Source organism: Aureobasidium subglaciale, assembly GCF_000721755.1.
Source record: "Aureobasidium subglaciale EXF-2481 unplaced genomic scaffold scaffold_17, whole genome shotgun sequence".
Lineage (NCBI taxonomy): Eukaryota > Fungi > Ascomycota > Dothideomycetes > Dothideales > Saccotheciaceae > Aureobasidium > Aureobasidium subglaciale.
This window is the reverse complement of record NW_013566978.1, coordinates 1-504841: the sequence shown is the minus strand read 5'-3', so window position 1 is coordinate 504841 and position 504841 is coordinate 1. Positions and strand designations below refer to the sequence as shown.

General features: G+C 50.9%; 211 protein-coding genes across 211 annotated transcripts in view; 112 read left to right on the top strand and 99 right to left on the bottom strand.

Annotated features, from left to right (window-relative positions):
* AUEXF2481DRAFT_6937 (uncharacterized protein) overlaps window positions 1-576 on the bottom strand; it is a gene marked incomplete at both ends in the record, with an annotated part of 762 nt that extends 186 nt beyond the window's left edge. The window contains 2 exons of the mRNA XM_013486286.1: window positions 1-2; window positions 57-576. The exon at window positions 1-2 is cut by the window's left edge and continues 186 nt beyond it. Of these exons, the coding sequence (XP_013341740.1) occupies window positions 1-2; window positions 57-576 (522 nt within the window). The remainder of the gene's footprint in view (window positions 3-56) is intronic.
* A 136-nt stretch (window positions 577-712) lies between these two features.
* On the top strand, window positions 713-1210 carry AUEXF2481DRAFT_6936 (uncharacterized protein; the record flags this gene model as incomplete). Its single annotated transcript, XM_013486285.1, has 2 exons — window positions 713-1140; window positions 1195-1210. The coding sequence occupies 2 exons, from the start codon at window positions 713-715 to the stop codon at window positions 1208-1210; spliced, it is 444 nt and encodes a 147-aa protein (XP_013341739.1).
* A 452-nt stretch (window positions 1211-1662) lies between these two features.
* Window positions 1663-3273, bottom strand: AUEXF2481DRAFT_31439 (uncharacterized protein; the record flags this gene model as incomplete). Its single annotated transcript, XM_013486330.1, has 1 exon — window positions 1663-3273. The coding sequence occupies one exon, from the start codon at window positions 3271-3273 to the stop codon at window positions 1663-1665; it is 1611 nt and encodes a 536-aa protein (XP_013341784.1).
* Window positions 3274-4186: 913 nt separating this feature from the next.
* AUEXF2481DRAFT_42164 (uncharacterized protein) lies at window positions 4187-6115 on the top strand. The gene is made up of 2 exons (XM_013486377.1): window positions 4187-5844; window positions 5894-6115. The coding sequence occupies exon 1, from the start codon at window positions 4215-4217 to the stop codon at window positions 5763-5765; it is 1551 nt and encodes a 516-aa protein (XP_013341831.1). The 5' UTR covers window positions 4187-4214; the 3' UTR covers window positions 5766-5844; window positions 5894-6115.
* On the bottom strand, window positions 5881-7689 carry AUEXF2481DRAFT_67601 (uncharacterized protein; the record flags this gene model as incomplete). The annotated part of the gene is made up of 7 exons (XM_013486404.1): window positions 5881-6117; window positions 6171-6276; window positions 6332-6687; window positions 6753-6917; window positions 6970-7437; window positions 7490-7534; window positions 7594-7689. The coding sequence occupies 7 exons, from the start codon at window positions 7687-7689 to the stop codon at window positions 5881-5883; spliced, it is 1473 nt and encodes a 490-aa protein (XP_013341858.1).
* Window positions 7690-9051: 1362 nt separating this feature from the next.
* On the bottom strand, window positions 9052-10634 carry AUEXF2481DRAFT_31436 (uncharacterized protein; the record flags this gene model as incomplete). The annotated part of the gene is made up of 2 exons (XM_013486329.1): window positions 9052-10274; window positions 10334-10634. The coding sequence occupies 2 exons, from the start codon at window positions 10632-10634 to the stop codon at window positions 9052-9054; spliced, it is 1524 nt and encodes a 507-aa protein (XP_013341783.1).
* A 932-nt stretch (window positions 10635-11566) lies between these two features.
* On the top strand, window positions 11567-12797 carry AUEXF2481DRAFT_6931 (uncharacterized protein; the record flags this gene model as incomplete). Its single annotated transcript, XM_013486284.1, has 3 exons — window positions 11567-11617; window positions 11682-12350; window positions 12414-12797. The coding sequence occupies 3 exons, from the start codon at window positions 11567-11569 to the stop codon at window positions 12795-12797; spliced, it is 1104 nt and encodes a 367-aa protein (XP_013341738.1).
* Window positions 12798-13002: 205 nt separating this feature from the next.
* On the bottom strand, window positions 13003-13710 carry AUEXF2481DRAFT_31434 (uncharacterized protein; the record flags this gene model as incomplete). The annotated part of the gene is made up of 2 exons (XM_013486328.1): window positions 13003-13179; window positions 13252-13710. The coding sequence occupies 2 exons, from the start codon at window positions 13708-13710 to the stop codon at window positions 13003-13005; spliced, it is 636 nt and encodes a 211-aa protein (XP_013341782.1).
* Window positions 13711-14037: 327 nt separating this feature from the next.
* On the top strand, window positions 14038-14806 carry AUEXF2481DRAFT_6929 (uncharacterized protein; the record flags this gene model as incomplete). The annotated part of the gene is made up of 3 exons (XM_013486283.1): window positions 14038-14557; window positions 14610-14666; window positions 14724-14806. The coding sequence occupies 3 exons, from the start codon at window positions 14038-14040 to the stop codon at window positions 14804-14806; spliced, it is 660 nt and encodes a 219-aa protein (XP_013341737.1).
* Window positions 14807-15684: 878 nt separating this feature from the next.
* On the bottom strand, window positions 15685-18312 carry AUEXF2481DRAFT_343070 (uncharacterized protein). The gene is made up of 4 exons (XM_013486476.1): window positions 17729-18312; window positions 16960-17665; window positions 16822-16913; window positions 15685-16770 (listed from the first exon to the last, which is right to left on the bottom strand). Exons 1-4 carry the CDS (start codon window positions 18099-18101, stop codon window positions 16067-16069), a joined length of 1875 nt encoding a protein of 624 aa, XP_013341930.1. The 5' UTR covers window positions 18102-18312; the 3' UTR covers window positions 15685-16066.
* Window positions 18313-18530: 218 nt separating this feature from the next.
* AUEXF2481DRAFT_110168 (uncharacterized protein) lies at window positions 18531-20081 on the top strand. Its single transcript, XM_013486475.1, has 3 exons — window positions 18531-18839; window positions 18895-19180; window positions 19230-20081. Exons 1-3 carry the CDS (start codon window positions 18735-18737, stop codon window positions 19856-19858), a joined length of 1020 nt encoding a protein of 339 aa, XP_013341929.1. The 5' UTR covers window positions 18531-18734; the 3' UTR covers window positions 19859-20081.
* Window positions 20082-20512: 431 nt separating this feature from the next.
* Window positions 20513-25151, top strand: AUEXF2481DRAFT_31430 (uncharacterized protein; the record flags this gene model as incomplete). The annotated part of the gene is made up of 2 exons (XM_013486327.1): window positions 20513-20682; window positions 20738-25151. The coding sequence occupies 2 exons, from the start codon at window positions 20513-20515 to the stop codon at window positions 25149-25151; spliced, it is 4584 nt and encodes a 1527-aa protein (XP_013341781.1).
* A 1134-nt stretch (window positions 25152-26285) lies between these two features.
* Window positions 26286-29992, top strand: AUEXF2481DRAFT_42156 (uncharacterized protein). Its single transcript, XM_013486376.1, has one exon. The coding sequence runs from the start codon at window positions 26582-26584 to the stop codon at window positions 29546-29548; it is 2967 nt and encodes a 988-aa protein (XP_013341830.1). The 5' UTR covers window positions 26286-26581; the 3' UTR covers window positions 29549-29992.
* A 116-nt stretch (window positions 29993-30108) lies between these two features.
* Window positions 30109-30749, bottom strand: AUEXF2481DRAFT_90611 (uncharacterized protein; the record flags this gene model as incomplete). The annotated part of the gene is made up of 2 exons (XM_013486426.1): window positions 30109-30315; window positions 30372-30749. 2 exons carry the CDS (start codon window positions 30747-30749, stop codon window positions 30109-30111), a joined length of 585 nt encoding a protein of 194 aa, XP_013341880.1.
* A 1578-nt stretch (window positions 30750-32327) lies between these two features.
* AUEXF2481DRAFT_31426 (uncharacterized protein) lies at window positions 32328-33131 on the bottom strand (the record flags this gene model as incomplete). Its single annotated transcript, XM_013486326.1, has 1 exon — window positions 32328-33131. One exon carries the CDS (start codon window positions 33129-33131, stop codon window positions 32328-32330), a length of 804 nt encoding a protein of 267 aa, XP_013341780.1.
* Window positions 33132-33997: 866 nt separating this feature from the next.
* Window positions 33998-34919, top strand: AUEXF2481DRAFT_47653 (uncharacterized protein; the record flags this gene model as incomplete). The annotated part of the gene is made up of 3 exons (XM_013486394.1): window positions 33998-34102; window positions 34159-34613; window positions 34673-34919. The coding sequence occupies 3 exons, from the start codon at window positions 33998-34000 to the stop codon at window positions 34917-34919; spliced, it is 807 nt and encodes a 268-aa protein (XP_013341848.1).
* A 384-nt stretch (window positions 34920-35303) lies between these two features.
* On the top strand, window positions 35304-36450 carry AUEXF2481DRAFT_67727 (uncharacterized protein; the record flags this gene model as incomplete). Its single annotated transcript, XM_013486415.1, has 2 exons — window positions 35304-35363; window positions 35443-36450. The coding sequence occupies 2 exons, from the start codon at window positions 35304-35306 to the stop codon at window positions 36448-36450; spliced, it is 1068 nt and encodes a 355-aa protein (XP_013341869.1).
* A 395-nt stretch (window positions 36451-36845) lies between these two features.
* Window positions 36846-37868, bottom strand: AUEXF2481DRAFT_67555 (uncharacterized protein; the record flags this gene model as incomplete). The annotated part of the gene is made up of 3 exons (XM_013486399.1): window positions 36846-37081; window positions 37138-37770; window positions 37832-37868. Coding segments are annotated over 3 exons (906 nt in total), but the record flags the coding sequence as incomplete, so codon positions are not given.
* A 577-nt stretch (window positions 37869-38445) lies between these two features.
* AUEXF2481DRAFT_6920 (uncharacterized protein) lies at window positions 38446-39300 on the top strand (the record flags this gene model as incomplete). Its single annotated transcript, XM_013486282.1, has 2 exons — window positions 38446-38558; window positions 38613-39300. 2 exons carry the CDS (start codon window positions 38446-38448, stop codon window positions 39298-39300), a joined length of 801 nt encoding a protein of 266 aa, XP_013341736.1.
* A 241-nt stretch (window positions 39301-39541) lies between these two features.
* AUEXF2481DRAFT_6919 (uncharacterized protein) lies at window positions 39542-41227 on the bottom strand (the record flags this gene model as incomplete). The annotated part of the gene is made up of 1 exon (XM_013486281.1): window positions 39542-41227. The coding sequence occupies one exon, from the start codon at window positions 41225-41227 to the stop codon at window positions 39542-39544; it is 1686 nt and encodes a 561-aa protein (XP_013341735.1).
* A 1038-nt stretch (window positions 41228-42265) lies between these two features.
* Window positions 42266-44604, bottom strand: AUEXF2481DRAFT_42147 (uncharacterized protein). Its single transcript, XM_013486375.1, has 2 exons — window positions 43847-44604; window positions 42266-43793 (listed from the first exon to the last, which is right to left on the bottom strand). The coding sequence occupies exons 1-2, from the start codon at window positions 44343-44345 to the stop codon at window positions 42454-42456; spliced, it is 1839 nt and encodes a 612-aa protein (XP_013341829.1). The 5' UTR covers window positions 44346-44604; the 3' UTR covers window positions 42266-42453.
* A 78-nt stretch (window positions 44605-44682) lies between these two features.
* Window positions 44683-45178, top strand: AUEXF2481DRAFT_42145 (uncharacterized protein). The gene is made up of 2 exons (XM_013486374.1): window positions 44683-44894; window positions 44964-45178. The coding sequence occupies exons 1-2, from the start codon at window positions 44779-44781 to the stop codon at window positions 45163-45165; spliced, it is 318 nt and encodes a 105-aa protein (XP_013341828.1). The 5' UTR covers window positions 44683-44778; the 3' UTR covers window positions 45166-45178.
* Window positions 45179-46155: 977 nt separating this feature from the next.
* On the top strand, window positions 46156-48032 carry AUEXF2481DRAFT_67544 (uncharacterized protein; the record flags this gene model as incomplete). Its single annotated transcript, XM_013486398.1, has 4 exons — window positions 46156-46353; window positions 46408-46768; window positions 46822-47260; window positions 47312-48032. 4 exons carry the CDS (start codon window positions 46156-46158, stop codon window positions 48030-48032), a joined length of 1719 nt encoding a protein of 572 aa, XP_013341852.1.
* A 1000-nt stretch (window positions 48033-49032) lies between these two features.
* Window positions 49033-51690, bottom strand: AUEXF2481DRAFT_342362 (glycoside hydrolase family 3 protein). The gene is made up of 2 exons (XM_013486474.1): window positions 51417-51690; window positions 49033-51363 (listed from the first exon to the last, which is right to left on the bottom strand). Exons 1-2 carry the CDS (start codon window positions 51559-51561, stop codon window positions 49091-49093), a joined length of 2418 nt encoding a protein of 805 aa, XP_013341928.1. The 5' UTR covers window positions 51562-51690; the 3' UTR covers window positions 49033-49090.
* A 1158-nt stretch (window positions 51691-52848) lies between these two features.
* On the top strand, window positions 52849-53728 carry AUEXF2481DRAFT_6915 (uncharacterized protein; the record flags this gene model as incomplete). Its single annotated transcript, XM_013486280.1, has 2 exons — window positions 52849-53071; window positions 53295-53728. 2 exons carry the CDS (start codon window positions 52849-52851, stop codon window positions 53726-53728), a joined length of 657 nt encoding a protein of 218 aa, XP_013341734.1.
* A 410-nt stretch (window positions 53729-54138) lies between these two features.
* Window positions 54139-54465, bottom strand: AUEXF2481DRAFT_6914 (uncharacterized protein; the record flags this gene model as incomplete). Its single annotated transcript, XM_013486279.1, has 1 exon — window positions 54139-54465. One exon carries the CDS (start codon window positions 54463-54465, stop codon window positions 54139-54141), a length of 327 nt encoding a protein of 108 aa, XP_013341733.1.
* A 225-nt stretch (window positions 54466-54690) lies between these two features.
* AUEXF2481DRAFT_31416 (uncharacterized protein) lies at window positions 54691-56070 on the bottom strand (the record flags this gene model as incomplete). Its single annotated transcript, XM_013486325.1, has 1 exon — window positions 54691-56070. One exon carries the CDS (start codon window positions 56068-56070, stop codon window positions 54691-54693), a length of 1380 nt encoding a protein of 459 aa, XP_013341779.1.
* Window positions 56071-56698: 628 nt separating this feature from the next.
* Window positions 56699-57991, top strand: AUEXF2481DRAFT_81593 (uncharacterized protein). Its single transcript, XM_013486421.1, has 3 exons — window positions 56699-56876; window positions 56933-57131; window positions 57189-57991. Exons 1-3 carry the CDS (start codon window positions 56737-56739, stop codon window positions 57714-57716), a joined length of 867 nt encoding a protein of 288 aa, XP_013341875.1. The 5' UTR covers window positions 56699-56736; the 3' UTR covers window positions 57717-57991.
* Window positions 57536-59165, bottom strand: AUEXF2481DRAFT_342266 (uncharacterized protein). Its single transcript, XM_013486473.1, has 3 exons — window positions 58331-59165; window positions 58118-58277; window positions 57536-58066 (listed from the first exon to the last, which is right to left on the bottom strand). Exons 1-3 carry the CDS (start codon window positions 58885-58887, stop codon window positions 57899-57901), a joined length of 885 nt encoding a protein of 294 aa, XP_013341927.1. The 5' UTR covers window positions 58888-59165; the 3' UTR covers window positions 57536-57898.
* Window positions 59166-59330: 165 nt separating this feature from the next.
* AUEXF2481DRAFT_6910 (uncharacterized protein) lies at window positions 59331-59782 on the bottom strand (the record flags this gene model as incomplete). The annotated part of the gene is made up of 2 exons (XM_013486278.1): window positions 59331-59529; window positions 59586-59782. The coding sequence occupies 2 exons, from the start codon at window positions 59780-59782 to the stop codon at window positions 59331-59333; spliced, it is 396 nt and encodes a 131-aa protein (XP_013341732.1).
* A 526-nt stretch (window positions 59783-60308) lies between these two features.
* Window positions 60309-61621, top strand: AUEXF2481DRAFT_31413 (uncharacterized protein; the record flags this gene model as incomplete). Its single annotated transcript, XM_013486324.1, has 5 exons — window positions 60309-60372; window positions 60408-60755; window positions 60888-61171; window positions 61225-61363; window positions 61443-61621. The coding sequence occupies 5 exons, from the start codon at window positions 60309-60311 to the stop codon at window positions 61619-61621; spliced, it is 1014 nt and encodes a 337-aa protein (XP_013341778.1).
* A 100-nt stretch (window positions 61622-61721) lies between these two features.
* AUEXF2481DRAFT_342262 (uncharacterized protein) lies at window positions 61722-66555 on the bottom strand. The gene is made up of 2 exons (XM_013486472.1): window positions 65475-66555; window positions 61722-65423 (listed from the first exon to the last, which is right to left on the bottom strand). Exons 1-2 carry the CDS (start codon window positions 66433-66435, stop codon window positions 61999-62001), a joined length of 4386 nt encoding a protein of 1461 aa, XP_013341926.1. The 5' UTR covers window positions 66436-66555; the 3' UTR covers window positions 61722-61998.
* On the bottom strand, window positions 66455-68231 carry AUEXF2481DRAFT_110146 (uncharacterized protein). The gene is made up of 3 exons (XM_013486471.1): window positions 67555-68231; window positions 66987-67503; window positions 66455-66927 (listed from the first exon to the last, which is right to left on the bottom strand). The coding sequence occupies exons 1-2, from the start codon at window positions 68157-68159 to the stop codon at window positions 66987-66989; spliced, it is 1122 nt and encodes a 373-aa protein (XP_013341925.1). The 5' UTR covers window positions 68160-68231; the 3' UTR covers window positions 66455-66927.
* Window positions 68232-68262: 31 nt separating this feature from the next.
* Window positions 68263-69630, top strand: AUEXF2481DRAFT_342344 (uncharacterized protein). Its single transcript, XM_013486470.1, has 3 exons — window positions 68263-68527; window positions 68576-68737; window positions 68790-69630. The coding sequence occupies exons 1-3, from the start codon at window positions 68365-68367 to the stop codon at window positions 69338-69340; spliced, it is 876 nt and encodes a 291-aa protein (XP_013341924.1). The 5' UTR covers window positions 68263-68364; the 3' UTR covers window positions 69341-69630.
* Window positions 69631-70864, top strand: AUEXF2481DRAFT_699085 (uncharacterized protein; the record flags this gene model as incomplete). Its single annotated transcript, XM_013486469.1, has 2 exons — window positions 69631-70330; window positions 70506-70864. Exons 1-2 carry the CDS (start codon window positions 70063-70065, stop codon window positions 70862-70864), a joined length of 627 nt encoding a protein of 208 aa, XP_013341923.1. The 5' UTR covers window positions 69631-70062.
* Window positions 70865-71025: 161 nt separating this feature from the next.
* On the bottom strand, window positions 71026-72599 carry AUEXF2481DRAFT_67593 (uncharacterized protein; the record flags this gene model as incomplete). The annotated part of the gene is made up of 4 exons (XM_013486403.1): window positions 71026-71143; window positions 71194-71265; window positions 71328-72476; window positions 72535-72599. The coding sequence occupies 4 exons, from the start codon at window positions 72597-72599 to the stop codon at window positions 71026-71028; spliced, it is 1404 nt and encodes a 467-aa protein (XP_013341857.1).
* Window positions 72600-73585: 986 nt separating this feature from the next.
* AUEXF2481DRAFT_99680 (uncharacterized protein) lies at window positions 73586-75701 on the bottom strand. Its single transcript, XM_013486468.1, has 4 exons — window positions 75415-75701; window positions 74929-75365; window positions 74476-74881; window positions 73586-74419 (listed from the first exon to the last, which is right to left on the bottom strand). Exons 1-4 carry the CDS (start codon window positions 75539-75541, stop codon window positions 73677-73679), a joined length of 1713 nt encoding a protein of 570 aa, XP_013341922.1. The 5' UTR covers window positions 75542-75701; the 3' UTR covers window positions 73586-73676.
* A 130-nt stretch (window positions 75702-75831) lies between these two features.
* Window positions 75832-77930, top strand: AUEXF2481DRAFT_42130 (uncharacterized protein). Its single transcript, XM_013486373.1, has 3 exons — window positions 75832-76335; window positions 76382-76957; window positions 77008-77930. Exons 1-3 carry the CDS (start codon window positions 76074-76076, stop codon window positions 77865-77867), a joined length of 1698 nt encoding a protein of 565 aa, XP_013341827.1. The 5' UTR covers window positions 75832-76073; the 3' UTR covers window positions 77868-77930.
* A 121-nt stretch (window positions 77931-78051) lies between these two features.
* On the bottom strand, window positions 78052-79704 carry AUEXF2481DRAFT_31406 (uncharacterized protein; the record flags this gene model as incomplete). The annotated part of the gene is made up of 2 exons (XM_013486323.1): window positions 78052-79484; window positions 79536-79704. The coding sequence occupies 2 exons, from the start codon at window positions 79702-79704 to the stop codon at window positions 78052-78054; spliced, it is 1602 nt and encodes a 533-aa protein (XP_013341777.1).
* A 607-nt stretch (window positions 79705-80311) lies between these two features.
* Window positions 80312-81402, top strand: AUEXF2481DRAFT_47642 (carbohydrate esterase family 4 protein; the record flags this gene model as incomplete). The annotated part of the gene is made up of 3 exons (XM_013486393.1): window positions 80312-80357; window positions 80410-81057; window positions 81110-81402. 3 exons carry the CDS (start codon window positions 80312-80314, stop codon window positions 81400-81402), a joined length of 987 nt encoding a protein of 328 aa, XP_013341847.1.
* Window positions 81403-81737: 335 nt separating this feature from the next.
* AUEXF2481DRAFT_90589 (uncharacterized protein) lies at window positions 81738-84003 on the top strand. Its single transcript, XM_013486425.1, has 2 exons — window positions 81738-81977; window positions 82031-84003. Exons 1-2 carry the CDS (start codon window positions 81849-81851, stop codon window positions 83924-83926), a joined length of 2025 nt encoding a protein of 674 aa, XP_013341879.1. The 5' UTR covers window positions 81738-81848; the 3' UTR covers window positions 83927-84003.
* Window positions 84004-84113: 110 nt separating this feature from the next.
* AUEXF2481DRAFT_90588 (uncharacterized protein) lies at window positions 84114-85458 on the top strand. Its single transcript, XM_013486424.1, has 2 exons — window positions 84114-84223; window positions 84336-85458. Exons 1-2 carry the CDS (start codon window positions 84175-84177, stop codon window positions 85262-85264), a joined length of 978 nt encoding a protein of 325 aa, XP_013341878.1. The 5' UTR covers window positions 84114-84174; the 3' UTR covers window positions 85265-85458.
* A 661-nt stretch (window positions 85459-86119) lies between these two features.
* Window positions 86120-87570, bottom strand: AUEXF2481DRAFT_31402 (uncharacterized protein; the record flags this gene model as incomplete). The annotated part of the gene is made up of 2 exons (XM_013486322.1): window positions 86120-87396; window positions 87480-87570. 2 exons carry the CDS (start codon window positions 87568-87570, stop codon window positions 86120-86122), a joined length of 1368 nt encoding a protein of 455 aa, XP_013341776.1.
* An 809-nt stretch (window positions 87571-88379) lies between these two features.
* AUEXF2481DRAFT_6898 (uncharacterized protein) lies at window positions 88380-89614 on the bottom strand (the record flags this gene model as incomplete). The annotated part of the gene is made up of 4 exons (XM_013486277.1): window positions 88380-88503; window positions 88537-89223; window positions 89285-89436; window positions 89540-89614. 4 exons carry the CDS (start codon window positions 89612-89614, stop codon window positions 88380-88382), a joined length of 1038 nt encoding a protein of 345 aa, XP_013341731.1.
* A 367-nt stretch (window positions 89615-89981) lies between these two features.
* On the top strand, window positions 89982-91619 carry AUEXF2481DRAFT_47640 (uncharacterized protein; the record flags this gene model as incomplete). Its single annotated transcript, XM_013486392.1, has 3 exons — window positions 89982-90496; window positions 90552-91523; window positions 91574-91619. 3 exons carry the CDS (start codon window positions 89982-89984, stop codon window positions 91617-91619), a joined length of 1533 nt encoding a protein of 510 aa, XP_013341846.1.
* A 23-nt stretch (window positions 91620-91642) lies between these two features.
* AUEXF2481DRAFT_341772 (uncharacterized protein) lies at window positions 91643-92251 on the bottom strand. The gene is made up of 2 exons (XM_013486467.1): window positions 92155-92251; window positions 91643-92100 (listed from the first exon to the last, which is right to left on the bottom strand). Exons 1-2 carry the CDS (start codon window positions 92170-92172, stop codon window positions 91759-91761), a joined length of 360 nt encoding a protein of 119 aa, XP_013341921.1. The 5' UTR covers window positions 92173-92251; the 3' UTR covers window positions 91643-91758.
* Window positions 92252-93323: 1072 nt separating this feature from the next.
* On the bottom strand, window positions 93324-94538 carry AUEXF2481DRAFT_47639 (uncharacterized protein; the record flags this gene model as incomplete). Its single annotated transcript, XM_013486391.1, has 2 exons — window positions 93324-94305; window positions 94387-94538. The coding sequence occupies 2 exons, from the start codon at window positions 94536-94538 to the stop codon at window positions 93324-93326; spliced, it is 1134 nt and encodes a 377-aa protein (XP_013341845.1).
* Window positions 94539-95761: 1223 nt separating this feature from the next.
* Window positions 95762-96897, top strand: AUEXF2481DRAFT_42119 (uncharacterized protein). The gene has a single exon (XM_013486372.1). It carries the CDS (start codon window positions 96109-96111, stop codon window positions 96766-96768), a length of 660 nt encoding a protein of 219 aa, XP_013341826.1. The 5' UTR covers window positions 95762-96108; the 3' UTR covers window positions 96769-96897.
* A 247-nt stretch (window positions 96898-97144) lies between these two features.
* Window positions 97145-97930, top strand: AUEXF2481DRAFT_6895 (uncharacterized protein; the record flags this gene model as incomplete). The annotated part of the gene is made up of 2 exons (XM_013486276.1): window positions 97145-97387; window positions 97445-97930. 2 exons carry the CDS (start codon window positions 97145-97147, stop codon window positions 97928-97930), a joined length of 729 nt encoding a protein of 242 aa, XP_013341730.1.
* Window positions 97931-98016: 86 nt separating this feature from the next.
* Window positions 98017-98809, bottom strand: AUEXF2481DRAFT_31396 (uncharacterized protein; the record flags this gene model as incomplete). Its single annotated transcript, XM_013486321.1, has 2 exons — window positions 98017-98108; window positions 98167-98809. The coding sequence occupies 2 exons, from the start codon at window positions 98807-98809 to the stop codon at window positions 98017-98019; spliced, it is 735 nt and encodes a 244-aa protein (XP_013341775.1).
* A 415-nt stretch (window positions 98810-99224) lies between these two features.
* AUEXF2481DRAFT_42115 (uncharacterized protein) lies at window positions 99225-101111 on the top strand. The gene is made up of 4 exons (XM_013486371.1): window positions 99225-99302; window positions 99364-99553; window positions 99763-100764; window positions 100818-101111. The coding sequence occupies exons 1-4, from the start codon at window positions 99270-99272 to the stop codon at window positions 100832-100834; spliced, it is 1242 nt and encodes a 413-aa protein (XP_013341825.1). The 5' UTR covers window positions 99225-99269; the 3' UTR covers window positions 100835-101111.
* A 136-nt stretch (window positions 101112-101247) lies between these two features.
* On the top strand, window positions 101248-103696 carry AUEXF2481DRAFT_42114 (uncharacterized protein). The gene has a single exon (XM_013486370.1). The coding sequence runs from the start codon at window positions 101679-101681 to the stop codon at window positions 103257-103259; it is 1581 nt and encodes a 526-aa protein (XP_013341824.1). The 5' UTR covers window positions 101248-101678; the 3' UTR covers window positions 103260-103696.
* A 720-nt stretch (window positions 103697-104416) lies between these two features.
* AUEXF2481DRAFT_42113 (uncharacterized protein) lies at window positions 104417-105480 on the top strand. Its single transcript, XM_013486369.1, has one exon. It carries the CDS (start codon window positions 104810-104812, stop codon window positions 105365-105367), a length of 558 nt encoding a protein of 185 aa, XP_013341823.1. The 5' UTR covers window positions 104417-104809; the 3' UTR covers window positions 105368-105480.
* Window positions 105481-106336: 856 nt separating this feature from the next.
* On the bottom strand, window positions 106337-107488 carry AUEXF2481DRAFT_31392 (uncharacterized protein; the record flags this gene model as incomplete). Its single annotated transcript, XM_013486320.1, has 2 exons — window positions 106337-107281; window positions 107333-107488. The coding sequence occupies 2 exons, from the start codon at window positions 107486-107488 to the stop codon at window positions 106337-106339; spliced, it is 1101 nt and encodes a 366-aa protein (XP_013341774.1).
* A 744-nt stretch (window positions 107489-108232) lies between these two features.
* Window positions 108233-109789, bottom strand: AUEXF2481DRAFT_6890 (uncharacterized protein; the record flags this gene model as incomplete). Its single annotated transcript, XM_013486275.1, has 1 exon — window positions 108233-109789. The coding sequence occupies one exon, from the start codon at window positions 109787-109789 to the stop codon at window positions 108233-108235; it is 1557 nt and encodes a 518-aa protein (XP_013341729.1).
* Window positions 109790-110200: 411 nt separating this feature from the next.
* Window positions 110201-111223, top strand: AUEXF2481DRAFT_6889 (uncharacterized protein; the record flags this gene model as incomplete). Its single annotated transcript, XM_013486274.1, has 2 exons — window positions 110201-110282; window positions 110337-111223. 2 exons carry the CDS (start codon window positions 110201-110203, stop codon window positions 111221-111223), a joined length of 969 nt encoding a protein of 322 aa, XP_013341728.1.
* A 2590-nt stretch (window positions 111224-113813) lies between these two features.
* AUEXF2481DRAFT_340145 (uncharacterized protein) lies at window positions 113814-114695 on the top strand. The gene has a single exon (XM_013486466.1). It carries the CDS (start codon window positions 114001-114003, stop codon window positions 114457-114459), a length of 459 nt encoding a protein of 152 aa, XP_013341920.1. The 5' UTR covers window positions 113814-114000; the 3' UTR covers window positions 114460-114695.
* Window positions 114696-115658: 963 nt separating this feature from the next.
* On the top strand, window positions 115659-116671 carry AUEXF2481DRAFT_340218 (uncharacterized protein). Its single transcript, XM_013486465.1, has 3 exons — window positions 115659-115785; window positions 115875-115936; window positions 115995-116671. Exons 2-3 carry the CDS (start codon window positions 115934-115936, stop codon window positions 116580-116582), a joined length of 591 nt encoding a protein of 196 aa, XP_013341919.1. The 5' UTR covers window positions 115659-115785; window positions 115875-115933; the 3' UTR covers window positions 116583-116671.
* A 1118-nt stretch (window positions 116672-117789) lies between these two features.
* On the bottom strand, window positions 117790-119612 carry AUEXF2481DRAFT_81569 (uncharacterized protein; the record flags this gene model as incomplete). Its single annotated transcript, XM_013486420.1, has 2 exons — window positions 118973-119612; window positions 117790-118886 (listed from the first exon to the last, which is right to left on the bottom strand). Exons 1-2 carry the CDS (start codon window positions 119466-119468, stop codon window positions 117790-117792), a joined length of 1593 nt encoding a protein of 530 aa, XP_013341874.1. The 5' UTR covers window positions 119469-119612.
* A 3503-nt stretch (window positions 119613-123115) lies between these two features.
* On the bottom strand, window positions 123116-126596 carry AUEXF2481DRAFT_47633 (uncharacterized protein; the record flags this gene model as incomplete). Its single annotated transcript, XM_013486388.1, has 3 exons — window positions 123116-123909; window positions 124135-125338; window positions 125391-126596. 3 exons carry the CDS (start codon window positions 126594-126596, stop codon window positions 123116-123118), a joined length of 3204 nt encoding a protein of 1067 aa, XP_013341842.1.
* A 3204-nt stretch (window positions 126597-129800) lies between these two features.
* AUEXF2481DRAFT_42101 (uncharacterized protein) lies at window positions 129801-130430 on the top strand. Its single transcript, XM_013486368.1, has one exon. The coding sequence runs from the start codon at window positions 129934-129936 to the stop codon at window positions 130219-130221; it is 288 nt and encodes a 95-aa protein (XP_013341822.1). The 5' UTR covers window positions 129801-129933; the 3' UTR covers window positions 130222-130430.
* A 454-nt stretch (window positions 130431-130884) lies between these two features.
* AUEXF2481DRAFT_31387 (uncharacterized protein) lies at window positions 130885-132374 on the top strand (the record flags this gene model as incomplete). The annotated part of the gene is made up of 2 exons (XM_013486319.1): window positions 130885-131317; window positions 131377-132374. The coding sequence occupies 2 exons, from the start codon at window positions 130885-130887 to the stop codon at window positions 132372-132374; spliced, it is 1431 nt and encodes a 476-aa protein (XP_013341773.1).
* A 674-nt stretch (window positions 132375-133048) lies between these two features.
* On the bottom strand, window positions 133049-134280 carry AUEXF2481DRAFT_42094 (uncharacterized protein). Its single transcript, XM_013486367.1, has 4 exons — window positions 134188-134280; window positions 133804-133904; window positions 133634-133715; window positions 133049-133572 (listed from the first exon to the last, which is right to left on the bottom strand). Exons 1-4 carry the CDS (start codon window positions 134242-134244, stop codon window positions 133492-133494), a joined length of 321 nt encoding a protein of 106 aa, XP_013341821.1. The 5' UTR covers window positions 134245-134280; the 3' UTR covers window positions 133049-133491.
* An 844-nt stretch (window positions 134281-135124) lies between these two features.
* AUEXF2481DRAFT_339541 (uncharacterized protein) lies at window positions 135125-136783 on the top strand. Its single transcript, XM_013486464.1, has 4 exons — window positions 135125-135346; window positions 135406-135757; window positions 135808-135947; window positions 135999-136783. The coding sequence occupies exons 1-4, from the start codon at window positions 135292-135294 to the stop codon at window positions 136283-136285; spliced, it is 834 nt and encodes a 277-aa protein (XP_013341918.1). The 5' UTR covers window positions 135125-135291; the 3' UTR covers window positions 136286-136783.
* Window positions 136784-137280: 497 nt separating this feature from the next.
* Window positions 137281-139293, bottom strand: AUEXF2481DRAFT_67572 (uncharacterized protein; the record flags this gene model as incomplete). The annotated part of the gene is made up of 2 exons (XM_013486401.1): window positions 137281-138922; window positions 138980-139293. 2 exons carry the CDS (start codon window positions 139291-139293, stop codon window positions 137281-137283), a joined length of 1956 nt encoding a protein of 651 aa, XP_013341855.1.
* A 404-nt stretch (window positions 139294-139697) lies between these two features.
* AUEXF2481DRAFT_339622 (uncharacterized protein) lies at window positions 139698-140295 on the bottom strand. Its single transcript, XM_013486463.1, has one exon. The coding sequence runs from the start codon at window positions 140204-140206 to the stop codon at window positions 139778-139780; it is 429 nt and encodes a 142-aa protein (XP_013341917.1). The 5' UTR covers window positions 140207-140295; the 3' UTR covers window positions 139698-139777.
* AUEXF2481DRAFT_42091 (uncharacterized protein) lies at window positions 140085-143229 on the top strand. The gene has a single exon (XM_013486366.1). The coding sequence runs from the start codon at window positions 140342-140344 to the stop codon at window positions 142847-142849; it is 2508 nt and encodes an 835-aa protein (XP_013341820.1). The 5' UTR covers window positions 140085-140341; the 3' UTR covers window positions 142850-143229.
* A 317-nt stretch (window positions 143230-143546) lies between these two features.
* AUEXF2481DRAFT_31382 (uncharacterized protein) lies at window positions 143547-144075 on the top strand (the record flags this gene model as incomplete). Its single annotated transcript, XM_013486318.1, has 2 exons — window positions 143547-143732; window positions 143863-144075. The coding sequence occupies 2 exons, from the start codon at window positions 143547-143549 to the stop codon at window positions 144073-144075; spliced, it is 399 nt and encodes a 132-aa protein (XP_013341772.1).
* Window positions 144076-144553: 478 nt separating this feature from the next.
* Window positions 144554-145928, bottom strand: AUEXF2481DRAFT_31381 (uncharacterized protein; the record flags this gene model as incomplete). The annotated part of the gene is made up of 2 exons (XM_013486317.1): window positions 144554-144721; window positions 144780-145928. 2 exons carry the CDS (start codon window positions 145926-145928, stop codon window positions 144554-144556), a joined length of 1317 nt encoding a protein of 438 aa, XP_013341771.1.
* Window positions 145929-146242: 314 nt separating this feature from the next.
* On the bottom strand, window positions 146243-148066 carry AUEXF2481DRAFT_47637 (uncharacterized protein; the record flags this gene model as incomplete). The annotated part of the gene is made up of 5 exons (XM_013486390.1): window positions 146243-146859; window positions 146908-147463; window positions 147513-147731; window positions 147776-147828; window positions 147946-148066. The coding sequence occupies 5 exons, from the start codon at window positions 148064-148066 to the stop codon at window positions 146243-146245; spliced, it is 1566 nt and encodes a 521-aa protein (XP_013341844.1).
* Window positions 148067-148622: 556 nt separating this feature from the next.
* On the top strand, window positions 148623-151046 carry AUEXF2481DRAFT_31379 (uncharacterized protein; the record flags this gene model as incomplete). Its single annotated transcript, XM_013486316.1, has 6 exons — window positions 148623-148699; window positions 148776-148905; window positions 148999-149051; window positions 149104-149546; window positions 149594-150489; window positions 150546-151046. 6 exons carry the CDS (start codon window positions 148623-148625, stop codon window positions 151044-151046), a joined length of 2100 nt encoding a protein of 699 aa, XP_013341770.1.
* Window positions 151047-151286: 240 nt separating this feature from the next.
* AUEXF2481DRAFT_67720 (uncharacterized protein) lies at window positions 151287-152676 on the bottom strand (the record flags this gene model as incomplete). The annotated part of the gene is made up of 2 exons (XM_013486414.1): window positions 151287-152295; window positions 152465-152676. 2 exons carry the CDS (start codon window positions 152674-152676, stop codon window positions 151287-151289), a joined length of 1221 nt encoding a protein of 406 aa, XP_013341868.1.
* A 1388-nt stretch (window positions 152677-154064) lies between these two features.
* On the top strand, window positions 154065-154916 carry AUEXF2481DRAFT_42085 (uncharacterized protein). The gene has a single exon (XM_013486365.1). It carries the CDS (start codon window positions 154558-154560, stop codon window positions 154813-154815), a length of 258 nt encoding a protein of 85 aa, XP_013341819.1. The 5' UTR covers window positions 154065-154557; the 3' UTR covers window positions 154816-154916.
* Window positions 154917-156036: 1120 nt separating this feature from the next.
* On the bottom strand, window positions 156037-156742 carry AUEXF2481DRAFT_42084 (uncharacterized protein). The gene has a single exon (XM_013486364.1). The coding sequence runs from the start codon at window positions 156494-156496 to the stop codon at window positions 156092-156094; it is 405 nt and encodes a 134-aa protein (XP_013341818.1). The 5' UTR covers window positions 156497-156742; the 3' UTR covers window positions 156037-156091.
* Window positions 156743-159817: 3075 nt separating this feature from the next.
* Window positions 159818-161514, top strand: AUEXF2481DRAFT_338624 (uncharacterized protein). Its single transcript, XM_013486462.1, has 3 exons — window positions 159818-160157; window positions 160212-160507; window positions 160556-161514. Exons 1-3 carry the CDS (start codon window positions 159957-159959, stop codon window positions 161415-161417), a joined length of 1359 nt encoding a protein of 452 aa, XP_013341916.1. The 5' UTR covers window positions 159818-159956; the 3' UTR covers window positions 161418-161514.
* Window positions 161515-162945: 1431 nt separating this feature from the next.
* On the top strand, window positions 162946-164635 carry AUEXF2481DRAFT_99643 (uncharacterized protein). The gene is made up of 4 exons (XM_013486461.1): window positions 162946-163308; window positions 163377-163459; window positions 163517-163865; window positions 163925-164635. Exons 1-4 carry the CDS (start codon window positions 163257-163259, stop codon window positions 164554-164556), a joined length of 1116 nt encoding a protein of 371 aa, XP_013341915.1. The 5' UTR covers window positions 162946-163256; the 3' UTR covers window positions 164557-164635.
* On the bottom strand, window positions 164603-165853 carry AUEXF2481DRAFT_338214 (uncharacterized protein). Its single transcript, XM_013486460.1, has 2 exons — window positions 165262-165853; window positions 164603-164957 (listed from the first exon to the last, which is right to left on the bottom strand). Exons 1-2 carry the CDS (start codon window positions 165617-165619, stop codon window positions 164650-164652), a joined length of 666 nt encoding a protein of 221 aa, XP_013341914.1. The 5' UTR covers window positions 165620-165853; the 3' UTR covers window positions 164603-164649.
* Window positions 165854-167480: 1627 nt separating this feature from the next.
* On the bottom strand, window positions 167481-168896 carry AUEXF2481DRAFT_42078 (uncharacterized protein). The gene is made up of 5 exons (XM_013486363.1): window positions 168802-168896; window positions 168600-168692; window positions 168384-168537; window positions 168098-168303; window positions 167481-168041 (listed from the first exon to the last, which is right to left on the bottom strand). Exons 1-5 carry the CDS (start codon window positions 168856-168858, stop codon window positions 167910-167912), a joined length of 642 nt encoding a protein of 213 aa, XP_013341817.1. The 5' UTR covers window positions 168859-168896; the 3' UTR covers window positions 167481-167909.
* Window positions 168726-169411, top strand: AUEXF2481DRAFT_338209 (uncharacterized protein). The gene has a single exon (XM_013486459.1). It carries the CDS (start codon window positions 168936-168938, stop codon window positions 169305-169307), a length of 372 nt encoding a protein of 123 aa, XP_013341913.1. The 5' UTR covers window positions 168726-168935; the 3' UTR covers window positions 169308-169411.
* On the top strand, window positions 169248-170240 carry AUEXF2481DRAFT_338369 (uncharacterized protein). Its single transcript, XM_013486458.1, has one exon. The coding sequence runs from the start codon at window positions 169366-169368 to the stop codon at window positions 170074-170076; it is 711 nt and encodes a 236-aa protein (XP_013341912.1). The 5' UTR covers window positions 169248-169365; the 3' UTR covers window positions 170077-170240.
* A 97-nt stretch (window positions 170241-170337) lies between these two features.
* AUEXF2481DRAFT_338491 (uncharacterized protein) lies at window positions 170338-172565 on the bottom strand. Its single transcript, XM_013486457.1, has 2 exons — window positions 172349-172565; window positions 170338-172295 (listed from the first exon to the last, which is right to left on the bottom strand). Exons 1-2 carry the CDS (start codon window positions 172389-172391, stop codon window positions 170542-170544), a joined length of 1797 nt encoding a protein of 598 aa, XP_013341911.1. The 5' UTR covers window positions 172392-172565; the 3' UTR covers window positions 170338-170541.
* A 104-nt stretch (window positions 172566-172669) lies between these two features.
* On the top strand, window positions 172670-173528 carry AUEXF2481DRAFT_6873 (uncharacterized protein; the record flags this gene model as incomplete). The annotated part of the gene is made up of 2 exons (XM_013486273.1): window positions 172670-173258; window positions 173311-173528. 2 exons carry the CDS (start codon window positions 172670-172672, stop codon window positions 173526-173528), a joined length of 807 nt encoding a protein of 268 aa, XP_013341727.1.
* A 183-nt stretch (window positions 173529-173711) lies between these two features.
* On the top strand, window positions 173712-174368 carry AUEXF2481DRAFT_31370 (uncharacterized protein; the record flags this gene model as incomplete). Its single annotated transcript, XM_013486315.1, has 1 exon — window positions 173712-174368. The coding sequence occupies one exon, from the start codon at window positions 173712-173714 to the stop codon at window positions 174366-174368; it is 657 nt and encodes a 218-aa protein (XP_013341769.1).
* Window positions 174369-174481: 113 nt separating this feature from the next.
* On the bottom strand, window positions 174482-175421 carry AUEXF2481DRAFT_67638 (uncharacterized protein; the record flags this gene model as incomplete). The annotated part of the gene is made up of 2 exons (XM_013486410.1): window positions 174482-174619; window positions 174684-175421. 2 exons carry the CDS (start codon window positions 175419-175421, stop codon window positions 174482-174484), a joined length of 876 nt encoding a protein of 291 aa, XP_013341864.1.
* A 1360-nt stretch (window positions 175422-176781) lies between these two features.
* AUEXF2481DRAFT_110098 (uncharacterized protein) lies at window positions 176782-179630 on the top strand. Its single transcript, XM_013486456.1, has 2 exons — window positions 176782-177108; window positions 177158-179630. The coding sequence occupies exons 1-2, from the start codon at window positions 176909-176911 to the stop codon at window positions 179355-179357; spliced, it is 2400 nt and encodes a 799-aa protein (XP_013341910.1). The 5' UTR covers window positions 176782-176908; the 3' UTR covers window positions 179358-179630.
* Window positions 179631-179911: 281 nt separating this feature from the next.
* Window positions 179912-181650, bottom strand: AUEXF2481DRAFT_42074 (uncharacterized protein). Its single transcript, XM_013486362.1, is given in 3 exon segments — window positions 179912-181197; window positions 181235-181238; window positions 181252-181650. The coding sequence occupies 3 exon segments, from the start codon at window positions 181256-181258 to the stop codon at window positions 180273-180275; spliced, it is 936 nt and encodes a 311-aa protein (XP_013341816.1). The 5' UTR covers window positions 181259-181650; the 3' UTR covers window positions 179912-180272.
* A 221-nt stretch (window positions 181651-181871) lies between these two features.
* On the top strand, window positions 181872-184997 carry AUEXF2481DRAFT_42073 (glycoside hydrolase family 36 protein). Its single transcript, XM_013486361.1, has 4 exons — window positions 181872-182229; window positions 182282-182324; window positions 182380-182480; window positions 182528-184997. The coding sequence occupies exons 1-4, from the start codon at window positions 182029-182031 to the stop codon at window positions 184889-184891; spliced, it is 2709 nt and encodes a 902-aa protein (XP_013341815.1). The 5' UTR covers window positions 181872-182028; the 3' UTR covers window positions 184892-184997.
* A 534-nt stretch (window positions 184998-185531) lies between these two features.
* On the bottom strand, window positions 185532-185879 carry AUEXF2481DRAFT_31365 (uncharacterized protein; the record flags this gene model as incomplete). Its single annotated transcript, XM_013486314.1, has 1 exon — window positions 185532-185879. The coding sequence occupies one exon, from the start codon at window positions 185877-185879 to the stop codon at window positions 185532-185534; it is 348 nt and encodes a 115-aa protein (XP_013341768.1).
* Window positions 185880-186069: 190 nt separating this feature from the next.
* AUEXF2481DRAFT_337724 (uncharacterized protein) lies at window positions 186070-186907 on the bottom strand. Its single transcript, XM_013486455.1, has 2 exons — window positions 186667-186907; window positions 186070-186602 (listed from the first exon to the last, which is right to left on the bottom strand). Exons 1-2 carry the CDS (start codon window positions 186782-186784, stop codon window positions 186187-186189), a joined length of 534 nt encoding a protein of 177 aa, XP_013341909.1. The 5' UTR covers window positions 186785-186907; the 3' UTR covers window positions 186070-186186.
* AUEXF2481DRAFT_31364 (uncharacterized protein) lies at window positions 186886-187739 on the top strand (the record flags this gene model as incomplete). The annotated part of the gene is made up of 2 exons (XM_013486313.1): window positions 186886-187339; window positions 187399-187739. The coding sequence occupies 2 exons, from the start codon at window positions 186886-186888 to the stop codon at window positions 187737-187739; spliced, it is 795 nt and encodes a 264-aa protein (XP_013341767.1).
* A 1541-nt stretch (window positions 187740-189280) lies between these two features.
* Window positions 189281-190000, top strand: AUEXF2481DRAFT_337719 (uncharacterized protein). The gene has a single exon (XM_013486454.1). It carries the CDS (start codon window positions 189407-189409, stop codon window positions 189869-189871), a length of 465 nt encoding a protein of 154 aa, XP_013341908.1. The 5' UTR covers window positions 189281-189406; the 3' UTR covers window positions 189872-190000.
* Window positions 190001-190406: 406 nt separating this feature from the next.
* On the top strand, window positions 190407-192505 carry AUEXF2481DRAFT_47634 (uncharacterized protein; the record flags this gene model as incomplete). The annotated part of the gene is made up of 6 exons (XM_013486389.1): window positions 190407-190702; window positions 190753-191656; window positions 191708-191793; window positions 191849-191900; window positions 191955-192050; window positions 192104-192505. 6 exons carry the CDS (start codon window positions 190407-190409, stop codon window positions 192503-192505), a joined length of 1836 nt encoding a protein of 611 aa, XP_013341843.1.
* A 389-nt stretch (window positions 192506-192894) lies between these two features.
* AUEXF2481DRAFT_81546 (uncharacterized protein) lies at window positions 192895-194613 on the bottom strand. Its single transcript, XM_013486419.1, has 2 exons — window positions 194362-194613; window positions 192895-194294 (listed from the first exon to the last, which is right to left on the bottom strand). Exons 1-2 carry the CDS (start codon window positions 194564-194566, stop codon window positions 193135-193137), a joined length of 1365 nt encoding a protein of 454 aa, XP_013341873.1. The 5' UTR covers window positions 194567-194613; the 3' UTR covers window positions 192895-193134.
* Window positions 194614-195379: 766 nt separating this feature from the next.
* Window positions 195380-197331, bottom strand: AUEXF2481DRAFT_31361 (glycoside hydrolase family 49 protein; the record flags this gene model as incomplete). The annotated part of the gene is made up of 3 exons (XM_013486312.1): window positions 195380-195965; window positions 196024-196372; window positions 196434-197331. The coding sequence occupies 3 exons, from the start codon at window positions 197329-197331 to the stop codon at window positions 195380-195382; spliced, it is 1833 nt and encodes a 610-aa protein (XP_013341766.1).
* A 1476-nt stretch (window positions 197332-198807) lies between these two features.
* AUEXF2481DRAFT_42066 (glycoside hydrolase family 13 protein) lies at window positions 198808-199654 on the top strand. The gene is made up of 2 exons (XM_013486360.1): window positions 198808-199285; window positions 199332-199654. Exons 1-2 carry the CDS (start codon window positions 198917-198919, stop codon window positions 199530-199532), a joined length of 570 nt encoding a protein of 189 aa, XP_013341814.1. The 5' UTR covers window positions 198808-198916; the 3' UTR covers window positions 199533-199654.
* Window positions 199429-206505, top strand: AUEXF2481DRAFT_42064 (glycosyltransferase family 5 protein). Its single transcript, XM_013486359.1, has 2 exons — window positions 199429-199484; window positions 199662-206505. Exon 2 carries the CDS (start codon window positions 199665-199667, stop codon window positions 206205-206207), a length of 6543 nt encoding a protein of 2180 aa, XP_013341813.1. The 5' UTR covers window positions 199429-199484; window positions 199662-199664; the 3' UTR covers window positions 206208-206505.
* On the top strand, window positions 206290-206790 carry AUEXF2481DRAFT_337946 (uncharacterized protein). The gene has a single exon (XM_013486453.1). The coding sequence runs from the start codon at window positions 206373-206375 to the stop codon at window positions 206667-206669; it is 297 nt and encodes a 98-aa protein (XP_013341907.1). The 5' UTR covers window positions 206290-206372; the 3' UTR covers window positions 206670-206790.
* Window positions 206791-206911: 121 nt separating this feature from the next.
* On the bottom strand, window positions 206912-210877 carry AUEXF2481DRAFT_47624 (uncharacterized protein; the record flags this gene model as incomplete). Its single annotated transcript, XM_013486387.1, has 1 exon — window positions 206912-210877. One exon carries the CDS (start codon window positions 210875-210877, stop codon window positions 206912-206914), a length of 3966 nt encoding a protein of 1321 aa, XP_013341841.1.
* A 1192-nt stretch (window positions 210878-212069) lies between these two features.
* AUEXF2481DRAFT_47623 (uncharacterized protein) lies at window positions 212070-213848 on the top strand (the record flags this gene model as incomplete). Its single annotated transcript, XM_013486386.1, has 2 exons — window positions 212070-212251; window positions 212306-213848. 2 exons carry the CDS (start codon window positions 212070-212072, stop codon window positions 213846-213848), a joined length of 1725 nt encoding a protein of 574 aa, XP_013341840.1.
* An 870-nt stretch (window positions 213849-214718) lies between these two features.
* AUEXF2481DRAFT_31357 (uncharacterized protein) lies at window positions 214719-215844 on the top strand (the record flags this gene model as incomplete). Its single annotated transcript, XM_013486311.1, has 2 exons — window positions 214719-214781; window positions 214837-215844. The coding sequence occupies 2 exons, from the start codon at window positions 214719-214721 to the stop codon at window positions 215842-215844; spliced, it is 1071 nt and encodes a 356-aa protein (XP_013341765.1).
* Window positions 215845-217001: 1157 nt separating this feature from the next.
* AUEXF2481DRAFT_31356 (uncharacterized protein) lies at window positions 217002-218431 on the top strand (the record flags this gene model as incomplete). Its single annotated transcript, XM_013486310.1, has 2 exons — window positions 217002-217774; window positions 217831-218431. 2 exons carry the CDS (start codon window positions 217002-217004, stop codon window positions 218429-218431), a joined length of 1374 nt encoding a protein of 457 aa, XP_013341764.1.
* A 625-nt stretch (window positions 218432-219056) lies between these two features.
* AUEXF2481DRAFT_47622 (uncharacterized protein) lies at window positions 219057-220838 on the bottom strand (the record flags this gene model as incomplete). The annotated part of the gene is made up of 2 exons (XM_013486385.1): window positions 219057-220399; window positions 220451-220838. 2 exons carry the CDS (start codon window positions 220836-220838, stop codon window positions 219057-219059), a joined length of 1731 nt encoding a protein of 576 aa, XP_013341839.1.
* Window positions 220839-221687: 849 nt separating this feature from the next.
* AUEXF2481DRAFT_337569 (uncharacterized protein) lies at window positions 221688-222385 on the top strand. Its single transcript, XM_013486452.1, has one exon. It carries the CDS (start codon window positions 221792-221794, stop codon window positions 222266-222268), a length of 477 nt encoding a protein of 158 aa, XP_013341906.1. The 5' UTR covers window positions 221688-221791; the 3' UTR covers window positions 222269-222385.
* On the top strand, window positions 222252-223969 carry AUEXF2481DRAFT_337550 (uncharacterized protein). Its single transcript, XM_013486451.1, has one exon. The coding sequence runs from the start codon at window positions 222305-222307 to the stop codon at window positions 223922-223924; it is 1620 nt and encodes a 539-aa protein (XP_013341905.1). The 5' UTR covers window positions 222252-222304; the 3' UTR covers window positions 223925-223969.
* A 45-nt stretch (window positions 223970-224014) lies between these two features.
* AUEXF2481DRAFT_67560 (uncharacterized protein) lies at window positions 224015-225352 on the bottom strand (the record flags this gene model as incomplete). The annotated part of the gene is made up of 1 exon (XM_013486400.1): window positions 224015-225352. One exon carries the CDS (start codon window positions 225350-225352, stop codon window positions 224015-224017), a length of 1338 nt encoding a protein of 445 aa, XP_013341854.1.
* Window positions 225353-226454: 1102 nt separating this feature from the next.
* On the top strand, window positions 226455-232641 carry AUEXF2481DRAFT_67634 (uncharacterized protein; the record flags this gene model as incomplete). Its single annotated transcript, XM_013486409.1, has 2 exons — window positions 226455-226799; window positions 226849-232641. The coding sequence occupies 2 exons, from the start codon at window positions 226455-226457 to the stop codon at window positions 232639-232641; spliced, it is 6138 nt and encodes a 2045-aa protein (XP_013341863.1).
* A 98-nt stretch (window positions 232642-232739) lies between these two features.
* Window positions 232740-234716, bottom strand: AUEXF2481DRAFT_337473 (uncharacterized protein). The gene has a single exon (XM_013486450.1). It carries the CDS (start codon window positions 234408-234410, stop codon window positions 233184-233186), a length of 1227 nt encoding a protein of 408 aa, XP_013341904.1. The 5' UTR covers window positions 234411-234716; the 3' UTR covers window positions 232740-233183.
* Window positions 234706-237425, bottom strand: AUEXF2481DRAFT_99608 (glycosyltransferase family 1 protein; the record flags this gene model as incomplete). Its single annotated transcript, XM_013486449.1, has 5 exons — window positions 234706-235404; window positions 235459-235488; window positions 235549-236194; window positions 236250-236431; window positions 236483-237425. The coding sequence occupies 5 exons, from the start codon at window positions 237423-237425 to the stop codon at window positions 234824-234826; spliced, it is 2382 nt and encodes a 793-aa protein (XP_013341903.1). The 3' UTR covers window positions 234706-234823.
* Window positions 237426-239041: 1616 nt separating this feature from the next.
* On the top strand, window positions 239042-240187 carry AUEXF2481DRAFT_6851 (uncharacterized protein; the record flags this gene model as incomplete). The annotated part of the gene is made up of 1 exon (XM_013486272.1): window positions 239042-240187. The coding sequence occupies one exon, from the start codon at window positions 239042-239044 to the stop codon at window positions 240185-240187; it is 1146 nt and encodes a 381-aa protein (XP_013341726.1).
* A 1063-nt stretch (window positions 240188-241250) lies between these two features.
* Window positions 241251-244981, top strand: AUEXF2481DRAFT_67641 (uncharacterized protein; the record flags this gene model as incomplete). The annotated part of the gene is made up of 4 exons (XM_013486411.1): window positions 241251-241371; window positions 241425-241717; window positions 241781-242597; window positions 242652-244981. 4 exons carry the CDS (start codon window positions 241251-241253, stop codon window positions 244979-244981), a joined length of 3561 nt encoding a protein of 1186 aa, XP_013341865.1.
* Window positions 244982-245656: 675 nt separating this feature from the next.
* Window positions 245657-246685, top strand: AUEXF2481DRAFT_31347 (uncharacterized protein; the record flags this gene model as incomplete). The annotated part of the gene is made up of 1 exon (XM_013486309.1): window positions 245657-246685. One exon carries the CDS (start codon window positions 245657-245659, stop codon window positions 246683-246685), a length of 1029 nt encoding a protein of 342 aa, XP_013341763.1.
* Window positions 246686-246827: 142 nt separating this feature from the next.
* On the bottom strand, window positions 246828-247722 carry AUEXF2481DRAFT_337134 (uncharacterized protein). The gene has a single exon (XM_013486448.1). It carries the CDS (start codon window positions 247510-247512, stop codon window positions 246970-246972), a length of 543 nt encoding a protein of 180 aa, XP_013341902.1. The 5' UTR covers window positions 247513-247722; the 3' UTR covers window positions 246828-246969.
* A 48-nt stretch (window positions 247723-247770) lies between these two features.
* AUEXF2481DRAFT_73986 (uncharacterized protein) lies at window positions 247771-249441 on the top strand (the record flags this gene model as incomplete). Its single annotated transcript, XM_013486417.1, has 3 exons — window positions 247771-248373; window positions 248445-249003; window positions 249093-249441. Exons 1-3 carry the CDS (start codon window positions 248235-248237, stop codon window positions 249439-249441), a joined length of 1047 nt encoding a protein of 348 aa, XP_013341871.1. The 5' UTR covers window positions 247771-248234.
* Window positions 249442-249652: 211 nt separating this feature from the next.
* Window positions 249653-252233, bottom strand: AUEXF2481DRAFT_6847 (uncharacterized protein; the record flags this gene model as incomplete). The annotated part of the gene is made up of 2 exons (XM_013486271.1): window positions 249653-250044; window positions 250100-252233. 2 exons carry the CDS (start codon window positions 252231-252233, stop codon window positions 249653-249655), a joined length of 2526 nt encoding a protein of 841 aa, XP_013341725.1.
* Window positions 252234-252481: 248 nt separating this feature from the next.
* Window positions 252482-253759, bottom strand: AUEXF2481DRAFT_6846 (uncharacterized protein; the record flags this gene model as incomplete). The annotated part of the gene is made up of 2 exons (XM_013486270.1): window positions 252482-253156; window positions 253208-253759. 2 exons carry the CDS (start codon window positions 253757-253759, stop codon window positions 252482-252484), a joined length of 1227 nt encoding a protein of 408 aa, XP_013341724.1.
* Window positions 253760-254180: 421 nt separating this feature from the next.
* Window positions 254181-255227, top strand: AUEXF2481DRAFT_31342 (uncharacterized protein; the record flags this gene model as incomplete). Its single annotated transcript, XM_013486308.1, has 1 exon — window positions 254181-255227. The coding sequence occupies one exon, from the start codon at window positions 254181-254183 to the stop codon at window positions 255225-255227; it is 1047 nt and encodes a 348-aa protein (XP_013341762.1).
* A 339-nt stretch (window positions 255228-255566) lies between these two features.
* Window positions 255567-257443, top strand: AUEXF2481DRAFT_42051 (uncharacterized protein). Its single transcript, XM_013486358.1, has 2 exons — window positions 255567-257214; window positions 257268-257443. Exons 1-2 carry the CDS (start codon window positions 255754-255756, stop codon window positions 257340-257342), a joined length of 1536 nt encoding a protein of 511 aa, XP_013341812.1. The 5' UTR covers window positions 255567-255753; the 3' UTR covers window positions 257343-257443.
* A 200-nt stretch (window positions 257444-257643) lies between these two features.
* AUEXF2481DRAFT_336827 (uncharacterized protein) lies at window positions 257644-258565 on the bottom strand. The gene has a single exon (XM_013486447.1). The coding sequence runs from the start codon at window positions 258507-258509 to the stop codon at window positions 258012-258014; it is 498 nt and encodes a 165-aa protein (XP_013341901.1). The 5' UTR covers window positions 258510-258565; the 3' UTR covers window positions 257644-258011.
* Window positions 258566-259963: 1398 nt separating this feature from the next.
* Window positions 259964-261368, top strand: AUEXF2481DRAFT_42046 (uncharacterized protein). Its single transcript, XM_013486357.1, has 2 exons — window positions 259964-260567; window positions 260639-261368. Exons 1-2 carry the CDS (start codon window positions 260018-260020, stop codon window positions 261010-261012), a joined length of 924 nt encoding a protein of 307 aa, XP_013341811.1. The 5' UTR covers window positions 259964-260017; the 3' UTR covers window positions 261013-261368.
* Window positions 260856-261917, bottom strand: AUEXF2481DRAFT_337220 (uncharacterized protein). The gene has a single exon (XM_013486446.1). The coding sequence runs from the start codon at window positions 261629-261631 to the stop codon at window positions 261089-261091; it is 543 nt and encodes a 180-aa protein (XP_013341900.1). The 5' UTR covers window positions 261632-261917; the 3' UTR covers window positions 260856-261088.
* On the top strand, window positions 261784-263218 carry AUEXF2481DRAFT_67582 (uncharacterized protein; the record flags this gene model as incomplete). Its single annotated transcript, XM_013486402.1, has 3 exons — window positions 261784-261872; window positions 261932-262362; window positions 262425-263218. The coding sequence occupies 3 exons, from the start codon at window positions 261784-261786 to the stop codon at window positions 263216-263218; spliced, it is 1314 nt and encodes a 437-aa protein (XP_013341856.1).
* A 2992-nt stretch (window positions 263219-266210) lies between these two features.
* On the bottom strand, window positions 266211-266933 carry AUEXF2481DRAFT_336545 (uncharacterized protein). The gene is made up of 3 exons (XM_013486445.1): window positions 266712-266933; window positions 266273-266645; window positions 266211-266220 (listed from the first exon to the last, which is right to left on the bottom strand). Exons 1-2 carry the CDS (start codon window positions 266841-266843, stop codon window positions 266454-266456), a joined length of 324 nt encoding a protein of 107 aa, XP_013341899.1. The 5' UTR covers window positions 266844-266933; the 3' UTR covers window positions 266211-266220; window positions 266273-266453.
* A 2625-nt stretch (window positions 266934-269558) lies between these two features.
* On the top strand, window positions 269559-271417 carry AUEXF2481DRAFT_336305 (uncharacterized protein). Its single transcript, XM_013486444.1, has 7 exons — window positions 269559-269773; window positions 269885-269987; window positions 270064-270218; window positions 270275-270293; window positions 270350-270534; window positions 270581-271009; window positions 271068-271417. Exons 1-7 carry the CDS (start codon window positions 269727-269729, stop codon window positions 271102-271104), a joined length of 975 nt encoding a protein of 324 aa, XP_013341898.1. The 5' UTR covers window positions 269559-269726; the 3' UTR covers window positions 271105-271417.
* A 551-nt stretch (window positions 271418-271968) lies between these two features.
* AUEXF2481DRAFT_47613 (uncharacterized protein) lies at window positions 271969-274833 on the top strand (the record flags this gene model as incomplete). The annotated part of the gene is made up of 3 exons (XM_013486384.1): window positions 271969-272632; window positions 272660-274355; window positions 274392-274833. The coding sequence occupies 3 exons, from the start codon at window positions 271969-271971 to the stop codon at window positions 274831-274833; spliced, it is 2802 nt and encodes a 933-aa protein (XP_013341838.1).
* Window positions 274834-275134: 301 nt separating this feature from the next.
* Window positions 275135-276742, bottom strand: AUEXF2481DRAFT_67628 (uncharacterized protein; the record flags this gene model as incomplete). Its single annotated transcript, XM_013486408.1, has 1 exon — window positions 275135-276742. The coding sequence occupies one exon, from the start codon at window positions 276740-276742 to the stop codon at window positions 275135-275137; it is 1608 nt and encodes a 535-aa protein (XP_013341862.1).
* Window positions 276743-276868: 126 nt separating this feature from the next.
* AUEXF2481DRAFT_6837 (uncharacterized protein) lies at window positions 276869-278830 on the top strand (the record flags this gene model as incomplete). Its single annotated transcript, XM_013486269.1, has 1 exon — window positions 276869-278830. One exon carries the CDS (start codon window positions 276869-276871, stop codon window positions 278828-278830), a length of 1962 nt encoding a protein of 653 aa, XP_013341723.1.
* Window positions 278831-281542: 2712 nt separating this feature from the next.
* AUEXF2481DRAFT_31334 (uncharacterized protein) lies at window positions 281543-284322 on the bottom strand (the record flags this gene model as incomplete). The annotated part of the gene is made up of 3 exons (XM_013486307.1): window positions 281543-283658; window positions 283708-283805; window positions 283864-284322. The coding sequence occupies 3 exons, from the start codon at window positions 284320-284322 to the stop codon at window positions 281543-281545; spliced, it is 2673 nt and encodes an 890-aa protein (XP_013341761.1).
* A 3672-nt stretch (window positions 284323-287994) lies between these two features.
* AUEXF2481DRAFT_31333 (uncharacterized protein) lies at window positions 287995-289062 on the top strand (the record flags this gene model as incomplete). The annotated part of the gene is made up of 1 exon (XM_013486306.1): window positions 287995-289062. The coding sequence occupies one exon, from the start codon at window positions 287995-287997 to the stop codon at window positions 289060-289062; it is 1068 nt and encodes a 355-aa protein (XP_013341760.1).
* Window positions 289063-290297: 1235 nt separating this feature from the next.
* AUEXF2481DRAFT_335862 (uncharacterized protein) lies at window positions 290298-290942 on the bottom strand. Its single transcript, XM_013486443.1, has one exon. The coding sequence runs from the start codon at window positions 290769-290771 to the stop codon at window positions 290391-290393; it is 381 nt and encodes a 126-aa protein (XP_013341897.1). The 5' UTR covers window positions 290772-290942; the 3' UTR covers window positions 290298-290390.
* A 284-nt stretch (window positions 290943-291226) lies between these two features.
* On the bottom strand, window positions 291227-293002 carry AUEXF2481DRAFT_6834 (uncharacterized protein; the record flags this gene model as incomplete). Its single annotated transcript, XM_013486268.1, has 3 exons — window positions 291227-292481; window positions 292535-292837; window positions 292893-293002. 3 exons carry the CDS (start codon window positions 293000-293002, stop codon window positions 291227-291229), a joined length of 1668 nt encoding a protein of 555 aa, XP_013341722.1.
* A 2261-nt stretch (window positions 293003-295263) lies between these two features.
* AUEXF2481DRAFT_335931 (uncharacterized protein) lies at window positions 295264-295843 on the top strand. Its single transcript, XM_013486442.1, has 2 exons — window positions 295264-295551; window positions 295680-295843. Exons 1-2 carry the CDS (start codon window positions 295428-295430, stop codon window positions 295784-295786), a joined length of 231 nt encoding a protein of 76 aa, XP_013341896.1. The 5' UTR covers window positions 295264-295427; the 3' UTR covers window positions 295787-295843.
* Window positions 295844-297132: 1289 nt separating this feature from the next.
* Window positions 297133-303484, bottom strand: AUEXF2481DRAFT_6833 (uncharacterized protein; the record flags this gene model as incomplete). The annotated part of the gene is made up of 4 exons (XM_013486267.1): window positions 297133-297150; window positions 297216-298157; window positions 298207-303267; window positions 303323-303484. The coding sequence occupies 4 exons, from the start codon at window positions 303482-303484 to the stop codon at window positions 297133-297135; spliced, it is 6183 nt and encodes a 2060-aa protein (XP_013341721.1).
* A 481-nt stretch (window positions 303485-303965) lies between these two features.
* Window positions 303966-305961, top strand: AUEXF2481DRAFT_42024 (uncharacterized protein). The gene is made up of 2 exons (XM_013486356.1): window positions 303966-304244; window positions 304296-305961. Exons 1-2 carry the CDS (start codon window positions 304103-304105, stop codon window positions 305885-305887), a joined length of 1734 nt encoding a protein of 577 aa, XP_013341810.1. The 5' UTR covers window positions 303966-304102; the 3' UTR covers window positions 305888-305961.
* A 40-nt stretch (window positions 305962-306001) lies between these two features.
* AUEXF2481DRAFT_81514 (uncharacterized protein) lies at window positions 306002-307567 on the bottom strand. The gene is made up of 5 exons (XM_013486418.1): window positions 307534-307567; window positions 307474-307480; window positions 306981-307165; window positions 306713-306889; window positions 306002-306656 (listed from the first exon to the last, which is right to left on the bottom strand). The coding sequence occupies exons 2-5, from the start codon at window positions 307478-307480 to the stop codon at window positions 306498-306500; spliced, it is 528 nt and encodes a 175-aa protein (XP_013341872.1). The 5' UTR covers window positions 307534-307567; the 3' UTR covers window positions 306002-306497.
* Window positions 307568-307901: 334 nt separating this feature from the next.
* AUEXF2481DRAFT_6830 (uncharacterized protein) lies at window positions 307902-309310 on the top strand (the record flags this gene model as incomplete). Its single annotated transcript, XM_013486266.1, has 2 exons — window positions 307902-308540; window positions 308594-309310. The coding sequence occupies 2 exons, from the start codon at window positions 307902-307904 to the stop codon at window positions 309308-309310; spliced, it is 1356 nt and encodes a 451-aa protein (XP_013341720.1).
* Window positions 309311-309571: 261 nt separating this feature from the next.
* AUEXF2481DRAFT_335217 (uncharacterized protein) lies at window positions 309572-310863 on the top strand. The gene has a single exon (XM_013486441.1). The coding sequence runs from the start codon at window positions 309833-309835 to the stop codon at window positions 310787-310789; it is 957 nt and encodes a 318-aa protein (XP_013341895.1). The 5' UTR covers window positions 309572-309832; the 3' UTR covers window positions 310790-310863.
* Window positions 310864-311361: 498 nt separating this feature from the next.
* On the bottom strand, window positions 311362-312771 carry AUEXF2481DRAFT_67694 (uncharacterized protein; the record flags this gene model as incomplete). Its single annotated transcript, XM_013486413.1, has 1 exon — window positions 311362-312771. The coding sequence occupies one exon, from the start codon at window positions 312769-312771 to the stop codon at window positions 311362-311364; it is 1410 nt and encodes a 469-aa protein (XP_013341867.1).
* Window positions 312772-312923: 152 nt separating this feature from the next.
* On the bottom strand, window positions 312924-313791 carry AUEXF2481DRAFT_335328 (uncharacterized protein). The gene has a single exon (XM_013486440.1). The coding sequence runs from the start codon at window positions 313578-313580 to the stop codon at window positions 313050-313052; it is 531 nt and encodes a 176-aa protein (XP_013341894.1). The 5' UTR covers window positions 313581-313791; the 3' UTR covers window positions 312924-313049.
* On the top strand, window positions 313265-314974 carry AUEXF2481DRAFT_335220 (uncharacterized protein). The gene has a single exon (XM_013486439.1). It carries the CDS (start codon window positions 313731-313733, stop codon window positions 314952-314954), a length of 1224 nt encoding a protein of 407 aa, XP_013341893.1. The 5' UTR covers window positions 313265-313730; the 3' UTR covers window positions 314955-314974.
* A 212-nt stretch (window positions 314975-315186) lies between these two features.
* Window positions 315187-317362, bottom strand: AUEXF2481DRAFT_67741 (uncharacterized protein; the record flags this gene model as incomplete). The annotated part of the gene is made up of 3 exons (XM_013486416.1): window positions 315187-315353; window positions 315416-317194; window positions 317248-317362. The coding sequence occupies 3 exons, from the start codon at window positions 317360-317362 to the stop codon at window positions 315187-315189; spliced, it is 2061 nt and encodes a 686-aa protein (XP_013341870.1).
* A 321-nt stretch (window positions 317363-317683) lies between these two features.
* On the bottom strand, window positions 317684-319481 carry AUEXF2481DRAFT_42019 (glycosyltransferase family 34 protein). Its single transcript, XM_013486355.1, has 3 exons — window positions 319207-319481; window positions 318702-319075; window positions 317684-318645 (listed from the first exon to the last, which is right to left on the bottom strand). The coding sequence occupies exons 1-3, from the start codon at window positions 319228-319230 to the stop codon at window positions 317979-317981; spliced, it is 1065 nt and encodes a 354-aa protein (XP_013341809.1). The 5' UTR covers window positions 319231-319481; the 3' UTR covers window positions 317684-317978.
* Window positions 319482-320089: 608 nt separating this feature from the next.
* On the bottom strand, window positions 320090-320729 carry AUEXF2481DRAFT_6824 (uncharacterized protein; the record flags this gene model as incomplete). Its single annotated transcript, XM_013486265.1, has 3 exons — window positions 320090-320171; window positions 320228-320332; window positions 320398-320729. The coding sequence occupies 3 exons, from the start codon at window positions 320727-320729 to the stop codon at window positions 320090-320092; spliced, it is 519 nt and encodes a 172-aa protein (XP_013341719.1).
* A 4020-nt stretch (window positions 320730-324749) lies between these two features.
* AUEXF2481DRAFT_31320 (uncharacterized protein) lies at window positions 324750-325070 on the bottom strand (the record flags this gene model as incomplete). The annotated part of the gene is made up of 1 exon (XM_013486305.1): window positions 324750-325070. One exon carries the CDS (start codon window positions 325068-325070, stop codon window positions 324750-324752), a length of 321 nt encoding a protein of 106 aa, XP_013341759.1.
* A 371-nt stretch (window positions 325071-325441) lies between these two features.
* On the top strand, window positions 325442-327250 carry AUEXF2481DRAFT_42014 (uncharacterized protein). Its single transcript, XM_013486354.1, has 5 exons — window positions 325442-326124; window positions 326181-326283; window positions 326337-326747; window positions 326802-326922; window positions 326977-327250. The coding sequence occupies exons 1-5, from the start codon at window positions 325827-325829 to the stop codon at window positions 327124-327126; spliced, it is 1083 nt and encodes a 360-aa protein (XP_013341808.1). The 5' UTR covers window positions 325442-325826; the 3' UTR covers window positions 327127-327250.
* A 303-nt stretch (window positions 327251-327553) lies between these two features.
* AUEXF2481DRAFT_6822 (uncharacterized protein) lies at window positions 327554-328091 on the bottom strand (the record flags this gene model as incomplete). Its single annotated transcript, XM_013486264.1, has 2 exons — window positions 327554-327760; window positions 327819-328091. The coding sequence occupies 2 exons, from the start codon at window positions 328089-328091 to the stop codon at window positions 327554-327556; spliced, it is 480 nt and encodes a 159-aa protein (XP_013341718.1).
* A 732-nt stretch (window positions 328092-328823) lies between these two features.
* On the bottom strand, window positions 328824-331127 carry AUEXF2481DRAFT_31317 (uncharacterized protein; the record flags this gene model as incomplete). The annotated part of the gene is made up of 5 exons (XM_013486304.1): window positions 328824-328954; window positions 329054-329644; window positions 329698-329941; window positions 329990-330117; window positions 330170-331127. The coding sequence occupies 5 exons, from the start codon at window positions 331125-331127 to the stop codon at window positions 328824-328826; spliced, it is 2052 nt and encodes a 683-aa protein (XP_013341758.1).
* Window positions 331128-331508: 381 nt separating this feature from the next.
* AUEXF2481DRAFT_334636 (uncharacterized protein) lies at window positions 331509-333067 on the bottom strand. Its single transcript, XM_013486438.1, has 3 exons — window positions 332423-333067; window positions 331920-332363; window positions 331509-331866 (listed from the first exon to the last, which is right to left on the bottom strand). Exons 1-2 carry the CDS (start codon window positions 332809-332811, stop codon window positions 331943-331945), a joined length of 810 nt encoding a protein of 269 aa, XP_013341892.1. The 5' UTR covers window positions 332812-333067; the 3' UTR covers window positions 331509-331866; window positions 331920-331942.
* A 998-nt stretch (window positions 333068-334065) lies between these two features.
* Window positions 334066-335917, top strand: AUEXF2481DRAFT_6819 (glycoside hydrolase family 18 protein; the record flags this gene model as incomplete). The annotated part of the gene is made up of 2 exons (XM_013486263.1): window positions 334066-334088; window positions 334297-335917. The coding sequence occupies 2 exons, from the start codon at window positions 334066-334068 to the stop codon at window positions 335915-335917; spliced, it is 1644 nt and encodes a 547-aa protein (XP_013341717.1).
* Window positions 335918-336480: 563 nt separating this feature from the next.
* AUEXF2481DRAFT_334297 (uncharacterized protein) lies at window positions 336481-337628 on the bottom strand. The gene is made up of 2 exons (XM_013486437.1): window positions 337259-337628; window positions 336481-337200 (listed from the first exon to the last, which is right to left on the bottom strand). Exons 1-2 carry the CDS (start codon window positions 337448-337450, stop codon window positions 336580-336582), a joined length of 813 nt encoding a protein of 270 aa, XP_013341891.1. The 5' UTR covers window positions 337451-337628; the 3' UTR covers window positions 336481-336579.
* Window positions 337629-338221: 593 nt separating this feature from the next.
* On the bottom strand, window positions 338222-340405 carry AUEXF2481DRAFT_334661 (uncharacterized protein). The gene is made up of 3 exons (XM_013486436.1): window positions 338826-340405; window positions 338665-338774; window positions 338222-338610 (listed from the first exon to the last, which is right to left on the bottom strand). Exons 1-3 carry the CDS (start codon window positions 340248-340250, stop codon window positions 338442-338444), a joined length of 1704 nt encoding a protein of 567 aa, XP_013341890.1. The 5' UTR covers window positions 340251-340405; the 3' UTR covers window positions 338222-338441.
* Window positions 340406-340791: 386 nt separating this feature from the next.
* Window positions 340792-342151, top strand: AUEXF2481DRAFT_42009 (uncharacterized protein). The gene is made up of 2 exons (XM_013486353.1): window positions 340792-341752; window positions 341814-342151. The coding sequence occupies exons 1-2, from the start codon at window positions 341191-341193 to the stop codon at window positions 341831-341833; spliced, it is 582 nt and encodes a 193-aa protein (XP_013341807.1). The 5' UTR covers window positions 340792-341190; the 3' UTR covers window positions 341834-342151.
* Window positions 342152-343216: 1065 nt separating this feature from the next.
* On the top strand, window positions 343217-344597 carry AUEXF2481DRAFT_31311 (uncharacterized protein; the record flags this gene model as incomplete). Its single annotated transcript, XM_013486303.1, has 3 exons — window positions 343217-343419; window positions 343474-343578; window positions 343646-344597. 3 exons carry the CDS (start codon window positions 343217-343219, stop codon window positions 344595-344597), a joined length of 1260 nt encoding a protein of 419 aa, XP_013341757.1.
* A 3214-nt stretch (window positions 344598-347811) lies between these two features.
* Window positions 347812-348562, top strand: AUEXF2481DRAFT_6814 (uncharacterized protein; the record flags this gene model as incomplete). Its single annotated transcript, XM_013486262.1, has 2 exons — window positions 347812-347921; window positions 348178-348562. 2 exons carry the CDS (start codon window positions 347812-347814, stop codon window positions 348560-348562), a joined length of 495 nt encoding a protein of 164 aa, XP_013341716.1.
* Window positions 348563-350139: 1577 nt separating this feature from the next.
* AUEXF2481DRAFT_67669 (uncharacterized protein) lies at window positions 350140-351237 on the top strand (the record flags this gene model as incomplete). The annotated part of the gene is made up of 2 exons (XM_013486412.1): window positions 350140-350810; window positions 350868-351237. The coding sequence occupies 2 exons, from the start codon at window positions 350140-350142 to the stop codon at window positions 351235-351237; spliced, it is 1041 nt and encodes a 346-aa protein (XP_013341866.1).
* Window positions 351238-352521: 1284 nt separating this feature from the next.
* Window positions 352522-353017, bottom strand: AUEXF2481DRAFT_41999 (uncharacterized protein). Its single transcript, XM_013486352.1, has 2 exons — window positions 352677-353017; window positions 352522-352604 (listed from the first exon to the last, which is right to left on the bottom strand). The coding sequence occupies exons 1-2, from the start codon at window positions 352795-352797 to the stop codon at window positions 352543-352545; spliced, it is 183 nt and encodes a 60-aa protein (XP_013341806.1). The 5' UTR covers window positions 352798-353017; the 3' UTR covers window positions 352522-352542.
* Window positions 353018-353463: 446 nt separating this feature from the next.
* AUEXF2481DRAFT_52311 (uncharacterized protein) lies at window positions 353464-356286 on the top strand (the record flags this gene model as incomplete). The annotated part of the gene is made up of 1 exon (XM_013486396.1): window positions 353464-356286. A coding segment is annotated over one exon (2823 nt), but the record flags the coding sequence as incomplete, so codon positions are not given.
* A 192-nt stretch (window positions 356287-356478) lies between these two features.
* AUEXF2481DRAFT_335015 (uncharacterized protein) lies at window positions 356479-358056 on the bottom strand. Its single transcript, XM_013486435.1, has 3 exons — window positions 357772-358056; window positions 357464-357714; window positions 356479-357403 (listed from the first exon to the last, which is right to left on the bottom strand). Exons 1-3 carry the CDS (start codon window positions 357862-357864, stop codon window positions 356626-356628), a joined length of 1122 nt encoding a protein of 373 aa, XP_013341889.1. The 5' UTR covers window positions 357865-358056; the 3' UTR covers window positions 356479-356625.
* A 66-nt stretch (window positions 358057-358122) lies between these two features.
* On the top strand, window positions 358123-359281 carry AUEXF2481DRAFT_41997 (uncharacterized protein). Its single transcript, XM_013486351.1, has one exon. The coding sequence runs from the start codon at window positions 358225-358227 to the stop codon at window positions 359143-359145; it is 921 nt and encodes a 306-aa protein (XP_013341805.1). The 5' UTR covers window positions 358123-358224; the 3' UTR covers window positions 359146-359281.
* A 436-nt stretch (window positions 359282-359717) lies between these two features.
* On the bottom strand, window positions 359718-361655 carry AUEXF2481DRAFT_6808 (uncharacterized protein; the record flags this gene model as incomplete). The annotated part of the gene is made up of 2 exons (XM_013486261.1): window positions 359718-361558; window positions 361610-361655. 2 exons carry the CDS (start codon window positions 361653-361655, stop codon window positions 359718-359720), a joined length of 1887 nt encoding a protein of 628 aa, XP_013341715.1.
* A 625-nt stretch (window positions 361656-362280) lies between these two features.
* On the top strand, window positions 362281-365310 carry AUEXF2481DRAFT_67605 (uncharacterized protein; the record flags this gene model as incomplete). The annotated part of the gene is made up of 1 exon (XM_013486405.1): window positions 362281-365310. One exon carries the CDS (start codon window positions 362281-362283, stop codon window positions 365308-365310), a length of 3030 nt encoding a protein of 1009 aa, XP_013341859.1.
* An 880-nt stretch (window positions 365311-366190) lies between these two features.
* On the bottom strand, window positions 366191-366791 carry AUEXF2481DRAFT_6806 (uncharacterized protein; the record flags this gene model as incomplete). Its single annotated transcript, XM_013486260.1, has 2 exons — window positions 366191-366598; window positions 366651-366791. 2 exons carry the CDS (start codon window positions 366789-366791, stop codon window positions 366191-366193), a joined length of 549 nt encoding a protein of 182 aa, XP_013341714.1.
* A 407-nt stretch (window positions 366792-367198) lies between these two features.
* On the top strand, window positions 367199-368503 carry AUEXF2481DRAFT_67627 (uncharacterized protein; the record flags this gene model as incomplete). Its single annotated transcript, XM_013486407.1, has 2 exons — window positions 367199-367244; window positions 367362-368503. The coding sequence occupies 2 exons, from the start codon at window positions 367199-367201 to the stop codon at window positions 368501-368503; spliced, it is 1188 nt and encodes a 395-aa protein (XP_013341861.1).
* Window positions 368504-369185: 682 nt separating this feature from the next.
* On the top strand, window positions 369186-370006 carry AUEXF2481DRAFT_41992 (uncharacterized protein). Its single transcript, XM_013486350.1, has 2 exons — window positions 369186-369686; window positions 369742-370006. The coding sequence occupies exon 1, from the start codon at window positions 369267-369269 to the stop codon at window positions 369675-369677; it is 411 nt and encodes a 136-aa protein (XP_013341804.1). The 5' UTR covers window positions 369186-369266; the 3' UTR covers window positions 369678-369686; window positions 369742-370006.
* Window positions 369835-371279, top strand: AUEXF2481DRAFT_333850 (uncharacterized protein). The gene is made up of 2 exons (XM_013486434.1): window positions 369835-371040; window positions 371161-371279. Exon 1 carries the CDS (start codon window positions 369991-369993, stop codon window positions 371020-371022), a length of 1032 nt encoding a protein of 343 aa, XP_013341888.1. The 5' UTR covers window positions 369835-369990; the 3' UTR covers window positions 371023-371040; window positions 371161-371279.
* Window positions 371280-371777: 498 nt separating this feature from the next.
* Window positions 371778-373348, top strand: AUEXF2481DRAFT_31300 (uncharacterized protein; the record flags this gene model as incomplete). Its single annotated transcript, XM_013486302.1, has 2 exons — window positions 371778-372056; window positions 372107-373348. 2 exons carry the CDS (start codon window positions 371778-371780, stop codon window positions 373346-373348), a joined length of 1521 nt encoding a protein of 506 aa, XP_013341756.1.
* Window positions 373349-373690: 342 nt separating this feature from the next.
* Window positions 373691-374365, top strand: AUEXF2481DRAFT_6802 (uncharacterized protein; the record flags this gene model as incomplete). Its single annotated transcript, XM_013486259.1, has 1 exon — window positions 373691-374365. The coding sequence occupies one exon, from the start codon at window positions 373691-373693 to the stop codon at window positions 374363-374365; it is 675 nt and encodes a 224-aa protein (XP_013341713.1).
* Window positions 374366-375689: 1324 nt separating this feature from the next.
* On the top strand, window positions 375690-376845 carry AUEXF2481DRAFT_41990 (uncharacterized protein). Its single transcript, XM_013486349.1, has 2 exons — window positions 375690-376618; window positions 376681-376845. The coding sequence occupies exons 1-2, from the start codon at window positions 375702-375704 to the stop codon at window positions 376802-376804; spliced, it is 1041 nt and encodes a 346-aa protein (XP_013341803.1). The 5' UTR covers window positions 375690-375701; the 3' UTR covers window positions 376805-376845.
* A 506-nt stretch (window positions 376846-377351) lies between these two features.
* On the bottom strand, window positions 377352-379397 carry AUEXF2481DRAFT_31298 (uncharacterized protein; the record flags this gene model as incomplete). Its single annotated transcript, XM_013486301.1, has 2 exons — window positions 377352-378562; window positions 378617-379397. 2 exons carry the CDS (start codon window positions 379395-379397, stop codon window positions 377352-377354), a joined length of 1992 nt encoding a protein of 663 aa, XP_013341755.1.
* Window positions 379398-379883: 486 nt separating this feature from the next.
* AUEXF2481DRAFT_41988 (glycoside hydrolase family 16 protein) lies at window positions 379884-381720 on the bottom strand. Its single transcript, XM_013486348.1, has one exon. The coding sequence runs from the start codon at window positions 381231-381233 to the stop codon at window positions 379980-379982; it is 1254 nt and encodes a 417-aa protein (XP_013341802.1). The 5' UTR covers window positions 381234-381720; the 3' UTR covers window positions 379884-379979.
* Window positions 381721-384081: 2361 nt separating this feature from the next.
* On the top strand, window positions 384082-384733 carry AUEXF2481DRAFT_41984 (uncharacterized protein). Its single transcript, XM_013486347.1, has 2 exons — window positions 384082-384471; window positions 384520-384733. Exons 1-2 carry the CDS (start codon window positions 384182-384184, stop codon window positions 384647-384649), a joined length of 420 nt encoding a protein of 139 aa, XP_013341801.1. The 5' UTR covers window positions 384082-384181; the 3' UTR covers window positions 384650-384733.
* A 330-nt stretch (window positions 384734-385063) lies between these two features.
* On the bottom strand, window positions 385064-386101 carry AUEXF2481DRAFT_6797 (glycosyltransferase family 8 protein; the record flags this gene model as incomplete). Its single annotated transcript, XM_013486258.1, has 1 exon — window positions 385064-386101. One exon carries the CDS (start codon window positions 386099-386101, stop codon window positions 385064-385066), a length of 1038 nt encoding a protein of 345 aa, XP_013341712.1.
* Window positions 386102-386505: 404 nt separating this feature from the next.
* Window positions 386506-388162, bottom strand: AUEXF2481DRAFT_47604 (uncharacterized protein; the record flags this gene model as incomplete). The annotated part of the gene is made up of 2 exons (XM_013486383.1): window positions 386506-386637; window positions 386690-388162. The coding sequence occupies 2 exons, from the start codon at window positions 388160-388162 to the stop codon at window positions 386506-386508; spliced, it is 1605 nt and encodes a 534-aa protein (XP_013341837.1).
* A 3061-nt stretch (window positions 388163-391223) lies between these two features.
* On the top strand, window positions 391224-392581 carry AUEXF2481DRAFT_6795 (uncharacterized protein; the record flags this gene model as incomplete). The annotated part of the gene is made up of 4 exons (XM_013486257.1): window positions 391224-391303; window positions 391356-391541; window positions 391594-392027; window positions 392082-392581. The coding sequence occupies 4 exons, from the start codon at window positions 391224-391226 to the stop codon at window positions 392579-392581; spliced, it is 1200 nt and encodes a 399-aa protein (XP_013341711.1).
* A 491-nt stretch (window positions 392582-393072) lies between these two features.
* AUEXF2481DRAFT_41980 (uncharacterized protein) lies at window positions 393073-397522 on the top strand. Its single transcript, XM_013486346.1, has one exon. It carries the CDS (start codon window positions 393185-393187, stop codon window positions 397025-397027), a length of 3843 nt encoding a protein of 1280 aa, XP_013341800.1. The 5' UTR covers window positions 393073-393184; the 3' UTR covers window positions 397028-397522.
* A 90-nt stretch (window positions 397523-397612) lies between these two features.
* AUEXF2481DRAFT_41979 (uncharacterized protein) lies at window positions 397613-398552 on the bottom strand. Its single transcript, XM_013486345.1, has one exon. The coding sequence runs from the start codon at window positions 398483-398485 to the stop codon at window positions 397706-397708; it is 780 nt and encodes a 259-aa protein (XP_013341799.1). The 5' UTR covers window positions 398486-398552; the 3' UTR covers window positions 397613-397705.
* A 3928-nt stretch (window positions 398553-402480) lies between these two features.
* AUEXF2481DRAFT_41978 (uncharacterized protein) lies at window positions 402481-403580 on the bottom strand. The gene is made up of 4 exons (XM_013486344.1): window positions 403543-403580; window positions 403384-403472; window positions 402637-403328; window positions 402481-402581 (listed from the first exon to the last, which is right to left on the bottom strand). The coding sequence occupies exons 1-4, from the start codon at window positions 403556-403558 to the stop codon at window positions 402566-402568; spliced, it is 813 nt and encodes a 270-aa protein (XP_013341798.1). The 5' UTR covers window positions 403559-403580; the 3' UTR covers window positions 402481-402565.
* Window positions 403581-404081: 501 nt separating this feature from the next.
* On the top strand, window positions 404082-409560 carry AUEXF2481DRAFT_6791 (uncharacterized protein; the record flags this gene model as incomplete). The annotated part of the gene is made up of 5 exons (XM_013486256.1): window positions 404082-404120; window positions 404171-404191; window positions 404248-404274; window positions 404330-407503; window positions 407788-409560. The coding sequence occupies 5 exons, from the start codon at window positions 404082-404084 to the stop codon at window positions 409558-409560; spliced, it is 5034 nt and encodes a 1677-aa protein (XP_013341710.1).
* A 424-nt stretch (window positions 409561-409984) lies between these two features.
* Window positions 409985-411652, top strand: AUEXF2481DRAFT_41976 (uncharacterized protein). Its single transcript, XM_013486343.1, has 2 exons — window positions 409985-411027; window positions 411079-411652. The coding sequence occupies exons 1-2, from the start codon at window positions 410248-410250 to the stop codon at window positions 411427-411429; spliced, it is 1131 nt and encodes a 376-aa protein (XP_013341797.1). The 5' UTR covers window positions 409985-410247; the 3' UTR covers window positions 411430-411652.
* A 496-nt stretch (window positions 411653-412148) lies between these two features.
* On the bottom strand, window positions 412149-412773 carry AUEXF2481DRAFT_333515 (uncharacterized protein). The gene has a single exon (XM_013486433.1). The coding sequence runs from the start codon at window positions 412645-412647 to the stop codon at window positions 412267-412269; it is 381 nt and encodes a 126-aa protein (XP_013341887.1). The 5' UTR covers window positions 412648-412773; the 3' UTR covers window positions 412149-412266.
* Window positions 412636-414489, bottom strand: AUEXF2481DRAFT_41975 (uncharacterized protein). The gene has a single exon (XM_013486342.1). It carries the CDS (start codon window positions 414199-414201, stop codon window positions 412900-412902), a length of 1302 nt encoding a protein of 433 aa, XP_013341796.1. The 5' UTR covers window positions 414202-414489; the 3' UTR covers window positions 412636-412899.
* Window positions 414490-416110: 1621 nt separating this feature from the next.
* On the top strand, window positions 416111-416391 carry AUEXF2481DRAFT_6788 (uncharacterized protein; the record flags this gene model as incomplete). Its single annotated transcript, XM_013486255.1, has 2 exons — window positions 416111-416298; window positions 416355-416391. The coding sequence occupies 2 exons, from the start codon at window positions 416111-416113 to the stop codon at window positions 416389-416391; spliced, it is 225 nt and encodes a 74-aa protein (XP_013341709.1).
* A 273-nt stretch (window positions 416392-416664) lies between these two features.
* AUEXF2481DRAFT_41971 (uncharacterized protein) lies at window positions 416665-417836 on the bottom strand. Its single transcript, XM_013486341.1, has 2 exons — window positions 417590-417836; window positions 416665-417533 (listed from the first exon to the last, which is right to left on the bottom strand). The coding sequence occupies exons 1-2, from the start codon at window positions 417696-417698 to the stop codon at window positions 416761-416763; spliced, it is 882 nt and encodes a 293-aa protein (XP_013341795.1). The 5' UTR covers window positions 417699-417836; the 3' UTR covers window positions 416665-416760.
* Window positions 417837-418046: 210 nt separating this feature from the next.
* Window positions 418047-422473, top strand: AUEXF2481DRAFT_333511 (uncharacterized protein). The gene is made up of 8 exons (XM_013486432.1): window positions 418047-418436; window positions 418485-418713; window positions 418822-418881; window positions 418933-419244; window positions 419293-419494; window positions 419589-420284; window positions 420345-420677; window positions 420733-422473. The coding sequence occupies exons 1-8, from the start codon at window positions 418276-418278 to the stop codon at window positions 422223-422225; spliced, it is 3486 nt and encodes a 1161-aa protein (XP_013341886.1). The 5' UTR covers window positions 418047-418275; the 3' UTR covers window positions 422226-422473.
* A 1129-nt stretch (window positions 422474-423602) lies between these two features.
* Window positions 423603-424733, top strand: AUEXF2481DRAFT_6785 (uncharacterized protein; the record flags this gene model as incomplete). The annotated part of the gene is made up of 1 exon (XM_013486254.1): window positions 423603-424733. The coding sequence occupies one exon, from the start codon at window positions 423603-423605 to the stop codon at window positions 424731-424733; it is 1131 nt and encodes a 376-aa protein (XP_013341708.1).
* A 2902-nt stretch (window positions 424734-427635) lies between these two features.
* AUEXF2481DRAFT_47598 (glycoside hydrolase family 76 protein) lies at window positions 427636-429209 on the top strand (the record flags this gene model as incomplete). The annotated part of the gene is made up of 4 exons (XM_013486382.1): window positions 427636-427726; window positions 427783-428036; window positions 428109-428561; window positions 428616-429209. 4 exons carry the CDS (start codon window positions 427636-427638, stop codon window positions 429207-429209), a joined length of 1392 nt encoding a protein of 463 aa, XP_013341836.1.
* Window positions 429210-429499: 290 nt separating this feature from the next.
* Window positions 429500-430449, top strand: AUEXF2481DRAFT_31283 (uncharacterized protein; the record flags this gene model as incomplete). The annotated part of the gene is made up of 2 exons (XM_013486300.1): window positions 429500-429828; window positions 429888-430449. 2 exons carry the CDS (start codon window positions 429500-429502, stop codon window positions 430447-430449), a joined length of 891 nt encoding a protein of 296 aa, XP_013341754.1.
* A 2729-nt stretch (window positions 430450-433178) lies between these two features.
* On the bottom strand, window positions 433179-434305 carry AUEXF2481DRAFT_332847 (uncharacterized protein). Its single transcript, XM_013486431.1, has one exon. It carries the CDS (start codon window positions 434110-434112, stop codon window positions 433393-433395), a length of 720 nt encoding a protein of 239 aa, XP_013341885.1. The 5' UTR covers window positions 434113-434305; the 3' UTR covers window positions 433179-433392.
* Window positions 434306-437430: 3125 nt separating this feature from the next.
* AUEXF2481DRAFT_6782 (uncharacterized protein) lies at window positions 437431-439314 on the top strand (the record flags this gene model as incomplete). The annotated part of the gene is made up of 2 exons (XM_013486253.1): window positions 437431-437940; window positions 437995-439314. The coding sequence occupies 2 exons, from the start codon at window positions 437431-437433 to the stop codon at window positions 439312-439314; spliced, it is 1830 nt and encodes a 609-aa protein (XP_013341707.1).
* Window positions 439315-440970: 1656 nt separating this feature from the next.
* Window positions 440971-441933, bottom strand: AUEXF2481DRAFT_31281 (uncharacterized protein; the record flags this gene model as incomplete). Its single annotated transcript, XM_013486299.1, has 1 exon — window positions 440971-441933. The coding sequence occupies one exon, from the start codon at window positions 441931-441933 to the stop codon at window positions 440971-440973; it is 963 nt and encodes a 320-aa protein (XP_013341753.1).
* Window positions 441934-442480: 547 nt separating this feature from the next.
* On the top strand, window positions 442481-444532 carry AUEXF2481DRAFT_332619 (glycosyltransferase family 8 protein). Its single transcript, XM_013486430.1, has 2 exons — window positions 442481-442670; window positions 443361-444532. The coding sequence occupies exons 1-2, from the start codon at window positions 442584-442586 to the stop codon at window positions 444417-444419; spliced, it is 1146 nt and encodes a 381-aa protein (XP_013341884.1). The 5' UTR covers window positions 442481-442583; the 3' UTR covers window positions 444420-444532.
* Window positions 444533-446561: 2029 nt separating this feature from the next.
* AUEXF2481DRAFT_47597 (uncharacterized protein) lies at window positions 446562-448203 on the top strand (the record flags this gene model as incomplete). The annotated part of the gene is made up of 4 exons (XM_013486381.1): window positions 446562-446630; window positions 446689-447213; window positions 447267-447874; window positions 447936-448203. 4 exons carry the CDS (start codon window positions 446562-446564, stop codon window positions 448201-448203), a joined length of 1470 nt encoding a protein of 489 aa, XP_013341835.1.
* A 468-nt stretch (window positions 448204-448671) lies between these two features.
* AUEXF2481DRAFT_6778 (uncharacterized protein) lies at window positions 448672-451040 on the bottom strand (the record flags this gene model as incomplete). The annotated part of the gene is made up of 4 exons (XM_013486252.1): window positions 448672-449224; window positions 449286-449919; window positions 449979-450813; window positions 450867-451040. The coding sequence occupies 4 exons, from the start codon at window positions 451038-451040 to the stop codon at window positions 448672-448674; spliced, it is 2196 nt and encodes a 731-aa protein (XP_013341706.1).
* A 422-nt stretch (window positions 451041-451462) lies between these two features.
* AUEXF2481DRAFT_41958 (uncharacterized protein) lies at window positions 451463-453905 on the top strand. The gene is made up of 4 exons (XM_013486340.1): window positions 451463-451635; window positions 451701-452456; window positions 452513-452815; window positions 452878-453905. Exons 1-4 carry the CDS (start codon window positions 451573-451575, stop codon window positions 453676-453678), a joined length of 1923 nt encoding a protein of 640 aa, XP_013341794.1. The 5' UTR covers window positions 451463-451572; the 3' UTR covers window positions 453679-453905.
* Window positions 453906-454831: 926 nt separating this feature from the next.
* Window positions 454832-456307, bottom strand: AUEXF2481DRAFT_67538 (uncharacterized protein; the record flags this gene model as incomplete). The annotated part of the gene is made up of 2 exons (XM_013486397.1): window positions 454832-456148; window positions 456239-456307. The coding sequence occupies 2 exons, from the start codon at window positions 456305-456307 to the stop codon at window positions 454832-454834; spliced, it is 1386 nt and encodes a 461-aa protein (XP_013341851.1).
* A 183-nt stretch (window positions 456308-456490) lies between these two features.
* AUEXF2481DRAFT_99521 (uncharacterized protein) lies at window positions 456491-457586 on the top strand. Its single transcript, XM_013486429.1, has 2 exons — window positions 456491-456656; window positions 456712-457586. Exons 1-2 carry the CDS (start codon window positions 456524-456526, stop codon window positions 457434-457436), a joined length of 858 nt encoding a protein of 285 aa, XP_013341883.1. The 5' UTR covers window positions 456491-456523; the 3' UTR covers window positions 457437-457586.
* AUEXF2481DRAFT_41955 (uncharacterized protein) lies at window positions 457580-459370 on the bottom strand. Its single transcript, XM_013486339.1, has one exon. It carries the CDS (start codon window positions 459180-459182, stop codon window positions 457854-457856), a length of 1329 nt encoding a protein of 442 aa, XP_013341793.1. The 5' UTR covers window positions 459183-459370; the 3' UTR covers window positions 457580-457853.
* Window positions 459371-461697: 2327 nt separating this feature from the next.
* Window positions 461698-462587, bottom strand: AUEXF2481DRAFT_31273 (uncharacterized protein; the record flags this gene model as incomplete). The annotated part of the gene is made up of 2 exons (XM_013486298.1): window positions 461698-462243; window positions 462357-462587. The coding sequence occupies 2 exons, from the start codon at window positions 462585-462587 to the stop codon at window positions 461698-461700; spliced, it is 777 nt and encodes a 258-aa protein (XP_013341752.1).
* Window positions 462588-463028: 441 nt separating this feature from the next.
* AUEXF2481DRAFT_90462 (uncharacterized protein) lies at window positions 463029-464551 on the bottom strand. The gene is made up of 2 exons (XM_013486423.1): window positions 464401-464551; window positions 463029-464344 (listed from the first exon to the last, which is right to left on the bottom strand). The coding sequence occupies exons 1-2, from the start codon at window positions 464518-464520 to the stop codon at window positions 463313-463315; spliced, it is 1152 nt and encodes a 383-aa protein (XP_013341877.1). The 5' UTR covers window positions 464521-464551; the 3' UTR covers window positions 463029-463312.
* Window positions 464552-464739: 188 nt separating this feature from the next.
* AUEXF2481DRAFT_6771 (uncharacterized protein) lies at window positions 464740-466687 on the top strand (the record flags this gene model as incomplete). Its single annotated transcript, XM_013486251.1, has 4 exons — window positions 464740-464793; window positions 464861-465257; window positions 465314-465516; window positions 465572-466687. The coding sequence occupies 4 exons, from the start codon at window positions 464740-464742 to the stop codon at window positions 466685-466687; spliced, it is 1770 nt and encodes a 589-aa protein (XP_013341705.1).
* A 612-nt stretch (window positions 466688-467299) lies between these two features.
* On the bottom strand, window positions 467300-470838 carry AUEXF2481DRAFT_6770 (uncharacterized protein; the record flags this gene model as incomplete). The annotated part of the gene is made up of 3 exons (XM_013486250.1): window positions 467300-467385; window positions 467442-470729; window positions 470778-470838. The coding sequence occupies 3 exons, from the start codon at window positions 470836-470838 to the stop codon at window positions 467300-467302; spliced, it is 3435 nt and encodes a 1144-aa protein (XP_013341704.1).
* A 2846-nt stretch (window positions 470839-473684) lies between these two features.
* On the bottom strand, window positions 473685-474778 carry AUEXF2481DRAFT_41949 (uncharacterized protein). The gene is made up of 2 exons (XM_013486338.1): window positions 474556-474778; window positions 473685-474481 (listed from the first exon to the last, which is right to left on the bottom strand). Exons 1-2 carry the CDS (start codon window positions 474620-474622, stop codon window positions 473982-473984), a joined length of 567 nt encoding a protein of 188 aa, XP_013341792.1. The 5' UTR covers window positions 474623-474778; the 3' UTR covers window positions 473685-473981.
* Window positions 474779-476181: 1403 nt separating this feature from the next.
* AUEXF2481DRAFT_31269 (uncharacterized protein) lies at window positions 476182-477501 on the top strand (the record flags this gene model as incomplete). The annotated part of the gene is made up of 1 exon (XM_013486297.1): window positions 476182-477501. One exon carries the CDS (start codon window positions 476182-476184, stop codon window positions 477499-477501), a length of 1320 nt encoding a protein of 439 aa, XP_013341751.1.
* Window positions 477502-478475: 974 nt separating this feature from the next.
* On the bottom strand, window positions 478476-480258 carry AUEXF2481DRAFT_6768 (uncharacterized protein; the record flags this gene model as incomplete). Its single annotated transcript, XM_013486249.1, has 2 exons — window positions 478476-479498; window positions 479743-480258. 2 exons carry the CDS (start codon window positions 480256-480258, stop codon window positions 478476-478478), a joined length of 1539 nt encoding a protein of 512 aa, XP_013341703.1.
* Window positions 480259-481786: 1528 nt separating this feature from the next.
* On the top strand, window positions 481787-484831 carry AUEXF2481DRAFT_67624 (uncharacterized protein; the record flags this gene model as incomplete). Its single annotated transcript, XM_013486406.1, has 3 exons — window positions 481787-481921; window positions 481985-484622; window positions 484680-484831. 3 exons carry the CDS (start codon window positions 481787-481789, stop codon window positions 484829-484831), a joined length of 2925 nt encoding a protein of 974 aa, XP_013341860.1.
* Window positions 484832-485523: 692 nt separating this feature from the next.
* AUEXF2481DRAFT_90456 (uncharacterized protein) lies at window positions 485524-489131 on the top strand. The gene is made up of 3 exons (XM_013486422.1): window positions 485524-485921; window positions 485969-486150; window positions 486206-489131. The coding sequence occupies exons 1-3, from the start codon at window positions 485870-485872 to the stop codon at window positions 488840-488842; spliced, it is 2871 nt and encodes a 956-aa protein (XP_013341876.1). The 5' UTR covers window positions 485524-485869; the 3' UTR covers window positions 488843-489131.
* A 35-nt stretch (window positions 489132-489166) lies between these two features.
* On the top strand, window positions 489167-491498 carry AUEXF2481DRAFT_331324 (uncharacterized protein). Its single transcript, XM_013486428.1, has 4 exons — window positions 489167-489305; window positions 489361-489593; window positions 489716-490024; window positions 490072-491498. The coding sequence occupies exons 2-4, from the start codon at window positions 489447-489449 to the stop codon at window positions 491083-491085; spliced, it is 1470 nt and encodes a 489-aa protein (XP_013341882.1). The 5' UTR covers window positions 489167-489305; window positions 489361-489446; the 3' UTR covers window positions 491086-491498.
* An 81-nt stretch (window positions 491499-491579) lies between these two features.
* On the top strand, window positions 491580-492557 carry AUEXF2481DRAFT_31264 (uncharacterized protein; the record flags this gene model as incomplete). The annotated part of the gene is made up of 3 exons (XM_013486296.1): window positions 491580-491646; window positions 491699-491939; window positions 492011-492557. The coding sequence occupies 3 exons, from the start codon at window positions 491580-491582 to the stop codon at window positions 492555-492557; spliced, it is 855 nt and encodes a 284-aa protein (XP_013341750.1).
* Window positions 492558-492648: 91 nt separating this feature from the next.
* AUEXF2481DRAFT_41939 (uncharacterized protein) lies at window positions 492649-494182 on the bottom strand. Its single transcript, XM_013486337.1, has one exon. It carries the CDS (start codon window positions 494160-494162, stop codon window positions 493071-493073), a length of 1092 nt encoding a protein of 363 aa, XP_013341791.1. The 5' UTR covers window positions 494163-494182; the 3' UTR covers window positions 492649-493070.
* A 961-nt stretch (window positions 494183-495143) lies between these two features.
* On the top strand, window positions 495144-495904 carry AUEXF2481DRAFT_47591 (uncharacterized protein; the record flags this gene model as incomplete). The annotated part of the gene is made up of 2 exons (XM_013486380.1): window positions 495144-495155; window positions 495215-495904. The coding sequence occupies 2 exons, from the start codon at window positions 495144-495146 to the stop codon at window positions 495902-495904; spliced, it is 702 nt and encodes a 233-aa protein (XP_013341834.1).
* A 231-nt stretch (window positions 495905-496135) lies between these two features.
* On the bottom strand, window positions 496136-501986 carry AUEXF2481DRAFT_31261 (uncharacterized protein; the record flags this gene model as incomplete). Its single annotated transcript, XM_013486295.1, has 2 exons — window positions 496136-501397; window positions 501444-501986. The coding sequence occupies 2 exons, from the start codon at window positions 501984-501986 to the stop codon at window positions 496136-496138; spliced, it is 5805 nt and encodes a 1934-aa protein (XP_013341749.1).
* A 1636-nt stretch (window positions 501987-503622) lies between these two features.
* AUEXF2481DRAFT_41934 (uncharacterized protein) lies at window positions 503623-504829 on the top strand. Its single transcript, XM_013486336.1, has 2 exons — window positions 503623-503937; window positions 504010-504829. The coding sequence occupies exons 1-2, from the start codon at window positions 503788-503790 to the stop codon at window positions 504790-504792; spliced, it is 933 nt and encodes a 310-aa protein (XP_013341790.1). The 5' UTR covers window positions 503623-503787; the 3' UTR covers window positions 504793-504829.
* The last annotated feature ends 12 nt before the right edge of the window (window positions 504830-504841 follow it).

Sequence of the window (504841 nt, the reverse complement as noted above, 5' to 3'; positions counted from 1 at the left end):
GGCTATCGCACAATCAGCAAGACAGCAAATAGATGGGAAGAAGACAGAAGACATACTCTTGAGCTCGTTGTTTTGAGTAACGACTTCCAATGTGAACTTTGTATCCTTGACGACGATGCCTCTGATTCCAACTCTTCCGACGCAGCGACATCTGACAACATCGACCATGGCGCCGTGATAGTCTGCACTCGCAAGTAGAGGACCAACACCCATAGCATTCACATGGCGAGACTTGTCCATGTTCAGTATGTCCCGCATGTATGAAGACCACAACTTCCAAATGGGCACGTAGATGTCGTACTTTTGCTGCTCCTTCGGAATGTCATAGACAGCAAGCTCCCTCTTTTGCTTTGCGGTCAAGGGCCGAGGCTTCTTTGATTTCCGGTTGGCTTTCGCTTTCTCGAGTCGTAGCTTTTGTCGTTTTGAACGGGCATCTTCGCGAGGATCGGGGGAAGAGGGACGGAGGAGAAGAGGCCGGGTTTGGACCTTTTCGCGGAAGATTTGGTTGCTGATCGATGGGTCGTGAGCGCGGGTGAGGAGACCAAGAGCAGGGTGCTCTTTTTCTGCTGCTGCCATGACTGGTTGGGCAAGGAGTGTTGGCGCAAGACGGCCTGTTGATGGTTTGTAAAAAGATTGGGAAGCGTCATGCGCTTGGCATCATCAAGGTGATTGCGACTTTCTGTTTTCGTCTGCATCATCCCTTCAGGCAGTCATGGCTGCAGCTACGCCCGACCTGACGGCCAAATGTAGGCTCCTTGAATTGAGTGTCATCTCCTCGACGAGCATCTCCAATCGCACGACAGCCCTGATCGCACACATCAAGTCCACACCAGCCGACGAGAAACCCGCCGTTGTTGCATTGAAGGCCAAAGCACCCGTCGCCAACAAGCTCATCAGTATCGTCGAGATTGCAAAGAGAGAGTTGAAAGAGGCTGGCACCAACATCTACCAATACAATGCTCTCGGCTCGGAATTGATCGAATCAAAGCCTGCCACCAAGGACACGACCGACGATGCTGCTCTGCCCGACGAAGAGCCCGCCTTTCAACATGTTGAGCAGAAGACAACTGTCAGAAACGTCCCTGTCATGACTGCATATCTGAGTCTAGTGCCCATCAAGGAACTACGTGATGCTCATGGGTAAGCTCAAACGACTTCTTTCCTTTTTGGCTGAGCTCACAGACCTACCTATAGTGAACAAGTCGGATGACTCTTTCGCCCTCGTCACCTCGCACTACCAATTCCCCTCCTCCAACGCTGCAACATGCCTTCTACCTTTCGTCGCATATACCACGCGAGCTACCAGGCTAAGCACCATCAGCCCAGCCCGTGGACCCATCTCACTTGTGCGCAAGATAGAGAATGCATCGAGCATAGCGTTTCAAGGCAAAGGCACTGTGCCTCATTCTGCTGTGTATACGAAGTCAGGACGCTTCTGCACTGTTTCACCATCTCAGATGACTGTTCTTTATGCGTCGTAAAGAAGCTGGTATTGTGCCATTGCTGGCTAGATAAATGTTTTATTATTTGAAAGAGAAAGGTGTAGAAGCAGGGCATAATTTGATGCCTATGACCACTCCGCCGTGGATCGTGGCTTCCTAGATCGTCAAGAAATCAAGGCTCGACCCCTTTCTCCTTTGCTGAGGCCGCCTGTCTCTTGCCTCAATCGTAATTCAAGCCTCCGACCGGCCATCCGTCCGCGTCCCTTTCTGCTTCACACTCGCTCTCAGGTTCGGCACCAGCCTTGGTCTCGCTTTCAACTTCAGTCTTCATCTCCGAGTCGATCTTCTCACTGTCTCCAGACAATTCATCGCCATGTGCGTCCTCTGTGTCTTTCTCTGCGTCTTCGATGCCGGGAACTCCGCGATCACATGGATCTCTTCCACACTCAATTCTGCTGAAGAGGCCGAAGAGTTCCTCCTTGAGCTTGTACCTACCTGCAAATGCTGCCTCCACCGATGTAAATTCGAGGTGGCAGACTCCTTGTTCATCTCTGCTGGCGCTGATGATACCATCATGCTTGTGTTCTTCTGGACAGATGGCATTACAGAGATCTTCCTTGGTGATGTATCTGTGAAGCCCGTAGATGTCCAAGCAACGTGTGATGCCATTGTACATGACGTCGTCGTAGAGATGTGTATGCATGGGGTAGGTTGGAGTCTGAAGGATGCTGAACTTGGGCTCTTTGACGTCCCTCACCGACTTCAAGAATCTGCGGGCGTCCTCGGCGAGCAAGAATGTAATCATCATCGCTCTGCTGCCTGTGATGGGGGTTGTATTCATCATGTGAATCTTGATGATGATGCCACCAGACACCATGCCCATTACCTCTCCTCCTGACATGTTCTTGGGGATGTTGGTGACGACTATGGTTCGGAGGACGTCTTCGCTAGGGGACGGGTCGAAGGCCACCAAGGCTTGGTTCTTGCGGAGCTTTGCTGCATGCTCACGCTTCTCCTTCTCAGTCATTGGTGTTTTGGCTTCTTCGGCTTTGTTGGCAATTGGCTCTTCATCCACGTCATAAGTTTCGGAAAACTGCACCAGGAGTTGTGGTACATCTGGCTTCTCAGTTCTGTCCTTTCTTCCAGCCCATTGGGATGAGTAGAGGCCGTCGATCATAGGCTTGCGGTCCTTGTAGCGCTGTGATAGACTGTCGAGAGATAGCGGTTGCTGTCTCACCCCTGCCGGCCGCATTCCAGCCACTGTAACATGGTGTACCTCTTCGTCAGTGCTTGGAAGTTGAGCCTCGCTGCAGACTTCTCCACTGTTTTTGAACGTGAGGAGTGTGCCTTCCGTGCCATTGCTCGTGTCGACTGTTTCGTTGCTTCCTCCCTCACGCCCGAGAAAAGTAAGGCACCTTGATCGGAACGTCTGCTCAGGAGCAGGAGTGACTGGGCCAGGTAGAATCGGAGACTGTAAAGATGAGCTCTGCTCATCATCGCAAGTGAGGACATCTTCTGGCTCCGGTTTTCGCTTTTCCTCCTCGACAATTCTTGGTCGTGCTCCCAGCTCATCCTCTTCCCTGCATTCGGATTCGTCTTCACGCTCGGGTCGCTCGAGTCTTCTGCCACGAGGCTGTCTTCGTTCTGTCTGTCTGGTTGCAGCGTACGTCTGGCGTTGACTGCCGAGTTGTCGTGCCATGTAGGCGATGCACTGTTGTGCCAAGGCATGCTGTTCTCTTTCGATCCTCAGCTCTACCTCAAGTGTGGCAAGCTTTCTGACCATCTCCATCGTGTCGGCCATGCTGTTGTGCTCTTGTGGCACGTGGGCCATGCTGATAGACGGAACTTGATGGTGAAACAACAAGAGGATGCTCAAGTGGAGTAAGGTGCTGAATAGAGGAAGAAGTCCAAGAGAAGGAGGAAGTGGAGGGAGTGGAGGACCCGCAGAAGGAAGTGGTTGAAGAGAGGAAGGAAGAGGATGAAGAAGGGAAGGTGACTTATCTAGCGAGGCAGAGTGAGGAGTTGATAGAGTGCGTGTGAAGGAACGAGATGGTATAGATGGAGACTAGATCATCTCGGAAGATTGAGAGGTGAGTGTCAATATGTCTTTACATGATGATCGAGGGATCCAACAAGGGCTGGAAGTGACAGCAACATAGTGAACCTAGTCAAGAGGATGATGTACCTTTGCTCAAACTTCAAGTAGATCAAGGAGTGATGATGGGCTCGAGATGATCTCCATTTTGGCATCCCAACTACAGAGTAACTCAGATAGTATCCTGGCATCAGATCAACAAAACTATCCAAGTTCATGATGCTGACTCGGTATGGCTCTACATAAGTCTGGAATATACAATCTTGGAACCAACACGGATGTGCATACATAGCGACCTGGCCTTGAAGCGGCGTGTGTCTTCGAGTGTGGTAAAGCTGTTCATCAGGAGCATGCTCTGTAGCCGGCCTAAGCGTGAGATTCGTCGCGCCGGCCGAGTGTGCAAGAAATCGATGGAATTATGATCAACCAATGCAGGCAATCCTTTCCAATATCACACAGCTTACGTGCGCAGAAGCTAGTCTAAAACATCACAAGTTGTCCAGGTATTGTCCAGTTTGTCGAAGTGATGGTTCTACTCGTACGGCGAAGCTCCGCCGAGACTTCGAGCCTCCATCGGACTTTGCGGACTTTGCATTGGAGCCTCCAGCGTCAGGATCCAAAATTTCTTGAAGAGGTCGACGAAGAAAGCACCAAACACAACAGCACAAGAATTAAGAATGGCGACACAATTACCACCCCCGTCAAAACGACAGAAGACTGCGGCCGCTGCAAAGGCTCGCGAGCAGTTCGAGCCTGAGCAGATGCCCGATGGCATCCAGCGCATTCAGTTCATCGATGCCGATTCGGGCGAGTCTCAAGGGCCCGTCGTGACGGTACCGCTGTCAGAGTTGTCGCCCAAGAATCTGTCCCTATTGCTCAACACCCTCCTCGGTCGCGAAGATGCCGGCGAGCGCCTCCCTTATCGCTTCTACAACCCTCTCGGCACAGGCGACTTTGACCAACAAGCCATCATCTCAGCCTTCCTGTCCGGCGACTCGACGACCGAAGTCCAGCTCAACATCCCTTGTCGCGCAGAAGCCGTGTTCCGTATAAAAGCCGTGACGAGATGCTCGGCAGCAATCAGTGGTCACGGCGAGGCTATTCTCGCAGCACAATTCTCGCCCTCGACATCCTCGCGATTGGCTACTGGTAGCGGCGACAAGACTGCCCGTGTTTGGGATTGCGATACTGGTACACCTATGCATACTCTCACTGGACACACAGGATGGGTCTTGACCGTCAGCTATTCACCCAACGGTGCAATGCTGGCCACAGGAAGCATGGATAACACAGTCCGCTTGTGGGACGCTCAGACTGGTAAGCCTCTGGGTGGACCCATGAAGGGTCACACCAAGTGGGTAACATCTCTATCATGGGAGCCATACCACATGCAGCAAGCTGGAAGACCTCGCATCGCATCTGCCTCAAAAGACGCTACTGTTCGTATCTGGGACGCTACCAGCAAGCGCGCCGATCTGGCTTTGACTGGCCACAAGAGCAATGTTTCATGCGTGCGCTGGGGAGGTGCTGGTCTCATCTATACCGCCTCGCACGACAAGACTATCAAGGTCTGGTCTGCCGAAACTGGCTCGCTCGTTCACACCCTCAACTCGCACGCCCATTGGGTCAACCACCTTGCCCTCTCCACCGACTTCGCACTCCGCACCGCTTTCTACGATCATACTGGCAAGAAGGGCGTCCCGGTCACAGAGGAAGAGAAGCGCACGAAAGCGAAAGAACGTTACGAGGCTGCTGCCGGCGTCAACAACCATAAGAATGGCGGACAAGCGGTTGAGAGACTGGTGTCGGCCAGTGATGATTGCACAATCTATCTCTGGACGCCCATGACTTCAACAAAACCTGTGACTCGTCTACTGGGTCATCAAAAACAAGTCAACCATGTCACATTTTCTCCTGATGGTACCCTTCTCGCCTCTGCTGGATTCGACAACCTTATCAAGCTCTGGAATGCCGCTGATGGTACTTTCCTCTTCACACTCAAGGGCCACGTTGGACCTGTATACCAAGTCGCTTTCAGTGCCGACAGCAGATTGCTTGTTAGCGGTAGCAAGGATACAACCCTCAAGGTCTGGGACGTCAAGACTGGCAAGCTCAAGGAGGATTTGCCCGGTCATAAAGACCAGGTCTTTGCTGTAGACTGGAGTCCTGATGGTGACAGAGTTGGCAGTGGAGGTCAGGACAAGCAAGTCCGTGTCTGGAGAAATTAATCGAGATTTTGATACCCCCTTTATACGAATTTCACTTCTTCCGCATACAAGTGCGTTCTACCAAAATTTGATTTCGAAGGTACCGATGAAGCTTCATGTTTTGTGACCGCTCTGCTTACGTGACGTAGAGGAAGTCCGGTCTCTTGTCTCCCATCATTCTGATCTCGGCCTCGTCCTTGCCTTCGACCCAGTGGTCGCGCTTGCCAGCCCGTCTCTTTTTGTTCTCGGCTTCCAGTAAGAAGTGTGTTGCTACACTGCCGCAGAACAAGAACAATGTCAAGTAAGCAAGGACCACACCATGGCCGAGGTAATACTTCGGCTTGTCCTTTGCTCTGTAGATGTTTGAGCTCACCTGGAATTGCATTAGTTCTGTCATTGATCTGAGGTTTTCTCATTTGAACTTACCACGCCCTGAAGGTTACCCCATCCAATGACAACACCGATGGTCACACCTCTCTTGTAAGCGCCCTCAACGTTGTTGCTGCACCATGTGATCGAGTTACTGATCAGACTATAAATAAGTTAGCCGACATCGCCACCTACCAAGCACCGTCTTCTAAACTTACGGATAGATACCCAAAGCACCGAGGAAAGTGCCTGCGTACTTGACTCCCGAATTCTGGCTTCCGATGAGCATGCAGAAACCCGTGATGCCGATAAGTGAAACGAAGATGTTGCAGAGTCCTCTCTGCTGGGTTCGATCGGCCACATAACCGATGACGATTGTGAAGACGGCAGCAGCAGCGTATGGCGGCACAGAGAGCAAGTTTGCCGTGGTACCACTGTATCCGAGGGCGTTTATGATGGTGGGCAAAAACAGCGAGAAGGCGTACAATGCACCATCTGCTCCCATGTAAATGACTGCAAAGCACCACGTCTTCCAGTCCGTCACACTCTGCCAGAAATACGACATCTTGAACTCCTGCAGATATTCTAAGTCAGCACAGGACGATACTACGGCCAAAGAGTCTTGCATTCCCAACTTACCTCATGCTCAGCACTTGCTTGCTGATCTTCCTTGAGTCTTCTGATCACTCTGGCACGGTCGTCGACGGACAAGAATTTGGCCTCATCCGGGAAGTCGTGGACCATCCAATAGGATGCACCACCCACTATCACTGTCACCAGACCCTCCAAGATGAAGATCCATGCCTGCTCACAATTTCAGCGTCGGTCACGATCATCAAAGGCTCACTGTTCTTACCCAACCAGCCTTTCCACCAACGCCACGCATCTGAGCAATGCCTGCTGCCAGAAGACCACCGAATGAACCTGCCAAGGCAGCTGCTGAGAAGAAGACGGCTGCACGTATGCCCAATTCCTTGCGCTTGTACCAACAAGACAGATAGTAGTTGACACCCGGGAAAAGACCAGCCTCAGCAAAGCCTAACCACCATCTTGCGGTTGCAAGGCCAGCAAAGTTGTGGCAAAGCCCCATGGTGACCATACAGATTCCCCAAAGAACCATGATGATAGGTAAGAAGACTGATGGTCTCCATTTCTTGAGCAAGACGTTTGTCAGGGGCTCAAATACCGAGTACGAGACGAAAAAGATGGAGAGCGTAGCATTATATTGACCTGGTGTGAGGTTCAAGTCGGTGGTCAAGCCGTCAACTTTGGCATTGCCAATGTTTGTTCGATCGAGGAAGGATATGAGATATAGAAACGAGAGCTATTGCATTGGTGAGCGACGGCAAGGTACGTGCGGCGTCGATGAGGCTCACCCAAGGAATAAGTTTGAAATCAAGCTTTCGGACAAGCTTCTTGTCCTGTCACAGAGTCGTCAGCCAACGCGCCGAATTGCTTGTATGAAACGGAGAAAGGTTACAATTGCTGCTCGTTCTTCGTCGCTGAGTCCAGCATCTGGATCGTACAATCCGGTATCTATTTGTTCGAGCTTGGAGATTCCAGCCTTCTCTTCCATTCGGCTAGGGCTGTCTGTGCTGGTTGGTGAATGCGACATTGTCGAATGGCTCCTTCAGCAGCTATAAAAGAGACACAGGCAAGGGTGACACAAAGGCAGAAACCAAACGAAAGACAGAACAGCAGATGGTCGCAGATATGTACTGCGACGATCGGCTACTCATGCGGGAACAATCCTTCCAAATACCGTCCTTTCATGTGATCCTTTATATACGTTCTCTTATTTGCTTATCCACCATATTTTCCCTTGCTCTGCCTCCCTGCCCAATCGGACATGCCGCTATCGAGTACTGAACGAGCCAACAGCTGGAGAGAAACGACATGACGTTTTCTTGCTTATCAATGCACTCCGCCATAACTTCTCCACGGCTTGTAGACGGCTTGGGTGCTAGTCGGACAGATGGTTCTGACAAAACGCGGGTTTGCCGAGATGGGGTGGAGAAATGCTGATCAGCGGGGTTGTGGGGGAAGAAATGGGTGTGACCGAAGTCGGGGTTCTTCCCGTTCATGCATGAGTTGTTTGAGATCCTTCGTTCCTGCTTCAACTTTGGACAATGGAAGTCTACTATCGGCCGGTATGCTTCCACTATATTCATGTATTGTGAAAGAAAGGTCTCTGGTTCCCTGACTATCCGAAGCACACAGATCATCCCGGAAAATCTTCAAGATATATCGATTGGAGAAATTTGGACACAACGACACATGATTCGAGCATGAAGCCACCGACATCATATCAGGGACAACATTTCCGAGGAAAATACGGCGCTTATGGCGCTTCTGCAAGCTGAATAATACATTGACAAATGGAAGCCGCATGCGAGTCTTGAACACATGGCGAGTTCAAACAAGTCAAAGTTGAGGCCGACTGAAGGATGTGCGTCTGATAGATGAAGAGCTCGAATTGATGTCAATCGTTGTAGTACGATGACCCTCAATCAATCCTGCGTACAAACTCTGGTTGCAGTCCGGGCTCGCATATCACGTTGTGATGTCAATCGTTGCTAGCACGTAGTTCGGCCAGATCCTGTGCTTGCATATTGTAAGATCTATCTAGATTATTGTAGGTTCGCTGTCTTCAGTAGAGTGCCTCACTATTGACATGTGAGAGACGAAGATGCTGTCAACTTGTGGTTCGAGTACAAAAATTAGCATTACTTGCAAACGCAGATGCTGCAGCTATCAAATGTTCCTATGTACGATTCATGCCCCCTGAGCTATACACGCTAAGATAAAGAAGAGAATCAAGTACTTTTGTTCCCTGCACTGTGCAGTGCCGTCGCCATTATTGTTCGTAAAGCAAATGCTCGATATATGTTTCTCAAACTCGTGCTCATGCGCACGTCGCCTTCCATCAGCTTCACTCCTACGATTCCGAGATGGGTTCAGAGATGGGCTCCGAGGCGGGTTCCGAGATGGGATCTGAGACGGGTGCCGAGATAGTACCCTCGTTGTCCTCGTCGTCTTCGCCGAAGCTGCCTCCGTACATGCCGGCGAACAGAGGATTGGCGATGCTACTACCTATGCCGTATCCAAAGTGGTCCCATGTGGGCAGGGGAGACGGTTCGTAGGTGAAAGGGTTGTTGTGTCCAGCTGGGAATTGGTAGTAGCTCTGACCCGCCATGTTGATGTTCATGTTCATGTTCATGTATGTGGGTTCGGCAATTCTGAAACCCATAGGTGCCGCTGCGACGTACATGGGAGCCTGTTGGTATCCGGATGTGAGGTGTGTCATGACAGCCGGCTGTTCGAATGTTGCCTCCTGCACGCCAGCCTTGGCCTGACCTGCTTCATCAGTGTCAAAGGTGCGTGGCCTCTTGCGCTTGTTGCGTCCAGTTCTGCGAGGCACATTCTCCTCGCTTGGTTCAACTTCTTGTGTCTCGGCGCCGATGATAGCAACAATTTTCTGCTTACGACCTCTCTTCTTGGGCTTTGCGCGGACAACAGACTTCAGCATGGTATCAGGATTCTTATTCTTGAGTGGCTTCTTGTCTTCGATGGGGCTTCCGTCTTCGAAAGGCTTTGTCTTGATGGCTTTCTTGCCCTTGGGTGGGCGTGGCGGCTGCTCTTCGCCGGGAAGCACGTCGTCCTCGGCTTGTGGTTGACCGGAAATGGTCCTGACCTTGCACAGCCTGCCAGAAGGACTGAAGATCATCTCGTTTTGTTGGACTATCTCGGACATGGCAGCAAGACGGTCATTGACAGAGACGTCCTTCTTCTGGTTACGCTTCTTCTTCAACTCCGGGGTTGCAGCGTCGAACAGACCCATGCCTGGCCACACGATTCCCTTGAGCTTGCTGGTATCGTCTTCCTCGGCATCTCCAACGTGAGGAATTTGAGACTTGGCCGGGCGCTTGGATGCAGTGAGTGCTTGATCATGGTGGATCTGCTGGCCGTCCTCGTCGAATGAAGCCTCTTCCTGTTTGGCATGATGATACAGATACGGATGAGTAGCCCAGCTGTACATCGGTGCGTAAGCAGCGTATGGGTGTGGGTACACAGACGAGACATCATCGTAGGAGGACGACAAAGGAGTGATGGTTGGAGAGTCAGACTCTTTCTTGATGACTCGGCCGCTGGCCTGAGGTTCTGAGAAAAGGTAATTCAGTAAAAGCAATTCAATTGACGTCGCTTAGACGGCTAGATACCAGTCTTGATCCTCTTGCGTTCATCCTTCTGCTTCATGCGGTCCGACATGAAAGACTCGATGTCGTTCTCGGCATACCAGATGTCGTAGTCCTCGACAGATTGGCGATCAGCATCATCAGAGCCAGAGCGAACCTTGAGCTTGTAGTAAGTCGATAGATGAGCTTTGCTGCTGATGTGGGTGAGGAGATGAGATAGGTCACTAAATTTGGGCTTGCGTGCACAAATGTTGCAGACCAAAGGGATGGTGGTCTTCTTGTGCACCTGGCTGGATGCAGGAGCCAGCAAATCCATCGATGCCATTCCAATGGGTGGGTAATAGAGTGAAGACACGAAATGAAAGGAAGGAGTGAACTGATGCTGTACACCAGTGTTGATTCTGGGACGAGATGCCGCCTGCATTCAAGTGGAAGGTGGTCCTTTTATCGCACGGAAAGAACCACTTTCACCGCCCGGGCCTCCTGGACACTCGGATGACTGCCGGTGACAACGCCCGCTCACCGATGACAGCAGCGTATCTCCGGCGTAGTTAAGAGCCTCGCATGTGATCGAGTGCCTTGACCGTGATAGTGCTGGAGCATAGGTAACTAATGCTTGGGTAAGAGAGAACTCTTAAGGCACCATATGATGAGCTATCGATTAGCCACACACGGGTTACAGGTGACCCCTTTGAACAACACTTACCCAGGGCGAGGTTACCTGTAAAGATCACATAAACGTACGTTGAACGAAGCGACAAACGATGTCGTCTACTTGCGAGGGCCCTCGCCTGCAGCTTGGTCGTGGGCGCTTCTCCCAACGAGAGCCGGGCCATCACGTTAAGCTCAAGGCCATGATCTGGACGAAAGGACTCGGGCGTGGAGTCTACGCTCGAGATCGCGCCAACCGCACTTCCCCTAGAGGAGTGTCCACGCAGTTGCAGAATTGAGCGAGCTTCATATCGACTCTTCAATCGCGCGTCTAGACGATGCTTGGTCGTCTCAAACGAGCCGCGATTTAGCCTTCGCTGCAATGCCAGAAGTCACGAGGGAAAGGCTTCAATTTAGTTACTTTATCATTCCGGCGTTAAAGCCTCTATCACCGCGATGCACCCCTCCCCGCATGACCATGACGTAGCGCTCTCCAATATTTGGAGCATCCGAGGAACCCATTGATACAATGACACGCTCTTTCGCTCCTCGACAGCACGTTTAAGACATCAAGAGTCACACAGTCAATCAGACACGATGCCAAACATGGATCTCAAGGACATTCCCGAAGATATGCAGGCCATTCAGGTCGTGGAGGTATTATCCAATTCGTCATGGACTTGTTTACTTGTGAAGCAGAGAGACTAAGAAGTCATTCTAGTTTGACAAACCATACAAGATCAATACCGTCCCTGTACCTAAGGACCTTGCTCCTGAGGATATCCTGGTCAAGATTGGTGTCGCCTCAAATTGTCACACGGACAGCATGGTTCAGCATGGCACGTTTGGCACCAAACTTCCCGTAACAGCTTCACACGAAGGTGCGGGTACTGTAGTCGCAGTAGGCTCCTCTGTCTCAAACCTCAAGGTTGGCGATCGTGTCATGTGCGGTCTTCCTTACCATCCTTGTGGTCACTGCCAGGATTGTAATGGCCCAGAGACATGGCGGCAATACTGCACAAACATTGTCGGACACTCTGGTGTGCATAGAGACGGCTTCTTTGCCGAGTATGCCCTCGTGGATTCCAGGAACTCGACTCCAATTCCTGACGAAGTGACTCTCGAGAGTGCAGCACCACTGGCGTGCGCAGGAAGAACGATCTGGCGAGGAGTCATTGAGGCTGGCTTGAAGAGTGGTGAATGGATAGCTCTTGTCGGCAGTGGTGGAGGTCTCGGCCACCTTGGAATTCAGTTTGCAAAGGCACTCGGTCTCAATGTGGTTGGAATTGATGCTAGAGACGAAGGACTGTCTATGTCCAAAGAGAACGGGGCAGACGTGGTCGTTGATGCACGTAAAGGTAAAGACAGTGTGGTTGCAGAAGTACAAAAGGTGAGATCGAGCCCTTCATTGCATTTGCAGCTTGAAGCTTATACTGACGGTATATTTGAATAGGTCACTGGCGGAGCTGGAGTGGACGCATCAATCACGCTTAGTGATGCCGACGATGCTGCCGGACTGGCTTGCGCCCTGACGAAGATGCATGGTACAATGGTGCAGATCGCACAACCGGACAATGTCACCATTCCTTTTGCAGAATTCGTCTTCCGCGACATCAGGATTAAGGGCTCTTTGCTCTGCTCACCTGAGCAAAGCGTAAGCATGCTCAAGTTTGTTGCAGAGCACGGGATCAAGGTGAAGACCAACCCATTCTACGGTCTAGAGAAGATTGAGGATCTGGTCGAGTTGGTCCATGGAGGAAAGATCCAAGGCAAAGCGATCATTGTGGTTGACGAGGAACAGATCAAGAAAGAGAAGGAGTTGGGTGCCAAGTTCTGAGGTCGGTAAGGATCTATTGGACTGTTTGAACTTTTGGATAGTTGGATTGCACAACATGCCATGTACCAAGCCTTAGTACAGCTCACGAACAGAAACGCATGTGAATGTAAATGTCGATATGCATTCGCTAATTAGCTCATGCTCCCTGCGCTGAACAGATGGTGGTGATACAGGTTTTGGTGTGTAAGGTGTAGATCTGGCTTGCTTAGAGCAGGTTCTTGTTCTTCTTTCTTGTAAAGGCTCTCTGATCCTTCAGCCATCGCCTGTAGTCGGCGACACTGCTGATCTTCTCTCCGTAGTAGTCGGGGACGGGGTTGTTGACAGATGAGCTTGCAGGATCGGCACGGAATCTCTTGATGTGTGAGTAGAAATCCTTGTCTTTCTGCAGTCGAGGACGCGGTTAGCATTCGCACATGGTGTAAGTAGGCTGTGTAGAGGTGTGATGATGGCGTACCCTGGCAAACTCTTTCCTCACGCTTCCCTTCCAGATGTTGAAAAAGGCAGTTCCCAAGAAGGGACCTAGCAACCAACCAACAGCACCGACACCCATCAAGCTACCACCGATGATGAACATGGGATCCAGACCAGTCATCTGAGCGCCAATGTTCTCGATTTCAAATTCGGCGAAAACCGGGACGGCAATACCGACAGTCGTAGCACCGCTCAGGGCAGAGGAGCCAAGGTTGATGAAGCGACGAGTACGGCGAAGCTTGAGGAACTCATCCCATGAGAGCTGTGGTGTTTGCGCAGGTGTGGAAGTGGTCGAGGTCGAAGCGGCTGATGACGCATGGCGCGAAAGGACGAGGGCCGAGGATCGTTGTGCGGCGTGGAAGACGGAGGCGTGGAGGGAGCGATTGAGAGGGGCGGAACCTCTGAGAAGACTCAGAGGCGATTGCATTTTCGTCGTAGCCATGGTGGTGTGTGTGGTGGATGAGAGGGAAACGGACTGGCGGACGGGCTGGCAGCAAGCACGAGAGCTTCCAACTTCTTCGGCGATGGATGCGGAGAAGGCAGTTGCGACTCTTGGCACAGACCTGCAGGCCACAGAACAGGCAAGCGCAAGCTGCGTAGAGCGAGACCGCCCGACTCTGGAATTCTTGCCGTCCCATCCATCAATTCACAACAAGCCGTCGCATATCTCCGCTGCTTCTCGCGTCACCTCTGCAGCACTCGCGCATCCCTCCAGGACCACTCACCCTCTTTCTCGCACCAGCCGCGTCCGCGCGCATCGACCTTCAGCATGGCCGCCAACAAGCAGGGCAAGATGCAGGGCCTGATCAACTACCGCCTGCGCGTTACTATGATGGACGGTCGTCAAATGGCTGGCCAGATGCTCGCCTTTGACAAGCACATGAATCTCGTCCTCGCAGACACTGAGGAGTTCCGCAGAGTGAAGCGCAAGCCCGCAAAGTCGGCCGCTCCTGGCCAAGCAGAGCCTCAATTCGTCGAGACGGAGGAGAAGCGCACTCTTGGTCTTACCATTGTCCGTGGCGCCCACATTGTCGCATCTACCGTCGAAGGTCCTCCTCCCGCAGATCCCTCGGCAAGATTGGCCAAGGACGGTCCTTCTGGCCCCGGTGCTGCAACTATGACCGCAGGCCCTGGTATCTCTCGCCCGGCAGGCAGAGGTATGCCTCCCACCGGTCTTACTGGTCCTGCTGCAGGTGTCGGTGGTCCCGCTCCTGGATTTGGCTTCCCTGGTGCACCTGGCGGTTTCCCTGGCGGTCCTCCACCAGGCTTTGGTGGCAGAGGTGGTCCCCGTAAGTATTGATGCTGCTTGACCAGAGACCTCCGTACTGATTCGTTTCGTAGCTGGCGGTTTCCAGGGGCCTCCTCCCGGTTTCCCTGGCGCTCCTGGCGGTGCTCCTCGTAAGTCATTTCTCGACACTCCATTCACAATGTGCAACCTTGCTAACTTCGGTATAGCTGGCTTCGGTGCTCCTCCCGGTTTCCAGCCTCCTCCAGGACAAGGACGAGGTTACCCCCCACCAGGCTTCGGCGGTCGCTGAAACTTGGCATGATGATATCCGAACGATACGCAAATACAACAAAAACAATTCGATTGTTCCTGCCAACTGAAACACGAGACGATACAAACTTCGAGCACCAAAGCGCAGAGCATGGCGGCGCTTGAATACAGGCAGGGGATGGTGACAATGGCATGAGCAGCAAGGCAGCCACCCCCATCAAGTGGCCAGGGCAGTTTCATTACTCCCAGAGAGAGCGCGAGGCGCAAAAGTCACATCTGTGTAAAGAAGTCTTCTTGTTCTATCAAAATTTCCAATTTTCATCAGTTTCATCTGCGCTTATTCGTTTTGGCGAAGCATGCAATATCTTGCTGACCTATAACTAAACAGCTTGATATGTTCCTCTCTTGTTGCTTCTGCTTTTCCCCTTTGCTATCGGCCTGGAGCAGACCGCTGTTGACTTGCGGATTCAAATGTTGTTCTGACAGTATGTTTTTATAATTGAGCTCATGCAAACAATAGACGATGTATTGTCCCATCGGCGTTTGTTCTCTCCAGAAATTGGTCCCAGGAACATCGTGAGATAGCTCCACCGCGCGTCGGTCGATGAAAGTTACATGCTATAATTTAGGTAGCTAGAGTCATAATTGATCCGCTGAGAGATCTGGTCTTCTGTCTATGCGATGTCGATGCGTGGATGATGGTATATAAATCGAGTCAGGGTGTTACCATCAACCACCCAGCGCCTTGGCCATACCACATATAAAATAGTTGTACTAACAAGGAAGTCAAGACATAAGTGGATCTGGTGTGACGAAGGCTTTCCACACCTCATATTGCATGGAAAAACTAGTCACTACTCAGAAACGCCGCTACAAGGCATTCCCTAGAATCCGTGATCGTACAGAATAATTCTCTCTTCTCCAAGACTCGGCTATCATTAATCTTTTGTCCACTGCTTTCAACTCAACCTCTACCTACTCTCCCAATCGCCCCTTTCATATTGCCGGCCCAAAGAAAAAACGCCCGAGTGCAAAGAAAGAAAAAAGAGTAAAAGCACAGAAAACATTGAGGGGGTATATCAACTCGTACATACAAAAATCGAAAAAGGCAAGAGAGGGAGGTAAAAACCGGACGGGCGATGGTGGAAAGGGTGCAGGGAAACGGAACCATCGATCCGGATACAGAATAAAAGGTCCAGCCTGTTGTATTACTCGTCTCGTGACGACAGGGCCGTGATACCTGCACACACGAGCACTCTTAAAAGATGAACAGCAACGTGGTAACGATATGTGGCCAGCCTCAAGGGTCCGAGGTAGGTCCGCGGTGAAGAGGGCTGGCGTTGAAGCGCATAGGTGACAGACCAGTGACATCCGAAGAGCTGCGCTTGTTCTTCTTGACCGGAGTGATGAAGGGCTCGTCGCTGTCGCTAGACTGCGAGAGAAGGGTGTACGATGTTGCAGGCCGTTGAGCTTCTGGATTGAAAGCCCCGTTGGTAGGAGGGGCGCTGCTCTCGGAGGAAGATATGGCGCGCTCGTTGGCAGCCAAGCTATCCTGGATGAATTGAGGATAAGGGTGCTTTAGATAGTCGTATTCTTTGACAAGGTAGTCGTTCTCGGTGACGCAGCCAGCCCAGCACAACCTCCAATTTCCAACGAGTGTGTAGAAGATACGACCGTCAAGCTTCAGCGATTGATTGAAGCAACGATACAGATTGTCTAGAGTCATCTTGTTTTTGTGCTGGTATTCGAGCAACAAACTCAGATGACAAGTGATGGCGAACAGAAGGTAGTAGTTGAATGGTGGCAGGTGCTGGAGCTCATGGCGCAGAATCTCTGGGACCAAACCCTTGTCCGGTACCTCGCTCGGAAGCTGCGATGTGATGCGCTGTTGAGAATCCTTGGGGAAGACATCTTCAGGCAGTTCGCGGATCCACTCTTTGAATAGGGAAGCAATAATGCTAGCATCGTACAGTTCTGATTCGTCCAATAGGTTGATGTCGAGTTCTGTACTTGAATCAGTGCATGTTCATACTGACCTATTAGTATAAGCATTACCTGTGTCAAAGCGTCTTCTCCATTTCCTGACATTAGCGACGCCGCCAGAAACTCTGTAAAGACCCTCTTCTTCACACTTGCCGTTCAAGTAGCTGGACGTGGTTAGCAAGTACGGTGACAGAGAGGCATCAGACTTACTCGATTGCGCGCCATGGTAGAGCAGGCATCCAGAATTCTGTCTTGTCCTTGCAGTCATCGTACGATTGCGCAATCCGCGTGAGACGAGTCTGCTCAACGAGACCTTTGTTGAGAACCTGTACAACATAATCACCGTCGTCAGTGGTCGGTTGAGATTTCCCATGATTGCTGCCTCCGCGAGTAATCTTGCTCAGCAATCCCTTGCTAGCCTTGGTGAAGCCGTCTGTTGCGCGCGATGAGCTCTGGCGGAAATCAAAGAAAGCCGATGTATTATTGTTCTTGTAGACATGGTCCTGACCCTTCTCCTTCTTTGCTTTTGCCTTGGCTCCATCGGCATCGGCTCTGTCCTGCGAGCGATCGCGCATAATACCCATAAACTTGCGGTTGTTGTCAGGCGGCGGCTTTTGCATGGGCGGCATTTCGATGGCTGGTGTGGACTTGCTATGTACACCGTGCTTCGATTGTTTGACGACGGGAGATTTTGTTTTTGATTTGGTGTCGATCAAGTCATTCAACTGGTCTTCGGCGCGTAGAGACTTTGATCTGCCTAGATTGGGCATGCGTTTCTTGCTTGGTTTGGGCTTTGAACTGTTCGAGGCGAGATTCGATGGCGAAGTAGAAGGAGCGACAGTGGAGGGGTGTGGACCTGCGGCAGTGAAGGGCCGATGACTTTGATCTAAAGGAGGGACGACCGGTAGGGGCGCTGCTGATAGGTGTCAGCTGCAGGAAGGGGGCACAATCACAGGCAATAGGCAGCAAGCCAACTTACTCGGAGCGTCGTCGCAGTCTTTGGCACGAATAGATAGGGCAGGAGAGGAACCAGGAGGTTTACGGTAAGGGTAGATCCATGTAGAGACGGAGCGAGAACGAGAGTCTGGCGGCGGATCAAAGTGGGAGACGGTCGCGTCGTCGGTGATGCGGCCAGCAGAAAGCGAAGGACTGTGAGCGGAACGGAAGCTCTGGAGGTCGCCGTCTTCGCGGGCACGAGAGAGATCCGGCGAGGGCGAGGGCAGAGCGGTCAAGCCACTGTCCATGCCTAGACCAAAGACATCGCGAGCGTCCAGAGAGGAAATGTCGATTCCGTGGAGAGAGATGGGGCTGCTCATGTGTTTGGGACGAGCGTCGGGGGCTTTGTACGCCATTGTCGCTTGGGCGCAGACGGACAAGCTGTTTGGAGGCGTGTCGCGGTACGTGCAGGTGCTGCTACTGCTACTGCTGCTGCTGCTGCTGCTGCTCCTGCTTGCTGGCTCCAAGTCGTTTACCCATCAACGAGGGCGGGTGTAGGAACAGGGTGGGCTTCTCGTTCTTGTCGGACGACGCTTTCAACAGGGGGGGCTTCGGCTGCAGTGGCCCCAGTAGCGAGACGCGCCTTTGTTCGGCGATGCACCTCAAAGCACCGGCCTTTGCGCGTCGGCAATAACTGCTGCTGGAGTGAGAGAGGACGGAAGAGACAGACTGTGCGAGGCAGGGCAGAAACAGAGTTGGTAGAGTGTAGCGGTTGAGTGGAGGGCGTGAGTTTGTCTTGCAATGACTCGAGCGTCCAAGGGGGTTTCGCTTCTCGAGGAATGCATCGACACCCCGCGCCAACTGCCAACTGCCAACTGCCAACCGCCGACCGCCAACTGCCTTCCGCGCCTGCCTTGACAGCGCCGCACCCTACCCCGTGTCCGCCGTATCGCATCCACTCAAATCGCATCCACTCAAATCGCCTTCAACCCATATCGCAACAGCTCATCTCGCATCGTTCCCTCATCCCGCCGGCTTCTACCAACATCATGTCCCTTGTCGCGGGCCCCGGACGTGGAGGCTTCTCCGACCTGCCTACCGGACTCCAGCTCTACGCTCAGAAACACGTCGACTACATTCGATCTCTTGACACGGTCCGCCGCCCTCTAGCCCCCGACCACCTCCGCTCGTGACTGACGCCCCAGGCAGCGAAAGGATGAACTCGAATACTGGCTCACGGAGCACTTGCGCATGAGTGGTATATACTGGGGCCTGACTCCGCTGTATCTACTTGGCCAACCAGATGCCCTGCCCAGATCTGGCTTGCTTGACTTTGTCGTGTCCTGCCTGCACGAGAATGGAGGCTTCGGCGCCGCCCCTGGCCATGATCCTCACATCTTGTACACCGTCAGTGCCGTCCAAATTCTCGCCATCATGGATGCCTTCGCAGATCTGGAGCAGAGAGTGCCAGGCGCCAAGGATCGCATAGGACGTTGTCAGTATACTCAAATGATTGCTTTGTTGCTGTTACTGACCATCTCTAGTCATCGCTAGCCTACAACAGCCCGAAAACGGTACCTTCGCTGGTGACGAGTGGGGTGAGACCGACACTCGATTCCTCTACGGTGCGTTCAATGCCCTCTCCCTGCTTGGTCTGATGCATCTGGTCGATGTGGAAAAGGCCATCGATCACGTACAGTCTTGCGCAAACTTTGATGGTGGCTACGGAACCGGTCCAGGCGCCGAATCACACTCTGGCCAGGTCTTTACCTGCGTCGGAACCCTCGCTATCGCCAACCGTCTAGATCTTGTCGACATCGACAAGCTTGGTGGTTGGCTCAGTGAGAGACAACTTCCCAATGGCGGCCTCAATGGCAGACCGGAGAAGCTTGAAGACGTGTGCTACAGCTGGTGGGTCGTGAGTAGCTTGGCCATGATCGACCGGATACACTGGATCGACCAGACCAAGCTCGCAGAGTTCATACTGAAGTGCCAGGATCCAAATTTGGGCGGCATCTCAGATAGAGCTGGCGACATGGTCGACGTCTTCCACACGCACTTTGGCATTGCAGGTCTCAGCTTGCTGCAATATCCAGGCCTGCAGAAGATTGATCCTGTGTACTGTATGCCTAAAGACGTGACTGACCGAGTCCTTGGCCGGACAAGTAAGTAGTGTATCATGATCTCACGAGTAACGTAGGTGGCCTTCAACGCGGGAACCAGAGCCAAACGTCTTTGGTACAGACAGTGCGTCCTCTAGAGTAATGAACAGTTGGTCAAGGCTTCTAGCGGGTCAGGACTGCTCGGAGGCTAAGGAGAAACGGTCGGACCTTATTTGATTCAGATACTGTACATGTGCAAATACACTTCATCTTCCAATTCAGATACTATGCGGGTCGGCTGATGCGTTACTCATGCGTGGTGTGATGTGTGAGTTGATCGGACTGTTTAGCATCTCGCGTAGTCGACAGCATATTGAGATTCTCAGTAGTAAAGAGAGTTTCACCTCAATAATGAACTCAAACCGTAACGCGCCTTCCTACAAGCTACTACTCCGACTCTACGTACCTGCTGTACATGTCTGAATCAGTGCGACGAAGGCAAAGTGACTAACAGCAGCTTTCTGTGCTGAAACGTATCCCGCTGGTCGTCCTCGCCTCGGAGTGAAGAAGGACAATCTTTTGAACGGGCTCGGACCACTCAACGCGTCTCTCCACAAGAAAGTCGCGTGCGCGTCACTCAATCAGATACCGTCACTCTTTCCACTTCGACATCTCTATACAACCTCACGACCAATTTCGATTTATCCTTCCAAACATCTATCGCCATGCGTCCTCCAAAGATGCGCATCACGGCTCGCGTGCTTAAACCTCCGGACTTACATCCCGAGCCACCCACGTCGTTCATTATCCCCGTCGATCAGGATGCCACTTTTGCGAGCGTATGGGAGCTCATTCAGCAACGCTACAGCGAGAACTATCGCGCCGGTCGCAGGAAGTGAGTTGGGTCCCACACATGATTCGTCCGCACCCCGACTGACTTTCCTTATCAGTGACTGCTATTTCAAGAAGCTCCAGGACAGCAGCGGCGCCGACATAGACATGCGAGATATTGTCGTCGACATCTTCGGAGCAATCGCAGACCCTTTCCAGCGCATAGTTCAGATCCAGCAGCTCCGTCTTGATAGAGATGACACAGTCCCATTCGACTCGCACTTACACCCCCCCATCTCAGCCTTTGCAGCGGAAGAGAACGAAGAGACCAAAAGAAAACGTCTTGAACTTAGTCGCTATGGAGCCACTCTCGACAACCTCGATCCGGACCATCCGGTCGAATCTGGCGAAGGCCCTGTTGAGAAGCGCATAGACCATGACGGCTTTGCTATCCCAGCAAGAATCAACCGGCCATCCACTGCCCACTTCCCGCCCAGCAGCCAGACCATTCCAAGCTCGCAACCACTTTCGCAGAATTCATACGAGGACCACCTTGTCCGCTCTCCCGAACTCGGCTCGCCTCACGAAGAATGTACAACCCGTCCACATCTTGAGACTCCCCCCAAAGCAGCGAATACGGCGTCCCAATACACCACTCTCGATGCCGTTCCCAGCGCTCAGAAGCCGCCCAACATGATTGCAGCTCACAATCAGACTACCGTTGCCGTATCTGCAGACAGAGACACTGCGCATGATCTCGCCGATCCTATATCGGAGGATTCACAACCCCGGCTCAGTAGTTCCATCATTCGGACCCCAGCTGGCTCATCAAAGTCCAAAAAGAGAAAAAGTCTGGACAGCAGCGAGCCTCTTGGAACCAGCACACAAAATCTTTCCAATCTCTGGTCAGAGGAAGAGAAGGACATATTGATGCAAGGAATTGCCAAGGGTCTCAGTCATACGGAGATCAAACAACAAAGCTTTCCGACCAGAAGTGTGGACAGTGTCAGGAAGAAGGCAGCTGCATTGAACAAGACCACTCAATCGGCTCTCAAAAAACGAAGAGTCAGCCGAGCCGCTGCCTGGACGGACGACGAGGACGCACACTTCGTCCACGCTATCCGCAACAACCAAACATGGAAAACACTCCGCGATCATCGCTTTCGACATCGATCCGACGACTCGGTCAAGTTTCACTACGCCGAAGTTCGCCAGCGACTGCAGGCTGAAGATGAGGCAGCATCTACACACGCTCGTGTTCAGAGCCAGTCAAAAAACGGACAATACTCGACCGGACCCGATGAAAAGTTCACTCAGACAGAGGACGACTTCCTTATAGCCTGTCGCCTTGAGAATGTCGAAATGAAGCGTGCTGCCAAAGAATTCTTCCCCCTTCGCCCACTTGGACAAGTTACCAGTAGAGCTGGCAGTCTGCTCAACAACGCAAAGAGAGAAGCAGCCAAAGCAAACCCTGTGGAACCCGGAATATCGCCCTCCGTCGAGTTCCTGTTCGAGCACAATCTCGAAGCTCGCGACAGAATTGAAGTGCAGCGGGAGAAAGCTAGGAACTTCAAGAAGAGATCAGACCATAACAGGGCAAGAGAGTTTGAGGAGAAGATGCATCAACAGTCAAAGCTCAGCAATGACAGGCAGAGGACAGAGGAGCGACGAGAACGAGAAGACCAACAGAGAAAGTCGCTTGAAGCTCTGGACAAAGCCAAGAAGCAAGACGAGCAAGTCAAACGACGCCGCCTCAACGACGATATCAAGCGTACTAGCGACTATAACCAGCAGATGGCTGCCTGGGAGCAACAAGCTGCAATCAATAAACAAGCCGGGCGACCAAGCCCATCGCGCCCCAATCGTCCGCTGGGTAGCAGTATTGGAACCGAAGTCTTGACTACAGCTCATACTCCCCGCACTTCCAGTAGCAAGACCACTCCCAAGGATACAAACTCTGGATCAAGCAGTACACCGGCCACAGAACATAGTACGAAGAGGAGAAGATCTTCCAACGTTGAAGTACAAGTGATCATTACCTCGTCCAAGAAGCAGAAGACTGATACTCCACTGGGAGTGACTCCTCAAACCAAGTTTGGCAATGCAAGAGCAGCTAGTGCTTCGAAGGTTCCGGTCATCTCGACACCCAAAAGGACTGCACCTATGGCGCCGCGATCTGCTATGGCCAAGCTTGGTAGCATACGGGCTCGACCTAGCGCACGTGGTCAAAAGGTTGATCTACTGTCGGTAGCTGTCGACGAAGAAGTAACCCCTGCAATTGCTTCTGTTCCTGCCACACAACCTGTGAGGCCGGGTTCTGCAAGACAGGTTGTTCAGCACGATGTGATCCGCAATGCATCCTCACCAGACTTGCCCACAGCTAAGAGCTTACGGCAGTCAAAATTGCCTTTCAAAAAGAATGGTCAGCTGGCGACAAAGTCTTCTTCCACAAAGCCAACACCTATTCCTCCAAGACCACGCAATAGTAAATCCATCGATGACAGTGTGTTCATCTCCTCCGATGAAGAATCGTCATATGATGACAATGAAATTACCGATGAAGAGCTCAATGCAATTGTCGAACGCTCCGAGGCCATGTATAGCAGCAGTCCTAACAAAGATCCCCAGAACAAAGATGACCAAGGCAGTGTGCACAACCCGCAAAACTTGCTTTCCCCTCGTGCAAGTGCTATGAGAAGCAGCCCGCCCGTCGCCCAAGTGTCGACCCAGAAGACCAACATCCTTCACGGCAGCGCAGCTCTCAAGGTTGCAGCAAGAGCTGAGGTGCTTCGTCCATCGTCAGCACCTCGTACCATCACAATCCCTGAAGCGCTCCCCAAATTGAGTGGCCAGCCCACAAGCAATACTATTGTCGTTGCAGATCCGGACACTCCAGTCCTATCTCAAGAGGAGGAGATGCCTGGACTTGAGATAAGCACAGCAGAAGATGGTATTATGCTAGAAGAGGACCAGATCGAGCACGCCACGCACTCCACTCCTGTGTTTCCAAGTTCGAGCCCGGAAGTTGGCGCTGAGGACGAAGCGAGCATGACCTCGCTAAAGCCAGACGCCGATCTTGACTTGTCACCTGCCAAAGAAGTCCCTGGGTCATCAGCGATGGAAGAGTCCGGGGAGGCAATACCTTCCAACCCAATTCCTGGCGAGTCACGCAAAGACATCTCTAAGGACAGGAAAATCCAAGACAAACGAATGGATCCAGACACGGATGACGTCGAGGAGATGGAACCTTGGAGGAGCGACTCCCGAGATCCTCCGCTAGACAAGGCTTCGAGCAGCAAGAAGTCTGATGGAAAGATGCCATTTCCAAAGCGCCGCCAAAGCTCATTCGGCCCGTTCAAGGTGCCGACAGTCCCACGCACAACCCATCTGAATGCTTCTGTTCAGCCAAGGACCAACCCTCGACCAGATATCGGGAAGCCTGCTGCTACGCTAGAGGAGAAGAGTGTTGCTACACAAGCAATGGACGTTCTTCTTAGCCCCTCGAATTCTAAGAAGACGCCTGCGAAGGTGTTCATGTCATCGATTCCTGTACAAAAGAAGGATTACGACAGTGGACCATTTACCTTACCTTCGGCATATCCCTCTGAACAGTCACCACATGCTGATACTGGCAACAAAAAGGCGCGTAGAAGTCGCCGGTCGAAGAACAAGGGAAGTCGTATCCTCGGAGATGCAGATCTCTTCAAGCCACCACCATCAACTGCGCCTCCATACACGCATGCTGGCCCGTACCTAAGGCAGACCCCTGCGAAGAAGGTCAATGGCAGCAGCGTTCTGGAAGATGGGCAAACTTCGAAGCCACCTTCAAGCTCTTCTAAAGAAGACCCCGCAAAACAGTCAGCTCAGCAGTCGGAGACTAGAAGGCGCTCTCTAGGTCTAGAAGAGTCTTTGAAGAATATGATGGAAAAAGGTCAAGCACTCGGAGCTCTATCTCAACCCACGCCCATCTCTGACAAGCCGACCAAAGGCAATAGACTGACATCGACTCAGCCTCTCTTCGCAGCCGATTCGAGTGACAGGATCAGTGATGTAGTCTCCAGCCACTCAGCTAGTATCTCGAATGCAGGCCGCACCATCAACCCGCACGCATTTGATTGGGACAATGCGCAGGATACACGTGAACTCATACGTCAGGCAGATCAGCGGTTGCATGACGCCGCGAACATGGCGCCTGAAGATTTCTGGCAGCCGGAGAATCTGGTCAAAATGAACGAAGAGCAGGTCTTGAGCCATATGATTGAGCAAGGTGTCCAACGTTCAATGGGCAGGATCCAAGCTGCCAAGTTCGCCTCCACACAGCCAGTTCAGGGCTCGATCACCAACACTGGCGCAGCACCCAGACCAGCAACACAACCGATCATGCAAGTTGACGATGATAGCTCGTCGAGCGAAGAGGAAGACGACAGTGACGAGGAGGATCCCGTACAGAGCATGGAAAATCTGGCTAGAAAGGCCGATGCTATTAGCAGACTCAATGAGGCCAGGAGAGTCGCCGCGCTGCCTAACTGGTGATGAAGCATGTAGATAATAGTAGTTGAGAGCGATGCGGAAGCCCTGTGTAGTAGTAAATAGTAGATAATGCATAACACTGATCAGGGGCATCACAGAGAAGCGCTAAACCATAGATCCTTCTCAAATTTGTATGTGTTCCGAATGACATTTGCTTGCATACACAAAAGTCTAGCCTCTTGCCCATTGGCAAAGGTCAGAGCAGAGCAACAACAAGCTGCAACAAGGCACAGTAGTGAGTACTATCTTGTATCGACAGATCTGACGCGGGGAGTCGCTGGGAAAGACTAGTCTCGATATAGTCGCTTTAGATACAGATATGTTCGTACCTTAAGACAGCTTCAAACATGGCAGGACTTCGCACACACGGGGAGGTCCGACAGTTCCAGGTTCAGCAATGGCTTTGTGTCTCGTTGTGGTTGATCCATGTTGGAGCACAAGTGACCAACGACAGCCCCAAATTTGTCGGAGGCCGTCAAACGCTCAGCCGCAGACCGTGCTCAGCAAGCCCCCGAAACCCAAATATTGGTCTCCCCACGCCTCGTTTGCGGAAATGTTGCTTGTCCACCCAAGTTTCGTAAGCTCTGGTGTTCGGAGGACAAGACCAACACGGCAAAGTCCACTGTAAGGAGTGAGGTTGCACATGCAACTCCGGTCCTCTGGCTAGATAGGGCGTCCCGATAATCCATATGCGTTGATCAAAATTCTCGAAAAATCTGCCATGTGTATGCACAGCTGACGAAGGTTCCGCTAGCTGCATGTCTTCATGCGCCGCCCGACCTCAAACACATGTAAGATTCTAGTGCACCATTCGCACACTGGCTTCCTTACTGTTGACTTTCGCAATAAGCACTACATGTCTTACTTCGCGGTCAACATATAGAAGTCACAGCTGCCCTCCCACAGATAATTGTAATCCTCGCGAAAGACACGAAGGAAGCACCAGAGCATGGATCAAAATTCACGAATGGAAATACTCCGAGTCGATCAGCGGAGTGGGGAGCCCTGTGCAACAACGCTCCCAAGAGTCTATTTTCGGGAGCAACAGCGGGGAGATCGGCCTCGGCCATCCTCTCAGCTTACTCTGCGTGTACTTCCAACACTCTGTTTTTCACCTCTGCGGACTCGCCCAAGGTCTAACAACCTAGTTGGTACTTGATTGCTCTGGGTGCCGGGTTGTTGCAGGATGTGGGAGCCTCGTGGATGTATTGGCGGGACAGCATTCCATTTTCCCACCCGTGTGTCCCATTATCTTGCCATACCCCCGAGTGTCACCTTATCTTCAGGCCTTGTCGCGACTCCGTCCTCTTTATGTCTCATTTTCGGAAACATAACACCAGCAGGACTTGACGACAGAAGCTTGGACTCGCCTGGGTGAGTGTCACTTTTCCAGTATACTTCTTTCCCATCAGGTCCCTCCTGTTAGCCTTACTATGGAGCATAGATTAGACTCTCGCTTCTCAAGTCAGATCGATAGTGAGTGTAGACGGAGTATTTCAATCTTTTCCAGGCGAGGGACAGAGCCCCCCAGACCGAAGACCTCGTCAATCTACGAAGCTATGGTTAACCCGACTTCGAGGATGAACAAAACAGTCTCTCCGAGCAGCCCGAAGAAAGCTTCTTGGATTAGCAAGCTGAGATTCCCCTCGAGAGAACAAGAAGGCACAGTCCTGCATGCAGTACCGCCGCGTGTAGCCACATACTCTATGTCGGCTTTGGATATTGCTATGGCCGTTTCTCCAAACGAAGAGGTTCTACACGCTATCGGAAAAAGGAACTCGACCAGCATGAGCCCTTCTGCCACCACTCTCAACAACCGCATCACAGCATCTGGCAATCATCTCTATGGAATCTTCGATAGCAGAATTGGAGTCTGGCGAGATGGAGTTGCACAATGGGACGACAGGAAACCTCAACAAAACCTAGGAGCGCCGCTCGAAAGAACAGCTGACATATCCCGTCCGCGAAAGCTAGATAAAACTCTTCGACCACAGCTTTCCGTGAGAATTCCCGGCAGCAAACTGCGTCAGGTGCTAGGCGAAGAAGCACCTATTACCCCGGAGCCTTCTAAGCCTGCTCGTGCACCAACGACCAGTATTTCACGACGATCGGTGTCGCCACAGAGTTTGAATATAAATCAACGCTCAATTCATCCAGCTTTCCGCACGACAGATTCTCTAGAAGAAAGTCAGGGCAGCGAAGCCAGATCCCTATCAAGCCGCGAAAATAGCAGATCCTCAGTCTCGAGCAACACCGTCTTCCACGACGAGATCTTCGACGTCATCTCGTGCTACAGCAAAAACTCGTCCATGACAAGTTTGGGAGCAGACTCGCCAGATGACGTTGTGCAGAACTCGCACTGGAACTTTCTAGACGTACCCAAGCGGTCTGCGAGCGCCGCCTTCTCTATCACAGATCCTGTGAAAGCAGGAATATTTGACGATGTTATAGAGGATGGACAGGCTGCGCGCACTGCCTGTCTGTCTCAACATCTTCAGGTTCCTGGTCCAACTCACAGAAAGCAACTGGAGGAAAAAGCATCAAATTATCGCTCACCGAGTCCCACCTTGAGCGAGGCCGTTCACGATCTACAAATGCATCTCAGCACGATCACCGAGAGGCTTTCGCCCACAACCGCTGACGAGGGTGTCGTCTATGAGACATCGAATCACGACCTCGTTCTGAATAGTGTATCTCGAGCGCCAACGCTGCCTAGAAAGTCACGTAAACGAGAGTGGCTCCAGACTAAAAGACCCAGTCTTGCTATAGCTATACCCGAGGCGGCAGAAGGTCTAGTGCGTCACCAGTCCGTACCCTCTCGCAATCAATTGTCAAAGGATCAGCAAGACGATGTTCGCAGGGTTTCGAGCGTGCGCTGCTCTGCTTTGAACGACGCCGAATCAACATGGTTGTCTTGGGACGTATCCACTGTCAAGAAGCTCCCTGCCCTAGCATTCGAGCAAGAGACAGTGTATCATCAAATTTTGGCTTCTGCGTTGTCTTTTGAAGATCTAAAGTCCTTGTCGATGCTCACGAAAAATACAAGAAGGTACTATGAGGACAACAAATTACGCCTCCTCAAGTCCGTATTGTTCAATGTGTCACCGCCGGCATGGGAATTGAGAGAGCTTTCGCCTTTTCCTTTTGGCAACTTCATGGCAACAGACTTCTTCGAACACACTGAAATCACGCCTTCGGCTTACATGTCATGCGTGTATCACGATCAGCGCATCATGCAAGAGTTGAAAGCAATGCTAGCGACGAAGTGTCAGTCGTTCCTACGTCCAGAGACTGTGTCCTCTCTTACCACGCAAGGCTGTGCAAGGGTTGATAACGCGATATATCGTATTTGGTCCTTCTGCAAGATGTTTGGTTGCGACAGAGAACGTGAGCATGATCTTAGAGGTCAGATCGACTGGCTGAAAGGCGGGGTTTTGGCGCATCAGAAGGGCTGTGCTGCTACTTTGAGCTTCAGCCCGGAGATCGAGATGGAGGGCATCTTGTTGAATGCGCCAGACCATTTCGCTGCTGGCAATATGTCTGGTCTTTCTGCGGAGCAACTCTATGACATGTTGGAGATCTGGGAATGCCTTTACTCATTGATGCAGCACTACGAAGGAGAGACAACCAAAGCACAAAACTGTGGCATCTTTCGTCACACTGGCGGGCAAATTGCAGATCCTTTGGCACAGGGCCGTGTTATCGAGGAATGGATTGCATACATCCTATCACTCGGACCCTCTGTTGTGCTGGAGCTTGCGAGATTCCAAGATGCCTGTGCTGGTTTTGGCTTTGCGCATCTAAACGAATGGACTGACTGGACACCACCACAATCTGGCATGACCCGTCGCAGATTCTTTCGAGAGCCTGTCTCCCAGCTTTACGAAGAACGACTACTTGCTTCCACAGCTAGCGTGCATATCAAAGATGCAACCAAAGCATTGCTTCGCAAGCGTCAGAATGCGGAGATCAACTTGGCTTACCGTCAGATGTCTCTGAGGAACGCGAACCAAGTACAGTCGTCGTGTCTGCTGAGTCGACGTGATAGTGCAGTCGCTCCGGAGGTGCTCAAGAGGCCGACTCCAAAGAGGCACTCAACACCCACCTCTCCTAGGTCTCCTTCCACCAGCACTCGAAGCGCTGAAAGAGTGCAGTCTCCAACATGGTCACCAAGGAAGGTGAGCCCGATCATCGAGCATAGAGTTGACACGTTCAACAGATTGAGTATGCTGAGCTTCGAGGGAATGACCGAGGATACAAGTGGCATGGCTATAGGCAAGATCATGGAAATTGGGTTTTCGAATGCGCAAGCAAAGGAAGCATTGCGTGTCACAGATATGGGCAGCGGTCTAAGGGTGGACCGCGCAGTAGACTGGCTGTTCAGGAAGAATTGGTTCTAGTTTTGCATTATGAGAGTATCGCGGAGGCCGTTGAATAGACATTACCCCAAATCGAATGAAGAACACCGTCACATGCAAGACAGTGCTCGGTAGACCCCACTTCGCCTTCGTGTTCTGAAACGATCCTCTCAAAATACCACCAATCAATCTGAGAAGCGTCCTTCTTGGTGACGAGCATGGAGATCGCGCTTCCGAGGCCAAGCAGATATGCGAAAAAAAAGCTTTACATCCTCACAACATTCCTATAGAACTCAGTGACCACGACCGCATATTTCTGGTTGCACAGTGGCACTGTCAAGTCGATACAAAACGACAACGTACGGGAATGTGAGCAAATGCTCGATGGCGCGTGTATGAATGACAATCTCTCAATCTGTTGAAATCCTGTATGTACCACATCTTACGGTTAGCGATAGAGCATGATGAAAAATGCATCAATTTACCTGTACAGACAAAGGAACAAGATCGCAAAAGAGTAGTAGTGCTTGATTTGGGGCCTGATTTGGCTCTTGTGCTATGATGTGTCTTCAAGTAGAATTCCTCTTAACGAAATCTACCAGTCATTCCAAGTCAGATGGATCAGTGGCTCGCCATTGATCGTAGATGTCTCTGATCTTGAGACAGTTCTCCAAACTTTCAAGTGATTCGGCGGATATGCCGCGATCACCGTTGTCTACAGGACTTTCCTCCAGGAGATAAGCCTTGTCAACAATTGACACGATGGATTGAACACACTCGGTAGATGAAGCAACTGCATACCCATAAGTCTGTGATTCAGGAGCCGGATTTGTTGGATGAGATCTTCAACAGGAATGCCATCGACCAGACCTTTGACGGGCTTTGGCCAGCCCTTCTCGATTCGCTTCCGGAACCCATTCAGAAGATATTCGTCTCTTTGTAGTGCCTTTCTCTCTTTGCGGGCGCGCTTGCCTTCGGCGTTAGACTCTCCATCTGCGCGTCGCGCGAAATGAGGCCATGGTCGACGCGCAAGGGTTTCAGAGACGCACATCAATAGCGATTTGAGATGGTTGACATACTCACGCTCTACTGGAGTATGTCGGAGAGCGTTCTGCGGCACAATTCTGCTCTCTTCCCCTTGCGAGTCTTCTTCGTGTGTGGGTTGTTGATAAGATACTCTTGTCTTTTGATTGTTGCTTCCAACCTTGAACGCCAAACATTGTCCAGCTGAAGAAGCGCCCATTCGTAGAACTGGGTGCGGGTCTCTTTGTCTTTGTACTTTCTCTCCTTACACATCGTCCCCTAGTCGTAGATGCCAGTGCGAAAAGAATGCTCTTTGAGTAGAGCCGATGATTTCGACGTACCAGATGGCTTATCTTCAAGCTGTTGTGCTGTCTTCAGCAGGCCTTCCTCGTGAGAGAAGGAGTAAGGTAGGATTTATAGTCTGCTAAGCCTGGGGTAGTGAAATGAGCGGCTGCCCATTTGAGATGTTCGATCTTGAATTTCTGGTTTTCTTCAGGGTCGGCTTTGTGAGATTCAAAGAAGCGCGCCTCTCTTGCAATGCGAGACTTTTCTTTGGCGCTTTCTGACAGCTTCTGGCCATTTGAGTTTCTTGGACCTCTTCTTAGCCTGTCTCGAATTCTTCGACTTCTTGGACGTTGTTCTGGGCTTCCCCACTCTCATAGCAGTGTCGAGCTCGGCGAGGGAAACGCCGCTGTAGGGAGGTTCGTCATCATATGACATGTCGCCATCAATGTCCTCGTAGAACCCGCGGGGAGGAGATGGGTCAGGATATGGGGAGTCACAGAAGCCGAAGCCAACATCGCTGTCAATTCCAGAGGGAGCACCATAGCCACTGGCAGCTATACCAGCGAGGAAGTCGGCCCTGTCAGACACGACCGACGATGTTAGCGATTTCAGGGGATAATATGGAGTTTGACGGTAATCGAGAAGAGAAGAAGTCTCCCAGGATGAGAACAAGGGCTGATTCGAGTTTGGCGCCGATGTTGCGTTTGGTTCAAACAATGCACGGATTTCTTGTTGTGAAGTGCGGCGCGAAAGCTACCTAGGCCAAACAACCGAATTTCCGGATCGTCTCAACAGTGCACACCCCCTCCAGAGATCGGAAGGTACTGAAAAGACCGGCCGGTGTTAAAGGTTGCTCCTCAGTAGATACATCGCTGGATACCAAGCAGGCGGGTTGTGCCTCGTACTCACGACAAACCTCCACTAGACATGACATATGAACCGCACGCTGACCTAAATGGCAATCGCACGCAAGGAGTAAGATGTAGCCTCGGTGACTTGGACATGGGGAAGATATCTGTATCACGCTCTCTAGCAAATAAAATACTTCCATTAAGCATGTGATTGATGCACTGATATTTACTGATCATGACTTGCTCCATACGGCGACGAAAGCAATGTTCGTTCCTTTCGAAGCAAAGTGTGCATGTGACCGATACTGTACGAGGAGAAGATCTCTTTCTCCATGAATCTCTCGTGTCGTCCTGTTGTTTCATGATCTGTGGCATCATCATTAGTAGGGTGTTGCAGAAAGGAAAGAAGATGCCCACAATATACAGGGCTGGCAACTCTGTTGTAGCCATACGCTTGATCAGCTGTGGCTGGTGGTTCCCTCTCAGCATCGTCAGACATAGACTTAGAAACCCCGTCCTCCTGGCTGTATGCTTTTCGCGAACATCTCCGACTGCTGTCGTGGTCTCTCTTGCGTTCCCTTGGGTCTTGTCGGGGCCATGAGGTGGTAACAACTCTTTTCGTGGATCGATGGACCTTTTTCCTGTCATGCCATAGAGCTGACCTATGTGGTCTTGCTGGACTGCTTTCCCTTCCTGAAATGATTGCCAGGCTTCTTCTTGTCTCGACCAGATCCAAGGTCAACTCTAGCGTACTCGGGGAGCGTGCTTGGATCTTCCTCGCGTTCCAGATGGCTCAGCTGTTGTTGCATGCACCTGTCGACACCAAGGATATGGATGTAGTGTCTGTAGGCCACGGCGCTGAGGGTCTCTACTGCCCACTCGAGATGCTTGAGCTTCTTTTCCTCCGAGTCACCGTACTCAGCGCGCGCCTCTCTGGAGATGCGAGCGAGATTATCTCTTGCTTCTTGTGCGAGGGGAACAAAGGCTTTTCTCATGTCTCTGTCGAGGTGGCGATTGGTGATAGGAAGAACAAGATCTCCGCTTTGCTTGAGTCTCTTCTTCTCGGCGCGCTCGTCGGCTTTCTTGGTTCTCTCTTCTAGTTTCAACGCGTCGTGTGCCTCACGAGCGCTCGACGAGCCAGGATTGCCTTGGAAGGGGTTTTGGCCAGCGAATGGACGGTATGCATATGACATGGTGTTGTTGAATCCATTGTTATATCCATTGCTGTATCCATTGCTGTGTACATTGTTGTGTCCATTGCTGAATCCGTTGTTGTGTCCATTGATGAATCCGTTGTTGTGTCCATTGATGAATCCGTTGTTGAATCCATTAGAAGAATGGCGAGGAGGATATGGCTCAGGATTTCTGTCGTTGATGGGTTGGAAACCACTGCTACCACCATTCCCCCGGTTAACACCATAGCCATCTGTGGAGTAACCAGGGCGAAAGTTGCCTCTGTGTGACATGATTAATAGCGACCAGAGTGCGACAGAAGATAAGTAGGGTAGGTGCTGGTGATTGTGAGATGAAGAGGATGTTCTAGAAGGGCTGCGCGCTCGCGTTGATGTTGCGTCTGGTCCAGGCGATGAAGAGGTTTGTTCTTGTGTTGATGCGCAGAGCAACAGTCTCACCGATATTCGATGTCAGAAGTGGCCGAAAACTGTGAGAGTGCACAAAACTGTTCAGAGATGAATGACGCTTTTGAGATATTTCCGACGCCGAGAGTTAGCAAACGCAAAGACTGCACAAATCATTGGGTATGGATGTAGCGAGCATACTGATGCAGAATGGAAGCTGTGATTGCTGTCACTTGGTACTTCGAGATCGCATCACTTGTTCTGCAGGAGCCTTCCAGATCGGACAAACCCATTTGGTTGTCACCGACCGCATGATAACAGCAATCTATACCGACTACATAACAAATCAAGGGGCTCTCTTTCTCAATGCCCCTCTCTGCAGATTTGCGATGCTGTCCGTAGCGAGATTACATGAGGACAGTTGTTGACGACGCGACCAGAGTCCAATAGTGGTGACTATCCGACTGACAAGTACTGTTTCGCGATATTGTCGAGGAGAATGTGTTACGAAGGGCCAGGCTAATCACCTATCTTAATGGTATAAGCAGTGTATGGGACAAGAGCAAGTCGCAAGCAAAAGGCATATGATGAAATGGCCAGTGCGCAACAGCCCCCCTCTTTGCGCCCCTCGCTGTCCAAAGACCCTGATCGAGGTCGTAAAGCTGAGGGATCGCTGTACCCCTGAATCGCAGCAAAAAGCAGCGCTTTTGTTGCTCACCACTCTTTGTACATCTCTTGCAATCCACTCAGACACAATGGCAGCCGTAGCAGCATCAGTAATTCCGGCGCTTGACCAGCGCCCGGTCAAGAACACCATCTGCCTCTTCGATGTTGACGGCACTCTTACCCCTGCCCGCAGAGTGTGTATCGACGCAGAAGAAGATTGACGCAGATCAGAGGGCTAATGAATGTATAGACGGTCTCGCCCGAGATGCTCGCCCTCCTCTCGCAACTTCGTCACAAGGTCGCGATTGGCTTCGTTGGCGGTAGCGATCTCGTCAAGCAGCAGGAACAGCTCGGCACTGCTTCAGTCCCTGTCACCAGCCTCTTCGACTTCTGCTTCGCCGAGAACGGTCTGACCGCATACCGCATGGGTGTCCCACTCGCATCATCCTCCTTCATCAAGTGGATCGGCGAGGAGTCGTACCAGAAGCTTGTCAAGTTCATCCTCCACTACATCGCCGACCTCGAGATCCCCAAGAAGCGCGGTACCTTCATCGAGTTCCGCAATGGCATGATCAACGTCAGCCCCATCGGCCGTAACGCCAGCATTGAGGAGCGCAACGAGTACGAGAAGCACGACCTTGAGCACGGCATTCGCAAGAAGTTTGTCGAGGAAATCAAGGCTGCCTTCCCCGACCTTGGTTTGACGTGAGCCCTCTCCCGAAACATGCTTGTTAGACGAGACTGAAAGCTGACAATATACGCAGATACTCGATCGGTGGACAGATCTCATTCGACGTTTTCCCCAGAGGCTGGGACAAGACATACTGCTTGCAGCACGTCGAGGCCGAGAAGCAGCACGGTACCGACTACACCACCATCCACTTCTTCGGCGACAAGACATACCAGGGCGGCAACGACTACGAGATCTACGAGGACTCTCGCACTATTGGTCACACTGTCAAGACTCCCGAGGACACTGCTGCCGAGCTCAAGAAGCTGTTTGACCTTTAAAAGCTACCATGCATTATTCGAAGAGCTCGATTATGATGGTGCAAGAGGCACAGTCTTGGTTATACAATATGGAGTAGGCAAAGGTATACCACAAAACATACAGGGAGCATGGAGTATTTCGGAATACGGGAAGAGCGTATTGGGTCATAAAAATACCTCTACAAATTTCATCACGAATTGCAAAGTCGATTGACATTCTATCGCGCCAAATTGCTTGTCTATCTGCGGAGGTGTCCTGATGCATGAGATAATGCGGGGATAAGTAGTCTATATCCGAGCGTTGCATTGCGCCAAGGCCGAGAGTCCATGAATTTCCGGCAGTCCAAGAACTTCTCGATAGCAAAAAACACTATCGCCGTGCATTACACACATACAACCGCGAAGATGCCCTCGACACATAACGTAGACAAGCCGTGGGATACGGAAGATATCGACAAATGGCAGGTGAGTTTGCGCCGCGCTGACTCGTTCGGTGTCTCCTCTCACAGGAAAACCCAAAGCTGATTTGATTTGTCCCATGCAGATAGACGAGTTTAAACCCGAAGACAACCTCGGCGGAACATTCAGTGAGGAGAGTTCCTTCTCCGTTCTCTTCCCCAAATACCGCGAAACATACCTCAAGGCATCATGGCCGCTGATCACCCGATCGCTGGAAAAGATGGGAGTCGCCTGTACGCTGGACTTGGTGGAGGGTAGCATGACTGTGAAGACGACACGAAAGACATACGACCCGGCTGCTGTTCTGAAAGCGCGCGATCTCATCAAACTACTGGCACGTAGTGTACCGGCACCCCAAGCAGTCAAGATCCTGCAAGACGACATGGCTTGCGACGTCATCAAGATCAGAGGAATGGTGCGCAACAAGGAGCGCTTCGTAAAGCGAAGACAACGTATCCTCGGACCCAACGGCAGCACCCTCAAGGCCCTCGAACTCCTCACATCCTGCTACATCCTGGTCCAAGGTAACACGGTCTCCGCAATGGGCGGCTACAAAGGCCTGAAGGAACTCCGTCGTATCATCATGGACTGCATGAACAACATCCACCCAATCTACCACATCAAAGAACTCATGATCAAGCGCGAATTGGCAAAAGATCCGGAACTCGTAAACGAAAACTGGGACCGCTTCCTCCCTCACTTCAAGAAGCGCAACTTGAGCAAGAGACGTGTGCCTCACGTCGTCACAGACAAGACGAAGAAAACCTACACACCTTTCCCTCCCGCCCAGGAAAAGAGCAAGGTCGATTTGCAAATCGAGAGTGGAGAGTACTTCTTGTCCAAGCAAGCAAAGGAGAGACAAGAGAAGCAGAGAAGAGAGGACGCCATGCGCGAGAAGATGGAGGGAAAGAAGCTGGCCAGACAACAAGATTACGTTGCTCCCGACGAGCCTGGCGAGGAAAAGAAGGAGAAGAAGGAGAAGAAGGAAAAGAAGAAGAGAAAGCACAGCGACGAGGATGGCGAGGAGGTGTCGGAGAAGAAGAAGAAAAAGTCAAAGAAGGTCAAGGAGGAGGTGGCCGAGGACAGCGAGTGATTTCGTTCTTCCTGAGGACCATCTCTTCTTATACCATGTTGCTCATGTTCTGTTTTCCATCTGCACGGCATTGGATTGCTACTTCTTTTCTGGCATCGTTCTAGGGGTTTGCTGCGTTCAGCGTTGAGACTTTGTGTCTTCGAAAATCGTATTCTGATTATCTTTTGAGAAACTACAAATTGATCTATCCGTGTATCGATCTCCACCAGCGGCATGTGATTGAACATGTTCAATTCGACTCATACGACATCATGCGTGCATCGCAGTCATGAAATGCTTATAGTTCAGCAGCGCTCGTACATCGTTCCAGCACTATGTGTGCTTTTTGACCTGATTTTGACCAGTGTCTTGCTTTCTCAGTCCTGCTGCATCCATTCAAACAAGTCATCAACCATTTAGATGGTTCTCGAGTTCTCGATCTTGGTAACAAGGATATCAGTGGCGCCAATGGCAGTCAGCTCGTCCATGGCGTTGGAAATCTTCTTGCGCTCAACCATGGCCGAAACAGCGACCCAGCCATCCTCTTCCAGGCTGTTGACGGTAGGTGCTCTCTTGCCGGGTGTGATCTTGGCGGCTTGGTCGAGGTTGCTACGCTCGACGTTGTATGTGCAAAGGACGTATTTTTGGGCAGCTGTTTGTCATTGTTAGCCTTCCGGGATCTAGCTTAAGTCGGATTGCGATACGTACTGATGACACCGCGGATTCTAGTTGCGATCAAGTTGACGAGATCGGGGTTGGAGGGCTTCTTTGAGCGGATGAGGATGGCGGTGGTCTCGAGAACAGTTGAGATGGCCTTGAGGCCTGCTGCGCGCATAGTCTCGCCGGACTCGACAAGATCGACAATGCCGTCTGCGACACCCAGTGCGCAAGCAGCCTCAACACTGCCACCGACATACTTGATGTGGGTGCTCAGCTTCTCTCCTGCCTTCTTACCCTCGAGCTCTCTGAAGTAGACTTCTGCGAGGTTTGTGAAACTGGTAACGATGTTCTTGCCAATCAGGGACTTGGGATCCTCGTTCTCGCCCTTTTCCGGAACCTGGATCTGCAGCTTGCAGCGACCAAAGTCAAGGTCGAGGACCTCCTCAACACCGGTGGACTCGGTTGGGGGTTCGGTAACCTCGTACTCGGCGACCTGATCGCGACCAGTGATACCGAGGTCGACACGGCCCTCAGAGACGAAGGTGGGAATATCAGCGGCGGGCAGGAAGACGAGGGCGATGGGGAAGTTCTTGACGAGAGCAATGTCGAGACGCGAGTGTCTGTGGAACTGAATGTCCGAACCGTGGAGAAGCTCGATACATGCTTGGTGAAGACGGCCCTCTGGGAGAAAGCGTTAGGATGATTTGCGACGAGTATGGAGTGGTCATGAGGGGCCAATTACTCTTGGGCACGGCAAACAAGAGACGGTCGGTGAGGCTGAGAAAGTCGCGTCAGGATGGCGTTGAAAGCAGAAGCAGAGTCGAATTGACATACTGGTTGACGAGATCCATGGCGAACGAGAGACTGTGCTATTGAGATAGGTAGAGGTCACAAAGGATTGTATGATTATGAGGGAAGGCGCAATTGAGGGCTTCTCGGTATTATGACTGATGGAAAACGGAAACTGCGTACACACGTGGGGCAGTCGATGCTTTACACTCGATCTTTTGTTTGCTGTCGCTGTAACGCAGACTTTCTCTTATTTCTGTTGAGAGTGGATAATTAGGTTCACAAGTACTATGACTGGCTCTACAATATCTCGGCGGCCGCATATGAAATGTGATTGAATGGTTAATCGCAATGGCATGCAAACAGTCAACCAAATTTTAGCCATGTTTTGCATCTGCGATGACGGATGGCGGGATGCGGCGGTCGGAGGTCTTGGCATTGCCGGTGGACTGAGGCCGCCAACGACAGCGTCACTCCAAGCTCCGGAGGTGAACGAAGCATACAGCTAGCTCGACAAAGACATCTGCGAAACATCACCTTCTTCTCCAACTCAACACATCAACAATCATGGCATCTTCAGTGACAGTCGCTATTCCCAACGGCCAACCTGGCTACTCTTTCTCGCATGCGCCCCAAGTCACAGTCAACTCAGGCCCACGCCAACATGCTGGTTTCTACCCGTACGCCTGCTATTCATCATGCGCCATCTAGATCTCTCCTAACCCATGTCGCAGATACACCGACAACGGTGGTAGTACTCTAGGTATCTCGGGTGCCGACTTCACCATCATGGCTGGTGACACCCGCCACACCTCCGGCTACAACATCAACACCCGTTACGCCCCCAAGCTCTTCCGCATCGGCGGCGAAGGTCCCGAGAAGCAGGGCGCCCGCATCGTTCTCTCAGTTGTCGGTTTCGCCGCTGATGGCCACGCCCTTGCCGAGCAACTCGACACCATCGTCAAGATGTACCACTACCGCCACAACAAGCCCATGACCGTCTCTGCCTGCGCCCAGCGCCTCTCTCACATCCTCTACAACAAGCGTTTCTTCCCTTACTACGTTCACGCCATTCTCGGTGGAATCGATGAGGAAGGAAAGGGTGCCCTCTACTCATACGACCCTGTAGGCAGTTACGAAAGAGAGCAGTGCCGCGCCGCCGGTGCTGCCTCAAGTTTGATCATGCCTTTCCTCGACAACCAGGTCAACTTCAGAAACCAGTACATCCCCGGTTCTGGCGAGGGTCACGCTCTGCAACCTCGTGTTCCTGAGCCTCTGCCTCAAAAGGATGTCGAGGAGATTGTCATGGATGCCTTCACCAGTGCCGTCGAGAGACACATTGAGGTCGGTGACGGCCTGCAGATGATGATCATTACAAAGAACGGTATCGAAGAGAGATATACCCCTCTGAAGCAAGATTAGATGGATCTTTCTGTTTCATGCTGTTTTACATGTGTTCACGACGAAGGATTATCTCCTGCCCTTCAGTGTAGATGGGAAAGAAGATGGTTGTATTTTAATCATATCAGGCACGACTTTTGATGCATGGCGCGCGGCGTTGGCTTACAACAAGCAAGGGTAAATGGAGAAAACAAAACACCATCCCACCAATACGAGATCTTGTGCTCTCATCGTGAATTCGAGTTCAACATCCCAAGATTGACTACAGCTTACTTGACCAGCAATCGTAGACCTCTTCAATATCCCTTTCGAATGCGGACAACGTTACTTTGCGATCCACGCTTCCTTTCGCCGTTCTCGTCATCCTCTTCTCAAAACCAACTATGATCATCAATTCTCTTTGTAGTCTTGCAGATTCATGATGCTTTTCATTCTCTGCTTCCACCGTGGGCCAGATGTCATTCACAAAGTCCTCTTCCTGTTCGGCAGTGCTGATCGGTGCGGATGGCTCAACTAACAAGAATGGCCTGCTACGGTATTGGCCACCCACAAGTACGGCTACTACTGCCGGATGCGCTGAGATGGCTTCTTCAATAGCACCGGCGTACATCTTGACTTCACCGCTAAGAAGCACCAAGTCATCTTTTCGACATCTGTATCTCCAGAGCCCAGGCTTGCTGGGATGCGGTGAGAATAGATCCTTCGTCCTAAACTCTGTAATATTGTCCTTGCCGTTCAAGTCGAAATGTGCTGCCAGATGTAATGGCGTGCTGTCGATGCATCGGAAGAAGTTTGTGTATGCTTCAGATTGAGGTGTACGTTTTATGACAAGCTCATAGAGATCTGCGTCTGTGTGCTGGAATTCAGGAGCCATGAATGGATGGAACATGAAGTAGCCTTGATCTGCAGGATCAGGCGAGGCTCCTGTCAGCCAGAGACCTCCTTCTGTGCTACCGAGTGCTGATGAGACTGTGCCGTTGAACTCGGTGGCTACGATACGATTTGCCCAGGCGGCCAGTGGTGCTCCTCCAAACACAATCTTCTTGAGATCCTTTAGTGCTTTTCGACATGTGGCATCTGCGATGAGTTCTTCCAAGAGGGAGGGTGGAAATGATGCCGCGCTGACTGGCGCATTTCGTAGCACCCCGAGTACAGTCTTCTTGTCTGGTCGGACTCCAGCAGGTCCCAGGATGATGATTGTGCTGAGGTATACAGGCGAAAGCAGACTGGCAGTCATGCCAGAAGTGTGAAACACAGGCAGTGCACAGTAAATACTTTGACCTGCTATCTGTGTTGCAACACTACCTGGAAGAGTGTGTAATCTATCCACAGACGCTAGCATATCGTGAGTCCAAATGACGGGCTTTGGCATTCCTGTGGTTCCGGATGTGTGCACTATCATGACAGGATCCGAGTGTGCTTTTGAGTATGGTTTCAGATACTCGTAGCGTTTAGGTCTGTACGAGTACCCAGGTCCAGTCAGAAAGCTAACCAGAGATTCTGCGCTGATGTACTTGGCACTCTTGAATTTGGCCTGCAATGACTGAGCTAACTCGTTCATCTCAGAGGCACATACCACAGCAGTGCATTCCAACGACTCCAGAAGGAATAAATGGGCATCTGGCGATGCGAGATGAGAAGCCAACAGCACTTGTCTGCCGGTTTTTGCTGCTGCTACTACCACCATAGTGTATCCAAGATCTCTGGGTCCAAAGTATGCAAAGGTCGGAAATGTACCATCGGCTTTACCAAGTACCTCGTCCAGCCACCATGCGAGTGAGTCGATTGCTTGGGCAAACTCGGCGTATGTGACATTCCCGAACCCTCTTGATAAGTCTGCATCATCTTTTGGTATCGACGCGTAGACACGATCAGGTGCAGTCGTGGCAATGTCATCAATCAGGGTTGGTAGAAGCCTTGTGCCAAAGGCAGGGGTCTCTCGCGTCATGTTTGGCAGGATGTTGGCTTGCTTTGACGTAGATTGAGGGACTCGTGGCAGTCTAGTTGCTGGTAGTTGAGATAGGGTACTCATATGGGCGTTGTGGGCTTTTGTATGATAGTGGAGCAAACGGTTACAGAAGGAAGGAAGAAGTACGGTGATCGAGGAAGGCGCGACCAGCCTTCGTATATAGCACCTTACCTCCACGGGCAGCGACACGACTCACCACATACAAGAGACGAGCTGAGAGTAATCATCCGACAGCACCATCGTAAACTCTGCTCGTCCTACGTACGAAAGCACGCCCCGTCTCGGGACAACTAAGCGTTCTCCTACCAGCCAGCGCATCGCAATAATGCTACGGTGCCGTCCGTCAGTTTTTCGTACGAGAGAGCCATGATGAGCCGACCAGCAATTTAAACGGTTGCAGGATGAAGGCTCTAATCGGCGCCTTATACAGGGCAAGGGTGTGTTGTCGCGGGATGTTTCTTGTTGAGGCTTAGGGCCTTGGCCAAATGCGCGCCATCGCGGAAGTTGCTAGCAAACGTATCAGGTCTTCCTTGTAGCGGCTCTCCACTTTCATACATGATCTGTGCTATGTAACAAGCTCCATGTGTTCTATAGCGGTCTCGGTGACATTCTTTTCCTGGGAGAATGCACGCGGAACCCGAAACCGAAGCATCCGCTCCTTCGCGCCATGAATCCTTCTCACGCCCACGATCTCATCAATGCAAGCATCGAGAAAAGTACTGCGAGAGAAGGTTGAACAAGAGGCCGACTACTTGCGTTGCCTCATCGGCCATGGAGTTGCCTCTTTCCCCCCATCAAGACACATTCCGCGAGGACTGCACTACAGAGTTCATGCGAAACCCCGCTGGACAGTTCCATGTAAAGTCCAATGCAGGGTCCGTTGTTCACCGTCAATCCTATGCTCTAATCTATCCGTCTTTAGGTCTCATCGTGTCATCAAGGCCTGACACGAAACGGAGATAGGTCGCTGGCGAATTTTACCTTGCGCATGCTCAGCCTCAGGAAAAACAGTACCGGTATAGACACTTTTGCTAATCGCATCATCATCTGATGTGTAGGTTATATGCAGCACGTTCGACTTTGAAACCTCGATCTTTTAGGACGACATTTTCACTCGATTGAAGCTGTGTAAAGCAGCATGACTTTGTAGTAATTGTCACCGCAACAGCACAAATCGCTTCTACCTGCAAGGCAATTCGAAGACTTCAGAAGTTGTAGTCTTCGTAGAGCACTTCTTGGCCACTCAGCCACTCCAATATGATCCTTCTCTGACTTGCGCCTGTGCAAACATACCATCTTCCGACTGCAGGTATCAGCCCCTCCAGATCACTTTTATCAATACGACGGCGCTCGATCCGCACTCCTATGTCATTTAGCTTACCCAACGCTGAATGAGGCTCTTCAGAGTCTGTGGTAATGCCAGTCACAAACATAGTAACACTAGGAGCCAGGCCCGGCGTGCTTTCGATCATGTCGACAGCAAGTCCGATATCAGCTGCCCGTACTGTCCAGAGAAGTCGAAGAGACTCCGATTTGAGTTGTTGCAGACAAGGCATCAATGGAGTGATGCCTACGCCCGCCGCGACGAACGCGACATCCTTCTGCACACCAGTCTGCTCAACTGCAAATGAACCCCCGAACCCTTTGATCTTCAACTCTAGATCGGAGGATTTCAGCCCATGCTCGAAGAGAAAGTCGGTCACGATACCGACTTTGCGTATTGTTATCTCGAACTCGTCGTCGGCGAGCCTCTTCGTGGGACGAGGCGGCAGACCAGGAGGTGACGACACGGTAAAGGTACGAACAAAATCGTCGTTGATCGATCGAGGGTCATCGTCTCTCATATGACTGTAACCAAGATCCAGGTGTTCCGATGCATCGATAGTGACATACTGGCCTGCTGTATAGGTGGCTGCATTGGACAAGCCGAACCGGAAGCGCGAGATGGTCGGTGTGAGCGGTGTCTGAGAAAGCAGTTTCGCAGTGACCATGTTATGGCTCTGTTCTTCTGCCCTTGTGCTTGCTTTTTCACTTGCCAGATACCTTACAACTGGATTGTAAGGAGAAAACTCGCCAGTGTTGCCACGAAATGGAAGCACCGCTGCTACCAGACGAGCTTCGTGGACTGTCACCCGGACGGCCAGATTCGAGCGAGGCATAATCTCTGCCGCTTCTTTTCCGAACAGGATTTCTGTTGTTCCTGTGACGAAAAGGCTGTCGCCAGTCTCGAAATCTGGAAAGCAGAAGCCAGCCTTTGGCTCGAGGACCATGTTTCCTAGGCTTTGGTATAATCGGTTACCAGAGTATTCGGGGTACACAAATTGCGTGCAAGAGTCTTCTCCAGGTATGCAACGTATAAAGCCTGGAGCGCCGCCTCTATGGTTGGTGTCCATACTGGTTCCACTACTCGTGCTAAGAAACATGAGGTCTACTTTGTGGATGAGATCGACGGCTCTTTGGTTCAGAGATGTAGAGCTCGAGACGAGCTCAGGATTGGTGTCCGCTGGTGATATTTCACGTCTGTTGAGATACTTCGGGCAGTTGCCTTGCTCTGTGTCAGCTTGTGATTTTCGGCGTCAGCTAGACTTTTGAACGCACCCAGACTTTCATCAACATGCGCGACGAGTTGCAGCACGCCCTGCTGTGAGCTGTTTTCCGAGCCTTTCTCGTCGTTAGTACCACCGAGAGTGCCAGCGACCATCCTTCCAGCGAGCTTCACCCTCTTCCTCGTTTCCAGGTCAATAGCTAGCCCACTGAGCAGTCTGCCTTCACCCTCTTCTTTGACGATCTCACCCTTGGCGTCTCGGCCTACCAATATCTCTACCACAGGATCTAGCTTCACTGCTACAGACGTATTGATGCCAATCATGTTATTCCCCAACGGTCGGGAGAAACCTGTGCGACCTCCCCAAACGGTTGTCCAAGGCCGGTTTCCAGCATCTAAGGTGCCAAATGCGAGTAGCGGAGCTCTTTGAAGCATATTGGATGCTTGAGGTGATAACATCGGGATAGTGGGGTTGTCCATCTCTGGCACGCCCAGCCTTGCCTGCACCGACTTCTCCCCTTCGTGGAAGTCTTGAGCTTGATAGAAAGTCATGACGGTGAGTATCGCGCTTAGGCAGGCAGGCGATTCAGGGGTTTAGTAGATGTCCAGGACGAGTGATCCTGTCTTGTTAAAGGGCGTGAACATATTATGAGTTCTGCCTACGTGATTCTAGCGAGCAGGCAACACAGGCCGAGGGAGGAAGGTGCTGACTGACCCCGCATTGCACCATCTCACCAATCCTTCGCCATTGAATCTCCAGTATTGATTGTGCTGTGACAACCATAATCTGACTGATTTGGGACGCCTGTTGTACGGCGTCTTTGTTGGTTGTCGAAAGGATATCGCGATATCATCTGATGGCATTGATCACAGAACTTGCATAACTTTGTGCATTGACGTCATCTACGGTCTTCCATCACACAGGGTGCTCCCCTCAGCGACTAACTGGAGGCCACCAGGGGCATAGCAGGTGCACAACGACAGTATGTACAAATCTAAGCATGTCGGTACATTCAGAAGACTTCCAGGAACGCCTATTGTGTTCAGATTGGAGATCGTACTTTGCGTTCGATCTGTATCGTTGATGGACGCAAATTCTGTCTACTGGGAATGAGTTTGGCTACCAACACTATGGTCCCGAGGTCAGACATCCAGGATTGCTGCACTTACTACACATTCTGTGCTTGGAAGCAGCATCAGAAGACAATCACCACCAGAACTCAGTCAAGGAAGAGCATGCTATGGTTTGGATCTGTCCAGAGACCGCTTCCTTGTTCTCGAACTTCTGGCAAGCTCAATGCTCTTGAAAATGTTCGGTGTTAGCCTCCTCCTATTTCCACAAGCCCGATTGCCCGGGTATCTTGATCTTTGACGTCGAATCTCATGGGAACCTTGCGGACTGTCACGCTTTGTAACAAGCGATGGATCATGCTGGACTCAATAATCAGCTACACATGTGATTCGAGGCTGGTTGTGTCCCGGATAGACAGTTTCCGAATTGAAATGCCCCGGCGTGGCTGGCCGTATATGGCATCTGATCGACACGCTGCAGTATCGATTTCAGCAAGTCGCCTCCAGCTTCCTTCTCCTGGTAGGGTTCGGCCGAACAGAACAGACATCAGGGAGCGAAGGATTTTGATCAATTCATATCCATAAATCATGGCAGCAGGTGATGCTGATCTCGACGAGGCACTGTAGAGCACACTGCCGAGAGAACCGACATTATTGAGACAGTAAAGACGCCACCGACGGCAAGCAATGGTTTGCCGCGAAGACTGACGCCTTGTCAACTACCAAGCAATGCCTACCGCACTTGCTAACGAATAGGAAAAGCGCGGGAAGCAGTTTGTGGCTTTCGGGCTGCATACAGCGTTGCCGCCGAAACCGAGGGTATCTTTTGCCAAGTTATCAATAATCCTCATCTTGTTCCGCAGGCTACGGCAACTTCGAACAGCAAACTTCACCCCCAGAGGAGGACTAGTATCGTGTGGGTCGTTGCTGTCTCCATGTCGCGCTCTCCGCCGGGAGACGTAGGTGGAGCCCCGGGGGTTCGGCACCTGGCTAAATCGGTGTTTGTGGCCTTTGAGAATTTACCCAGGCTCCTCGGAGCATGGAAGACGTACTGTACTGTCGGCCTCAGCCATTGCGCGGCGTGGTTACCATACCCATGTCGAAACACATGGTGTTGACTGTCAATCGCTTTCAGGCAAAATGCAAAAACGGTTCTGGTCACCCTTGAGACAGCATTCCTGATCGACCTTGACCGATCAGCCCCACTGTTGTCATGTATTAAAGAACTGACACTCCACTCCCCGTGGAGACGATTAACAAACCCATACCTCCTCCACAAGTCTTGCTCATCATGGTAGCAGCAGGAACAGGTGCACCTCTTGTCTCGGCCGCGAGGGCTCGGCTCTCTGGTCCCATGGGCATCAAAGGCATTATTGCATCTGGCAAGACCACTGGCATTGCGTTCTTCGCCTCACTTGGCGGTTTTGTATATGGCTACAACCAAGGCATGTTTGCTCAGGTTTTGACCATGAATTCTTTCATTAGGGCGGTAAGTGTTCTTGGTGTATAAGCATACTCCCAATCTGTACCTAACGTGTCACAGACAAATGGCTACGCTGATGGTACTGGTCTTGCACAAGGTCTGCTGACATCAATCCTCGAACTCGGTGCCTGGGTCGGCACGCTCATCAACGGTTATCTGGCTGACGCTGTTGGCCGACGTTGGTGTGCACTGATTGCCTGCGTTGTATTCACGATTGGTGTCATCGTCCAAGCCTGCACGGAAAACAAAGACTACGTACTCGGAGGTCGCTTTGTTACTGGTCTCGGTGTTGGATCTCTATCAATGGTTGTTCCGTTGTACAACGCTGAGTTGTCTCCTCCGGAGATTAGAGGTAGTCTGGTAGCCGTACAACAGCTTGCTATCACGTTCGGTATCATGATCTCTTTCTGGATCGGCTATGGTGAGTTTCTCATAAAGCTGGTAAGCAGAGGTCTGATGTTGACTTGGATCCAGGAACAAACTTCATCGGAGGCACCGGGGACAGTCAGTCATCTGCAGCTTGGCTTATCCCTATTTGTATCCAAATTCTCCCAGCCCTCGTCTTGGGAGCTGGCATGACGATGTTTATGCCCGAATCGCCTCGCCATCTGATGAATCAAGGTCGTGAAGAGGAGGCACTTGCAACATTGGCTCGTCTACGCAGCAAGAGCACCGAAGACCTGGGTGTGCGTGTTGAATACCTCGAGATCAAAGCCCTTCGTGACTTCGAGGTCGAGACCGCCCGCAGAAAGTATCCCAACTATCAAGACGGCAGCAGGAAGAGCAACTTCCTCATTGGCTTCTATGACTATGCATCATTGGTCACCAATCCATCATTGCGAAGACGAACCATGGCTGCTTGCCTTACCATGACATTTCAGCAGTGGAACGGCATCAACGCCATCAACTACTAGTAAGGCTTGTGTCTAATGCGTTGTCACAGTCCTCGCTGACCATCACACAGTGCACCCTTCATTTTCCAGAATTTCGGATTCAAAGGCAACACCCTATCACTATTGGCTACCGGAGTTGTCGGTGTCCTTGAATTCCTTCTGACCATTCCTGCCGTCCTCTACGTTGACAAGTTTGGCCGCAAGTCAATATTGCTTGCTGGTGCGATTGGTATGGCTACATGCCACTTTATCGTCGCCGGTCTGGTGGGATCTTACCAAAATGACTGGCAGAACCACGTCGCGGCTGGATGGGTGTGCATCGCTCTGGTCTGGCTGTTTGTCGGAAATTTCGCGTACAGCTGGGGTCCTGTGTCTTGGATTGTCGTGTCCGAAGTATTCCCTCTCAGCATGCGTGCAAAGGGTGTCTCGCTCGGCGGTAGCGCTAATTGGCTGAATAACTTCGCGGTCGGGATCTCAACCTCGCCTTTCATCAGTACCTCCCAGTTCGGAGCGTTCATCTTCTTCGGCTGCATGACTGTCCTCGCTGCCTTGTGGGTTTACTTTGTTCTCCCTGAAACTAAAGGCCTTACTCTGGAGGAGATGGATGAGTTGTTCGGTGACGCTGGCTTCGCCGAGGCCGACATGGCGCTGAAGCAGCAGATTGAAAAAGACATCGGTCTCACAGCTCTGTTGTATGGTGAAGATGAGCCTATGATGACAGAGAAGACCGATGCTAAGACCAAGGGCGAGGAGAGGGAGTTCAAGGAGGACACAAAGAGTATCAGCTTGTAAGACTTGCATCGAATAAAGCGACAAGTAACAGGCGTTATCGTTGGATTTCATCAACCACTTCGACAATTTTCAGTGGTTAAGAAAGCAACTGTGTACAGCAATGGGAGGAAAAAGAAAACGAAATCCGCACAATGTCCGCCGAAGGAGACCTAGTGTAGTCCGTCCTCAGCCGCCTAACCACCATGTCGGCTCGACAATTTGAACTGTCTTATATGCTCTGAAGGCAAGGCCGGGACGGCAGAGCCATGGGGGCAAGCTCTGCCGTTGTAAAGAAGGCGCAAAAAGAAACGGGTTTGTAGGATAAGATTGTTGTGAGACGGCGCGACAGAAGCAAGAGAAGCGGACTGCCTGTAGGATAAGTTACCGTAGTCAAAATGACGGCCTGTCGGATGCAACAAAATCGGCTCGCCGGCCAAAGGTGAAGAAACAAAGGCGGACCCAAAGGACATAGCGACGGAGTAGCAGAAGACGCGACTGGGGCATAGTACACCTGCTGTATCCAAGAATAAAGTTTACTTCATGTTGAGTTTTTGCATTCCTATCCTTCTTCTTCTTCTTCTTCTCTCTCAACAATACTATAAAAAAAGAAAAGACGAAAGGAGAATGCTAATATTATGACAGAAGCTGGGATTATATCTTCCGCACCTTCGGAACCCTTCAGAATGCCCCGGCCAGAAACCCAAACTGCAGAGATGATTCCTGGAAAGGCTTAATTCTTCGCTGTGTTTTGGCCAAGGAATTGATACTCGACAAGATTGGAAGACTGGAACAGATGAATCGCGATACTGGCTATAATGATGATGCTGGTATTGATTTTGGCGAGAAGATTGGAGCTAAAGCACTGAAATTGGATGAAAAGTTCTACGCAGAGGAGAGAGTCTTGATTGAGTTGTTGAGGACAAACATTCCTAGTGGGAAGATTATGGATGCATTGGGTTCATGATTGATGGAGCAAAGAAGAGAGGTAAGGAGGTATAGATCATGTCATTGTTCATTACTGCTATTTTGGCAATACACTATCATAAAGCCCACAAAAGGGTTCTACATCATTCATTGGCCTAAGTCTCTGGCTCGAGGACCTCAGTGGTTGCAATGACTGGGAACTCACCAGTACTTCCGTAACCACCGTAGAAGTACTCAGAAGGAGGAATAGTAGGACCACCTGATGGGGGTTGCGGCCACTCGTCAAGACAAGCAGGAGAGCCAGTCAGGGTGAAATTGACCATTGTCAACTCGGGCATAGTGTCGATCATCAGAGCATAGTCGCCAGGGTAGAGATAAGTGTTACCGTGGTCGTCAATACGAGACAGCGAACCAAGAGTCAGGTTCAAGGTAGCGGTCTGAGATGCACCGCCAGCAATGTCGTGGAGACGCTGGTAGCTAACGAGAGACTTTTTGGGGTAAGGAGAAGGTCCGAACTGACCGGCCAGGAAACCGAGGGCAACGTAGTCAGAGCTGACTTTACCAGTATTTTGAACATTCACAGAGATGCTCTCAAAGGCGCAACGATCCTTGTAGGTCTCGTTGCAGTTGGCAGTCAAGGCGGAGATGTCGTAGCTGGAAGCAGCCATAGGAGAAATGTTGGCCGAGAAATTGGTGTAGTGCATGCCGTAGCCAAACTCGAAAACGGCAGTACCGTTGTACCACTTGTAAGTTCTACCAGGAGAGCCAGTGGTCTCGTTGGGACGCAGAGTCATATCGGTCATGGGAATGTCAGAAACGTAGTGAGCAGGGTACTGGGTAACAGGAAGACGACCAGCAGGTGCGGTCTTTCCAGTGATAATGTTCAGAAGGGCAACACCACCATCCTGACCAGGGTATCCACCCCAGAGAAGAGCAGAGATGTTGGGGTTGTTGACGTGAGGAGCGTTGTCGAGCTGACCACCCATCTGGATGACAATTGTAGGTTTGCCGTATGAGGCGAGCTCACCAATGACATCAAGTTGAGCACCAGTCCAATTGATAGTCTCACGGTCCATGCCCTCAGCCTCAACACTGTCATCAACACCACCAGCATAAATGATGACATCGGCGTTGTCGGCAGCAGTCCACACGGGAAGCCAGTGGTCAGTGGTGGGATCACCTTGTCCGCCAGGTCCGCCAGCATAGAAGACTTGAGCACCAGATTGCTGAGCAGCATACAAAGGGCTGTGAAGGTATGGAGGAACACCGAAGTAGTTACCAATCATCTGCTGAGTAGCGTTGGCCCAGTCGCCAATGACCGCAATCTTAGTGCTGTTGGTGACAGTGAGAGGAAGAAGACCGTCGTTCTTAAGAAGGACAATACCTTCCTCAGCAGCAGTGAGGGCGAGTTGCTGAGCATAGGGAGTGCTGACATCAGAGAAGGTCAAGTTTCTGTACATAGCGTCGGGACCATCGAAGTAGCCAGTGCGGACTAGCGAGGTGTAGAGACGAAGAAGAGCCTGGTCGACAGTGGTCTGGTTGATCAAACCCTCGCTGTAAGCCTTGGGAAGATGGTGTTGGTAGTAGGTACCGCAATCAAGATCGGTACCAGCGTTGAGAGCAGCAGCAGCAGCACCTTGGCGAGTGTCGCTGAAGTTGTGGGGAAGGAAGATGTTTTGAATAGAGTCGCAGTCACTGGTGACCCACTGCTCTTCGTTGGTCCATCCCCAGTGCTCACGAAGAACATCATTCAGAAGCCAAGGGTCGGCACAAGTTGGGACACCGTTCAGAGCGCTGTATGTGCACATGAAAGCTCCAACATTGGAATCTCTGGCACATGAGCGGAAAGAAGGAAGGTAGTACTCTACAAGATCGCGCTGAGAGATCTGAACATCATTCTGGTAACGAAGGTTACCATTCCATGACTCGATGTCGTAACCAGCGAAATGCTTGCAAGTAGCAGTAATCTTCCTGATCTCGGGGTCCTCGCCGCCCTGGAGACCCAAAATGAGAGCGTGGACGTAGGAAGACAGATGGTAAGGATCTTCACCAGGAGTCTCCTGACCTCTGCCCCAGCGAGGGTCTCTGTAAGGGTTGATATTAGGAGTCCAGAAGTCGAGACCAGCACGTCCATAGTTGTTGAATGCTCTGGCTTCGGTACTGACGACCTCAGCAACAGCAGTGATGAGCTCGTCGTCGAAAGCGGCACCCATCAAGATGGGCTGCGGGAAGGACGTCGCATAGCGGAAGTCTCCGCTGGCATTGAAGGTGACACCAGGAGATTCGGCGACACCGTGGAGAGCCTCTTGCCACCATTGGTAGATTGGCAGACCAAGTCTGGGCACTCCAGGGCTGTTATTTCCAGTAAGATTGAGCTTCTCAGCAACAGTGAAGGCAGAGACCAAGGCTCTAGCTCTTGCGATTGGGTCTGGAAAGTGTTAGAAGATGGTAGGCGAGCATGTGTAGTAGAGTTGAGCATACCTGCAGACTTGTCACAGACTGTGTTGTTCGAGAGAGGGCCATTGACACAGTCAGGGAAACCACCTTGAGAGGTTCCTGTGAAGGTCTGGGCAGAAGCACCAGCTCCGAGCAATGCCAATGCAGAGAGAGAAAGTAGAGCGGCCATGATGAAGGTATATGGCCCGGTATGAGGAGAGATGCTTTAGGTCAAAGTCAATGAGTGGGAGAAGCAACTATATATGCCATGTCATGACGGACTAGCAAAACACATTCAGGTGGAATGATGGTCACGTCGGTGGCCGAGTATGGGGATCTGCCAACCTTGAGCTTGGATAAAGTCTCTAGCACAGTGGGGATCCCATTGCGGAGCATCATGTTCTAGCACTGGAAAAAGTATGCTGGTCACCGGTCTCCCAGCGGTGGATCATTGCCGATTGCTTGCAATAGACAAGATCAACACATAAGACCGGGCTGTGAAGACATTAGTTCGGCATCAATGCATTTAGCAGGTCCCCGCACTTTCTCCGCAGGTTAAATGGCAAGATGGTGCGTACTCCACACTTTCGACTCTGCGTGTGTTTGCAAACCATGTCCATCTCGTGCATACAGGTGCAGAAGGAATATTGATGGAGAAGACGTCATTCTTGAGGCTGCTGTGTATCGCTTTCGGCATGCCGTTCCGTGCCGAGGGGTATCAGGCGCAAGTACCTGCGTGAGCTAGCTGTGTCGAGAGCGAATTAGACAGGGTAGATTTAGCCACAACAGTAGCGTGGCTGGCATGTTTGCCACGGGGAGGGTAAAGTGTAAAGCCGACGACGGGGTTAAGGTCAAACGACGATGATCGATCGCGTGAAGGCATTTTAACCAGTTTAGCCAGCCATTGAGATGTGGAGTTTTCCGTCAGTCCACAGCATCGGAAGTCGATCGGCATTTTGCTTGGACTTGACAGCAACATGTCGGTCCAGAGATGCGGAAGGTCGAAGCAGGTCTGCTACGTCAAAAGAGCATGGGTGCCTGAGCGACAAGACCTTGAATTACCTGAGAGGCTGAGAACAGGCAAGGCATGATGTCCTCGGACGAAAGCACAATTGGAAGATCTGTCGGGTCGATGCATGTGTGAGATGTATGCCAAAGTCCGTATTATCTCATGCTGTGCGGTCACATCTCGTACGTCGTACGAACAAACGACACCGAGGCGACGACGACATGTCTTGCATCGACAAGCAATTGAGAAGAGTGCCAATTGTATAGAAACGAGGCTCTGCGGATTGTCGAGAAGCACGGACATATTCGACCCCAGATTTCTAGCATCTCTTCGTCATGATTCAAGTCGAGCGACAAGACTTTGGCTGAGCTCTTGACAATTGACAAACACACACAACTTCGCGACCTGATACATCACCCTCCACATCCTGAAGCAGTCGACTGGCCATCTGAAACACATCCATCCACCATGGGCTCATCAGCATCGAAACCGGCCTCTCGCGCCGCCAATGCTGCAACAAAAGCAACACGCCAATACCCATCTCGCCCGTCACCCGCAACATCCACACAGGCAGCAGCTCCCACACGAACCACAAATGCACCATCCCAACCTCCGCCGCCACCAGGTGCAGGCCACCGAGCAGGTCCCACAGTACACCCCCAGCCACGCGCAAGTGGCCAGCGCAACGAAGGTATGCTTCAACCTTTTCTCTCTCTTTCGCCTTCTACACAAAACTTCCCGGTCACAATGATGAAACTCAACGATTCCCCTTAATACACCACCTACATGGTGAATGATTCGAAATCGTCCAAATCAACAGTCTATATCTGATCTGTCTACCCACTCTCCGCTTCTTCCACCTCCCTCTATCGCTCTGCATCAAGCAACCAGAAATTAACAAAGCTTCCTCTCAGAAATCAACCTCGACGCCTCAGACCCAGATTTCGCCCGCTCCCTCCGTCAACTAGGCGCCGTACAACCAAACCCCACCCTCTCACCCTCTTCAACCTTTTCCGCGCATCCAAGCTCCCACTTCCCAAACCCTTACGGTCAACAAGGAAACAATACCACGGCACCTCCACAGCGATTAAATCCCGCATTGAGAGTGCTGCAAGCTCGTGCTGAGTTGGCTGGAGAGGCAGAGCGAGAGTTTTTGGAAGCTGGAAAGAGGGGGAGTGCTGGCAGGAGGTTTTTGGATGTGGGTACCTTGAGGAATGTGATTACTATGAGAGACCAACGGGGCATGAGTGATGCTGAGATCGAGAGGGGTTTGGGCCTGAGAAGTGGTACCGTAGCGAAGCTCGGTCCCAAGGGTGTCGTCGGTGTTGAGGGCATTCTGGAAGATTGAGCCGTCACGTTTGGACAAGCCACACCGTACATGAGACTGGATGTATATTACCATACGACGAGCAACAAGCATAGAACTGTATACCACTGTAACAATAGTCATGGCAATATTGCTTGCCCACGAGCATCCTCGACCCCGCCATCTCTATGGCTTCATCCATGAGATCAAATGAGTGACTCTGGCCCAGTCTCCAAGCAAGACAAGAAATACATGGGAGAAGGAGAGGGCTATAGGGTGGAACCCAGAAAAAACTGAACGCCGTTCCATGCATCTAAGACTCCCACTTACATAAATCTCTGGTGAAATAAACCTTTGGATCCCGGAAGCAAGAGGTTAAGAAGAAAGGAAGAAGAAAAGAGAGCATTGCTCAGACGGCAAGCAATAGCGCTGTGACAAGCGAAGAAAAGTCATCAACGCCAGAAGATATTGTGTCTAACGTGCTGAACAGGACGCAGTCCAGGAGGCAGTCCAAAGTTTGGCATTGGGACCCAGCTATCTGGCGGAAAGGAAGGTGGCATCATGTGTTGGTAGTTTGAATATTGAGGTTGCGCAAACATGGGCATCGTTGGCATAGGATGTCTACCAAAGCCTTGTGAAGCAAAAGCTGCTGGTCCAGGTCGTGCCTTGCCATTGAAATGAGGTGCGTTGGGTAAGAACATGCCGTGGCGGACAGGAAGTGTCAATGGTGGTGGCTGACCGTATAGTACCTGGCCGTATGGGGGCTGATTGAAGAACATAGGATGAGGCTGTGGAGGCGCGAGCTCATTACGGTGAGCTTGATGACCATATGGTGACCGGATTCTAAAACGCCTAGCCGCACCCGTATACTGATCTCTTTGCCGAGGAGGTGGTGCGATTGGAGTGCACATAGACTCTGGAGTCTGTCGTGAATGCTCACTTGCTTGAGAGACAGGATCCGAGCTAAGCGACTGAACACTGTCGTATCTAGAAGATTCGAGACTCTAACTCGAGACTGCCTGGCGAGACAAGAACTTATGAGGAACCGGGACATTGGCTGTTTTGCCCTTTTGAGGTACGTTTGAACGCTTGCATGAACGGCGCTGTTTTTTAATCACGCCACTCTCTACCTGTTGTAGTAGACGGAAGGTTCTGCTCAATACGATGTGAGGTGTTGTGACAAAGTGGGTCAGCTGCGAGTACAGACGCCAAAGCAAGTTCGCACGTTCGCTCGAGATTATGCAGCCAATGTCAGTCGCACCACCACGGAGCAACGATTGTAGTGCAGTCATGACCAGTTGTTCGGTATCAGTCTTCCATGGTCCATCTTCCGAGCCCTTGCCTTGGGAAGGTCGACCGTGCTGAAGTGCTGCTTGGGCTTTGAGTCTGCGAATGTTGGCAATGTGATGATGCAGTATCTCAATAGCTTTGTTGATCAGAAGCAAGATCTCCACGTCTGGCTCTCCGAAATGTACTCCATCACACCATCTATCTCCAGCGTCCTCGTATCGATCGGACCCGGTAGCAGCTGCCAATAGAGCGTCAACGCTGCTGTCTACGTTGTATTGTTGGTCAGCAAGGTCGACACCAATATCATGTACTGATTCGTGTGTTGAAGTACCTCTGAGGTCATCTCTGCTCGACGGCGGGCGGATCTGTTGTTGGACAGGTGGCATGCTAAGACGTCCCAAAGCCTGACATGCATTTTGTAGCTTTCTAATACTGACCTCAGGGCTGTCGGGTTGCTGGGGCAGTGAAGAGAGGGAACTTGACAGGACGACAGGACTCTGCATTTCGTTCCCGAAGTATGCTGGGGGCTCGCTGGCGAGATCAGCTGAAGTGTCGTACATCAAGCCGGCAGCTGCAGGCAGAGCATCCGACTCTGGTAAGAAATCGGAATCCGGCCTATAACTCTTGACCGAGCCGATAACAGAGTATAGAGCTGATAGAGAAGAACGAGGAGTATCGTCGATAAAGTTGCTCAAGAAGTCATCACCATAGCCGGCAGGCTCGACCTCGTAAGAGTCGACATAGTCACTTTTATCGGCAGGCTCCCGCGAGGTCAGCACCACGGGATCTGAAGAGTTGATTGGGGGTAGATTCGAGGCCGCATGGGGTGAGGTTGGTGCTTGTGGGGACATGTTCAGATCTGCTGTAAGTCTTCGCTTTTTGGTCAGAGGCTCAAAGACATTGTTCGAGTATCTGGCAGGTCTCGATATCTTTCTTTTAGGCCGAGCAGGAGGCAGTTCTGGTTCCGGCTCCGGTTGTCTAGGGCGGATGTTCAATTTTAGACGTATCGGGGGTCGAGACGGTCGCGGCATAGCGACGTTGATGGTGTCTTGCGGAGTAGGCATATCTCCGGAAGCAGCGTGCCTTCTCGGCATGAGGAATGTGTGGTGGACTTTGACCTGCGATTTGGCTGCTCACGGAGGTTCGAGGTTGTTTTTCGAAGAATCTGATGCGGGTCCGCAGAGAGCAAGAAGGTAGTCTGCTTGCGGAATCGTCAAGGTTTACAATGTCGGGGTCCGGCTTTGGGGTGTTATAAGTCTCGCAGATGGCCAAGGCTTGTCGCATCGACAGATATTGTATCAGGGCATGATGATTGTTCGATACTTGGTAGATGGCTTATTGGAGATGCAAAAAACCTTGGACGTTGGCTCTTGCTCTGACTCGCAGCAGAATAGCAGTCATTCAGCATAGGGAAGTAGCATCTGCCTTGAGCGTAAAGCGCTTTCCCAAAAGGGTAATCATGCTGCCAGGTCTAGCAAAGGCTGCTTCGACTTAGCAGGCACATAGTGCGAAGACTCAATGCAGCCAATGCCGTGTGATCTCTCATTTTCGTGCTCATAAAATCACGCACGCATACTGAATTGAAAAAGATATTAGAATATCATCATTATCATGTTCGGGTATCGCAGTCGCAAGTGGCAGGAGATGATGGCTAGCGGCGACGAATGAGGCAAGTGGGCCGAAGCTGGAGCAACTTGGCCTCTCGACGCTTCGTCACCAAACCCGCTCTTGTTCAAGGACAACACCACTGCACCGCGACAATGAAGTTCTCAAGTGCATTTGTCCTGCCATTGCTGTCAATCAGCCCGAGTCTTGCTGCTGCTTCGTCATGGAGTTTTGAAGATGCGACTCTTAGCATTTCCAGCAAAGGAGCTGGTGTCGGCGGTGCTCTGAAGGAGAAGTGAGTAGCTCCGGTAGAGAGACACTTGTATCGCAGCGCTGACGTTACTTGAACAGATTGTCGCCCGAGGCACACCTCAGCAAGCTGATCAAGCTTGGCCCTGCAGACACGCTCAAGATCCTCATGACAACCATCGAAGACCAAACCGCAAAGAGACCCCACCAGGCCTTCCTGACTCTGCACGAACCCACCACCGGTCTCGAGGAGTCTTTCGTCTTCAGCGTCAAGGAGAGCGGTAAGGCCAGAGTCGAGCTGGTATGCCACAATTTCTTCTAAGCACAATCGCTACCCTTCAGCTGACGCGCGTCACAGTCGCAAAAGGACCTCCCCTTCCAGTTCCTAGCCGCAACCGCCCCCATCCAGGCCAAGCTCTTGATTGCTTCGTTTGGCTCTTCTGAGGCCTACTACACCCACGCTTTTGACTTGGATGTCGCCCGCGACCCCAATGTGCCCCTAAGCACCCCCGAACCTCCTCTCCGCTACGGCAAGCTGGCCGAGATTCACCACATCTTCCGCAGCGACCCCAAGTCTTCTCCTACCATTCTCTCCCTCGTCTTCACTCTCGCCGTGGTGGCTTGTCTTCCGGCTCTCCTTGGAGGCTGGCTGCTCCTAGGCGCAAACTTCAGCCACCTCTCCAAGGCCATGAACGCTGCTCCCGTCTCTCACGCTCTGTTCTTCGGCAGCATCGTAGCCATGGAATTCCTCTTCTTCCTATACTACTCTTCTTGGACTCTCTTCCAAATTCTACCTCCCGCTGGTCTCATCGGCACTGTGACCTTCCTCAGTGGCAGCAAAGCCCTCTGTGAAGTACAGCAACGTAGACTCGCTGGCCTGAGATAGAATGAAACCTGCAAGGTTACAACTTTCGAAGGGTCAGGTACCTTCCGAACTTGTCACACATACATTTAGAGATCACACCAAATGTCAAAAGTACTCATTTGCCAACCAACTACACTCATAGTTCTCTGCCCAAGTTACGTACAACGTTAATCATTACAATAGCGAGCCACATGATCATTGAATCAGGTGAATACATCCTTCTCTTTCTGCAGTGCCAGGAACGTCTCTTCGTCGTGTCCAGGAATCACTCTGCCTCGAGTCGTTCTCTCCAAGCGCTTCAGCCGCTGCGTACTCTGGAACCATGCGGGATGGTCACGAGCAAGCCAACCTTGAGGGATACCATCCCGCCACTGTTTGATATTAGCCTTGGTCAGACATCAATCGGAGAAGTATACACTCACGTTCTCGATGACGTGGCAATGGTCAGAGATGAAGAAGAAAGTACCACTGTCTGGCAAGTTGATCTGCATGCCGATCAACCCATCGGTATGTCCAGGCAAGTGGTGCAGTGTGATTCCCTGACAAAAGTCGATAGTCCTGTCGTCGAAAGTCTTCCAGTTCCTGTGCCGCCCAATTAGCGTAGTCTGTCTACTGCCATGGCGTTTCCCACTCACAAATCCAGGTTGAGGTAGTGCTTGAGGTAGACGCCAGCGTCTGCACCGGTTGCCACGCTCCAGAAAGCGCTTTTCAGCTCCTTGTCATGCACCCACACCTCGACATCCTGACGACCGAAGAACTCGTCAAGACCACCAGCATGATCAAGATGAAGATGTCCAATGATGACCTTCTTGATATCCTCAATCTTGTTTCCGGTCGCCGCAATTGCATTTCTCAATTCATGCTTCTCATCATACTTGACTCTTGTAAAGACATCAGACACTTGCGGGCCCCAGACTTCCGGATAATCCTTTCCACATCCAGTCTCCCAGAGGATCAATCCTTCGTGAGGGTGTGAGATCAAGCAACAGTATACTGGGAGATTACGACGCTTGTTCTCGAACGACTGGCCAGCTGTGGAGCCGAGAGAGGTGTTTGCGCCGCGGATGACAAAGGCTTCATCGCAGGCTAGCCATCCACATTCTAAGAGCCAGAGTTTTGTTCCTCGAGGGCAGACGTTTGAAATGTGGCCGGGTACTGCTCCGGAGTCGAGCTGAGCTTGGATCGCTGCCATGATGTTTTCACAATACCTACGGAATGGAGATTCGAATATGCAAGAAGCATGTGAGTAGGGTATTGCGGCTTATACATCATTTTTGATGCGCTATAGTACCCCGCTGTTATGAGTGATGTGAGTCTGACCCCGCATCGGTAATGGAATGTGAGGCAAGATGGGGATGATGGAAAGTCAACTTCTCCATGTACCCGGCCTTGTGGAACCGAAGATCACTCAAATATCATTCGGTATCATTGTATACGCATCTAGAAAATCTCGAAAAGATCACGGAGTCATGATTATGCATATCGCAATGCTGGAACGGACACCTCATCATCGCCGAAAACTCGCCGAACTCCCCACCCTGCCATGACATCAGCTCCGCCAAAAAGAAGCATTAACAGACCTCACTGGAACACCATTCTCTTTTGCACATGCCTTCGCAGCTCTTTTCCTTTCCATCAGTTGTATCCGATAATGCCTTGTCTCAGCACTTGAGTCTGCCTGACGAGTCCAACTCTTCTTCCAATCACACCCTCACCACCGACGCCTAGGTCAAGCTTCCTCGGCAAGCTGAATGATTGCGATGTGCTCGTCGACAGCGGGAATACATGTAATATCGATGTCGTGGGTGCCGGAGCTCTAAGATCTCCGTCGCGGCTGTGATATTGTCAGCAATTACTCACCATGTATATGCATCAAGACTATAAGCTTACAATATGACAATCTGACAACTACTCAGATCTGCATCCGCCGTGACTGGCACAGACGACGATTGAAATGTTGCTGTCGTCGTAGAAGCCTCGTCTTGGTGAAATAGCAATGATAGGTCTGGTAGAGTCGATTCTCCGAGAGACTTCAGGATAGCGATTGTGCCGCCGAGGACTGGTCGTGATGTTTCGCTGCCACACATTGTTGTATTTTTAAACAATTGCTGCTCCCAAAGCTTCGGATTGCGTGCGAAAGTGGTTCAAAGACGAGTAGAATTGTTCAAGTACTGAATTGGACTCGAGCGAGAGAAAGGCAAAGAACACACCATCAAGGTGGAGAGCACCCGCATGTCTTATATCAATCTTTTTCACACACACACACACACACACACACACACACACACACACACACACACACACACACACTTGAAATAGTCTCATGATAATCACATTATCTACAAAACGTTGACCATTCCACTAGGGTGGAAAAAAACATGCTCAAAACATGCTCAATCTTGCGGGGAGGCGTGAAACGTGGCTCACGGACTTGAGTTTGTATGAGGGCGTTTCGTCTGCAAAGGACAACTTCCGATATTTCGGCTATTCTTCTACTGAGGAATAAGAACGGAGTCCGAAAAAGTATGTTTGGCATGATTTTTGTGATAGAGTAGTTGTGTCCGGACTCGATCTTGGTTTCCTTTGTGATGGATCGATTCGCAGGCGATAGATATGAAATTCTTCACAAGCTGGGGTGGGGAGGCTACTCGATCACTTGGATCGCACGAGACCGTTTGTGAGTCGAGTGTAGGTCTAACTTGATGCTTCTAGCTAAAGATGCTCACAGATCATGTCGAAATGTAGCTTTGAAGATTACGATCTCGGAAGCCTCGACTTCAAGGAATCGTGAGCGCCAAGTTCTTGAGGCTCTTTGGCAAACAGAACCTCCATCGGAAGTGCAACATCAGCACGTCGTACGGCTCTTTGATGCATTCAAGCATGTTGGGCCCAACGGTACGCATGACTGTCTGATTCTGGAATTACTCGGTCCCAGCATTCCTACCCTCATCGAAGCACGGTATTCAGACCGCAGGCTCCCAGGAAAGATTGCAACAAAGCTTTGCAAGGAGACAAGTCTTGCGCTTGATATTCTGCACAAGCAGGGAATTGGACATGGAGGTGGGTGGACATAATCTTGCATGCCAGAGTGGCATATGCGAAACACTGGTTTCTGATCTTGTCACGCTACAGATCTTCATACAGGCAATATCGCGTTTGCAGACCACGAATTAAGCTTACTCTCCGAATAAGAGCTATCGAAAAAGCTGGGACCGCCTAAAATAGGCCAAGTCACCAGATCCGACGGGAGTCTCTTAGGCCGCGAGGTACCAGACTACCTAGTCTGGTCTGCAAGATTACCAACCACTGATCTGGAAATTGCAAAAGCATCAATCAAGCTTATTGACTTTGGGGAATCGTTTTTCCTGAATAATAGAACGAAGACACTGCATACACCGCTGGCAATGCGAGCCCCTGAACTGCTATTCGACGATGATTATGATCTCTCAGTAGACAGCTGGGCTCTAGGTTGTACCGTAAGTCGACACCATAAGAACTTACGTCGGCACTCTTCTGACGTAGATCGTAGATGTTCGAGTTGATCGTCGGCCAACCTCCAATTTCTAGACTCTTGGCAAAGAAGGGAGATATTCTACAACAAATTGCTGATTTGATTGGCGAGCCGCCAGAAAGATGGCAGTCTAAATGGAAAGCACTGCCAAAATGGGGTAAGCAGATGATTCCTATCTTCACTAGGTAGAAACAAGTACTGACAGCAGAAAGAACTATCTGCCGAAGATGGTCCAGCATATACACTGGAAGAGTGGTTGGAGTTGTGCTACTTTGATGCCGAAAAGTCTCCCGATTTGAGTCGTCATGAAGTCGCGGAATTCGGAAGATTTGTCAAAAAGCTGATACAGTGGCAACCCTCCGCTCGCCCATCGTTGCCGAATGTCCTCTTGGACGACTGGCTCAAGAGCCAATAATCAGAGTCTATTCTGACATGCATGCAATGTATCCGATCCTACGATCTGACTGATCGGGCTGTAAGAATGCCTCGAGTCACATCAGTCGTCAAACCTCATATCCATGTTGTCGGATGACTGCACTTATTCATGGAAGGCTGTAATTAGAAACATCACTAAAAGTCACCACAGAAGGAAAACACAACTGTCAAGGAAGGCTCTAAGCAAGAGGCAAGTGTAGTGAGAAGATATGCAATTCATCTAAGCAAAAGAGCTACAACAAGACTTGTAATGCAAAATGACAATTTCATGTATTCTCCAAAAAAAAAAAACAGGCGATAGTTCTCATCTTGTGCTGTCCAAACCACATTCCTCCTCGTCAAGTTCTCGTCATCTCCTTAACCAATAATCTTGGTCTTGCCAAAGTTCTTCTTGGCTTCAACAGCAGCTTTACGTTGCGGTCTTTCACTTGAGACCGCTTCAGGTTCTGTGGCAGTCTTTTTGGTGGCAGCCTTGGGCTTGGTGACCTTAGCCGAGGTCTTCTTCGACTTGACAGCAGGCTTAGTAGCCTTTCTCACGGAACCTCCAATGGGAGTGGGTGGCTGTGAACTTTCAGGGGTCGGTGGCGCTGACTTGAAGGCAGGCTTGGGGTTGAAAGTGACCTTTCTGCTTGCCTCGGTCTTCTTTCCCTTCTTGTCAGCAGCCTTCAGCGCCTTCTTCTCCTTTCTCTTTTCCTTCTTGCGAGAAGCACGGTTGGCGGCTTTCTGGGCGGAGGTGCGCTTGGGTGTTGGAGGAGGGGAGGTGGGATCGTTGAGGGCGGAGCCAGGACGGTACAGAGGATCGTTGCTCTTGCGAGGTGCCTTGGGCAGTCTGGGCGATATCTCGTCCGAGTCGAAAGGTGAGGGGGTCCCGGGCTGGTACTCAGGGTCGTCATTGGCGGTGCTCTTGCGCTTGGGTTGGCTAGTAGGGGTAAGGAGCTGAGCTGAACGCTTACGCTTGAGGCTGTTGTCGCTACTTGACTCGCTCGACGACGAGGAGATGCTTATAGGGGCCTGACTTTCTTCAGTCTTTGTGAATCTTCCTGGTGAGTACTTAAGCATGAAAAGTCTGTCTTTCTCGAGCTCTTGGTCGACAAATTCATGGACCACTTCCAGGAACTTTCGCCTGGCAACTTCAGGGGCCTCGTAACCAGGTGCCGCGCGGTAAACCCTTACTAACGTGATAAACGTTCTCCAGGCCCTTTTGTAGATACTTCTGAGCTTTCTCAAAGCATGCCCCGACCCGAGTGCCGCTTTCAGTATATCAGTAATCTCCATATCGTCTTGATCGGCCATATCAAGGCCATCGTGTTTGACGGGAATGAAGTAATCAGCTGGGAAGCGCTTTGTATCATCATATCCACTGCAATAAGCTTTCCAAAGAACACCTGACACAACTTTTCGGATGTAGTATTTTCTCATCCAAAGACTCTCAGGCTGAGGGTGATCAGCCAACTCTTCGAAGGCGATCCGAGCTTTGTCCAAGATTCTCCATAGATCATATAGCTCAATTGGACCACAGAGAGTGTTGACGTGTGTACCCGAGAAGCTGTCGACATCCTTAACGGTCTTCTTCGAGCCGCGACGACCGAGGTTCTTGGTAATGTCACGAAGATGATCGAAAACTATGTCCTGAACCCACTGGCTGTGTGAAAGCCCGTTGGTGTCGGCGTCAGGGTCTTCAAGAAGTCCCTCGATCAGGTTGTGTGTCATAAGCAACGCATCGAACGCTTGCTGGAGGTTCAAGTTGAGCTTGCGAAGAACACCATGTGCTGAGCCATCGGCGAGGATGCGAGCCGCGTCGAGATGTTCTTTGCCACTTGACTTCTTGGAATGATCTCTCACCATGGCCTCGACATCGTTTACAAGAGGATTTTCAAGGACTCGCTTGATTAATTTGTCTGTAAAATCTCTAGCACTGGTTGGTTCTCTGATTGGCAGGTAAGAATCGTGAGTGGCTCGAGCGTGTATATCGTCAGCGTCGAGAGCATCGTCAACGCCTTCAGAATAGTCATCGACACCGATGTCAAAGTCTCCAGGAGCTTCCACTTCGTCCTCGCTTTCTCCGAGATCAATGTCGTCCAAAGCGGTCAGCTCACCAGATGTAGGACGAATGGCAAGCGCGGGGTCGTAGTCCGAGGCGACGGTGGCTTCCATCGATTCTCGCCACGAGGCCGGGAGACCAGCAGGTACAGCGTAAAGATCAGAGTCGTCATCTACTGGCGCGATGACGCGACGCTGGCCAGTTTTGGTTGGAAACCGTGCTTCAAGTTCTGTGATGGCCTGTCCAATATCATTAATGGAAACGTTAGACGGAGCGATTTTGGGCAAGGCTATCGGGGCACCAGCTTGTTCAAGAGAGATGCAAACAGCTGCGACAAACAAAGCTTCTTCATTAGTCTTGAATTGCTCCATGTTGCGGCTGTCCATAACAATCTTTTGGGCTCCAGGGACTGCTTTGCGGGGAATGTCAAGATTCAAGCAGTAAGTGTCGAATCTTTCTAGGACTTTCGCCAAGCTTGAAGGTTGATCATGGTTGGACAGAAAGTCGACATTGCCCTTGCCAGTCGTAGGGCTTTTGGACTTGGGCACCATTGGAGGCGAGAACGCTCTTCGAGCCGTACTTTCTCCAACGACATCAGAGTGAATCGGACCATCCTCAGTAAAGTCCATAGGGTCACTTGGCGAGGATTGAGGCCACTTTGGCGAGCCGAACAATTTTGTAGTTGGTGGTGATCGATGAGCGTGAGGAATGGTACCGGCCAGTGCCTTCCTTCTTGCTCTCTCTGCGTCATCACGTCGCAACAGATAGTGATCAGATTCGAGTCCTTTGTAGGAACGTGGAGGAGGGGAGTCCTCTGGGGTAACAAACTGAGTAGAGCCATCCGTGCCGACAACCAGCTTGGAGCCGACCACCGAGACTGTGAAAGACGGAACAGTACGCAGTCTATTGCGCTCGATTGCGTGCTCATTGTAGTGCTCCACAATACTGTACTCGCCAAAGTCGATATGGGCATCACAGACACGACAGGTCTGCTCACGCTCGAGGAGCTCATTTTCTAGATTGAGGAGAACCTCTTCCAGTCGTGCGAACCAGTTGAGACCAGGGACGTCCTTGATGAACTCGACCTTTGCTGGGTCTAGCTGATCAACAGTCATCTCAGGCTCGATGTGAAGATTTAGTTTTTGACAATGCGCAAAGTATAACCTACGCTCTTCACGGTGCAGGTTATAGTGCTCATATCTTGTCTTTGGGCACTTGCTCCACTTCAACCCACAAGCTAGACAACACTTGGAACGAGCGTCGATTTCTCTCTGGGCTCTGACCGCGCGAGCGTAATACTTGTCGTACAATTTCCTCGTAAGCACCGCTTTCTTGGGATCGACCTTTGCGCCGGGCGTGTTGCAGTACTTCTCGGTGAAGACAGGCTCGGGTCGGATACGTCTCTTTCTCACTCTAGAGGTTTTGTCGATTCTATCGTACAAAGCCTTCCATGCAGGATCATCGTGGGCGATTGGTCCTGGCTGCACCCAGGGCTTTGCTTTGGGAGTCTCAAAAGATTTCGAGGGAACAGACGCAGCGTTTACGGACGCCTTGGGTGGAGGAACGTCGAGAGAGTCGATCTCCATTTCAGTGTCCTCCACAGCCGCTACTGCAGCTGACTTGTTGGTCGCTTCCACGGTTTCGACTGCCTCTGACTCTTCGATGCGTTTGTGGTTGTGAGCAAGACAAGGACTGGTGTAGTTGACCCGATTTATATCCACTTCGCGTAGCATCATCTTGGCTGTTGGGTTGTTAGTGTTAGATCAGAAATGGGTTGTCGATTTTCACTCACCTCTATATCCGTGCCAGCCATTCAGAGGCGTGTTGTAATAGTCCAGAAAGCCGACGGGATCTTGCTCGAGCTGAGGGTAGAAGACTTCCCACACCGGCTCAACCTCCTTGGTCTTCTCCTTAGCCGCCTCGGCTGCCTTGTTTGTGTCAACCACGAGAGTTGCGGTATGTTCCTCGGGTGTTGGAGCACGGGATCTTCTGGTTCTAGAAGCTTGGATGGCGCTTCCAGGGGAGGATGCCTCAACTGGTGCCTCAACAGGTACCTCGGTTGTTGCTTCAGCTGATGCGTCTACAAGCGGCTCGGCTGATGATGCAGCAGCTTTTGCTGCTAGGTGAGCTTCTCCGCTGAGGGATGGCTTGTACTGCTCCTTACGTTTCCAGAAGACATAGCGAGGCATTTCGCCTGGCTGCATGACAACAAAAGAAGGCTTTGACTCGAAGTAGACAGTGTTCATCGCAAGTGGAGGTACCACAGCGGGCAGATAGTAGATGTGCTGCTTGGTAGGCTCGTTGGTGTCAATGACGGGTATGGCACCAGTCAGTTCTTCAGCTTCGGGAATGTTGATGATCTGCCCCCCCTCAAAGACACCCTTGAGTTGGCCCCAATTGATGAGACCGACCTGATCATCAGAGGCGGCTACCTTCACGTGCTGTGATGATGGAGCTGTACCCCTGCGACCAGTAAGTTGGTATCCCACCGCGGTTTTGCAGGGTTGAACGATTGCGTAAGTCGTTTGTTCATCTTCCCATTCCAAGATGGCATCGAGGACAGCTCCATGAGGTTCCTTTTGCACAATGGCGAGCGTTCCATATGAGTTGAGCCTGCCGGCCTCGTCCTGGTTCATGCGATCGTAATAGGAGCCTTCTGGATACTCGTTCGCAAAAGACCACCGGAAGCGCCTGTAGCGGGCCATGGCTGCGAGTAACGGTATGTGAAAATCACGGTCAAGTGTTTGAGACATGAAATGAGAGTACGAGAATGTAGAGCAAAGAGAGTAGGTTGGGAGTTATGGAGACAAAGATGATATACACAGCGGGTTGGAGATGTGCTGGACACGAAAACGGAAGCTTTACGCATCCGGGCATCTCAAAGACGGTGACTGACGGAGCGTGAGAAATCACATCATGAACAAAGAGAAATGCTTACTATGTATCGCTTCTTTGTCTTACCACTCGGGCAGAAGATCGACCTACCTGCTTGAGACTTGCACAGGTAGGAGTGAGAAGTTTGTGCATACGGCGCCTTAGACTAGGTACTGCAGGGTTGCTGTATAATGATTCCAAGGTGTGGTGTTCATGTATCTTCTTGGCATGCATCATCAACGTGAGAGAAATGAGGAATGTCGCATCGACGGTCTCGGCGTTGTCCATGAAGCGCGGAATGTATATATTCTCCTCACATGCCCGAAAGCGGCATATTTAGCGACAAAAGATGTGGAAAATCGTATCATTGCCTGTTGCAAGATTAGTTACTGTAGCGGGGGTAAATTTGCAGCGCACGAGCAAGGCTTACTCACAGCTCCGTCCTGTCCATTTCCGGCACAGGGGATCTCTTCTTGGGAGGTAAAAGGTACCCATCTAATTCCATCCACTCGGCAGTGAAAGCAGTGACAATCTTGGCCCAGTCCTTTACGGTAGGTATGTCGAGATGTTCGCCATCATCAGCCATGGTATGCCAGACATTGGGAAAAGGCGCGGGGATCATATGGAGGATATCAACACCTCTAGCCTGGAAAGGTAGGTGGTCGTCTTCGATAGCGCCGCCAAGCCACCTGTCAGACTCTTTCTTGTTGGCCTCTCGCAGAAAAGGGTTCTTGGACGAGGTTTCGAGTTGCTTGAGAGAGCGTAATCTTGACTCGACATTCGCCATGTTCGAGTAGGCCCAGTGAGTGGTCTTGAAAAAGGATGGTACGGTTGGATTGGCGGAACCCAGCAGGTCTAGTAAGACGAAGAGGTCAATGGCATCGAGCGGGGTGCGGTAGGTCGAGGTGGCAGGATGCATCGTCTGCTCCCACTCTTCGGCCAGAGATCTGTTGTGCGTGAGCTACAGAGATTGGACAAAGTGATTGTGTGTTTTGTACCTCGCGCCATAGATGGAGTCGTCATGTGTCCAGACCTTGAAGGCCTCCTCTCCGTCCAGCAGGATGATCTGCACACCACTTGCTTCCTCCAATTCACTCTCGCCCTCGTCCTCCATGTGTTTCCACTTTGCAGTCAAGGCGGCGTCCAGGCTTCTGGCAGCGTGCATCAACATGGCACACGGAGCAGCGCTGTCAATGGCTCCGATGAAGCCTGGCGGGTCAATTTTGCTGTCGTAGTGGGCAACTAGAGCCAGTCTTCCGACATGACCCTCATCTGTCCAGGGTGGATCTCTGGTCGCTATGAGATTGACAAAGGGCGTCTCCTGGTCGCCCGAGATGGGCGTCTTTGACGAAGAGTTCTGGAAGGTCAGCTCCCACTCTGGCAGCGACTTCTGGAAAAAGTCGACAAAGTGATTGAGGACGGCCGTTGAGCCAGGAGTTCCAGGGACGCGTGGCTGGAGGATGGGAGCTAGCAGGGCTCCGTGTTGAATGTCAAAGTCGTCGGCAGGGTCGGCAATGCTGCGGAGGCTGTCGTCGGAAAGAGCCTTGTACGCAGCAGCTCCAGCCAACAGGCCCAACAGACCAGCTAGTCGTGAGATAATCATCTTGACGCGCGCATTTAGCCGCGATCAAGTCGCATGGTCAGGGAGTCGCGACTCTGTGGGTCGTGGCAGATGTATGCTGTCATTCGCCGAGGCGCGCTGAGATGCGCTTTCCCCAGATGAAGCGGGAAGCGGCCCGCACCTGCCTGTATTCCGACCTCACGTCGACATTTGAGCCTTCCGTTTCTGCTCTCTTGTCCACGATGAGATGAGCCTCTTCTGCCGTCCGCCGTCAAGCCTTCTCTCCTGCCTCGCTACTGCAGGAAGTCACCCCTCTGTCGTAACCTCCTTCCAGCATCATGTCCCTGGTAATGCTCTGCTCAAGGCTCGGTTCGGCCTAAGGTCTGCCTCCCATGCTCCTGCCAAATTGCGTATGCCTTGTCTACATTGAACACGACTTCGTATGCTCAGACTGCTAGTGTACCCTCGCCGTCTGCAAATCTACCATTCGCCAACCGTCGAGACTGCCCTGCTCGGAACCATGAAGCTTAGTGGACTGGGCCTGTTCGCCATGACATGTCTCGTTGTCGCTCCCAATGTCTACTTTGAGGAATCGAACCCTCTCTGGTTGACCCCTGCAGGTATCTACCCTCCGCCTCTTCCTTATGCCTTCTTTCGCTGACACCCGTCTAGTGATCGCCGTGGGTGCTTCCGCACTCCCCCTTCTCCACCTGTTGACAAGGCCGGCCGTCGTCAACATCTTCATCGACACTCCTGTTTGGGCTCGCCGATCAAAAGAGAGCTTGATGATGTTTGCCAAGCGTCTACCTCCGGATACAGCCATGGAAATAGAGACTCTGGGTCTACTCCCCTTACCTAGGACGAAGGTCTTGCGCCTGTCGGAATTGAGGATCTGTCCCGCGGGCTGGGGTCGCCTGGCCAATCTCGAGCAAGTCACTGCCGTCGACCAGACGAGCAAAGTGCCCAAGCTTCTGAGATGGTCTCTCCAGCGCTTTTACGCTCGTCCGGCTGCTTCTCGCTGGAAGAACAGCAGGGCCCCTGATGTCTGGCCTTTGGTCTTTCAAACAATCAGCAGTAACACGATAGCTTCTCTCACCAAGAAGGGAACCTCGCCAAGTGCGAGCCCCGTGCGTCCAGCTCAAGCATTGCCGCGCGTGATGCGAAAGAAAGTGCCGACTCCTGTAGCCACGCCCGCAAACAAGCAACCCATGCGCAAAAAGTAGTGTCATCATCGTATGCAGTTGGTCCTGTAAGTAGCTCAATTTCATTGCTAGTCAAGAAACAACAACCATGGTCAAGAAAGAAAGAGATGGCGTTGTAAGATGGTGCTTAAGTTGAAGTGCCAAGGCTTTGCTGTGATGAGGGCATATAATGTGAATTGCTTGCTGTGGAAATGCACAAAGAAATGTGCGATAAACTGCTATGGTGATCGGGTGATGCGTGAGTAAGAAACTACGTGCAGCAGGCGGCGTGAAGGAAAACGTCCCAATGCGGAAAGAGTGTGTCGAAGCTTCGGACGGTGAAGTCCTCAATGGAGCTCACTTTGATCGAAGGATATATGTTAGATCACAGCTGGGAGAACAATAACCAGAAAAGAAGGGCTTATGGCGCAATCGGCAGACAGTAAGACCATAAGCAGGGGCACCAAGCCAGTTTGATTCTTCGACTGAGGGAAAATCTGTGCCCCTTCCCAAGAGCGCCGAGCCAATCCGAGTTACTGTGATTGAGTAGGAAGACTGGAGGGACTTCTTTTTTGCACCTCAAACAGGAGGGTATTGCTTTTGCTTGTGGAGAGAGGTGTTATGCTAATTACTCTCGCAAGCTCTGCGTATTGTATTGATTACGGAGGTGTTGTGATTTGGAAAGCTCATGGAGTGTGTTCGACTCCCTGCATGAGCTGTATGTTATCTGTTGACGCTAACTTTTCTCACGCAAATGGATCTCAATGCACTTCAAAAAGGATCTATTAGGACTGCACATTCCATACTTTGCAACAACCTCCGTTGTCTCCACAGGCTGTCATTGTCGCTTAAAAGTTATTGAACGGGGCGACAAAGAGAATTGTGACATCAATTGCACACACAAACTTTCCACTCTTTCCACCGAGTTATTATTCAATCTGCCGCAACACATCAAAACACGCGCACTACCATCTTCCCAAGCACAACAACAACAACATGGACCAGCGCCGACGTCTTCGAGCAGCCTACCTGGTACAAAGCCAATGTCTACGACAGATAAACTCCCGAGATCGGCCCTCACTTGACTGATCTGATCAATGTCTACAGTTATGGTAATTCCTTCTTCCTCCTCCCTTACCACAATGGCCCCTCGGATCAGAGCTGCGAAAATGCACAATAATTTCCGAACTAACATCGTTGCTACCAGGGCATGATCCCGAGGTCGTGAGACAGGTCAGAGACGTCCTCTACAAGCATGTCTTCGACCACGCCACCCGCCGCAAGCACTGGGTTGAGCGTCAAGCACAGGGTCGTGGTACTCCCGGTGACCTCGAGCCCCTGACAAAGCAGCAAAAGAGTCAGGAGAGGTATCAGAAGTACCTTGAGGACAAGAAGTGGGTGGCCGAAAACACCAATGGCAATCCTGAGAGGACCATTGACCCTGCTTTTACCGCTGAAGGAATTGGAGTGGGATCCGCCGAGTACGCTAGTCGCCTCCTTCTCGACCTTGAGGTCACCAAGGAGGGCGACCAGCGCAAGGCAGAAGAAGATGTGGACATGGAGTGATGGAAGCTGGAGCAGAGAAGATCGTGTCGACAAACCAGCATCTCCTTGGACGACGATGGGGATTGACAAAAGACTTTGCGTTTTTACAGCGCCTCGAAGAAGTGGTCTACTATAATTGATTTCGAATAATATCAACACCTAGTTTGTACAAGTCTCATCGACTACAACATCAGCTTGAATTCCGGCTCTCGATCGTCTCCACACCCGATGTATTTGTCGTATTTGCCAGCGGCCTTGTCTTGGTTGACCTTGCGACACCACAAGATGTTGGCAAGTACCCTATAATGTTCAGTGAAAGTCTCTGGTTGTCGCCAAGAGCATATACTTACATGAACCAAGCAAAGATTAGCAGGCCCAGTACGATAGTGTGAGACTTGTGGTATTGTGGTTTCTCAACTTTGCTATACGTGAAAGTTGATGATATTCTGATCAGTATGATGCTTTTTACAGAGGTGAAAATGACACATGCGACTCACCAGAAACAAATCCGCCACAATTGGCGATTGCGAGCTGAAGACCAGTAGCCGTAGCTCTTTTGTAATGACCGGCGGAGTTGTTGGAGATCCAGACCAGAACAGGGGGCACACTGGCATACAATCCTGTTGCCATCATGAAAGTCATACCAAACTTGACATGGGGATTAGTGACGTTTGCAATTACAGCGTATCCAATAATAGCTAGAGGGAGTGTGCACAGCATGATCGGCCCACGAAGACGGAGATGGTCGGACAAGAAGGCGGCAACGATAGTAAGGCCTGAGGCAACAGCGTATGGGATCACCGACCACAGCTGAGCTTCATTGGCAGTGTATCCAAGACCAGTGATGATGGTGGGAAGGAACAGACCAAAAGAATAGAGACCACAGAGAATTGCAAAGTAAGCAGATGCCGAAAACCAGAGCGAGGGGTCCAGTACTCCACGACGGACTTCGGACCAAGAAAAGCGTTCTGGCTCTGCTGCTCTCTGGGAAGGAAGACCTGTTGAATAGTCGCGCCTCAGGCGATACAAAGCAAATTCGCGCTCTTCCTCTGTGAGAAATTTTGCAGTGGAGACATCGTTAGGGAGAAGGAAGTACGCTGAAGCTCCGACTACAGCTGTCAGTAGCCCCTCCACAATCATGATCCATCTCCAGCCTGCGTCGATGCCAGCAGTAGCACCGATAGAGGAAAGACCTCGAGCGAGGAGGCCACCGAAGGCACCGCTCAAACTTGCAGTGGTGTAGAAAAGACCAATCCTGAGCGCCAGTTCTCCACGAGTGTACATGCTCGATAGATACAGCACCATTCCAGGAAGTAAGCCACCCTCAGTGACTCCAAGGAAGGCACGTACGACAAGAAATCCAGCATAATTTTGGACAAAGCCAAGGCACATGCCCACAATGCCCCATGCAAATGTTAGACATGGTAGCCATATGCGAGGCGATACTTTTTTAAGCACCAGGTTACTAGGTAGCTCACTGGCAATGTAGAAGGCGAAGAAAATGGCCAGTCCGCTAGCGTACTGATGGTCGTTGACGCCAATGCTCTTCTCCAGGCCCAGGATCTTGGCGTTGCCGACGTTGGTGCGATCGAGGAAAGAGCACAGGAAAAGAAGAGCGAGCACAGGTAAAATTCTGGTAGGAGTTTAGCTTCAGAGATCTGTTTATCTCGTGAAGAAGAGGCTCTGCAAACCTTGTGTCCAGCTTCCATAACACCTTCTTCGCCATGGCCTTCTGTGCGTCATCATCCAATAGCATACCTCGATCTGCTTTGATCGTGTCGATATCCTCGACCTGATCCGTATCGACCATTTTCTCCATCTTCTCGGTCGCTGCCATGGTGCTGGACTAACCACTCTGCCCTCAAAAACGGTGGATCGTTCAGTCTGGAGAATCGTGGAGAGGCTTGGAAGGTAAGTGTGGAGGTTTAAGGTGCGTGGGGTAACAAGCCTCTTAAGGACTGAACTTTCGTGGCGATCAAGCTTAGCAGGCGGGGTTTGTGCTGATAAGGTTTGTCGAATTTCCCTGAGAAGCTCTGTCCATTTTCGCTCTTCCCGGACCGTCAATTCTCTCACTCCGCGGATCCTAAGACATGATGCCGCTATGTGGAACGTTGTTAGCCAATTGGGCTCTCGGGAATAGAGCAGATCGTACCAAACAGAGAGTTGCACCCACAGCGGGACAGCATACTCCACACAAGGCGGGATCTTTGATTCGTCAAGAACGATCCTTCGGTTGACTCAACATGCGTCGGTGTGAAGTCCGATCCGTCTTTTGATCTTATTTCGTTACAGCGGGTTTGCAATTCTGCGTAGTTGAGAACGAAGCGCGTCTGTATTTCCTCGGCTCGGACCTCAAATATGGTAAGAAGAGTATTTCGCCTCGTTAGTCTGGCTTCGAGAATGGTCGTCCTCTTTTTTAATGCTTTAAAATCAATACCACCGAGTTTAGGGGATTCAGGCCCAACTCACGTCAAGACGTCTTCAGCCATGACCAGTATTCCTGGTGTCACAACAGCAACGAACAGATCGCAGCCTGGCTCGCCTCTCAAGAACATACCCACATCTATGATCCCTGCATTAACGATGCTAAGGCGGTCACGCATAGAAAGCTCGATAACAAAACTAGCGAACACGACAAGCATGTGCTCACATTCCTCGAGATTTATCCTATGACCGCCGAGAATATCGTCAGCGGACTCATGACATTGTGCCGACAAATCAGTATCTCCTTGGACAACGACGGGGATTGGAAAAGACTCTGCCTTTCTACAGGGCTTTGAAATGAAGCAGATGATCAGGAGATATCATAGACAATTCGTTTATCGTTACAAACTCAGACTTTACTCTCTTTCCCTTCCGCGATATAGTGTTGGGTGGAGACGTGATCCACTTCTTCCCCAACCAGTACACCAGTAATAGTGCCCACATTCTCATGATCGAAGAAGCCTTCATTTGCTGCAAGCTCCTCGAACATGAGCGTTCTATCCGATCCTGCTGGCAGGACCTGTATGGGCCAGATCAAGCAAAGGACGTAGTAGACCAGGCCTCCCATTGTGAATGACAAGATAAAGCCTAGCTTGTACATGTTTGAGCTTGCCATGCCTACCGAGCCTGGATTCAATGAGTTTGCTATGCCGTGAACGACGAAAGCTACACCGGCTACCCAAGCGAAAAGCATCCTTAAATTCCATCCCTTGTAGTATGTATATGGGTCTCCAGTTGAACAAACGTATAGGGATGGTACATGTATATTACCCTTCCTCACAAGCCAGTAGTCCACGACCATGCACGCGCAGATCGGCATGAGGAAGACAGTATATGAGCCCAAGAAGGTCAGGAAAGATGTCGCGGATGCAATGATCTTCCACGGTACGAGTAGAGGTGCCAGAACAGCGCAGATGACTTGTCCACGTACGGTTGTCAACCAGCGTGGGCAGATGCCTGTCAAGTCAGCGCCGACGGGCAGCGAATTACTTCCAGCGTTTGTGACCAGTACGGCTAGCATCATGCCGAAGCTAGCAAAGACCATGCCAGCTCGAGCACCAGGACTCCAGTATTGATCGAGGATGGCACCGTCTGTTAAGTGATGATTAGTACACCTTCGACGAGAAGAATGCGTAGATGAGGCTTACATAGATCCCAAACGTTCCAGAACGACTTTCCCAGTACGTTGGTAGCGGCGGCTGTTGTGGCTGTGCTAATGAACATGACCAAGACCTTGGAGATCAAGATGCCAACACCCTGGCTCCAAGTCACGTCGCTGTAAGAATGGCCATAGCGGGCAATATCAGGCTGGTTGATCAAGACAGGAGCTAGCGCTCCCATGACGGAGTTGATAGCAGAGATCATAGGCCAGATGAGATCATGTCCAGACAATTGGGTCTGTTTGGTAGTATACTCGAAGTCACCGAGCTTTCCTCCATTCGCGCTGATTGTCCAGCCGAGTACACCGAGCAGAGAGATGGTCGTATAAACTGCCTTAACAATGAAAAGGTGTCGAAGAACCTTGGGATGGATAAACATGACGGGCATTTGGATCTAAAACGGTCAGCTCTGGACTTGGAAGTGGAGTCTGGTTCCCTTACCATCCAGAAGATGAAAAAGCTGAGCAGGTCACGAGAAGTAATACCAGCACTCTCCGGCAGATGATTAGGTATATTGTGATAACCATTGCCGAATATGCCACGCATGAAGACAGACGTGATGCGTCCGCCATAGTATGTCTGAGTAGCAAAGTAGATGATTGCGACGACTGCTCTTACAAGAATGTAGAGCGAGGAGCCCCTGACACCAGCAGCGACACGAACATATACTGGGAAACCGACGAAATACTTGATCGCACCACGACTGTTGAGTACAACGAGGACGGTCAGGAAGACAGAGCCGATGACAGCTGCTATCATACCGTGCCACCAGAGTAATCCGATAGACACAAGCGAGGCTCCGAGGTTGTAGCTACTAGGGCTGAATGTCATGGTGAGGTAGTAGGCGAAGTAATGTTGCCATCGCCATTTTCTATCCTCTGCAAAATGTTAGTAATGATATCGAAGGCAGACGGTCATAGGTCTTACCTGGGGGACTTGGCAGTAAATCTTTGTTGTAACGGATTGGACCATCGCTATCTGAAGTTTGAAGTAACTGTTTGAGTGTTCTCGTCGGACGACCAGCATTTTTCATTTGCCGTATGGATTGTAGCATGTTTGCGGAGTCGCGTTGTATTGGCACAATTGAACATGCTGAGCAGAATGGGGGCGATCATCTGGGGGCATATATGCAACCTCGTCCTCCAAGAGATATTCCATCTTGGTACGCATGAGACAATCTAGGCCAGTAATTGGGATAAGTTGCTATCAACGAGCCAAAGACAGAATGTGGAGATTTTGTGAGAAGGAGAAGCTGATAAGGTGTCTGTCGGAGGTCCGAGCGGCTCAGATCCGAGAGGAAGTTGCGACCGAGCCCGCCTGCTTCTCCGTCTTGCCCGCTCGCCTCAAAATCGCTGATAGGACGTCCGAGAAGCTTGATAGCCCAGCACTAGAGTACAGTATGCCTGGAGTGTCCCTGCGATCGCCATCCACAATCCAGAATTAATCGGTGCTCCGAAGAAACTGCAAGCATGGCCGGACTCATCGGTTCTCGGTTACAACTCCAACCATGTCATGGCTACAGCATGGTCAGCTATGTTCAATCGAGCATCCATTGACCATCTCTACTTGCCCATCGCTCTGACACTATGAGAGACAAGCAGTCAGCAGCGGAGGCGTCGGTTGTTGACCAGACCAATTTGCTTCCAAAGGGAGAGTTACTCGTCGTCTTTGGAGTCCTAGCAGTATCGTTGTTCATTTGTTTTGTCGACCAGAATGGCATTGGAGTCATACTACCGACCATCTCAAGAGATCTGAACGCGGCAGACACCATTTCCTGGGCTGGAACATCCGCCCTTATTGCCAACACTGTTTTTCAAGTTCTATTCGGAAGACTGTCCGATCTCTTTGGTGAGTCGTCAGAATCACATTACGACATAGATCTAACAAGCAAAAGGCAGAAAGGTTGTATTTCTTTCAGCATTGGTGCTGCTTGCGACCTGCGACTTGCTCTGCGGATTTTCCCAAAATGCTACTATGCTTTACGTCTTCCGTGGTCTTGCTGGCGTCGCCAATGGCGGCATCACTAGTCTTTCCATGATGATTGTCAGTGATATCGTCACTCTCAAGGAACGAGGCAAGTATCAAGGGATCTTAGGCGCCTGTGTAGGTTTGGGCAATATGGTCGGCCCGTTCATCGCTGCAGCTTTTGCGCAACACTCTACTTGGAGGGGCCTATTCTGGCTCGTCAGCCCGCTTGCCGCTCTTTGCTGCGTCATCTGCTCCTTCACTCTGCCTGCATCTAAGGACAGTCTAAAACTGGACTACAGTACTGTGTCTAAGAAGATAGACTACTGGGGTGTCTTGTTTGGTTCGGCGGCAATCGTTCTCATCCTGATACCTGTCTCTGGTGGAGGTAGCTACTTCCAATGGGATTCGCCAATGGTCGTCTCAATGTTGGTTATTGGTGGCAGTTGTGCTTTGGCATTCTTCTTTGTGGAATATAAAGTCGCCTTACTTCCTATGATGCCTCGTAAGCCTACCTCATGCTGTGGTCAATGATTAAGAGCTGACTCCAATTAGTGTCCCTGTTCTGTAATGCACCAGTCTGCGTGTTGCTTTTACAGAACTTCTTCTTCGGCATTGTGTACTACTCGCAGCTTTACTATCTTCCGCTATTCTTCCAGAACGCGCGACGTATGTCGCCAATTATGTCGGCAGCTCTCGTTCTACCAATCACCGCTGCCCAGATGACCTTGTCGATTCTGTCTGGCCAGTACATCTCAAGACGTGAGCGTTACGGCGAAGTCATTTGGCTTGGGTTCTTCCTCTGGACGCTCGGAGTCGGCCTCACATGCATCTTTGACCTCACCACACCAATAGTTGCCATCGTGGTGATCTTGCTCATACAAGGAGCGGGTGTCGGGTTGATCTTCCAACCTACATTGGTTGCATTACAAGCTCACTGTACCAAGGGTCAACGTGCAGTCGTAATCTCCAATCGCAACTTCCTCCGCAGTCTCGGTGGTGCGGTCGGTCTTGCCATTTCTGCCGCTGCATTACAAAGCTCTCTCAAGAAAGCAATGCCTTCAGGGCTTGCTTCTACGTTTTCTTCATACGACCGTCCGGACTTCACCGCTTTTAATGCCTCAGAGGAGCAGACACAGGCTATACTACAGGCCTATGCTACGGCTAGTAGAACGGTCTTCATCATGAACGTGCCGTTTATGGCTCTTTGTCTGCTTGGATGCGTTCTGATCAGAGACCGTGGACTACAGCGCCCTGATGAGCCTCAATGGGGTGGTTCAGGTGACACTACGATGGGCGTCGAGGTGGAGAAGGGCGATGACAAGACAGATGGTATTCAGCATATCGTCCGTGATGCTTCTAAACTCGAACAGGTTGATGGTAGGGAGAAATTGACTAGCAAGGGAAGTACGTAGTGGTGAATTTACATTCAGACTTACACATAAGGCCTTCCCCGTATGTCTAGAAACAGTCCTACGAGTTCATAAGTTGTCGAATATGCTACTTCTCACGTCCGTACTCGATGACTTTCAAGTTTTGAGTTGATTATCTCATGATTGAAATTGCATGCATCACTAAGCTAAAGGCAAATGAAGTTAGTTACATCGTCTTCCAGTCGTTGGTTCTCTCCCAAGCGTATGCAGCTTCATACACTGCCATCTCATCCCACCACTTTCCGACGACCTGGATGCTGACAGGAAGCTTTACTCCAGCCTCTACACCTGGGCCCTCTAAAACTTCCAGCATGCCAATTGGCATTGCCAGTACAGGATGTCCGCTCTGATTGAACGGCGCAGTGTTCGTTGTCAGTCCGATCTGCTTGGTGATCTGCTCAATCGGAGTAGCATCAAGTGAGGCATGGCTCGTCGCCACATATGGAAGCGTGGGTGTAAGTAGAACATCGTAAGTCTCAAGTGCCGTATCGTATGCATCTCTCAGCTGTCGTGACAAGTTCGTTGCCTTTGCTAACAGAAGAGGGAAGTTCTGCACAGCATAAAGACCATTGAGAAAGATGTTCTTAGTCGACACATAAGCATTATCCCAGTTATCTTGACCCATGGGGTAAAGCTTCGAGTTCAAGGTCAGCATCTGATGACCTCTTCTGCCGAATGAACCAGAGGTCTTTGTAAGATATCCTCCCACTTTCGAGACACCAGTCCAAATAGCAGCACCCTTGGAATGAATCGGGATAGAGACTTCTTCAACAGTTGCACCAAGTTCTTCGTACCTGGAGATGGCTGCCTTGAAGGTGTCGATTACACGAGGATCCAGCGCAGGCAGCGACAAAGATTCTTTGATGTAAGCGAACTTCTTGCCTGCGAGAGGTTTGTCCAAAGGAAGATTTTGTATTGAGCTGTACGTTGGGATTTTCGAGGGATGCGGTGCCGCAAACGAGCGATCGTCGATATTGTCGTTTCCAGCGATGGCTTCCAAGAAGATTGCATTGTCGAGGACGGTACGAGTCATCGGACCCAGATGATCGTTGGTGGGCTCATTTGATCCGCTACCAGTGTACGGTACCAGTCCAAAGGTGGGTTTGAGTCCGACAATACCGCAGTTGGCCGCTGGTACACGGATACTACCACCTTGATCTGCCCCAATAGCGCCATCACATTCTCCCACAGCAACGAGAACGCCTGAGCCGCTCGAGCTGCCACCAGAACTATAGCCCTTCGCGAGTGGATTTTCAACTATGCCAGTGCCAGAGGAATGACTTGTGGCACTGTGGCACATGTTCTCACAGACAGCCTTTCCGAGGATCGTACCGCCAGCTTCGAGAATGCGGGTTGCAACTGTGGCATCGCAATCTGGTACATAGTCTTTGATGAAGTTGGTGCCGAGAAGCATCGGCACACCTTTCAACGCGACATTGTCTTTCAAAACAAACGTCTTCCCTTGAAGTCTACCGCCCTCTGCCTGCTTGTCGATGACTTTGCATTTCCAGGCCCAAGCACCGTACGGATTGTCAATTTTCTCTGGATAGTGAACATTCTCTCGAGAGAATCTTTCTTCGTCCACTCCGGGAATATAATCTGGCACACAATTAGTTTGACTGTTTGATTCATGCGTCCAGAATTACTGACCTTCCATTGCCATCAATTGTTCGCTAGCATCATGGAAGACAGCCAACAGGCGGCGATAGTCTTCCTTTTCATCTCCATCGATCTGAACTCCCAACTGAGAGCATAACTTGTCAAGTGTCTCTGTAGTTACAGGGTTACCCTGCTTAGCATCGAGGGAGAAGACAGACATTGGGTTCAGTGTATAAACGTAGCTGAGGCTCTCGATGCTAGTGGGTGACAGACGTGTAAGAATTTATGGCGGCTCCTAATGTCTGACAGTAGGTATCCACTAATCAGGTAGCCTTATACACAAGCGATAAAGGATGCTGGCCGTGGGCGCTCTTGAGGAGGATCATCTCGTGGGACGATGACAGCGCCAGCAGTACGTTTTGTTCAATCGCGCTCACTCTTCTGATACAGATACAGTGATAGCAGTCATCGGAGCTCCGAACTTTTTAGGTGGCAGTTTGAGGCGAGCGGCTGCGGAAGCAGGAACGATAAGCGAGGCGGGGCACGATAAGCGCCCGATAAGGTCATCACACCTGCCTCGGACGACTAACAAAAACACTACTCGATAGGCCAAAACGCAACCCGAATGAGCACGAGGCAGGCATGTTCGACGTGCCGCACCTTGGGAGGTCCGATAGTATGGTGATGTTGAGAGTGATCTATCGGCTCGGAATAGCCCAACGACTGGTATCTCTATAATTTGGAGATCAACTTGGACCTATTCATCAGCATCATATTGCTATTGCCCATACTAAATCGAACACGTCGTACGAGAGCCAGATTTCATCATGGTTCATGTTGAAGAGTCTTTACAGCTGCCCCGAGATTTCGAAGGTAAGAGATTCTCCTTCCGGGTCACGTACATGAAATCTGACGATAGACCAAGGCTTCGGTGAAGAAGGTCATGACCCCCAGTGGCCGAATGGCGCGCGAATCGCAGTGTCCTTTGTACTTAACTACGAAGAAGGTGGTGAGCGGAATGTTCTGGATGGCGATGGAACCAGTGAAGCATATCTTTGGGAGAAGGGACCCTCTGGAGGTGGCCGAGAGCATCGCCATCTCAATGGAGAACAAGACTTCGAATATGGAAGTCGTTGCGGCGCTTGGCGTATTCATCGGCTCATGAAGGAGTTCAACTGGAAAATGACTCTCTGGGCTGTCTCCAAGGCTATGGAAAGGAACCCTTCTTTTGCAAAGGCTTGTGTACGCGATGGCCACGAGATCGGTGCCCATGGTTACAGATGGCTGGACATCTGGGATTATTCTTTCGAAGACGACAAAGCCTACATCAAGAAGACTTGCGAGACACTTGAAGCTGCAACTGGCGTGTTTCCAGCAGGAGCTTACTTTGGCAGAGGGACCCCAAATACTGCGTCGTTACTGCCACTGATGTGGAAAGAAATGGGCCACAAGCTGCTCTACACCTCCGAAGTGTATAACGAGGATTCGCCATACTGGATCGACCTACCTTGGGAGAAAGAGCTTCCCGATGATAAGAAAGAGGGCATGTTGATGGTTCCGTACAACTACGATTGTAAGTCTCCTGCTTCTTGGCTTGTTCTTCATGCTGACTGCTGCTTTCTCAGGCAACGACGGAAAATTTCACATGAGCCCTGGGTTCGTCAGCTCTAGCGGCGCCACTTACGAACAGTACCTCAAGGATGCATTTGACTGCCTATATCGCGAAGGCGGTAAGATGATGACGATTCCGATGCATAGTAGGATTGTTGGTAAGCCTGGTCGATCAGAAAGTCTTAGGCGATTCATGAAGTACATCTCGGAGAAGGAAGGTGTGTGGGTGACCACTCGCACCGAGATAGCCAACCACTACCGAGAGAAGTTTCCGTACCGACCAGGTTCTAAGACTGGTGGCGCTTGATCAAGGAAGGTACGCGTGAGTAGGAAGTGGAAATCCAAATAAGCAGCAATGATGAAAATCTTTGTAGTGCTTTGGCGAGGTCAAATTGAATGTTGAACATCCATCCCAGGTACAAAATGACTTCCGAGTGATTTTCCGCGCCACTCTTACCGGTATGGAATGTATTTCTGCATTGCGGCAGCTCGTTGTTGCGCTGCTTCACTCATGGGTAGAGGAACTGACAGAATTTAGCACACGGGGAACGTCATGATGGTGCAGCCACATAGGCCAAAACTCGTGACGCCAAGTCAAGCTCATTGGCAACCTTCGGCGAGTCCTTATCGTTGCCGTATAACTTTCTCCCAAGGTACAGATAACAAACTAGCCGCGTGATTGGCACATATAATTCGACGAGCCTCCTCCACCGTACCAATGGCTCGAAGACCACATCGTTGCTGCCGTACCATATGGCTCATCATACCACATCCCTAAATCTTACTGCTCAAGAATCCATCTCATTTGATACCGACGATGGTAACAATCCTAGGAAAAGGCAGAGGACCGCTTGTGATAGATGCAAAGGCAGGAAACAGAAGGTGACTTCACGAACTATCCATTTTGCCTTTCGCATCTCACATCTTACCAATAGTGTGACAATGCGTTCCCGCAATGCACGAACTGTGCAAAGGCTGGAAGAGCGTGCAACAAGCCGCCAGACACAGAAGCCTTGGACAACCCCTACACACGAGCTCTCGAGGACCAGGTCGCGCACTTAGAGAAGCAACTGGCGGCCATGAGCAATTTGCAGCGACGTCGAAGTTCGACGATCCCCGGGGCTTCATTGTCATCTCCTATCAACCATGAGCGTTCGCCAGGACTGAACATGCAGTGTAAGGAAGTTGGAGGTGCCCAGAGACTCACGCCCTCGGGAAGTCATGGGGTCAACATTGCAGACGTCGTAGGTATGCTGTCTCTTGGAAGTGGCAATGCTGAGTATGTTGGGTCCTCGTCGGGCTATGCATTGGCAACCGACCTTGGCCGTATGGTACAAGCGACAGTGTGGAACAAAGCTATGTGGTTGCCTACATCACTTGATTCTGGGATGGAGAATCGTCCGACCAGCGCAGACACGAGGAAGATCACCTTGCAAGAACTGCAATCGAGACAAGCAAAGCCAATATCTGATGCTTTAGGTACAAGACTGATCGATGCATATCTTGTCCGTATACATCCCAGGTTCCCCTTCTTGTTCCCGGCCGACCTCCGAGAAACACATCGCCGCCAAAACGGTGGACTCGCCGGCGATGACCAGAGCGGCGTTTTTGCTTCCTCGGCGTATAACGACGAAGGATTCTCTCTGTTCATGCTAAACATGGTATACTCTATAGGCGCTTTGAATCTGCGTCTGACAGATCAGGGATACAGAGACACGCCACCAGAACAGTTCTATCTATCCGCAATGCAACACGTGGCAAGCGTAAGGGAAGCGTCATCAGTCGACAATCTTCAGGCCTTGGTTCTCCTCATTCTATACCACCTACGCTCGGAGTCCCGGAATGGACTTTGGCATTTAACGGGACTGGCCATGCGGACAGTGACCGACATTGGGTTGCATCGAGCGGCCTCTACACGCAATTTGCCTCCACTCAAGGTACAGCTCCGACGTCGTCTTTTTTGGTCTGTCTATGCTCTCGAAAGTATTCTTGCTGGCGCCTTGGGGAGACCGATAAGCTTATCTGATTACGACATAGACCAGCCTTTGCCAGTGAGCATCAGTGACGGCGATTGTATGCAAGGGCAGGATACGCACTCGACGGACTACCCTGTGATACCGGGGCGAGAAGCGTATCCGCAAACCAACATGAGCCAATTCATACTTCTATCACAACTTCGAAGGTTTGAGGCTCGCATACAGCGCACGATTTACCGTGTCGATCGACCAATAAGTGCTCTGCAGCCCAAGATGTACCGACTTATCACCGAGCTCGACGCCTGGCGGCAGAATATACCCTCGGATATGCCCTCGAGCGAACGCGAACGACTTATGCTACATTACCACCGAGATGTTCGCCTGCTCTTGCAGCCATTTCTATCTATGCTAGAGCCAGGCTCGGGTCTCTTTCGCAGATGTGTGGATGCAGCTGGACAAGTTTGTCAGATACACAAACGTCTGCACCAGACACCTGAATATGGACATAGCTTCGTTGCAGTGCATACTGTCTTCGTGTCTGGTATCACTCTTCTCTATGCACTTTGGAAGGGAAGCATTTGGTCGTTCAGCATTAGCAATGACATACGTGCAGCAAGCTGTGTGTTGGCGATCATGGGCGAACGCGCGCCTTGGATCAGGCGATTCCGTGATGAGTTTGACAACTTGACAGAAGCGACTATGACCGCTCTACAGAATGCAGAATCTGACCAAGTTGGTGATGACATGGACCGTCAAGTGCCAGCACCAGATTTTACCACTTTCGATGACCTTGACATAACGGATGTGGCAGCATTGGAAATGGTCAGGGAGTTGTCAGAATGGTTTCAGTCGTAGTAAGGACGACTACAGATGTACACACATATAGCATCCGAATAATTCGAAGAGCATAATTATAAATTAGCCATTCACGTGTATAATTGACTAATATTTCTTTTTATTGTCCGTTTCGAAAATAAATGCCCCGAGGCTGGCGTCTTGTCTTTACCGAGGCTGAACATTTTTGAACAATCCTGCCTGGGGCTGAAACCTCCTTTTATCAGCACACGACATCCATCAATTGTTATGACAAGCATCAATCAAACATGTCGACTCTCAAGGAAATTCTCGCACTCGAGCAAGTGCAGCCGAACCGTAAGTCAAGCAATTTCCGGGGACCCCATGGGTACAAACATTTGACTATGGGTTTTTGACCCGTGGGCTGGGCCGTCGAGCGTTGAGAATAAAAACTGATTGTCAAGATTAGGCTTCAAGGGCAAATTTAATCCACCGCGAATGGGCAATGTTTTGCCCATTGCTTTTGGAGGATATACTATTGGCGTCGCGACTCAGGCTGCTTGTTACGATATTCCTGAGAATCACAGGCTATACTCTGTGGATGGAAACTTTCTGGGTCCGGCATTGACAGATCGACCCGTCTTTGTGAACACGAAAACTTATCGTTCGACAAAGACGTTCACGACTAAGTTGGTCGAAGTACTGCAGAAGCAAGATGATGGCAAGGAGAGAGTCTGTCTGGTGGCTTTGGCAGATTTCCACGTCATCGAGCCAAAGTCGTTTATGGTATACTCTGCACCACCAACCAAGGAATACAGTTCTGTAGAAGACTCTTGGACACCTGCAGAACGCAAGAAGATGATGGTCGATGAAAAGATTCTCACACAGGCCGAGGTGGATAGACACGACAAGCTTTTCCAATTGATGGGGACATTGATCGATATGCGATTCACCAAGCAAAGCATCCACGGTCAGACGCTTCAAGGCTTTGCAAAGGGATTGAAGACTACACAGGAACATCTGCCTTTGACAGAACGCTCGTCAGCCGACTGGCTCAAAGTACGCGAAAAGGTAGCGACACATGCCGAAAACGTCACAAGTCTAGCCTTCCTCCTGGATGCGTCCATCTCCTTCCAACCACTTGTCCTGCAAAGTATGCCTTTGACGGAATCTGGTGCTTGCTCAACTTTGGAGTTTTCCCTCAGATTCTTGACACCGGAAATCAACATCAACGACTTCCACATCAGAGAGTGGAAGACATATGCCGGGGATGCAGCGAGGACTTTCTCGGAAGCGCGACTCTGGGATAGCAAGGGCAAAATGGTTGCATCAATGTCTCAGACATGCATCTTGAGGCCTCCCAAGAAGGCGACTGCAGCCGAGAAATCGAAGCTTTAGATGAGTTTATATTCTATAGGTACGTTCACTGCGAGGGACTGGTAGATTTTGGAAGAGTACTAGATGGATACAAATCCGAAGACTTTTCTCAACTACGACTGGTGTATGTTTCAGATCTGACTGGTCACCTCCTCCCTCGATATCAATACAGTCTGGTGGCTCTATAAGGAACCGCCGGTGCCCAACACCACTTTTTGCCCTCAATGAAGCCATTAGCTATGATCAGAACTTGACAGATCTTCGCGATTCTCGAGCATCGTTAAGAAGTTCTGTGCTGGTCTAATATACTGCGTCTAATCGTGTTACTGATGTCATGAAAACCGGGCGACCCTGTCACAAAATTGAGCATGGGCACAACTTTCAAACAACACTCGAACGGCTGGTTGTAATTGAAAGCTCATGGTCGTTCCTCATCCGATGTTTCAGTAAAACTTCTCTCACATCCATACAAATCATCAGAAGAACACACGAGAAAAGGTAAAGGATCCAGTTCGGGAAGGCACATCCAAAAGCATCATCCTGCCACTTTTGTCTTCCAGATCGCAACTCAAGCAATACTGAAGACCATCGACTTTTCTATTTCCCATCCAACAATAGCAGCGGTGGCTTAGTGGTTAGAGCGCCTCTCAACAACGTCTCTTGCAAACACAAGGATGTGACGTGTATCCGCGACCACTTCAGTGGCTCTTCAAAAACATGAAACAACGAGGAGATCGTAAGTTCGGTTCCTGCCCGCTGCATTTCTCGTTTTGCCCTCATCATACTCATACTGTTCTCTTTTGAGATGTAGACAAAGGTAGTTGAAGGGGTATAAAACAAGCTATCCGTGCTTTTCTGCTTTGGGCACACAAATATCTACCTGGGCTGGTTAACCTGCACCTTTTTGTCTTCACCACAGCTGACGATGCCCCATGCTTCGTCCCATTGTACACTAAAGACCTTGATACCTTCACCGCCGATGGGCTTCTTCTCGCCTTGACCGTCACGCTCAAGAAGAAAGATGCTTTCGCCGGTCATGCCTCCCTCGACACCGCCGTTTGCGGCCTTGGCGTTACGGACATCCCAAACACGGACACTGCCATCGTGACCTCCGGATGCAAAGACAAAGCCATTGTCAGGCGAGGGTGCGAGTGACACGACAGCGTTGTTGTGACCACGTAGTGTCATGGCGACGATTGCAGTAGCGGAAGCGCGAGGATCGATGAGAGAGATGTGACGAGCGGTGGTTCCTGCAGCGACCAGATTCAATTGTGGCAGAGCGGCTACCGAGACCAGCGGGTGCGAGGTAGCGCGTGTATCGACACAGGTGTGGGTAGCCAGATCCCAGGTCTTGAGTGTGTGGTCCCAAGAGGTGGAGTAGGCGACTGTGGCATCGTCGGGCTTGAAAGTGACGTCTGAGACGGGTGCGGTATGGCCGGCCAGGAGGGAGAGTGCGCCGCGCTGAGGTACGGTGACACTGGGTTTCCTTCGCTTGGACGAGGGGTTGGGGAGGAGATGTGCAGGTGCTGAGGGGTTGCTCTTGATGTCGCTGCTGAAGATTCCGACAGTATGATCTTGCGAGGCGGTCAAGATGCGCTGGGAGGGAGTGTGTACGGCCAGTCTGTCCACGGAAGCCGTGTGTCCCAGAAGCTCGACCTTGGGCGTGATTTCTCTGTCGTTGTAGTTCCAGATTCTGACGCTGCGGTCCACACTCGACGAGACCAGGCGCGAGTGATCCAGGAACTTGACGCTCTTGACGGGTCCGCTGTGTCCACCATCTCCACTTGTCGCGAGAACCTCCTTGCTCTGGTTCCACAGTCTCAAAAGTCCATCGTAACTCGCCGACACCATACGTTCATTTCCAGCACCTGCAAAGTTCTTGCCTGCCCACTTTCCAGCTGCTGATGTGCTCGAGAGAAGGTCGATTGCGCTGACCCAATCGTCGTGTTCGAAGGATGCGACGTGCGATGGCGGCACGAGAGCGCGTACGTATTCAACATTCAAGGTCGTTTCGGCAGAGATGCCGTTGGCGGTAAGGAATTCATCGATCGACGTTCGGAGGAATTGGCCGTTGATGAGGAACTCGAAAGGTACGGGTTGTTCGGTCTCGAGAAGACGGTTGACGAGGGTTGAGAGCTGATATCTGCGGAGCTCTGTACATCTTGTCAGCCACGTTCCTCGGTACAGTCGAACGCGATTGTGCTGTCGCAAAGTTGCGCTTCAGGGTGCTGCTTACCAGTCGACACAAGGATCGGGCCAGTGTCCTCGGGCAGCTCGATATCCGGGCTCCTTGTGCTAAGTTGAATTCTGACTTGCGACGTCGACATGTTGTGCTATATTATGAGTGTAATGTGTTTATGCGATTGTCCAAGTCCGAAAAAAGTTCAGGCATGTGAAGAAATTCTGCCATCATCAGCTTCACCGCCCTCCACACTTTGTGCCGCCTAGTGCACTGCACAAATCTCTATATAGGACTTTATGGTTACCCATCCGCTTTGTCCTACTTGCGTGTCGAATGAACTTTTGACAAGGCTTGGATGGCATGCATCTCTTGATGTACGATGGCCGTGGATTCACGGAGTTGAACCGACCTATAGGCTTTTTGTTTGTAAAAGCGCTGAGATACTTGTACATAGTGATCGAAGTCCATCGCAAACTTTCGTCAACTCGCAGTGATATCGTGTCGGCAGTGCAGCAGCTTCTACGCGGCTTTGTACTCGAGTGGCATGTTCCCGCGAGGCTCAACATCCCTGTTGATGCCTGAGGCTCCAAAGTGGCAATCTATGACCACTATATTCAAATCTGTAAGAGCCGCATCTCGTGGAGAACAAACGTCGTAGAGTTTTGGAGTTTATGGTCTAGGTAGAAACATGCAAGCATATCGAATTTTCCGGGCTCATAGTACAGACGACGACAAAGAAAAAAAACGTGAAGATAGAAAAAAGGAGGAGGTCCACCTTTGCGTCCTACTCTAAGACGCAAAGATGCTGTACAGGACCGGAATTTTCTCCCTCAACGGACAACCCTTTGTCTGGAAACTGGCATCTGACCTTTTAGCGTCATCCATCAGCTTTCCAGACAATCGCCTAGATTTTCCCTCTAAATATAATTACCAGATTCCTGTCGAAGGAGTCGTTTATCTGAGGTACTCCTTGCCGTCAATCTTGACCTCGGCACGAGGAGACGAAGGGTTGCGGACAGCCTTGGTGGTGGGAGGGTTGTACACGAGCTTTCTGGTCTTGACGACAGTCCACTTGTATCTGTAGCACAAAGTCAGCATCTGTTAATGATACGCCTTTCTGAGTATTGCGACTTGCCTCTTGACCCAAACGGAGAGAGCGAAGAGGGTACCGGCAACAGCCATAACCTTCCAGCCCATCTTCTTACGGTCGTCCATCTCGGGCTCGGCAGTCCAGTTCAAGAACTCGACAACATCCTTGGCCATCTGCGAGGTGGTGGCAGGGGTCTTGTCGTCGTACTCGACGAGACCGTCGTAGAGGACACGAGCCATGGCAATACCGGTACCGGGGAAGTAGGGGTTGAAGTTGAGACCCTCCTGGACGACGGCACCAGCTGGGGGCTCCTCGGGGTAACCAGTGAGAAGAGAGAAGATGTAGTTGCAGCCACCGTGACGGGCCTTGACCATGAGCGAAAGATCCGGGGGCAGGGCTCCGTTGTTGGCAGCACGGGCAGCCTCGTCGTTCTTGTAAGGGCTGGGAAGGTAGTCGGAAAGCTTTCCGGGACGCTTCTCGATTTCACCCTCGTTGTTGGGCTCGGTGTCGAACTCGTTCTCCTCGGCAAGGGCCTTAGCCTCGTCGACGGTCATGAAGTTACCGACAAGGTTGCGGTAGGCGATACGCTGGAGGGAGTGGCAAGAAGCGCAAACCTCCTGGTAGACTTGAAAACCTCTGCGGAGGGACTGGTGGTCGAAGGTCTTGTAGAGCTTCTCGTGCTCCCAAGGGTACTTGGTGGCGTGAAGACTGTCGGGCGCATGGTCAGCACTGAATGGTCGGGTGTACAGGGATGCGATGTTTGACGTACCCCTCTTCGGCGGGGGTCATGGCGTGTGCCTCACGACCGAATTGGTAGTAGTACCATGCGGCGGAACCGACGGCGAAGACGGTGGCAGCAGAGGCAGTGGCGGTGGTGGCCCATTGGGAAGACTCGGCACCGGAGGAGGAGGAAGCAGCGCGCTGTAGGAATTGAGACGTCAGTCAGGTGTATATCATCGGGCGATTGGGTGGTCGAGGCGGGTTGAATTGGATGTATAGACGTGTTTCTGGGTGGGCTGCGTACCGTAGACTGGCGGGTTGCGGTGCTGCGGGCAGCGGCGGCGATGCGCGCGGATCGCAGGCTGGATCTGGCCAACATGGTCTGCGATTGACTGTGTCGGGAGGAGGGTCAGAGGGTGGTTGGAGGTGCGTGTCGAACAACTGAGGTCGATGTCGCCGCAGGGCAGGAGCGAGAGAAGAAGCCGGAATTCGTGAGCTAAGACCAATCTCGGCCGTCTGATTGGTTCCAGCCTGCTCTTGCCGGCGAGAAGCACTTTGCCATTTTGGCTGGCCAGCTTCTTCTACTTCTGGCCACACAGTCTCTGCTCTTGCTCCCAGAATTTGAGAGTTTGTTCGCTTTGCACGTCACAGCGAAGGCCGAAAGACTCATAGCCAAATTCGCCCACGCCCGCCTTTGCGCACCCCAATAACACCACCCCGAGTCCAACCGCGCAACCACCGCAATCATGGCCTCGAACGGCGATTACCCCCAGGACGACTCACCACCCGCTTCCCCCACCCTGGACCCCCAGCAGGATCAGTCAGAGTCCGAGGATGAGCTCCCCGAGCAGAAGCCCAAGTCTGCCTTGAAGAAGTCTGCCCCTGCACCCGCCGTCCAGAAGCCCTTCATCGCCGAGCAGCCCGACCCGTCAACCATCGACGTCAAGGCCCTGAACCCTCTGTCACCCGAGATCATTTCGCGCCAGGCTACTATCAACATCGGTACCATTGGTCACGTCGCTCACGGAAAGTCAACCGTCGTCAAGGCCATCTCCGGTGTCCAGACTGTCCGTTTCAAGAACGAGTTGGAGAGAAACATTACCATCAAGCTCGGTTACGCAAACGCAAAGATCTACAAGTGCGACAACGACGAGTGCCCTCGCCCCACTTGCTACAGGAGTTACAAGAGTGACAAGGAGGTTGACCCTCCTTGCGAGAGAGATGGATGCGCTGGTACCTACCGTCTGTTGAGACATGTTTCGTGAGTTACAACTTACAGCTGCAACAACAAGTAGCTGTCATCTAACCATCGCCAGTTTCGTCGACTGCCCCGGTCACGACATTCTCATGAGCACCATGTTGTCTGGCGCCGCCGTCATGGACGCCGCCCTCTTACTTATTGCCGGAAACGAAACTTGCCCCCAGCCCCAGACCTCTGAGCATTTAGCCGCCATTGAGATCATGAAGCTGAACCACATCATCATTCTCCAAAACAAGGTCGATCTTATGCGCGAGGAGGCCGCTGGTCAACACCACGAGTCTATCTTGAAGTTCATCCGCGGTACCGTCGCCGACGGCAGCCCTATCATCCCCATCTCTGCTCAGCTGAAGTTCAACATCGACGCTATCAACGAGTACCTCGTCTCCAAGATTCCCGTTCCCCCAAGAGACTTCACCGCCGCCCCTCACATGATCGTCATCAGATCTTTCGATGTCAACAAGCCTGGTGCCGAGATCGAGGACCTGAAGGGTGGAGTTGCTGGCGGAAGTATCTTGACTGGTGTCTTGAAGCTTGGTGACGAGATTGAGATCAGACCTGGTATCGTCAGCAAGGACGAGCAAGGCAAGATTCAGTGCAAGCCCATCTTCTCAAGAGTCGTCACTCTGTTCGCCGAGAACAACGACTTGAAATTTGCCGTTCCCGGTGGTCTCATTGGTGTTGGTACCCGCGTCGATCCCACTCTGTGCCGTGCCGATCGTTTGGTCGGTTTCGTCCTTGGTCTCCGTGGCCAGCTCCCCGCCATTTACACTGAGATTGAGGTCAACTACTTCCTGCTCCGCCGTCTGCTCGGTGTCAAGACCGCCGATGGCAAGCAGGCCAAGGTTGCCAAGCTCGCAAAGAACGAAGTCCTCATGGTCAACATTGGTTCTACTGCCACTGGTGCCAAGGTCGTCGCCGTCAAGGCCGATGCCGCCAGACTCCAGCTTACCAGCCCTGCCTGTACCGAGATCGGTGAGAAGGTCGCCCTTTCTCGCAGAATCGAGAAGCATTGGCGTCTTATTGGATGGTAAGTCAAGTATCGTCTTAACTCGTGCACCCCATACTAACTTCAACCAGGGCCACCATCCTTGCCGGTTCTACCCTTGAGCCCACCATCGAGTGAACAACTACCGGTTGTTATATCACCAACGACTTACAGCGATACCCACACAAGCAAGATCGCCAATTCAGATCTTGTGGGGATGACACGTAGAGGATTCAATGTGGAGAGGACGATCAAAAGTTGGATTTGTATGAACGCATCACGCCTTTCTATATACGCGAGGAGTGTTTGTGCGGTATGCATGCTTGTCTGTGGGCATTAGATTGGGGGTGTTCCATGGCGCCGAGGACGAGAAGGGATGTGTGTTTCTTATTTTCCTTATCTTTTCATCCACGGATCTATCCTGGCTGCCTACATCACCCTCTATTGCAAGACACCAAGAAGAAAACTTCACAGTTTTATGACAGCACATACTCCTTGCCTCGCGTAGAATTGACGTGCTGAACAGACATGTCGGCTCCAGATGGATGATGAACAATCGCCACGACTCATAACTTTCCGGATCAATCTTGACCAAAACGACCAAAGCCAGAATTAGAATCTGTACTCACCAGAATTAGAATCTGAACTCACCAGAATTAGAATCTGAACTCACCAGAATCGAACACAGCATCTTGAAGCAAAAAGTAGAGGTTTACCGACGCTACTTCTCCCGGCTTCGCGCTGTCGTAATCTAACCAAACTCCTCCCAGGCGAGTAAGGAGGGTGGTTATTTACGGCTACCCGGTGGTCAGGGGATCTCCCACTACGCCAAACTCACGTTTGTGTCTTACTAGTGGGATGTTGAGAAGAAGGGATTTTTGGAGGTATGTATAGGGAGAGTGAAGTGAGGCTTTGTGGTTCTTGCTGGGATGGTGCTTGTGATGTTGTCTGTGGGAGGAGTACTATGGAGGTGGTATCGGGTGCTTGGTATAGTCGGTATAGAGGATGTGCAATGTACTACCAACGTCAACACCACGAGACCTTCGTACGCCTCAGTCTTACTAGCAAGAGACTTCGCTCGCTGTCCGCACGCTACGTCTTCCGCCGACTGTTCTTTCATTATGCCAACCGCGTCGCTTGTCTGTTAGACTCAAGAACTGCCTGATCATGTTGAACGATCTTGAAGTGCTCAATCTTGTCACGGGCATCGACATTGTCATGGCTAGCTTTTTGAACAAATCCTCATCAGCAGCAGGATGCACAAGCATTGTCGACTTTCTGAAGAACTTCCCGAACTTGACCCACTTCTCCCTCAGCAAGGGCTATCCAAACTTATCTCGAAACTTCACTGATGATGTGCAGAAGGTGCTGGGTGACCGTTGCGCTGCGGGCCATGCGCATGGCCAAAGATACTGCTATTGGTACGAGAAAGCAAAGTGAACCAGAGCGTGGAGTTTACTGCAGTGCGAAGTCACAGCAGCCATCAGCTTTGACACTCGGTCTAGAGGGAGACAAGATCATCGATAAGAAAAGTAAGGGCAAGACTGGAGAGATACAACGTCCCACGAGCAAGCAAAGGATAAACAGACAGCAGCATCAACCCTATCTGTTCCAGTTCAGTGGATTCTAACTGGCAATGGTAGTTTCCAGTCATCTGGCATGCTTCCGCATCTGTGAAGATGCGGGTTGTTCTTGCAAACTAAAGATAATCCGGTAATCGACGCTGCTTTCTCGGTCTCGTTGAGCCGAACAGTAATAGCCGTATACTTTAATTGCCAACGAAGGGTGGCTTTCGATAGTTCGGCATCAATGCGTGCCATGCTTCGACTCAAATCCCTCTACTCAGGCATACACATAACAGAATGGCCCACCAACCGTACTCATAACATCCCTCATCGTAACATTAATACCCCTCCCAGCCCATCCAATACTGATCCCTGTGTTCAGCGTCGTATTCTCGCTAGGTGGTTGGTTCAAAAACGTATTCGTCCCCGCAATAGCATTTTTACCATAAATCCTATTCTCAGGATCCAACATCTGCCACGCCGTCCACACCAAATCGATCATACCATGATGAAGGTAGAATGCAGGATCTCCCGGTGACACGAACACGTCACGACCAGGATCGCCACCCATAGAGTAGTGGCCACCTCCATGTACGCCGATATTCCCACTGCCGGGGATACCTTGCATTTGCATTTGGAAATTATATACGGTTTTTGGAGCGAGGATGTTATCGATTATGGCGGAAAAGTTTGCGAAACGCTGGTTTAATTCATCTGTGAGATCGCGTTTCAGACAGCGTGGATTATAGCTCAGAGGACCGTTTGGATTGACTTCTGTGATGTTGCCAGGGAGGGTAAGAGCAGCAGGACCGAGATTCACAGTCATGTTGACAAAAGGGCCGGAGGTTATACATCCGCCTCCAGTTCCAGTCGGGAGGTAGATTTCTGGGAGACCGTTGCCGCCTAGTACGACATCGAGGCCGGATTGATTGATGAAAGCCCCGTTGCCACTCATACTGGTCTTGCTGCCGTCCCAGACCGGCGACGCTTCCATTCCTGACGCGGCGGAGAGACCCCAGTTCAAATATGGCTGCGTACCCTTGTAGCCGCATTCGTTACGAAGAGCTTGTTCATACTCCCAGATAAAATAGCGATGCCAGCCGAGGAAGTTGCCAGTGTAGTGGATTTGAAGCGTTTGGTCAATGTGTGTGGCTACCCAATCATCGTATCGTGACTTTGCTCCAGGAGCCCAAGAGGCCGGAGATCTAGCAGTCTTTTTCTGAAGACAGAGAACGGCGTTGGTGTATGCAATGCGCTCTCTGGGAGATAGAGTGCCCCACTCTTTGCGAACTTGGACGTTTCCTGGTCTGCAGGTTGAGCTGAATGGCTTCTTGGCTGACTTTACAATGTAAGCGGCGTGAGAGACTAGGGTTTTGAGTTGTGCTTGAGCGACGCGAATGTCCGGCGAAGCTGATGTTGGTAGCTTTTCTCCAGGACCGGCATTGGTACTCGCCGAGAGGGCAACAAACGCGAGAATCAGAGCAGTCTTCATGATCACAACCAGCTAATGAGGGTAAGATAGAGGGAGTGTGATGCGAACTACGGATGACAGCAGAGACTCCGCATGTCTTTATACTTTCGTTGTTTTTGCGATATGCATGCTTCTCGTTCGCTAATTAGTGCTGACTTTGCGACTTTAGCCGTGCTATACCATACGATCTCGAGATTGTATTGTGGGATCAGGATGCTTAAACGATAGGTCGTCGATGAATCAGAGACGCGCGATGCTGCAGGTTGAAGCACGCGAAGGATTTCCGGGCTCTTCATAATTGATTAATACACCAGCCTCGACCGACCTCATCTTGCAACCGAGGCGAAGATGTGTGTTGATCAGCATGCCAAGTCGCTCTCGCTACTGGGGCCCCGGAATGGATCGACCGGTCAGATATGCGGTCAGATATGTTCCCACTGCATATCTGCCTGAGCGTTCGTCCTCCGGTTGTGGATTTTGATCGCCAGGCCTGGTAGGGGTACGAGATCGCGGCTCCATGCGTCCACCTTAGCGACTTACACAGACACTATCATTCAGCCGAGACCATATTTGGAGTGTGTACGGCATGGCCTCAAGGGCTACCTTGCCAGTGGTTGCAAATAATGTCATGTCGCTGGCGAGACTTGAAATTCTGACAGCATCGAGTAGGCTTCATCAAGCAAAAGTCGCTCAATCTGGGACGTCATGATTTTCCGTTTGGAGCCGTCATGCCGTTCGCTTTGACCACAGCCCCTCATCTTCTCTACTTTTTGACCCCATCACCGAACCATTCCCTGCCATGACCTACTTTGCATGCATCGTCATGCGTAATCGCGAAAAGATATCCAGGTGATTCAAGACCTATTATGACTCATGTCGGATTGATGCAACCGACCACTACCTCGACGCCTCAAGCAGCTCGACCAGGCTCGAAAAACAGAGTTGGTTTATAGTCTACAGGGAAGGCTGCTTAAAGGTCTGTATGGATCAATCTGTATGATCCTTTGCGAAAGGCAGGTACGATTTTTATCTTTCCATCATCGCCACTCTGTCTTTGGCATGAATCTGCTCCCTTCGCTGTCGAAAATGTACGTTCGGTGCGAGTCGGGCATCCTGAGATATAGTCAATACACAACACCTGGTTCTATCGTGTACAAGGCGCGGTTACCATAACGCCCACGTGGTATGAGCAATATCCCCCTGATCTTTTCCCAACTCGTTGTTGGCATACTAGTTTTTTCCTCAAGAAACTCACTCATATCTGCGACATTGCATACGCGAGCAGCTGAGATTTGGATCACTCACAATGAAGTTTGCAGTCTACGACATGTTCCTATTTTCTAGTCATCTTGAACTTCTTTCTGTTATCTTCCTGCTTTTTTTCAACTGCGGACTCTGCTCGACATGCCATCAAACAGTCCTCTCGACCCTAAGGCTGCTGTCTTCGTCGCAAAGCAATCAACCAAATCTTCAAAGCAGCTCAATCCCAAGGCTCCGGCATTCGTGTCATATCAGACTTACAACCGCCTAGCACAGGGGATCTATCAGCAACTCCAAGCATCCTACATCGGCTATCGTGCTGGCCCTTGGAATGGCTACCTACAGTCGAGTATGTCAGATCTACGACACGACCGAGCCTGAGAGTCCGACTGTCGGGATCTTCTCTATACCGCTCGAATTACGGTTGAGAATCTACGAGCAGATTCTTGATGAGGAATACGAAATCCATGAGACGGGAGTACCAGCACTTCTCCGGACACGCTTACAGATTACACGCGAATACTATCAGCTCTGTACTTTACGCATCGTCCTGGTCCGGGAGAGAAGGATCGACGCCACAAGACGTAGATTCCCAGCCTTGACGAATGGGTTGAAACTCGGCAAATCGCTGGTCAGGCGTGAGAGAGACAAAATCGAAAAACATCGCGTCTGGGAGCACTGGGAAAAGATCATGGACTTCGGCATGACGATCCCTAGACGCGACTTGTTCGTCCATATTCGCATCGAAGCTTGGTGTAAGCATGCGGCCATGTACCCGGAGAAAGCTTTGCGTTCACATGGACAATGTCGAGATTGCAAGGTCCGTCGGTTGGAAAGGTCACCATGGACTTGCCGTGGATGGCAATCCTTTTTGGCGGTCGCGGTGTTATATGTATTGATTACTGGTGTGTTGTTCGGGATGATCTACTTGCTCAAGAAGAAGATGCCACAAGGTGAAGATGCTCGTCGCTGGAGGTGTTTGGTACATTAGCTAGGGTGACGTGCTGGAGCCTTCAGTACCACGACCACGATCAGTGAATTGTCGAATCAAATAGATTAGATGTCGTTATGCTATACTGTATGAGTACAACAGCTTGCGTGCCAGGAATCCAACATTGACATGACTCTTGAGATTCCAAGCTGAATTCGCGCATTGTGATTGCATGTCGAGTGGGAAAATAGAGTTTCAAGACAGACGTCCGATGACGAAAGACGCTGATCGGAGCAAAGGCAGCCGAAAGCAACTCGGCCTTGGCACTTTGCATCTTCCCCTCCATGCTCCCGAGTCTCAAGACATTAAACTCCTCCTTGCTACCACTCTCTCTCTCTCTCTCTCTCTCTCTTTTTCAATTCTCAATCGCATGACCATGGCAGAAGTACGACAACGTGCCAAAGCGGCAGACGCTACAGTCGCACCAGAAGAAGCATTCACCCCAACAATTACAAAAGCTGGCAAGAAGAGCTCTGGATTCGGCTTGACAGATGTGCTTCGTGTGCTGGGAGGACTATTCTTGCTCAGCTCTGCATTGAGCTATTTCGTCACGTCGTCATCCATAACATGGGGATGGCGACCTTGGTACTCGAAGCCCGCTTTGGTAGCTTCATGGCTTGTATGTGCAGCTCCTCTAATATTACCCCTCCAACCAGGCACTAACATGACGATACAGAAAGGACCCGTCTACCTCACCGACGCGGAACTGACCGCCTACAGTGGCAGAGACGCTTCAAAACCAGTCTACATTGCTTTAAACGGCACAATCTACGACGTCAGCGCTGGCCGTCACGTCTATGGACCAGGAGGAAGTTACAACTTCTTCGCCGGTCGCGATGCCACTCGTGCCTTCATCACTGGCTGTTTCCAAGAGGACTTGACACCTGATATCAGGGGCGCCGAGCTGACCTATATCCCTGCGGACGATGATGTTGGTACTTCAAAGGCAGAGTTGAAGAAGAGGAGGGAGAGGGATACGAGATTGGCAAAAAAGAGGGTACACGAGACCATTGAGGGATGGAGTCGCATGTTCAGAGGTGAGGCTGGAAAGGACTACTTTGAAGTTGGCAAGGTGAAGCGGGCGCCAGGCTGGTTGGACAGGTTGCCAAAGAGGGAGCTGTGTGAGCAAGCACAGAAGCAGAGACCTAAGCGCAAGGATTGAGGAGACGTGGAAATGGAAGAGAAGTTGTGTAAATTCTGTACAGATATACGGAGTGTGTAATGGAAGAGGTAGTGGTGGGACAAGGATCAACGCTTGACCCAGGCAGGCATCTTGCGAGCCTTGAGCTTTCCGGGCTTCTTTCTCTCGACACGACGAGGATCTCTTGTGACAACACCAGCTGTGGATTAGAGTCAGCATTACCATGGAAAATTGCTTCGACCTCGATTTCAACATACCCCTTCTCAGAGCGGGCTTGAGCAACGGCTCGTGCACCATCAACGCCTTGGACACAGCCAATGCGATGGCATCAGCCTGACCGGTGGTACCACCTCCTCTAGTGACGCACCAGACATTGTACTTGTCCATGCGCTCGGTGACCTTGAGGGCCCAAAGAGCACTCTCGCGGTCGTGAAGACGACCAAATGCCTGAGTCAAGGGCTTGCCGTTGATCAGGACCTCGCCTTCGCCCTCGACCAAAAACGCCACGGCGTTACTGCTCTTTCTCCTGCCAACACCTCTAGCACGACCGTACTCGTCAACGACACCAGGCTTGGGCTGGTTGTGGAATGGCTGAACATCACGCATATAGCGCCTGAGAGCAGTCGAGACGTCTTCGGGCATGAGGTTGGGGTGGATGTAGTTCAATCGTTGCAAGACTTGAAGAATCTTTGTGTAGCGAGCGGCCTTGACGGGCTCGTTGCTGTTGACCTTGTACTGAGCCAGTGTCTTCCACGCGACGCGGGGAGCGTGTCCAGTAGGCAAGACGGGTAGTGTCTGGTACTTGCGCAACAGGTTTTCCAATTTGAGCAGATCGTCGGTGAAATCGGGCTTGCCGGTGAAGTACGAAGGCGAGGCGGGGATGATGCGCAGACGGTCCATCATGGCCGTGTAGGCAGCGATACTGCGGCCACCCTCCAAGTCGTCGTCCTCTGCAGCATTTTTCTTGGTGGTGGCCTTCTCTCGCTCGTTGTCAAAGTCGAATGGAGCAGCAGCGCGGATGTCGCCCAGCGGGTGGTCCGAAGATGTTGTCGATGCCAGACGGCGGAACTGTGCTTGTGAAACAGGAAACCTTCTCGACGCAGGTTGGCGGAATGAGGCGATTGCGGCGCGCAGGCCTGACCGCAGTGCACCGAGCTCCATGATTGTGAATCGCCGGTATGGATCACTGTCGCTACGGAGGCAGATGGACTTGTTCAGCAAAGAGCGGAAACAGCCGAGGATCCCCCGTCTAAAAATCCGACGCTCCTGCCCAAAGCTCAACGCCGCCGCTCTTCTTTTTCACCTCCTCATCCACCCCCTCTGTGTAGCTTCTCATCTTCAGTTGCACACACCCCTCACAATGTCTTCTTTCGGAAAGCTCTACACCTACCCGGTATGTCGCATTTCTGCATCTTCCGCGTGTTTTGGTCAATCTCGACTAACACATGCTCCAGGGTAACCCCCGTACCACCGCCCTGCTGGCCGTCGCAAAGGCCAACAGCCTCAACCTTGACATTGTTCACACCGAGCCTGCCAAGGGTGTCGAGACCGAGTACCTCAAGCTCAACAAGCTCGGCAAGGTCCCCACCTTCGAGGGTGCCGACGGCTACGTCCTCACCGAGTGCATCGCCATTGCCATCTACCGTACGTCGCAGACCCAATCTACACGCCTCCTTCGCCCACCGCGTCCTGCCCACTGCAATGATGAGACATATTATCAAACAGTTATCCCTGTCTGAAGACTATTGTTGAGAATTATTTTTGATCTGAAATGCACCCCATACCCCTCACTTTGCTGCGAAACATGCCGCCAATTCTCGCTGCAACCGCGTGCTGACCGCATTGGCCCACAGTCACCTCCCAGAACGAGAAGACCACTCTCCTCGGCAAGACCAAGCAGGACTACGCCTCCATCCTCAGATGGATGTCCTTCGCCAACACTGAGGTTCTTTCCGCCCTCGGTGGCTGGTTCCGCCCTCTGATTGGCCGCGACCCCTACAACAAGAAGGCCGTCGAGGACAGCCAGAAGGCCACCGCCAAGGCCGTCGGTGCTCTCGAGGACCACTTCCTTGTCAACACCTACCTCGTTGGTGAGCGCCTCACCCTTGCCGACATCTTCGCTGCCGGCATCATCTCCCGTGGCTTCCAGTTCTTCTTCGACAAGGAGTGGCGCAGCAGCAACCCCAACGTCACCCGTTGGTTCGAGACTGTTACCAACCAGTCCATTTACTCCGATGTTGCCGAGAAGCTCGAGTTCATCGAGAAGGCCATCCCCAACCAGCCCCCCAAGAAGGAGGCCGCTCCCAAGGCCGAGAAGCCCAAGGAGGCCCCCAAGCCCAAGGCCGCCGCCAAGGACGACGACGAGGAGGAGGCCGCTCCTGCCCCCAAGGCCAAGCACCCCATTGAGGCTCTCGGCCGCCCCACTTTCGCTCTTGACGACCTCAAGCGCAAGTACTCCAACGAGGAGACCCGCGAGGTTGCCCTTCCCTGGTTCTGGGAGAACGTCAACTTCGAGGAGTACTCTCTCTGGAGAATGGACTACAAGTACAACGATGAGCTCACCATGACCTTCATGACCTCCAACCTCATCGGTGGTTTCTTCACCCGTCTTGAGGGTTCCCGCAAGTACATCTTCGGTGCCGCTTCCGTTTACGGTACCACCAACGACTCGCTCGTTCGTGGTGCTTTCCTCGTCCGTGGCCAGGAGGCTCTCCCCGCCTTCGATGTCGCTCCTGATGTCGACTCTTACGAGTTCACCAAGCTCGACCCCAAGAGCCCCGAGGACAAGAAGTTCGTCGAGTCCATGTGGGCTTGGGACGAACCCGCTCAGCCTGAGGGCAAGGAGTGGGCCGACGGTAAGTTTTTACATGATCCTATATCACTACACAGATGCTAACAGCTAGCGCAGGCAAAGTTTTCAAGTAAGCGCGTCGTTGCTGCTGTCGCCGGGAGTGCATAATGATGCTCCATGGTGAAGAGATGACGAGTTGCTGAAGACTTAAGCCAAAAAGGAGGATAAGGAGAAAAGTCGACTACCCAGCTTCGGACCCCTAATACCACGGGGGGCAGCGAATGGATGACGACATTCTGTCGGTACTACAACACAGAGACCGAGTTTTATTTGACACGAGCGATGCTTTTAGACGAGTTCTGTTTAAAAAGATATTCAACGCAAGTGTGCTATGCCACGCTATGACCACCACAAGTATACCTTCACTTTTCTCTTCTCGCTTGCGACCACTGTGATTCCATGCGACGCTTTCCTCTCCTTTCTCATGCTATTACCCTGCAGTAGTATGTCTCATGTCTCATGTCTTATGGCTTGCTCACATCACTAGGCCCACCCATCCTCGTCCATGTCATCACGATCATCACATGCAGTTTCCACGTCCTCCAACCCTGGGTGAAGACGAATTTACTATTGGAAGATTCAACCTACGTTTTGGTTGGGAGCACGCATATCGGGATCAGCATGTCCTTTCATAAACATTACATCGGGTACCTTGTCTTCTTTCGAAAGTATCGACAGCCAGTTGGTGGTGGTCAATCTACCCAGAGGGAAGGCACTACCACCGCAAACGCCAAGCAAGTCCATCAATCGCGCCCTCTTTGTCTGTGGTCTCGCGGGTCTGTCCTGTTTCACTTTGTTTCCTTCACTCCGATGGGTTGATCACCAATTGTCGCGTCTTACTGCACAGTTGTTTCCTCCTTCGCGCCACCTCCTTCGGAGTGTCAACCACATTGCATTACAATTCTCGCACGCCCCAACATGGTACACTTACCCAACGAGCTGTGGCTCGAGATCGCCAGCTATCATGTCGTGCCCGAGATGGCATGTACACACGCTTCCCGCCAAACACTCATCGCCTTGTGCCTTGTGTCGAAACAGCTCTGTGCTGCCATCCAGCCGCTGCTATACCACGACTTCACCAAGTTCGCTCGACCGTCCGCTGCATATCGACTCGCTACCAAGGACTCGGAATGGCTGCACAAGTACTATCAGCGTGACATCCGCACTTTTCGCACGGTCAGCAAGACGACTCGGCTCGAAAAGTTTTTTCGCACCTTGATCAATCGACCCGATCTCGCTGCTGAGATCAGGTATCTTAGCATCGAAGAGTTCCATGACACCAACGCAATACCATACTGGTTCAATGGCCTGTACGATAAACTACCCTTGAATCGCACAATCTCAACCCTGTTCGCTCGTGCACTCAAAAATTCAGCGGCAATCGGCCTTCTGAGCCGTACACCTCAGATCACCTGGGATAAGCACCTTCGTGATGGCATCGAGGGTGTAGAGGTTGCTCTGCTGCTAATCCTTGTACCGCAACTGCGCTCGTTGTCTCTTCAGTCGATAGAGACTACAATTGACTCTCACGTACAAGAGCTTTGCGATACAGTCCTGGGGGCCGCTCCGCTATACAGTCCTCTCAAACAACCGTCAAAAATCCCGGTCGGAAATCGCTCGCAGTTGCAGAGACCCCTCGAGATCTTCCCTGTCCTGAGGTCTCTCAAGCTGCAATCACGCTGTAATAAAGATTACCGTGACTCCCTACAGCTCCGCCACTGCCAGAACCTGCTTTCACTGCCTAATTTCACACACTTCGTCGGATCGTGCCTTCAAGACAGTCTTGACCCTCTGGGACAGCTCTCTTACCACTCATTGGCCCATCTCCGCCATGTAGAGTTGAAGCACTGCAAAGCCATTGGTCCATGTCTGGAAGCATTTTTGAGCCAATGTACAGGACTCAGATCGCTCAAGATCGACTCTGACCACGCGTTCAGTCCATGGGGAAATATACCTTCCATCAGCACGAACTTCTTCACCAGTCTCCAGACAATGACAAACACCCTTGAGCGTTTAATTCTAATGCTCCCCGAGTACGAAAACACCAACGTTCTAGATCTAAGCGCCTTTGGACAACTCCAGTATGTCGAAGTCGACATGTCTTTGATGATTCGAGACGACTATTCATCTTGCATCGACGAGCTACTACCGCCAGGCATCCAGGAATTGTATGTTCGAAGAGCTGGGCATGAAATTGTCTCACATCTGGAGTCCTTACTACCCTTCAGTGCCGACAATCCACACTTGGCCGACCTCAACTCTGTGAGAATCGCTTTGTGGGATGAAGACGATGATGACCTCATGAGTGAGCTCTCTGAGATTGAAATAAAGGCAATGGACCATATGTTCAACTTCGATTTCGAAATCGAGGGTGTCTATTCTCACTGGTGGGCTCATCATTACGAAACTGATTCCGACCTTGAGTCGAAGCAAGACTCCGAGGACTTCGGTCCCGAACCATTCCAATCGGACTACGACGAAGAGGGCGACGGGAATTGATGCGACTCGAGGAAAGGACAAGATAAAAACAAAGGGATTCAAGCAGCGAGAGAATGGAAAGGTGATGAACAAGCTGAAGGGAGGATACTGGCAAGATGAGAGCGCTATTCAGAAACTCAGCACTCTATCTCTTTCAAATATCATACCTCCCAGTGTGCAGAATACCGTGACACCTCTCCTCCTGCTGATCGAAGCAGGCAACGACGAGCCATAGAGAGGCACAGTCATATCTAGTGTCGGTGAACCTAGCGCGGGGAGTCGTAAACACGAACTATCTCGACGACATCGTAGCAAGTTGAGAAAGGATGGTGCTTTGAGGCAACTCTAAGTGTGACCGTGTTTCGCGCGGGGGGAGGCAGCATAGACTAAAGACCACATCTGCTCCGAATATGCATGTTCTTTCCTACTAGCTAGATAGTCGGCCACCTATCTCCTCAATCAAGCAGGCGTTTTCAATTTTGCCGCAGCCCCACCTCTCGGACTGACTGCTCCGCGTTTGCTCAGCAAGCATCTCAATTCATCGTTTGCATCATATATCTCTCTGATCGCCTGATGGCAACATTTTGGGTTGCTCCGGTCTACTCCTCTTCGGCGGGAATTCGAGATGCTGCCAAACTTTCTCAAGGGCACTTATGCCGTCTACAAGGAGGATACTGACTTTGTAACTTCGTGATTAGCTTCTACTGCTCGAATATGTGGTTATCCCTTGGAACTTCTTAGTGCTGTCACTGAAGACACATCTGGAGGCTGGAGCATTTGCCGAGGATGAGCTTACCAGAGGTGTCCGAGAGATGGCTCCTGGCAAGAAGATCCCTCTCTGGCTCACTTTTGCTGTCCAGAACTTCATTGATGTCCAGCATGTTCTGGGTTCTCAGACTCCTTGTGCGGTCGTCGAACTGCAGACGGCTGCTGAGCATATTGAGGCCTCTCTTACACAAAACGCCGAGTTCCATGAGAGATTGACAATCAACACTCGGAACGCTCACAACGACAAAGTATTGAAGCAGATTCAAACCATCATCGATACTTGGATCAAGCAAGACAACGTCAGAAACGTCATTGTGGAGATCGCTTCGAAGCAACCCCTACTATCGGTCGTCAGATAGCTGGTGCGCCGTTCAAGTTGCTCAAACAGTACCCTGTACTTTGCGGTATCTGGCGATTACCTCTGAGATATATGATGCAAGATGCTGGCATTGCTTTTGCCAATGCTTGGGGCTCAATGTTGTACACCGCCCATCTGTACAACGCTGCTCGTCAGGAAAAGTTCGCCGCAAGCTTTTGGAAAGACATGGATCTTGCGTTGCTGTTACAAGGCGATGGACAAGATGTTTGTCGGCAATCGATCAAAGAATGCTGAAGACTACCTCAAGCGCTTCACCCTTTGCAGCTAACTACGTTGAGTATGAAACCTCACAAGGGTGGGCTTAGTGCATCCCCGAAGGGTCCTCGTGGCCTTGAAAAGCCATTTGCCCTTGTAGAGCTGTTTGCCAAACGCTACCCATACAATGGTCGATCATTGTCTACTGACCTAGATGCTGTCGAGAAACATGTCAAGGTCGAGTTCAGCGACCCTGAAAACTTCACCTTCTCGGATGTTTCGGACGACACGACCGTCGCAGAAGTCACCGCCCAGGTATGTACGTGACAGGTTTTCGATGACAGTTGTGCTGGTTATCATACAGACCGCTGCAAAGTACGCGATCAAGAACAAGCTCAGCGCAGGCACCTTCCTCGAAGGCCTGGCGAACGCGATTCAGTCTAAAGGCATGCACCTGACATTTGACCACTTCCGCCTCCACCGTTTCTGCTGGATGCTACTTCGCAGCGTCAAAGAAGCCTGTGCCGACTCACTGCGTCACATCTTTCCTGAGTACCTTAAGCGTGAGAATCAACTGCCTTTTGTAGTTGGTTACTTCTGCACATATCAGTTCTCTGCAGAGAGACTTGGTGATGATCTCGGTCAGGAGGCAAGAAGCAAGGTCTTCATAGAGGCTACAAATACAATGGAAGGAATGCTTCAATCGGGCGCTGGTGGTATATGTGCCAAGATCATAGAGGATTCTTTCAACTATGCTGTTGATTGGTATGATTTCGAAAGGCAGTAGATGATAAAAGACTTATAAATTCCGGTGTTTGTTTTCTGGACAAAGCCATGAGATAGGTATTGTAGATCGCGTGTTAGCCAACATACACTGACGAAAATATTGAAACAGTTTGCAGCAACTTCATAGATGGTTCCATGCAAGTACACCATCAATGGAGGAGCGTGCTGGATGGAAATCTTCCTTTACTCCTTTTGCTGCCATCGTTCTCGTCGACGACAGATCACACGCGTTCGGATGCACAATGGCAGTTTGCCCCCCCCCCCCCCCCCTTGTGAGACCTGAGAAATTTTGCTATTCACACATGCGTGCCTTTACTATCGAGGCCTTTCTCTCTCTTTTTTTTTCTCCACTCGTTCTTTCCCCTTTCCCTTCACAATCATCCTTTAGTGCTCATCCCAGGCCTATTGAGCGCAACACATCTGGCCGCTTTAGAGCATGAGGCCCTGGCATCGTTCACGAGGCGATGGAGAAAAAAAGAGTCCTCTCCCTTACCTCCATGACGGATGCACTAGGTCGATGACATTTGCAACAAGGCTGAATAACTTTAACACTGATGGTTGACCTCGAGTTGGGTAGCTGTGAGGTGATGCAAGGCCGCTGGCTTTTTACTTGATGAAACACGGTAGTTGATGCATTTCTACCGACTGCCACTGGCAAGCCACTCTGTCTCGAATTGTATAGAAGCAAACTGCCAAGATGCTCATCCTCTATAGGGGAAGGTGCAACCATATCTAAGTATGAGGTAGCGTTATGAACGGGCCCGTGCAATGCTTTCTTCATCTTCCTCCCATCAATGCTATCTGTGGTTTGTATCGAATCAGACTGTATTCTCGTCCTGCCAGGATAAAAGCAATTTGAAGTATTCTTTCCGTCAATAGCCATCTTCCTTCACCCTATCACCACTGTGACGCTTTCTTCCACATCCAGCTGTCTTCCTCGTTCTGTCGAAAGCGCGCCGAAAATCGACTACTAATGATCCTCATCACTATCAATTTCACACGGATAGAGCTCATACTCGACGGTCAGCTCAACATCTAATCTCTCCGCACGCTCAAACGAATCTATGTCCTCGTCTCCATACCCGTGGTATCGATCACACAACATCTCCTCCAGGCAGTCATCATACTCGTAATGTGACGAAGTCAATGTGTTCAGGTGCGGGAATGAAAATCGATTCAGTTCGAGAGCAGAAAACGACGAGTCCACATGCGTCAGGTAGTGTCCGTTCGCGCCTCGGATCTTGACATGCTCGATACTGCCTGGGAGAATTTCATGCAGGTACGGTGAGTTCTTGTGAAGCAGAAGACCTTGTTCAACCTCAAGGTAGCGAAGTTTTCGAAAGGAGCGCAGATCAAGTGGTTTGACAATGACGTCTCCGAAGAGCACCATTGTCAAACGTTCGAGTGTATTGGACATTGGCTCCAGCGTTTTCGTAAGATTGATGTTGGTAGAATCTGGGCCCAAAGCGTGTCGACCAAAAGCGTGAGGGCAGTCCACCTTCAGTGATAGAAGCTCGGAGCATGACTCCAGAAGGGCTTTCAGATGTCTCAAGTCAATTTTGCAGTGCTCAAGTTCAAGATTGCGTAGATGGGTCAGTGGAAGCTTGGAGTGAAGGTTTTTGTTGTAAGGTCCGAAGCTTCCTACTATGCCTCGTCCCTCAAACGACTTGAGTGTGGGTAATGTTAGAAGGCTGGAACTGTTCTCCAAGTGGAGTGCGCCGTTCCAGGACCGGTAAGAATCCACATCAATATCTCCAAGCACCTGAAGAAACGCAAGTTTGCTTGTACTCTGTGAATGGTAGTCGACTGGGTCGTTCCAGAATCTGCCTTGATCGGCCCTAACCATCCAGTGTTGAGGGCCGAGCATAGAGTCGCACAACTTCTGTACAAATGCCCCAAGGTATGTCTTCGATGGCTAGATATCTAGAGAGCGTAGGTTGGATGTCAGAGCCAATAGGAGTGCAACCTCTGCGCCTCCAACTCCATAGCTCAGGTGTTTTTCCCAAAACTTCTTGAAACGAGAGCCTAGGCGCTCGTACCCCTTGAAATGTTTTAGATCGTTGACGAAGAGTCTTGAGACTGTGGGGTCAAGTGGTAGCTCCGCGTAGTCCTCCATGTCCATGTAATATCTTGAGATGTTGTTGGTATCACATTATTTATCGATACGCAGGTGCCTGACCTCTTTTCCTAGATCGGGTCGTTCGGTCAGAGCTGAAATATCGCACGGAGTTGTCTAGAAGCGAGGCATAGTTGGCGCGGGACTCGGCGGGAGTTGTCATAGGTCGCAAGATCGTTGCTGTCGGATAGACGGATCGGGGCAGTGAGATAGGTCGCGACTTCTAGCCAGACCTCGTTTGGGAGGTAAGCCATCTTTGGGTGCGATGTGTAAAGAGCGAGCACTCAGAACAGGAGAGGTGTCGGAACGAAGAAGGTACAGGGGGCAAAGGAAAAGATCTGAGAGGTCATCATCAACGTGTTGGTGGGTGTTGGTGAACACGAATTGATGCAAAAAGAATCCGAGAGATCCGACGACTGCGTACAGGTAAATGTCGACCGAATTCAACCACATTGGCAAGATGGTAGAATTAGAAGGAACCGCCGTGAGCTCAAAGCATGAAAGACCATTGAATCTGTCTCATGTGACGTAAACAACTACTCCAGTCTAGCTTCCTCATTGGGCAAGATTTCTTTCCTTGCTGAAGGCTTATCTCGTCCATGAGATTACAAGTATTGCCAACAAGGGCAAGAGAGACAAAAATGCTCTCGTTACAGGTCAAAGTCTGCCATCGTGAACTCTTGTTTATTCATTTCAATCATTAAAAGATCCACTAAACTCGCTTGCTCCAATGCTACTTACTAATATGCTCTATTTCTTCTTGCCAAAGCCCATCATCTTCGCAAGCTTGGCTTCCCTCTCTGCCCTGGAAAGTGTAGACTTCTTCTTGGGTTCTTCGATTTGAGGAGCCGGTGCTTGCTTGACCTCTTCTGGTGCGGCTGGCTCCTTTACTTGCAACTCTTTTGCTTGACCTCTCAATGCCTGTTTCAGTAAAGGTCGATCACGAGTATCCTTATCTACACTGTCGTCCCAGACGAAAGTTATGAGGGAACGGTCTTTGATGCCAAGATCCTTGATCAATTTCTGTCGACTTGTTGGGTCGAAGATGAGCGCCTTCATCTGGAAACCTGCGATCTGCAACTTGAATTTGAGGGAAGAGTCGTCAAGCATCTCCTTGACCTTGGTGTAAAGAGACTCTGATGTATCGTTCGGCGTTGCGCGCCATTCCACCTGCATCATGTCTGGGAAGCGAATGCGAAGAGTTACAAACTCAATATCTCTGATTTCAGCTGCTTTAGCTGCCCTCTTCTCGGCTATTTCTCTGTCAGATGGAAGACGCGTGTTTCTACCCTTTCTCAAGAGGCTAGCTTGATGGGCATGAGCATGTTCGACCGAAGGGAGGTAATCGGCTTCGTTGTGTGCCTGTGTTGCAGCAAATGGGGTATCGCCAGATGGAGCAGCATAGACTGAGATTCCGGAGGCTAGAGAAGGGGATTGGCTCTCAGCTGGAGGCAACTGTGTGGCTGAAGATGATGCCATCACACCGTCTTCTTGTGCTGATTGTTCGACAGGAGCGAGCCCGGGTGCAGGAGACATGATGGAGTCTTCTGACAGGTCTTGGGCAGCCTCGTCCTCACGTGGTACATCAGAGGTGTCGGCGTCAGCATCTGGGACTGAGGACATCTGAACATCAGGAGCTGCATGGGCACCACTTGATGGAATATCTTGCACTTGGCCAGGTTCCTGAGGCGACAGAGCTTGTATATATGTTGTGATCTGGGCCTTGGCCTCTTCCATGCGCACGCCTTCGTTCTTGAAAGACAACCTGATCAGGACATTTCCGCGATTGTGGCCAAGCTGGGCGAGAGATTTCTGTAGGTCGAGAAAGGAAGATAGCTCTTTTGCGTTGCCTCCGATATTGAGACATGGTTGTAGATAGCAGAGGTAGCCACTACCAGTCTCTGAACTTGGAGCACTTCGCTCGGTGAGATTGAGCTTGCTTGTATTTCCAGCCACGCCATCTTCGAACTTGCGTAGAATGAGCCAGAGCGGAGTATTGCTGGCGAAGTGGTCTTCCAAACGTGGCAAGTTGTCTTCGGCTGGTAGCTGTAGGGCGACTTTGACAGCTGAGGGAGAGCGGGAGGACTGGACGAGCTGGAGCTTTGCGCCTGAGACGAGGCCGGAAAGGCGGAAAGGTAGGGAGAGATCTATAGACTTGTCCTTTGTGTTCTTGAGGATGTGTTGATCGGGGTCAAGTTGGAACTTGTCGCATGCTTGCTCGAGGACGGTGCGTAGAGAAGTGGCGGGCGTGACCTTGACCTGGACGCGCTTGAAGGCAGCATCTAGGACGACGACGTGGGACGCCATGATGATGAAAGATGTGTGGTTGGTGGATGTCGGAAGTGTCAGATGTTATAGCAATTACTGAGTTCGATTGCTGGAGCGTGAACGAGCCCAGGACCAGAAGCGCTGACCAAAGGATAGAAACAAAGGCAGGCACCAAGTATAGGAAAGAGCGACGACAAGGATGCGCTCGCTGCGGGAAAGAGCAAGACCGTACAGAGGTTGCGACAGGGCAGGTGCGATGGTGGAAGGCATGTTTGTAAACAGGAAGGCGCTCACAGTGAAGTCCAAGGGCTGTGACGTCTGTCTGCTTCGGCGGCCTTCTACAACGCCGGGCGTTTGCCCCGCTATACAAGTGCGAGAGGCAATCAACAAACGCCAACGACGCCGCCCTTTATTGTTGACCCGCCGACCACATAGCAAAGCACAGCAATTATGTCGTCCAAGATCGTCCACATCGAGTCCGCTCAGCAATTCAGCTCGCTGTTGTCGTCGTCGCGCATCGTCGTGACCGACTGTAAGTGCGCCGCATCTCCACACCCCACGATCTCTATACTGACCAGCACGATAGTCTACGCCGACTGGTGCGGCCCATGCAAGGCCATCGCTCCCTTCTATGAGCAGCTCGCCAGCTCGCTTACGCGCCCCGGTCAGATCACCTTCACCAAGGTCAACACCGACAACCACAAGGACATCACCCAGACATACAGCATCACTGCCATGCCCACTTTCATGGTCTTCAAGAATGGTCGCGAGACTCAGCGCATCAGAGGCGCCGACCCCAAAGCTCTTGATGCCGCCGTCAAGTCTCTGGCCTCTGAAGCCGAGTCTTCCTCGGCCGATGCCTCTTCATCCTCGTCTGGCTCCTGGATTGGCGCATCTCTGCCCCGCGGCTACTCCGACATCACCGACAGTGTTGACCAGCTCAACCTGGACTTCCTCAACGTCGATTCTGAAGCTGGCAACGCCCGTGCTGTCTTCAACACTGCTCAGCCCAGCGCTATCTCAAAATCAAAGTCGACCGGAGAGAAGGACTGGATCGAGTCCGACACCGATGACCAGCTTATGCTGTACATCCCCTTCAACGGGGCGCTGAAAGTCCACAGCCTGCACATCACCTCGTTTCCCACTGAGGGCGACGACGACATTGTCCGTCCTCGTACCTTGAAGCTCTACAGCAACAAGTCAAACGTCCTGTCGTTCGACGAAGCCGACTCGATCCCCGAGACCCAGGAGATCACTCTGCAAGACTCGGACTGGGATGCCAAGACTGGCACTGCCAAAGTTGACTTGCGCTTCGTCAAGTTCCAGAATGTCTCCAGTTTGGTCATCTTTGTCGTCGACGGAGACGGCGATGGCGAGAAGACGAGAATCGACCGTATCAAGATCATCGGTGAGACTGGCGAGAAGAGAGCCATGGGCAAACTCGAGAAGATCGGCGACGAGCAGGGAGAGTAGACGAGCTACGATCATCTTGATCATGTACAGCACTCTACAGCTCTCATCTGTAACTCCTGCCGTCCTCGCACAACTCCTCTTCTCCGCCTCTCCGTACAAGCTCCTCATCTCCGCAAACCTTCGTTGGTCATCAGAATTGCCGTCTTGCACATACTTCCAGCGCCTCCGTTCGTTATGGTCAAGAACCGATCACGCTCAGTGAAGGCGGAGCAGGACTCCAACTTACTCGATAGGCTGCCGGCGAAGTCCTGAAAATCTGCTCGAAGGTTGGGAGTTGCGTTATCTCAGGCAGACCACGAATTCTTTTTTTCTCTATTAAACCGACTCTACCGACTCCCATGGGGCAGAAAAGTATGCGCGGCAGGTCGAGATTGAAGATTTGCCGGCTCTGGTTGCTTGAATCGGAGGACCCGAGGAGTATAACCTCGCTGCATAATGAACAATGACAATTTTGCCCTTTTCACTCGTCCAGTTTAGTCTTTTGTGCCCGGCACTTCTTGAATGTCTCTGAGCTTCGCGGAGGGTCGAGTCGTGGCGCAGACTTCTGAATAGTGATCAGTGAAGCAACAATGCGCGTGCCATCTCTGGTTAGTAGCAGGGGTATAGGTGAATGTGAAGTGGCTGGTTCATTCTAGTCTCTATTGACTGTTCGATCACCGATCGCCTGTAGAAGTGGAGAGTTCCACTTCTATACAGGCCGTCCCATTGTTGAGTGATACACAATTCAATAGGACAGCTATCCACAATCCCATTACAAGGGCGAAGGCGTTTTGTGCGTTTTGCACATCGCAATCGTACGCGAACCTGTCTGTCTCAGCTGTGTTTCCCTAGTCAGGTACGGAAAAGACGTAAGTGTGATATGCATTGCGGGAACCATGCGGGGCGGTGGGAAAGGATTGGGATGGGCATAACGACACAAACGGGACATCAACTGTCGTCTCCCTCAGCCGCACAACGCACAAAACCGTCCACAGAACGCGTCTCAGATATGCTTGTATATTTGTTTATCTACGCCGTTTCATAACAATCACCGTTTCACAACATGCGGCATACCAGTACGGTATAGAGTTGCGGCTGTGTCTTATGCGGGATGCTTACGTCTTCACAACTGCTCTCTCTGCCAACCCGTTTGTGGTAGCAAAAGAGGCTGAAGTCTATCGAAGAGGCTACAAATCACGGGATATCGCGGACTCGTCGTGCGAGAAGAGGCAGGAATCGATCTCCGGTGCGTGCGGCGGTGCTTCTCTTGCTGGAGTGTCGATCTCGGACCACATGCGGTCGGTAGTTCTCAATGGACTGGGAAGAGGGCCATCCCTTCTAAGAAAGCTACACCAATGATGCCTTTCGCAAGCTTTGGTTCCAGAAGACAAGCATGGCTATCGCTAAATGGGACAGGGCACAAGAACAGGAGTTCGATCCTTTCACTAGACCAGCCCCTTCTCGCGCATTCTCTGTCTATCTCGCCTACCTCCACTCGAGGCCAAGCCCAAAATTCAACAATCGGTATGAGGCTTTGCTTCCTTCGATCTGACTGCATCCTCTGACAGCTCTTGGACAAGCGCTTGGTATAGACCAGGTACCGAAGTATCTGATGGACTCCACGGCCTCGGTTTCGCTTACCTTCCTAATTAGGTGCAATTCCAGCCTCAAGAGCAGCCACTGATATCACGTGTGATCTCCGAACTGGCCCGTCGTCGTCAAATTGAACCTCAAGGTATCTCCTGCCGAAGGTTCCGTAGAGAAATGCTTGACCTTTCCGTACACAGAAAGCATTTTTCCCTTAGGGCATGCAGGTTAGACGGCAGGAGTACACCTGAGGCACAAAGGGAGAAGATGTGCTAGACTATGGTCGGACTGGCCGCCTTGCATAACCTGGACCGAACAGGGTAATCCAAATCTTGGTCGCGGGATAAAGTCAATTATATTGAGTGAGAAAAGTCAGTTATCGAACTCCGCTCGGGAGTTCTCAATTCGAACGGGTTCAAGGGACATTTATGCAGGGTGCCCAGAAAGTCTATCGAGGTGTGCCTGCTGTTTCAAGTCGAGAACAAAGGGTACACAAACTCAATTCTATCTATACATCTGAATAAGGGGTCTGTATAAGGGTCGGAGACTTTGTACACCGGGTTGCATACCTTATTCATACCTTATTCATACCTTATCCATACCTTACTTATACCCTATCGTACTCATCCACGTGCTCCCCTAGTCACTTCCTAATCTCTGCATCTTCGTTTTCGTATCACTCCTATCATGCACGAGCGACTTCCTTCTGCGTACCTCGGTGGGATATGCCTCTATACAGTCGTACGTCGCAAAGTGGATTCGTAAGGGCTCGTGAAGGAAGTCCTTGCCGTGTGTATCGCGCATGTCGATCATGATCGACTGATCAATGCACAGCATCGGGACTAGACTTGCAGAGACTCTCCAAGACGTCGGCTAGAGCCCGTCTCTCCCTATCCATCATCCTTCATCCATTGACCAAGACTTATTTTGCATGCCAAATAGGTCTCCATACCACTACTGCACGAAGAGCACAACATATCCGCCAGTAAGATGCTGTGCCCAAATATGCGAAGGATCGTCCCGCACCTCTTAACTCTCCTTCCCCATGGGACCTGGGCCTTTTTGTCGCTGTTAGGGCGGTGCTTCTTTCTACGTCCGTACCCAACGATCCAAAAGTGGCTTCCACAAGAACGACAGTGACAAGCAAACCACAGCGCCGAGGAACTCCACAGATCGAATTGACATTCCAGCTACAGATCTCCACAGCTCGGATGACATGCTGTCATCCTAACCACGAGAAAAAAGAAAACCAAAAAGAGCAAATGCAAGCTAGACCCGTTTCGCGTGCCTGGAACCTCAGGTACAAGGAGCAAAGGCAAAACCTACACACAAGTCTTGGGAACTGCAACGAAATCCTTCGAGTCTTTTTTGTGTTCAGTGAGGAACCCGTTTGCAGTGTTCGACAGATGTCGGACCAAACATGCCGTCCGTTGACTTCGCGTGTAGGAATGATGTCTTATCTCCCCTACAAGGCACGTTCTGGGAATGACGATCACTTCGTGACGGGAAAGCCCACAATTCTTCACGATCCACATCCACCACTCCTCCTCGTGGGGTACCTGAATGGATCTAAGACACGATTCAACGTCTACTGCGGTTCGAGGATAAAATCACGCAAGCAACTAAAACACTGCTTCAAAGGAGTCCAAGCCCCGAGGGAAAACGCGTGAGGGCGAAGCCCACGGAGTGTAAACCCAAAAATACGACCTTAGCTTCTCCACACAAGAGAGCTTATATGGAGGAGACCATATTCGTGATTTAGTGGGATGTATGTATCACTCCACAAGAACTCCACCCTTGCACTATTGTCAACTGTACAGCTCAACCTATTCTCAAATGCTATTCTGCAACCCCCTGAATACTTTCAAGGCTTTTCTGATCTTTTCTCTCATGGTTCTCTAGTTGGGCCTTAACGTCCGTTAGAGAATTGAAGCCATTCCCGTGCGACGTGAGGTATTAGCAAAGGATAGCTCGAGAATCCAATGTAGTGTAGATACGTTTACGGGGCTTGACGGGTCGCTCTCGCCGAGTACCATCAACGACTGGGAGGATTCTGGTAGAGCGTGTAACCGCGATTCTTGGTGGACTTTCGCTTGCACGCCCAGCCACGCCCATACGAATCGACTAGATGAGTACTCTTCAATGGCCGACGGCCACACTGAAGAAGGATCGTGGTACATGAATAATGGGCAGGGTCAATTGACGACGTCCCCGCCGAGCAAAGCCGTCACTGATTCATCTTTGCCCACTCGGGGACAACGGAAGCAGCTCCTTAGGGCGATGCAACTCCAGTACGTGTCAGAAGGGTACGTACATCTCCAGCCAAGAGCCATCACAATTCCCAGAATGCTCAACCACACAATAATTCACCAATTTCTTGGTCCTCTTATTCGCTCGCTCATGAAAATCCTTCCTTCATCCCTTGGCCTGCAGAGATAAAGGGTCTCTGCAAAGGGTCATGAGACATTGTACAAATACACATGGCGAACAAGGGTCACAAGGGAATGGCGGGAGAAGAATTAGTCCAACGTTATACTTGCATATTTCTTGGAAGAGAAGAGACCGTTGCGTTTTATGCACCATGTCATGTGGTTTTGTCTTATCTTGCTACGAACACATCGCTTTCTTTCGTTATGACCAGGTGAGCAGAGGCCAGGGCAGCCAAGAGGGGCTGGTTAGCTGAAGAGTGGAGAGTCTGATAAGGGAGAATGGTCATGAGCAAGAAGATGAACGCGACACGTACCTGAAGGAATAGGTGGAGCGATGCATACACACGATCACGAAAGGGCAAGAGTCTCTCTAGATCTGGCAGCTGTCACAGATACAGTGACCTCGTCCTCGTGCATGACGTGCAGCCCACGTATCTCTTGTATCACCGTCCCCAAGTCCCAGGTTTCCATTTTCCTCACTACTCGTCCCTTGCATGGCAATGTATTTGCTATTTGTCGATTGGATCAATTTACCAAAAATCTTGACCACTGACGTAGCCCTATCATGCAAGTAATCATGACATGCAGGCGCAATCCTGCAATCACAGAGACTTCCACGCCAGCAGATCTTAGCCGCTAACTAGATACGCACCTAGAAAAGGTACATGCAGTAAAACCCACGGTTGGGTCTTGTAGCAGAGTAGCAGAGAACTTCATGGTATACAATCACGGGTGTAAAACTGCTCTGAAACCGTAGCTGAAAACATCACGACCAGAGATTGGTAAAAGGCCTACAAGCTCGAACTCCAAGATCGGTGATCGAAAGCGTGGGACGATGCGAGGGAGGAAAAAGAGGATTGCGTGCCCAGTGTACGAGCGGCGGGTCGTCGCGGGCCTCGGTGAAAATCATCCGTCTTCTAGCCCTGGCTGCTGCTTTTGCACTGCAGGGAAAGAAAAAGGGAAAAGAAATGGTGCGAAAACAGACGAGGAGGAGATGCGGCATGACGAGTCCTTGGGTCAGCAAGAAAGACGGGATGGTGACGAGTCAAGAGAGCGGACAAAATCCTGGCTCGCCAACAAGTCCGGGGTGTTTGAGAACATTGAAGCTCACCCAAAGAAACAGACGAGCAAGAAGACCAAGCAAGCACGCGACCTCTTGGAATCAAACTCCGGGCCGAGTTGGGAAAATACCAAGGCACAAGGATCGCTTCTCTTGTCCTGCAGGAAGCATCGTGAACCCCTTCAAAGATGCACCATCATGCCGTTTCGTCGGGTTCGTACGAAAAGAGGGGAAAGTAACGCATGCGCGACTCAAGGGAAAGGTGGATGTTATGCCTTTCTTGCAAGGGAAAAACCACCCCTGATTTGCGGGCTGTCCCTGTTTTCTTCTCATCGTGTCTCTCTTACGGAGTAGCATTCCCTAGGGGTCAAAAAGGACTCTAGCAGCGCAAGCAGCCTAGCAGCAAGAGTGGATAATTTATCTTTGCGGGCATCGCGAAAGAAACCCACTCACAAAAGAGATCTCGCTATCCATCTCGCTTGATGCATCCGAATATTGAGAAGCCGCCCGTCTCTCTTTCGTCTTTTTCAGCTGACCCCCGTTCTCTCATCGGAAGTTTCATTGACCCTTCTCAACGCGGCAGTCGCGGAGGATTTATTTTCGTCAAGATTACCTATTGTGCGTGCGTGCGCCGCCGGCCGCGAGAGTTGCTTTGCCGAGCAGGCGGTCGAGTGCGGCCAGGTATACTCACAGGAGGCCTCTGCGCTTTTACCCTCCCTCGGGACTTTGTGGCCAGGATTTGATGCGACATGGCGGATACCCACTTTGGTCTCCTGCGGGAAGAGGAAGCATTGATGGTAATAGATTAGTGAGACCGCTCTGGACTGGGTGATCTGTTCGCTTCTACAGAGTCATGATGCACCCTCAGTGCAACTGCCGTCCTCCTTGTGAGAGTCAGGATAGCAAATGAAGCTTTTGCCCTCTTCTAATCACAAAGCCATGAAAATGATGTAGGTGGGGCAGTATTCGGTGGAAGTGACGCTGCTTTTGGATCAAGAGGAGATTTGGAGAGTCGAAATCTTGGTAGAGTGCCAATCTTTCTCCGCAAATCGAGAAAGCTGAAACGTACCTGAGTAGAGGTGCAAAGGCCGACTTTGGAAAGCTTGCAAAGGTAAAAAGCATAATCAGAGTCAAGTCACAGGCACATGTAAAATACTTGAGATGGAGGCAGAAAGGCTTGTTCAGGAACTTGTCAGAGGCCACTGTTGGGCTTGATGTTGTGATTCGGAGATAGCTAAGATAGCAAAGGACCGTTTTCCCCAGAGCTCCCATCCATGCAAATGCAGATAATTCGCTGTACAGTACAGAAAGGCCCAAAGCAAAGGGGCAGTGAATAATAAAGAACCTCCTCCCAGGAAGGTGTAAAGATAGACATGAAGTGAAGAAAAGCAAGAACGATTTTGGCTCAGATGGCTCCTCTAGAAGCGGCAGCGAGCGAATATGAGAAGGTTGGCGTGAGGGTCGTAAGGCGTCAAACATCAGAAAGAGAAATGGAGCTAGGCGAGAGGAATCTACTCATCGCGCTTTCTCTTCTTCTGCTGGAAGCTGTTGTCCTCGGCGGATTCGTAACCAGACTGGCTACTGCTGCTTGAGCCAGCGACGGCGGCGGCGTGGTCGAAGAGCATGGCACCGAGCTCGCTGGCGTCAGGAGACTCGCTCTTGGGGCGCAGGATGCCAGAGCCGACATCAGCAACGTTGACGGCCATCTGGGAAGTCATGTCGTTGGTCATGACGCCCATGACGACAGTGCCGGCGCCGTGGGTGCGCTGGTGCTGGCTGAGGTTGTCGCTACGGCTGAACTTCTTGCCACAGTCGGTGCACTCGAAAGGCTTGTCGTGGGTGTGAAGGGAGCGGTAGTGGCGCTTGAGGTGCTCCTGGCGGCGGAAGCGACGCGAGCAGAGGGTGCAGACGAAGGTCTTGGAGGGGTCCTCGGTCAGGGACTGCTTGCGACCGCGACGGGTGGTCGAGGACCCGGGGCCGGAGTGGGCGTGGTCATCGCCAGATGCAGACGAGGACGAGGAGGTAGGGGCGTTGCTGGGGACCTGCTGGGGCTGGGTCGATGACGAGTGAGCGGCAGAGTATGACTGAGGGGCCTTGACCGATCTCTTGGAGACGGAGCGGCGGACGGGGGTCATGTCGATCGAGGAGTTGGCGGTAAAGGAGAACTCTGATTGACAAGGAGAGAAGGAGAGATCTTCGTCGCTGAAGCTGGCGTCGGTGAAGCAGAAGCTGTTCTCGGTAGTGAAGTGCGAGTCAACGCGCTGGCGCTTGGAAGAGCAGAAATCGTCCTCAACGTCGAGCTCGAAAAGAGGCTCGAATGTGGGGAAGCCGTGGTTGGTAGGCATCAGCTCAGACGCGTCAAAGGTCTTGGAGGGGGAGAAGTCGCCCTTGAGGATCAACTTGTGCTCCTCGTCATCGCCGGCGCACAGGGTAGGCAGGCACGGGAAGCCGTTGCTCGGCACGGTCAAAGTGCGGGGATCGCAGACGCTGGCGTCGTTGATGGCAGAGCGCGAGTTGTTTGGCGACGGCGACGACGACAACGATGGGCAGTTGGACGAGAGCATGTAACTGCTGTTCTCGGCAAATGCCGACGCGGGATGCAGGTACACTTCAGCTAGCGAGTCAGCCAACGCTCTCTAATTGGTTGTTTTTGAAAGTCAAAAGGGAGATTGCCCTTCTCAATGGAACACGTACCTGGAGTCAAAGGTGGAGATCCGGACTGAGTCCACTCACCGAACATGTCATCCTCGCAGTTCTGCTTGATTGCGTCGAAGGGGTTCATGTGCAGCTCGTTGGCAGGGGTAGGGAGCATGTGGTAGTTGGACTGAGGGCTGTCGGCAGAGTTGAAGCTGGTGGCAGACAGGGTGGGCGTGGCAGGGCCGTAGCAGTCCGAGTCAAAGGACATGTTCATGTTGGGCATGTCTTGCTGCAGCATGATGGTGGGCTTCTGGTGCTGGGGGCGAGGAGAGGCAGCAGGAGTGAGCATGGACTGCGAGATGTACTGGGGCTGTTGGTGGTAGAGGGGAGGGCTGCGCTGAGAGTACAAGACGTGGGAAGAGACGGGTTGAGAAAAGTAGTCCATGTTCTGGGGAGCCATGTGCGAGTTGTAGTGGATGTTCTGCTGCTTTTGAGGAGTGTAGTAGTACATGGGCGACTGCATGGGAGTCTGGGTCATATATTGGTGATCCATTGGGTCTGAACAATTTCGGTTAGCCTCGAGGGTCCAAGAGGCGGTGGTGGCTTCGACACGACGCTTACCCGATGTGATTGGTAGATGCCGTGTGTAGATTGGGATTTGCGTTTGATTGCAAGAGGCGAGTCGGTTTCAGAAGAGATATGACAAGACGAATTGGGAGTGGTGGTGTGCTGGGATATGTATAAAGATGCTATCGAGGCCAAGTGTGACGTCTGATGGGGCCTTGGTTGGAAAAAGAATGGTACGTCCAACGGGTAGATGGCAAAAGCAATGAGAGAATGGTCGGTCGAATTGTGTCTGAAACGAGGTGCTGATGACTGGGGGAGCAGAGGCATACAAGTACTGATCGTCTGGCTCTGTACTGGCCGCAGGACCGGTGCAATCATGGCGGATGGGGAAGCCTCGGACGGCTTTGTGGGTACCAACTGACAAAGACCACGCCCATCTGTACCCGTCGAGCAAGTGTGCAAGGTGCACATACCTACATCCTCCTCTGCCACAGAGGGACGCGTTACTTGTCCTGACGCCCCGTGCGAGAAGCTCCAAGGGCGCCTGTCTGTGCCTTGATCCCGACGCTAACGCGCCAGCTTGCCGCTCGACGCCGCGTCGAGTCTATTTCCATCTGCCTTCGACTCTTATTTTTCTGCTGGGAACGTTCGTCACGCCAGCTAACCTAAGCCTGTCAATGCTAACGATCAGACTACTGCACCTCGAGTTGTCCATCGTGAAGCCTGCTAGCCCACGTGCATTTGCTCGGCTGCCCTACAGTCCCAGTCTTTCGTCCAGAACCATGTCCAAATCTGGGCGTCGCATTTCGGGCTGCGATCGACATGAGAATCCATAACTGTTATGCATGGTCACTAGCCTTGCATCGTCAACAAACACGTCTTGCGAGGCTGTTCGCTTGCCGGCTGACCTTGCAAACCGTCCGTCCACTCGTATCAAAGTCGTGCTGCTGGTCCGTTGCCCGTTGGCCAGCCTGGGTAGATACATGTCCGCTCACCTGTTATCGCGTCGTCCTCGTTCACACTGCAAACGCTCGCACATACGGACGGCTAGACGGCGATATGCTCACTTGCATTGCTGGTGGCGAGCATGCCGTGTGCGTGTGATATTACCGTCATGCAAATGATCATCTCGCAATCTTCAATGACTCGGCCGTATACAGATATGAAATTACCCACAAGCCAGATGTACTGTACCTGCTGCAAGAGGTACTTGCTTGTCTCTGCCCTCGGATTAGTCGGAGCTGACAATGTGAGCGCTTCTACTCAAAATTCGGCTGTGATTGTGGTTAGCTTGTTACCCAATGACGCTGCCGTGCTGCGCACTTCTCGTCTGATTTACGAGGTCTTACTCGCCAATCAAAGTCGTTATAATTTTCATATACATCATATAGTAGTACATCGTATACAACTTACCTGTCATCTTGGCCGCAAATGATTCAAACGACCTCTCACGTGGTCGTGGTTACGTAGACGGCGACAATCAGAAGCCATCCTGAAACGCGACGATCAGGTGTGGTGATTTCTCTAATGCCGCTCATTGGCTGCAAGCTTCCCCGCCTTCGCCTTCCGACTCCGACCCAGTGTTTCATCCTTGTCTGAAGCCGGCCAGTCTCGAAAGCTTCCAGAGCACATCTCGATCTACATGGCAATTTACATCACAGTCAAAATGATAGCATGTGTATCTTAGGCTATTGGCTGAGCAAATGGAACATCTTCCTCTCGCACTTCTTCATCCTTACAGACCCTGCTGCGACCCTTCCTGCGCCGATCGTTAATTTCTGCAGACCCTTGTGCGTGTGTGTGTGCACAGCTCGGTTCTCTCTGCCCTGTGGAAATGATCCCACTCACGCCAACGGCATGCCAGGTACGAGTACGCTCGATAGACACTCGGGGGATTTCCCTCATAGACTTCTCAACAACACTCCGATCGCATTCCCAAAGGGTTACAACCGATCGGTGTCTCCTGCCATTGACTTTTTCCGTGGAACTCCTGCTGTCTCTTCCTCTCTCCAACTCGCGTGCACAAAAGCGGCCGGCCTCAGTTAGATCTGCGGCAAAAACTTCCGAATTCTGGCAGTGTACTTGCTCGAAACGGGCGAAACGTCTTCCGAGGGTCTATTCGCCATCGGCGATGAGGAGAAATAAGCTATAGGCGCTATGCCTGTTGTCGAGCTCTTTCGCTATCATGGTGTATTCTGCTTCAATTGTCAGCTCGCACACGATCTAGAGTGTAGCGAAAATTAGTGTGCTTCTCCTGCACAACTTTGCCCACCATGAAGCAGAGTGAGACGATCAACAGGCATAACTGTCCAAACGGGCACACAACTGGGGTTCGACTTACTCAGTGGGTTTAAGCAGAACTATGATCGGCGGTAGTAACCCGACTTGATCTTCACAATCTTATGCTTTCGCTGCGTCATAGCCCAGGCCTGTTGTAGTCTGAGATCTGTGTGGCTCATGCAGGTACGCGACGCAGGAACCATGGCCAGCCAAAAAGAACAGGGCTGCTCGTCTATTCTGCCAGGCTCGCTTCTTTCTCCAGGTTCTTCGACCAGATGCACAAAAACTTTCCCCCTACGAAGCCGAGTCTGTCAGCGGCAATTTTTGATTGGGAAATTCCCCGTGTACAAACCCGATACAGCTTTGTGGTGACTTTCATCACGTTTAGTGCCCTCTCTTCATAAATCGCCCCACCAAAGGCCGGGGAACTGGCTTAGTCTTCTTCTAGCTCGAGCTTGCCGTCGTCAAAGTCGCCAACCGCGTCCTGACGGACCTTCAGCCCGCATGGCATCGTTTCAAGCCACACGATGTCAATGCGAAAGCACGTGAAGGCGTGAAGGCGGCGTGCTCGTGCAGACTTCAAGTCAGATCGCCAAGCGAACCGATTTGTCTTATCCCTTATCGCGGGACAGCGGGCGCTGCCTCTTGCCGCACCACGCTTCCATACATTCACGCCCCCTTTGACATTGACAGTACGGCTCCGCTTCGACAGGAGACACTTCGTTAGCGTCATGTAGGTCACTCGCGCAAGGCCAACACTACCCAGATCCGGGCGCCTGTTTACACTTGCCTGCACTGAAAAAAGGATGTCTCCACTCGATACGCTTAACATTCTCAGGGAGCAAGTACCAGAATCTGGCTCTTCGGCTTATGCAGCCTTGTCCTCCTGCCCTGTAAGGCATGACAGGTCCTGCCACCAGGAGGCTTAGCAGAAGGACCTTTTGTCAAGTCGTTCACTGCCGTCCCCCAACCGATCTCTTGCTGCTTCTGTCAAGCCACAAGACGTTATACTCCATTTCCATATCACTCTCTCCTATACCAAGCAAGTCCTCTGTGCCGAGGGCTTGGACGTTCTTGCTATACCTGCCAAATTTCAATCCAGGGGCAAGAGTTCATCGTCGCCAACGCTCCTCATCTCGCTCGAACTGGTATTGCATGCCTCACAATCACGAGAGTATGTTTTCATCCTCCTCAACAAATGGCTCATGGATAGAGTAAACTATGCGAAGTGAGGGGTTGTGTTTACACAACTGATCCCAAATCTCAAAGTCTATGTGTCAATCAGTATTGCATACCTACAGAGATCTACATCTACTATCAACTCAAAGATAATATAATGATAACTAGACATGTCTACATGGTTTCGTCGATCCAATCCCAGATCTTGGCAAAATACTCCTCATCCACGGGACTGACGTCTCTGAGAACCGCAACCGCATGTTTGGTTCTCGCCATGTCAAAAGGTAAGACGGTCGGTGCCGGATCCGTGTCATCCGATTCGTGATGCTCAGGGGCATAAGCCCTCTTCCAATGGTCTAGAAGTTTATATGCGGGGTGATCGGCACCATCTCCTTCCTGCATGGCCTCAAGTCGCGCTACCCACTTGGACGGATCCACAATGTCAAAAGCACGTCGTCTCTTGAGCCATTGTAACATTGCGGGCCACGTAGGACGACGGTGCTCGTTTAGCACATGCAGGACATGCGCGCCGTCTCCGCTCCCGTCCACGCTTGCAATTCCTTGCATCAAGGCCACGGCAGCAATGTCCACGGGCAGCCAGTCCAGTGTTTCCTTATCGAGGTTCGGCAGTGCACCGGATAATTTGACACTGCTTAGCATCATCGGCCAGGCCTCGCTAGTATTCCAGATTCCGTTTTGAGTGTCTCCTGAAAGTTGGCCAACTCTGAATATGGCTATGCGACCCTTAAGTTGGGAGCGCTCGTTCGCCCTGCTGCATATTTGTTCGGCGACCCACTTACTGCGCGAATAGCCCAAGGTACTCGCAGCTTTTGGATCGCCGATGATTTGCTCAGGGATGGAGGCGCCATTGCTGTATGCCATGACACTTGCTACGCTCGAGCAATATGCGAATCTGGCAGGCTGAGATCTCCCGGACCTCAATGCAAGATTGATGAGATTTGTCACACCTGCATTGGAAACCACGGTCAGCAGATGGTCTGTTTTGCTATTCTTGTGGTGATGTAGCCCTGCAGCGAATTTCATCTATTCGCAAAATCCACAACCTGGTTTCTGGGAGCAGAGTGCAAGAATAGCAACTCATGCAACCTTGACCAGGTCTTCTGATATGGCGGTGAAAGCGTCAAACGGGCAGGTCACACTCATGCATGGCTGGGACTGGGGGGGTGACTTACTCGCAATGTTGTCCTTTGCAAAGCTGCGTAGTCGCATGCGGAAATTGACACTCCATGCCACGTGCATAACAATCGAAACATCTTGTGCAATCCTTTCGTAATCTCCACTGGAAAGTCCTAGGTGGTCATCTCCAAGTGACGTTTGGAGGACTTCGACTTTTTCGTCATCATTTTTCAGGCCGCCCAAATTTCGTTGTTCGAGAGCCTTGTGGACTCTCTCAGTAGAGGCCTGGACATCTGCTCCTCTGACGAGGCAGTAGACCTTTTTGACGGAATCGAGTTGGCGGTAGAGATTCAGGAGATGAGCCCCTAAAGCTCCCGTTGCACCGGTCAGGACAACAACATCTCCTTTGTCGTTTTCGCCACGACCCTGCCCGTTTGTGGACGACAATCTGCTTCTGTTATCAAAGTTGGAATACTGGTCGACCAGTCGAAGCATGAGTTTGAGCTCGTCCTCGTCGTCACTAAGCTCTTGACCATGACGCTGCTTGACGACATACTCTGCCAATCGCTTCACCGTTCCACAATCCTCGACCACGTTGAGCGGCAACTGTTTGGTCGATTGTGGGAGGAGTTGTCGAAGGCCATATCTTATCTGCATACCGGCGACCGAGTCAACGCCGTAGGAGAACAGGTCAGTGTCATCTGCCAGTTTCGCCTTCTTCGGGACGATGGATTCTATCATCTCTATGATGACATGAGAAACTTTCTCGTCAGGCACGTCACCGACGTTGAACGAGCCCATGTTGGTGTATGCCTTGTCGATATCCTGAGCGAAGCGGTTTTCCACAACGCTCCGTTGAAGTGTACCTTTGCTGCTCTTCTCTAGTGGTTGATCCAGCACGGGCATCGGCACCAACATCTTCTTGGGTATACGAGCGTGATCCTGGCTTCCCGAGTTGAGTTTCTCAATGGCTGGCCAGATCATCTGCACGAGTTCTTGGTCTGGAACATCTTGTGCCGTCTTCGAGCGGAATAGTAATACGCCAGGGAACGGTTGTGCGTTTCCAAAGATCAGGACATCGTCCAGAAGATCAGCAGTGGCAATGGCACCCTCCAGTGGAGCTGGGTCGAACTTCTTGCCGGTGACCAGTGTGAGCTGAGAGTCCGCGCGTGAATGGTACCTCCATGCATCTGGTACGTTGTCATGGAGAGCAAATAGATCAGCTGTGGCAAAGGATCCATCTTCCCGATTACTCTTGGCCTAGAGGTATCATATCAGTTGGTGTGTAGATCAGTCGATGGAGACGGCGTACCATGTGTGGCCAACCTGGCTTGATGACCAATTCAGCGAGACCATCTTCATTCTTCTCAAAGGTAAGGTATTCGGCACCAGCATTACTACGCAGATATTGCCACTCCTTGTCTTTTGCATAGTCGCGGTGGGATGACATGACGAAGCCACACTCTGCACTGCCAAATCTTGAAATCAAGTTGATCCCTTTGCTGACCATGCGGTCGCCTACTTCTGCTGGCAAAGCTGCGCCACCAACGCCAACGATATCCATGTTCTCAAGATACTTGAAACCTCGCTCATCTGCTTCCATCATTTGGAGGACGTACGGTACAGAAGCGAAATACTTGATAGGAGGATGTCCTTGCCCTGTGCTTCTGCTTGCCGCGTCTAAGCACTTGATGACGTTTGCGGCAGTGATTGGTACACCCTTGCCTGGGAACAGCCAGATGAGCGCTCCGCTAGTCCATGCTCGGAAAGCATCTGCTACGCCACCATGGTATAGCGGTGTGGTTGTGAATGTCGCGCAGTGCTTTCCGTCAGGGAGTGAAGGCAGAACGCCAGCACCAGCGCGATGAGTCTGCGGAATCGGCTTGGGTACACCGGAGGAAGTTCCAGAGGTGTGATGTAAATACGCGACATCCGTCTCTCTAACACTGGGGAAGTTCGCGGATTCAACTGCTTCCCGTTTCATGATATCCGATAGAGGGTGATCTTTAGAGAATGGCAACTCAACGGCATGGAGTTCTCCACCGTCGTCGCGAGAGAGCTGTGTAGCCTCTTCGGACTGGGCTGTGTAGCTTTCGTCGTGAAATATGACCGTGGTTTGACAGGCTTTGCATAGATGAGCAATCGCTGCCGGCTGACATTGTGGCGCGATCAGAAGGACAGGGTGACCTAACCTCATGAGGGCAAGCCATGTGAACAGAAACTCAGGAGTGCTTGGGCATATCAAAGCAACAGTGTCCGATTTGTTCAGAAGCTCTCCATTGATCTCTTGCAACAGGGTCGCGACCTTTTTCGAGCCATCTGCCAGATCCAGGAACGACCAGGTCTTGCCCTGCCATTCCGATTCAGACTTGGAGGGAACAGCAAAGCCAACAGCAGCCTGAGACGGTGTGGCTTCTGCCTGAGAATCGATGAAGTTATTGATATTCTTGAATGTCGAGTTTGTGAGGCCCAGCGATTGTGCTTGTCCCAGAGTACATGTGAAGTACGTGGCAGCCATGGCTGATTCTCGCGTCAATCGGGAATGGTCGCGTGCTGATTTCAACGAATCGAAGGATGTGCGACCGAACAATGGTACGAAGCAGATAGAAACAAGAAAAGATATCCTAGCATCACCAAACACACGCCATGATTTCACGACACGCAGGAAAGAACGCGTTGAGAAGATGTAATCCACTTGACTTGCCTAATCGGATGAGGTGCGCGTCATGAAGTCATCCGTTCAGAAATCACCAGCCAAGAGAATCATAGAGCCGCATTTTGGCTGGCATCTCGACTCTACACATCTTTATTTCCACACAAATACACGGACACATTCTTCTTTTCGGTCGTGCGACGCACACAGACATCGTTCGGGTCTTGGTAAATCTCTGGCGGCGCCGTAAGGTCACTGCAGAAGCCTTGCCGCCGCCACAAAGACGTGGGGAGAGGAGCCAAATGCGACGACAGGCAGCAACTTGTCTGGCTGCAAAGTAGCCCTGACAGTCTGTAATATTTGCTTGATACACGACATGAAAATGCTGAAAGATTTATAATGGACTATACGCATAGCGGACTACATGTTAAAGTCAATAATACCTTGATGTATGACGTAGCTGCAAATTATGGACAGGGTGGTACCCTTTGCAACACGATTCATCAACGACAACCATGTTGAGCAACGATCACAGACTCTATACTTGACACATCTATCTCACATGCGTCCTATAGCTAGTGAGATGTACTGAAGGTAGTGACGACTGCATGTAGGGGCTGTATGGTCTACAAAGTCATATTCAAGATCTCTAATACTCCAATCTGAATAGACCATCGATGATCACCTGAGGCTTCACTTGTCTGGCACGGGGAAGAACGCAAAAAGTGTGATACGGACCTAGCAGAGTAGTACGTATGCGCCGAAAGATACCGAGCCATTTGTCAGTTATTGCAAGTGTCCTATAGCTGGTGACACGATGGTTGGACTACCAATGCAACGACCTGTCGCCGTATGAGTGTGAACTACTAGTCTTTATATATATTGGTATTTAGTCCCTGAGTACATACGGCCACAGTCAGCTGAAAACTGGGCATCCCGTCCGCTCTGCCATACATAAGCAGTTGAACGGCAGATTAGTACTACGGTGGGTGATCACGTGGGAATCCCTGCTGCTGTATGTTTTGTATTTTTTTTTGTCTGATCATCCCACAACACCTCGATCATTGTTTGTTTCCGAAAGCTAAAGAATTTTGTTTGACCTTGTTGTTTGCATTCATGCTGGCTGCGTGGCAAGCCTAGCCAGCCAGGACGCGTTGTGCGTTGTAGCCGACTTTGAGGAGGTTGGGGATTTTGGCAGATGACTCAGCCACTCCCAGTCCCACCCACATCATGGTCTCAATCAACTTGCATCTCCTTCGTTGTGACAACTTGACCAGAGAAAATCCGTCAACAAATTCAATGCTGGCATCTGTTGACGTGGTAAAACCTTAGCTCAAGCATGGTGATAGAAATCACCTGACGCTAATCCTACAACATTGGAGCCTGGCAGTCGACTCAGACCACTATGTCGGCGAGGCACTGCATGGAGCCATATTTCGAAAAGACACAATCGCAGTGCGCATGATTCTCGACGCTGGTGGGGATCCAAAAGTACAGCAACAGTGTGATCCCGGGTTTACGCCACTCTTGGCCGCCTCTCAGCATGGAGATCTCGAGATTAGTTGTCTGTTCTGGCAGATAGTCGGTCTTGAGGGCCGCTTTTACCCTAGCAAACGATCCCATCTGAGCTGCCTTGAAGTTGCTGCACGAAGTGGTAATGTGGGTCCAGTGGCATACTTTCTTGAGGTTTGAGACGGCTGGACCGACAACGAAAAGTCCAGGGCGCTGAAAAGTGCAGCATCGTCATGGCGCGACGACGTGGTAACCTTTTTGCTGGCTAGAGTTGAGAATATCAATCCGACGTTTTGCAAGATGCTCTACAGAACATGCTGCTGCGAAGAATGATACTTCCAGAGAATCCCACAAAGAGGCCCCCGAAGACTGATGAATACATTTTTCAAGAGCGAATAATCCACCAGCTCATCGATGCTGGGGTGTGGCCTGACACAATTGGTAGCCACTCTACTAATCAGCCTCCGTTGCACACCGCCACACTTCCGAAATACGGCATTGGTGCTCTGAGGGCGTTACTTGAAAGAGGAGCAAATGTCAACCTCAAGGATTCCTATGGTCGAACTGCCATGGACCTCTTAGTGAGTAGCCCTGTGTTTTCGACCGATGCGCTAAGAATGTTGCTCCAACATGGCGCGTTATTTCGTTCTTCTGCTAGTTCATGACTTAGTCGTCGACTCTGCTTCTGAGCGCCTCAATTTTTGCTGTGTCCGATGTATTCAAAGCCGAACAAGTTACCGGTTCCAACGAGTCTGTCGCACTGTGGAGGCGTGTTCTAAAGAAATTTAAAGAAAGAAGATATGCTTGAGCCATCAAAGGTAGCCTCAGCATCATTGGAGCACTCACACACAAAGTTTCTTCAGACGAGTTGTAGGGTCAGTCTATTTAACACAAAGGTACTTCGGATAAGACGGCTTTGTGACCCGATCTTCTGACGCACTCCCCGAGATTGAATGTCCAGGATTGGACCTACTCGAATCTCTATGACCACAGGCCGCGTTGCAATGCTCGCACTTGACTCGATATGGCCAATACATCTCCAAGCATTGTCCCCAGCGTGTCGCCTTCGCCAACGGCAGAATGCTTGTCAAGTGCTTGTTGAGACTCACAAGCTGCGAAACTACAGACTGGAGACCTGTAATCGAGATCGTGCTTGATCACTCACAGCTTACCAGAAAGCCAGGCAAGGGAATAAATTTCACGCGACTGACTCTCTGGAATTATGGAGACGAAGAAGAGTTGTACGACTCGATGATCATTCGACAAGTTTGGGAGACGGAACAAATATTGATCCTACGCTGGTGAAGTATTTGGTACATAGAAAGTGGCGGCTGACCCCGCCTTACGGCAGATCGATCATCAGCCTACCTTGCGGCAATATAGGCAACACTTTCCTCGGGCGCGAGATGTGAGTCCCTCAGTCTGTTTCTCTGTGTCACTTCTCATACCGATATCACTTGTTCGTACGACTACAAAGGTCGAAGTTAGTATCACGAACAACAAGGGAAGAAAGGTACAGTAAATATTTTGCATTTGAGCATGCATACCAATTCGTACTCACGTCACTCAAATCAAGCTTCCACCGCCGAGCAAAGCTTCTTTCTGAGCCAAGTTCACCTTTCTTGCCTCACGTTCGCACTTCATCTCTGCGCCTTCAACCTTTCGAACAAGAACAATACCAGTCAACAACATGGGTACACCATCGTGGGCCATTCCCGTCGGAGTCCTCGCCGGTCTCTGCGTCGCGTGTCTAGCATTCATCTGGTGGTACATTCCTCGTTTGTACAACAAGGGAATCCGAGAGGACATGAGTCGTGTCGCTGTTGAAAAGGCAGAACGTGCACGTCAAGCTGCTGCGTTACGAGAGGCGAACGGAGAGACTGGCGACCTGGAGGCCGGGGCTGATGCAGAAGGCGTAATTGTGACACCGGTGCCGGCTAAATTCAAGTACACACCTCCAGCGTATACGGCTTACTAGGAGAGTTTGTTCTAGGATGATGTGGATGACGCGAGTTTTCAAGCGTTAGAGTGTTTGTGGCTGGTAATGAGAGATCTAGAGACAAACATATCGGGCTGGTGTCACGACTGGTGCTATCTTACAATACAGACGCTATCGATTCTGTTGACCACTATGCAAGCCTAGAAACACATGATATTGCCGAACATCCGAAATCAGGCTTGCCGAAAAAATCTCCTGGACCATCCTGCTGAAACAAAATTGTCGAGAGCTCCTTCTTTGTACGAATCAGCCAACTTTTTGATTTTCTCGTGGTGATCTGGTTTGTTGAGTTTGGCCTCCTCTTACTGACAGTAAGCATCGATCTCTCGGACGAATATCCTCGCCTTCGCAATGCATGACCATGCTTTCTTCCATGGTCTCTCACAAAAGCTTTCTGCCTGTTGGCATTGTGATCTTGGCGTCTGTGGTCGTCATGATCTCTCCTTGTTGACTTTCTCCTACATGAATTTAGCAACATCTTTACATGTCGATCCTTTCTCTCAAAGACACATCAAGAATGCCTTGATCGAAGGAGCAAAATGCTGCCAACCGTTGGTTCGAAGCGCAGCTTTCTTATAGTATATTATCACCTAAACATGCCCTTCGTCTTGTCAACGGCATCTCCGCTGATTAGCTCTCGACATGGTACCCTTTCCCGACGAATTATGGCTTCAAGTCGTTCCTTATCTCACTCCTTGTTCAGATCTCCAAGATCTGGAAGATAATTCGACCAAACAGAAAGCGCTCTCAGGCCTTTGCCAACTTTCGAAGTCGCTCCGTCGTATCTTTCAACCAGCCATGTATGCCAGATTTGTCAAGTTCGGCAGAGTTTCGCCCAAGCAAAGATATATTGCCGGTGAGCTCGAGTTTCAGATCAAGAAGATCGATCCGGCTAGGTTCAGACACAACACGCGCCTCGAATTGTTTCTTAGAACTTTGATCGAGCGACCGGACCTTGCACATGACATAAAAAGCTTACGAATTGACCGCTTCAATGAGACTGAAGATCTTCCAGCAAGCTATGCACCGATCCGACCACTTCCATTTGAGCCTGAACTTGCCGAGACTTTTGTCCGTAGGCTCGAGCTGTTCGTTGGACCGGTGATTGAGTCTACTGTTAATCTCCATGAGCAGATCCCAAGCAGCAGAGAGGCGTCTCCTTCAGATGTTGTGCTCTATTACTGGCAATACCAATGCTCTGGTCATTCAGAGGATACGGCATAGATCACACAGGTGATTTAGACGAGCACCCACATTTATCTCTACATCATCTACGTCATCTGGTCCTTGAAAGCTCCATCCTGGACGGGGAATCTATCATAGAACTGCTTAAAGGCTCGTGTACTGGACCCCAGGTTCTGGAAATCGATTCTCACGCAGTCTCAGATCCTAGATTCAAACTTGACGGTGATACTTATTGGCTCAACTGGCCATGGGGACTGCAAGAAGAAGCGCTTTTGAACATGGCAGAATCGCTTGAGCGCCTTGTTATTGCTTTGCCCGAGTATGATCTAGCATTGTTTGACCTGCATGAAATCTCGAACCTTCGTTACATTGAAGTAGAGATGAAGGACTTGACAGGCAATGAACACGTACCGAATCCTCCCTATATCACCACACGTCTTCCTCATAGCTTGGAGCACCTGTGTTTACGCAGATGTAGTGTAGCTGTCTTTATGCCATGTAGAGCACTACTCAAAGCTGCATCAATGGAGTTCCCACAGCTCGAGACTGTGGAGCTTAGATTTGCTTGGTCGAAGCAGACATCTACTCAGAAAGACAGCAGTGAGGAGGTAGAGTCGGTAAGAGAAGTGTCTCCCGAGGACAGATGGGTCAACGATAAATGTGATTATGTAAGCTTCCTACGCACGCTTGCAGATGGGGTGAAAGTAACCTTGGAGGTGTGCAATGATGAGATCCCTGCTCCGCATTGGTTCGATTACGACGAACATCGGATGGGGACAGACTCTATTAGAGAAATCAATGGTCCTATTGAAGACGATGATGAAGATGGGAGCGAAGATGACAGTGGAGAGGAGAGTGATGATGAGGGACAAGATGGCAACGAGGACGAGGAGGAAAGTGGCACAGAAGATGGGGAGGAAGATGGAAGTGAAGATGGAGAAAACTGAGAGTAGTAGGAGACTCACGCCAGCCATTAAGGTGTTTTCATATCACATAAATGAGGCTCATGTCTTCAACGTTTGACACCGGAGCGACAAGTTTATGGGACCCGTGTTGATCTGTACCGCAGCCATGACAAGTCTCTAACCAGCGTGTCTCACTGGGAGCAACATCTTCTTTGCGGTGTCGAGGGCGCAGAGCTTCCTTTGTTGCTAACAATGGTCCCAAGTGTTCGTTCTTTGGTCGTACAAACACGGGATCGTGATCTTGGAGCCTTCATCCAACCACTCTGTGAGAAGACAAGAGACAATGGGAAGGAGTGACGAAGAGAGCGAAAGGAACGAGAGAAGAGCAGGTGTTGTAAGAAAGAAGCGACCGCACATCAGAGGCCGACCAAGGGTGCAAGAAGGGCGGGAGTGACCTTGACCAATGGAAGAGGCGATCGAGCGGGAAGGCAGGGATGACTGCGACTGAAGAGACAGAGAGGAAGAAAACAACCTAGGCTGGCGAGGAGGACCATCGCAATGTAGACCAAGAGTGTTACCGAGCATGTACTCGTCCGTAGAATCAGGAAGGAGGGAACAAGTAGACAGACTTGGTGTAGTCTCCGAGTATCGAGTGTGTTTGGTGCGGTGTTTGAAGGTAGCGATGTTCGGTTGAATGTTGGCAATCATTGCTTATTGGCCCAAGGCTGAGGATGCAGGTGTGCAGGGTAGCGGGTATCTGATGGAAGCATTGATCCGAGGCGGTGAAGAGTAGTCAGATCAAAACTTAGCTAAATCAACAAATGATCAGTGGCAGCGAAAGAAGTGATCACCGAGAACACAAGTGGCCAGAAAGGGAATGTAAATCATGAACGGAGCGGGACCAATTTTCTCATTTTCATTTCGAGAAGATAGTCTTTCTTTCGTTTTTTCCTTCATCCACCCCAGCCAACGAGCAACGTGCGGGGCCACTGCCGTCAGGATTTCTTTGTGCAAGTGACTCCATTCGCAGTTGGGGTATTCGGAAAGTAAGGAACATGGTTTGCCCATTGCACATAGCATTGCGTGCCCGTCAAAAGTAAGAACTAAACTCCTCTTTCATTTTGAACTTTACAACCAGCGATCACCCAGGTTGACAAGTTTAGTGACCAGCGCGACGGGACTCGGCGATGTAGTTGGTCATCTCGTCGACCTTTCTCTTTGCGCGGCCGAAGGTACCAAGCTGTGTCTTGTGTTAGCAAGGGTGTTTCCAGGTTGTTGGTGGAGTGGTGGTGATGGCGTACTCTTCTCTTTGCGAGCTTGCGGGCACGCTTGTCCTTGGAGTTGCGGAGAAGTTCAACAACGCGGCGCTCGTAGGGGGCGAGACTTGTAAGATGTTAGTCTGACTGTACTGATGTCGGTTTGGAGGTCAAGCTTGAGGTGATTTCAAGCTCAACGTTGGTGTAGAACGTACCCGGCAACCTCCTTGACAACGTCACGGACGAAAGCGGTGCGCTTGCTGAGGTGACCCTTGGTGCGCGAGACACGGGGGGCGGGCTGGCGGGGGGTGACCTTCTGTAAAGAGGAAAGACACGTTAGTCGGTTGGTCTTGCAAGAATTGCTTGATCGGCTGTCGGAGTGGTGGGGTGTGCGTAAGTCGATGATGCGAAGTTGTCGTTGTTTGCGGATTGCAGTTGTGTCGGTTCGACTAGATCCAGCTGATGTCGGTAGAGTGTTGGTTGTCGATGCAGAAAATTCTTGTCGGTGTCGTGGTATCGCTCGCAAAGTTCGCATCATCGACGGCGGCGGTGATGGGTGCAGTGTCTCCAGTTCATGATGGATATAGGGATCAACGTACGTGGCCGGCGTTCAAGCCGCGGCTGAGGCCGCTCTTCTGCTTGACTTCCTTGGGCATGGTTGCTGTGGTGTTAGTCGACGACGTCCGCTACCAGGAAGGAGAGGGCAGAGATCGAGAACCAGGCGGAGGGAGCTTGCGAATTTCTTCGGCAAAACTCCGCGTGCGTTCTGTGCGTGTGCGCCGACGAGAGTGCCAAGCTTTTCGCTTTTCTGGCCGAGGCTGACTTTGCGACTGGTCCCTTGAATTCCTGAGCATCAAGTGAAGCTCACAGCACGACCTGTCTGAGGTGCAACTGCCATCTTTGCGTTCTTGCTGCCTCTCACGTGCGACTTTCTCGATTGCCCTGTCCATGGTTGTTTTTCATCTTGGTAGCTTACCAAAGACTCGAGACACTTTCCTTCTCCCCATGTTTCTCTGATTCCACTAGATCATCGAGTACAGCCTTTCAATAACACACATCTGTATAATCGACTGCATGCCCGGTTCATATACAATCCAATATATTCAAGTGCCGTTCCTCGCCCTGTCAGCCACAACCGTCTTACATTCAGCCCTCTGGCGGACTACAAGACCGACTGCATGTATTCTGCGTCCCATTTTATTTCTCTTGGAAGGTCTCTCTGTACATATCACGCCAACCTACTGTACCAGATTTCAAATCCCAACATGCAGCCCGTCGGCCGATGACTATTGTATTGCAATCTCCCCCAGATGGACGGATGACCACGAGCCGTGCGCTGCTCCGTGGGATGCCGCAACGAGGCTATGACGTCTTTGCTGTTGCTCATCAGTGTGGCTTTGGAACCTCTGACGATGCCTTTGCCTTTTTTCAACATTCGCATCATCTAAAACCAGGCCGTCCCATCCAACTTGAATCGTGCTCTGCCCTTCTCATCCCTGCCACTGCCAATTGCGACGACTCTCTCCCACTACTACACTAATAGTCGCTCTTCCTGCTCTCTGTAACATTTTCTGTACAGCAGATTCCTCGCGCAACGGTCCCAGCCACCAAATATCGTCTCTTCATTAAACTTCACGCGACCACTTCCAATCCTACACACATCTCCTTCAACCAAGATCGTGCAAAGATAGAATCTCGCAATCATGTTCGGCATCTCATACTGGATCTTGCCGCTCTTCGCGGCATGTTGTTGGCTAGGTATGTCAAGTAGCACATCTGATATTTGTGATTATCGAGACTGACTCGCGTTACAACAGGCACGCTCCTCGGCATGCTGGGCAGCTGGATCGCCGACGGTTCTCCAAGATATGTTAGCATGGAACCAGGACAAAAGATCGCATACATCTCAGACATTGGCGCACAACATCTCCAGCCTCTTTTCATTGCCGGCTCTGCCGTCACCGTCGTCGTGTTTGATTTGGTCTTCATTTCGGAGCGCTGGTTGAGACACAAGGGCCGTCTTGCCCACAACACGTCGAATGTCCAGAAAGGCTTGTCCATTGGCGCTGTCCTCTTCGCTCTTGCCGGTGCCGCTGGCTTGATCGTCTTGACCATCCTGGACACTGTCAACCACCCCACTGCCCACGACATTGGCCTGGGTATCTTCATGTACGTTCAAGCCGGTCCTTCTTCTTCAACATTTGCTGACCATCTTGTAGCATCGGCTACGTCATCTCTGCAATCTTCGCCTGCGCTGAATACCAACGTCTCGGTATTCACTTCCGCCAATACCGCATCCTCCGCGCTTCTTTCTGGATCAAGCTGACCTTCATCTTCGTCGAGATCGCTCTCGCTATCGGTACGTTGCATTCTCTGCATCCATGATGTTACTCCAGCTGACCTCTTCAAGCCTTTGTCGTTCTTGGCCGTCACAACAGCCAACGCGATTCAGCCGCCATCCTTGAATGGATCATCTCGCTCGTGTACATCATCTACGTCGGCCACTACGCCATGGACTTCTTCCCTGCCGTCCACAGCAAGGACCACCGCTTCCCCACCGTCGAAGAGATGATCGAGACACAGGGCGGTAATGGCCCCTCTTACTCTGGTGGCCCTACCTTCTCTGAGAGCGCTTCGTACGCCAGCGAGAACCCCATGCGCAACGGCCAGACCGTCGAGCCCAGCAGAAATTTCTAAGCCGGCAATGCGAGAACCAACGACGCGATACAACAACATAATAGTACTAATAAACTAAACTTCTGGATGTATTTTTCTTATTTGATTACGACGACCATGACTGAGCTGGCATTTTTGGAGATGTAATGGCCTTAGGGAAGGGGGAATCTAGGGATACGAATGGCATGGGAGTTGGGCATTGGGAGCTTGCTCGAGCTTTCCTCTTGCATGTACTCGTACGCATCTTCGTTTTTCCTCATGTTCTGTACTTGTACGAAGAGGCTTGCAGGTATATGAAAAGCCTATAGATGATATCAAAATCACACCTTTTACATTACTTATCCCCCTCTCGCTCGCCCCACAGTCGACTTCTCTTCGCCCTTTGAGCTTTGCCATCGCCGACCTTTCCAAATATACCTTGAACCAAATCTCCACAAAAGAAGACCATCGATGCGCTGAGCATGCATCTCCCAACTCAACTCTTCCGACACATTCCATGCCCCTTCAACTTTGATTAGAATCTGCTTTTCGGCCCGGCCCCAGGAGAAGGGAGCACCCAAGATTTTCCATCCCAGATTTGAGGGATGGTTTTGATTATACAAGTTTCACCTTGATTACCTGAGTCCCGCCATGACTGTTGGGTTCCGTATTGCGTAGCATGCTTACATGTTCCGGAGAGTCCAAACCCAATCGGCCAAGGCCATCAAATCTCTTTGTCGGTTTATAACATGGCTTTTCGAGGCATCAAGTGAACAGCACGGGAAGTATGTTCTTTCTGGTTTTTTTTTTTTCAAAACGTTGAATTTTGTTTGGGTAATTTGTTATTTCGTCTCGTCATAAAATATAAAAAGAGCCATAACTCTGTAAAGGGGATATACATGTCCTCCTGCTTTCTTCATTTTTCTTTTCCTTCCATCATATACACCATTCTAGAAAACCCAAAAACAGTTGTGTTGAAATTTTGATGGCCGCATAGTCTATTGTTTTTGTTCTTTCTTGCGCAGATGGTCATTCCTTTAGTGGTGGAACAGACGGGTGCTCTGCTCGACAAAGGTAATGTTTAACTTCTCAGCGGTGGAGAAGACGGCCTGGTCGTTCTGGCTACCGGTGGGGGCGGCAATGTACTTGACTCCTGAGCGAGCAGCACGGAAGACATTGTCGATGAAGGGGAAGAAGGCGTCGGAGCTGACGGCAACCTCGGAGAGCTTGTTCAACCAAGCCTGGCGCTCCTCGGCGGAGAAGGGGGTGGGTACCTCCTCGAACATCTTCTCGTATTCCTGCTTCTCCTCGTCAGAGGCGGGGAGAACACCACTGCAGAGCATGTCGATGGCGTTGCTCTTGTCGGGCCGCTTGGTGCCCTTCTTCCACTTGAGGCCGAGGGCGCGCTCGTGGAAACGCATGAACCAGTTATCGGCCTTGTCACCGGCAAGACGTGTGCAGTGGATACGGCTCTGCTGACCGGCACCAAGACCGATGACCTGACCGTTGAGTGCGTAGCAGACAGAGTTTGACTGGGTGTACTTGAGGGCGATGGTGGCGACAGTCAGATCGCGGAGAGCAGACTCGGGGAGGGCGGCAGAGTCCTTGGGGGTGATGACGTTACCGAAGCTGTCTGAGGGGGTGATGTGAGCGTCGTTGCGACCTTGGGTAAGGTTGATGCCGTAGACGGTACGATACTCCTGAGCGGCGGGCTCGAACTCGGGGTCCATCTGGAGGACGAGGTAGCGGCCACCCTTCTTCTTGCCGAGAATCTCGAGAGCCTCCTTGGTGTATGAAGGAGCAATGACACCGTCAGAAACCTCACGGGAGATGATCTTGGCAGTGGGAATGTCAACCTCGTGCGACAGAGCGATCATGTCACCGAACGAAGACATGCGGTCGGCACCACGGGCTCTGGCGTAAGCCTGGGCAAGACCCGAGCTCTCAATACCCTCAATGTCGTCGACCATGTAGACCTTACGCTCAACCTCGTTGAGGGGAACACCAATGGCGGCACCAGCGGGGGAGACGTGCTTGAAGCTGGCAGCAGCAGGGAACTTGAGAGCGGCGCTGAGCTCCTTGACCAGAGGCCATGCGTTCAGGGCGTCGAGCAGGTTGACGTAGCCGGGAGCACCGCACAGAACCTTGAAGGGCAGCTTCTGGTTCTTCATGAAGGCAGCAGCCGACTTTTGGTGGGGGTTGGTACCGTAACGCAGCGAGACGTGCTGGTTGCCGTTGCCGGCGTACTTCTTGCGGAAGAACTCTGAGATGGCAGTGTCGTAGTCGGCAGTGTGCTCGAAAGCCTTGAGGGCGAACGACTGGCGGGTGGCATCGGTGACATCGCCCTTCTCGAGCTCCGAGAGGAAGTCGTGGTAGTCGTTGGGGTCGGAGAGGATGGTGACACGCGAGTGGTTCTTTGCGGCGGCACGGATCAGAGTAACACCGCCAATGTCAATCTCCTCGACAGCCTCGGGGATGGTGACGTTGATCTTGGCGACCGTGTCCTTGAAGGGGTACAGGTTGCAGATAACGTAGTCGACCTTGTTGATGTTCTGCTCGGCCAGATCCTTTTCGTCGGATGCGAGGTCACGGGCAAGAATACCAGCGTGCACTGAGGGGTGGAGAGTCTTGACGCGGCCACCGAGCATCTCGGGAGCCTTGGTGATGGCCGAAACATCTCTGCCGTGCAATCAGCTTTAGTCCTCCTTCAATTGCATGTCTTAGTCTTCTGCTTACTCGACGGGGAAGTTTGCCTCACGGATCATCTTGGCGGTGCCGCCAGATGCGAGCAGACGGACATTGTTCTTGACGAGGCCCTTGGCCAGGTCGAGCAGACCGGTCTTGTCGTAGACGGACAAGATGGCTGAGTATTGCGTGAGCGCGTGCCTCTCGGCTAGACGAGAGCTTTCAATCCTGCTTCTTACCAATCTTTTGCGAGTTGTTGGAAGCCATTGTGAAGATGGAGGATACCAGAATCTGCCTGTGACAAAGAACCGGTTTAAGGAAAGCGAATGCAGAGTGATGTGCGATAGCTTTTTTCTTGTGTCCATCCCACGCCCGCAATCGGCGGGGCAGCTCGCATCAGCCTTCGTCATTTCATTGGCTAGCGTGCCTCGCTGCCCGGGGGATCCTCCTTGGTTTTGTCGTGACTTTTGGTCACCTCGCCGCCGACGTCCATTATCTGACTCGCTTCTTCTCAACCAATTCGTGCTGCGTCTTGAGCCTCTTGAAGCCTGTGTGTCCGTATCGATTTCTTGTTCAGTTTGGCTGTCAAGCTCTGTTCATGGAAGCGCATCTGACATGTCGGGAATAAAAGCATGCGACTTGAGCTTCATAACACGTGCCTTGCCACCACTAAAGAGATCCGCCTCCTAAATTCCTCGTCTTCCATCATAGGTGACTTGAGGATCGCATCGCGTTTCGACCGATTCCATGTGGTTGATACGGCTTTCAGATCAGGACTGAAGGATCCTAGCTTGATAATGTATTGTTATCAGACTGGTTGTTTGTTGCTCTTTGACTTGAGACCTGAATCTACGTAGTCTCCTGGTCGAAAAAAGCACACACTGTTTCCATGCGCAACCAATAAGAATTTTTAGGTTTTGAAACATGGTATAAAATCATCGAGTGCGTTCGAAACTGCTGCAGGCTACAAACACGCCTATGCGATGCACTAGGACTGGTGTATTTGATTCTCATCTGAAAAATGTTTGCTGCTCTGCTAACCCTGCTGAAGCTGTCAGGGTCCCGGTAAAAAAGTCGAGGGCCGGGACGGAGCGGCAGTCTTGACCCTAAAACGGTCATGGCTTTTAATCTAAACATGGAGGAATTGCGGTCACCAGCCTCTTCCTGCAATGACGAGGGGGGAGTGGTCAAGTATCTGGTCGGTGTACGAAAAGCCGTAATCATGTCAGGCACGTCTGCATGGATTGCGCTGGCGCGTCTAAAGTGACAAGGCCGCATTGTTAGCCGCCGCCAATTCTGCCCAACTTCAATATTGTCTCACACACAGCGGAGAGAGCTCAGTAGGGTAGCTGCCGGGTGCTGCTGAAGTTGACGCTCCCATCGCTCCTGCTGTTTGAGCCATAAAACTCCAACATGCCTCCCTCACGCGATGAAGAGCCACATCGGCGTAAGAGATCCTACGACCGCGATTCGCCAAAAGCCACGTCCAGGGACAAGGATAGCAAAGAGCGGCTCAAATCATCGGCTAGAAAGACATCCACACGCCGACGCAGTGACGCAAGCAGAGAGTACAGCCCATCACGCCAGGACAAATCGACCTTGTCGGAACGCTCATCGAAAAAGGTCACCATGTCGATACCAGAGATGGAGCGTCGCTCTTCCATTGGCGAGAAGCGGCCGCAATCCTATCCAAACTTCTCAAAGGCTCACAGCAGAGAGGCTGTCGCACCAGCCTCAACCGGTAGCACCGATGTGCACGACCAACGACCTCGCACTCCAGCAGACACGGCCCACGGTCCTTCACGAGTCCCACCAAGCCCTCCATTGACGGCAGAAGAGGCAGACCTCCGACGAGCAAAGAGCGGGAACAACGTGAGGAGTCATACGGACAGAGTCAAGTCGGAGGCCGCTCTCAACTCTAGAAGAAGCATGGACAACGGACTGCGGGTCAACATGACGGGCTCTGCAGCGAGCAGTCGCCGGCCATCACCATCGAGTGTGTCGGAAGCGTCTGCTCCAAGCACGGGCTCCACAAAGTACAAGGCTCCCTCTCAGCCTGCCTCCACCGTCAGCCAAACCACCATCGACTCACAAGCCACTTCGATCGCCCCGGAACGCAAACCTCCTTCTCGCCCTCCACCTGTATCCGTTGGTCAGCACTCTTCTCCTCAATCAAGGCCTGACTCGTCACCGCGGACCCCTACCTCGCAAGATGCAGCTTTACCTTCACATCCACATCGTCCCAAATCCACTCCTGGTATCGATGTCTTCCCAGCTGCCTTCTCTCCTCGCTCCGCCCACCTGGACGCTGTTGCTATGCCTCCTCCACCTCCTCCCCCGCCAATGGTCTTTTCTCACGATACTCCTCGCGTCGACTACCTGCTGCAGAATGGTGGGTTGCCCTATCTGATCTCGAAGTCTATCGTTCCACCTGCCAATGATCAACCTGTTCAATCCTACGCTCAGTACCAGTCGCCTCGCATACCTTCTGCAATCGATGTCCAGCATATATTTGCCCCTGTGAGTGGTCGTCTTGAGGACATCGGGAAAGTTCTAGGGAAGAGTGGTTCGCTGGCCGTGGCCACAGGATATCGCTCCGTCGCAAGAAGATTGCTGGACCGTCTTGAAGCCGTCTTTGCCCGCAGTATCTCGCACGAGCGATGTCAGTGCGTTCTGTGTCTGAAGACTGCCGAGACGACTCTTTCCGACGACGAGGACACGGGAATAAGCTGGGGTGAGATCCTAGAATATGTCGCCGGCCGGCGAGAACTTCCACAATGGCCACCGTTCTCTCTTTCTTCCGACACACCTGGCTTCAATCTTTCAGGGGTCGAACCTATGCAAAAACTTGATCCTGACGTCCCGGATGAATACCGCGCTCATTACATCAAGCAGAACGCAAAGACGAAGCGTTCGGTCCAGGATTGGCTTGTACGGCAGCCTGATGCTCCATCTAGCCCTCCACAGGAAGTTGACGATGAGACTCTGACCTTCGCTATACTCACGCACATTGAGCCCGAACGACGTCCTCTATTTGCTGCGCTTATGAAGGGGCTCTCGACCTTGCCTGCCTCAAGAACGCCGACACCTGCCAACGAACCCAAGAACGAAGTCTTGGCCAAGACTGCCGCTGCTCTGCAACGTCTATATCGCCTACCGCAACTACCGAGAGACCCAGAGTGTACGATATATCTACTGAACAATCCACAGCTGCATAGCATGCTGGCCACGCTCGCCGCAGTGAGTGCTGGCGAGTGGGACATCTTGGTATCTGGCAGATTCGACGGCTTCCTATGGAGTGGAGCAGAGGCAGTCCCGCCTTCCGCAGCTTACGGATCAACCATGGGGCCAATGTCTAGGACAACCACCCCATTCAGCGGAGGCGTGCCCTCCCGCAACACCACCCCCTTCTCGCCTCTTCGCAACGTCATGTCGCCAGATCATACGACCAACATGTTTCCTTCCCGCGGTACGACTCCAGCTCCTGGTATGCCTGGCGGTGCTCCAGCACCTGTCCAGATGGACGAAGAGACCGAAATTGCCGTGTTGGCTCAGATGGAGCGTGAGATATACCGTGGTATGGAGGCCTTGGAGGATCAGTTCGAAGAATTGCACAGGCAAGCTGAGGCTGTCAGACAGAGACTTCGCGAGCGTAGTGCAGGGCTTGCAATGGCCGCCAAAGCACGCAGAGGCTCTATGGCTTCAGATATTGGAGTGAGAATTGGCACGCCGGGGGGGCCATGGGATGATGAACAACAATCAATTTTTGACGACGGGAGATCAGAGCTAGCTCCCGACGACTCTGCCAGCAACATTGATTTCGGAAGAAAGAGGAGATCAAAGCGACACGAACGCAGGACTCCAGCAGTCCCAGAAGAGGACGAGGAAGTCGAGCGCGACTTTGGTAGGAGAAGACGTTGAGGTCGACTTGCTCAGACAGGGGCAATGCACCTGAGAGTGAGAGCCGATAACATAATGAAACAAAACACACCTCACGACATGTATTTATTGAGCGAAGTTAGAGATACCCTTACGACGACGACGATGTGCTGCTTATCTGGGGACATTACGCTTGCACAACTAGGAGCGTTTTGGAAGTACTGCTGCATTATCGTTTCGATGCACAGAATTTGGGATGAAGATTATCATGAATGTGCTTTATTTCTTCTGCTTTATTTTCCTTTTTCTTTCGGCACACTAGGAATGCATCAGCGGGAGATGGAGCCCAGCAAGGAAGGCGTTCGTACTTTCCGGCTCAATGTAATTCAATGATCAGTGTTCCTGCTGCTATACCTCAGACGCATCTGTCTCTATCGAACAAGTGATTGTGATACCCGGTAGAGAAAAAATGCACCTCTTTCACATGCGAGATGGGTTTCCAAGCGTTAAATCCGTATCTCTCAATCGCTATCGCCGAGAGAAGCTGTCGGCCATCTTTTCTTCCTTTCCCTCTTCTCCACAAAGCCCATCGTCACTGTTCAAGTTCTCACAACACCACCACACAACCACTCACAACAAGCCAAGAACCTCTGCGCAAACAATCACTACACTCTGAATTCCACGAACTCACACACGCGGATATACGAACAGAAACAGAACAAACGGCAGAAAGACAACAATGAAACTCCTAACCCTCAACTTCCTCACCTGCGCACGCAAAGCTTGTAAACAAGAACCTGCAGCATTCCCCCTACACCCCCGCGATGCAGAACTCGAGAGTGTGGAAATCGAAATGAATGCAGAGTTTTTGATCAATGTGTTGCCGAGACTTGAGTGGAAGGCTGTGAGGAGTTTGGGTGAAGAGGTGAGTTTTTGAGCATTTGCTTTTGCCCCCCTTGTCTACTTCTGCAAAGGTAGAACGGGGGGAGGAAACGAGTAAAAAAAGGAGATGTAAAAAGGATATAAAAAGCTAATAAAGGTTTGTCGCAACACAGCTCGGTCTCCCAACCCTCCCGGAACAAGCACCAGAAGCTTCAGATTTACTGGAAAAAGATACACGAGAACCTACACAAACACTTAGGGATTTACATGCATTGCTTGTGGAGACGAGTGTCGCGAATGGAAAATTGGTCTGTGGACATTGTGGGCATGAGTATGCTGTCAAGGAAGGGATTGCGAATTTTTTGCTGCCTAGTCATTTGGTTTGAGTGGTAGCAAGAGAAAGATAAAGATGGGGGAAGAAGGATAGAAAGAGGAAGAGGGGAAGGGAAGACACAACATGCATATACAGGGATGGCTATACGATCGGAGGAATAAGAAGCAGGAGAGGTCAGAGAAATACTGGCATTGCGAGGATGATGCTAGGTCATGGCTTGCACGATATCGCCCAGTCAGACAAGGCACAAGATCAGCATGGGTCTTGCTCTTGCTCAAGTCAGAGAGTGGCTTCAAGCGCATCGAACGGAAAAGAGAGCACGAAGGCCATAGCAGATGATTGCAGAAAGAGCTCCAATGACTTCTTAATTGGTACTATCAAAACTTCAAAAAACACAGCCCTCTCTCTTGGCCATCAGATCACGCCACGATTGCTCCTTCCCACCAAGACCTATACGCCATCGCTCAAAAGGAAAACAGAATACTAAAAGGGGTAAAAACCACCCAACGTTTAAGAAACAACCACCCTCATCACTTGATATGAACATCAATGCAATCCATGTCTGAAATGTCAGTATCCTTGACAAGACCTTCCGGCGGCTCCAGTCTTTCGCCGTCAAACTCGAGGAAGATTTTGCGTTCTGCATCGAGTTTGAAACTTCGCCTCGCTGCATTGATCATCTTGACAAAAGTCGTGCTCTGTAGGGCTGTTATTAGTAGATACTCCAAGGATTGGTAGATGGAGGACTAGACTTACCGGCCGTACTTTGATCTTGATGTCCGAGTGACCTTTTGCTTTGAGTGTGATTTTGATCAGAGGCTCTTCGACTGCGGCTTCGCCATCCACTGCAGGTGTACCCTCTGCACTGCCATGTCTTCCGTCTGTACCTGCAGCACTACTGAGGTACTTTTTCGGCTTTGATGCAGCTGCCTTTTTGTCCTTGAGTTCTTGCCATGCTTCCTCCGTCACGGCCTCGATGTGAATTTTCTCTGCATGCTCGTCGTCGGTATTTGCGAAAGGGCCATTGGTCATGATACGGCCGAACGAGTCGACTTTGATACCCAGACTGCGGACGGTAGTGACATCATAGACCCTCCGTAGCTTGAAGATGAAGAAGATTCGACTTGCTATTGATGACTCTAGTGACTGCTTGCTAAGCCAGGCTTCGCGTACGACTTGTAGATCTTGAGATAGTTTTCGGGAAACGATCAAAGGACCGGTACCGGGCAACGGCGATGTGATGAGGAGTTTGACGGTCGGATCATGAGCACCCATTTCACTTCGTTCTCGCTCCTCTCTCCGTCTCTTCTCACGTGCTTGTCGGGCGTATTCGCGCATCTCCGGGTCTGAGTAGTATACGGCGTCCAAGTCGGCATCTGGATCTTCTGCGGCGGGTGTAGGTTCGAGACTCGTAGTGTTGGACGGGAAGTTGTTGCCGGTGGCATTGCTGTGGCTGACAGGCTCGTCTTCGTCCGAATCGTCGAGTAGTTCTATAACAGCCTCCTGCCGCGGTCTTGGTTTTTGTGGTGTAGGAGCTATCGCAAAGCTTTCCGAGCCGGCAGACGCTTGTACTGATTCCTTTCTCCCTGACTCCTTGTTCTTGGTGCTTGTGGAGAGCTCTGCGCCATCCTCATCGCTTATGCGCCTGCGCTTGCCCGCTCGCGACTCTTCGTCCTTTGTCTCACTCGTTTGACTCCGCCTCAGAACATCCTTGTCGCTCTTCTTACGTTGACGTTGGCGCTGGCGGTCCTCGACGAGCTCGTTGAAAGTATTCGAATGACTGAAAAGATCGGTTGCTTCTTCCGGTTTGGCAGTCGGATCTGGGGATGCTGATGCGGCGGCTGGGGCAGCTGAAGCCCACGTTGGGCGTTTGAACAACGATCGCCTGGGTTTGCCGTCCGCCATGGGAACGAGTCGAGTCTCCGCTCGTGCTTGGTATAAGAATTGGTTGGTCTGCGCAGACAGCAGCAAGGACTCGAGCTTGTCTTGATCAAAAGTGACGGATGCGCTTTGTCTTTTGACTTTGCGGGGTTGTCACACATTGCCTGTTTGAGCTTGACATGTCTCACGCTCCTTCTTCTCTTTCAACTTTCTGTCTCTCTCTCTCTCCTCTCCACTACTGCGATAGGGTCGTTCCTTCATCCTCTGTCTTCTGAAAGTCATGCTCATTAATTCGTTCTAGTCATGTCCCAGATCTAAAGTCTATGGTCTAATCCTGTCTATGCAGTTCCCTTTTCTCCACCTTTGGCCTCCTGCTCCATTCTGCTGATAAACTTCGACTTGAGTCGAATCAGATGCCCGTACTTGTAAAACACAAACGGAATGGGAATGATGAGCACTTCCAACAAACCGAGAAGTGTACCTTGCCAGTGTGGTCCGAGGGCATTGTACATAGCCGGACCAGCCAATGGCAGTGTACCTCCGGCAATAGTACGGGTCAACACATTGCCAGCCATGGCTGATGCTGCGTACATGCCGTAACTACGTCCAATGTAGTTGGATCCGTAAATGAAGGTTGCTGTTGTTCCTGCTCCGAAAGGGATACCCGAGAGGATCGGCCAGATGTAGTGCACATTCGGCGTGCAAGTCCAAGCAAACATCAAGCCACCGATGGGCACCAAGATGGCACCGATACACACGATGAACACTGGTGATTCGGGAGTTGGCTTCCCGTTGACATCAAGCTTTCTTCGCTGCACCATCTTCCTGAGGAGTGGCTCGCACACAATCACCAATACATTGCCAACACCGATGCCGAGATATGCAAGTCCGGTATGACCAGTCGACCAGCCACGAAGTCCTTCAAATACTCTTGGGTAGATGACGAATGTCAAGTCTATGAAATGTCAGCAATATTCACGACATTGAGCGAAGTTGTACTTACAGTTCATCGAATACACGATCAAGATGTAAAGGTCCCAAAACCAGAGAATGGGCTCAGTAGCAGTGAGGTATATCGGTCGCCAGAGCGATGCTCCAAGCAATGGCAAGAATGCCCGCTTCTCATCATGCTTGCTCCACCACTGATCATCTCCGGTCTCCTTTCTCATCTTCTCCGCGCGACGCCTGAGGAGAGTAGGGCCATATGTCTCGGGGACAGTCGCCATCAAGACGAAAGAAACGCCAGCCAGGATCAATGTCAACCAGTGGATCCATCGCCAGCCCAGGTTGTCGAACACGAAGCCGCCGACCAATGGCCCGATCACGGGTCCATTCATTAATCCTAAACACCACATACTGAACGTGAACGCTCTGTGCTTGTCTGTCGAGACATCATTGATTGTACCAGGTGAGTTTGATACGACCGAGCATCCGACCATTGCTGCGAAGAAGCGACACACGAGCACGGCCGCGATGTCGTTGGCAATGGCACACGGGAAGATGAAGAACATGAATGCGAAAAGCGTCAAGATGTATACCGGTCGTCGTCCGAACATTTCCTGAGAGGCGTCAGCAATGTTCAAGCGAAGAGACTGTCGTCATGCTCACACTAAGCGGAGCCCAGATCATGCTTCCAGCAGCCATACCAAACAAGTATGTCGTCAGACCCAGGAGGGACACTGTTGAGTTGGGTACATCAAGATCGGCGGTCATGCTGTGTGCACCTGAGATGCCGGACGTATACGCAGACGAGTACAAGACACTATCCGACAAATCAGCACCGGTACCAGCAACAAGCATCGACGTCAAAAGACTTACACTGTACAACTCGCAAATGTGCAAGCGAAGATTGTGTGTGCCTTCTTCCACACCGACCAAGTCTTAGGGTTCTCAACATCGTGTTCTTCCCACTTTACCTCGTACTCTGGATCAAAGAAATCAGAGTGTGATCTTGGTGGAGGTTGAATGCTTCTAGACGCGGTAGGCTCGAGGTCTGCGAATGCAACGGTGTGGTCGTTTTGACTGTCTGGGCTTTCCTCACGCTTGATCGATCTCAGCGACGCGCTTGAAGAGCTCGCTGAACTCCAGGAGGTCTCGTGTTTCTCCTTGACCTCGGTCTCGTACGGTTCTGTCGCTGGTTGCGACTTCTCTGATGGATCCATGTCGAAGGTCGATAGTCAGATTGTGGATCGTTTCTCAGATGGTGTAGTACTGGCAGATGCCTGTAATTGTGAGATAAGATGAGGCTGATAACCTCGGGACTGGTTCAAGATAGATGTAATTCTATTGCAATGTATTGCTGTGAATATAGATTGTACATTCAATCTCTATATCTAATTTGAAGAAAGACAACTCGATATCTCATCATCGGAATAATAGCCGTGTTCAAGGGTTGGGATATTTTCCATATCCCCAATTCTGATACCATTTGATCCCACGGCGAATCACAGACGTCAAAACTTGACTTCTTCCCTGCCATCTCTGCCCTCATACGATAGAACTCGCGATAACACGAGCATCGAATACGGAAGCCGGCCCGGCTTTCAGCGCTTGAGCAAGGAAATCGCAAAGAAGAATTTATCTTGGCGTGGCATGTCCGGATAGACACGGACCGGGCAGCAGGCTTCTGCGACACCGGCCTGCCTCCCGTACACAGATTGACAGAGACACAAGGCCGGCACACCGGACCGCCCTGTCCCTCAACATCATCCAATAGGTATGGAGAGCAATGTGCAGCAAACGCCGGAGAGCGGGCGGCCTCCTAAGCGCGTCTCTCAAGCATGTGAAGCCTGCCGGTACGTAACGATTCGTCCCTGGAGCTACTCTAAGCATCCCTTGGTGTTGGCCTTTAAATTGACGCGTCGAATACAGTCGCAAGAAGTCGCGATGTCCCGGGGAGAAGCCTGCGTGCTCGCTATGCGCAAGGTTGAAACAGCATTGTGTATATGCGGATGATGGCTCTATACCTGAGGTTAGGTCGGCCGCCATCGAGCGACGAATGGTATGTTCATCTCCGCAGCCTAGATTACCATAAAAGCTTGTCGCGTCTTGCTATTGTTAACCCTCTACGACTTTGTACTGACGCATCTTGAAGAATGCTCGTTTCTCTGAGTTGGAAAATAGACTTGAGTCTTTGCTGAAAAACATGTTTGTGAACTCATGTCTTTGCTCGATGACGGCGTTGCTAATTTGGAAAAAGACCTGGCACGCCACCAACAATACTGCCACGGACTCCACTCGAGTCTCTCGCCGAGAGCTCGCGAGCATCCCCTAGAGTGCCGCCCTCGAGGAGGAGATCATTAGAGACATCTGATGGCACTACCCCTTCTGGCTTACAGATACCGCATGAGCCCACTCGTCTTGAGGTAGCAGTGCCCATCCTCTTGAGGAAATGGAACTGCCAACCTATTCCATTGTTTCATCCCAATCTGGAGAAGGACTATCCAACAAGAGGATCAGAACTTCAGTTCGCTATACTTGCAATGGCGGGTCGCCTCAACGCACGAGGTCAAGAAGTTGATGATTGGTGCGAGGCAAATGCCCACCGTGCGAGAGAACTAGCGCTGGGGAGAGTACTCGCTGGAGATGTTAGGTTGAGTACGATACAAGCATTTGTCTTGTTATCGTTCTTGGACTTTACAAGTATGTGAACTGCTATGCTCAGTTGGACCTGTGGCTAATTTTGACAGACGACAATGGGCAACGATCACATCTCTTCCTTGTCAACGCCATCTCTCTCGCTCAAACTTCTGGCCTTCTCGACCCGCAAGTAGTCATCAACAACTCTGTCGAACTCGAGGAGAGGCGGCGTTGCTTTTGGAGCATCGCCATCATGGAAAATATGTTCAACCTTCAGACTCTGACGTTAGGTGCCAAAAGCATCACTTACCATGCTTCCTTCAAACCTGTCAGCCCGAACGCGACATCCAGAGGAGAGCTCGTGTCGCCATCTTCGCAGAACATTGTAGCAGACGGTCCGGTCCCCGGTATCATCATCAACACACTGCCAATGTTCGACATCTTCAAGAAGGCTGCCAAGTACGTCACCGACACAAAGAACGGCTTGCTCCCACATCCGCCATGGCAGCAGCAATCAGATTATGCCGCAATCCAAGCAGAGCTTCTAGAGCTGGAGTCCAACTTCTATCCGGAGTATCGTTTTGACAGGACAAAGATGACACAGCATTCGAAAGAGGCAATTGAGCAGAACTGGGCCTTCTGGAGCTGTTGGCTGGTCAATCAATTCATGTACCACACGATTCACATGCTGCTGAATCATCCGTTTCTCATCTCGCTACGCATTGCAGCAGCAGGAAGATGCCCAAGAACCTTCAGTCAGTCGTCATCTGATCAAGTAGTGGTACATTCGAACTGGATCATTCGTCTATTGGACCTACTCGAGGAGAAAGAAGTCAATGTTTCCGACCCATTTCTGGCTTACTGCATCTCTGTCGCCAATACAGTGTTCATTCACTACCGCAATGCAGAAATACAGAGTTTGCGACAGAACGCAGAAAAGGGGTTGTTCAAGGGTCGTCAAGAACTTGGAGAACTCTCATCACTGCTGAAGAATGTTGAACGCATGGTAAGCTGCAAAAGCTCTGTAGGAAATGAGCGAAATGAAACTGACATGAGTTAAAGAGAAAAGCGCTGGACAGGCTGGAAGCAATGGATACATCACGCCGTTCAACAAGTCCTCAACCCTCAGCCTCGGGTGGTAGTAAACAAGATCTCCTCTGGGATATTCTAATCTTCCACTCGCCAAGCCGTGCCATAGCCATCGGACAAGGACTCTTCAGCAAAGACTTTGCCGCACCCGCCACCGAAGCTGTAACAAGAGACAACACTTCGATGATCCGACCAACTCCTTCGACAGTACAGAATATCACTCCCGCAGATGGCTTCCAGAGTTCTATCGGCCCCTCGTTTGCGAGACCTCTACCTACACCCGCTGCTCCTACTGCTATGGCCGCAACACCTGGTCAACAACCTACTTTCATGCCTGGAGTTGCACAATTTCCTACTCCTGCTGATCCAAACTACATGGCTTTTAACGACCAGAATCTTGCTGCCATTACTGAGTTCTTGGATCAAAATTCTGGTAGAATGTTCAATGAATGGTGGGACTTTGGAGATCTGTAGAGTTTGTGTGGGATGTTGAGATTATGTACATTCTAGTTCGTGGTATCTTAGTTCTTGATCTGTGCTTGTTGAATAGCCGTTATGTGTATGAAAGAAGGGGATGAGAAGAGCATGAAAAAGCTTCAATCCAAAACCCATGCGTTGATGCAATTTTCCAATTGATCCAAAGAGTGCTTTTCTCATGTGAAATGCGGAAAGAGAAGCGGAAAAGAAATATGGCAGACACCAGAAGCAGCTGTCTTAAGGCTGGCTGGGCCAAATCTGGTCAGCAATACCTCTGACGAGCTGCAACTTCTTGCGCATATCCTCGTACTCGAGAGAGTTGCCCTCAGCGTGAGAAGCGAAACCACACTGCGGCGACACACCAACACGCTGCAGAGCCTCCTCTCTGGACTGACCATTACCCTCGGCAATGAAATCAGCAGCCTGATACACACGCTGCACCATCTTCTCCTTGTCCTCGAGCTCAGGGAACTTGCTAGTAACGACACCAAGAATGACATTTTTGTTCTTGGGCAGATGCTTCAAGGGCTCAAAGCCACCAGCACGAGCAGTGTCGTACTCGAGGTAATAAGTATCGACATTGAGATCCTTGAACAGCTTTGAGGCAATGTTGTCGTAAGCACCCTCGCTGAAATGACGGCTTCCCATGTAGTTTCCACGGCAGAGATGGATGCCCAAATGCATACCGGCAGGGCGCTCGAAACAGGCATTGTAGAACTTCACATAGGCGTCGAACATTTCGTCGGCGGTCTTGACGTTTCCCTTGTCTGCTGCCCAGCCGGTGAGCATGGCTTCGGAGCAGAAGTAGGCGAGGTTAGGGTCGTCGATTTGGATGTTGCGGATGCCGGCTTCGTGCAACAGTTTCAACTCTGTCTGATATGCCTTTGCGACATCGGCAAAGTACTCCTCATCATTTGCGTAGACTTCCTTGGGGTAAGCACGACCAGCACGGTAGCGGAAATGGTACCATGAAGGAGAAATAACAGTAATCTTAATGTTCTTCCACTCGGCTTCGGGGACATTGGCCTTCATGACTTCGAGCTCGCGGGCATTGCTGGAGTGGCCGGGATGCTGGATCTTGGCTACACAGACGGTTACGGCGTTGGGGATCTCCTTGGCTTCCAGGAAGGACTTTACATCTGGTGCGTAGTCGCGGAACATGGAGGCGTCGTAGCCCTTGAGGACGCCGAGTTGGCGGTCCTCCATGCCGTGAAGCTCTTCGAAGAAAGTACCCCAGAACATGTGTCTTTTGTCATCATGTTAGAACAATGTCGCAACATTTTCCGCGTCATTTTTCGTGGGTTGATAGCAACGACAAGATTGGAGAGAAAGTTGAAATGTGATGAGATGACGTAGGACAGACTTGAGAAGGAGCGCAAGCCATGAAACAATTGAAGCAAGAAAAGCACCCATACCTGGTGTACTCTCCACTCGAGACAGCGTGGAAACCACAATCCCTCTGAAGCTTGACAACCTCAGTGACAGACTTGTCCTCAATTGGCTTCAACTCATCAGCATCAGCCTTGCCAGCGGCAACAGCATAACGCTTCTGCACAAGCTCATCAGGACGAAGCAGCGAGCCAACATGCTCAGCTCTGAAAGGTGGGCTTCTCTTAGCAGCAGACATTTTTGTGTATTGTTGTTGATCGATGGTATAATGTCTCAACAGCAACAGAAGGGCGATGAGAAAGGGAGAGGGGAAATTTGTTTCGCCCTTTGGTACACTGCCCCGCCGCAATATAACTCCAAAGAGGTTCGAGACGGGTTGAGAGGGTAGTGACCCCACCAAGCCCCACGGCCGGCCTCGGGCAAGATTGGCGCGCTCACCGCCTGGCAGACCGCTGCGCTTGCTATCATTCCAACAAATGCCAACTTGAGCACATACGGCCTATTGGACGTCGTCGCTAGTTGACGTGTCGTCGAAGACCTAAGTCAGGATGATTGTTCGACTTTTTGGTCGCTAAAATCCTAGATCACGAAGTTTCGCTTTCGACGATGTGTTCAAGAGATGAGACAGTGAAAACCATCGAGAGGTTCTACTGGCAGCTGCAGAGACATCCTTACCTCGACGAACATGCACTCAAGATATCTCCAGCGGATGGCTGGATCTGTATCGATGGGGACAAGTCCAGAGAACTCGGAAAGAGCGACGCAGTTGTTGATCTACTGCGTCGACATCAATATGAGCAGCGACCTGGCTGTCACCTGCGCGATGTAAGTTATCGAGTGAGTAGCTATGGCCATCGCCAAGCCATTACATCTATATCACGACTGGTGACTCCAGATTTGGATCTCAGGTTTCACCGCGGACTCAGTCTAAGCTATCTTAGTGTCGTGGAAAGTGCCCTCCATCTTGTCCTCTATGAAAGGATCAAGGAGATTTCGTAAGGCAGTATTAACACACCTCGAGAAGTCCTAGATCGCCAACTACCGTCAAAATATAGGCCATAGTACCATGTTCTATCCTACCTTGGGGTTAACGGCTCCGCTGGCGTTGCCAAACTCATTGCTAGGGTAATCGCATATCCTCACGAAGTCAGTACGCGCATATTGCTTTTACGAACACTGGCCGACTCACAGGTGTTTTTATGTCAAGCTCCACTCCCTAGTGGAGAGCTCAGATATACGTCGCTGATCCAGTGCACCCGAACGATCTAGAGAGAAGAAGGGATTCTAGCATTGTACGGAGGAATTACACCTCACATATTTCGCGCTGTGCCTTCGGCTGCAATAACGCTTAGTGTATATGAGGCGGTCCTCCACTATCTTCGATAAAGGTAGCATTTCAGGGGTTACTGTCAGGCGTAGATTTCGAGCGGCCTCGTAAAGAAGTCGAAGTCGATCTTGTGATAGGTTGAAGCTGTTGAAAGCCTCACCCACCAAACAGCGCGATATATTTGCACAATCTTATCGAACAAGCACATACGGCCACAGTCAGCTGAAAACTGGGCATCCCGTCCGCTCTGCCATACATAAGCAGTTGAACGGCAGATTAGTACTACGGTGGGTGACCACGTGGGAATCCCTGCTGCTGTATGTTTTGATTTGTTTTGCTCTCCACGAAAACAACAGTGTCTCTAAACTTGGTTGTTTTCGTCACTTTATCTTCCAATTAATCGGCGCTTGCTCAGTCCTTACCGTACGATCAGCCAAGAATCATGGTCTAGGAAGTGATAATGATTCTTCCGCTCTACTGTTTGGCTGGCGCTTTACTCCCACGCTATTGGCGACAATCTGCGGAATCCTCGTAGCATCTATGCTTAACGATGTTCGTAGGACAGAGGTCTTATTGGCATGGCTAATAGAGGGCCAAGATATAGTTACTACGTGTGCTGCGCGAGTGACAGGGATCCCGGTGACGCTGCAATCGGTTATTAGAGTAATCAAGAATGGGTGGAGAGTTCTTATGACGGCTATTATGGAGATATGCAGATGACGATGACGGCGAAATTCATTGTGGGACAACCACTTGCGGAACTATACCAGCCAAATCCACCCGGAAACAACAATGACCCGCCCTTATTTATTTGGCCAGAACCACCCGCATTTCAGAATGGTCAACTGTACGCCATTCGTAGAACATACAAATGCGTCTGTCAAAGCAGATTTGCAAACCGGCTTTGTTCATAGCTACGAGATACTCGGACCACCACAAAACACGACTCAAGCCTGGAATCTGGAGGTCATAGATTTGAATACGAATGAAGCGGACAATGGCGAACAAGAGCATCTCATTCGAGACAGTCGATACAACGAGCGGAGTTAAGACCGATCGAGTTAATGATCTTGCATGCCATGCTGACTTGCTTTGTCGAGCTCTTTCCTCACGGTTTCAGCCAGTCTCCATTGTGTCCTCTGTCTTTCTGCACAACTTCGATTCTGATTGTTCTGCTTTTTGTGCGATGCATATATCTAAGAGCGAAATGGCTCTTTTTTGTTCTTTCACAAAAGACAAGAGTGTATCGTTCCACTGGCTTAAGAATCATTGATTCGTCAAGTCTGCCTTCTATCTACACTTCTTGATCATATGCAGGGTACCACTTATGCTCATGCGGAGAAGCTGGTTGAAAATGTGATCAATGCTGAGAAGGATCAGGATGATTCGATGGTCTACATATTTGAGATGTGGTGAATGTGGGTTACATCGAGGGGAGAAGTTGTCATGTAAATGTATTGGTAAGGAGCCCTTTGTATTTAAGGGCCATGTCTACTGGCTAGTGCTCGAAGACAGATAGATCTTTGGTCTTCACTATGGAACCCTGCATCATAGAGAGCCCATTTGTTCCTATTTGATTACGTCTTCCTGTGCCCCGGTCAACTTGCTTCCTGCTGCGGTTCGTTCAACAAATATTCGGAATTTTCGCACTCGTGTTTCCATTTGCAGACTCTGCTTCAACACCCTCGTCGAAGCCTCAAATGATAGACATCGTTTTCGGCGAACTGGATGGCGTTAAGACCTGCTCGAATCTTGTCGAAACTCGTCGCTTCAGAGTCGCCGCTGAAGATTGGACCTGACTTGGAGCTTCTGACGTCGCTCAAGAAGCAAGAGTTGGGTCTACCTTCTTGCATCCACATGACCTCTTTGAATGCCAGTGTATGGCTACTCATCCAGAAGAATGCATGGTGAAAGGTACAATCCCTCGTTTCAAGTCACCATGGTGGTCTCTTGAGGCAAGCGAATATTTGTTTCAAACCCGCAATAGTGACTCTACATTCGACGAGTATCAACGTTCTCGTACCCAATTGATACCTCAAGGCTCTTGCAATATCGCAAAGGTGGACCACTTGTTCGATGCCCGTGCATCTGGAACACGTCCTATTCTCAGTGATGCTCACCTCCAAAGTTGGTGCATGTTCTCGAGTTCGATCGATACTGGGAAAGTCAAGACGTAAGCTGTACTTTATGCCAGAGATGTCGGCGCGGCGAAGAAGGGTCAGTGTGCCAACCACATACTCCAGAACCAAGGGACATCTGGGCGGCAATTGTCGAGCGTCGAAAGCGAAGCACCGAACGAGAGCTTACAGCGGTATTGCGTTCATCATCAGTGCAATATCTCGTTCACTTTGTGGTAAGACGTGTAGATGTTTAGTGCCGGATGGTAGCAGAGGATACTAAGGTCAAAGCAGTGTCCATGGAGGGAGAGCTTGGTAAAGACATGTGCCAGAAGCTTTTCACACTTGTCCTGGTGGACTAACGGACCTTCTTTTGTCGAAGCCATACATTTCTTGACGTACGGACCAAAAGTGGGATGTGAGACGATGTGAATGAGTCGCTGAATACCAGAAAGAGAAGCTTCGAAGTATGTTTCTGTGATAAATGCCGCGATGAAATGTTTGTGAGTGATCAAGACCGGGTGTTTGCAGGTGAGGCGTATAGCGGGCAAATCTCCATCCGGTAGGAAGTCGGCAGTGCGCACAAGGAGTTCATTCGGTAGTCTGAGCAACATGAATACGATTGATGACGGATGGTGAGAGGCGGCAGAAGATGCAGAAGAAGCAAGGTGTGGGTGTGTGATGCGTCTAGATGATTGGGGATCGTATGGATGGTGTTGGAGTGTTGCTTGAGGATAAATGCGTCGGAGTTGGGATGATGACTCGGAGTGATGAATCGAGGCAACGAAAAGCTATAAATTTGGCGCTCAACTGCTTGACGTGAAAGTTGTGTCGCAACTCAATCGCAGAGGAAGGCAGGCGTGCTTGATCGATAAGAGTCTGACGCGCGAAGTGGGAGTAGACGCTCACTGAGCTGCTTGTATTTTTTTTTGGTGCGTGCGCAATCAAAAAAGAGACAAATGACACTCAGCTTGACGCTCTGCGCCCGCGATTGACGCGAAGCAGCTGTCACTTACTCGAACTCAACAGGAAGGATTTCACTACTTTCATGCGTTCACTTGATCACGAGCAGAGAAGTGCAATGCTGATGGCTCCTACCTTACACACTTGCACGTCAATCTGACACCTTCATCTTGCTATCTATACAGGTGCTACACCTACCTCAATAGTTACCCGACTTCAAAGCTTCCCAATGACTATATGGCATTGGACTTCCGACTCGATCAGAAAGTGAACGAAGTGCTCGAGTGAAAATGGTATTGAGGAAGGTTGGAGAAGGGGCCAGGGAACATCTCTTGGCGCTTTGTTGCATGACCCTGACTCGGTGCAAACACATAAAACAAGATCTCCAGGGTAAGTTTCATGATTTGACTCGTCCAAGCAACAGGCAGAACCCAGATGAGGGTCTGAGTAATATTAGCTAGTCCGAATCAGAAGTCATCTTGACACTTGCAGACAGTGCTGTACCGAATCAAGTAGACAACAGCTCGTTCGCCTCTGCATCAAGGATACATACCAGAGTCTAGCCGGATCCGTCGAGCCTCTTACCCATAAGCGTATCTCTCTGTACACAAAGCAGGTGCGTCGTCATCGTTATATCGTGAATGAAAACCTTGGCCGACGCATGTTTCCAGTGAGGGCATTGCCAGTGTCAATAAGCCGAGACAGGCCCACGATCTGTAAGACCTGACTGTAGAGACGACTGTAGTTCTTGGTCACTACGATTTTTATGTGGCCGAGGACTCAAGGCCTCGTCCTCCACGGATGACTTCTCGCTTGGGATGCGAATAAGGCTTCTGCCCAAAAATCTACCAAACAACTATGCATTCGCAATCGTGTTTGGGGTCGAGTTTCAACTGTGACTAAAACATAGACGATCACGGGCCGGCCAAGGAGATTCCTGTGCTTACAAATCTTGGCCATGTACGAGATGATTCGAGGTAACATCATGACAAGGCAAATAAGGTCATGTTCCTCAGTTGCTGCAGTCTGTAGCCCCACGAACACAGTACCGATTCTTTGTCCAAGCGTCCTTGTCCGTAGGGAGTCATGAGTTCAGTGTAACTCGATGTATGGATCGCAATCAATTCTTGGTCTGGTGCAGAACGGCGTCAAAGAGTCGTCGCTAGGCTCAACATCCGAAGAGACCACTTTATGTGGTCGAAGCAACCAGTGAATCGCGCTGATGAACCCCTGCACAGCATGTCCTGTGGATGGCGTATTACGCACGACTCGACAATGCAGACGCGTCGCTTCCCGAGCCAGAACACAAGAGGCTGTCACAGTCATGTCGTTCGCGGCGCCAGGTTCCCGGAGTCCGTTGAATTCCACGTGGACACAGGTCCGGCTGTAAAACAGGGCGTCAGACAATGAACCCATCTTACGAGGCGCTGGACGTGTCAATCGCAAGGCCGAAACAGCGGATCCGAAGCCTGTACTCCTCTACGCTTGCCAAGCACGGAGCATATTCGAACAGTCAAATACCTCAAAGATTGCGCTCGAGTCCAGAAACATCAATAATTTGGTGTAGCTTGATTATTGGCGGGACAAACGGTTTGGGACCTCAAGACTCGTCCGAACTGACCCATGAGGCATGTTTCAATGGCCGGTAATCTGCGCGCTCCGGATTGCATAGAGAGTGTTTGAACGAGCTTTACAATGCATTCCATAGATCTGACTTTCGTTGTGAAATTCGACGCAGGGATCTATGCGTCGAGTCGTACATTGTCGGTCGTTTCTCTCCAATCGACAGACATGAATGAGATACTAAGATGAAAGATTTACCGCCCACACATGACTCGCGTCCTCCTCGACAGGATTACTCAGCTGCTGGCCCCACACAATGGAAACAGACATCGACCAATCATTTGTCTGACTCTCATTTGGTTTTTGTGTCCATGATTCATTCCAAACTTCGAGACATGCCCTGACGTTCAACTATAGAACCCTTTCCATGCTCATGTCGCCAAATTCGTCGAAACGAAGAAAGGACATCGCGCTTGCAGTAGGACAAGCAGTTTTGCTTGTGGTGCTGCAGCTGTTGAGTGTAGGGATGCTTCGCCGGCCCTTTTCGTCCAGCATTCCGGGCGTACCTTCCCCATGCCACGTGGTGACGCTGGCTTCATTTATCTTAATTTGTTTTACTTTGCCAACGTCCCGGCAGATGGGAAGAGATCTGTTGAATCTGTCTCTTCAGACGACATGCCTTCGCTCACCAGAAGACGTCACAACTGACATATCACCCTAAAACATTGAGCCATCCCCTGCAACACAATCGGGACTCTACTGTTTGTGTACCGTCTGACAATGTAGATCACAGCGGGGACATGCCGACGGCGTGCAGCAGCGAGGCTGGCGGCACACCAGCCATGATTGCTGTCACGACTCGACGACAAAGTCATGTATGCTTACGTGCGCTACAATCATGCAAATAAACGGCGTCCGGAAATGGAACAGAAGTCCATATCAGACCTCTTTCGCGAACCTCTCTCTCGCCGAAAATTGCTCGCTTCGAGTCTGCTTTCACACTTTTTCACTGCAAGGCACACCTAAGCTTTTCTTGGATGTTTCTCCCTGGCTGAACCGTTATTCATAGCATGCCCTGCAGATAATAGTCCAGTACTTGGTGTAACGAGCAGATCCCCCAAGCTGATGTCGCCCCACGGCAGGCCCTTGCTTCACGAAGTCGGGTCACGTCTGACTGCTGAGTGCCCGCGGTAACACATGCTTGCAGGCCAATCACGTCTCGGAACAAACGACCTTGTGGTGCTATGACCTTGCCTATATCCGTTCTCATCTCAACCCCACGATGGGATCACCCGTAGCTGGCTGGTGCTACGGGCCTGTGCGATAACCTTAACCAAAAACCTCGACACGGCACCTCGATAACCTCCCCGAAAGCCCTCGACTAATAAAATGTAAGGCCACCTCATCCTGCAGATCCTTGCTTTTCGATCATCTCCTTCCGCCAAAACTATACATTGTCAATCGTCCCTGCTTTTCTCTTCTGCTTCTTTCCTCTTCGCCGCCGAAAGGCTCTGGTACTCGACTATCTAATTACACATAACTACAAGGATGAAGTTGCCGCCGACCGATATACTGGTCAATTGGCCAATACCGAATTATGAGGATCCCGAGACTCAAGGACTACCACTTATAGTCGTCGATGTGATCTTCATGGCTCTCATAAGCTTGGCCGTTCCCCTTCGTCTCTATGGTCGATACACAAATAAAGGACGCTTAGGCTGGGACGACTTCAATATGGCCATTGCATATGTAAGACTTACCTTTATTCTGATTGATGTATACCAAAAACTAATCATCGGGTAGCTTCTAGCTCTCGCGCTTGGCATTGTCGTCATCCTCGCCAATGTGAGATACCAATGGGATCGCCATCTATGGGACGTCGAGTTTACAATGTTCCAAGACGCATCCATCGTCGCTCTACTGACGAAAGTGTTTTTCACGCTTGCTGGCTCGTTTGCACGCGCGTCTCTCATTTGTTTCTACTTCCGCCTCATCAAAGACACTGGATACAGCTTGTTCAAATACATTCTCTGGGCAGCATTTGTGTACAATCTTGCCATTGGCATTGCGTTCCTCATTCTTGCAATCTTTCTTTGCTCGTAAGTTTGCGCTTTGCACCAACTCGACATACTCTAACAATTTCATAGGCCCGTCGAGTCTTACTGGGTATTCCCAATGATGGACAATGCCAAATGCTTGGATGAAGGCCCTGTGACTTTGGTTGCTGGCGTGCTCAATTGCATCTCGGACTTGACGGTCACTCTACTACCGATTCCTATCATCATGGGACTTAATATGCCTTTCAAGCAAAGACTTGGAGTAGTGAGCTTGCTGTCTATGGGTCTTGTTGTTACCGTTGCAGGTGTCGTACGCACCTACTACATCTGGAGAACATTGATGGCCACTTATGACGAGACCTGGGATTCGATGCCGCTTTTCATCTGCGCAATAGTGGAAATTGACCTGGCAATTCTCTGTGGATGCGCTCCAGCACTGAAGCCTCTTTTTGCTCCCATGATCTCTCATGTCTCTGAGATGATCAGCACTGTGACCGGAAGTGGCAGCAACTCAACTCGTGGTACCAGACTCCAGGACACCACAATCACCCGATCTACTGTGATCTCCCAGCACAATCGCAAGAAGTCCAATAGAGAGGAAGAAGGCGACAAGATCCCAATGCACTTCGTCACCGTTGATGGCCGTGTAAGCGACGACAGCGATGAGTCAAGCGACCATTACCACGCCACCAGCATGCCTGCTTCACACTCTTCTACCCCGTCAAGAGGGCCACGACGATCTGGCTCGCGCGCATCAAGCCAACGTACCATGTTACCGCACCGTGAAGGCAGCACAACGAGCTGGGACGCCGAAGGAGGCGCCGAGAATGAAGATCACGTCCCTGAGATCCAGGTCTTACCTCGTAGACATGGAGCAGAGCCCGATGTGGAAAGAGGCAACTACAACACAGACTGGCGCGTAAGCAAAGGCGTCAAGGCCGGTTGGATCTGAGATTCGCTCGTCACATCGTAATTACATCTAATCACGGGTTGGGAAGATAGACCTGCTGGATGGGCTATCTTTTCTTCTCTCTCACGACTGTCACGAACTTGCATATATCCCTACCACAAGCATTTTGAGGAGCAACCAAAAGGAAAGCACGTCATCAGAAATCGCAACGGTACACCTAATGTAGATAAACAGCATGCATGCATCAAAAGATCTCGATTTTCATATTTTCCGTTCTCCCTCTGATCCTGAAATGCAATCGATGAACGATGTAAGACATTTGAAATACCTGTATTCAACACTCGCACGTAACAAGCCTCTGCGAGTGACGAAATCTCGCAGTCGGAGCGAGAAGAAGTCCACGTAGACGAGCCCACCTGTCAATTCATCACCACAACTCCCGTCCAAACCATACCACCGTTTCCACTTGCCTCTTTTTGCAAAGGAGAATACGTCGACGTTTGAGCCTTTCGCCGTTTGGGTTCCAGAATGAGTTCAATCCACTTTCTTCGGTTCATGAGAAAAGACTAATACCGTTAGAAGGCTACACATGACTCGAGGTGTAGGGGCTCGCTCCGCCGTGTACCGCGCTAGAGCTCAGCCAGGAGTGGTCCGGGTATAGGAAGATGGAAGACGGCAAATGATCGGTGTAGATGAAATAGGAAGGTGCGATCGCAATTACTCTGCTCTGTTGATTGTTGAAATCGGTATCGCGTTCCAGCCAAAGTGGAAGACGCACAATCAAGTGGCGGAGCTTGTATCATCGAAGCAACATTCTTGGTATCAAGTTCGTAGTAAAATCGCATGACAGACGACGCACTTTGACTATGAGAAGCTGGTTTTGACCGGCTGAAGTAGGGTTTGTTTCAATCAATCGATCTTCGCGGTGCCATTTTGCGTGATTCAGTACAGCTTGCGATCTTTCTGCTGCTTGGTGATGTTAAGAATATCCTGTTACAGCAACTACCAGAGCGGTCGCAAGAGCAGGTTCCGTAACCTTGTCGACTGTCGAATAATGTATTCTGTGCATGCAGGGATATTTGGTTTGAGGAGCATCTCCAAGAGTGGACGCGTTATGATCGAGGACGATGAAAAGGCCCTGCCCCTGGGCTTACCTGTCTAGAGTATATCAATACTGTACGTGATTCGTGCCATGTCGTGGCTTTGATGCATATCATCAATAATGATGCCAATGCATTTCAACAGCCTGATAGAGACTGTCGGTCGAGTCTGCAGACAAGTGTGCTGTTTTTCCCGGGCGCTTTCGTGAAGTTAGTGGAAGCGCCTCACGACTGCTGCAACTATGCCACCCGGATACGATATCACAATACAATATGCGGCGAATGCGGAGTATCGTGACATTGCACATCAAGAAAGACAAGTGCTGGCCAAACCTGCCAGCCTGATCTTGAACGACGCCCTTGGCATCATTATGATCACATCTCAGCTCAGCCAAGATGATGGCCATATATGTTGACCAACAACTGAGCTTCTCGACTGGCTTCTAGCCGTCCCAGCAACGCCTGAAAGAGCTCGACCCAGGATTCATCTGGCAGCTGCGTCGAGACAGAGATCGAATTGGCCATAGAGCAGTCCTCGTACGTCATGGAATGCGGTGGCCTGAAGAATGGCAGTCGCATTTGTGTTCATGCTCATTCGGAGGAGCCGCATAACATGACTCGTAATGAAGAAGCAGTACAGTACTACGTCAGTGACCCGCAGCTCCTTGCTAGGGCCGAGCCTCAACATAGATAATCGACGTCTTCTCCAAAACCTCCTCAAAAATCATCTTGCTGGCAAGACACGGAGCTCAAAATACGAACGACAAGACGCATATTAGATATGACTGACTCAATGACTCGCCTGCGAATTGGCATAATCGGTGCTGGAGAAGGTTAGTATGCAACGGATGTGCATGACATCAAGCATGCGTGCTAGTACTGAGCTGATATCAAACATCAGTAACTCAAATCATCCATCTACCTACCTTGTGCCAACTCTCGCACCTTTACAAGTTCACAGCGATCTGTGATTTATCCAGAAAGGTTTGCCAATTCCATGGCAAGACCATCCCGCATGTTGGCTGACCAGTATGATTGCAGAATGCAGAACATTGCGCAGCAAAGTATCACATCCCGAAGGTCACCACAGATCCTCAGGAGATCATCAACAGCCCGGATGTGGATATTGTCTTCATCTCAGTCTCGGACGAGTTCCACGAGCCATACGCTATTGCAGCACTCGAAGCACAGAAGAATGTGTTCATTGAGAAGCCAATCACCCTTTCGATGCAATCTGCTCAGCGCATCATTGATGCTGAGAAGAAGTCGAAGGGTCGCGTATGGGTAGGATATATGAGACGCCACAGTCGCACCTTCACAGACGCTTTCAAGCGTGAGCTCGAATCCATCCCGAAGATCCTTTATGCTAGATCTCGCGACTTCTCAGGACGTGAGTCTTGATGCTTTTGCTCTTGCCCTACCAAAAAGGCGATGCTGACAAATCTACAGCAAATGGCAAATTTACCTCGCAATCAGGCACTTTCCCTGTTAAGAACACAGATTTCCCACGCTCAGCAGGGGCTGAGCGAAACAAGAGAGTGGATGCCCTTCTCAAAGAAGCGTTTGGCGGCGAGCCGACTCCCGAACAGGTCAAATATGCCCGCTTCTTGGGTAGTCTAGGAAGCCACGACCTATCTCTCATGAGAGAAGCTCTTGGCTTCCCCGAAGACGTCACTGCCGTCACCGTCAACGAGCCTTTCTACACCGCAACATTCAAGTGCCGTAACAAGTCAGGCGACCCCTTCTTCGTAACCTATGAATCAGGCATCGACGGTGTGCCGGAGTTTGATGCTCATCTCGCTGTATATGGCGAAAACAAGCGTGTTACGATCTTCTACGATTCTCCATACATCAAGACACAAAAGCCCGTCATGGTTAGAGTGCAAGAAGTCAATGATGCTGGTGAGGTACAGACTAGAGAGATCATCAGCTCTTTTGAAGATGCGTTTGCTACCGAGTTTCAGGATATGCATGATTGCTTGGTCAATGGCAAGGAGATCAAGACGAGTGCGGAGGATGCCATCAATGAGCTCAAGTTGTATGATCTGATGTATGCCAAGTATGCTGAGACCAGCAAATAAGGATAGCATAATGTTCACTCTTCATTGTCCTTTTCCTTGACCTTCTCCTCGATCTTCTCCTTTCCCTTGCCCTTTGCAGAGAACACGAGCTCTTCATGCTTTTTTTCCCTCCACCTTGACTTCCTCATCAAACGAGAATGAAGGTAATTCCTTACTCATCTTTCTCATATTCTCCAATCCATCATCCTCTGCCTCTTCCTCTCTGTCTCCCCATCTTCTCTTCTTGCGTGCTTCTGTGCTTCTCTGATGCTTGTCACGGGCTCTTTGGATACCAGGGTGGGGACGCTGGAGAGGCTGGAGACCGGCATTGCGTTCGAGTTGCTTGCGGTGGGTTTCGCGGTCTCCGATGTTGAAGACTTTTTGGTAGAGGGTCGTTTGAGCGGCGGCATAGACTTTGTCGTCTGAAATAAGGGGTTAGTCGAGAGAAGATGACAGGGTCATGCTCCCCGTGCTTTTGGAGAGTGATTTCGGTGGTGGGAGGTGCTGTAGGACAGGGGCTGTGCAAATGCAGGATGATTTTGAGAGTTGATGAGGATGGTAAGGAAGAGAGCTCATTTGACGGTCTCTCGGTGAACAGCTTTGAGGATCTGAAAAATGATTCTGCCTTTTTACAGCCCCTTGATTGAGTAGACGCTGGTGCTGAGAGAAAAAGTCCGATGTGCCGCTATTTGAAGTGCATGAAGAAAGTGAAGAAAAATCGCTTACCCATGTCGCCATCCTTCAAATTCACAACACCCGTCTTTGTGACGCCGTCACGAAACTTGCCATCTGCGTAACCCTGCATGAGCTTGACAAGCTCAGCAGCATCGATGGGCCACTTCGACAAGCAGGTCCAGATTGCCCATCGCTCGGGTGTGGGATCGCCAGAGTCCTTTCTTCTCCAGTGATCGTGCAGGAGGTTGATGACTTTTACACACTCGTTTAGAAACGAGGGAAGGAAGGCTGATGGTTGTGATTTTAGCCACTCCTTGACGATGAGGGAGTCAGAGGGGTTGCACCAGAGTATCGAGTCGGTGAAGAGGTATGTAAAGGGCTGTTGTCGAGTTGATGAGGTTGATGCCATGATTGCGATTTTGTAATGATCAAGATTGGTTTTTTAATATTTGTGGTATATGAATGGGACTTGCGCGGCAATGAATAAGAAAACTTTTACTGCGATTTTTGGAAGGCGACGGACGCAATGAATTGGAAGCGAATATTGTTGATGAATGTCTATTGTTGTGTTGTCGACAAATCAATGGGTCCTATTCGCGATACCATCCTGTGCCTAGATCATATTCTTCGCACAGCATGAATGGAATATGGTCTGCTGTAGTGTGAGTTCTCTTTGTTAGCTAAATAGATGAATGGTAGTGTTGCCAGTGTCTATAACATGTCTCAGACATTCTCGACGCAGGCAATGCAAAAAGAGCAGCAGCAAGCCACGAATCGAATCCAGAATCTCCTACCCAGCACAACAACACCAGAACTCTTACCTTACCTCTCACAACAAAAGATACACCTCCACCTGCCAATTGATCTGTCTCTACAAGGTGCAAAAAGATTGTTTAGAAGACTCATTGGCGCCAGTAGTCCTAATCGGGTTATTGGCAGCTCCAAGAGCACTCCTGAGTGGTCTCCCTATCACCCGCCGCTGGCGCCAGTCGTCCTAATCGGGTCCTTGGCAGCTCCAGAGCGTGTAATATAAAGGTGGCTTGCCGCTTGCGCTAATCAACCATTTTTTCCTTACGATAAGCTGCCAATGAAGGTGGTATATAATCCTTGGGCTCAACTTCAAAAGTCTTGGCATTTACTCGCGCGAGTCTGTCAATGGCTGTGTTCGTCGCCCCTCTACCATCGCTGGTTGGAACTGTACAAGAGGCCAGCATACCTTTGCTTATCCTTTGTTGTTGCCGTGTCTTGTTGATCTTGAGATCCTCGTCTGAGCCGAAGCACTATGGCTATTCATGCCTCCAGGTCTTGTCGCAGGCTTGTCGAATTGGTATGGCATCTTCGATCGTCGAGCATTGATGGTTACGAGCAATTTCCCAGGCTCCCAGTGGTCTAGTTTGAGTTCTCAGTGTATCCTAGAGCTACAGTAAGTAGTAGACCAGTCTGACACTGCCATCTTTGCAGGGGCTATACCAGACTCCAGTGTCATGATCCAATCGCACATCCAAGAAGGGAATCCCACAATCACCGTTCGGCCAGAGTGTTCGTCCAGGAGTAAGATGACATGTCAGTCTCAGTCCAAGTAGAGTAGCAAAGGATATCCCTCCTTCCTGGTAAAATCAGTCTCCTATACCCTGGAAGCCACCAATCCAGCTCTGCTCCCCAAGACCCTATGCCGTCAGTCACAAACGTGAAGACCAGTCGTCAGTGCTTTGAGCCATCTTAGTCAACACAATCACCCCAGCCGTTCAATCCCCTGCATCTATCATCAAACTCGTAATCAAGTATGCCATCAACAAGGAATGAAAACGATTCAAGAAGTGTAGTCAAAAATATCCCCCTCCCAAACGCCTCCCCACATCCGTGCACCTCCGACATCCAAATAGAACTGCTAGCAGCAAAACAACCAATGGAAAAATAACAAAGCTTTTTTTTTTCTTCTTCCAGAAGAGAGCCTAAGGTAGGCGTATCGATCATACCGGAGGATCCAAGGTTCTTCCCCCCTGACCCAAGGTGCAAAAAAATTGATTACTTTACTCTTTACCCTTTTTTTTTCTTGACAGCTCTGGGATCACGCCTGGCTGGTCATCAGAATTGGAAAAGCAGACTAGTGAGGTTGGGAAGAATGCAACGTTCAATTACAGTCAAAGTGTGCTGCTTCTCGCAGTAGTCGATCAAATCACATGGTACATGCGGCTCACAAACACCCATCAAGGTCATTCCACTACGCAGAATCTTGGACCGGGAAGAAAGCGCATTCTATTCCTCGATCTGTGTGTAACTTTTGACTTGGGGCTTTGGCGGAGTATGAATCTTTTGGCAGTGAGGCTGCTGGTGTAAAGAAGAACGGACGGTACAAGAGAAATAAACACAATCGCTGCAGATTCCAGAGAAATGCCAGGGTCTACTTTCGTATCATCCGCCAGTACGGGTATGGTGTGTGTGTGATTTGTGTGGTGTGTCTGTTTTTTCATTGATGGAAGAAAGCAAAAAAACCATGTTCCTTCTCCCAAAGAGTCATTAAGTCAATGTCAGCCATGGACGCGCGCAGATGGCGGCTTGCCCCTATAATCCGCCGCGAATACATTTCCTCCGCGAGTTCATTTCTGATGACGAGAGGGCGCGCCGCTGGGTATTTGAAAACGATCTGGTAATTCGATTATTGATAAAGGCGAATCCCGTTTGCTTGATGGCGAAATCGCTTAGAGGTCGGCATCATCCTCATCGGGGAGGGGCATCTGGGCGGCGTTCTCCATCTCGAGCTGGTATTGCTTGAGAACGGCCTCGTCGACCTGGACCTCTGGGGGAGCAAGGGCGGGAGCGGCGACAAAGTCCTGGAAAATCAGTTAGCGACACGCGACAGGTGGAGAGTAGTCGAGACAAGACATACGAGACTCTGGTTGCCGACAAGCTTTCTTGCGAGCCACAGGAAGGGCTTCTCGAAGTTGTAGTTGGACTTGGCCGAGATGTCGTAGTACTGGAGGTTCTTCTTGCGGTGGAAGGTGATGGTCTTGGCCTTGACCTTGCGCTCCTTGACATCAACCTTGTTACCGGTGAGAACGATGGGAATGTTCTCGCAGACACGGACAAGGTCACCTACAGGCGGGGCGTGTTAGTGGGGCTGGCAAAGTCGCGCAAGCGCAAAAGGCGGGGCTGGGTGGTTGGGGAGAGCTTACGGTGCCAGTTGGGGACGTTCTTGTAGGTGATGCGCGAGGTGACATCGAACATGATGATACCGCACTGTCCGTTGATGTAGTAACCGTCACGGAGACCACCGAACTTCTCCTGACCTGCGGTGTCCCAAACATCGAACTGGATCTGGCCGAGGTTCTGCAATCACGGGCGTTAGTCGAGGGCGCTTCTCATCGAGCGGTGGGGGAGAGAGATCGTACGGTGGTGAAACCAAGAGGGTGAACTTCGACACCGAGAGTGGCGATGTACTTCTTCTCGAACTCTCCAGTCAAGTGACGCTTGACGAAAGTGGTCTGTTTCACGTTATCCAGTCAGTTGAGGCGCTCCTGAGAGAGTTGGAAGCTGCGAGACGATGCGCCAGTCCAAGGACAATGCGAGATCGTGACGAGGAGATGAACGTGCCTTGCCGGTACCGCCGTCGCCGACGAGGACGAGCTTGAAGGTGGGAACTTCAGCCATTGTTGTGAATGTCGGTTTATTGTGAAGTAAAGCGACAACTGCAGGATCAGAGTTAGATTTTGACAAAGACCAGATTGATGGAAGCTAGCGGCGAGACTGACAGGTTGGGTTGGTGCGGGAGATGGACAAGAGGATGTTGTTGGCGAAGGAGAGCGTCAAGAGTGTTTTTCGAGAAGGGCCGTGCACGGCCTTCCTGCCTTCTCACAAGTGAAGCTTGGCATCGGATTTCCTTCGTTGGGTCGCGGCTTCCCAGACAACACAACAAACACATCGATCACACTTCATCGACACGCACCGATTTAGCCCTTCTTTCACACCGGCTCGCTTGTCTTGCCTGCTTTGTGTCTATAACATCACCCAGCCCATACTTTCACCACCGCATGCTGTCTTGCTTACATATTCTCAAAATCCTGATAGGCAGATACTGCACTGTGATGCCAGTGTTGTGATGTTGTAGAAAAGTGTGCACGGTTCGATTTCTAAGCATTAGGCTGTAATGCCGGATTTATGCCAGCCTATACCGTTTTTCTTGAATCGAACTCAACGCTATGGAATGCTATTGTATGCTCCTGCTGCTCTATCGTCTTGCTGCCCAACTGCCGTCGCTGCTGCATGAGTTTGGTAAAGGCTGTCGGCAGCTGCTTTGTAACGATGCGACATGCCGCTGTCTTGGTGTGCTTGGGTATCATTGTTGTTAGTTTGCAGCACCATGTCTCCGAAGGTCTCTCGATTTTGAGCTGCAGCCTGTTGGTGCCTGTCGTGACTCACAGAGGCAAAAGATGGCAGCCCAACATGCCTCTGCCGCCCCAATTGTGTCGTGGCGTGAGCTGCATGTCCAGCCTTTGTTCAGCAGCACCTGTCGCAGCAGGTCTGATAACCTTGACCGTGACAGCAATGCCCTCGCTCCGCTGCACAGTCTGTGCCACTCTGCTCAACTTGTCATGGTTCATCCAATCCACATCTCCGAATCTTGTAATCTTATCACCGGGCTTAAGGCCAGCCGTTGCAGCTGGTGATGATGCGACTACGCTGTTGACTTTGGCAAAGGGTGCTTCTAGTGCGACGCGTGAGGCTCGTGCTGTCTCTGCTGATTGGACGGATGATGAAGTAGATGCGACTGGTGCTGGTGCTGGTGCTGGTGCTGGGGATGGAGCTGCGGCAGCATTCTCCCAGTGCTCGTGCATGGCCTTCTCGATGCGTGCCATCAAATCTTTGTAGTCGTTCTTCAGAGGGATGATGCGGGCGCGGGTTGTGCGGATTTGAGCAATGTCGAGGTCGGGACGAGGGTAGCCGTCAAAGGTGACGAGCGAGGTGCTCATGTTGACTCCATGCTGTAGGTGCAGACGTCAGTCCACATGCATGATTTGTGATGGCAAGGCAAGTCTTACGCTGTCCAGGACTGAGCCTAGGGCTGACAACTCGCTCCAGACGCGGTCCTTCTCAGCAATGAGCTGTTGTATCGATAGCTTCTCTCTTCCTGCTCCGTCTGCCCGAGCACTGGTCGGACCGGATGCCACTGTCGGCGCGTGTATATTGTCCATTCTGAGACCCATCGATGTTATGGTGATGGCTTCTGATGATATAGCACCGAAGTTTGTTTGTTCGGTGGTGGGGCAAAGTTGAGAGTGTGGAGAGAAGCATTTTGCCCCTCACTTGTCAAGAGCTTGGGCCAGTCTAGGTATTCTAACTCATGCCAAATATCCTGCCCAGTCCTCTCATAAATCTCACTTCATCGGCTTGACTCTGTAATGCTCGTCCAAGTGTCTCCCGGTACTGCTTCTCGGCGTCCCTTCTGGCCCTTTCCTCGGTCGTCTCGATCACAGCCTCATCTTCCTCTCTCGTGTACAGCGTGTCGTAACCAAATCCTAACACTCCTAGGCGGCCGTCGCCTGTCTTGAGCACTAAATCCGACTGGTTCGTATCGACCCTTTTGTTCGACCACGATCCTGCCGAGGCTTGGAGAGGTATGATCTTCTGCACAATGTCTCCTTGTGAAGACTCATCCTCTGGCCTTTGAGCTGTGCTTTGTGCCTGGTTGAATGATAGTGGTTCAACCGATTCGTTGATGTTATATGCCCGTATCGTCGTCATGCCGTCTCGCTCAATCCACTTCAAATTGCCATCTCCATCACTGAACACTGTAGAGTATCCATGTGCTGCCACTGACAGCAGTCGTGTCGAGGCAGCTGTCTGTCTGTTTCGATAGCTCTCCGTGACCACAGAGCCGGAGCTTGAGGGAGCAATTCCGTAGAACTCCAAACTCCCTTTACCTTTGTACTCGCCTGCCGCTAGTATGGTCGATCCAGGGGCAGTCCTCGCGGCCAATAGGTCCGAGACTGCTATCGTGGGATCCTGGAGTAGGTCCAGAGAACGTGGAACATATGGTCGAGCGACTTCAGTAATACAGCTTATGCGGCCTCCAGAATGTACTGTGCCGCGCACTTTCGGGAAGCAGCGACGATCGAAATTTAACATATGAGTAAACCTGCCAGCCACCCAGATAGACTCATCTTGCACTCGATCCAGAATGGACAGAGGTCCTGGTTGTGAAAGAGAAGCATGACTTGATGCAGGCCCGCCGATAATCTCACACTGTAAAGAGGGGTTGACAGCCGATCTCGACTTGTTCCGAGGATCGTGGATATGAATGGTCCAATTGGTGCCCACTACCAGGCCAGAAGCACGAGACTGAGATAATGCAGCAATAGGAAATGGGAAGGTCTCTTCTGACACGACTTGGAGCGTGGCAAGATCGACCTCGACAAGAGTGCTGTTCTGAGCAAAGTAACCTTTTCCTCGATCATTGTCAATGCTCACAGACTCTACTGTACCTGTCTCTGTCATTATTCTCTTGATCTCCTCGCGAGCCTGGTTTTTGCGAGGTCCGCCAGTAAGAAGGCCAGGTAAACTCCTACCAACAATCTTGCCTTGCGATGATCTTGAGTCTAAGTACCTGGGTCGTACATCCCATACACAGACACTTCCGTCGTCTAATGATGCAGCAAGGTGTTTGGGATTGTTGTCAGAATCTTGTACCAACCCAAGTCCAGTGGCTTCCAGAGATTCATCACCGGGTATAGTGAACCAGCCGATATTTATGGGAGCATGTCGATGGATATACTCGTCGTAGAATGTGACACTGTCATGCACGTAAGAAGGATCCCAGTTTGCTAGAGCACGCTGTGTTTCTGCAGCAGCGGATAACTTCGCTTCAGGGACCTGGCCAGAGGGCTGTGGCGGCTGTCCAGAGAGTTGATTGAATGCAGATCTCAGTGATTGGAGCTGAGTATTTGTGGGATCCACTCGTAGACGTCTACGCCTTGATTCTGCTCGTGAAGCATCGAAGCACTCTAATTTCCAAATGTTGTCGTCTCGAGACAAATCGAGGAAGCGTCGAGACAGGTACTGGCAATTGACAAGATCATGCACATCCAAGACTAGAAAGACATCAGTGACTTATCTTGAGAGCTATGGCGTCATTCATGATTACATGACAGGACTTGCAGTACTATTTCGTCCGGTATATTGTCCATAGCAGCGGATAGTTATGTATGACTTTTGATTTGACCTTCTAGTAATTGTCGAAACAAGACTGCGGCGGCGACTAGAAATAGATAGTCATGTCAACAATATGGTAAGAGTGGCTGCCGCAAGAGAGCGAGGCTGATACGCGTCAGCGGGGTGAAACAGAAGGCGGGCCGGGTCTTGTCGATCAGCGCAACGGGCCCGAGTCATAGGCAGACGGAGCACAAGAAAGTTGATAGCAACTCAAGACTTTGTTTCCACAACCAAGACACGAAATCCAAGCACAATGTCGGACCAAAAGAATCCTCTCGAGCCGCCGCCGGCCTACGACGCCGATTCAGAACACACGCCTCTCGTCGCCGGCGCACCCGCTCCTGTCCGCCAGCAGATCTCTCGCGCCCCTCTGCCCCTTGAGCTTCCCGCACTACAGGCCATTCGTGGCAAGAGAGTAATCCTAGCCTCGGCTTCGCCACGACGAAAGCAGCTCCTCAACCAGATCGGTCTGCGCGACATTGAGGTCATTCCGTGCACAGCTCCCGAGGACTTTAGCAAGACGCTCGCCCCCTTTGAATATGTCTTGCAGACAGCAGAGCAGAAATGCTCAATCATCTACCGTCAAGAGATTGACTCGGAAAAGGGCGAGCCTGCACTTGTCATTGCCGCCGACACGGTCGTCGTGAGCCCCATGGGCGACATCTTAGAGAAGCCAAGGAGCGAGAGAGAGCACATTTCAGTCCTGAAGGCATTAAGGAACAGCGGCTGGCACAAGGTCTACACAGCCGTCGTGTGTATGGCTCCATTGGAAAGCGCCATGGACCCGGGCTATGCTTTGAAGAGACACGTCGAGGAGACCAATGTCAGATTCGACCCTGCAGGTACGTCTAGACCCTTGAGCTCTCATGCACATGATACTGATTACGTCTACAGTGTCCGACGAACTCATCCTCGCATACGTCAAGACTCGCGAAGGCGCAGACAAGGCTGGTGGCTACGGAATTCAAGGTATGGGCGCCATCTTGGTCGAGAAGATCGATGGTTCATACGACAACGTCGTCGGCCTACCACTCAACGCAACAATGAAGCTCATCGGCCAAGTCTTGAACCCCGAGATTCAAGGCGAGGACGAGGACGAAGAAGAAGAGTAGATACAACAAGACTTCATACAAAACTTGCTCAATCGCCGCTTCCACTTCACACTCCGCGAGAAATTTTCATCCCATCTCAGAGTCATACACTGTAGCGTATAAATGCTGGAGTTCGGTCGAACTTGGATCTTTCTCTTCTGTTTCTACACTTCTCGCCAAAAGATTCAGGACAACGCATCGAGAATGAAACTCACTCCGGTCTTCCTCGCATCTCTCGCCAGTCTCAGCACTGTGCAGGCCACCAGCTTTGTCACTGTTAATAGAGTGACAACCAAAGACGTTGTTGTACCTCCGGCAATCGACCAACAACATACAACCTCTGTCGCCCACCTCGACGCGCGAAGTGAGTTCAGAGACGATCACTTCTTCGAGGAGCAAGACCTAAGAGACGAAACATACACCCTATGTAATGGTGGTCTTGACTGGTGTCTCGTCGGCGAAGAAACCCTCGCACCCGATACACCCGATGCATTTGATGCACCCGATACACGCCTTACCTCTTACTACATCACCTCGCCTTACACATCTCTCATCGTCTCCACCATAGGCGTCGACGGTCCGAACATTCATAATCAACCGGACAAAACTACCGTGGTCAGAGTCACAAGTTTCTTGAACGTAGCACCCACCGCTCCGTCTAGACCACCACCACCACCACCACCTGAACCTGAACCGATCCGACCGAGAAGAGGATGTCCGTCTCACATCTGTGATATCATGCCCTATCCTGACCACCTGTGCTTGAATGAGAAGTGGTCGAGGAATCATCCATTGGTGATCGAGGGCATCACCTATCCGAATGCTTACAGAACGGCTGGTTCTGATCAATGTGCCGGTTAGGGCGCTTAGGGCGCTTCAAAGAGATCTAAGGGAGGGGAAATGTTATGCAGCGATATTTGTAGTTTGTATACAAGACTTCGATCAAATTCCAGCTGCTCTTTGTATCTCTGCATCTATTGGCCTTCAACCTTTGGTGCTGCGAGTTTGTCTATCAATTCCTTGTTCTCTTCCCAGTCGGGGCGAGGGATCTCGAAGCCTTCTGTGATGCGCGAATATGTGATGCCTCCGAGTCTGGCGACAGGCTTGAGGATCTGTAAAAAAAAACATGGTTAGCTTCGAGTCATTCCTCCAAAAATAGAGCAGAGAAAAACTTACAGAAGGATCAATCAGATTCTTATCCTCGTTGATAGCGTCCTCTCTCGCCCAGAATCTGACACCCTCGACCACAGCCAAAACACCAGTCTTCTTTCCAGGAGTAGCCTTACTCTCAAACTCTTGCGTGTTCATCAGCTTGCACTCTGCAGAGAAGATGGCTTCTTTGACACGACTGGCCTTGACCTCTGAGCAAGGAGCCGGTGTCAATCCACTCAACGCCCACTCCGAAACACCATACGGAGCGTTGATAGAAGTACTATTCGCAGCCTCGATGAAATGCTCAGAAATCATGTTGATGACGCACTCCCCAGTCTCTCTCAAATTCTTCAATGAGTCCTTTGCATTATCATAGCCACCCGCATAACCAATGATGAAAACAGGAGGATCATGATTGACCACCTGAGTATAAGAGAACGGAGCCAAGTTTGTGCTACTCCCATCTTTACTTCTCGTGCTCACGAAACCCACGGGTCTGGGGATGATGGCGGAGATGAGGAGTTTGTAGTTTGACACTGCGGGACGACCTTCTGCGTATGGGTCGATTTCGACGTGCTCTTTCTTGAGGCATTCGCCGTTGTCGTTGGCGCCGTCGCCGAGCTTCCAGTCTGGGTTGCGGATCTTGGTGTAGTGCCATTTGTTGTCTTCGGGCCAGTCTGGACGGGAGGCTTCTACGGATTTGAAGTCGGGGTGGGGGTTGCGTTTGACGGCTTTTTCGTTGTCATAGCGGGAGTGTTGCATTTCTCCTGCCGTTGGGTTGTTTTGGTGCTGTTCCTTGTCTGAGCTCATCTTGGCGGTGAATTGTTGGTATATGTGTGAGAGGAAAAGGGAGTGGAGCTGTTGTTAGACGGTGCAATTGAGATGCTTCTGGGTGACCGGAGAGCCGTAATTGTATTGATTAGAAATGTTGCTTAACTTCTGTCGTCATGGAATCGCCCTCGGCTAGAAGAGCGGCAGCGGACCTCATGGCGGAAGCTTTCCGCTTTTGCTAACAACCACACCAAGAGCTGTCTCTCTCCAAGCCGTATACCACAGCAATCTCATCGAGTCATCGGCTTCTCAATAATACATCTGACGACAGCACATATCCACTGAAGCAGGATTGTTAGAGGAACCAACATTCCTTCTTCGTTCATCAATTCGAGTGCCCATGCCATGATGACCAGCTATGATTGCAGCGTGAGCGAATTGTGACGCGCGACCTCATCAAAGCTTCTGAGAGGTCCAAGTGTGAGCAATAGGTAGGTAGCTAAGATAGTCACAAGGGCGAAACAGAGCCTCCTTGTCAAACAATCATCTATTCGCTCAACTAGTATCTACGATCGGTATAGTCGAGAGCGGCAGTCGTCCAGATGATGAAGTCTTTCGCCAGCGAATGGGGTGAATACGGTATCCGTGTCAATGCCATCACCAGGTTATACCCAAACCGCTGCAAGCGAAGGTGAAGAAATGGAAGAGCTGAGCAAAGATTGGGTCAAAGATATTCCGTTGCACAGAATTGCCAAGCCTGAAGAGTTTAGAGGTACGGCTATGTACATGGCGAGTGATGCCAGTAGCTACTTGACAGGAAGTCAAATTGTCGTTGATGGCGGATATACTGTTTGGTAGACAGGGCCGAGACGCATGCGTAGCCTGAAACATTTATAGTGTATCTCACTGAACTCTTGGATATATTTTGACATGTGAACAGATTGATATGCCCATTTTACATGTTCTTGACAAGACCCCTAATCCTTCTCAGCGTCTCCAAGTGCTGAGCTTCGTCGCAAACATAGCTGTCAAGAAACAAAGACGGGTTCAAAATCAGATATTCCATTCTAGACAGTCAGTCAAGTGACCTGTCTCGGCAGATGTGACGGTCACCTCGAATCAGATTGTGCATGCTGACAGCTCGCAAACCCCTTCCTCACCATCACGGAGGCCGGACATGATTGGCGTTCCTCAGCCCGCGTTCGTTGCTTCCTCCCTTCACAATTTATCAAAGCGCGATGGATCACTGTCAGAATGCACAGTCAATTTCCTCAACCAAGCGTTCGGTCAAACAGAGCTTGACATGATATCCTGTCTAGGAAAAGTGGATGGCGAGAAAGGCAATTGCGGGGAAGGAGTTTGTTGCGGGAAAGAACGCGGAGGACGGCAGGTGCCGTGGACAATGATGACCAGAAAAAGTGCAGTTGTGAGAGGCGCCACGCCAAGCGGACATTTAGCTGTGAGGCATCCAGGACAAGATGAGGGTATACGGAGTCGCCAGAGCGCAGAGCAGCGCATTGCGATCGCTCGAGGTTGCATCGCGTAATGCTTGCCGCAGAAACTACTCTGTTTCACGCTGGGCCTCGCCTGCTCTTTTGCGCTCTCAGAATGCCGCCATCACAGAGAGGACGGATGCATGGCAAGCCAGGAGACTGCAGAGCGGCACTGCAGCTGCTGTGTATGTGTCATGGAGAGCATAGCAAGACGCAAGACTAACAACAATGCAGGCTCGACCACGCCATGCAGGACCCCAGCTCGCTCTCGCAGTCCGACATTGTCAACAACCTGAACCCCAAGGAGGCCGCCCGTCTGGACAAGCTGAGAAACATTGGTATCGCTGCTCATATCGACAGTGGAAAGACGACAGCCACCGAGCGTGTCCTATACTACACTGGTCGTATCAAGTCCATCCACGAAGTCCGTGGCAAGGACTCGGTCGGCGCAAAGATGGACAGCATGGACCTGGAACGTGAGAAGGGCATCACCATCCAGTCGGCTGCCACCTTCTGTGACTGGGTCAAGGTTGACCGCGAGACTGGCACCGAGGAGAAATACCACATCAACTTGATCGACACTCCCGGCCATATCGATTTCACCATCGAAGTCGAGCGTGCTCTCCGTGTTCTTGACGGTGCTGTTATGATTCTGTGCGCCGTTAGTGGTGTCCAGTCTCAGACCCAGACCGTCGACCGTCAAATGCGCCGCTACAACGTTCCCCGTATCTCCTTCATCAACAAGATGGACCGTATGGGTGCCAATCCCTTCCGTGTTTGCGACATGATCAACAAGAAGCTCCGTATCCCTGCCGCCATGATCCAGGTCCCCATTGGTGCCGAGGATGAATTCAAGGGTGTTGTCGACATTGTCCGTATGAAGGCCATCTACAACCAGGGTGAGAAGGGTGTGGATATCTTTGAGACTGACGAAATTCCCGCCGATGTCAAGGCCGTTGCCGAAGAGAGACGCAAGATGCTCATCGAGACTCTTGCCGATGTCGACGATGAGATTGCCGAGATGTTCCTTGACGAGCAGGAGCCATCCATTCCTCAGATCAAGGCCGCCATCAGACGTGCTACCATTTCGCTCAAATTCTCCCCCGTCATGATGGGCTCCGCTCTTGCCGACAAATCCGTCCAACCCATGCTCGACGGTGTCTGCGACTACCTACCTAACCCCTCCGAGGTCGAGAATATTGCCCTTGACAAGAGACGCAAGGAAGCCCCCGTCAAGATGGTCTCCTACCAGGAGCTGCCTTTTGTCGGTCTCGCCTTCAAGCTTGAAGAGAGCAACTTCGGTCAACTCACCTACATCCGTGTCTACCAAGGAACCATCAGAAAGGGTCAAACTGTCTACAACGCTCGTACCGACAAGAAGGTCAAGATTCCCAGAATCGTACGCATGCACTCCAACGAGATGGAGGAGGTCAACGAGATTCACGCTGGTGAAATCTGTGCCGTCTTCGGTGTTGAATGTGCCTCTGGTGATACCTTCACTGACGGTACCCTCGGCTACACCATGACTTCCATGTTCGTTCCTGATGCCGTCATTTCGCTCTCCATCAAGCCCAAGCAGACCAAGGATACCCCCAACTTCAGCAAGGCCATGTCTCGTTTCCAGCGTGAGGATCCTACTTTCCGTGTTCACGTCGACACCGAGTCTCAGGAGACCATCATTTCCGGTATGGGTGAGTTGCATCTCGACATTTATGTCGAGCGTATGCGTCGTGAGTACAACGTCGACTGCATTGTCGGTCAACCTCAAGTCGCCTACCGCGAGACTATCCAATCTCGCGTTCCCTTCGATCACATTCTCAAGAAGCAAACCGGTGGTGCTGGTGATTACGCCCGTGTCGTTGGATGGATGGAGCCCACCGGCCAAATCGCCGACAACCACTTTGAGCAGCAAATTACTGGTGGAACGATTAGTGAGAAATATCTTCTTGCTTGCGAAAAGGGTTTCTACGCCTCTTGCGACAAGGGACCTCTTCTCGGCCATCGTGTTCTCGGAGCTAGCATGGTCATCAACGACGGTGCCACCCATATGACCGATTCTTCCGAAATGTCCTTCCGTAACGCTACCCAACAAGCCTTCCGCAAAGCCTTCCTCGCCGCCCAACCCCAAGTCCTCGAACCTCTCATGAAGACCACAATCACCGCGCCCAACGAGTTCCAGGGCAACATTGTTGGTCTGCTGAACAAGCGCAACGCCGTCATTTCCGATACCGAGATTGGCCCTGAGGACTTTACTCTATATGCTGATTGCAGTTTGAACTCCATGTTTGGCTTCTCTACCCAGTTGAGAGCTGCTACACAGGGTAAGGGAGAGTTCTCGATGGAGTTTTCTCACTACTCTCCTGCTCCTATGCAATTGCAGAAGGAACTTATCGCCAAGCATGAGAAATACCAGGCCGAGAGAAACAAGAAGTAAACTGCGCAATGGATCAATCGAGAGAGGTGGGATTTGTTTGTAAGATATCTTTGGGTGGCTGGGCCATGTAACACAACAAAAGTCATGTCTTGGGTTTGATAGTGGCATAGTTGAGGCGTGAGAGGAGTGGATGTTTTATGATGTATATATATTAGTTCTTCATTGGAAGTTTTCACCTTTAGAAATAGAAGGGATAGAAACAACTCTCAACTTTTTACAAAAACTACCGCTGCTCCAGGAAAAGTCTTCAGACTGGAGATGTGGCCAGAGCCTCATCCCACCACAAAAAGGATCTTTTCCCCTTACCACATTTCCCTATCACAATCAGCATTCACCCTGTCTCTCTGTATGAGCAGACAGAGCAAAAAAAAAGTGTCTTCTATCCCCATGGTCAAGCAAAAGAAGTAGACGACGCCTAAGAGATTCGAACTCTTGCTCCCGAAGGAAATAGATTTCTAGTCTATCGCTATAACCACTCAGCCAAAGCGCCGGGTCTGTGTTGGAAAAATGAGCTAGACGATATATAATATATTCTAAATTTCTGAAAATTCGACGCGGAGAGTATATCAGGACATACTTGAGTGGAAGGAAAGCAATGTATGAATGGAAAGAAAGCGTCATATTGCTGTCCGGCTTATTTTTCCAAACACAGATCTGGCGCTTTGGCTGAGTGGGCGCTCTGCGCGGCTGGGGATCTGTGGTGTGGTGGACAGACAGATTATGGGGATTAGATGTGTGTCAAGGGAAAGAGTGGGATGGATGAAGATGTGGACTAGGCGATTGCTCGTAGCCTTTAGTCGGCAATTGATTTTGGTTTTTGGGTATCTTGTACAAAGACCAAGAGATATGCTCTTCTCGTCGTCTTTTCGTGATCTCGTTCGTCTTTTGATCATCTTGTCCATTAAGCCGTATTTTCTAGTCCAGGCCCTTGAAGGAACCCATGCTCTTTGCACCAGACTTGTCCTTGCCCTTTGAACGCTTTCTCTTCTTTCTGCGCTTGCGGGTGGTCTCTTCGTCGCTGCTGTCGTCGCTACCCATGTCGCTGTCATCGCTGTCGTCGCTGCCTGCATCACTGTCCTCTGCTTCTCTCTTAAGGTCACCATCCACGTAGGCGTGCTGGTCCTCTTCTAGCATCTCGTGCCAGACCTTGATGGTGCTGCCACCTGCTGTGATGAGTCTGCCTGCGACGTCAAAGTCCAGACTAACGACTCCTTCCACATCGTCGTGTGTGATCTCTGAGATGACCTTGTTGGGGCCGAGCTTGACGAAGCGGACTTTGCCATCGCCCATACCCACAGCGAGAACCTTGCCGCCAGGACCAACGTCTGGGGGCAGAACGCGGATGACATCCAGACTCTCACCACCACCAGCGCTGCGGTCGACGGTGATGCGCTCGTCTTGGTCGTCCCAGACGCCGCGTTCCCAGAGTGTGAGTACACCATCTCCACCACCAACGACTAGCTTTTCTCCCTTTGATGAACTGGTCTTGCGGGCAGGCAGGCCAGATACAAAGCAAGATGACAGCAGGATCTCTTCTTGGTCTTCACTGCGGACCAAGACGCCGCGACGCAGATCGGTGACACTGAGAGTAGTACCACCGGTTGTGACCCACTGTTTGCTGTAGCCAGATGTGCTGCTTTCAGAAGCGGGAAGTGGTGTCAAGGAGGAGATGTAGTCTTCGTGGGGGTGGTGGGTTTGAGAAGGGCGAGTGGAGGAGAAGGTGGAGAAGTTGGCCTCGCGGGTATCGTAGAGGTGGAGGGCGGAGCTGTCGGTCGCGAGGAGGAAGGTCTGAGGGCTGAGGATGTGGAGGATTGAAGGCTCGTCAATGTCGTCGGTTGAGCTGTGGTGCTTGTCAGATGGCTGTGCTTTCAAGCGACCGAGAAGACGAACTCACGGATCATGAGGAATGGCGATCTTGGTGACGACCTTGCCAGTCACGCTGTCAGCGCCCTTGACGATGCCGTCGGTACCAGCACTGAAGAGGGTGCTGCCGTCAAGACTGTAGCCCAGACTTCTGCAGCTGCCCTTGTGTCTGCGTGTACGCCATGCTGCCTCGACTTGTCCACGTCCAGTCGCGGCTGCTTCAGCTTCGGCCTCGTCCTCGCCGTCACCCTCGACTGGCGGCAGTCTGAGAGTCGCGACATGTCCGGAGCTAAGTCCTACAGCCACCAAAGGGGCCGTCGGGTGGAGAGCCTGCGCAAACAGCTCCGAGGATAGCGGTAGCGTACATATCGTATCGAACATGGCGATGAAGTCTTCTTGCCAATCCCGGCAATGTCGGTTTCGTCGTCGCAGATGCGCTTTTTTGGAAACTGTTATTTTTTCTCAGTTCGCTTTGGGTTAGCGTCGGGGTTTGCGTGGACTTTAAGTGTCTACCCCAGATTATGACATCGTCTCGGCCTTCCTTCCCCCCCCTCGTCTCGACAGTGAACCCTCTCCCAAGAGACTTTGTTCCTTCACTTGTCAAGATCCACTCTTTCTATTCAGCTAGCTTCATTTTAGACCCTCCTGTATGATGTCGACATATTCCTAGACCTGCCCTGTGACAACGACAATTCCTAGGTATCTTTCACTTTCTCTCAACCATCAATGTCTTTTGTCCGCTTTCCTACACACCTACACTACCTTTTAAGCACAACACTTTACACAATCATTACCATATCAATCAATCATGAAGAAAAAACAGAATCAGATCACCTTTGGCTTCTGCGACGTCAACACTGGCCAGAGAGTCTACCCTGCTCTTACTGACTTGCCTGAGAAGCTCCCTCCTGCGCAACAACTGTACACTACCCACGACAACATGTACGCTGCCATTACTTGCTCGCCACAGATCGGCCAGCCAACTGTCATCTCTAAAGACCAAGATACAGTACAAACACTTTAAAGCAGCAATTATCCTGTCCATACTGAGCTCCTTCCAGGTTCACTTCTGCGTGTTGTTGGAGACATCTGCTTCATCGCTAGGTACATCTCTTCAGCCCCTGCAGTCTGAAGATACACACTGACCGAGTTCGTCCAGTAAGCGAAGACCAGATCAAAGTCACTATCTGGCACAACCACAAAGGTCAACATGATTGGTCCGATCTCCTCCTGCAGCCATCTGCTGATCACGAGGATATTGTGAGTGATCTACGAAGATGCTCGTGTGACATTAGCTTACGTCTCAGCTTCTTGTGAACTCCAAGCCTGGTATTGCTCGCAGATGGTATACTGGAGGAATTTCCGGCAGACCCGATGATCTAAGACCAGTCTCTTTCACCGTCAAATTCCAGGTCGGTGGCGACTCGGGCTGGAAATGGATCAAAGATCAAAGCGGATTGGATGATGGACATCTACACTATCAACAGTCTCATGAAGGACTTGGCTTTCCTGAATACTTTGGCGGCACCGGCTCCGACCTCAACATTCGCAAGATGACCGCCGATACACCTGACACAAAACTGTATTCTATCACAGCTTCTGCCGCACCTGCCAAAGACGAAGACTCAGGCTACAGCAGACACGTTCTGGGTACACCAAAGGACTTCACACGCTTCTTCAGTCTGGTCCGACTCTGGTCTCCATGGCTCGCACCACGTCAGGGCAAGGACAAGTTCCATTTGGACAAGGACGCTGTTCTTGCAGCCTTCCTTCGTCACGATGGAGCACACGTTGTCTGTCTTGCTATCAGCGGTATTGAGGACGTCCTCACTATCTTCAAACATGATGACAACGGTAATGTCATCATACAGGGTCGTAACGATCGCGAAAAGGAAGGCACCAGTCATGTGGTCGTCGCAGTCGCCGACTCATTCGAAATTGCCAATGCTGCAGTCATGTATCATGCGCGCAAGATAGTCGGGGGCTATGAGTTAGCTTCAGGTCAGGTCGAGACCGAGACAAAGGCCCTGACGGAGAAGAATGTCAAAGCTGAATGGCTTGAGGAGTGGTACGATGGCTTCACGTACTGCACTTGGAACGGCCTAGGTCAGAGACTTACTGTCGACAAGATCAATGAGGCCTTGGAGTCCCTCAAGAAAGAGGATATCATTATCGAGAATCTGATCATTGACGACAACTGGCAATCGCTGTCAGAGGGTAAAGGTCAGATGGAAAGAGGCTGGACCGACTTTGACGCGAACAAGGAGGGCTTCCCCCACGGTCTCAAGCACGCTGTTACGGATATTCGCAAGAAGCATCCAAACATCAATCATATTGCTGTATGGCATGCTATCCTGGGCTACTGGGGTGGCGTAGCCAAGGACGGTAACATCGCAAAGAACTACAAGACCACAACAGTTCAGAAAGAGCCAGGAGTTGCCGAAGGAGAGATGCTGGTCGTCGATGCCTCCGATGCTCAACGCATGTACAACGACTTCTATGCTTTCTTGGACGACTGCGGTATCACTGGAGTCAAGACTGATGCTCAGTTCTTCTTGGACATGATTGTCGACGCCCCTGATCGCAGAAGCTTGACGACAGAGTACCAGGATGCTTGGACAATCGCTCATCTCCGCCACTTCGGATCAAGAGCCATCTCGTGCATGTCTCAGACGCCTCACATCCTCTTCCACTCTCAGCTCCCTACCAACAAGCCTCGTCTGCTTGTTCGCAATTCGGACGACTTCTTTCCAGAAGTTCCTGCCTCGCATCCCTGGCACATCTTTTGCAATGCACACAACTCTCTGTTGACTCAGCACCTCAACGTTCTGCCTGACTGGGACATGTTCCAGACATCGCATGAATGGGCATCATTCCACGGTGCAGCTCGCTGTGTCTCTGGCGGTCCGATCTACTTTACAGATTACCCTGGCAAGCACGACATCAAGCTGATCAACCAAATGACGGCCCGTACCACCAGAGGCAAGACCGTTATCCTACGTCCTTACAACATTGGAAAGAGCACAAACGCATACGCTGGCTACGAAGACCACTCTCTTCTGAAGGTCCACACTTACCACGGGTATGCCCGCACCGGAACTGCATACCTCGGTGTCTTCAACTGCACTCAGCGACCATTGTCTGAGCTCATCCCTCTGTCAACCTTTGCAGGTGCCGAGGAAGGAAAACACATCATTCGTGCCTTCACCACTGGTGCCATCAGCAAGCCTATGTCTTGTGGCGAGAAGAAGGCTCTGACTGGCGTCGAGATTGACGTTGGAGGTTGGGAGATCTTGTCTGCTCATCCCATCCATGAGCACACACTCCGTCGCAGTGGGCCCGTCGCCATCACCTGCCTCGGTCTCATTGGCAAGATGACGGGAGCAGCCGCCATAATCAGCAGCGACATCTACGTAGACACCCAAGGAAAGTTACGCTACTCCGCCCTCATCAAAGCTCTCGGCGTACTTGGCTTCTGGATCGGCGACTTGAGCAAGAGCTGGAGTGTCGAGAAGGACATGCTGGTTCTGATCTTTGGCAAGCAGATTCCTACAGAGTGCGTCAGTGTCAAGGGCGACGTCTTGGAAATTGATGTCGACAGAGCTTGGAAGGAGACTGGACAGAAGGCTGGCTGGTCGAATGAGATTGAGGTTGAGTTGTTCATCTCGTAGATAGCTTGCTTCTACCCCTTTGCCTAGACTTCTAGAAGAGTCTTTTTTTTTTGGATTTGGGGCTCTGCAAGTTTGGAAACGCAAGCTCTTGGTGTAAATTAGGTCGGAAATGGTAGAGCTTGGTAATACTACTTTTTATTTTTGAAATCGACAACTTCAGCATGTTGTGATAGAAATGAAGAGTGATATCTTGGCAGAGAAGTGGCATGGAAAAATATGCGATTCCTGTCATGTATCCAGAGACCGTCTTGAATCTTCAGAATAGCTTGCGAAAAGACACAGTCTAGCTCAAAAACATTGAGACGCCTCACGAGATCATGAGGGCAAGAAGGACCATGGGGTCCATGCATACTCTGGAAAAGTAAAGATCAATCTCAGAGACGCGTCTTCCAATATATCACTTTGAGTCGACTGTGTAATGGTGCGCGGACATGGCCATAACTGATCAGTTTTCATGGCTGATCTTATCCGCGAGGCATGCGCGACTGACGATATGATGACCAACACAAGACGACAGGTGGTATACTGTCTCACAGATCTATAGTCACAAGAAGAGAAAGACGTTCATGATATGGATGTGCAATTGGTATCATTGGAAAGCAAAAATCAGGGGTATAATGCTACAAAACAAAAAGTGTCATCACCAACCATAGTGGAGAGGTGGGTAACAGGAGTGGGGACGGCCGCTGCTCATCCCATGTACGAGCCCTAGTCCTTCTTTCCTCCGACCACGGGGATCTCTCCAAACTTGACTGGGTTCTTGCCCTTTCCCTTCTCGATGGGGGCAGGGGGTGGGAGCATTGCCGGCAGCAATGAGCTCAGCGTCAATATCATCGAGAGAAGGCAGGGGCTGATCGTCCTCAGCCTCACCCTCCACGTTGGCGTCCTCCATGTCCTCGTCTTCGCGCTCGGTCTTCTTTTTGACCTGGACCAGGGTGGTGTCGTTGATGTTGCCTGAACGCGACTTCTTCCAGGAGGCGGCAACCATCTTTTACAGCTCCTGCACGCCCTTCTCGATCCGAGAGTCCTCTATGCATTGCGTCAGCGTCGTCGACCCAAGGTAAGGAGGGGTAAGGGAGTCATGAATCGCTTCCAAACTTACTAGGAGACTCTACGTCCCACTTGATCAAGCCCTTCTTCTTCAGCTCTCCTCTGGTGCCACCGATAAAGTGGTTGTACTTCTGCAGCACGTCGATGAGCATGTCGGCGGGGATGCGCTCCTCGAGAAGACAATCGATCATGAGGTGCGCAAGGGGTTGCAGCTTGTGGGTGCTGTTGTTGTCGACAGAGATGACTCAGACTCGGTCACAGGCGTTGATGAAGAACGAGTAGAAGACGCGGTAGCGGTGACGGTTGACTTCGTGCTGGAACCAGCGGTTGACCTTTGCGTTGTCGTCACACCAGAGCCACTTGTTGGGCAGGTCGCTCATCATGGAAGGACGGGGTCCGGGGCGGGCGGAAGACACGCTGATCTGATTGTGGTTGTGATTGGGTATGATTGGTTGTTGTTGTTTGTTGGAGGTAGTGGAGATGTAAACTTGTTGTTGATATTGACCTTGTACTGGTAGTGGTGTTGACCTGACCAACGCGATTACCAATAGTGGTAGAGGTGAGAAGATGAGTTGGTGGCAGCAGGGGAGAGAGTTTAAATACACAATGAAAGTCGACCGCGCAAGGGTGAAAGCGAGGGCTTGACTTTGTCGAACAATCACTGTTGTCAAGTGAGACCGGAAGATTCGACAATGACTCGGAGTTTTCACAGTAACATCACTTACCTGGCGCTCCGTGCAAGCGTCGCCCTGAGCAATGTCCTCTTGCACAATAACAAACTCGAGCAAAGGTGCTGCCCTTGAAGACCTCCTGTCCTCTCACCGCGCTTAATTTTGACGACATACAAGAGTACCTACCTACTTTCCGAGAGCTTTAGACGGTTGCGATCTGAACTCGCACATCCTTGCTGCGACATACCTTTCACCGAATTACGACGCATAACAATGGGACCTAAGCTGGTTAAGCAAGGCTCAGAATCCATCAAGTCCACAGAAAGACGTCCAAGACACAATAAACAAGACCGCCGCAACCCTCGCCAAGACAAACGGACTCGAGACGACCATACTGAAAACGAAGCAAATTTGGACAATTACACCAGGCCCATCCTTCTCACATCTGGCAGATGGCTTTGGTGCCGCGACAAGCGTGCAGAGAATTGGCTTCTTACACGACATCTCCCGTGGTGGTTCTTTGCTTCCTTTATCAACTTCTGCGCATACGTCCATGAGAAGGCGCAACACAACGATAACCTCAACCCTGACGAGCAGCGCTTACTCATCCACATCAAGGAGTACCCCCTAGCCGCCGATGATCTTATCGCGGAGATGCAGTGCTACCTTGCGATCTGCCTTGTCAAGGGGAAGCTTTCTCAGGGACTGATATTCATCGACACTGCCAGTGAGTCACCTTCCATATTGACACCTTCAACCAGATGAGACGCTGACAGATCACAACAGACAAACACGACATGGAAGTTGGCCAGAAAGCACTCATGCGCGTGGTCTTCACCCCTAAAGAGCGCCAGGCTCACATCGCCGCCGAAGCTGCCTGCTCCAGCCATCTGAGGTACTCAAAGGACACAACCTCTCAATCACAGGTTGACCCTATCAGCCTTGAATTCCGAGAGATACCGCCAGCCGTGAACCCTGTAACCTCCGCCTCTCAGACCTGGTTCGTACATCCCGATATGGTGAGCAAATGGCAACTTGCCACCGTGCTTGCTATCAAGGAAGAGCATAAAGTCCATGTACAGACGGAGGAGGAGGACGACGAAGTAGTCTTCCGAGGAAGACGTTGAGAGGTCACCGGCAAAAACAGACCGTCTGCGCATCTGAGTGTCGAGGTCCTGAGTAGTTCGTGCTATGATTGAGCGCAGGATGATGTTGGACGCGACAGCCGGCAAGGCGGAGCAGGTATGTAGCAGGTTTCAACCATTAAGCAGTCCGAAACACACTGTTTCACCTGCCCGGTTGACCCCACGTCTTCAATGTAATAATACAACCCAAAGGGTCATATTGAAGACATTTTCCCTCCTCACTATCGGACCAATCGTGATTCACCGTTTCGATGACTAGTCTAGTGGTTGAGCGCACTGATGATCGATTGGTCGACCTCTTTTTGGAAGATTCTGGGTTCAATTCACGTAATCTTCTTTCCCCTTTTAACCAGACTCGAATTAGTCTCGGGAGTGGACTCACTTCGCCGGTAAGCACTCCCGCAGGCCCAACACCAGTCTTCTGTATGAGGAGAGACATGTGTCGCATGGCTGAGACCATTACACAGTGGTTCCTGGATCAGCCAAGCCTGCATTACAAGCAGTTCTAGCTCCTGCCAGGGCCCTGCGATACTGGCCATGAGAGGCACACGGCCGAAGCCTGGCATGCAGGTCACCATCGGCGTGCAAGCCTTCTCAGATCCCCCTCTTCGTGGCATGCGGGTGGATATGTACCGTGCACCCTTGCAGGGGGGCATGAGTTGATAGGGATGTTGCTGCAGAGAGCCACGATCCTTTGTTCCTTAGGCAGGGTGAGCGCAGAAAGAGGTTGATCTCGTCAGAGAGACGCGACAAGTCTACGTCTTCATCGTCCAGGGTGACCGATTGCTATCGAGATGCACAGTCGATTTTCTCCTTGTGCGGTCATGCGGTGGGATCATGGAGCAGGGTCGCTTCTGAGTGTTGGCCATCGGACCAGCCTAGTTGACGGCGCTCAGAAACCAGTGAGCATGTGCTCTCCGAGCCTTGAAAGACATATACGACCTGGGCTCAAACGCAGTCTCAACCCAACGAATGTGTCACCAGCTCTTTTGTGGCTCTCTCAGGCCCCAGTCGCAGCTGACTACGTCATCGACTCGCTGCTATACTCCTTCTCGTGTCGTGTCGTGTCATATGAACGCGTTCGATAGCTCTTATGGGGCTATAGAAGCGATACAGAGATGTCCAGTCGGACGATATCGCGTCGCCGGTCCGGAGCTACATCGACGTCCATAGCAGGTGATGTGTACAGGCTTTGGAGGACGGTCAGGACGCATCAAGCCTCAGAGGGTCCTTCAGAAGTCATCGCTAGGGCTGGTTGGGCAGACCAGCAGGTTCGAGCGTCCTTCTGTCGTGAGATATGAGTCCTCTGCTGCACTTCATCGCGTTGTAGATGATATGTCGCGGTCGTGAACTTTGTGAGGCTTCCTTCTCCTTCGGGCTGCACAGCTTCGCGTGGAATTTAGCCGAGGTTGGACAGTCTATCCCAATCTCTCAATGAGGCCGCCGAAAATCTTCTGCGACAGTGGCGTGCCTAGTATATCATGATGACATTTGATCAGAAACACCGAGCATTCGCATTGCTATATTCTCATAAACAATTGGCTGGTTCTCAACCGCGAGCAATCATTGTGGACTGAATCACATGATTTGACATCAAATTATTGTTGTAAATTCCTAGAAAACCGCGGGAGTGCTTTCTATCGCGATAGATGGGCCAGAATGATCGCCGAACGAGCGGAAATAGTTCAAGTAGCCAATTAGAGCCCGTACATGTGATTATGCACTCATATATCGGAACATCCAGCGTGTTGTCGCCATCTTCAGATCGTGCCAGGGTTGTACAAACAGCATCTACCGACCACACTAAGACTTTTGGCCAATTTCTGTTCCTGCCCTCTCTTCTTTCCTTTTGCAGACGACGTTGGCAACCGCTGCTGTACGTCATCGCGGATGACGCCCTCTCCCAGCACAATCACGAGAGCTTAAGCTCTGCAGTCTTCTGCGATCTCGAGATATCTGCTGAGAAGATATTGACACTTCTAGAAAGAGTCACACTTAACAAGCCAATCTTTATAGGCGACCAAGCAACTCCGTTATTGCTTGACCAAATTTGCGTTCATGGGCAGCTGCGAGTCAGAGCTTCTTTTATCTTCGCCAAGTCGTATGTGGCTTGAGACTATAATCTGATAAGATTCTTAGCGTGGCCGAATCAACCGAATGTACAATGCAGGCCTCGTAATTGCCGATTCTACAGCACATCGAAGAATGAAGAGGAACAGCAGGAGCGAGTAGTTGTTCATGCTCCTTGTTCACTTCGAGATTCGTTGCGATCTAGCAACAGTCTGTTGGAAGGAAGGTGCTATCGATGGGAGGTCTGAAGCGTCGCTCGAGGAAGCTGTGGACCCTACTGCCGATCGAAACACCTTTTTCCATCAAGCCAACCAGAAAAAAAGCCCTGCGGTTATTCCTCCCCATCCTTCCCTGCCCACAGCGCGCCGGATTTTCGTATGTCTCGACCGTTCGGTACCCGCAAAAAGAATAATTCGCCTCAGATCCTTAATCGAGTGAATCAACGTGATTCGGGCAGACGTGGGTGTGCCAGTATATATTAGCTCACCCTCCATCTTATCAATCTTCATCTCTATATTTGAGCTTCTTTGCTAGACCCTTATTCTGCGTACCTGATTTTGATCGGGTCCTTTTTCCATCATGGGGTTTTTGCATGCTCTGGACAGGCCATACATCAATCCTTTCTACCACTCTCAGGAAGATGAAGAGCCCGATGACGTCGTCAAGGAAGAAAACGGCTTGACAGCTTCCAGCAGTCCGAACAGCTTTGAGCCGCCATACCAAGAAGACTATGGACATACGAAAAGCCCTGCATCTGGGACTGGTGCCGCTTATGCTGGAGAAAAAGTTGATCCAGATTACCAAGCCGGTGTTCAGAAAGCTGAGGGTGTCACTCTTGCATGGAACAAGCGAGCGCTATGGCTGACTTACATCTGGTACCTAAATGCGTTATTTCACGCGAAAGATATTTTCTGATTGACGATAGGATTTACGTTGTGTATTTCGAGATTGCTCTCATGAGTACCATCACTGGATACCTGGGTAACTACGCCAACGCCGATTTCAGCACATCGCAGCTGCTGTCAGTCAGTTCTGTGATGAGCTCCATCATTGGTGGAGTGTTGCGTTTGCCGACTGCCAAAATCATCGATATTTGGGGTCGTGCAGAAGGCTTCTTCATCATGATGTGTATCTGTATAATCGGATTGATTATCTTCGCCGCTTCGAACAACGTCCAGACGTATGCTGCTGCATCGGTCATTTACTATATTGGCTACGATGGCATGTACTATGTCATGACGGTCTTCATCGCCGACACCACAAGACTGAAGCACCGAATTCTCATGCTGGCCATCTCTCAGACTCCTTTCATCTGTACTGCTTTCACTACTCCATATGCCGTCTCAAGCTTCGTCAACGGAGCTGGCTGGAGATGGGGGTATGGTACCTTTGCTATTGTCACTCCCGTCGCCTGCCTTCCTCTCTGCGGCGTGTTCTACTACTACCAGAGAAAGGCCGAAAAGCTGGGTCTTTACAAGCGCACCGAGTCACCTGCACGCGGATGGTACGGAACTTTCACTCATTACTTCGTCGAATTTGACATCGTTGGTGTCTTTTTGCTTGTTGCAGGATTCGTCCTGTTCCTACTTCCTTTCTCCCTCGCAACTTCGGTCGCCGGACAGTGGAAGAGCGCAAGCATCATCTCCATGCTGGTGATCGGCTTCGTTATTCTCTGCTTGTTCCCTGTCTGGGAGCGCTTCGGTGCAAGCAAACCCTTCCTGCCCTGGATCAGACTGAAGGATCGTACTGTCTTTGGTTCAGTGCTGTGCATCTCCAGTCTGTATGCCGCGTTCTACTGCTGGAACCTCTACTACTACACCTTCAACCAGGTAAGCAATAGTTCATGTGCTGTCTGATCGCAGGCTGATGAAATCAAACAGGTCGTCCTTGGTCTCAACACTCGCGATGCTACGTACATGGGCGAAATTTACACTGTAGGCTCTTGCTTCTTCGGAGTGATTACCGGGTAGGATTCCCATTTTCTCCTTTTGATCTTTTGAACTTTGACTGACAATGTGTAGTATACTTGTCAAGTGGACCAAGCGTTACAAGTGGATTGCTCTCGTCTCCGTGGTAGGTGTTACGTGCAGCCGAAAGTCGTTTTCCCTCGCTGACAATCGATTTTAGCCGCTATACATGATGGGAACCGGTCTTATGATCTATTTCAGACAACCCGGAGTCGCTCCTCGCTACGTAGTTTGCGCGCAAATATTCGTGGCATACGTAATTTTTCGCCTTTGATCTTGTCTGTAAGAGCCTCGCTGACTTATTTCCAGGCTGGTGGAACTTTGGTACCTTGCCACCAAGTTGCAGCTCTCGCCGCGGGCACTCACGCAGACTTCGCCACGACTCTTGCACTCCTATACCTTGCATCATCTGTCGGGGGCGCTATCGGCGACTCCATTGCGGGTGGCATTTGGACCAACGTCTATCCAGCTGAATTGAACAAGCGCCTACCCGCCGACGTCGCGACCTCGGTCTACACAAGCTATCTGAACGCTCTCGAGTATCCTCCTGGTACCCCGACCAGAGACGCAATTGGAGTTGCATTCGGAATTGCTCAAAGAGACATGTGTATCGCGGCCACCTCTATCACTGCTCTCACTTTCATCGCTGTCTGGATCTGGCGCGACATCAACCTCGGCAACAAGAAGCAGATCAAGGGTGTTGTCGTCTAGACCACACACAACACGCATGAAGAGAAAATACGAAGACCTCTTCTCGAAGAAACGGTCGATCGCATGATGCATATTATGAATTTCGGTCTCAAGACACTCTTTGCTACCTAACTACCTAATATTCTATACATTCTATACATGAGACCTAGACCATGCTACAAAAGTTGTTTTGCTTCCTTTGCTGAATCCCTCACCATTGTCATGTTTTGAATGTTGTCGTAGTGCAACGTCATGTCTGCTTGATCGGTAACGGATATACGAGCGCGGCATTCGCGGATTCCGAATGCGAAACAAGAAGTCGCGCTCCATGTCGCGTCGCCAAACGCGACAGCCAAACGTCGTCATCTGCAACGATCAATAGCCAACACGAGGCCTTGATAACTCTCTTTATTCTACATCCGGGGATAAGGTGAATTGCAGATATGGCGTGTATGTGTACACCGGACAACATTTGGTGCAGGCGATGTTCGTTCAAGAAGCGTTTACTTGTCGTTTGGATCCTTTCACAATCACCAGATCTTCGTATTCCAAGATTGTTTTGACTGAAGAAAACATGGCTCATCGTATTACGAAGATGTTAAGGTCTAATACGAAGCGACAAAGCTTTTATGCTACATACACAACGGGCTTCAATGGATCAACTTGAACTGTTTCGCGTACCAAGCAGATCCGCCAACGAAAGCAGTTACACCAGTCATCACAAGCAGCGAACCATAGCCAGTCCCGAAGGCAAAGGGCGCCTTTGACTTCCAGCTGTCTGATTTGACAAGAGCTTCACTCAAAGGTCCTGAGACCACAGCACCGATTCCCTTGCCGCAGCTGAATAGTGAGATGATCATTCCAGTCTCTGCTCCTGGATAGCCATTTTCGCGTACTGTCTTTGCCACGCCGGACCAGGTTGTCGAGTATCCTCCTGCATAGACACCGTAAAGGAAGGCGAAGATGAACAGCATCGGCTTGATCGTGGCGAAGGTCCAGAAAACAAACACGGCGACGACGCTGCCAATACTACAGACGAGAATGCCTGTCGTGACATGGCATCTGTCACCTAGGTATCCGATGAACATAGCTCCAACGATCTGAGCGCCGTTGATGAGAGCAATTGCCAGTGTGCCATCCACAGCAGTGAAGCCAACTGACTGAGCAAAAGACGACAAGTAGACACTTGGCAAGAAGAAGCCTAGTCCCTGAACAATACTGGCACACTGCAAGATCCAGAAAGTTCGGCTCTTCAAGTATCCCATCTCAACTCGCTGTGGTCCGACGTTGGTGTGGTGTCGTACAGGAAGTCTTGGCTTCATGAAGAAGAGTGCTGGCGTGGTGAGCACGACGGCAACAATCGCCCATACTCTCAATGCAGTACGGAAGCCATACGTCCTCAGGACCCAGTCAAGAGCAAAGGGTATCACGACACCTCCAGCGCCGCAAGCTGCGCAGATGCATCCGAAAGCGAAGTTACGTCTTTGCACAAACCATTCGTCCAAGTATATGAAGAGAGGGTAATAGTGCATGGAGGCTCCGATGGCATACATGACACCTTGTGTTGCGATGAGCTGGCTGACCGAGTTTGCGAAAGATGCACCGATGAGTGAGGCGATCATCACGACAAAGCCGACAAAGACACTTGGTCTACGCCATCTTGGATTCATCTTGTTGAGGACGAACCAGAAAGGAGCCGAAACATACAGCAGACCTGTTGCAGTGGTTCCGATGGCTGCGACGCTAGATTCATTGCCCTCAAAATGCTGTGCATAGTAGGCCTGGAAAACACCAAAGCTGAAAGGGAAGCCTAAGATCGTTAGCAAAGTGTCCATTGGAAGCGGAGCTTCGTAATTTGGTCCATCGCCACGACACACCCCAAGAGACGGCTTCGAAAATAACGCATGAGATCAAAAACAGCCATGCGTCTTTTCCACCATCAGCCGGAGGAAGCGAGAAAACCTCGCCGTCTTCGGCTCTACCGAAAATGTTTGAGACTTCCAGATCCTGAGATTGATCATCCTCTGTTCGCTCCACCACAGTCGAAAGCTCGATATCTCCAGCCCTTTGATCGACACCCATATTGGACGATACTTGTAACAAAAGGTCAATGGGAAGAAAGAGGCGGCCAAAAAGGCGGGAGTTGTAGAAGTTGTTTTATCCAACCCCCGCCCACCAAAATTATAGAGTTTGCCGCCCCGCGCTCACGCCCTTTCCTCGACGATATCGCGCTTTGCCGTTCGGAAAACTGTTTGTTTTTTCGGCGAATGGGAAAGCTGAGTCACCTCTTGTCTTCTTGTACTTGTTACTTCGCTGTGACGAATTACCATGTGCCAGCGAACAACATGTACCGATATTGGGCCATCAACTCATTGTCTGGAATATGCAATCATTAATGGGCAGACAGCCTATTGGACGGTGGCATCACTTTTGTCAGCGTTGGAGAGTAGGTGGGTGTGTACACAAGAGGAGCACAGTGTTGAGAAGCAAACTTTCACCAAATTTTCATGCTGCTTACCACTGTTTATCTGCAGCCCCCTCCTTGCAATAATCGACCAAGGATTGCTGAGATGGGAGAGGATGCACTGCGTTGCCCTTCTGACAAATCGTCAAGACGATGAACTCAAAGCAGAAGGAATGTCCTGGCGATGTTCTGCCGGGGAAGGCTGCACGGTCGAGGTACTCGAGTAGATGTGATGCGAGCGAAGGCTTGATTGTGTTCCTCACTTTGCCTGGATCATTGTCCGAGTCAGAAGCTTAAGAAACTACTAAAAGATGCATCGGCGTATTATATTCTTTTTCACCTAAATATTGACTGAGCAGAGCTACAGATATATACATGAGCAAGATCTCTCTCAGTCTAGCGCTGCCATCTCAGGAAAGCCAGGTTTGTTGTTAAGTTATGGTTACATCGAAGGCAGCATTCCAGTATAGATTACCGGTCGTGCTTGCCGTATCGAGAGTGACCTTTTCATCTCCAACAACAAAGTTCTCGATAACAAACCCTTCGACGGTAACATTATTGCCGCTTGCGTCAGTCATAGCGGGCATGAAGCTCTCAGAAATACCAATGTCCTCGAATCCATTGCAGCTTCCGAACTCTTCAATCCAGACATTGGAGATGGTAATATTGCTCAAGTTTTCGAGAGCATAGATACGCATCAATGGTCCAGAAATACCTTCAGCTCGAATGTTGGATAAAACAATATCGCTAGCTGTGGAATAGGTGTCGGCCGTGCTGCTGTTTCCTGCAGTTGTGGAAGTGGTAGAAGGGTCGTACAAGTTGTTGCTGCCAATGAGGCCTGGATTTGAACCATTGCTGTTCCACCGACTGTGGATAATATTGATATCGTTGACTCTGATATTGCTGATGTTTCGAGATGCCCAGCCGAATTGGATGATCGGAGCCGTCGAGCCTTTCTGTACTATGACGTTTGATATGGTGACGTCAGAATGATAAACCTTTATCGTGTCGTCGTTTCTGTCACAACATAGTCAGAATACATCCGTGAGGTTGGCCTTCATGATGCGATACTTACGTGTGGTAGAAGATGTTCTGAAAAACACTGCCGGGATATGCCTGCATACCGTCCGTTTGTCCGAAAAAGCCGCCTACTTGTTTGTAGTCGGTGACAAGACAAGCTGGCAGACCGCCATACCAATCCATGCTATTGAAGGGCGGACTGTTTACTGTCGGCCCATTGACTATCCACGTCGTTTGCTGTCCGCCAGGAATGGTACCCTTCCACATACGCAATGGTGAAGAATCCACATTGTGGTTTTGGAATCCGTAGGTGGGATCTGCTTGATAAACGTATTGTTCACCAGACAAGACACCATGTCCAGTGGCTCGGATCAGAGATGAGCTGGTGTGATATTCTACGGCGCCTATGAAAGAGTCAGTATATCTAGCTCAATTTCGCAGCCCACGCTTGCGGTTCAATTTCACCTTTGACATAGGCTCCTGGAGCAAAATAGAGCCAGCTGACTGTTGCACTGAGGTTAAGATAATCAGTGGCAGTAGCATAATATACGCCGGGACCAAAAATGACAGTAGTGGCATTGGTTGTATTCAAGCCAGATATGCGACCTTCAGATACAACTAGAGAGGTGGCTGAGGTTTGATCGGGTATCAGAGACTCGTCCTCGAAAGGACTGGCGAAGATAAGAAGAGTGTCCAAGGGCTCCACAGAGATCAACGGCATGGAGTCGTCAAATTTTTCGACATAGTAAGGTCCTTCCGCGGTGGTATCTTGGACGTATGAACAAGTAGGGTCGCTGCACCCATCGTGGAATTCATACAGATTGTCGTTGAATTCAACCGAGAACTTGCTGCCCTGCTCGTCGAAGGGTACTTGGATGAAGAGATCACCGGCCGTAACAGAGGTGGTAAAGTTGTGATTGGTCGGTCTGATGACAAAGCTATCAGATACAATGCTGAAGCCATCGAGGCGGTGCACCTTTACCCAGACATCCGCCGAGTAGAGGAACGAACTCCAAGACATTGTCATGCCGATGGTCTCCTCAATAGTGATTCCATCGCTTGCTGAAGTTGTTGAGGTCAGGTCATCGGGTATCAAAATGTTGCCCTGACCGTTGCGTGGGATAGTTTGATAAACAAAAGAGTCGTAATAGGTCTGGTCCACTGAGTTGGTAACTTGGACAGAATACAAGTGGCTCTGGCGTACAGCTTCCGGCTGAACAGGTGATTCTGTGTTGATAACGCCGGAGTCGTGCCACCAAGTCTGGAGTTTAGAATCGTTGACGGTGTTGTTGCTATTGGACGTAGCGTGTGAGAATTCTGCAATGCCAGCAAGCAGGCTCGCGATAATCAAGCGTCTCCACATCTTTTCTATCGCAGGCTAAGCCGGACTACAAGCGGTGCGGACCGATGCTTCCCTTCCGCGAGCGCGTACGAGAAGTCGTATAGAAGATGGAAGAGTTGAGTGTGAGACGGAGGGATGTTGAGGTTGATAATACATGCGCGCAGATGAGATCAGCCATGCTACGAGCCCACGTAACCAGCGTAATTGCTTCTTTTCCTTGGAAATGCACTTCTACGGCTGCGTCGACGTCGTGCGCGAATCATCAAACGGTGGTGATGGTGGCCATGGGAGATGACGACCTGATACTGATCTAGCCTCTGCTTGCCGACTCTGGACGAAATCTGTAAGACTTGCCTCGATAAAAACTTGACGTTAATGTTTTTCCCGTATACATGTCTCATTTGAGAGTCGATCCTAATCAACTCGAGGTCGCGACGGTATGCTGTAGAACCAACGGTTGCAGTGAAAATGGTCGGCAGTGAAATTGACAACGGGCAGAGTTGGCGTGGAAAGCTTAAGCGAGGTTAAAACGCCTCTTCTGGTATTACCGCCAACATCTTCCATAATGCATATAGAGCTACTGATAAAGTTCTTGCGAGAGGGGCTTGACTCGAGTAATCGCACTCTATTTGGAGAGTTCATCAGGGTAGAAGAGTGGGCGATGCGCGTGAGGGATGCTTCGACTCGACAAATGCGCAACAAACACGCCAAGAGAAAGGAGCTGTCTTGCACTTCCACCCCACGCGCTGACGAGAGGCGACCCTTTTCTCTCTCCCTACAATATCTAGATTAATCTACACGAGGGAGCTAACGTGTCGTTTGGGTCGACACGATATGATACGAGTAATGGAGTATTGCCGACTGCTGCCGTAACGCTAGCTATCCAATGATAGTCAAGCCGCCGTAGACGTTGGAACGTCTCCACGCGAGTCCGTGTGGACTTATCGCCGCCATCAGTTCATGCCGTATGGCAGACACGAAAACGCAGATTCTGTCGTGCAAACACTACAGTCTAAACGAGATGTCGTCTCGAGACTTATGTTGCCGTTTGATCTTGTCCTCTTCGAGCATGCCGCTTACGCTGATCGCAAATCCCGGCCAGCAAGTATTACCTTAATGGCAATCTCGTAGGCGAGTGTCGACAAGAAGACTGGCTCAGAGCTCTCGCATCAATCATTTGTGAACACGGATCGTATTGATGGTTGCAGAAGCTTAAACTTCCCTTGTCGCCTCTTTTGGTAATCGTTTAAGGTATCCATAGCAAAAGGTTCGGATCTTGAGCGCGGAACAGATGTCCGGCAACACTGGACCATGCGATTACCAATGTGTCGGCACACGTTCGCCTGAGCTTGCAGAACATGGTGTGATGCCGATGAAGAGGCCAGTATGCTAGAGAAGCTCAACAGATTCTCAAGGCAATAGCGTCTGTCGAGAAAATGCTCGAACCTTGTTCGAGTATTTCGACCATAAGAAGAGAGATTTGGCGGTATATATGTGGCAAGATGCTCACATCTGACATGATCTAGCATCTTGTGGCACTCGTGGCCAGAATCTTCTATTGGCATTTTCCCACGTTTTGCGATATCCAGGCTCGATGCCGCTCAACATGGCTTCTTTTCTGGTCAAATCAGCCACGCTCCTGTCGTTATCTTTTACACTCTACTTCTCTCGAACACAAGCTCTTAGCTGGTCTGCTGATCATGCCCTATGGAATCTCAATCAGAATGAGACTGCAACTGGACCCCTTGAATACTGGGGCGAGTGGCCAGCTCACCCGAGAACCCCATCGCCTGCCAATTGGCGAGTGCCCTTTTACATGCTGACGCTGGATCGTTACGTGGACGGGCAGCCTTCAAACAACGACGCTAATGGTACTGTCTTCGAGAATGATTGGACCACGAACCAATTTCGCTTCGGCGGAGACGCCAAAGGCTTGATGAATAATCTGGACTGGATTCAGGACCTCGGCATCAAGGTGAATAGTGTCTCTTCATGGAGAGTTTTCCTTGCTGACTTTATAGGCCATATATTTTTCAGGCTCCCCGTTCATCAATCAGCCTTGGGCCAGCGACGGCTTTGGCCCATTGGACTTTACATTGCTCGACGCACACCACGGCACGATCATCGAATGGCGCGAACTGATAGAAGAGTTACATAGTCGTGGCATGTATGCTGTACGTAAGCCCGAGGTCCAAATGCAGTGCGCCAGCTTGCGTGTTTGATTGCCACGATGAAACTGGGCACAGAACACCGTTCCTTTCGTTTCGAGCCAAACCCACGAACTAGCTAGCCGAACAAGTGCTATATCCCGATCTCTGATGTACCCTTACTAATTGTACCTTCACCTCTAGATCATGGAAAACACAATCGGCACCATGGGCGACCTTCTGAGCTTCGAGGGCTTCGAGAACCAAACGACTCCATTCAACGCTCATGAGTACGACACACTCTGGAAAAGCAGCCGCAGATATCATGACTTCGAGGTTGATAACGACATTCTCGAAGATTGTCAATACCCCGTCTTTTATAATGATGACGGATATCCCGTGAACTCGTCCATCATGGCCACCTTCGACAACAAGTGTCGAAAATCCGACTTCGATCAGTATGGAGATATGAAGGGTGTAGGCTATGTCCCTCCATACCAAAGTCAGCTGTCCAAATTTGCCAGTGTTCAGGACCGCCTCAGACTGTGGAAACACGACGTCTTGGAAAAAGTCATGCACTTCAGTTGTATGCAAATTGCGTCTCTTGACATCGACGGTTTCAGAGTTGACAAGGCCCTGCAAACGCCAATTGAGGCGTTAGCTGAGTGGGCAGATTACCAGCGCGAGTGCGCTCGTCGTTACGGAAAAGAGAATTTCCTGATCACCGGCGAGGTTGTTGGTGAACTCAAATACTCCTCTGTCTTTTTCGGTAGAGGCAAGTCTCCTGACACCTACTTCGACAATCAGACTGAAGCACAACTTGCGACTGGAAGCACCGAAGGCTATATTCGCGAGTTCGGCAACAATGCACTGGACGGCAGTAACTTCCATTATCCCACATATGGTGCGCTGACTCGCTTCTTGGGACTCGACGGCGACATTGGCTTCGAAGGCGTCGACTTCGCGCAGCATTGGAACGCGTATCTGCTTACTGACGATTTTGTCAATGTGAACACTGGCCTGTTTGATCCACGGCACATGTTTGGCACGACCAACCAAGACGTCTTCCGTTGGCCAGCACTGATCAATGGCACCCAAAGGCAGGTCCTTGGGTTCTTCATCACATTCTTGGAAATGCCCGGCATCCCTGAGCTTATCTGGGGCGACGAAGTCGAATACAAGGTGCTGGAAAACTTGGCTGCCGATTATATGTTTGGCCGTCAACCCATGGCGTCAACCAGGGCCTGGCAGATGCATGGCTGTTACAAAGTCGGCGCTGCTGGCAATGGTTACTATGATATGCCATTTGGTGATTCACTTACTGCTTGCGAGGACGATACAGTCAGCCTTGACCAGAGAAACGCTGCCCACCCTCTGCGGAATTTGATTAAGCGCATGTTTCAGTTGAGAATCCACTACCCAGTCCTCAACGATGGCTTTACCCTCACCACGCTCTTCTTCGAAACGAGAGACATATTCCTTCCCCACAGCGGACAACTCCCAACGCCTCTTGGCATCTGGTCGGTCTACCGTGGCCGTACCCCAGATGTGCAAGACTTCGCTGGCGAAGGCATGGGGAACCAGGGCATTTGGCTCCTCTTCTCGAACCAGAATGAGACCACTTACTACTCATATGACTGCCGCAACTCATCTGGCTCTCTCGTTGCGCCATTTCCCGAAGGAACCACTGTCAAGAACTTGTTCTATCCATACCAAGAGTACACGCTGAACTCATCCACGACGAAACTAGGCATCGAGGGCTCAGACGAAGTCAACGGCTGCTTACCTGGCATTGAGCTCGAACCTTGGGGGTTCCGTGCCTTCGTTCCGATCGACAAATTCGTTGCAGCTGCACCAGTCATTACTGGTGCTGTACCTCGTCACGATTCAAGAATTGAAACTACCGTAGACCTGAACGATACGATCTCAATTCCTGTTACACTGCTCTTCAGCCGAGCGATGGATTGTGACTCAATTCTCCAGGCCATCACCCTTGAGTCGAACACTATGACGGATATTACCCCAGCTTTCGAGCCCTTGAGCGTCGTCTGCCGCAACATCTCGGCGGAAGGCTCCCAGCGCTTTGTTGGAGAGGCCTTATCCATGTTCGAGTGGTCAGCTATGCTGATGAATGTCAGCCATGGCGTGCACACGTATACCGTTGCTAACGCAACGAGCACCGACAGAACGTTATTCACAAACGCTAAAGATCGCTTCATGCTCCGAGTGGGCACAAAGGAGAACCCGGTTGTTTTCCCTGGCAATGCTAATTACACTACTGGCCTCCTTCGTCGCGAGTCCACTACTGGCCAGCTAGTTCTGATACCAAAAGCCGCTGGAGCTACACTGTGGCGCTTCTCTACCAACTACGGCTCCAGCTGGTCAAATTGGACTTCCTATACTGGTGACGAAGTAGAGATCGAGGAACAAGCGTGGTCCGGGACCGATGCTCAACGATGGAGTGGTGTGCATGTCGTGACGCAGTACTACTCGAACTTGATTGGGTCTACAGACCATATTCAGCACTCTGATCTCGACTCCGAAGTACCCAAGCGCTGGCCTCATGTCCACGTACAGGGCCCATGGAACCAATATGGTTATGATGGTGGCTTGGACGATCAAATGCACCAAGACTTAGAAGGCGTTTGGAACTTTGATCTGTCTTCGGAGTGGCCCACGTCGGTGATCCTCAACGTCTGGGGCATGAATCCTGACGGAGCTCCCGACAAATCAGCTGCATTCGGAGACGTGGATGGAGATATGGTCGTCGATTTTGTTCCGCCTGACAGTCTGTCCTTCAATCAGATCAACATCACCGCACCACACTGGCCTCACACTGCATATGCGGTGTCAATAAACGATGGCTCACTACGCTATACCATCTCTCCCATCGGGTCTGCGCAGAGACAGCTTACGTTGTATATCATCCTGGCTTGCTTTCCGCTAATCACTGCCTGCTTAGCCGTTGCAGTGTATCACGGCTCATTCTACCGCCTGAAGTACAACTCTATTGGCCTCACGAAGCGAAGTTATCCTTTCAGTCAGTTTCAAAAGAAGACGAGTATCACAGATATACCACATTTCACCTTTGATAAAGTCTCAGAGAAACGAAGTGTTTCTGGTGCAACTGAAATCAACCAGGATGTCGTTACGAGCGAGGCTCCAAGGACGATCCTAATTGCCACTATGGAGTACAATATCGCTGATGAGTGGAACATCTCGATCAAGATTGGAGGCCTCGGTGTGATGGCATCATTGATGGGAAAGCACTTGGACAAGCATAACCTCATCTGGGTTGTACCGTGTGTTGGAGATGTTGTCTATCCGATTGACCGCGTGGTCGAGCCCATTCAGATCACTATCATGGGTAAGCCCTATCTGATTGACTGTCAAGTCCACGTTGTTGGCAGAATCACTTATGTACTGCTCGATGCACCACTCTTCCGACAACAAACCAAAAAGGAGCCGTATCCGGCTAGAATGGACGACCTCGACAGTGCGATTTACTACTCCGCTTGGAACTCTTGCATCGCCGAAGTCATGAGAAGGTATCCCGAGATCAATATTTACCACATCAACGACTACCACGGAGCAGTGGCCCCGCTCCACCTGCTTCCTAGAGTCATCCCCGTTTGTTTGTCACTCCATAACGCTGAGTTCCAAGGGCTATGGTCGCTCAGTACGCCTCAGAAAATGCAGGAGATGAGTGATGTCTTCAATCTGGATAAGGCTACGATACGAAAATACGTCCAGTGGGGTGATAACTTCAACTTGTTGCATGCCGGGGCTAGCTATCTCCGTGTGCACCAGAAAGGCTTTGGAGCAGTTGGAGTATCGAAGAAATATGGTGCTCGCTCGTTCGCAAGATACCCAATTTTCTGGTCAATTTCTGTGGGCATCCTTCCGAACCCGGACCCAGCTGATACAGAGCAATTTGATAAGTGTCTCCCAAATCCCAATGTCATCATCGACCAGGAGTTTGAAAGTTCGCGTGGAGCGAAACGAAGGCAAGCACAGGAGTGGGCCAACTTGACCGTTGACGAATCGGCCGAACTCTTCGTCTTTGTCGGTCGTTGGTCGATGCAGAAAGGAATTGATTTGATCGCAGATGTATTCTCATCTGTGCTCGAAAAGAATCCAAAGGCACAACTGATCTGTGTGGGTCCTGTGATCGACCTCTATGGAAAGTTTGCTGCTCTCAAGCTCGACTTCCTGATGAAGAAATATCCTGGAAGAGTCTATTCGAAGCCCATGTTTGTGTATATCCCACCATTCGTCCACGCTGGTGCAGAGTTCGCTCTGATACCTTCGCGTGATGAGCCATTTGGCTTGGTCTCCGTCGAATTCGGTCGCAAGGGAGCTCTCGGCATCGGAGCTAGGGTAGGCGGCCTCGGACAGATGCCTGGATGGTGGTTCTCTGTTGAGAGCTCTTCGACCAAACACCTGACATCGCAATTTAAGAAGTGCATAAACGGTGCTTTGGCTTCAGATCAGCAAACACGTGCGCTGATGCGAGCTAGGTCGAAGCAACAGAGGTTTCCAGTCGCCCAATGGGTAGAAGATCTCGAGGCTTTGCAGTTGAAGGCAATCAAACTCAACAAGAAGGTCCAAAACGGCACGACATCAACTTTCAGTACACCAACCAGTTCGCCGCCTCGTTCACGGATCCAGTCACGCGTGACTTCTCCAACAGCCTCAAGAAGTTCTTCTCCCGCTCCGCCGATATCGCAGCCTCAATTCAGACGCCGACTTTCATCGCTGCTGTATCCCGCCCACCCATCGTCGGAGCAGTTCATGCAATTCAGACGTAGGATGTCCTCGCTCTTTCCAGTATCGCGAAGATCGCCGTTCGAGCAAAATGGCGACGGCATCGTGGCTGAAAGCGACGAAATAAGGGATGAGGTCGGCGTATTACCACCATCTTCGCCTATGTGTCGACCTAGCACAGCTGGAAGCTTGAACGGAGCTATCTTCAGCCCCGCCTTTGGCTTTTCAGAGGAACCTAGTCTGCCGGGCGAGATTACGAGACCTACACTTGCCCATTACAGACGTTCTTCGACGCTTAGTGTCGACGAAGTCGTGGGCGAGAAGACCGATTATCGTTTACAACAAGTCGACAAGGACTTCACCGACAGTCAGATGGACTACTATCGCATATACGAGACTATGCTTGGCTCCTTGAACGCTAAGAATTCTGAAGGCAAGCTCTGCATTGAAACGTTCTTGCAATCAGCCCAGAAGAACTGGTACCAGCGGTTTGGTGAGGCCAAGCTTGGCCGATCTATGATCTCTGCACCCGATGTGGGCGGCAAGAAGAAGAGTGTCTCGGTGACGATCCGTGAAGCTTCGATCAGTGAGAGCGATCGCACAAACAGTATTGGCTCTCAACCTAGTGTCGAGCAATTCTTCACTGGTAACTATAAGGCTCCCACCGGTCTCAAGCTACTGTTGATGTCGAAAATTCCTTTTTTGGCTCCTGACTGGCCGTTGTACGCTTACCTGTTGGCTTTCGGCCAGATTGTCGCCGTCAACAGCCATCAAGTGACCATTTTGACGGGTGCGCAAGGCGAGAACGCTTCCAAGCTCTACGTCGTCGCCTCAATCTATCTGGCTGCATCACTTTTCTGGTGGGCAATGGTTCGCAGACTCGCATCCAAGTACGCACTCGCCCTACCTTTCTTCTTCTATGGACTGGCATTCTTCTTCGTCGGCCTGGCTCCCTTTGGAGCTACCCTGGATAGCCGTGGGTGGATTCAAAACGTCGGAGCTGGACTTTACTCATTTGCTTCTGCCTCTGGATCTCTGTACTTCGCGCTGAACTTTGCGAGTGAGGGTGGTGTACCGATCCAGACTATGATCTTCAGAGCCACTGTCGTTCAGGGCGTACAACAACTTTGGGTAGCTGCGCTCTGGGCTTGGGGAACTCTTATGGCTGCTAACCATACTTCGCAATATACTGACACGATCATGAACTCAAAGGTCATCCTGGCTATCATGCTACCAATCGCTCTTTTATTTGTCGTCATTGGCATAGTTCTTCTGATCGGTCTACCTGAGTATTATGGGAATCAGCCTGGCACAGTACCAAATTTCTACAGCAGTCTCTTGAAGCGCAAGATCGTCCTCTGGTTCTTCGTCGCCGTAATCTTCCAGAACTATTGGCTCTCGGCTCCAACAGGACGTAATTGGCAATACCTATTCAACAGCACACAAGCTCCAGTCTGGGCTATTGTTCTTCTCCTGCTTCTTTTCTTTATCGTCATTTGGTGCGCTGCTCTCTATGCTCTGTCTCGTTTCAGTGAGCATCACTCTTGGTTTTTGCCCATCTTCGGTGCCGGTCTTGGCGCACCCCGCTGGTGCCAGATGCTCTGGAGCACTTCTGGCATGGGTCTTTACTTGCCCTGGGGCTCGACAGTCGGGAGTGCGATCGCCGGAAGATGTCTTTGGCTATGGCTGGGTACTCTAGATGCCCTGAGTGGTGTCGGTATTGGCACGATGCTTTTGCAGACACTCACCAGACATCATGTCGCGGTCACTTTGACAGCCGCTCAAGTGCTCGGTTCGATCGCCACTATCGCAGCTCGCGCTTCTGCACCTGACGCTACTGGCCCTGGCGCTGTGTTCCCAAATCTGGTTGTCAGCTTGACTGGTCTTGGTGCTTGGGAGTTTTGGGTGTCGCTTCTGTTCCAAATGGTATTGCCGATTGGCTTCCTTATGTTCTTCCGCAACGAACAATTGTTCAAGCCTTGATGGCATGTTGCATCCTTGTTTCATTTGTCGTCAGATATAACGTTTGTTAACGCATGGTGTAATGCACGAGTAATGTAGATAGAGTAGACTTAGGTATAGACTAATTGACCGACATAATGTATGATCAATCTACGCATTGCGCCTTACCACCCCCAATTTTGAGCAATGTTCTGCAAATTGGCGTTGTTTACATCGTTCGCATCGCTCTTTCTCTTCCGAGCCATTACAAGGCGCTCAAAACTTAGACGATCCTGCTACGAGAGGAGCACTTGCCATAACCAATCGCGACTCGACTCACTCCGATTCACGTATCAGCTCGCTTTGACAGAAACAAAATTCAATAACGATGTCAACTACAAAGAGCCACCACTTTCCCTCTATGTGCACGAGTTTGATTACCATGATACTCTGTCATCACTCACATGCAACGTGATGAGGGCTATCCAGACGAACCACCACTGAATGTAGATTTTCACTGACGCTCCCACAATGGAGGTTGCGACCCTATATGCCGCTTACAAACCCCAGCGATAGCAAGCACCAAATGAACCCCTGCAAGCGCAATCCCAGCGTGATGATATCCTCACGCATCATTCTTGTGGACACGCAATACGCCCATCATCACACGAGCTATGACGAGGAAGACATTGTCAAGAGATGGAAACAAAATGCACAAACTTTTGAGAAATATCTCGGGTATTCATCTAATCCGTCGCCACTGTCTGATGCATCACCGACTCGCGGTAGTCCAGACTTCTCTCCAACAGCTCTTCATGAGAACCGCTGTCGACACATCTTCCTGCCTCAATCAAGAAGATCACATTTGCCTTTTTGATTGTGTGCAGACGATGCGCGATAGCAATTACCGTAATGCCTTTAGCCTTCGTCTTGTCCAAGCCCTCCTGCAACAGCCTCTCGCTCTCAGCGTCTAGAGCACTTGTACTCTCATCGAGAATGAGAAGCTTCGGGTTTCTGACCAAAGCGCGGGCGATGGACAACCGTTGCTTTTGACCGCCGGAGAATTGACTGCCGTTGGGTCCGCAGAGAGTGTCGTAGCCCTCTGGTAGGGCCGCAATGACCTCGTGTACGTTGGCGAGCTTGCAAGCCTCAATGATCTCTTCCTTGCTGACGGTGTGACCAGGACGGGCACCCAGGCCGATGTTGAACTCTACGCTTCCTTCGAACAACACGCTCTCTTGAGGCACCAGAGCAATACTGTCGCGGAAGGAAGTGTCGCGAGTCTTTGTCACATCGAGACCATCGATAAGCACCGAGCCTGACTGAGGTACGTAAAGACGCTCAACCAGAGAGACGACAGTCGACTTGCCAGCACCACTTGGGCCAACGAGAGCAGCGAACTGACCAGGCTTGATGTGGATATTGAGTCCATTCATGACCTTAATATCCGGTCGTGCCGGGTAACAGAAGTGAACATCTCGCATCTCAACGCTGGAAGCCTTGTTGTTTGTCAGATGCGAGGTCTTCGTCTCAGCCATAGCTTCGACATTGTTGTCCTCCAACGACATGTCAATAGGACGAACATTGCCGGCCATCTTGTCCTTGCCGATCTGGATCAAGCTCAAGATTCTAGCCATCGCGTTGCGTGCAGCAGAGATCTCAGGCGCCAGAGCGAACATTTGTGACCACAGTAGCGCTCCAACAAGGAGCGAGAAGACGACAATCAGGAACTGTGTTTGAGTGTAGTTGCCGTTCAAGATCTGCTTGGAGCCCCACCAGTAGGCAAGTGCATTGACACAATTACCAAGGAAGTAGGTGATAGCCTGGCAAAGACTGGCCTGCAGGGTGACGCTGAGAGTGTCCTTACGAGGTCCCTTGAGAGATCGTCTGTACGTTCGCAGAATCTCTTCTTCGAGCGAGAAAGAAGCAATAGTCTTGATTGAGGTAATAGCTTCAACACCGATGTCGACTGACTTGGTGTAGGCAGTCTCGTGCTTTTCTTCAAACTTGCCCAAGATACGGAGCTCCATGAGACCGGCTCCGAGGAGTAGCGGTACAAGAGACAAGCACACCAAGGCGATTCTCCAGGCAATTATGTGAGTGAGGATGATGGCAGCGATGAGATTGACCGTGATAGAAAACAGAGTGCCGACGACAGAACCACTGAAGCCAGCCAAAGCGTTACCATCTCTGGTGATGTACGAGAGAAGCAGGGCAGGTGTACGACCCTCTGACTGATGCCATTGTAAATCTTGTTCGAACAACGATCTGAACGACAAGACTCTGACAGTGTATACGACCTTCTCCGAAACCCAACCGAAACCAGTCCAACTGACCAAGTTGGCAAAGAACTCGATGATGCCAAGGATGAAGAACATGAGACCGTAGAAATTACCACGATTGCGGATTCTGCTGGGACTGTGGCAAGGGTTCAGACTGCCGACAGTGTTACCGAAGATGACTGCTTCACCAGAGAACGCACCACCAACGCAGACAGAGCCGATGAAGGCTACGAGTATATAAAGTATGTGCGGTCTCAGTGCTGGCCCGTAACCTTTTGCCAGGTCCCAGAGGGTTTTGGGAGGTACAGGAAGCTCTTCGTCCTCTTCATCCTCTCCAGAATTTCTGACAGGGGTCTCAGTGGCCGACAACTCTGCCTTCTCGGCGTTCATCTCGTCTTCGTACATGCTCTTCTTCTCGATATCGCCAATTGAGGTGCGATCAGACACACTGATGCTATCGGTGCCAACGCCGGCATTCTTTGAGTCCGACATGTTTCCAAGAGTCTGCATCTTGACCATGTCGGCGTAGGTTCCACCAGCTACCATCAGCTCGGAATGAGTACCCTGCTCAAGAATGTGTCCTTTGTGCATGCAGATGATGTTGTCTGCAGCAGTAATAGTGGCCAAACGGTGAGCAATAGTGATGACAGTTCTTCCGCTGGTAATGCTATTGATTGCACGCTGAATGCGTTGCTCGCTCCTTGAGTCAAGAGAGGCAGTGGCTTCATCGAGAATTAGCACAGCAGGGTTTTTGACAAGAGCTCTCGCTAAAGCGATACGCTGCTTCTGACCACCACTGATGAGACGTCCGCTGGAGCCAACGACTGTACCATAGCCTTGTTGAAGAGCAACGATGAATTGATCTGCATCTGCAAGTGTCGCAGCTCTCTTGACCAAGACGGTGATTTCGACGACAGCTGGGCCGCGCTTCTCTGCCGCAGCCATGAGGTCGGTGCCTTCACGAATTTCTGCAGCAACGTCTGCAAGGTCAGAGCCGAGGAGGATGTCTCTGAAGTGTGCGTGGTCGGGATCGCTGGAGTTGATCAGACCGTGCGCAATATTCTCGAGAAGAGAGCGATCAAGAAGCGAGGGCTCCTGCTGGACTAAGCTCATGAAGCTTCTAAGGTCGCGAGCATTGAGCGTACGGACGTCCTGGCCGTCAAATGTGATCTGACCTTCGGTAGGATCGTACAGTCTGCTCACTAGGCCAGCGATAGTCGACTTGCCGCTACCAGAGAGGCCGACGAGTGCGGTATGCTTGTTGGCGGGAATCGAGAGACTGATCTTGTCGAGGACGGTGATTTCGGGTCTTGATGGGTATGTAAATGAGACATCCTTGAACTCGAAACCAACTCCAGATTCAGGAAGTGCAAGACCGGACTTGGTGTGTCCATCGATTAGAGGTTCACGGTCGATGTCTCCACGGAGCTTGTTGAATGAACCAACAGCTGCCGAGAAAAGATGGACAAAAGGTGCAACCTGACTGAGAAGCAGAGTAGCTTCAATCAGGATGAAGATGACGGTGAAAGTGGCACCCACAGTGGTGCCTCCAGCTTTACCCTCAACCGAGTCTGCGATACGCTTGCTTCCTTGCCAGAAAGCAAGACCGTTGGCAGCATATGCGACAAAGTACAGGACACCACTTTGGATACCGACAGCAGTAGCCTTTTTAATACCTTCGCGCTCAGATGATCTGAGGGCATCCGAGAACTTCTTTTCCAGGCGAGCGTTGGCACCAAAAGCTTGGACAACCATGATGTTATTCAGCGCCTCGGAAGCAATAGATGCGGCAGATGCAGCATAGTCAGAGACCATACCAGAGTACTTCTCGATGTAGTGACTTCCAACAATGGACATGATGAAGTAAGCCGGAATCAGAGAAAGCAATTCTGCAGCCAATTTCCAGTCCTTGATGAATGCTACGATATATGCTGTGACAAAGAAGGATAGACTGGAAAGACAGATGCCGACCTTTTCAGCGGTACCAGAGCGGATAGTCTGGATGTCTCCATGGAGTCTGGATGCGACCTCTCCTGGGGGTAGATTGTCGAAGAATGATGGCTCCTGTCTGAGCAAGTTTTGGAGATAGCTCTCACGAAGTCTCTGTGCTAGCCTAGCACCATTCAGAGTCCAGCATGTCAAATGCACGTAGATACAGACGAATTGAGCAATTGCCAGGTAGAAGATGATCAGAATAGTGCTGTTGATGCTTCCTTGGTCGCCATCTCCAGCATCTGTTGCTTGGTCGCAAGTCGCAGCGTTGAAGTCATCCAGAAGTTGACCGAACAGGATACCGATGATTGGAAATGGTACTCCAGCTGCTATTGAACTTATGATTCCGAGTAACAATGTGCCTATGTCGCGTGTTGTGGGATTTCCTGCAAGTAGCAGACGAGGATAGCCTCCAAGTTTCTGGATGAAGCCTGCCATGATGGACTTGATCTGTTCGACTTCTGGCAGTGCCGTTATGCGCTATGATGGAGTCGCTAGTATGTGACTTTGACCATCAAGTTCACCGACGAAGGGCAACTCAATGCCGTTGTGTCCCGAGTAGTGTCTTGCTGGAGATGAGCAGTCCGCGGGATCCTTCAAGGCAAAAAAGTGCGCCTGGACCTCAAAATATTCGATCTGATAAAAATGCTACAAAGAAACGGAATGATGCAGAGTACCAAAAGAGTGAGTGGCCACCATCAAAAGTCGGTGGGTCTACCTACATTTTGCACGACACGCCCTGTGCAAGCAGAGTCATAAAGTCATACGAGTTAGCCGACGCGTGCTGGGCAACAAAGAAGCTATTACGAAAGCTTGCACTGTCAATCGTTGTCGACAAGTTCGACCGGCAGGCTAAGGCGACGTCGTTTGCGCATTGCCGCCGCGCTAGATAAGATAATCTGATGATCTTGATGAACTCATTGATGGTACAGGGCCGTTGGGCGCTTGTGTGGAGGCACTGCGTGGGTCCCGACGCCGGAGCCCTCCAAAAATCGCAGCACAACGCCCGAGAAAAAGCCTCGTCTCTCTCCGCCCAATATTCCAGAGGCGCCGAAATTACGTTGGTGCCAGCACTTGCAGCCACCACCAGCGGGTACGACTTCGTCCCACTGATCCTTGGTCGAATCTTATCTGATCGAAATTGTGCCGGCGGTTCCTCGTAGCGGACCGGATGTATCCTGCAAGGCGCGACGGTGGATGAAGCCTAGTAGGGCTCTGAATCAGCTTTGCGTGAGCGCGCACAAAATTACCGAAATCGCCTGACTTGTTTCCGGTGCTGAACACGTTTCGGGGCCCCAGCAAAATCGATCAATTGCAATCTGATCCGCCCTGATCCTTGGCCTTTCACGCTAGGGAGTTCCAGTACCGTTAAACCCAACAGGACCCCGACCGTGAGGCATGGCTCCATTTTTCCCTCTCAGCTGGAATCCTTTCAGAGAAAAAGATTAAAGTACTCTATTTCTCCACAAGGAGACTTCTAATCTGAAGTATCATTCCTATCATCCTTACTTTCTCTATTTTCTAGAGGACTACAGCCAGAATGCCTTCAGCATTGAGGAGAAAGTTCTTCTCATCATCTGATCCGCAAGAGGGCAGCTCTAGTTCAGTTTCGGAGTCCGGAACTACAGAGATGCATCTCCAGGATCCAGAGAGATATGGTCCCCACGGAGACTCCAAGCACCCACAGGACGAGGTGACGGCGGACCAGGCCAGTGATGAGGTTCCCAATGAGGATGCTCAAGCTGGTGTCACACAGGCTGAAGCCATCACGTTGTCATGGACTAAGTCTTCTATGATCGCAACTTACGCCCTGTAAGTATTGGCTGGCTTTGGAACAGCATTGGAAACCAATTAACATTGCAATAGGATGTGGTGTATCTACTGCGTAAACGCTTTCCAGTCCAACATCACCGGCAATCTGTCCGCCTACATTACGTCTGGTTTCGAATCGCACTCCCTGCTCCCCGTCATTTCCATTATCTCGTCTATCATGGGAGCTGCAACCTACATGCCTTTGGCCAAGGTGCTTAACCTGTGGGACCGTACCGTTGGTCTCCTGATCATGCTTGTATTCTTCCTCTTGGGCTTGATCTTGTCGGCAACCTGCAACGATATTGGAACCTACTGTGCAGCCCAGGTCTTTTACGCCATTGGTTCTGCCGGTATCATCTTCTGTGTTGATGTCGTTACCATCGATACCTCAACTCTCCGCAGCAGAGGTCTGGCTTATGCTTTGACTTCTTCTCCATACATCATCACCGCATACGCTGGTCCTGCTTCCGCTGAGCAATTTTACGCAACCAACTGGCGCTGGGGATACGGAACTTTCTGTATCGTTCTGCCTGCTGTAGTCCTTCCTTTCTTCGGTCTGCTGCGCTACTTCCGTTCCAAGGCTAAGAAGAACGGACTTCTCAAGGACAAGCCCAAGAGCGGTAGAACCTTCAAGCAAAGTGTCTGGTACTATGTTATCGAGTTCGATGTCCTAGGTGTCTTCCTCTTGACTGCTGGTCTCGCTCTTTTCTTGCTTCCTTTCACCATTGCTGGATCTGCTGAAGACGACTGGAAGTCACCTCACATCATTGTCATGCTTGTCATTGGTTTCTGCTGCCTGATAGGTTTCGCTGTTGCCGAACGCTTCCTCGCTCCTGTGCCTTTCCTGCCCTGGGAGCTCCTCGCTAATAGAACGGTCATTGGTGCTTGTCTGATCGATGCCACCTACCAGATTTCATACTACTGTTGGTATGATTACTTCACCTCTTACCTTCAGGTCGTCTTCGGTACCAGTCTTGCTACTGCCGGTTACATTGCCAGCATTTTCGATGTCGTCTCTGGTGTGTGGCTCTTCTGTGTCGGATTCGCCATCAAGGGTACTCGTCGCTTCCGCTGGTTGCTTTGGATCGCCGTTCCTCTCTACATCCTCGGTATTGGTCTGATGATCTACTTCCGTAGACCTGGATTCTCTGTCGGCTACACTATCATGTGCCAGATCTTCATCGCTTTTGCCGGCGGAACTATGATTATCTCTCAGCAGGTTGCTGTCCTGTCTGCCTCTGACCACAACAACGCCGCTGCTGCTCTCGCCTTCCTCAACGTCTTTGGTAACATTGGCGGTGGTATTGGTGGCAGTATCTCTGGTGCCGTCTGGACTCACACCATGCCCAACGCACTGCAGAAGTATCTTCCCGCCGAGGCGCTCGCCGACTGGGAGACCATCTACGAAGACCTTGCTACTCAACTCAGCTATCCTATGGGCGACCCCGTCCGTGATGCTATCATTCAGGCTTACTCCATGGCTCAGAGCAGAATGTTGATCGCTGGTACTTGCATCATGGCTACTTCGCTTGTATGGATGTTCATCATTAAGGATGTCAAGCTTAACAAGACCCAGACCAAGGGTGTCTTGTTCTAGATGCCTCGATCACTTCAGATCAACCATGTACAGCTTTTTCCATAAGATCACGAAGTGGACGAACGATCTTGTACGAATCATATCTTGTTTTAATCCATCATGCAAAAGTTATTCAGCGTTCTCACAGCATTTCAATCTATATTCCGTCATTTTTATGCGTAATCTTATGTACACCTCAGCTTCCACTATTCTCGATACCCCTCACCGCGACTTGCTTGCTTCTTGAGACACGATTATAGACTTTGACACGGATCAGATAATCGGCATGCAGTAGAGTGGACATGACCGTCACCGATCTGCGGCGAAATGAAGCGGACACCATCGGCTAGACAGACCTCGCGTGAACTTGCAGGGGTCGGGTGGTCGAAATTGGCTTTGCTTCTTGGTGTCCAAACAAGATTTATCAGATCCGAGGCTTAGCGAAAGCTGGAGGGAAGCTTTGATCTTCTTGCTTGGCTAAGGAGCTATCTGATCCGGATCTTTCTTTGCCAAGTCGTACAGAGCAGCCCTGATCGGTTTTATCAGATTTTTTTCGTTGGGCGTTTAGCGTTCAGGGTTATCAGACCCGCGGTGGGTCCTCCTTCTCGTTTGTTTCTATGACAGCTTTCTGCCGCACTCATGGGAAGGACTTCAGAGCTCGAGCGCACGCCCGATGCCGCCGATTGTTTCGGAGGTCTCGGAGAAAACAATGTGTGAAGCGTATTATCACCGTGAGTCGAGTCTGACATACGAGGAGGGGTCGTGCTTGCGTCGTGTCTTGTTCTCCGTTCTGGATTGACATCGGTCGAGCACTTGTGTGTATACCGTTGACATCAACATCTTGCTTTTGTGAAACTTCAATTCCCTTCATTGTGACCCACACGACACACTATGATGAGCAAATACTCGCAATTCTGGCCTAAGGGTGGTATGCAGGGTGTTCTGCACCACTTCGTACGTAACTTGCAGACTTGGACTTCATTGTCAGCTACTGATATACCAGCGATAGACCGAGACGTTGACCACATTCGAATACACCGCCAGCGCCGCTCGCAAACCGCATAGCATCCTCTTCGTCGGAGGTCTCGGAGACGGTCTGGGAACGACATCCTATACAGCCGACTTGGTGCACGCACTATCACAAACAGAGTGGTCTCTCTTCTCGCTCACCCTCACATCTTCATACCAGTCATGGGGACTTGGCCACCTCGACAGAGACACAGACGAGCTCGCTCAAGCAATAAGATATATCAAGGACTACAAGACGTCAAAATTTGGTGACGATGGCAAGATTGTATTGATGGGTCACTCTACGGGCAGTCAGATGGTCTTGCACTATCTGTCGCAATCAAACCCACACACTACCAACCCTTCGTTTGACTCAGAACACAAGCATATCAAGAGATTGGCACTTGACGGAGCCATCATGCAAGCTCCCATCAGTGACAGAGAATGCATCAAGTTGGTCTGTCAACATGGCTTCCGCGGCAATACCCCCGAGCAATGCCAGGCATACTACGAGCAGCTGGAGAAGATGGCAAAGGATTTTGCCAGCAAGGATGACCAGACTTTCGATGCGCTACTGCCCATTCACCTGACATACCAAATCGGCTACCCTGCCAATACACCACTATCAGCACGTCGCTTCCTCAGCCTTGTCAGCCCCGAAAGCCCTCACAACCCCTCAGAAGATGATGTCTTCAGTTCAGATCTAAGCGACGAGCAATTGGCCAAGTCGTTCGGTATGATTCAAAAGCAAGGATTGTTGAAGAACAAGATGGCCGCCTTCTACTCGGGTGCAGACCAAGCAGTACCTGAATGGGTCGACAAAGCTGGTCTGATGAAGAGATGGGGCAAAGCAGCTAATGCTGGCGGAGACAAGGAGATCTGGGATGACGAGCACACTGCTGTCGTACCCAACGCTTCTCATGCTCTGAGTAACGATGATCAAGGTCCAGCAAGAAAGTTTTTGTGCGAGAAGATCTTGGGTTACCTGAGCAAGTCCACAGGCGCATAGTCATAGTAGTCGCTAAAAGCATAACGATGAATGTACATACAATTTCACTTCTTTTCTGCTTCTGCTTTGTCCAGTCCTCATGTCAGTGTTTCTAAGACATTCTATGCTACTACACCAATTCACAGGCTCATCTTTGTTCGAGGTATCTTTGCAGCTGATCTGAGATTCGAATATCTAATCAATCACCACCATCTCCTTAGCCAACCTTAGACGCCGTGTTCATCACCACTACTGCCCCCAGATCGATCACCATGACTCGGAAACCAACAAGCACCTCGGATCGGTCACCACACGAACTTGCTCCAATCTGTTAGAGGTCCGAACGGCCAAATACACGTGTCCGTCAGTATCCATGCACGCCATAGATTCACAGTTCTACCCTCGTTGTTCACTGACACATGGTCCGCCAAGGTCAATCTAATCAGATCAAACTTTTCATCTTCGGACACATTCGGGATCACCATTCCTGCAACATGTTACCTAAACGATTCGCATACATGGTACATAGAAACGTCTCGTAAGTGGGAGTCACACGACCTCGGCTGGTAAATCTAATCAGATGGCACGATAATCAGTGGGATCTCCGTCGCGTTCGTAAAACTCTAAGCTTTGACCCCCGTCCACCCTTCCGTTTCACCGCTCGCCCAACCACCTTCCAGATCTCGTTCTGCTTCACTTCGCTTGCACGCCTTTTTTTTTGTTCCAAGAAAAGTGGCTTGACTCGAGAGCTGTCTAAACTCTGGGCGTCATCAAACGGGTTCCGCACGCTCGTGCTCGAGATGAACCCTGCATGGCACTGTTTTGTGTGGGTCTGACCTTGGTGGAAAGGCTAAAGTCAAACAGATGCAACGTGATGGAGCTTCTGCACGAGCACCTGCTCAACATCGGAAGTGTTACTGCATGTTCATCATGCGATGTGTTTGCGGCCGATGAACGGAGGCAAGGAATTTGTGCGTGAGGGCAAAGCAGTACGATGTTTTGCCATTGCCGGGAAGTTAGTTTTGGTGATGGCTGCTTGCGTGGTGGCAGGGGAGAGGACCATTTTTCTGATCTTTTGATCTTGCCTTGAACATTTCCTTGTACTCCTTTATCTTATCAATCTTGTTTTTTGGTCTTGTTACTGCTTTGTTGCTTCTATACCACAAGTTCAGATCATTATGTCTTTCCAAGTTCAGGAAACCACACACCAGGCTGCTCCTGCCAATGCATCATCCTCGAATCAGTCCTACGACCTTGTCGTCGTAGGCTTCGGTAGCACAGCACTTTCCCTCGCAACTGCTCTTGCAGACTCGGAATCAGATCTCAAAGTCCTTTTTCTGGAATCAAAGCCCAACTTTGATTGGGCACCTGCTTCGGTCTTGCCTGAGAATGCTACGCGCACTTCCTTTTTGCGTGACTTGATCACTACACGTAATCCTCGCAGCGAGTTCACATTCGTCAACTATCTGTTCGAGAGCAATCAATTGGTCCAATTTGTCAACTCCTCACACATGACTCCCACACGATTGGTTATGGGCAACTATCTTTCTTGGGTTGCATCCAAGATGGCAGAGAATGACTGGGTACGCTATTCAAGCACTGCTACCAAAGTTACTCCTGTCAAGAACAACTCATCTCAAGTCAACAACTGGAAGATCAATATCCGCGATGCTCAGGGCAAAAACAGCACGATCGCTTCCAAGAGAGTTGTTGTGGCTACTGGTTCGAAGGCTAGAATCCCCAGTGCATTGAAGAGTGCAAAGACACTGCATACTTCGGAAGTTGCACCCCTGCTTCACAACCTCAGAACCCAGGACATCGCCATTGTTGGAGCAGATCAAGAGGCTGCCGAGATCTTCGAACACTTGCAGAGTGCCGGTGCTTTGCATCGTGTGCGAGCAACAATGTTCATTTCAGACTCCGCTCTCCGACCCGAGGACAACACTTCCTTGTAAGTCACTCCACCATCTCTCTTCTCCCGCATATGACAGTGCTAATTATCCTCAGCACCCAAGATATCATCGACGACTGCCTTCCTGGCGCGACCACAAGCTCCTACCCACCAGAACTCCGCCCTCGCCTTCTGACCACCACTTCCACACCCCCAGGCCCAAAGATCTCCCTTTCAACTATTGAAGCCCTATACGAGAACCTCTACGCACAACGCATCACCTCTCCTAACCCCTCGACCTGGCGCTTCAATATTTCTCCTCTCTCCCAAGTAACTTCTCTCACTCCCTCTGGCTCAAAGGTCCGCCTCAATATCAAGAACCCGAGGACACAAGAGACCAAGACAAGCGAAGGAGCTTTCGACGTCGTCATTGCTGCAGGAGGATACACACATTCCACCTCTTTGCTTCAAGATATCGAGACTGCGGGCCTTTTGCAAGACAAGAAGTTTACGGTTGATGCAGAGTATAAGCTTTCTTTCCGTAAAAATGTTGTTGCCAAGGATACTGGTGTCTGGGTTTTAGGCTCTCTGGAGCAGGGAGAGTTGAGAGATGAGGATATGGGCTTTGCTGTCGAGAGGGGAAGTAGACTTTTGAACTCTTTGTTGGAGAGTTTGCAAGGTGGCGAAGAGAGCAGAAGTGAGGTTGCTATGTTGTAGACGTTCTCTTCTTTGGTTTCAGTGTTGAGATGATGGGAGGTCTGGGAAAAGTTGTAATTTCATAGTTCTATTTTGCGTATGAGCGATTAAATTTATCTGTCATCTTAACTATCGCCCTTGGTATGAATCACTGTCAGTGCTTGTTGTTCCTTCCGCAGAATGGTGTTGTATGGGCTTCCACGTGGTGAACCAGAGCACCGGTATGATGATCACGCTCTGGTACGCTACTTCCTCTTGACAGCCAGCCTTCCTGAAGTCGCGGGTCAGAGATAAGAAGTAAGATAGGGCTACATCAGACGTGCAAGATCTGACATTCTACCTCAACGGCATTCTGAGAGATGGTGGAGACGGATCAGATAAGAGAGGGATCTGATATGTATCGTAAAGACGAGTGAGATACCGTGGCCGCGGAGGCAGATCAGATGATCGATTCAGGTCTTGCAGCATCAGCAACCGGACATGAGGCCACTCGACCACGCTTTTTCAGAATCAGAGTAAGACGCATGAACAAACACTGCTTTTTTTCGCTTGATAACAAAGTACGAAATCGCTATCTGAACACACACACACACACACACACACAAAACTCCAGTCATAAGAGAAAACACAACAATCCTCTTCTCGCTCAAAGCTTGGCCTTGGGCATAGAAGCCAACAGATCCTGCCCAATCTTTCTCATCTCAAACTTCTTGATCTTGCCACTACCGGTGATGGGAATCTGATCAGTGACGCCATTCTCACCAAGCCAGAAGACATGAGCCGGTGCTTTATGTCTGCCCAATGTCTGTCTGGTCCAGTCGCGGATATCCTCATCATTAGGCTTCTGAGCACCAGAATTGCGTTGCAAGAATGCAGCGACTACTTCTCCATACTTGGTATGAGGCAGACCGACAACGATGGCACGTTCAACGGAGTCATGCTTTATGAGGCGTTCTTCAATCTCGAGAGGATAGATGTTTTCGCCGCCGCGAATGATGATATCCTTGAAGCGGCCCGTAATGGAGCAGTAGCCATGACGGTCAAAGACTGCTTCATCACCGGTATGCAGCCAAAGCACACCATCTGCATCGCGCTCCATGGCTTCTGCTGTCTTTTCTGGGTTGCGGAAGTAGCCCTGTTGGAGTTGGTAGCCTGCGATACAAAGTTCACCGCGAGTGCCGACAGGTACAACGCGATTGTTCTTGTCAACAATCTTGGCGTGAGCATGAGGCATCAATGTGCCGACGGTGGTGAGACGGCGATCGATTGAATCGTCGACAAAGGCGTTGAAGCAAGTGGGAGAAGCTTCGGTGAGACCGTAGCTGCTCGTGAACTCTGTCATGCCGAATTCGTTGACAAGCAGTTCCATCAGGTGGCGTGGAACGGGAGCCCCTGCAATGATGCCTGTTCGTAGTCTATCGCAGTTGAATCCTGCCGGACGTGGCAGGCTGAACAAGGTATCGAACATGGCTGGTACCCCGTGGATGGCAGTACATCTTTCATCGGTGATGGCCTGCAGCACTGATGCACCATCGAAGATCTCTGAGGGGTATACAATCTTTGCGCCGTGTGTCAGGCAAGCCAGCATGCCCAGTACAAGACCAAAGCAGTGAAACATAGGTGGTGGGCAGCAAAGCACATCTTCCGCTGTCAAACTCATACGGTCGCCAATAAAGCGAGAGTTGTTCAGCAGGCCGTGATGTGTGAGCATAGCCGCCTTGGGATGACCAGTTGAGCCGCTTGTGAATTGTAGATTGCATGTCTCATAAGGTGAGAGGCTGTCTTGTACTTGTTTGACGGGTTCGTTGGGCAGTCGTGATCCGATCTTGACGGCATCTTGATAATGTAGGAGGTTGTCGAGGTCGTCTGCGAGAATGATGATTTCTTGCAATGCTGGGAGCTTTTCCGCGCTATCTGAGAACTGCCTGAGCATGGCCGAGTTGTCGATGTGCTTGCCAATTGTCGGTGTCGCGAATAGGACCTTACAATCTATGACTTGTCAAAAGTTTGATCGGTGGTGCAATGATCGAAATGACTAACCTGTGTATCTGAGAGCATACTCTGCCTCGGGAATAGTGTAGGTATTGTTCAGGATGACCAGCACCGCGCCAATACGCATACACGCAAAGAAGACGGAAGCATACTCGACTCTGTTTCCAGCAAGGATGGCGATTCTGTCTCCAGGACGGATGCCCCTTGAGTAGAGATATCTTGCGAGCTTTGAACTCTCCTCTTTCAAGTCATTGTATGTCCATCGTGTATCAGTCCATGGGAACACAAGTGCTTCACGCTCTCCATATCGTTCGCATTGGATATCGAGAAACTCTCCCAATGCCACTGTGACCAATGGAGGGTCTGCAGGTCCATGAAATAGAGACAGTTGAGTCTTTGGTGTGTTCACCTCGTAGATGGAGTTGATTGTCTGCATTGTCACTGATTTCTTACATCAATGTTTTCATCATCCAGCGCGGATCTGATAAAAAACGTACCAATGCATGCCCCGCCATGTCTTCAACCATTGCTCCGTCACCGACACCGGCTGAACGGTCCTGACAAGGAGAGAAAAAAAGGCTACAGCCCAACGTCATTTCCAAATAGATGATGTGGAAGCCGAAGCAACGGCGGCTCCTGACATGCGCAAGTGCTCGCTCGCTCTCAATACGAATGGACCGTGCTGTTGCACCTCGGCAGGCATCTTCGGAAATGGGTCGTGATTCACATGGAGCGAGAAATCATCGCATCCTTCGTGCAGCAGAATCGACCAACGGCATCACGACGGACTTTTGATGCAACCCTAGGAGCGAGGGACACGAAGAATGAAAAACCAAGGCTGTATGACAAGCCATGGAAAGCTTGTCGATGGCGAGACAAGTCCCTGACACGAGTGTGTGATGGGACAGGGAGGAAGAGCGGAAGCTCGGGAAAATCAGCCAAACTATGCGGCATCCCATTCTCGCCAAGGCGCCCCGAGCTCCTCTGCTTCTCTAGCTCTTTAGCACGGCGGGTCGATTATCAGATTGATAACCTTGTTCCCACCGTCCATGCGCCATGCACCTCATTCAACTGTGTCAGAGCTTTGTCCGTCCGTCTCGACGATCACCTCTCGCGGAATGAGCTCGGATTTGGCATCTTCCTGCGAGACTTTCTGCCCTAACAGTCGCAGATCATGCTGAGTACCATGCGCCTTACATCGCGGCTACCTGACAGTGTCGCGGCCGAGGCATTCGGCAATGCTCTCTCCGGCTTGTATAGTGACGAGTGTTGGGAGGACAGGGTCGGTAGTAGATGAGTGGGTGTAGATGCAGGATCGCTTGAGAACAGGACGAATACAGAGTCCGTTCTTGTCTCGTCCATCACATAACCATTATTTTATACACAGCTATGGCGGAGTCGTTGATCGTCCAACCCACTAGGTTCCCAAGACTGGACACCTTTGCTGCATCCCGAGAAGGACAAAACGAACGGAGCGAGCATCGCACGCGAGACTTCAGCTTTGCGACAAATGGTGTTCCTCGCCCTAGCAGCAAAGACGCCCTTATACAGAGCTACTCTGAGTTCCTTGCGTCGTATACGGGACAACATGCAGTTGCATATCAGTACACTCTTCGGACAAATCTAGACAAGCCTTCGGAAGTGCAAATCATACAGGCCAAGACAGTTGAGGAGAGCACCGTGCCAGTGATTGAGAAAATATGCAGGCATGCTTTCATCACAACGGATTACACGAATGCAGGTGACGAGATCTTTGACTTTGGACTGGAACTCCTTGCCGACGTTGACCAGTTTGAGTCAATCAAGTCATCATCGTTCCTTGACTGTGTCAGTACTATCCACAATCAATCAAGATATGATGTCTGACACGACACGCAGCCTTTTCTGGTTCAATACCATGCTATGGAGATGAGTTTATCTATGGAATACGATGCATTCTTGATGGATGAAGAGTACGCAGACGCTGCGTTCAAGTTGCTCGTAAACCACATCTCGAGAACTGAAGTGTTTGACAAGCAGGAAACACGACTATCACTACTTAATTATCCGCCATCGCAGCAACCTTTGCCGCTCTCTCACTTACACGGCGACGAAACTTTGGCGTCTTTACTGCACTCGGGGTTTCTGAGGACTTCAGAGCGCCATCCTGGTCGTCATGCCCTGGACTATCGCTCGGAGACTGCACAATTCACACTGACGTACCGTCAGTTGGACGATATCACGACATCTTTAGCTCACAAGCTTCGCAGCAGTATACCCCGGCCATCTCATCCAGCTCAGACTATCGTGCCAGCATACATGGAAGCTTCAGCTGCGTTCTACATCTCGTGGCTGGCGGTCCTTAAAGCAGGCTTCGCATTCTGTCCTTTACCTGTCAGTGCAACAGCTCTTGAGCTTCAACACATTATTGAGGACGCATGTGCTGTAGTTGTTCTGACAGATGGTCCTATGCTCTCTGGACGGCCCTGGGATGCCTGGTATTGTGATGATGACGAGCTGTCTGCATGTTTTGATATCAACGAATTCATAACCAACTGGATGCAAATCTCGCCAATACCTGAGCGTCGACCGCTTCCTAGCATCGCAGAGACAGATCTCGCATACGTCATGTATAGCAGCAGCTCGACGGGTGTGCCTATAGGCGTCAAGATGTCTCATCTAGCTGCTTCATGCGCGATAGCATCACACTGCAAGCATATTCCTTCACATATGTGTAACCGCGGCTTCCGATGGCTACAGTCTGCTCCTCTGACTTCCGATGTCTCAACACTAGAGATCTCCACTACATGGTGGACAGGAGGAACTCTTTGCAGTGTTTCCAAGGGTCTGTTGTTTTCTGACATGACGACTGCGATCAACAGAGTCTCTGCCACAATCACGACAGTGACGGCTAATGTGGCATCAACGATCGATTCTGCAAACACACCTTCATTGAGACAGTTGTGGTGTACAGGGAAGCCATTCTCGTCATCTCTTCTTGAACGCTTGGCTATAAAATCACACACACCATACAGATCTCTCGCTCTTCTCCACCTTTATACCCCCCTCGGTTGCTCGATGTCTACTGCCGTTCTCTCTGTGGATCCCGCTGTCAGAAGCACCATCATCGGCTCTCCACACCCAACAACAAGTCTCCTCCTCATAGATCCTCTCACAAAATCTCCAGTCCCGATAGGTGCAGTTGGTGACCTCTACATCAGCGGCCCTCAACTGTCCTCTGGCTTCCTAAACCGCCCGGATCTAGATGCTACACATTTCTGTACCAGCAGTACTTACGGCCGGTTATACAAGACTTATGAGCGAGGAAGACTGGTGAAGGATCAGAATGGAGAGTTTGTGGTTGAGGTGTTGCGAGGAGAGCAAGGTATAGAGGGAGAGGTAAAAGAAGAGGAGAGTGCGGATGAGGGTAGTGTGACTAGTATGGTTGATTCATTCACTGAAGCTGGTGTGGTTGCAGAGGACAAAGAGATGGATGTCACAGAAGCCAACGTGTTGAGCTTGATAGGTAGATTACAGACTTGAGGATATCTCTATAGCCAAAGAGAAATGGATATAGAGAGAATCGTCCAATGCATTCATACACAACTTTTATCGGCACTGGTACAGAAAAATCTACAGCTTAGCAGCCCAAGCAGCACGATCAGCACTCTCCAAAGGTCTCTCCCTCCCATCCCAAAACACCGGGCACAGCTGGAACCACTTCTCCCTACTTGCAACACTGTGCACACTTCTCTTATGACCCAAGTCCACAAATTTGCCAATCGCCAACCCCTGACTCTGTTCATAAGAAAGGATGATCGCACCAGAAGCTTTGGGCTCGCCAACAACATTTGCAGTACGAGGGTCGTCCAGGAAGCAGTAATGTATGCAACTGCTATACCATGCGTTCACACGCTTGGCGCCACGGAAGGAAGAATCGCCGACGAGACTGTGACGGCCGCGGTCGTAGTTTCCAGCGTCAAAGTGGGCGCCGTAGTGATCTTCTTTGGCCCAGTAGAGTTCGTAGTAGCTAAATCTTGTGTCGTCGAAGCGGCCAAACAAGCACAAGACATGAGGATCATAGTGCAAGTTTCTGAGGTAGTTGCGATGATGTTCAAGATCTCCCGTCTCATTCCATCCTTTTGCGACACGAGGATCATTTTGCCATGTGTGGAAGAGATTGAGGTGTTCGGCATTTGTCCAATCCACGACTTCGAGGGAGAAGTGCTGGTTGACTTCGGGTATGTAGCGTGAGTAGCAGATGCTTTGGGGAGCAGGCTTGGGGCGGCGGATGGGGTGACGGGCGTAGATGCGTTCGTTGGGGAACTTCATGGTGAAGTGGTGGTTTTCGGGCATCAGGGGGTAGCTGGAGAGAGTGGTTCGGAGGTTCTTGTCGATGCCGTCGCCGAGGACCCAGATGGGACGGGGGCCGGTTGGTGATGCTGCACCTTGCCAGAAGGCACTGCGGAGAATGAGGAGCTCATTGGTGCGAGGGATCGAGTCGTTAGGTAGATGCCATGGCTTGGGATATTCGATAGCGAGACCGGTGGCCAGCAGTTCGTCGTGTAGGGTCTGCTTCTCTGCGCCTTGCAGTGTCAAGCGGAAGTGCTCGGTGTTGGGGTAGGCGAGGTAGATGGCGTGAACAACATTCCATACTTGAGCGAGTGTTGGTGCGGTGCTCTCAGGCCATTTGAACGTCGTCTGCGGTCCGCGAACGGCGCGAGCCCAATCGCTGTTATCATTGAGTGGAGGATGCGACTCCTTGGGAGTTGTGTGTAGGTCAAGCCATGTGAGCGAATCAGAGTGCAATGCCTCAGCTGGTGCTTTTCCGTTGGATGGCTGCTCTTCTAGATGCAACACTCGCCTGGCCGGTGCGTTGGAAGAGACTACGTTGACTCGATATGATGTCAAGAAAGGATGGGGCAGCTTGACCAGAGGATACTGGTGTGGTGAAGCTGATGTGGAAGCCATGTTGATGGTAATTGGTGATTGTCTTACAGCAGTGCTGATCTGTCAATAGCAGCAAGACAAGAACCTACAACGAGCAACAAGTATATTTTGGACACCCTGATGGACTTCCTCGGCACATGAGTCCTCACTCGACACATGGTCGCCGATCCCGAGGGAGAGCATCATTTAGCCATGGCGTAGTCTGTCTGGCATCATGCCATGTAATGGTAGCGCCGCCCGGTGCCGCATAGCGTTGCAACATGAACCACGTACGAAGCGATGGTGCGTTGGCGGCCTCGATGAAGCGAAAAATTTACCCTGCAAGCTAAGCCGCTAAGCTCGCGCCTTGCAGACGTGCGTCAGACAGCTCTGTAGATCGACTCCAACCACCGAACCTATGCACCATCATCGATACAGGAGTGTGCTTGTGGCGTGCTGTCACCAAGCCTACATGTCGGCTTGACACACAGAATCTAATCAGATCCGAAGAACCTCGTGTTTGCAAGGTTCAGAGACAGAAGCTGAAGATTATCTTGCCGGCGTGTCTGAGCTTTGATGCACGTTCGTCCAAAATCTAATCAGATGGCAGGCTCGTCTGTGCGTTTGACCCCACCCTCTCACCCGCCAAGCTCGCAACGTCAAGGTTCCCACAAACCAAGTGGGCACCAACGACGTCGGTGAGCGAGAACCATCTAATCAGATGCACACACCTCCTGTAGCGTGTCGTGTAGCTCCCGACTCATGTTCGTGTTGAGCTCGCGAACGTGCGCCATGAAAACTCTTCATCTTATCAGATGTTGCGCTATTGTAGCGGATCTGCCATGGCCGAGCATCATGACCCGATGTCGGTTGGGACGGTCATTGCATGTTGGTCTTGCTCGGTAACTTCCACCATGCTTGCTCGGGCCAAGTACGACTGGTGTAGAGACATCAAGGTACATTGATCTGTTGCTGAAGCTGGAAGCCGAAGTCAATAGCAATATCATCACCATCATCATCATTTTCGATATCTCCTTGAACCCAGGAATTCGCAAATATGGGTCTCAGAATCTCTGACCATATGCAGTATCGAAAGAACCAAGAAGGTGGCCTTGTCAATGGATTCTGTGCAGACTCTGGTGTCATGCGTGAGATTCGATGCCTACATGCCGATCAGTACAGGACGAGGACAGGCATGAGAGAGGACATTATACGGTTGGCATGGTTGATTGTACTCATGCGCACTCGAGAGGGGAGCCAAGTCTCGTACGAATGGAATTATCGTCAGCCTTCAAGCTCAGATTTTCCGGAACATGAGGTCGATGGTGCTCAGCTTATCAAGGGGCTCGATGAAAGCGTCGAAACTGTTTCGAAGAGAATATGGCAGACTTCTGCGCCAACGATGTCGAGCGACCTAGACGTCCTGACTGAGCCAGATTCAATGATTCTGAGCACTAGCGTATTGTTCAAACAAGCTGATGAGCCAGAGGTGTGTTCTATATCAGTCGCTCCTCGGATATCACTGACAACTGTCGAAGGGCGTACTCCAGGTGGAAGTGTCGTACAATCAAGATTCCCCAGAGAGAGGTCGCATCATGGTCAAACCTGTATTGCGGAGCCGGGATATGCTAGACAACGAAGTATCACGATACATAAGGTCTCTCGTGGACACTGTGGAGATCTGTCTTACGAATGACCAGGCCACCATCCAAGAATGTCTAGCACTAACACCAAGTGATTTCGAGGAAATATGGGGATACAACCACGTACTGCCTCCCACCTACGACTTTTGCATGCAAGACATGGTTTCTGAGCGCGCCCAGCAATTCCCAGATAAGGTAGCCGTCGACTCCTGGGACGGTACCTTGACCTTTGGAGAAATCGAACAACATTCGACTTCAATGGCTCAGACTCTGGTCTTAGAGGGTGTGCGACCGTATGATATCGTTCCATTGTGTTTCGAGAAGTCGCGATGGGCGATTGTTGCGGTGTTAGCAACCATGAAGGCAGGAGCAACCTTTGCAATGATGGATCCGTCACTCCCGCTTGCCCGACTGCAAAACATGGCTGTTCAGATTGGCGCCAAAGTCATTGTTTCTTCCCGCATTCAGCATGACTTTGCAAAAACAATTTTGCCAGAAGGAAAACACTTCGTTGTCGAAGATGTTGCTTTCAAAAACACGACTTCTGGAAAGTCGGTCAAACTCCCATCTGTCGACCCCGACACCCTAATGTATATTATTTTCACATCAGGAAGTACCGGTACGCCGAAAGGTGTTACGATCTCTCACAAGACATACACCAGCAGTGCTATCCCTCGAGCGAAGGCAGTGGGCTACACTGAGAAGTCAAGAGTCCTCGACTTCGCATCTTATGCTTTCGATGTCAGCATTGACAGCATGTTCTTGACTGTGGGCAACGGCGGTTGTCTCTGCATTCCCTCTGATGAAGACCGTCTGAACGACATTAACGGTGTGATCAGAGATATGAAGATCAACTACGCGGGCATCACACCTTCTATGGCTCGAATTCTGGATTCGGATGTCATAAAATCGCTTGATGTTCTAGGCCTTGGTGGAGAAGCAGCATCTGCCAGAGATGTCAATTTCTGGGGACAAGACACTAGGATCGTTATTGGATATGGTCCATGCGAGTGTACGATCGGATGCACAATCAACAGCGACACTGCCACAGGTAGAGACTATATATCGATTGGCACTGGAAATGGAGCTTGTATGTGGATCGTCAATCCCGACGATCATGAGCAGTTGATGCCAGCTGGAGCTGTTGGCGAGCTGCTTGTCGAAGGGCCAATCGTCGGACAGGGCTATCTCAATGATCCTGAGAAGACAGCAAGTGTCTTCATCAATGATCCCGGTTGGCTCGTCAAAGGTCATAAGAGTTACGCCGGGCGTGGCGGTCGACTCTATAAGACTGGAGATCTGGGAAAATACGACCCTGATGGCTCCGGTGGTATCATCTTCGCTGGTCGAAAGGATACCCAAGTCAAGCTTCGCGGTCAACGTGTCGAATTGGGCGAGATTGAGAGTCAACTTGGGGCCAGGCTACCCTCTGGCACTACGGTGATCGCCGAAGTCGTTGTACCTCAGGGATCAGGAGGTCAAGCCACCTTGGTAGCCTTTGTCGCCCCTGTCGCCTCGAAAGGACATGGACAGACTGATATCAGCTCGATTCAACTCCCAGACGAGTTTCGTGATGCACTTTCTAAGGCCGATGCAGAGGTTAAGAAGGTGCTTCCTCGTTACATGGTGCCCACATCATATATCCCAGTCAACCATATCCCAGTATTGATCTCTGGTAAGACCGACCGCAAGCAATTAAAGGCTTTCGGCGCCACTGTAGATCTGAGAGACCTGGATCAAGGCTCTGCTGATGCAGGTCGCGAGCTCAGCGACTTGGAAAGACGTCTTCAACAGGCATGGGGTCAGGTGTTGAACCTGGATGCTTCAGGCATTCGTCTCGAGGATAATTTCTTTGCTCTCGGTGGCGACTCGCTGGCTGCGATGAGGCTGGTGTCAAGTTGTAGAGCACAAGGGCTTATTCTGTCCGTCATCGACACTTTTGGTAATCCCAACCTCTCCGCCATGGCTAGCGTTGTCAGAACCGGCGACGCTGAAGTGAAGAAGGAAATTTTGCCATTTTCTACTATCACGCGTTCTGTCGAGGAAGCCCGTCTCGAAGCATCACAAGTCTGCAGGACTGGTGTTAAGAGTGTCGAGGATATCTATCCCTGCACTCCTACACAAGAGTCTCTTTTCACTTTCTCCCTCAAGTCCGTTGAGCTATATCTCGCACAAAGAGTTGCTGTCATACCTCAAGGCATGGATGTCAACGCATTAAAACAGGCTTGGGAGAAGGTTGTGACTGCGAATCCTATTCTACGCACTCGTGCTGCACAGTTACAGGAACCTGGGCTACAGCAAGTAGTGCTCAAAGAAGGTATTTCGTGGAGACACGCAACTAATCTCACTCAATACCTCGAGAGCGACAAAAACGAGAGAATGGATCTTGGTGAAAACCTTGCTCGCTACGCAATCATCGAATCAGCTGGCGATGACAAGCGATACATGGTCTGGAGTGTTCACCACTTGCTTTATGATGGTTGGTCAGAGCCTCTAATCCTCAAGCAAGTCAGTGATGCTTTGCAAGATCAAGCCACTGAGATTCCAGCACGTATGAGAGACTTTGTCGAATATGTTCGCGAGACTGACGGAATTGCTATGGAAGACTTCTGGCGACAAGAGCTGAAGGGTGCTTTTGGACCTCAATTTCCTCGTATGCCATCGAGAGATTTTGTACCAACCCCCGATGCTATGGTCGAGCGAATCATTCCTCTCGAGACTGGTGCTGGATCGCCATTTACACTGGCAACTTTGATCCGTGGTGCATGGGCGCTCGTAGCCTCACAATACTCTGGAAGTGATGATGTCTTGTTTGGCGAGACGCTGACAGGTCGTGACATCGCACTTGCCGGAGTCGAAAGTATTGTTGGTCCTTTAATTGCTACAGTACCCATTCGCGTCCGTGTCAACAGGGCTAGCACTCTTGAATCTTTCCTGCAGTCTGTTCAGCAAAGCATTCTTGCACGTACACCTTATCAGCACATGGGATGGCAGAACATAAGGAAGGTCAGCCAAGATGCACAACATGCTTCAGAGGCACCGACTGGTCTAGTTATTCAGCCCGAGCCAGAGTACGTTGGCAACGATCTTGGCTTTCAGCTCGGAGATGTGGTTCGTGAAGCACTGCATTTTAATCCTTACCCTCTGATGGTTGGTTGTGGCATCCGGAAAGACGGCTTCAGGGTCTGCGCCAATTTCGACAGTAGTCTGATTGAAGTGCCACAGATGGAGCGTATTCTCGCACAGCTTGAGGTCGCTTGTTCGCAACTGACAAAAGATCTTACGAGACTTGTCGGCGATGTCAGCTGTCTTCCAAAAACAGAGTTGGATCAGATCTGGCAGTGGAACCGAACTCCTCCCTTGGCTTACGACGAGTCTTCTGGGCGCTTTGGTACAGATGCCGGCGCAAAACAAGGCTCCATCTACCCTCTTGCCATGGTGGCGTGGGTATGCGACTCTCGCAATCCTGCCTTCCTGACGCCCGTCGGCTCTGTTGGTGAGCTTTGGCTCGAAGGGAACTGCCTCTTAGGTGACGTTATTGAATCGCCAGCTTGGCTGCTTGCTGGAAGCTCCTCTTATCCCGGTCGAACCGGAAAGGTCCAAGCTACGGGTGATCTGGTCGAGTTGCGTGCTGATGGAAGGCTGATGTTCGTTGCGCGCAAGGACAATTTCCTGCCTATTCAGGGCCACGCAGTCGACTTTGCTGACCTCGAAGCACATGTCGCGAGATACCTACCGCCGGCTACCCGCGGCGCTACAGCAGTCAGAGAATCTTCAACAGACGATAACCAGGAGATCGTGGTCTTCATCGACCAACGGCCCTCGCTCGAAGACAGCGTCAACGTTCTGTCCGGAGACCATCAAGTCGAGGGAATGCAGACGGTCATCCGTGCTAGCATTCCAGTTGAGCTTGCTTTCGCACTGAAGAAGCTTGACAAATACATTCACGACTCGTTGCCTTCTTACGTCGCACCATCCGCATACATCGTGGTTGATAACCTGCCTACCAATAAGGCAGGCCAGATTGACCATGATGCGCTCAACAGGCTGGCTTCCAACACCTCCTCAGACATTCTCGCTCAGCTACGTGAAGGGCTTGAGATGGCATGGTCGGCCAGTACAGCTCATACCAAGTTAACAGTACCAGAAACCATCCTTAGAACTGCCTGGGCCAAGATATTGCGTATTGACGCAGAAAAAATTGACGTCGATGACAACTTCTTCCGCCTCGGGGGCGATTCTGTTTTGGCAATGAAGCTAGTTTCTAGCCTCCGCTCTCGAGGACATGCTCTATCGGTAGCTGACATCTTTCGACACATGCGTCTTAGTGACGCAGCCAAGGTGATGAAGCTGGACGCTGTGGAGAAGGCGAAGAAACAGACACAGCTCTACAAACCATTTTCCACACTCGGCATGTCAGATGTTGAGAAATTCTTGTCCGATGCTGTCAAGCCCAAGCTTGCAAACTCGAGCTGGATCGTTCGCGATGTTCTGCCTGTGACCGATACACAGGCACTTGACATCAAGCAGACTATCTCACCTCCACGAACATCGCTTCAATATTCCACCATGATCTTCGATCAGGGTATGAACAGCGAGAAGTTGTTCGATGCCTGTAAGCAGCTTGTTCAGACACAAGAAATTCTGCGCACGGTATTCATTGAGCATGACTCAATCTTCTATCAAGTTGTGCTAGAAGAGTTGGACGAAATAGTTGTCTGTGAGCAAGTTGAAGGAGATGTGAAGCAGCAAATCGAAGCTCTTTGCACTGCAGATATCGAGCAAGACTTCCCACTGGGCAGTAGCTTTGCCAAGATCACACACGTCAGAGCCAATGATGGCAAAGAGGCTTTGGTCTTCCGTCTCTCACATGCACAGTACGATGGCGTGTCACTGCCCACTCTCCTCACAGACCTTGAGACTCTGTACAAGGGTGGCAAGATCGTTTCTGAGCCTTTCGCAAACTACATCTCAGCCACTCTCGAGCCATCTGCACAGAGCAAATCCTTAGACTACTGGAAGAATCTTCTCTCCGGCTCCTCACTGTCATCCTATGGCACCTCTACCCGCGAAAACGAAAAAGGCATATTCAAATCCACAGCCGTGGATATCGCAGACAAGCCCTCAGACGTAACAACAGCGAGTATCCTTACAGCAGCATGGGGAGTAGTCCTCTCTCGCCGCATCCAGACAAACGACATCGTCTTTGGCGCCGTGACCTCTGGCCGCAACATCGCTGTTCCAAACATCGAAGCTGTAATGGGTCCTTGCTATCAATTTGCTCCTGTCCGTATCAACCTCACCACATGTCAAGATACGAGCACGCTTCTCCGCAACATAGCCACTCAACTCGCTGAATCCAGCTCTCACGATTACATTGGCTTCTCAAAGATTGCAGCTGCCGTGGGCTGGGAAGAAGCTACTGGGTTCGGAAGTCTTGTACATCATCAAGATGATGAAGATGACGTCGACACAATGCCTTTTGCAGACGGCGTCTGCAATGTCGATCTGCTGAAGCCACATGGGGATTCTTGTGTTCCCTTCAAAGTTGTTAGTTTTGTCAAGGGTGGGGAGACACATGTTGGTGTTGTTGGAAGCGAGAGTGAAGTGGCACTTGTAGACGATGTGCTTGGGGAGTTGGTGGGAGCTGTTGGGGAGGTTTTGGGTGGTGGGAAGTTGAGTGTTTAGAAAAAGGTAAATGTGGATGTGGAGACTGTATTGGTTAGGGTCAAGAGGAAGTTTGTAGACAGTAAAAAGGTATATGGTTTTTCTTTACGTGTGTAGATGCTAGAATTACGACTGTGTGGTATGAGCATGGTAAATGTGGTATCTGGGTAAACCACAGTGAAGCTGACCTAAGGAGCTACTGCTAGGGCAAGCCGGATCGGCAAGTTTTGTTTTCGCCGAAACTTGTTGTAGGGACAACCCTGCTTGATCACCATCGCGCATATCAAATCTGACTCTTTACCAGCAGCCATACCCCGACTTCTATCGATGTATACTAGTAACCTCTCGGCCGTTTAAAGGGTGTTTGCCAACATTTTGGCCCAGATTGCTGTGACTTGAAATTCTCCTATGAGATTTAGGGAAATCTGCCAGGCATGTTGACTTGGACCATCACTACCCAAACTATGTCCCACGAAGTTTTGGTCAGACAATCAAACATCGTTTGATAGACCATGCATCACACTAAATGACTCATCAGCCAAGCGATATTCCTCTGAAGTAATCTATTCGAAGAAGTGGTCTCTAAATCCATCACTGAGATCTTTCTCGCTGATCTCGTCATCAAGATCGAGCATCCTGTTGAACTCTTCGCTACCTTCGCTTTCGAGTAAGTCTATGAACGCTTCCCGTTCCTCGACTGATTCAGCTTCATCCATTCTGGGCTTGATCCAGTCTCGGAAGAAAGTGTAGAAGTGTTGCAAGACACTTGTCCATAGGTGGTTGCGCTGACGGTCAACGATGAGGAAGCTTCCCTGTTTTCCTCGCCAGTATTTGTCGCATTGACCCCAGGTGGGACTCTCGGGATTCAAATCGGTATACATGGCATCGATGACTGGGTGTCTATTCATCTTGGCGGCTTCGTTCGTTCTTGAAGAAGATTTGTATGGCTCAATGTTGGCCATCAGACAGGGTAGTCCATCAAGTACCTCCCAAAAAGAAGTAGGTGCATCGCCAATCGAATACAGTGGGAAGCGTGCCGGCACACTGACAACCTCGAGGGGTGGTCTTCCAGAATCTACATCAGCTTGACAATTCGCACGTATGCCTCTTAGATTGCGACGAAGCCTGTCAATGACATGTTCTTTTGCAAACTTGGTATTGCTTCCGATACCATCAACAGCTGAGCCGAAGCCTTCTCGCCAGTGTTGGAACCAGTCCACGACATCTCTGAAATCAACCAGATCGATGTCTTGGTAAAATTTGGGGTCAAAGTCCGTACCAGCCATCGTGGTTGCCAGAACTGGGCCAGGGTAGTCGTTCCAAGCTCCACCTCCGATGCCCATGATGGATTGGTTGCATTGATATGCTCGTCCATCAGGCACGAAATCACGAGTGATCAATTGAAGCGAGCGATCCTTGTAGACTCCACCGCGGAGGTTGTTGCCTCGTATGATCTCGACGTGCATGCCTCCACCATAGTCGCCATCGCCAGGTAGCCTCAAGAAAGGTTCGTGATCGGGCATCTCAAAACCATGAGTCATTTCAGTGTCGAGCCAGACGAGAAACGGCTTTGTAGCTCTACTGCCGTCAGGCAGCACACAGGGAAAGAATATCGCGCGTCGGACATTGGGTTGATCGGCTGGTCGTTCGGCGAAGTTGCGAAAGCTGCGACAGAGTATCTTGTGTTGAGGCCAATCTGTGAGCTGACACTCTACAGAGCAGTATGCGGTCGACTTGCAACCTGCACAACTTTTCGCGCCTGGATTATTACAGATTGTACAGGCAGGCATGTCCGCGTTTTCCAGGGAGAGTCAGTCGAGAAAAAAAAAGCAATTCAAGAGACCCATATATCAACCCACAACACGTTGTCCAGGCAGTCGTGACTGAATCTCGCACCGCGTTGTTGCAGATACGTAAATTGCGTCAGATGGCAGCAGAAGTGAACTCAATTTATCGCAGGGTTTATTCGCACCATCGACCCATTGCCAGTCGCGATATTCCCGCGTCTCGAGCATACTGTTATGATCCTTCAACCAGAAAAAAGTGAGTAGCCACCGACGAGACATGGTTGTACGATTGGCAGCGGCCAGAAGTCGTGGTTCTAGGATTATCATGGCAGGAACGTCTGGCGTATGTTGATCATCATGCATTACTATTATTACAAATTATATCCATCACTACTCATACCATAGTCTGTCGTACTTCAATCGTCAACACGAGTGAACTCTTTCGGGACCCTGAGGTGGTCCCAGCCTTGCAACACCTCTTCCTCCTTGACCGAAGCTTTGTCATCATTCTGTCGAAGGTGTTGCAACTCCATGAAACACTGCCAACCCCTTCTGCCTCTGATCTGTTGGTTGATACTGTTGCCCTGCGCATTAGAAACCAGTGCTAACGCTGCGTTTCCTAGTGCTCGGTCTCCTGAACGTTCTCCTTTACCTCGGAGTGCATCCAAGAGAGCTAGACTGTTTTCGTTGGGAGTGTCGCGTGTCTTCCAGCCGTTACGAACGGATCTTTCGAGTCCCTTGAAACCGTAGCCAGGGACACCCAGGGCCGCGGCCGAGCTTTTCGAGACGAACCCGACCAGACCTCTGCCAGTTCCTTTGGTAGCACCCCAAACCCTAGCTCCGACTCCTTCGTCGCTATGTCTCTTGTAGCCCCGGACAGGCTGTGTGACGATACCTGTAAAGGCGTCGTAGAAGCCGAAAACGAGCTCCTGGAAGCCGACTTTCGTTCCCGACATGACTCCGCTGATCTCACCGCGGACTCGAACAGTATCATCATCTGCATCAAAGGTTAGTATACATCGGCACGAGCAAATATGCAAAGTCGACGTACCCATGAAATGATAAGGGAAGTTGTGGAAGCCTGCAATGTCAAAGTCAGCATGTTGCTCATATGTGCTGTGTTTGCATATCCGGGACATACCATTGGCCATATTATACAGGAGGTCCACAGGTAGTCTCAGAGTGTTCATGCCCAAGGAACCACCGAACTTGCCGATAGCTTTTATGGCTCCTGGTACTTCTCCAGCAGCCTCAGCATCGCCAACCATAATGTGGTTCGCTGGCTTATCCGCCTTGTTAGAGTGTAGATCCTTGCCCAAACGACTGAAGCAGTTCTTGTATCCGACTCCTGTCGTCTCGATTGCAGCGAAGATACCAATAACAGGTTCCTGGGCGCCTTTCTCGACATACCAGCGCTTCTTCCGGATCAGCTTGAGATGCTGAGGCTCGAGTTTGCCATGGTCGACCAGGATGCCAGCGGCAAGAGCGCTGAGTCTGACGTTAGTTCTTCTCACGCGGTATACCGCCACTTGATCAGGACACAAGAAACAGCCAATATTTTTCATCTGCTGTGTATCGTGGAACATTTTGGCGGCGGTCTTTGCACCAGTTTCTTCCTTGATCTTGGCGGCAAGTTCTTTTGCGCGCTCTTTTGTCTCGGGCTTCAGAGCTTCTCTAATCTGGTTGGCCAGCTTGTCGGCGTCCAGCTCCTTGTAAGGTATAGGCGACGGTCCGGCGCCGGCTCGGTGGATCATTTCTCCCCACCACGGTTGATCACCAAAGAAAGGCTATGATTGTGTCATGTCAGCAAACTTCACTCAAGGGTATAATGAGGCCACCTACCACAACGACAGTGGGACATCCAAGACTGATACCAATCGCATTGGTTCCAGCACCTCCGTGATGGACTACAGCTGAACAGTGAGGGAAGAGTTGATCGTGTGGGACATTACCAAGCAGGAAAACGTTATCAGGAACGTCTTCACCACCGATGCCACCCCAACCTTTGGATACCAGAGCTCTGACTAAGGATCATTGTCAGTATTGACTCTGCATGGAGGAGATCTCGAACTTACTACCGAGCTGTTTTACAGCATCCAGAATCATATTCGTCATTGCTTCCGGATCGTCAACAACGATCGAGCCAAATCCAATGTAAACTGGAGGATCGCCAGCGTCCAAAAACTTCTTGAGATCGTCATCGAACTTGAAGTCTTTCTTGGGGTCCATGAAGAAGAAGCCACTGATTGTGATATGCGAACCCCAGTCTTCTGGTTTCGGGATGAGTGCGGGTGACCAGCAGTATGTGAATGGCACCTTTAATTGAGGCAGCAACTGATGAGCCCAGGCAGCATGTAGAGGGTCCAATGCTAGCGTATTCTCTCTGAAGTCGTTGATCAAGTCTATCAGACCTTCTGATGTGAGTAGTTCCATGCTGTAGTACGAAAGATAGTTTGCGAGCTTCCTGTCTCCTTTGTCGGTATCCAAGTTAGCCAAAGGATGAGCGAATGCAGTTGTCGGGCTCCAGGGCATGGTGAACATCATGTGCAACGGTACAGCCAATTTCTCAGCGATATGGATGTTGGCATATGCAGGTGGGTTACTGATGATGGCGTCGGCGACGAAAGGATCCGGTAGCTTCATGATAGTCTCCGAGCTGATTTTGTTCGTTGCCGGAAGTTTGATGGGATCCATTCCATTTCCGGCTTGTGTACACGCTCTCCAGCAACCTTCCAACATCTCTGCGATCTCTTCACGACGATCACCAACGTCACCAGCTTTCATAGACTCGAAGCTGGGAATCACACCAGGGTTACGAACCATGTATGACATGAGTTTCTCGGGATCACCGCCAATGGAGTGGAACTCGAGTCCGTTCTCTTCGACAAAGTCCTTGAAGTTAGGATGCGTACAGATCCTCACACGGTGGTTGTACGGCGCTTTCTGCAAGACATTTCCCAGGGCGACAAAAGGTTGAACATCTCCTCTGCTACCAGTAATGAGAATTGCAACATTCATGCGAGGTACACCCTCGAATCCACGGAGATCAGGTTCGAAGTCGTCTTTGCGGGAGCGCCAGTGGAGCGTTGCGCGCTTTGGCTCGCGCATTTCACTTTCGTCGGGATTCTTCTTTGCCTTCTTGTCCTCATGGTGGAATTTTCTCATGAGCTTGGCCTGCAGTTTCTCATCGAACGAGACGTCGGCTCGGCCATCATCCTGAATCTTCGAGTTGTTCCTTTGAAGCTTCTTGTCCGATCCAGAGAAGCAGGAAGACATTGCTGATGCCCTGTTGGAGTGGCCGCGGTTGGTCGCAAATCGATTCGTGTGGTTGTGAGCTGTACAATACGAGGATACACGATGGCTAAGGGTAATGAAGGACTGTGTGATGTCGTCGCGAAAAGCTGACCAGCAGGCACACTATGACATAGTGGATCAAATAAGGCTCCGAACAGGGTTCACCGCGGACAATGATGGCCGGTAGCCTTGTGGTCATCGACAACGGTTCTGACATTTCTGGCTAGTACACACGATCCGACATGAACGCTGCAACGATTTGCGAGCATTGCCGAAATACCCTCCGCTATGTGCGAATTCGTCGAAGACCAGCCTCCAATTCATATGCAGTTGCCAGCTGCAATTCTTTGGAACAGAGATTCCAAGATGCATGATGTCGATTTCGGAAGGCGGCGGCCCTGATGCGCAACGGTCAGGCAAATCTTAAATCTGTGGCATCAATACCCGGCGGCTCTAGAATCATCCCTGGATCTTATATCCGCTGCATTCCGTTACGGAGGCAATGATGATGATGATGCATCCGCAAGCCATTGACTCGTTTGCTAAGTCATCGTATATGCACGAATGATTCGGTCATCGAAAGAGCTGCTACGATACATTTTTCTGTGCTCCAAGCCAAACGTCCGTCAGCTGTTCGATGCAGGAACCTTCTAGATCGGTAGCCAATCGGCCCTCGATAAAGCAGAACTAGGCGCGCATGCGATCTAGCACCGTTGATCCTGTTTAGGGACTCTCCCCAAGTTTTCACCGCCCATCTCTGTGAAGGAACGAGAAACTCTAACAAAACCGAGCCACAGCGGTAATAAGTCGTTAGAATGTTGACAACAAGCTCATATTTTGCAAAACAACAACTGAGAGCGCATACCTCGCGCACTCCAAGCGCGAGACTCGGGAGACTGCCAGGCGATGTTTTCTGTGTCTTTCTCATCGTGCTCGAAGTCTTATGGACCGTATCGACGCGGTGGACAAGTCTCCGTGCAGTGATTCTTTGACTCTCATGTTTCGACCTCGGTCCAGTCTTGCTTCTGGAAATTCGCACCCACCGCAATGACCGTACAACGGACATATTTGGCACCGACTTCCCGACAGGATCAACAAAGTAGGTAGCTATGTGGTTGTTGACCTATCATCGCTACCAAACGCATATTTACGTTCTGCTATCGAAAGCCAAACCGTTGAAGAGCGGCGAACGGGGCTTCAGTGTTTAAACAGCTGCCAAAAAAACAGAATTGAGTTGATAAACCTCAAAGTGCTTAAACAGTCACACCATTTCGACCTGTATACGTCCTGACCCTAACCGACAATTGTGTCTTCTCCTCAAACTCACGGCTTGTAGTACGATGGCAGACAACGTGGACAATCCTCAGGATGATGAACCTAGCCAGGGCACTGTTGGACGACTACGCAACATGTCTGTCAGCGCCGCCAATAAAGTCATCAATCTCAACCCTCAACTTGGAATGTGGAAAGCTACAGGAACAGCGATTGCGCACGCCCCGAACTTGAAAGACCTGAGGTCACCAGTTGTTGGTGGAGAGAATATTGTCTTTGACGAGGACGGGCACAGTGCCAGAGTAGCCCACGCCGAAGACTTGAAGCAAGATTACCTTGTTCGAACTCAGACCCAGCAAGAGAGGAAAAACACAAACACATCAATCTCGCCTTCGGAACCAAGGACGTCTACGGACAAGAATGCAAGATCTGAGCTCAACGGCGCACAGAGCCCTACTTATGATCCGCCAACACACGATCTGGAGAAGCACAAAGTACCATGGAGCGTGGCTGTCAAGCATGGCTTCCAGGCAGCCTGGAAGTTTATCAGCACGCCCACTGGCTTCTTGATCACCATCTATGGACTCAATGTCGTAGCCTGGGGTGCCATGTTATTCTTCCTGATCCTGAAGGCCGCACCCGCGATGAATCACCCCGACAACGGTGACGCGGACAGCTCGCCACGTAAGATCTGGCTCGAAATCGACTCGCAGATCTTGAATGCCCTTTTCTGCCTTACAGCATTTGGACTCGCGCCTTGGCGATTCAGAGACTTGTGGTGGTGTGCCTGTTGGCGTGCTGGCTGGGGAGGCGAGAATGGGCGTATCGCTTTGAAGAAGCTGGCGAAAAGAAATGACGATTGGTTCCGCATGGGAGCCCGACATGGCGAGGAGCACCTCGAAGACGCAAGACCAACCTTTACCGGCAAACACGCGCCACCAACAGCACCATGGAAGCTCGACTTTGTAGTATGGCTGATAGTGTTCAATACTCTTTTCCAGGTTGGAATGGCATACATGATGTGGCACTACAACAGGATAGACAGACCGACATGGGGAGCAGGTCTCTTTATCGGGTTAGGCTGTGGTGTCAGTATGATCGCAGGTGTTATGTCCTGGTGGGAAGGAAGAAAGATCAAGATTATCGAAGGCCCCAAAGTGCTGGTGGAAAGCAAAGAAGAAAGGGAAGAGGAAAGGGAGTATAGTTATTCATAGTATCAAACGAATAGATTTGCTTATACCTTTCCTGGACATCCTTACCCTGGCAACTTGCAGCTAGTTGGTCATCGAACCAGAACAAGAAACATCGTCCTGCATACACATCTCCCTACGACCGAGGGCCTTTCTGGTCGACCGAGGCTGATACGGAGATGGAGGATAAATCAGGCGGAGAAGGCGGAGAATTTTTCTGATAGCTCCATCTTTTGAACGAGCACAATATTGGTCAAATCGATCATACCGTGGTCACTGGAACAACATGAACAGCCGTCCAAGAAGACGGGAAAATTGTTCCAGAGCTTGGAGTCCGAAACAGTCACCTTCAAGGATCTCAGAGGTGGGGAAGAAGGACAAGAATGCAACGCACATGACCCGAGAGACAAGCAAGTAGAGACAAGCAAGTGGGGAGTAAAGCGGAGAGGAACCCAAGGCAGTGGTGAGTTGCAGCGGATAGAGGATCCATCTTCGGTGCTGACGGCCGAAGGAGCGCGGGACAGCAATCCCCCGTTTCTACCCGAAAAGTGACGAAAAGCAGTCGGCTCTGCCCCAAGTGCACTGACAATGTTTCTCCAGGTTCGTCAGGCGGGGTCAATGATAGCCCGAGGATGATTTCATGGATGCTATATAGCTATATGGATGGTATAGAAATATAGTTGATCGAGTTCATCGACTTGAGAGCGGCTCAGAGGCAGTTTTCAGCTCATAATTGTTTCTAGTAAGCCTGTGTCGGCCCTTATCTTGCGCCCTCCGTGCCAGCTTCTCCGATTGGCGGGGCAAGAGCAGCCAAAAGCACCTTGCACCAAAGCAGCTTCCAAGCAAAGGCCGAGATAGCAAGTTGGAATAAGCTCACCGTCATCGCTTTTTCGCTGAGATCCACAAGCTGTGACTCGAAAGTCTGTTTATCAACACTTCCTCTCCCCTTCACTCCCTGCATACCGCATACCTATCTCTCAATTCTTCCAATTCCTCATCACCGAGCTCCGGAAAGCAGCTGCTGTCACATAGCAGCTCTTTGAGGCATTGACCCGCCAACATGTCGGACATCGAAGCTCTCAAGAGAATGAAGGCCTCCAACAACAATGACGAGGCCATTGAAGACGGCGTCGACACCCATACGCGAAACACTGTTCACGAACGTCTACGCGCCAACTCTTCGGTCATGAAGGCCAAGAAGATTCTGGGTATGTCACTCTCTGACGTGCTACACTCTCTGTAATCGCTAACCCTCACATAGTTGCCAACCGTGGTGAAATTCCCATCCGTATCTTCCGTACCGCACACGAGCTTTCGCTGCAGACAGTAGCCGTGTACAGTCACGAGGACCGTCTGTCTATGCACAGACAAAAGGCCGATGAAGCTTATGTCATTGGCAAGAGAGGAGAATACACACCTGTCGCTGCCTACCTGGCCAGCGACGAGATCGTCAAGATCGCAAAGGCACACAATGTCAACCTCATTCATCCTGGTTATGGTTTCTTGAGTGAGAACGCCGACTTCGCTCGTAAGGTCGAGGCTGCTGGCATGATCGTAAGTTGAAACCTGTCTCAAAGCTTCAAAGCTTCGCATTGCAGATGTGCTGATACGCTACAGTTCGTTGGCCCTACACCAGACACCATTGATGCTCTCGGTGACAAGGTCTCAGCTCGTGAGCTCGCCATCAAGTGCAAGGTTCCCGTTGTCCCCGGTACCGACGGCCCCGTTGAGAAGTTCGAGGAAGTCAAGGGCTTCACTGATAAGCACGGCTTCCCCATCATCATCAAAGCTGCCTTTGGCGGTGGTGGTCGTGGTATGAGGGTCGTCTGGAAGCAAGAGGAGCTCAAGGAGGCTTTCGAGCGTGCTACATCCGAGGCCAAGTCTGCCTTTGGTAACGGTACCGTCTTCGTTGAGCGCTTCCTGTACCGCCCCAAGCACATTGAAGTTCAACTTCTTGGTGACAGCCACGGAAATGTCGTCCACTTGTTCGAGCGTGACTGCAGTGTCCAGAGACGTCACCAAAAGGTCGTCGAGCTTGCTCCCGCAAAGGACTTGCCTGAGGAGACCCGCCAGGCCATCTTGAACGACGCAGTCGCTCTTGCCAAGTCGGTCAACTACCGCAACGCTGGTACCGCGGAGTTCTTGGTTGACCAGGAGAACCGCCACTACTTCATCGAGATCAACCCAAGAATCCAAGTCGAGCACACCATCACTGAGGAAATCACTGGTATCGACATCGTCGCTGCTCAAATCCAGATCGCCGCAGGTGCATCGCTTGAGCAGCTGGGTCTTACTCAGGACCGCATCTCTGTCCGCGGTTTCGCCATTCAATGCCGTATTACTACCGAGGACCCTACTAAGGGCTTCCAGCCTGATACTGGCAGAATCGAAGTCTACCGTTCCGCTGGTGGTAACGGTGTAAGATTGGACGGAGGTAAGCTACCAACAACTTGACTAGTCCAGTGACATCTTGCTAACATGGCCTCAGGTAACGGATTCGCTGGCGCTGTCATCACCCCTCACTACGACAGCATGTTGGTCAAATGTTCATGCCATGGATCTACTTACGAGATCGTCCGCAGAAAGATGCTTCGTGCACTGGTTGAGTTCAGAATCCGTGGTGTCAAGACCAACATTCCCTTCTTGGCTTCTCTCCTTACTCACCCTACCTTCATCTCTGGTGAATGCTGGACTACTTTCATCGATGATACTCCCGAGCTGTTCGCCCTGGTCAACAGTCAAAACCGTGCCCAGAAGCTTCTCGCTTACCTTGGTGACCTTGCCGTCAACGGCAGTCAGATCAAGGGTCAGATTGGTGAGCCCAAGTTTAAGGGCGACGTTATCGTTCCCACTCTTCACGATGAGCAGAAGAACGTTCTTGATGTTTCGGAGCCTTGCACCAAGGGTTGGAGAAGCATCATTGTTGAGCAGGGCCCTGAAGCCTTTGCCAAGGCTGTCAGAGCTAACAAGGGCTGTCTGATCATGGACACCACCTGGAGAGATGCTCACCAGTCTCTTCTTGCTACCAGAGTCCGTACCGTCGACTTCCTCAACATTGCCAAGGAGACTAGTTACGCTCTTAGCAACGCCTGGGCTCTCGAGTGCTGGGGTGGTGCCACTTTCGATGTCGCCATGCGCTTCCTCTACGAGGACCCCTGGGACAGACTTCGCAAGATGAGAAAGGTTGTGCCCAACATTCCTTTCCAGATGCTTCTGCGTGGTGCCAACGGTGTTGCTTACTCATCGCTTCCCGACAACGCCATCACTCACTTCTGTGAGCAAGCAAAGAAGAACGGTGTTGACATCTTCCGTGTCTTTGATGCACTGAACGACGTTGAGCAGCTTGAGGTCGGTGTCAAGGCTGTCCTCAAGGCTGGTGGTGTTGCCGAGGGTACTGTCTGTTACTCGGGTGACATGCTCAACCCCAGTAAGAAATACAACCTCGAGTACTACATGGGTGTCGTCGAGAAGATTGTCAACATGGGTGCTCACATTCTTGGTATCAAGGACATGGCAGGTGTCCTGAAGCCTAGAGCTGCCACGATGCTCATCGGCTCGATCAGAAAGAAGTACCCTGACCTCCCTATCCACGTCCACACTCACGACTCGGCCGGTACTGGTGTTGCTTCCATGGTTGCTTGCGCCCAGGCCGGCGCTGACGCCGTTGATGCTGCCACTGACAGCATGTCTGGTATGACTTCTCAGCCCAGCATTGGTGCTATCGTTGCATCGCTTGAGGGCAGCGAGTTCGACCCCGGTCTCAACGCTCACCACTTGAGAATGATCGACCACTACTGGGCCCAGCTTCGTCTTCTCTACTCACCTTTCGAGGCCGGTCTCACTGGTCCCGACCCTGAGGTTTACGAGCACGAGATTCCTGGTGGTCAACTCACCAACCTCATCTTCCAGGCCTCTCAGCAAGGTCTTGGTGAGCAGTGGGCACAGACCAAGAAGGCCTACGAGCAAGCCAACGATCTGCTTGGCGATATTGTCAAGGTCACTCCTACCTCCAAGGTCGTCGGTGATCTTGCTCAATTCATGGTCAGCAACAAGCTGAGCTACAATGACGTTCTTGAGAAGGCCGAGCAGCTCGACTTCCCCTCATCGGTCCTTGAGTTCTTCGAGGGTCTTATGGGACAGCCTTACGGTGGTTTCCCTGAGCCTCTGCGCTCCCAGGCTCTCCGCGACCGCAGAAAGATGGACAAGAGACCCGGTCTCTACCTCGACCCTGTCAACTTCGACGAGGTCCGCAACAAGCTCAAGGAGCAGTTCGGCAGTTACACCGAGACTGACGTCGCATCGTATGTCATGTACCCCAAGGTCTTTGAGGACTTCAAGAAGTGGACTCTGAAATTCGGAGACCTTTCGGTACTGCCTACAAAGTACTTCTTGGCCAAGCCCGAGATTGGTGAGGAGTTCCACGTCGAACTTGAGAAGGGCAAGGTGCTCATTATCAAGCTTCTGGCGATCGGCCCCCTTTCTGAGCAGACTGGTCAAAGGGAAGTCTTCTACGAAATGAACGGTGAAGTCCGTCAAGTGACTGTTGACGACCAACATGCCGCTGTCGAGAACAAGTCTCGCAAGAAGGCCGACCTTGGCGACAGCAGCCAGGTCGGTGCCCCCATGAGTGGTGTCGTTGTTGAGCTCAGAGTCAAGGAGGGCGCCGAGGTCAACAAGGGTGACCCCATCGCCATTCTGAGCGCCATGAAGATGGAGATGGTCATCAGTGCGCCTCACTCCGGTAAGGTCGGAGAGCTCAGTGTCAAGGAGTCCGACTCTGTCGACGGACAGGATCTCATCTGCAAGATCGTCAAGTAATATGGTACTCGGTGGCAGCATGAATCAGACACGGTTAAAGGACGGAGGCATTCATAATATCTAGTAACGGGGCAGAGGAGTTTCCGGGAAGTTCTATGTGACCATTGTATATGACTCTTTTCATTTTTATTTTGGCTACTCTTGCATCAATGCTGCAAAACTCGACATGTGGATATGTTGAACGAGTATGACAGGCAATACGAGATGGAGAGGGTCAAGTGCATTTCCGCGGTGTTGAGTGATGTAGGATAAGACGACCAGATTGGTACAAAGTTATCGTGAGGGCTTGGCGTCTGATCCGTCAGCATGTGAAATGGGTTGAGCGAGACCGGCGCAAGAAAATACGTTATGATTGGTCAGAGTTCGGGATTGGTCATATGCGGGGTTTTGTACATTGATAATCACCTTTTGCGCAATTATTGCTGTCAAGTTTGGCGTAGTTGAATCTTTGTCGCCTGAACAATTCTCTTAACCTCACACTTGCCGCATAACATCCCTCACTTTCCCAAAATCATACAAGCAACCCTTTTGTTTCCTTGTCTCCGAATACAAGAATCCTTCGACCCCACCGACGATCCACTTCGAGGCGTTTCTCTTGCGCTCAGAGCAAACTTGGTACAAGACACCAAGTCACATCTCTCTCGAACAAACCACACCGCACCACATCCCTTCACAATGGCACCCGGAATCACCATTGACAACACATCGGACTTTTCGTTTGCGCCGCCACAAGCAAAGTCGCAAGACCGAACACTTCTCCTCGCGCCACCTTCAATCGCCTCACACCCCGACGCGCTCAACAGCATTGTCGAAGCCCACGATCGCAATGCCACAGACATTCAAATGCTCGACCGTCTCGCGCTTGGCCTTGTCTCTCTTCCCGCTTCCACATACGATCTTGTCCTTCTCCTCACCAATGTTGATGGCTCACGTGAGCCGCTCAACAGAGCAGTGGTTGAAAAGGTGGTGCCTTCGCTCAAGGCTGGTGGAAAGTTGAAGAGCCAGGATGGTCAGTTTGGTGCTTCGGCGTCGTCGGAGCAGACGGAGGCTATTCTTGCCGGTCTGGTTCAGGATGTTAGCGGTGGTATGGCTAAGCCTGCTGCAGCGGCTGCGCAGACTGTCACTCTGAGCTTTGGCAAGAAGAAGAAGGCGAATGCTGCTGCTGTGCCACTGAACAATATCGAAGCTATCAACAAGAGTATTACACAGACGCCTCAGCCTGCTGCGTACTCGGCGCCTGCAGGAGTCGGCTTCGACATGGGCGATGACCTGGACATTGAGTACTACGACGAGGATGAAGAGATGGAATTGCCGACCAAAGAGGAGCTTTTGGCTGGATCTACCATCGACCCCAACACCCTCCTCAGCGAAGAGGACCGTAAACGACCCATCAACATCCCCGAGGCCTGCAAGCCCAACGGAAAGAGAAGACGCGCATGCAAGGACTGCACCTGTGGACTCAAGCAAAAGATCGACGCCGAAGACAAGGCAAAGCGCGAGGCTGCAGACAGCGCACTCAAGACCATGAAGCTGGATACCGATGACTTGGCCGAGGTCGACTTTACTGTCCAAGGCAAGGTTGGCAGTTGTGGCAACTGCGCTTTGGGAGATGCGTTCAGATGTGACGGTTGTCCGTACATCGGTCTCCCTGCCTTCAAGCCTGGCGAGGAGGTGCGCTTGCTCAACAACGATATCCAGCTGTAGAGGCCTCTTTTTCTCATCCCGGCGAACGTTTTTCTCACGAAACTGGCGTTTTTCTTCTCTTAGGGTATGTTGGCTTGGCCGATCTACACTTCACTGGCTTCTAGCAGGAGTACTGGCGTTTGGTTGAGCATGCATGGGTGGCATTTCATGACAACATAGACCAAGTAGCAGACAATACCAAGCAAGACCAATTCTTGGCCCTTCTTCCATCTGTTTTGTGCTGCTCTCCATCCAAGTCTCTCTTGCTCCATTCTGGTCAATGTCTCTTACTCGCATCGACTCTTCTACGCCTCCTTGTCTGTCTTGCTATTCCTTTCCTGTACCAAATCCCAAATATACCCATTGATGAACCACCTCTCCAGCTCCCTCTTTTCCATCTCCTTGGCCCCCTTGACCTCCCCTACACACCCCTCCTCCCCACACAAACACTCAAACCCCCTATCCATCTCCCACTCCGTACTAGGATAAAAGAAACTCAACATATCCCCCTCTTTCAACTCTCTATCCCTAGAAACCCTGACTTCCATTTTGCTAGTGTCGATTTCCAGACTAGGGGCACAGGAGTGATTGAGATAGGTAAATGCAGAGTCGAGGGAGATGTGGGATGTTGGAGATACTTGGAGAGTGTGCCATTCCGGGTGGGGGTGGGGGGTGTAGGATGTTATAGGTGCGAAGAGGGAACCTGGGGGTAAAGAGACTAGGGAGGTTAGACCGTGGCCAGAGGCGTGGGAGGTGTATTTTAGGAGGGAGGAGAGGTTGTTTGCTGTGGTTGGGAAGGCTGGCTGATCATGGTCTGATTTTGTGGTTTTTGTTGTTGTGGATGACATTGTCGGTGGGGTAGATTTCGTAGAATTGTTGGTATTGTAGCGTATTCAAATTCGTTTTTTTTATGCCATGAAATGTCCTTTTGGGGTTTTTTTGGATGTTCGGAAGATGTGATTGAAGTGGAAGGTGCGAAGGAATGATGGTTCGGAGATGCCTGATGACTTACCTTTGTGACGCTGTGCAGTCTATGGCATACGTGTTCTATCACATACCCGAGTTACCGGTTGTGCTTCAATGCGTTTCGTGAAGCTCAAGTTGCCCCGAGGCTTTGTGTCGCATACTCCGAGTATGACAAACTGATATTGATGTTCTCAACCGCACATATATGCCATGGTGCCACTATCGATGTCATTGCTGTCATTGCTTCGTGTCCGTGCGTGGAGAAGGGGTTATCCGTGGGGTGAGTATCTTGTCAGTGCAAGTCAAGGCTCATCGATTGATTCTAGAATCAATGGCACTCTTCGGGACACGAAGATGGATATCGTAGCCATGTCAAACATGGCGTGCCTCGACATCGAGACGAGTATCCAAATCTGGACCCTGAGATAGGCCAAAAAATCCCCATGTCCTGACAAGGAAGGTTTGACAACCCTCGGCCACACAGGTAGGCGGGGTAAGATAACAAAAGATACATCTACTTGACAGCTCACCAAACGCCTTGATCTGACCATCTCATCTCTCTCTCTCTCTTTGCTATAACTCCAAGAGTCTTGTAACAATCATCATGTCAGACTTTGAGACCTACGACTTGGGTGACTTCAAGCTCAAGAATGGCGAGATTATTCCGTCAGCAAAGATAGCATACAAGACTTTTGGGGATAAATCACTTCCAGCAATCATTTATCCAACTTGGTATAGTGGATGTAAGCTTCCTCTTTGCCTTTCACCAAAATGTCCTTCAGGAAGAGAGCTAATTTGACTTGCTACAAAACAGTAATCTCAGACAATGAATGGCTCATCGGCTCCGACAAGACTCTCAACCCTGCAAACTACTACATAATAATCCCAGCACTATTCGGAAACGGCCAATCTTCCTCTCCCTCCAACACATCTCTCTCGCCCTTCCCAAAAGTAACATTTTACGATAATATCGCTGCTCAATATGATTTGATCACAAAACACCTCGGCATTTCTCACGCTTTTGCAGTACTGGGTTGGAGCATGGGAGCAGGACAAACCTACCAATGGGCAACCCAATACCCGGATTTCATGGATAAGATCATCCCATTTTGTGGTTCTGCAAAGACGAGTCTGCACAATCAGGTTTTCTTGGAGGGTGTAAAGACGGCTCTGGTGGCTGCCAAGGGTGGTGTGTCTTCCGGTATCTGTAAAGGCCAGAGCTATAAAGGAGGAAAAGAAGAAAACTGGACCAAAGAAGAAACAGCAACAGGGCTAAAAGCGCTCGGAAGAGTATATGCAGGATGGGGTTTCAGTCAAGCCTTTTATCGCAAACGACTATTCGAAACGGCTTTGGGATACAAAGACTTGGAAACGTGAGTATTTACTTCCCTCCCCCCTTCCCCCCTTGATCCCCCCCCTCAAATCTTTCGAATTGCTAATGCTCCGTGATTTCCCCACACAGCTTCATGGTCGAATTCTGGGAAGGTTGGGCCCTCTCCAAACACCCGGAAAACATGCTAACCATGCTCTACACCTGGCAATCCGCCGACTGTTCCGCTCAACCTCCCTACAAGAATGATTTCCCTGCCGCAATGGCCGCTATAAAAGCAAAAGCTCTCATCCTGCCAGGCAGGACAGACTTGTACTTTCCACCAGAGGATTCAGAGTATGAAGTCAGTTGTATGACGGAGGGCACTGGCAAGTGTGAGGCTTTTCCCAGTATCTGGGGACATTGGGCTGGTGGGCCGGGACAGAGTACAGAGGATGTGGCGTGGTTGGATGGGAAGCTGAAGGACTTTTTCGCTGCTTGAAGTCGTTTGTAGGAAGCAGAGAGAGGAGAGGACAAGAACGAGCGAGAGAGTAGTGGGATGAACGATATGTCTGCTTTCGCTACTTCGCTAATGATGGTTTATGCAACGCAACGATCTAATCCTCCAGCATGTGGTCAAATACGTTGGGGATAAGGAAGAAGAGAAACAATGCGACCAACCAATACCAACGTCCCAAACCGAGAAACACGTGCTAATGTCCCACACCGCCAGCAACCCAATTAGCAAACTCTGGATTTCCTGGTGGTGGGAAGAATCCTTGATCTTGTTGTTGCTGAGGAGGAATCGCATTCGCATCACCTGCTGGCTCTGCCCCTTGCTGCTCTGCTCTGCGTCTAGCTTCCTGCTGTCGCTGCTGGCGATAGTAGACCAAAAACGCTAGCATGGCAGCAAGGCCGACGATCATAAACATCTCCACGAAGCCATCGTCGATATCCGTAGCGTCGTCGTAGAAGTCGTCACCACCGGGCATGTGATTGTGTGCGTCGTCCCAGTCATCGGCTTCAAAGTGGTCGGCGTAGTATGCTGCGTCAGCTTCGAGGAAGTCGTTGAGCCATTGGCTAAGAGAGCGGCTAGGCTTTGTTGCTGCGGTGAAGTCAGTTAGCTAGGTTCAAGGATGTGGTGAGACGGAATAGCTTACAAGGCTCATCTCTGATAGAATTGACACTGCCACCACTGACGCCATTCCACCAACTGCGCAGCCTCAGCTTTGCAAGACTCAACTTTGCGGGCAGATAAGCCTCGGCGTTTGTTCCAAGTGCTTGGTCGTAGAAACGTTTGGCTAGGTGGAAGTCTTGCTCAATTCCAATGCCATTTTCATGCATCCAACCAAGATTCCACATGGCCTGCGCACTTGCCATTCCTTCGGCAGCGGCTTGATAACACATAGCAGCGGTCTCAGGCGAAGCTGTAGTACCAATGCCATCAAGATAGTAGTCGCCCATCTTGACCAGCGCGTCAGTGTTTGACTGCCTAGCTGAGCGAGTCCAGTAGATCAGAGCAAGAGCCGCATCGCTGACTGCGTCAACGCGGCGGCGTAGGAATGGGAAGATGGACGGGAGCGAGTAGCGTGGGCGCGTATGATCAAGGAGATATCCGACATTGGCTTGTGCGGTTTCGTAGCCTTGCTCGGCAGCCATCATGTAGGCGATGATTGCAGTCTCGAGATCACCGCGATCGTAAGCTTCGTTTGCCTCGATGAATGACGAGTGGATAACCTCTGCCTTTTCCGCAGCTATCTTGTAATAGACGGAAGCCACACCACAAGAACGGTCACGACCCACACCCTGGTCGCTCAACTCGGCCAGATAGTAGAAGGCCTCGATATGGCTGTTGCGAGCAGCCAGGTCGAAGTAACTTCTCGCAGTGTGGATATCGCCTTGATCCATAAATAGAATGCCCAAGTTCGTTTGAGCAACCGCAAGGTCTTGATCAGCAGCGGGAGAAAAGTAGTCGGCAGCCTTGACAGAGTTCTGAGGGACGCCCAGTCCTTCCATGTACATGACTCCCATGGAGTACTGTGACAGTGCATCACCATGCTCAATACCACGAGTGAACCAAATCTTAGCCTTGGTGTAGCTCTGTTCTGTACCTTCTCCACGCAAGAACATTCTACCCAGGTAGCCAGCAGCCTTTGGAGCTAGCTTCTCAACAGCAGGTGAAACGTCGGACTTGACCTTTCCAGAAGTGGTCCAGTATAGTCTAGCGACCTGCATGAAATGGTCCTTTGCCTCGGGGAAGTTGCGAGCCAGTCCCCTCGAGCCATCGTAGTAGATTCTAGCAAGGTTGAAGGTGGCCTTGAGGTCGCCCTTTCTTGATTGGAAGTCGAGGAATTCAAGAACGTCGTCCAGATCGGCATACGCATCTGATGTTGGCCCTCCAGTCTTTGCGTTTGGGCCCGAGCTGCTCACGCTAGCTCCTTCACCATAGATTCCTCCATCTTCATCGACCAAACGGAAAGCGTTCTTCACCAACGAGTGGCCACCAGGGGGGCCGGACTTGTAAAAGTCAACGGCCTGTTTTGCGACCAACCTGTACCAATGTACCGACTCTTCACAATCCCTTGGAGTAGCGATTCCAGAATGATGACGGTATGCCAGAGTCATCTGAGAGCGAATGTCGCCCTGCTCAGCAGCAAAGGTATGGTATAGAAGAGCTCTGGCCTGATCTTGCGGAACGGCGTTTCCAATGCCAGTGGCGTACATGAAACCTAGCATGTATTGGGCAGAACTGTTGCCGTTCAAGTACGCCACGGTCTGGTAGTATTCGAAGGCGCGCGAGTAGTTCCTCGGATAGGTGAAGTTGCCGTAGAAGTTCATTTCTGCCAACAGCCACAAGGCATCGACATCCTGTTGTTCGGCCGCATGTTGGAGTAGGGTGACAGCGTGAGACAGAGCGGGAGTAAGAGGTGGAGGAGTATCGTCGGTGGTGAGGAGGTCTTTCTGGCCGGGCTGGTTCATGAAGAGGAGGACAAACAACTCTTTGGCGTAGTGGATCGTGGTGCCCACAACGCCCGATGGCTTGCTAAGGCGTGCGAGGCGACTGGTTGCAGGACGTATCTTGCGTAGAGCCTTCAGAGCGTCCTTGACGGCTTCACTCAGCTCATGTGGCGGCAGCTTGTCGTGTGTCGAGCCATGTTGGCCTTTAGGAATATGCGGCGTCACGTCGGGATGAGATGGATCCTGTTGCTCCAGTGCGACCTTCTGGCAATTGACGAGGGCCAATAAGAGGCATAATAAGAGGAGCGACACGGTTCGCCACGATCCTGTCCTCATTGTGTGATATTTGACATGTCGATGTCGACACAAATGGCCAGCTGGTGACATGGAAGGCGCCTTGATTGCCCTCTACAGCCATCCCGCATCCACTGCGCTAATTCCACCTAATCTCCGGCACCGCGTCATTGTGCCAAATATCTGTATATTCCAACAAACACATCAGGGAAAGAATATATGAGACAAGGGGGATCATCCAGGCACGAGACGGCCATTCATGTACATGTGTGCAAGCATGAAGACCAGCTTCATTGTAGCACCAGGCTTTCTCCATTTCCAACGTCCACCCAATTGACTCCCTCGAACGATCCAATCACCTCGTCGCCCACTGAGTCTTTCCTCCTCGAGCCTGTGTTTCGCTCCTTCTCACTCGCTACAGCATCCTTGACACTGATCTTCTTCCGCTTGAGTAACCAGCCCACAATCCCCGTGCCCTTCTTATCCTCATCATGTGTACCAACCCAGTAGCCGGCCTTTAGTTTCCGTTGCGCTTGCAGTCCATTGTGTGCTCCCAGGTTAAGCTGTTGTGCCGCTCTGAGGCTGACGTCTTCGAGGCCATGCATGAAAGCCAGCGTCTTTATTGGTGGACTGGCCTTGGTCACAAGATCGATGTCCTCGCTATAACTGTGTATACCATGTGGTGTATAGATGACTGCTTCCGCAGCCTCGTCTTCCTCTTCTGGCTCTGTGTATTGGTGTGAGCTACTTCTTCTGGAAGCTTGACCGCTCTGAAGGTTGTTGAAGGTGATCATCAGCGCCGAGTGAAAGTATAGCATGTCGCTGCTCGTTACGAGTCGTGAGATGCCGAGCCACTCGGGCAAAGGGGGTACTGATGTCGCGTGCCAGTCGGGATTGTGGGAGAAGTGTGGTATCGTCTGGACTACGCGGAAATGTTTCCATGACTCGATCAGTGGGATTGCTTTCTGTCGCGGAATGAGTATAAGGGCACACTCTTGATGTCTCGACCTTCCTACCTCTATCGCAAAGACGGGCACATCTGGGTGCACATCTCTCATGGTTTGTTCATGACAGTGGTCGGTGAACTGGTGGCTGATGGCCACAGCATCTATGAATGTCTCAACATGTTCATGACTTGCGGCAACGTCTGCAATGCTCTTCCTGCCTTTACCAAGGCGTAGTCCACTGGCCAGCGACTCTGTCTCGCGGATGAGATCTTCTACCGCAGCGATGCTCGGTACTCGAGGTTTCTCAGAATGCCATTGTTTACTCAACCAACTTGTGTAGTCGGTCTGTGTTCCGGAGAGCCAGGGGTCGATCAGGATGTTGAAGTAGACTCGACCACCACGCTTGGTCGCAGCGATTGGACGAGGAATCATGAGCAGCCATGCTGTGTCGGCACTAAGATGGTGAAGGACCGGTCGACGCATGGCGAGAGCATCACTCACGGCATCTTGCAAGTTTTGATGCAGTTGAGCAGCAGGATCTTCCATGTCGCCTTGTTCAACATGGTGACCGCCTGCTTTGCTTTGCTCTGCCTTCTTTTGCCTGTTTGCGACGCGCCCCATGACATGCTCATGTTTGTCTCGGCCCCTCCCGAAATGTGGGGAAGCTCTCGCCCTCAAGTGATGCAATCACACTGTCTTCCTTGGACCAGCTTTCCGATACAGTTGGAAAAAAGTCTGTATGTGACAGAGGACAAACGATGCCCCATCAGTAAACTCGTCTTTCATGGACAAGGGGTTATTCGTCAAACAAAAGTAGACATCCTTGGGTGCAAATGTCCGGGTCAGAACAGTCGCTGGCAATCCTTCCATCATCCTGCCTTGGCTCATCGTCGACACTGCCTCTTCGTGACGTCCGAAACTTGGGATCTGCCTCGTTCTGCGCCTGCCACCAAGCCACCTTATAAGGAGACCGATCGGCCTCGACTTTGCATTTTCAACGACCTAACAGACTACTCACCCTTTATTGTCTACATTATTCATCATGACCAAGGAGGCATACAATCCTCCCCCTGGACCTCCACCGGGTTGGGCCAAGAGGCAAGAAGCTTCATCTGGATCTTATGCACCACCTCCAGGCCCGCCACCGGGCTATCAGAGACGCGACGAGAGGGCCAGTACGAATGAACAATTTGCCCCTCCCCCAGGACCACCCCCGTCACACAGTCATGACGACCAGTCCGCTCCACCGGACTATGCTCCATGGTTGTCTGTGCCAGACACGAGTCTTCTGCCACCTGCTCCTGCTATGACCTATGATACCTCTCCAACTGCGAACGCCACCCAGTACTCGGCTGAACAGGCTAAAGACTGGTGTAATCGTAATCATCTTTACCCTCCTGGCCAAGTTCCTCGCGCAGTCCATGAGGACTTCCACCGCCACGGCTTCACATTCAGCCAACCTCCGCCAAACTTCTCTGGCGAGTTGACACGAGCCATGCGCGAACGGAACACTTGGTCTGTCCGCACACGTAAGAATTGCGAGGACTGCATCCTGACTACTTCTGCTCCTCTATACTCTGCGGCTTTGAACGATCCCTTGAGGACCCAGGGAAGACCTTTCACAATCTATTTTGAAATCCGTGTGACTCGTATGAGTTCCGATTCAGGCGATGAAGGAGATGCTGGAGTCGCGATTGGATTCGTGGCTCCCCCATACCCTGCCTTCCGACTCCCTGGATGGGAAAGAGCCAGTCTTGGAGTGCATGGTGATGACGGCCGTCGCTACATCGACGACGACGGTGGTGGTCAAGACTTCACTACTTACTTCAAGAACGGCGAGACAGTCGGTATTGGTATGATCATCAAACCGGCACAATTCCCCGGCCGTAGAAGGGATGTCGAGGTCTTCTTCACTAGAGAGGGACAGAAAGAAGGAGGATGGAGCATGTATGAGGAACGTGATGGAGATGACTGTGGCAGTATCGTTGGTCTGGAGGGGGATCACGATTTGATGGCTGCAGTAGGCATGTTCGGTCAGGTCGACTTTGAGGTGAGGTTCCGTAGAGAAGAGTGGCTATATCGCCCTTAAGTCATTGAGTCGTGTACGATGCGCCAAATGAGATAGCGTTTCAGACGTTGGCTTTTACCGCCTAGGCTTGAAACACCCCGAGCATCGGTTTCTCGGAGTGCGAGCTTGAGCTAAAGATTTGAAGAGTCCCGGAGTGTTCGTAGACGAATGGTGATGAACTTTCGTGTGCTAAATTGAGACAGACTGTGATCACTCAAGAACACAAGGAGTTTAGTCTGGGATGTAAAGTTGTAAGAGAAACTGGAAAGCCAAAAATAGAGTGACGCAAGTGGGGGGTCGAAGCTCGTGCATCTCCATCCGATGATTGTTGATTCGAATCAAGGCGTCGCAGGGTCCATCAAAGAAGAAAGTGTCGATTAGCATTCCGTGTCTTTACTCTCCTCGATTTCTCCCACCTCTGCTCCCTCTCGGTTGACTCCATTCACTCTCATCACCAAGCACTGTGCTCCCTCACTGTGCTCCCTCCATACCATCGTCAGACACCACTCCTCTACCCCGCTACACCGCTCTACTTACACGACACAACATGGCTGCCGCCATGATCAACAACGTTCTGGAGAAGCTCCATCTGACCAGTACACACGAAGCTCCCGAGGAACCCAGCCAAGAAGACTACCAGAAGCTCTTGGACAAGTTCACCAAGGCTGGTCAGGAGCAGGTCTTCGCCTTTTGGGATGACCTCAACTCTGCCGAGAAAGGCTTCCTCTACCAACAGCTCGTTGAAGTTGACCCCGAATATGTCAACGACATCACCAAACGCGCCTTGAACCCTCCCAAGACCGAGTCTGAAGACGCCGCACCCAAGCTCGAGCAGCTTCCCGAATCCGCCACTTCTTCCATCTACGACTCAAAGCCAGAGGATCTGAACAGATGGTACACACAGGGTCTGGAGTTCATTGCCCAGAACCAGGTTGCAGTTGTTCTCATGGCTGGTGGACAAGGTACTCGCCTGGGAAGCTCTGCCCCCAAAGGATGCTACGACATTGGACTTCCTAGTCAGAAGTCGCTGTTCCAGCTTCAAGCAGAGAGAATTTGGAAGATCCAGCACCTGGCTCAACACGAGCACAACAAGGAAGAGGTCGTTGTACCCTGGTACATCATGACCAGTGGCCCTACTCGCAAGCCTACCGAAGAGTTCTTCGAGAAGCACGCCTACTTTGGCCTCAACAGAAACAATGTCGTCTTCTTCGAGCAGGGTACTCTTCCTTGCATTTCCAACGACGGCAAGATTTTGTTGGAGACAAAGTCAAAGGTTGCTGTCGCACCTGATGGCAATGGTGGTCTTTACAATGCCCTCTTCAAGTCTGGTGTTGTTCAAGACATGGAGAAGAGAGGCATCAAGCACATTCACGCATATTGTGTCGACAACTGCCTAGTCAGAGTCGCCGATCCCACCTTTATCGGCTTCTCTGCTTCCAAGAATGTAGACATTGCCACCAAGGTCGTTCGCAAGCGCGATGCCAAGGAGTCTGTTGGTCTCATTTTGTCAAAGAATGGCAAGCCTGATGTTGTCGAGTACTCGGAGATTGACAAGGAGACTTCCGAGGCAAAAGACTCCAAGGATTCAAGTCTGCTGAAGTTCCGCGCTGCCAACATCGTCAACCACTACTACTCATACAAGTTCCTCGAGAGCATTCCCCAGTGGTCGGCTGAACTTCCTCATCACATTGCCAGAAAGAAGATTCCCTACGTCGACACTGAGAAGGGTGAGACGGTCAAGCCTGAGAAGCCCAACGGCATCAAGCTTGAGCAATTTGTCTTTGACTGCTTCCCCTTCCTTTCCATGGACAAGTTCGCATGTCAAGAGGTCAAGAGAGAAGATGAATTCTCGCCTCTCAAGAACGCCAGAGGGACTGGTGAGGACGATCCTGACACCAGCAAGCGCGACATCTTCCGTCAAGGTACTAGATGGCTCGAGGCTGTCGGAGCTGTTGTGACGAGTGAGGACGACAACGCTGGCGTCGAGATCTCACCAAAGATCAGTTACGTAAGTACAAGTCAGAATGGGAACAAGAGAGACCGTGCTAACACATACACCAGGGCGGTGAAGGACTCGAGTTCTTGAGCGAGCGCACAATCAAGGCACCTGCAGTGATTGAGCAGGAGAAGCAGTAAATTGGTGGAGTGCATGAGGCGCAATAGGGCGTTGATGGAAGTGGCAGTCACAGTAATGAAACGACAAAGGCGCCGAGTATATTGAGTAACAATCAATCAACAGCAGAGTATCAACGAAAATGCAACAAGCCTCCCAGCCACCGACCACACATTTCACAGCAGGATTCGGCTCATGTATAGCAGATATGCGTGCACGGATCAGGTTTGGTACCTGCAAGCTACCTCTGAAGCCGTCAACGGCGCAGCTAAAGCATGAAGCCTATCTCTACGCGTCTTGTTGACTGCCTCAGAGGTAACCAGATGCAAAATTTATTCACGCTTGACGAAAGTTGATGGGAATGTTGACTGGATCTGAGGTAAAGGCTCGCAGCGGGGGGAGCAGTGCATGAAGCTGGCCGAAAGGTTGGAGTGGGTCTGCCCTCGGCGTTTCCCTCTTTTCGGGCCTCTCGCGCCGCAATCGCAACAACAACAACCGTCCAACCTTCGTTGCTCATCTCAACTCGCTTGTCGCATTGCTTGTATCGTGTTGTCTGGTTCAGCAATTCTTTGGAGCATCTGACTATAGTTTGAATCCGGGTTCCCAGTCAGCAGTAACAGTGTAAGACAAGAAGACGATCCGTTCCCAAGCACCAAACGTGTGGGAGCTATAGACGCTGACGCTGTAGCAGGTCAAGTAATCTCGCAAACCATCAGGTCAGTCGTCTCGTTGGTCGCATCCCACATGCACCCTTCCGTCGTGCCAGTATCCTCGCACTTTCTCAACAGCTTCCTCGTTTCTGCTTGCACCATGTCATGCTCGGCCACCATGACTCGACGCGGTTCACTCGCCATGGCTCCTGGTCGAACATGAGCATCACTCCAACTCTGATCACTACATGTGGAACCACTCATGCGGTTCATCAATTTATGAGGGGGATCAATTGGCAAAACAACACTACAACAAACTTCCAACTGCTTACACCATCTGCGTGCAACATAATCTGACTCGAAGACAGCTTTCCAGCAGAACATCCACCATGTCTTCTCTATCGCGTCGCGCCTGCTACAAGTGTGGCAATGTCGGTCACTACGCTGAGGTCTGCTCCTCGTCCGAGCGTCTGTGCTACAATTGCAAGCAGCCTGGTACTCAATCCTGGACTCTGAAACCTGTTTTGCTATGCTCATCATCTGGATAGGCCACGAGTCAAACAACTGCCCTCAGCCTCGCACTACTGAATGTACGTCATGTATCGTCACACCAGCTTCAGCTTGGACTGTTATGCTGACCTCCACCCCAGCCAAGCAGTGCTACCACTGCCAGGGCCTTGGACACGTCCAGGCTGACTGCCCTACCCTTCGTCTGAACGGCGGTGCTAATGGACGCTGCTACTCCTGCGGCATGCCTGGCCATCTTGCCGTATGTGCATAGTCCGGCTGTCAATCACTTTCCGTCTTGGCTAATCTCATCCTATAGCGCGCATGCCCTACCCCTGGAGCTGCTGCCGGCCTTGGTCGTGGTGCTCCCGGCGCCCGTGGTGGCTTTGGCGGATTCCGGGGCGGCTTCGCTGGAGGTCCTCGTCCCGCTACTTGCTACAAGTGTGGTGGTCCCAACCACTTCGCTCGTGACTGCCAGGCCCAAGCCATGAAGTGCTATGCTTGCGGTAAGCTGGGTCACATCTCGCGTGAGTGTACTGCTCCTAATGGTGGCCCGCTCAACACTGCCGGCAAGACTTGCTACCGCTGCGGCGAGACTGGTCACATTTCTCGTGAGTGCAGCCAGCAAGCTGATGCCAACGGCGAGTCTGCTCCCGTTGTCCCTGCCGATGCCATCGCTGCTGCTCCTCTACCCGTTCAGACTCCCAACCCTGCGGCTGCTATCATTCCCGCATCCGTCTCTGCTTGAGTCATCTTTCAATAGATACCATGCCTCATGAGGACCATCTTGGACTCGGATTAACAAGGCCAGTCCTCATGCTTGATAAACGTCCATCGACAGCATCTTTCATTTCTCGACAACCATTTTCCATACAAGCGTGCTCGCGAGCGGCTTTGACACATACAAGACATTTCTGGGCTTATTTTTACGTTTCCTTTCTCTAAATCGAGCTGGCTTGCTCTCACGACCTTACCATGACCTGCGAAAAAAGTTTATCACGAGATCCCGACCACGATGTCCACATTTTCTTTCTCTTCAACACCAACGACCAGCATTTACACTCGCGGCGTAATCACGCTACGCTGGCACTATACTCTTTTTGGAGAGAGAAGTGCAAACAGGAGAGCAGTTGCCGGACGAAGGCGATGCACAGCGGAGTGCGTGAGAGAGCAAGGAAGGATGGAGAAGAAGAAGAAGATATAGAAGCATCAGGCGGAGAGGGAGAGGAGAGATGGCAGAAGCGGTATTACATTGGCCCATCTTGAGTAGGCGATCATAGACAAATATAGCAAATAGTTGGTATTCTCTTGACAATATTGCCACAGTAATCGCCAGCGATTGCACCACTAGATTTTCTTGCGGCACAATGGATGAGCTTCTCAAGCCGACCTGTCAGGGTGACGCCAAATTGTTGGTCGAACGCGGAACTTCTCCGCAAAGACAGAGCGCGCAAGCCAGACCTTTTCAGAAAATTATCATCCGCGACCAGCTTTCCAACAACCCTACTGTCGCAACATAAACCACGACATCATAATACACCATGGCGCCCGCAACAAAATCAATCAGCAGTAGCCGCATACCAGCGAGCGTAAACGAATATACCATCCTCCCACTCTCAATACCAGCCACCGACTCTTTTCCCCACGCCACAAAACATTACCTCTACCTACGGCCCAATGCGCCCAAAATCCCCACCGACAACACGCCGCGCGAACTGTTTGTCGTAAACCTACCCATCGATGCTACAGAGTCACATTTACGCAGTTTGTTTGCTGAATGTGGTGGTGGTGCTAGAGTTGAACGAGTTGAATTCGAGGGTCAGAGGACTGGAAGAAAAGTTACGGCGCCGGTGACTAGTAAGAGTGGAGGGAGGAAGAGGAAGAGAGGGGCTGAGGAGAAGATGGTCGATTTGCCGGAGATGTGGGATAGGAGGGTGGGGAGGAGTGGGAATACTTGTGTGGTTACGTTTGTGGATGCTGCGGCGGCGGAGATGTGTGTCAAGGAGGTCAAGAGAAACGTCAAGGCTGGCAAGGAGATTATTTGGGGTGCTGGATTGGGAGGAGACAAAGTGCCTGCTTTGGGTGCTGCGAGTGAGTTGGATTTCCCTTCTCCTGCTCATCCTTTTGTGTTGCCGGTCTTTTGCTAACAGTGCGGTGTACAGGATATCTCAGCCACCACACGCTCCGCTTCCCCTCGACAGCAGTCCTTCAAGCCTCAGTCGACGCATACATGACCTCCTTCGCCGAGCAAGAAGCCTCCCGCTCCCGCGCACTCGCTCGCCAACGCGCAGAACCCGACGAAGACGGCTTCGTCACCGTCACACGCGGAGGACGCATGGGACCAGCACGTCAAGAAGAAGCAGAAGAGGCGGCCAAGAAGCAAAAGGAGAAAGCAAAGGGCAAGGAAGACTTTTACCGCTTCCAGATGCGTGAGAAGCGCAAGGAAAAGGCCAATGAGTTGCTCAAGGGCTTTGAGGAGGATAGGAAAAAGGTGGAAGCTATGAAGATGAGGAGGAATAAGTTTAGACCGAACTAGATGGAGGTTGTTGTCCTTCTTACACGGTCTGGCTCTGACGTGCCAGGACGATGGTATATCAAACGACACTTTTAAATTACATCATGGCTAAACTCGAGGATTCACCTATCAGCTTGATGCTCAAATCCCAGAAGCATACAGCGGCTCTCAATGTCAAGTCTGAGGGCATGTCAAAAGCATTCGGTGGCTTCGCATCTTTGATATCAAGATTAGGTTGTACCCGCTGTGCGATACCCTTTTCGTTCGGAAGCAATGCCCTTTTCGTCCTCTCATCTTGTGTTCGTCGGCGTCGAGATGCACTGACTCTCATGTCACCGAGTCCCGAGGCAGGTACGATGCATAGAGATTGAGAAGCACTGACTCTGATGTCAACGAGAGTCTCGAGATTGAGCAGATCCGACGCTTTGAAACAAAGCCTCTGACATTGTTCAATCTCCATATCAGTGCCTTTGATATGGTCCTTCAGTATCAGAGTCGGTATGGTAAGTGAGAGAAGAATAGGGTTGGCTCGCACCGTAAACGACAGGGCGACAGGGCGCGGAGACCCCAGATGGAGTGATGCCTCGGTTCCGAAGTCCCCGCATGTGATGGATGATTCGGTCGTCCGCTGCTCCTGCATCAACTTGGCCGGCCCTTGGTTGTCTTCCGCACTAGCCGCTGAAGATCTATATCATCTTTTTTGCCTTTGTACATTTGACCTTCTCTGCTCTCAAATTCTCACTCGCCTTTGCCTTCCCTCTTTCACACATACACACACATCCACTACACAATATGGCGTCGGCAGCAAGAAGTATCCGTCCGCTTATGCGACCATTGTCCCTCCAGTCGCCTCTACGCCAGAGAGTCTTGTCGAAGCCATGGTGCGTATCCTTGAAGAGATTGTTCATGACATGTACTGACGATCCAACAGCTGGCGCAGCATCTCATCCTCCCAGCCCCTCAGGCAGACCACAACCGGCGAACCTCACGACCTCACAAATGCCATCCCGACACCCCTCTCACACATGTCCGAGACTGAGCAAATGATGCAAGAGTCCGTCTCAAAGTTCGCCAACGACATCATCCTACCCAAAGTCAGAAGCATGGACGAGAATGAGAAGATGGACCAAGACATCATTGAGCAGTGCTTTGAGCAGGGTCTCATGGGCATTGAGATTCCGGAAGAGTTTGGTGGCGCTGGCATGAACTTTACTGCTGCCATTGTCGGTATCGAGGAGCTGGCAAAGGTCGATCCTAGCGTTAGTGTCATGGTTGATGTGCACAACACTCTGGTCAACACTACTCTGCTCAAGTACGGTACCAACGAGAGCAAGCGCAAGTGGCTGCCTCAGTTGGCTACCAACACTGTTGGTAAGCACTTCCTCCCTTCTCTGACTTCTTCTCGCTGCGCATTGCCTTACATGCTTCCACAGGCTCCTTCTGTCTCTCCGAACCCATCTCCGGCTCCGATGCCTTTGCCCTCAAGACCCGCGCCGAAAGGACCGCCGATGGCTACCGCATCAACGGCTCCAAGATGTGGATCACAAACTCGCTAGAAGCAGGCTTCTTCATCGTCTTTGCAAACCTCGACCCCTCAAAGGGCTACAAGGGCATCACAGCCTTCATCGTCGACAAGGACACCCCCGGCTTCAGCATCGCCAAAAAGGAAAAGAAACTCGGTATCAAGGCATCCTCAACCTGCGTCGTAAACTTTGACGACTGCGATATCCCCAAGGGTAACTTGCTCGGCAAGGAGGGCGATGGCTACAAATACGCCATTGGCATTTTGAACGAAGGTCGTATTGGTATCGCTGCTCAGATGACCGGTCTTGCTATGGGTGCCTTTTCCAACGCTGCCAGCTATGTCTGGAACGACCGCAAGCAATTCGGCACCCTCGTCGGTGAATTCCAGGGTATGCAACATCAACTCGCTCAAGCATGGACGGAGATTTGCGCAGCAAGAGCCATGGTCTACAATGCCGCTCGCAAAAAGGAAGCAGGCGAGGACTTTGTCATGGATGCCGCCATGGCCAAGCTCTACGCTTCTCAGGTAGCCGGCAAGGTTTCCGGCCAGGCTATCGAGTGGATGGGTGGTATGGGTTTCGTGAGAGAAGGACTTGCAGAGAAGTACTGGAGAGATAGCAAGATTGGTGCCATCTACGAGGGCACGAGCAACATTCAACTCACCACTATTGCTAAGCTTTTGCAGAAGGAGTATACCAAGTAAAAAAATTGGTGCCTTTCCTTCTCTCTCCTAGAAGACTTTTTTGAATAGAGAAGAAACTTTTTCCAGATGGAATTTAGGAAAAAAAAAACTTGAAAGAACTGTCACAACAACTAATAATCAGTTTTCTTTGGATCCCTTCCTTCTCGCTATCACAAAAGGTGAATTAAACAAACTCGTACGCCTTTGATCACAATAATCAAATTGCCAAAAAACAAAAACTCCCCCTCGTCACAAAACTCTTTTCCCCTAACCATGTGATGGAAAATCAAATCTAAATCATAGACCACTTAAAAAAAAAACATTGAATTCAACCTCTTCAAATTCTTCCCCAAGTCTATAATGACTAAAGAAGAAGAAAAAAAGAAACATATAACAGCAAATGCGAGAGATTCAACGAACAAAGTAAATAGGGGGGGTAAGAAGCGGAACGAATAAAGTAATGCAAGTATAGACTCTAAGAGAGTCTTAGAGAAAAAAGTTATAAGAGAGATATATTTAGGGGGGGCAGTATCTAATGTATTCGTTTACCATTCTTAGAGTTCTTACTCTATTGGTTTTCTCTTTTCGAGGAGAATGGCAAAAGGGGAGGGAGTTATTTGGGAGTAGAGGGGTTTATAGGTGTAGAGAGGGGATGTGGGATATAGGGTATAGGATATGGGGGTGTTGTAGCCAGTTATGGCTTAGTCTCTGGAGGAAGATAGAAAGGAAAAGAAGGGATAGATGTTCTAGGCAGGAAAAAGAAAAGATGGGGGAGGACTGTGGATCTTGAGCACAGTGATATGTAGCTTCTAGGGAAATGATGTCGAGGGTGAAGGGGATCGTGGAGATGGTGAGAGGAGTTTTTGAGGTCTTTGAGGGGGGGGAAGGTGTCAATCTGTGGTCTTTAGTCGTGTGTCTATCTGTACCAGATAGACGTGTAAGAAGAGTTCAGACATCAGGAAAGCACAGAACTGTTGATGGGATAAGAGATGGACTGTAAGAAGGAGGAGAAACAGTGTAGCAAAACAGAGAGGCAGGAACAGTCCAGTAGAAGGGGGAAGGGAACAATCTACAGACGATGGTTTTGATACGAGCTTTGATCTAAGGGGTTAGGCAGGCATGACTGTCAGTAGAGCAAAACGTCAGAGTGACAGAGAAGATTTGAGAGTGCGATAACTATTATCGTTGAAATGCCTAGAGGTGTAAGGGTACGATCTGATATGAGAGATACTTGTGGTCAACGAAGATAGTCAAGACATGTGATGTAAAGGCAGGCAGGTGGATCTTGGAGAACAAGAGATCAATCAAACATGAGTTCGGTTGGCGCATGTGTGTGGGGTTTTGACACACAGGCTGAATGTATTTATGACAGTCGACAGTGGTTGGTCATGTATTCACAGGTCGCTGTGGGAGGTCAATTATTCTCTTGATCGCCGCGAAGGTAATGTGTATCCTCCAGAATATCGAAGTGAATCGAGAAGAACGTCTCCACATTGGCAGTCTTGTTCATCCTTTTTCATTGTGCAATCAAATCAGAAGAATGTGAGCAGGGTCGTCCTCCACACCAATTGACTTGGAGTAATACCGATAAATTCTCACCTATGTTCAGACAACACCCAATCACGTTGCAAAGAACTCCACAATACTGACACACCTGCAAGATAATTGGCCTAGTCCCCACCTTAATCCCATTACTTTCCTCTCACATTTTTGTAAGCGCACCCATCGGGACATGCAATATAATCCCAAGCTCAAGGTTTTTCGTCCTTCATAGGACGATCGCTTGCCAAATCTGATATTTCTCGCATATAATATGCGAATGATTGGTACCTCCCAGCCACACTAACTCGATAGTGTGGTGTGTACGTATCTTGTATCGCATGGGTGTGGTGAATGCGCTGGGTGGGCTCGTTCCTGCCCCCAAGCTGTCGGTAGCGAGAAGACCGATTGAAGAAAGCAATCCAATATTATTTTTCGTAAGCCCGGAAGAGGAAACGTCGAACGTGGTTTGGAGAGAAAAGGGATGGAAATAGAAATACTTGGACTGGGAATGACAGTGTGGGCAATCCTGAAAGGTGTGTTTTAGATTGAGCAGAGCTCAAGCCACTGGTCATATTAACACTTTTTTCATCAATATACGCGAGCAAAGAGTTCCCGTGTATTCGGGAAATTCCTCGACTGAGCTGGTAGCCTTCGTCGATTGTGCCGTCAGTATGGTAATAGACCGACACGAACATACGATGAGAGTCATTCGCTAACAGTCGCTTTTCGTAGTGAGAAAGGGCCGCGACATTGAAAATGTTGACACGAAAAAGGCCATATGAGAACGCGCATGAGCCGCACCGAATGTACCGACAACTTCACGATTGCATCGACGATAACGGTACAGGAGGCAAAGCGAAAGACCGGATGAATGAAACAGCAATGCGGTCTGGGCCTGTAGAGGTCGTGGTGCTGCAGGCAGAATCCACTTCTGCTAACGCAGAAATCTCTGAGAATAATCTGCATGTACGGAACATATCGACGAAAAGGTAATGAGCAGGCAGGATGCGTCTTGCATGCAATTTAGATCTCGGGATACCCAGCACAAATATAGCGGCTGTGCAAAAACACCGGTCCGTCATATCGCGATGCCATGGACCAAGATGAAGAGTTGTAGCTGGACGCAGGGGACGATGCGAGGAGAACCAGTCAGGAAATACTCCGACACCCAACGTATGCTAGTATGCAGAAGAGAGGCAAGGAATATGGTTCGTAACGAGGAGTGAATGCGGTAGAAAAGATGAAAGAGATGCTGCTCATGTCCAGCCTTCACGTGAATCACGCATAGTGAAGAGTTGCGCTGAATCAGGGTGAGTGATGCGAACATGCTTCGTCAATGAGAGTCAGCACTCACCGATACACGCAATCTTCGTGGATCGGCTGGATTGCCAGGCTCTGTGTAATGAAGTTGCTTCTCATGAGAGACGCATACGTATGAGAGAGCTTCAAGCTTAGAGATACCGATATACCAGAAGTGAAATCTGACGAGTATCAATATGCGCACTTCGGATTCACCCTGTAACATTACCATACTTCCGCAGATGGTGCCTGCTGGACAACAGAGATGAACGTTAAGACTTGAGTATCCCGTGAACATGCGTACGATCCTGAACGTATGTACCAGCGTCTGGCAAAATGCAACCAGATAACGTCCACATGGACCTACAAGCCGAGAGGCGAATGAACACCGCTCTTTGAACATCGGCAGTTGCGGTCAGCGAATCTCGGATCTTTCGCAAAGCTCATCTAAGCACTCCAAACATCCTGGCAAACGAGGTAGGCTAACTACAACGCGTGGCATCGAAGCTCTGCTCGTGCCTGTACCGCAACAGACCCACGTGGAAATAGGATTTGGCATTGCTGTTGTAGTCACCGCCTCATCATGGGGACCCTTGATGTTACACGGCTGCATGAAGCGTCAGCACTGGCCGTTCGTTGATCTCGACATTGGGGGAGGAAGTCAAGTTCGGACTGCTGAAGGATTCCGCGTCATTCGGACTTCCCGGCGGCCGAGAAAGACTTGAGACAAGTCGAGTATTCTTCTTGTTGACTTCTGCCAGATTTGCGGGTCGTCAGACTGTGTTTTGTGCGTTTCGAGTGGCATGATAGCAAAAGAACCCGGTTCTGCGATTGATGGGACAGGGACAAGGATGTTTTTGAGTATTCTGTTTCAAGAAGCGTGTTGCAGGCTGTGACGGAAGCGGCCAATATATTGCGAATGGTCCTGTGCGGTATCGATGTCTTATGTGGCTTGCAGACTGCTTATCACTGGCTCTGGTAAGACACGTAATTTGTAGACACATTCTGGATACGCAATGCCGTGCAGCTAGGTTCGTTCGTTTACAGTGGGCAGATGATGATCCGGTACATCTCAAGGAGATTGACGTGGTTTCGAGCAAGCACATTTGACAGCGGCAGCTTGCGTGCGGATAGATGAGGTTGCCTAGCCCTGTCTCTCAGCAAGGATGCCACGTGCGAGAATGAATAAAAGAGGGGAATATTCGGTAACCTTGGCGTGGTTGAGTCCTCCTGGTTTTGCACGCTCATCACCTTGGAACACACCATGCGCGTGCATGAGCAGCAGCAATCCCGGAACCAAGATGGAGCTCTTGGTGTTGCCCTGTAGGTGGTTGGTAGCGAGGGTAGTACAACTGTGTAGGGCTTTTCCAGAAGCGTACACACGTCGCGCTTGCTCACCGATTGGACGCATAACGCCACGTTGTGGCCATGTCGTTGGCCGGTTGAAGGGTTCTGTACAAGCTGCTTCGACTCACGGGCACTGGGTCAGATCAAGATTGTGAGCACGAACAGCGAGACTCAGAAGTGAGACCCAGAATCCAGCACTTTGGGTGGCACCTGAGTCAGCTTGTTGTCCCTGTCAATCCCCACTTGCTCGGTAGGGTGTGGTCGCCAAGAAGACACGAAGGAGAGGGCCGCATTCCCGTCGCGCCGCAAAAAGCTCGGGGACGCTATCAGAGTCGGTCTGGCCGTGCACCGCAGGCTGTGTGATTGGGTGATTCTGACAGCGGTACGCTACCCGAAGGAATGGAGCGGAAGCCGATCTCGTACATTTCTATTCTGTACAGGCATCGGCGGCCGTGTGTCATATCCGGGTGGTTGTCAACATAAATGTAAAGGTCGTCGGGGCACAAGCTCCAGCAGTGTTTCAATTGCTTGTGAGGACGACCGTTGCAATGCACGTGGCTTTGCTCAACTTGTGTTGTTCAATGAAAGCTAGCGGAAACACGGTTCTCCTTGGTTACGTTGCAGTATCTCTGCATGTAGGCTTAGCTTAATATAAGCAGCTCAGGTCCTGGTTGTGTTTTGTTCCAGTCGGGCGGAGTGGGTCGAGTCTTGAATGTGAAAGTGAGCACCATCTTGGATCGTCTTGGAGCACATCACATCACACCTTCAGATTGCACTGGCCCATTCTTTATTTCTGCCATTGCAACTTTGTTGACCGTAGCTGCAGAAATAGCGGCGGCAGACACCGCTGAATCGACCCAGCCGTTTGCACAAAAATGCAGCCGAAGGAGCGCCATTTGACGGAAGGGATATGTTTGTCGTCTAAACTTTCACTGAATGGCTCATTTGTGGTTTTGTATAAAACATGCCTCGTCAAGGCAGGGCGCAAAGCAGGTGTCGCTGGTTCCAGTTTCGCAATTTCCAGCTTGGCTCGATGACCAAAGTCTGTGATGTCAGCACTCGCAAGCCCATGGAGTCGGCTGACCGAATGTGCTGCTAATGGTGTGCTCCTCGCATGAAGAGAGTCAAGTACGTAGACTCTGAAATCTCATGGTGGCCGAGTCTCGTCGCTGGGTCCTCTAGCGATCTAGTAAGTTTTCTAACTTCTCTAGGTGAAGCAGGAGAGGAGACTTGTGTGTGTATTGTATTAGTCGGCTACGCTGAAGAAAACCGACTGCCTGGAAGGTTTGGAGTGGTTCAGAGCGCCGGCCAGTTGGGACAGCGGGCTGTTAGCGGCAAGCAGGGATCTTGGGACCGGGATCCGAGATAACAATACTCTTGCGATATTAAGTTGGTGCTGCAGTGTTTCGGCGCGGTACGCTTAGGAGAGAGGCAAGTGAGCGGAAGCAAGGACTGTCGTGGATTGAAAGCAGAAGCTGGAAAACACAAATGGACCAAGAAGAAAGAAGTGCGAAACACGGGCTGCACGAGGGCGTGTATCTAATCGCCCTTTTGAGAGCGTGATCCGTGGATCTGGGCTCTGTGCAGAGCACAGAGAAACGGTGTGCCTGCCACGTCCTCTAGCTCATTCGCCTGAAGCGCGAGATGTGTCCAAATGGACCGACACCGACGGTGCGGTCAGCCAGTCAGCCGCCAGAGGTGAGACGGTGTCGTGCCGAGCCTGAGCTTCCGACGCCGTACCGGCCCAACTTGAAACCCCCGTCTGCTGTGCAGTTGGTGTTTGGGTAAAGATGAGCACTGAGCAGATGCTTGGGTGATACACAGCAAAAAATGGCGAGATGCGACCCCGTCCAAGGGGGATGCCATCCGCTCGGGCGGTATGCACGAGCTTGTGCTGTAGAACCCCCTTCGATCCACGGCTCCTGCCTGCACCTAATCCTGGCGCCCTTTTATTTTGCTTCTCGTAGGTGCTCTCTTGCCCTTTCCCACAAAACAGATTGCTAGCACTAGCCCGGGAGCCATCCGAGACTTGCGCAGCTTGCCGCTGCTGATGACTTCTCTGCACCCGTCTCTCTGGGAACTCGACTGCGTGTGCCCTTAAAGTGCCTCTGCCCCGCCCCGCCGCCCACTCCCCCGAGCCTTGTCGACGTTCACTACTGCTGCTACTACTGCTACTGCCTGCTGTCGCTGCTCCTAAGCTGCTGCTAACTAAAACTTCGTCTGTTCACGCCCCGGGGCGCTTCGTTCCTCTCTTGGCCTTTCTTTTATTGCGCTTGCTTATAGCCGCCCGCGCGCCGTCCTCGCTGTCATTGGAGATCATGTGCTGTGGCTTTTCTTGATAATGTCTAGAATAGCAGTCGCGTCTCTTGTTGCCCCTCAAGAAGTCTTGTGCGTATCCGTCCCACCCCCTTCTAGCCCCAACGCGTTCCCGTCAGCCCATCTACTCTATCGTTCTTACATCCAACGGTCTGGCATTTTCTTACCTTTCTACTTTTACAGATCCGTCTCAGTAAGAGCACCAATGCAGCAAGAATGGTATGAAGAGAATGGACGTTGGTACCATGCATGGCAAAAGGGACTATACATGTACCCGCATGACGAGGTGAGCCGTTCTGTCTTTAACCTTTGCCAGTCCACGCATTGGCCTTCGTCTTGCTCATGCTGACCTTCTACCCAAGGAGGAACGCCATCGCATGGATGTATACCACAATCTCTTCTATGACAAAGCTGGATTGAGCCTGCATTCCGCGAGGTTGATACCCGAGGTCACTCGTCGTCCCCGGATCATGGATCTTGGATGTGGTACTGGCTTCTGGGCAATCGACATGGGCGAGTACGTAACCCCCATTGACACAATTGGAGACTCAAGACTAATTTCTCGACCAACAGACAATACCCTGAGGGGGAGGTGAATTTATTCAGATCACAAAATTCCACTCCAACCACTGACCAAAATTTCATCAGGTCCTCGGATTAGATCTCGCCAACCTCCAACCTGCCCAAATCCCACCAAATGTCCGCTTCCAAATACCTTTTAATTTCGAAACACCTTACTGGAGTTTGGGACAAGATTCGTGGGACTTGATTCATATGCAAATGCTCTGTGGTAGTGTCTCGAGCTGGCCAAATCTATACGCAAAAGTCATCTCGTAAGCATTGTACAAACATAATCGTCTACTAAGCTGACGCGGATAGACATCTCCGACCCGGATTTGGCTGCATTGAGCAACTCGAGATAGATTTCGAACCTCGTTGTGACGATGGCACACTTCCACCGGACTCGTTCCTAAGACAATGGTATGATTATCTGGTACGAGCTACAGATCAGACGCCCAAAACCATACGCTACTCGCACAGCACCCGACAAGCCCTCTCACAAGCTGGATTCACCGACATCTCAGAACGTGTGATCAAAGCACCTTACCGAGCGTGGTCAACAGATCCTACCGCATTCAATGTCGGCAATTTCCATCAGACTGCATTGGACCTTTGTGCTGGTCTGGAAGCATTGAGTCTGGGCCCATTCTCCCGCGTATTCGGGTGGAGCAAGCAAGAGATCGAGGGCTTCCTCGCCGGAGTCCGAGCAGAGATCCGTAATCGTTCCATCCACGCGTACACCAACATGTAAGCAATTTCACTTCTGTGATCTGTCCAATCCGTGCCCCTTGCTAATTTGCCTCAGCCATGTGTGGACTGCGAGACGACCACTGGCCAGGTGATGACCCTTGGCCCACGAGCATTAGTGAAACCCTGACACTGTCGCTCTTTCTTGCAAACGAACTGTTATGACGATTCGCATGCATCCACTCACATCACTAAAAGCCTTGCTTGTGTTTTAAAGCGCTCCAGCATATTGTTTACTCGGACGGCATTACGATCCATTCATTGCGATTCACGGCAACAACCATTTCTTCGGTCTTCTTTTCTTTCTTTTCGTACTAGCCTCAGATCAAGTGGTGATCTGAAGCGATCATCTCTCGATGTTTGGGAAGGATTTACTGGGCGTTCTTCGCCAAGCTGTTTTTTGCTCAAAGTGGAAAAGGGAGCTTTGAGTTTAGCATGGCGTTATTGGGCTTCAAAGACCTTGAATTCGGGTGGTATATCTTAACTCTACTTTTCGGCGGCATCACCAGGGCTGGTGGTATATTTCGGCTTGTGGAAAACTCATGGGAGGTCGCAGTATTATTCTGACAGCGGTAGTGAGAGCATGGACGATGGACCCCCAAGGGCGTGTGGATTAGTACCTCAATTAGCGATCTACGACTTGTTAAAATAACGACATATTCATTGAGTAGTACCGAGCCTTACTTTTGTTGACTGGTGATGATTGCGACGCATTGACAGTCATCTCGGACCAATGCTCTGGTAATTAGCACTGGACTGGTGACGCTCAGTCACTGCCGTTCTCAGTCGTGCAGCTCCCTCCAGAGACGAAATGTGTTGCAGGAAAGAGCGATGATGTCGTCAGGCAACGGTCGCGCGTCAACAACGCGTCTCCCCAGCCAAAGTTCTATTCTCGTGAATTTGCAGCCACGAGTGGCGAACTCCATTGAATTTCGAACATTGGATTCATTCCGCACGGCATGTACAGACCATTCAAATCGCCGCTACTCACGAGGCCATCTGGTTCAACACCCCAGGCGGCACAGGAAACTTTATCAGAGCGACCTGCGAAAAGATTGAGGATATCGCCACAACATCCTGAACAAGATGGAAACTCCTCAGATACTGTCTGTGAGTCTCCAGAAAGACCGTCTGGTGGAGACCCTATGGATGCCAGATTTACCGTTCTCTGGCGCAAGATAACCAACAAAAAGAACAAAATCTGGGATGGTGACGGCATCCTCAGCATTTCACAAGGATATGCCAACCTCAAAGACTCGGATGGAAAGGACATTGGCAGGACTGTCTGTAAAACGCCGTTGCTTCCAGGATCTACATTCACCATGAGTGGTAAGGAAATTGAGATAGACTCACGCATCTCTAGAGAAGAGGCCAAGTCAATGCTACCTCAGAAGAAGGCTCCGAAGGCAGTTGCTGTTAAGACCACGACTGTTGCACGATCTTCGGTCCCATTGGCTCGGAAACCACTTCTACCTGTACAGACGCAAAAGAAGCTATCTGGCATGCTCGGCAAAGCTGCTGCTGCCTACGACTCTGGTCCAAAAGTTGATGTACCGGCCCGGTCTGCTGCAATGCTCAGTAAGCCGGGTGCTGCATTCAAAAGCCCGATGATAGACAAGACTGGTGTGCCTCTTTCGCGTTCTAAATCAGATGGCAAGACTGTCTGCCTTCCACGTCATGATCCCAACGAACCAAACGCTCTCGTCATGAAACGTCCGAAACAAGCGCCTGCCGGAAAGCAAATTGTGGATGTGGTGGTTGATCCGAACTTGACCAAACATCTAAGAGAGCATCAACGTGCTGGTGTGGCCTTCATGTACGAGTGTGTCATGGGTATGCGACCCTTCGTAGGAGAAGGAGCGATTCTGGCTGATGAGATGGGGCTGGGAAAGACTTTACAGACAATTGCTCTGATCTGGACCTTGCTCAAGCAAAATCCGGTTTACGAGGATGGTCCGGTGATCAAGAAAGCTTTGATCGTATGTCCTGTCACACTTATCAACAACTGGCGCAAAGAATTTAAGAAATGGCTAGGCAATGAGAAGGTGGGAGTTATGGTCGCAGAGAACAACAAAACACGGTTCAGCGACTTTACCAAGGGAAAAAGTTACAACATCTTGATCATCGGATATGAGAAACTGAGGAATGTGCAGGAAGAGCTGCAACAAGGACTGGGTGTGGACATCGTTATCGCCGATGAGGGCCACAGACTCAAGACGGCCAACAACAAGTCCGCCATGGCGATCAAGTCACTGAATACTGAGAGGCGAATCATTCTCTCAGGCACACCAATTCAGAACGACCTGAGCGAATTCTACACCATGGTCGACTTTGTGAATCCGGGCTTATTGAAGACCTATTCTGCTTTCAAGAAGCAGTACGAAAGCCCTATCCTCAAGAGCAGAACACCGGGCGCAACGGCAAAGGACATTGAGAAGGGTCAGGCTTGCAGTGAAGAGCTTGCATCGATTACTGGTCAATTCATTCTTCGACGCACTGCAGAGATTCTCTCAAAATACTTGCCTCCGAAGACCGAGTACGTGGTCTATTGTAGACCAACTCAGGTGCAGAAGGATGTGTACGAGGCTGTTGTTAGTACTGGAGTCTTGAACCAAGCGCTGAAGAGCAGCGAAGCCTCCTTTCAGATGATCAACGTGCTGAAGAAGCTGTGTAACAGTCCTTCGCTACTGATCAAGGACGCGTCCAAAGAGGAGGAGGGAACTGTCAATTCGCTGTTATCAAAAGTTCCTGCTTCGGACCTCAAGAGCCCAGGTGGTGGTAGCAAGTTACAGGTTCTTGATGAATTCCTTCATCTTGTCCGTACGAAGACGCAGGAGAAGATCGTGGTCGTCTCAAATTATACGGCTACACTGGACATCATCGGCAAAATGATGACCGCCCTCGAATATCCTCATCTTCGTCTTGATGGCTCCACTCCTGCAAACCAACGTCAAGGCTTGGTTGATAAGTTCAACCGCACTTCAGCTAACAACTGCTTTGTCTTTCTGCTCTCAGCAAAAGCCGGTGGTGTTGGTCTGAATCTCATCGGCGCCAGTCGCCTTGTCCTTTTTGACATTGACTGGAACCCAGCCACCGATCTACAAGCCATGGGCCGTGTCCACCGCGATGGCCAGAAACATCCCGTCCATATCTACCGCTTCCTGACAAAAGGAGCTCTTGAAGAGAAGATTTTCCAACGTCAACTCACAAAGCAAGGATTGGCAGATTCAATTGTGGACAACAAGGCCAATGCTTCCAGTTTCACGCCTGAAGAGTTGAGAGATCTATTCACTCTGGATTTGCGCGAGGGATGTCAGACTCATGATTTACTTGGCTGTGAATGTGCGTGTGATGGCTCTGTGCCCATGTCTCATGCTTCTAGCTCGTCATCACCGAAAACATCACTTCCTGCCACAGAAGACGAAGAGGAAGATGAGGACGAAGACGATGAACATGAAGAAGAAATGCCCGCCCTCCCCACCTTCCTCCGCTCCTCCCAAATCGACCCAGAAACCCAAGAACGTCTCCGCCGTCAACACCACACAGCCCTGCACGCCAGTCTATCCCCCAAGAAGAAGTCGAAAGACGGCAAAGACAGCAAGCAAACCGCCATGGCGTCACTCATGCAATTCTCACATCTTGATGCAGTAGTGTTGAGAAGAGAGATTGCAGAAGGTAAAGGAGAAGTTGATGGGGAAGAGGAAGATGGGATTATTAGGGTCAAGGAGAGGGCGGAAGACGCGGTGGGGGATGTTGTGTTGAGGGAATTGCTTTGTCAGAGGGATTCTAGGATTGATTTTGTGTTTGCCAAGACCAGTGGTTGAAGAGGGCCTGAGGATGGAGGGGTTTTGCTTTTGGTGTTGCATGGAGAGCGTGAGGGTCGGGACTTGGTTTGCTGGATCGAGGAGTTTCATGGCTAGAAGGGCTGGTTGTTTGACATTTGCATGGTTTATCGTCATGGCTTGTGGAGAGGGAGTATTTGCTAGATTATACATTTGGCTCTACTACGAGGAGCGCAGAGGAAAAGAAGAATGCTAGAGACAGATGAAGACTCTTTGTACAAATTATAAAAATACAATACATCATATCGACTACAAGCAATGGTTCTTGACCAAACGAGCATCATCAAGCTTCCTTTTGCTCATCACCAACCCATCCAATAGCCTGACCAACCTGCACATATTGCCCAGGCTTAATGTTCCACCTCCAACCACCCCTTCTGTCCTCACCCACCCCACTAGCCTCACCCCAACCTTCATCAAAACTAGGTCTTCTTCCCTTGGGAGCTTCAAACACCAAGACAATTGTACTTCCCAATTGGAACCCACCCATCTCCTCACCCCTCTTCAACGGTTGCCCATGCAAAAGCGCAGAAGCACCATTATAAGTCGCCTCCGCAAAGCCCGAATAAGGCAAATTCTGCTCCTTGGCAGCAGCAGCAGCGCGATCGGCTGCTGTATCCGTAGTCAGCGAATTAGTGCGTAATTCCTTGTCAAAGTTGATCTTGATACTGCCGACGTTTGTCGCGCCGACAGGGGTGTAGGAGAAGAAACCGTAGCGCCAGCGACCGAGGAGGACGACACGTTCGTTTAGGGTAAAGAGACCGGGGAGGGTGCGTTGGAGGTATGGGGAGACGGAGAAGAGTTCACCGGCGAAATGGCGGCGGGATTCTACGACCCAGGAGCAGGGGGAGTGGAAGCGGTGGTAGTCGCCGGGGGCGAGGTAGATTACTGCGTAGTAGAGGGCTGTGGGACGGGTGGGTGTTGAGATTGGTTGCCACCAGTTGTCTTGGGCGGTGCTGCCATCGCCTAGAGCGAGGGAGTCGCGGACTTCTTGTTCTGAACTTGCTCTTGCGGGAGTGGACTGGTCTTCTGTGGCTGTCTTGGGGGTATCCTTGCTTTCGGGTCCCGAGAAGAGGTTGGGCAGGGTGTAGGAGATGCCGTTCACTTTTGCGAACTCCTCATCTGCGCGGATGATTTCTTGATCGGCAGACTTGCTGCGGTCTTTGCTGGGCTGAGGGTTTGGAGTTGCGCGAGTGGGTTTCTGGGAGCCGAGGAGGGCGTCGAGAGAGTAGGTTACGCCTTTTACTTGTTCGACTTCGCCGTTGTCGATTGTGCCGAATTGAATGACTTTGCCGTCTGCGGGACTGAGGAGAGCATTGGGGTTGGGGTCTAGAGGACGAGCGCCGGGCTTGAGGGTACGGTAGAAGAAGGAGGCCAGGTTGGGAAAGACGTGCAGGTCGGGCTCGTTGATCTCGTCAAAGTTGACACCAAAGATCCAGCCGTAAAGCTTGAAGCCTGGCACGCGGAGGTAGTATGGAATCTCGAGTTCGTTGAAGCGGCCCCAGATGCGAGACATGGCCTTCAACGGTAGAGTCGACATGATCTGGACCTGCCAGGGACCAGAAGGTCTGATGCGCTCTCTCTTGGGAGCCTTTCCTCCATCTTCCAGTTCGGCCTGCTGACGAGCCTTTTCTTCGTCGCTCTGACGGGCTTGTGTACGGTAGAATTGGAAAGCGCCGAGGAAGGCGACACCCAGACCAATGGGGATTGGCTTCCAGACGACTTTTGTATCGCGAAGGGCACTTCTTAGACGCGTGCCAAAGGGAGCGTGTGAGGGGCGAGAGGAGGAGAATTGTCGTGAGGATTGCTTTCTCAGTCGTTGTGAGCTTCTAAGCAAAGGCGCATGGGCATTTCCCAAGGCGCGATGCCGTAATACCCGAGTCGAAGACATGTTGCACAGCAGAAGGGAAAGTTGAAGGGAAAAGCTAGTGACATCAGCTGTATAGAAGACCCCGGATTCCATTGACGTAGCTGGTGCTAGGGCTGAATGGCCAGCTTGACAAACACGCTGGAACACATGTCAGCCCGCTCTCTGTCCAGAGCATCCAACAGCAGCATGGCACAGTCGACGCGCACCCTCTCGCTGCGCATCCTCTCGCCATCGGCCGGGCTAGGTGACAGCCTGGACATGGCCAACGTGCCCCTCAGCACCACCATTGGCATGCTCAAGCAGCTGCTGATGGAGAAGCTGCCTTCGAACCCCACGCCAGATCGCATGAGACTCATCCACTTTGGTCGCCTCCTGGCAAACGAGAACGAGACGCTGGGCCAGCTGTTTGGAGAGGCCGCCCTCACCCAGACCACTCCCTTCACTCTCCACCTGGTGGTGCGCGCTCCTCCCACTCCCATCGAGACTGCTGCCACTCGTCAGCCCCTCTTCGCATCTTGGGGTACTGCTCAGTCTGCCGGAGACGTATCGAATGCGCCCAGACCGAACATACTCCCCCCAGGCACAGCTCAACATCCGCTAATGCCTCCCGGTGCTGCCTTTGTCCCCCAACCACAAGGTGCTACTGCTACTCCTACTCCGACGATACAACATGGCCGCGCTCCCTCAGCCAATCTGCTACAGCAACTCATGGAGCGCCAGCAAGAACAAATGAGACAACTCCATGCGAACCGCCCACAAACACAACCTCCGCAGCACTTCCCTGCACACATGCTGCCTGCCATGCCGAGACCGACTCCTCCGACAAGTGCTCCAGGCACTCCGGCCCCGTTCGCCCATCACCATCCTCACACACATGTCCATCACCACCATCCACACCTACACGCCCATCCTCTTCAACATCCTCATCCTCAAGGACAGCAACAACAACATCAACAACCACAACAATCACAACCGCACCAACACCAGCAGCAGCATCGCACTGCCACCATAACCATCAATCAGAGCACAATCGCCATACCCATGCCCCTGGGCCAACTTGGTCAACATGGGATGCCCATGGGTCAAATGCCTCTGCCTGGGTTTCCCAATATACACAACTTGGTTCACCAGCAACCCCAACCACAAGTCCAGCAATTCAACCCGTCATCGCCAACTGTCTACCTACTGTCCTCACCTACAGGTCCACAGGCTCTCCTCTTTTCTCCCCAGGGCACATATACTGCTAGTCTGCCCCCTACACCTATGCTCAGCATGCCTGGTATATCAAATCCACCCTTTGGTCACACACGACCTCACACGCCTGCTGCTCAAGCTCCTCCACCACCTGGCTTCAACCCACCTCCTGTTGTTGTAGATCCTCAGCAAGCCCCAGAACAGATTGCACAACAACTCGTCCAGCAAATAAACCGAGGAGGTGCAGAGAACCAAGAGCCCAATGCTCTGGCACCCTGGCAGCCTCTGTTGGCTCATGGCTGGATGTTACTCCGTCTCTTGTTCTTTGCCTGGATCTTTCTAGGCTCAGGCCAAGGATGGCGCAGACCACTAGCTCTTCTCGCCATCGGTATCGTCTTTTGGGCCATCAACGCCGGCGGAATCGGCAATACCATCAGAGATACCGTGCAATCATGGTGGGAAACTGTCGTCGAGTTACCCGGTCAACCACAGCCACAGCAACAAGGTGCGCTCAGACAAGCCCTCAGACCCGCCGAACGTCTACTTGCTCTTCTCATCGCTTCACTCTGGCCTGGCGTCGGCGAGCGCACGGTCGTGGCTAGAAGAGAAGCGGAAGAACGACAAAGACGTGAAGAGGGAGAGCGACTTGCTGCAGAAGCAGAGAGGCAGAGACTTTTGGAGGCTGAGCCGTCTTCTACAGCACAAGAGGGGGAGAGTGTCTCGATGACTACTATCAGAGATGAAGCTGCTACAACCGCGACCGGTAACGATGTGGCTGCCGAGGGACAAGAGGTCAGGGAGCGAAAGACAGCGACACATGAAGCTAGTGCAGAGCAGACATCTGCAGCAGAACCTACATTAACAAGAGAAGAGCAAAGAGCTCAGCAGCTCCAAAATCTTGCTGCAGATTGGTAAAGAATCAAGAATCCATGAACAAGAATCATGTTGGGGTCAAAGCAAGTCTATGGTGTCTTTTTTTAACAATCCAATCAAGCAGACTAGCTGCCATTTCTATTCTACAAACACTCTTTTGCTCTTATAATCTCAAAAGCTATCTCGCAAGATGCTCCCCTTTTTTTTTATACTTTCTTTTCTCAATAACCACGATTGATAACCTTTGCAAGATATTGCGATTGCGGCAAGTTGGTAAAATTGCTGGTTACAATCGAGTTTTCATCGTGTTCCTCTTTTTTTTTTCCCAGTCTTTCTCATTTCGTTCTTGCGGTTGTTTTTTTGAACTTGAATTTGCTGCAGTCGAAAACCGCGGAAAATAAAAACATCTCTCTCTACTATTGACACTCGCGCGAATTATGGCACTGTTTCTAGCACCCCATATCACAAAGTCTAACAAGGTTGTGTGGCCGAGAGACAGGTAAAGAACTATTGATAGCAGAAGAAAGGTCTGACAAAGAAGAATGGCGCCTGTGGAGAATGACGATTTGGTAAGGACGAAGGTCTGATAGAAATACAGGTCTACCCTCGAGATTCTTAGCAAGAAAACATCAGCTGCTAAGGAAGACACTCACACACGATGCAGCAGCAACCGCCGACTCAAATGCACCAAAAACAAGCAATCAGACAAAAATGAAAGGCAAGGGATATAGACGAGAAGCCAAGAGTAAAAGATAACATTCATAATAACAATCACACACAAACTATATAGGAAGCAGAGAGAGAGATGTCCCGAGAGGTAAATTACGACCAAGTAAAGCAATCCTTGAAACATGACGAAAGCAGTCGTACTCAAAGACCTTCGGGAAGATTGTTCTTGTCCATTACTCCGCCTGTCCTTCTCCGAAGAGAAAGGAAAGGAGGGTATCCAGCTCGAAACTTCTTGATGGGAGAAGGCAGGAGGTTGAGCGAGGCAGAGGACTGTTGTTGTTTTGTGTATTGTGAAAGAGGGGGAGGGGGGATGTGACTTGTGTTCATGTGTTTGTGACGTTGAAACTGAAACTTGTGATTGTGAGATGTCTACAGCATGGGAACGGGACTTTGTTGAGAATCTCGTCGCTGTATAGGCAGTGAGGGGGGTGAGGGGGAACATCCAGGACGACTGCTCGCAGATGCATTGTTGTGACTCTCGAAATGAGGGACATGATGAGGAAGCCAGGACTTTCCAACCCCTCGTATCTGAAGATTGGACTTACGATATCGTGATCTTCGCCGGAGTTTGGCAGAAAGAAAGCACAAACCATTCATTTTTTGAGCTGCAAGATGCAGACCCTTGCATGGTTCTCCACTCCAGCCTTTTGTGATAACCGTCAGATCGAAGACATGTCGTTCGTCGTGGATAGAGTTCCAAGTCTCGGAGTCGCCGAAGGAATGTCGTTGCAATTCTTCCCTTTCGGGGTAGAGCATCTTCTCGGCACTGGGAACCTTTCATGGCAAGATCTGAAATGTCACCATTCGTCACAGGGCTCAGCTGAACTTGCGATAATGCTTTGTCGCATGGGAACCCGAAAGGTAGACATGACTAGTTTCGCGTTTTCAGAGGAATAGCGGGTGATGTCGCGGATAATGCTCGCCCGGTCTGTAAAATAAAAAAATTAAAAGAGGCAGCTAAGAAGGCACGAAGAGAATTGGACAGCGGAGAGTGAAAATTTCTCGGAAGCCGCGTGGATGGGAAAACCGTGGTAACTTCCGCAGATCCGACTCTTTCCACTTCCAAGCGGAGCTAGCCCCGCCGCTCCCCCTCTTCCGAACTCGTAGCTCGTATATGTGTGTCTGGCTTGCAACTTTGCAGAGTAAATCACTACAAGTGATGTCGTGATGCGAGAGCGGGATTTCCCCTATCCGACGTCCAGTCTGGTGCAAAAAATGGTGGTAAAAACGTCTCCTAAAGCATCAGTAATCATCTCGATATACATACCGAGTCATGGGCATTGCAATTTTGAGGGTGCCGAATCGCGATCAATAGCAATACTTTGAACGCGAGCATCTCCGACATTCTCGTTCCAAGCGTGCGCGTTTCTTGTATTCTCAACATTTACAAGAGCACCATGGCACCGGCAACTCGAGCAACAAAGATGGTCGGGACACAGTCTGCATACGGATATATCCAAGGTCGCAAAGTCTATTGCAAGCGATTAGGGCAACTACAGATGGTGTGAACCTTCCCGTTCTCTTTGTGCTAACCCTGTATTCACGAGCTCTACTCTCCTTCCCCTTTGAACCATCTGGCAATAAGGGGGCTTTTGGAGGGACTAGACAACAAGATCTACATGTGAAGGTCAGAAACACGCAAGCAACAAACTCAAAAACATGCCGGCATCGACAACAACAAAACTAAGTTCTCTCAACGCGCAGTTTTGGTTGGTCGAACACCTGGAAGCTGAATAAAGTGATCATCATATCATCGCCGCAAACGCATAACGGCTTTACAGCATAAAAAAGAGATGGACATTCAAAGCGATAAGCGTGATCTTCGTAGAATGAACAACAATGCGTTTTAACCGGCGAGCCAACCAAATCAAGCTGAAAAGATCAGAGCGAACCTCCCGCCAATCATTCGCGCCCTACTCCATCTTCCTTCTCCCTTTCTCCTCGGGCTATGCATGTGCTTGAATTAAAGAAGCGGACAAAATTGATAATGTGAAATGCGTATGTGTCATGAGTGTCCTTGGTTTACTAGATAATGTCCTTGATGCTGATACGAGAGCTGGTGCCTGCGGGGGTTGGTGTATTGGACGGTCCAGCATTTACCGGCGCAGGGGTCATGTGCGGTGTAGGTGCACGGGGTGGTTGGAAGTATGGCGCTGACGGTGCCTGCTGATGGGACTGGGCATACTGAGGTGGCATATGCTGTGTCGCATACTGAGGAGGTGGTGGAGGTTGTTGTTGTTGCTGCTGAGGCGCCTGCTGCTGCGATTGTTGTTGTTGTTGCTGCGATTGTTGTTGCTGCTGCTGCGATTGTTGCTGCTGCTGTACGGGTGCATGTGGAGGTGGAGCACCTTGCTGCTGCTGTTGCTGCTGCATACTGCGATGTTGCTCTTGTTCCAGTTGACTCAGAATATCCATGATGCGTTGCCATCCGTCCCATTCCGGCTCTTCTCCTATAGACTGGTCATAAGCACTGGTTGCTCCCTCGGCAGCAGTGGCGGTATGGTCCAGCGTTCTTTGTAGAACCTCGCCTCCAGTCCAGGCCCAGGCAGTCTCATGCGAGCCTTGCATATCGGCACTGGCGTATGCCAACATTTCTTCATCAGCTTCTAACATCTCAGGGCTGCCTCTGCCATTCTGAATACGCTCGACGAGGCAATCCAAGAAGAAGGCGATGTAGCGTCCACAAGCGGGATTGACAATGACACGGGTTCCAATGGCGCTTAAGGGCATCAAACATGTGAGAGCAGTCGCGTAATCCCCGCAAAGAGCAGCGACAAGAGTGCAGCGCCAGAAGTGGAAGACAAGGAAGAAGGGCGCAATGTCGGCCATACGGGCATTCCACTCCGGGCTTGGGCGTAATGGCTGGACCGAGTAACGAGGTGTGCCAGGGGAGGTCTGGATCGAGCGCTGCAGATACACTGCTGTATCTTTTGCGACTGACAGACAGCGGTATAAAGCGTCCTTGCGCTCTTGAGGGCGGCAGGGAGGTGCGAGATTGTGGCGGTATAGGTGGAAGCGAGCGATCTGAAGCAAGAATATGGCGCTGAAATAGACGGGATCGAGAGGAGCGTTCGAGTGGATGGGGTATGGATCAGGCCAGGAGCCCATGATGGAGCGGAAATGTTCGTCGTAGGCATTCAGCGTGGAAGCGGTTACGGTGCGAGACTTGAGCGTCTTCTTCAACGGATAAATGATACGGACGACGGGGACAAAGACGATCAGTGAGTTCGGGCGTGCACCTGAGCTACCGAGTCCGTTGGGTCCTATGCTTGCATCGTCAACAGGAGTGGGTTCACTGACATCGACGTCGCCGTCGTCAATGATGGGCACTTGGCCGAGTTCAAGAGAGAGTATCCTGTCCCAGTTGTATACGGACCACCAGAGGCGAGTTTGCATTTCAGCCTCGAATTGGGGCAATTGGCCATGTTCTCGATGCAGTCCCAGCAGTTGGGCGAATCTAACACCCGAACCAAGCCAAAACCAACTCGCTGCTTTGCGGTTCATGTTCGAGAAGCAGATACTGAGAAGCAGCGATGTGCGAACATGGTCGGGCGAGATATCATCGTCGACGGACTTTGTGCAGTACTTGGCCACTTCGGCGAACTTGATGCATTCCGAATCAGGGTGCGCGGATCCCCTCGCGTCTTGTATGCTGCAACCACAGGCCAAGACTGCAAAGAACAGAGCTTTCCAGATCTGGCGCAGTCCCTGAAAGGTGCCCCTTCTGTATAGCTGCTCACATTCGTCGACAAAGGTCGGCCAGTGAAGGAAAGGACACAGCGGCTGTAGGACGGTGTGGTAGTTCTGCAGGAAGTTGTCGACTAGCTGCTTGGATGGCAGTGGCGTCGAAGAGTCGGCGCAATGCACCTGCACGGTAGGTTTGCTGTACGGATGCGGTGGCTTGAAGATGCCCTGGCTGAATTTACGAAGGTTGGCTCGCACGCCGTCGAAGCTGTTCATAACGAGCGGGCGTCCATTTCTTTGCTTGCTAGGCGTGACTTCGGGTGGTCCTGACACACTGGTCGAGGGCGGCGCCATGGAAGCACTTGCGCTTGTGCTGCCTTGATCGCTCAGCATATTACGCAGCTGTCGGTTCTCTTGGCGAGTCTCTTCCAACTGGCGTTCGAGGTCCTGGGCGTGCCTGATGGATTGTCAGCTTTTCCCTCATCTCACAGGTACGATCATCTCACTTCATAGAGGACATGCGGCGGTTCGTCTCTTTGGTGAACTGACACTTAACACTCCTGCTTGAGCACTCCGTGCAGCTGGACGTGTCGGTAGCATCACACTGCCATCAAGTTAGTCTTGTGTTCCCCAGACCACGTGCTCTAGCTGTCTGAACCTACTTTAACTTTACGTTCGCGACACGCATCGCAACTTGGATCTTTGCGTCGCTGTCGGTATGCCCTCTTGTGCGCGGACAGCATGGCAGCAGAATGGTGTCTTGGCGACATGCCAGGTGCTCCCATGTTAGGATCATGCATCATCATGGCTTCCGGCATGGCGCCAGGGCCAGCAGGGTGTGCATTCGGAGCCATCGCATAAGCAGGAGGATAAGGAGCTGGCGGTAGCGATGCCTGCATCGACATCTGAGGAGGTGGTCCAGTAGTTACAGCATGGTATGAGCCAGAAGCCGGACCAGGGCCAGAATGGGGAGGACCGGACATCGCATAGGCCATGGGAGGAGGCTGCACTGGACCATTGTGGTGAGAAATGGTCGGCGAAGCTCCATTGCCAATATACTGAGGCTGAGGAGGATAATGATCGGGCTGCTGGCTCACTGGCCTCCGGACATCATTAGCCATAACGGCCTCGGGGGCAAGATGTTTCTGCTCGTTCATCAGACTCGTCGTCTGGTGATAAGAGAGTCGAGTATTTCCGAAAGTGCGTAAAACGTCAAAGACAGGCCAATCTCATTCTAGACTCGACAAATGGCCAAGAAGTGACGTGTGGCAGGAAGCCCAACTCTGAGACGACGCAGCACGGAAGGCGCGATCACGTCCCAACACCAGTTAGATTATCACAGGACACACCGCCAGTCGGCAGAAATTGATAAGAAGCGAAGGTAGGGCGTATTACACGACGCGATGGGCTGCCAAGTTCGCGATTGACGAGGCGGGTGGAGGCTTTGTGAGAGAGGTGTCAGAGAAAGGCGGAGAGGAGGAAAGTGCGCAAACACGCGGAGCGAACTGCGGATATGTGTGAGAAAAGAGAGAAGGAGGCTTCGCTCAAAGAAATGCACAACAAGCGGTCGAAACGAAAAAGCCACAGCAGAAACAGACTCAAGACGTCAGCGCGACAGCCGAACAAGGCATAATTATGGGAATTGGGTTGCTCGACAAACCTCGAAAGATTATTATTGTTATTCAGAGGCAGGTTATGCACAGGCCCTCCCGCTCTCCCTTCCCTTTCGCATGGCCGCCGCCAACAACGTGTGCACGGCGGCGGCTAATCTCGTCTTGCTGTAGTTCCTCCTGCCTGCATCGTTCGGCTGCTTCAGCACTTTGTGCACATGGACAGCCTGCTATCGTGGGTTGTTACGCTTGCTCGGCCCTCCTAAGCCATCGGACATCTCTCCATCTGACAGCGTTATCTTCGCCATCACGTTCTCCCTCTCCCTCCTTTGTCTCTGGCTTTCACGTCAGAGACTGTCTGTGTTGGTCTTACCGACACGGTGGCACAGCTTCTACCACTAGAATTACTCAAAAGTCTAAACCCTAGATTCGTACCGTTTGTTCATTGACAACTGCCGCTACCATGCTTCCCGCTTCATAGTGCAGACTTGGCGTAGGTGATGACATTCAAGAAGAATCGACCGTCGAGAGAGGCTGCACAGCTCCTAACTGGTGCCCTTGCAGCAATTGTATGTGTTGTGCGTTGCAGCTTATTGGGCCCCTTGGACAACGATGATCAGGCTTCGAGCCAGCACGCACAAATGTCCCTGACATGGCGCTATAAGCTTGCTTGCCTTTCCAAGACTTGACGGCATGACAATAGGCAGAGAACACGCTTGGAACTTCCCTAGCGCTGCCTGGCCTACCCGATCAACTCGGGCCTTCATAAAACCCTGCCTGTCTATTTGCACAGCTGACCAATACTAGGGAATGTCAACCATATATCGCTCTGCCGTGAACTTTTCATGACACTGCCGAAGGGGCCGGTAAATTTTCAGGAGAACAATCCATTGTTTCACCAATCAACGGCCTGAGCTGCTCGAGCGACATGATCGTCGCAATCCTGCCACCTCAGCAAGCTTACACTTCGCTTTTACGCCGCTCGCTCTCTTCCGATCGTTCCCTCGTTCCTTGCAGCCTTGTATTCGTCACCTCGCTCCGTCACCAGCACCTGCCAATCGCGCCCATTCCGAGCTTACGCAAATGACTGCAGTGGCTTTGATCGAAGCCGTAGCGTTCAGCCGCTGAGGAGTCTATTCCAATATTCGCCTCGGTCCCGTCTTACGAGTCACCATGCAAGCCCTACCCACCGTGGAGATGGCCTCGTGCGGAACCATGCGTCGGTACACACAGCCGTCCTTTGGGAGACTATGGATCTATCCGCCGTGATCGTCGTCATAGTCTGGGATCGGAACATACCACATGTATCCCACCACCTCTGTACCTCATCTAAAAAGCGCAGTCCACCTCTCAACAGGAGGTTGCGGCGCGGTGGTAGGTACTTTTACCCGTGCGCTTTCTGCAACTCGCACTCGCTTGTTCACTTGGCCAGCTGTCGCTACCGTGAGCCGAAATGGCTGACAGCGCCTCCCATCCGTGCCTCCAAACGGCCACTACACCAAGCAAAACATTATTTCGTCCGCACCATCGGTCGGTCATCCGAGTTGAAAGTGCGGAGCGACAACCAGATTTCTGTTGGCTGGGGGGCCCCGCAGCCGGACGTTTCCACGGCACTTGTAGAAGCTTTCTTGCCGAACTGCGAATTGTAACAGTGCTTCACAGAGCACATGGCAGCCATCGCGTCCCTGGTTCCATGGTTCCAGAACCACACGTGTCTTGGTTCCGACACAGACCTCTCGCTTTGTTGGCATCGCTTCTGCTTAGACGAGCTCCCTTTGTTCCAACGCACGCTGCTGGACATTGGTAACAGATTTGGCAGTCTTATCATGTGACGCTTCCATGGTAGGTCATGACGCTATGGCCGCCATGGACAACCCTCTGGCGCGTTCTAGATCTTTGTGCTTGGTATGTATCTGCGGCCCAAGGAGTGATCTGACAGTGCGTTTCGTGCAAATCTCAATACTTGTATGACCATGACATGAGTATCTGCACTCTCCCAGTTAAGCAGGTCGATCGTCCGGTCGGTCTGGAATAAGCTCAGGTTCGCGCCTGATCACTGACCCGCAGACAGGGATGCTGCCATCGGCACGTCACCTTGTCGGCATCGCTCCAGGAACATACAAGCTGCTGTTATCTCATCTTCGAATCGATAGAATGTACACTCAAATTTGATAGCCTTGAGCATGAGACTACTTGTCGACGCATGATGAGAGCCACCTCGGTCAAGCACGGCTGAGCGAGCCGAGCAAATCGGGCCTACCGGAACGCGGCCGAGTCTCCGAATCCTTCGCTTATGTCGGACAATTTTCTGACCACCGCCGGGCCGTCGGTCTAGCACAGCTTCTGTCCGAAACGCTACAGCCGATCTGGGATCATCTTGTATTTCTAGAAGAGGAGTATGCTGCATATGTATATCGTACCTCCAGTCTTGGAATGTTGGCCGAGAATGGGTCATCACTGGTGCTATAGATGGCGATGCACATCTCTTGTCGGGAACGGTCTGCACACTTCTCGCTTGTTGAAGCAACAGGCTCAAGCCTTCAAGCCTTCTGATTACTGAGAGACGCTCGTGGCATCATCACACAGCTCCAGCCCCGAAGCTCACCGCTGACTTGTAAATGCCTGGACTCCCCGTCAAACGGCATCTAGAGTTTCGTTCGTCGCAGACCAACAACTGCTCGGACGGTGCACTAAGCAGACCGCCTAGATCCACGCCCTTTTCTCTGCCGTTCCGACAGTCAACAGTCTCACGTGCTCAAGTCCGTGGTCGATTCTATCGATCAAGGGACCTTTGCTCCCTGAATCGTATTTGCCAGGGACATATACTAGACGCAAACCCGTGATGCCGTCTCAAGAGATGTTCCAACTGAATACTCCGTATCTGAAGACGATTCGTGCTGGCTTCTTTCACAATCAGCGTCGTCGGAGCCGGCCGAAACGTTTGTGCATCTCCAGGCCCTACTCGGCCGTGCTTCGCGACAGGCGAGAAAAAAATTAGTAGAGATTTCTCGTACGTGCAAACATAGATCGATCACATCAGACAATAAAAGGCCATATCAGTCTCTAGACTAAGAGCTTTCAAAACTTTTTACAACACCTTGATCTTTGTTTCTGTGTCTTCGGTCTGCTAAGTCGCCATACCCAAGGTGTCACAATCTCAATATCTTTACAACAACAGCGATAATGTGCAAGTCAGCATTCCACTCATTCCTGCAGGAGCTCCCCAAGTGCGAGCATCACATGCACTTGGAGGGCTCTCTATCCCCTGAGGTTCTCTTTACACTGGCCAAGCGTAACAACATCACTCTTCCTCAGGATGACCCTGCTTTCCAATCGGCAGAGACTCTCCTGGCTCGTTATGATCAGTTTACCTCCTTGGACGACTTCTTGCACTACTACTACATCGGCATGTCTGTCTTGATTTCCGCCTCGGACTTTGAAGATCTGGCCATGGATTATTTCCGTCACGCCGCAACAGATGGTATTTCTCATGCGGAGGTCTTCTTCGACCCTCAAGCACACATCGAGCGTGGTATCTCCTACAACACCGTTCTCACTGGCTTCAGTGCTGCTCGTGCTCGTGCCGAAAAGGAGTTTGGCATCACCAGCGAGCTGATCTGCTGTTTCCTTCGCCATTTGCCTGTGCCTAACTGTGTGTCTATTTTCAAGGACGCAGATGTTCAGGCCAGCTTTAAGAACGGTTCAGTCATCGCAATCGGTCTTGACTCTAGCGAGAAGCCTTTCCCTCCTGCTCTGTTCGAGGAGATTTACGCTGGAGCCAAGGAGCTCGGTCTTCGTCGTACTGCTCACGCTGGCGAAGAGGGTCCTTCCACCTTTATCTCTGATGCTCTGGATATCCTCAAGGTCGAGCGTATCGACCACGGTATTCGTTTGATCGAGGACGAAGCTCTTCTCCAGAAGATCGCCAAGGATGGTACCATGCTTTCTGTATGCCCCTTGAGCAACGTGCTGCTGCGTTGCGTCAAGGAGGTCAAGGAAGTACCCATCCGCAAGTTCCTGGACGCTGGCGTCAAGTTCAGCATTAACAGCGATGACCCGGCTTACTTCGGTGGCTACCTCCTCGACAACTACTGCGCTGTCCACGAGGCCTTCAATCTGTCGGTCGCTGAGTGGACTAGCATCTGCCGTGCCGGTATCGAGGGCAGTTGGTGCTCTCAGGCCAGAAAGGACGAGATGCTGACTCGTCTGGACGAAGTCGTCCGTCTCTGGACTCCCAAGCTCTCTGTCTAAATTTCGAACGAGAGCTCAATTTCGCCTCTCGAGATAAACGACCGGGGCCACCCTGTCCTTGGCACATCAACAAGAAATCTGACGGCAGTCATTGAAGCAATTTGATACTTCCATGCACTAGGGTCGCCTGAGTATCTTGTAAACCAAGCACCACATTCGGCTCAATGAGGCGAATGCAGGTTGCTGCGCCTCAGTGTCACATTCATGCTGCGGGCATCTGCAGATGCACGCCGCGAATCCGATATTCCTTGCATGAAACGCTCCTTCCTTGGCCAGTTGGTCGGATAGTCAAGGCTTAGATGGAAGTAATAGACGAGGTTCTTATTTCTTACCTGTAACCATAAGCAGAAGGAGCGCCTGACGGACATAATATCGAAATAGGCTGTCGGCGTCGCAATCGACTCGTTGCTTCTCACCAACTTTGGGCTCTTTTGGACACATGCTTGAAACATGGAGGATCTTTCTTTATATACCCTATAGATCATACAAGCGTGTTGGAATTACATCATGAACCAAATGTCTGTTCGGTTACTTCGCGCAGTGTGCGCTGACCAGCGAGTCGCGGAACCGATGAAAATCGGCGAACATCAATTACAGCAGAGTATGTAGCATCACTGAAGCCAAGTCGTCTATGATACCACTGCTTCACAATGGCGATCTCACTTCATTAACTAGATATGGCCAATATCTCGATCAAAACGCGTGTGACTCGAGGTATCTTCAAGAAAGTAATTAGAACCAGGGTGCTCCCGCCAGAGACTGCGTTGAGAGCGTATTACTAACACGAGCTTGGCTGTGTTGATTAACCACTAACACACAGCGGTCAGTCTCGCATCCTGACACAGTCAAGAAATGCATCTGTCAAGGAACTTGTGATAATTTGACTGTAAAAGACCTTCAACTACCTAAGCTCCTATAAGCAAAAGGTCCTCCCTCCAGTAAATGACAGCCCTGACATACAATTGGCTATGTCATCACAAGCTCTAGTGCTTCTATCTATATACACAGATGTAGCTATATATAAGTCATGTTATTCGCTTGTCAGATTAAAGCCTCGAAAAGCCATCTGCCATTCCCTCGTCGCTTCAATAAAGTCCTTGCTTTGCTTTCGATTTTTGGTGGAGCCCAGACTGACTGGTTGACTGACGCTCCGAATCCTGCCGCTGCATCCGGGAATGAGGAAACTCCTGAGGCACCGCCGGCAATAAGAGTCACTGAGTGAGTTTTTGGATTGATCCAAGGAACAGAGGGACGCGTACGCTTTGTAGAGTTCGATGAGAAGCGATGATGGGGAATCGCAAACTATGCCATCGGGGAATAATAACTGTTCAAGAGATTGACGGCTTCAGCGACATCTGTCCGGACGACAGGGTCACCACTAGCCGAGATAGCCGGTTCACGGAGCCCGAGGACACCAGACCGAGAAAAATGGCGCAAAGGCGACGACGACGAGTCAAAACACCTTGATGGATGGGCTTAATGGTGGCACTGCTAAGCAAGATAGGTAAATGGTAGATTGGAGGATGGCACTTTGAATATGGTAGCAGTTCTTGGCTGCCCATTTCCATTCGGGTAAGATATGTAAACAGAAGACCACGGGGAGTACACAAAACATGGAAAGAAGTGAAGGAGGAAATTCTTGGGAAGCGTAGTGGGAGTTCAATAGCCACACACCATACAATCATTTTCATTGTCCTTCCAAATCCCATGTTAGAAAATGCTCAAGTATCCCAAAACTCCCTTTTAGGTTGGCCAATGCAGTAAGCCGATGTAGAAAAGAAAAAGGGCTATACGCTTCGTACGGAAAATCGACGTTTAGGAAATTCGTTTCGATATGTAAAGAGGTTGGGGGAGTTGTAGGTTTGTGGTGTTTCTGAGGTGTCGAGTCGAGGTGAGAACTGTCGAAATAGGGGGGTATCATGCGCGCTTGTGGGTGCAATGAAAACAACGAAATTGGAAAAAAAAGTGATCGAAAAAGGTGTCTGAACACCGCTCGCATAGCAAGCTTGAAGCGAAAGAGAGTACAAGTCGTCCAGAGGATATGGCGTTGTTCATCCTCGGTTGTGACCTTGGGAGTTCGGGGTGTGGTAGCCATGCCGAGTAGCAGGAGTCCTGGATCGCGTAGCGTATTTTAGTTCTTGTTTTTACTCCGTGGAAATGTTGATCATGCCCAGATGGTCGGGGGAACTACGAACCCGCCTCGGAAGCCCGCATGGGGTGCTTCTAGTTGTTCAAAATCGTATGATTCGTATCCATGCTCTTGCTCGCTTCCTGCGTATTGTTGTGGTGGGAAGGCCGGAGAATGTGCAGCGCCCCATTGAGTGGTGCCATCGGCGAATCCGCTCTCATATGATGGCGTAGGGGTGGGAACTCCGAGATAAGGCGAGCCTGCTATTGAGCCTGAAGACATGCGATTCGGCTCGCGAACATGACTGATCGATGAAGGAACGAAGCCTGGACTGAGGTTTCCAAAATTCATGAAAGGCGTGTTTGCACCATCGAGGTTAAAGACAGGTGCATAGGGAGACTGCTGAGGTGTTTGTTGAAGCTGCATGTGTTCCAGGTGTTGTTGAGTCCATTGCAGACGTGCACGGTAAGCAGATGCTGCTTGCTGAGGAAAGTGCATGAGGGAGCTGATCTCTAGTGCATGCTGACCAAACTGGTCATCCATTTGCATAGGGGCGGTCATCTGGATGATTCTTTCGAGGGGAGGCAAGCTGATCGCGGAGCAGAACGATGCGCCTAGGGAGGGAAACAATGGCTCCAAGGCGAGTGCAGTGGCATACAAGTGCGCGACAACCAATGTTGAGGGACCGTCAACCATTGGTTTTTCCAGAAGGAGACAGGGGACGAAGAGGACCCATTTCCGGAGACTATACAATTGGTCGAATTGTTCTGCAGCTGTTTGTGCAGGTGGTGCGTTGATCAGATACGAGATATAGCCCAGCATCTGTTCGATCCAGTAAGCCTCGGGACTGTTGATTACCAGGAGAGGTTGGAGGCGTTGGAGAGCAGCGAGGACGCTCGTGAGGATACCGTGACGCTCTTGCATGCTGGGAAGTGGACGTGGGTCTTCGGAAGGCTTGTAGGGGCTTAAGTTGATCAGATCTGCAAACACCGATTCATGCTTCCACCCAGCCATAGCACTTGCGACCGTTCGAATGCCAGTTTCGAGAGAGGACCAGGTGCGCCAATCATTTGCTTGAGTCATGAGCAGAATAGATGTCGCAAGGATGGCGTCCGCATTCGACCTCGAGAACGAACTGAGAGCATCATGGAGGCCGCGCAGAGCAATACCGCCATGCTGTATCTGTATCTTGCGTGTATCCGGAGAAGGAGACATCCATGCCAGGTGGCTGGCAGAGAATGCCAAGAATGCGTGCATGACGTACGGATACGAGGTCGCTACACTTAGATACCTAAATGGGCTAATTAGGGGTGGATGATCATGATGGAGAGGGGTAACACGCACTTTGGCACTTTTGAGGCCCATACTGTCATGTCGCTCGTGCTGTTCATAAGTAGTGACCTCGAGATCGAGGAGAGATGTTGAATGAGACGCAGCTCTACCCTGGAGTGACTTTGTGGCCTTGGTGGAGGGAACACCTGAAGCTCTGGGTAAGGAAAGTTGCCAGTTTGTTGCCATACATCAAGCATGTGCTCAACTCCAGGAGACGAAGGCAATGGCATCTGGTCTCGCGGGGGCTGCACCTCTGACTCGGGTCGTTGTTGGTCCATATAATCACAACGAACTTGATGCTTTGTACAGTTGCGACTGAAACGTGGGTTAACAATCGACGGGCCGAGAGGATGGGAGTGTTGGTACTCACCATTGAGGGAAGGTCTCATCGCATCGGATGTGTCTACGCTTGCACGTCTTGCATCCTGTTCTACTCTTGGTATGGCTACGCCGAGATGGACCAGCGCCTTGACCAGCCATTGTGGTACTAGATATCAATTGGACAATCGAGTGTGCACCAAGCTCCTTGACCGTAGACGGTATCCCAGACCTGTGGGAGTCTCGACAAATAAAGGGAAGAAAGGAAGGAAAGTCTAGAATGGCCAGCAGACGCGTGAGGTTTGCAAAAAGGCAGAATGCGGAAAGTGGGAAAGTGATAAGAAAGAGCTAGGCAGCGAGCGTGCTTGATGATGTGCAGGGAAGCGAGTGAATGGGCCCGGTATTAAGTGGGACCCCGAATGCTTTTCTTCAATGGTTCAGGACGGAGTGGTCAAGAACGCAAAGGCGGTATACATAGTGTTCGACGGGAATCCGTTGAAAGGTACTATTTTTACCGAGAGGGACCTGCCAACGGGTCAAAACGTCGCATGACATAGCTCTTCTGGGGAGGAGGGAGGGAGGGTATGCGCGAGCTGCTACCCAAACCGGAGGAAGAGCTTGTTCAGGGCATGGTACATACCAAAGCAGTTTAGACTCGAGGTAAAAAGCATCCCGGATCTTTTTGTTTTCCAGCCCTGCACAGTCCAGTCTGCTGTTCCAAAGCCCGCTGACAGGCACACCATTCCCGGTCTCACCGAGCTGGTCGTTCATTCCATCACCTGGCTGTGCAACGTCGAGAGAGCCTATTCCTCTTGGTCAGACGCGTAGCGGGCTCAGCGGCGTTCGGCCAAGTCACCACCTTCGCCATCTCTCCCTCCGGACAATACTCTGTCAGGACGAATATATCGTGAATTGCTGATCACACGTGCTGCCCTAGCTAAGCTCTATCCGAGTGAGCGAAAGAACGGTAGGTGTCCTTCGCTTGTGTTTATTTTTAGCATCGAGAAAAGATGCTCTCCGCCAATCGTTGAAGGTCGCCACTTTGAAGTTTGTCGGCGTTGACTAGATTCAGTTCGACCTCCTGCCAAAAACTCTCCAATTCGCGCAAACAGTGTATACTTTACGTTCGGTCCCGCCAAAAGCCTGCGCTGCCGTTGCGCCCTACGCCGTAGTGCCATCAATATTCCCTGTTCCCTGAGCTTCAACCTCTCCTTGTTGATGCTGGACGAGCTCACGTGGCGGGGGTATACAATTCTCCGCCATCCGACAACCGACATTTCTCGTTTGTCACAAAATTGATGACAATAGCCTGTTGGCCTTGCGATTTCTTTGGCACGCATCGGTCGCGCTAGCGGTGCAGCAATATGGTTGCGATCAGGCCCTGCATCCTGCTGTCACATCAGATCCAAAAGAATGTGACGCTATCGATAGCTTTTCAATTCTCAAGGTGTCATGCAGATACCCTCTGCTTTAATAGAATGCTGCCTACCACAGACAAACGCATGCTACCGTGACGTCGCCTCTTCCAGCGCTCTAACCTGCGTCGCACATGTCTGCAAGCCAAATCCTTCGTTGTTCTGAACGGACCGAGTTGCCGCAGGATCTACAGACGCATTCCTCCCACCGGCGGATTTGGTGCGAGCATCGCCATCTGTCACATAAATCAGCCGGCAGACTGCAGTGAGCCTTCTTCACCACCAGAGTCTAGTCGCGCTCGAATGTGGGATTGCGGCTCTGACAATTCATGGAAGCATGTCTTTAACCTTGTTATGTGAGCTGTCATCTGAGTGCCTACAGAGAAAGTCGCTTCGCTGACTGTTCGACGACTTTGATGGCGTATGCGGTCCGCGCGCAGCGAGAGAAGTCTATGCTTTCCAAGCAAAGAAACGGCCTCCAAGTTCAACGTGCACCATGCAGAATCGTCTGTATCAATCGCACCATGTACTCTGACCAGCGATCTGTGCTCCAAGCCGTGCCCTATCCCGATCACTGACCTTCCAACGGAGCTGCATGTCTTTGATCATTCCTGGCCTCAGCTTGAGATCTATTAGATTCATCAAAGTGCGCCTCAAGGGTGGTGTCATGAAGACAACTTCAGGGACCAGATGTGTTGCAAACGATGCCCACGAGACGAGCGGCTGTTCCAATTTTGGCAGCTTCCGACTCAAGGGTGTTCCTAATGGCAAGAAGCAGAAGCAAATTTCGCCAGCGGACCCAGACATCGAGTCGTCGACACAGGTCGCTTCGGCCGACAGACCGGATTGCTACTGTAGCTTGTTCCTCTATCACTGTTTGGGTTCTGAGAGTGAAAGCATGGTTTCGAGACAGAAGGCTGGGATGAATGAATGAGCTCATGGTAGCTAAAAGAAGATACAGCCATCTATCCTCGGGCTCGGCGCCGGCCATGTGTTCTCCCCTTAGCGAGAGCGTGGACGCTCTAAGTTCACACCAGTCATCTTCACATGGGATTGGCTCCGCAAAAGTGCGTGAAACCTAACTAGAAAGCCGCCTGAAGGCTGCCTTTGAGAAAGCATGGTTGACAATTGTGCCGAAAACCTTGGGCTGGGTCTAAAATCCTTCCCATCGCATGCGATGCTGCATCCTTAGGCAGGTCTGCAATAATTTCGATATTCGCATCGGTTACGCTTCCTCGCGAATTTCCCCGCAAATGTCTGGCGGCGCGGTCGGCATGATGTCTGTGATCAAAGAAGGCAGGTCAGATCAGAAGAGACCCTTCTTTTTTTCTCCTTCGCTTTGGTACTTTTGATTGTGGAGTCATCACTTGAATCGCACTGAATGCATGAATCGCTTGGGCACCAAGCTCACCTGCCTCACACAGCAGGTCCATCCGCCACTGTGCTTTCCTTGCTCGGTCCAGGCGGGCATACTTCTATGCTCATCACCACCCAGCACAGTTGTCTTGCGTCGCTCGGCTCAATTGTCTAGAAACAGCCGTTGCGGGATAAATGCAGCTCCTGTACCAGTCCCAGCCTCATTCTTATTTCCAATCGTTATTTCCCACACATTAAAATGAACATCACCATTGGACGAAATTGTCCAGAATCACGGTGAGGGGTAGAGAAAGGCGCACTGGTGTTGAAGCCAAAGATCGAACGTGTCATGGCTCTGACTGAAGTCAAAAAGTCCTCAAGTCTATTTCCACCTTCTATTTTTAGCAGGTACGCTGAGGTTTATCGAGAGGGCGTCGTCCATCGATCTTTTCTTGTGTCTCGCCTTTTGTGTCTACCACAACCACATAAGCTCTCATCCGCCACCAGGGACTGTTTCGGTCATGCTCGGAAACTACCAATCCCGACTATCCCTGACCATCCCTCACCTCCCCGATGTTGTGGTTTATGTTTCAGACTCTCGGGCTTTGGAGGGAAGAAGAGCTTCGGCATCCAAACCATGTGGCCGGCTTGCAAAACACCAACCCTAACAGTTTTTACCTCCCGAGTTACAACAGATCTCAGCGGAAGAGCCATCAGCCGAACAAACGTCTCGATGCGCCGTAAACATTGAAGTCTGAATAGCAATGTCTTCTTCCGATGGTCTCGTTCGAACGCGCCACGTCAATCAATGTCTCTCGGACAGATGCACATTTTGACGCGCCGTAAACAACAATGTCTCTGTCCAGGCCCACGTTTCGATGCTGCTCTGATGACCTTCTTCAACACGGACTTGACAAATTCTTGGTCTCCAGTCATCTAACCTCTCATATCCATGGCTCTACCGTGTTCTAAAAATATCAAGACTTATGGGCCCGGGCAGATTTTTGCACTAGATCTCGCCAAATGTTCGTCCAAGCAAAGCAGTGGATCTCTTTTCTCCATCATCACCTGTCAGATTCATGTTGAAGAGTGGATGCAGGGCTCAGTGAAACACGCTACAAGTCGTTGGCATACGAGAATGTATCGATCGACAGGGCAGTTGCCGGGGAGTTCGAGCAAGTTCACCTTCTCTCCAGGCCCCAACATTGGCAAGTGTTATACGTGATGGTAGTCACGGTGCCAACCAATACATCAAGCAAAAGCAATTTCATGGAGGACATCAGGCAAGCTCGCCGACTGACGGGTGTTTACGGACAGCAAAGTCAAAAAGAACGCCAGCATTTGTCTGGAATACGAGCTACGAACAGTATAATGAATCACCAAAACGTGCTCCCCAGTTACTTTCCTTTACCCCGTTCTCCTTGTTGTCCGGCATTGGCAGCCCGTATATCGTCTCGAACGACTGCAAATGGCAAGCTGATATCGTGTTTCGATCTCTCCGTTGAAGTCAACGGCCGGCTATTAATGATGTTTGTATTTCTGGTAAGCATTGCATTAGTATGGAAGCTTCGTTATGGCGAATACTGGTGAGGCTCAAAACTTACATCTTCAGACTTCTTGATGTGGTCACGATCCACTTGGTTGCCGACACCTTTGAAGGTTTGTCCCACCGCGCGGCTGACACCGATGACAGGCTGGAGCAGAATGGTTGGCGCATGTCTAGCCACCGCCCGAGCAGCCCCTGCGGCGGTCCCGCTCGCCATGAAGTCTCCCTGGATAGCAATAATAGCATCTCGTGCCGTTGTCAGGTCTCGCTTGAGATAACGACGCGCAGAGTGCAGACCTTGCAGCACGCCCAGGGGTTGATCTGCATAGTTGCTGACCTGGCGTTGTTGGGCCTCCTCGTATTCTCCCTCAACATTCTCGACGCCCTGACTACTGACTGTGCGCTGGGCTGGGGAGAGCATGTCTTCGACCTCTTGTAGCCTGGTTCCCGTACCGATTGCGACTTTTGCAATCAGACGCGCGAACCCAGACGAGGTGGTGCTTAGCGCCTTGAAAGTGCCTTTCTGAACGCTGCGAACTTTGAAGCCGTCTTTCCTAATCTCGGCGACTGGGACAGCAACAATGTCACGAATGCCCATGCCAAGTTCAACAAGAGGCCTCGTCATGCCAATGCCAGCCAGCACGCCGCGAAGCTGGTTGTGTATCACGTCGGGTGTCCAGATGTCACTCAAGGTGTCATGCAATGTATCAAAACCTCTCAGGCCGTAGATGATGGCATGCTTGAGTTTGATGTCGGCTTTCTCAAGTGTTACGAAGTTCTTGAATTCAGACATACGGCCGCCCCGCAAGCCGACGTAGTCGACCTTCTTCGGCTTGTAGTCGAGGCATAAACTGACAGTGTTGACTTCCAGCCGTTGTATGAATGGAGGCTCGGCATTAGCATCGGCAGGCTTAGACGAGTCATCGTTGAAGTCGAAGAAGCGGGTCATAAACTCCAATGCGTCTTGGTCGACATGCAGGCGTAGTGGTAGAATCGAAGCCTAGACTATTGTCAGTTCACAAACGCTTCGCCAAAGGAGCACCACTTACACGAATGATCATCTCTGTAGCTACTAGTTCTAGCACAGGCCGAACATTCAACAGCTCTAGGTGAATCATGGGCTTCATCATCTCACGCGTCTTTCCCCTATCGTTGTGGAGCGTCAGGAACTTCTTCCAAGTGGAAGTTAGCACATGATCAAAGATCTCGAAGTCCGTCACCCTAACGTCGACAGAGCTTTGCACCTCTCCACTACTAGGGGGGTGTACGAGAAAATCGAGCGAGACACCCTTGAGGTCGAATCCAAGCTTGTGAGATGTGCCGCGCTCGAGTTTCAGTTCCTTCTTTGATAGCTTCTTTGGACGATTACTATCAGCACTACTAGGCTTGGTCATGCCAGTGGTGGCATAGCTTTCAGTCTCGCTGGCAGTCTCGTTACCTTGATTGATCAAGTTGCTGATGGAGCGGCGGAGATCGGCGGGCTCACGAGCTGCTGGTATGCCGATGTAGATGGAGTTGAACAGGCAATCGCCGATGACCGTCTCGTTATCGTCTTCGAAGGTATTAGACCTCCGTTTGTTTGACTTGCGATCTTCGACCTCCATTTCCACTTTTTCGACTGCCTGTGTCAAAGCTTCGCGGGTGCGTCGCCAATCATAGCCATCGTATAAGTTCCAAATGACATTAACGTCTCGAACCCGAACCTGTATTGGGAACCGTTTTTGTTGTTCGTGGGCTTCTCCCAGCGCTCTCGAGCCTCCGTAAATCTTGTCGAGTTGACGATCGTCCCGGTAGAAGGGGCTGATCACAGTAGGCTTCGCTGCGCCGAGACTGCCGAGCTCTTTTCTAAGACTGCGCAACAAAGCGTCGTCGCCGAACTGCGGCGAAGTGGTCATCTCGAAAGGATCTTGCTCGAGAAGACTCTCTACAGTGTCTGACTGCAAGCCGCGTGCGCTGTAAAAGTCTTCATCTTCGAAGCCCAATCCTCCACCTATCGGCTCGTACAGCGCTGAGGCCATTTCTGAGCCCGTCATTAGACTTTCTTCTTCGGATAATGGTAGATCCATCTCGGCGTCGAACAAAGCAGATGGAGCAGGGCCAGGTTTGATGAAGGCCTCGCCTGAGAAGGAGTTGACCATATCATCGAGCGTCATAAGTCCGGGATCGAGGTGAGTACGGAACCTGGGATCATTGCTAGCGATCGAAGGTGGCGACAGACCGTTGAGGATAGAGACCAGCGTTTGTGTAGAATCTGCACAAGTCTCCAAGAGGAAGAACTCGTCGCGGAACTCGACATCGATGAGTTTTTCGGACTTGATGCGGTCTTCAACAATTGATAGAGTTACTTGAGCGGATCTTATCGAGTTGACAGAGACGTAGCCTTTGTTTAGAAGATATTGTTGCAGATGTGGTGAATAGTTGGATTGAGGAAAAGGAGTAGGAGGAGCTGAAGTCTGAGGAGGCGCGATGGTCTCGCGATCAGTGACGTAAAGTATTGCTTGTCGGATGTCCAAAACAGCGTGTAGAGACTCATCTATTGGGACGGAGGTACCGAACTTTGTATTCTTCAGTACTAACACTCCCTTCGACTGAAGGTCTCGAGGTTGCAAGCCAAGGGCGCAGTCGTGTAGTACGATGTTGATGGCGAGCTTCTCGGTGGAATCCACAATGGGCCTCTCAGACTCGAGCGCTGGTACTGGATCCTTGAGTCCTGAAGCTGTGACGTCGAGTATAGACGTGGCAAGGTCTTGTACTTTCTGCTCCACCTCCGCAGCTGTCTTAGTGCTAGTGAGAGAAAGAAGCGTAGGAACATCGTACTCGACGCAAATGTTGAAAAGCTTCACTCTGATTACAGGTTCTGCTTCGTCGGCGATCTTTCGTACCATGACCATTGGGGTTCCCAGCACGTAAGCTCCAGGTAGAGTCTCATGGATGATGTCGTGACCCCCACCCGAGCTCGCCCACATGCTGCCTATGGAAAGCGCGGACAGAGCCGGTAGTCCGACGTGAGCTGCCTGGATATTCTTGAGAGCAATGTCGATAGGTCCGAACTGTTCGTTGACAGGTAGTGTAAGTCGTGTGTCGTCGACTTTCGCAAGACACAATAGTCCAGGGGTGTCGTCTTCGGGCAAGTATTTCGTGACCGCAGACAACTTAGAAAGCTCGTCGCCGAGCGATCGGAGAAGCGGTATGAAGGCCCACTCAGTGACGGACACATGCAAGGTTTTCACTTGAGTATCGAGCATCGATCCCTTGCGCCTTTGTCTGAGCAGAGTATTGACCATAACTTCAGCATCTTCGTATCGGTTGTTTGATGGCTCGACAAGCGCTATGAAGCGGTCTAAATCGGATTCTGACGGTGGCATGACATAAGTAACAACAACGTCAGTCATGACGATGTTAAAGCTTGAACGCCTGTCCGGCACGTCTTTCGTAGGCATTGCAAGAGACAATCTGTCAATGCTCACGCGGACAACACCTTGTCGAGGTATGATCTTGGTCTTTGACGCTCGCAGTTCCAGAGAGCAGGATCTCGAAGCCAGCCTCACGTCGAATGCAGCTATTCTTGCACTGATTTTTGTCTCGGGTGAATTGTTATCATCAAGAACCGACTCTTGGAAACGAACACTCCTGCGCTGCGGGGCAGGGGACTCTTGTTTGTTGGAGAAGTATCCGCTTGATAGCAGCGACGAGCTCATCTCGACGATACCAGTTAATCCGCCTAGTGCATCGAAGTCTTCGTCAAATCTTGCCAAGTCTAGATCAATACGTATAGGAAGTAGCTCAGCGCGTAGTCTCTTCACAGTTCCACCCTGTTGTGTCTTGAATATGTTGGTCTCAACAAGAATCGCGTGCTGAGTTACTCCTCGATCTGAATGTTGCTTTGCCTGCCGATCAAACGATACCATGTCATTGGTACCGGCTGTGAAGGTGAGATCCTCGACAGTCAGTCTGAATTCCATGGGAAGAGGATGGCTGTCAACCTTGAGATCGATTTGTTGCAACTCGAGTTGCAGCAAAGCTCTCTTCTCATGACCAGAGTATGGACGAGGACGCCACATTGACAGGCTTTCAAGCTGTACTGAAGCGTCCGGGAGGTCCTCGAAGAGCGAGACTCGGAGATGAATCACCCTCAAGGAAAGACTAGGTAAGCCCTCACCAGTGGCGGGAGCTCCTGAATCGGGAACTTTCTTCGTTGGCGGAATATCAGAGCCTCTCTTTGGTGCCGGAGCTCGACGCGGGCCCTTCGCGATGCCCGTCAATGTGATTAATGAGCGGATCGTATCGGCGTCAAACTGCAAGACCGTAGGAGAAATATCAAGTTCGATTGTCGTATCCATTATGTCACCGATCTCATGATCCCCGTATGATTCGTCTGGTTTGTTGGCATCCGGATTGAATCGCATGGAGGAGCGACCTCCTTCAACATAATCCGAGAAGGCACCAGGAGGCCGCGGAGAACCGGAAGCGCTCACCGAACTCTGAGACATCCCAACATCGGGAACTCGCATAGGAAGATGATTGCTTGGGGCTTGCCGAATCCCAATGGTCATCTCGCGCACAGTCAGAATCTCCTTTGAGACATATGTCAGCGAAGCACCTTGCGTGTTTTGACCCTCGGAGACTTCTGATTGATTCTGTAATCTGGGCGTAGGTGATCTATCCTCAGACTCATAGCCAGGTTGCTGAACTAGGTGTTGCGAGAGGAATGGAGGATCTAGGTCTTCATCATCGTCTATAACAGAGTTCCAGGCGCCTGGGACCATTCCGAAGTTTGGAGAATCTGGTGCTTGGCCTACAGCACTCATGTACATGCTCTCTGCCTCCGCATGACTGTAAACTACAGACTCTGACAGATCAGGTCCGTCTTCCAATGCTTGAAGAGACAACGTCGGTGAGTTCCCCACACCGAGTTCAGTCGCGGTCTCATCTGTTCCACGAATACTGTCAAAGGACTGTCTAGCTCGATACATGTAACGTGAACTCGAGGCAGTCTGTGGTGGTTGTGCACTTGTGAAGGACTGGCCAATTGTCGACTCTGACATGGCACTCGTAGATTCTCGCGTGTCGATCGTACTCAAGAAGACTGATGACGACACGTCTTGGAGCATCTCTGAGGCTGCCTGGTCGCCTTCAGGAGCAAACGATGACCAAACTTGATCACGACCGGATGAATTCTGGCTACGTCGGGAGACCCAGGACACGTTGTCTTCGCCAGGACGTATATCAAAGGATGCGTTGCTCTGTGTCATTTCATCTGGCAAGCTCTCATGATCCGAGTCCGACAGATAGCTATAGACGGGAAACTGAGTATGTGGAAAGACAGCAGATGCAGCCAGATCTGGCTCGTGATCTGAAGTGGGATAGTTCTTCTGTCTCTCCTTCCCACGTGTACTCTCAGACGTGTAAGAGGTGAACAGATCGGCAACAGAGGTGCGTGTGCGGGTGAACTGTTCCTCGCGCACTAAGTGGATACTGAATTCATTCAAGGCGATTCGTCTTGTTTTTCTTGCAGGCGCACTCGCCTCCTCGTTGAGACCAGCGACAGAGGCGGCAGCGGCATTGACATTGATGGTCGCGATGTGAGCGATAAAGGCCATAGGAGATGCTTCTGGAGTTGAGTCCTGCAGCATAAGCCTCAAGTTGACGTCTTTTATCCTGATCTGTACACGATCCACGATTCCTTGTAGAAAGCCAGCGACCATTCCTGGTAGACCTAAGCTCGTTCCAGTACCCAATTCGTCACCTGTGCCACTCATCGACGAGTTCTCCATGTATCGAGCTTCCAACTCTTGCTTCTCTTCATCTGGTTCCTCCAGCAGGATGGATCGCGCAAGGCGTTGAGTCGAGGGTAGTCCACCGGAATCATGGCCAGGAGGAGAGGGAGAGTGTATTCGTCGGTTCTTCTTGCGGTGGTCAGGGGCTTTTGTGTCGTCGACATCGTCGTGTGGTTCAGCAGGCAATTCGGCCGAGACCTGGACCTCAACACCGTCTACTTCAGCGATTATACTCTGCTGGAAGAAGTTGGCAGGAACCGTCAGACGTAGCGACAGAACACGAGCGACCTGGAGGCGAAGGTTTGGCGGAAGTTGCAACAGGGTCGAAAGTTCCTAAGTCATGTTAGCCAGCCCAAGACGAGGAAGGTGCAGAGTGGAGAGTGTATACTTGGACACGGAGGCCGACGTTCTTGAGCTCGACAGTGCTGGTCCTGCCGATCTTCACACCCAACGAGTCGAGATCTAATGAGTCTACATCCAGCAAAGCAATGCGCGATAGGGCAGCCCGAAGCAGACGCTTCTGAAAGTAGGCAGGCATCCATGAAGCCATGGTGGCCGATGTGCGAAGAAAACGACAAGCACAAATCTGGAAAAAGTCGCCCTCAGCCAAGCATGCTCATGAAGTGGTGATGTGTTGACTGCTGTTGACGTAAATTCATGTTACGGTACACGAGCGACGAGTCGCGGGGTACATGAGGTGTGTGATGAGAGTGTTATGTCGTCGCCTGCTACTGTTTCGACTTGCGTCTGACGCTCGCTCTCACACGACGCATATGATGGTGATATCAGGCAGTCATGTCTCTGTCGCCGCCGCTTTGTTTGTAGCGTCCGCGTCCACCTGACTGTCAAACTATTCGCGTTAGAGTTGGTGACTCTCCACATGTCACGACCGTCTCCGTTATCACCGAAGCGTCCGCCGTCGTCTAGCTCGCCGATCGCTCCCTCTCTGGCGAGATCATGTCTGTGCGTGCTTCATCTGGCCAATGGCGTGTTTGCTGCCTTTCCGTCTTTCTCTCTCGATCGTCCGCGATGCAATAGACCACTCGTGCAACATATCCACCTTGTACCAAACCAGCATTACTCACCAATACCTTACTTCTTTGCTTGTTTCTGGCCCAGTTTACTTTGCTCGTTCCGCTTTGAAAGTACACTTTTGTTCATACAAAACATGGAACAACTCAGTATTCATGACGATGACAACGCTCAATGGCTACAGGAGAGAGGTGTTCCATCATTTGAGGAGCCATTCATCCAGAAGTACCTACAGGGTCGTGATGCTCTCATCGATCAAGAGAAGAAGCAGCGTAGTGGTCCGTTGTTTGCAAATTGAACCATATTGAACCCTTTCTGACTTTCACAAGACCGTGCTTTCAGGGAGACCCTGTCTCCCATGGCTCGCGAGGCTTGTGCCATCGTGTCTGCTATCAGGTTCGAGGAACAACAAACCATCTGGACTAAGGACTATGAGGATAGCTTGGCTTCAGAGTCTAAGGACATTTACCCCGGCATGATGTTTACTCTTGCGCGACCCAAGATTGAGCAATCAAAATTGTGGAAAATTGTCAAGAAAATGCCAAAGGGTGCTCTCCTGCATTGTCATTTGGAAGCCATGGTTGATATGGAATGGCTCACCAAGGAAGCGTTCGACACAGAGGGCATGCATGTCTCAGCTGATCGGCCTCTTGACTCTGAAGATGCTCGATCATCTGCACCTTTCCTCTTCAAGTGGCTGAAGAGCCGATCTTCCGAGTCTTCTTCGTTATGGGAGAAGTCCTACAATGCTGGTCAATGGATTCCTGTTGATATTGCTGCTAATGCTTTCCCACATGGTGGTCGTAAGGGCTTCGAGAAGTGGCTCAAGGACCGCATCACAATCACCCAGGATGAATCTGTACAACATATGCACGGTCCCAACGACATCTGGCGCAAGTTTCAATCGTGTTTCGGCATCATCTCCAGTTTGCTCCATTACGAGCCTATATTCCGTACCTTCCTTCGTCGCATGTTCGAAGACTTGGTCGAGGACGGTGTTCAATACGTCGACATTCGCAGCACCTTCCTGGATCCTTTCTTCAAGGAGGGATCAGAAGAGCCTGAAACGAGCACCGAACTTATGATTGATATCTTGGATGAAGAGATTGAAAACTTCAAAGCTCTGGGCAAGGGCTTCTGGGGCGCAAGACTCATTTACACCACTCTTCGCAGCTTCGACTCACGCAGGATCATCGAAAGCATGCAAGAGTGCATCGACATGAAGATCCTATATCCAGAACTTATCTGTGGCTTTGACCTTGTTGGCCAAGAAGATCTCGGCCGCCCATTAGCAGACCTCACACCCGAACTCTTCTGGTTCAAGAAGGCATGCGCTCAAAACGGCGTCGATATTCCCTTCTACTTTCACGCTGGCGAGACTCTCGGTGATGGCGATGAGACTGACGAAAACCTCTTCGATGCGATCTTACTAGGCACCAGACGTATCGGCCACGCCTTCTCTCTCTACAAACACCCTCTCCTCGTCGACATGGTGAAGGAGAAGAAAATCCTCATTGAAAGCTGTCCCATCAGTAATGAAGTTCTACGTCTCACCGGTAGCATCATGACACATCCTCTACCCGCCCTCCTCGCCCGCGGTGTCCCAGTCTCCCTCTGCAACGACGATCCAGCAATTCTCGGTCACGGACATAGTGGCATGACCCACGATTTCTGGCAAGCGCTGCAAGGATGGGAAAACCTGGGTCTTGAGGGTCTGGCTTCTCTGGCAGAGAACAGTGTCAGATGGGCTTCCTTTGAGGATCTGAATACACAGCAATGGCAACAGGAGCTCAAGGATGGTGCATATGGCAAGGGCGAGAGAGCAAAGAGAATGCAACAATGGGCCAAGGACTTTGAAAAGTTCTGTCAGTGGGTGGTTGTCGAATTTGGAGAAGACCAGGACATGCTTCCTGAGGAGTAGGATAGACAAATAGATCATGATTCAAATGAACGGCCTTTTTGTGGCTGACACAGGGCCACATAGTGACGACCAGACCACAGGACACAAGCAAGTGACACAAGAGCATGTTGAAAATGGGGTTTGATACAACAACGACTATTAAGTGTTTACGAGGTGTTAGGGGGTTCTCTTAGACGGGACCCACTGAAGTCTAGGCCAAATCTCTTCGTCCTCCTGCCGACGTGAGAAAGATTAAAAGCGACGTAAGGCACCTCTCCTCTAACTCTATCGGACATTCAATCTGCCAACGCTCCGTTCCAGGCTTCTTGCGTTGAAAAGCAAGTAGCTAGGGCAACTCCTACGAGCTGCATCGCTGGGTGTACATGAGAGTACGTGTCACGAGGTAGTGAGTGGGAAAAGGGCAAGGGATGAAGGGGGGAAAAGAGAAAGCGGTCTGTAGAAGTTAGGTCATGATTGTCATAAAAGACTTGCGAAAAAAAGATTTTTTGATTCTTTGGCCGTTTGCTCTTTACGAGCAAAAAGAGGATTATTCTTTCCACGGTCAAAAAGCCCTCCGTTCGTTTTCACGCCATCCCAACCAGCAGTACGCAGCAAATACGGGACGACACGCTTAGAAGAAGGTGGCGGGGCGGTGGGCAGAGAAGATCTTCTTGCCAGCGGTCTTGGGGATACGGTGGGGAAGGGGGAACTTGAGGTTCTTGGTAAGGAGCTGCTTGATGTAGGGGCGGCGGATGTCCTCGGACTTCTCGACCTCGACGACCTTGATGATCTGTGGGGACAGGTTAGCCAGCGGGCAACTTGAGGCCAGCATGAGTGAGGACGTACGTGGATCGAGCGGAAGCGGGCGCGGTGGCGGGCGGCCATGTCCTGGTAGAGAGCCTGGACAGCCTCGCAGCGGGACATCTCGCGGTACTCCTTGTACATGTTGTGGGTACCAGAGCGAGAGTCGTAGCGGATCCAGATACCGAAGTTCTTGACCTTCTGGGGGCGCTTCTCATGAATCTGCAGGCGCGTGTTAATTGCGTCACTTAACGCCAAACGCTGCAGCCCATTTCCGGGAGATAGCATTGTATAGGTTTGAGATGAATCGTACCTGGTTGAGGGTAACGATCTCGCCGTTTGCCTTCTTGACCTTTCTCAGCTGAGACAAGAAGTACCAGAATCTGCTCTTGGCGACGACCTCGTTGGGAGCGAAGACGCGCATGCGGTAGAGCTTGGGGGTAGGGTTGGCATCTGTGGGCAACAGACGGCCAACGACCTGGTATTCCTGGAGACGAGCTGTACGGCAGTATGTATTAGCCCAATGTTCCTTGCTCTTTGATGCTGGCAGTCGACCAAGCCAACCTATTCGATCCTTTCATTTCCACCTCTTTCTTGCGCGATTGTCGATTCCTCCATGCCTTTGGTGAAGTTCTTCAAGGGTGTCGAAGCATTTGCAACAGGAACAGTCGTAGCCAGATTGGACCATATTCAAGATTGCAGACGATGCGAGCGAAGATGCGATGGTGCGCAGGCCAGGAGGAGGAATATCGGCGATGGATCGAACTCGGCGGTGGGTAGACGTGTGTGGGACAGAAATTTCTTACCGGGCATCTCGAGGAAATGTCAGTATTATGGTAGTATACAGGCAGCTGGGATAGACTCACTGTTGCGTTTGCTGGAAGGTTAGTACAACGTGAATTGACAACTCGCTTGGAGAGAGAAATTCCTGCGCGCGCCGTGGAATTCGACGCCCAAGCGAGTCGAGCGGAACTAGCCGTCGCTCGAGTGCGCTTTCCTTGGCAACAGACATCTGTTCGGAGCCGGTCATACTTTTCGCCGTCTGGCTCGCTGCGACGAGCTCAGGCCATCTTATCAGCGACCATCAACATCACATGCAAGTGTTGATGCCGACTGACTCCCTGTGTAGGTTCTGTGAAACTTTTGTTCTTAATCATCACGTTCACTGTATCGCATTCGATTAGATTACGGCGTTAAGATGAACAATGTCATGATTGACTTTGGGCGCGCGATGATGGCTAGGAGTGGCTATGAGCTCGCCAGCACTTTGTCGCCAGTTGCGCCCAAGCATGACAGTGGTCGTCTTTATGCTCTCCACAGAGAATCAAATGCTTTCAGCATCCAGGCAGACATCCGACGTGCTCTCTCGCATAACCCAGCAGTTCAACTAGAGAGAGACGAAGTCAATGCCTGGGCCGACGTTTTTGTTGCATACTGGAAAGCTGTTGGCGAAATTCTTATTGCCGAGGAATCGCTCAATCAGGGAAAGAATGCCTCCAAACCTCAGAGTAAGGTCGCAAATTGGGACAAGGTCTATGCCGCCTGGAAGGATGTTCTCAATGCATTGTTGAGAGGTTATCAGATTGAGGTTTTCGATGCTTGGACCATTCCCTGCCTCTACATCGTGGGCAAGTATCTACGTGTCTTCGCCATCAAAGCCGACGATGCTGCATCTCAAAAGGGCCAGACCACATTCAATGCTTTCGAAGAAGATGTTGGTGACGCAACAGGAGGAAACGAGAAGTTGGAGGACGCTGCACGTCAGATCAACAGAGTCTTCAGTCTTTGCATCGGCGATAGATCTCCTATCGACACTTCTCGCAAATGGGGTGCCTACTACATTGCTAACTTGCAATTCAAGACTTACTTCAAGGTGACTACGTATCTTTCGGACAACAGGAACGATATGCTAACAGCAAGTAACAGCTCAATTCGATCGCTCTCTCGCAAAACGTCATTCGATCGCTCTCAGCCACGAATACCGACTTGCCACCACTTGATCGTTTCCCTCGTTCTCAACAAGTCACATACAATTACTACCTCGGCGTTCTCAAGTTCTTGCATGAGGATTATGCAAAAGCTGAGGAGTACCTAACCATTGCCTACAACAAAGCTTTAACAGGATCTAGCCGGAACATCAGATTGATTTTGACGTATCTCATTCCGACCAGACTCATCACCGCTCATGTTCTACCTACCCAAGCGATGTTGGCACCTTATCCCGGTCTGCAACGACTATTTGCTCCTCTTTGTGCTTGCATCAAGAAGGGTGACCTCACGGGATTCGATGCTGCCCTTCAAGCCGGAGAGGACGAGTTTGTTAAGCGAAGGGTGTACCTCACTCTTGAGCGTGGTCGTGACATTTGTCTCCGCAATCTTGTTCGAAAGGTCTATCTCGTTGGCGAACTTGAGGCACCCAAAGAGGGTGAGATGGGCGTAGAACTGACGCGAAGAAGTCGAATTCCGCTGCGAGAGTTCGCTGCTGCTTTGAAACTTGGCGGCGAGACCGAACTCGAGGGTGACGAAGTCGAATGCCTACTTGCCAATCTAATCTACAAAGGCATGATGAAGGGGTACATCTCTCGGACGCATGGCATGGTTGTCCTGAACAAGAAGGGGGCATTCCCCGGTACTGGCGTTTGAGCTGGCCTCTTATGGCACACGATAAAAAGCATCTTACTGCTTCAGCGACGAGTGTAGCTCTTAGCGGGACCGTACCGATCTTCGCCGAACGAACTCATCCACAAAACCCGGTCAGGTCAACCCATAGCATCTCACAATGCTATTGGCCAGAGCACAGCCCTACAAGCAGATTGCGTTCATGGCCACCTTCATCGGACCAATGGAAAGTCTCATCGAGACTGCTCGACGCTACAAAGAAAGCCACGGTCCGAGAGGATTATATGATACCGATGCATATCATAGTCCAGCCCTGATCACATACGGGTTGGGGTAACTTTGAGATCAGAGCGAAGTCATGACTACACACACAGACACAGCAAGGCTACCGCAACATTGCAGCCATAGCTACCAATTCAACAATATTTATATCCGTTCCTATCCGGTCTTGAATACCTTCTGTTTACAAGTTGGTGACACTCACTCCTCGGAGACAGGTCATGCTTGGCGTGCGTCAGTGGAGAGCATCATGATTTTCCTGATTAGATGAGCTACTCTGCGGCCGCTCCCTTGACCATCACGCAACCCATAGCTAGCATCATGTCATCAGCAGTAAACATCACACCTCAGCCTCACAGCCAGAAGCGCAAAGGCGGACGCGCGCCATTACCAGAGGTCGAAGAGAACTTTGCGCGACTTCCGCCAGGAAACGGCGACAGGACGGACCGCGCGGTGTGCAAGCATTGCTCAAAGGAACGCAGCTGGCACACGACTGAACTGGTCAAGCATCTCGATAAATGCCCCCAGTACACACCGTCCAAACGTCAGAAATATACGCGACCATGGCGCATTGAAAGACCCGGTGAGGGCAGATCGCCAAATCAACCACAATCACAACAGCCATCTCCACAACAATTGCAGAACGGCAACATCGATCTTGCGAACCGCAACGTGCGCGTCGGACCCAATGGTATCTTCCAATGGGACGGCGGCATGGTCGCTGGAAGGCCAGCTACTACCAGCAATCCCGATGGCAGGTCTGCGGACGATCAGCACCAACCAGACGGCGTAGAAGACGCAGATCAACCACCGCAACCACAACCTCAACCACGTCTACCTCAATCGAATCACCAAATTCTGCACACGCCCACGCAATCTGTGGGTGGAAACATGGAACCTACGGCCTTGTCCAATTATCCCCAAAGAGTCAACCAACATCCACAACCTCCTCCAAACAGACAATTGCCCTACCCTCCTCCCGTCAGCGATCCCGACCAACGTCTCCACAGCTTTATAGAATACGAGCGAGGCGCCATGGCATATCAAAATCGCTCTGAAGACTTGGACGCCATAGAAGCCTGGTTACAGCATCATCGCTTTGACATTGAGGATATCAAGGAGATTAGCGAGACTAGATGGGTGGACTCGTGGCAATTGAGACTGGGTGATCTGTACAGATTAAAGCGGGATGTACAGACTTTTAAGATCTTCGCTCAGCGATAAGGGAGGGGATGTCGTATGCTGGAGAGACTGCTATCTCAAGTGCAGGCGGCAGGCACTCAGAGATGTGAACTTGAGTCTTTGTACGATGGGAGAATCAATGTACATATTACTACATGAACGACATGTACGGGGCAATGACATGCGTCTCTACGAGTCCTTGAGAGGTCTGCCTGAGGCATGGACCTTGAGACTATTTATGCTTTTCATAAGAGGATGCTGCGTTTCTCCATACTTGAAATCAAGTATACATGAGCTGTCGGAATGCACGATACATCTCAAGTGGTTCATGGAGTTCCACGGGGTGCAGTCCATGACTACATCTCCAAGCGAGTGGATACTAGGGCTAAGATCATCTTGCATCAAGACAAGTGCAAAGTGACTATCCTTGGCACATTAAGTTGTCACCACAGCCCATGCAGACGGAGAGGAATGTTTCCTGTATGTAGTTCATGCCATTATATTCATTAATTCTTTCTTTTATCATGATTCTAATTGTTTCTTCGCTTCGTTATTAATAATAAAAAAAGGTCACTTTTATATCCAACCTAAACAACTGGAAAGGTCATGCTTCTTCAGCACTTGACCTTCAACTTCCACCCAAAAGCATAGATCCTCGCCGCCACAACCAACGAAGTGCCAACAGCAGCAGAAGCACCCGACCAAGCCTGAGCATAAAGATAACCCCCCGCATCAGCAGAAAGCAAAGCACCACCAATAGGCGGTCCCACCAAAGAAGCAAATGACAAGAATGTAAACACCATGCCCATTCTGGTGCCCACTTTACTGATATCTTTGGTCATTCTAGCAACAGTGGTGGGGATGAGAGATTGGAAAGCTGCGAGACCAAGGCCGTAAAAGGACACAAAGATGTAGAGCGAGTTTTGTGAGTTTACACCCATCCAGCAGAAAGCGAGGACGTTTACGAAGAGTAGGACGGGGATTAGGGTGTTGAGGGCGCCGAGGTAGCGGTCTGCGAGGTGGCCGGCTAGAACGCGGGCGGGGATGCCGACACCGTTTAGGATTATGAGGAGGATAACTGAGTTGGAGTAGGAGAAGCCGAGCATGTCGCGGCCGTAGGATGCAATGTAGTAGTTTGTAAAGTAGAGGGATGCCATGTGGAAGCACATGCCGATGCTGAAGAGCATGTATTCGACTTCCTTGAAGGCAGAGAGGTCGACGAGGGGGCCGGATTTGCGAGGTGGGAGTCTGGGCTTCATGGCTAGTCCGGCGGTGCAGAGGCAGACGAGGTTGATCAGGCCCAGGACACGAAGAGTCCAGCCGAAGCCGATCTGAGGTAGGAGTTGGCGGGCCATCAATGGATACAGAGCTCCACCGGCCGAGTTACCAGTGGTAGCCAGCGCCACTGCAAGACCTTTGTGTGTTGAGAAGTAGGTGCTGAGAAGTGCCATGGAAGGAGTGAACAAGATTCCAGAGCCAAGACCAGTACACACACCTTGCGCGAGGAACAGTTGCCAGTACTTTGTTGAGATGGATGTCATGAAGATGCCGATGAGCTGCAACACAGTTCCTAGAGCAAAGCAAGGTCTGAAGTATCCAGCATCCATTGCACGACCGGCAAATGTTGCGACGAAGAAGAGAACCCAGACTTGAATTGATCCAATCCATGAGATTGTCGATGCGCTCTCATTGAGATTCTGGGTATAGTATGCTTGGAAGGTTCCGAAAGAGTTGACAAAGCCCCAGGTCGTGAAGACGACAAGCCAGGCCATTCCGCATTGTAGCCATGCCTTGAAACCGCCATCGGGTGGTGGACCAGGTTCGGCGAGGGAATGTGTTGTTACATGCGATGCGATTCTGTTGAGAACGTTTGTCGTTGTTCTTTCCAAGTCTGTTTCTGGCTCGAATGCGTCTTCGTGGGATTCGCGTATGCTCTTCTCTGACCATGATGATGGTGTTGGTGTGAGGTCAGGACTCGAAGAAACCGAGTCCTTTTCGGTCTCAGAGTAGACAGACTGCTTCATTGTCGTCTTCTCGTCGTATGAAGACATGTTGTCCTAGTTTGTGCACGTCCGGAGAAGACACTGGGCTGTTGAACAAAGTTTGTGTATTTCGAAATATAGACTGCTACTTGAGATATTCCCGGGACACACAGGGGTTTTGTCCATTGTTAAGCCAGATCATACTTACCTGTCATCCCATGCCTGGAAAAGACTCTGATGCGCGACTCCCTAGGGCGCAAGGCGTGTATGTGGGTTGGGCGTGAGAGCGTCTGCGAGTAGGGCGTGCACAAAACAAAAATTCACGATAAGAAGCGGGTATTCACGGGCGTTTTTGTCCGTAATGATAACGACGAAACTTGAACCGGGAGGCATGCCGTGTATAGGAAACCCATCCGGACCGATATATAGGCCAAGTTGAAGGTGCCGACATCCATGGCAGAGATTTTTGAAGTGTCTGATAAGGGGGTGGGCGCATAATCCAGACTTGACTGCTGCGTGATGATGCGGCGGCGTGTAGTACTACATTTGGAAGATGCGACTTCAAGTCGTAGTCGCAGACTCCAGTCCTTCGTGCCACTTCGGTGTTGCAATTTTCGCTCGAGCTCTTGAGGAAGCATGAAGAAAGGACTTGATTGAAGGCAGAGCCGAGTGGTGGTTGTCTGCATGCATGATGAAAGCCTCTCGGCTGTCGCATTTGTCGATCCCGACTTCACTTCACGCTTCCCCCTCCCTCCTCTTAACCACGCCAGCACAAGAAGTGGTTTGTAAAGCTTTTGCGCGTGAGCAGCACACTCTCTGTAATTCACGAGCATCCATCTCGGTCTGCCCATCACAGCCGTCTGTCTCCTTACCCTAAGTCTTTCTTCGTGACCTTCGCCTGCTCATGTGATCACGTGTACTTCTCTTGCCACAAGGCAGACATTCCACTCACCTCAGCAGCGTTCTATTCTGGTAGCCTCTCACTATACCGAGCTATCACGATGTCGTTCAGCGCAACCGGCGTACCGAAGCCACTTCAATCGCGTCCCAAGAAGTCGCCCATTCAATTACTCCGCTCGGCCTCTTCACCTTTCGGCAACCATCCCCGTCGCAAAGCCGCAACTACACCACAAGCTGGACTAAAGAGAACCCAATCCGAAATCAGCACCAGTGCCGAACAGCCTCTAGACGATACAGGAATCGTCACGACACTACCACCACCAAAAGTACCACAAGATGTTGTCAGCCTCATACGATACATACAAGGGCATACATGGACAGAAATACCAGATCGAGCTGCAGGCATGCACAGCACACGAATAGCCGAAGTCCTGAACTTTCGAAAGAACATGCCACCAATCGTCTCAATAGCACACCTACATGCAGTGTCCTCCTCGACCACAGCGACCGAACGCGAACTTGCAAAACTAGTCCACTCTGGCATTGCCAAGAAATTGAATATACCAGGAAGAGGAAAAGGTGGATTTGCAATAGGCGAAGGTGTAGTATTGGTCGAAGACTGGATAAACACAATACAAGACCACCCAGCACTATCCCAGAAACTAAAAGAGAAATACGCAAAAGTGCTGGAAGAAAATACATCCTCTTATACAGTGCCGGCCAGCCTGTTCTTACCAGAAGAGGTGTCAGAACTCATAGCAGCAGGTTTCATGACCTCCACAAGCGTACTGAGCGATCACCTCTACTCCCTCCCCGGCACACCCTCCGCCCCAGGCTCCTCCTCCCTCGCAAACTCCTGGTCCACAGCAGCAACAGGCACTCTAGCAGCAACAGGCGGCTCCTCAGCCGTGCATCTAAACGGCGGAGGCGGCCGCGGTCTCCCCCTCCCCTCCACCCCCTCCTCCAGAACTTCACAATCACAAACCCTCACCTTTTCCCTCCCATACACTGGAGCATACCTCCGCCTCCTCACAGAAGCACGCACACATTTCCTCTCCTTACTCGTCAAATCAAGTCCAAAGTACAAGCAAAGCACAAGAGAAATGTTGAGGGAGAGATGGAATGGAGGTATCCCATTAGAGGATGTGCAGAGTAAAGCCAAAAGGGCTAGAGCAGAGTGGAGTGGTGTGTTGCCGGGTAAAACGAAAAAGTGGAAACAATTCTTCGGTGTCGAGTTTGAGTGGATGTTGGAGGAGTGTTTGGGGAGTGGAGGGGTTGAATGCTTCAAGACTGGGAGTGTGGGTTTGGGGATTAGAGTTACTTGACTTTGTACAAGTTCATCTACTTCTGCTTACTAGACGAATTCACGAATGTTCCTTCTTGATTAAATTAAGGGGGGAAAAAAAAAGAAAACTTGCATAGCTGCTGCTGAGTTCTCTGCCATTTTCTACAAACAGGCGTGTGTAGCAAAGAAGAAGAAGCAGAAGAGAGAAACGCCGGTTGGGAATAGATGCTAGCAAAAAGGTATAGTAATTCTTACATCTTTCTTTCATTCTTCTACTCTTCGTCGGTGTCGGTATCAGTGTCCGTCTCACTCTCCGTTTCTTCCTCCTCATCAGTGCCACTCTCTTCATCACTATCGTCATCATTGCCCTTGAGTTTAGGGCTCGTGGCCTTCTTTGTAGCACTACCACGAAGAGTGGCCATTTGTCCTGCAATCGTGTCTGTGATGTCAAAGTCAGTAAGGGAACAATCTCTGTATATGTCACAAGGGGCGGAAACTGACCTTCTTCAGGTTCCGAAATATCCTCATCCTCCCATTCGGCTTCCTCGATCGAACTCGGGTCCTCGACGGCTAGGATAACATCTCTCTTGTCGTCAAAGCCAATATAACTGTCACATGCAAGATGCATCTGGAACTTGTATTGGGCGGGTTGAGGAGGAGCTTGGAACTGCATCTTGAGTGTCTGGACGTTAAAGGTAGGTTTGCCAGAAGCGTCCAGAATGGGCTTGTCGAAGGTAGTAAAGGTGAACGGGGGAACGGCAACCTTGCCTTGACGTGCGTCGGCGAGGAAGAGATGCCAGCGGGGAGAGTGGTCGCGGGAGAAGTGGGGTGCGTGGGCGAGAGGGGGTTGATGTTGCTTTTGCTCGGCGGGGTCAGGACGAGCGTTGGCCTTTGTGTCGGTCTCGTCGGGGTCAATGTCTTCGAGGTCTGAGGGGTGGATATCGGGAATGTTGCGGGTACCGGGAGGGATGAAGCGGGCCTTGACGACGAATTGGACGAGAGAGTTGGGGATAATGTGCTTCTCGCCGGTGACTTTGAAAAAGGTACGCTCGATGACGAGGCGAGGCAGCTGAGATGCGACACTGATGGCAGAGTCCAATTGAGGTCTCGAGAGACCGACTGATGTAGCAATCTCACGGCGACGGGCTTCGGAGAGGTCCATGAAGGCTTGAATGGTAAGATGGCTACGCTGGCCAACCTGCTCCTCGAGGGCCTTGACGACTTGCTCGTTGAAGTGGGGCAACTGAAGGAGAGGGGGTGATTCGGGAGCAACAGCTTGGATCAGGTTTTGCGAGGTGCGATAGGAAGCGAGGACGGGGTTGGTGAAGCCATATGCCAGACAAACGGAGACAAAGGCTTCGTTGAGAGTAAGAGCGGTAGGGGCGAGCTGGTACTTTTCGTCGTTCAGAGTCTGATCGTCGAGCTCAACACGAGCCAAGTAGGCCCAGAGGAGCGCAAGAGTCTTGCGACGCACAGTGTCGTCCATGTCCTGCAAAAAGCGACGGTCCTTCTCTGTCATGACGCGGGCTTCTTGGAGTAGACGCTTCTCGAGTTGTCCAGTTCCGGCATCTGCCTTATGGCCGTGAAGAAGGGCTTCGAATTCGGCACCTGCGCTGACCAAGTTGACAACGCCATGGTCGTCAATACGCTCGCTGAACTCCTTGAACATGTTCCCAGCGCTGTTGACCAGGATCTTCTCGCGTGTCACCTTTTGCGATCCGTACCACCAGCTTCCGACAAAGTATGGCAGCAAGATTCCCAACAGGGCGCCGTAGACCAGCAGAATGTACTTGCCGTTGCCGTCGGTGATCAAAAACTGGGGGAGGGCAATGCCGAAGCTGGTACTCTGCTTGCCATCCGGGTTGCCGTACTCGATGAAGTTTCTGCGCACATCCTCGTCCGTGAGAGCCTTGTATGCCTTGATAACCTCGACCCAACGCTCGTTGACTGAATCGGCGGTCTCGTTCTTTGCCGGATCGGGCACAGCCTTGTCCGGGTGCATGGTGACAGACAGTCTGCGGTAGCGGCTCTGGATCTGCTTCTCCGTGGACGACATGGGAACACCCAGAATCTCATAGGGATCCCAGATCTTGGGTGTGCTGCGCTGTGTGACAGCCATGAGGTAGACCATCAATGCAATTGTAGCCCATCCCACACCAGCAACCACCATGCGCTTCAGCTTGCGCTCCCTCCTCTTTTGCCGTCTCCTGTGTCCATCGATGAGGTCTGCATGTTCGGGTGTGTAGCTTGACTCGATTCGCGTCGCCGTGTTCTCGAGGTCTAGCTTGCAAGTAAGTACAGAGCTGGATTGGAGAAGATGGACAGCTACTTACCTTTGCTGGGCTTAAGAAGGGAGTATGTCACTGGTAGCGTGACTAGACCGGCTACAGTCACAAAGAAGAAAGGAAAGAACTGGCCCTGTTCGTCATAGTTGTACTCGGTCGACATGGCGGCGGCGCCTTTCTATTGTACGCGGGTCCGAGTCGTTCAAGCTGCCGAGTTGCTCTTGCTGGTGTATAGCTTGGGAAGTCAGACAGTCGAAATTTTGGTCAAACGCGCTGCGTCTTGACAAAAAGGTCACAAGAATAAAAATAAAGGAGGGTGCTCAGAGTTGGTGGAAGGTGGAGAGCACATGCAATTGGCGATTCGTGTCTTCTCCAAAGCCCGCCAAGGCCCATCACCTTCCATCAACCTCTACAGCTCCCTCTCTTATGAGCAGCTTGAGTCATCTTACAGTAATAATTTTGCTTCAAACCTTCCTGTGTGCTAAGCTCCGTCACACCCATCCACTTTCAACGGTCAGAGCAGAGCGACAGCTGAAGCAATGCATAGTCACATCCTATATGAAAGGATCTAACACAGGGAATCTAGATGTATACCGGTGCCGTCGCTCCGAAACGAAAAGGAGTTTGCCCTGAGATAGCTACAAGTGTGACAGTGCTTCGCACACGGGAAGGAGCGGTTCAGAATTGCGACTGTTGTTAGGGTATCTTGGCTGTCTAAAGACTTCTCCTCCATTACGCCTGCGCTCCAGGGAAATACATCATCAAGCAAAGCCAATCCGTTACTTGTTCTCATACAATGCATTGAGCAGACGGTCGTAAGCACCTCTCATCACCACCTCATTGTCCGTTTCAAATTCCAGAGCAAATCGTAGGCGTCTCGCAGATTCCTTGATCGCATCATGGCCCTTTTCCTTCTCCCTCGCCTCCTTGAGAATCCTGCGCGAGTCTCTCATTCTCTTCCAGAATGCTTGTACCTGCTCTTCGTACGGCGTCTGCTCCAGAGGTAGTTCGTGCGGATTGACCTTGCTCGTCACGTTACCCAGGTACTTGTCCATTCTAGCCCATTTGTCTCCACCAAGATCGAGGAGGTGCACCATCAGGCCGCCTGCTTCGCCTTCGTACGTCTTGTTTGAGTCGAATGCATTGTACCAAATGCGAGGCTGGTAGGTTACTCTGTTCCGGAATCTCTGACTCTCCATGATCTGCTCCAGCGCAGCGTGATCTTTGTTCAACGAGACGTGATGCTTTCTGTCTGTGAGCGGCACTGCAAGTACTTGTATCAGGAATTCTAGAGACCATGTGTCGACCCTCAAGAAGAAAACACCACCATTGAAGTAACCATTGTCATCATGGGTTGCAATCAGATTGATTTCTTCTTCAAGTGGAGGTACAAAGAGCTCCAGTGGAACCTGCTGATTCAGAACCAGAGTATCTGGATCGACCCAGCTGCTCATGTCAGTTCACACTGTTGCGAAGCTAGGAATAAATTTGTCTGAACTTACGCGAGCCATTGCATACGCTCGTCCCACGGCTTGTTCAATTCTTCCACGAGAACGGACATGAGATAGGCGGGCTTGGCCAGAAAGCTTGCATGAATTCGTTGTCGTAGAACCTGCATCTGATATCCATGCAGAGCGTTGTGTCGTTCATGAGTTGCGATGGCCCCTTCGTAGAGATAATTTGGTTCGCCGAAAAGTGCCGTTACTTTCTTGATGCGAATGGCTTGAGCAGAGCCATGTTTCCTGCCCACAGCTCCTCCGAACTTGTGTCCACGAATTGAGAGCGGAATGTCATGTATGCTATGGGTCGTCTGTAGCGATTGCAGCAGCGTCACCACTCCGAGTGAGATGAGAACAACCAGAAGTATCAAACGACACTATCACGCATCGTCAGTTGACAAGCCTTGCAAATCGAGTGCTCCATGGGATGTGTACTGGTCCTGCTGTCAGCAATGCTGTGTGATAGATCTCGATATAGAATGTGATCACGACAGTGCATCTGCTTACCCTGGGCTCCCGCTCCTCCATACATCGTCCGTGCTTGCGGCATATCGCGACTATCCAAAGTATGTCTTCGAGGTCTCCCCAGATGAGAGAAAGCTCAATGGAGAAGGTGAGAAGGAAGAAATGATCGGACGATATCTTTCTGCCCTGTTTGCGTGGCACAGCATTTTAGCGAAGGAAAGCACCATCGCTTCTCTTCAGCAATCATTTTCGGGAACCGTCGCCCCTATCGAGCGCTCCTCGTAGGCCTTGGCAACGCTTCGTTGTTCAAAGCTGGCGACCTCGTGGGGCAGCTTTCAAGACTTGAGAAAGCGGCTGGCTGTGAAGCCTATCTAGTTGATGAACTACGTGCTTATGGCCCCTGAACCTAATCGTGCAATGCCCATTCTGGTAATTCTCTAGAAGCTCAAAGCTGGGCCCACCTCCTCTATCGTGGTATTCAGCTTCCAATAGTCGCAGTGGGCATGCAGGCAATATATGGCCCGCTCAGGGGCAGAGCAGAGTGGATATGGGAGCGCGCTCAAGGTCTTGGGTGTGAGAGAATATTAAGGATATAAATTGGTGGTACAAGAAGTTAACAGATAAAGGTGATGCGAGGAGTAGCCAGCCTATAGGCTCGTCTAGCATCTCAATCTAAGTGCATGAATTGCGCCCTTGCCGGCTCTCGGTCCTTGCCTTGACCATCATAAACTCCGAGATGCTGAAAGGGAAAAGTACACCGAAGATCGATAACATACGCCTCGAAAGTGACCATGCGCCGATGATCCTGCAACTGCCCATTCGAGCAAATCCCTCCCATGCCGATGGTAATCCAGATTTGCCGATACGCCGTATGTCGAATGCCGCTAATTGAAGACAAATGTTGAGAAAGTGAAAGGTCGTAGTCATTACTTCACATTGCGGCTCTTGCCCTTCTTGGACGGAGCTGCAGATGTGATTTTGCTGGTCTGTATCAGTTCGCCAATGTATCTGATCGAAAGTTAGCTTAAATTCTCAGAGAAAACCATAGTGAGAGGAATGTTTACGATTGAAGGAACTTGTTACCGCCTTCGAGCTTTTCGTGTTCGATCTTGACAGCCTCGACACGGTCGACGATGGCCATCAGGCTGGCTCTCAAGGCTTGTGCTTGTCTGTGGGGAAATGTTGTTAGAATGACAAAACCACGCATATGCAGGGGTTTGAAGGTGAAACGTACTCGATGAGGTTTCGTCGTGCATCCTCTCCCAGTTTCTCAATGACCTCGCTTGTCCGTCTGGGGCTCATGCTTCGAACATCATCAGGCTCATATTCTTCTTCGCCAGGTGCCATCTCGACACGTGGACTGTCTCTTGGAATGATCATGGTGCCACTGCTTTTACGACTTCCGAGTCTGGGTCTTTGTGCGTCTAGGCGACCGCGAGTAGGTATGTCGTTGTCGGATGACGTAGTTGAGAGTGGCGGGGAGTAAGATGGATTTGACGGAGGCTCGCTTAGTGCCTCGATAGGTGCAGAGTCGACGGTGTAATGTGCGTATGCAAGCGATGTCATATTGTGGTGAGGAAATCGTGAATGGTAGACAATGTCTGACTCTTGACGCTCAACGGCGGGTAGAAGTCCAGACGGTAGCCAGGATGACAAGAGTGACGACAAGTAATGGTGGACACAGCGGTGTGTAATGTTTGATTAGATGGGGGTGTGATGGCGGATTTCGGAGAGACGGCGGCGCTAAGAGAGTGTTCGCAGCGCTTGAAACACCATGTCTTCCTGGAGAGAGATAGTTGGGAAAGTTGTGTGTTGACCGGGATGGTCTGAGAAGAAGCGTCGCAGTCGGTAGAGGCCGAAAGATGGACAAGGAGGAAAGTGGAACTGTCAAAAGACGGCTTGAGTAGAAAAGACAATTGGATGTGCCCCAGGACCAAGAGCTGCTTGCACATCGCTCGGCTAGCTGCTTGACCAGACCCTCTTCAACACCGTCATAAAGGCGGGTCCGTGAACCATTTTAGCGCCAAATCCGTCTTCTCCCTTGCCCGCGTCCAACTCTACCCATCTGGTCCAGTCAGATGAACATAATCAACGGCCGTCAGCTGATTGCGGAAATTCGCAATTCCCTGTGCCAATGGCTGCCGCGTAGTCGTCGACTTCCAACTTCTGTATAACATGAACGACACCTTTGTGTCGGCGGCCGCGCCGAGAGGCAAAGAGTTTAGGGGCGCGCTGATGCTGATCTGCCATCCTACGCAGTAACATCCGATAATGATCTACTCTCCCTGAGCGCACCAATTGCAACACCACCCCAACCCGCCTCCCTCTGATTCATGCTCCCCGCGGCCGACTGTCTGCCCTTTTCCAAAAGAGTTTTTTCAAACCTGAATCTATCATCGTCTTCCCGTGTCATGTTTGCCTCTAGTTGTCTGCGTGAACAAAGGCCACGACACAGGATCGCCCATCAGTCCTCTGACCGACCCACGCCGAGTGAGGACCGCCTTGTGAGCTTCATTGCCCTCGTTGATACAACTCCACTCTTCCGGACACAATTTGTGTGCTGCCGGCTTGGCCGTCTCCTCGCCGAATCCCGCAGATATTGATAAATGCGACTCGCAAGATTGATCCAATCAAGTGCATCTTGGCTATGCGCTCTTACAAAGGTTTTCTGTTTCACTCGTGCATGGTAAGCCGGCCTTCTCAAGGGTCTTGTTGAATGCCATCACTTACCGGCGCTTCGAAACATCGTCACCACGCTGATGCGCCCACACATTGGCCGACAACCTTCTTCTGTCGCATCAGTTTCGCCGAAGAAAGCTATTCCGCACGTATGCCAAGCTCGAATTTACTGTAACCGTCACGGTTTGCTGCAACCACGTTCCTCGTTCAAGTTTGCCATGCCGATCACACCTCTCGAGAGTCTCGTTTTGGTCTTAATATGCTCCGCGTTTCCGCCGTCCGTCTCCGTTTCGCGCCGAGAAGAGGACTGTAGACATGACTCGTCTTCAGATTCTCATTGTCACTTTTCACCGCTACGCCACTGCACCGGGCTGTCTTTCCGCTGTGAAAAAAGTCTCTCATCCGCTCTGTGTTGATCATCATCTGTTGCAGCGAACACCTGTTTACAAGAGCGTAGGGTAGACTCTGTACACGGACTTTGATCCGACTATCGTTGCCGGACTCGAACTCTGGTAGAACTCATGTCACTGGGCATCAGTCGTGTCCGCCGCATGATCGGACAGGACCATGACCATCCTCCAAATTTGCTTGTCGTCAAGACAACAGAACGACTATCAAGGAAGTATTCCAGAACAACTGAACGGTCAAGCAAGTACGATAATGTGTCATGGTGACGCATGCAGAAGCCGGCTTGTGGCCGTTCGACGCCATGCGGTGCCCATCTGGCCAGACTCAGAGTTGGTAAACGGTCGCCATGCTTTCCACGCGCAAGGCTGGCAGCCGAGACACACTTGCGACGATGGTCTTGAGCCTCTTCTCTTGGGAGACACCTCGCTATGACAATTACATGTCAGATTGCCACTGTCAAACAAGAGAATGCAGTCCTCGTCCTCGTCATCATTGACATTTCCGGGTTGGTGAAGTCTACTCTTCGGGTCAAGACGAGAGCCTTGACGCTTCGGGCAGGGAGTGACAACAACTGCGATACAGCTGACACCATCCCCTAAAGCGCGCGTTCCGTATTCTGAGCCTTCCCCACGGATATATATCCGTGTCGGGTACAAGCACTACCGCTCTCAAGGCGGAAGCTCGCAAGATGATGTCGACATTTCATGTTCTTAATAATGTACCTCGGGAGCCAAAGCTCCAAGCTCTCACTCCAGCTCATCTACAGACTGTGCTTTCTTGCTTCGTCGGATCCAGTATCAAGGCGACCATAAACCAAGTTGATACACGAATTCGACAGTCCCTGAAATACGAATGCGCGACATTGCCATCTCCACCATGCCAACCCTTAAACCTCTGATCGAGATCTGTGTTGTGAGATGTTGACGGCCTAAGATCATCACAAGATGACCATCTCGTACACAAATAACCACACAACACGAGGCCCTCCTGGTGCCGAAGCACAAGCATCGTTGCGGAAGCACGCGCGCTCGATCTGACTGTGGCTGAAGAAGCCTCCCCCAGAGGAGCACGCACCTCGTAACGAGGACCGTGTACAGTTCTGGTTGTATGAAAACAGGACATATCTGTGGCTGTGCCCACGAGACGAATGCTTGTTGTTTGAAGCACGAGCACCACAAGACACGGTAAGATCGTAGGTCGCGCGTGTGACTATTCCAAGATATCTGGTTCTCAGTAAGTCATGAAGCTGGCATCTGAACTGCATCCCCAGCTTTCCCATCGGGCGCAGCCAGCCCGAGCAGAGCCGCACAAGTCCAAATTTCCCATTCGGAACCCCTGAAACAAAATACCCGGGATCACGATCGCCTTCACACTCTAACTTGGAAGGGAGCAGAACCTCGATACTGTCAGTTGGCAAGAAGGGCTGACGCGTAACAATATTCGCTTTCACGTCTATCCAAGAAAAGAAAGCTTGTGCTTTGGGAGCAATCTAGAAAGTTTCCATTCTCGGTGTGGCTGTTCAGGATATTGACGATGGTCGTTATATCGTGCGGGAGAGATTTTGGAACAGGGCACTGCTGTCTCAATGGTTTGAGAACACTCTATTCGGTAGGTCATATCTGATAGAAACGAGCAACTCTAGGCAGTATGAAGATTCTATTCTGACAAAGAGTGTGCGTGGTTGAAATGATGCCACATATCCAAACTCGACTGTTTTGCTTGCGAACATCAATACGTCTGATCAACAGCAACCTGACACCGGAATATCAGTCCTGAGCAAGTAGAGACCTTCCAACAATGCTCTATGTCGCCAAAAAAAACCCCTCGGGATACAGATTTTACACCTTTTTAAAACAACTGTCCGTTGTAGTACAGGGTTATCCCCTCAGCAACCATGTAACGGCCCCCAGCACAGCTGCCTGCCACCCCGTTATTACCATCCTTCGTCCTTCTACGATACAGACAGTGCCCAACCAGTAAGCTAGCAGCTATGTAGAACCCGTGGACAAGGCTTCCGCGAGCCTTGGGTCATCGACCAAGGCCACGTACTTGCGAGTTTGCCACCGACGGTGAGGCTGAGCTTGAAAAGCTCGTCGCCACCCCTCGTGGTGACGCTCGGAGGGAGTTACACCTCATGACTCCTCGGTGGCGAGAGCTGTTTGTTCATGTGATGAACTTTCCACGCTGCGCTGGAACCTCTTCTTGGACTTCAGCAAGTCCAAACTTGGAGCCGTAGCTCGTGATGTTGATTGCCTCGTGACATAGCAGTAGCCGTTGCAAACGGAGCTGGCACCTTATTTCCATGCTCAAATCATCATTCGCATCGCGGCAGCTAGGCAAAGATATGCCACGATGTCGCAGTCACATCCATTATGTTGGGTAGGGATCGCTATGCCTCAGGTTCGTAACTCTTATGCTGAGCATCATCTTCGTGATTCGTAATCTGGTCTACGCAGCGATAGTCGTTGGTCGTGTAATATTATAATCGTGGAACGTAAATCATGGATCTTCGTAATCAACGCCATCAAACAAATCCAGGACCACTTGAAGCATCAAAGGGCAAAGATCCCCAGACTCGTCGCCTTCGCCTGCTCCGTAGTACTGGGTATGGCGTACTTCATGTTGCTCGTTTTTGCAATTTTGTATGTTTTCGGTAGTAGTCTGAGTGTTGTTGCGCAGGTCGCACGAGTGGATTTCGTTGTTGTTCATAGCATGCACCGGCATGTCTGGAGCTGAGAGTAGTGGGACGGCGAGTGCTTGATGATGAGTTTTTTTGTTGGCTCTGAGTCTTGTGCGACGCCTGTTATGTAGCTTTCCCATATTCAAACAAAGGATGTGACGAGATGAATAGAGATAGCCAGGGAAGAAAAGAAAAGGAAAGAAGTTGAGGACAGAGACTCTAGGAAGAGAGTGATCATGGTCATGCTTACTACCTCATGCTTTATACTCATAGAATACCTTCGCAAACAGCGTTTTACAGTCATGCCGAAATCGCTTGTCGCCACCGGAGTGGAAGCCTACAGAAATTCTTTGGGCCGCATCAAACCATTTGACAGGTCATCCCACGTTACGAGATGGCACGGAAGAGAAGGTGAGTCATCCGAGATGCTCTTGGGGTCTCCAGAGCCGCACAGACCACCTAGATCATTCTGGCGATTTCTACTATCAATACGCCGATTCGTTTAGCGACTGCTGCCTCTGGAGATGTCGTTGATAGAGTTATCAGGGTCTTTGGTTGGTGGCGGTCATCGTGGCGTCTGTCAGACTCGTGTCTGATATTGTCTGATGGATGATGGGTGTAGTAACGCCATCATTGCTGCCTCTGCCTCGACGTTGGTCGAGTCATGCTGTCGAGATCATAGACCACCGAGTTCACCCGTCAATGACAAGCTAGATGGGAGATAGGAAACGTAGTATGGGTTCAGGATCTATATTGAATGCTTTCCAAAGATGGTTGTTGATGGATGCGAATAGAGTCGCGACTCCAGTCCCAAGACTTTTGACGACAACTTCTCCAGCATCTCTCAGACCAAAAAAATAAATACAAATCTCCGTCATCACCAAAAACTCACAAGAATGGCGCCAACCACTGCGAAACTTCTCGCCTCATCAGGACTATCGCTGCCTACCGATACATATATTTACTCATTGGCCCGCACAGCAAGCCTTTGTGCCGCAATATCATCTGACGATTCACTTCGCTACTTCGATCCTACAAACCTCTCGCTTGTGCATAAGGTATCAAATGCACACCGAGGAATCACATGTCTAAAGACGACTTCGGATGGCAAAGGATTGATCACAGCGGGCCGAGATGGCACGGTCAGATGTTGGGATGAGAGGGCGAAGTCTGCTGGCGTGCAGATGACTGATCGTAGGTGCTGCCTGATTCTCATATGCGAACATTCTTCTGATGACTCTTTTCATTAGCTCGTGGAGCTGGCATCTCTGCGTTGGCGTGTCGTGATACGTTCATTGCTGCTGGTACCGAGAGCACCAAGGAGGGATTGGGTGATGTTAGCGTTCTTTTGTGGTAGGTTGCTGATTGCATACGATGATGATGACATTCTGTTAAGCTTGTTACAGGGACACACGAAACGCTTCTCAGCCATTGCAGGCATACACGGAGAGCCACACTGATACAGTGACCCAAGTGGCTTTCCACCCAACACAACAGCAAACACTGCTCTCAGGATCCACAGATGGCCTGGTATCGCTATTTGACACTACAATTTCGGACGAGGATGATGCTCTGGTCCAAGTGCTCAACCACTGTGGTGCCATCCACTGCGCCGGTTTCCTCAACGCCGAAGAGGTATACGCCGTGAGCACAGATGAGCAACTCTCAGTCTACACCCTAGGCAAACCTACAGACTCCGACGAAGCCACTCTACCAGTAACAGCCTTTGGAGATGTCAGAGAACAGCTGAAGAGCAGTTATGTGATTGACGTGTTCCCCAACTCACCTTCAGCCTACATCGCTACTGGAGATACTGCGTAAGTAAAAAAAAAGGGTCCCAACTTCCACGCACCATAACTCACATTTCATAGATCATCACGCCTCACCCTAGTCCCACTAAACCCAAGCTGGTCCTTCGACATGTCAGGTACCATGGATTTCCCCGGCGCTCACGGCGACGAAATCGTTCGCGACTTCCTAATCGACAACCACGTAAGTCATTGCCACCTGCTTTGTAAATAGCTCAATATTGATCCACAGGTACAGAACCAAAGAGTCATTACTTGCGGAGAAGATGGTCAAGTTCGTCTTTGGGCGCAAGAGGCACAAGCTCCTGTAGCAGAAGCAGATGCCATGGATGTTGACAGGAAGAAGAAGCGCAAGGATAAGAAAAAGGACAGGTTCAAGCCTTACTAGATCTTGCATGGCCTGCTCTTCAATATGCAGTCTTGTCCCACAATAAGAGTTCCTCATAAGGAACAGCTACCACATATGCTTCTCCGTGCGACAAATTGATCCATCAGTCAAGCAAGAAACCGTGATGAAATCTCAACTTCATATGATGCAACTTGAAAGTTGGTGAACTTGGTCACAACTGCTTGTCGTGTTTCACGTTTTGAATCTTGAATTTTGGTCAGTGTGATGAAGATTACTGTTGATGGTCAAGTTCTATATCATCAATACACTGGAGTCCTTCTAGCCCATCTTGCGTCCAACTCCAGACAGCAAAACAAAGCTCAGCTAACACGCGGTCTCAAATTCCTTCCATCTCTCAATCTGTCACTCTGCTTTCCTCCTTCCACCTTTTTCCTCCTCCCCTCATTCGGCAATATCATTCTGTCCATCACCATGATCCTAATAGCCACTTTACATGTTCCCACAATGACGCGCTGTGGTAGTCGTCTTCTTCTTGTGTGCTTCTCTTTGTGAGATCTGCGGTTTGCTCGGTGGTGTTGAAGATGGTCATCTCGATGTGAGGAACGGGTGCCTCGGTCATGAGAGTGGTTGCTGTGGGTGCAGTAGCGGTTGCGACGTCTCCACTAGCTATGCCCTGTGCCAGAGAAGTGATGACAACATCAATAGGACCTAGAGTAGCTAGCTGAAGCAACAGTGGTAGAAGTGCCACACAAATCCAACATTTCAACATCGGTAAGATTGTCATCTTCGAGATCCGTCATCTCATCAACGTCAAGAGCAGCAATCTCAGCGCGTCTAGCAAGAGCATTAAACTTGGCGTTGGTCAAGACTAGAGTAGGAACGGCAGCGGTGGTGGGTGTGCTGATGGCGAGGGCTGTAGAGCCGAAGACGACAGGAGTTGTCATGGTAGTTCCAGCTGTGTCCTGGAAAACAGCAAAAGAGGTGGCGATTTTTGACAACTTCATCTTGAAAAGTGGTAGTAGTGTTTGATTGTTTGATAAGAAGAGATTGTTCGCTCAGTTGGTTGATTGGTCGGTCAGAAGGTAGATATTCTGGTCGAGTCGAATGTTTCTTGTGATGTGAGAAGAAAGAAATGATCTAGAAGACGAAGGCTTTATATCCTAGACAAGCATGAGTAATCTTCGATCGTGACTGTTCTATGACTATACCATTTCTAGGAGTCAACAAAGTTGAGTCACTCGTCGCATGGTATCAGGCTCTGTATACAGCTTCTCGGACAACTCTCGAATTTGAGAACGCCACCACCGGCCACACTGCCTTCTCGATTTCCTCCCAGACATTCACTTCCATATCATTCATAAGCCGTACGGTCAAGGTTGATCCCCGGTGGTGTCCAGAATATTTGCCCGAGACCTATTATGCTTTCTCAAATTAGCTCACGGTTTGTTGTCTAGTTCATCGAACTTGTCAACTTCGACTTGAGACCGGCATGAGTCAACACTGAAGAACTATCAGCGTAGGATCTTGATGAATGTCGAGTGGTTGATTGAAAGTGAGTTGTGTGTTATGTCCTGACATGTACAAGGAAGAAATTGACAAGGGGCATGCACAGTGACCCTCCAATGAAAACAGAATGGGTAGTTCCCACTATCCCCCTTACTCCGGCCAATGCGTAGCGGCATCCTCACGCCAAGTGAAAATCGAATAGATGCAAGTTCTCCAAACCATCATGCGCCTTATTGTAGACAGTCCTTTCGTACATTGACAAACGCGCCAGGCCCGCCATCCGTACTCAGCATGTCTACTAAAACCTCTGCTTGAGCAACGACCTTTTCCAGAGCGGCGGACGAGGGCTTGCCGAGAGAAACTGTATGTAGTTAGTATGCCATCAACAAAGAAGAGAGGACGAGTCACTTGCCTAGTATCGCGCTGTTGACCTCTTCAGCAATTTCCATGCGACCTTTACCCTCCATGAGCCCGCCTACGATAGATTCCCGCGCATCTTGATAGGCAATCAGAGCAAAGGTATCATCCAAAGCTTTCTTGACAGCAGGTCGGGGGTCGCTACTAAACTCAGCTTTCAACTCTTGACCAAATTCCAGTGCGTCAATGAGCAGTTGCTCACTGTCCCAGCGGGAGTATAGAGGCTTGAAGTCGCCGGTCGCTGTATCCATGGGGTCGTTCTTCCCAGCATCACCGTTCGCACCACCGTCGAAGCGTAATCCAGGGTTGAACGGCGATGGGACGGGAATCGGTGGTATGATTGGCGCATGCGATTCTCGATGTAATTGGTCGTCAAGCTCCATCTGCTGATCGAGTGAAGTGCCGTTGGAGTGCGACGATTTACGAGGCATCTTGCCGGCTGCTTTCGGAGCAATGGGCGCCGAATCTGTGGTTGAGAGGTCGTTTACTCGGCATATCATCTCGATGAACTTGCGACACCGTAGCTTGAAGTAGACGTCTCTATTCTCATCTCGTTTCAGAACGTGAGGGTAAAGGGCGGTCATCCACGATAGTGCAGTGTCAATGTTGCCTTCGAGAATGGCAGAGCGTATGTCTGTGAGATGATTAGCATGGAGCAATATCCCGAGCGACACAGAGAACACGTACGTTGTCGACTCAAAGCATGGATGTCTTGCGAAGGATCGAAGAGTGAGACGCCATCACTTTCCAAGTGTAGAGGCTTTCTTTCCTCCTGGACTTCTCTGTGAAAAGCTCGAGCGGTTTCGGTATAGCCATCATGAGCCAGATATTGCGCTACGAGTTCCTGAACCAATAGTGTCTCGTCGTGGTTGGTGTCCAGCGTATCTGCAGACGTCTTGTTGATATCTTCTTTCACCCTATTCCTCTGACGCTAGACCGAGTTAGTAAAAATGACATCAAATTAGACCAATACGCTCACCTCCATCATGGAGTCGATATCGAAAACGAACGGATCGCTGCCGAAATTTACTCGAAGGTGTTCGTTGTTCTTCTTCATGCCCACGGAAGGATACAGCTTGTCGCCTTTTACGTTATGAAATGCTTCTCCTAACACGAAGCATTAGTAGTGAGACGAAGCGGAAAGAGGAGAAGCACAAACCTAAGAAGACGCCGTTTTTGGTGAAGAAAGCGCTGCCGGTCTCGAAGTTGACACCACAGCCCACAACGTCCCAGGCAGCAAACTTGGGACCATATGGCTTTCCACTAGCAGTGCAAGAGAAACTGAAGCCGTCATCACCGTGGTAGGCCCACGACTCGGGTTCCCATCCTGGTAATCGGTTGAGGCTAGCTTTTGGGCCGGAGAAACCAATGCCAATCAAACTGGAAGATAGCCAGTCAGTATGTTGGGTATCCAAAGTGGCTAGAGGAGCGTACCCTTCCTTTCCTCTAGACAAGACAGTGACCTCGAAGTAGTATATGCCAACCTCTTTCGGCATGAAATGGTCACTTCGTATGGCGGCAGCCTCATCGCTGGTCTTGGTAGAGCCTGTGAACTTGACTTCTGTACCTCCAGCGGACAGCTCGAGCCCAGGCCATTTGTCTATGTCGCTCCAACACGTAGGCAGCTTCTTCGGACCGCCTGTTCTGAGTGGATTGCGAGCAATATAATCCTGAATGATGTCCTTCCTCGATCTGTGAATGGTGGCACTGCCGATGTTCGCAGAAAGATCCTGAGGCGTCGAGGCAGGCTGAGGATGGCGGCGCGATTGGTCAAAGTCGGCGGCTTCTAGATTGTGTTGAGTCTCGAGCCTCTCGACGTGGCGCGAAGAGCGAAGATATGAAGGGCGGATGAACAGCGGGGGAGATGGCGGGGCATCCTGGTCGTGTATCTTTGTGGAAAGATAAGGTCTATTAGACCAGGAGTCTTGTGATTTGCTTGAAGCCATGTTATTGCGCGTCGGAGGGTCGTCTTCAGGGTGGAGAAGGTGGGAGAGGGCGCCGAAGCGAGCGGGTGACGAGTGGGAAGCCACGCCGGCAGCGACTGAAGCGTACGACGATGATGAGAGAGGTTGGTTCAGGCGGCGATAAGATGATGGATGTGGATAAGGATTGGTCATAATGGAGTGTGAGGAAGTCAGCGAAGAGTCGAGGTCGTGCGGTGCTGCGGAGCTGCGGTGCTGCGATGGTGTCGAGTCGATGTTGCAGCTGTCGAGGTGATCAAGGTAGTTTCATCCGACGAGCAATCATGACGCTTCTGTTGGCATTCTGTCCACGTCTTTGCTTGGGATCGATGCACAATCTTCCAGCCTGCTATCTACGGGATTTGACACAGCTTGCTTGACCGTGTGTCTGGTGGAATGGCAGCGTCGAGGAACAATGGCCCTCTCTTGCTTGCTACAGCTTGTCAATGCCCGACACAGACCACAGACCACAGACGACTGATACCCGCCAGACATGACGCTCCGTCCGTCTCCGCCAATCCGCCAATCCGCCAAGCCCGATCGTCGAGCTCCTGACAATTATCACATGCGACCACCCGAATGACCTGCTAAATCTCCTTCTGACTTTAGTAACGTCAAGTATATCAACGTCTTTTTATATTGAACGCTGTATTTTGAACAAAAATCATCAGAGCCCCACCCAGATCCCGCCTAGGCTTACACATCATCAGCGCTATCGCGTTATCCTCTGTACTAGATATCGCCATGCTGATGCTCGACAAAAACAAATGAAATATAGACTGCTGACTTGTGCGAATGCCGGTGACCTGCCATGCGGGCTTGGTCATCAATGTACATGCACATTGTAGTACATGGTAGTATTGGGTATCATTTCATGTTGTGTAGAAGAAGAAAACTATGGCGTATTAGCGATTGAAGTAGATGAGCTACTTGGCCGTATTGACTCACAAATTTGTATCATGTTGACTTGTTTATGCCTCGATAGCTGGAGCTGCTGCGGGAGAGCTCTCGAGGGCATTCTCCTGCTTGGCCCCTTCTCCAGCATTGCTCCTCTCACTGGGGATAACACTGCTTCTGCTTTCTAGTCTGGCATGTTCGGCGTTGCTGCTGGACGAGTTCTCGCTCTTGACATCTCCGCTGAATGAGGAATTGTCCTTGAGTGGTGCTGCCCATGATCCCACAGTCCATGCAACACCAGATATGCTTTTGAGTTGGATACCCTTGCGCTCCCATCTACGACAGGGCTTGCCGGATCTGTCAAGAGCGCGGAGGCCAGCGTTGATTGCGCCGGTGTTGGCTTTAGGGCCTAGCTTGTGGGTAGCGATGGGTGCCACGCCGCCGAACGGGCCCTTCTTTGTGCCGTCGGCAGTTCTATCAATGGTTCCGTCAGCCCTGGTTCGTGTGTCAGTATACAAAAGGAAGGACGAGGCGTCGGGCCAAGTGTGACATACAAGCGAGGCTTCTTCTTGGGGCCGGGCTTTCCTCTAGGCTTAGCATTAGGACCAGCCTCAGCCTGAGCTGCAGTTCTCTTTGTGCCAGGTTTAGGTCCAGGAACACCCTTTCTCTTGCCGTTGGTTGCTGGTGGAGGAGCTAGCGAGTTGTTGTCTGTGGCAGCGGCATCGTTGCCAGGGGCTGGCGTGCCATTTGCCTCGGAAGCATCAGGTGCAGGTGCGTTGATGATTGGGGTTGAGGCGGGTGCGGGAGAGGCAGTGGGTGAAGGTTCAGAGATGTCTTCGGACAGCGGGCTGAACTTCTTCAGCAGATGGGGAGCTAAACGAAGGACGACGGTCTTGTTAGGCTTCGCTTTAGCTGATCCTTTTGGCACTGGAGTGGTAGCCATTGTGGATGATGTGGAAGGTGGGTCGGGGAGCGGCGACTTGGATTGCGCCCGTCGTCGGTCGTGTGGCTGGCTTTGTCTCTTTGACTTAGTGTGGTGGATGCGTCGCAGGCTTTACGGAATGTGGGAGGGATTTGGTTGTTGGCGATGGTATATCAGGAAATCGAAGGGTGATGATGGATGTGTGAGCGAGATTGATGAGTAGAGGGGGAAGGGATATAGAGTGCAAGGCACTTTGACTCTGTTGTGCGCTGAGCCAACATTTTGCCGTGTGTGAGGCGTTGCCCTTGGTCTCTCGAGTGAAGGTCGCGCGCTCATTCTGTTTGGGAAGGAAAGCCAGAGCGTTCCTTTGTCCAGCCCCCCACCCAATCAGGAAGCACCTACTCCCTCCCAGCTCTCTACCAAGCATCAATATTATTATTATTCCATCGATCATCAGGCAAGATGGATCAGATTCTATTGTCACAGCTGCTGCATAAATATTACAACTGCCTTCTATACATGATCACTTGTACATGACATGCGCTCCTTGGTTTTCCTTCGCGCTGCACCCGCGCGTCTTTGTTCTAACTTCCCGTACGGCTACGCGAATCACACCCTTCGATAGCTTCCTTCAATTTGACATCCGCGCTTCCGGGTGCCAAAGGGGGCTATCTGTCCTCAATCCACCTCGTCTCTCGTCACACAGGCCTCCCAACAGGAACTCCTCCTTTGCCAGAACTCAAAACATGTCTCTTTACACGGTCCGCCAAGATTGCGACTTGTCACACAAACCTCACGGTAGGCGGCAAGGTATACATGATCGAATATCGTCGGGCGCTTTGGGAATTCACCAACACTCGGCTTCCTCCCTGTGTGCGAAATACTGTCACACATGTAGCTGCCTCAAGGCACAATACTTTTTACATTAAAGCGATGTCGTCGAGACATTTCGTGTCAACGACTTCCTGCACTAGGCTTATCGATTTGAGATATTACTGTGCCTTCATACAGCTTGTTGTTGCCCTGCTTTGATCTTTGTGAAGAAAGGGTGTGACAGTGTTCTGCACACGGGGAGGTTGGAATCTGTTTTCAACAGCCTCCCCGTTTTCGGGTCAGCAATGTAAAATTCCTTCTGTCACCCGACACTTTTCTTTCATGGCATGATCCACCGCTCCCTCCACTTTACGCGATTACACGCGACGCGGTCCAGGAATGTCATCCATCAACTTTCTTCACGTCCTCACTCGTTACAGTATACTGCATTTCTGCGTGACCATGCCTGCTCTCCTTGGTCCCAGGTAAGTGAACTCATTCTTCGACAGCCTCCTGTCTTTTGAAGATTATCTGGGCGTGATGGATATATACCTTTCGCTATGGCCTCCATGAGGTAGGTTGACAACTAAAGTCATTCACTATCATGCTCTCTTTGACGATTTCTCGCACTCTTGTCTCACTCGTCTATATCGCTTGCACTGTGCAATCCTTGCACATACACCGTCCTTACAGACATGAGATCGATCGACGTGATGCCACAACGATTTCATTGAAGAGCACCCTTAGCTCAACACCGGACTCCGAAGCTGCAGAGCTGATAGCGACGGTCACCTCCGTTCAAGAAGGCTTGTCTGATTTGCCTCAAGATGTCTTTGAGTTCCTCAAGGCGATAGATGACCGCCTGCACGAGCAAGAAGCTCTGTTGGCAAGTTTGCTAGCTGTCTTTGCAGCAACCTCAGAGACATCATCATCAACCTCATTGGCCGTCATTAATGCGACATCAACCGACCTGGTGCTGCCTTCCAGTACGAGCGTCGAGATCTCGAATCTTGTGCCCATCGAGACGTCTTCCTCTGCACTCGCGGCAACTGGATGTCGTCGTGGTGGAGCTGGTCCACTCGTACCTTGCTCTTCGTCTTCAGAGCAAGTCTCTGAATCGAGCTCGATTACTCCTACATCTTCCCCCAGATCTCGAATTACCCGAACCTTGACGAGGACGACATACGTGCCAGTGTCGGTCACAACTTTCGCTCAGCCTGTGCCATTCACGAACACGACAAGATTCTCAGCACCATCGACGCCTGTGTTGCCCAATTCATCAATTCATAGTCCTCCAGATACTGAGAGTTCCGACACCAACGCGACCGCGACATCAGCAGACTCGCAAGCCATGGCAACCCTCAACTCTGTTCCATCACCCACAAGCACCAACTATGTCTTCAAGACCAGCCGACAGAACAACGTTGCCGTATACTACGGTCAAACACCAGACACGAAAACTGGCGACCTAATGCAACTATGCCAAAGCTCCAACGTCGACATCGTAGTCCTAGCCTTCGTAACCTCCTTCTTCACAAACGGAGGCTTCCCATCCGCCAGTTTCGGTCCCAGCTGCAAAGGCAGCACAGCCGCCCAACAACTCCACGCACCCGGTCTCCAAGACTGCACAGATCTCGCTCCAGAGATCGTCATTTGCCAACAACTAGGCAAACCCGTGCTGGTCAGCCTAGGTGGTTATTACAGTAATGTAACCTTCACCTCCGACACCGAAGCCATTCAACTCGCTCAAAATCTGTGGGATCTCTTCGGTACAGGTGATGGCTTAGATGCCTCTCTGCGACCTTTTGGAGGCATTGTAATCGATGGCTTTGATCTTGATAACGAAAGTCGGGACCAAACTTCCTATACGACTTTCGCGCGCGCTTTACGCACGTTATTCGACTCCGACGACAGCAAGCGGTACTACCTCTCCGCAGCACCCCAGTGCCCTCGTCCCGACGCCTCTGTTCCAGTCTCCACAATGGCACTTTGCGATTTCGTCTTTGTCCAATTCTACAACAATCCCTCTTGCGACCTCTCCTCTGCAGGCTTTGCAGATTCTTTTGCAAGTTGGAGTGACGACTTGGCTGCTGCGAATAATGAGACGAAGCTTTTTATTGGTGTGGGAGGCTTTGAAGGTGCTGGAAGTGGGTACGTGGAGGGTGCTGGGTTGGGGCATCAGGTTAGTCTTGCGAGACAATTGTATGTGGAGAATTTCGGTGGTGTTATGGTGTGGGATGGCGTTGAGGGAGGGGCGAATGTGGATGAGTATGGGAATGATTATTTGGTTTATGTAAAGGGAAGTTTGCAGTGAGGGGTTTTGAATGGAGGTAAGTTGAGTTTCATGAGAAGACTTTATGATTTATGAGATGAGAACCAAGAGTCTTTTCCATTGCAACATAATCACTGAATTTGATGCAGACATTGCATGTTAAGACAATATGGCTTGGATTGGGAATTGTCTAGTCTGAAGCCGTTCATCGTCTCGTGAACTTCGTACAGAGTCTTGCACAGGACATGTCAAGAGAAACTCCTGCGTCCATAGATTTGCTCGAAGCTTGCCCCCTTCTCCCCTTTGCTTCTTCCTCTCCTTCGTATCCTCTCCTCTTCCACCTCGAATTAGAAGTGCTGGTCGCAGTTCAGAAACATGTTTCTGAACGCGATGCATCAGTATGTCGTGTGTCGTGTGTCGCATCCTCAGAAGGGCGACACGAAAAGGGGGAGCATCAAGAGAGACCTGCAGTGTCACAAAAGGCCAGCTTATGCAACACAGCATAAAATGTCTCTCTCTCTCTCCCTGCATCTCGACCCCAGAATAAAGAAAACTAGAACAAAACCAAGGAATGACTTTGACAAGACAATAATCGATGGCAGATCGATGGATGGCGTAAGTCGTGCATGCATCGTAAAAAGAATTGTCGTAATGAACGTCGATAGCAACCTCAGAACTTTAGAGGCGTATTGGCGTACTTCCTCTCAGCGACGCACAATCATACCTTGCCGTCTCGTGGTCCTCGCACGATGCATCTTTTCATCCTCACTCTCAGACGAACAATCACTCCCATCATCATAATTACACACATCCCCGCCACAATCCAATTTCACACGATTGCCCGACCGTGTGATGCCAAAGCGATTGCAAGTACAACAACTAGCAGATGAAGACCTCGATGTCGCACTGGACGGTGATGAAGAGGCGCTGGAGCGTGAAGACGTGAGGGAAGGTACATCGCTACCTGAATCACTCTCGCTGTCAGAGTCTAATTGCGTGGTCTTGAGTCTAGTGGCGAGACGATCGATGGAGGAGGCGTTGTATTGTTCGCGGGCGATTGTGCGGGTTTCGTGTGGGCGGTTTGGACGGGGGCATTTGATTTGGGATGGTGAGAGGGAGCGGCCTTTGGGGATGTGTTCGCTTGTGCGGCGGGTGTGTTTACTGGTGTGGCTGCTTTGTGACTTTGAAGATGGCGCTGGTGCTGGACGAGGTGCTGGAGACTTGGCTGAGGGAATATCTAAGATATTAAGTTTGCGACCTGTAGTGGGCTCTGTTGTGGATTCGCGGGCTGGATCGTGGGAGACGTGGTAACCATCGATGATGTACTGTTTCGTTTGTTAGATCCGCTGCTTCGGATTACAAAAGAAGAAGAGAGTATCGTACGTAGTACCAATATCTCGAGCCAGGCTTCAGTGTCGAGCCCTGGAATCTGAAAGTGCCTTTCCAGCCGCCTTGTTTGGTCTGATCCTTGGAGAGAGGAAGTTGACTCTTGTAGCCATCCCATGAGCCGATCAGATGCACCGTCTTGCAGTTGGACGAAGTCCGGAGAGTAAAGTTCAGTTGTACGGCTGCCATTATTGTGGTGTTCCTGGTATTAATCTTGTTCTTTTCGGATATAAAGGTTGAAAATATGTGTACCGGGTACAATTGACAGTTTTGAGCAAGAAGAGCTGAGTATTAGTTTTGTGATTTTCTAGCCGACCAGCGACAGAAAAGATCAAAGTGAATAGAACAAAGTGTAATGGGAAAAACTGATTATGGTAGGGGATCGTGGTAGGGGCAAAAATAACTGGATAGTATGAGTTTCTGTGATTAGGAGCTCCAGGCTCGATAAGTGGGAAAGGGGATAATGGAAAAAAAGGGTAGAATAAAAAAAACTAATAGTCAGCTCCAGGCTTGACAGGACTCGCTGAAAGGAAGAAGAAGTCAATTCAAAGGGAGCGAACGTTATTATACTTATGCCAGTCACCGTCCCTTCCATCACACCGAGGACACAAGGCACACCACACACGCACATCATGCCGAATTGCGGAAAACATGACTGAAAGATGCACCGAACAAGGAAAAAGAGAAGGCGGGGCGGGAGCTTGCATAATCGTCGTTCTTGCACTATTGGAAAGCCGCATGTGTGACTGCACATCATTGGGATGTTCTTCGGTCGCAGCGCTTGGGAAGGAGTCCTGAATGGAAGACAAGTCGAGGGCGGTTGTGTGGTGTAGCTGATTGGATTCGAGGCTTCACGTGACGCTCCAATCAGGCGTCGCGACCTCGCCAATGCAATATGCAGGCAGAACATGCACAATCGAGTTGCATGCCACCGACATGATCTCTTCGGCCCACGACTAATCGTTTGCTGAGTCTCGACAAATGACGAGTGATCTTCTTGCACCAGCAAGTTCTCTGATCCCTGAGCCCACGCATGGCGAGACTAAGAGGACAGGGCACGTGCGATATCAAAGCGAATTATCATCAACGAGCTAGGTGTGATGGATGTGATAATTGTATCTCATAGGTCGTGAATTGTCCGTAAGCTTTCAACTAAGGGTGATGATGGGTCGTGTCTTCGTCACTCTAGTCCCAGAAGGTCTTCCAATTCTTCCGGACTGAGTGTGCTCTTCCTGCGCTTCGGCCTGCCCTGGATCTTGCTCTTCTTTGCAGGGCTTCGCAGTTTGCCTATCTCCTCGTCAATGTCGATATCGAGTTGCGAGTCTTCGTCGTGCCCTCTTCTTGAGGCACTTCCTGCAGCTTCAGCCTCGGCTTGTGCAAGACGCAGTTTCTCACCGACCGACATTGGAGGCTGTTCTTCCTCTTGCACTTCTTCCTCTTCCTCTTGCGGTAAGTGCTCGGACGAATCTTCAGCAGATCTCCGTGGCGGTGAAGAGCCGCGTGATCTGGAAGGCTGCATATGTGTTAGGCCGGGAGAGAAATGCGACCGGGTGATGTTACTTACCAGTCTGTCATTCGAGCCAGCCGAAGGGGTGAAGTCGGGCTGGTGTCGGGTGGGAAGCGAGGACCTGTTCTCGGAGGCTTCGACCATGCTGAGTGTGTCGAGTTTGCCCGGGTTCGATGCAGCTGGATCAATGTTCTCCGAGGCATCCATCGCGAATGCGACCTTTCGTGGTGATTGGACATTGTGGCTCATCTTATTGAGTGTACGCTGTCCTCGTCGAGGGTTGAGGTTGAAGAACTCTGGTGGGTCTATGCTTCTTTGCGATTTTGCAGTGCTCGGAGGCACAGTGTGACCCTCTGAGAGAGTGGGACTTAGAGTATGGATACCACTGTCATGGTCGCTGTCGGAGCGAACATGTTGACTGGCGCGAAGCTTTTGTGCAGTGGGAGGAGGCTCAAGGCCGACACCCAAGCCCAGGCCCTTCCTAAGTTCGTCGAGGTTGATGGTATCGCCGCTCTTCTCCAATCTTGAACACCACCCGTTCATCATGTATAGCAGATCTCTCCACCTGGCCTCCATTTGATCCCAGCCCTCCCTGAGTCTAGCTATCTCGTCGTCTCTTGCTTCGACCTCGTCCATCGAGACAAAATTGGGGTTGGTCAGAACAGTCTTGAGCATCTCAAGCATGGACTCTAGCTCTTCGGCTAGAGAGCCGTGAGCGAAACCGAGTGCGCCGTCTTCGTTCTCCGTGTCGTCGTTGATATTGTCCAGGTTCTGTTCCGGCATTCCAAGCAACTCCCTCAATGTAGCCAGTGTTCCGCGGATCATGTCAATCAAAGCATCGTTTTCGTCGCTCAGTCCAGAGCTCAACCGGGTGAGGAAGTCGGTCGTCTCCTGCTTCAAGTTGTATTCTGGGTCCGATATGTCTCTTACTGATGCATTGAACGAGTGAGGGCCTCTTCCACTGACAGAAATGGTGGGAGCGACTAGACCGCCCTTGTTACCTCTCTGTTGGCCTTGAAGATGTGACTTGAGGCGCTCGATGTGCATGTCGCGCTTCCGTACATCGTTGGCGCATTGTGTCTTAATCTGCGAAACAGATGCTTTCAGTCGACCAAGTTGATCGTTCAGCGCTTTTGTGGTCGACTCGAGCTTGCGCATCTCGATCTTAGCGTTTCTGGCGTCAGTCTGTGCCTGCTGTACAGAGCGCTCCTGGCTGTCGAGGCGTGCTTGTAGTCGGTCGAGATCGCCATCTTTGCGAGTCTGGTCGGCGCGGAGGGTTCGGAGGGTCAGGGCAATCTGCTCACGGTTTTCCTGATCTCGATCGCGTCGTAGGAGAAGGTCGTGAACAAGGTTGATGATTTGTGCTCGCGTCTCTCGGGTCGGTTTGGCGAAGTCGAGGGCCTTTGTGTCTCGGAGTAGCCCTCGAGCGAGGAGGAGATTGTTAAGATAGGTTGACGCCGTATTCAGCGTGTCATGATCCATCGTGCGCGATGATGAGCTGCAGATCTGTGTTGAGTCTGGATGCTCTGCATTTATTGATTGACTTGTCTAATTTTGCTGTTTGGTTGTGACGCCCAAATCAACAGATTGCCCGATCGGGTGATACCGTTGCCATCATGATCTCTCGTATCCTCCCAGCTCTTAGCCCATACGACCAAACTACCCGACTTGCTACACAAAGGCAGGTTATTTGCTTTTGACAGACCATGCCTAGCTCAACCTCAGGTCAGACGTGAATTCTCCGAGCTATTTCCGGCCAACGCGTCCTGCGACATCTTACATCTCGCTGCTCGGCCTCGCGTTGAAACCAACCCATGACGACGCGCGCGAGTCGAAGAAATGTCCGAAGCGTGAAGGCGGGGGATGCTAAGAATGCGGTCCGACTGGCGCCCTGCGGCTCCTGCATCTACCATCTTGGCGATCTACCGTGCTACACCTACAGTCCGTCTGACTCTTTATACTATGGCTTTCAAGAGATGCAAAGATGATCTGGCTCAAGTCGAACAATACGCAGAGCTCTGGTCTCAATCAAAGAGTCTTTCATCGTGCTTATATGTTCGGTGGTTGATGCAGACTGAAAGCTGTGTTGGTACCTGAGAATTGCTTCCACCAGGAACAGCTCTTCGGCCCCTCAAACAACTCCGTTCGGACATGGTGGGGCAGACAGCTTTTTCCAATGTTTGAGAACCCGAAACCAAAGTGTCTCAATGTGAGGTATATAGATGTAGAGCTTCTCGCTGCAAAAATTGATATTTCCAGTGTTCCATCAATCTTCTCACCACCAACAATCATCATGACCAACTACCCAACACACGAGGGTATGTGAAAATCGCGATCCTTTGCAGATACACGCTCCATGAGGGACAAAGCTTCATTTCCTGGGCCTGCGACCCGAGCAAGCGGTCTTTTGACTTGGTTAGAAATGCTAATCATCTGTAGAAATGCTTGGCTGCATGGCCGCCTGCTTCAACTGGGCAGACAGCTACGACACCAAAGTGAGCACGCGCAAAGATTTGGCGAATTAGGGACTGAAGAGGCTGACAATCATATGCAGGACTGGAAGAGACTCGAGACTGTCATCGCACCTGAGCTCATCATCGACTACCGTTCATTCCTCGACAAGATCTGGGAAGCCATGCCTGCTGACGAGTTCGTCAAGATGGCTTCTGACCCCAACGTCCTCGGCGACCCTCTTCTCAAGACCCAGCACTTTATTGGTGGAACAAGATGGGAAAAGATCTCGGACACCGAGATCATTGGCTGGCACCAGCTCCGTGTGCCTCATCAGAAGTACACCGACGAATCGAGGTCGACAGTGGCCGTCAAGGGTCACGCCCACAGCACCAACAAGCACTGGTACAAAAAAGTTGATGGCGAGTGGAAGTTTGCTGGACTGAGTCCTGATATCCGTTGGTTTGAGTACGACTTTGACAAGGTCTTTGCCAGCGGCAGAGATTCTTTCGGAGAGGCCAAGCAAGCTGCTGGTAAGTTCAACCCGAATTCAGCTCTTCACTTGACCTGCTTACTGATATTTGCTCGTTCCAGGCATCCCTGAGAAGGCATAACTTGGCGTTGGATGATGACCCTTTCGAGAAAATACACCTCATGCATGCGGTCTGGCTGGGCCAGAGTCAAGTTTCGAATTAGCGTACGATTGAATGAATACAAGTTTTTCCTGTCCATGCTTGAAGCTCCTGAGCTGAGATGTCGTTGCTGCCGTCGACATGTGGAGCGACCCGTGCTCGCAAGCTGCTTTCCGGATAGAGCTGGACTTGTTTCTCCCTCCTGAGTGCGCAATCGTGGCTAAAACTTGGCGCAATATAGAGACTGGAATGATGGCAAGATTGATGAAGCCGAACGCCGGTGGCCCCTATCTTTGACCATTTTCCCCACAGGATCTTCAGAGTTGCGTCAGGCAGGAGCGATCTAGGAGGAGGTGCACGTGATTTTGCAGGCAAGAGCAACGGTCAACTTGGCAGTCCCCTCTGTCTCGACGTTGCTCGATCAAAGCTCCTCTCCGACTCCCTTTCGCGCGCGCAAACAGCATCTTTTCCTTGTGCTATTCCGCGGTTCTTTCGTCGTCTTTCGTCTCGTCCTTTGCTTCCCGCTCCTGCTACTCTTTGCACCCGTGCTGCCGGTATGTCGCTCTTTATTTTTACTCGTCCACAATCACTTTCCTCCCGACACCCTGGTAGCCGATCTCCACGACCACCTGGTTTCGCCTTCCAATTGGCGTTGCCACGAGGAGCTGCCTCTATTCACTTCCGCTTCCCATCCTCCTTCTCATCTCGACCGCCTCGTTTGGTCTCCCGAGTCACGCTCGCAGCATCATCACTGTCAGCTCGCGAGCACTTTAGAGCTTTCGCGTTGCTGCCGCGAAGCCTCGACCCCGCCGAGGCAGCCGAAGCTGGCTTTTCACCACACTCCATTCACATCCACCTTCCATTGCCACCACCATCGCTTTTTCATCGCTCCCACCTTGCTTCAGGCCATTGTCGCACACGTCGCCTAATTCAAACTAATCGCAGTGACAGATCCGCGAGTGAATTATCGTCAACGGACATTCCTTCGGCGCAATCAAGACTCGTCTGAGCTTTCACAGTCTCCATTCAGGAATTGCATCGAACAATAACGAACGTCTTCGATTCTTCACCTGTCTTTCCCACGCCACACATCCTCGGCTCTAATCAAGCTTCTCAATCACTTGCGTCGATACAACAATCTGCGACAAGCATCTCTTACCATAACACCGCGCGATTTGTAAGTACACAACACTCGGGTATCACAAGTATCGCGAGTCGGGTCTCACACCTCTCTCGAGTCCGGCATCACATTCACATTGAGACTCGAGTCACACATTTTTCACAAACCAGGTTGCTGACGCGCTACTTTCCTAGATCTCGGTGTCCTTAATCCATCTCGACTTTTGATATCAACCAACATCGAAAATGAGTTTCCAACAGTTCGGCGACTCTTTCCAGGGTCAGCAGCCTGAGGAGTCCGGCGCACCCGCCGCTCAGCCCCAGCAGCCCTCCATGGGCCAGCCCATCGAGTCTCAACAGGGCCAGTTCCCTCCTACCCCATCCGGCGCACCTGGATCAGCACCCGGTCCCGGCTCTCAGTCCGGCGGCGAGCCCAAGACCACTTTGTGGTATGTCAAATCGAGGAACATGGGAAATTGAACATCAGCTAAGACAGATTACAGGATGGGTGAGCTTGAGCCTTGGATTGATGAAAACTTCGTCAGAAGTGTCTGGTTCGGCATGGGCTACCAAGTCAACGTCAAGATGATCCGTGACAAATTCTCGGGGTGAGTAGCCTGATCTGACCTTACGAAGCCCAGGAGGCACAGAATACTAATCAAACTCGGCCATCAGTAATGCTGGATACTGCTTTGTTGATTTTGAATCCCCCGACGCTGCCACCAAGGCTCTTCAGCTTAACGGCACCCTTATCCCCAACTCCAACCGCCCCTTCAAGCTCAACTGGGCATCCGGTGGTGGTCTTGCTGACCGCAGCCGCGACGACCGTGGCCCTGAGTTCTCCATCTTCGTCGGTGATCTCGGCCCTGAAGTCAACGAATACGTCCTCGTCAGCATCTTCCAGAACCGCTTCCCTAGCTGCAAGTCGGCCAAGATAATGTCCGACCCGATTAGTGGCCTCTCTCGCGGTTACGGTTTCGTTCGCTTCTCCGATGAGGCCGACCAGCAGCGTGCTCTCACCGAGATGCAGGGTGTTTACTGCGGAAACAGACCCATGCGCATTAGCACTGCCACCCCCAAGAACAAGAACCAGCACGCTGGTCCTGGAGCTATGGGCGGTATGCCCGGCGGCCCCGTCGGCATGTACGGCATGGGCGCCCCTCCTCTCGGCTTCTACGGCGCTCCCCAGCCAATGAACCAATTCACCGACCCTAACAACACCACTGTTTTCGTCGGCGGTCTCTCCGGCTATGTCACTGAGGATGAGCTTCGCTCCTTCTTCCAGGGCTTTGGCGAGATCACATACGTCAAGATCCCTCCTGGCAAGGGCTGCGGTTTTGTCCAGTTCGTCCAGCGTCACGCTGCTGAGATGGCCATCAACCAGATGCAGGGCTACCCCATTGGTAACTCGCGTGTCCGTCTTAGCTGGGGCCGTAGCCAGAACAACTCTGGCCCTGCCGGCACTCCTTACCGTCCCGCACCCCCACCGCCAGTCTACCCTTCCATGGGCATGCCTCCCCAACATCCTTACGGCGGCTTCGCTCCCATGAAGGTTGGACAGCAACAACAGCAGCAGCAGCCCCCTCAGCAGTTCTGGTCGCCAGATAACTCTGGCCATCAACAGTAAGCAGTTTTTCCTTGAGCCTTGAGTGGTTTTTTAGCGGGAGTTGGACAGGTTCATGTGACTGGCTTTACTTCGACGAATCTATCCTGCTTATTGCATGCCCCCCTCACGACCTCCTTGTTCTTTTTCCCCCTCTCGGCGTCAGTCCTTTCAGCAGTCACTTTTCAACACGAATACAACACAGTCATGCGGCGAAGGATGGATGGGGCTCTTTTATAAAAGTTGCAACGATCTCGAACTCGACGATGGCCTGGTTCAGTCTCTTCTCTATTTCTTATCTCTTTCTTTTCTCTTGGTCTATCGCTTGTGCAGGTATAGGAAACCCACCTTGCTTTGCTTCGATGACAAACACCAATGTAGTTATTTGCTTGGCTTATTATTACCCTTGCGTTTCCCAATTTCTCTACTATACAAAAGGAGGGCGAAAATGGTATGAGTTTTGATTCTTCAAATGTTACGACTAAAGTCTGCACTATTTCGGCATGATCTCGACGGTCAGGCGTGGCGTTTGATGCTGCCATGAAAGAGGTACATGGGGTATGCACCCCACAACCTACGAAGGGTTGTCATGTTCAGCATCCGAGCTTATGTTTGTTTAGGTAGGATTGATCGCACCACGTAGCTAAAAATATCCCATGAGACAGATTATCAAAGCTGCGTATCAACACGTCCAAAGTCCAACAATCTCTCAATCCATCTCTCGTCGTGACGGTGATATAGCCTTCGAACTTCAGTGCGCACACTCCTGGTCGACCATCACGCAGCACCAACTCTGACACCATACCGACTCCTGTTTGTCTGCTTGGCGCTGGTTATATCCTCAACCTTGCTATAAGACATCTCTTATAGGGCAACTGTGCGGTACGGTACGCAACCAAAGCCTAAAAAGCATGCGCATTGGTAACATATTACTAGCTAACCTGACGCCTTTTCTGCGTTGATTTCCAGAGTTTGAGAATTCAGGAGCCCAGCGATCATGAAAATGTTGACCTCGACGTCTGCTAGACGACGCTGTTGGAAATCAAAGCTCATCAGTAGGACTGTCGAGCTTGGCCCGAGAACGGGACATCAGTGAACAGGAGATATACGTGGCTATCCCGACCGAGAACATCAAGTCTGACGACGAGGGTATCATCATCCGACGGCCATGTGGTTGGGCCTGTACCATGAGGTACGCCGGACATCCGATATCAGCTCTCTTCACTCAATGGACTTCCTACGCTTTCACGATCAAGCGAACAACCGACCGACGTTCATCGTCCAAAAAGACGATAGACCATTCACCAAAAGGAACCACAACACCAAGGACGAGCAAAAGAAACCACGCCTCCTGTGGAAAGAAACCGGCAGCCCCCGCGTTCTCTTATTACCCTGCGAAAGTATCTACCCGTGCGGAGGATTGAACTCACACCACGGGTGATTGTCGTATGTCCGCTCCAACCGAGTAGACCAAACACACCAGGCGAGAAGGTGGGGTCACTGCTTGGCTAGAGGACAAGGAGGGCATGAAATAAGTTGTATATAATGGATGGGTGAAGTTTGGTTGAAGAGCGTGGAAGTTGCGCTGGTTGAGCATGATTTCGGGATTCTCAGGGATGCGGTTCTCCAACTTGACGGTATCGGAACTCTCACTCGACTCGTAACGCAACAGACTCAGCATCCGAGTGCGAACATGAATCGGCGGAAGAGACAAGAGGGCTTCGTGTTTTAAACAGCATCGAGACCACGACATCAGCAAGGAGAAAGATGAGATCAAGCCATATCGACGACCTGAAAGACGTCGAGCCCGACCATTTCATCAAGATCAATGCCGAACAGTATGAACGCTGAGTTTCTGACCGGGGTAATAGTTCCATGGCTGCCTCTCTCCATTACGCGGGTGTTGAAGGCACAACGGTACACAAGAGCTCCGGCATGTTGCATGGCCAGCCAGAGTCCCATCGTTGCCTCGCCGTATATCATGTCGATGTTCTAGACCCATTCAACCAAAACATTATTCGCCTCCAGGATCGTCGAGCTGGACATCACCAAATAGCACGATCAAGTCTCCCTTCACCCAAGGAACCGTCAATCTTGAATGGCTCGAGACCGTAACTCCGACTACGCAGATCAAAAGGGCTTTGCCTTACTGTTCTGCCGGTATCTAGGGCTCTGGCGCCGTGCGACCTTTCACCTCGAAGCATCGAGCTTGATGCCTTAGAACCACTACTGTCAAACGACTTGCTCGCATTCGGAAGCGTCGAGACCAGTTGCCTGGGAAATAATTTGTCAAGCATCTTCGTTGCATTGGAACTCATCGACCTCCGATGGTTTGAACGATCCCGGCGACATCATCCTCGCTATATGCCAGAACTGAGTGGTCACGGTCCCACCTGTCAAGTCATCGAGCTCGACGGGGGATGCTCGAACAAAAAGGTCGGGGAACACGCAACAAAACAGGCCAGGGACTCGTAGGTGCCCCATTTTGTTCTAACAGTCTTACAATCGTCCACTTCGAAGCGTGGAGCTCGATGCTTGAACCCAATCTTGCGAGGTATCTTCTACTTCACCTCAGGTGCGTCGACCTGAATGCCTGGACCAACATTGTCAAGCTTCTATCCCACATTGTTAGGGGTTGAGGCCATTTTCAGGAACTGAAACTACCAGACATGTTCTTTACATTGGAAAGCGTCGAGCTCGATGCCAAAGCCCAATATTGTAGCTGTTACGCCTCAATGCGTCGAGCCCGATACCTCAAACTAGCAGTCTCTCTGCTTCACGGTAGAAAGCGTCGCGACCGTTGCCTGGGACCATTAGAAAGTGTCGAGATCGTTACCTGGGACCATCAGAAAGCGTCGAGGTCGTCACCTAGGACGAATTGCCGTCGAATGAAAGGGTCGAGGTCGTTGCCTAGGACTGTGACCGTCGAACGAAAGCGTCGAGGTCGTTGCCGGGGACTATTGTCGTCGAATGAAAGGGTCGAGGAGTACGTAACAAAACCAGTCAGTGACTTGCAGTCACTCTCTTCCTGCTACATCGACGTCGAGGTTTTGAAGTTCAGCTCTGGTTGCTCCTTCCTCGGTAGACGTTCTGTGCCGAACATCTTTAGTACCCTCTTCTTTCTACTTCATTCATCATCCACACCAACATTAACTCTTTCGTATTGATTCGCGCGTCACGTCTCGACACGCTTCATACCATTGATAGCGTATTATTTTGATCACCCCAACTCATCATCATGCGTTTCACTGATTGGGACGTTATCCTCTTTCCGCAGACGTCCAGCGTTCCGATCCAAGAGTTTCGTACTGAATTCTTCGATGTCGTTACCCGTAAGTTCGGTTACCGGTATACTTGATCTCGCCCTGAGTCCATATAGCGATTGGTATATGCCCAACTGTCAACACCTACATCACTTCCCTGAGGGCCGGCGAACCTTTCCAAATCTCGCTACACGCGTGGGCCAAGCCAGTCTTATCATCATCCAACACTGTAGCAGGCAAACAAGTTGTACTCGCACTGCATGTCGCCGTGGATGGAGTAATCATCGCGCAAGTCACACGTTCAACTTGTCGCAAGGAATAAGTACTAATGCAACATCTAGCATCGACACAATCAATCCCGATGGCAACTTTCCTCACAAGATCATCGACCTGCCCACCAGAAGGCTGTTCTTTCCCCCCTTCCACCAGGCTGTGGGTAATCAGCTTCAGCTCCACATCCCAGACAACTTGGGACGCATCACAGTTGGTATATCTGAGGGATACTTCTATGAAGCACCAAGTGGAACGCGCTTCAACCCCATCAAGGATGTAGTCAGCTTCAAGTGGGTGCATGCCCCTGAGCAGATTCTTCGTGCTGCAGGCGTCCTGTGGCCTCATCCAACAATCGGTCACATTCAAGTACCACACATGTCTTTTCCCGTCACGGCCTCGAGCCAGGTCCCTATCGAAACAAGTCAATTCAACTTCGGCGACTTCGGGTGCTAGGAGGAGCAAAAGTACCGTGCGTGCCGACAAGGATAGACAATTATGCCGTAATGATACCAGAGATTCGTTGCTTTATGTAACTACTTAGCAAACAAAATGCTTTGCTTTCTTGACTTTAAACTCCACCATGTCAGATATTTGCTATGCTCCCTGGGCGCGTGCTCAATTCTGAAAATCATTGTGCCCTTTTACAGCCTACATACGCGCGAGACAATGCGCAGGGAGTACTGCTTTTTCCACTGTCATTCCCACCATGTCAGATATTTGCTGCTCTCCTAGACATATGCTTTGTTTCTGAAAATAATTGTGCATTTTTACCGCCTGGATATATGCGAGGCGACGTGGAGGGAGTGTGATTGTCTTGTAGGGTACCGATGCCAGGCTGCAGAAAGGGGAGAAGCAGGGCTCGTTACCCGCGGAAACATTAATGTTCTCTAGAGATGCAGTACTTGTAGTAACGGGAGCTGTAGAAATGCAGGATACTTTTCGGGTTTCAAGTGGTTAGCGAGGAGAGAGGGTACATTCAACACTCCCAGCATCATGGTCGGAAATCTCAATTGGTTTGTGCATTCCTACAGGTTTAGCTCATAGATCAACACGTCGCCGGGAGGAGCAGTATAGCCATGCAAATCTCCTTCTTCTTCAGCGCCCTGCAAAAGCAAGTACACCAATGGAAAAAACAAAAAGATAACCGCTCTTCAGCGCCCTGCATAAAGCAAGTACACCGGCGTCCGACACCACCATTAGTGTAGGCACTTTCCCGAATGCGTCACGAAAGACAATCCCGTGGAACCCTCTGCATGAAGCACCAGAATGGCAACAGTGATGGCAGCGCGGACGCTTAAACGAGAGCACAGTTAAGTGGGTCGAATGAGCAGCGAAAGAAAGGAGATGAAGATTGAAGAAAGGCAGACTTATATAGCTTGACCTAGATGGCTGGGTTACTAAGCAGAGCCTGGGAGACAAATTGCTTGTGGTGGCGAGGATATGATGGTCTGGTGATGTTTGGTGATGTTTCTTGCGGGCATTTGCGGTTGGACCGTGATATTCGAGGGCGTGGGAGAGCGTGGGAAAGTGTTGAATCTCTCGATGTGGATAAAGACCTGGCTGCCACGCATAGAGTCGCTTCCTTGAACTCAAGGAGAAATCTCAAACACCTCTGGCAATGGCGCAAGGGCTAATCTTGTAGCGCGGTCGCGTACAGGAGAGTGTTCGAATTTGTGGCCGGTGGAGCAACCCTGCCTACAGGATTGGACCCAGCTCAAACGCTCTCAGCGGACCAGTGCGTCAGACCACAATCGACTGTGCATCTTGACAAGGTGTAGGTAATTCAGACGTAGCCTGAGCTTGGAGGACAAACCTCACCAGCGCTCGCGTGGAGGAGTGAAAAAGAATTAAGCAGCAGCAAATGATCAGCAAACCTCGGCACGCATCCCCCGCTTCAACCTCCGCATCAGTTGACCATCTTCAATACCGGTAGCCGTGATATTAACTTCATGGTAAACAGAGTGGGTGCCCATGTTTTAATTGACTTGTTCATACCGAGTTTTCACCAAAGATCACGATCCACCATGACAATGCCTACACTCAATACACCTTTGACCACGCTGCTTGGGATCAAATACCCTATCCTGCTGGCAGGCATGGCGCGAACATCCTCTGGTCCTCTCGCAGCCGCCGTCTCCAATGCAGGCGGTCTAGGCACGATTGGTGGACTAGGCTACAACCCCCAACAACTCCGCGACATCATTACAGAATTGAAAGCGAATCTCTCTTCTCAAAATCTATCTTTTGGCGTCGACCTCGCATTACCACAAGTAGGTGGTTCGGCGAGAAAGACCAACCACGATTATACACATGGACAGCTGGATCAACTTATCGATGTCGTGATTGAAGAAGGCGCAAAGCTGTTCATTAGTGCAGTGGGTGTGCCGCCGAAACACGTCATTGAAAGACTGCACAAAGCAGGCATTTTGGTGATGAATATGGTTGGTCATCCCAAGCATGCTGTCAAAGCGCTGGAAGCGGGTGTTGACTGCGTTTGTGCTCAAGGAGGAGAAGGAGGTGGACACACCGGCGATATTCCGGGAAATATCTTGATCCCTGCTGTTGTGGATGTTGCGAGTAGGTATAAGAGTCCGTTGACCGGAGAGCCTGCTTTGGTGGTTGCGGCAGGTGGTATCTATAATGGAAGAAGTTTGGCGGCGGCGCTGATGCAGGGTGCTGCTGGTGTGTGGGTTGGCACTAGGTAAGTGGGAAGATGGATTGTCTGAAGCATTACAGAAGCTAACATTGTGCCGAACAGATTCGTCGCAAGTGTGGAAGCTGGGTGCTCGAAGCTGCACAAAGAGGCAGTGGTGTCAGCAAGGTTTGAAGATACATTGCGCACGCTGGTCGTCAGCGGTAGACCACTTCGCGTTCGCATGAACGACTACATCCAGTCCTGGGAAGATCGACCAGAGGACATCAAGCGCTTGACAGAGCAGGGTGTTGTTCCGATGCAGAAGGACATGGACGACGACAAGGACGTTGATTTGCCATATCTGATGGGCACGGTGGCAGGTGTCATCGGTGACATCAAGCCTGCGAAAGACATTGTTGAGGACATGGTCAAAGAAGCCGTCGACATGCTGAAGAGAGGACAGAGCTTTGTCGCGCGCGATAGCAGATTGTGAATGCAGAGAGAGGAGATAGCGCCGGCGCATTCTGTCCGAAGCAAACCAAGTACCATTCTATCAGTCTAGAGCAGACACAGACATACGATACTCTTCAGCGCCCAGCTCAAAAGCCAGAGAACAGATGAGAAAAGAAGTGCCGCCGCAATGGCAGTGTCCCAGAAAAATAAACTTGATCAAGCTTAACATCCCTTCTTTCCGTCAGACGGATGAAGATAAGTCTTCGAACAGCTCAAAAACCAAACTACAGTGACAAGCGAAGGGTAGACTCGACAGTGATCACTTCAAACGAGCCAAACAGTGCGAGGTATGAGGGTTGCCGCCTACTCAAAAACCAAAACACCGAAAGGTCGCACGGATGCTCGTCTTACCATCCAACGCCTGAACCACAGAAAAGTATGAGGTTCTAAACCATGTTCGAAATCCAACGGAAGAAGGGGGAGTATGAAGAAGAGAAGAAGAGAACTGAGAGGGTTGGGGGTTTTATATTTGGAAATGGAAGTGGAATCAATGATCTGGCACCTGACTTACCGTGAGTTGGTTTTCTATATTTAACCCGAGAACTCGCGGTCTGCGGAAATTGCCAAGAAGCAGCCGGAATATTTGACCTCTCTAATGACCTACAATGTATTTGCGTGTGACTGCGATATCGTGGAGAAAGCCTGGCATTTTGAGGTCATTCGGAAATTTACGGGTTGCCGTTGGTGTCGAGTTCGGGCTCTGGATGTCGAATGGGATGGTCGTCAAACGAAGCGGTCGAGGTAGTCCAGAGCAGGGAGTGGATGATTAGTCAGTGCATTAAGTCGACAGATAGTGGTGGAAGATAACGTTGTCAAGTTGGCAGTGCTGCGTCAGAAAAGATGAACAAAAGTGAATTGCCTACCAAGACCAGACCAGACCGAAACGCCCATGACTTTTGATGTGTCGCATAAAATCGTCCTTGCCTGTCAGCACAACAAACGCGCAGAACATGACTGGAAAAAGAGGAAGATATGAATTGTCGTCGAAGCTTTTTGTTTTCGTATTTCCTTTTTTCTTGTCCGGCTCCTTGCTAGAAGAAACTACGCAGCAGCTCCCGACCCATCAAAAAAGACCCCCAGGCGACATCATCGTAATCAGAGAACTTTGCACTTTTGCGCCCGCAACGAGACTCCTTTTCAACATCTTCCCAAGCCAGAGGTATCATAGAAAAGGGTTGAGGTGAGAGAGAGGTAAACATCGACGAGAGGGTGTGACAATCGATCGATCTTCGGAATAGAAAGTGTTGCGGTTGACGGTATTGGAAGGAGGGCATGCGATGATCGCTTAGCGGAGACGGCGGGCCTCACGCTCGGACTCGAGAAGGCAGAGAATGTCGTCCTCACGGACTGAGATGTGGTGTTAGTTTTGCGGTTTGTGAGTGTCTTCGCACAGAGGCGATCAAGGCGAGAGAATCGTACCGGGACCCTTGACGTTACGGATGATGGAACGAGTAGTGTCGTCCATGAACTCAACGCGAACCTGGGTAACACCACCGCGAGAGCCTGTGTCGCCAAAATCCGTCAGCAATTTGTTCCGCATCTCGTTTGCAATCCTCCATGGCCGTGTCTGAGGTGCCGAGCATGTCTCCTTTCAAGTGCGCATTCCTCCTCTTTCCAGTAGACTCTTTCGACGCAGCGTGCCATGGAGGGTTGTCGTTGTTCTTCTGTTGGACGTACCGGTACGGCCGAGGACGCGGGTGACCTTGACGAGCTTGACGGGGACCTTGGCGGATTCCATTTTGAAGACTTGTGTGATGAGCTGAGATAGCTTCTTCTGTGAATGGGCGAGGGCGAAAGGAAATAGGCGTCGACTGGGGATCAAGAATCTTCAGGCGGATTCGTGAGTATCTGGGGTGCCTGCCAAATTCGCGTGCTCGCTGTGGGCGGCTCTTTCCGTGATTTCTCCGTGCCCAAGGCTAGCGCCTCTATGTCTTGGCGGTGTGACGGAGCAAGTTGCGGCGAACCAGCGACAGCTCGGGGAAGACAAGTGGCAGTACACGTTTCAAAAAAGTTGGTGATAGAATAATTACAACACCTGTCACTTTGAGAAGAGTCATGTTGAGCGTGACTTCGAACTAGACTACGTATCAAGGCCGCTCTCCATTCCTATCGACCTCCCTCCTAAATCACGTTCAAGAAGTGATCGGCCACCTTCTATACACAAGGTACCTCTCCGAGCCTCACAAACATGGCCCACATGAGAGGCATCTCACACCCCTTTTTCTTTTTCGCATTGCTGTTTATTGCATTCGCCTCGACAGCATCTGCAGCATCAGCAGTATTGGGAATTGATTTCGGCGGTGCATACATCAAAGCAGCAATCGTAAAGCCTGGAGTACCACTCGATATCGTCCCCACCAAAGACTCAAAGCGCAAAGAGGCTGCCGTCGTTGGTTTCAAGCCAGTATCTGGATCTGCCCTCGACTTTGGCTCCTACCCCGAGAGACTGTACGGCGGAGATGCTCTGGCTCTCGGTGGTCGCTTCCCTGGCGATGTCTTCACCAACCTCAAGACCCTCCTTGGCCTCGTACCTGGTGACCACGCCGACACAATGATGAGGAACTACAGCTCACGCCATCCCGTAATCAAGTCGAAGTTCGAACAAGAGAAGGGAACCGTCTCATTTGAGTCTAGTGCTTTCAGCTCGTCCGAAAACTCATGGAGTCTCGACGAGTTGCTGGCTATGGAGCTTAAGAACATCCGCACGAACGCTGAGGCCATGTCCGGTGGTAACGGAGGTTCCGTCTCAGATGCAGTCATCGCTGTGCCTGTTCACTGGACCGCAGATGAGAGACGTGCCATCGAGCGCGCCGCCGATTTGGCTGGTATCAACATCATGAGTCTCGTCAGCGACGGACTGGCCGTCGGTATCGACTACGCTGTCAAGCGTACTTTCCCTAGCGTCAGCAAGGGCGAGAAGCCTGAGTACCACATGATCTTCGACATGGGCGCTGGTTCGACCACTGCCACTATCCTCAGATTCCAATCCAAGGACGTCAAGGACATCGGTCGCTTCAACAAGACCATTCAGGAGGTCGCTGTTATGGGCGCTGGTTGGGACAAGACTCTTGGAGGAGACGAACTCAACGCACTCATCGTCGACTACCTGGTCGACAGCTTTGTCGCTAAGCCTCAGGCTGTCAAGGCCGGCATCACCGCTGAAGAGGTCAAGGGTCATGGTAGAACTGCTTCCAAGATCTGGCGTGAAGCTGAGCGTGCAAGAATGGTTCTCAGTGCAAACTCCGAAGTCAGATCAAGCTTCGAGGGCCTGTACAAGGATATCGACTTCGCTACTAAGCTCTCCAGAGCCGAGTTCGAGAAAATGGCTTCGTCCCACGCTGACCGCATCAAGACCCCTGTCCAGCAGGCTCTGGATGCTGCTAAGCTCTCTTTTAAGGATCTCGACTCTGTCATCCTTCATGGTGGCGCCATCAGAACACCTTTCGTTCAGAAGAAGCTTGAGTCGATGACTGGCAAGAACACCGAAGTGCGTGGTAACGTCAACTCGGACGAGTCGGCCGCATTTGGCGCCGCCTTCAAAGCAGCCGGTCTGAGCCCCAGCTTCCGCGTCAAGGAGATTAGAGACATCGAAGCCGCTGTCTACCCTGCTGGCATCAAGTACCCATCAGATGGTAAGGAGAGACAGCAGAAGCTGTTTGTTCCCACTTCCCAGGCTGGACTTGCAAAGGAGATTGCCGTCAAGAATCTTGATGATTTCACCTTCACCATCTTCCAGACCGTTGGTAGCCAAGACCGTCAGGTCACTGAAGTTCAGACCCAGAACTTGACCGCTTCCGTCGAAACTCTGACCACCAAGTTCGGATGCTCCAAGGACGAGATCTCGACCAAGCTCAAGCTTCGCATTAGCCCAATCGATAGCGTTCCGGAACTTGTTTCTGCATCTGTCAGCTGTGAGGTCGACGGTGGCAAGGTTGGCGGTCTTGGAGACTCAGTCAAGGGACTATTCGGCTTCGGATCCAAGAAGGGCGAACAAGAGCCCCTTGGCGAAGCCGAAGAAGTTGAGACCGTCTCTGAGTCAAGCTCATCGTCAGCCAGCTCTTCCAGTGCCTCGAAGGCCAAGTCAAGCGGCTCTGCGACACCTGAGGCCGAGGTCAAGAACAAGAAGCGTACCGAAATCATTCCTGTCAAGTTCGCCACTGTCGTCAAGGGTCTTCCCCAACCCGCACCCGAAGAGATCAAGCGCATGAGAGAACGTCTCACTGCCTTTGATCGCTCTGATATGTCTCGTATTCAGAGAGAGGAGGCTTTGAACGTCCTCGAAGCATACACCTACCGTACCAGGGATCTTCTCGAGAACACCGACTTCATTGGTGCCTCTACCGAGGCCGTTAGATCTCAGCTCACTTCTCTGCTCAGCAGCACCAGCGACTGGCTATATGGTGAAGGCTCTTCTGCCAAGGCTGAGGCTTTCAAGAGCAAGCTTGCTGACCTCAAGGCTATTGTTGATCCTGTTCAGAAGCGCAGAGAGGAAGCTTCAGCACGACCTGAGATTCTCAAGTCGCTGCAGAGTTCTCTTGATCAGACAAAGTCAATGGTCGACGCCATCGGCAAGCAGATTGCTGCTTCGATTTCATCTGCCTCTGAAGCTGCATTGTCAAGCAGCACCAGCACTGAAGCCAGCCCCAGTCCCAGCGCTGCTGATGACTTGGACGACCTTGATGAGCCCGAAACTTTCACTTCTTCTTCGGTCAAGCCCAGCGAGACCCCCAGCATGATGCCCTACACCGAAGACGACCTCACCTCCATCACCAAGGCCTATGAGAGCGTCGCCGAATGGGTCAAGACCAAGATGGCCGAGCAAGACAAGCTCCAAGCTTTCGAGGACCCCGCATTCACAGTCAAAGAGATGGAACTCAAGGCGAAAGAGCTCAACAAGGCTCTCATGGACATGGTGACCAAGAAGATGCAAATGCCCAAGCCCAGCAGTAAGAGCAGTAGCTCTAGAAAGGCTAAGGCCACAAAGAGCAAGAAGGCAAAGTCTAGCAGCAGTGAGACGTCTACGGCATCGGAGTCTGCTTCTGCGAGCCCTTCTGTTGTAGTCGAGGAGAAGGATAAGCCCATTGAGCATGAAGAGTTGTAGAGCACTGTCTTATTTAGCATTAGAATCACAAATGTCGCATTTCTTTTCCACCTTTCAAGATGCAAGATACAAAGCGCATACTAAGCAAAACGATCACTGATCCCTCTGAACAACACAACACGACGAACAAGATTGCGAACAGATGTTGTGATTGCTTGTCAATAGACAAATGTAGTGGTATGCAAGCGTTCTTTGAGATCTAAGCAGCTGTAACGCCACCCAAAGTGTCAAATCGCCAAACTTGCGATTGGATCTTGTTGACATCTCTTATCTCGCACCCACAGCACCATGTGGTACACCCTGTCTCCTCCTCGCAATAGCCTCTCCCATGGCATTTCTAACTTCCACTTTACTCCTGATTGTATTATCGACCAAGAATTTCTTCATCCTACTCCTCATCTCTCTCATGGCGCTCTCGTCATTCGCAAAGGGCGTCATTTCCAAAGCCATCAACATGTTGGATTCACCCTCCAAAGCCCCTGCCAGCGCACCTAACCTCTGCAATTGCTGTTGAGACACTTGATCGTCTGTGGGAGGTGCAGCTTCCAGAGGTCCTAGCAAAGGGCCGATCTGCGAGAATGCGATGAAGAGTGTCAAGATCAGTTTCCTGAGCAGGGAAAGAAGTTGGAAAGGTAAGAATTGTGGATGTAGGGGTATGAATGCCAGAACGGGGTTGACCACTTTGGTCAATATACCCGGGAAAGTGGGCGATGTCAAAGCATGCAATTCAAATATTCCTAGCGTGGCCAAAGCAAAAAACCTCCAGAAAGCGGCTTGCTTGATGTAACCCAAAAAGCCGAGAAGAGTAAGCACACCGGCTGTTCCTGCGTAGTAGACGAACAAGTTGCGAATGCCAGTGGAGATGTAATCAGGGATCGTGGTGCTGCGTTGCCAGGAGAGGATTTCTGGGCCTAGACGGTCGTAGGCGAAGCGTTTTGTTGGGTCCATCAGAACGTCACGGCAAAGTTTTAGGTGCACGTAGTAGGCTTCTGCTATGCTACGGTTGGAATCATTGGAAACTTTGTCGGGGTGGTGGAGAAGTGTTCTGTAATTCAGTCAGCCTTTCTAGACATCTTCTATTAGTCGATTAAATGGGTAAACTTACAGTCTCCTGAAACGACTATTTATGCCTCTCTCCTCGACTCCGAGGTTGACACCGAGGTCTTGGTAGAAGTTCCCAGCCATGCGAAGTTGGAAGTCGGCTTCATAGATTGTGTAGAGAAGGTAGGCTACAATGACTATGATGTTGATCCTTCTGCGATGCTGGACGAATTGTCTCGTGCCCGGCTGAGGTTTCGGGTCACCTGCGCGTATCCAGATGGCATAGAAGGCGGATTGAGCCCATCCTGTCACAAGCTGTGAATTTCAGTCAGCACTCAATTCATTCTGCACCATCCAAACAGCGTTTCTGACAATATTGAAGAGATCGAAACCAAATGTCGAGCAAAGTGAATATACTATCGTATAATTGATTGACTCGATTGCAGCAAGGGGATATTGATCCATGTTGTTCTTTCGTGGATAGAAACATCGAGCGGGAAGAATATTGGAGTGATGAAACTTACTTGTGGCAAGAGATACCAACCAGCTAGCGAAAGCAAATTATCAGACATGCTTGATCTGACGTGGATTGCGAGCAGCTATACTTTGGACTATGTATGCGCGTTCGAGGGTGTAGTGAACGCAAGTGGACACAAGTCATGGTTCAAGAGTGGACACAAAAGCTTGGTCAAGCGCTCGCAACTCCAGCCCCAGCTCCCGTCACGCATGTGAAGCCGCGATCCGAAATTTATTTTTTGATCTCGAGCAAAGAAAGCTATACCACGACTAGTCAATTACGCAACCCACTACAAAAATCCACAAAACATGTCGACAGAAACAAACACACCAAAGTCTGGCAAGACGAAAAAGATCAAGGAGGAAAAATCTGCAAAGAAGCGACGACACGCAGAACAGGACGAGGAGGAACAAGCATCAGCATCAGCACCAGCAACACAAGAGACGACACTCGATCAAGGCTTAGCAAAGCGTCCGCGCATCCAATCGCCAGTCGCGGATTCAACAAGCACACCACCTTTTGTCAAGCAAACCTCATCCTTCTACCTCCCGCTGTCGCCAATCTACCACGCTTTCCCCGTCGACGGCCTCTGCGCCGAGCACATCTCCCCCCTCCTCCTCACCTACCACCCTCCCCTCCGCGGCGTCGTCCTTTCCTACAGCAACCCCCGCCTCTCAAACACCCCCGCCAACGCCCCATCATCCCGCGACGGCCCAGACGCAGAACCAATCGTCCTCGCAAAATCAATCGACGAATACGCAGTCTCCTTTGTCTGGCTGACCGTCGACTTTGTCCTCCTCCGCCCAACCCCCGGTGCCGTAATCGAAGGCTACGTCAGTCTGCAGAATGAGAGTTATCTCGGCCTCGTATGCTGGAATTTCTTCAACGCCGGTGTGGATCGTAAGCGTATCCCCTCGAACTGGCGCTGGGTGCCAAACCACAATGCCAATGCTGGCACAAAGAGCGCTACCGACTGGATGAGAGGATTGCGTAACAAGAGTGATGAGAGCAGTGGCCATTACGTGGATGAGAACGGCAAGAAGGTCGAGGGCAAGGTCAAGTTCACAGTCAAGGACTTTGAGTCAGCACCTAGCACAGAGCGCGAGCGCGGTTTCTTGAGCATTGAGGGTACGCTACTGAGTCCCGAGGACGATAGAGCGTATGACAAGGAACTCAAGGCTGCTAGGAAGGTGCCGAAAAAGAAGAGAGTACCTGCTCTGCATGTTTGAACAAGAGGGTAGTCTCATAGAACAAGATGTGGCTGGTTTCCTTCTATCATTTTCTTTCGTACATAAGCGTTTCTACTTGTATCCACATACCCATCCATCTCTTTTGGAAAGCATGATTCACCGAGCCCTGTACCGAAACAACTCGAAATAGTGTTGCATGAAGGTGGGTTTGTCCCGTCAACGAGAGGGTTTCGTGGAAATCTTGCCCAACTGTGTGCATCTTCCCGAGGAGCAGACATCAAGAGGTGAGGTTGTGAGCTGGATGTAGGTTCCTCTATGACACAAAAGATGTCTTGATTTGATACTCCTCAAAGTTGTCAGCGCTCTATTCTATCTATCTAGTCCCTCCATTCATTGAGAAAAAGCCAGTCCAGCTAGGGTACTTCCCCCTTCTCCTTCAAATTCGTAATACACTCTCAGTCTATGAGATGACAAGTCCGGCTTATATGCTACGCCATGCAATCGCTAATGCTGTGAATGAGAAAGAAGCAAATAGAATAACAAGAACCAGGCGTACAAAGACGTCTAAGCAAAATCAGAGACTTGGAAAAAAGGTGAAACAAAAAAACAGTTTATGCGACAATGCCGTCACCCTCAATCATTTCCTTGAGTATATCACTCCCAGGGCCCTTGAGAGCGGAGACCAGCTCGGCGTGGCCAACACAAGCGGCCATTCTTCTATCGTCACCGGTCGCGGCACCGGAGAATCCAGACTTTGATCTTCTGCTGGGTGTGCAAGAGGGCGTCAAAGGCATAAAGAATGACGATGCACCCTTTGTCTCAACAGCAGATACAAGTGATAATGTCTCCAGACCACTGACCACGTCTCTAAACTCGATGCTGGTCAAAGCATGCAACAGATTCTCGCGATTGCAGAGTGTGCAGTAGGCTTCGTACAGCTGCCTGATGGTAGGTGCAGCGTTGGCGTGCTTAGAGGGAGTCATTGGGAAGGTGACCACGCTAGGCGCCTCGCGCTTCTTCTTTTCGAGAGCCGACAGTGCGCAAAGGACAGCCTTCTGCTGCAGGTTGAGAGATGCCAGACGTTGTGATGCACCGTTGCTGAACACAGCAGCTGTGACCTTGGCGACATGTGCGATTGTTGCTCTTGGCGCAGACTCGAGAGTCAAATGGCTGATTGAAGGGAAGAGAGTGGTTTGGCGAGGGTCCTTGAGTGCAGACTTCTGGAAGGCAGCCAACTTGACGGTGGGAGATGCGAGGTTAAGATTGTCTGCCAGCGGCGTTCTGGACGGACTGTCTTGTAGACGAATACGTGCTTGCTCGACCTTTGTCTCGGACTCAACCATGTCAACGGCTCTTCTACAGATATCGAACGCTTTTCTCAAGTCCCCAGTTTGAGAAGCAACTTTCTTAGAACAGAATTGAATCGCTGCAGGATGCAAGAATGGAATGAAGCTTGGGTCTGTTGATGCAGCACCCAATGCCTTGAGCTTCGATGTGATGATATTGGCGATCTGAGAGGCAGTATACGGCATGAATGGCAACAGATTGGGCTTGAGATTGCGAGACTTCAATCGAGGCAAGAAACGATCAGTAAGATCCAGGGCGTTGGCAATTCCGATAAGAATAAGGCTTGAGGAAGGCTCCATGGACCATTCGAAGAGGCTATACAGAAGTTTGAGATCCAGGTCGACCAGGCGGTCAATCTCGTCCAGAATAACGACGTGTTTCTTGTCTTGTCCGAAGAAGTTGGCACGCAGGCAGTCGAAGTCAGCAGCACGTCCGGGAAGAATCTCCAAGTCCAGATCTTTTGACAGAGTGTTGGCAAGATCCTTAGCCGTCTTGACACTCATACAGTTGACCGTCGCGATGGCCATGTTCCGATCCAGGTCGGATGTGAAGTCTTGACAGATGTTGCCAACAAAAGCACTCTTGCCAGTTCCGGGTGGGCCTGAGATGTATAGACAGCCACCCTCACCAGATTTTAGGCGTTCCGAGATGAAAGTGGAAACCTGCTCCTTCTCTTCTTCTCTTCCTACCAACACACCAGGATCTGTGCATCTTGAGAAGATCTGTCGTGCCTGGTTGTAAACATTGTTGGCCGCGCTGGAGGGAGTGTATGGACTGCGAGGTGTTGCAGGACTGCTAGTAATGAGATGGCGATGTCGTGGGGTGATGGTGATTTTAGAGATAAGAGCATCGTGGTGCCGTGGTGTTGAGGGTGTGGCAAGAAGACTTGACTTTGTAACGGCAGATAGCTTTTCCTTCTTCGAAACGGAGAAATGGGCACTGATCTTATTCGGTGACGACACAAGGCGTTTCGAAGGCGTGGGTGTGGGTTTGAGTTGTGTTGCTGGAGAAGGATTTGGATTGATAAAAGGGTTGTCGTTCTCGTCGATTCCTAGTACGAGAGTCTCGCGACGCTTTGCTCTGGTCTGTCTTTCGCTTTCTGATGCTGTTCATATTGTCAGTCTTCGAGGACGCGTACAGTATTGGTGGCTCCTACCATTTGTTGAACTCCGGGTACGCTTCCCAAGGACTGATGCGGACATAGCTAGTGATGAATGAGGAAGCTACGACTGTGGTTATGATATTATGAATTGAAGAAGATGCAAATGATATGTCCAATGTTCAATGAGTGGGAAGGAGCGACTCGAAGGAGAAAGCGCGTAGAGCGGTGTTGCAGACGCGTAAAGTGTTTCTCTAGCGCGAGACGAGCTAGGGCACGGACTTTTTGGGACGCGATGCATTCCACATGCGTGACGTGCTGCACGGCGACAAGTCGACCAGAATCTAGACTCGTCCATCTGTCTCGCGATCATGGCCTTTGGGAGAAGTAGCCCGCCGCCTTCTCAATCCTCGGCCAAGAAGCAGCAGTCCATTTCCAGCTTCTTCACACCCAAACAAGCTGCCACAAAGGAAACTACCGTGCCCACAACTTCCGTAACCAAGAAACGCGTGTCCGATGCGCCCATTCCTGCGACAATTCCAAAAACCGGTCTCGGAGAGTCGTTTCTGAATAGCAGTCCTCCCAAACCGAAACGTCCGTTCGAAGAGTACAGCGATGAGAATGAAGACTTGCCAGACCCCAAGCGAACGCGCCAGCATGTCGACGACCTCGAGACAGAGCCGCCATTACCAAGCGCAGTACCGCCCCAAAAGCCAGTAGCAGCTCATATGCCCGCGCACGTATCCGACCGTACAGCTAGATATATCTTTTCGAGTTCACAGCCCGATCAAATTCTTCAGGACAACCAAGACGATGACGCTGTTCGTAGACAAAAAGAGCGTTTGCACCAGAAGTTTGTAAAGAAGCTCGGAAGACCTGACAGTCTAGCCGATATCAGACGTCGCAATCACTTCATCGACGAAGACCAACCAGAAGGCGATGATGATCCTGACGAGGAAGAAGAGGAGACACAAAAGCCCGCGAAAGGTAGGAAGGGTCCTGCGGCTCGCAAGTCTGCCAGCAAACTCACGCCTATGGAGAAGCAAGTCGTGGACCTAAAGATGAAACACATGGACACCTTGTTGGTTGTCGAGGTGGGCTATAAATTCCGATTCTTCGGTGAAGATGCTCGCATTGCTGCGAAAGAGTTGCAAATCATGTGTGTACCAGGAAAGATGAGGTTTGACGAGCATCCTTCAGAGGCACACCTTGACAAATTTGCCGGAGCCAGCTTTCCTGTCCATCGCTTGCACGTTCATGTCAAGCGTCTGGTCTCGGCTGGACACAAGGTCGGAGTCGTTCGCCAGCTAGAGACCGCTGCACTGAAGAAGGTCGGCGATAATCGCAACACTCCCTTCGTCCGCAAACTCACAAACTTGTACACCAAGGGTACATATATCGATGACATAGAAAATTTGGATGGCCCAACCGCTGCACCAGCCGGGGGCGCTCCTGCGACTGGCCATCTTCTCTGCTTGACCGAGGCCAATGCTGGTGGTTCTGGCACAGACGAGAAGGTGCATCTCGGCATCGTTGCTGTCCAGCCCACTACAGGCGATATAATCTACGATGACTTCTACGATGGATTCATGCGAAGTGAGCTCGAAACTCGTCTGCTTCACATCGCACCTTGCGAATTTCTTATCGTGGGTACTGTGTCCAAAGCAACAGAGAAGTTGGTCGAGCATCTTTCGGGTAGCAGAACGAATGTTTTTGGTGATCGCGCACGTGTAGAACGCACTGAGAAGCCAAAGACCTTTGCAGCTCAGGCATACTCTCACATATCAGACTTCTATGCTGGCAAGATGCAATCGGATGAGTCGTCAGAAGAGAAGACAGCCATGCTCGATAAAGTGCATCAGTTATCTGAACTTGTCACCATGTGTCTTTCGGCCATGATAACTCATCTGACTGATTATGGTCTCGAGCATATCTTCGATTTGACCAAGAACTTCCAGTCGTTCAGCGCACGATCTCACATGCTACTGAACGGCAATACACTCTCATCGTTGGAGATCTATCGAAATCAAACGGATTACACAGAACGAGGCAGTCTGTTCTTTATCCTAAATCGGACAAAAACTCGTTTCGGTCAGCGCCTTCTACGCAAGTGGGTTGGTCGTCCACTGCTTGATCAACAGCAGCTGCAGAATCGAATTGGTGCTGTGGAAGAGCTTTTAGACAGCGACCGAGCGATTCCTACTGACCGAATAAAGAATCTCATCGCTCATGTAAGAGGCGACTTGGAAAAATCGTTGATCAGAATCTACTACAAGAAATGCGCGCGCCCTGAGTTGGTGTCTGTACTGCAAACTTTGCAGATCATCTCAAATGAGTATTCACACGTCAAGACTCCGGAGGACTCTGGCTTCAGGTCGCAATTGCTTGCCGAAGCTATCGCATCCTTGCCAATGATATCTGAAGATGTCATCTCTTATCTCGAGAGAATAGACCTCCAAGCAGCCAAGGACGACGACAAGTACTCTTTCTTCCGTGATCAGTATGAAACTGAGGAAATCACAGACCACAAGGTCGGCATAGCCTGTGTCGAACACGATCTTGACGAACATCGCGCCGAAGCCGCGAAGACTCTCAAGAAGAACGGCAAAATCACCTATGTGACTGTCTCTGGCATCGAGTTCCTGATCGAGATCGAAAACATCCATCTTAAGAATGTACCCGCTTCATGGACCAAAATCAGCGGAACCAAGAAAGTGTCTCGCTTCCATACACCAGAAGTCGTCAAGCTGATCCGCGAGCGTGATCAACGTAAAGAAGCTCTTGCCAATGCGTGTGATCTCGCCTTTGCTGAGTTACTTTCTGAGATCGGCTCTAGGTACCAGACTTTCCGTGATTGCATTCAGTCACTAGCAACTCTTGATTGTCTACTCTCGTTGGCGGATATTGCAAGCCAGCCTGGCTATACCAAGCCCGAGTTCATTACCGACAGTGATGAGGTCCGTCTCGAAATCAAAGGAGGTCGTCATCCGATGGTTGAGCAAATGCTTCTCGACTCGTATGTGCCCAATGATATCGAGTTGTCGTCTAAAGAGAGAGCTCTTCTCATCACTGGTCCAAACATGGGCGGCAAGTCATCCTACGTCCGCTCGGTAGCTTTGATCGGTATCATGGCACAGATCGGAAGTTGGGTTCCCGCATCGCACGCAAGACTCACTCCCCTCGATGCTGTGTTTACCCGCATGGGCGCATTCGACAACATGCTCAAAGGCGAGAGTACATTCATGGTCGAACTTTCCGAGACTTCGGACATTCTCAAGCAAGCCACACCTAGATCACTGATCATCTTGGATGAACTTGGTCGCGGCACGAGTACTCATGATGGTGTGGCGATTGCACAGGCAGTCTTGGACTATGTGGTTCGAGAGACCAAAGCACTCACACTGTTCATCACGCATTACCAAGCACTTTCACGAATGGCCGAACGCTATGCAGCGAGGAAGCTCCGTAATGTTCATATGCGCTTTACCGAGGAAGTCGCTGGTGACGATCATACGGATATCACTTTCCTGTATGAAGTTGGCGAAGGCGTCGCACATCGTAGTTATGGCTTGAATGTTGCAAGACTCGCTGGACTGCCGAAGGATGTACTTGATGTGGCAGCAGTCAAGAGTACACAGATGGAAGAAGAGGCGAACCGACGGAAAATGGCGCACTTGTCGCGAGTACTATCTTCTACTCTAGAGGACGAGCAGCCTGCGAACCTTGAGCTACTTGTTGCTGGTCTGGACATGATGTAACGGTATTGTGAATTGATGGGAGTACGATCGGTATGCTAGTGCAAGCTTCGACTACTATTGCTCAGAGAAAAAAAAGTCCTCGCTATGCTGTTGAACGAACACACACTCACTGCACTGAGAGATGGTAGACAACGCGAGAAACAACAATTCAGCGGATTCACAATCGTTAACCAGAAATCACATCAGCTGTTGTCATAATAATACCTCGTATGATTGACTGGTCAAGGGTATCATATATACAAGGGGTCCAAAAGCAAAAAAAAGTATCACCATGGGCAGGAATCGAACCCGCGACCGCCTTGGATCTAGACTGACACGAACGTGGAGTAACAACGAATGACCACGCACGTGTTAAGACCACGGGTTCTTGGACCACTACACCACCACGGCTATTCTGCTTATGAGAGGGACCTTGGGAGCCCGAAGATATAGGTTGCGTGTCAAAGTGGGGCACAGCGGTGGTTGTGACAGGAAACTAGGGGGAATGAGTTAGTTGTGATGGGGATGGAAGCTGAGATGTGCGATTGTGGAGTATTTGAAGCCTGTACACCCTAAGGAGCGTGATGCCAGTATGATCATATGTACATCTTGGTCCTATGTTTGGACTGTGCGTGTAGCGCTTGGATTGGATAATCTCTGCCCAACAACTCGAGCCATCGACTTTGGTTGACACGGAGTTAAGTTCCAACTGTCTCTTGTTGGCGCAGTTCGGATTACCGCGTAAAGGGCAAAGTCGCAGCTCCTTGCCATTGCTGTCGTGTGTGGCTTTCAACGAGGCCTGGGGCGTCTTCCTAATTAAGGCTTTACAACATCCCAGCCTAACATCTGCAGCCTCCGTTTTCGAGTGTAAATCTGGTGATGTTCCTTGTGCATGGCTGATTTACATTCTGAACTTCTTTTCCTCTTCCTCGCGGAGCTGTGCAGTTGCCTCGCGGACCATCCACTCGCGTCTGTCTTCCTTCATGGCGACAAATACCCAGAACCAGTGAAGTGTCTCCATGAACAAGAAGGTGAAGACGAACGAGTTCTTGACGAGGTCGAGAGGGCTAGAGTTGCCCTTCAAGGCTCGCAGGGTGGAGGTAGTGGTGTCGTCGGTCCTTGTGAGGTAGATGTATCCGGTACTGGAGAACAGCATGAAGAGGCGGAAGGGGAGGATGTTGGACCAGTATTCGAGGCACGAGCGTTCGGGAAGGCTTGCTGCGATCAAGTCGCTGACACCGAGGAAGGCTAGGAGGATGGATGCGAGGGCGGTGACTTCGGTGGGCTTGCTAAAAGCTGAGGTAGAGTTCTTTGCAAACCGTCAGTCATAGTAGCAGCAGTTCCAGAGTACAGGTACTGACCACTTGCATCGACTCTCCCAGAATGACAACGACATTCTGCTCAGCGAGGACGTGGGGCCTGTAGAGCAGCAGGTAAGCCGCTGTCAGATGTGCCAGCGACACAGCCTTGATCAGTGTATATGATGAGATTCTGAAACCCATGTCTGACCGTCTTCTTTCAATTGCTTGTTGGTAGATGGTGTTCGCAGAGTTGACAGGATTATTGTCCCCTTGACACGCGCCTGCCCGAATTACTGCCGGCTGGATGACGTTGCCCAAGCGGTCAGGGTCACTTTCCTATCGCGGCAGGCGGTGAAGCATGACGCACTTACCACTGCCTATCTGTCGTCTATCGTACCTGCCTGTTATCCTCTTCCTGAACTTATCAATTGTCCATTGCTCATACGTCTACGATGGAGAAGGAACCTTTGCTTGGTGAGGTGCCCCGCAGGGTCCAGATATCTAAGTCGCGCCGTGTGCTCACGACCATACGCCTACTCGCCTTTACCATTGCTGCGTCATTTGCAGCGTGTTACTCGTACACTGGTTATTGGCCACTTGACTATGTCATGTACACGCCAGCTGAACGAGTGTTGACCCGGAACCCTTTGATCGGTATGTCAAAGTTGATCACCCACATCCAGATCCATGATACAATTCAAATTTTCCCGTCATGTCGTCCAATATCATGGCAACAACGAGTTTAAGTCTGTCCACTAACGTTTCTCTAAGATGGTCATAATGATCTTCTAATCCTCATGCGAGTTCTATACGGTAATAAGATCTATGACCCAAAGTTCACCGACAAGATGGAGAATGGTGGCCTGCCTGGTCAAGTCGACATTCCCCGTATGAATGCGGGAAAACTTGGTGGTGCATTCTGGAGTGCCTTCGTACCATGCCCAGCAAATGGCTCCGACTTTTCTGATGCAGCATATGCTCCTTATGTCAAGACGACACTCGAGCAAATCGACCTTTTCAACCGCCTGTCTGAGATGTATCCTCGCTACTTCACCCTTGCAAAGGACTCTGCTTCGGCCCAACGGGCTTTCGACTCGAACAAATTGATCTCTCCTATGGGCATCGAAGGCCTGCACCAGATTGGCAACTCAATATCTACTTTACGTCTCTATCATAAGCTTGGTGTCCGCTATGCTACTTTGACCTGGAACTGCCACAACGCATATGCTGACGCAGCTCTTGTCACCAACTCGGACAGCCAAACTGTTCTCGCACCTCCACTATGGGGTGGTGTATCACCTGCAGGCAAGAAAATCATCCTAGAGATGAACAGACTAGGTATGCTTGTCGATCTCAGCCACGTGAGCCAAAACACCATGGCCCACGTCTTGGGTCAAGGCGAAGATGGATGGCAGGGCAGCATCGCACCTCCAATCTTCAGTCACTCATCGGCATACTCCATCTGTCCTCACCCTCGCAATGTCCCTGATCACATCCTTCCGCATGTCAAGGCTGCACGAGGTATTGTGATGGTCAACGCCAACCCAGACTTCATCAGCTGTCGGGCCTCGAACAGCTCCTCTGGTCTCCCTGAGTTTGTACCCGAGACTTCGACGCTTGAGCAGGTAGTCAAGCACATCAAACACATTGGAGACATGATTGGCTACGACTACGTTGGTATTGGCACAGACTTTGATGGTATTGAGAGCACACCAAAGGGCTTCGAAGATGTATCCAAGTTCCCCGATCTGGTGACTGAGATGCTGAAGCAGGGCATCAGTGAATCAGATGCTGGCAAAGTTGTCGGCAGGAACATTTTGAGAGTGTGGGCTGATGCCGACGCCGTCGCAACTTGGATGCAGAGAAAGGGGGTCTTGCCTCTTGAAGATGAGGTCAAGCACCCTTGGGAGTAGACTACAGTATCTACACATCACAGGGAAACTCAGATGGAACTTGCATGAGCTATAAAGATTGGCTATCTATAATTCTTCAATCTAAGACAGCGCTTCGTTGATGGAGGATATTTTGAAACCTTGCTCTGGGTATTGCTCGGTCGGGATATTCGAAGTTGGCTGTGATTTTCTACTAGCACAGGAGATCAGACCTTCGCATAATATATAGCGAGGACATAGTTACTCGAGCTATCTTGACTGGACCGTGTCTCGATCTACAGGAGACAAAGGTCGAGATGGTGTATTTGAAGGTCTTACGTTAGAATAACTTGTAGTTTGTACATTATCTAGAGACTTTCCTTTTCATTATTAAGTTCCACATTCAGACACGGTCGCAGTACAGTTGATATCTGCCATTAGACAAGTGCAATCACATAGATCGGCGTGCGAGACGGCAGCGATGCTCCGCGCTGATAAGAGACCTCGTCGCGATGGTCTTTGTATGTTTTCGTCAATGGCTCTCGAGCTGAGCAGTCGGGAGGATGCGACGCCGTGTCGATGCGTAATGTGTTGGCACATGATAAGCGCGTTACAAGGAGTTGAGGATTGAATTCAAAAGTCGTCTGCTGATTGCAGTCGTTTGCAGGAGCGGCAGCGGCTGGCTTGAAGGATTTCTCTTTCTGCCGGCGACCGGTCAGAAAGTCGCGCTCAAGTATGATTGACAAACACGATTTTCTGACTGTCGCTCCTGTGTCCCAAACTTCACATCAAATTGCAAGTCATCATGCCACTTCTAGGTCTCACATCGCGCTCCCCTCTTTTGCGCAACATCGGAGCTGGGTTTGGTATCTTCCAACTCACGCTCGGACTTGGTGGCATCTTTCTGCCTGAGGCGATGATCCAGCAAGTGTGGGGATTTCAGCTCTCTGCCGTACCCAAACAAACACAGATTCTCATTGAAGCTATAATGCAACTCTATGGCACAAGAAACGTCGCACTTGGACTCATGATCTTAGCTGTTAGGAAGTTTTCCGACAGTAGAACACTGGGCTGGGTTCTCATGGCCGAGATTCTTGTCGCAACCAGTGATGGCTTTGTCCAGGAGAGAGTTACTGGTGGGGGCGGATGGCAGCATTGGATGTTCGTTCCTATGGCAGTCGGCATCTGTATGCCTCTGCTAGGTTACTTCGATTGATCGCCAGTTGTAAGTGGGTATTCGGTGTGCATGAGTAACACTGTATTTCGCTGACTTCAGGCAGCACTCTGACGGTCTGACTAAGCGTGATCCTTCTTGCCGTTGACATAGCTGCACATCTTTACTAAAGGAGGAGGAGAATATATTGTTGTGTGAAATGATGATTGGGTTTCACTGGCTGTTCAGCCTTGTCGCTTCATAGTTCCAGAAGAATGCGGGCATGGCATGACATACCCGAGCTTGGCTTCTAGCATATATAAGCTCAAGTCAAACCTTCTGTTTTCTTCAATTGTATACACCGTACCGAAACAATATGCCTTCATTCTCCGAACAAGATCTTGTCTACGAAAATGGCAGCAAGACGCTGCATTACCTCTCCGCTGGTCCCGAAGATGGGGACCTAATCATCTTTATGCACGGCTGGCCCGGCATTGGAAAGACATGGCACGACCAGCTCACCGAGTTCTCAAAAAGAGGCTACAAAGTCGTTGCTCCCGACATGCCAGGATACGGCGGGTCAACCGCCCGCAAAGTGGCCTCCGACTATGCTCAGGAGCAAGTCACCAAAGCCATGTTGGCTCTCCTGAAGCACCTCGGTCGTAGCCAAGCCATCTGGGTAGCCCACGATTGGGGTTGCGGAACCCTCTGGACTCTCGCGCGAACTCGTCCGGAGGTCTTCAAAGCTGCCTGTGCAATGACCGTGCCCTACGGCGTTCTCGAACTTGGTCTAGAAGAAGCGCTCAAATATGTCGATCGCAATGTTTACCCCGAGGACGAGTACCCGTATGGTCAGTGGAGTTATCAAGCTTTCTACGAGCAAGACTTCGAAAAGGCCACCGAGTGGTTTGACAAGGACCCTCGGGGTTTCTTGAGGGCCGCCTTCACAAAGGGCAACCCTGCGGCCGTAGGAAAGCCTGCCCCAATGTCAAACACTGTGAAGGACGGTGGCTGGATGGGTGGTGCTGAGAAGCCCATTCCAGCCAGTGCGATCCCCGACGAATACGCTTGTATCGACAAGGAGACGTTCGAAGAACTTGTGACCGCGATGGAGAAGACCGGTTTCTGGCCTGGTGACGCTTGGTACCTCAACCACGCTGCAAACAGAGCTTTCAACCTGGATAACACCAAGAACGATGCTCGTCTGAAGTTTCCAGTTCTTTTCATCGAAGCTAAATACGACACTGTCTGCGAGACTGTAAACTCAAGCTTAGCTGATCCCATGAAGAGACTTTGCGACGACCTCACATATGTGAGCATCGCCGCGGGTCACTTTGTACCAGTCGAGAAGCCGGAGGAAGTCAACTCGGCAATGGCAGACTGGCTCGAAGCCAAGGTACGTGGATAGAAAGATCAAGCCTACGATGTACGAGCCTCAGCCATTATTCATACGAAGGACACCTTGAATTCTGTGATCGTGTGGAAGCTTTGCAGTGTGACGACGTCCTATATTCCTCTCGTTCGCGGACTAAAGTGGGGCATACAGATAAACAAGCGACAACAAGGAAGAGCGAACATCTGATCACGACTGGACAGCCGTCGTCCAGCAGCTGGAAACTGAGTCAGGATGTAGGTTTCTATATCTATGTTATCGACGCGTTCGGAATCAAACCAATCATTGCTGCTGCAAAATGCCACTGCGAAAGTGTTGACATCTTAACGCGTGGCGTTCCGAACGAAGCTTAAATCGAGGTTCCACAAAGCATATAAGATCAGCGTCATCCCCTTGCGGTTCGACCACTTAGAGGCTGTAGCCCATTTCAAAACCAGCTAGACATGTCCTGATTCCGGAGCGCAATCCTTGCAAAGACGTGCAGTCACTGCGGACTTCCAGGAACATGTCAATCAATGCGCTGAATGACGGGCTAAATATCAATGCGTGAAGATCTTTTCGTACATCCATGCACTCTATCGCAACCCGAGATTATCGTCGACCCAAACGATGGTACAGCTTGATCTTGCATGTGCCCTAGGGCCAGCAGTCGCTCTGATCCATAAAGCAGCGACACCCTTACCATTGCGTTTCCAAAGTCGTCTCATCTGTTCCATTCTGTCGTTCTTTCCATTGTGCTTTTTATAGGCACGTTCATTCGTTTTGCTACAATGCAATTTTTAACACCACTCCTTTTGCTGTGCAGCACCCCATTGCTACTAGCACAACAGTATGCGGGAGACACTATCAGTGCGACTCTACCGACTATCGACAATGCAGAGGTCGCATTTTTCAAGATCGATGACCCAAGTGGCAAGAATGATGCCCTCACCTTAATCAACTACTACTCTCACGGCACCGATGGAAATCGTATCGTAGAAAGCAAAATTCAGAGGGCTGTCATCGTTCTCCATGGTCTCCTGAGAGATCCTTGGAACTATGAGACCGATGTAAGTCTCCTCAAGTCTTCAACCGAGTCTCGAGACTAACGGATATACAGATGCTCAACGCTCTTGCCATGGTTCAAGACACAAACATCAACCGAGACAGTGTCGCCGTGATGGCTCCCTTCTTCCCCAGTGGCAGCGACAAAGGCTTCGCCTATCCTTGGACTGATGGTCTCAAGTCAGGTCGTGGATCCACATCTAATGCATTGGTCTGGTCTGGATCGCAATGGTCAGCTGGCGCCAACAACCAATACCCTCATGATAGCAGAAACACTTCGAGTTATTATGTCCTGGATGAACTAGTTCACTACTTCGACAACAAGACCCTCTTCCCCAACATGAAGCAGATCGTCCTTGCTGGACACTCCTTGGGTGGGCAGATGCTGCAACGGTACGCCGCGGTCGGCGATCAGCTTGAGACTGAGTCGCCCGTCGTTCTGTGGGTTGCAAATGGAAATTCTTGGGCATGGCTCAGTGATTACCGCCCTCTCAATGTGCCGGACTGCCCCACCTATAATGACTACCGCGAAGGCTTCGCTCAATATGTCGAGTATGGCATGACCTATGGTGCCAATCTGGTCGCTCAAGGCATTGACGCCATCAAGGCAAACTTCGACAGCAAGCAAATTGCTTGGGCTCGTGCTCTCCAGGACTTTGGTGATCATGCTTCGAGCTGCGCACCCGAAACCACCGGGCAGGACCGAAATGAGCGTTTCTTCTTCTTCATGAAATGGTTCCAGCCTAGCTGCCCTGACCCTTCTGGTACCAACTGTGACACTGTTGATTTGGTCGATGCACCTCACGACAATGGTCAAATGTTCCACTCTGCTGCAGGTCTTGCTCGTCTGTTCACGGACAATTTCTACGGCGATAAAAGTCGTGCTTATGACTTTGGTTACCCCCGCAAGCAACAGGGTGACGATCCTTTCCCGGACCCTAGCCTTGTCAACACCGCTGGAGCTACCAACTACAACACTTACGCTGGTGGTCTAACCTACCAAGGTTGCTGGACTGACCAAGCTCCGACTACAGCACAGGCCCTCTCCACCCTGCTGTACGACAACGCAACCAACACTATTGAAACTTGCACATCTGGCTGCGTGAACGCAGGCTATAAGGTTGCTGGCATGTCGGATGCAACAAAGTGCTGGTGTGGTAATGAGGTGAGCTCTGCATCTGCTATCCTCACCGTCGATATGCAGTGCAAGTCGGCATGCCCTGGAAATACTGCTCAAATCTGTGGAGGACTTCGTCGCCTTTCCCTGTTCTCGGCTGGATCTCCTTCCTTTGTTTAGTGGCCAATTGCATACGTCTCCTTCATTGATACGCTTTAGCTGGTGGCTGTGAGATTTATAAAACTATTAATGTTACCCCTTAGTCAAGTCAGCAGTGTTCGTGATTTCCAGAGGAATAAAGCATGCTTCCCACGAACGATCAGGGACAATCAGATGTATTGATGACGCTGCGTGTTGGGATGCCCGTCCGGGACTTTCTCGCAGCTTGCAAGTCGCTCTTTCCACATGCGAGTAAAGCGACACAGCTCATTGCGCGTTCTGGGTACTCGGACTTTAGCTGGTGTTCGTCGTCGCATGCTCACCATCGAAGTATTCATACCTCGCCTTCCGACATCGTTCACTATGGCCCCTTTCATCGTCTCTGCATTTTTACTGACCAAGCGCCATGGAGGTGACGGCAGCGTAGGAGCTCCAGGAAGCATCCAAGACTCTGGAGGCAGAAGCCCAGATCCGTCAACAATCGTCGCACTCGTTATCGGAGTTCTAGCTCTTCTGGCAACGCTCGTACAGACTCTACAACAGTACATTGCTACAGCAGATGGCTTCAGACGTTGTGGTCCAGGTGTGATGGGTCCATGGGGCCGCAAGACTCGGTTGCGTTGGCGTTGGAGGGAGTTCCGATTCGAAGTCCTTTACTGTGTCCCTTTCATCGAGTTCGGCCTGCCTAACAAAGGAGAAGGTGGTTCTCGAAGTCTTCGACCTTTCTGCGATCAACCAGAGCTCACCACCTTCGACCCCAACCCACCGGACAAGAAAAGAGACTGGAACGCTGAACTAGCTGGATGGGTCCACCTGCTGCACAATCTAGGCTTACACGACCAGTACGTCAGATCGAGAGTTGTTCCTGTCTTTCTCCGCGACACAGGACGCATGGCCTATTGCAACTGGCTCCGATGTGCACACGTTGAAAAGGCGTATCGCAGCTGGGACTTTGTGCCTGACGACGTTTTGAGACCTTTGGCCATCACAACACTTGCAGGATTAGCAGCAACCACCCGTCGGCTAGGCATGAGCTAGAAGCAATTTGAGCCGAACACTGGCGCGCTGCAAGCTGAGGGCAACCATCAAGTCATCACGTCAACTGTTATTCGAGGCATGGGCATCGTCATCCATTACCTGCGAGACCCTGAGCTGGATGTCGATGTACTTGGTCAGACTCATCTTTACAGCACCTCACCGCTAAGTCAAGCTGACGAATTGCTGTTTGGTCGAATCGGACATACCGACATGTTCAACCTCCACCGAGAGTTGCCTCATTTGATACTACACGTGGGCTCCTTGACCGAAGTCACATCCACATTACCTGCTCTCTTTTCGGACTCGCCAGCTGCCGATACTGTTGTTGCCAGCCTCCGTGCCAGAAGCGACTCAGGAGACAAAGACTGGATGGAGTGCGCTAATGACATGGTTGCCTTTCTCACTCCATTTTTAGGCTTCTGTTCCGAGACTCGACCTATTATACCCTGGCCGAACACGTCCGCTCGTGGGATGACGCATACTATCTTCAAGCCTTTTCGCGACGAACTTACTGCGCTTGTAGAGCGTCGAGGACGCACTGTATCCAGAAACGCTGATAAACTGCTTGATCTTTATCTACGTCTGGAAAGTCGCTTCAATCATCCATCGGCTCAACGAGACAGAAGTTTCAGTTGGGAGACACCCAAGCTCACTTTCAAAAGCGAGCTGGCGGCCTTTGAGGCATACGACACAAGAGCGATCTGGGATGTTCTGAATGAGTGCGAATCAATGCTACATGCGAGCTCAGTGGTCCGCGTTGGCAGATACCATGTTCTGGTGACGCAGCATTTGACCTTCTCGACTCGCACTGAGGCCGCAGCGCCAGATGCGAACAAGATGAAGCGAATGTTTGCTGCCCTTCCAGAGATGGCCCGTGCTATCAGAGCAGAGTGGGATGTCCGAGATGAGGTATTGGAAGCACTTTCAACAATGGCAGGCGAAGAGCTGGGCGAGAAGACGATTTGGATGACACGACCGAGCGAGATTGAGGCCGAGGATGCTTGGTTGGCCATGATGCTCAGAGCAATGTGCTGGCAAAGGCTTCACGTGGTTCAGCCTGGAACACCACTGCCCATAGAGTATTCGAGAAGTATGCTTCCTGTATTTATTACCTGAGGTCAGAAGGGAAAGACGAATTGTCAGGGTGTGGAGGATACTATTATGCACTTCCGAGATTCGAGCTTTTTAGTTCCGACAGTGGAAAGTGACCCTGGCCAAACTTTCGACCTTCTCCGAGCGCCGATGTGAGATGGTCTGTGCTCAACAACTTCTTTGAGAGCAGAAACAGCGACCTTGTCGTCGGTGCAGCAGCCCATATCGTCGCCCACACCACGACATGTCGCTGTCACACACGCTAGAGCGCCTCTGTAGGCCGATAGCCACACGTGCAACGCCCCTCACACAACAATGTCGTCGCTACGCCTCCACAGACATTGGCGACACAATCACAGAACTCGAAGGCGGATCCTCACTGCGGAAATCAAAGGCCGACCTTGAAGGCTACGCCAACGACTTCGACCCCGTCGGCCGCGCCAGCAAGAGAAACCGCCAATTACCCTCTTCACGCTACAAGTTCCGCCCACCCAAGTACTACCGCGGTCCTCTGCACCCTCACCAACCGCCTCCCAACTCGGACCCTGCATCTCGTCTCTTCGAGCCTGGACCGTTCTCTGCTCCTCGTCTTGAGCAAACCTATCAATCTACCCTAGAGCCCGATCTCATGACATTGGCATACACGCATTTCCCACCGGGCTACCGCGCACCACCAAAGGCACCCCGTCTGCGTTCCTGGGAAGGCGCATCCCCATACTACAAAAACCGTCCTCTACGCGGACCCAGAGGTTCAGATGTCCTTCGTCTGTTGCGCAAACCCATAACCTTCCGCAACGTCCCCGCGCTCGAGAAAATCACAATCCACACCATGGTCAAAGGCGCCCTTGACGATTCCGCCCACTTGCACGTCGCAGGCATGATTATGCAAGCCATCAGCAATGTGCGCGTCACCACCCACAAGACGCGTAAAAACGTTGCAGGCTTTGGACTCCGAGCAGGACAGTATGTTTCTGTTACTGCCGAGTTGAGGGGAGAGGATATGCATCATTTCATGGCAAAGGTTATTGATATCGTCATGCCCAAGATCAAGGAGTGGAAGGGTGTCAAGGGAAGTTCGGGAGACTCCAGTGGAAACTTGACGTTTGGATTTAGTGCAGAGGAGACTGCGCTGTTCCCAGAGGTGGAGGTCAATTATGACATGTAAGTTGCCTGCTTATCCTTTGGTGATGAGGAGTATGAAAGACTAATGTGTCGTTGTATAGGTATCCCCCAAAGATGATTCCTGGATTCCACGTCACGGTACATACTACTGCTACCAACGACAGAGATGGCAGACTCTTGCTCAGCTCCCTCGGTATCCCCTTCTACGGCAAGCAGATCAACTAAGAATGCAGTAAAGTTCTGCCTTTCCCCCCCCCCCCCCCCCCAAATATCGATTCGCACCATGCCGAAATCTTTGTACAAATATCCAAGGTGTTTAGGGGGTGTATTTTTTGGGGGGGGACAAAAGAGAAAGAAAAAAAAAAGCTAGGAAAGAGAGAAAATGATGCGTAGTATAGCTCCTTTTTTTTCCCTGCTAAACAGACCAGTTTGTGTAACAATATTTGAATTGTCAATTTTTCTTGGTCTTGTTATGCCTTGGCTGTTTGAGTAGTAAAAACGTCCATGTCTGTCATTCAGGTTGTACGATATCGCTCAAAGATATCAAGTATTCAAATCGAAAATATCCTCCTCTCAATCAGGAAAGTCGAAGGGTCAAACGATTTCGAAAAGATCCATTCCAAACATAAACGCCATGCTTTCATTAGACCATTTCTCCCCAATCATGAGCGAAAAAATCCAGAAGAAGAAAAAAAACAGACTATACACACAAATATTTCATCCACTATACAATCCATCGCCTTTTCCCCCCAGCAAAAAAATCTCCATGTCTTCAACGAACAGCCTCCTCTTCATCAGGAACCTCTTCAAGCGTTCCACTTCTCGATCTCCTGCCTCCATGAAACATGTCACTCAATGTAGCACTAAGACTTCTATCTCTAGCTCTGGAAGATCCAGGTCTTTGTAATGGTGTACTTGTGCTTCTCTGTAATGGTGCACTGGTGCCTTCGTGCAATGCCTCCATGGCTTCTGTGCGTGAGCCTCTGCCAGAAGTCCTGCGACGGCCTCCAAGTGATGGCGAAGTGTCTACAATGCCTTTACGCAGACTATCTGCCACAATGGCTGACAGGGAAGATGAAAGTGGGTTCGTGAGTGGGCCGGGCAGGATTTGCGTCAATGTGTTTAAGCGGCCAGCGGCCTGCGTTGCTTCGCCAATCTCGATGTGGCGGTATCGTTGCTGGGAGGGCGACAAGGTGTTTGGGCTGTCGATAGAAGGACTACTGATGCCTCGGTTCGGTGTAGTGGGTCGTCGCGGGCTCAGCTTTTGGGAGGCGATTGTGGGGAGCACTGGGGCGGATGTTGTGGCATGCATGGGTGGAGGATTTTGTAGTCGTTGCTCGGCAGCCACGCTGGCGTTCGAGCGAGGGTGGATTGAGGAAATGTTGGCGGGCTGAGGCAGCGTCCAGGGGTTGTCATTCAAGGGTGATGAGGCTTCAAAGCTGAAGGGTTGTGTCGGGGCGTCATCAGAGGTGATGACAAAAGACGGTGCCGCTGAGCGGGCAGAGTGAGACGACTTTGGAGGTCGCAGCGAGCCACGACGCGCATCGCTGTCAGGCACTTCGCGGATCTCTGGTTGCTGATGTTCCTCGTCAAGCAGATCGATTGCGTCCCCGTCTTCTGAGCCCTCCTCTTCATCCTGCTGCCTACGCTTTCCACGTCCTGAAGTGATGAGCCAGACACCTGAGAATGTCAAGGCGCATCCTGCGAAGAATTTGATGGCGTCATCGGTGGTGGTTCTTTCGAAGTCGCGGTAGAGGATGGCGCTTCCTACAATGACCGACAGGGTGAAAATGACGAATTGGACAGGGATGACCTGTGTCGAGTCGAAGTGCTGGAGAGCGCGGTTGAGGTACTTGATCTGCAGGATGGCGGTAGACACGAGGACTGCGACCAGGAGATAGGTGATCGGGAAGGTAACGACGTGCCAGATGGTGTTGGAGAGCAGCGAAGCGACGCCTTTCGTGGACAGCGCTGTGTAGCCACCTGTAATTGAACGTTAGTCAGGCGCATCTTGTGCCACAGTCGAGAAGCACTTACCAAACAAACCTACGAGCCCAAGGTCGATGAGAACGGACTTGTGCCCATACTTTGAGCTCAAAGACATCAGGACTAGCATCAAGAAGACAGTTATGCCAAAGTATGTCTTGAACTCCCATGCTGAGATCAACTCCCAGATCTTGTTGGGGCCCAGCTTGGGGTTGTTGTCGCTGGCACTGAGCACGACCGTGACACAACCACCCACAGCCACTATGACACCGAATGCATCTCTTATCCTGAACTGCTCGTGCAGCAACAGAGGCGCGATCAAGCAATTCGACACCAAGGCCACAACACCAAGAGGCGAGACGACGGAGGCTGGCGCAAAGCCGTAGGCGAGAAAGTTTCCAGCCTCGCCGACTGTCATGAGAGCTATGCCGAGCCACCAGATGCGAGACTTGAGATAGGACTTTGGCCGCGTAGCAGACGAGTCCTTGTTCGGGCGAATCGTCGACTCGGATGACGACGATGCAGACGAGGGAAGCAGCGGATCGGACTCTGAAGGCTCGGCATGACTGCCTTTGCCATTCAGATTCTGCCTCAGTCTTTCCTCTGCTATCCGCTCCTGCTGGGAGTCGCGGTTGCTGCTGCGTTTAATCCTTTTCCTCTCTTGCTCGTCTTGCTGGTATTGGCGATTGAGTCGTATATGCGCATATCGTTGTGTGTTCAAAGCGAACGAGATGAGGATGTTTCCAATAATCGCGGTGATTATGCCTATGAGGGACGACCATCCACCGTTGACCTTGTCCAGCGTTCCCAGATGGAGAAAGTCGAGTAGCATGACGGCGTTAAGGTCGGAGAGGCTCCGGACCTGTAAAAAGGAAGAAAGAGGCCTGCGCTTTGTCGTTGTAAATTTTACCGGTCGTCTCTAGCCATGACAGTATGCAGATAACTAGGCTTTCCAAGGCAGGGAGCACACAGTCAACGAGGAGAATATCGAGGACGGCTCCATCTTCACATGCATGCACGATGATGAGAAGGCACAAACTCAATTCACATCGGCGAATCATTTGCCGACCCAGCGCTCGTGCGACTCAAATCTCCGTCCCTGCCGACCACCAGATCAAAACCCTTTCTCCACCTACATCTTGCCTATCCATCACTCATGTACATCCCCTATTCATTCACCGTGGTATGAAGATCATCGTTGATACTGGAGAAATTTGAGAGACTGTGTCTCTTTTTGTTTGAATTATGCTATCTATCAAAGTGGGGTAACCAATTTCCTTGTTGATACAACCTCCTGAACCTCAAAAGCCGCCCCTGATTAGTAGAAGTGGGTATACCTGGACCTGCCAGAAAAGAAGATGACAACAGTGTCCGTCGCTATGCAATATGGTAATCAAAAAAGAGCCTCATCATCTTAGAGGATGAGGTAGGCCATGGCTGCTCCAACAACCGAGAGAAGACCGGTAGCAGCAGTGTTGGAAACACCAGCACCAGTCGACTGCTGGGCGGGTTGGCTCGAGGTGGCCGAAGAAGATGAAGAGGCGGAAGAGCTGTGGGATGAGCTCTTGGAAGCGGATGCAGATGTGGCACTGGCACTGATACTGCTGATGACGGACTTCAGGGTGGAAGCAGTCGAAGTCGAGTTGGAAGTGAGAACAACAGCGGCGCTGCCCTGGGCCTGAGCTTTTCTAACGCTGATGGACGAGGTAGGCGCAATGGTGTTGAGACTGTTCGAGATGACAGCGGTAGACTTGAGGCTGACGGTCTGAGAAGCGCTCTTGGAAGCTGAGCCGCTGCTGCCAGAGGCTGAGGATGATCCAGAGGAACCGGAAGAGGAGGACGAAGAAGAGCCGTCGACCAGCTTGATACTCTCGTAGCTGCCGCTTCTATCGGACCACTGGTACTCCTTGGCTGGGTTGTAGTTGGTGACACTGACGGTCTTGACGTACATGGTGAATGGGACCTTGGAGAAGTCTGTCTCGCCGCCGGCCCACTCGATAGTACCCTTGGCGTTGGTGTCCGGGTCTCCAGCAATCCAGTTGCCGAGCTTCAGACGCATAGGAGTTTGGGGGAAGTTCTTCCCGCCAACAGCGTCGGCGTACTTGAGAGTGCGGACGATCTGGCCATCGATGAGCCAGTCGACCTTGTCCTTGGTCCAGTCGAAGCTGTAGGTGTGCATGACTGTTTGAGGCGACGACACACTCTGGTAAGTGCCGCGGTCGTAAGAGGTAGTGTTGCCCTTGCCGAAGTAGTTGGTTTGAGCCTGGGTAGTATCACCGCCGAGCCATTCCCAGTCAATCTCGTCCAGGTCCTCGGACTGGAGAACCATACTGCTGACAATACCAGTACCAGGAGCTGCCTGCATGGTAACATCTACACGACCAAAGAAGATGTAGAAGTTGGATGAGATGGTGGGTGCCTGGTTCTTGCCGTTGATGACAAACTGGGCACCCTTGGTGCCATCGTAGGACAGTGTGGTTCCGGTGGCAGTGCTCCAGCTAGCAAGCGCTGACTTGCCCTCGGTGAAGTCGCAGGCAAAGCTAGCTGAGTTGAGTCCAACATCGTTAGGGCATGACTTCTCCATAGGGTTGCAGCTGGTGTAGGTCTGGGCGAAGGCAAGGGGAATGACAGCCAGGCCAGCGAGGGCGGAGTTTCTGGCGAAGTACATGTTGTCGGTGGTGTCGAAGTACGTCTCTCGATGGGAGGGTGAGAAGGAGTTCGGCCCGGTCTTTGATCTTTTGAGGTGTGAGGTGTGAATGTGATTGTTTGCAGGTGAGAGGAATGTGGGATGAAATTATGCACAGACAAACAGAATCGATATGTGATATGAGGAATGCTGTAACAAGGGGGAACGGCGTTCTATTATGTACTCGACCTCTGGCCAGCGCTAAAGACCATTCTCTCAGGGTGGACTATTCGTATTATAGCAAAGCACGGATTCTGATACTCACTAGCGTGCCTGCGCCACCTGCTGGCACCGTTTCGTCCGTTCGCTGGGCTGGCGGGTTGGTCGTCACCGTGGAAGATTTGGAGACGCCAGGTAGAGCAGCCCAGTGATTGATTTGGACTATATGCTGTCGCCTGTCTTATTGTGTCTCTCGACGTTATCAAGATGCGACGACTCTAGAGCCACTCAGGGTCGTCAAGGACCTGCAGGAAAGCGCTTGAGGTTTCACAGCAGACTGAGTAAAAGAGGTGGTTGGTCGCCCAGCTGCGCAGAACAGGGTCCCCAGCCCTGCCGTCACCCGGCAAACTGAACTCTAATCTACCGGCCACTCATCCGTAATCGATGTTCGTCGTTGCCCACGAGGCAACGCGCAATCGACATGACGACGAGCTGATAGTTGTTGAATATCTCTCAAGAACTGCCAGTAGTGCTCCTACCTCCCTTCGTGTCTCTCTTGCGTCTGTCTCAAGATTGCCGTTTCTCCAGCAGTTTCCTGTCTCTTTTTTGCTGTTGACCTAGAGATGCGCCCTGAACCGGTCCGGTTACTCGCATCCAGAGCTGGAGCCTCAGCCAAGACGGCAAGCTTTTTCTATTTTGAGCACCACTGACGACCTTGTCGACCTTCACGACTTTTACGAACAAGCTCTCTTGGTCTTCTTTCGCCTCAACTATCCGACTATTTTTGACATCCATGCTGCGGCAGACCGTTCGACCGTGACGTTGACTTTGCTCGTATACCACTCTCTACATCCAGCTCACAGGTGGCCAAGACGAGTAACCGCCCATGCCTCACGCCGAGCTGCCGGCGTCATTTTCTGGCCCCCATCCTAAGACAGCGCCGACACTTGCTGAGATGAACTTCCCGCTTTGAGAAATGAACAAATCATACAGAGCTGACGGCGGTGTGAGTCCGATTCAAGACATAGTGTCTCGTACGGTATACGGTGTCACTGAAGGGTTGCAACTGTAATACCCCTGACCCAGACGCAGCACTTCCAAGCCTATACAGAGGACGCGCAACTCTGCTGGGCTTGGAGAAAGTACCTCTTCCGCTCTTAACCTTGAAGACGCGTGCTATTTCCTCTAGCCCCTGAGAACCGCCGGGTCATCACCTCCCCTAAGCCTTGATCGATTTGACCAGATATCCCGCCGCGGCCCTCTCGAGTCCCCCATCTGGCACATTGGATAAGCGCTTTGAATCCTTTAGTGCCTGGAAGTGCAACAATCTCCACTTTATGACGCAAACAATCACTTCGGACTGCTCTGAATCATGATTGGGCTCCAAGCATGTTTCACTTGATTTGGACTTCCCCAACAGACTATGAACTGGTGTGTCTGTCCTCCCTGTGTGTTAAGCCTGTTCACTCTCAGTGATCAGACTAGAGCGCATAGTCGTATCTTGTGTCGACACATATAACGCAGGGAGTCGTTGAAAATATGTATCTCGGTACCATCGCTTCAGATTTATGAAGGTTCGTGCCTTGAGACGGCTGCAAGTGTGACGGTATTGGGCACACGATATGGCTATGAAACGAACACTTGATATTGAGCCTCGACAACGGAGAAGTCACTTGTCTTAGCCTGAGATCACTCGCCAGCGCGCCACATGGTAGGGACGCATACGCTCAACAGTGGTATATTGGTTCTCGAGTACCACTCTTCGGATTTCATTCTGGTTCAAGCCCTCACGCAACGTAGCTGGATGTTTAGCCAGCGTTCGTTTGCTTATCATCGAGCCACGTGCTTAAGATAGTGAAGGCGATGGATGATACACAAGGTATATGAGGTATTTCACTGCATTTATCTACCCATGCCAGACCCGCAGCTATTGTAGCACTGTCTACTGCCACTAATGTCAGAGAGATGCAGGTTTCAAGCCCCTAATTGTGCTTCACATTTCTGCACCCTCGCTGACAGCAGCTGAAAACGGTGGAGGCAGCAAGACAAGCCGTGCAATGCAGTTCGTTGCAAATCCAGTATGGCGTTTTATGAGCGGTTAGCTGGAGTCCACTCCAAGCGAACACGTCAGTCAGACAAGGATGGACAAGCATGAACGGTGCTGCCTCTGAACGAACTCGATGAAACACAACTCTCCAACATTCGGTGATATGATCTATCATCATGCTCTTCTGGCCTCGCAAGGTATCCTCACTACGCAGATATTTACTACGAGCCCATTATCGCCGACTCAACAAATGAGGTCAGCCTCTCGTTTTCTCGAGAAATAGAAGCACAAATATGACATCGGCAGCCGGAAATGCGCAAGACTTGATATAAGCTCGACAGTCTTGAGCTTGTCCAATGCTTCACTAGGCAAGTAGCTATACCTCTATAATACTAGACTAGATACTCTCGGTAAGGATAAATTCTAGCTAAATCATCTTTACACGTCTGCCTCCAGCAACATGCACAAAGTAATGTATACAGCCATTATATTGACGTAATTTACACTGGTGCAGAACAACAAGGATTAGGTGGGAAACTGTGCAGCTCCCGAGTGGCGCGCGACTATTATTGGCTTGACGAGCTCACGTTTGATCAGCTTGCTTGACACCTCCACCTCACTGCTTCCATGAACTTGCAGACTTATATTCCAACACTTTAATCGTTCGCAGGTCATATTTACTGACACTACTGAGCAGTCAATACAGTGAGCCGATCTCATCAACATGTGTAACCCAGAGCGCATAATCATTAGAGCGTGTGTCACCGACATTCCCGGTGTCTCCGAAGTTCGACCTTGGACGCTTGCAAAGCTGTTCCTCAAACACGAACGTGGACGTTATCTCGACAAGCAAAACGACTTCATTCATGGTTTGCCTGGATTCGATGTTCTAGACGAAAACCGCAAGATCAAGAGATGGTGTATGGTCGATCTCAATATGTCTGGTAGTCCCGATGGCGAAGCGTCTTCTGTGCCTCATGGAGTATATCTGGCGACCAGAACAGATGAAGGATGGTAAGAGTGATGCTGCGGCTCCAGGAAGGTCAGTAGCTGACATGTAAGGGTGTTTGAATTGCACAGCACATGGGAGGACAAAGCCAAAATCTTCACTCGACAGTATAGCTGGAGAGGTACCAAGGAAACATCGCAAGGAAGCGTTTCAATTCTCAGTAAGGAAGGGTGCGAGACTTAGGTGAGAGAAGCAAAAAGAAAGGAAGGACAAAACATACAGCAGCAGGGATTCCCACGTGGTCACCCACCGTAGTACTAATCTGCCGTTCAACTGCTTATGTATGGCAGAGCGGACGGGATGCCCAGTTTTCAGCTGACTGTGGCCGTATGTGCTTGAATTTGCTATTGTATTCCAATATAACCAATCTAGAATTGTAACGATATGCAGCGAGATTTTGCATCACAGCACTTGGTTCAAGTATAAGCCGACTCCCAGTCCTTGAGGTGTGCGCCACCAAGTACAAGACGACTCTCATATCTGAATGATGGGCACGCAACAAAAGCAGACAAGAACCAGGTATCTCGATACACAATGCTCCATCGTCAGCCACCATAACACTCGGTCTCCATAACTTCCGAAATACCAAAGGATACCCTATTTTACCACATCCCTTCCTCTATAGAACCCCTCCATCTCCGCCCTCTGCTCCCTCCAAATCGCTTTGAGCGCTTTATCATGACTCGGATCCGTATCCCAATACTTAGCATGAAAACTCTTGGCTCCCCCTCTCCAATCCTTTTCCGTCGGCCAATTCACATTCCACCCATGCCAAAGCGGTTTCCAGGGCATGTTTCCCTGTCTTCTATGGGCGTAATTGATCAAACTCTGCTCTTGCATACCCATATCAAATCTTCCCGGTACAGCCAGGACGGAGAGATAGTATTTGAATAGAGCGATTGAGGGTGAGAAGACTGCGAAGCCAAAGTTCATATATGTGCCGTCGGTGGGTGGGGGGTAAGGGTGATCGTAGCCCCAGTAGTCAGTGTGAGCGGCCATCATGTAGGTTCTAGGCATTTGTGCTTCGTCTTCGAGTTGGTTGTTCGGATCTTGAAGTGTGTGTTGTATAATCGTGGCCTCGTCATAGAAGATCCCATCCAAGCGATCTGTGACCAGATGATCAGAGTCGATGTAGCAAATCTTTGCATATTGAGTCAATTCGAACAGTCGCAGCTTGGTCATCATGTCTTTCCAGCGCGAGTCGCCTGGTATAGCCCAGCCTGGCGAGATTCGAGAAACCTCGAAGATGATGGCGCCGTCTTTCTCTAGACGGGCGCGTTTGCGTGGGTGGGTTTCGTCTGTTACTACGACGACAAAGGGAATAGATGCATTTGTGCCTGCCGTGGGCGAGTGCATCAACTGATACCCCATTACGCGTGTAGAGACATAGTATCCATCATCATCGTCGTTTTCTGGTTTATTGGGGTCGATGCCACCTGTAAACGCACCAAGGAAGGTAACGAAAGCTACGTTGGGCGTATGTTTCTTGCGATCTGCAAGTGTGTCGTGGTGCTTCTGGTAGGCGTACGAGTTAGAGGGACCAGATCGAAACGAGAGTGTCATGATGCATGAGGCGAGGAAGAGAAGTGCAAACAGGCCGAGCACCTTGGGCGATGTAGCGCTGATTTTCGACATCGCTGGAAACACTCCAGCTCACGACTGACGACGGGAACTTCGAGGAGAGAGAGAGAGAGAGAGAGAGTATTGTTCCGCGTTGGAGGGGTTCGTTGATTGTGAAGCGTGGCCATTTCTGCTCGAAGCAAGGGTCAGTTTAAGCCAAGCTCCAGTGTACACCATCCCTTTGGGCCATCACAGCACAAATTGCTCCTCCTTTGTAAAGCCTACACTCAGCGACGAGAACATGGAAAATCGTAAGACGTAAATTGCAGAAGTGTAAGAAACTGTACAATGCTTATGTTGAACGCCCATGCGGGTATGCTTGAAGACGATGCTTCAACCCGAACCCTCAGGCCCCTTAAACGCCGGAAAAAGCCTTGCCCAATGCTGTTGTTACATGAAGTGTAGGGAGGAAATGCTTATTACACAAGTTGACCGGCGAGTCCGATGAACAGAGCCTGTGCCGCCAACTGGATGGTCCAGAGACCAACTTTCTTCAATCGTCGAGTGCGGGCTCCGTCGTCGACAATATCTCGGGCAAAGGCTTCGTATGTCTATTGCATGTTAGCTTCTAGCAGACCAAAATGACAGGATGATATCACTCACCTCTTTCGATAAATCGCCCAGCAAGCCGCTGTCGAATACAGTCCAGCTTCCATCGAATTCGCTGACTCGCTTGACCACGCGACAATTGATGGGGATGAAAGTTCGTTTGGAGTTGATGTATGCCACAATTGGACGGATCAGGGCGTTGTTGACATATGATAGATCCCTGGTGAAGATAGGAACAGCTGCTCGAACATCGTTCAAGTGAACGCGAAGATCCATGACTATAAAGCGCTTGTCTTCTTCATTCTCTTCGGATGCTTGCTCTGTGAATGCTTGGTTCTCGTCATGATGGTCGCTAGTGTCATGCTGATGTGTGGTGTGGAGGTAGTTGTGCGCGACAGTCGCTTCCATGCGGTCGTAGAAATCGGACATGACCTTCGCTATTGAGCCATCTTGGTCTGCTGGGAACATGATGTCGGCAACAATGTCAACATTTCCTTCATGAATCCAGGAAAAGGGGCCTTCAACACCCCGATTCAAATGGTCGATGTTCAAACCATCTATACGTAACCGACTGTGTTTCTTCCAAGCAGAGTGATCACCATCTTCCTCGCTGATGCTCAGCCCAGTGTGGCTATGCGTTTGACGAGGGTGGATGGTGAAAAGGGAGTCGTCGAAGGATCCGGAAATCATGTTGGCAGACATCAGGTCGTAGAAGAGCCACTGCTTGCGGAAGCGTGGAAGGTCGCAAGAAAATAGCGACACGGAGAAGGGGCGGAAGTCATTTGGCTGATAGACAGTAAGAAGAACATCTGACACCTTGAATGAATCGATCTCAAAGTCTCCAGTGGTGTGTTCGTGTCTGTAAGACTTCGGGTCGATGGTGGGATCACCAGGCAATATTGAAGTACGATCGACTACTCCCCGTACGCCTTTGATTTCAACGTCCCTGAGCAATCCCTTGCCGTTGAACCACTTGGTGAACGATAGAGTGACGTTGACGGTATCTATCGAGACCTCATACTGAGTGTAGTTAGTGTCCTCGTCTTGCTGTTCTTTGCCAACGGGCTTGCCGGTAGATGCGGCGGCTGCAGCGGCTGCGGCAGCACTTGCAGACGAGCCCTTGGTTACGTTTGAACTACCCTGGCCTGGGCGTCTTGACACGAAGACATTCTTGAAAGAGATGACACCATCGTTCCATCGGGGGACAATGGCAGATTCGAAGACAACCTTGACACCAGATGATTGAGTCAAGTAGTTGCCGACCCAGCCGGCCAACGACTCCTGGGCGAAGACTGTGTTCATGAAGAAGATGGCGAGCGAGACGAAAGTGGTCGTACCGAGTATGATCCACAGTATATGGCCGAACAGGATCCACGAGACAAAGGCACTGATATCGTCGGTGTTGAAGGGACGGGCGCTTCTGATGGAAAACCACTTGAAGCGGATACCGAGTCTTTGCCAGAAACTCGTGGCCGCAGCCAAAAGCTCTTCCTTTGTTGGGCGGTGCAAGTGCGGCAGACGATCCATGAGATGGTAGTTGTGCTTCTGGCCTTCGGGAGAGGCGTCTTGTGGTTTCGCAGGTGGGGGCTGCTCGTGTGACTTGTCTTGTTTGGCCTCGTTCGGTGAGTGGGATGAGTGAGCATCATCACTTTTGGACCTGTAGGTAGAGGTAGAGGTATGGAAGGTCTCTTCTAGGTGTCGGTGCCGTAGGGTCGAAGGGAAGGAGTTGTTGCGTGATGTATGTGAGTGTCGCTTCAGTGCTTGCGCACACGTTTGAGAGATGATGCGCGCAGGAGTCGTAGGTCGCACGCAAGGAATAGTAGGGCGGATGCCAACAGAGTGCCCAGTCTCGAGCGACGTGCTATACAATCGCGTCAGAGAGGCTGGACCCGACGGGGCAGAGGTTTCGGCGACGCGCCATAGCCGGCTCGAGTTGGGAGTCGCTGTCGCTATCGCTGTCGACACGGCGCTCGACCGACCTGCAAAGATGGCGGCGAAGGCTTTGCGAGTTACATAGTGACCCATCGTCTACTCGCTGCTACCGACGCAGCATTGTTGAAAGTGCCTCGATCGAATCCAAGAAACAACGGCACACCCAGCCATCGTACGAAAATCGTCATAGAAAATCTTGCTTGGCACTTTCACATGCATGTGAGCACGGACACTATTTGACCTTTGTTGACAGCCCTCTGTTTCCTTGTACAGTCCGAGTCGTGCTATATATATATGTCCTGGACGCTATACGGTGTTGTTAAGCTATGATAGCAGACACTGTATAGGGTGTCCGGCTTTCTGTACATTATCATTGTCGGAGCACGATATTTCTGGCTGTGATGTATTCTGGCATCCGCGGCGTCTTCCACCAGAAGAACATTAGGACAGCAAACACATGCCTATATCGCCACAACAACGACCGTGACCTACTTCGAAGACTACATGGTATCTTCTCTACCATCTTGGGTCTATGCTAACAAGAATTCACAATATCATCTGTACTTTGGGACGCGAATCACCGATTCAAGATCGAGACAGGGTCGTACCATTGACAGAGTCTGGCTTAGTAAGCTGACAAGCACAGGCCAGCTTCACTTTCTCACCTAAATCTCTTCACCATCTCTCGACTCTTCTTTTCTCCTTCATGAACAACGCAAGCGCGAAAAGCGCATAACACTGACGTTAAAAGCATTTTCGATTTGAGACGCCTCTTCGTGATGGCTCCATGAAAACGAAAACCGTCTGTTCAGTGGAGAATAGAGTAGTATAGGGTTATGGGTGACGTTCTCTCCTGCTTTCGGGCTCATGGAGGGAAGGTCAATGACCTTTCGCACATTCTTCCTTTGTAGAAAGGGAAATTTTATCTGTCGATCTCGAATACCTTGTGCCCTATATGCATGACCGTGTCTTGATGGAGATACGGGCAGTGAAAAGTCAAATGGCTCTTCTTGAGACAACTCATTAGTCATGACTCATGACTTTTGGATTGCTTTTGGATTGCACTGGGACGCATGCACGGCGACTCAGCCTCGTAGATCGTGTATTCTTATCACTGATCGGCTGCGGGAGCTGTGAGTTCGGAACACGCTAAACCACGGTCCTCAAATCGATCTAGGAACTCTACGCCGTTCGGCAAGGGTCTGTTCGGCTCAAGAGTTGACGCCGGCATGTTCGCGAACGTGGTAATTACCACTCCGGGCGTTCTCGCAGTGCTCCGCTAGCCACTGTCAAGGTGCATCGCGCCGAAGACGACTCGTCGGTCCCGAGCACAAGCACTTTGGACCTTCAACATGGCTGTGTTCGGACATGAATTCGATGACTATCAACGAATGCTCACAGAACCTGATTCTGCAGGAGATAAGAAATATCACAATGTTCACATAAGGTTTTGATCGAATCTCAATCATACGGCTACACCATATTAGTAATCCGTCGGATGTCTGTATACGAAGTAGCTTTGAAAAGTTCGGAGAGCTCATGGTTAGCCAGCGTAAAATCCTGTAGACTTTTCAGCAAAGAGCATGGCTAAACTCAAATGACGTTTCAGACGCCAACCGTTATTCGAACTTACAGGCGAGTGCAGGCAAGCAGCGGGCTGTGGCACGCAGACCTCAACCAAAAAGACATCTACTCGCAAACAAGCCTTGATGTGTAGAGCCGACCTGGATGCCGCCCTGGATGGCGCTTTCCAGATCTCTACAATGGTCGAAATCATTCATACACTCGGGTCCTTTGCCCTACGACAATCCGTCCGCGGATTGATGCCCTATTGCATGGCTAGATTATTGGTCGACGGTACTTTAGGACCCGTGACTATCTGTGAGCCCTGACCGGCAATCTCCCTCTCGCCATAGCATCCTCCTACTGCCACTGGAACTTTGAGGGTCCCGTCGATCTGGAACCCGGGGTGTGCGCGTGGGTTCTGCCTCGTCGTCATGACCTCTTGCTACAAAGTCTACTCCTCCAATTCGAGCATTTGCAAGTACCCTGGTACCCACGTTTGGAAGCATGATCCTTCAAATCCAGGTACACAACCTTACGTGTTATACGAAACATGCTATTAATCACTCAACAGCTGTCTGTGTTCAGCAACATATCGCTTCGTCGAGCCATCAGTAGTGAGTGATACTGATGTGGAGAGCCTTTGCAAAGTTCCTTAAAAGGAACCGTATAACCCCGGGCCTTCGGGGCAGACGAGATTTTGATCTTGTTCTCTCCGGGCCGAAAACCACACCTTGTTTTACTTTTGGTTATGCCCTACGCGGACGTTTCAGCCTCGTGGATGCGCAAGTCCAGCCCGCAATGGATGAATATGTGCCACGTACAACCAGGGCATAGTTGGTCATGACTTGGGAGGCTTCTTACACCCTAGCACCTCTGTCGAACTCTGTGTCCCGATACTTCGTACGCAAGTAGATCTTCAGTATGATTGGTTCATAGGGCCTCTCATCTGTGTTTTCAGTTTGGACAAAAGGCGAGCATGGTCGCTCTCTTGGCTCGAGGAAATGATGGAACAAACATGTACATATTCTGATACCACCCCAACTTGGCCTGCGCTATTTTGGTTTTCTCTTTGTTAATCGAATCCTGCACAATGAGGACCTTTCTATCGGACGACTTCAAGTTGCAGGAGGTGACTCGAGATGACTTGACTATTGCTAGTCTATGCTGGGGGTAAGCAATGTAGTAACGTGTTGATCATGAATCAATTCTGACTCGTTGACAGCTTCACGCTCGGCTTTGGTTTCTTGACAACATGGAAGGCTTTGAAGCAGTCCTCAGCCATGTACCAGCGTTATGGCCTTGGTAGGCTCAGCAATGCGTATGTGTGGATGATCTGGGCAGAGATCTTGGTTTGCCTCTCCTTCAGCATCATCTGTTGGTTGTACCTCAGAGGAATCGTTGCTCCAAGGTAAGGAGACGAACACGATAGTTAGCCGATCACTATATTGACTCGCTGCTAGTTTTGCGTTCTACTTTAGTGTCTTGACACTATGGGCTCTACAAGTACAGTTTCTCCTACAGATTATCATCAACCGTGTTGGTGTTCTTATGCTGGACCGAAAGAGAGCGAAGAAGCTCAAATACGGCGTTGCCATACTTATCACGCTCATAAACATCTCGGTCTACTGTATCTGGATCCCGGCAAGGCTTCAGAGATCTCACGCATACATCAAGATCAACGACGTCTGGGACCGCTGCGAGAAAGTCATCTACCTCATTGTGGACGCTCTTTTAAATTGGTACTTTGTCCGAGTTGTCCGCCGGAATCTCGTCAAGCCTGGCTTGAAGAAATACGAGAGTCTAGTCAGATTCAATCTGTACATCATTGGGTTCTCTCTAGCCATGGACGTTCTCATCATCGCAATGATGTCTCTTAAGAACTCATTCGTTTACAGTAAGTCAGCTGTCCTCGTAATGTGACAAGACCACGAAAGCTGACAAACACTAGTGCAATTCCATCCATTGGCTTACATTGTGAAGCTCAATATTGAGATGACAATGTCAGAGCTTATTTCTAAGGTTGCGAGAGCTCAGAACAATCCACACGGCGCTGTGATGCCAAGTACAAGCACTGGAGATCGAACAGGAGGAAGATCTCGCATGACCAGAACGGAAGACAAGACCCTGACCCAATCAAAGATTCATGCTTTCACTGGTCGTGCAGAAGACATGGAAATGGGTATCCTCGAGGACTCAGGTCCACCGCACAACAACCTCCATACGCAGATCGAAGCAGACGGTTGCTCGACCGATGGCTCTGAACGTGACGACGACTCCATCAACAAGGCTGCTGGTTTCGGAATCCGAAGAAAGCAAGAGTTCCACGTCCGAGTCGAGCATGCTACGCCGTCACCAGATGCCGATACGGACAGGCGCTTACACGATGCGAATATCGAGTCTTCTGGAGGTGGAGCAGACAAGAAGAATGCACAATGGGGATCGTATTAGAGCCACAGCATAACTTTCATAATTGGGTTCTTGGTAATATTGGTACCAGACCATCTCACACGGGCAGTCAGCATTTTTTTCCTATGTCAGACCCACAGTATACTCAAATCAGGAACATATAGGGAAGTAGACACATGCATCATGGGAATCAACGACGCAAAGTCATCTTCTAATAAATTTTATGCTGAGCTAATGAGCACGCGATCATTTCTCGACACCGCATAAGGATGGCAGCGCTCGAAATCACCCAAAATGGCCGGCCAGATTCTCGGGCCAAGAAACCGACGCCGTGCTGATTATTGGTTGGGATAAACTCCGGTTCCTTCGAGATAAACCAGGTGCTTGAATGTGGCTTGTCACTGGCTGAAGATCTGCTGCACAACGGCACAAATCTGGGGATAAGCTCTCACGGACTCGACCGATGTGTATGTCGTGATTTTGGGAAGCGGGTGGATGTGGATGGAATTGGCCGCCAAACTGCCAGTTTGCCAAAGTTTGGCTCCAGAGCTGGAGAACAACCACCGCGTCGAGACATACCAACTGTTCGTCCGACCTCCCCCACAAACCCTCCCCCTCGATTTCACCCCACCACGAGGCAGCATCATGCCTATCATTGACACTGGCAAAGATCTGTCGGCCCTCTTCACGAAACAGGTGAAGGAGACGCCTGATGCAGTTGCTCTAGAGGACGAGTCAAACACATATTCGTATGCCGAGCTTGACCAAATCGTTGAGGCTCTTTCTCAACGCCTCCGCAACTACGGCGTCAGTCGAGACACACTTGTTGGTGTATTACTTCCTCGCAGTGCTGACTATGTAATTGCCTGTCTTGCTTCGCTGCGTGCTGGAGGAGCTTTCCTTGTACTGGAGCTCGCATACCCTCCGGACCTATTGGCCGACGTCATTGACGACGCTAAGCCGGCTGTTATCATCACCCACACATCTGAGGTCGGCAAGATCCAACAAGGCGTCCCAGTCCTTGTCCTCGACGATGAAGCACAGGAAGTCAATGGCGATCACAAAGAGCCAGCACCGTTACCTGCCGACGATGATCTTGAACGTCTTGCTTTCGTTGCTTACTCCTCAGGTACCACTGGAAAGCCCAAGGGTATCGCAAACCCACATAGAGCACCTGTACTCTCATATGACTTGAGATTCGCTGTCTCGGACCAGCAGCCTGGAGACCGTGTGGCTTGCAACGTCTTTTTCATCTGGGAAATCCTGCGTCCCCTGCTTCGTGGAGCCACTGTCGTTGCTGTCCCTGATGAGGTCAGCTATGATCCCCATGCTCTTGTTGAACTGCTTGCAACCAAGAAGATCACCGAGACTCTCATGACTCCTACTCTTTTGGCTACGATCCTGTCGCGTCACCCTGATATCTCAAAGCGTCTTCCCGATCTTCGTGTCCTGTGGCTCAATGGTGAAGTTGTCACTACCGACCTTGCCCGCAACGCCCTCAAAGCCCTACCCAAAGTACGCCTGCTCAACTGTTACAGTGCTTGTGAAACGCATGAGATTGCCTGTGGCAACATCGGAGAGATGCTTGGACACCTCGATGAGGCAGCCCTTTACTGCCCGGTCGGCCCGTCCCTGGATCCTGAGCATACATACATTGTCGACGATCTTGGCAATAAAGTTGAGGATGGTGTTAGTGGAGAGCTGTTCTTTGGTGGTAAACTTCTGGCTCGTGGTTACCTCAACCTCCCAGAGACTACCGCCAAGGCCTTCCTCAGAGATGAATACGACTCGACTGAAGGTGCCCTAATGTACAGAACTGGAGATCTTGCACGTAAGCTTCCTTCTGGCCTCCTTGAGATTACTGGCCGCGTTGGAGCTATGATCAAGCTCCGTGGTTACTCTGTCGTTCCCGCAAAGGTTGAGAACTCCATCGTCACTCACCTTGCTGTCAGCCAGTGTGCAGTGATTGCTCACGGAGAAGGTCTCGATAGGCAGTTGGTGGCCTATATTGTGCGCGATAAGGAGTCTAAGGATCGCACTTTCCCGGAAATTATTGAATCTGGACACAGTCCTGAAGCTCGTAAGGCGCTCTCGGAATCGTTGGCACAGTACATGCTTCCCTCATTATGGGTTGTGCTCGAGGAGCTGCCATTGCACGAAGTTTCTGGAAAGGTTGACCTCAAGAAGTTGCCAGCACCCGTCACAACCCCACCAAACGGTGCCAATGGAACCAAGGCTGCTCAAGCCCAGGACCCCATCGGCGTCAACGACGTGGCCGAGGTTTGGTCTGCTACGCTTAACATGCCTCGCAGCCTGATCTCTTCGGCAAGCAACTTCTTTGATCTGGGTGGTCATTCACTCTCGCTCGCAGACCTCGCCGCAAAATTCTCAAGATCGTTCGGCTTCCGTGTTCCTGTCGCTCGCCTTGCAGACCCTCCTACTCTTGCTGGTCATGTTGAGACAGTTCGCGCTGTCAGGGATGGACATGCTGCTGCAGTTCAAGCAGATCTTCCTGCTGTGCTGCGCAAGGACTCCACCCTTGACAACGACATCCAGGCCAACGGAGCCAAGTTCTGCCCTCTCAATAAAGCCAACACTGTGCTTTTGACTGGTGCGACTGGTTTCTTGGGTGCTTTCCTCCTGAACGATCTTCTCGAAAACACGTCAGCTCAAATCATCTGTCTGGTTCGCTTCAACAACCCTGAAGGCAGTGACTACTCTGCTGGTATTGCAAGACTGAGAAGACATCTTCTCGACTTGGGTTTGTGGCGTGATTCGATCATGGAACGTGTTGAAATCCTGCCTGGTAACCTCTCGCGCGAACGTCTAGGTCTTGATCAGAATCTCTGGAACGACATGGTCTCTAGAGTTCAAGTCATTGTCCATGCCGGTGCCACTGTCAACTTGATCTACCCTTATGCTTCGCTGCGTGGCGCCAACATTGAAGGTACTAGAGAAATCTTGCGACTGGCTTCTCAGAGCGGTGCTACCGTTCAGTATGTTTCGACAAACGGCGTCTTGCCTCCTTCCAAGCACGGCTGGCCCGAGTTCGCCATGCTTGACGTTGACTCTGTCCAAGACAAGCTCCTCGATGGCTATGGCCAGACGAAGTGGGTCGCGGAACAGCTTGTCCACGAAGCTAGTCGCCGTGGTCTGCCTGTAAAGATCCTGCGTGCTGGTACTATCAGTGGCCACAGTTTGACTGGCTCTGCCAACGCTTGGGATTTGGTATCTGCTCTGATAGTCGAGTCAATCCACCTTGGCTTCCACCCCGATGTCGAGGGCTGGCGTGCTGAGATGACGCCTGTTGACTTTGTTAGCAAGGCCATCATCCATCTGGCCAACCAGTCACAAGCCAAGCAGCTGGTCTTCCATCTTGGCGACCCTACTCCTGTCGACATGAGCTCTGTCTTCCAGGACCTTGAGAAGCTTGGCTATCCCACTAAGCCCCTTGACTGGGAGGAGTGGGTCACCATGTGGACCGAGAAGAGAGGAAACGGTAGAGGCGGTGACGGTAACTTCACAGTGGATATTCTCCGCAGTGGCATGCCTAGCGTTGAGTTCCTCAGAGGTATCGTTGTTCTCAATAACGAAGCCACGAGACCTTTCCGCTCTGTTGTTGAGCGTCCCAAGGTCGATTCTGTCCTGCTCGAGACATACACTCGCCACTGGTTTGCCAGAGGATGGCTGCCTAGCCCTCCTTCGGGCCTCAGCTCTCTTGGTGGTGTCGCACACATGCCTCGAAGAGGTCCCCTGAGTGGGCGTGTCGCTATTGTCACTGGTGCTTCGTCGGGAATCGGTGCTGCTGTTGCCGTTGCCCTCGCAAGAGAAGGTTGCCATATCGCTCTTGCTGCTCGTCGCACGGATGCCCTTGAGGCTCTAAAGCGCAGACTCACTGTCCGTGAGGGCAAAGTCATCGTTCGTCAAACCGATGTCACAAACCGCACGCAGGTAGAAGCCCTGGTGCAGGCCACTGAGGAAGAGCTGGGCCCTGTCGATATCCTCGTCTCATGCGCTGGCGTCATGTACTTCACCATGATGGCTAATGCCAAGGTCGACGAATGGGAGCAAACCGTCGACGTCAACTGCAAGGGTCTGCTGAACTGCCTTTCCTCCACCGTGCCTGGTATGCTTTCCCGCGGCGCAGGCCACATCGTCGCCATCTCCTCCGACGCCGGCCGAAAGTGCTTCCCTGGTCTTGGTGTTTACTCAGCCAGTAAAGTCTTTGTTGAGTTTACACTCCAAGCTCTGCGTCTTGAGACTGCAGGAAAGGGTCTCCGCGTCACTGGCGTTCAGCCTGGAAACACCCAGACCGACCTTCTTACCATGTCTAGTGATAAGGAGGCTGTGGAGAAGTATGGCGAGCCTTCTGGTGCCCAGATCTTGGACCCTGAGGATGTCGCCAATTCGATTGTTTATGCACTCAAGCAGCCCGCCCATGTTGCTGTCAATGAGATTCTGATCGAGCCACGTGATGAGCCCATCTAGAGTCGAACAACGGAGAACTAAAAGAAAAGAGGAAAAGGGTTATTTTGCATCATTTTGTTTGCTCATGCTGGAAGGCAATATTTGTTTTATTACGGTCGCTTCTAAACTACACATATATGGATTTCTGATTGCTTTGCTGTTGCAGGAGCTGGGATGTCTTTTTTCTTTGCTTTCTATTCGAAGTTGTAGCTTATAGTTTAGCAGTAACCAACGACAGTCTGGGGGGTTGCTCTTCTTGTTTTTCTGATCATCAGTGGTTTCACTGTTTCGATGTTTGCGACTAATCATCTGATAGGTTCTGGGCTGTATCCAGCCGCAACAAACAATTATTACTAACAATACTTTCGTGATGAGCTCGAGATTCTGACGGTAACATTTATCGTAAGTTTGCGCTCAATGCCAGAATTTTTCCTTCGAGTGCAATCGTATAGCACGCAAAAGGTGAGCCAAGTTCGATTAGCTAAAAAGCACAAGCAATGCACGAGAACGTCCTCAAATCTCGAAATTCCTTAAAGTCACGCACAGTGATTATGCGCCTCCTCCTTATGACTCTGCTCATGATCTCGTTCGTCGATTCAATATTTTCCTGTATTGTTTTTTTTCGCTATGAAAGGTTATTTGTGTGGAATACCACCAATGGCTCTAGACAAGAATACAGTTGTCCTACGAGACGGTCCTCTACTTACGTGCACGACGACGACTAGGCGTAGCAGGAACAGCAGCAGAAGTAATGGCATCCGTACGACCAGCTCTGGGTCTCAACCGCGACGTCATAATCTCTGGCTCTGCATTCAACACCTTAGCAGCAGCGGCAACAGCAGGGGTAGCATGTTCCTTGGTCTCGACTGCTGACGGGGGAGTGACTGCACGCTTCGAAGCACCCGAGTTTCTAGATCTTCTGGTGCGTTTCTTGGCGGGTTGTGCATCCTCTGTCTTGACTTCTTCGGCCTTGATGCTTGGGACCAGGGCTGCAGCGCCACGAGGTGCTGAGATTTCTTGCTTGATGGTAGTAGGGTCTTCGTTGTGAGGATTCATGGCGACGGGTTCGTCCCAGGTAGCTATACCATCTGAAGCTTCGCGTAAGAGGGATGGAGCAGCTTTATGCTTTTTGCCGGTCAAAGGATCCCATTCCCAACCTTCGCGTAGCCACATCCAGCGTAAGCATGCTCGTAGCTCTTTATCCAAAGGTATCACACGCTTCCACTCTGGCTCAAAGTCTGACTCGTTCGCGGTCTGTGAGGAAGGATTGTAGCCGGGTACACCTTCACCGTTATAGCCGTCAGCGACACCGCGGAACTTGTCGCGGCAGAAGATGCGCCAGCTGTCCCATGCGTAAGGGCCAGAGCCGTAGATATGTGCGATCTCCAGAGCACCTGCTTCAACGCAATCATCGACGTCTTCATCAACAGTGTCTTTGGGCTTGAGATGGCGGCCATTACCCTTGGAGGGATAATCCATGGTACGGAACAGCTTTCCCTTTTGCGGTGGCTGTTCAATCCACGTCTCTGCGATCTTGATGAGTTTTCTTGCCCGCTGGTTCTGGAAGCCCAGACTGTGAATCATCTCGCTAAGGTCACTGACATCAGCAGCAGCGAGATCCTGTGGCGTGGGGTATCTCTCCATGACTTTTTCGAAAATGGGTACGGCCGCTCTACCGGCTGTCTTGTTAAGGAACGTGACGGCGAGGAGCAGACGGTAAGGATCGTTGGCGAGTCTCTCCTGAATCAAGCCAAAGCGAGGTGCCGAGAGCTTGGGGAAGGGGACGGCTGACGTACCGGCAGGAACGCGCTGCTTCTTTGGTGAAGGGGTGAAGTGTTCGGAAGTTGCGCCTGTTGATTTGCGTGGCTTTCGCTTCTTGCTTTCCTTTTCCTTCTTTGCGCTTTCTGTGAGACCTTCGTCGTCGCTTGGTGCCCAGCCGAGAGAGGAAGGTGCGGATTCTGCTGATGATTCCTCGTCTTGGTCGGCCTCGTCGTCGATCTCAGGCTTGGGCTCTGCCTCTTCCTCATGTCCGTCCTTCATCTCGACGTCAACTTCAGGCTTGTCCTTCATCTCGACGTCTGGTTCGCCCAACTCGGGTGATAGTTGACCCAGTTGAGCCCTTGCAGACTCGGCGTTATACTCCTCCCTCAGGTCAGATTTGATCTCTAACAATCGTTGCTCAAAGCTGGCGTCTGCACGATCCAGTACCTCTTCAATCCTTTCACGCGCCAATTGCTCCAGCTCAACGATTGCCTTTCTAGCAGCCGCTGTCTTTGATTTATAGACCTTGTCTTCTCGGTCAACTTCTTTCAACAATTTCTCCAGAATGTCCTTGTTGTCTTCCACGCTACCGTCGCCGTCTTCTACCAAGAGTTGCCGAATTTGCTGAATTCTATGTTCGAAATTGTCGGTTTCTTCTTCCCAGGCGTCGAGGAAATCTTGCATGGAATTTGTAAAGGCTTCAGCAGGCTCTTCGGCGTCTGATACAGATGCAGATGGCTGAGTGGGATCTTCGAGCTCTGCGTCCTTGTTCTCAGACTCCTGAGCCTCCTCAGCCTCCTCGGCCTCCTCAGGCCCTTCAGATTGTTCGATAACCTCTGGAACTTCCTCGTCCTCTGAGTCTTGCTCGTCTTCCGAAGAAGAGCTTGCTTGCTCGTCGGCTTCTGGTAGATTCTCTGACACCTGATAGACTTCTGGTTGCGCTTCTAATTCAATGCTGTTGGATGGCTCCGTAAGTTCGGGACCTTCGTGGTTCTCACGATTGGCAGGCTCACTGGTTTGTTCTTCTTCGTCTCCAGCGGCAGCAGTAGCGGCTTGTTCTCCTCCTTCAGCAGCGACTTGTTCGTTTGTTTCGGTTGGCTGATATCCACCAAAGTCCATCAGCTCCTCAGGGCTGGGAATCTCGGGAAGAGGGCTACGGGCAGGCGCATCACGTGTTGAACTGTTTTCATGAAATGACTGAAACCCTACTGGTTTCTCGTTCTTGACCTCTTCGACCACACTCTCTGCTTCTTGTGCCGAAGGCTGCGAATCGTTGTATGCGATTGGAGAACTAGTATGTTGTTGGTCGTCAGTCATGACGACATCGATCGCCGGTGCGACAGGGTCGCCCTCTTCGTCTACAGCGCCAGACTCAGTGTCTACATCCATAGCAGAAGGCTCAGATTCAGATGCAATTGGTTGACTGATTAACTTTGGCTGCGACTGAGACTGTACAGGGCTCAAGTTGCGAGCCTGAACTGGTGCTGGCATCTCGTTGTCACTGTCGCTACTGCTGCTCGAATCATCATCATCATCATCGCTGCTATCGTCAAGGCCTGGCTTCTTACCAGAAGCGAACGCGGCAAACTCGGCAAAAGAGTCGTTTGCGGACTTCTTGGGCTTCGAGGAAGAAGTTGACCTGCTGGATGCGAAGGAGGACTGTGGCTTGGTGAAAGAATTCGAGAGTAAAGGTTTCGGGAACGAGGGTTGTGCGAGAGCTGATGTGAAAATTGTAGTTGAAGGTGTGGGCCTTGATAGCTCTGTCTTCTTGGTGACTGGACTGCTCTTCTTTTGTTCTTGTTGTTCAGGAGAGCTTGGTGCCTCTTCGGCCGAGGAAACGCTGGTCTCTCTTGTTGTAGGAGAGGGACTTTCTTCGTGAACGGCTTCTGAGGAAGACTCTCTCTGCATAGTATCAAGACCTGTGGGCTTGTTGGCCGCCTCGGAGGTAGGTTCCGCAATAAGATCCTCATCAGCCTGGCCACTCGCAGCCTGGTCTTGGACTGATTCCTCTTGTTCCTCATCGCTGGAAGGGTCCGCAGTTGCTGAAATTGTTGGCTTGCCTAATACAGGCAGAGTGGTGCGACGGACAAAGTCAGACATTGAGTTCTCCTTGGCTAATGATATACCGCCATTGTCGTCCTCATCAGAGGTGGTTGAGGAAGCGTCGTCAACTTGAGCCGAGTCATTCAAAGGAGCTGGGTCGATTACAGAAGTGGGTTTGGTCACGGAAGCAGTCTCGGGTGCGGCCTCAGCAGCCTTGACCTTGCGTCTGCGACTACGAGCCTTCTTGCTGCCCTCAACAGGTGCGACACTGTCGGTATCAGGAAGATTCGTAGATGCCTCCAACGGTTGCTCGGTATCCTCAGACTTCGACTTGGCCTTTGCAGACTTGTGCTTACTTCTCCTAACTTTCTTAGACTTAGGAATGGCCTGCACAGCAATTTCCAGCGGAGCAACTACCTCAGTGACCGAAGCAGCAGGCTCGGGACTCTCCATGTGCACATCCTCTTGCAAAGGTGTGGGCTGTGCCTTGCTATCAATCGTGGCTGGGACAGGCTCGCTCGAGAGGATTGGGTTGGCAGACTTCGAGGCCAATGGCACTTCTCCAGCTGCGACCTTGCTCAATAACATCTTTTGCTTCTCGCGTCGCTTCTGTCTCTTCTTCGAGCCTCCGACCTCCTCTGGCCCAGTCTTTGGCTTCTTGGATGCTTTTGGAGTTTCTTCCTCTCTCTTTCTCTTCTTCTCCTGCTTATCCTTTTGTGCCTTCTCTTTCTGCAACTTGGCTGTCTGCGCGGCGGATGCTTTAGGAGCCGGGGTGGGAGCAACGGGTGCGGTTTGAGCTAGAGGCGATGCGACCTTGACAGGTTGTTGTACGGGTTTGCCCTTCGGCTTTTGCTCCTTGGGCTCGACTTTCTTCTCTGCCTCGCGATATGGTCTTGAAGTAAGAGGAGTGGACGGGAGAGCTGGAGTGGTGGGAGGATTCAAGACCGGGACCTTCTTGACTTGGGCGCAAACATCCTTGAAGCTAAGGCCCTTGGCCTTCAGGTTCAGAGCCTCAAAGTACTTCTTTGTGATCTCGTCATCCAGAGCGTCAGGGTTCTGAGACGGCTTCTCGTTCAAACCAGCCACCTTGTCGAAGAAGGTAGCCTTCTGAGACGCGTCAAGGTCTTCGAGCACATCGTTGTATTCTTCCTGTTCCATATTTTGGAGAATCTCCTTTGTTTCCGAGCGGCTCGTGCCGGGCGTGACCTTCAATATGTGCAAGTATTGACTCGCAGCGGCATGATTGTCATGAATGATGCGTATGACTTTGGCCGCCGCTACAACGGGATCCTCTGGTCGCGAAGCCATGGCGAAAGTGATGTGGGAAATGTTGAATGCTGTAGAAGATATGCGCTCAAATCATGCTGCGTGTTTCGACCGAAAATGAGGTAGTTGGTCGAATGGTCAAAAAAATCTATGGATGAAATAAATCTGGTCGGGAGTTTCGCGTTTCACGCCGCCCCCACACTTGCCAAAGTTTGTCACACACACACAACTCAAGATAGACATGCACATTATATAGTTAGTCCTTTCATTTCCGCTGTCCTTCACAATGAGGGTATATGGTCTGGTTTGTCGGAAAATGCAATCTTTTGTCTAACACAACTCAAACGCCATGTTGCTAAACAAGAACATATTAAAGCATGCATTCAGTGCCTTACGCCTTGTGCAAATGCTTCTCGTACTCTCTATCCATTATCCACAAAGGAGATCCATTGCCGGGAAATCGAACTCGCTTCTCTTGTCGTTCATCATTTACATGAAGTCGCCGCTGTTTCAAGTCAGTGCCTTGTTCAAAGTCGGAAAAGGTATTCAGATAGACTTACTCATCGAGACCATCATCATCGTAGACAGTCGTGTCGGCATCGACGTTTCTACCACCTGCAAGACTGGTCTTGGTCTTGGCTGCCTTTGACTTCTTGCCTCCCTTGAGTGCTTCTTTCTCTTCTCTCATCTTCTCGTTGGAGAGGGTGGTCAATCCACTGGCAATCTTCTTGATCTGTTCGCTGGGAAGCTCCTTGACAATGTCCTTGGCGAACTCCTGCATGAACAGCGTGTACTGAGCCTTCTTGCTGTTTGCTACGAGAAGAGGAGAAAGGATCTCACGGAGCTTGGCAAACTGGTCCTTGGTAGTGGGATTGAACAAAGGCATGGCCGAGAGGTCGATGGCATTTCCGGGCTGCTTCTCGTCGGCAACGGTGATGGCCTTGGGGTTGCTGCGGGTGGCAGGAACACCGATACCCTCGAAGAGATCCTCGGCGTGCTTAAGGTCGGACTCCTTCTGTTCTCTGCGCAGTCTAGCCTTGCGCTCGGCTTCGTCCTCGTCATCCTCGCTGTCGAAGTCGGCGTCTTCCAGTCTCTTGCGCATGTTCTCTTGTCTTCTCTCCTCTATTCTCTGACTCTTGGACTTGTGGTTCTTCTTGGCCTCCTCTTCAGCCTTTGCCTTTGCCTCTGCGACCTTCTTTGCCTTTTCTCTCTCAACTTCCGAGTCTTCGGCGGCATCCCAGGAGTCGAGGACCTGCATGGGGTGTTAGTGATTGTTGGGCAGCAAGCGAGGCTGATGTCGCACTCACATCACCTTCCTCCTCCTCGTCGTCGAACTTGCTGCGACGGGCGATAATTTGAGGAGAGCCGGGAGCAGAGCCGCTAGACTCTTCGTCATCTGGGCAAGCAGTCAGTATCGTTGTACAAGAGTTGATCGGCACGCGCGCGAGATGAGAGCAATAGCATACCCCAAGCGCCTGCCATGATTGCGGGTTGTTAAAGGTAGTGGAGAGGCGACGGTAAGATAGGCTTCAGAAAGAGGCAGGACTTTGTCTCTGTTGCGACGCGAGAATGTGAAAGGTAAATATGAAAGTTGGTGGGATGACGGAGAGGAGGGGTGCCCAATTATTGTTCTCTCGAGAAAAAATATGTGCATTGTTATGACTGGCTTTATGCAAGCAGACGTGCACGAACGATGAGACGCCAAGGCCTGCGGCTCTGGGGAGATCGTAATACGTCGACAACAGCAGCGCCCAGCTTCATGTTGGAGGTCGTCGCAGCAATCAAGAAGCCAATCTCACATTAATTCCACTCCCGACTCTCCCGCTCTCACTCTCTCGCCGCAACTGCTTTCCCTTGCTTGACGTCTTTACGACTTTCTTTGCCTCTACCAGTGAAGCTTTCACCATCTTCAACTCGACGGGCCGTATAGCCCCAAAGGCCTCACGCTCCTACACAAGCTCCTGATCCCGCCAACGGATGAGGTAGCCGCCGGCACATCACCACCATGGCGCCTCTACCTATCAAGTTCACTGAGCTGCTACAGGTATCTCCTCTGCGTCTGTTCAATTGACCTCTGCTGACATTGTACGATAGCTCACATCGCTCAACATTGACGTTAGTCTATCCGCCGCCATCCTGCCCTCACCCATTCACTGACAGCATTCATCTAGCCCAAATCATTTGGTTTCAACTCTTGTGTAAGTCGTTCCCTTAGTGCTGTCATCACCTAGCAATCACTCACACACTGCACAGACATTAGAATCGGATCACTATGTCTGCGTCTGCGACTCTGCCTCGGGAGAGGTTGTTATTGTCAACCTCAAGAACAACAACAGTGTCGTCCGCCGCCCTATCAAGGCTGACAACGCCATCATGCACTGGAACAAGGACATCATCGCCCTACGTGCCCAGCAGCGCACTCTCCAAATCTTCGATCTCGGCGCAAAGGCAAAGCTCAAGTCGGCCACCATGAACGAGGACGTCGTCTTCTGGAAGTGGTACAGCGACAAGAGCTTGGGTCTGGTCACAGAGACTAGCGTCTACCACTGGGACATCTTCGACCCCAGCCAGGCTGCTCCCGTCAAGATGTTCGACCGCAATGCCAACTTGGGTTCCCAGATCATCAACTACAGAGTCAGCGATGACGAGAAGTGGATGGTTGTCGTCTCCATCTCGTCGCAACAAGGTCGCGTCGTCGGAAACATGCAGCTCTACTCGCGCGACCGTGGCATTAGTCAGGCCATCGAGGGTCACGCCGCTGCTTTCGGTACTATCCGCTTGGAGGGCGCTCCCGCAGACACAAAGGTCTTCACCTTCTGCAACCGTACCGCTGCAGGCGCAAAGCTTCACGTTGTCGAGATCGACCACCAGCAAAACAACCCCGTCTTCGCTAAGAAAGCCGTCGATGTCTACTTCCCGCAAGAAGCCGCCAACGACTTCCCTGTCTCGATGCAGGTTTCGGAGAAGTACAAGGTCATTTATTTGGTAACCAAGTACGGTTTCATCCACCTTTACGACCTGGAGACCGGCACTGTCATCTTCATGAACCGCATCTCGAGCGAGACTGTCTTCACCACATGTCCTGATGGCGAGTCTTCTGGTATTGTCGGTATTAACCGCAAGGGTCAAGTCCTGTCCGTCAGCCTTGACGAGAACACCGTTATTCCTTACCTTTTGCAGAGTCCCGAGAACGCCGAACTCGCCTACAAGCTAGCCTCCCGCGGCGGTCTCCCCGGTGCCGACCAGCTCTACCAGCAGCGTTTCGAACAGCTCTTGTCTTCCGGTCAATACGCCGACGCCGCAAAGACTGCTGCCAACTCTCCCAACGGTTTCCTTCGCACATCTCAAACCATCGAGCGCTTCAAGGCACTGCAGGCTCAACCTGGACAACTTTCTGTCATCCTTCAATATTTCGGTATGCTGCTTGACAAGGGCAAGCTCAACGAGCACGAAACTATCGAGTTGGCCAGACCCGTTCTGCAGCAGAACCGCAAGCACCTTCTTGAAAAATGGATGAGCGAGGGCAAGCTAGGATGCTCCGAGAGCCTTGGTGACATGGTCCGTCTGCATGACCTCAACCTGGCCATGCAGATCTACAAGGAAGCTGGATCCTCCCAAAAGGTTATCGCCGCGATGGCCGAGTCCGGCAACTTTGAGCAAATCATCCCATACTCCAAGGAGACCGGATACGCACCGGACTTCAACAATCTTCTTCAACACATCGTCAGAGTCAACCCTCAAAAGGGTGCAGAGTTTGCTACCGCTCTGGCCAAGGAGGATGCCAACCTCATCGACACTTCTCGCGTCCTCGACGTCTTCATGGCCCAGGGTATGATCCAAGAGGCTACAGCATTCGGCCTTGATGTACTGTCGGCAAACAGAGAAGAAGATGGTCCCCTGCAGACACGTCTGATTGAGTTGAACCTTATGAATGCTCCTCAAGTTGCGGACGCCATCCTCGGAAACGAGATGTTCACGCATTACGATCGTCCTCGCATTGCCACTCTCTGTGAGCAGGCTGGCTTGTACACAAGAGCTCTGGAACACTATGAGGATCCTGCTGCCATCAAGCGTGTCATTGTCCAGTCTGACAAGATTCCTGAGGAGTTCTTGATCAACTTCTTTGGCAAACTCACTCTTGAGCTGTCAATGGAGTGCTTGGATGAGATGTTGAAGGTCAACATTCGCCAGAATCTCGCCGCTGTCATAAACATCTCGAAGAAGTACTCTGACCTGTTTGGTCCCCACCGCATCATTGCTCTGCTCGAGAAGTACAGAACTGCCGAGGGTCTCTACTACTATCTCGGCGGTATCGTCAATTTGAGCGAGGATGAGGAGGTCACTTTCAAGTACATCGAAGCTGCTACCACGATGAACCAGATTCAAGAAGTCGAGCGTGTGTGCAGGGAGTCTAACTTTTATAACGCCGAGAAAGTTCGCAACTTCCTCAAGGAGGCCAAGCTGACTGAGCAACTTCCTCTGATCATTGTCTGCGACCGTTTCAACTTCGTCCACGACCTAGTTTTGTACCTTTACAAGAACCAGCACTTCAAGTCGATCGAGGTCTACGTTCAGCGTGTCAACCCTGGCAGAACTCCCGGGGTCATTGGTGGTCTACTTGATGTTGACTGTGATGAGAACATCATCAAGAACTTGTTGTCTTCGGTCGACTCAAGCGCCGTCCCTATCGATGAGCTCGTTAAGGAAGTGGAGAGCAGAAACCGCCTGAAGCTTCTGCTGCCTTTCCTAGAGGCTACCCTCCAGGCTGGCAACCAGCAGCAAGCCGTCTACAACGCCCTTGCCAAAATTTACATCGACAGCAACAACGATCCTGAGAAGTTCCTTAAGGAGAACGACATGTACGACACATTGAGCGTTGGTAAATACTGTGAGAAGCGCGACCCCAACCTCGCCTACATCGCCTACCGCAAGGGCCAGAACGACCTCGAACTTATCGCAATCACCAACGACAACGCTATGTTCAGAGCCCAGGCTCGTTACCTGCTCGAGCGTGAGGACCTGGAGATCTGGAACTACGTCCTTAGCTCGAACAACATTCATCGCCGTTCCCTCGTCGACCAGGTCATCGCTACCGCCGTCCCTGAGTCGCAAGACCCCGAGCGTGTTTCTATCGCCGTCAAGGCGTTCATCGACGCCGACATGCCTACTGAGCTGATCGAGCTCCTTGAGAAGATCATTCTCGAGCCATCTGCCTTCAGCGACAACGCTAACCTGCAGAACCTGCTTATGCTCACTGCTTGCAAGTCTGACCGCGCTCGTGTTGCCAACTACATCCAGAACCTCTCCGAGTACAGCCCCGAGGACATCGCCACTCAATGTATTGAGGTTGGTATGTACGAGGAGGCATTTGAGATCTACAAGAAGCACGGTAACCACACTGCTGCCACTGATGTTCTTGTTGACCATGTAAGTATTGAGACCCTGCCTATGCCCGCTCTTACTTTCTTCCTCCCCGCGCTCTAGAGCCGGCGAATCTAGCTGTCGCAATGCACAAACTATTTCGGAGATTGAGTGTGTACGATGAGAGTAGAGATTTGGTCCTCCTCTCAGTCGACACACTCATGATCTGAATCTGTTTCTGCATTCCGACAGCTTACTGAAGCCCTGATTGCGCTCCATGGAGATCAGCTTTGGGGCTTCCCTGCCATGTCGTTTCCATTCAAGATATTCTTGCTAACATCACTTCCTAGGTTGTCTCCATCGATCGTGCACAAGACTACGCAGACCAGGTCGATACCCCCGAGGTTTGGAGCAAGGTTGCCAAGGCTCAGCTTGACGGTCTTCGTGTCAGCGACTCGGTTGAGTCGTACATCCGCGCTCAGGATCCTTCCAACTACAACGAGGTCATTGAGATTGCTACTCACGCTGGCAAGGACGAGGAGCTCATCAAGTTCCTCCGTATGGCACGCAAGACTCTTCGCGAGGTTCCTATCGACACTGCTCTCGCCTTCTGCTTCGCTCGTACCAACCAGCACAACGAGTTGGAGGACTTCCTTCGCTCGTCCAACGTTGCCGATGTTGAGGCTTCCGGTGACAAGGCATACGAGGAGGGCTTCCACGAGGCTGCCAAGATCTTCTTCAGCAGTATCTCGAACTGGGCCAAGCTTGCCACCACTCTTGTTCATCTTGAGGACTACCAAGCTGCTGTCGAGTGTGCTCGCAAGGCCAACAGCGTCAAGGTCTGGAAGCAGGTCAACGAGGCCTGTGTTGCCAAGAAGGAGTTCCGTCTCGCTCAGATTTGCGGTCTCAACTTGATCGTTCACGCCGAAGAGCTCCAGGATCTCGTCAAGCAATACGAATACAACGGCTACTTCGATGAGCTCATCTCACTCTTGGAGGCTGGTCTTGGTCTCGAGCGCGCTCACATGGGTATGTTCACGGAGCTGGGTATTGCCCTCTCCAAGTACCACCCTGAGCGTGTTATGGAGCACCTCCGCATCTTCTGGGGCCGTATCAACATCCCCAAGATGATTCGTGCTTGCGAGGAGGCTCACTTGTGGCCCGAGCTTGTCTTCCTTTACGCTCATTACGATGAGTGGGACAATGCTGCTCTTGCTATGATGGAGCGTTCTGCCGATGCTTGGGAGCACCACTCTTTCAAGGACACCGTTGTCAAGGTTGCCAACTTGGAGATCTACTACAAGGCTCTCAACTTCTACCTCCAGGAGCAACCTTCTCTCCTCACCGACCTTCTCCAATCATTGACACCTCGCATTGACGTCAACCGCGTTGTGCGCATGTTCGAGAAGTCCGACAACATCCCTCTTATCAAGCCTTTCCTTCTCAACGTTCAGTCGCAGAACAAGCGTGCTGTTAACGATGCTATCAACGACTTGCTCATCGAGGAAGAGGACTACAAGACTCTTCGTGACTCTGTTGAGAACTACGACAACTACGAGGCCGTTGCTCTTGCCCAACGTCTTGAGAAGCACGACTTGGTCTTCTTCAGACAGATCGCTGCCAACATCTACCGCAAGACCAAGAGATGGGACAAATCAATTGCCCTTTCCAAGCAAGATAAGCTCTTCAAGGATGCTATTGAGACTGCCGCCATGTCCAACAAGGGCGAAGTTGTTGAGGAGCTTCTCCGCTACTTTGTCGACATTGGCAGCCGTGAGTGTTTCGTTGGTATGCTTTACGCTTGTTACGACCTCATTCCCCTTCACGTTGTCATGGAGCTCTCATGGCGTCACGGATTGACCGACTTCACAATGCCCTTTATGATCAACTACATGTCACAGCAAGCTATGGCCATTGATCAGCTCAAGAAGGACAACGAAGAGCGCAAGTCGAAGGAGACAAGCCAGAAGACCGAGGAGGACAACACACCCATTTTGGGAGGATCACGACTGATGCTGACTCAGGGCCCGGTTGCAAGCGCGCCGAGCCCGGCACCTTACGCCAACGGCGTGATGGCTCAGCCTACTGGATTCCAACCCACCGGATTCGGAGGCTTCAGATAATTGATTGAGGAGAGGTAATATAGAAGCGGGGAGTGTGACAACGGATGGGGTACATATGCAGGGCAGCGGCGTGCGTTGTAGCCCCAGCGCATTGTTGAGGATGTGGGGTGTGCTCGTAGACCTGCAGACTTGTGGGAGGACAGGAATCGCATTTGCAGCGACTGGACTCTTGCTACAGCAGACAAAAGGCAGTTATGGGAAGGCGTTGTTGCATGTACTCTTAGTTTTCTTCTGCGAATGAAATTCCTTTGGATTGTTTATACCTGATGAAGCAGTTGCCTAAGGCAGACTAAAAGTGATGTGGTGACGGTTGCGAGTACGGTCATAATACGCCGGGCACAGGCCATTGGGTGAGCTTTCACATGCCAATTCGGAGTCGGAGCGCGCACAAGCACAAGCTGAAGCAATCGCCAGCAGCAGCAGCATCATCATCGGCCCACTCTTGCGCATTTGATGCTTGCTTTCCCTCTCGCTCTTGTACTTGCATCTCGCTCCTTCCTTTATTGTTAACTGCCATTGACCGTGCCTTCTTCTTGTCACAGCTACGTTAGCACACGTCTGGCATAAATTCTTCGTCGAGAACAATACATACAGAAACAGCACGTGCGTCTGCAAGAAGCCGTCAATCACTTGACAAGCACACGAGACACTCATCCTTCGAATCCCCCTTGGATACCTCGAGACAACATGTCCGATCAATCACCTCCTCTCCTTCGACCCCGTCCTCGCCGTCCGTTCGAGCTCACCCCCATGTCATCGACTGCTGGGAACTCTCCAGATGGCCGCGACACTCCGGACCCCCAATCTCCCGGTGCCGACGAGTCAGGCCTCCCTCCATCTCGTACTCGCTCGTTCCTCAACCTGACGACATCTACTCTCTTCGGCATCTACTCTCCGGCAGGCTACGCACCCGACCGCGACGAGACGCCTTGGGGCACGGGCGCCCAGACGCCCATCGACAGCAAAGGCATGAACATGGCCGATATTGACGGCAATGTCGATGATGCCCTGATGATGAGAAGCAGAAAGAGAAGAGGCAGCATGCTTCAAGAGTCCACACGGCGTGTTCAAAGACCCAAGAAGAAGACATTCAAGAACTGGTTTCTGCCCATGGTGGGCAAGAATGTCGTCTTGGGTCTTGCTGGCATTGCATATGGACAACTGATTGCACGTTTGCATGATCGTCAGACTTTGGTACCTGTGCAAGTTGAAGGCATGCCTTCGGACTCGTGGGCGTATATTGCCTACTGGTGTTTTAGTGGTATTGCTTTGGGTCAGGCTTTGCCCAGGGTCGACTCTATCTGGATGAGCGATGGCAGTGGTGAGAATGAGGCCGAGAGAGAATACAGGACTTCTGGAAACTTGCGTAGTGCTCAAGACACGCGCAACCGTAGCCAAAGCTGGACTCCTGGCTGGAACGAGGTCGTGAGATTCATTGGTGCCGCTGTGGGCATTGTCTACGCCATTGTGAGTTATCATCCTTTATGCTTACATGCATGTTTACTAATCTGTATACAGCGCCGTCTTCCCTGGCAATCACCCCTTCAACTCAGTCTTACACTCGCTCTTGCGAACCCGGCCATCTGGTACTGCCTCGATCGTACAGGGCCCTGTTTCATTCTCGCTACCACCGTCGCCCTGACTGGTACTGGTCTTCTCCTTTCCATCAACCCTGAGCTGATACCTTCGCCTCATACCGCAAACATTGCATCCTTCTCAAAGCTTGCCAATGCCACGGCAGATGCAACGAAAGGACAAGACCTGGTACTCGGCACTTTCACAATGGAGAGTGTGGGCGTCGCTACTTGGATTGCCAGCGTCTTGTTCGTCAGCGCTGTCGCTTTCGGCAACATCGGTCGAAGATTGTAAGATGCGAGCGGTAACGGGCTCGCGGACGAGTGATATCGTCACAACGTCCCATAGGTCGATGGGTGTGTTTAAGCGCAACATATTGGTCTGCCTTTGCTCTTGAGCGAGCAGATGTTTTGCATGGAGAGGCGTTTACTTACGTGAGCATTCAGACCACTAGGATAGTTTTGAAAGAATGAATTTAGTCAAAGACTCCTCATCTTTTGAGAGATAGCATCATGTTTATACTCGGTCGTGAGTCGAGCTTGAGACTGTGTGTGTCTCGGGTTCCCAGATGAATATGATTTGAATGTTTTGACAAGAGCCGTGCTTTGTGAATGAAGCCTGTCCTCTGTCATGGATGGCATTGCTTACCCGACAAGAACAGCATCGACACCCAAAGTCGTTATATCGCATCGCACGCCTCGCAGAACTCCCCCCCCCATTTGCACATCATAACCTTCACATAACACACTACAACTCCTCTTCAGCAACCCGACACTCAAGTCCAAGTCCACCAATGAGAAGATATGTGTGTTTTTCCAAAAATGATTTCAGAGGGACGTCCGCAGACGTCAAACCCCCTTACTATTTTCTCTCAAAGTCAACCTGTTCAAGATGAAAGAGCAAAAAAAATCCACAGTCGATTTGTAAAAAAAAGAAAAAAGGCTTGAGGAATTTTTTTTCTTTTCAAAAAGATCTGTGGATTTCGCTAACAGGTTTGTCTGAGAATTTGCCGACTGCAAGACACAAGAGTCAGTAAAGAAGGCGAAGAAGGGAGGGAAGGAAAAGGGGGGGGGGGGGGGGGGGGGGGGGGGGGGGGGGGGGGGGGGGGGGGAAAGAGGAGGTGATGGGGACTTAGCTCTGGGAAAGAAAAGCGATCACGGGGGATCCAGGGATCCAGAAGCTGTTCAGAGTTAGTGTGTATGTGTCGCATGGAAGCAAGGAGAGGAAAGGACTTGGCTCTGGATGAAGAAAGTCCGAGACGTAGACACTGTGGGAATGATTTAGTGATTTGAGACTTGCAAAAGACAGGAGAAGGGAAGACTCGGCTGAGATGCAGATGCATGAGAAGGAAAAGGAAAGGAGAAAGAGAAACAGAGGAAACGTAGTAGAAATAGGAAGAGAGGAAGAAGTGCGATTATGTAAGGAAACATGCTCATTTTTGTTCTGCTGCCTGGAGATGAGGGAGTAAAGGATGGTATAAGAGTCATGGGTCGGGGAGTCGCGGGGAGACATGGTAGCAGTGCTTCCGATTGTTTCATAACTACCTTAGTGATGTATGGGAAGGAAGCAATAAGAGTGTTTCTCGAGACATGAAGTCGGTGAGAGAGAGGGCAGGCAAGGACATGGCTTGAGGCTGTCATTCTAATGTTCGGCCGGTGTTGCGGTACCCTATTGCGACTATATCGACTGCTTCCTGAAACATGGAGAAGATGATCCTATGAAGATGTGAGTTATGCTTCGTTATATGCCATTTACCAATGCGATCTATTCATCGCCAGCCAACCTCTGCAACCCTGTCCTACCAGCCAGCCTAGCACCAAGACCCCCACCTTCTCCCATATCAGCCTGGCTTCGTATCTGACCAACAAATTTGCCTTTCTCGCTTCGCTTTCGGTCGTCTTCTTCTTTCTGCTTGCGGTCGCGTTCCTCCAACTCTGCAAGACGCTTCTTACGATCTGTTTCTAGCTCTGTGGCGTTGGACTGCATGGCTGCCAGTTTGGCTAAACGCTCTGCTTCACGGTCTGGGGACGCTGGACGTTCGCGCCTTGTGGGGTCGTCATCTCTGGGTCTAGGACCGCGGTTGTTGTCATTCCTTGAGGATCTGTGGCCACGATCGCTGTATGGTTCGTAATTTGGCGATGCGCGACGTCTAGGCGAGGATGATCTGCGTTCTGTCTTTCGTACGGGAGAGCGAGAGACGCTATTGCGTCGATAGGAGTCGCGTTTGTAAGATGAACGGCGGTCGTCTCTTCTATCATCACGACGGTCGTCCCTTTTACCGTCGCGTCGGTCAGACCTTCTATCGTCGTGCCTGTCGTCTCTTCTCCTACGCTCTGTTGATCGTGATCGGGAGGAACGTCTATCATCCCTTCTGTCATCTCTTCTCCTGCGTTCGGGCGACCGTGATCGGGAGTATGAAGGCGAGCGACGACGATCCGACCGATGTTTGTGGGATGAACGTCTCTCGTCGTCGCTGTAATGGCTGTCGTGACGTCTACGCTTGCTGCGGTGTTCATCGTCTCTGTGTCGGTGTTTGCGATGGCTACGCTTTGTGTCGTCTTCGTCCTTGCCGACAGCCTTGAGTAGAGCTCGGCGTTTTGTTGGATCGCTCATCATGGCTTCCAGAGCAGCTTGTTCTTGTTGTTTGATGGCCAGCATAGGGTCGTTGCGCACCTTGGTCGCTGTGTCCTTCTGCTTATTTGCGATCTCCAGGGCCGAGGGACCAATAGCGGCAGCCTTTTGCATGGCCTCTGTAGCATCCCTCTTGACAAGTCCATCCAGTCTTCTCTTTCCGAGCAAGTACCCCTCCATCTCTTCCGTTGTTCCCTTTTGTCCATCGGCGGGACCACCATACATCCAGTCCACTCTGTCGACGCGTTTCCTGCCGCCAGCGGCCTCTTGCATCTGTTGTAGTTCTTGGATCTGACGTTCTTCGGCGCGCTCCTTGAGCACTTGATCGATCTTCTTGCGCTCATCCAGTGCCTTCTTTTCTTCCTCCCAGACGCGCTTCTGGTTGGACATGAGCACGGGATGCCATGACTTCTTCAAGTTCAAATCGCCACCCATTTTGATGTTGTGGGCGCACTCGCGCTGTTACTGTTTAGTCGGAGAAGGTCGTTTCGTGGGGGTTGGATGAGCGACAGTCAGTGGTTGGCGTAAATTCCAAAATGTTGTTGCGCGGTAAAGACGATGGAAGCGGAAAGGGTCGCCCGAAAGCCGCGATGCAAGACAGTCACACCGAGTTAAGCGCCAAGACACTGTATACAACCGACCCTCGCGACTTCTCTCGACATAATTTATTGGCTCTTCACGATCCGTCACGATTGTATCTGTAACGATGCACGGCACTTATATGGAGAAGTGTGTGGATTCAATCAACATCCACAGCTGACCCCGGGCGCATGAATCTTACTGCGCAGTTTTGCAGCCCGGGCACTTCTCGGTACAGACTGAGAGCAGCTCAAAGGTAACAAATCTCTCGATGGAGAGTCTTTGAACGTGATGTCCTTTGAGTACGTTGCGTACACGAGACTTCGCGAGTCTGCTGCTCGAAAGGTTTCGTACCTGACTATAAAGAACGAAACCCGTAGGACAGTACGCAACCCGAGACCATGCGCTGATACAGCGTTCCGACATCTCCACATGCAGGCCGCAGACCTTGCCCTGTAGCTGATATGATTTGGGTGGTGATATCTACTCAACAGACCTAGTCTGAGCCTCAGCGATAGCGTCAAGCAAAGGCACAACCAGGCCATTCTTCATCTCTGCGGTATGGTGATCTTTGCAAGACAACCTTTCGAATCCGAGGTCGCGGTTCGATCTCGAAGGATGAAGGGGAGACTGAAAGCCTTCCACAGCCAGCGATGACATCCTGCTCGCGCGAATTCGTGGCAGAAGTCGTCACAAGCAAATGTCTCAGCCATGGATAAAGACTTTGTCAATCAAAAGACTGTGGTTATCTCTGACAAACAGCACGTCTTCGATTCCAATCCTCAGTCGAGTCATCCTCCACATCACGAAAGACTTCTTTCACGGCACAGCCGGACAATCACCAAAGTGCTCAAAGCTCGTCATGGAAGAGCCACTTTTACCGGCCGAGAAAGTCGTCAGATCCTCACACCTCGAACAAATGTCCCTTGCATCGGGGCAGGGAGCGCTCTCCGACAAGGATTGTCACTCGACGACAACTTCACGAGGGGACCAGACCATCACCCAACCTTGTCATCGCTCATCTTTAACGCTTTCAAGATGCATGTGCCTCGTTTGACTCGTTTCACGAAGATTTGACATGCGCATATCTTTTTTCGTATCAAAGCACATGCGGATCGTAGGGGCCGGAAGATAAGCTCAGCCCACATCAAGCTCCAAGCGATCTCATCGTGGTGGTCTTGCAGATTCCAACTGATGCCACGACCAATGACAGCTGTAGAATCAGAATCAGATTCAGGGACCAGACCGATGACATCAACAAGCCTTGTTCCCCCGCACTCGATCGTGACGCAGAAGTCTAGCGGCTAGCCTTATCGTGGGGTAACTCGAGCATCCACTTTGGTGGTGGCTTGCAAAAGGCCAGCCCTTTTTGTGAGGAGCAGCAAAAGTCAACGGCCTGGAAGTGATGGCTATTGGGTTGTGCCAAATTGAGTTCAACACCATGACGACGAATTATTTGTCGATGGCTTGACCGGCGCTACGATCCTCAGGAAGAATCACGAGAGCACCACCACCCAGTGGAGTGGTCGTGCAAACAAAGGAAAGGCCTGACGACGATTGTGGACAAAATCTCCGACTCCGATGACATGACAGAGCTCAAAGGTAAGCCCTCCAGAGGTAGCACGAAAGGTATTTAAGACTGTTGCACCCCACCCCATCAGATCTTGGTTCTATCCATCAAGCATATCTTCTCATCAAACCATCTTTCCACACTATAAACATCTCCACTACCAATCAACCACCTTCAAACCAAACAACAAGCATCATGTCTTCTCCCACTGGCACTGCCCCCAAGTCCTCCTTCGACGGTGAGCGTCGTCGCTCCTCCGGCGGTCTCTTCAACAACCTTCTGTCTCAGAAGCGCAGCCCCGACAACGCTGCCTACTCTGCCCGTCGCGCAAGTATCGAGGAGCAGGGCCCCGGAAAGGGCATGCTTGGCAAGATGTGGGACTCGTAAGCATCATCACCAACATCTTCTATAATACTATGACACTAACACCTTCCAACAGAGCCGTCAGAGGTGTCGGTCCCGAGGCCAAGAAGTAAACCAAACACTTCAACAATTTCATGATACCCTTTGCATATTTTGCGACAAGCACTGAGCGATCAAGAACGATGTACGAACGGACGAGGATGAAAGGCTTATCTTCACACCAATTTTCAATCTTTTAGGATTGCTGGCTTGGATATTCGGGTTTAGCTACCGATACTGAGGGAGTTGGGTGCCGGTATTGTCTCATTGCATGTACTACATAACGATCTCATGACCACCATTCAACAATTTCACAATTTCACAATTTCAATAATTAAAGTTTCAACGCAATGCTTTCGTTGTGGCGTGAGTATTGGTTCATGCGTGATAATATGCTTACTCGTAACCAGTCACACGCATCGATTCTTCCAACCTGCCTTCGGTTAGTCTCCATAAGTCGAACGATCCTCCCCTAGAATTGCCCAAAAATCTTCCACAATCTCTCTTTGCCCTCCTGGAGCTCCCCGAACAGCAAGGTATCTCCTGCCGTCAAGCTTGGGTATCCAGTTGCCTGGATGACCGTCCACCATCATGCCTCCGGATTCTTCCAAGATACACCAAGCGGCAGCTACATCCCAAATCCAAGAACCACACTCCCAGAACATGTCTTGTTGGCCCGCGGCCACGCGGCATATGGTTATAGCGGCAGAGCCGGTACAACGCAGGGAGTTGACCATATGGCCACCAGTGGCTTGTGTCGACGCCAATTTCGTAAATACCTTCAAGTTCAAGTCAAAATTAGGTCCCTCACGATCACTTCCCCATTCAATGCCTATGCACGCCGTCTGCATACTCAAACGCTCGGAGTTCGACTTCAAAGGTAGTCTGGATCGCTCGCCATCGAATCCCTTCTGGTAAAAAGCTCCGCTTCCAGTTACGGCTGTCCACAGTTCGTTGTGAAAGGGGTTATACACCACACCAATGGTAGATCGTCTCTTGATCACCAAACCGATAGATATGCAGACATCCGGAAGTCCATGGACATAGTTGGACGTACCGTCCACAGGATCAACCACGAAAGTTGGCGTATCATCAAGTGAGGTACCATGCTTCCATGACTCCTCGCCGATGAGGTTGAAAGAAGGATATTTGGATCTGAGCACGCCGAAGACGGTTCTCTCCACTACTCTGTCGATTTCAGTGACCAAGTCTGCACCTGCAGGTTTCGGTCAGTGCTGTTATGAATTGCTTTGTTAGCCCGACAGTTCTCACTGCTTTTCTTGCTTTCTACGCCTGAGGCGGACGGCACTGATGAACTTATGATCCAGCCGCCCTGACGTGCCACAGCCACAAGATCTTCGAGGATCGCATCCAAGTCCATGTCGTTGTTTTGTAGTCCGCGGAAGTCGTCTCAGGATATTTGTCCAGTCAACAAGGACACAGCTGTTCGAAAAAACCGTAGTCAATTGGGGACTGTTGAGGTCAGCGAAATAGAAAGATTCGCGGAAGAACCCCCCCGCTTTTGTGATGCATACTCTCACTTGCATGCAGACCGGCAATGGGGTGAGATGCTTATCAGCGCTAATTTCGAACCACCAGACTTCTGGCCTCTCGTGTATCGCGAACAAACCTGTCTAGCGACCTAGGCTCGACCCATACGTCTGAAAGCACCCAACGGCTATCAGGTGCAACATAAGTGAAGTTTGCCCCGGACCAAAAACACGTCTGGTCGATAGACCATAACAAAGGCAAAACATCCTGCACTCTAAGAAGACAACGCCGCTTGTCAAGCCACTGTGGGAAGGAGTCACACGTTTCTGTACATTCATGCATGCGACGCTCCAATCGCGGAAGCGTGTGTAATCATGCTGGTGTTGTTGAGCTCTCGATAAGTAGTGTCTTCCGCTCGCTCGGTTCGGTGTCATCCTTTGCCGTTTCGTCAGATACAGGCATTCTTTATGAGCAGCATGTTTCGCAATCTGAGACGTAGATCCAGACAGGCCTCACAAGATGAATACATAAAGCCGTCCTCATCAACACCTAAAGCCGAACCACCTGTCGAAGATTCACAGTCGTATGGCATCTTGGAGTGGGTTCCAAATGACAGAGCAACAGTGGAGTACGGCGAAAATTCAACCGCTCGCCCCGAGAGACTAATTGGATATAGTATTGTATTCGTTCATGGGCTGAATGGTCACCGCGAGCGGACCTGGACTGCGCCAAACGGGATTGTGTGGCCGAAAGACCTCCTCCCAGTGTCATGTCCAGCTGCCCGGATCTTGACTTTTGGTTATGATTCCCGGACTCATGCCGCCAGGGACCTTTCCAAGCAGACTTTCCACGGTCATGCTACAACGTTGCTACAAAGACTCAGTCTACTGCGTCGACGTACCAAGGTATTTGGAGTTCTATCCCAGTCGCTTTGGAAAGAACACTGCACAAGACTCTGCGGAAATCCTCGCCGCTTCTTGTTCACATTGGACTGACGGTTGACTGCCTCACAGACTACGCGTAGACCGATCATCTTCATCGCTCACAGCCTCGGGGGTCTTGTCGTAAAAAGCGTGAGCCTACACCGACTTTGACAGACTTGGTATTTGCTGATCACTCATTAGGCCCTGATCCATGCAAATCAGGCAACAGGTACCAACTTGGAGCACCACCGATCGATCAAACTCAGCACATACGGAATCCTCTTCTTTGGGACGCCCCATCAAGGTGGTAACGGTGTAGCACTTGGAAAAGTCTTAGCCACTATTGCGAGTGCCTTCATTTTTACCAATCCAGAGATCCTGGATCACCTCGAGAAGGGATCTGAGTGGCTTGAACAACAGTTGGACTATTACAAATTCATCGCAGCCGACTTTGATACAAAGTTCTTTTACGAAACAATCCCTACAAGACTCCCTATGGGGAAGACGATGCTGGTTAGTGTGTTTGATCAAAGCGAACGACCACAGCTAAAGCATGAATAGATTGTCGACAAGAATTCTGCGATTGTTCCTGGAGCCAGCAATGTAGAATCAGTTGAAGTGTCCAAGAACCATTCCGACATGGTCAAGATTCACAACAATCAGGAGGAAGAATACAAGAATATTGAGGATTACCTCTTCCTCATGTCCGAAGAAGCATCATTGAAGGTGGAACGCAACTGGGAGGCCGAGAAAATTTCCACGGGTCAGTAGCAAATCAGCCGTCCAGATGGCGATTCGAGCTTTTCAATCATCCAAATCCAATTGTTCGCGTCATGTGTTGACTTATTCGGGAATAGCTACTGCCGGTATCTCAATCATTCAGGACGATTTTCATCTGTCTTTGAGCTTAGGCTATAGGCGAAATCAAATGTTCACTGGCCGGGATGATCACCTACGGACTCTTCATGAACTCCTTTCAGGGCACCAGACAAACTCTACAGTAGTAGTGGTGGGAATAGGTGGACTAGGAAAAACTCAAGTGGTGCGAGAGTATGCGTACCGCTTCAGCCACGAGTATACTTCAATTGTGTGGTTCGACTGCCACAGTCTTGAGACGGTGCAGACTAGTTTTCTCCAATTAGCCCAGCGTTTAGTGCGCCACTACGCTAATCATAACAGCTCGGTTGTACCACCTTACTCCCAACTTGCTCAACATCTGAGCATGGCGGGTGCCATCGACACGAATGGACATGTCAAGCACCCTGTGGACAACAAGAGTCTGGTTGTCGATGCTGTGCACAAGTGGTTTGGGCAAAAGGGAAATGCAGGATGGCTCGTCGTGTTCGACAACTACGACGACGTCAATTCTGAGCAATTTAGTGATGGGAGATTATTCCCCGAGACCTCTGAGAATGGCAAAATCTTGGTGACGACGAGGAGACGAGAATGTGCCCGCTTTGGCCGGTTGCTTGAGATGGACACGATGAGTGAGGAAGAGAGTCTAGAGCTTCTGGAGAAGAGTTGTAGGGCAGGATGCAAGTCAGCAGATTTTGGTAATGCCTTAGTTTACTTGAAGGAACTGACAGGCCCCTTCCGCTAACGCTACTTTATAGATACTGCCGAGGCTTTGGACATAGTCAAGACGCTAGGGCATCTGCCCTTGGCTATAGATCAGGCTGGTGCATACATCTTGACTATGGGAGTTCCGCTCTCGAGTTATCTGCCTCTCTTACGTGGACCATTAATACGACAAACCCTCAGTCGTAAGCCTTCAGTTGGATGGCAATACTCGGAATCTGTCTTTACCACATGGGAGATATCGTTCCAGAGGCTTGAGAAAACGCAGCCAAGGGCTGCAGAGCTCTTGCTATTGTGTGCATATCTCTCCAACGAAGACATTGAGATAGAGCTATTGCGCCGTGGCTTGGAAGCTATCGATCCCAAAGGCGAGTCATCTCTTCTTAACTATGTCTCATATATCCTGGCTAATAGTCTACATAGCTGCCTATGTGTTGCAGGAGAGCATCGGAGAGCTTTCTTCCTTCTCGCTGATCAAGTTGAAGGTGACTGGAGCGGCGTTCTCAATCCATCCTCTTGTTCACGCGTGGGCCCGAGAGCGACTGGACAGTCAAACTCGAAGCGACCTCGTAGGAAGGGCTTCGAGCGTTGTTTCGCGTGCTGTCACTCCATCCGAGATATGGACCACAGGAGTCCGAACATCGCAGGACTGGATCCTCGAACGTTCCATCGTTGCTCATGTCGAAAACCTGTCGCGATGGCTAAATGAAATCTGCAAAGATGACCAGACTTACTTTAAGCATTCTCAACAATGGATGACAATGGCCAACGTCCACTTTTATCAGGGTCGTTATGATCGCGCGAGTCACATTTACAGCCGTATAATCGCCGCTCGAGATTTACAGTTTGAGCCGAGCGACGCAGATACGTTGATGGCTGTACAAGCTTGGGCAACGATCAAACGCTTCCAGGGAGACTGGACCAATTGCGAAGCTCTCTACAACCGCGCGCTGTCTCACAGAACACAGCAAGATCCCAATCATCTTGACACACTGGCCACGGTACAGAGTCTAGCGATATTGTATCGACATCAAGGCCGACTTGAGGAATCTGTAAAACTGTATGAATGGGCGCTGCACGGCAAAGATGGTTGTGGTTACGGTATGGAAGAGCAGCAAGGTCCAACACATCCAAATACGATTCATACTGTATTTGGTCTAGCCATAGTTCTGCAGAAACAAGGAAAACACCACCAAGCTCTGGGACTATACGAAAGAGTCCTCGGGAAACGGACAATCGATTTGGGCGATCTCCATCCCGATACTTTGACCGTCAAACACAACACGGCTACGGTCTTGTGCTGTCTGGGTGAGTTAGCGCACTCTCAGCGCTTGTTTGAGGATGTCCTTCCTCATCGAGAACGGACCTTAGGCCCTGACCATCCAGACACCTTGCGCACTATAGATAGTATGGCAACTTTGTTCCACGAGCAAGGAAACTTTGAACTCGCGGAGAAACACTACATGCTTGCGCTCGAGGGCCGGAGGCAGAAACTCGGCCCAGCACACCCAGACACGCTGGAGTCTTTGCACAACCTTGCCACGAACAATCGAGTGCAAGGAAGACTCAAGGTAGCGAAGTCGATGTATCTAGAAGCCCTGCAGGGAAGACAGGAGCAAAAGAAGTTTGACCCCGAGAACCTGGAGGTCCTACGAACGGTCGAAGGCCTGGGCCTTGTAGCTGAAGCGCAGCGTGAGCATCGCGAAGCTCTTGAACTGTTATCCCGAGCTCTGGATGGCTACACTAAGGCATTGGCACAACACAGTACCGAGGTTACACGGACGACCGACAGTATCGGTAGAGTCTTAGAAAAGGAGGGGCGGAAAGAGGAAGCCAGATCGTATTACCGTCGACTCTCGTCCACAGAGTCCACAGAGTCCACAGAGTCCAGGACAATCCGTGAAGTCTCTATGTAAGCTTCATATAATGCTGGGTGGAATTTGGTCCAATGCACTTAGTAAGGAGGCTCAGCAGTTGAACGCATAGGAGGGCAAGAAAAGATCAGGGCAACGCTTTTCTCGTTCTAGACCCGACTTCCTTAGCGTTCATTCCATTCGTACTTAGCAAACGGTTGGAGGAGAATCGCAGGAATTCTGATCTAGACTGTGGTATAATTAACAACTGACCTGAAAGAGATTTCAAACATCGAAAAGCTGTATATCTCCGCTCACCTCTATCAGTGTACAAAATTTGGTGACAGCTGCTCAAAGAGGTTCGTCGCAAAGAGCAAAAAAAAAGTTCCCTCCAGCGATGCAAAAGAGCTGCCCGAACTCTTACCTAGTAGCGTCAATGTACGAGAGGAATATTCTATGGCACATCCACGCTTCTACTAGGCGTTTAATTTCCTCTTGCCGTCTGTTGAACGGGCTCGAGGTATGTAGGCATGAGTCAGTCTCCGATGTCAGGCCTGATTGGTCGAGGACGCGCTGAGGTAAGGTTCTGCTTCGCGATGCAGTGTCTGAGGAGAGGGGTAACCTGAGTACACATTTTGGTGACTTCTGGGACACTGGAAATTGATGTCGATGCTTGCAGCGCTGTCAACAAGGACTTAAGCATTGAAGCTTAGGCTCCAACTTTGGTGGCATTCTACGTGTAGTCTTTAATAGTATTTAGATCCCATGTGGCAGGAGTTTGGTATGTTGCTTCATCGACAGATCTGTCCAGCGATCGATACAACTTTTACCTCGATATCGTTGCTCGCTTATTGAATGGCCTACATATCATGCGCTTCTTCCACCAAGTCAAGGCACGAAAATCGTTGCATAGCTGATTACTTTGGACCACGGTCCTGCCGCACAAGAATCGAGCATTCCAATGAGTATGACCGAATATCCAATCAGTTACTTGTCGATTGCTCTTCCATGTCTGGAATGTATTGAGCGTATTGCTACAGAAGCAAGGGCTGATGGCATTATCAGGACATAAACGTTGATACTGTGTGACAAACACCCAGAGCCGATCTGCCATATCATAGACTTCCGTTGCTCCTTTATCCCGTCTCATCAGAAGTTGCGATCTCGCGACAAGATCAATGAACCCAATGCCGCGCTCAGAATGACGACTTCGCTGTACCCCCAGCCGTATAGTGATCGACATGATTGATCTACAGTGGTAGATCTTATTCAACATGTGATCATGAGCGTCAATCATGGTCTGCTCCGCGATACTTTGCATACCAAACCTTTCATGGTTCGAGAAAGCTACCAAGTTGCAGGAGACAAGCATATAAGAGTGAAGAAGCACCTAGAGTATCTACATCGGAACAACAGACCCAGCCTTCTTGCGACAGTAAGATGCATGCAGTCGCATTTCTCTCAGTTTCGACCTTGCTCCTTCAATTACCTCTGGAAGCAATCGCCAGCCCACTCTTGGGTCTCGGAAGCGTGAACGATCCCCGCTTCCAACTCTATGAAGTTCCCACACCTCTTTCAGGTCCCTGCGATTTGGAGCACGGTCCCGAAGGCGCCCTGTGGGGCCAGGGCGTTCTGAATAACATCTTCTTCCGTCTCGATCCCAATACAGGAAACATTGAAGAGTATCCTATCCCTTTTACGACGGCGCTCAGTGCAGAGCCTATACGATTGCCCGGAGTCGCTAAATCTCTGACCGACCGTACGGCCTTCTCCTGCGCGATACGCACAGGTGCTGATGGCAATTTGTATGCCGGCAATGGAATCCGCAACCAACTCCTCCGGATCAACCCAACCACGAAGAAGATCGATGTCTTCCAGATCCCACCCACCGATCCTGCTGGCGATTTGTTCTTTTTCAACGACTTGTATTCAGCCAAGGATGGTATCTGGGTGACTTCGACGACCGCGAACACATTCTCTTTCTTCCCCTTCTCGACTGAGAAATTCGAGACTCACTATGCGCCTACTCCGCTGGCGTTGCCGCTGGGCCTTTTCGTCGCTTCGGACGGTGTCATCTACGTTGCCGAGTTCAATGCCAATAAGATCTTGACTTTCGACCCCAAGACCAAGGTGACCAACGAGTATGTCTTGCCAGAGTTGGCACAGTTTCCTACGGTCATCCGTGCTGAGCGTAACGGCTGGGTTTACTTTGCCATGTTTGTCGGAAACGGTATCGGCCGTATTAACATGGCCACGAGAGAGATTCAACTGTTCCACACTGACAAAGTCGGCCTCACTGGCGCGGAAGACACCATCGACAAGTACGGAGGCGTCTGGCTCAGCAGCCTTACCCGCAATCAGCTCTCGCGTCTGGACACCAACACACTCACGTACAGTTACGTCAAGTTCCCTACTTCGGTCACCAACGTAAATCTTCCTGGGATTTTTGGCGAATTGCCCCCTGTGGTTGACGTGGCGATCAACTACGGTCCAGGTGACAATCTCTGGTTCACTAGCATCCTTTCCAACCAGGTTGGAAGATATAACATCACGGGCCTGTACAATTTATAGAGGTTGGGTCGCAAGCCGATTGCGAGCATCTAATTGCAGAAGTAGAGGCCGCCCGATGAGTGCCTCTTTCTACGTCCCTTGCAAAACTCACCGTTGCAAGGGTGCATGTTCCCGCGTGCCAAACATACCAGGATGCTCCCTGCGACCTTTCAGACGACTAAAAGAGCTACGTTCAAGGAAGACTCGATCGCCGGATCAACTAAATCAGATGAATAACTGAACATACCGTTTTATTAGCAGAAGCGGCCAGGCCATTAGCTAGTAGCCGCGTTTACACACCATAATATCATGAAGCGGCAAGCTGCTTGATTCTCTCAACATAGGAGGACACCGTGTTCGCTGCTGACTGCATTGCCAACGTGCGTACACCACTTGCAAACTGTCAGTCAGAGATGCTTTCGAGCGTGAGCCATAAAGGAGTATTGAACTCTTTTCTTGATCGAAAATGCTATGACGATGTGCTGCCAAAACTGCTCCCCCGCAAACTTAGAGCCGAAGAGTAAATCCCTCCCTGTGTGTAATGACTGTTACACCTTGTTCACAACGATAAATGCAGGGCAATGACGAGCTGTAGAGAGGCACAGTCATATCTTATATCGACGCATCTAACGTAGGGAGTCGTTTAAAAGACGTATTCCGGTGCTGTCGCTCCAGATCCAGAGAAGTTCGTGCCTTGAGACAGCTACAAGTGTGACGGTCTTTCGCCAATAGGGAGGTCGTCTTCCATCACGCAGACCTTGATCCGTCCAACATTATTATAGCCGAGGATGGGAAGGTAAAGGCCGTTCTCGATCGGAAATCTACAGGGTACTATCCTCGTCTCTGGGGTGGCACAAAATCCTCGGTCTCGCAAACGTTCAAAGTTCAAGGTCATACGGAGGATGCAAGAGACGGAGGACGCCAAAAGTTTCCAAGCGTACTTCGTTCGCAGAGCTTGGAGCGTGATATAGAAGTACATAAGACCCGGCACGCAAAGTCTCAATCAAAGCGAAACGTCGTCTTCTGGACATATATCAACAGCTTCCGGCCCGAAAAAGCAGGCTCCATCATAGTTTCTAGACTCGTACCACCCCTTTGCTACGCACAGCTGTGTTTGCGCAATTGGGGGAAAGATCTTGATCGTCACCACTGCATGGAAACTTCAACCTTTTGCATTCTTCCCTTTGCCTTCTCAATGATCAGTCAGTCGATACATGCCACGAAGCTAACGAGTAGTCCATGACAATGAGACCTATCATGACAATGGCGTCTACGAAGAAAGAGGCCCAAACAAAACCAGCAGCGACCGATCCTACTTCTGTATCCCAGCCCTCGTCAAAGAAATATTCAACGACAGAGGCACTTGATGTAGCTGCAATATTTTACCAAGTAGCAGCTGTCGGCGAGTATCAAGTTGACAGAATTATGCACACCGCACAGATCCCCGAGACATTTCGAGGAGGAACAGCTTTGAGCTTGATAGAACAATTTCCATTGGAAAATGTCGACTTGGATCTTCTGGGCCAAGCTACAGAGCCCACGACCCTATCCCAACTTTTGCTTCTTGGCAATGCGCTTGTCGAAGTCATCATCATCTGCAGCCACGAGCTTACGAACACTGATGATCAAAGCAGGTAACGACGAGCTATCGAAGGCACAGTCATATCTCGTAACGGTAAATCTAGCGCAAGGAGTCGTCAACACGAACCATCTCGAGGGCATCGTTGCAAGTTGAGAAAGTATCGTGCTTTGAGGCAACTCTAAGTGTGAGAGTATGGCGCACACGGGGAGGTTGTATCAAAAGCTTTGCGGCGTACAAGCATTTGTCTAGACAACTTGCACCAAGCGATAATAATGACAGCCGAACAGCAACACCAAAAGCAAAACGTACAGCAGCAGGGATTCCCACGTGGTCACCCACCGTAGTACTAATCTGCCGTTCAACTGCTTATGTATGGCAGAGCGGACGGGATGCCCAGTTTTCAGCTGACTGTGGCCGTACGTGAAGCGTGGGCTGACATTTGAGGTTATATTCTGTGCTGAGCAAACAGCCTCTGGTTGCGGATGAGAAATCCTCGTATCTCGACACAGGAACGTCTATGTCCATCTATCGAAATTCCGATAGCGATTTGGCAATCTCATTGGTGATGACCTGAGGCCGTGTGTCCCATCTTCTGCTGGGATGTCTCTTTGGCGTGTTGTGTGAGAAGAGGGAAACACCAAGGAAAATACAAGCGTGCTAAGGCTCGCTAAGCAACGAGATCAACATCCGGACTGTTGAGACGCCGTAGCATCTATTTCGGTCCACCAACGACATCCAAAATTGCTATACATTGCTGCATCGCAGGGAGATGGCGCTCTGCAGCATTACTCTTCGGATTGTAGAGTTGAAAGTGCAAAGTTAAAGGTCGGACCGACGACAGAGATGGTATATCGGGCCCGAAGGATGGCCACCCAGGATTCTGTCTCTTGCGGTACTTGGAAATCAAGATCAACAAGGAATCCCCAAGCCTTCGATTCTTCGCTGTTCCGCCAATGGAAATCTCGCAACAAGTGGAATTCGCGGTACGCGGCGACTTGATCTCCGTCAGCCCTGCTTATCAGGGCAAATGAAAAAGCGGGCCTCGGATTAATCATGGGCAGTCGGATATTCATCAAGGGCTGTGCTTGTGCAAAGACAGCACCAGGCTGTTTCAACCTTTGACACAACACGAAGTTCGTCATTACAACACCTTGATCTCGCTACATTCTGTCGCGTACTTTCGTCAATCGCGAAGGCTGGCCTGATCGTACACTCATTTTATACCAATACGTTTTGCCTATCTCTGAATCTATCTCGAGGCTGGCACTCCTCCATTGACTTACTTGCATCCTGGTTTCACCGTCGCTCTTTTGTACTCTTGCATAATTGCCAAACCACCAGATGACACTGTCTCGCTCGTCATGGCTTGTCAGCACACTCTGCTTGACAGCGCAGCTTGGGTCGGCACTGCAGCTCACCATCAGCAGTCCGGGTAGGATCGCAACAATGCCACAAACTGAAGCGAACAGAAGCTAATTCCAAACACAGACTCTATTAGGTCGACGGCTAGTGTCGTCGCATACGACCTTATGTCATACTATACCGGAAATCGGACTGGAGATGTCCCAGGAAACTTGCCAGCCCCGTACTACTGGTGGGAAGCGGGAGCCATGTTCGGCGAGATGGTCGAATACTGGTACTACACTGGTGACACGACATACAATGACGAAGTCAAGCAAGCTCTGTTGCACCAAGTCGGGGATGACAAAGACTACATGCCAAGGAATCAGTCAAAATCATTGGTATGCAACCTGCTGTGATGGACGCATCGGGGTATCACGTCGCGATTGCTTGACTGACACGATGGTGAACAGGGCAATGATGACCAAGTCTTCTGGGCCTTCAGCGCCATGACGGCCGCCGAGTTGAAATTCGAGGATCCGGGAGATGGACAGCCGTCGTGGCTGGCACTGGCGCAGGCCGTATTCAACGAGCAAGCATCAAGATGGGACACGGAGACCTGCGGTGGAGGATTACGCTGGCAGATCTTCACCTTCAATGCCGGATACGACTACAAGAACGCTATCTCGAACGGTGGTTTCTTCCAGCTGGCGGCACGCCTGGCGCGTTACACCCAGAACCAAACATACGTCGACTGGGCCGAGAAAACGTGGAAGTGGTATGCTGGAACCCCGTTGCTCGATATGGAAACCTGGCAAGTCAACGACGGATCGAGTACGCAGAAGAACTGCTCGGATGCCAGTCAGCTGCAGTGGACCTACAACTACGGTGTCTTCATTGCCGGAAACGCATACCTCTACAATTACGTGAGTCTTGTTCTGCACAACGGCAATGGACAATATGTGCTGACAGAGACGTAGACTGGTGATGGAAAGTACTTGGACCGCCTTGACGGTCTTCTAAATACGACACTTCCAAGATTCTTCCCTGACAACATGGGAGGCGTTCTGGTCGAGGTAGCATGTGAGCCCCTGGGCAACTGCAACAATGATCAACCCGCATTCAAGGGGTTCCTCATTCGATGGCTCGCAGTCACAGCACAACTGGTGCCAGAAGTATACGACCGCATTTTCGAATACTTGCGCAAATCGGCGTCTGGGGCTGCAGGACAGTGCTCGGGAGGAGAGCTAGGAAGACACTGCGGTCGCGAGTGGAACTCGACGACGTGGGACGGAGTTTCAGGAGTCGGCGAACAGATGTCAGCACTTGCGGCTATCCAAGCTATGATGATGGATACAACCGATCTCGCTGCACCCGTGGGAGCGACGACTGGAGGAACAAGTAAGAGCAACCCGAGTGCAGGCACAGGCGCCAGTGGCACGACGGGTAGTAATGGTCTCCCGTCGGTGAACAGAGAGACTATTACGACTGGCGACAAGGCTGGAGCCGGGATCTTGACAGCAGTGGCACTGCTACTTACACTCATCACGGGAGGATGTTTGGTCCTCGAATGAGGGCAACATTTCTGTTCAAATACCCATGATGCGAAAGCAAGTTGAGGATGTGGCTGGCTGGCTCCAGGATGGTATGCACAGTACAAACCAATAATTCTCTTCGTTTCTGATCGTTAAGAATATTCCATTTGTGAATTGCACCGAAATGATTTCTTGACGGTATTCGGTATGTACGGCACGTGATTGGTCAAAGCCGTGTTCGACGGGCGTCGCGAAAGTTGGCGGCGTCAAAGGCAGAGGGCGGACGAGAGACAAGAAGATTGTTCGACATATCACACCACACAATCACAATGCCGCCACGACTCAATCTCCTCTCACGGGCATCGTTATGTCGTCCCACGGCGCCCCATGCGAGTGTAGCTTCGCTATTGCAGCCCTTCCTGCGTAGTGCACAACAACCCCAACAGCAAAGAAACGCCTCGATTCTCTCATCGCTCTCGGACAACTCTGGCGCATACAACAAGAAGATCAGAAGAGGAAGAGGTCCTTCGTCGGGCAAGGGAAAGACATCAGGACGTGGTCACAAGGGTCAGAAGGCGCACGGAAAGGTGCCGCGCAACTTCAATGGTGGTCAAACACGCGAAGAGGTTGTCCACGGTGTCAGAGGTTATGAGAACCAGTGAGTTCCTCTTGGTCTAAGCGTGTAGATTGAACAGACGACTCATACGCAAAACACAGACACTCGATTGAAATGACACCGCTCAACATCAACCGCCTCCAAGCATGGATTGACGCCGGTCGTCTGAACCCCAACGAACCCATCACCCTCAAAGAACTCGCAAGATCACGTTGCGTCCACGGCATCAAAGACGGTATCAAGCTCCTTGCCCGCAGCTCCGAAAAGCTCAGCACCCCCGTCGAAATTGTCGTCAGCCGTGCCAGCGCCTCTGCAATCGCCGCCATCGAGTCCGTCGGCGGCAAAGTCATCACTCGCTACTACAGCAAGCCCTCCATCTCGCGCGTCCTCAAGGGCCACACCGACCCCATTTACAGCATCCAAAGCGCTCCTGCAGAAACACCTCGTCCGGAGTTCAAGTACAGATTGCCCGATCCGGCCAGCAGAAAGGACATTGAATACTACAGAGATCCTGCGCACAGAGGTTACTTGAGCCATTTGTTGCAAGAAGGCCAGAATCCCAGTTTGTTCTTCAAGACGCCTGGAATGGGTCGTGTGGACCACAAGAAGTCCGCCTCCAAGGGTGCCAAATCTGCCACAAAGGGCGAGAACAGGGTTTGGTAGTTTGTGTAATTAAGACACCTCATCCCGTGTATCAATATCATTCTTACATGCCTTTCTCTTGTGCCTGTATTGCCGAATAGACAGCATGGGCTTTTTTTTATTGTGGTGCGACGACAAGTTGATCTTTCTGCATTGATGACATTTGTGTCTTGTTCCATGTGGTTGCTCTGACTCTTATGCTTTACTCATTCTGCATGCGACACCGTGTTCTTACCTATGCTCGTGCGACCCTAAGCGATTGCGTGCCACCAAATTGATGACCAGAATTGCTGGTCTGGTCAGCATGAATCAGAAGAGTTCCCCTCCCCTGTACATGACAGCCAAAGACTGGCCAGAGCGGAAACGAAGGTAGTAGAGCAAAGCGTCCTTTCTGGCGGTGACACTTCTGTAGCTGCATGTACTAATTCGTTGAAGCAGGAGGAGGTCTGGAAACAAGCTTGACATGTCACAGACGGCCGTAACAACGAAAAAGATCTTCCTGGCGGTGACCCTTGTATGTACCTTTGCAAACGAGATGCTGACTCTGTGGTCTTGCAGCGGACATGTTACAACTAGTGCGGGAAGTTTTCAGGAGAGAAGGGAAATGAAAAGTCGGTCGCTTACGGGAACAACAAGTTCGATAGGAGAAGAAGAGATGCGCTTGGGTGCATTGCATGCATGTATGCGCGAATGAAGAACCGCTACTTTACTTTCAAAAGTCCAGCTGAGCGGGTATGGCTAGCTGCGCTGACCACGGGTGGGTCTTTTGATAGCAAACCATATGCTTGATTTGCTGTCCGTGAGGTGCTGAGATGGATGAAGAAAGAGACTTACTTTCCTCGAGTAGGTGACTACCACACCGCCACAAGATGATGATGGGAAAGAGAGATGGACCAACACTGCACCCTGCCGTAGCCTTGCTGCTGACTCTTTCTCGCGACTCATGCTGGTTCTCCTTCTCTTGTGTGTGACTTGTGACTAGGGGCATACGACACCTGCGTAGTGTGGCACAAGCTGGGTGGATCAGAATGGTTTGTTGGCAGGCGAAAAAGGATTCAAGGTGTGGGGTGGGTATGTTGTTCTTCGCATCACATTTCTGATATTGAAAGACCGAGGATTGCCTGTTCGCGCCGCCGCCTCCTTCTCCGCCCGCTCTGGAGATCAAATTCACAGAGACATGGACGTCACGAGACATGGTTATCCGTTGCCTTTTCATGCACACCTTATTCTTGTCCTCGCCAATCCGAGTATCTTTCGAGGTGGATGTTGGAATCTAGACGAGGCGTTGATATCGAATCACCGCTGCAATCCTTTTGCCCTGCCCTTGGCTTTGGCTCTGGCTCCGGGTGGACGACAGACGACGCAACTGTTTATGCTTGTTGGTGATACTATTGACCATTGTCGGCACCTGAGCCAATGAATCGATTTTCTTCAACTTGTGATCACGTCTACAGGAAAATGTGGTAGGTGTACAATCTTGGAACACTATGCGTCACTCCGTCTTCGTCCATCGATTTTCTCTGCATCTCCACTCTTGCATGCCACATACCGAGTCGACAGACCAGAGATTACGTCGTCAAGAAGCGCCATCTCGCTTGATTGACTTTTTGTCATTTGCATAATGGTGCCTTTCTGCTCTTCTACCTTTGAGGCGTGAGGGAGCGAGTGAGGGCAAACGCCTCTTTTCTTTTCAGCCCTCAATAATATCTAGGGCGTTGCTGGAATCTGGGTCTGGTGGGAACATGACTTTGCTTGTTTACTCGATAGGCACGACCAAGGGCAGTTTGGGAATGTGGTCATCTTTTTGAGGCTACTTGTCCCGTAGGAACGCGGAAGTTCAAACCTACTCAAACGTAAACGCCTCCATTCTTTTGGGGAAATCGAATTATTTGGTTTTTCCTTGACTTCTCCCAAGGCTCAAAGCTCCCTCTCTCTTCATGGGCAAAGAAGAACACGAACCACTTCCCGCCCGTTTCGCCGGTGCGGCTGCGGTCATGCAGGGTTCATGGACCGAGGAGAGCGGGAGCGACGAGAGACGAGATGGGACAAAGGACAGATGAAGCTCACACGCCACAAGGTTCAAACAAGGTATGAGTCCGGCATCAACTGCGTCGACACATGATACGTGGGTGATATACGTGGTCGATGCTATTTCTCAAAGTACCGCGTCGCACATCGGGATCGCGACCGGCAATATTCAGGGAGCCGGGTTGCGGGAGCAAAGCAAAGGGGAAGGGTTGGCTGACAGCCTTTCGCTGAGTCTGTACAGTATTGACATGGGTGACGGACTATGCCACCTGCCGACCCCGGTCGCGGCGGTCGCCTGCATACCTTTGGGAAAGGAGCAACTTCCGCAACGATGCGATGATGTGTCAGTGTGTTTTGACTTTTGATTTCGATCTTTTGATTGTCAGCTAGAACGTGCCTCGGAGCGATGGAAATGCAAGATGCAAGGCTACAAGCAAGGGGTTAGTTTCCATACAGTTTCCACAGCTGCCGCCGCCGCCGTCCAGAGCTGCGTGGAATCAGATGATGAGACATGCGCGGTGGTTTGAGATTTGGAGCGCGCAAGCTTACTTCTCGACGATGCCCGTCCGGCAAACAAAGTTCCTGCTCCACAGCAGACCTCCTTCCCGCGCAGCGTCGGTCGCGAGAAAAGATGTGGCTGGGCTTTGCTGATCCTACGGGCATGCCGGCTGGTCGACCGCACTCTTCAGGTCTGCGCATGATGCCAGAGAGTCAGGTCTTGTGGCATGTCTATCGATGGCAACTTCTTCTCTGGTGTTCCGGGATCGTGCCTCCTATCTCCAATCCGATAGTGGGCAATCTTCAATATTACAAGCCTGGAGGCTGGCTGGGCTCACGAGGCGCTTCACGCTAGATGTGAAATCCCAAAAGTCGTTTTCGTAAATCCTCTCTTGTGACCTTGTGGACACGGTGGAAAGATGATCATCTAATGGAAAATCACCGAATCCACACCCTCGCATCGAAACGATGCCTAAGTTTTTTTCCTTCGTATGTGCCCCATCCACAACAGGGAGTGCGCGGCACAGAAAGGGGATAGCAACATAGGCAAGGTGGAGAGAGCAATAATAAGATGCAGGAATGGAACAAGCGCATCGCTGGATTACTAGTCCACATGATCTTATCAAAAGGAAAGAAAAGCGGTGGACAACAACTGTACAGCAAAGCAGAAACAGGAGGTCCAGACAAGAGTACGAATTGCTCCGTCTCGAATGCACTAGCGAAGAGCAAAAAAACGGGCAGCAACAAGCGTTGATTGGTCTTTGTATGGACGACTCGCGGCCGTCCTCGGGAGTGGGAGCAAGATTTCAGGATTTGGTGGTGACATTTTGCCTTTTGGGTCCTTGTCTGGTGCGCTCCACCACCGCTCCCCGTCAATCCGTCCCGCTGCGCTTGCCCGTGCGTGTCTCTGTTCCTTTGGTGTGGATCGTATGGAGTCACAGCTGGATGCTGTTGGATGGTCAAACACAGGCGACGGCGGTTATGCGAACAAGGAAGGTTGTCATCACGAGTTGGAAACGAAAGTGAGATCGATCTTTCACGCGTCCAATCATTCGCATGATCCTTGTCCTTGCTCGGTAACGGTTGCACTTGGGGCACAGCTGTCGCTTCTCTTTTGATGACGAATTTGATGATGAAGAGACCTCCTTGTTGCTGCATCTGATCTCACTTTCCCAACCTCAGTTACGAAACAGGAGGTCACATCCATGCATACACAAGAATAGGTCGGGAGCACAGGCACCCTTTCTATCGAGCGTCTCTCATCAACGTCCGACCGCATCCAGGAAAAGCATGTACGGTAGGTCATCAAACGATTCGCCGAGACGATGATGCGAACGCGTTGCGCGAGGGCGACTTTCAGAATCAATCAAACTCGCTCATTTGGAATAGCGCCCTCTCACCCCACACATGTTTCCACACGCTATCCGCCCAGGCTGAGCAAGACCTGTGCTTTTCGCTAGCCCTTCGGATATACGGTCTCGGGGCTTGCTCATTATCATCGTTCATGAATCGCGATATGATGTTCTCGTTACCTCGATAGCAAGGATGGAACACGAAACGGGCGACATGGATGGATGTTATTATCTTTTGATGATGTGGTCCCGCTCCCGTGCTGCATGGCTTATCCACAGACAAGGACAGTCGTGTCAGCTGCTGTCTCGGACATTCCGCCAAGTCGGTACGAGCAGGCATGTTGCAACAACTGTACCTGTAGTGCTGATGGTTACTGCACAGATACCTGCAACGATTTTTTTCGGTGCACCATCCATCGTCCAAACATGCGACTCACGCCGGGAGGTGGCGATAACTCAGCAACATGATCAGGGACATGCCTTGTCTAGTCTATCCACCCGTCAAGGCTGATGCGGCCACCAGTCGTGACTTGCAAACAAGTGCCAACGGCTTTTGATGTTTAGAACTCGCTGATCCTGACTGATACCTACTATTGAAGATCGAAAAATGGTCACGCAAGGCGCCTAAAGTTTTGAGCATGCCGCGCGTGTGTGCTATGCTCGCCTGCTTGCTCGGAATCAAGTAACCAAGGAGTACGCCCTAGCGATGTGATGCAATCTTTGCAAGCAGCCGTTCAATGCTGCTCAAGCCAGCTGGTAGGTACTAAGACATGATGCGACGCCTTCGGCATGGGATACGGACAACGATGGAAGTGATATTTGACTCGTCACCGCTCAATAGACTTTGTGTATCGCTTTGGAGCCAGAAGCAGCGTGCTTGGTAAGGCAGATGAGAACGAGTTATGGTCCCGGGAGATGGATCCAGATTCCTCGCTTGGTTGGGAAAGGTAATGATTAGCATCCAAGCCCTGGCGCGTGGTACAGCCAGCGAACGGTCAGGAGGAAAGTGGAATTGCAATAATTGCGGTGCTGTGCTGTGCTATCTGCACCATGCGTGACAAGACAAAGATAGCGCTCGCTTGCTTGAAGCACAATCAATGCCAGTGCACCATTGAAAGCGAATCGACGCGACAGTGATGAGCCACGGCTCACGGCAGTTACGAATAGGCAAGAGCTGTAAATCCTCCTACGGACGAGTGCCACTTCCTCGGCTTTAGCGAATAGTGAGTTCCAGAATGAGATGATACTGCTGCTTACTCGAGACCTTCTTTTCTAATTAGACATGGTGGGTCATGAGTAGAAGGAAGGGCGGAAGTCTAACGCCGGCGGTAATAACCATTTAGGGAGAAACGCCAAAGACTCATCGGCATGATACCTATAAAAATCATCAAGTCATCAGCATGTTAGAGACAAGTGTGCATAATACGCTGCTCGGGCAAATCGGATATCGTATCGCTTAGTCGCCCAGGCTGCTGCGTGTGGGTCGATGTATGCAAGACGAAGCGCGGGGAGATTTTTGAGATACGGACTGGTCCGATTAAATTAGCTCGCCAGCCGGCAGCAGTTTGGAAGTCTTGAGTATAATTTTGCAGGCTGTCGCGCGCAGGTGGTACCAAGGCCGTGTGAGACGGACTGAGCCAGCCAAGCGTCGTCGTCGGTTTGCGTCGCCAGTCGCAGCTAACGCAACGATGGCTTGGGGGCCGTGATGCTTCCTTTGCAAGGTTTTTTTCTTCTGTCAGAGGAATTTTGATTGCTATTTGCCGGCCCTTTTGTGGCTGCCAAGGTTAGCGTGCGGTTTGACGAATCAAAAGGCAGTGCAAGTGCCCTTGTCTTTGATCATGATGAACAACAAGTCAACAACCTCGAGCCGCACAAGCCGCGGAGGTCATGCACACCCGTGTTCGAGCATATATACGCCGGTTTTGTATGGATCGGAAGCGCGAAGGATGGAAGGTCACTGATGAGTTGTTGCATACATGGTTTTATCCTTGAACTTAATTTTGACGCGTGAGCGGTGGGATCTGGCACATCCAATACTTGATTCGGCCATGGTCAAAATTGTCGATGATGTGGGATGCGAGCGTTCGTTACGTTGCTTGGTCAGGCCGACATCCGTCGGCGCGCATGGTAGCCAGCAGCAGCACAGAAGGAGCAGCAGCAAGCGACATCAGCTCCCGCAGGGAGTAGCGGCAGGCATGGATCCCAAGGCTGGGTGATGATTGACGGTCCATGATCGTATCACAATTTTCTCTTTGCTTGGAGCTTGCGAGGGATTCGTGTTGGTCGGGCCGGGCGGGCTTAAGGGATGTGCTTCTGGCAATCTCGCAGCGACCCAGGGGCTGGCACAGTACGAGCTACGCAGGGCGTGTGGGCAGCTTTGACGAGACACGACGATGATACAGTAGTTAGGTAGAGCCGGCCTAATGCGGACTGCCCTGGAATCGGAGCGCAGGCAGCCGGAGGGGCAGTCGGTTTGGCTTATGAAATGCTAGCCAACAATACAGTATCCGCCGAGCTAGCAGTGCTTGGACCGCAGTTGATGTCAACGTTTCGACCCTCTTTTTCCCTTTCGCATCTGCGCCTCTTTGCGGTCAAGGTCTTGGGTCCATGTCTGGAACCTACCGACCACTGATTCACACTTCACGCCGGGCAATCCTCACGAACGTTGTGGTTTGCCAGGTCCGCCGGGCTTTCCGCCATGATCATCCGAAGGCTCTTTCTTCGTTATTGCTGGCTGCCTGCGTGCATCCGTAATGTACCCTGTGCTGCTGGTGGTGCTTGACGAGCTGGCCTCCACTAAACTCCGCAGTGTCATGGCCACGATGGAATAACGTTTGGTCAGACTCGTCTTGGTCTGCCGTCCGTCGTTGCTGTCATACCTTCTGCCTATTACCCATCTACTTACATGCCTGACCCTCACTCACATCTCCTTCCTATCCCGCTCCTTGCTTGACTGTCCACACCTCCCCACCTGGATAGCACGAGCCTCGACCGTGCCTTGTTGTTACGAACGCACCCTGGGTCATGCAATAATTCTTTGCTCAAACAAGAAGTCCATGACATCCGTCCTGCTCTCTGACTGACAGCAACCCACTCTTGCCCATCACACCTTCCCGTCTGCCTCATGCTGTCCATGTATCCGCCGCCAGGCATTCACTTCCGCAACCCTTTCGTCGACTCTTCGGCCTCGACGTCTCAGAACTTTAGCCACTCTCACTTCAAGCTCGACCTTGACATCCAATCTCCTGCTGGCTCGGCCAAGGTCACATTCCCTACGAATAAGCCCCTCACGCCACCACCGGACATGAACAGCGTTGCCTCCCATGTGCAGCCTCAGCACAGTAGCTACTATGGAGAGAGATCTTCTGCCACTCCGGTCAAATACGAGCACCGCAAGTACGACCAGGCCACATACGACCAAAGCCACAGTCACAGCCAGAACCAAGTGCACCTACCAAAGCCCGATGTCAGCGCTGCGAAACCACCGAGTCCGGTCTACCAACCACACCCCGTACACTTCATCGACCCTCCAACCAACAAGAGAGATTCTCACATGAGCGCAATTGCTCCCTCGCTGCAAATCCCACGATCGGTGAACAGCAGCCAAGGGAGCATTGCTGAGCTGGCAGCACAAGTGAGTGATTGATAGTTGCTCACACAATCTTGGCATCTTGCTGACTCGAACTAGATCACATGCCTTTTCTGGTTCGAGAGCTCTACCACGCTAGACCGTGCCGACGATCCCACGACGACATACAATGTACAATCGCTGGTACCCGAAGCCATCCCTACAACAGGTTTCCGCAAGTGGGTGACAACCATCCTGTCCACTACCCAAGTGACGCAGAATGTCATCATCCTCGCTCTGCTGTTCGTCTACCGCCTGAAGAAGCTCAACCCGAGCGTCAAGGGAAAGCCTGGCAGCGAGTACCGCCTGCTCACAGTAGCACTCATGCTCGGCAACAAGTTTCTGGATGATAACACATACACAAACAAGACCTGGGCCGAAGTGTCTGGCATATCGGTGGCTGAAGTGCACATCATGGAGGTCGAATTCTTGAGCAACATGAAATACGCCCTCTTCACATCTGCCGAAGAGTGGGGACTCTGGCAGAGCAGACTGGGCCGCTTCGCCAGCTTCTTTGACCGCGCTTCAAGACCCATGCCTCAACTGCCACACACCCTTCCTTCGCCTCCTACGTCAAATCACGCCTCGCCTCCCTACTACAGTGCCTCCAACAACCCGCTCACTCAATCCTTCCCTCAGTACCAATCTCCTCTCGCCCAGCTTCCCGATCTCGCCTCACAACTCTCGCGCAAGAGAAGTCTCGACGCCTACACGGAGCCTCCAGCCAAGCGCATGACCCCGGCTTACCCTCCTCCTGCTCAGATCCATTCACAATATGCTCCGAGAGTCACTTTGCCAAGTCTCGCTCTCCCACAGCCTCACTCCCAGCACTCTCAGCACCTTCATCCTCAACTGCCCCCTATCAATTACTCGCACCTCCCCATGAACCAGGTGACCCAGCCCCCTATTTCGTGGACCCCAGCAACTTCCATTCCAGCTCCGATCTCGCACGCCACTACGCCCATTGGCATGACTTCAATGCCACAGTCTGTCGTTCAGTCGAGACATCAGAGTCCATTCCCTACCTCTGCTGCTGGTTCTCCTACCGACGGACACTACCAACCTGCAGGTCAGGCTCACCTCTCTCAGTTGTCGCCATCCTACTTCTTGGCTCAGCGTAACAGCCCTTACCGACCAGTTCGTGGTGTTTCGACTCTGCTGGTACCCCCTCCTTCCCGCGCTATGCAGCAACCCCAGAATGTTCAGCGTGAACAGATGCATTATCAGCCGCTTGGACGTCCCCAGGAGCGTCAACAAGGTCGTCTGCCTTATATCGAGAGCCAGTGGTTCGAGGGAAACCCTACATCCGCCAACCAATGGTACTCGCAGAACCAGCAACACCAGCAATTGCCCCCCACCTCATTTTACAACAGGGTCTAGAAAACTACATGTTGGTCGAGGTCTAGAATGGGCTAAAGCACCTTTCACTTCTTCTGTACCATATTCCTGAAGATGGCCTATACATGGTCGATCTGCTACCCCCTTTTCTCTTTTCTCTCTGTCACGGTTCCTGCATTCCACTCGCATCCAAGCTCGGAGTTAATGATTTTCTGTTTTTGAACGAAACGGGCTGTTCACAGAAAGCGAGCGAATTTGCATTTCCACCCCGTCCTACACATTACAGCGGCGTCTTTTTTCGCGATGGGCACGATACCACCTCTGTTGTAGTTTTGCGCCCCTGATTAGCGAGTCTTTTGACTTTTTTTTTTCGGCATGCAAGTCTTTTGGAAAAGACTTGCCATAGAATTACGGCTCCTTCCTGAATTAGATTGAAATTTGCCAACTTGAACTCGTATCTGTGTCCTTTTTGTGCAAGTTGTTTTGGGATACAATTATGCGTGTTGTTCTGTGGATCTCTGCTATGCTCGCTAGTTTTATGCACGTCTTACGTCACGGTAGTTCGAATTGTGAAGGGAAGGTCAAGTATATCTCAACCACCACTTTTGCTACATTCAGTCTGATCAATTTCTCGTCGTTTCGATCGCCAGCCTTAAGTACCTTTCTTTTGAGATATAAACACATTTGCTTTCCTGACTATAAACGTGGAGCAGGAGCATACGTCTGGTGACTTGTATTAGATCATGGTCAGACCTTGGTGCATCAGCTTTTGGAAACCATAAAATGGGTTATTGACCGCCAACGACATCGGTATGATATGAAACTGATCTATGATGTACAAGTTATACAGAGATATCAGTTCCAGTACATGTGACCGCCACAGTCGGTTGTTGAGGACGCTGAGAGTGCGTTACATCCTTTGAGTTCATGCAAGTGGTATGACCCTGGCTATATTCTGCCTTGACCGCACTTTCCATGTCGAAACACTTTTGGTGAAAATTTGATTTTTCTTATACATGGTTCACGATTAGGAAGGGAGGGGTACAAAAGAAGAGGGATAGAAATGTGGAGTAGAGATATGCCTCACGGCGAGACAGAATACGGGAGTGGGATTCTGAGATAGTGTAGCAGATGAGAGCAATTTATGATGGTCGTTCTCCCATAATGGAGTACCTGGGCGCTCAGTACCTGGTGTGAGCATCTGATCCGATCGCTGTCACTGTCCAATGTTGCTCCACAGTTTCGTCTTTTTTGAGCATGTGATATGTTGTGAAAGTAATGTCCATCTTCGCAGCCCTTGCGAACCTCGACACGACTAGAGGGAAGAGCTAGAGCAGATCAAATCACCTCGCTCTCTTCGTCATTGGTGTTCTCGATGAGCTGCCAGAACTCTGCCAATCCGTAACAGCCATCCCAGAGTATCTCCATGCGCCGAATCCATGAGATACGACATTCTCTAACTGCTTCCCGCGTCTTCCTGAACAGTTGTCAGCGACGGAAATCTTTGGTCCTCACTACAGATCGGGGATCGATCGATGTCACGAAAGAGTGAGGTTCTACTCCCTGCCGTTTAATCTCGAATATACGAGTGACAGTACGGTACATCACAGAGAAGAATTTCGAAATTGGTCTTCGACACAGTGAATGACCTTGTGCCTCGTTATCATTAAGTGGGATTACCTATCCGACAGTTTTTGTTTAGTTAGGCTTCAGACCGTCGTTGTAGTTGTCAAGCGGAGCAACATGCTTAATGGTATCCCACAAGGCATCAATCTTCTCCACAACTTCATCAGCAAGAGGACCATGGTCAAGGCCTTCCAACGTCTCCTTCAACTGCTCGAGACTGCTCGCACCAACGATGATTCCATCACCATGTTCAGGCTTCAATGCGGAATTGTACTTGACCCAGCGATATGCCAGTTCAGCACGCGAAATACCTGCCTCGCTGGCAATCTTCTCCCAATCTACGAGCGAGTCCAGTAGCTGAGGTCTGGCGTACATGTTGGTGTAGATTGCACCGATCATCTCGAGCCCAAATCTACCCTTTCCATCGAGGACTTCTTGCTTTGTCTTGGTTAAGAAGCCGCCAGCCAAGGGGCTGTAGGCGTAGAAGGAGATACCAAGCTTGCGAAGAGTTGGGAGAAGTTCGGTGTCTTGACGACGGGCTACGGGCGAGTAATTGCCTTGATAGACCGAGGGCTTCACGAGGCCGTTCTTCTCGCAGTAGTCGTAAACAGCTTCGACGTCGCTGGCGGTGAAGTTGGATAGGCCGAACCGCTTGAAGACGCCAGCCTTGTAAAGCTCATTGACAGCGGAAAGAACCTCAGCATTGGGCTCGGTTGGAGATGGCGAATGAATGTAAAAGACGTCAAGTGCACCGAGCTTCTTTGAGCTCTCGTGTCCGTTCTCGAGGATGGCATCCTTGGTGTTGGCTTGTGGGTTGAAGCCTCCGGGAGTTTTTGTGTCGACAATGAACTGCTCGCCGGCCTTTGCTTCTCCCAGAACCTGCTCAGAAGCTCCGTAGAGCTGAGCTGTATCGATAGTCTCGACTCCGTAGGCCTTCAGAGTCTTGAAGACTTCGTGACAATCCTCTACAGTTTGGAAGGCGCCCCTACCCACACCCGCTCCACCGAAGATGGTCTTGATTCCTGATCCAGGCATTGTGATTAATTCTGTCGATGTGATGGTTGAGCTGTGTTAGTGAGGAGAACAAGTAGGCCACTCAGTACCTTTAATACCGTCCGCGGCTTGAGATGTTGTCGATCATCACCGATAGTCGGGAAACTGTCACTCCGACCCATATCACAGCGGACAGCCGCCAGCCGTGACATCGCTCCTCCACGCCTAGGACGGTATGCTCATTTGTAAGCAAGTCTCATGAAGATTACAAAGCGAGCCATCTTGATCACACCAGGATCGCAGCGAGTATGTGCCACATCACAAGGCAGCAAGATGTTGCCAGTCATTGGAGACCAACTGTCCGGAAGACGTGATTCTGAGATTACACGGCGAGATTCTTGCGCCCGACCGACTGGCAGAGTCGGGCGGACATCGCGGGGGAATTGCGTGATGTTTTTGAGCATCATTGCGATTAGTGCGTACATGAATGAAGTACATGAAGACGACTTTCTTCTCCCAGCTCAAGATTTCCAAGTCTTCACAGCCCCCAATAGGAAATCCCAACTGGATGTAAAAATGGAAAGGTTCAAAGTCAAAGTGGTATTGACTTTGTTGGCAGCGCCAAGAACAGAACAAAAGCAAATCTAGCATCCTTCGGCGTGGCGTCCAGAAGGACAGCATGCTCGGCGCACATGCCAAAGGTGACAGCCTTCGAACTCCTTTTCGGTCAAACGACAGGATTGCGGGTTCTTGTATCCAGGGGGAATTGCGAGTCTATTGTCGCAATCAAAGGAAGATTGCGCGATTCTCAAGCTGAAGTGCACAGGCACAGTGGGGTGGGTCGTGAAGTACAGAAGATGGAGAGCGATATACTTCCACACCCTTTTCCCCAACTGTCTAGGATTCTGTGAAGTAACAAGCAAGCCGTTGGTGAAAAGCGCAAGTCTCAGCAGAATAGGTCACAGTCAGCAAGGGAGTGTGTCCTTGTGTAGCTCGTATCAGCTTGGCGGGCAACTCCTGGCATCCAAGACCTTGCCTTATCGGTGCTGGCCTTGCGCATAACTCGAGATTGGGAGGCGTAAGTTGGTTGGAGTTGGCCATCGTATCGAGCGTAGAGAATCGCAACCGTCGCCAAAGTTGTATGTTAGCCGCCATGTCATAATTTAGCCCTCCACCCTTGACCCTTTCCCAGCCGCTGGTCAATTTCCTTCGTACGGCAATAATACCATCTGCTTTCCTGCATTCTCTCTTCGTCTCTCGTTTCCCAACCCGACTCTCGTTCAACCACACCCGTTCAAACAGCCTGCTGCGGTGGTGAAAGCACATTAGCTGCCCACTAATCCTCATCACCAACCATGGCACAAGAACATCTCCTCCCTCCCCCTTCGCCGGTGCCCCAACTCCGCCGCAGACCGACGTTTCGCAACACGAAGACTTTCTGGATCCCGCTTGTCACCATTGTCATCTTCTTGTCCATCTTCTTCACTCCTCTTCCTCGCACTTACGATGAACATCGCGACGCCGTCATTCAGTCCATCACGGACACAGCAAAGGATGTTCTACCGCCAGCTCTCTCGCACGACAACTGGCATCCTACCGACTTGGGCAACGTAAAGGCCAAATACGCCTTCGCAACCTTCCTCGCCGGAAACGCTGCCCCCGACGAGAACTGGGAGAACGACCACTACTTTGTTGCGACCCGCATCCTCGCATACCAGTTGCTACATGCACCCGAGACATCCTCTCGCGACAAGTCGATCCCCTTCGTTGTGCTGGTCACCGAGAATGTTTCGGAAGAAAAGAGACAGAGATTGCGCAAGGATGGAGCGGTTGTCGTGGTCGCAGACTTTATCAAGGCCGACTGGGTCAAGACCGAGACTAGCACGTGGCAGGACGTCATGACAAAGCTACGTCTGTGGGAGCTGACGCAATTCGAGCGCATCTGCTTCCTCGACGGCGACACTGTCTTGGTCGAGCCTCTGGACGCCATCTTCGACGATGAAGCAGTAAAGACTCGTGGCACTTTGACCCAGCCCGCTGCGACAAAGTCGGATGAAGGAGTCATGCCCCTGGAGTACAACTTCGCCGGTGTGCCCGAGATGATGCGCGAACACGGCTATCCTCCAACCAACGAGCACCACGACTACCCCAACGTCGGCTACCTCAATGCCGGCTTCTTCGTTTTCCAGCCCTCGCGCGAGATGTTCGATTACTACATGTCGCTACTCAAGCTGAACGGCCGCTTCGATCCTCAATTCCCGGAGCAAAACCTGTTGAACTACGCCCATCGCCAGGACGGCAACATGCCCTGGACCCAACTCGGCAACGAGTGGAACATCCACTACCCAAAGGTCGCCGACCTTCTCGGTGGCGTTAAGAGTCTGCACGAGAAGTGGTGGAATCCCGAAGTCAAAGACCTCAAGCCTTACATGGAGAGCTGGCGCTGGAGAATGGAGGGCCATTTCGAGGCAAGAGATCATATGCTCACGAAAGAGTACCAAAAGCATGGGATTGACCAGACATCATAATTGTCAGCATATTAGAGAGTTCTTGGATTTTGGCGTTTCTTGGCTGGTTTCTGTTTTCTTCACAATATCTTGATTAGAGCACCGCAGGGAAGCATAGGCGTCGACGATGACGATTGGCTCGGTGCCATGGGAGGCAAGGCTGACATACTTCTACTTTTACATCATTAGGCCACACCGGCTGGTTCAAGGCTTGCTTTGCAGCCACTTTTTACTCATACGAACATAATGCATTTATTCATAATCCATATTTCAGATCAGTCCGAATTCTTAGGGGCATCAATGTCCTGTGGAACAGTCCTTGCACTCGACACTTTCAAGACAATATCAATCTGTAGTAGGATCTGTAGTAGGATCTCCCTTCAAAAAGCTCCGTCTCACATGAGAGCCGAGATGACGGTCTATCCTTTCATGCGTATGTTGCTGCTCTTCGGAAGGCTTGCGGACTAGAGATCGGGATCTGAGTATCCATAGGAGTCCTCCGGTGATGGCGAAGAAAGATAGGATGCCGGCATGCTGACGACTTGATGGAAGAATTAGAGAAAAGTAGCCTGTCAGATGTTCACGGTCCGCTCACAGATATCCGATAGTGCCGCGACGAAACATGGGGCTAGGTCCGGCCATTATGGTAGTGCTTGATACAGAGAGACTTTATGGCAATAGTGTTTTATAATACTAGGCTGTTGACAAAGGCTGATAAACAGCGGGATTTGGTGAGCTTCTGAGTGCATCGAAGGTGGCCTTCATTGACTTGGCTATCACTTTACTAATGGCAGGAGCGACGAAGTGCATCGTAGCGACTTCCAAGCAAACCTTGTGACAATTGCGTCTCTTCCACCACATCACTCCTTGATCGACTGTCAGGAGAAGTTCACGCCTATCTCCCCACTGAAGGCTCCGTTGTCGGTAGGATATGCGATTCTCGTCAGCAGGCTCATGTTGCCGGGCACCCGCTCCCATCAACTATACAGGGGAGACCCAGTAGTTGGATCGTAAGGATTGCCCTGCAGTTGAGGACTGCATTCGAAGCAGCATGGTGAAGCCGTCGTGGTCCTCTAAACTTCGGCGGAAAGTCGAGCCGAGAGCGACCAAAACCAACTCGCGACTTTCGATCCTCACAACTTGCAACCTTGTCAGCTTGCATCACGCATGCAGATCCGACGTGGGAGCGCGACAGAAGCAGCAGACACATGATAACGATCCTATGTCAATCTTTCCCCTCATGAAAGGCTTCTCAGCACTTCAAACAATGCTTGTCTTCAGCTTGCAGATCACAGCTATCAGAAGAATCACGTCCATTCAGCCTACGTCTGGGAGAAACGGCGACTACATGATTTCCCCATTGCTCACTATAAAGTAGGCTACACACGGAGTGAGATGTAATCACCGTACGACTACAGGCAATCGATGTATATCACGACTAAGCATGTTCGTATGCAGATAGCCATGTTACTCCTGGACACATCCCATACACCACATTATAATTCCAGACGGCGGTCTGCACGGCGGGAAGATTTCCACCACTCCCATCCCCGCACGAGGTTGCACATCATTAGCTTGGCCAAAAGCTTGAGAACCAGCGATATGGGTCCAATCAGAATCTCTGATATGTGGTTCGATCCTGCGTTATCCTGTTTCTGTTGCTTTCTGGCCCAGGCACGCTCAACACCTCCTCTCGTATAACGCACCTATCTCGCAATCCCCCACGGATGTCCGAAGGAAGAATACAGCTTTCTTCATGCCCTCGGCCAATCTCCGCTCGCTATGATCTGGGTATCGCTGTTGACGTGCTAATGTTGAACACAGATCGTCGCGAGGAATGGCTTCTTGTCGTGACAATCCCGAATTACCCTGGCTGACCTATGCGAGCATGGGTCGCGTGCCACTGTCTCTGGCCGACCCCTCGGCCTGTAGTCATCGATGCCCAGAGATCGAGCTCTATGAATGCATGCTACGATAACGTGCTGCACATTCGTGGTTTGCGCTTGCAAGGGTGAAAGTCCGCAGGCTGTCAGGTAGGAAGATGTTCGGAGTTAAGACTCGTCTGGTCGAGAATTGAAGTTATTGGAGGAGTGTCATAAGTAGTCCTGTGGTGTCCCCAGATCCAGTTCTCATTTTGCCTCTATCATTTCAATCGTACTCAAGATGATTGCTCTCTCTGGCTCACTCGCACTGCTAGGAATAGGCTTTGCGGTGCTTTTCTGGTTGACACAGGTATGTCTAACCATATCAACATCTTCAAAGGCTTTTGCTGACGCTAGCTCGATATTAGGTTATATATATTTCACTCACCTCACCACTGAAAGACGTGCCGGGCCCATGGATTAGTCGCTACACTAATCTAAAGCTGAAGTTCGCTGTCACCGGAGGACGCCGTATCTTCTACATCGACGATTTACACAAGAAACATGGCCCCATTGTCAGGATCTCGCCCACAGAGATCGCCATCTCAGACCCTGCTGCTTTCAAGCAGATCCATGCAGTCTCTTCCAAATTTGCCAAGGACATCTGGTATGAGAAGTTGACGAACTTCCCTCGTCTGAGTGTCTTTACCATGCGCAACCCTCGTGAACATGGTCAACGCAGGAAGCTCTTTGCTCGTGGCTTTAGTAAGACTTATCTTAGAGAACACTGGGAGCCTACTGTGCGTCAGAAGACTTTGCTCGCTGTGGAGAAAATCAAAGTCGACGCTCAGACTGGTGTTGCTGATCTTCTCAAGTGGTGGACCTTCATGGCTACAGACATTGTTGGTGTCCTTGGCTTCGGCGAGTCGTTTGGTATGCTTGAGCTTGGGAAGGTAAGCCGCTTATGTCTTTCAACACTGCCAGTATGTTGACCAAGCTTCACCAGAAAACCGAATACATCCGTGTTCTCGAAGCAGCTCTCATCGGCAACGGCATCGGCGCCGAGATGCCATGGCTTCGTGCCATCGGAAGTCGCATCCCCTTCAAACCATTAAAAGAAGCCTTCAACTCGAGCGCGTATATCCTCGGCTACGGCACAAAAGCCGTCGAGAATGCACGCAAAGGCGGTCAAGACTCCAATCTCATGGCGACCATCATGGCCGAAGCCGAAAAAGGCGAAACCTGCGTCGACGATATGGACGTCCGCACGGAGTCCACCAGTCTCATCTTCGCCGGCTCAGGCACAACTGCCAATACCATGACATTTCTCTCATGGGCAGTCATATCACGACCACAACTTCGTTTGACTCTGGAAGAGGAAGTCGCAAAACTTGGCGAAAACTTTACTGATGCAGACTTGGAACAACTGCCTCTCCTCAACGCCGTCATAAACGAAACATTACGTCTCTACTGCGCAGTCCCTGGTAGTCTTCCTCGCGTGGTACCCGAAAGTGGGGCGACGTTGAATGGCTACTTTATCCCCCAGGGCACCACAGTGAGCACTCAAGCCTACACCCTCCACCGTGACGAAAACCTCTGGCCAAATGCCCTGACGTAGGTTTTTTCCTTCCTTTCCCACCACTCTTTTCTTCTTTCTCTACTAACATATTTCAAGCTACGATCCCACTCGCTGGCTCAACGGCAAAGAACAATCTCCAGCTGCAAAAAGCACATTCTGCGCTTTCGGCGCGGGAGCATACAGTTGTCTAGGCATTAACCTCGCATGGATGGAATTAAGATATGCGACTGCGTTTTTGTTCCGTGAGTGTAGAGGTATGCGTGTTTCTCCGGGTATGGCGAAGGGTTGTATGGACTTGGAGAATTACTTTGTTATTGTGCCCAAGGGGCACAAGTGTGAGGTCACACTTCGTGGCGAGGACTAGATAGAGTTGCAGAGAGCTGGGGCGGAGGGGGTTTCTACAATGTGACGAGGTACAAAATAACAAAGGTCGTCTAGAGCCATGCATCTCGTGGGACACGAAGTTGGGTCTTGTGGTGAATTAACGATTATTTGTTTGATCAGAGTACAAAAAGACTAGTCCATTTTACTAGCAATACCATACCATACCATACCATACCATACCATACCATACCATACCATACCATACCATACCATACCATACCATACCATACCATACCAACCATACCATACCATACCATACCATTCCCTATCTATTGTACCCCATCCACCGAGGTCCGCCTAAGTCAAGAACACTAAACGCCGCAAGTAACAATAGAGACAGCTCTGACAATCTAAGCGTGTAAGGGTGAAGACGGGACGACAAATGAAAGCGTCCAGAAGCTTGCGCTCAACGCACTATGGTCTCGAATACTCGAAAGCTAGTACAAAGTCAACCGACCTGAGTGCTGTCCGTCCAAGCACTGGATTCAAAGCCAGGAAGGAAGTGGCCAGGTTGAGATCTTCTAAGCAGATCATTTATCATTCCGTCGTTCTTAATTCCGTCGATTCGTTGCCAGCTGTCGCGGCATGACTGTTCGGGTGCGTTTGCAATATCTTGGATGGCGAAGCTGTCAAGATGTTCTTGACGCTGTTCTTGTCGATGTCCATTGTCTTTCCATGGGTAGCAGCACTCTGAACTCGATTCGCCGGCGGTCTTGAACGGTCTCCTAATCAGGTCATGCAAATCGCGAGCAGTGTTGACCACGTCAGGTCCAAGTGGGTGTTGACCCATGGCAGTGGTGTGTAGTATAGTGTAGAAGCGGCTCAATGTGGAGTGGAACTGTCCGGCAGCTACATCCTTTTGACTGCAGACACCGAGAAAGTCGAGGCAAGCACGTGCAAGATCTAATTCATAGCCCAGAGCTGTAGCAGACTGAACTCCAGCGTACAGCATTTCTGCTACGTGGTGGAGGATGAGCACACAGCTAGAGTAGGCTTGAAAGCTATCCACGTGTCAGTATTACCATTGTATACAGCACTATTTCCAGACAAGCAGAAACTTACATGCAGATCCAGCATCTTTGAACGATGCCGCCCTCGACATACAGGCGTCTGAACAACTTGGCGGACTCTCTTGCGGCAGTTTTCGCCTGCGCTATCAGATCGTTGAGCACATTTTCGTGCCCTGTAAGCAAATTGTCTTGGTCATGCATACTCTGCAAAACACGACGGAGAAGCATGATCTGAGCTCCGAAATAGAGGAAGTTGACGTAATAGATGGTCCTTCGCAACTCGAATGATATGTCAGGGTTGTTCTCCAGTTCGGTAGAGCGCATCTCGTGCGGCAGATTCTGTTGCCAGTGTTGTAGATCATTGGTAATCGTCTCGACCGTGCGAGAACTCAAGCCTTTGAAGGACAAGCTGAGTCGTAGCATGTCAAACTTGATGACTGCAATCTTGATCATCTCGGTCGTAACCTTTTCTTCAAGATCTTCACCATCGATCTCGAAATCTTTCAGATTCATAATGTCTTTCGACAACTGCAAACCTGAAACATAACCAAGAGTCGAGGACAACCAGGTCTCAAGAAAGACGAGTACTCGCCAGGTTTTTCTGAGCTCCATCCATTGGCTCCGCGCCATGTTAGGTGGACACACATGACCAATTGGCGGTCGTGACAGAAGATTTAACCCCATTTCTATGATCCTTTGTTAGTAAAACACACAAGTATGTCGAAAGACACAATCGATGACTTACCCACAAACGTCATGGCGACTTTCTCCTTGCTCATGATGTTGAACATTCCCAACATAGCACAGACTTTGGCAGCTCGATTGGCATCAACGCTGACCACGTCTTCCAAGAGGTGTTTAGCACAACTGTACATGTTCATCTCAGTTCCCTCTAGAAGAGTTTCTTTGATGTATTGCGAACCGAGTGCGCCTACAGCGCAGAGTTCACAAGCAGCTACGCGCATCGCTTGTTTATCGCCTTGGCTAGACAACATCTCAAACTGTGCGTCGAGATGGCTGGGTAGAAAGACATGAAAGAGTTTACCGGCTTCGATGTAGAAGGCATTGATGCACTTCCGGAGAACGTCCAAACTCGGCAGGGGTCTCTCAAAATCGGAGAATGGTTGGTAGGGTGTTTCAACCGGTAGAATATCATTCTCGAAAGGTGCCGGGGGAATTGGTTTAGTGTTAGACTCAGAACTCCGCGATCGTGAAGTGTACGAAGCTTGAGTTGTGTCGGCGTTGGAGGGAGGTGAGGGAGGTGATGGCGCCGAAGAGATGGAAGAATCGGAGGCCCGATGGTGCAAAGGATGAGGCTGGGATTTGCCCAGGGTCAGCGTGGACAAGAGCTGTTTGGTTCCGTCACAAGTCCGGAGATCATCAAGCATGCCCTGAGCCTGAGACGGGGAAGCGGATCGCAGAGCCTCGATGAATTTCTGCATACGATCGGACTCGGTCACGAGAGATGCATTTTTCCTCTTCAAAGCAGTAAATCGAGTCTCCCCAGGGTTTACAGTGTACTCGCAAGAGTCAATGCCCTTGACGATACAACGCTGGCATCTTGGACGCGTGCCATCACACTGTCAAAATTTAGCAATGGTTCGCGAACCATATCGACAGTTTTCCTGGTTACCTTCAATTTTTTCAGACGGCATTCTTGACATGCAGCATTGATAGTACCGCGTCTTGACCTGGTAGACTTTAAAGGATAATTATTCTGCAGAGGTTGCAAAACAGCGGCAGCATCATTCGGACGAACAGGCTGAGGGGCTAGCGGACGCGAGACAGCCAGCACCGGCGGCGACATGGCTTTGGGAACAGCGATACTGGCATGTAAACATGAAGAAATGAAAAGTAGGCAAGAAGTCGCTGAGATCGGAAACGGAAGGGGCTCCGACACACGAACGAGGGGTCCAACGCCACTCAGGGTCTAGGTCGGGAAAGTGCTAAGCAGTCGGAACGAGAAACGACGAAAGAAAGAGCACGCATGGCGGTAGAAGGAGCAAGTTACGGCGGATTCAAGATCAGTTCTTCCATCCCCCTCGCAACAAAAACCCGATAAGTGGCAAAGAGGCATATCCATGGTGCGTTACAGCGAGCATGGGCCGGTGTCTTTTTACGGCCGACGAGTTGTGCGTGTGTGACGGACTTGTTTCGATGCGGTCAGGGTCACCGCGGGTCTGACGCATCGCCATCTATGACTCTATGCAATGTAATGTGGGGAAAGTTGAAGCTCCAAGCACCTTGATATTTACCTGGTCGCCTGGCGTGCTTCTCAATTCCTTGTCGAAACACAAGCAGATAGCTATATTGTTCCTCAGTAACTTGTAAGCAAGACAATGGCGACACGGAACGACCGTTACAACAAGCTCTCGCCGCAGGAGCGCCGTGCTGGCGAATCGGTATGCGCCTCGCCACCTTGATGCAAACACGGCAACAAAGCAGCTCTAATTTACCATGAGCGTAGGCTCTCAGCGACTTTGCCGACTACGTCCAAAAGCAACAGGCCAAACGTCGCCATCCCCAGGACCAGGAGCCAGCAAACGGCACTCAGCCTGCCGCCGCGACCGAAGAGCATGCTGAGCTCGACATTCTCGACTCTCTCAACCTCAGTGACGAACCCACCAATGCCCGACTAAAACACCTCTTCCTTGACAAGTCTGACGATGTTGACGAGAGTATAAGCACGCTTGCAGGTCTCGTCAACGGCCGTCTGGAGGATGGCCATGGAGAGGCCATGTTCGATCTTGGTCTGGAGGACAACGGCGACTCGATGGGCTTTGACAAGGAAGACTGGGACTTTGCCCTGGCAAGACTACACATCATCACCGAATCATTAGGCGCCGACTACCGTTTACTGATGACCAAAAATGTTGGAGGCGAGGCCGAAGTCGATGTTAGTCCCAAAGAGAAGGCATGCAGTGGAAAGTTGATGATCAGGCGGCGGCCGAGCTCGGTTGATAATGTCATCGAGACGCGAATAGCTGTCGTCGGCAACGTTGATGCTGGAAAGAGCACCATGCTTGGCGTCCTGGTCAAAGGTGGACTTGACGACGGGCGTGGAAAGGCGCGTGTCAACCTGTTCCGTCACAAGCACGAGATTGAAAGTGGAAGGACAAGTTCGGTGGGTATGGAAATCATGGGCTTCGACAGCAAGGGTGAGGTCGTCATGGCTCAAACTGCCGGTCGCAAGTTGTCCTGGGAGGAGATTGGCAACAGATCGGTATGTGCTGCACGTTGTTGCGTCTACTTGGCTCGCTCGACTAACCGTTCTCCTAGGCCAAAGTTATTGGCTTCACCGATCTAGCTGGCCACGAACGCTACTTGCGCACCACCGTCTTCGGTATGCTCAGCAGCGAACCCAACTACTGTCTGCTCATGGTCGCTGCGAACAACGGCCTGATTGGCATGAGCAAAGAGCATCTCGGAATCGCTCTCGCCCTCAACGTACCAGTCATGGTCTGCATCACCAAAATCGACATCTGCCCGCCGCAGATTCTCCAACAAACCATCACCCAGTTGACCAAGATTCTGAAATCGCCCGGTGCTCGGAAAATCCCCATCTTCATCAAGAACAAGGAGGTGAGTATTCTGCACAACCGTAGTATATCAAGAACCGTGCTAACCACTTGCTCCTCTATCAGGAGTGCATCAACACTGCTACTCAGTTCATCAGCCAGCGTATCTGCCCCGTCTTCCAAGTCTCCAACGTGACCGGAGACTCCCTCGACCTCGTCCGCATGTTCCTTAACATCATCCCTCACCACGGCCACTATGATGCCGAGGCCCCCTTCGAGTTCCACATCAACGACACCTTCTCAGTACCCTTCGTCGGCACAGTAGTGTCAGGAGTGGTCAAATCTGGCGTAGTCCACGCAGGCGACACCATACTGGTTGGACCCGACGGACTCGGCAACTTCACAACGACCAGTATCAGAAGCATCGAGCGCAAGCGAATAGGCGTTCCCGCATGTAGCGCGGGTCAAAGTGCTAGTTTCGCGCTGAAAAAGGTGCGCAGAAAGGACGTACGCAAAGGTATGGTATGCCTTCTCAAAAACGACGACCTACCGCCGAAAGTCCATCGCGAATTCGTCGCCGAAGTGCTCATTCTCAGTCACGCGACCACCATCAAGACGAAATACCAGGCTATGCTGCATGTGGGCCCAATCTCTCAAACGTGTGCTATCATCGACATCGATAGAGCGTACATCCGAACTGGCGATCGTGCTACCGTGGCTTTTCGCTTTGTACAGAGACCAGAGTTCCTGTCTGTCGGCGACCGCATACTCTTCAGAGAAGGAAGGACGAAAGGTCTTGGTATTGTCAAGGCTGTTGGCTATGACCCTAGCAAACCGCTCAACCCTGACGCTGGTAAGCAGAAGGCTGTCGCTAGCGCTGCTGTGGATGCTACTCCCGCTGCTGCTCCGCCCACTGCTACTGTGTAAAGATACAATCTTTCACCATGCAGGCTGGGTCGCAACAACATCGTCTAATTTGATGATGCACATATTGGCAGATTTGGCATTGCGGGACTTTCAGGCGCGTAACGGTCGCTTGCAAAGGCGTAGGAGGTGTACATTCTCTATTATCACATCATTGTTCCTAGCTTCTAGATGACATGTGTATATGAATCAAACGATCACTACTTCCCGAGATCATATTCTGGCTAGCAGCTGTCTTTCCTCGTATGATAAATCTCTCGTTATTGATTACGAGTGAATGAATGTCGATCGCCCTACATGGTGAACATATGAGGACTGTAACACGGCTCTCTTCCGACGCGATTGAGTGATTGTCCTTCACGGAGCCCAAGAAAGACTCGACCATCTTGTTCTGCTCAGGTACAGTCGTCACTGAATGCATCGGTTCTGATGATTGAATTCATGGATGGCGTTGTGCGCACAAGAGCAAGCGCGCTCAATATAGAGACAAGGAGATACCTTTGTCATCGAGGCAAAACATCTGCAGTAATATTCGAAGACATCATGGTAGCATCTTATCTTTGTAAAGACACAAAAAAAAAAAGGAAACGCGGCCATTTAGTAAATACCAAAAGGAAACATTGAACAAGTTGCGAGGTGCGAGAAAAAGTGCAAAAAGAAAAGACCTTCAAAGAAAGGTCTGTCAACGGGTGTGCATAGGAATCGAACCAGACCTCTCCCAAGCTACCCTCCTTCTGCGTGAAACACAGGCGGGGAATTACAAACAAGGACGTGCTAACCACTGCACCACCGCACCCAATTGACTGATAGAGGGGCACTGGAATTTAATCGAATATATGTGTTGGAAAGTGAGGTGGTAAAGTGAGGTTGGGTGAGGGTGTTTGAGGAGGTCACGTGCGGTTGGCTGGAGGTGTGAGCCGGCGATGGTGTTGCGATGCTCTTGGTCTGGTCTTCGTACAGGGGATCTGACTTGTAGTGACATCCAGGTCTTCTTCGTCCCTGGGAGATGCTATTGACGTCTAAGCTCTCGAGGACCTTTTGCGTGGATGTGTTGAATCCAGTTCATGACCACATGGTCCAGTCCAGGCCATACGCTGACATGAGTATGTGAATGAGTGGCACGTCGGATAGGGATCGTGGATCATATCGTCGAAGTTCAATCATCCTTTGTTTTCTCTTCGACAATATCTTGTCCTGGAAGCGTCGCTGCTTGTGTAGTACTGTTAAGAGCACGTTTCCTCTGGCTTGACATTGCCTTCTTATGCCTCTTGCTGTTGACGTGTACTGTCCAATCACTCTCCGTGACAGATGTCGTATTGCAGACTTCGCAATGTTTGCGGCTCCAGAGATCAGCTCGGGTGCTAGTATCAGGTTTGGAAGCCGTCAACATTTCAGCTGCGAGAGGCGACAGACTTGAAGGATCCGGAAGTGCTTCTTCTTTGAGGAACGCGTCTACTATCTTGAGTCCAGCTTCCGATACGTTCTGCTGCCAGTTTTCAAGGTCTGAGCCGTCGAGCATGAAGAAAGAACCTTTGGCTCCGGCAGTATCGATGGCATTGTTGAGTTTAATGCGGATCCATCGAATCTGGCGCTTTGAGTACTGTCTTGTGCCAGCTTTAGTCTTCTCGATAGCCTGTAGAAGTAGTTTATTGTATTGTGCAGGGCTAGTGTCGCCTTTCTCCAGCGCGGCTTGGTAGTCGAGGAACTCCTTGTAGCCGATGGCAACCCAGATACCCCTCGTCGTGTCGATCGACTCACCATCAGCGATCCTGCCATTGTAAAAGTTTAGGAGAGCTGAGACTTCGTCCAAGAGTCCTTGTGCAACCATCTTGTCGACGCGGGTGTCGAGACGTTTCGAGAGTGCATCTGATTGGGCACCCACCCATAACACCAGAGTCCTCATGCGTAGAAGAGATGCGTCTTGGGCATCTTCTGAGAGCAAGCTCTGACCAGCAGTCTCGCGGCGTGTTCTTTGCTCCTCGTACATGTCTGAGGCCTTGCGACCGGTTTGGAGCCAAATTTCGAGACTCCTTTGAATCTTGCGGCGATCGTTGGGATGCCATCTATCTGCCATCACCGGATCAACCTCTCTTAGCTTCTCAAGAAGTACTTCGGTGGGTTCTTCGAGGATGGCCGGTTTTTCTGCATTCTTGACCGGCTCTTCGTCGTGAGCCTTGTTCGTAAGTGCATCGTGAAATAGCAAAGACTGTGTGTAGTAATGTGTGCCACCGACTAGAATGGGCAACCGGCCTCTTGCACGAATCTCGCTGATTTTGGCAAGCGCATTCGAAACAAAATTGCCTACAGTCCAAGTTTCTTCGTCCAGGCCTATACAACCAAGGAGATGATGAGGAACGCCTTCACGTTCATTTTCAGGCATCTTGTTTGTAATAATAGGCAAGCCCTCATAGAGCTGCATAGCATCACCGTTGATGATTTCACCATTGTATTTACGTGCAATATTCACGGCCAACTATTTTTTCCAAAAAAATATGAGTAATTTGCTCCTTCTCTTTCGTGATCGCAGCATTTTCGTGGACCTTTGGAAAATATCCAGACTTACCTCAGACTTGCCTGTGCCCGTAGCACCGACTACTGCGACAAGCGGCGCGCGCCCTGTCAAGTTGGACATGCTAGAAAATCGACAAACGGTTCTTCTCAACATCAAACCGATGTTGACATGTTGATTTGCGCTGCGAATCGAGACTGGGAAGATTTGAAAGACGCCATGGAAAGTGTAAAATCACGTGATGGAATCAAGGGCCTGGCCCATGTCGTCTTTCTTCCATTCCTGTTTTACCATAATGATTCATCATACGTCTTGAAAACATACAATTCGGAAAGAAAAATGGCACCTACTGAACGTCTCTCACCGAAGGTTGATGTCAACAACTTGACATTTGCGTTCCCGGATGGCAGTACTGGTCTTCAAAAGGTCGCTTTGGAGCTGCCCGCAAACAGCAGGACCCTGCTGATCGGCGGTATGTGATTCTGTCCATAATGCGCGTTATGATCAAATACTGACAGATGACATAGCCAATGGTGCTGGAAAGACCACTTTGCTTAGACTCTTGTCTGGAAAGCGCATGGCACCGAAAGGAACCGTCAGCATCGCAGGCATTGATCCTTTTGCTGAGGGTCTCGAGGGTGTGACGTATTTGGGCATGGAATGGACATTGAACTCAATCACTCGCACTGATATCGATGTGCCGACACTACTGTCATCAGTAGGCGGTGATGCCTATCCCGAGCGAAGGGATGAGTTGGTCAAGATCCTCGATGTTGATCTGAAATGGCGTCTTCACGCCGTCTCTGACGGTGAGAGAAGACGTGTTCAGCTGTGTATGGGTCTGATCAGGCCATGGACCGTTCTTCTGTTGGACGAGATCACCGTGGATCTGGATCTGCTCTCTCGTTACAACTTTTTGCAATTCCTCAAGAGAGAGACCGAGTCTCGTCCTTGCACCATTGTCTACGCAACACATATTCTGGACAACTTGGCCGACTGGCCTACTCATCTTGTCCACATGTCTCTCGGAAAGGTGAGACAGTGGGGTGCTATGGAGACCTTTGACGTCGAGGGCGCCCAAGGTGGTCGTTCTGGCAACAGTCTTTTGGGAGAGCTTGTCCTGGAGTGGCTACGTGAGGACCTCCAGGAGCGTGGTCCGCGTAACGGCCAGCAGTCAGAGAGCAAGACTTACGATTCTCATGAAGGAAAGGGTGGTTACGGTCAGTTGAAGGCTCCTCCACGTGGCGCTTAGATCGCCTGAACAAGAGCATATTAAAATCGAGCATGGCGTTTACGGAGCAGGGAAATTTATCATGATACAGGTAGTAGCCCATTCAACATAGAGGCATAATTCACTAGACATTGCATGACACGAACATTGGCCAAAAATTTGAATGAGGAGTGAAAGTGCTTTTGATTGTCATTGCGCTGTTGAAGCAATGAATGTGAAAATGTCCGAAATCTAGTTGATTGACCCATAAAACGCCTTGCTGTAATCCTGGTTTATCCCAAACCTCGCTCGACAAGTTTTTCCGAAAACGCCAGATTTGCTTGCTAAATAAAGCTTTGACCATAAACTCGTGCAATTGGGTATAGTGTGCAGAAGAATAAGAGAGAAAGAAAAGAGAACGCCGTTCCGTCGTGCAAGAATAGAAGAAGCGAAAAGTGCTCATGAGAGACGGAGTTGGTCGACATCCTCGTTGAGTTCTGATCCATCGTAGTCGTTAATCTCGATACGGTAGCTAGGGGGGCTGGCCGGGATGTCTTCGTAGAGAGGGGGTTGTTCGTCTTCCCAGGCGATGCCCATACCACTACGTTCGGTAACGTTGATGTTGAATTGGGTGCGCAAAACTCTAGCAGCGCCTGTAGGAGTGGCTTGGTTGGGCTTCTTGTTGGGGGCCCATTCTTCGGCAATGACAAGCTCCAAAACCATGACGTGGTTGATCTTGAGGCCAGAAGGGCTGTCAACGTCGCATTGAGGCTTCAGGCCACTGTCGATGGAAGCGGTGAATTCACCTTCGAGCTGACCGTCTGCGAAGTCGGTCTTCCAGCCAGACTTGAGATCATCGCTGCCAATATCCCTCGTGTGCTCGTGCTGGATGCCTCTGCCCTCACCGCCAACCTTGGCCATGTGCTTTGGGCATGCTGGCGAGACAAATTTCTCTTGCTCTTCAATACGCCACGTCAACTTCCTGAGGCGCCATCTGATTTGTGTGTCCTCTTTCTTGGTGGTAATGCCGGACATACGAGCATACACGGGGAAGTCGCCAATTGGGTGGATGACCGAGGGCAGAGTGACGTTGAGAGTCAAGTTGGTAGGAGGGAAGATTCTGACCGAGTTCTTGTCGTTGCCAGGACGAATGGCACGGTTGATGACGACAGGGCGGATGTACTCTGCGACTTCGCCGTTGACAGTCTCAGCGCGGGCGAACAGCTTGTAGTCAATGCTGCCAATGTGTCCGTGGGCTGTGGTTGGCAGGTGGCCAGGGATAAGGTAGCTGAAGGGGAAATCGTGGTTGCCGGTTGACAATTCGGCATTGTTGTCCAAAAAGTTCCACTCCTTGAGGTCTGTTGTCTTTGAAGCGCAGTCTTTGCAGTGGTCTCCCACTGGTCGCTTGGTCGAGGTGATTGCTCGGAAGATGAGGTTGAACGACTTGATGGCGGCGGGTGCTGCGCCAGTCACGACAAGTTGCATACGACCAGAAAAGAGAGAACCCGAGGAATGTTGGGGGCTATCCAGGAACAAGACTGGGGGAGACTCTACGACCATGTCAAGCTTGATGTGTCTTGCAGCCTGGCGACTGAGACTCGACTCGCGTCTGCCATCCTTGTCCTTCTTGTCGTGTGAGTGGCTCTTGCCAAAGTGAGGGCGTCTGAGGTGCTCCATGCTGTCGGGACGAGAGTCGTCTGATCGTACTGAGGATGCGCTGCGTTTCTTTTCAGGGACGGGTCTAAGAAGAGGTGATGGAAAGTCGAACCCCAGGATACGACCGGGCATGGCTAAGCGTCCAGGAAACTACTGGCTGGCAATGAATTTTCGAGTGACGGTATTCTGATCCGGGGTAGCTGATCGGCGTTGGTGGATTTCACGAGGAATGGACTCCGTTATGGACAAAGGGCGTGAGGGACGAGGAGGGCTGGACGAGGGAAACAATGAGCAGATTATCATTCAGGTGTCCAGGAGCTCCAAGACTTTTAAAAACTGTAAATAGTCGGGGTCGAAAACTCTGCTGTCATAGTGACTTCTCAAAATTGACTAATTTTGAGTTTACGCGATGCTAAGACCTTGTGATCAGACCTGGCATCAAGCCACTTTCCACGCATCTCTCAGTTGGGATGGCAGAATACACGCTTCGGCTCCCCCTTCTTAGATCGGCTGAATACCCAGTCGCCCTGCATTTTACACCAGCAAGCAATAGTCCATATCTCCCTCGCACGCAATGCCCATCGAATGTCCCTATCTATGAAACATCTGAGTAGGAAGGTGCATCCAACGGCCTTCTATGGACCTTCCGAAAGACGCTGTTTCCTTGGCTGCCGTTAGCACAATCGCCCCGAAAGAGGATCAGACCGATCTGGAATTAAAGTGTCTAGCTCAGGAGCATCCGTCCATCACACGTTTCGCGTCTGGTCATGGGGATCATTGCCGCTTTCCAGACAATGTAACACTCAAGACACTTTAACGATTCTTCTGCATCTCCGGCGACATCGCTCTTTGTCTTCACCCGCATCGAGGGAACTCCCTGTACAGCATGGCATCATCAATACCAGCAACAGTTGCCCCTGGTCCATGTATTAGATCCCCGCGTTGGAGGCGCTCTACGTCAGGACGCGGAGCCGCGCGCTTGCATTGCATGTGCATGGTGACATGATTCAAAAATCAAGCCGAACTCGCTCCTCTAAGGGAGACGACCTCGGACCACCGTAGTGGTCAATGTCGATGTCGCAATGCCAACCTATACACGCACCACAGGATGAGTCACTACAAGGCTGCATACCACTTGGATCGAGCTGACGTGGATATACCGATGTATGACGCGACAACTGAGATCCGTGAAGTGTGATACGAAACACATAATCCTGCTGTCTATGGGTCGCCTTCTGTACGCGAGTCGCGACGCCTTGATAATGATACATTCCGTCGCACGTTCCTCTTTTGCGAGAAGAAAATACCACGTGGAAAAAGAAATTTCTTCAAACCAAGATGCAATTTTGAAAAGATCATCGATCTGACAGAACTTCTTCAGGGTAAAGAAACCGTTTACGCCCTAGAAAAGGAGCTTTACTTCACCGCTCATTTCCACTTCTTTGGTATGCTTCGAGGCCGACTCGCATAGTTGAATCGCAGGTCGTGCTCTTGAACTCTGGCGTGATTTGCGCAAAGCTTTACAAACTCTAGAAGCTGGAAATAAAGGGTCAGGAGAGTGCGGAGCTTTTCTGCCGAAGAACTCAAGCATTGAAGAGTTTGAAGATCCGGAAGATGTCGCCATTGGACGCTATTACATAAAATTTAACCCAGCTGCCTATAAACAAGCACCACAAAATCCACCCTGGTGGTTGCTTGGGGACAACCGAAAGCTGAACTGGAGTCAACGGATTCGAAAAGCACGCCATGAGGAAGCAGTTGGGGTAACACGAAGACAGGAACATATTGCCATCTCGCAATGTCGCCTGTGTTGCACTGTACGCAGCTAACGAGATGTTGCATCCGGATTAGGAACCTCAACGCGAGCTTTGTGGACCTAAAAAGGCTCAAGACGGCCTCCGGCGGCCTCCACGTTCTACAAAATGCAAACGCCATTCGAGGAAGGTCGCAACATCGAAGACGTAAAATGGTGTCGATTGACCGAAACTCATGCCATCGATATATGGAAGACGCCTTGATGTGATAATAGGGCGTGATGGCCCCAGAAAAATTCTGCTGCACTCGCCTCATCCCATAGGGCGTATTGGATACACGTGCTGTGGTGCGGGTAAATGTTGGACGTTGCAACGAGCTTGGAAGAGCATCAAGCCAAACACGTGGGTCGATACTGGACACGAACGAACTGCCTGTGTAGCCGTGGACGGCGATGGTATGGTTCTCAGAAGCGCCCTGCGAGTTCTTTCTTTTGTAAAACCACAAGCGACTGCAGAAAAGCAACACGTGGGTTGTTGCTCCCCAGCTGCTGAATCAAAGGTAATTTGCATCATCATGGAGTACATCTCGATGCATCATTGAATGTATCATTCTTGGTCCAGGATCAAATCATGCTTTCCTGCAGCTGATAGGATCCTTGCGACAACCATGAAGTGTATGAAACGGAATCATATGTCAGTCAGGTGTGTACATACGATGCATACCTGTATCTAGTGGTGCCAGCCTGTGAAGCTGAGGTCAATGCTGCACTGATACTGAACAAGTATCAAATCGGGGCCGAGTCGCTGCTCTAATCGCTTGGATGTCTAGTCGACAATGTCTCGGGATTGAAGCTGTCCAATCCCTTCAGACAAACGACCTCGCTGTTTGAAGCTCAGCTGGCAAGATCAGCTTGAGCCAATTTCCCAAGTTCACACATCTGTCTCACAAACCCCAATTCTCTTCTGTACCCATAAACTCCCTCTTCATCAACCAACAGTTTCGTAACATCAAACTTTGGTATCTCTGTTACCGCAGCTTTCCCCTCAGCATCCAAAGCCTTCAACACATCAACCTGGAACGTAATATGCCTTCTAGCATCCTTTCTCATCGGATTCGCAATCTTGATCACCGGCACATTACCAATATGGCAACAGCGAACCATGGCTTCTGTGTCTTTTGCAATCATCGTCGTGGTCGTCAAAATTTTCCTCAGTGTGTCTGAAATGGAGATTTCGGTACTGACATAGTGAGCTGTTGATGCACCGTCAAAATCTCGCAAACCTCTGGGCCAGTATGCGGTGCCCAATTTCTTCCAGTTTCCTGCCCATTTCACTGTATAGAGTTTTCCATTGTGGAGAACTAGTGTATTGAGGCCTGTTTCAGGGGGATGGTTGAGAAGTTGTGTCTGCCAGGGGGTTGTCACGACTTCCGTCTTACTCTGTCTTGTATTAGCAAAAACCCGATTCATTGGTGATGAGAGAGAGCAGAACTGACCTTATGGCGAAAATTGTTATAGATGCTCACTCTCATGCTTCTACAAGCGCATCTTACTGCTTCCTCATCTTCATCAGAGTCTGCGGAGTATGCATCTTTAAACTCGGAGTTGTTGGGCCCGCAATAGTCGTCATCGGATTGATAAGGACCAGAGTATCCGAAATCAGAGAATCCAAAGGCAGAGTATTCGGAGTCGTAGTCAGAATCAGAGTCTTCGGTGTCTGCGGCTGGTGAAGTGGGCATACAGTTTCCACAGATGACTGTTCTGGGAGCGCTGAATCTAGACATGGTTCTGGAGTTTCGTTGTGTGAGGTTTGAGAATTGGCAAGGGAGGAAGATGTGTTGTGTTGAAGGTCATGATAATCTTTGACTGCTTTGACTAAATGGTGGGTGGGAGGTGAGTCAAGTGTATGACTTGTATGCTTGTGTTAAAATATACCATACGAACAAGCCATAGAAACACAAGGAGTCAACTGAGTCCAGTCATAACTACTCAATCCGTGTGACAAGTATAATATGCTGCTGCCAAAGGCGAAGTTCTAGGTGTAGAGACTCATGAAGCCATGTCATTCCGCGATCACCTGCCTCATCAAGATGGTTTCTTGTTTTGTCGCATGCTCCTCCCACCATGACTTACAGAGACATTCTAACCCCTACTTTCGAGGCAGCCGTGAAATGCTCGAACTTTCAATACAGCAATCGCAACATTTGTAGGGCGCTTAGACATACCGATCGCAAATTGTTGGAACCAGCCATTCTTGTTACCGTGGCAGATGAACCATCTCGACATGAAAGCATTTGAGAACTCTTTTCGAATTTCGTTCATAGCAGAAAAAGGTATAAAGACAACGCCATGGCGCCCCGCCATATGCTAGGTAAGTTTACATATAACATCCAAGATGGAAGTCAAGGTATAGATGTACAGATGTGTGATGTTTGCTCTGATCACACCGAGGACGGAAAGAGCCCAGAGTTTTGAGGAAAGGTAACAGAGGTTGACGTCAAGAGGTGCTCTACGCGCGGAGCTCAGCGGCAGACTTGCCCATCAAGCGTTCGTACTCGGCATCGTCAATTTCAATGTCCTCGCCGTCAGATTCCTCGGCAGCGCGGGCACGCTCCTCGCGTAGTTGCGTGTACTTTGAGCTGGTGTTGCGCTCGATCATCTCTTGGACGTAGAAGGCGGGCTCCTTGTCGATAGGGGCAGCGGTGTGGCGAGCGAGACCAGCGGCGTCGTGCCTTACAGCAGCAGGCCACTCGGCGGCGAACTCGGCGTCCAGGGGGTTAGTCCATCGGATGACTACGCCTTCGGCGGTGTATTGTGGTACTTGTTGGGCAGGAGTGCGCCTCTTGTTCTGACGGCTTCCAATGGGCGGGTGGTAAAAGATCTCTGGTGGCTCAACAGTCAAGTCGACAGAGTCTGGTGAAGCGCTACCACGTGCTTCTAGGGCTGCCGACTGCCCGAGAGCGGTGGACTTTGCCAGGTTGATGACCTCGTCGGCAGCAAGCATCTTCTGGTGTCTCAAACGCATGGCCTTCAAGGCGACCAACTTGTCACCAATGACCTTACGCGATGGTGCATCATCACCGCCCTCCTTCTGCAGTTGCTTCATCATCTCGACCGTGGCTTCCTGGTCCTTGAGCGATTGCTCAAGCAAGGGCAGACCGCCGTCCTGAGCCTCCTTGGCCAAAGCCAACAGCTCCTCACGGATGCGATTTTGCTCCCTCTCGTTTTGCTGCTGCTTCTTCACACCCAGCTCTTCTTGGTGGCGCAATACCCAGGCGAGGTCGGCGATCGAGTTTGCCTTTTGGTCCATGATGATGAATCCGCGTTGCTTCTTCTCGGGCAGTTTTTGGGCTTCCGGATTGGGGTGCTCCCAGTTGTGCTCATGCAGCATACGGAGTTCGCGCAGTTTACGGAAGGCGGACAGACCTTGTGATGTCGAGGGGAAGGTGGCTGTGAGCAGCGGACGCCACATGTCCTTACGAAGTGCCGAGGGAAGCGTCTTCTTTCCAGCAAAGGTGAGTTGCTTGAGGCATTGGTTGTTCTGAGCGACCTGGTTAGACTTGTGGTGTGCAGCAAGCAATGGGATCAGCGACGCACGTTCATGGAGCGCTCCAATGAGTAGACGACCTGGTTGGTCCATATCTGGTGATAGACGAAGAGATGGCGACCATGGTCGGCTAGCCGCTTGGCTAACTTGTCCGTCTTTGACGTCGTCATGGTGGTATGCGATGAACGGGCAATAAATCCGTGACGCTTTCATGAATTGAAGATGTGAAATCGTCCCCCGGGTCTTGGCAGCTCTCCGCTTCCCGCTGCAGCTGCAACTGTCCATCATCATCACATGTCGAAAGATATCCATCAACAGTGCAGTCCAATTACGCGTCTGCTTTTCCATGGGATCGTGTAGTCCTTGATGTCTCCTTCCGACTCTGTACAATGCCAGATGTCGACCACAACACGCGTAGAGAGCGTCCATGGCTCATTCCAAGTGTATGCCTCGAGCCCCGCACCATACACCAAGTCGTGCCTGCCCTGCTTCTGACACTACCGAATACAGAACAGAAAGGTCCGCCACCTGCAAGCTATAACCCTGCGCAATCTCGCCTTGTCCAATGAACCAAATCGTCCTCGTCGCGGAACAATTGACGATGATGGCCTTCCTGCAACTAAGAAGTCGCCGGCTAAGATGCTCGCCTTGCGCGATGCCCATACCTCCATGAACCATTCGAAATCCTCCGACGACCTTCGTCCAATTCATGAGTCTACCCTGTCTCTATCACCCACTTCGACCAAAGGACGCACTCCTCCACGTCCATCTTTGGCCAAATTACGGAGAAGAAGCACTCTAGAATGGGCTTCTTCGACCTCGCAACAACGCCAGAGACGTCTCCAAGATGTCTCTGCGCAAAGAATGGCCAATTTATTTTACTCTCTGCATATCCCGAATCAACAAGGTCGGTCAGTGTTGCCATCTATACTCTTTGTATGCTTCAATTGACACGCCCCAAAGATCCCATCTATGTCAGCGAGGTCGCTGAAAAAGCCATGAATCCAAATTTCAGAAACATCCACCTTGATTCTCATGACCCGCAACTTATGAGACTCGACGAACTGACTCTCAGATTCTGGGCTAAGAGCGAGACCATGTCGCAATACTCCTTGCTAGTCAATATGACATTGAGCATGCGATCCCTCCAATTCATCGGCAAAAGCGTGAGTCTCTTGCAAGACTTGCCGATGCGACTTTCTTGCTGACGTTTTGACCCAGCTATCAAGTTTCCATCATCCATTCCCGCCAAATTGTGTCGTATTTCATCTGACTGATGGCTTCTATACTGCCTTTACTGATGCTCGAGTCGAAGAGCCATTGGACCCCTTCCGTGACGGACCCGCGAAGACTACCAATTCTCGCACGTTGCCCACTTCATCTTTTGACGCCCTTCTGCGTCTCTCCAAGCTCGACGATAGCGTCCAGGATGCTCTAACTCTTCGAAAACAGCTTGCCTCGGAACTCGAGCAGACTTTGCAAAATCACAAGACATCTCTGAGCGAGAAGACCCAGCTCGCAGAAACGACTGACTTTCTCAAGACGATTGACTTCGCCACTGCAACCGTAAAGAAGCAGCTGAAAACGTTAGAACAGAAATGCGACCAAAAGCGCAAAGCCCTACAAAATCGCAGAGATTTGCTTGCTCGCGACTCTGCATTACGAAAAGAGATCTTGACCGAAGTAGAAGCCGGAAAGGACATTTTATCGGATCTTTCCTCTCAGCATACTGCCATAAAAGCATCCATCACCCAGCAACGACGACGCGTAACCCACGACCTCTCCAAGATTTATCCTATAAAACCTCTCCCTGACCAAAGTCTGGCTTTCGAGATCCGCGGCATGCACCTTCCAAACTCGGAAGCTTTGGACGCAGCATCACCTGAATCTCTAGCCGCATCTCTCGGCCACGTCAGCCATGTAATCCAACTCCTCTCCCTCTACCTAGGAGCCGTCCTCCCCTACCCCTGCCAACCTCGCAGCAGCACATCAACCATCCTCGACCCAATATCCATCCTTACTTCCCCTGCTACCACCACCTCCAAGTCATCCTCCACATCTTCTCAACACGAAATAGCCGCTCGCACTTTCCCATTGTTCGCAAAAGGCGCTGTACGCTTCCGCTTCGAATACGGTGTCTTCTTGCTGAATAAGAATATCGAGATTTTGTTGAGTACGCACTTTGGGGTCAGAGTCTTGGATATCAGACAGACTTTGCCGAATCTGTTATATGTGTTTTATTGCGCAACGGCGGGGGATGAAGAGTTGCCGGCGAGAAAGGCTGGTGGTGTCAGAGGGTTGATGAGGATGAGAGGGCGTGGAAGTGGTGTTGATTGAGAGGGATGTTAGTGTAGCAGTAGCATGTCTTGTGAGCTTGTTCACTTCAGTCTCTGCGAGGTACATGGCTATAAGAGTCCCACATGAAAATCCAAGGATCAACAAAGATAAGCGTGATATAAGAAGATGATCAAATACGATAAATTTAAAGAAAAAGAATTGAAGAAAGAAGAAAAACAGGATTCAGACATCCATATGTAACGCCCAGTTTTTGTTTGATTTCCAAACATCCTCTGATGTGTCCCCAATGCAAGCGAGTGTGTCGAATGTGAATGTATGTGTGAGACGTATGTTTTTCCATCCCGCTTTCCCCTTTTTCGATATCACAAAGTATTCACAGAGATTTCCTCTTCCTTCTCGTTTTCGTTTTTCTTTTTGCAGAAAATAAACGCCAGTCCCCTTTTTGCATACATTTCCTCCCCTGTGGTGATTACAGTTCTTTCTTTTAAAGACATGATGATGATGAACAATGATGCTGAGCGATTGTAAAGAAGATGAATGATTCGTCGCTTCGTTGGTCGGGATCGTTAGTTGTTCCAAAAATTGATGGGCTATGATTGCCATGCTGTAAGCACTCGAGGAGGTTTATCGTCGGATCGGAACGGGTGTGATTCATGACACTGCGTTGATGGAAGAATCGGCGCGTTGGTCGGCGTGAGATGCTTGCGTTTCCAAAGCACTGGCCATCACATGAGTCACTATTATGGTTATTAGCTTGTGTTCTGTCAATGACATGCCAGGACAGGTCACTTACCAGGCCAGACAGCAGCCTTCTCAAGCATCTGCGCAGTCATGCGCAAGATTCTGCTTCCGAGTCCATACTTTGACAGTCCATTGAGTCTCTCCAGGGGTGATGCAAGGCCCATGCCTCCACTAGGGTCTAGTGAATCCATCTCGTGAGCCAACATCTTGGCTTGCAATGCCATCTTGTCTTCCATAGAAGCGCAGATGCTCTCCATTTTCTTAAGCAGCTCCACGTCCTCAGTATCAAGAAGCATCACGGCAGGCACCTGGCCATAGTCCACGTCGGCTTGGCCGAGGATGCCTACATATCGACCGATGCGTTCCTGAACTGTGGTTTCCCATTCGGCCAATACTTGAGCGCAGTCAAGGAAGCAGATAGCGGACTGGATTGGCAACTCATGAGCGGAAGAGTCTGCAAATGTCAGGTTGCATTTGGATGATATGACCAGAGAATCGGCGGCGTAGAACGCTGCCTTCCTCAAATGACGTTCGCGCTTCGTGCTGTGTCCCGAAATCGAGGATTGGCCGTGACTGTAATTGCCTTGCATGAAATTCGGCGACCCTCCAGATGAGCTGTTCGAATTATGATCAGGAGAGCCGGTTTGTGCGATATCGATTCCACTGGCTAGTTCTTCTGACATCGCTTCGAAATCACGCTGCCAGAAGGCCTCTTTTGAACGTCCCAGATTGACGAAGAGTCTTACGAATGCCAAGTCCAGCAAAGGGATGCTGTCGGCTGCCAAAGGTCCCAAGCCGAAGGGGTTCGGTCGCTGCAGCTTATGACGGTCGTTGGCCTTCCATGCAGCTTGCCATGCGTTCAATGCTGGCTCGATATGAGCTACCATGGATTCTGTCTCTTGTGCTGTCCATTGACGTCCAATGTGTCTACTTCTTGTTTCCCAGATGTAGTTATGAAGGGCGTTGATCAGAACGAGGCACCCAAAAGTACTTGGTCGAAGTTGACCGCTCGCTGCGTGAGAGTCGCCATTGGGACTGTAGACGTTGTAGGCAAACATGTTTTGTTGTCTCTGGTTGGCGGTCAAGAGATTGCTCAATGCTGCAGCGAAGGGTGTGGCACTGGCTTCGGCTGCCTGTGCTCCGCCTCTGGCAGCCCACTCACGAGCACCGTCTGCTGTCCAAAGCTCCTCGTCGCAAGGTAGCGCGAGAAGGATCTCCGAGTTCGTAATGGCCGGTGTTTGATTGTAAGCAATGACAAGCAGACTGGAAAGGATGAAGATCGCAAAGAGAGTTCGCTTCCGTTCCTCTGCCTCCTTCCATTTTAGCCAATGCAAGTGGACATTTGTGTGACCATGGAACGGAGAAGAGCCATCATCCATGTGCACGTCTGTCTTATCATCCTTGACGTCAACAAAGTTGTCCAAGTCTGTAGTTGGCTGTGCCAACTCCGCTGCACGAGCAAGACTGACTAGTGCTGCACAGTGATTGCTCGCAATATCAGCGGCAGTCTTGTCGCCACAGTAATGACCGTATATGACGTTCAATAGCATAGCCTGCACCAACCACAAAGGCGTGTTAGTAGAAGAGCTCTCAGAGCTGAAGTACTGGCCACCGTTGACAGCAGCAGACATGTCGGCTTTGCGGCGCTCTTCGAGGTAGAGCTGGATCATCTTCTTCGCGGAATCGAATAGCTCCTTCGAAGCCTGATGATCGTATTCGTATAGAGCGCCTATCGCAGCCATGGCCAGGATGAGGCAACCTCCACCACCGATGACGCCACTATGATTGACTGATGCCTGAGCGCCTGCGGTTCGCAGATTTGTCATGTACTCGGGTGAGTCGAAAGACAGTGTGGGGATGTGGAGGAATGGAAGGTGAGGATGGAAGAACTGTATGTACGCGTTGATGTAACGCTGTAGATCAGCAGTGGAAGGAAGGCTTGGTCCTTGAGGCCTAGGTGATAGAGGTGAGCTGATGGATGGCTGCGAGAACTTTCTGTGGCTGAACGCAGATGGCTGTGAGAGGCTGAGCAACAAAGCTTGACGAGTTGCGTCTGTGATCGAATCTGTGGATATAGATGTCACGGAACTCTGCCTCGCACTGTCCGGCACTGATGACGAGGATATGCTAGGACTGTCTGAATCAAAGTTGGAAAGAGAGGGCTGCTGAAATTGGTTAAAATGCATGCCGCCCAGAGGATCGGATACGCCGTGCATCATGAGAGCGCCCAGCTTACTATCCGCTGTGGCAGAAGGGTCTTGTAAGTTATGTGGAGAGATGGTATTCATGGGAGGGTCAATAGATGGCAAGCCCGTTCCGAGAATGTCCAGATTCAAAGCTCCGGGAGTCATGAGAGCCTGCATGTCATTGGGGTTCCAACCAGCCTGTGAGACATTGATGTGGAAGGGGCCATCTGTCACAGTTTCCGAGTAACCACTCTGGCTGGTCGTACTGAATTGAGATGGGGATGACTGGTCAATGGCCTCGTTATTGGTGTGGGATTGTAGTTGTGAATCCCAGTCACGCATCCATGCGAAATCGTCCCCTTGGCCAAAAAGATCAAACTGGTTCATATGGAAGCTCTGCAGGTTTACAGGCTGTGGCGCTGTCGATGCAGCGAAATGAAGCTGAGCAGGATTTATCGTGTTCCCTCCTGGCGTGAAGATTTGTTCCAAATCGGAATGCTGCATGCCTGTATAGGCGGGAGCAGTGTGAATATGTGTCAGGGGCTCACCAAAGTCTATGTGAGATGTGTGGGTATCAACGCGGGACAAGTCAAAGCCGTCTTGCTGCCCCATTCCGGAATGTGTCATGTTGTTGATGCTATGGAGATCCAGATTCGATGGGCGCTGCTGGGCGTTGCTCATACTCATACGGTGATGTGCCATACTGGCATGGGATGGTCTTTGTGCTTCGGCAGGGGCAACAACACCCATCAGACCAAGAGAGCCCAGGTCCAAGTGGCCGAGCGTGTTTGCTCGGGGTCTGCCTCCTGCATTTCCGGCGCCTGTACCGGCATTGGCTATCGAGCCCTTCCTTACACGACCACCATTGACGGGGCCACTTGTACTTTCGCGCCTGTTGTTCTTTGGTCGGCTAGAAGGGTTGTTTGTGAAGTGCAGCTTTTGTTGATGGCGCAGAAGCAGGTCTCGACGGGCGAAACATCTTTTACATTCCTGGCATTCGAAGGGCTTCTCCTTGGTGTGCGAGCGTTCGTGTCTCTTGAGGTGCTCCAGACGGGCGAACGATCTACCGCAGGTTCCACATACGTGTGGTCGAGGCTTGTCTGTCTTGGGTGGAGGGAATTTGGCTTGTGTTTTGGCAGGCTGGCTCGGAGGGGCTGCAATTGGGTCAGCAACGTCATACAGAGCAAAGGTGGGCGTTGTACCATTGGCAGCGATGGCAGGGTCGGCGCTCGTAGGCGAGATGCCTTCGGGGGAGTGATCCATCATCGGAAGCTCGGTGAGCATCGAATTACCCAGTCGGCTCTGGTCCTGGATGACTCGGTTCCTCGTTTGGACAGACTATACAGATCCGAAAGATGGGAGAAGGAAGGATGCGCAATGGAAAAAGGGAGCAAGCAACAGGTATGGAGAGCGGTGTGGGGGCCCGGTATAGCCGGGAGTGGGCTTGTATCAGGAAAGAGCACTCGGATGGAGTACGAGCAGAAGCTGGTAGGCAGAAAGAAGGAGGCCTATGTTTGGAATTCAAGCGTGGGGCGCGCCGGGACTTTGGAAGGACAGCAGATCCGGACGTAGGAGGGATAGACTGGTAGATTCGAGCCTGACGCTGCTAGAGTTTGGCCGGCGTAACGGGGGAACGCCTGCCTCAGGGACCTTCCAGAGGCCGCAACAGGAGCAATCTAGCTTCTGCTTCGCTTGCAGTAGAGGGCGATCTGGGCGGTACAGATCAATGCAAAACTCACTGCAATTGTGTCCGAGGTTGATGGAGGGGAAACAAGAAGGGCGGGCGTGGTGAAGGTGGGATGCTCCTCGAAGTTCGAACGAGCAGCGAATTGGGGAAAGCGCGACGGGAAGAAGCTGGGGTCGGCAACTGGGGAAAGACAGGGAAGGAGGTCGCCGGTAATATTGGACTGTGTGCTCGGTCCTTGCAATGTCTCGAATGCTGGGCCACAAAGATCACTGCACATATGACGGGCGATGCTGGTCTGGCAATTGCTCAGGGCAGAACAGGAGGAGCCTTGACGACAACCGATAGAGCAGCAGCATGTACAGTAAGTAGCCCACGAATTCAGCGGCGTAGCATGATGTGCAAGCGCTTGGACCGCCTTGGCTAGTTGTGCCGCCGTGCGAACCGCCATCCCTGTCCGTCGAAACACCTTCTAGCCTCTGCCGGTCTAGTGCGCTCGAACAGATCCGCTGGCGGAGTCTGGCGCTCGATGGGTTCAATGCTGCCGCAATTCTCTTTCTCTTACACTCCCGCGGGGCCTGCAGCATGATTACCCTTTTTGTTTGCGAAACCGCTGCTCGAGCCTGCTCCCTACTTTTTCTCGACTCCACATATCCGATTCCTGCATGCCTATTGATTGCCAGTACATCAGAGGCACGGTCCGGTTCTCATCACGCCGATCCGGGTCACCATCAACGACGTCGGTGATGGTGATGCTAACAAATGCTGATGGTGACGATGTTGTAGGAGTCTGTGGACCAACCTTTTTGTGCTCCATGCCCGGAGCAGCTGACCGCCTCATTGCGTTATATCGCTCGCAGACTAGCAGACTAGACCCCCTGTATTACCTCTACTCTATCCCCTACGTCGACGCCGGACTCGGACTCGGCCTGGCCGAGTGCTTAACAAAGCATAAATACGCGGTTAGTCAAATCCCCAGACCACGCCATATCAGCCGTTGTATTTCTGGCCGAGCCCAGCAAAGCCCTGAACGAATCTTATGCAGGTGGAAAGATACTTGAAAATCTTCTCGTACGTCTATCGCGGTTCGTCTCTGACCGGCCATGCTGTGGAAGATCTGTACCAGTGTACTGAGGTACAAGTTCACAACGTGTACGAACCTCGAAGTGTCCCAATAGGCCCCTCGAACCAGGTCAAGGCGAGCTTCATAACTTGCGCCAAGGTCGCAGCTTGGTCCCATACACAAACGCAGGTGATCCCAAAGCCACGAATACGGAGGCAGGCGCAATTTCTCGCAACGTCATTATTCCACGGAGATATGACCGACTGCCTGTATTCCAGTTGCAGGATGCCGCTCGGTAGCATCCGGACCTACTAAAGGTCTCCGATCTTCTAGGCGTGCTTTGTGTTTTTCCTTAAGCCATAGTCAAGAACTGGTGTCAATCTACGTTATAGATCGTCACGCAGTTCAACCTCTAATACATCATAACTCGCCATGTGTGAGTGCATCAAGGGGAATGTCAGCGAGCTAAGCGGAGCCAATTGAACGCCAAAATATGGAGAATATGGGGCCGCAATGTCACGCGCACGGCTTTGTACGATTCATGCGTCGACACTTGTATCAAATGGGCAAAGAGAAACATTCTCAGCCACGCGATGCCCCGTGTGCCTCGTCATCCCAAGGCACCACCTTCCCCTTCTTATTGCCAGCGAGGCTGCCCTTGTATGCATGGGCCTTGGTTAGGCCGAGACATCTCATTCGTCCGTCGAAGTGTCATTGTACAGATCTCTTGCCAACGTCTCTAGCATGCTGTTGATCCGATCTATGTGGAGGTGGCTGAACGCCTGCTTGATCGAGTTCTCCGAGCAAATTTGACACCTGCGAGTGCAGCATGAGAACGATGCGGTTCGCGGCTAGCAAACCCTCGCACGGCTTGTATGTCGTGCACATCGCAGTTGCTGCTTTCATGTATCCGATTTGTAAAGCTTGGTCATCATCGACAGCGATGTATTTCTCTATACTGACAGACATGTTTGGGACCTGCGCGGGCTTCCTTTCCATGTTTGGGGGCTCTATCGTCCCTGCATATTGTCCCCTGCTGAGGCATAATCAATCATGACTCCAAACACTCGAGGGACGTCTCATCTTAGCGAGCGTGGGTCTAATTTACTCCATGCTACTTGGACCTTTGCGTGAACGGCTCAGGGCCGCTCTACATCGCACTACGTTTGCGCGAAATCGTGATCCACAATCGCATTCTCTCGGCAGAAGTGGCACCCGAATTGAGTATTCCTACGGTATCTGTTCTTTCTCTTTCTGCTTCACGGTCCAATCGCAACAATTCGAGTATATTGGTGTGGCCAGTCATTACACGTCGGCAAACTACTGGCTCAATACCATGTGCATGGGCAAATCCCCAGGAAACAACGCACGAAAGCAGTTGCTCCACTAATGCAATGCATCCCACTTCGCGTTGTACGACCAGTGGATAGTCTGGCAGATCAACGCTCTATTAGCTCTGCAAGGCATCGCCTCTTGCGACTCCATCGGATTTCCTATTCAGGGAACGAATACGCACGTTATGTGGAAGCCTACTCTGCAGCTATACCAAGTATTTATCGTAAGGGGTGCCCATGTTACCACAAGGCCTGTTGCTTTCCCAAGGATGTTGTCATACATGCTCTCTCAGCACTGAGCATACGTCCTGGGGTTCGTGCCATCTTACACCCTGCTTGGATTCAATGATCCGGCAAAGACCTTGGCGCATGAATTTGTACAAGCGGGTGAGAGCGTGCCACTTTTGCACCTGCAGGACTTGGAACTGCTGGCGTTCCCATAATCGCGAGGCAACGTGGTGGGAATATAGGCCGGTGGAGACACATCGAGACGATGAGTAGAGTACCCGACCAAGTGCGCGCCGTCGCTAAAGACCATTGCTTGCATCATAACCGCAGCGAAAGGACCTTTAAGCGGCCAGGTGCTGTCCTGCACGCGCGAAAGATACGACCTCAGGCAACATTTGGTCCCACAGTATGACCGACGTGCCTGCGAATTTGGTCCCGAAAGAAGTTCCAGCCAATTGCTTACGAATCTAGCAGAGCAGCCGCTCTGGATCTCGTGCGAAAAGGTCTGCAGGTATCGGCAGGTCGGTCTTTGCGATGACCAGCTGCATGCGCCTCTCGCGTACCAGAGGCGAGCTCTCTTATTGCCGGGTGTGCAACCTGCTGCCTCGGTCAGCACTATTTGTGATGATTGGGTGCGCCGGTGGCCACAATGTTGTGCCTCCTTGACAGACACTTGTTACACGCATGTAAGGAATTCGGAAGGGGTTTGCCGGAGGACAAATGTGATAACAACGACATGCGTGATATTCTCGACTTCTTGACCAGCCAGGGCGATTCAGGGAGTTTTGCGAACGCAGTTTCTTCTTTGAGCGGCAGAGCGACAGAGCCGTGTTTAGGAAGGTTCAATAGAACTTTCGAGCATCAGATCCTCGTGTTCGCGAACGATGAAGAGCTGGAGCCTGACTCCAGCGCAAAAAAACAAAATATGAAGCTGCTACGCTGGGTCGAACAACGGACCTTAGGATAATTGCAGATCTGCAATCCCACGCTCTACCACTGAGCTACAGCAGCTTATGACACTTTACCCCGTGTGAGGTATATATATTCACACGCAATCACCTCTCAAATCCATGCAATCTTGCTGAAGAATGCCAACATACATCAAGAGGCGTCCTAATCACCGACGTAGCGGTATGCAAGAGCGCACAACGATCACTTCTTACCATTCCCCACAGAAGATACAGCATGGCGCAAGTTTTCTACAATGATCAACCGTCCACGAAAGGCTGTCGATGTGCCCAAGCACCGCGATTACAATAGCACGGAACGTTTACCGAAGGAGGCCAGGGCTTCAAGAGCGCCAACATCGCTGTCACACCGTAGCTCGCTTCGTAGTCGAGGGTTTTCTCAGACCATGACGCAGGATGAATCGAAATGCAGTCTTGTGGTATGCATAGAGCACCCGTCACCCATGTGACATGAATGTGAGCGTCAAGATCAAAACAGCCCACGCACGAGCGGCTGGTTGATCCACATCTGCTGCTACCACGGGAACATTTCCGCATACAAATCGACATGCGTGCGGTATACCTTCCTGTTACAGACTACATGTATGCGCCATGATACAAATCAACAGCGACTGGGAGTGTGCGATTGGATCTGTCAGGGTTGCCTTGCGTTTCGCCGGGCCAAATCAACCCAAGCGTCGATGTCTAAAATTGTCACAAAGATCATCGCGGGGAGAAGAGCGCGGGGGGCAGTGGAGAACCTTTTGACGAAACAGTTTGTCAATTGCTGGACACAGTTGACGGACCCTGCTTTACCTTGCATCGAGCAGTATTTGAACAATACATGCAAATTTCGCCTGAACAACAGCGACGACGGACCATTTTACTGTTAGATGGCTACTGTCGGGGCAAAAGAAAACAACCAAAACCTCCGGACGCGGAGATTGTGCGCACGAATGATGAGAGCGAATGACGCTTATCTCTGGCTTCGAGACGCCTTATCGCGGCCAACAGCAGCGATTCTGCCCATGTGATGCGCTCCTCTGCTGGGCATCGAGACGGTGCTTGTCCACTATCAGCAGGTAGCGTTGAGCTATGGGGGTTCTTTCGGTCTATTTTGTGTGTCGGCCGTCAACGTATTTGGTCTTGTGAGCGTCTATCATTCGTATCTTGTGGGCTTCCTATTGAGTCATCTCCTCACACATGGCTATCGCCTATCTTCACACCTCCTCGTGACCCCTCTTCGTCCTATTTCGCATCTATTCTGTCTTGTTTCCTCTTACATTGCTTGACCCGACTTCCTAGACTCCTAACACCTACAATCGCTGTGTCGAACGTCCTCTGCCGACCATGTCATGGCAGGCTCTCACATTCCAGCCTCAGCTACCGCCTTATTGCACACCGACAAATGACTTCCTATCTCGATTCTCGAGTACCTTCCATACATGCGTACCGACGCCCCTGGCCTTCATATCAACAACATTAGGCGTCCTCTCAATCGTATCGTGGCTGTTTGCCCAGATGCCACAGATTTACAAGAATTACACGATAAAGAGCACATCCGGTCTTTCCATCTTCTTTCTGGTAGAGTGGTGTGCAGGAGACGTCAGCAACCTACTTGGAGCCATCTTTACGAAGCAGGCGACATGGCAGATGATAGTAGCCGGATACTACTGTCTGGTGGATTTCATGCTCGTTGCTCAGTGGGTTTGGTACGAGCGTCTCCGACATGGCTATAGAATCCGCCAGGTATGGCCTGACAGAAATGGTGGCAACAACTCGGGCAGGGACCAAGAGATGATCATTGAGGGCGTGCCGGCTATGAGTCGCGAGAACACCTTTGAGAGTAACGACAGCCCGGAAAGAAAGAGCTCGGCCAAGGATATCAATGCATCTGGCAACGGAAAAGCAGGCATGTGGCGCATGCCAGTCTTTGGAGACGTCAGCGAGAAGTACGGCTCCAAGAGCCCTCGCACCATCAACCGCGTCGTAGCCTCTTCTTCTTTTCAATCGCCATCTCCACGCACTATCCTGCTACTGGCTTGCTTGATCTCTCTCGCTCAGGCATCACCCCTAAAGTCCGCTATCCACCACCCTCACCACCACCACCAACCTGCCAACAAGATCTCAGATCTCGAAGCCGCCGGCACCGTTCTCTCCTGGGTATCAACCCTTCTCTACCTCGGCAGCCGTCTCCCCCAACTCTACAAGAACTGGGCCAGGAAATCGACAGCCGGACTAAGCGCCCACCTCTTCATTGCCGCGTTTTTCGGAAATCTCTTCTACAGCACCAGTATGCTCACGAACCCAAATCTATGGTCTGACGCACCTGCTCATGGCCTTCATGGTTGGGTGGGAAGTGCAGCAAATGTGCGTTATGACTGGCTCATGCGTGCTTTGCCTTTCTGGCTGGGTGCTGCGGGTGTACTCGTCATGGATGCAGCTGTGGGAGTGCAGTTCCTCATGTACGGCGAGAGTGAAGACTCGAAAGTCGTCGTGCTCGAGGAATCGGGTCGTGAAAACTGGCGTTGGCGTAGAGTCAGCGGTTGGATGCGTGGCTGGGTCCCCAGCTTTGGCGAGCCGGTTGGCAGAGCAGGAAGTGAAGAGGAAAGAGATTCTCTGCTTCCTCGCGCACCAACTCGGGATTATGGGGCTGCTTCTAGAGCTTGATAGATGAGTTGTCTGCTTTTGGCTTTCGCTTTCAAGCCAGGATGCATTTGATGAGATATATGATTGCTTCTACACGTAGAGCCGCATCGCAGTTTGGATTGGCGTTTTGGGCATTTACAGGGCGTTTCTTGGGGGCATTTGGCATTTTTTGGTCCTTGAACATGGTGGTCGGAAAGATGGTTGCGGGTTGATGATATTGATCTTGATGATTCGCATATACGGCATGACCTACATAACATTAATGAAGCATGATTCCTACCTATTTCTACTCTTTTTGGCTCTGGTTGATTGTCTAGATAGAGCGTAGAGGCCCCGTTCGATGAACGACAATTGCCGGATATACATTAACTTCTGACCGATTGTAATTCTCAGGTTAGCCCGTGACACTGTTCGAAGTGATCTGAAGAGAGCAGAGTGAGGGTGAAGGAGTGTTGATCTTAGCCTTTACGATGAGGTCTCATATACGATGTCCACGTTCGCGAAATTGATCTGCCGCTGCGAGAGCCAAGCATGCAGTCTATACATGGCAGCATCTAATGTTCAAGATTTGCTCAACCAACTCGATACTCAGATAGGACGTGCAAGAGTCTTTAATAGATTGAAGATGGGAAAGGGGATTTGGTATTCTCATCTTGATAGAGCTGGAGACAGGTTCCTCGCACGAACCACAATTTCAATTCCTCCCTTGCTTTTCGGTCTCCTGGGTTGGGTTTTGACCAGATCCACTATGATGTGAGCATTACCCGTTTGCTACTTACCGTGACACTCTTATCGATCTGCTCTCGTCCTTATTTCTTGTTCTCAGTGCTCGCAGAAGTTGAATTTGTGAGCTGCTCTAGAGTTGATGATCTCTGGAGTGTTGCGACTACGTTCTTGCATCAGTTCCTGACGAATGTTTTTTGCTTCCTCCAAAGACATGGGGAAGTCTGCGTCTTCTTCGATGATCTGGTTTATCAGCTCATCCGGCAAGTCCCTCAATCCTCTGATGTCTCTCGCTCCTGGACCAGCTCCTTGGCCCACCACGTATGTTGCTGCGGGGGGACGTTAGCAATGGAGAGAATCTTGACATGCGGATCGACAAGAAACCAGGCTAGTATCTTGCTATGGCCTGGCTTAGTCGGATCTTCCAGAGCGGATGGCAGCACGCGATGTTGGAGTACATTGGGGCAAGCGACAAGACGACCTGTCTTAGTAAGTACTTCTCCCAATTTCTGTACAGCATAGACCTCGTTGTCGATGCCCATGATGGTTTCCAAGTGCTGGAACTCCGAATGAGCATACGAAAAGCTACTGCCGCCCTCCATCTCAACATTTTGTCGGAAAGCCAGATGGCTCGGTCCAATATTGACCTGGTCATAGTAGAACAAAGCATTGGCGACGATATGCTCGTTCAGTCGACCCTCTACGTGGCAGGATCCACCAGAATAATTGGGATTGTCCGGGCTCAAGTGGATGCCGGCCAATTTCACAATGACTTGAATTTGCTTGTGGTCCCTCATCAAGTCGAACGGTAGCCTTACTGTATCTGACGTGTCTTGCATCTCGAAGCCTCGAGGCTCTGGCTCCATCGAGATTCGCGTGGCCCATTGCCAACGACTACCCTCAAGATGGTGATCTTTTGACTCTCTTCGTTGCCAGCCGGCGACAGAGTCTTCTATAATCTCTTCCTCATCGACGATCAGGGTCTGCTGAAATCGAGCCTCTAGAGCCAGACGTTCTAACACTGCTTCGTTGTCGGCGTTGTGATCGTCGACCCAATCTTCAGGGCTGTTCTCGCCATAAGGCATGTGCCATCCGAAATCGTTGATGTCAATTCTGCTTTTGTCGAGCCCGGACTCAGTATTCTTCAAAAATTGGTTCCAGAGGGGCAGGTATGCCGTGATGAGCTTCTCAATGATGTGATAGAGGTCGATGTGTGTGACAGGGTGAAAATTGTTGATATAACTCACTACTGTGGCAGTCTTCGGATCCTCAATGTCAATCTCGCAGGGTAGCCACTGGAAGTTGCGAGATCACAGATCGTCGCAATAGCTATGAGCGGATCGAAAGAATAGTGGACGAGATTGAGTAAGCGGACTGCAGAAACTTGGAGGTGGGCCGAGGACATCTGGAAGCAGAGAAGGTCGTGGATGTGGAGTAAGACCTTGTGATAGAGGGAACCCTGGGGGCAAGAATCTTGGAGGGTATTGAGGCCCTCCAGGAGGAGGTTCAGTTAGTGCTGAGACAGGAGCAGTAAATTACAGGAGGTCCAAGGTATCCTGGAGGGCGTCCCAGAGGCCAATACTCTTCCAACTTCGGTGGTATCTGACAGATCTCCCCCTCGCCAGAATGTAGTAGACAGTCATGCAAACTCAGGACGGTATCTTTGAGGACTCTTGTCCGGCCAAATACAAGAGGAAATAGCGAGGGATGTACCAGATCTAATGCCTGCCCATTTGAGCCAAGATGCCAGTCTTTGTATGCGCTCAGGTTTTCTTCCAGAGCGGTGACAGCAGAGGTAAGTTGGTTGACAATAAGTTGGGGTACAGAACTATCGGAGTAGGCGACCTGAGAATCGAAGTCAATAGGTAGTGATATACCAGATGCGTTAAACTCGTCAGCTTTGTCGCGTAATTCAGCCAGGCAGTATCTCCACGTGCGCTTGCTGAAGTTGGGTAGAGCACGCGCTTCTTGTTCCCATTTAGTGGCAATTGTAGTATTGAAGACCTTCTTGTGCCAATTAGGCTTTACCATCAAGTGATTCATGACACCCATCATGGCGATCTTCCTTAGAGCAAGAGGATGGCCATGCCAGTTGGCAAAGGATTCTGTGTACACTCGATGTCCAGCCTAACAGCATTTTTTCCGTTCGCGGAACGCTGAAGCAATCTCTGATAATTTCCGTATTGTGCGCCATGACCAGGAGGTAAATACTGGTAGAGAGCTTCGTCTAATAGCATGGTTGAGTCTCGTTGTTGTGTCGAGTGAGCCATGTTGAGAAATTGTCGTAAGTTATCGGTGTTCCGGAGGGGGAATGTTGTCTATTAGAAGAGATGCTACGTTCCTCTGTTGCCTTCTGCCGCTGACCAAACAGAAGTTGCATGTGAATCAAGTGAGCTCTTACCACAGACTACTTGCTCTAGAAACGTATTGACGGAGTCTTTCGGTATCGTTTCCTTCACTTTTGAGACTAAAGGTTCGCGTGACAGACTTAGCGCATGGAAGGCCTGAGGACAAAGGGGCGTAAATATCGATCACATGACAGTCGATCACGCATGTTGTGACACAAAGACTTACGACAAGACGTCCTGTTGTCCGAGTGAACCGATAAACTCTCCAGGGCAAGACGGTAATGCGCAAAAAAACATGACATGAGAAGATGAGAAGTATCGCCGGCTCCTCACAGCAGCATAAGAATCATTCTACCACGGTCCCTTGATCCTGAGTTTCACGGCAGCAAAAAGCAAGTCGAGGCTAGAGTTTCCAGAGCACCTGAGTGGGCACATGCTTATCTATCAGCAAGCTTATCAGCTCTCCGTCGCGCGTTCTTGTTCGGTGACAGCATCAACATGTTGCGCGTAACCTGTCGATAGCGGTGACTCAGACAGTGTTTCCGTAGACAGAGGGAGCAGGTGGGCAATAAGGGACAGAGGGAAAGATCAAAGAGGGGACAAGTCGGTCAGCACATCATCGAGGCAGCAGTCGTCGTGACCAGCATCGTCTTCTGCTTGTGCCAGCCAAAAGCGGGTCGCGCGTGGCGCCGATCAACGTTGCTCTGCTCGCGCTCCAATCTGTATCGCCGAGTTGCATCTCCTACGCACCCTACAACTCTGCTCTCCCAACTCGCCTGCATCTTGTCAATATACACTACTACACTCGTCGCCGCGTCGCTCTCTGTCTCTTTGCATTCTTTCCTCGCCTATCCACCCCCGTGCCGACAAGGAGTGCCCGTTCGCAAAGTCACAATCTAGCACGCTCCGAGACAGGCTTCACTGCCGACTGACTCGACTGCCATCTGACCCTTCCAACCTTCGCCCTCGTCTTTGCCTGTTTCGCCTCTGCTATCATTGTTGTCTATTCTCCTGTACTCGATTGCCAAAGTACCTCTCTGTCCAACACCCGCATCCGTCGCTCTCGAAGAAGCCCATCCGCCAACCCTTCGCCCCACCGTCCCTCCGCCGCATACCGCTCCTCCCCGCGTAGCGACCCCTCGAACCGTCGACCCCGGATCATACAAATGCATTGCTAGCCGCCTTGCTCCAGGCCATTCAGTTCAAACACTGCCCTGCCGAGCTGCTTCAACAACATGGCTTCACATCGTACCTCCTCCGGACATAGTCGTCGTGAGGCCCCAGTCGTCGAGCTCACCGTTGGCGACTTCATTCGCAAGAATGAGATTGGCAAGGGTAGCTTTGCTACTGTCTACCTAGCTTCTCATAGGGTACATGCTTTCCCCACCATCCTCCCATACAACCCTCCTTCTCCATACTGACTTGTCCCACAGAAAAGGAAGTCGTACGCCGCCATCAAGTCCGTCGTTACAGGAAAGCTTACTGGGAAGTTGAGGGAGAATCTCAACTCCGAGATCAACATTCTGAGGAAGCTCCAGCACCCACACATCGTCGCCTTGTTCGAATGTGTCGACACTCCCCAGCACATCCATCTTGTCATGGAGTATTGTCAGATGTCTGACCTGGCTGCTTTCATGAAGGGTAGGGCACGCATCGCCGGACTGCCCGAGACGCGTGATATCTTCGACAGATACCCGAATGCAACAAATGGTGGTCTGAACGAGGTTCTGGCTCGCCACTTCCTCAAACAGATTGCCAGTGCCCTCCAGTACTTGCGCAAGTACAACCTGATCCATCGCGATATCAAGCCGCAGAATCTGTTGCTGAATCCGCCTCCGACATATATGCAGCAGCAAAGACCAGAGGATGTGCCATTGGCAGCAAGCGAGAACTCCCTCATCCCTGCTGTGGGTGTGGCTTCTTTGCCCATGCTGAAGCTTGCCGACTTCGGCTTTGCTCGCCATCTTGCTAGTACTTCGCTGGCCGAGACGCTGTGTGGTTCTCCCCTTTACATGGCTCCCGAGATTCTGGCTTATCAAAAGTACGACGCCAAGGCAGACCTGTGGTCTGTGGGCACTGTGGCCTATGAGATGGTCGCCGGAAGGCCCCCTTTCAAGGCGACAAATCATGTTGAGTTACTTCGTAAGATCGACCAAGCACAAGACGTGATTCAGTTTCCTGCTGGCTTGCTTGTCTCCAAAGAGTTCAAGGAGACTATCAAGTCTTTACTGAAGAGACAACCCACCCAGCGCGTCAGCTTCGATCGCTTCTTCGGCAGTTCTACCATCGTGGGCGACATTCCAGGACTTGTCGACGAAGACAAACCACGTGTCGCTGATGCATCTGAGCCTGACATTGCCATGTCCGCCTTGAGCCTTCGTCTCCAGCAACAGTCGATAAACAGTCCCGAGCAAGAGCTTGACACTGCTGGTATCAGCCATGTTGTCCGTGAGCCTCTGCCCGGTATGGCTAGAAGACCGACACCTGCAGCTGGCCCTGCAAACGTTGAGTCTACGAAGAGACCTGAAATGCCCATGAATCGTCGTCAGACAGAGGCTGCTATTCCTTCGACTTCGGTAGACACCAAACGTTATGCCGGCCACGTAGATCAGAAGAGGCCGCCTTTGATGCCAACTGCAACTGCTCCTTCGCGCCAAGAATTACAGCACATAGCTCCTGCCAGTCCAGGTAGGCCTCATAATCCGCGCTACATTCCATCACCCAGTTCTTCGGCTCCACAGACAACGCCCGTTCTTGACAAGGGATCTCGAGAATCGCGCGATACGAACACGGCTCATGACTTGACGTTTGAGAAGGAGTACGTCATGGTTGAGAAGAAGGCTGTCGAAGTAAACGCATTTGCGGATGAACTTGCGGATCGTAACAGACAACCTGAGAACCTCTCTGGCGGCATGATCCGTCGTGCGACAACTCAGGGTATGCCTGGCTCCAACGTCGTGTCAAACGCGTTGCAAGCAGTATCTGGCAAGCAAACGGGCACTCTTCAGGGTCGACGTACTTCTTTCGAGCAACGTCGACAAGCTCCCACTCCTTCGGAGTACTTGTCAAGAGCTCTGAGTGCGGCCAATACACGCATCCGTCAGGTGATCGGTGGCTCTCCAACATTTCTGCCGGGGCTGTCGCCACCGCAAGGATATGCCGGCTTCCCTATTTCTTCAGCACCTCCTCTACCGTTAATGATCGGTGATGGAAGACGCTCTCCGAGCAACATCGATGAGGATGCCCGCATGCTTCAGCTTGTGGAAGAAGGCGCCACTCGAAGTGATGTTGTCTATGGATTCGCCGAAGTCAAGTACCGACAGTTGCTTCCCGCGACTCCCTCCGCGGAGGACAGAAGTGCCATTCGGCAGATCAGTGCCTTGGAACAGCCACTCAAGATTAGTGACAACGTTGATGATCAGGATCTCACTCAGGTCGCCATTGTTGCTGTGGCAGAGGAAGCTTTCGTCTTGTATGTCAAGGCATTAGCGATTCTCGTAAAGACCATCAACCTTGTGAAATATTGGTGGGACCGCCAACGTAGAGCTGAGACTCCACCTGGATCTCTTCCATCCAGGCTTGGTGACACCAGACAGAGCACTTCTGATATGAGCAAGAAGATGAACAACGTTGTGCAGTGGGCACGTAATCGCTTCAACGAGAGCCTCGAAAAGTCTGAGGTAGTTGGACGTCGACTGATCGAAGCTCAGAAGCAGCTCCCAACTGGCCACCCGGGACATCCTGACAATCGCGGTCAATTGCAAACATCGGGATCCGGCAACACCTTGAGTGCTGCTGTCGACCAGATTCAGTTGACGAGTGGCGTCACAGCCGAGAAGTTAATGTTCGATCGCGCTGTTGAAATGAGTCGCGCTGCTGCTGTCAATGAGCTGGTTGGTGTTGATTTTGGCGGCTGCGAGCTCAGCTATATCACGTCAATCATGCTCTTGGAAGCCGTTCTAGAAAACGATGACGAGCCTCTGCTCTCCAAACCGAGCGCGAACAAAACCAGAGCAGGCAATGCTGTAATCAACGGCATGGAATCTGAAGATCGCGATGCCGTTTTAAAGTGTAAGTACCATGTGCCAGCCGCCTCGGTCTTGTCATGTACTAATTGTCTTCATATAGTGATAGAGGGCACCAGAGGCAGGCTCGATGGTCTGCGTCGTAAGCTCAGGCAACAAATGTTGCCCAGACAGGCAACACCAGCGTCCGCGTCTAGACCCATGGCAAGAACCTCTTCTTCGCCAGGCACAGCAATGGGGACACCACCAAGATAGACATTTGGGATCGATTTCGGAGATCCCACGCGAGACAGTCTCTCTGAACGCAAGCTACGATTGATGGTAGTACATTTAATCTGGTTTTCTTACTTTTCATTTCTTCTTCCTCTTTCTTTTTCTGGGATTTACACATATTTGGGAAGGGCGCATGGCAAGAGGAACATCCGGTCAATGATAACGTAACATGCAGGCGCTCTTTTCGGTCAATCAATTTTCGCGTCAATTTCAGTCGCGCTGGCGTTCAAGGCGGGAGGGCACGAGGAACGTTGGCCAGGAGCACATGGAGCAAACAATCACAGGGTCACACACAGATGGCATGGGCACTCTTTCTTCGCTTCAACGGCAGACAGGCATAAGAGGAGAAGGACTTCTGGTTGACAGATGAAATAAGGCGGTTCGGTTTATCATACTCTAGCAGAAAGACCTAAATACGAATTCGTTAACAACATGATTGAATTGCTTGTCTATGAAGCTTGTGCCGCTGTTATTGGCGCCGGCACCAGGGAGGTCGACGTACGCGGCCAATGCGTGGTTTCTCGTATACGGATTGGGGCGCAAGCTGTTAGGCTCGTGCCCTCCACTTTGTGACGAAGAGGAGGTCGGGCTCTGTGATGGTAAAGGCAATGTGTAGAATCTGGTGTGAACATTTGAATAAAGTCGGAAAATGGCCAAGGTAAGAATGGGGAGCATCATCTGCAGGCACGTCAGAGAAGGAGGCACGATCAGAATTCAGGGTTCATGCCTGCCAAGGGTGCGATACGGATGTTTCAACTTGAACTCTTCGTCGCTCGAGCCTCAGCCGAGCTCAATCTCTTGCTTGTCAACACATCAGAGTCGTTCGGTGGCCTAGTCACTTTGCTTAATAGGCTACTTGTTCCGATCTTTCCTTCGCCTCGCCGGTGCATATTGCTGAACAACACACATCCACTGTGATCGATACCAACCACGACCGTTTCTGGGGAAAGCCCTTGAATTCTAGCGACGCCTTTATCTGTTTCATTCCAGTCGACTAGCTGTGGTCGACAAGCGTCCGCCATGACGAGTTTCGCGAATTCTTTTTGGTCGTCGGACCAGAGTTATGCAGGAGGCATGCTCGACCACTCCGTTTATCTACCCGCGCTAACTCGGCGGCAGGATTGGGAGTCCTCTTTGGCAAGCTCCAGCAGGGCGTGCAAGAGAATCAGCAGGTCCTGACAATCGCGCGTATGCGAGCCGAGGCAGAGGATCTTTATGGTCTTCGTCTGGGCGAGATCGATGCAGCTACCATGAAGGTTGAAGGAGGCTTCCAGAAAGATGACGGTGCCAGTGTCAAGAAGGTGGGTCCATGTGTCTCCCAAACATACGGTCCAGGCAGACGGCTAACACATGTAGGCCTTTGAAGGTATGCGCTCCGAGATGACCGAGGCGGCCAAGAACCACCGCAAGATAGCATCCAACATCCGCGAGCTCGTCGTTAGTCCCTTCGCTCGCTGGTGCGATGCCCACGCCGCTCGTGTGCAGAACTCGCAAGACGATCTTCAAGCACGCATTAAAGCCCACGACCGACAAGCCGATCACGTCCGTACCTACCGCAGTCAATACTACAACAAGTGTCGCCGCGTCGAAGATCTGGACGAAGAAGAGAAGCTGGCCTTCCAGGACCCCCAGAGCGAGGCTGCCCAAAGCCCGAAGCCTGCCTCACACATCCCAGTCGTGAAGTTATCAGAGCCCGCCGACGAGGAAGACGAGCCAGAACCTATCGATATTGGCGATGTGACGTATACCCCTGAGCAAGTTAAAAAGATCCTCAACCACATGCTGGAGACGATTAAGTTGGGTGAAACCAAGGTCCCCATTCTCGGCACGTACCACAACGTATCGACTGGAGCCGACATTACGGATTACATCCAGAAGCATATGAATGGCACCAGCGTCAGCTACGCCGAGCGTATCGGCCAGGACATGGTCGGTCATGGCTTCTTGAGGCTAGTCGGTAATGTAGGAAGCACTTTCGCAAACAGCAGCCGCATGAACTACCAGTGGCGTCCCAAGGTCTTCCAGATTACTGGTCTTCCTGAAAGACGAGGCATGGGTAGATCTGCCACCGTCTCTTCGATGAGCTCGATCCCAGACTCGCCTGTTGGTGCCGTGGGTGAACTCTTCTCCGGCTGGAATCCTCTGAGCAATGCCCATCCTGGCGAAACTCCCGCAGCAAAGTTGCGTAGAGAAGCTCGTGAGGCTGATGAACGCTATAAGTCTGCTGTGAGAAAGCTCGATGCGCTCCGTTGCAACCTGGAGGAGGCCATGGTCGATCATCTCAAATTCATGGAGCGTTGCGAGCTCGACCGTCTAAAGGCCATCAAGAGTGTAATCCTGGACTTTTCCGGAGCCATCAGCAATGTCATTCCCAGCTTGCAGAGTACTGTCGACAACATGATGCTTTTCCAGGAAACTGTTCAGCCGCTAGGCGACTTGCGCTACCTCTTGGAGAATTACAGAATTGGCCCATTTGTGCCAAAGGTCACGATTTACGAGAACTACTACAACAACGTTGATGACCAAACGTTTGGTATTGACATCGAAGCTCGCGCTCGTGCCGACAGGAAGCGCGTCCCTTTGATTGTCACCACTCTGCTCATGTTCCTCGACAACCACTACCCTGAGCTAGAAGGTGATGAGGCTCGTCGCAGCATTTGGCTCGTAGATGTACCACTGGCCGCTACGCACCATTTGCGCAACATCCTTAACACTGGTAAAGAGACAGTCTCTCAAGACACTCTGGACCGCTACGAGATTCCGATTGTTGCCTCCGTCCTGAAGCTCTACCTACTTGAGCTTCCTGACTCTCTGGTCTCGGCACATGTTTACGAGATCATCAAGACGATTTACACTAGCACTGCACCGAACACATCCGAAGGTGCCCGTATTTCAGTCATTCAGAGCACGCTCGGTCAGCTCAGACTTGCCAACATCGCTACTTTGGACGCCATCACAACCCATTTCACACGTCTTATTGAGCTGACATCCGCCGATGAAGGTTATATTTCAGCTCTCTCTACGTCGCTTGCTCCCTGCATTCTTCGACCCAAGCAAGGAAACACTTTGTCACTGAACGAGAAGTTTAACTACAGGCTCGTGCGCGATCTCTTTGCTCACAAGGATACCATCTTTGGAGAGCTCAAACGCCAATCTTCCCTTACACACACCAACTCCGGTGCCTCAAGACCTCGTGCGATTAGTACCGACGAGAGCAGACGCCGTGAGCACATGGAGGAGCGCCAGAGAGCCATCATTGCTGCTGCTGAGACTCGCGGCCGCGCGTCCAGTCCATTCAAATCTACTTTTGGCGGTCCTCTTGGGTCCATGCATAAAAGAGAGCGTAGTTCAGGCGCAGATACACGATTCCCTGTCACCCCCTCAGCAGCAAGCACTCCTACAGACGTTCGTAACATGAACCGAGGTAGTCTTGAGGTGCCTGGCTCTCCCATCCGAGCTCCCGTTCTGCTGCAGTCACCACCCAAGGGAAATGGTAAGACCGAGTCTCTGCCATCTTCCTCTGATTCGGTAGTGTCTGGGGATGCTGCTGCTCCCACCACCCGTCAACGTAGCGACACCACCAATTCAGTCATCATGACTCCTGGTGCCCAGATAGAAGCTCCAGACTACCTTGCACATGCTCAAGAACAGCAGCATGATGAAGAGGCCGGCAGCGATGCTGACTCTATCGGACCTGAGCCGAGCTCTGGTCTCAGCAACAATCGTCAATCTGTCGAGGTTGAGAAGCGCAACTCTTTGAACCGAACAATGGGCCGTGTTGCTCGGAAGGGCACTGCAAGCAGTCTCTCGCGTCAGAGCCTGATCGGTAAGCGGGAGAGTGTCGGTAGCGTCGGCACTTCGTCGTCTGGTGCCGCTGCCGCACCTGCTGCCGACTTTACTGACAGTCCCGTCGACGTCTCTGAGCGTGCTAAGGAAGAGGCTCTGGCTCATCGTGGCGTCGAGCTCGTTGACAAGCCCATGGATGATGATTAGGAATGATCTTCAAGAATCTTGAAACGAACCGAAACGTGCACATGAGCGTGCTGCTGGACCTCTTTCGTTGTCCTTGTTAGAAATGTTGTTTATTCTTTCCTCATCTACCTTTGATGGTCTTGTTACTCTTTCCTCTTTTATTTCATCGCAGGATATCCCAAGCGAACCATCTTCATATCATGAGCATGACTGCGCTTTTGAACAGTCAATTAGATTTGCTGTCTTCTCGAATTATATACTTGATCATGCTTCTATTTTCTGCCTCCAATAAATCGATGACGTAATAGACGCGTGAACTTGGTGTTTTTCGAAGCTGTTGCTCCATTTCTAACAAAACATACTCGATATACTCAACAGCATAAATTATCGCTCTAGCGATCACCTGTCAATCAGCATGGCGACTCAAGCATCATTGCCGCCTGCATTTACGATGACACCTCCAACACCAGAATGCAAGGTTGAAGTTCGTCCATCACCAATATCAGGCAATGGACTCTTCGCGACTAAAGATATACCAGCTGGATCCACGATATTACTCAAAGCACGACCATTAACTGGCGAGCTGGATTTACCGAGACTGCAGGATAGTTGTCACAACTGCTTCATGTGGACGCAGAAGGCTGCTAGAGGGTGTGCTACTCATTCTGCATCGCCTAACAAAGAGCCTGGCTGTGCTGGGTGTCAGAGTGACGGTGCGGGTATTGGTGTCAAAGCTTGTACTGGATGTAAGAAAGTCAAATATTGCAGTAGGGTATGTTCTTGTTTTCATCTTCCGGTTTTGCTTTCCAAGTATGTGGGAGATTGCGTATCGGTCTTGACTTTGCGCATCAATCGTTGAGATGCATTCGCTCATACAATGTTTTTCTCATACAGGTTTGTCAGAAGCAAGCGTGGACTAGAGGTCACAAGAACGAGTGCACGCTCCTCAAAGATCCGAGCCTTCCTCCACTACCTAGTTCGGTGAGAGCGGCTCTACAATTGGCATCTCTCATGAGCAGCACTTCTGCATCTGAGGAAGACAAGGCAGGTATTCTTCGACTCGAAGCTCATGATCGCTCTACAATCGAGCAATACAGTGATATCGAACAGTACGAAGTAACGGTAGCTTCGGCGAGAGACCTTTTTGGTCGTGTCAGTCCCGATGATCCAGAAGCATTCAAGATACGAGACTACGTAGGGAAGGTAGGTCCGCTCACGGTGTTTGTCTCTAACGTTACTAAGCATGTTAGATTCTCCGCAACTCTTTGACCCTAACAACACCAACTCTGGATCCCATGGGCATCGCTCTAGATCCAATAGCTTGCTCGGCTAATCATTCCTGCAACCCGAACGCGAGTGTCCTCTTCGACTGCCCTAGAATCTTGATGCGATCCCTGGTACCTATCAAAAAAGACGAAGAGGTCTTTATCTCGTACATCGACAATACGGATCCTTACTATCGCCGTCAAGCCCAACTGAAGACTCGATACTGTTTCAAGTGCGAGTGTTCCAAATGTCGACTAGGACCCAACCAGAGAGAGGATAAGTGGGCACAATCGCCAGAGACTCTTAATACCAAGCTGTTGAATCTTGCTGCACTTGCAGCAGCCCGCTTCCCAACCGACCCTGCCGATTACATTGGAGATTCTAAGGCTGAAAAAGATCTGTCTGCTGTTCAAGGCAACATCTATCGAAACTACGAGGGATTGCGCAACCTAAAAGACAATGCTCAAGCAATCAAGGAGCTCGAGAACGTCATGCGGATTTGCAAAGACTCTGGCGTATGGCCCATCACCAGACAGCCTTACGCAAATGTACGCGTGGATCTTTCCGCTCGCATGCTGGACGAAGGTCGTCTTGGTCTTGCTCTGTTCCAGATGGCCAAAACATACTTCCTCATCGATCCAATCCTATACCCGCAAGACTTCCATCCCGTCAGAGTTCTTCACACATGGGGACTGGCAAAGACGTTGGTAGCAGCCTATTCTTCTGGCAACGACCCAAGCCAAGAAGTTGATCCTGGTGTGGAAGAGCTTTTCCAAAGAGAATTTGACTTCGTGGTGCCTATCTGGAGGATCTTGAAGAAGTTGAGCGTGGATGTGGTCAAGAGTCATGGTTCGGGCAGTAATCTTACTTTTATGGTTCATTCTCTTACTCAGCAAGTTAGAGAGGGTGTGGGTATGGAGAATCTACGCGAGATTGAAAGAGATCCTCTGCATATGTGGAGGGAGTTTGAGAGATGGGCACATTATTTGCAGTACTAGACGTGTATCAGTTCCGATAGATACGGCGATGAGTCTACTAATTGGTATCTGAAATTGGAGTGAAGCCTTTTTGAGGCTACCAAGCGCAGAGACAGTACTCTGGGAAGGCACAACTTTTCTCAAACACTCGGAGTCGGGAAGTTTGAGAGTGATCTTTCCTCATTCGACACGAATTTTGCACAAGCCAACGCGGTGGTGCATCGACGGCTCCTTCCAACACTCACTACTCTCCATCCGTGACTGAGGCAGCCGCGAGCTCTTCGCTCCATCTGCCACTTCCGTTTTCACTTTCAAATCTGAATTAAACCTGTCGACTCTCCTTCACGGACCTCAATCACTTCCACAACTTGTCACGCTCTTCACCGCCGGACTCATCCCAATTCTACCTATAACTGTCATACTCACCATCACTCACACATCACCAACACCGTCGCATTTCCGACTCCGTCCTCGTTACATCTCAACACTTTGCAAACAACACAACTACTGTCATCATGGCTAAGCCCAAGTCCAAGCCCAGAACCAATTCCAACGCCAAAGTCAAGGTCAGAGCCCCTCCAGGTACAATTTCCCGCACTGTTTCACTTTTGCACAGTACTAACGATATCAATAGCCACCAAAGTAACCCCAAAAGCCACAGTCAGAAGTGCTTCGGTCGATGAACCAGACACTTTCAACACTTCAGACGCCGTTCAGCCACGTTCCCAAGATACACACCAGGCAGTCACTCTTCTTAACTTGCCTCTCGAACTTCTCCACGTGATCTTCGACTATGCGGCTGATCGCGATCATCTCAAACATCACCGCTATACAATTCGAATGCGTGAGAGAGAGACAGCCTCGGCCCCGAATTGGTCATCTACCAGCCTTCCTTGTTGATGGTCAGCTCGGCGCTACGAGCTAGCTTGACTCCCCACTTTTACAGTCGCTATCCCTTCCACCTCAGGATCGACACAAGATTGATGATGAGCAATAGCGTCGGCGGTCCTATGAGGCTACAACACCTTGAAGGTCTGCTGCCGTATCCACTGGGCCTGAGTACCATCAAGTTGACCCTGGTGATCCATGAAATCTCGAGAGACGGTTTCGACTTCTCTTTCCCTGTCGACTTGGGCGTGGAGTTGTTCAAGAGGTATCGTACCAAGAAGCTCGACTCCGAGGGTGAAGTCATGTCTATGCACTTGAGTTGGCGACTGGTGTGTATTGACCCTTTACTGACGCCAAAGTCTGGCGTGCGACGCATATTCGATTGGTATCTCCAAGAGCTGATGGACGAATTACATCAGTGGGCAGCCAGCAGAGCAGTCCATAATTCGTGGAGCTTGGAGAGATTTGTCTTGTGGCTTGAAAGATGGCTGAAGACAGACATCAGCTTCTATAGCACCAAAGGAACGCTTTTGGGGTGTCTACATGCCAAGACGAGATACGACAGGGTTTTGGCTCTCGATCACTACTACGAGGGAGCATATTAGGCGCGTACGAGGATAATTTGGTGGTAGCACACTATTGGTTCTCTGACTTATGCTCACATCGTCTTCGAGATGAATCAATTGCCCTACAACTGACACAAGTCAGCTCCACTGCCAATCCAAGATGATACGGAGTCTTAATCATTGATTCGTTTGTGAAAGTTTCCATTTGAATCGTCCTTTCACTGTCCGTAAAAGATAACACGAGTGTTCATATGCAATGACTTCCTCCGATCCATATTCGAAGATTTCGCATAGCTTGTAGGGAGATGAGGAACAGAAAAAGTGCAAAAAAAGCAAAATGGAATAGTACCTGAATCGTAGATTAAATGTCTCCTTGAACAGGGCAACATCATGGCTGTCAAATGAATCTGTTTCGGTTGCGATCTTGAGATCTGCTCGTCGGAAAAATCATGTCTCGAGAAACAGCTTGACTGACCTCGGCCCCTCTTCCTGAATTTAATAGCCACGTCTGTGATATTGAGTTTGCTTGTCAGGTATCCTGGATATGTGTGTTCAGCGAAGGCCATTAACCATAGAGTCATCCACAGCCTTCTTGGTTAGCATCTCCAGCAATTCATCATTAGTCTGCTTGTTCGTCTTCTTTTTCTTCTTGAGGGGTCTGCCATCTTCATCGCCGTCATGTTTCTTGGAGTGAGTCTTTGTGCTTAGCAGCTGATTGGGTTCTTCGTTAACGCATGTAGTCTCCTTGACGGACTTGTTCTTTGAAGCCACAGATTCTTCTCTGGCAGCTAGCTTGGCGATGGGTTCGCGAACCGTCGAATGCTTCTTTTGCTCTTCGTCACTTTCCTCGGCGTCGTCGACCATGGCCTGATAGAGTCCTTTCTTCACACCTGTGGTCTCTATGGCAGACTTCTTCTTGGAGGTAATGACTTTTGATGAAGAGGGTAATTTTGGTGCTCCTTTGGTGATGGAGTCGTGCTTGCGCTTTTTGGTAGCGGAAGACTTGGTGGCGGCTGAGACGTTCTTGACTTCTTCGTCGCTTTGATCATCTTCATCGTCCTCATCTTCTGAAGTCTGATCTGCTGATTCGGTAGCTTCATCTTCTTCTCCAGCCTCTTCAGCTCTGATCTTCTTTCTGACATTCATGAGTGCGATACCCAGAAGATTCTGTCCCCACTGCTCACGGGACACTCTCTTTGCTCCCGCAGCAGTGAATCCAATCCCCCAGATATTGTCGTTACTAGCAGCCTCAACCAGCTCCCTATCTCCAGTCTCCAGCAGAACTTTCTTGAACTTTTCATTCTGACTGAATTTGAGATAATTGCCTCTTTCGACGATACCACACTTGACCTTATCCCAGACAACATCCGTGAAGTCCTTGATCTTGCGACCTAGGGCTTTCTGAGCTTTGGAAGCTGTGGTAGCCAGAATATTTGCGGCAATGTCCGGGCTGCTGAAGGTTTGGGCTTTGCCATACATCATGTATTGTTCTGCGCAGTTGAACTTGGCAGAAGGGTAGTTTGGGTCGGTGAAGGCGCCCTTTTGAAACTGGGAGAAGATGCCGTAGGGCTTTTCGCTCATGCCGTAGAAGTAGATGGGGTCGGAGGTGACCTTGACCTTTTGCTTCTTGCTGGACGGGGCCATAATTACAATGGCAGTGGGCGATTCAGAGTTGATGTTGTCTGAGGAGACAAGATGGTTGGTGATAAAGTCAGGCAGTGGGTGATGTGGTGGTGATAGTTGTCAAGTGTAAATGAAAGCGAAGGTGAGGATAAGATTGTGTCGAAGTCGCGACTTTGTTGAACGCAGCTCACACAGAGAACGGATGCGTCTACGTGTGAGGCTGTTCAGCTGGCACTGAGTTGAGACTGGTGTGCTTCAATGCCTGGGAAGAAGGACAAGCAGCTGTGAGGAATGGTCGCTTGAATGGTCAAAGACAAAGCTGAGACCTCACAAGTGAAGCAAAGACAAAGTAAGAGTACCCGGCTGTCTGCGATGACTTCCTAGTGATGTGATCGAGAAGGAAAGCCTCTAGCTGAAACAGAGATCCCGGATCAAAGGAAGGAGCGACTGTACTCACCTAAATCAGCAAACGGGTCGGTATGCTTACACTGAGAGCGGGTTAGTGATTCAGCTAGAAAGCTGTCTCTCTCAAGCCAGAGGTGCATGAATCTCAAAAATATTGTGCTACCAGACAGCACCAGCTACGTGAGTCGGTACTGGTGAGATATTTGTACATCTATCTACACATGACTTCCACTTGGAGGAAGTTCCGCGATTCACCACATCACATCACATTCTAGAGGTTGTTAGTATGGGGTTCTTTCCAGTATATCGTTATAAGACATGTTCTGGTTGTGAATGGAAGTTTTGGTGATGGGAAGTTCTGTATGGCAGTCGCAATGGTATTGTGGCCCGTGCACCAGTCTCAAGATGTAGCTCAAGATTCAGTCCACCATCTCTTCGCGCTTCAACAGCCAGTATACCAACCATCTCAACTCGCGCATATCCTGGTTCCACATCCTCACCTTACCGGAGCGACTAGATCAACCTTCTCCCATCGGTCTTTCGACGACCCGACCCACGTAGCGTTACGCGCGCATCCACACATCTAACCCACACATCATGGACTACCAAGTACGTCTACCTCATCCGCCCCACCCAACTCTAACCCCCGACTAAACCTCCGACCTCAGAACAGAGCAGGTTCCAAATTCGGCGGTGGCGGTGTAGCCTCAGCCAGCGCAACAAACGCCGATCGACGCGAACGCCTCCGAAAACTCGCCCTCGAGACAATCGACCTGGACAAAGACCCTTATATTTTCAAAAACCACGTCGGCAGCTTCGAATGTCGCCTCTGCTTGACAGTCCACCAAAATGACGGTTCCTATCTCGCTCACACCCAGGGACGCAAGCATCAGACAAACTTGGCCAGACGTGCTGCCAGAGAGGCGCAGTTGGGAAAGGACAGAGATCAGAATTTGAGTGGGCTGTCGCAGGTGCAGATTAAGAAGAATGTGGTCAAGATTGGTAGACCGGGGTATAAGATTACAAAGACGAGGGATCCGTTGACGAGGCAGTTGGGTTTGCTGTTTCAGTTGCAGTATCCTGAGATTTCGCAGGATGTTGAGCCAAAGGTTAGATTCATGTCTGCCTTTGAGCAGAAAGTCGAGGAGCCTGATAAGCAATTCCAGTATCTGCTGGTCGCTGCTGAGCCTTACGAGACGTGTGCTTTCAAGCTCCAGGCTCGCGAAATCGATCGCTCAGAGGGCAAGTACTGGACTTGGTTCGATGGAGACAGCAAGGAGTTCTGGGTTCAGGTCACCTTCAAGACCGAGAGAGAGGAGAGATACAGCGGTGTGCCTGGTCTGGCTCCTAGGCGCTAAATCTTTCAACACACAACCACACAGTTGATCATTTCACATAGCGATGGAGTTTGGCGTTTTGGAGGAGGTTATTACACGTAGAATGGGGTATTATGACTGACTGAGCTGAGCTGAAAAAACTTGTACCATGAGAGAGCACAAAAAAAGGAACAAGAAATGAAAAACAAAAGCAACCTTTCCCAAAAAATAACAATGACATAGTGTCGTTCCCCATGTCGGACTTCCTAGCAATCATTCCTTCCGTGTTGGTGATGTGGATGCTCGTGGCGTTGGATCAGGATCAGGGTCGCTGTTGTAATGCGGTCGAGGCGTCATGTCCGTATCCACGACTCTGATTCTGCGCGGCAGGAACAACTCTGGCGGCGTCAAGGTTGCTCCCTCCTCTTCGATCGCCGCTTCCTCGTTGCCTGTGAGCGACGCGGTCGCCTTGAGATTATGCGTCGCCATATCTCCTTCGTTCGACACCACGCTTCCCTGACTATTCGTGCGCAACATCTCTGTTCCTAGCTTCGATGCTCCTCGTGTCTTAGACTTGGGCGATCGTGCTCGGATCTGAGCGTTGCCCAGCTCTTCGTCTTCATCGTCTCCTGACTCTGCACACTCGTGCATTCCAACCTCGAAAGACCTCTTCCTCGCTTCGATTGATTCTGACGATCGCTTGCGTGGTGATACTTCTCGTGGACTTTCGAGTTGTCCAGGTGCGGAGATATGTTCTGTCAACGCCGGCATCTTGGTTTCGGGCGGAGGTTTCGTTCTTGCATGCATCACCTCCTCTGGGCTAATGCCAAGCCCGCCGAACTGACGCTCAAGCTCTGACTCTTGCCAATCGTTGGTGTGTCTGCTTATGATCACCGGAATGGAGTCATATTGACTGTCTGTCTCAGGTATTGAATTTGATCCTATTGAGTCCTCCCTGCTCGATCCTCGGAAGCTGTTCGTCAGCATGCCAAAGCCAGATATCGAACTAGTTGTTGGACTCTCTTCTGTTAAGGGAGATTCTCTTCGGAGACTCGAGGACGGCATCATAGGTAGTTGTGCAGGCGTCCATCCTGGAGGAGGAGGTTTCCACTGACAGAGTCGACTCATGACCTCGGTCAATTTGGCCGTATCCGGAGGCTTCTCAATCAACGCATCGAAGTAATGCGGCGCTTGCAGCTCTTTGAGGTATCCGGTGACCGCGACGATTGGAGTATGCGAGTTGGCATTCTTTGTATCGCGGATCATGCGAGCCACGTCTGCTCCATTAATTTGAGGCAACTTGAACTCCATCATGATGATGTCGAACTTGACCTCACTCATAGCATAACGCATTGCTTCAGATCCATCTTGCACTGATATTGTGCGACAACGAAGCTTCTCGAGGAGTCGTTCCATGACAAGGCGCGACACTGGGTGGTCTTCGCATATCAATACATCCAGTGGTCTGAACGCAGGCCCTTCGGCCAGGGTAATTTGTGAGAGTCTGCGAGTGCTCTGCCTCCTGCGTTGAACTCTCAGCAGAGCCTTTGCGCGTTGGTCTTCGTTATCTGATGAAGATGGTGAAGCATCGAAGGCCATGCTTCTTCGCTTATATTGAGAGATCGGCCCAGGTGGCGTATCATCATCTTGAGATCCTATGGTGTGAGAACGCTGCCGTGGTGACGATATGCTACCGCGCCTGCCGTTTGGTAGGGACGACTTTTCTGGCATGTAGCCCTGTTGGCCGTTCAGACTCTTTGGTATTTTGATCGGAGATGAAGCTGCGGACAAAGATTTGAAGCCAGCTGGGAGATTAGGAGCATCCAGCAGGTTACTATTCAACTGCAACGCGCTGATTTGCTGAGCGAGTGACGAAGAAGTAGACGTTTTCCTACGTTCGTGATGTCCTCCAGCGCTGAATGACACTAGCAATGGTGACGATGGCTGGGAGCCTCTGCTTGGTGATGAATTCGTCTTGCTCAAGAGAGAAGGTGAAACGGGTCTATTGTTTCCCTTGTTTGATGATAGCGTACGTTTCAGAGGCGCGGGTCCAACTGGACTGGACTCAACCGACGGAGACGGCGAGACTATCACCGGAGACGGAGAAACAAGGCCTTGAGCGACTTTATTCTGAGCTTGCATTGCTTCAGCTCGAAGCTTCTGAATGACATCTTTATTTGCTTTCTCCAACACAGGAAGATTCTTGAATTGAAAATTGCCAAAATCATCGGTCGCAACTGGCTCGCTTAGTCTTCTGCTACGGCCGTCTCTGACGTGTGCAGGTATATGCAGGGGCATGAGTCCTCGCTTGATCGAATTGACCTGATTTCTAACCCTGGACAAGGCGTCATGGGGCCTTTCGGGATAATCGGCGCCAGGTGTGTTGGGTGATGAAACCTGATCCTCGAACTCGGCTCTGAAGTTTTGTAGCGTGGCCCCTCTGGAGTCGAAATATTCTGTATCCTCGGGATTCGCTGGCGCAGGGATGAAGGACGCCTCCTCTTCTCGAAGAGTGTCCCACTCTACATCAGTGAACCATGGGTGAGCTCTGATCTCATCTCCGCCGTTCGCAAAGTTTTCGTCAGTATTGGACCCTAGTCTCTCCTTGGGATCCGAACACATCAGTTTGTTCATGAGATCTTTTGCTTCCGAGGTCACAGGACACTCCTCATCGTCAGGCCAATCAATTTTACGATCCAGGATGTTCTGGAACACCTGATCGGGAGTCTCTGCATGAAATGGTGGGTAGCCGTATAAGCACTCAAAGAGTATACAACCCAATGACCACCAATCACTCATCTCATCTTGACCACTTCCGTTGATTGTTTCTGGTGCGAGATAGTCAGGCGTGCCGACAAATCTGCGAGAACTGTCGTCGGGATCGAATAATGCCATTGGTGGCGGTAGCATACCAGATTGGCCAGGCGGTGTGCCTAGACCGCTCATGTGACTCATGACAGGGTGAAGAGCGTATGGTTCTGGTGATTCGCCTTCGCTAGCTGTTTCCTCTTCAATCGGTGTTCGTCTCTGATAATTAGAGGGCTCTGTGTCTACGATAGAGAAACGACGGAACATGTTTGCCAGAGCATCACTTTCTCCGCTATCGCTTCGCTGACCAGAGGCTCTTCGTGAAGGCTCGCGAGATTCCCCTCTCGTCAAGCTGAAGTATGATGGCTGACCAAGCTCTCCCGCTAAGGCGGGTGTCAGTCCTGGCGTAGGAACTGGAGATTGACTGCCATTGAAGTCAAAGGAGGTGGAGCGTGACGAAACGATAGATGCTTCGCGTTTTCCGAGCTTAAGTAAATCCGGTGCATCGCCCAGCTTGTTGTTTTGCATTCTCTTTTGACGCCCGATAAGCCCCATCCGCGAAAGACCAAAATCTGTCAGCTTGAGGTGTCCTTTCTGGTCAATCAGGAGATTGTCTGGCTTCAAGTCACGGTGTACAATCTGTCTATCGTGCAGATGTTGTACGCCTAAGACAACTTCGGCCAAGTATTTCTTTGCCCAGTCTTCGGGCAGTCCACCTAGTGTTTTGACTAGAGAGGCGCAATCACCTCCGTTCAGATATTCCATGACAAGATATAGGTAGTCTTTGCTGGCAAAGGTCCAGTAGAGCTTTGCGACAAAATCACTCTCACCCTGCCACATCATGATTGCTCGCTCGGCCTTAACGTTGGTGACTTGGTTCTTGGCGACCATGTCGGCCTTCTTGAGAACTTTGATGGCATAGTAGTCTCCAGTGACCTTTTTCTTGGTGAGGTAAACACTACCGAACGCACCTTTGCTGATAGGCTTGATGATTTCAAAATCTTTGATGGAGGTTTGGACCGCCCGAGGCTGCGGGTTACTGTTCACTGCACTCAACCTGGGAGAAGACGGCGGTCGGTACGACTCAGAGTATTGGGTCGCAGAAGATTGGCGTCGGTGATGGTGATGATGGAGTGACTGAGCTCTTAGGATGGGAGATGCGAAATGGTGGTCGTGAGACAGTAGCGGGGAAGTCAGAGGCGAGGGAATAGATTCTCCACCACTTGGGATCCGAGGCTTTGCGACTCGCAGAGGCGAAGAAGGAGCAATGCTGCGGGTTGGCGATTGCTGTCTACTGGTGTTCGCCAAGCTGGGGAGCACGAGACTCCTTCGCTTGTGTTCACGGTTGCTAGTGACCCGGCTGAGAGCCAGCTCAGGAGCTGGTGAGTCAGTTCGCACTGGCATTGAGGCCAACGAAGAACGGACACTACTATCACTCTCCGCACCTGCATCGCTTTCTGGTGCCAACATCGCCGCTCGCTTCTGGTGGATTAAAGTACTGAGGGCACTTCCATAAGAACGTGGCGTCCTAGCACCATGAGGACTGTTTGACCGCGAAGAACCCGCATTGGATGAAGCCCTGCGATATGAGGACGCTTCAGGAATATTGCGCAGCGCCATGGTCATGGCCGACAGCGCTACAGGTGATCCGTAAGGGTTGATCGAGAAGTCCTCCTGCATACCTTCAGGCAAGCGGGACGATGGGCCATCAATGTCGGACATGGCATCCCCGATTTGGCTGAATTTGTCATGATCTTCGTTGTCCTGTTCTTCCTCGTTCTCTACGTCGGCCGAGGAGGATTCGCTTGAGTCACTGATCTCTCCACTAGCGATACGTGCAGCTCTAGCAACTGCCTCGTCGATACACTCTTGCACCAGGATATGGAACTCGATGCGAAGACGTTCTGAATATTCCAGGATGCGTCGATGACGGAATATAGCGTCTACTTTTGCTTTGCAAAAGCCCGAAGTGTCTTCAGCGAGCAGCGCGAGACCATGTTCGTTATCGACAGTATTTGTGTTTGGTGGTGACCATTGCAACACTTGTGATATCCTACCCTCAGACTGAGGAGATTGAGTCCTGATCTCACCGTCTTGGGAGCTATCTTTGACGGCAGGTTGACTGATCTCTAAAGCAGTGTCACAAAGATCAAGGACGAGTTCGACTATGCGAGCCAGAGGGCGTCTGACGGCGAAGGCTTTGGCTCTCGATTGGCCCAAGCCTGAGCGGGAAGTACTTCGTGCCTTGATCTGAGGACCGGCGGGAGATGCACGGCCGGATGAAGGACCAGATGAAGGCTGAGAAGCGGGTCCGATAGGGAGTCCTTTGTAATCGCATAACGGTGTTGGAAGGGGAGAGCCCGAGTCGGGTGCTCCGGGGCGAGAATGGTGCGTTTGAGCTTCCAAAGCATCCAAAACCTTGACGATGGCAGCGCGGTGCTCGGTCAAGTTTTCTTGGGCGATCTGAACATCCATTTCGGCCTTGTGCTCCTGCATGCATAACTCAGTGTGCTTCTCAAACCACCAAGGCGTGATCTGACGCTCGCAAATACGGCATAGTACTGGAGGCGGGGGTGGATGATCAGCTGGATCATCGCTGCCGATCTCGGCCAGATGGGTCAAATACTGCGCCAAAACATGAGCACCAATTCCCAAAGACTCTACAAGGACGTCAGGAAGGTCTATGGTTATCTCACGGTGAACTGCAGGTTTGATCATCCACATGGTCTGCAAATGGTCAGTAATGCTCTGTGTCAGGGTTCTCGTCACATACATGACTCTCATCTCCAGTGGCTCTCTCATAGACCATGATGCCTTGAGCTTCGAGGTTCACAATGTGTTCGTGATGGTCCTCATCTTCCGGACAAGTGTCGAAGGCTACTGGTTCGGCATGGGGACTTTCGATGGTGAGTTCGGGACTCTCTCCGACAGGTAGCTGGTATTTGATAGCGAAGCGGATGATGCGGCTCTTTGTGTCGTCGTTTTGCATGAGAGCCATGGCATCTGTGAAAATGTTCTTGTGGTCGACAATAATATCGGACATGGTCTTCCCAACTATCGACTCTGGATCGACACCGCTGAGGTCCTTCCATGAGGGACTTGCCCAGCGAATAGATCCGTCGAGATTGAGATCCATGATTGCGTTGAGAGACTGTTCGGCAGCGCGTTTGAGATCATCGCGTTCCTCTCTGATGTCCATGCTGACGGTTCTCTCCATTGTACCTCTGTACTCAGAGTCCTTTGTCGTGGCGGCCTCCTCTTTCAACGCGATAATGGCAGGCGGAGCCAGCAGTGCCGGGTTTGGAGAGTCGGACATGATGTCGTTTGTGTGCGGAGATAGTGAATTGGAACGTTGCAGAGCACCTGCCCGCCAGGGCAGCCCAGTTGAGGCTTCGCTAGATGCGCGATTCGACCATGACCATCGTGACCAGGACCAAGATGGAGGCTCCAGCACTTGTTGACGGCTCCTCGTACTAGTTGGTTGTCGCTATCGGGGGTGATTGAGAGGTCGTTCACTTTTTGGCGGCTGAGACAAGAGCTACGACGAGCGACTGCGAATTGGCGGCGACCGGAAAAGAAATCCTTCGCTGTAGATCGCTCGACCGACAATGGCGTGTGTGGCCGACTAGGGCGATTGACGAAGAGGCGAGGAAATTCCGTACGGCACAGTCAAATTGTGTTGGACGCAGTTGCGGCTTTGAAATGGCAATGGGCTTGACGACGAGGTAGGTCGAGCGATGATGGCCAACCATTCACCCTGCCCCGCTCCTCCCGCCCGCTAGCTTCTTTGGTCAATGCTAAGCCTTTGTTCTATTCGGTCATTCCCGTCCCTATCTCGCGACTCGTGACTTCTCCTAGAGAACATGCTGCAACTTGTGCCCGCCAACAAATTGTTCTATTCCAAGTCGCATCATGCTTTGTGAGTTCATACTCACCGTTGAATGACACGGCTCACTTTGGACTTTGGCGACGCTTCTCCGTTCTTGCTCCCTCCATGATTCCGCTCACCGACCCAATCCAGGGTCTTTTGTGTACCGTACCAAGGCATGTGACGGTGCCGCACACCCAGCCCGCCGTTTGCGAGCCCATCAACGACGTGCTTCGCAATGGAAATTACAACAATTTGCTTACCGCTGCAAATCTGGTACCCTACATCACACACCACACAGAAAGCTAGACGCATGATTATGCAGCAACGCCTTCGGTTGTCCCGTCGAGCTCGTCGAGGCGCGAGGCGGCATCGGAAGGCAAGTAGTCCCGCGCCATATCTTTATAACTATCGCTCTGCTGTCGGATGTCGCGGCAGGAAGCGTGGTACAAGGTACTACTATAAGCAGCTACCTCATACTCCTCCCTTTATGCTTGTTCTCCATGTCATCTTGCTAGGGGTACAACCCTGGCTCGACACTTGAATGTCTTTCTGGCATTTGTCGTTGCCTCCAATTCTTGCTCACTCTAATTCATCTCAATCTAGGACATCATATATAGATATCTACCGGTATTTCTTGCATTTTCTCTGCGAGATAGTACTTCTGGATGACTTTTGCTACTTTCTACATTGATGGCCTGCTTCACAGAAGCTTACCAACTATGGGTCTGACCTCGAACTTGTCACCACTCTGGATTTTCAGCGAAACATGAAGAATCTGGTATCAAATGAGTCGCAACTACCAACTTACTTGGATTCCCCTCATAATCCACGTTGTTTACTACCGACACAAAGCCGCTGTCGAAGAGTTATTAGCACACACAATTCTGAAAAGGCCAGGAGCCCGAGCTTTCAATCGCCAAGCCCTCGTCAGATCGATCAGGGACGCTTCCGCAGATCTCCCAGCCTCCTCAAACCCCATCACGGTTCGTAAAGTTCCACTACATGATGTCACTATATCGAAGCCTCTACCGTCGCGCGATGCTTCAATGAAGTCAATGACGATGGCTTCAATAGACGATGCGCTGGCATGACCGAACTCTGCTTCCTAAGACTCTGTAGGTATATAATCAGGTAAAGAACCATGCTATTAATCAGAGCAACACCAATTGTAAGACACCTCGCCAAATCTACCTGCTTTAGAACAGTATACCCTTTCAGAACCTTTATACCTTCGATTATCGCAAACATGCCGCCAAAGGACAAGTACACCGATCCCAAGCTTCGCGATGAAGTCAAGGAGGAGATTCACAACAGCGACAAAGGCGGTGCACCAGGCCAATGGTCAGCCCGTAAAGCCCAAATGATGGCCGCCGAGTACAAGAAGCGTGGTGGAGGTGTAAGTAACCCCATTTGCACCAGACCTTCTCATCTCTACCAGTCCTGAACATCCACTAACATGGTCTTCTAGTACACAACCGACAAAAAGGACCAGGACGACTCCCAAGAACACCTCTCAAAATGGGGAGAAGAAGACTGGCAAACTAAAGACGGCTCAGGAAGCGCAAAGAAAGAAGACGGAACCCAACAACGCTACCTCCCCAAAAAGGCCTGGGAAAACATGAGCGAAGAAGAGAAAAAGGATACCGACAATAAAAAGCAAGCAGAAAGCAAGCAAGGAAAGCAACACGTCGAAAATACCGACAAGGCAAAGGAAAGCAGAAAGCAAGCTAATGAAGAAGAAGATGAGGAGTTTGAAAAGAAGAAGAATAAGCAAGAGGAGAAGAAGGACGACAAGGAAGAAGAGGCACAAGCTGGTGATAAGCGTACTCGTTCTTCAAAGTCTGCTTCGCCTGCGAAGAAGCAGAAGCAGAATGACGGTGTTGCAAAGGAGACTTCTTCACCTTCAAAGTCAGAGTCCAAGTCCAACGGCAGCAAGAAAGACTCGAAGGATGACAAGGATAACTCCAAGTCCAAGTCCACCTCCAACGACAAGAAAGACAACTCCTCCTCCTCCTCCGACTCCCCCCACGGCACCCCAGCCTCCTCCACCCGCCTCCCAAAAAAGGATCAACAAGTCCAATGGAAAACCCTTGGCAACTGGACAAAAGGCACCGTCCTCGAAGTCGCCCACGAAGAAAAAGAAGTCGACGGCAAAAAAGTAAAAGCAACCAAAGAAGATCCAAGAATCGTGCTCAAGAGTGATTCTTCCGGGAAAGTTGCTGTGCATAAACCTGATGCTGTTTTCTTTTGATTTGGTGACAAGGGCTGAGGAGAGGAGGAGGAGGAGGAGGAGGAGGAGG

What these genes read in the sequence shown, in the direction of transcription:
- AUEXF2481DRAFT_42164 (XM_013486377.1), top strand. Translation starts at nt 4,215, where the DNA reads ATGGCGACACAATTACCACCCCCGTCAAAACGACAGAAGACTGCGGCC.
- AUEXF2481DRAFT_343070 (XM_013486476.1), bottom strand. Translation starts at nt 18,101, where the DNA reads ATGGCGTACAAAGCCCCCGACGCTCGTCCCAAACACATGAGCAGCCCC. An exon ending in CTACCATGGCGCGCAATCGA is followed by an intron (nt 16,914 to 16,959) that starts GTAAGTCTGATG and finishes AACCACGTCCAG; the next exon opens with CTACTTGAACGGCAAGTGTG. An exon ending in GAGAAGACGCTTTGACACAG is followed by an intron (nt 16,771 to 16,821) that starts GTAATGCTTATA and finishes ATTCAAGTACAG; the next exon opens with AACTCGACATCAACCTATTG.
- AUEXF2481DRAFT_110168 (XM_013486475.1), top strand. Translation starts at nt 18,735, where the DNA reads ATGTCCCTTGTCGCGGGCCCCGGACGTGGAGGCTTCTCCGACCTGCCT. An exon ending in ACATTCGATCTCTTGACACG is followed by an intron (nt 18,840 to 18,894) that starts GTCCGCCGCCCT and finishes CGCCCCAGGCAG; the next exon opens with CGAAAGGATGAACTCGAATA. An exon ending in CAAGGATCGCATAGGACGTT is followed by an intron (nt 19,181 to 19,229) that starts GTCAGTATACTC and finishes GACCATCTCTAG; the next exon opens with TCATCGCTAGCCTACAACAG.
- AUEXF2481DRAFT_42156 (XM_013486376.1), top strand. Translation starts at nt 26,582, where the DNA reads ATGGAGCATAGATTAGACTCTCGCTTCTCAAGTCAGATCGATAGTGAG.
- AUEXF2481DRAFT_42147 (XM_013486375.1), bottom strand. Translation starts at nt 44,345, where the DNA reads ATGACTTTCTATCAAGCTCAAGACTTCCACGAAGGGGAGAAGTCGGTG. An exon ending in GCATGTTGATGAAAGTCTGG is followed by an intron (nt 43,794 to 43,846) that starts GTGCGTTCAAAA and finishes ACACAGAGCAAG; the next exon opens with GCAACTGCCCGAAGTATCTC.
- AUEXF2481DRAFT_42145 (XM_013486374.1), top strand. Translation starts at nt 44,779, where the DNA reads ATGTACAAATCTAAGCATGTCGGTACATTCAGAAGACTTCCAGGAACG. An exon ending in TTGATGGACGCAAATTCTGT is followed by an intron (nt 44,895 to 44,963) that starts CTACTGGGAATG and finishes TGCTGCACTTAC; the next exon opens with TACACATTCTGTGCTTGGAA.
- AUEXF2481DRAFT_342362 (XM_013486474.1), bottom strand. Translation starts at nt 51,561, where the DNA reads ATGGCCGCTCTACTTTCTCTCTCTGCATTGGCATTGCTCGGAGCTGGT. An exon ending in AGTCTGTGACAAGTCTGCAG is followed by an intron (nt 51,364 to 51,416) that starts GTATGCTCAACT and finishes AACACTTTCCAG; the next exon opens with ACCCAATCGCAAGAGCTAGA.
- AUEXF2481DRAFT_81593 (XM_013486421.1), top strand. Translation starts at nt 56,737, where the DNA reads ATGAAGTTCTCAAGTGCATTTGTCCTGCCATTGCTGTCAATCAGCCCG. An exon ending in GGCGGTGCTCTGAAGGAGAA is followed by an intron (nt 56,877 to 56,932) that starts GTGAGTAGCTCC and finishes TTACTTGAACAG; the next exon opens with ATTGTCGCCCGAGGCACACC. An exon ending in GTAAGGCCAGAGTCGAGCTG is followed by an intron (nt 57,132 to 57,188) that starts GTATGCCACAAT and finishes CGCGCGTCACAG; the next exon opens with TCGCAAAAGGACCTCCCCTT.
- AUEXF2481DRAFT_342266 (XM_013486473.1), bottom strand. Translation starts at nt 58,887, where the DNA reads ATGGCAGCGATCCAAGCTCAGCTCGACTCCGGAGCAGTACCCGGCCAC. An exon ending in CACTACCTCAACCTGGATTT is followed by an intron (nt 58,278 to 58,330) that starts GTGAGTGGGAAA and finishes TGGGCGGCACAG; the next exon opens with GAACTGGAAGACTTTCGACG. An exon ending in ATTGCCACGTCATCGAGAAC is followed by an intron (nt 58,067 to 58,117) that starts GTGAGTGTATAC and finishes AATATCAAACAG; the next exon opens with TGGCGGGATGGTATCCCTCA.
- AUEXF2481DRAFT_342262 (XM_013486472.1), bottom strand. Translation starts at nt 66,435, where the DNA reads ATGTCTCAAACACTTGACCGTGATTTTCACATACCGTTACTCGCAGCC. An exon ending in TGGCTGGCACGGATATAGAG is followed by an intron (nt 65,424 to 65,474) that starts GTGAGTGAAAAT and finishes ACAACCCAACAG; the next exon opens with CCAAGATGATGCTACGCGAA.
- AUEXF2481DRAFT_110146 (XM_013486471.1), bottom strand. Translation starts at nt 68,159, where the DNA reads ATGATTATCTCACGACTAGCTGGTCTGTTGGGCCTGTTGGCTGGAGCT. An exon ending in GACTCCATCTATGGCGCGAG is followed by an intron (nt 67,504 to 67,554) that starts GTACAAAACACA and finishes CACGCACAACAG; the next exon opens with ATCTCTGGCCGAAGAGTGGG.
- AUEXF2481DRAFT_342344 (XM_013486470.1), top strand. Translation starts at nt 68,365, where the DNA reads ATGAGCCTCTTCTGCCGTCCGCCGTCAAGCCTTCTCTCCTGCCTCGCT. An exon ending in CCATGCTCCTGCCAAATTGC is followed by an intron (nt 68,528 to 68,575) that starts GTATGCCTTGTC and finishes TCAGACTGCTAG; the next exon opens with TGTACCCTCGCCGTCTGCAA. An exon ending in TCTCTGGTTGACCCCTGCAG is followed by an intron (nt 68,738 to 68,789) that starts GTATCTACCCTC and finishes ACACCCGTCTAG; the next exon opens with TGATCGCCGTGGGTGCTTCC.
- AUEXF2481DRAFT_99680 (XM_013486468.1), bottom strand. Translation starts at nt 75,541, where the DNA reads ATGCTACAATCCATACGGCAAATGAAAAATGCTGGTCGTCCGACGAGA. An exon ending in TTTACTGCCAAGTCCCCCAG is followed by an intron (nt 75,366 to 75,414) that starts GTAAGACCTATG and finishes AACATTTTGCAG; the next exon opens with AGGATAGAAAATGGCGATGG. An exon ending in GCTTTTTCATCTTCTGGATG is followed by an intron (nt 74,882 to 74,928) that starts GTAAGGGAACCA and finishes TGACCGTTTTAG; the next exon opens with ATCCAAATGCCCGTCATGTT.
- AUEXF2481DRAFT_42130 (XM_013486373.1), top strand. Translation starts at nt 76,074, where the DNA reads ATGAGAGACAAGCAGTCAGCAGCGGAGGCGTCGGTTGTTGACCAGACC. An exon ending in AAGACTGTCCGATCTCTTTG is followed by an intron (nt 76,336 to 76,381) that starts GTGAGTCGTCAG and finishes AACAAGCAAAAG; the next exon opens with GCAGAAAGGTTGTATTTCTT. An exon ending in CTTACTTCCTATGATGCCTC is followed by an intron (nt 76,958 to 77,007) that starts GTAAGCCTACCT and finishes GACTCCAATTAG; the next exon opens with TGTCCCTGTTCTGTAATGCA.
- AUEXF2481DRAFT_90589 (XM_013486425.1), top strand. Translation starts at nt 81,849, where the DNA reads ATGGCTCATCATACCACATCCCTAAATCTTACTGCTCAAGAATCCATC. An exon ending in GCAAAGGCAGGAAACAGAAG is followed by an intron (nt 81,978 to 82,030) that starts GTGACTTCACGA and finishes TCTTACCAATAG; the next exon opens with TGTGACAATGCGTTCCCGCA.
- AUEXF2481DRAFT_90588 (XM_013486424.1), top strand. Translation starts at nt 84,175, where the DNA reads ATGTCGACTCTCAAGGAAATTCTCGCACTCGAGCAAGTGCAGCCGAAC. An exon ending in CGAGCAAGTGCAGCCGAACC is followed by an intron (nt 84,224 to 84,335) that starts GTAAGTCAAGCA and finishes TGTCAAGATTAG; the next exon opens with GCTTCAAGGGCAAATTTAAT.
- AUEXF2481DRAFT_42119 (XM_013486372.1), top strand. Translation starts at nt 96,109, where the DNA reads ATGGCTACCTACAGTCGAGTATGTCAGATCTACGACACGACCGAGCCT.
- AUEXF2481DRAFT_42115 (XM_013486371.1), top strand. Translation starts at nt 99,270, where the DNA reads ATGTCTTCTTTCGGAAAGCTCTACACCTACCCG. An exon ending in GAAAGCTCTACACCTACCCG is followed by an intron (nt 99,303 to 99,363) that starts GTATGTCGCATT and finishes CACATGCTCCAG; the next exon opens with GGTAACCCCCGTACCACCGC. An exon ending in CATCGCCATTGCCATCTACC is followed by an intron (nt 99,554 to 99,762) that starts GTACGTCGCAGA and finishes ATTGGCCCACAG; the next exon opens with TCACCTCCCAGAACGAGAAG.
- AUEXF2481DRAFT_42114 (XM_013486370.1), top strand. Translation starts at nt 101,679, where the DNA reads ATGGTACACTTACCCAACGAGCTGTGGCTCGAGATCGCCAGCTATCAT.
- AUEXF2481DRAFT_42113 (XM_013486369.1), top strand. Translation starts at nt 104,810, where the DNA reads ATGTCAAGGTCGAGTTCAGCGACCCTGAAAACTTCACCTTCTCGGATG.
- AUEXF2481DRAFT_340145 (XM_013486466.1), top strand. Translation starts at nt 114,001, where the DNA reads ATGACATGCTGTCATCCTAACCACGAGAAAAAAGAAAACCAAAAAGAG.
- AUEXF2481DRAFT_42101 (XM_013486368.1), top strand. Translation starts at nt 129,934, where the DNA reads ATGGGTACACCATCGTGGGCCATTCCCGTCGGAGTCCTCGCCGGTCTC.
- AUEXF2481DRAFT_42094 (XM_013486367.1), bottom strand. Translation starts at nt 134,244, where the DNA reads ATGCCCAAGGAAGTCAAGCAGAAGAGCGGCCTCAGCCGCGGCTTGAAC. An exon ending in GTTGTCAAGGAGGTTGCCGG is followed by an intron (nt 133,716 to 133,803) that starts GTACGTTCTACA and finishes ACATCTTACAAG; the next exon opens with TCTCGCCCCCTACGAGCGCC. An exon ending in GCAAGCTCGCAAAGAGAAGA is followed by an intron (nt 133,573 to 133,633) that starts GTACGCCATCAC and finishes CACAAGACACAG; the next exon opens with CTTGGTACCTTCGGCCGCGC.
- AUEXF2481DRAFT_339541 (XM_013486464.1), top strand. Translation starts at nt 135,292, where the DNA reads ATGTTCGGCATCTCATACTGGATCTTGCCGCTCTTCGCGGCATGTTGT. An exon ending in CGCGGCATGTTGTTGGCTAG is followed by an intron (nt 135,347 to 135,405) that starts GTATGTCAAGTA and finishes GCGTTACAACAG; the next exon opens with GCACGCTCCTCGGCATGCTG. An exon ending in ATTGGCCTGGGTATCTTCAT is followed by an intron (nt 135,758 to 135,807) that starts GTACGTTCAAGC and finishes ACCATCTTGTAG; the next exon opens with CATCGGCTACGTCATCTCTG.
- AUEXF2481DRAFT_339622 (XM_013486463.1), bottom strand. Translation starts at nt 140,206, where the DNA reads ATGCGGCCTTGTCACTTTAGACGCGCCAGCGCAATCCATGCAGACGTG.
- AUEXF2481DRAFT_42091 (XM_013486366.1), top strand. Translation starts at nt 140,342, where the DNA reads ATGCCTCCCTCACGCGATGAAGAGCCACATCGGCGTAAGAGATCCTAC.
- AUEXF2481DRAFT_42085 (XM_013486365.1), top strand. Translation starts at nt 154,558, where the DNA reads ATGACCCGCCCTTATTTATTTGGCCAGAACCACCCGCATTTCAGAATG.
- AUEXF2481DRAFT_42084 (XM_013486364.1), bottom strand. Translation starts at nt 156,496, where the DNA reads ATGTTGCTCAGACTACCGAATGAACTCCTTGTGCGCACTGCCGACTTC.
- AUEXF2481DRAFT_338624 (XM_013486462.1), top strand. Translation starts at nt 159,957, where the DNA reads ATGAAGTTGCCGCCGACCGATATACTGGTCAATTGGCCAATACCGAAT. An exon ending in TCAATATGGCCATTGCATAT is followed by an intron (nt 160,158 to 160,211) that starts GTAAGACTTACC and finishes ATCATCGGGTAG; the next exon opens with CTTCTAGCTCTCGCGCTTGG. An exon ending in CTTGCAATCTTTCTTTGCTC is followed by an intron (nt 160,508 to 160,555) that starts GTAAGTTTGCGC and finishes ACAATTTCATAG; the next exon opens with GCCCGTCGAGTCTTACTGGG.
- AUEXF2481DRAFT_99643 (XM_013486461.1), top strand. Translation starts at nt 163,257, where the DNA reads ATGACTGACTCAATGACTCGCCTGCGAATTGGCATAATCGGTGCTGGA. An exon ending in CATAATCGGTGCTGGAGAAG is followed by an intron (nt 163,309 to 163,376) that starts GTTAGTATGCAA and finishes ATCAAACATCAG; the next exon opens with TAACTCAAATCATCCATCTA. An exon ending in TCTGTGATTTATCCAGAAAG is followed by an intron (nt 163,460 to 163,516) that starts GTTTGCCAATTC and finishes GTATGATTGCAG; the next exon opens with AATGCAGAACATTGCGCAGC.
- AUEXF2481DRAFT_338214 (XM_013486460.1), bottom strand. Translation starts at nt 165,619, where the DNA reads ATGGCATCAACCTCATCAACTCGACAACAGCCCTTTACATACCTCTTC. An exon ending in TTTGAAGGATGGCGACATGG is followed by an intron (nt 164,958 to 165,261) that starts GTAAGCGATTTT and finishes CCCTTATTTCAG; the next exon opens with ACGACAAAGTCTATGCCGCC.
- AUEXF2481DRAFT_42078 (XM_013486363.1), bottom strand. Translation starts at nt 168,858, where the DNA reads ATGGCTGAAGTTCCCACCTTCAAGCTCGTCCTCGTCGGCGACGGCGGT. An exon ending in GCGACGGCGGTACCGGCAAG is followed by an intron (nt 168,693 to 168,801) that starts GCACGTTCATCT and finishes AACGTGAAACAG; the next exon opens with ACCACTTTCGTCAAGCGTCA. An exon ending in ACCCTCTTGGTTTCACCACC is followed by an intron (nt 168,538 to 168,599) that starts GTACGATCTCTC and finishes CCGTGATTGCAG; the next exon opens with AACCTCGGCCAGATCCAGTT.
- AUEXF2481DRAFT_338209 (XM_013486459.1), top strand. Translation starts at nt 168,936, where the DNA reads ATGGAAGCTAGCGGCGAGACTGACAGGTTGGGTTGGTGCGGGAGATGG.
- AUEXF2481DRAFT_338369 (XM_013486458.1), top strand. Translation starts at nt 169,366, where the DNA reads ATGCCAGCCTATACCGTTTTTCTTGAATCGAACTCAACGCTATGGAAT.
- AUEXF2481DRAFT_338491 (XM_013486457.1), bottom strand. Translation starts at nt 172,391, where the DNA reads ATGGACAATATACCGGACGAAATAGTACTGCAAGTCCTGTCAT. An exon ending in AGTACTGCAAGTCCTGTCAT is followed by an intron (nt 172,296 to 172,348) that starts GTAATCATGAAT and finishes ATGTCTTTCTAG; the next exon opens with TCTTGGATGTGCATGATCTT.
- AUEXF2481DRAFT_110098 (XM_013486456.1), top strand. Translation starts at nt 176,909, where the DNA reads ATGAGGGTATACGGAGTCGCCAGAGCGCAGAGCAGCGCATTGCGATCG. An exon ending in AGCGGCACTGCAGCTGCTGT is followed by an intron (nt 177,109 to 177,157) that starts GTATGTGTCATG and finishes ACAACAATGCAG; the next exon opens with GCTCGACCACGCCATGCAGG.
- AUEXF2481DRAFT_42073 (XM_013486361.1), top strand. Translation starts at nt 182,029, where the DNA reads ATGAAGAAAAAACAGAATCAGATCACCTTTGGCTTCTGCGACGTCAAC. An exon ending in TCTCTAAAGACCAAGATACA is followed by an intron (nt 182,230 to 182,281) that starts GTACAAACACTT and finishes AGCTCCTTCCAG; the next exon opens with GTTCACTTCTGCGTGTTGTT. An exon ending in GACATCTGCTTCATCGCTAG is followed by an intron (nt 182,325 to 182,379) that starts GTACATCTCTTC and finishes GAGTTCGTCCAG; the next exon opens with TAAGCGAAGACCAGATCAAA.
- AUEXF2481DRAFT_337724 (XM_013486455.1), bottom strand. Translation starts at nt 186,784, where the DNA reads ATGTCGTCAAAATTAAGCGCGGTGAGAGGACAGGAGGTCTTCAAGGGC. An exon ending in ACGCTTGCACGGAGCGCCAG is followed by an intron (nt 186,603 to 186,666) that starts GTAAGTGATGTT and finishes ACTTGACAACAG; the next exon opens with TGATTGTTCGACAAAGTCAA.
- AUEXF2481DRAFT_337719 (XM_013486454.1), top strand. Translation starts at nt 189,407, where the DNA reads ATGGGCCAGAATGATCGCCGAACGAGCGGAAATAGTTCAAGTAGCCAA.
- AUEXF2481DRAFT_81546 (XM_013486419.1), bottom strand. Translation starts at nt 194,566, where the DNA reads ATGGGTGTCGATCAAAGGGCTGGAGATATCGAGCTTTCGACTGTGGTG. An exon ending in TTTCGAAGCCGTCTCTTGGG is followed by an intron (nt 194,295 to 194,361) that starts GTGTGTCGTGGC and finishes TAACGATCTTAG; the next exon opens with GCTTCCCTTTCAGCTTTGGT.
- AUEXF2481DRAFT_42066 (XM_013486360.1), top strand. Translation starts at nt 198,917, where the DNA reads ATGGCTTCTTTTCTGGTCAAATCAGCCACGCTCCTGTCGTTATCTTTT. An exon ending in TTCAGGACCTCGGCATCAAG is followed by an intron (nt 199,286 to 199,331) that starts GTGAATAGTGTC and finishes CTGACTTTATAG; the next exon opens with GCCATATATTTTTCAGGCTC.
- AUEXF2481DRAFT_42064 (XM_013486359.1), top strand. Translation starts at nt 199,665, where the DNA reads ATGGAAAACACAATCGGCACCATGGGCGACCTTCTGAGCTTCGAGGGC.
- AUEXF2481DRAFT_337946 (XM_013486453.1), top strand. Translation starts at nt 206,373, where the DNA reads ATGTTCTGCAAATTGGCGTTGTTTACATCGTTCGCATCGCTCTTTCTC.
- AUEXF2481DRAFT_337569 (XM_013486452.1), top strand. Translation starts at nt 221,792, where the DNA reads ATGGCGGAGTCGTTGATCGTCCAACCCACTAGGTTCCCAAGACTGGAC.
- AUEXF2481DRAFT_337550 (XM_013486451.1), top strand. Translation starts at nt 222,305, where the DNA reads ATGGAGATGAGTTTATCTATGGAATACGATGCATTCTTGATGGATGAA.
- AUEXF2481DRAFT_337473 (XM_013486450.1), bottom strand. Translation starts at nt 234,410, where the DNA reads ATGCCTGCCTGTACAATCTGTAATAATCCAGGCGCGAAAAGTTGTGCA.
- AUEXF2481DRAFT_337134 (XM_013486448.1), bottom strand. Translation starts at nt 247,512, where the DNA reads ATGTCATCCACAACAACAAAAACCACAAAATCAGACCATGATCAGCCA.
- AUEXF2481DRAFT_42051 (XM_013486358.1), top strand. Translation starts at nt 255,754, where the DNA reads ATGGCTGCCGCCATGATCAACAACGTTCTGGAGAAGCTCCATCTGACC. An exon ending in TCTCACCAAAGATCAGTTAC is followed by an intron (nt 257,215 to 257,267) that starts GTAAGTACAAGT and finishes CACATACACCAG; the next exon opens with GGCGGTGAAGGACTCGAGTT.
- AUEXF2481DRAFT_336827 (XM_013486447.1), bottom strand. Translation starts at nt 258,509, where the DNA reads ATGATGAGCATAGCAAAACAGGTTTCAGAGTCCAGGATTGAGTACCAG.
- AUEXF2481DRAFT_42046 (XM_013486357.1), top strand. Translation starts at nt 260,018, where the DNA reads ATGGCGCCCGCAACAAAATCAATCAGCAGTAGCCGCATACCAGCGAGC. An exon ending in GCCTGCTTTGGGTGCTGCGA is followed by an intron (nt 260,568 to 260,638) that starts GTGAGTTGGATT and finishes TGCGGTGTACAG; the next exon opens with GATATCTCAGCCACCACACG.
- AUEXF2481DRAFT_337220 (XM_013486446.1), bottom strand. Translation starts at nt 261,631, where the DNA reads ATGCAGGAGCAGCGGACGACCGAATCATCCATCACATGCGGGGACTTC.
- AUEXF2481DRAFT_336545 (XM_013486445.1), bottom strand. Translation starts at nt 266,843, where the DNA reads ATGCCACTCGAAACGCACAAAACACAGTCTGACGACCCGCAAATCTGG. An exon ending in TGACGCGGAATCCTTCAGCA is followed by an intron (nt 266,646 to 266,711) that starts GTCCGAACTTGA and finishes CGCTTCATGCAG; the next exon opens with CCGTGTAACATCAAGGGTCC.
- AUEXF2481DRAFT_336305 (XM_013486444.1), top strand. Translation starts at nt 269,727, where the DNA reads ATGTCTAGAATAGCAGTCGCGTCTCTTGTTGCCCCTCAAGAAGTCTT. An exon ending in GTTGCCCCTCAAGAAGTCTT is followed by an intron (nt 269,774 to 269,884) that starts GTGCGTATCCGT and finishes CTACTTTTACAG; the next exon opens with ATCCGTCTCAGTAAGAGCAC. An exon ending in ACATGTACCCGCATGACGAG is followed by an intron (nt 269,988 to 270,063) that starts GTGAGCCGTTCT and finishes CTTCTACCCAAG; the next exon opens with GAGGAACGCCATCGCATGGA.
- AUEXF2481DRAFT_335862 (XM_013486443.1), bottom strand. Translation starts at nt 290,771, where the DNA reads ATGGGATTTGGAAGGACAATGAAAATGATTGTATGGTGTGTGGCTATT.
- AUEXF2481DRAFT_335931 (XM_013486442.1), top strand. Translation starts at nt 295,428, where the DNA reads ATGCGATGCTGCATCCTTAGGCAGGTCTGCAATAATTTCGATATTCGC. An exon ending in GATGTCTGTGATCAAAGAAG is followed by an intron (nt 295,552 to 295,679) that starts GCAGGTCAGATC and finishes TGCCTCACACAG; the next exon opens with CAGGTCCATCCGCCACTGTG.
- AUEXF2481DRAFT_42024 (XM_013486356.1), top strand. Translation starts at nt 304,103, where the DNA reads ATGGAACAACTCAGTATTCATGACGATGACAACGCTCAATGGCTACAG. An exon ending in AGAGAAGAAGCAGCGTAGTG is followed by an intron (nt 304,245 to 304,295) that starts GTCCGTTGTTTG and finishes GACTTTCACAAG; the next exon opens with ACCGTGCTTTCAGGGAGACC.
- AUEXF2481DRAFT_81514 (XM_013486418.1), bottom strand. An exon ending in AGATCGTTACCCTCAACCAG is followed by an intron (nt 306,890 to 306,980) that starts GTACGATTCATC and finishes ACGCGCCTGCAG; the next exon opens with ATTCATGAGAAGCGCCCCCA. An exon ending in CCCGCTTCCGCTCGATCCAC is followed by an intron (nt 306,657 to 306,712) that starts GTACGTCCTCAC and finishes CTGTCCCCACAG; the next exon opens with ATCATCAAGGTCGTCGAGGT.
- AUEXF2481DRAFT_335217 (XM_013486441.1), top strand. Translation starts at nt 309,833, where the DNA reads ATGAGCTACTCTGCGGCCGCTCCCTTGACCATCACGCAACCCATAGCT.
- AUEXF2481DRAFT_335328 (XM_013486440.1), bottom strand. Translation starts at nt 313,580, where the DNA reads ATGGGCAGACCGAGATGGATGCTCGTGAATTACAGAGAGTGTGCTGCT.
- AUEXF2481DRAFT_335220 (XM_013486439.1), top strand. Translation starts at nt 313,731, where the DNA reads ATGTCGTTCAGCGCAACCGGCGTACCGAAGCCACTTCAATCGCGTCCC.
- AUEXF2481DRAFT_42019 (XM_013486355.1), bottom strand. Translation starts at nt 319,230, where the DNA reads ATGTATGGAGGAGCGGGAGCCCAG. An exon ending in ATGGAGGAGCGGGAGCCCAG is followed by an intron (nt 319,076 to 319,206) that starts GGTAAGCAGATG and finishes GATGCGTGATAG; the next exon opens with TGTCGTTTGATACTTCTGGT. An exon ending in GAGCGTATGCAATGGCTCGC is followed by an intron (nt 318,646 to 318,701) that starts GTAAGTTCAGAC and finishes TGACATGAGCAG; the next exon opens with CTGGGTCGATCCAGATACTC.
- AUEXF2481DRAFT_42014 (XM_013486354.1), top strand. Translation starts at nt 325,827, where the DNA reads ATGGCGCCAACCACTGCGAAACTTCTCGCCTCATCAGGACTATCGCTG. An exon ending in GATGTTAGCGTTCTTTTGTG is followed by an intron (nt 326,284 to 326,336) that starts GTAGGTTGCTGA and finishes AGCTTGTTACAG; the next exon opens with GGACACACGAAACGCTTCTC. An exon ending in ACTTCCTAATCGACAACCAC is followed by an intron (nt 326,923 to 326,976) that starts GTAAGTCATTGC and finishes CCACAGGTACAG; the next exon opens with AACCAAAGAGTCATTACTTG.
- AUEXF2481DRAFT_334636 (XM_013486438.1), bottom strand. Translation starts at nt 332,811, where the DNA reads ATGGCTACCACTCCAGTGCCAAAAGGATCAGCTAAAGCGAAGCCTAAC. An exon ending in CCCAAGAAGAAGCCTCGCTT is followed by an intron (nt 332,364 to 332,422) that starts GTATGTCACACT and finishes CACACGAACCAG; the next exon opens with GGCTGACGGAACCATTGATA.
- AUEXF2481DRAFT_334297 (XM_013486437.1), bottom strand. Translation starts at nt 337,450, where the DNA reads ATGGCAGCCGTACAACTGAACTTTACTCTCCGGACTTCGTCCAACTGC. An exon ending in GCTCGAGATATTGGTACTAC is followed by an intron (nt 337,201 to 337,258) that starts GTACGATACTCT and finishes CAAACGAAACAG; the next exon opens with TACATCATCGATGGTTACCA.
- AUEXF2481DRAFT_334661 (XM_013486436.1), bottom strand. Translation starts at nt 340,250, where the DNA reads ATGGATCATGACACGCTGAATACGGCGTCAACCTATCTTAACAATCTC. An exon ending in CTGGCTCGAATGACAGACTG is followed by an intron (nt 338,775 to 338,825) that starts GTAAGTAACATC and finishes ACACATATGCAG; the next exon opens with CCTTCCAGATCACGCGGCTC. An exon ending in GAGGAAGAACAGCCTCCAAT is followed by an intron (nt 338,611 to 338,664) that starts GTCGGTCGGTGA and finishes AGCTGCAGGAAG; the next exon opens with TGCCTCAAGAAGAGGGCACG.
- AUEXF2481DRAFT_42009 (XM_013486353.1), top strand. Translation starts at nt 341,191, where the DNA reads ATGCTAATCATCTGTAGAAATGCTTGGCTGCATGGCCGCCTGCTTCAA. An exon ending in AGAGGCCAAGCAAGCTGCTG is followed by an intron (nt 341,753 to 341,813) that starts GTAAGTTCAACC and finishes TGCTCGTTCCAG; the next exon opens with GCATCCCTGAGAAGGCATAA.
- AUEXF2481DRAFT_41999 (XM_013486352.1), bottom strand. Translation starts at nt 352,797, where the DNA reads ATGCGGAACAAATTGCTGACGGATTTTGGCGACACAGGCTCTCGCGGT. An exon ending in CCGTAACGTCAAGGGTCCCG is followed by an intron (nt 352,605 to 352,676) that starts GTACGATTCTCT and finishes ACCACATCTCAG; the next exon opens with TCCGTGAGGACGACATTCTC.
- AUEXF2481DRAFT_335015 (XM_013486435.1), bottom strand. Translation starts at nt 357,864, where the DNA reads ATGGATCAATATCCCCTTGCTGCAATCGAGTCAATCAATTATACGATA. An exon ending in GTTTCGATCTCTTCAATATT is followed by an intron (nt 357,715 to 357,771) that starts GTCAGAAACGCT and finishes TGAAATTCACAG; the next exon opens with CTTGTGACAGGATGGGCTCA. An exon ending in AATAGTCGTTTCAGGAGACT is followed by an intron (nt 357,404 to 357,463) that starts GTAAGTTTACCC and finishes ACTGAATTACAG; the next exon opens with AACACTTCTCCACCACCCCG.
- AUEXF2481DRAFT_41997 (XM_013486351.1), top strand. Translation starts at nt 358,225, where the DNA reads ATGTCGACAGAAACAAACACACCAAAGTCTGGCAAGACGAAAAAGATC.
- AUEXF2481DRAFT_41992 (XM_013486350.1), top strand. Translation starts at nt 369,267, where the DNA reads ATGCCACTTCTAGGTCTCACATCGCGCTCCCCTCTTTTGCGCAACATC.
- AUEXF2481DRAFT_333850 (XM_013486434.1), top strand. Translation starts at nt 369,991, where the DNA reads ATGCCTTCATTCTCCGAACAAGATCTTGTCTACGAAAATGGCAGCAAG.
- AUEXF2481DRAFT_41990 (XM_013486349.1), top strand. Translation starts at nt 375,702, where the DNA reads ATGTCGCTGTCACACACGCTAGAGCGCCTCTGTAGGCCGATAGCCACA. An exon ending in GTGGAGGTCAATTATGACAT is followed by an intron (nt 376,619 to 376,680) that starts GTAAGTTGCCTG and finishes GTCGTTGTATAG; the next exon opens with GTATCCCCCAAAGATGATTC.
- AUEXF2481DRAFT_41988 (XM_013486348.1), bottom strand. Translation starts at nt 381,233, where the DNA reads ATGTACTTCGCCAGAAACTCCGCCCTCGCTGGCCTGGCTGTCATTCCC.
- AUEXF2481DRAFT_41984 (XM_013486347.1), top strand. Translation starts at nt 384,182, where the DNA reads ATGTGTAACCCAGAGCGCATAATCATTAGAGCGTGTGTCACCGACATT. An exon ending in ACCAGAACAGATGAAGGATG is followed by an intron (nt 384,472 to 384,519) that starts GTAAGAGTGATG and finishes CTGACATGTAAG; the next exon opens with GGTGTTTGAATTGCACAGCA.
- AUEXF2481DRAFT_41980 (XM_013486346.1), top strand. Translation starts at nt 393,185, where the DNA reads ATGCCTATCATTGACACTGGCAAAGATCTGTCGGCCCTCTTCACGAAA.
- AUEXF2481DRAFT_41979 (XM_013486345.1), bottom strand. Translation starts at nt 398,485, where the DNA reads ATGGATTATCCCTCCAAGGGTAATGGCCGCCATCTCAAGCCCAAAGAC.
- AUEXF2481DRAFT_41978 (XM_013486344.1), bottom strand. An exon ending in ACGAGGAGGAGGAAGGTGAT is followed by an intron (nt 403,329 to 403,383) that starts GTGAGTGCGACA and finishes CACCCCATGCAG; the next exon opens with GTCCTCGACTCCTGGGATGC.
- AUEXF2481DRAFT_41976 (XM_013486343.1), top strand. Translation starts at nt 410,248, where the DNA reads ATGTCCGATCAATCACCTCCTCTCCTTCGACCCCGTCCTCGCCGTCCG. An exon ending in TGGGCATTGTCTACGCCATT is followed by an intron (nt 411,028 to 411,078) that starts GTGAGTTATCAT and finishes ATCTGTATACAG; the next exon opens with CGCCGTCTTCCCTGGCAATC.
- AUEXF2481DRAFT_333515 (XM_013486433.1), bottom strand. Translation starts at nt 412,647, where the DNA reads ATGTCTCCCCGCGACTCCCCGACCCATGACTCTTATACCATCCTTTAC.
- AUEXF2481DRAFT_41975 (XM_013486342.1), bottom strand. Translation starts at nt 414,201, where the DNA reads ATGGGTGGCGATTTGAACTTGAAGAAGTCATGGCATCCCGTGCTCATG.
- AUEXF2481DRAFT_41971 (XM_013486341.1), bottom strand. Translation starts at nt 417,698, where the DNA reads ATGGACTTGGATGCGATCCTCGAAGATCTTGTGGCTGTGGCACGTCAG. An exon ending in CGTAGAAAGCAAGAAAAGCA is followed by an intron (nt 417,534 to 417,589) that starts GTGAGAACTGTC and finishes CGAAACCTGCAG; the next exon opens with GTGCAGACTTGGTCACTGAA.
- AUEXF2481DRAFT_333511 (XM_013486432.1), top strand. Translation starts at nt 418,276, where the DNA reads ATGAGCAGCATGTTTCGCAATCTGAGACGTAGATCCAGACAGGCCTCA. An exon ending in GGCCGAGAAAATTTCCACGG is followed by an intron (nt 419,495 to 419,588) that starts GTCAGTAGCAAA and finishes ATTCGGGAATAG; the next exon opens with CTACTGCCGGTATCTCAATC. An exon ending in ATGCAAGTCAGCAGATTTTG is followed by an intron (nt 420,285 to 420,344) that starts GTAATGCCTTAG and finishes GCTACTTTATAG; the next exon opens with ATACTGCCGAGGCTTTGGAC.
- AUEXF2481DRAFT_332847 (XM_013486431.1), bottom strand. Translation starts at nt 434,112, where the DNA reads ATGCAGCAACAAGGAGGTCTCTTCATCATCAAATTCGTCATCAAAAGA.
- AUEXF2481DRAFT_332619 (XM_013486430.1), top strand. Translation starts at nt 442,584, where the DNA reads ATGCCAAAGGTGACAGCCTTCGAACTCCTTTTCGGTCAAACGACAGGA. An exon ending in GGGGGAATTGCGAGTCTATT is followed by an intron (nt 442,671 to 443,360) that starts GTCGCAATCAAA and finishes ATTGTCATCTTC; the next exon opens with TTGTCCATCTTCTTCACTCC.
- AUEXF2481DRAFT_41958 (XM_013486340.1), top strand. Translation starts at nt 451,573, where the DNA reads ATGGCGACACGGAACGACCGTTACAACAAGCTCTCGCCGCAGGAGCGC. An exon ending in AGGAGATTGGCAACAGATCG is followed by an intron (nt 452,457 to 452,512) that starts GTATGTGCTGCA and finishes CCGTTCTCCTAG; the next exon opens with GCCAAAGTTATTGGCTTCAC. An exon ending in TCTTCATCAAGAACAAGGAG is followed by an intron (nt 452,816 to 452,877) that starts GTGAGTATTCTG and finishes CTCCTCTATCAG; the next exon opens with GAGTGCATCAACACTGCTAC.
- AUEXF2481DRAFT_99521 (XM_013486429.1), top strand. Translation starts at nt 456,524, where the DNA reads ATGGCACCTACTGAACGTCTCTCACCGAAGGTTGATGTCAACAACTTG. An exon ending in CAGGACCCTGCTGATCGGCG is followed by an intron (nt 456,657 to 456,711) that starts GTATGTGATTCT and finishes CAGATGACATAG; the next exon opens with CCAATGGTGCTGGAAAGACC.
- AUEXF2481DRAFT_41955 (XM_013486339.1), bottom strand. Translation starts at nt 459,182, where the DNA reads ATGCCCGGTCGTATCCTGGGGTTCGACTTTCCATCACCTCTTCTTAGA.
- AUEXF2481DRAFT_90462 (XM_013486423.1), bottom strand. Translation starts at nt 464,520, where the DNA reads ATGACGACGTCAAAGACGGACAAGTTAGCCAAGCGGCTAGCCGACCAT. An exon ending in CATTGGAGCGCTCCATGAAC is followed by an intron (nt 464,345 to 464,400) that starts GTGCGTCGCTGA and finishes CAGGTCGCTCAG; the next exon opens with AACAACCAATGCCTCAAGCA.
- AUEXF2481DRAFT_41949 (XM_013486338.1), bottom strand. Translation starts at nt 474,622, where the DNA reads ATGTCGTTGTTATCACATTTGTCCTCCGGCAAACCCCTTCCGAATTCC. An exon ending in CTTACATGCGTGTAACAAGT is followed by an intron (nt 474,482 to 474,555) that starts GTCTGTCAAGGA and finishes CCGAGGCAGCAG; the next exon opens with GTTGCACACCCGGCAATAAG.
- AUEXF2481DRAFT_90456 (XM_013486422.1), top strand. Translation starts at nt 485,870, where the DNA reads ATGACGAGTTTCGCGAATTCTTTTTGGTCGTCGGACCAGAGTTATGCA. An exon ending in GGACCAGAGTTATGCAGGAG is followed by an intron (nt 485,922 to 485,968) that starts GCATGCTCGACC and finishes ACTCGGCGGCAG; the next exon opens with GATTGGGAGTCCTCTTTGGC. An exon ending in ACGGTGCCAGTGTCAAGAAG is followed by an intron (nt 486,151 to 486,205) that starts GTGGGTCCATGT and finishes TAACACATGTAG; the next exon opens with GCCTTTGAAGGTATGCGCTC.
- AUEXF2481DRAFT_331324 (XM_013486428.1), top strand. Translation starts at nt 489,447, where the DNA reads ATGTGGACGCAGAAGGCTGCTAGAGGGTGTGCTACTCATTCTGCATCG. An exon ending in AAGTCAAATATTGCAGTAGG is followed by an intron (nt 489,594 to 489,715) that starts GTATGTTCTTGT and finishes TTTCTCATACAG; the next exon opens with GTTTGTCAGAAGCAAGCGTG. An exon ending in TACGAGACTACGTAGGGAAG is followed by an intron (nt 490,025 to 490,071) that starts GTAGGTCCGCTC and finishes TAAGCATGTTAG; the next exon opens with ATTCTCCGCAACTCTTTGAC.
- AUEXF2481DRAFT_41939 (XM_013486337.1), bottom strand. Translation starts at nt 494,162, where the DNA reads ATGGCCCCGTCCAGCAAGAAGCAAAAGGTCAAGGTCACCTCCGACCCC.
- AUEXF2481DRAFT_41934 (XM_013486336.1), top strand. Translation starts at nt 503,788, where the DNA reads ATGCCGCCAAAGGACAAGTACACCGATCCCAAGCTTCGCGATGAAGTC. An exon ending in ACAAGAAGCGTGGTGGAGGT is followed by an intron (nt 503,938 to 504,009) that starts GTAAGTAACCCC and finishes ATGGTCTTCTAG; the next exon opens with TACACAACCGACAAAAAGGA.